This window comes from Pleurodeles waltl, chromosome 9, assembly GCF_031143425.1.
Source record: "Pleurodeles waltl isolate 20211129_DDA chromosome 9, aPleWal1.hap1.20221129, whole genome shotgun sequence".
NCBI lineage: Eukaryota > Metazoa > Chordata > Amphibia > Caudata > Salamandridae > Pleurodeles > Pleurodeles waltl.
The window spans coordinates 938,703,305-939,261,873 of record NC_090448.1 but is presented as its reverse complement, the minus strand read 5'-3'; the positions used below and the strand labels follow the sequence as shown (position 1 = coordinate 939,261,873).

Sequence of the window (558,569 nt, the reverse complement as noted above, 5' to 3'; positions counted from 1 at the left end):
TGAAAGGCTCCTGTGATGAGCAACTATTTTGCACTGTCTAAGGTGGTAAAATAGTACTGCAGCTGCTCTTCAACTATTTAAGACGCCAGCTGACCCAAAACTGTGGTAGAGACTGCAACAAAACTCCCCTTTGTGATGCAGCCCCCTATTTTTAAGAAATTAGATACACTCTTATTGCTGACACAAAATCACCAGCTAAGTTTGAGCAGGGAAGGTGAGATGCATGCTTCAGTGTTGCCTTGTCCCCTGATTTCCATCTAGACTGACTGCTAAATGAAGGCCTGTGGTAAAAACTAATTCATTATTGCAATCTGACAAGTAGATAAGTAAAGGTAAAGCAACACTACTATACAACAACTTTTTATGCATTTCTTTATGTATGATTCATTTAAAAGAGGGCTAAAGATAAAGTTAAAGATTTTCACTGAGCTCTGGGTGAGAGTCCATTGCTAATACTATAGAATTGCTGTCCAATTTGTTTAGTGTCGTTTCCATTTTTTTTAAACAATAACTTAGGAATTGGAGAGTACAATATGAAAAGGAAAATCTGATCACAATAATAAAATTCTCCTTTCATGTTTTCTTCACTTCATGTATGGATGTGCAATAAATGGACACATTCACTGGTAACAGTAAGGGGTGGGGGGGATATATAACATGAATTCTTGTAATTCATTAGATTATGATTTAATAAATTTTGGAGGGAGGAGCCAAGATGGCGGCCGGGACGGTCGCTTGATCCGAGCGCTCCGTTCCCGGCCACTTCGGGATATCCTGGCAGGCGCCCCCCCAGCGGCCTGACAGGGACGGCCGGGACGGCGGCGCGGCTGGGGGAGACCGGGGCATTCAGCTCGCGCTGCGAGCGCGCTCCAGACCCCGCGGGGCGAGTCTGGGACTCGTCGGCCCGCGCCGAGAGAGGTGAGAGGCGGGGGGAGCTGCGGCTGCGGCCCCGGTCACGATTTCACCGGGCGCGGCCGCTGCCTGCCTCCCCGCCTGCTTGAGACTGGGAGAGCAGGGGAGGCGCGTCCGGCGGAGGATTGTGCAGTCTTGCACTGCCGGGCGCCCTGGGACTCCGTCTTGAGGAGCTTGGGCGCCATCTTTGATCTCGGCGGCCGGCGCGGAGAAGGGCGGCAGAGGAGCAGTGAGGAGGCCCGGCGGGGCAGACGCGGAGCGGCGGCTGCTCAGCAGGCAGCGGGGAGTCCAGGACCAGAAACTTGGTGCATCTGAATAAAAAAAAAAAAAAAAGAATAAAAATATTAATAAGGCGAGGAGGGCGCCCACGAGTAGGGGAACACCAAACTTCGCGGAGGGGGTAAACCTAGGGGGCGGCAAGCGCCCCCCCCCCTCACTCCACCGCTCCACCCACGCAACTGGGCAAGACAGAAGCGCACTGCGTGCTCCTGGGAGCACAGCTTATCCACCACAGGCAGAATGGACGGCTGGGCTGGACTGTAGATGCGTGGACTGTTCTGGACTTTCTAGCAGTGGGTCCCTGCCACAAGGGTTCCTAGCTGCACAAGGCATATTCGCAGCACCCCGCGAGCGCCTCACCCGGCCGTCCAGCAATTCTCCCCTCTATCTGAGGGAAACCTCTGACACCAAGCCCCGCCGCCACACAAGAAGAAACAAGCGCTCTTCCCCAAGGACAGTATCCCCTACACATTTCGACACGCCTGGCGGACAGCCCCATGGGAACGCTGAGTTAGACCTTTGAACTTATCAATGACTGCAGTATTTGTCACTGAACACACAGGCCAAAATTAGCCGAATCAGGACTGGATGCTCCTTTGCTCTACTGTCTAATCGCAAGCCCATCAGTGCGAAATCCCTGCGGATTGGGAGGCACCCCCCTGACAGCCAAAATGGCCGGGAGAGCCAAGTCAATCAAGAACCCAGATCGAACAACCCAAGCGATAACGCCAACAGATCAACAACTTGGCCCATCCTTACAATCTCTGGAAAACACACTTCTAGCGCATTCAGCCCAGTTCGAGAAAGTATTGCAGGCAATACTGGACACTAAGTCATCACTGGAGGGTAGAATTGATGCAGTCGTGCAAGACCTGAACCTCCTGCGAGTGGATCATCGCAGCCTAGCCGAAAAAGCAAAAACAACTGAAGCTGAGATAGCGGAACTAACCCCAATAGTGCAAGGGAATCAAAAACAAAGTCAGCGCATGGATGAAGAGCTGAAGATACTCTGGAGAAGATCCGAGGAAATGGAGAGCAGGGCGCGCCGAAATAACGTGAGATTTCTGGGATTCCCGGAAAGTATGCGTCAACCGGAATCAGAAATTTCCCTAGAGCAGTGGCTAATTAAAGAGGTGTTAAGTGGGGCTCCATCCAAGTTTTTCTCAGTTGAAAGGGCTTACAGAGTTCCGGGCAGGTCTCCGGCCCCTGGCCAGCCCCCCAGACCATTGATTGCCAGGTTCTTAAACTACAGAGATCGAGATGCAATATTGCAACAATTCCGCAATAAGGGCCCGTTCAAGTATGAAGACTCGAACATCAATGCTTACCCTGACTTCACGCAAGAGGTGCAGAATCGGCGTAATTCTTTTGTTAAAATCAAGCAACGCTTACGAGAACAGAACATAAAATATGCCCTGCTCTTCCCAGCCAAGTTGAGAGTAGTGATGGAGGACCGTACCCATATATTCACCAGTACCGAGGACGCCTGGACATGGCTCCATGCCAAGGGCCTTGCACACCCCCGAGAAGACGCAGATGAGGATGAGAAATGGGGGAGATCCACTGCAGGGACGAGATCCAAACGGCGTACCAGAGGCCAGCCCAATGTCCGGCAAGCAGCAGAGGAAAGAGCAAAAGTGCTTAAAGAGACGCCATTACACATGCAAAGCAGCAATATAACTCCCGGTGGGCTTGTGGAGCTGGAACTGGATTCAGACACAGCCAGCTCCGTATCCACGGTAACTGGAGAACTAGGTGGGCCGAAGGTCACTCCGAGATCTGCGGATGATCTATAAACTAGTCGCTCAGATCCAGAGTGAACACTAGGGATGGCGCTCGTACCAGGAAAACCTGCAGAGACTCCACGACACTGCCGAGTTGCGGGGACAGAACGCTTCCAACAATATACATCTTTGATATAAACACTAAGCTAAGTGACTTGGGGCACTAACAGGTGGCAAGAGGCGGGCGGGTGGGGCCAGAAGGAACGGAAACATGCCAAGGGGGGGCGCCTGAGTATATTGGCAGACTTAGTCTGCGGCATGATGTGAGCCCCTTACAAGAGCCACATCTGTAAGAGATGAGAATCCCACTAAGTAAATCCAACTGGATAAAAGTTATGTTACGCATTTTTAAGTTTTGTAGTTTCATTGTAGTTGTAAGTAGCATAGGGGGTTTAACCAGGGGGGTGGGGGTTAGTAGTTTAGTAGAAATGCAGCGATCGGAATCACTTAATGCACTAAAGATGGACCTGCACCCATTATATCTAAATGTTAGCAGCAGAAAGGCAGAGACCAGATGGGCCAACATTAAAACCCAGGCTCATGTCACAGCAACATATCCCCTGCACCCTATAAGATGTCTTCTAGAAGCAACATGGGGAACCAGTATATTATACTAACATGGAATGTCAGGGGCCTAGGGACCCCGAACAAACGGGCTAGAGTGCATGCTCGACTTAAGAGACTAGGAGTGCATATTGCTATTTTGCAAGAGACACATATGCTGGAGGGGGATCTACGAGACATGTGAGTGAAGTGGGGGGGCCAGCTGATTGGCACAACATATTCGACCTTCGCGAGAGGGGTGCTGATCTGGATAGCAGCGGGAGTTCCATTCCTCTTGTCAACACACAAGATAGACCAGGGAGGGAGGTACGTAGTAATGGAGGGCAGATTAGATGGTAGACAAATGGCTGTGGTCGGGGTATACGCCCCAAACAGCGGCACCATAGGCTTTCTCACCACTCTCACCCCAACGTTGCTGACCCACCCCATACCCCTTGCCATCTGGGGTGGGGATTTTAACAGTACCCCAGTGGCAGCATTAGATAGAACTAGCGCCCACCAGAGCGCATCACCTAATAGGAAGCTCATAAGTCCCCTGCAAGAATGGGCAAATGTTATGGGCCTATATGATGTATGGCGGTTAGGCCATCCAGAGCAAAAAGAATATTCATTTTATTCGGTCCCACACAATACCCACACTAGAATTGACATAATATGGGGCACTCGCGAAATAGGGGCGCTGATAACTGAATCCGAATATTTGGCAAAGACAGTCTCGGACCATGCGCCACTGCGGGTAACCCTGAATTGGGGCAGGGCACGTCAGGTAATACCCACTTGGAGATTCCAGGCGGAAGCTCTACAAGACCAAGCATTCGCTACATCACTGGGGGAAACTATAGGCCAATATTGGGAAATAAACGCTATGTCTGCAACAACCCGGGCGATAGAATGGGATGCCCACAAAGTAGTGGCCCGCGGAGTATGTATGTCCACTACGTGGGGAGTGAGACGCTCCTTACAGGCGGAAATTAGCAAACTTGAGAAGGAGCTGCGGGATGTGGAAAAAGCGGTAGCACGGGGGGAAATTACCAGTATTGCCCTGAAAGAAAAGCGCTTAAAATATAATGAGGCAGATAGCAGGCTCCGCTGCCACGACTATAAATATTACTTAACCAGGTTGCAAACGGAAGGAGATAGATCAAGCAGAATGCTAGCGTGGCTACTACGTGAGGATAGACAGCAGGCCCCGATAGGGGCCAACCGGGCGGGCGCGCAAGAAATGGCTACTACACAAGCAGAAATAAACGAGGTGTTTAGGAATTATTACTCTAACCTATACACTAAACGTACTGCGTGCACGGCTACACAACTAGAGGCCTTTCTGGCGGACTCCTTCCTACCCCAGCTACCACAACCAGATAGAGATGGAATTGAAACCCCTATAACAATAGCAGAAATAGAACTAGCCCTTGCACAGCTACCCAGGAACAAAGCGCCTGGCACTGACGGTCTCCCTTCGGAGTATTCTAAAGCCTATTTACCCAGTTTGAAATCTCATCTGCTAGGAGTGTTCCAAGAGGCGTGGACTACAGAAAGCTTGCCCACATCTCAAAGGGAGGCTCTGATAGTAGTACTCCCTAAACAGGGTCGAGACCACACAGATGTGAAATCTTATAGACCACTATCGCTGCTGAACACAGACTGCAAAATATTAGGCAAAATATTGGCCAACAGGTTGGCCCCCCTCATGCACTTACTGATACATGCAGATCAGAGTGGCTTCATTCCCAAACGTAACACCTTCCTGAATATTCGAAGATTGCTGGGCATAATAGGAGACACCCCCAAGAATGCACAGGAGGAAATGGTGCTCTCATTAGACATAGAAAAGGCCTTTGATACGCTCGAGTGGGACTTTCTGTTGGCCACGATGGCCTGTATGGGAATAGGCCCTAACTATATCCGCTGGGTTCGGACATTGTACTCTTGCCCGAACGCGAGGGTGAAATCAGGCGGGGTAATTTCTGATAGTTTCCCGATCTCTAGGGGGACACGGCAGGGATGCCCCTTATCCCCGCTACTGTTTGCCATAGCAATGGAACCATTAGCGGCAAAAGTTCGCCTTATGGAGCATGAATGGGGAATTATTAGGAACGGGGTACATCACACGATTTCACTATATGCAGATGATGCGTAGATATATATCAGGAACGGCTGTGCAGTTATCCCATCTGTAATATCTTTACTGGCTGAATTCGGAGGCCTATCTGGCCTTGTGGTAAACTGGGAGAAGTCGTGTGTCTTTCCCCTGGTAAAAAGGGCTCCTAATAATCATGATCCCCCAGAGACAGGACATCTTAAGTGGTGCCCTACAACATTCAAATACTTAGGGATAAACATATATCATGCCACGGAAGACTTAAGAGATGGGAACCTGGGGAAGGCGCTAACATCTATAAAAGGCTCCCTACAATTCTGGAACAAGCTCCCTCTCTCGCCACCCGGCAAGGTGGCGATTGCTAATATGTTGATTCTACCTAGGCTTTTATATTACTTTGCGGCCCTACCGATAATTATTCCCAAAAGATTCTTCAGCAATCTAAACACAGCATTGCTGCAGCTCATTTGGGGAGGTGGCAGAGCGCGAGTGGCGCTACCCACACTACAATGTCCGCTGGACAATGGTGGCCTAGGCACCCCGAATTTTGAAAAATACTATGCAGCCGCACAACTTCAATGGGTCCAATATTGGATCCACAGACCAGAGCAAGCGGAACCTATGAGCCTAGAGCCTCGGCGGAACGGGACCCCCCTTTTAAATTGGCTGTCGACAAAGCCCCCCAAAGTGGCACTGGTCAACCCACTGCTTGCAGCTGCGTACGCGTGCTGGGCCAGATACGTGCAAAAAAGAGCGGATAAGCTCCCATACTCTCCACACGTACCGCTGAATTACCTGTTAGTGGGGAACGCAGCCAGAATGCAAGCTGCAAAGCAGTGGAACGAAGCAGGAATACTGACCGTAGGGGATTGCTACGAAGACGGTAAACTAATGACGTTCGAGGCCCTTCAGGCCCTCACGGAGATAAATCCGGGACAGTTCCTGACATATCATGCCATATGTCACGAAATCAGGAAAATTTGGGGGAATGGGCACCTCGGAACCAGAGATCTCCCCTGTGCTTCACCAGCTTCTACAACACAGCGATCAAACTAAAACAATATCCAATCTATATAGAATCCTCAACAAGACCCCTGTTACACAGACAGGGAAAACATGGGATAGATGGAACGCAGTACTCCCCACCCCGATCCCACTGGAAGACTGGCCTAAGGCCCTATCCCACATCAGAGGTGTGTCAAGGAATCCCAGATTTAGATATACCCAATTCAATTACACGCATCAAACATATCTTTCCCCAGCCAGAATAAAGCGCATGTTCCCTGATGCAGCATCAATGTGCCCCAGATGCAGATTGCCGTCAGCATCCTTTTTCCACATGGTATGGGATTGCCCGAATATACAAACGGCCTGGGCGGAGGTGGTAGAGGAGGTATCTGGGCTTACGGGACTGGCACTGGTAGCAGACCCCGGGTCCTGCCTGTTGGGACTTAGGAAGAGACCCAAAAAACAAAGACATTTACATAAATTTATAGACCTGGCCTTTTTAATGTATAAAAGGTTAATAGCAATGCATTGGAAAGCCTCTATGGCTCCCGATCTGAAATCCTGGCACTCTCTAATAACACGCTGGGCGCGTACTGAATATCAGGTACTAAAAAGAATGGTGCGTGAAGGGCGGCAACACACAGGTTGCTCTACATGGGAGGATATGGTAACAAAGCTGGAGGCCAAAAACGATGAAAAGCCTCCTTAAATTGGGGCGCGCGTATTCGCAACAACCACAGCATAAATTCACCTGCACCCCTCATCACGGGAACAGAATTCATAAGACACCCAGACAACACAGTGCACATGCATCACACCCGCCCATCTCTCTAGCAATAAATGCCCACTAAGACTATGTCACCACAGTGGTGGCGCGGGGAGCAGAAAACCAGGGGAGCCACTCGCATACACTAACCTAGTTGATGCCCCTTCCCTCAGACACTCAGGGAACCCATGCACGTAAAGCAAGGTCCACACTGGTCTCAAACGAATGCCTATATAAAATAAACAGTGAAGGATAAACCTAGGGAGGGTGCAGCCAGGAATGATATTGCAAGACCAGAAGCGTTCCGTGAAGTGCATAGAGGGGTTGTGTGTATTTGTTTCAAGACTTAGATAATTAATCATCGTTTTGGTTTATCCTGTGGTTGCAAACTGAACAATTTGTATCATATTTCGAAATATAAAACCAATAAATATATTTAAAAAAAAAAAAAAATGATTTAATAAATTTTCCAAAATCTTTCTGTCAGGCGGAAGCTGAAGTTACATTCCTGTACCATAAAAAGAGCACCCAAGTTTCTCATGCACTTTAGAACTCCATTGATATTGAGGTGAACCACAGAACAGGGGGCTAGTCTATAGATTAGCATGTTGAAATACTGATGGCTGTAGGCAAAAACCTCTGACTCTCCACTGACTTCTCTGAATGTCAACATTCAAACGTTTAAACTTGATTTCAATGCCAAATGTTCTGAATATGAAAGACTAATGATTAGTTACTTTTCAGTGAAGGTGTCGGGTTTTGTTTTGTTCCTTCTCTTTCACTGTTTCTGCGCTGCCTTGGAAAATATTTCTTTCGGAAGAGGAAAGTGCTTTGGATTATAATTGATGAGAAATAGATTTGCTTATCTAATCAAGTTATTTAAGCAAGTTAAATTGATGTTGGTCTATTCATGGTCTTGAATTTCAGATTGATAGGTAGTTAACAGAAAAAGCATTGAATGAGGTCATACATTTAATTTGGATATTCTGCATCTGGTTTGCATGATAACTATGAAATTCCTGAGACACGGGTAATAAACCATGCACCAGCCCTTTCTCTTCATTTATTAAAGTGATGCATAGGTGTGCTACGCCCCCAAAGGTTGCAATAATTTTACCTTGGAGCTTAAGCTTTTTACAAGCATATAAGTAATCAGCTTTGAACTTAATCAAGACATTGTCATTGCTCCTTATAATTCGGACAGCTCAAATTCCTCCGCTGTCTCATTTCTGTATGTGTACGCTTCAGCCATTTGAGGTTACTGGGCACAATGGCACCCTCCGTGTTTGTGATTTCTTGCTTCAGGTGCTTTGGAGGCTGCCTGCATTCAGGAGCAAAAACATTGGCGTGTTATAACTCTTCACTTGAGCTCGGACTGGAAATCCATGTACGAGTGCCACCATTGTACACTTTGCATCATGTAGGCAGTAGTACAGTCATTCAGGCTTAGGTTTGGGCTGTGATCATGTAGTGACCTTCCATTAACAGACTTTCAATTAATTTGTAAGGGCTTCTAACTAACTCAATTATCATTTTTTCATATACATTGTGAGCGTAAGCCTTCCTGGGCCACGGCACGGCTCATGTTCATGAAGCATACCATTACATTCTTCAAGATATATTTGCTGTTAGTCTCCAACAATAACATTCATGCTCTTGTTTACTTGCTGTTAGTGGTATCCCAATCTTAAATTAATCTTTCCAAGGAAGTTAGGTTAAAAGTTTAGTAGTATAGTTCTCTGGGCAGCTATACTCATTATGGGCATCTAATTAAAAAATATTTTGAAATTGTATTGACAAGCTGTGAAAAACTGGTAAAACTGTTACAAGTTTGTTTCTCTTTGGGTTGCTTGGGCTGAGAAGGAAATTGGTACTCTGAGACAATGCAGGTAGGTACTTGACATGACAATTTAACACTTAAAGAATAGTGTAAAAAAAACACCCTGCAACTGCTGTTACTGTGCTCCGTTTAGGGCCACACGCCAAAAGCTTGTCTGCATTTGAAAGGAATTTGAGATTAGAAACTTACCTGCCTGGGCCAGCTTCTCAGTGTATGTTACCCTCGTTGCAAGCACTAAGGGCACTCTGTTCTTTGTTTTGCGTACCGGGGAGGAGAAACAGAATACAAATGATTAATATATTTATTTTCATAACGCTTGGTCAGTCTTGCAGTGTAAACTACAGATACTGCTGCCTATCCATTTATAAAGGTGTGTAAGTGAAAAAAATGTTAATGCCACAATAACGGACCAATGGATAAAGAGGTCTGGGTCAGTATACGTCACGTGGAGCTCCCGTCATGCTCCGTGACTGAGTCGGAAGACGCGCTGTGGAAGAGATCGGTCGCGAGCTTGGCCTAGTCCGGGTTCCATGGAACACAGAAAGGATTAGCGCTCCTCCAGGCATTTAAGACCCTGGATCCCGGGTGTCTGGTATCGGACCTAGCGAATCGCATGCACATAGACAAACATTAGGATCTTTTTGACGCTCCTGGAGCACAGTGCGTTGCGGATGTGATGCTTTCTGACAGGGGCGTAGGAGACAAAGTTCTGGGGGGGGGACAGGGACAGCCTTGGGGACTTTCAATCAACCCTATAAAAATCGCTTGTTGCTTGCGAACTGCAGGCTCCGAGAAACATACACAATCATATATATTGGAAGTGAAATAGGGAGAAAGAAAGGCATGTTTTCACATTCTGAAAGTATCTTTTATTGTTATTTACATTCACAAAGTCATTAGCTCAAATGTGAAAATAACATGTTGATTAACCTTGCATCTTCATGCACCAAGCAAATAAAGGTAGGAGGGTAAAAAGGAAGAACATACCCTTTGCGTCCCACACCCATCATGCCCCTCGCCTCATGCCAATTGGACCCGCCCTGGAGATATCAAAAGCGTTTAGGTACAACAGCTGTAAACTGTGCTCGGAATCCATAGTTCTAATAACACTTCTACACATGTGTGCGATCTTGGGAAGCTCAGCTCCACATCATTCATAACTAGAAGCATTTCAACAGAAGACGCTCTTGGAGTTACAGCTATATAAACATGGATTCTTTAATCTCTGTATAAACTGCAGTCACTAATTTCTTTAGGATCGACTGTTTGTGATGCACCAAGTCACTGCGTATAAAGAAAAGACATCAGAAAATGACTATGATAAGGTTATTACAGTCGAGTTCTGACATTACAATGCCTTCTGCCAGAGCTAGCAGCCAAGGTGAAAGGCAGATCAGGTCACAGAGCATAACTAATGCAGCTGTTTAAAGCAAAAAATGGAATGCTGCTTTTCTTTCTTCTGCTCTACTTTAATAGCTTTGAATGACAGAAGCTATGCACTAAGGTTTTAAGTGGTTTGTGGGAAAGGTGGTGGTGTGACCATGTATTATATGGGGTAAAATACCCCCGCCGTACATAAGGATATTGCAAGTCACCTTGAAGTTCATACCTTATAAACAAGCATTGGCAAAGCCAATAGGTCTCGCCTATGCAAGTTTGATTGCCTTTGCCAATGTGTTTTAGCCATGCTGTACACTAGTAAGACTACTATTCAGCATGGCTCAAAGTTAATGGCATAAAGGAGAATGAAGTGTCATTGACTGGTGTGGTGTAGCGTCATGGAGTAAGTAGAGTGTCCTATAATGGAGCAGTAAACTAACTTTAAAGGAACAGGGGTCCCTTGAATAAAATGCAACACCACTCCCATAAACAATGATATTAAAGTAGTATGCAAATGGAATGTTTCATGCATTTATTCAATCAAAATATAAAAAATCAAATATAGTGGGAAAACATCAACAGGGGAAATCGAGAAAGACCGGTATGCGGGCATTACACAAGTTATCTGGATGGCCCAATGTCACCAATTACAAGAAAAATGTAAAAAGTAACCTATATAGTACAGTGGTTTGGAGGAGGCTGGCCTGGTTTGTAGTGGGTACTAAAAGTGGAATGCGAATGTCTGTTTCCCACCTAGGCAAGTGTGGTGTGTAGAGGGGCACTGGGAGTATTTGAAAACACCAAAGGTAAGTAATAGAACCCACCTCAGAGCCCAGGAAAGCAGGAGTAAATCACAGTAACTTTCCTAGAACACACAAGAACACGAGAAAGAAGAGAATGCAAGAACCAAAAAAGATTTCAAGACACAAAGGGTGGATTCCTGGACCTAAGGACCTGTGGAAGAATGGGACTAAGTCCAAGAAGCACAGAAGAGTCCAGGGAGGACAGGAGCCCCTGCTAACCTGAATCAAGGTGCAAAAGAAGAACCACTGGTGAAGAACAGTCAGTACTGCACCCGAGAAGATGGATGCGGGTTCCTGGTTGGTGCAGATGATATCCCACACCGGATGGATGATTGCAGTCTGGTTTGCGTCGCTGGATTCAACCAACAAGCCTTTGCACACGCAAAGCTCACGGTTAGCGTAAAATGGCACTGCCCGGGACCAGGAGGGACCTGGTGGAATTTACCCAGTAGAGGGAGTCAGAGGGGGCTCTCAGCAGCTCAGAGAGCCCACAGAAGACCAGGCAGCACACACAGGAGTCCCCCAGCATGGGGACAAATGAGTTGCAAAAGGAGGCCCATGCAGCACAAAAACAAAGGATCCCACGTCTCCAGAGAACCACTCAGGAAGCTGCATCGCAGGAAGGAGTGCTGGGGGCTGGAGCTACATTGTGCACAAAGAATTTCGTAGAAGGATGCCAACAAGCCTTGGCAACTGAAAAACACGTGGTGCACAGGGGTATGTCTTGTGTGGGAAGGCAAGCTCTTACCTCCACCAAAGTTGGGGACCACTTCAGTCCACCACCCGTGATGCAGAATCCATGCAAATAGTCAGGAGAGGGGACCCACCCAGATGGTCATCATTGCAGAGATGTGCCTGCTGAAGCAGGGGAGTGACTCCTTCACTCCAAGGGAGATTCCTTAATTCTTCTAGTGCAGGCTGAAGACAGGCTGTCCTCTGAGGATGCACAACCGGGAAACAGTTGCATTTGCTGGCAAGAGCTGAAGATACAATGTTGCAGAAGTCGTCTTTGCTTCTTTGTTGCAGTTTGTGGAGTTCCTGGAGGGTCCGGATGCAGTTTCTACTGTGAGAAGGTGAAGGAAAAGATGCAGAGGATTCCTGCTGAAGTCTTGCAACCCGAATCTGAAGAACCTCCCAAAGGAGCGACCCTAAATAGCCCTGAAAGGGGGGATTGGACAGCTAAACGGGTAACCACATATCCGGAGACGGCTCTGACGCCACCTGCTGCCACTGGCCACTCAGATGCTCCCAGAGTCCACTGCCAACTTAGGATCCAAGATGGCAAAACCCAGGGACCCTCTGGAGGAGCTCTGAGCACCACACCTGGGGTGGTGAGGGACAGGGGAGTGGTCACTCCCCTTTCCTTTGTCCAGTTTTGTGCAAGAGCAGGGACTGGGGGTACCAGGACCGGTGTAGACTGGATTATGCAAGGAGGTCACCAAATGTACCCTTCAAAGCATTTCCAGTGGCCTGGGGAAGGACAATACCCCTCCCAAACCTGTAACACCTATTTCCAAAGGGAGAGGGTGTAACACCCCTCTCCCAAAGGAAATCCTTTGTTCTGCCTTCCTGGGCTTGAGCTTCTCAAGCAACAGGAGGGCAGAAACCTGTTTGAGAGGTGGCAGCAGCTGGGGATGCCTGGAAAACCTCAGAAGGCTGGAATGGCAATACCGGGGGTCCTCTGAGGAGCCCCCAGAGTACATGAAATCATACAACCAATGCTTGCAAAAGCCTTGGGGTATGATTCCAACATGTTTGATACCAAACATACCTATGTTCCGAGTTACCATTATGTAGCTGGACATAGGTAGTGACCTATTTCCAGTACACGTGTAAAATGGCATCCCCACACTCACGAAGTCTGGGGAAAATGGTCCTGGAGGTCGTGGGGGCACCTCTGCTAGTGCATGGGTGCCCTCACTCACAGGTACTCTGCACCCTGCCCTCAGGGCTGTAAAGCCTGCTATAGGGGTGGCTTATAAGTGACCTGGTGCAGTGTAACTGGCAGTGAAAGGGTGCATGCACCTTTCCACGCAGGCTGCAATGGCAGTCCTGCAGAAGCCTTTGCATGTGCTCCCTATGGATGGTAAAAGAAATGTTGCAGCCCATAGGGATCCCCTGGAACCCCAATGCCCTGGGTACCTAAGTACCATATTCTAGGGACTTATAAGGGGGCACCAGTATGCCAATTGTGGGTGAAATACTGGGTTACCAATATGCAACAATCATAATTTAAGGGAGAGAGCATAACTACTGGGGTCCTGATTAGCAGGTTCTCAGTAGACACACTCAAACACACTGACAAACAGGCAAATGTGGGGTAACCAAGCTAGAAAGAGGCTACTTTCCTACAAGGTTAGCATCCACAATAATGATTTACAAGCTTTTATACACCGACGTTTACATGAATGGCTCAAATAGTGAATCAAGAAGTCATTAGCTCATAGTACCTATGCTTATGCCAACTTATGTACAATATCACAAATTCAAGTCAAGGTACTTTGGCCGACGATATTTAGATCCCCTAGACAAGTATCAGAATCATCCTAAGTCTTCATTAAGCTTGAGTTAAAAGGGTTACAGAGTGCTTGTAACCAAAATGGCGAAGATATATCTGACTCGCATCTCATATGAGTGAGAAGGCAATCAACTGAGATCTGAAGCTCTAATCAAGCGCCAATGCCATAAACAAGTAGTAGAGTGGAGTAGTGTCACAGTATAATAGAGTGTCATAGAGTGGAGTGGCAGAGTGTCATAGAGTGGAGTGGCAGTGTGTCGTAGAGTGGAAAGGCATAAAGAAGAGTGAACTGGAGTAGAGTAAAGTAACATGAACTGACATAGAGAAAGTTGGGTAGAGTGTTGTTGAGCATAGTACATTGTTGTTTAGTAGAGTGGCATACAGGGTTGTGCAGTGGCGTAGAGTATCATAGATTGAAGAGGCATAGAGTGGAGTGGTATAGAGTGGAGTAAAGTGGAATGGAGTGGCGTATAGGGAGTTGTGTAGGGAGTTACAGAGTGGAGAAAGTGTTAGAGTTTAGTGGAATAGAGTGTCAAAGTCTAGTATCATGAAGTGTAATGTCAGAGTGGAGTTGGGTGGTCTAGAGTACAGTGGCATAGAGTACAGTGGTGCAAAGTAGATTGGCGTAGAGTGTAGTGGTATAGAGTGCACTGGTTTTGAGTAAAGTGGTGTAGAGTGCATTGGTGAAGACTGCATTGGTTTAGCCTACAGTGCAGTAGTGTAGAGTGGTGACGAGGGGAGTGGAGTGGCACATCATAGATTGCAGTGGGGCAGAGTGCTGTGTCATAGAATGATGCAGTGCATGGTAGAGTGGCACATCATAGATTGCAGTGGTTCAGAGTGATGCAGTGCATTGTGGAGTGGTGCAAGGTAGAGTAGACTGGTGTAGAGTGCAGTGGTGGAGTGCAGTGATGCAGAGTAGAGTGGCATAGAGTGTAGTGGCATATAGTACATTGGTGTAGAGTGCAGTAGAGTGGCATATAGTTGAGCGGTGCAGAGTAGAGTGCCGTGGTGCAGACAAGTATGGTTCAGTGGCAGAGTGCAGTGTTGCAGAGTAGAGTGTCTTAAAGGGCAGTGGTGTAGATTAGAGTGGCATAGAATGCATTGGTGTAGAGTGCAGTGATGTAGAGTGATGCAGAGTAGAGAAGAGTGGCTTAGAATACAGTGGCACAGAGTAGAATAGAGTTGCATAGCGTGCCATGGCATAGAGTAGATTGCTGCAGAGTACAGTATAGTGGTGAAGAGTAGATTGTTGTAAAGTAAAGCATAGTAATGTAGAGTGCAGTAGCATAGAGCGGTGTAGAGCAGATTGGAGCGGTGAAGGGTAAATTGGAGTGGTGCAGGGTAGATTGGACAGGCATAGCATAGAGTGGAGTTGCGTAGATTGCACTGGCATAGAGGAGATGATTTCAAAGTAGAATGAAGTGTAGAGTAGATTAGAGTGCTGTGGGACAGAGTACAGTGGCATTGAGTAGAGTGGCATGGGGTTCAGTGGCAGAGAGTGCAATGTTGCAGATTAGAGGGTCGCAGAGTACAGTGGTGTATTGTAAAGTGGCAAAGAGTGCAGTGGCATACAGTGCTGTGGCGCAGAGTACAGTGGCATTGAAAGCAGTGGAATAGAGTGCTGTGGTGCAGAGTAGATTGGCATAGAGTGCAGTGGCATAGAGTGCATTGGTTTTGAGTAAAGTGGTGCAGAGTGCAGGGGTGTAGTGTACAATGGTTAGAGTAGAATAGATTGCAGTGGTGTAGAGTGCTGCAGAGTAGAGTGTTGTGGAGTGGTACAGCATAGATTGCAGTGGCGTAGAGTAGCACAGAGTGGAGAAAAGTGGTGTAGGGTGCAGTGGCATAGGGTAGATTGTTTCAGAGTAGAGTGAAGAAAACATAGAGAAAAGATAATATACTTCAATATGCTGAAGTATGTAACGATAACAATGTAGGAGGCTGGACTGGCTTATAGTGAGTACCAAGGGGTACTTGCACCTTGCACCAGGCCCAGTTATCCCTTATTAGTGTATAGGGTGTCTAGCAGCATAGGCTGATAGATAATGGTAGCTTAGCAGAGCAGCTTAGGCTGAACTAGGAGACGAGTGAAGCTCATACAGTACCACTTAGTGTCATATGCACAATATCATAAGAAAACACAATACACAGTTATACTAAAAAATAAAGGTACTTTATTTTTATGACAATATGCCAAAGTATCTCAGAGTGTACCCTCCGTATGAGGATAGCAAATATACACAAGATATATATACACAATACCAAAATATGCAGTAATAGTATTAGAAAACAGTGCAAACAATGTATAGTTACAATAGGATGCAATGGAGACACATAGGGATAGGGGCAACACAAACCATATACTCCAAAAGTGGAATGCGAACCACGAATGGACCCCAAACCTATGTGACCTTGTAGAGGGTTGCTGGGACTATTAGAAAATAGTAAGGGTTAGAAAAATAGCCCACCCCAAGACCCTGAAAAGTGAGTGCAAAGTGCACTAAAGTTCCCCAAAGGACATAGAAGTCTTGATAGGGGAATTCTGCAGGAAAGACACAAACCAGCAATGCAACAACGATGGATTTCCAGTCGAGGGTACCTGTGGAACAAGGGGACCAAGTCCAAAAGTCACAAGCAAGTCTGAGATGGGCAGATGCCCAGGAAATGCCAGCTGGGGGTGCAAAGAAGCTGCTACTAGACCTTAGAAGCTTAGGTTTCTGCAGGAACGACAAGGGCTAGAGACTTCCCCTTTGGAGGACGGATCCCTCACACCGTGGAGAGTCGTGCAGAAGTGTTTTCCCGCCGAAAGACCGCCAACAAGCCTTGCTAGCTGCAAATAGTGCGGTAAGGGTTTTTGGACGCTGCTGTGGTCCAGGAGGGACCAGGATGTCGCAAATTGCGTCAGGAGACAGAGGGGACGTCGAGCAAGACAAGGAGCCCTCTCAGCAGCAGGCAGCACCCGCAGAAGTGCCAGAAACAGGCACTACAAGGATGCGTGAAACGGTGCTCACCCGAAGTTGTACAAAGGAGTCCCACGTCGCCGGAGAACAACTTAGGAGGTCGTGCAATGCAGGTTAGAGTGCCGTGGACCCAGGCTGGACTGTGCACAAAGGATTTCCGCCGGAAGTGCACGGAGGCCGGAGTAGCTGCAAAAGTTGCGGTTCCCAGCAATGCAGTCTGGCGTGGGGAGGCAAGGACTTACCTCCACCAAACTTGGACTGAAGAGTCACTGGACTGTGGGAGTCACTTGGACAGAGTTGCTGGATTCAAGGGACCTCGCTCGTCGTGCTGAGAGGAGACCCAGGGTACTGGTGATGCAGTTCTTTAGTGCCTGCGGTTGCAGGGGGACGATTCCGTCGACCCACTGGAGATTTCTTCGGAGCTTCTAGTGCAGAGAGGAGGCAGACTACCCCCACAGCATGCACCACCAGGAAAACAGTCGAGAAGGCGGCAGGATCAGCCTTAGAGTTGCAGTAGTCGTCTTTGCTACTATGTTGCAGTTTTGCAGGCTTCCAGCGCGGTCAGCAGTCGATTCCTTGGCAGAAGGTGAAGAGAGAGATGCAGAGGAACTCGGATGAGCTCTTGCATTTGTTATCTAAGGAATCCCTAGAGACAGAGACCCTAAATAGCCAGAAAAGAGGGTTTGGCTACCTAGGAGAGAGGATAGGCTAGCAACACCTGAAGGAGCCTATCAGGAGTCGTCTCTGACGTCACCTGATGGCACTGGCCACTCAGAGCAGTCCAGTGTGCCAGCAGCACCTCTGTTTCCAAGATGGCAGAGGTCTGGAGCACACTGGAGGAGCTCTGGGCACCTCCCAGGGGAGGTACAGGTCAGGGGAGTGGTCACTCCCCTTTCCTTTGTCCAGTTACGCGCCAGAGCAGGGCTAAGGGGTCCCTGAACCGGTGTAGACTGGCTTATGCTTAAATGGGCACCAAATGTGCCCATGAAAGCATTTCCAGAGGCTGGGGGAGGCTACTCCTCCCCTGCCTTCACACCATTTTCCAAAGGGAGAGGGTGTAACACCCTCTCTCAGAGGAAGTCCTTTGTTCTGCCATCCTGGGCCAGGCCTGGCTGGACCCCAGGAGGGCAGAAGCCTGTCTGAGGGGTTGGCAGCAGCTGCAGTGAAACCCCGGGAAAGGCAGTTTGGCAGTACCAGGGTCTGTGCTACAGACCACTGGGATCATGGGATTGTGCCAACTATGCCAGGATGGCATAGAGGGGGCAATTCCATGATCATAGACATGTTACATGGCCATATTCGGAGTTACCATTGTGAAGCTACATATAGGTAGTGACCTATATGTAGTGCACGCGTGTAATGGTGTCCCCGCACTCACAAAGTCCGGGGAATTGGCCCTGAACAATGTGGGGGCACCTTGGCTAGTGCCAGGGTGCCCTCACACTAAGTAACTTTGCACCTAACCTTTACCAGATAAAGGTTAGACATATAGGTGACTTATAAGTTACTTAAGTGCAGTGTAAAATGGCTGTGAAATAATGTGGACGTTATTTCACTCAGGCTGCAGTGGCAGGCCTGTGTAAGAATTGTCAGAGCTCCCTATGGGTGGCAAAAGAAATGCTGCAGCCCATAGGGATCTCCTGGAACCCCAATACCCTGGGTACCTCAGTACCATATACTAGGGAATTATAAGGGTGTTCCAGTATGCCAATGTAAATTGGTAAAATTGGTCACTAGCCTGTTAGTGACAATTTGTACAGAGAGAGCATAACCACTGAGGTTCTGGTTAGCAGAGCCTCAGTGAGACAGTTAGGCATCACACAGGGAACACATACATATAGGTCACAAACTTATGAGCACTGGGGTCCTGGCTAGCAGGGTCCCAGTGACACATAACAAACATACTGAAAACATAGGGTTTTTACTATGAGCACTGGGCCCTGGCTAGCAGGATCCCAGTGAGACAGTGAAAACACCCTGACATACACTCACAAACAGGCCAAAAGTGGGGGTAACAAGGCTAGAAAGAGGCTACTTTCTCACAAACAACAAGATAAATAACGCTAGGCATAACGGCCCAAAATGAAATATGACTTCTCCCTGTTAGCTAAGCTGTAATCAAGCCCTTCATTACCTAGATAACAAAACATTAAACATAAATGTTGGAAAAGTATACCCTTCTAATAGCTAAATTGTTGTGTGAAAAGGTGACATATGGGCTCAATCTCCACTTCACTGTTTCACCAACTGGTGTGATCTTAGGCAAATACAAATATTGTGTTTAACAGAGTCTCCATTCTAGCCTGCAGGTGTCCGGCTGAGTGCGACTCTGTTCTCTCTTTAGATCTTCCTGATTGTCTTGCAGTTCCTCTTGAAGGAGTCCTGTAGCACTCCTCTTCAAGGCGGCAGGTGATGCAGACAGTAATCATCAAAAACTCTTTACTCCTCCTTGTGCCCTTTGTTCTTATGATCACCCTTAATGCCCACAGCTTTGAACAGGACAAAAGGACAGAGGGCGCAGGGGGCCTCCGGACTCACCTTCATTCTGTTACCATCAGATTGGAGGATGGTTGGTACAGGGCTATTATAAGTAGCGCTTTTGTGCGCTAATGGCCCTCTGAATAATAGAAGTGAGAGGGGCAAATTGTTGTCCCCTTGTCCCCCCCACCTTCGTCCCCCGTGCCCCCCACCTTCCAAAATCTGGGGGGGATACATCCCCTGTGTCTCTCACACTTCCTACGCCCATGCTTTGAGGTCCCACGTGGAGACGATCCAGAACAGGAAAAACATGAAACTGGCAAAGCCATTAAGCATGAAGGCTTAAAGATAAGTACAAAGTCGTGAGTGTGGGGTAGGATGGCGTGTTTGCCTTTTGCCCGAGGGGATGGACGAAGTGGCCGGTTTGGATTTTTTATTTTTTTCTGGTCTGACTGAGTTAACTTTTCTGGACAAGAGGAGGGAAAAAGAAAGGAACGAGAAAAGAAAAGTGCATAACCAAGCTTTTTTTTAAGCAGTTTATTGACCAAGGGGGGGTGAGACTAAGAATTATTTATTTTATTTTTTATTTCTGGCAGAGGAATTCCCCCTGCTCCCTGGACCTGCAATGACACACATGACGTGGGATCTAACCTCAAACGCTTCCAGTGGGGAGAACCCCTAAAAATCCTAAGGCTCTGACAGTAACCATGGGAAACCAAAGACACGGCTCCAGTAGGCAAGAGCATGCAAGTGATGCCTCCAGAGATTCTGAAGGGCGGGGGGCGTGGCCTGACCGCCGGGCAAGATGGCCGTCACTTTGTGAGGCTCTGCCTGGCCCGGGCCGTTTATCCGTTTATTGCCATATCCGACGGTGCTGGCGGGCGCGAGTCTGGCACGCTCTGATAAGTGGTACACCTGGGCCGTTTTCGGCAGCTCGGGAGTGGTGAGGCGACCGGAGCAGCAGCTGTAGAGAGACGCGGGCGGGCCTTCTTGTGGCTGCGCCCGCGTGTGCAGAGAGTGGAGCGAACGGGCGGACGTGGAGGCCCGCGACGAACGCCGAGGGAGCGTGGCAGAGCGAGGAGCTGACCGGAGTGTAGAGCGGGCGGGCGGACGTGGAGGCCCGCGGCCGCTCCCGGAGGTACGTGACCGCGAGCGAGGCCGCGCCTGGGGGCCACTCGGCGACGGGATCACGTCGCGGCCTACAACGCGCTGAGGAATAGTGGCGCTGCAGTGGAGGAGTCACAGCCGAGTCTCGTGGCTCGCCCGGTGACTTAAATGGGCCGGGAAGAGGCCCAAATGAAGATAGGTCGCCAAGGAGAGGCCTCTCTGGGAGCCTTTGGAGTTTGTGGCTGCTCTCGCCTGGCTCTGGGGAGGAGCCGTCTGCATATTTAGGAGGGGCCCCCCGGGCCGCTAAGCTGAGGATGCAGAGTATACCCGGAGGAGGGCAGTGAAGACCGAGATGGTGGCGGCCCGAGGTGGGTGAATGTGCGGCGAACATCCGGCTGGACAGGGTAGGCTGATCGGGACCGTGAGGGTAAACTGATGTTCTGTGGTCCCGCCAATTGACGACCCCAGTGGCTGATGTGGGGGCCTACGGTGAGGAATGCGCTGATGGGTGGATGTCCTGGAGTCTGAACTTCCATAGATTGGCTCTAATTCTCTGGCCTGCCGGAGGTGTTGATGTAGATTGGAACGATGGGTAAGGCTGATCAACGCCAGGCCAAACTTACCTTTGAAGGGGGGAAAAAGAAGAACGCTGCCGCTGGCTCCCAGCCCTGCGAGGAGCCGAACGGAGAGGATAGCTCTGAGGCATCGGTGAAGTCCATGTTCTTGGATCTTAAGGCCAGCTTGGCTGGCATTGACGCCAAGTTAGACCATGTAACCGAACAGCTTGATCGCATTAGGGCGCACGTAGATGATCACGACTCCAGGTTTGAGGCACTGGAGTCACGCACATCTGAGATAGACGATGCACGCCAGGATGACAGAGATCAGATTGCACGTATGGATCGAATACTTGGTCATACGCAATAAGAATGAAGACTTGGAATCAAGATCCCGCCGCAACAACATCCGTATCGTAGGGCTGCCGGAGGTGACCGATATTGGTCGAATGGAAGACTTTATAGAGCAGATGTTATCTGATTTGTTCTCGGGTGAGCTCTCTCGGATGTTGGTGGTTGAGAGGGCTCACAGATCTTTGGGACCCCGTCCCCCCTCCCAGGACCCCCCCACGCCCAATTATTGCGCGCCTGCTGAACTACCGTGATCGCGACACCGTACTCCGCCTGGCAAGGGAGAGACGTCCGTTACTCTTTAAGAACTCTGAAATAAATTTCTTCCCAGACTACACTATTGGCGTGCAATCCCAGAGACGTGCCTTTTTGCCGGTTAAGCGACTGTTGTCCCAAGCGGGTGTAAACTTCGCTTTTGTTATACCCTGCTAAGTTGAGGGTGCGGCACAAGGGGAAGATGCTCTACTTTACAGATCTGAAACAAGCGACCAAGTTTGCCCAGCAGCTGCCTAAGAGGCGGGAGTCCGCAGAACGCCGGGGCCGAGGCGACGAAGATGTTGCCCTGAGCGACAATGACTAATATACTCCGGTCGACTGGATATTCACTGTTGGAACTGCGTGGGCACGCTGGCTGCTCCTTGCCTGGCCCCGTCTGTTTAGTGACTTGTAGTTGGCCCACGGGCCCCTCTCTCCCGATGTCAGATGGGTGGAGAGGTACCAGGCCGGTCATTGCCCCTGGGATGAGTCCTGTTATTCACTATTTTTGTTCTCGGGGAGGGTTTTGGGGTCAAGATGGGTGGGACATTGGTTGGGTCCAATTGGGGGGCCTGTGTGGGTGTGGGGCGGGGGGTTTCTTGTATGCTCGTGGGGTATTGTTCCTTCCTTCATGTATGGATGTTTTATTTGTCCCTTCGCCAAATACAAGGCAGGTGGTGGTTGGCATTCGTGTGTACTACTGGCTGATTTTTGATGGGGCCGAGGGGTGAGGAAGTGTCTGTGGTCAGATGTTTGACTTGGAACGTGCGTGGGCTTAATGATAGTAGGAAAGCTCGTCTTGTGGCTGCGTATGTTAAGAGACATGAAATTGATGTCTGTATGCTGCAGGAGACGCACTTGGTGGGGTCCACAACAAGCAGACTAAAATCTGGATGGGTGGGTGAGATGCATTACTCCACATACTCGAGTTACTCCCGTGGAGTTGCTATCTTAATTCGCAAGGGTCTGCAGTGGCACACGAAAGAGGTTCTGGTGGACCCCAATGGCAGGTATGTGCTGATGAGTGGTGTGCTTCTGGACAGGGCGTGTCGTCTTGTCGCTGTGTATGGGCCGAATGAAGATGACCCTGATTTCTTTTTAGAGCTGTGGCGCCTGATAGAGTCGTTAGGGCCAGGTGCGGTGATTTGGGGAGGAGATTTTAACGTCGTCTTAGACGCCTAGATGGACAGAGAGCCTAGCCAGGATGCAACATGCTGCGGCGGCTAGAGCCTTGGAGGTGGTGATGCGAGATGGTGCGCTGGCTGACCTTTGGAGGCAACGACACGGAGACGCGAGAGAGGGAACATGTTTGAACTATGTGCATGGTAGTTGGTCTCGTATTGACTGCTGGCTGGGCTCCAGGGACACATTGGCCTGGACTAGAGCGGTTGACCATCTCCCCCGTACGTTGTCAGACCACTCGCCGGTGAGACTGGAATTGGAGATACCGACTGAACTTGGCCGGTCGATTATGTTACCTAGGGGGACGCTTCGTGATGCAGCCTTCCGTGAGGAATTGCGGGAGGCGGTCAGACTGTACTTTGTAGAAAACCAGGGATCAGTGAGGTCCCCAGGAACTATTTGGGAGGCATTTAAAGTTGTTATTAGAGGGCTATGTCTTTCGAAACAAAACGGTATAGTTATAACTTTGAGGCGAGAGATGGCTGAAATTGAGACACGGCTTGCTGAGCTGGAAAGGCGACTGGTATCTCACTGATCCAATGAAGTTCTTGCCGAGATTCGTCGTGAGGTATCGCTGTATGAGGAGGCCTCCCTCAGGGAAATTTGCTTCCTCGGGAGGGAGGTCCGAGCTCGCCAATATGGGGAAGATGAGAGGGCGGGACGTACGTTGGCAGCTTTGCTTCGTAGCCCTTGGGCCAGTGACTATGTTTCTGAGGTCGTCGATGGAGGAGTGTGTCAAGATCGGGTGGAATTATGCAGGTGTTCACTGAGTTTTATGTGGGACTCTATGCGGCTCCGGCGAACGCTAGCGTGACTGATGCACAGGTGCCCTTTGAGGATATTGCGTTAATTTGGTTTGATGAGGTGCATAGGAAATACCTAGATGAACCATTCTCAGTAGAGGAGGTGGCCGCGGCTATACGTGGTTTGCCCGGAGAGAAATCTCCTGGTGTGGATGGCCTGACCCCCGCGTTCTATAAAGAGTATGTAGATATCCTAGCTCCTCGGCTGTTGGAGGTATATGCAGAGGCCCTGGAGACTGGGTCGCTTCCGGCCTCGCTCCGGGAGGCTCTGATAGTGACAATCCTGAAGCCCGGAAAGGATCCAACCCAGTGCGACTCGTACCGCCCGCTGTCCATGATAAATATTGATAACAAAATTTTAGCAAAAATGATTGCGGCGAGACTACAGCCTCTCCTTCCTAACTTGGTGCTTCCGGATCAGTCAGGTTTTGTCCCGGGAAGGTCTACGGGTCACAATTTGCGCACCTTCTTTGCGTTGGCGGGCACAATGGGAAAGGACGATAATGCAGCAGCTGTTTTTCTGGATGCAGCCAAAGCGTTTGATTCCTTGACATGGGACTATATGTTTGCCTTGCAGGGTCGGGTGGGACTTAGCGTGCGCTTTCTCAGTTGGATTAAATTGCTGTATACGATGCCTACGGCTAGACTGCGTCTTAATGGGAACGTGTCTGTCCCGTTCCCTGTTGCGCGCGGCACGCGCCAGGGATGCCCGCTGTCCCCTCTCCTTTTTGCTGCAGCGATGGAGCCTCTGGCGGCCCGACTCCGACAGAAATATAGTGATAGAGGGCTACAATTCCGGCAACGGCCAATTTTGATATCTCTGTACGCTGATGACATTGCATTATATGTACGGAACCCTGACCAGAATCTGGATACACTACTAGATGAGAGTGCATTTTGGTACCTTTTCAGGTATTACTATTAACTGGTCTAAGTCTGTTGTGCTACCTTTGACCCCCAGGGTGACGCAGTATGACTCTCGATATCCTCTGGCGTGGGCGGAAGGGCCGGTGCGGTATTTAGGTATACAGCTTAGTTGCGATGTGGAGGAGTTGTGGTTGGCTAATTATGGCACTGCTCTGACGTGGCTGGAGAGGAAGGTAGTGACCTGGCGTGCCCTCCCGTTATCATTGATAGGACGTATTGCTATTGCAAAGATGGTAGTCCTGCCGAAGTTTTTGTACTTATTTGTGAATCTACCTCTCCCGCTCTCGAGGGGCTACCTAAAACGTCTGCGCTCGGCACTGATCTCCCTGGTGTGGGCGGGACGTCGCACATGTATTTCATGGGAGAGGCTGACGCTGCCGTTCGAGCTGGGTGGGCTTGCTGCGCCGGACATGGAGCTGTACTATCTATGCGCTCAGGCACACTTTGCGTACTATTGGCTGAATCCTATCCGCTATCTGCCGCCTGAGAGTGACTCTGTGTGACCAGACGACCTGGCGAGGGCATTTGGTGGAAGGGTCCCGTCTTGGGTGCGGGGGATTGATACGGTGGCATGTACGATGCGGGCGTGGGGAATATTGATGCGGCGGTCCGGGGTAGCGGTCCCATGCGCTCCTTCTTTACCGGTCATGGCGATAGCCGATGGACAGTTGTATCGAGATGGTGGAGTACCAGGGTTCCTCTGGGATGCTGGCCTGACTGAGCTGAGAGATTGGATGGTGGATGGCCTCCTGATTGACGTATCAGAGATACTAGCAGGTCGCGAGTGCACGGCGCTTCAGCGTATGTATGTGATCCGTGTTCGTTCATTCCTGCGGAGCCGTCTGTGGAGTTCGACTGTGGCCCCGGTGGAGTTTCGCGCGCTGGAGGTCCTTTGCTGCGCACGGTCGTCTAACAGACTGGTCACCAAATTATATAATTGTATGCAGGAGCAGAGGAATAATCTCCGGGAGCCGTCTAGACTAGCGTGGGGGGCGGAACTTGGAGAGCCCATCTCGGAGGCTCTGTGGCGTGATTGTTGCACGCATATGAGAGCGTTGACACCCAATTACAGGCTTAGACTGCTGCACTTTAAATTTTTACACAGACTATACTATACCCCAGTGTGGCTTCACTCCTTGGGGTTACGTGAAGATGTGCGATGCGTGCGCTGCCGGGCGCCGGAGGCTGGTTTTCTGCATCTGGCATGGGAGTGCGCAGATGTCCACGCTTTCTGGGTGGCAGTTTTTAATGCAATCTCGGAAATGGTTGAAACAGAAATTCCTGCCACTCCTAGAACCGCGCAGCTTGGGTGTGTGGAGGATATCCGGGCAACACATAGGCGCTTGGTGGGCCTGCTACTGCTGTTGGCCAAGCGCAGAGTGGCCATGTACTGGGGCGGGAGGAGAGTGCCGCGATGTTCTGAATGGTTACGTGATGCTGCTTTCTGTCATGATCAGCTTATGATCTTTTGGAGCTTGATGCCTGAAGGGTCTAGACCCAAAGATATATGGGCCCCGCTAAATAACTTCTTGGCAGCTCAAGACGCGTGAGTGATATAACTAAAGAAGTCCGGTCTGAGTTATTGCCCCCTCTATCTGTTGGCATATACGCTAGGAAAGGTGAATGACTGCTGATGTCTGGCTTTTTCCCCCTCCTGTCTCTTTCGTTTGTATCCGTTGATGTCCCTCTTCGGTTGCATGCTGTTACTACTGCAACACTGCTGGCAAGCGGTCCGTGGTAATCCGATACGGACGCTGTACCCAATATTGGAAAGGGAAATTTAGAGGGGCAACGGGATTGGAGCGATAAATGTGTAACTGTTTGACTTCTCTTGTTAGGAATGTACATTGATACTATGATGGAAGGTTACTGCTTGTTAGATGTGCTGCTTTGAAGGGACTGTTGTTTTACCTTTAAGTTGATATGATAAAATCAATAAAAATAAATTAAAAAAAAAGAGATTCTGAAGGGCTTCAGGCTCTGACAGTAACCATGGGAAACCAAAGACACGGCTCCAGTAGGCAAGAGCATGCAAGTGATGCCTCCAGAGATTCTGAAGGGCTTCATGAGTTGACAGTCGCACCTCTGGCCTTTTCTGGAATCAGCCCTCCAAACAGTCAAGAATCAGATTCTGCAACCGTATTAAATACTGAACTTTCTACGTTCTATTCTAGCCCTGTTGAAGGTGCAAATAGTAACTTGCACATGAGCCCTCCAAGCGCAAAAGCGATTAGCGATCCACCTCTGGGGCCAGCTTTTAATACGGGGCAATTTAAGGATAAGCCTTCCTACCCTGTTTCTTGTTGCACAAGTATCAAAGGTGGAACAAATGAGAAAGAAAGAGTGGGAAATGGGCTTAAGGAGAATATACAGGTTAGACCTGCATCCTCCAATATACTAATGAATTCTACGTCAGGAGGTTCATCCCATAATCTACCTGACTGAGTATGGGTGGAACTACCCCCACTCAGGTATTCCAGGCTTTTGTACCTACTTCAGAATTAACAGGAGTCTTATTAACTTACGACATTTCTCCTCCATAAGGCACGTTAGTTTTACTTTTACGTGTCTTAGGGAGGAAAAATGTCGTAAGTGTTATCAGATATGGAGACTTGTGGACTACCAATCCTGGAATGTTGCGTATAAATCTGGACGACAGGAGAGAATCGGTAACACAGACAAAACCACCTGGAAGAAGACATTGTCGAAACGCGTCGTGGTGTCTGATGGTCAGCTTTCATGAGAAATAAATGAAAATTATAATTCAGTCTCCAGGAGTGTGATGTCGTCCTTTGAATATATATATATCTATCTATATATATTTATAGGTATTTCTGCCTCCCAGGGCTTAACTCTAGAGTGCTACATCAATGCACTCACTTTTGAAGGTTGGGGGAGTTCAGGGTGTTGGGTGCTGGACTGGTCACTGGGGGGTGGGGGGAGAGGGTAAGAGTTCATAGGGAGGATGAGAACGGGGCAATGACTGGTAGGGCCCTTTTGGATGGATGGAGGGGGGGGGCACTGGGTCAAGATATAGGAAAAAATGCAGGTGAATTGCAGTTGGTCATATCTGTTTTTTTGGGGGACAGGGCAGGTGGTGGGGGTATGGCAAAAAATGCAAAAGTGCAAAAAAACTGTCAAATAACCATTCATTCAGTCAGTGTCCCTGGGGTCATCTAATCTGAGCCAATGTTCAGACAGGCGAATGGCGAGTTTCCCTTCCTTCTTTCCTGCTTTGCAAAGCTATACAAGGAGATAAATTATGGATGAGAATAGGGTAAAAGTTGCCTCATGCAATTTGAATGGTGCCAATAACAATGTAAACTTACAAGCGATACTGAAGTGGCTTAAAGCTTCGCAAGTGCAGGTATTTCTTTTGCAAGAAACTTACTTAAAACTTCATGCAAAACTCCCAACCTTTATCCAGTATTCATCTTTTGCTTCAGCTAATGTTACAGTGAGGGGAGTGGCGATTTTAATCTCCTGAGACTTTCCAGGGGTAGTGAAAGAGGTCTTTAGGGATCCACAGGCTAGATGGATAGTATTGAGCACAATAGTAGCAAATAAGGAGATTCAATTTGTGAGCTTTTAAGGCCCTATCGAGGACGATGTAGGGTTCTTACGGGCTTTCTATGCATATTTATCCATGCTCTGGGGTTATTACACTATAGGAGGGAATTTTAATATCATACCTAATATCCATATAGATACATCACGCAAGAACAAAACACAGAATAAACCAAGAGCATCTCAATGCTTAACAAGCTAGCTCCGGATTTAGCATTGATTGACGTTTGGCGGGTTGAACATCTGCAGGAAAAGGAATTTACCTGCTTCTCTAAAAGATACAATACTGCCTCAAGGATCGATTTAATCTGAATCTCATTCTTTGGCAAGACAAGTGTCAGGTATACTGGCCATTCCCTTTTCGGATCATTACGTCCCCTGGGCCAGCATAGTGGGACCTGATAATCAGTCAAGTTGCCTGTACTGGAGTATGGATAAATCTTTTTTGACACAGGAGGGTTGGATTATGTCCCTCAAAGCATCAGTCGCAGAATTTTAAAATATAAAGGCTCAGCCTCCCTCTTTAATGTTCAAGGTGAGGCAATCTCATTTAAAGCTCATTTAGGGAATGTAGTTAGGGGTAAAAAACACTACACTTCAACAAGAACTTGAACATATGACAAGGCGGCACCAATTAATATGCAATAAGGAGATGGATTCTTCACTTGAAAGGGCGCAGACTAGACTAAGGGATTTTTTTTATGTCTTGTGAAACACTTAATAGGCACACAAGCTTTCAGAAGCAGTACGAAGAGAAATGAGCACGTGGGGAGATTTCTGGCTTAGTTAAAAAAACAAATAAAACAAATTCTAATTATTATTTGATTTAAAAAAACATCTTTGATGAGGAGCAGGGAATAATCGTCAATCAGCCTAAAGAGAGAGAGAGAGAGAGAATCTTTTCCTCCCAATACACAAAGCTCTATACTGAGACAATACAAGCAAGTTTATCAGAAATTGAGCACTACCTAGACTCAGTGGTATTGCCAGGGTGAGACCAAGGAAACCTTACTTGTGGCACCCATCACTCTCTCAGAAGTAAGAGGTAATATGGGCTACACCTAATGAGAAGGCCCCCGGTGAGGATGGTCTTCCGGTGGAAGCTTATAAGATTTTGGTGGCCCAAATAGCCAAAATAATAGTTAACCTATTCAATTAAATATTAGAAGGTGGAAGGGTTCCACCTTCATTCTCTAGGGCCACAGTGGTTAGTTTAAAAAAAAAAAAAAAAAAAGGATAAGCTACCGGAAAACCCAGGTTCATATCGCCCGATACAAGCTATTCACAAAGATTCTAGCAGTATGTACAGCCCAAGTGGCTCAAGGACTTATCCACGAGGATCAATGTGGCTTTCTCCCTGGAAGGCTGTTGTCTGCTAATACCAATTTCTTGGTACAGACAATTGATTATTTTTCCCAAAATAAACATCCGGCATCAATCACAACGCTTGACGCTGAAAAGGCATTTGATTTGGTCCAATGGGAAGTTTTGTTCATGACCTTAGAAAAGTTTGGGTTTCCAGGGACGTTTATTCAGACATGACATAATTTTATATTTGGGAGCTCAAGCTAAGATCTTAATAAACGCACAAATAGCAGGATTAGTACAAATAACGTGAGGTACGCGGCATGGCTGCCCACTTTTCCCCAGTACTTTTTTGCACTTTTTATTTAAACATTGGCAGCGGAAATCTGACAAGACAAACACATATACTCACCACTTCCTCAAGCACCCAAACTTAAATGATTTGCTGATGACAGATTTTATATCTCCTAGCAGATTCACGCAATATCGCTACAGCATTTTCCGAGATTAAGATTTTTTCGAACCTGGGCGGTTATAGAATTAACCGCTCTAAATCGGAAGCTCTTTTGTATAATGCAGAGAATACAGTTCTACCATGGGATATCTGGGTCCAATCCTCAACTTCTGGTCCCATTAGATACTTAGGGATATTTGTGCCCAATGATTTTTTTCGGATCTTTTTCAGCTAAACTACATAAGTACTTTTAAGAAAATACAAGGACTACTTGAGAAATGGCAAACATCTTCCACGACGATCATAGGGTGGGTAACATTGGTCAAAATGATGATTCTCCCTTTGGTTTTATTTGTATTCTCAAGCATAATCTTGAGAGTTCCTCCAATTTATTTTAGGGAAGTAGATTCTCTGATTAGATCATTTATATGGGCTAATAAGAAACCATGTCTGTAGATAGAAAAGGTAGCTCTTACAGTGGCAGATGGGGGGCTGGCACTCCCCAATATTAAACTTACTACGAGGCATCCTTCTTGGATTGGGCTTCAAAGACCACAATATTGCCGAGCACTATCTTAACCGTATGTTAGCAGAGAATGCCATACAGCTTCCCCAAATCCTTAAACAACCTCGCCTTCTGAAATGTGTGAGGTAGAAATTGCTGGTAAAGATTCAGGCCAGCATGTTGTCGATACAGGCAAAATATCAAATTTGTAGGGTTTATTCATCAATTGGACTTCGGAATTCTTGGATGCTAGGTCTTGAACTTAACCAAGGATATGTACAGAAATTGGAAGAGGAGGGGGTCAGGAGCTTTGCTGATTTTTTAATTTTTTTTTTTTTAACAGGGGATCACAGTTAAACATGGACACAGTGCCTAGCAGACAGAGACACTATTTCGGATGATCTCAGGTTTTCCTATTATCAAATCCAGCATTTTCTACAAACAATGGAGAGCATTGAAAGCCCTAGCTCTACCATTGGTCAGGCCTATTTTGGGAATTTGCTAGGCATAGGTAACTGGTATAGGAGACTCTGTACAGGGCACACGTCTGACATAATCCCTCATGTATTACTTACAATAGAAAACCTCACTGGATGTCAAATATAAAGCAATGGAAAAAACACAATAACCTAACATATGTAGTACTTGGGGGGGGGGAGGGGGCTAACTTGAAAACAGTTCATTTTATTCTAAATGGGTGCTCTATTATACTCCAGCTAGATTAAAAGAAATGTATCCTGAGACATCTGGCTCCTGTCCGGGCTGTCAAGCGATTCAGGGGGACTGGCTTCATATGAGCTTTGCATGTAAATACCTGACAACATTTTGGGAGAAAGTATTTCAGAGGATTAGTGCCTTGATTTCTTATACATTTGGCTCCAAATCTGCTGGGGGCATTATATGGCATTTCACTTCATCCAGCCTTGCCTGTTTACTCCAAGTAAATTATATTTATTGCTACTTTATTATCCAAGTTATTGATTATTCAAGCTTGGAAATTACCAATACCCCCTACTTATTCAGCATGGGAAAAAAAAATGGAAGCGGTGCAGGAAAGAGAAAAGCTAGATGCTCAACGGGTGGGAGCCTTGCGTAGATTTGAAGGTATATGGGGAGAATTTAGGAATGAATAAGTGAAATGTAAGAAGGCTGATTATTTTTATTGTTTCATTGTAAAACGTTATGCTAAAGATATGATTGGAGCCCAGAAGAATTTGTTGCGCAATTACACCTGCAATAAAAAATACAAAAATGTTAAAGGATAAAGAGGTCTGACAGTCACGAAAGGTGTATAGATAAATAATTTTAATGCAATTGAAAGGTCTTGACTAACGCCTGATCTAACAAAAACAACAATGCAGCTTTAAAATTCAATACAAAGACAAATACTGAGATCACCTTCTTAATAAATACTCTAGTTGGGAGAGAGAAGTCCTTTGAAGCCCTGGAGGAGTAATGCATTTGCTCAAGATCACACACTTAAGCCAGATGATTTTAACTTGATATCTTTTTGGATAGAAGGACTTGCCTGTGGTGATTTAAAAAAAAAAAAATATTTGCTTGTCTAGTTTTGTATGTGGAAAAGAGTATACTAGTATGTTAAGATGCTCTTCTCTAAAGTGCCATTTCTACCCATGGTGAGTTCATCTGTAGATTTGTTTACTCAAATTCAGAGAATATAGTTTGGCCCATGTAGGGCATCCGTCCTTTACCAAGCCCACGTTCTTCTGTTTGCATTCTGTATTATTTTGCAGCATGTATACTGCACCTTATTTCACTTGTGAGGCACATAGCATTCTGTTCATTAGGAAGGAGTGAAAACTGCAAGCACCAGAAAAGAAAGTGAAAGCCAGAGGGCTGCGACACGAGGCATTGTGAGAGCACTTGTCTTGAACTTTTGACTCTTCTAGACGTTGTCCTGGGCCCAGAGGCAGATGTTGGGCTCTGGAGCCTCACTTTTTGTTGAGAAGGCCTTGAATGGCCTGGGTGGCTCCATTTACATGTCCCTTGTGAAGCTCGCTGGGGATGATTTAGATGAGGTAATGAAATTAGCATGCAACTACAGTGATGTGCCGCCCATTCATTTTGAGGTAGGATGCACAATGGCAGATAAGCTACAGTTGTCAAACGTGATGCCTCATGAAACCTGTAAAGGCACCCATATGGGCTGCTGGTTGTAATTGGGGTAAAAACATACCTGCAGAATAACGAGTAGCCAGTGGAAGGCCAGTGACCAGAAGCTGTAATTGGTCCGAGCTCCACACGACGGCATGGATGGCAAAGGAGAACAGGAAGTCAAAGCTGATGACATGCTGTCCAATCAGAAGCAGGTAAATCAGAGCTAAGCTGGAATAAGTCAATGGTAAGTAAAGGGAATTGGGGGGAGAGGTTCTAAGCCCCTTTTAAGATTTTTTTTTTAATCACCAAAAGACTTCGCAGGCACCGTTCGCAAGTGAGTGCCGTTCAGGTGAAGCCTTAAAATATGTGAAAACCATATGAAAAGGTTTCCAACTCCACTTTGAACACAGGCTCCCCCATAGTTATCTTTCCAGCGCTTGTAGTCTGATATAAGCTTGTCCTGATATAAAATCCACTCCATCACATAAATAATAGGCTTATAAAATGGTCAGTGGGACCCAAGTTTCACAAGCTAGGTGCTTGGAATGTAAGGTTTTGCTTACATAGGAAAATTACAGCTAAAAGGGACAAAGTAATTTTCAGCATCATCCAAATTATGGCTGAAAATATCTCATGCCTGTGGGAATCCAGAAAATGGTACCTGACGGGCGTAAATTGTTTTACTACTGTGTATACCCTGGCTGCAGACAGTTATTCAGTAATTTAGCCTATGCCTGAGATGGGAATTTAGTGGATCAATCTGTGGTTTGCTTAGTGTGTGCCAGCTCCGAAACTTGTGGGTTGTTGGCATTCACAAACTCAAACAAAACATATATAAGTGAGAATACCTGGCTGCAGGTCTGGTGCCTCTTTCAGAACAGACTTTGACTTTATGGGAACTGGCTTTGGCAATCCTTTCATACTATAAGTGTTGGAAATGGCCTCTCTGCAGGGTCACCCCCCAACCTTTTGCCTTCCTCCTCCTCTTTTTCTGACCTCATTTTTGCTGGATTTAGGACTCTGGACACTTTACCACTGCTAACCAGTGCTAAAGTGCATGTGCGCTCTCCCTAAAAACATGGTAATATTGGCTCATACCCAATTGGCATATTTAATTTACCTGTAAGTCCCTAGTAAAGTGCACTACATGTGCCCAGGGCCTGTAAATTAAATGCTACTAAAGGGCCTGCAGCACTGATTGTGCCACCCACATAAGTAGCCCCTTAACCATGTCTCAGGCCTGCCTTTGCAAGGCCTGTGTGTGCAGTTTCAATGCCACTTCGACTTGGTATTTAAAAGTACTTGCCAAGCATTAAACTCACCTTTTTCTGCATATGTAACCCCTAAGGTAGGTCCTAGGTAACCCATAGGGATGGGTACTATGTAGGTAACAGACAGGACATGTACATGTGTGTTTTATATGTCCTGCTAGGGGAAAACTCCTAAGTTTGTTTTCCACTACTGTGAGGCCTGCTCCTTTCATAGGCTACCATATACTGTTTGATTGGTAGATTCTGATCAGAAAGTGGTAAACGGGTCATATTTAGTATGGCCAGAATGGAAATAGAAAATCCTACTTATTGGTGAGGTTGGATTTAATATTACTATTTTAGAAATGCCACTTTTAGAAAGTGAGCATTTCTCTGCACTCAAAACCATTTGTGTCTTACACCCTGTCTCCAATCAACGTCTGGGCTGGACGACAGCTTCCTTTTGCATTCCACCCAGACAAACACAGGACACTCAGTCACACCTGCACTTATATGCATGCTGAATGGGTCTTCCTGGGCTGGAAGGGGGAGGGGCCTGACACTTACATTTCAAAGGCTAGTGACCTGCCCTCACACAATGAACTGCCCACCCCCCTAATTGGACCTTGGCAGACAGAACTGTACTGAAAGGGACCTTGTGCACTTCAAAACCACTCTTTGAATTCTCCCCCCACTTCGAAGGCATTTTTGGGTATATAAACTGGGTCTCTGACCCCAACAACTCAGACACATCAGGACCTGAACCTGCAACCTGTTGGGCAGAACTGCCTGGCTGCCCAGAAGACTCATCTGGACTGCTTTGATGTGAAGGACTGCTTTCCTCTGACTATGCTGAGAAGTGCTCTCCAAGGGCTTGGATTGAGCTTGCCTCCTGTTTTCTGAAGTCTCAGGGCCAAAAAGACTTCATCTCTTCAAGGAAACTCCTTGTGCACCAAAATCTCGACGCACAGCCTGCCGGAAACAATGCAGCCCGACTTCCCGAATGAAGATCGACAGTACTAGTGTTGCAACCGCAAATTCGACGCACAACCCTACCGAATTGATGCAGAGCCGAGCCGGAATGATGCAGCCTGACTTCCTGAGTGAAGAATCGATGCAGCGCCTGCTGTGAGACAGAAAATGTGAGGCATTGCCTAACAGATCAACGCAACGCCTGTGACTTCTTCCCGTATCCCCAGGTTTTTCCTTGCATTGTCCCTGGGCGTTAAAAGATCCCCGCAATGCAATGAGGAACCAAGCCTTCATGTCGGAATTCAATGCAAAGCCATTGTAGCGAGGAAAGAAATGGCACATTGTCTGTGCCGCACCGGAAATTCCCACGCACACCCTACTTTTCCACGCATCTCCTCCTCCAAAGTCTCCGTGTGTGTTATTTTTGACGCAAACAAGAAACTTTGTGCTAGCAAGAGACAACTGTTGATTTCTAATGGTTTACCACTCTTCTTAATCCTGCAAAAGTGATATTTCAACTTGTTCTTATTGAATCTTTATCGTTTTGACCTTAATTTAATCAGATAAATATCTTATTTTTCTAAACCTTTGTGGTGTTTTCACTGTTACTAAAGGATTTATTCACACATACTTTATACATTGCTTTCTAAGTTAAGCCTGACTGCTCAGTACCAAGCTGCCAGAGGATGGGCACAGGATAATTTGGATTGTGTGTGACTTACCCTGACTAGGATTGTGGTCCCTATTTGGACAAAGGTGAATACCTCTGCCAACTGGAGACCCCATTTCTAACATTGGTGAGCAGGGGTGAGGATAGGACTTGTGTTTGTGCAGTGATGTACAATATCTATGTGTACACTACTTACTCATAGTTAAAGATCAATCTGATTTTTCTTTGTTGCAATTTCTTTTTTCCTGCTTGACATTTTGATCAAATCCTAAACATGTCTCTGGCTGGGTTTCAAGGAGGAGCTGGAGAGTTTGACCTAGCTAAGCTGGAGACATACACTGTCAACCAGCTGAAAGTGTTCTGCAAGGGTATGGGAGTACCTACCCGGGGTGCCTCCAGGAAGGAGGAGTACCAAAAGGCGCCGAGGGCCTGGGCAAAAGCCCGTTCATGAGAGGATGTTGAGGTGGAGGGGTCAGAGGATGGCTCTCGAGTGGATTTGCCAATAGGAGTGGGGGGGGGGGTGACACCCCTGGATTTGTGCCCCCTACTAAACCAGGGAGCAGTGTCTCAAGTCACTGCCTGAGGAAAGGAGGGAGAGTCTCAACTGCAGTTGACCAGATTAAACATGGAGGCAGAGGAGAGGAAAGCAGAAAGAGAGGCTGAGCGAGCAGCCAAACAGGCTCAGATAGATGCTGAGAGGGCCATGGCTGAAAAGAACCTTCTTCTGGCTCATGAACTGAGTCTCAAAGACCTGAACCTCAAGTCTAGGCAGTCTGAGTCCAGCAGTGATGGTTGCAGCATACATACAGGACCTGCTGGAGACAAAAAGGTTTGTATGCCCAAGAATGTGGTGCCAAGTTAGGTAGTGGGAGATAACATTGATAAGTGGTTTGCTGCATTTGAAGTTGTAGTAAAGGCTCATGGGGATCCTGAAGAACAATGGGGGGCAGGCTTGTGGAATACGTGGCAGTACTTGGGAGGGACACTTCTTACACTAGAGGTTGGGGATTTGAACAAGTATGTCCCTTTGAAAGCCATTTTAACTGCCAAGTTTGGACTGACCCCTGAGAAGTATCGCCAAAGATTCAAGGACAGTACCAAACTCTCCAACAAAACTTGGGTAGACTTTTATGATTTTTCTAACAAGACACTAAATGGATGGGTGCAGGCAATAAAGTAAATGATTATATGGGTTTATATAATTTTATCCTGAGAGCGCACATGCTCAGTATTTGCTTTACAGAGTTGCACCAGCAGCTGATTGACAGTAAGATGACTAATCCCAGGAAGCTTGCTGAGGAGGCTGACCTCTGGGCTAGCACCAGTGTGTCCAAAAAGGTACCTGGGTGTCACCCCAGGAAGGGCGGTTCTGGTTTCCCGCAACAGAGTGAGGGGGAGATTAAAGATGAGCCAGACATGTCCCGGAGTAAGGAGGACGAAAGGGTTCCCATGTCCCACCTGAGAAATAGGGTGGAGGTTCTGGAGGGCGGTGGCCCAGGCCAACCCATTTCCAACCCAGCTGGTTTGAGTGCTTCCAGCTAGGACACAAGCAGGGGGACTCTGTCAGTCCAAGTAAGCCACCCGCTGGTGGGACCTCTACAGGATGGCCATTGGGGCCTTTGGGGAAAGTGGTCCCCAGGGGTAGGTCATAGACCATGCCCTAATCTCCCTCAGTTGGGAGATCGACTCAGAGGGTAAGCTGGCGATCCCTGAGGGTGGGAGTCATCACCTCCACCAGGTGGGAGTGAACAGCTCTGAGGGACACAGGAGCTAGTCATACCATGATGGTTGAGAGACTAGTTTCCCCTTTGTTGTGACCAGAAATTCGATGCACAGCCAAGCCGGAATGACGTAGCCCGACTTCTTGAGTGAAGAATCGATGCAGCGCCTGCTGTGCGACAGAATATTTGACGCATTTCCTGTGACTTCTTCCTGCATGACCAGGTTTTTCCTTGCATTTTCCCTGGGTGTCAAAAGATCCCATCTTTGCAGTTAGGAACCAAGCCTTTGAGCTGGAAATCGTCGCAAAGCCCCTTGTATTGTGGAAAGACATGACGCATCATCTGTGCTGCACCGGAAATTCTGATGCACACCATATTTTTTCCATGCATCTCCCCCTCTGAAGTCTCCGTGCATGTTATTTTTAACGCAAACCAGGTAATTTGTGCTAGCAAGAGAACTGTTGATTTCTAAGATTTAAGACTCTTCTTACTCCTCCAAAAGTAATATTTCAACTTGTGCTTATTGAATCCTTATCGTTTTGACTTTAATTTAACCAGATAAATAGCTTATAGTTTTCTAAACCTGTGTGGTGTATTTTTGTGGTGTTTTCACTTGTACTGTATAATTTCTTGCACAAATACTTTACACATTGCCTGCTAAGTTAAGCCTAAACCTGACTGCTCAGTACCAAGCTACCAGAGGGTGGGTACAGGATAATTTGGATTGTGTGTGACATACCCTGACTAGGATTGTGGTCCCTAGTTGGACAAAGGTGAATACTTCTGCCAACTAGAGACCCCATTTCTAACAAGATTAATTTTGGTCTGCGTATTTATATATGTTTTATGTAACACACCAGAGTGCTTTACATAATAGCATGAGCAGCCAAGTGATAAGTTATAACATACAACATATACAGTATGACTAAAACAGGATTAATCAACAAAAACAGATTTCAAAATCTTGGTTCTCTAGCAAAGGTGATTTATACGCATGCGCTAATCTCAGATTGCGAGTCAAAAAAACACCTAATGGAGAGCTACTACTACTTTGATGCTGCCCCATGTGTGTAAGCACTGTATTGATTTAGCTAAGTAAAATATTTTATTTAATTCCGAGATGCTAGAAGCTTGAGGGTAAAGGGTAATTTCAAATGATCTTATTCAAGTAAAATTAAGATATTTGATGCATTTAAATTTGTTTTAATTACAATAATATGATTGAAATGAGATAATGGTTTCGTTTATGGTGAGTTTTATGTTTAAGTTAGATATTTTGGGGCATATTTATACTCTGTTTGCGCCGGAATTGCGTCGTTTTTTTTTACGCAATTCCGACGCAAAACTAACTCCATATTTATACTTTGGCGTTAGACGTGTCTAGCGCCAAAGTCCATGGAGTTTGCGTCATTTTTTAGCGTGGACACCTACTTTGCGTTAATGATATGCAAGGTAGGCGTTCCCGTCTAAAAAATTGACTCCGAGGCATGTGCGCCGTATTTACACTCCCGGGCAAAATTCACGCCCGGGAGTGGGCGGGTCAAAAAAAATGACGTACGGCCGCTTTTGCGCCGTTTTTTAGCGCCTGGTCAGGGCAGGCGTTAAGGGACCTGTGGGCTCGGAAGGAGCCCAGAGGTGCCCTCCCATGCCCCCAGGGACCCCCCCTGTCACCCTTGCCCACCCCAGGAGGACGCCTAAGGATGGAGGGACCCATCCCAGGGACATGAAGGTAAGTTCAGGTAAGTGTTTTTTTTTTTTTTTTTTTAGTGGCATAGGGGGGCCTGATTTGTGCCCCCCTACATGCCACTATGCCCAATGACCATGCCCAGGGGACAGAAGTCCCCTGGGCATGGTCATTGGGCAAGGGGGCATGACTCCTGTCTTTGCTAAGACAGGAGTCATTTCTATGGGGGTTGGGAGTCGAAACAAATAGCGCAAATCGGGTTGAGGCGAAAAATTTGCCTCAGCCTGACTTGCCCCATTTTTTGGCGCCCAAGCTCCATATCCCCCTATGCCGGCGCTGCCTGGTGTATGTCGTTTTTTTTCACGCACACCAGGCAGCGCCGGCGGCTAACGCCGGCTAACGTCATTGAATAACTACGGCGCCCGCATGGCGCTTCAGAATGGCGTTAGCCGGCGCTAATTTTTTTGACTCAAAACTGCGTTAGCGCAGTTTTGCGTCAAAAAGTATAAATATGGCCCTTTGTTTTAAATTAAGAATTGAGGTTAGTGTTAGGTTAAATTAATGATATTTTTTTTAATTTTTTTTATTGAGGGTTGGTCCCGTGGTTTGGGTAAACAATTGAATTTAAGTAAAATTATTTGGCGAAAAATGGTTAAATTGAGGGTGTATGTTAAGTTTGTTTATTTAGAGTGGTGGATACAGTTAGATTTATTAAATTAGTTATTTTAACATTTAAGTTTAAAAAAAAAAAATCGATATTTGTAGGAGCAGAGTAATGCAGGCCGAATTACCAGTAAAGTAGGTTGAAAACCTGTATTAACAATGTATTACTTGTTGATAGTGTCAACAGTGTTGCCTTGAGGCAGTAACACAGCCACCCAGACTAATACAAATACATCCGTGCTACAGATGTTCGATCAGCAGGAACAACGTGTTTCTATTACAAAAGTAGAATTTTAGCTTTATCAGGTCAGATGAGCCAGAAAAGGTTTAACTATTAGTGCGAGGTAATGTCAAAGTTTTGATGCAGGCTGCCTCTTTAGGTCAGAACGTGAAAGGAATTAATTGATAACTAAATTGAGTTCTAAGGCAGGTTTTGTAGTCACAATTGTTGCTCAGTACCACTAAAGAGAGAAGCCTGTACCCTTCCCGGTAAAAATCTATGCGTCCCAAATATTCAAAGTATGATTTCCACCTTTTCTGATTTAGCCTTTTTTCTTCATTGGCTGATTAAAATATGTATTATTGGCTCTCTTAGTCACTGGGGCCTGCATCACATATAGGGTGCTTCAAATACAATCTGGTACAGTGTGCCCTATGAGAGATAACATACTGCTCTCCGTGCAGTCAAGAACTGTAATGCGGACCTGCTGTTGGAAGCAGGCCATATCTTTCATTTTGCAGGTGGCACCTGGCTTGCTTTCGAAAGGGAGGGAGGCAGAGATCCCCCTGCAGGCAGACGCATTGAGCAACTGCAGTGGGATACCCTCTTTCCTGCCTTGCAGGGGTATCGCACTGGGTGTGCACAGAAAGTGCACCACCTTTGTGTCATCCTGTCAGTGTGCCCCCTTACAAGAATTGCACTGCTGCTATATTTATGCTGGGGCATATGCTTCTGCGCCCCATTCTGTAATACCAAAATGCTACGGAGGAGCAGAAAGTGGGCACACTCCCCCATTGCACCCCAGGGGCACTTTTTGTAATATGTCCCTTGATGTTTAAATAACCACAAAATGGAAAACACATGGAGTCGTAAATGCAAGATAAATACATAAGTCTTTAATCCCCTGAATCTTGTGGTGGTCATTAAGGGTTCCCCAAAGTTTACATCTCCCGCACTGAAAATCTATCAAAATGGACTACTTTTGGTCTGGCGCCTGGAATCCTTGCAACCTGAGTACAAAGCCTCTTATTCGGACTTCATTCAACGGTATGTTATTTCATATTCTTGCTGTTTATGTGGGAGGAAGATGCTCAAGAGTCATGAAAATGCTTTACAAATATAAAACCCTGCAGAAAGTTAGAAGTCTAGCAATAAGTTGAGTCATCCTTTTTTTTGGAAAGCTGATTAGTGGGTGAGAACCTAGATGGACCATTCCACCTTCTCATCTAAGCATTATGTTATATCTAAAATTGAGAAAGTCGTATGTTGATAACTGAGGTTGTCGAAGTAGCTCCAAGACAAGTTAACAATTTACTAATTTTTGTTAAAAAATTACAGATTGTTGACTAAAAAGGAGTATTTGGCATCAGGGGAAAAATAAGATTACCCTTTTGTGTGTTTTCCTTGTCACAATCCTTGCAATTTAAGGTATTTCTTTTAAAATGTTTCCCCCTTCCATCCTTTGTTATTTCCTGTTCTAAAGGAACACCTCTCTACCACCACTGCTTTTTCCCCTAATGGTCAAGGTAGGGCATTTTGTCCCCATCATGAGAAACGTGGTTGTTCCTAGTTTATATTTGGTTTTATTTGGATATATGATAGGTTTGTGTGCATTTGCGTTTGAAAGCCTGTTTATTCCATTTCGCTGCACCATAGATCTGCTACAGCCAGCATTGGGCACCCGTGTGCACTACAGGTGGCTAAAACAGAAAATTCATAGTAACAAACCTGAGGTCTGCTTAGCCCTAAGAGCCAAAGCATAAGCTGAGCCGTTGCAAGATTTAGCATGTAAATCATGCAACAAAGATTTGAAAATTATAATTTCTAAACATGTACTTAAAAGCATTCAAGAATACATCTGTTTCCTGACCAATCACGCTCAGAGGAGCAGACATAATGAGAAGGTTCAGTCTTTGTACCATGATTTGTCTCCTTTTTGCCACAACAGTAAATACATGCAGGAGATTACTAGGGTCTGAATTGGAAGGGATTGAGTCTCTGCTAAGTCCATGCATATCACAAGATCAGCAGGTGTGGATGCAGTGCTTAATTTGAGCCAGTTGTTGCAGTTGGGCACCTCCAGCTCTCATTTTTGGAGACTGGCACTTCTTATTTTTTGAAAGACTGATCCATAGCAAGAGAGAGAAAAACATAAAAGGAGGAAGGAAAAAAAGACTGGAAAACAGTGACAAAGGAGGAAGGCAGTGAGGGTAAATAACTTGCAATAGTTAGCGGCAGGGAGTTTCTTGTGGTGGATTACCCAGGCTTGAAGTGGCATCAAGACTATGCAGCCATGGTATTCCACACCCCAACCTTTGATAGCGCTGACCATGGACTTTTGAACAGAGCTTTAGGGCCTGGAACTTATGCCTTTACAGACAAAGCGCTGTATGGAGGCAGCTTAGCAGCCTTTTTTATAAGTAAGAGACACCAAAGAGGTTACATTGGCATTCAAGACTGTGTAGAAACTTTGGAGGGAAGAGCCTTGAGTCTGAATGGAACAGAGAAGTGTATAAAAATTTAGAGGTGGTTAGTGTGAGCCCCCGTTATTAATTTACCTCCCACCTCTTGCCCATACATAGTTTCTCTCTGGGGCCCCCACGTTGAGGGTGGATGAAAGTCTCAGGAAGAATTTAAGAACAAATGTATGCACTGGTTAACACATCATCGGAATGCTTCCCTCACACTAATGGACATCATCATCCTCACCAGATGAGTAAGCTGGATTGGTATCTCTTTGAAAGACCATCCGGGGGATTGTGTGATTATCAATTTTAAAAATTCTAGAATGGCTCAGAGACTTTTACAGTGTGATTCCCCCAGAGCACAGAATGCGTACTGGTATAATATTGCCTACTTTTATAACCCCTCCCACTTTACACCACCTGGAAATCTGGTTTCCCATTTATCAAACCCCACAGTCATAGCACTCTTACGTACTGGTCCATAGCACACATGGTTACGTTTTCTAGTCTCGCCAACACTTGTGGCCCTGGAAAGGGTAGATTGATGTAGGGGTGAAGATCTAACATTGGACCAAGGAGTTTCGTGTTTTTCACCTCCTTTATTACAAGGAATCTAGATGAAAGGGTTAGCTGGGCAAGCTGTTCCCCCTGTTCCAATGATGCCTTCGTGGTGGGGACAGTAAAAGGGATTTTAGGGAGTCACCAGTTTCCCTTATTAACCAATGTTCCCAGGTCTGTGGAACCCACAAAGCTCCCCCTTTGATTTAGTCAGGAAGGGTGGCAAGGCGTCCGGTTCGAATGGGGACTTATTCCAGCAGGTGATGATCAGCAAGGCCCCAAGGTCTGAGGAGCTTACGTCAAGCTCCACTTTTGTTGGCCACTCAGGGCAGGGTGATAAGGGTGGGGGTGTGAATGGGGATACCATCCAGCAAGAGATGACTGGGGTTCGAGAGAATTGAGAATACTGAGCCTCCCAAGCGGCAATCTAGAGCCCTGTTAAAGTCCTCTCTTGGAATGTGGCTGGACTGCGGGGCAAATTGGATAACCCAGATTGGATATCTCTGTATAAACTGGTATATCTGCTTATTTCAAGAGACATGGCTTTGCAGGGATGTTGAACACTCAGGGTACACCACCCACTTCATGGCAGCAACTAGAGGGGAGGCTCTCAGGGGGGTTGTCTCTATGGGTAGCCTTATTTGAGTTATTCAGCTTTGATTATGGAGACCTCTAATAGTGATATTCTCTGCCTTTTACTCTTGGCAATGATCAATATTGAACTGTACGTGGCTAACGTTTACTCTAGGTGTATAGGTTTGGGCAGAGAATCCCCAGTTTTGGAGTGTTTGTCAGATTTTCTGTCCCAGCTACCTAATAGTGCATTCAGGTTGATCAGAGGAGATTTTGTCATTTTGAGCCTATCAGTGCTGGGGAAAATGATCTCATGATGGTGGAAGATAGTCTCTGGCATATCCCAATGTCTGGTCCCCAACCTGTGAAAAAATGCTCTGTTGGTCCTCCAGAGGAATGTGCTCGTACTAAATAATTTCATCTGCGCTTGTAATGGCCATACTAAGTCTGACCGCAAAGGGTCCTATGCATTCAATCTGCTAGGTAGGACCTTTTTGATTGATTATATTCTTATCAGTGTCAGACTTTGGGCACTTGTGGATTTGGAAATTATTGCAAGGCATGATAGCGACCACAATGTGTTATTGCGCTTCCTGGCAGCCTTGTGTTTGAGGATGGGTAAAGGATGATAATCTTATGCCTACTGGAGGACAACCCAAGTCTAAGTGGAATGAAATTGTATGGTCCCCTGAATCTTTTAGTTCGTTTTTTACTACTATTGGTTTAGTTCTGGAAAAGGTGGGTGAGATTTTAGAGGCCCAGGTGCCTACCAATCTGTGGGCCTCCATGGGGAATGTGCATGAGGAGCTTAGAAACTTTTTTTTTTCTTTGTGGAGCACCAGGTCGGTAGTGTTAAGAAAAAATTGTATACGTGGTTCAACAAGCAGTGCCAGCAGGGGCAATTGGACCTTCTTCAGGCTATCAAATGGGAAGATCCTGGACTGTTGCGTAATGCCAGAAGTCAGTATAAGTGTAGCATGGCTGTTGCAAAGAGAGAGTGGGAGACCCAGAGATGGGAGTCTTTGCACCTGACTGTGAGTAATAAAGACTTCAGTTTGTTCTGGTGACTTGTTGCCTCGGGGAAGCCTGAGACCAATGGTACAGTTTATTGTAATATTTCTTCTAACCATTGGTCGGAGCACTTTCAGTCCCTTTATGGTTCTCAACCTGATGGAGATGGACCCCTACGTGATAGAGAGGGGAGTGGCGGGGTCCATGAAAAGCAAGAGTCTTACCTATTATTAGAATCAAGGAGGTACTTAGTGCAATTTTCACAGTGGACTCAGGTAAGGCACCCTTTCCGGGGGATCTATATAGTTTTGCTTCTGACATCTGGTCACTTGTTGCCTTTCTGGAGGGGATGCCTCTGCTGGCATCATGGGATGGGGCTGAAATAATACCCATTTACAAAAAGGGCTCTCATTTTCTTCCATCCAATTAGAGACCAATTAGCTTAATCAGCACAATCAAAAGTTGTTTGGGGGAGGCTCCAGATCTGGCTTGAACAGAATTGTGTCCTCAGTCCTCTTCAGGCTGGATTTAGGCAATGCACTTCCACCCTGGATCAGGTATTTCACCTACAACTTTTTTTATTGCAAGCCTGCAGTGCTGAAACGTGCAAGCCTCTATGCAATATTTGTGGACCTTTGGGTCGCATATGACCTGGTACCAAGAGACACCTTGTGGCATGTTCTGTTAAATATGGGGAGCACCGACTTATCTGTGCAAGATCATACAGGGACTAAACAAATGGAACTTTGGTCTAGGTCCAGTTTAGTAAACTAGGGGCCATATGTACGAAAGCTTTTTCCCATAGACACAGAATGGGTAAAATCCTTTCGTACATCTGGCCCTAGGTGATTTCACCGAACCATTCCCAGTTAGTAAAAGAGTCAGGTAGGGCTGCGTGTTGGCTCCAACCCTATTTTCATTATGTATCAATGGTTTGTTTGATGCCTTGAATAAATTCTTAAATGATGCCCAGAGACTAGCTCATCTAAAAGTTCCCGCTCTAATGTTTGTAGATAACACGCTCCTACTGTCAAGATCCCCAATGGGCCTACAGAGGACATTAGTTTTGTTGATTTTTGCAGGGAGAAAAGACTGTAGATTATTGTGGGGGAATTAAAGTACATGGTATTCCATCCTTCCCCTTCACCCAGGCCAGGTCCTAAACTTAACGGGGTACTCTTGGAGTGGGTCAAGGTGTTTGACTATCTGGGTATCATGTTTTCAGAGCAAATGGACTGGCTATCCCATATCAAAAAACAAAAACTTGGGGCCTGATTAATACTTTTTAAGCGCCGCATTTGAGTAATTTTTTTTAATCAAAAGTGGTGCAAATGTAGAAAATATAATTAAAGTTTTTACGTTTGCGCCGCTTTTGTGTCAAAAAATGACGCAAATGCAGTGCTAAAAAAAAAGTATAAATCAGGCCTTTAGACAGACCCATCCACTGGGGACCTAGGGAGACCCCTCAAAGATTCATTCTTCAAGCCACTTAGGCCCATATTTATACTTTTTGATGCACACCAGCGTTAGTGCAAGTTTGTGTCCAAAAGTATTGTGTCAGCTAGCGCCATTCCAGGACACCAGCCCGGCGCCATATTTAAGGAATGGCTCAAGCCGGCGCTAAGGCCCGGTTAGCGTCATAATACATGACTCTAACCAGATAGGGGAGGCGTAGGGAAAACTGGAGTTTGTGCATGAAAGAATGGTGCTAGTCAGGTTTGGAGTCAAACTAATGACTCTAACCTGACTAGTGCCAATGTTAGACACACAGCCCCCATGGACATGACTCCTGTCTCAGTAAAGACAGGAGCCATGCCCCCCAGTCCAATGTCCCCTGGGCATGGCCAGTGGGCACAGTACCATATAGGGGGGCCCAAGTTAGGCCCCTCTATGGCAGTTTAGAAAAAAATAATTTACTTACCTCTACTTAGGATGTGGTCACCCATCCTCCGCTGTCTCTGGTGTGACTGGGGGTGTCCCTTACGTGGGCAACTGTGGGCTTATTCCATGGTGCTCCACCATGGAAATAGGCCCACAGGTCCCCTAATGCCTGACCTGATCCAGGTGTTAAATAATGGTGATAAGCAAGCTTAGTGCCATTATTTAAGTCCACCTCTCTCCAGTGCATGATTTTTGCATGGGAGGATAAATAAAGCACCTGAGCCTTTGAGCCATTTATTTGCTTGGGAATGCCTACCTTGCATCTCACTCAAGCAAGGAAGTTTTCCGCAGGCAAAAAATGACTCACTCCAATATTTTGCCGCTAGACATGTCTAACGCTAACGTATAAATATGGAGTTAAGTTTGTGCTGGATTTATGTAAAAAAATAATAACAATAAAAAGACACAAATCTGGTGCAAACAGAGTATAAATATGCCCCTTAGTATGGTGTGCACGCTACATAGGTCACGGGCTCTGGGAGGTGTGATGTATGAGGTGGAGTTGTGGTGCCTTGAGAGGATTACTGGCATTTTGAAAGTGGGGAATGCTTTTTGGAGACCATTATTAAATCTCCTTTCAAGTACTCCACTCTTGCCTTGAAGGTTTGATTTGGGTGTTTGGCCTATCGCTGAGTAACTAGGCTTGAGGCCGTTCCTTTTATTGAGAAGAGTATGGGCATCCCCTGAGCTAGTCACATATAGAAAGGTGTTGGAGGGCATTATGGGTTTACCAAGGCTTGTAAATTGAAGTGGCTCCAATATATCAATGCAAAAAGAACATATGATAGACGGAATGCTGACCAATGCAAACATTCACCCCCCAGTCACAAAGATCTGGGTTTAATCTATCATTTGTTAGCTCACCACGCCACCCCAGTTCGGACCCAGCCATATGCAAATCAGTCTTGACCCTGTTCCTCATGGAAACTGTCCAGCCCGAACTGCCAAGCCAGATCCTCCCTGGACCGGAAACAAGCATCCTAGGACCGGTTTCAGGGTATCACCCTTCATCAGCTAGGCTAACTTGAATCCAGTGGCGCAGTGAGCACGGGATCCACATCTGGGCATACCCTTCCCACTTGGGGCAAAAAATGCAAAAAGAACAGATTATGGATGAAATGCTGAACAATCCAATATATCAAGGACAATAAGACATATAGGAATGAACACCTTGTGGGAGCATCCCAAGGTGGCCTGCCCAGCGGTATTTAAGAGTGACATGGCTAGGTCTTGTAGGCACTTTAATCTGACTGTACAGTTAGCTAATCCTGAACATGGCTCTGACTGAGATTTGTAATTTTAAAGATCAGTACGGTGCTTATTTATGGATTAATGTTAGCCAGTGCTGGGCATGGTTAGAGTAAAAAAAAAAAAAAAAAAAAAATGACTAACCAGGCAGTGCAGGCGTAGGGAAGAATGGGGGTTGTGTGTCAAAAAATGGTGCAAGTCAGGTTAGAGTAAAAAATCTAGACTTGCGCCATTTTTGTACGCAAACCCCCATTGAAATGACTCCTGTCTTAGCAGACAGGAGTCATGCCCCCCTGCCCAATGGCCATGCCCAGGGGACTTCTGTTACCTGGGCATGCTCATTGGGCACAGTGGCATGTTGGGGGGCCCAGGTTAGGCCCCCCCATGACAATTAAAAAAAAATTACTTACCTCAGCTCACCTGTACTTACCTGGGATGGGTCCCCCCATCCATGGGTGTCCCCCAGGGGTGGGTGAGGGTGGCAGGGGGTGTCCCTGGGGACAGGGAAGGGCACCTGTGGACTTCTTCCAGGGTCAGAGTCCATGGAAATGAGCCCACAGCTCCCATAATGCCTGCCCACACCCAGGCGTTAAACGGCGCAAATCAGGCGGTGCGCCATTTTTAAGGCCCATTCCCTCGTGTGCGTCAAAATGATGCTGGAGCATAAATAAGGCGCACATGCCTTAAAGTCATTTTTTGGATGGGAAAGCCTACCTTGCATGTCATTAACGCAAGGCGGTTTCCTGCAACCCTAAAATGATGCACACTGCTGAATTTTGACGTTCGTGGGGTCGGGCGTCAAAGTATAAATCTGGTGTTAAGTTTGCGCCAAATTTGCGTCAATAATTTGACACACATTCGGCGCAAACAGAGTATAAATATGCCCCTTTATGCCCTACGTTCCTGGGTACTGCTAGAGACCTAGTAACGTCCACGGGGGTAATGAAAGTGGTGATTGTGGCCTTCACAGACACAATGTGACCTCATAATTGCTGGGTGCAGGACAAAACTGATAGAAGGCTGCTGCCCACGGCCTCGACCAACTTCGGGTCAGGCCCTCAAAGGATTGCGGTAGCTGGTGGCCACGGGTGGGCATGGCAGGCCCCAAGGACAAATGGGTAGTGGCCAAGGATCAGAGGGCCCTCTGGGAGTGCTAGAGCGAAGCAATGAGAGACAGCGGGGCTGCTTGTGTTGGGCCTCACCAGTTGTTCCTGGGGATTGTGGTGGGCCTCCTGGGGTGCCCGGTAAAGACCTTGGTGGTTCCCTCCCTCCCCACCCCCCGGCCTGCGGGAGGTTGACACATCAGGGCTGACTGGGGTGACACAGCCCAGCTAGTCTGTGCTGGAGGCACTGTGGGGTAGATCTGAGGCACCATCCATGTTGATCCCCTGGTTCTGGGGACTGGGAACAATCCGCGGCACACCCAAGCAGCCCCCATAGTACTTAAAAGGACTGGGAGGACAGGCCCCAGATCAGTTCCTACCTCCATCCATGTGCATGACTTGTTGAACTGTGCCAAACATCATGAAATACCCCCACTATACTTGCCTTAATGTTCTGCAGTGGTGGGCCCCTCACCCTACAGTATCTTCGCAGAGCAACCAGGGCCTAAATTGGTCCTCAACCTGCAATATCCTACATAGAGTGATGACACACAGCGGAGGCGGTGAGTGCCATAGAAGATATTGTTGACTCAAAACCTGCTACGGACCTCCACAAGATCCTAGCTGGTGCAGCCTGTTCTTTCATAATGTATGAGAGGCACCCTAGGCACTACCCAGCACGTCCCATTAGAAGGACATGCTGAAGGCTGATACCCCTACAGCGGAAGCGGACAGGCTAGGTTGTGGTGCGGCTTGTGATACGGTGTAGGCAGAGACAAAGAAATATATACACCAAGAACACCATGGACAGCCAATGCCTACTCTCTGCCAGTGGTGGCTACACATCACCAACTGCTTCTGCCACACCCTTTGTCCTCTGTTGGGTGGTCCGGCAGGTCGTGCATACCAGAGGTGTGGACCAACCCCACATACATTTGTCAAGTTGCTTGCCCACCAGGACCAAGGACAAACCAGCCTCAGGATGGTCAAAGTACTGTAGAGAAACATGCCAACATAGGTGGTGCAACGCCAGACAGGAGTGGGCGTGTCACCATTCTGGATAATGCTGCACTGCTGGCGGCAATTACAGCGTCCTGCAACATGTTGGACGCTAAGATAGGAGCTTTTGGCTCAGATGTCACCCATCTTTGTCAAGACCTCTGGAGGGCAGTAGAGTGAATTTCTGAAGCAGAGGCCAGGGTGTTGGATGCCGAAGTCTCAGCCAAGACCCTACTGCAAAAGGTTGACACCCTGATGGCCTGCTTCATGAATCATTGCTAAATGTGGACCTGCAGGCCTCATATGGGCAGCTGTGGACATTCTTACTTAGATATCCTGTAGTAAGGGAACACGCATATTAACGGCACTCCTAGAGATCAAAGTCAAAGTTCTCTAGATCGGTTCTTTGTTGGGGTAGGGAGATGGGAATCCATTGGCGATGGGCCCTCTGGGACCCTATGGGGTTCCTGGAGGGCATCTTCTGCGACAGGTACTTCTTCATTGAAGTATGGGGGGTGAGGATGGGGGGCTAGTTTGATTGATTTGATTGTTATGCACAGATTCCGTGTACACGCTTACTCTTGTTTACACACTAGGAGACATGCACTAACAAACCTGCAGATCATGTATGACATGGGCTCCACAAGCCCCCTTGGCTGTGTCCACATCCTCGCATAGAACATGCAGGGGGTTCTAGGCAAAATAAAATGGGGTGCAGTTCTGAAGTTGGCTAAACGACTGGTGGTGGACATATTACTTATACATGAGACTCATCTCCTGGGCTCTAAGACTCCCTATGTGGCCAAGTATGGCTATTCACAAGTGTACCACTCTGGTTTCACAGGGGGATCATGGGCCACAGGTATCCTGGTTCACTGTAGGGTCCCCTTCTGGCTCACAATGCATGGTTGAACAAGTTTGGTAGATACACGTTTGTGACTGACACACTTTTTGGAGAGCCTCTGCTGCTAGGACAGCCTTTCATAGATCAAGTAGTGGGGATATGGAGAGAATTGCCTGGCAGTCTTGTTACGATACTTGGAAACTAGAATGATGTGATGCATCCAGAGAAGGATAGAAGGTGCACCCAGGGGTGAGTGTCTGGGGTTAATGGCTCAAAGCTGAGTTCCCAAGTGGCCCCACTGGGCTGGGTAGACACATGGAGGGCATACCGTCCATGAGATATGGGATACCCATATTCGAAGATCCACTGCTCTTTCTCGAGACTGGACTATGTTGGTCCCCAGCTGCTTCCTACGTCTCGAGATCGATATACAGCACAGAGAGTGGTCTGACCATGCCCCAGTGTCTTTGAGGCTCCACAGTGGACCTAAACACTCTGCCTTCCGCTGGCATCTGCCCACAGGGCACCTACAAAACCCTTCCTACAAGAGATTACTACACCGCTCCATTACTGAATACTTTACTCTTAATGTTGCATCTGTGACAATACTAGTGGAGGCGTTCAAATTAACAATCCAGGGCATCGATATTAGCTATTGTATGGGAGAGCACAAGAATAGGACCAATGCCCTATTTGATCTTGAGATGCAAATACATACGCTAGCTGAGCTTAGCTGTTGGGTGAATGTTGGTGGGACATGACTTCAGCTGGGCTTGGACCAGCAGCAGTATCAACAACTACTTATAAACAATGCCAACTGGATATGGCAGGCTGCTGAAAGTCACATATATCAGTGGGGAGATAAATCAAGCAAAATACTATATAGGAATATTTCCCCGGTGCTGGTGATCCAAGCTGACCAGGGAAGGCTCCTGTCAGGGCCAAGCGTGGTGGCTCAGTTTCACTGCTTACTATAGGACAGTATTTCACTCCAGGAAGTGGGGGTAGACAGACCAAATCATAGACTTTATTGAGGCCCTACACCAGTGGTCCCTGACCGACAATGCCAAGACCCGGCTCGATGAGGTTGTAACTGAAGATGAGCGCTCTTTGACACTGCAGAGTGATGGATAGGAAAGGCCCCAAAGGGTTCCCCAATTAATTTTTCAAATCATTCATGCCCCAGCTAAAGAAACATCTCCCAGGCATAATCCACACCGCGCTAGAAGAATCATTACTCCCTCTAGAATGGAGCCATGCTGAGATTGTAGTCTTTCTCAAACCAGGCTGTCTCTCCGAGGAGCACTCCTTGTACTGCCCAAGCTCTCTTTTAAATCTAAAGTGAAGATTCTCGCTACAACCTTAGCCAATAGACTAATGAAGTACATATCAGATGTGGTCCACCCTGACCAAGTAGACTTTGTGCCTCAACAAGCCATGCACCACAATATTAGGTGTATGTACAATGCACTGGCAGACTGGTTGGGAAGGCCAGCAGCAGAGCTCTTGGCTGATAATAGGCAAAGATTTTGATTTGGTCAGTTGGGAGGACCTTTTCACCCACCTTGAGCATCTAAACCTTGGCCACAAATTCCTGTTGTATACGTGTTTGTTATATATGGACTTGACAACCACAGTTTGGGTTGCTGGTGCGGTCTCTGACCCATTCCCAGTTGCGTAGGGACACAGCAGGAGTTTCTGCTGTCCCCGTTGCTGTTCTCCCTGGCCACGGAGACATTATCTACCTGGGTTAGGGTGGACCCCCAAATAAGAGACTTTGTATGGTCTACAGCGCTGTCACATAGGATAGCTCTTTATTCAGAGGATGTCTTATTCTTTCCCACTTAAATACCTAGGAGTATGTCACTCCAGCCCGGCCCTGCTGTGGACACAAAATCTAGCCTTGGCTCTGTTGCGCATTAAGAAGGAGGTGGTCCCTGCTGCAGCTGTCCTTACTAGGCAGATCAGTGATTTTCAAAATTGTCTTTCTGCCTCGACTAGTGTACCAGCTTCAGAATTACCCCTAGGAGGTTCCCAAGTCATGATTCAGACAGCATAATGCGGTTTTGAGTGGATTCTTGGGGTGGGGGGGGGGGGTGACAAGAGTGCTGGGCAATGAGAGGCACCTCCCCACTAGACTACCTCTATCGCAGAAGAAAGATAGGGACTCTACTGCTGGTTACTCAGGTTGTCACAGACACGTGGAGATGGTCCCTCTGGCAGATGCTGGGGGGTATCTGACACAGTGGATCCCTCTCTGGCAGGGCAACACCCTGCACCAGGTGGCCCCCTTAGAGAGCTTTCAGAGATGGCATAACATAGGACTATTCACACTGGATGACGTCATGCAAGGTACGGTTCTGAAATGAGCTCCAAAGTAAATTTCAGATGCATCGTAGCCAATTCTGTCACTACCTACGGTTTTGTCACTCCCTAGCTCCATATATTCGGGATCTGCAGGAACTACTAGACTTCTGCCCATTGAAAGGGAAACTCCTGTTGGGAGACTTGGGTTCCCATAAGATCACTAAAATATATGAATTCCTGATCACACACAGCCCCACCACTTTTTAGGTGCTGCAATTGCTTGGGAGGAGGATATAGATAATCTGGATGATGATGATTGGACAGAGGCGCTGTGGGGCTTCCCATGCAGCTGCAATTCCTGCCCACCTTTGATTGATACAGTTTAAATGTTTATATAGACTATATTTTACACAGTGCCACCTCTGGTACATGGGTATAATTGATTTTCGATGTGCCTGCACTGCGGGGCAGAGGAGGGTACCTTCTCCCTCATGGTGTGGAGCTGCATGGCTCTCGTGCATTTCTGGAGGGATGTGACATCAACCTTGGAGAGGTCCTTTCATGCGACATACCACTAGACCCTAGTGTGATCCTTCTTTATAGCACATAGGGTTTTGGCAGAAATGGGTGATTGCAATCCAGGAACAATATTTGTAATTTTTTTTAGGACAGTTCAGTATTGATGCGATCGTGGGAAGGTGGTATGAAATGAACTGCAAGTTACTTTGTTATAATCATTGATAAGTGGGATTTGAATAAGAATCTCCTGTATATGTTTGGGGGCCACACAGGCCATATCTCACTGCAAAACCTTTTGAAAAAATCTGGTCCCAGGCCCAACTCTCCCTGTGCTCCTTTCTCCTTGCTTTTCCCCCTGTTTTTGGTGTGACTTCTCCTTGTTTTTCCCTCATATTTACTGCTTTCTCCTTTCTTTTTCCCACTTTTTTTGCATGCCTTCCCCTTGCATTTACCTCGTTTCACTGCTTTCTCCTTGCTTTTCTCCCCATTTTTTTGTGTGCCTCTCCTTGCGTTACCTTCGTTCTCACCAGTGGCGGCTCACAATGGTCAAAAGGGGTTGGCGCCACATTGTGGCGAGGGGATCAGGGTAAATGACAAACAAATTTTTAAAAAACACATTCCCAGCCTGCCCTGCTGCCAGTCCTAACGATGCGTTCATGCTGCTGGCAGCAAGAAAGCACCGTTAGGATTGTCTAGAGCTCCCTGGCCTGGCGCTCCGGGGCAGAGTGGGAGCCTCTGTCTGCTGTCTCCAACCCGGCAACACAGTGCCAGGTTGGAGAGAGCCCAGTGCACATTTGTGTTTGGCTGGCCGAGATGGCCGGCCGGCCGGCCAAACATATATGCACACTGAGGGGAGTGCTGTGCATTCCCCCTCTGTCACTGTCATTACCAGTGGCCCGCCCACTGAAAAATAAAAACGATAATAGATATATAGTTTATTATTGTTTTTATTTTTTGGTTTGCGACTGCTGCTGCTTGCAGGGGAGCGATGCTCCTTCACAGTAGTGGAGGAGCTGCCCTGGTGCTTGCTGTTCCCTCATTGGTTTTTCCCCTGTTTTTTGAGTGCCTTCTCCTTGCTTTTTCCTCGTTTTCTCTGCTTTCTCTTTGCTTCCCTGTTTTTTGTCTGCCTTCGCATAGCTTTTCCCTCATTTTTGCTACTTTCTTCTTGCTGGTCCCTTGTTTTCACTTCTTTTTTTCTTGCTGTGCCTCAGGGAGGCATTCCATGGGTGGAGTGTGGGTGTTCCATTACAGCTACCCATGGATTTTAGCGTTTTCCATAGTTACTAACACTGGTCAACCTAGGAAAGTGTTAAAATGCGACACCTCCCCAGGGAAGGCGTAACGAAGAGAAATATCCTTATTACTCCTCGTTTTCTTTTCCTCTTTCTGTGTGTGGTGCATTCTGCAGCACCCAGAGGAAAAAGCTTCAGAGGATTGTTTTTCTGAAGGTGTACCTTCCCGCACAGTAACAATGCTGTCTGCAACACAGACACCCTTTCATCAAGGTGTAAGGGTGCCTGCATTGGTGCTAGGCAGCCAAAAGGGCACCAGCACAAGGAAGTGACAGGAATGCATCATTTTATGTTCAATATGCCACATTCCTGCCCTTTCTCTTTTGCGTAGCAAGGGGACTTGCTGCATAAATATGCCCCTAAGTAGTTAGATTGTATGGGGTGTTTGCCCCTCCCCCTACACTTCTTTAAAAGATCTGTGAAGATGTATAGCAGCAGGTAAGGCAGAACCTCATATGATCAAGTATAGCACATCCTAAAAATACGTTTCCATTAAAAGACAGGGCTATACGAGTAACTCTGTTTGTTGACCATTGAAGTTTCACACTTTTCTGTTTCTTTCTTTACTGTTTCTAGCACAGAAACTCTTCACGATTCATCTCTTGTAGTTAGCAGTGACCTCATCTGACTAGGGTATAAAGGTAGATGCCACTTGAATCTAGAATAGTGGCACCAATGAAGCCTCTAACTCTTAGCTGTGTATTTAATCTAGCATCTGTATCTAAGTGCAATAAGACATCCTCTGACCAAACCGAAAACAATAATATTCTCTCCTAAATTCCTTTTCGTCTCTATATATAGTCCTCAGTACATGAGCAAGATGGATAATATGGTACACTGTCTTGTTGTTTTGCATTCACTTTGGTTACATTCTGTGTGCTGAATGTGACATCACAAGTGTAAGACCGCTACAGTGGAAAAGACAACATCTTATGTAGCTATAGTTACTTGACTAAGAATCAGTCTACATTTACACAATTAACCTTGGAATTCCTTAACTAGCCATATATATGCTAAGGAAGCAAGTTGTGCCCTTTCTTCAAAGCGCTGTGTTCAGTTCTTTTTGTGTACAGATGCCACAACATACAAATAAAGTATAAACATGGGCCTAAATTCGTTCCTTATGTCCAACTTTCCATCTCAAGGTTTTTAGCTCTTTGGTATACAATTTCTTATCTTTTTGGCTGCCTTGATTAAATAGGGTATTAACGAGGACGATGACCTTGCGACAGCTTTTAACCACTGAAATATAGTGGTTCAATAAGCCACTTTGAATACCATTGCAGTATGTTTGCTCACAGATCATAAACCTTGGTTGACAGCTGATTAACTACGCTTTTCCTGCTTCTTATTAGCTTTGGTGGGACCATGATAGCTTTTGTTGGTTCAAGGTGCCCTTAGGCCATACCAAATTGAATTAAAATGGGTCAAACCAGGGATCTTTCATTGGACGCTGAACCGTGCAAACTCCACTGTCACAACACATACCGAACATGTGCCCAGCTCTGTGTGTTGAATAAGTCATGGAAAGAGAGAAGTCATGGGTGATAAATAACTCCATGAGTTTGCACTGAGTCCTATCCAGGGAGGAATCAACATGAATGTTCAAATCACCAAGCAGTACATTCATGATACTGAGTGGCACCACAGCCCTTTAATATCTACTTTAATGCTTAAAAAGAGATGTTTATCTGCTATTGAGTGACCTATAACAACATTAAATGTGCCATATTGATTATGCGGGATCAATGATTTTCACCTACAAAATTTCTAAATCAGCATTTGTTTGATATTAACATTTCATATTTTATCAATTGTTTGACAAATAAAGCTAGGTCATCTCCTTGCTTAGGTTATCTGCAAACCGTTGCAATTTGATAACCTTTCAATCAATCAATCAATCATAGCATTTATAAAGCGCGCTATGTACCCGTTGGGTTCTAACTCATTTATCTTCTGTCATCCATGTCTCCATTAGACAAAGCAGGTTCAACTCGTGTTCATAAACTAACTCCAGAATGTTGAGATGGTTAGCAACTGTGCATTAATCAGTGTGCCTCTAAAACACTAAGGGGCATATTTATACACTGTCTGCGCCAAATGTGCGTCAAAAAGTTTGGCGCACATTCAGCGCAAACATTGCCCCGTATTTAAACTTTGGTGGCCGAGCCCGCAGACGACAAAATTCCGCTGCATGCGTAATTTTTTGGATGCAGCAACCCGCCTTGCATTAATGATATGCAAGGTAGGCGTTCCTGTCCAAAAAATGACTTAAACGGCCGTGCGTCGTATTTATGCTGTCGGGCAAAAGTGACGCACAGCCCGATTTGCATCAAAAATTAATGCCTGGGTCAGGGCAGGCGTTAAAATGGGGCAAACACACCTGTATTTAATCAGAACACACAGAAGCAACAGCAGAGCAGCAACAGGGAGACATGGAGGTGATTCTTATCCAGCGTGCACGCAGACGCAGAGCCCAGCAGCTACAACAGCAGCTACCACAACACCAGCAGGGACCCCAAAGGCAGCGCAGAAGGCAGGAGAGGATATTCCACCCCAGAACAACCCTTCAGGGCCTCAGGGAACACAACATCATCCAGAGGTACAGGTTGAACTGGCAGGCCATTCAGCAGCTGCTGCGAAACATTGAGCCGCAGTTGGCACCCACTTTGCTGACACCCCGCACCATCCCAACAGAAACCAAGCTGCTTGCTGTACTTCACATGCTGGCAAGTGGCTCTTCAAACAACTGGTGCCCTGGTTGCCGGAATATCACAACCATCATGCTCTGCCTTTTTGCCCAAAGTACTGGATGCTATCATTTGACTTACACCCCGCCACATCTGCTTCCCTAACACACTGCAGAAGCAGCAGGAAACAAAACAGGGGTTCTACCTCATTAGTGGCTTCCCACACGTCCTTGGTGCCATTGACTGCACACATGTACGCCTTGTGCCACCTGCTGCAACTGAACACCTCTACCGCAACAGGAAGCACACACATTCCATCAATGTGCAGGCCATTGTCAATCACCAGGGATTGATCACCAACATCGTGGCTTAATATCCTGGGAGTGTCCATGACTCATTCATCTTCCGTCACTGCATCATCAATGAACACTTCCAGGATGGACGGTATGGCAATGGACTACTTGTTGGTAAGTACAAAAACCTACTTATATACTCACTGCACTGCAACCCTCTAGGACACACAACACATACACCACAACAGCAACATGTCGACAGGAACACACTGAGGTTGTGACATCGCTAGCCATGTTTCATAGGTCATCATTGAACCAGTCACACATCTGAAATTACTGTACAGCCTAATGTCAAGACGTCAATGATCACAACGTGTGGCGTGGGTTGCCTAAATGTCACCTTGCAAATTTTAAGTGTTCCAATGACGTTTACATTAATCCATTGCAAAAGTCTTAAAGGTATGGGATGTCCAGGGTACATTGATATGAACGTGTTAACAACACTGTCAAGTTTAACGTGTATAGCACTATCATCTCACCCTCAGTGAAGACACAGGGACACCTGTATCACAAGTCACAATGCTAGTGAGGGCACACTGTACTGCAAATCCCAAAACACTTGTTCAGTGAAGGAAACAACACAATGCAGATGGTACATCTTTGTCAGCAGCCAAACACTTGTTCAGCCAAGGAAACAACGCAATGCAGATGGTACATCCTACAAGCCTAGGATGTGACATTCTAACACAAAAGAGTCACAGACAACACAAGACAACTACTGCCATGAAAGGTCATTTCAATAGGGCCAGCTACATCAACATGATCCCATTAATTTTTTCTTGCAGCTGATCAGGGGTATGGCATCCAGCCATGGATAATGACAGCAATTGGCCACCCGAGTACTGCAGCAGAGCGTGCCTACAACGACGCACATAGGAGGACATGCAGCATAGTTGAGAGGACCTTCGGCATCCTCAAGTCAAGGTTCCGGTGCCTCGACATCACTGGTGGTAGCCTCCTATATTCCCCGGAGATGGTCTGTAAGATCATCCTAACATGTGCAATATTGCACAACATTTGCATCAAAAGGAACATTCCCCTCCTGGAACCAGAGCCACACATGCCTGAAGAGGAGGATGGTGGCCTGCAACATGAGGGGGAACTACAGAATACGGCCGCTGGTATAAGCAGGCAGCAACATATCGTCAACAATTTCTTTTAAATATAATCACCATCACCACTTTAATGAACTAATTTAAATAAACACCAATAATAATCACCATATCATAGTCTGGCTAATCATTTTGCACACCTTCATCTCTAACTATCAGAATAAGAGTGTTGCCTCATGGAGCATTGCTGATATACTGATTAGGACACTGAAAATCCCAGAGCTAATGTGATGCGTAACATACAATGGCCACATACACACACACTGTAAATGACATATATCATGTACATTTCTCCTTTGAAGGCCAATAGCAGAGGACCACACCTATTTCACACATACATGTTGAAATCAAAGTCCAACGCAGCATATGGCACACAACTAAGACACCATCACTCAATAAGGGGAAAACAAGCCTCATACATGAGGCAGTCGATGTGCTTTTGCATCAGTAACAGGAATGTCTGACCAGACCCTTGACAGCAGTAAGTCCAACTGCATCTAATATTTGCAAGGACTATCTGTGACCAGAGTTCCATAGAAGCAGAACAGAGACAGCAAAAGTGCCACTCATATGAGCAGCATTGCGCACATGACATTCAATGTACATGTTAGCCCATTTCCTAACTCCTGGTACCCATGCACCTGGTCACAACCCACCTGTCTGAAGAGGTCCCTGGAATACTAAGATGTGTACCCTGATATTCCTTCCTCTACACACACAGACTAACAATAGCAATCCAGTGTGCTACACCCTTTCCTATGGTATGCCATTGTCATGGAACATCTGACTGCATGGACGTCGGGTCAATTAATACACTGGCTTCTAGTTTCTAAGCCCTGTTAGCACCTGTAGATTGCTTCACGTGTGAAAAAGTCTGTTGGCCATTAGAATGCAAATCTCACCTACAGGACTTGTGAGAAACTAATGCAGCCCACACCTGTGATCACCTCTATGCACACCACCCATTTCAAGAAGCACTGCCCCTGCTGATGCCTGGAACAGCATAGGAGTTGCCATTATGTAAAATACACCGTTAAGCATTGATACTAATTAAGCCGTGTAACACAGCCCTTGGGTTCATTTGTCACCTTCAAAAACACAGGACATACACAATTTGACATGTCAACTGTCTAGTTAGTCCTCCAAACAGTGAGTCAGACCACTGATTATGTAACTTGTCAAATTGCTGGATCCTGATTCACCCTGCATTCTGTGAGCCTGACTGGCATCTGTCTGTGCGTCACACTAAAGTATCCCTGTGTCTACATATGTACCACACTTGCGTTAGCAAACCTCTGATTCATCAGGGGGTATTGGGCATCGGCTTCTTCAATGCATACACAAATACATTGTATAGCATCATCTGCCTTTTAACTGTGCCATATGATTTAAATCCTCTGTGAAAAGCAAAATTCATGGCCCATCCCTTGTCTGGGTCTCATTTATGCATGAATGACAAAGTTTTACAGTGTCCCAGGGCCGTATGCAGGGATTGGGTACGGGGCCTTCAGCAGAACCAGCAACCTCTGATAATGTCCATGAAAAATCCACACGTCAGGACCCTGACAGTTCACACACAGAATCACAGTGCTCACAACATATTGATGGGCTGTGTGTGGTCAATAGCTGCAAGAATAATCAGCACAGAGGCTATGATGTTCCCAGATGCAGTGGGAATTGCAGAGGCTAACCTGTGTACAATGTTGTAATGACACCTGCCGGAACATGACACCGGAGACATTATCTCACTCAGCACACCAAGGTTGCCCTGTTGACTGTCTCATTACACGTCTTTAGTGACAGGGTGGGACCATCCCCATGTAGGTTCACATGTCCTCATCCACTTTACTCACATTGATCAACCAAGGATACTCAGTATATACAGGAATAGCTGCCTCTGACTCATGATGAGTCCTGGACCAAACTGTGACAAATTACACCCCAAAAAATATATAGGATCATCATTGGACCACACACATGAACAAGACACCTATGTGCAATTGATCACTGGAAATATGTGGACATGTGCTGCCTCGTCTGCTGGTCCACCACAGCCACTTGAGAGTTGTGGCTCACTTCTATGACCTCAACTGTGATGTCATCATACATTTGTGATTCACCTTTGTCTGTCTGGGCAAATAACATGGTACCCACTTCCTCAGTGCATGTGTATGACTCACTGTGGGATTCACCAACTAGTGCCTAGGAAGCTGTTACCAAAACTCTAGGACATAGGATGTTGAAAATGTGGTTAGTGGTTAAGCTTACTTTTCTTCTGTATTTGTACCCCTACTTACCCCCTTTTCCCCTTTCTATTTCTTTAACCCCTATTCCCTTTCACATTTCCACAATGTCTGGTAGGCCACGACTTGGCAGGATGGGTGAAGAGGAGTTGAGGGGCTTCATATGGCTTATGTGCCCTTTCTTGCCACTGATGATTGAGGCAGAGGGCAAGGTGATACAGGTGTATCACACAGAGGCGCGCAGAATCCGGTGGGGAAAGGTGCTGCATCACCTGCAGCGTGTGTATGCCAGCCAGAGGAGTGACCACCAGCTGAAGCACCAGTGGGCTGACCTCATCACCAGGGAGCAGGATCTCTTGGACCACCTGGGAATCGTGATTGGTGGCCCTGTTTTGAGTACTAATCATGTAAATGTGCACGATTAAATGCTCTGTAGTGACATCAGATGATTTGTACTATGTCTGCCAGCTAACTTGCTGACTGTGTGTAATGCTAGGGAAACATACAGGGATAACTGATGCACTATGGTAAGGATCACAATTGCTAGCTGTCGGGTAGCACGTGCTCAGCAAACTTACAGGATACTTTTCCATGAAGTAAATTGGTGCAGCCTTTGTGTCAGACAACCAAACAAAATAGGAGCCAATCATGTCTATATAGGGCACTTTTGCAGAGAAGTAAACATGTACCAACTTATTGGCTAACTTTGTTGACGCAATAGCTAGACTGACTTTCGAATCATTACACGTGTGGAGTTTTCTAAACACTCCTCAGTGTACATGTTGTTGGAAATTGATAGTTGTTTATCCACCCCCCCACCCTCAAACACGGGCATGGGTTTGTGAATGGGGTACCTAGTACTGATGCTACCAGTATGTTACACATACATGTGAATAAGTGACTGTTTGGTTGGAACCTAGTATACACACTCAGGTTTGGCACTTAGTTTTAGTTTAGTTTTATGAGTTTATATAGCACATAGCTACCCTAGGGCATCCCAGCGCTCAAGTACACAATGAATCACGGAAGACCAAAAGGGGGCAGATTAACTGCAGAAAAGGATGGTTTTCAGCTTCTTCCTAAAAAGAAGTTCTGAGGATTCGTGGCGAAGTTCTGGGGGCAGAGCGTTCCAGAGCCGCGCAGCCCTGATGGTAAACGAGTTACCACCCCATGATCTCTTGAAATGAGGTATATAAACCTGTCGAGAAGATCGAGATCTCAAGAGTCTAAAGGGAACACAAAGAGAGATCCGCTTTCTGAGAAAGAGAGGGCCCCTATTATGTAAGGCTCTATGGACAAAACACATGGATTTAAACTGAATGCGCTGTTTGATCGGGAGCCAGTGAAGAGTTACAAGCGCCGGTTTGGCAGAGAGGTGCCTGGGGGTGTTCATAAGAAGTCTAGCTACTGCGTTCTGCACAACCTGCAGCCTCTTTATTACATACTCTGGGGAACTAAGATATAGAGAGTTCCCATAGTCTAGGCGAGAGAGAACTAAGGCCTGTACAAGAATTCTTCTGGCAGTAAAAGGCAGAAGATTTCGAATCTTCCTGAGACCTCTAATAAAACCAAAACAGACCGAGGAGATTATTTTAACTTGCAGCTCCATTGTCAAACGGGGATCAAGCAAAAAGCCTAGGCTTCTTACCTGTGTCTTTGGGGAAGGCAGGCTGTTAAAAGCCTCCGAATGCACTGCCAAAGGGACGGCAGGGGTGCCATTGCCTACGATCAGTACCTCCGATTTGCCATCATTAAATTTAAGTTTAGATAAGGTCATCCAATCCCCAATATCTTTCATACAGCCGGCCAGGTTGGCGGAAGAGGAGTTCCCACTATTTGAGAGAGATACCACCAATTGCGTGTCATCAGCATAAGTGACCATTGAAAGATTATAGGGAGCGACTACTGTGGCCGAAGATGATAAGTAAATGTTAAACAGAGTTGGGCTCAAAGAAGAGCCCTGCGGGACTCCACAAGTCAGAGGCACGACGTCAGACAGAAAAGAACGATCCAAAACTTGGAAGGATCTTCCTGTAAGGAAAGAGGAAAGGCAAGAGAAGGCTGAACCTCCTATCCCTGTCTTGGAAAGTCTGTCATGGAGGAGGGTATGATCAACAGTGTCGAAAGCTGCACTAAGATCAAGAAGGATAATAGCGACATGACCTCCTTGATCTAGAAGTTGCCGATCCGATTCAGTTACCGTAAGGAGTGCCGATTCCGTGTTGTGTTGAGCTCTGAAACCCATTTGAGAGGGGTGTAGGCGCTTGTGGCTCTCAAGATACCTGGTCAGTTGCAGGTTTACATGCTTCTCCAGAATTTTAGCTAAAATGGGAAGGAGAGCAATAGGTCGATAGTTGTCCAGAACGGAGGGATCAAGCTTTGTTTTTTTTCAGAAGAGGTTTTATAATCGCATGTTTAAGGGAGCTGGGAAAGATACCGGAGGACAGGGAACTATTAAGTATTTCTGTCAAAGGTGCAACAACAATGTCTGCAGCCTTCAGAAGAATAGAAGGGGGGGCAGGGTCCAAGGGGGAGCCCGATTTGATATTAGAGAGAAATTTCAGAGTTAGTGTCTGTGAGGAGAGAAAAATTAGTTAACTGGGTCATATCGGAAGGAAGATTCGTATCCTGCTCATCTGGCTTCTTCTGAGAAGGAGATGAGGGAAAATCAGACTATATCTTAGTGATATTGTCCTGAAAGTGAGCTGCTAGTACATTACTATATATAGTGGAATCTTCAACAGGGGAGGGCGGCATAGGAGTTATAGTGAGCTCCTTAAAAATCTGAAAAATGTATTTCTGGTACTATACTGGCAAGTCCAGTTACAACTTGCAGACCATGTGGCTTTAGTTTTGCATTCCGTACACTGACATTTGTAGCCCAGGTCTTGGCAGAGGATATGCAGCATGATTGTTAGCTGATAACTGGCAGAACTCTGATGGCAAGTCAATGCCAGTTGTTACCCATCTTGTAGTTTATGGGTGTGATATGACCTTTGTAGGCTGGCCTGCCATGTACTTCCTCAGGGACATTCAATGATCTGTATTGTGATATGAGCTGTTACAAGTACAGTAGATGTATTGTCTGATTAACTTCTTGTGCCATTTCACACAATGCAGTTACTAATGTAGAATATTTGCATTTGTCTTCACAGCTGCAAACATGACTCCAGACCAGGTCCGTGAATTCCAGCGCCGGGCCATGAGATACCAACACATCCTGCTGGTGGAGTCGGGGTTCAGGAGGATGGCCCGTCGATATTGCCATGAACGGGCCTCCGGGGCATGGAGGGCCTTCCCACAGGGTGGCCCTACTTTGCCCACCACAGCCACCACCAGCACAACCACCACTTCAAGCCAGGTGGCCCCACCCACAGCTAGGACTGTTGTGCCTACATCTGCTGGACTTCCAGGCCCCAGCATTGCTACAGGTGCAGGACAGCCCACTGGCCTTGGCTCCACACACACACACAGACCTTCTCCACCGGTACCCAGACTGCCCTAGCTCCATCTGTTGACCCTGCAGCCTTCCACAACATGGAACGGAAGATGGACCGTGTGCTGCGCAAGTTAAGCCACCTGAGCCGGGATGTGCGCCACATTGACCGGCGTGTGAAGTCAATCAAGAGGGCCCTCCGCAGGGCCAACCTCTAGACTGTTTTTGAAATGGACATGATTCCCTCCCCTCCTTCCTCTTTCCTTGTTCTTATAGTTAGTGGGCTTAGTGTTAGGTTAGTATAGGCTGTTAGTTTAGTTAGTGTTAGTGGGTGCGGGGTGGGGGGTCCTCATTCTTTCTATTTTTACTTATTAAGGCCCATATTTATACTTTTTTAGTGCCGCATTTGCGTCGTTTTTCGACGCAAAATCGGCGCAAAACTTAAAAATACAATTGTATTTTGGAACTTTGCGCTGCTTTTGTGTCAAAAAATGACGCAAATGCAGCGCTAAAAAAAGTATAAATATGGGCCTAAGTGTGTGGGTGGGTGGGTGGGTGGCTATGTTGGGGTTCTTGTGGGTTTAAAAAAAAAAAAAAAAGTTGTTGCAAGACTGGCAAGTTACAAAGCGCAGGACCTTGGTAATAGTTGGCCATGAGGCAGGGACTAGTGCTTCCGGGTACTTTTCCGTGTGAATGTGATCTGTTCCATGTCTTCTTCTTCTGATGTGTGTGTTGCCTCCTCTGCCCTTGTTGTTGGTGGTTGTGAAGGGGCAACATACACCTCAGTGTTAGAAGACGTGGAGTCAGACATCCCGGTCGCTGCTACCTGTGAAGGCCTTAAGGGCAGTACTGCAGCAAGGAGGATCTGCTGGTTCTTGAGAATAGCAGCCACCTCATGATGGTAGGCAGCCAGGTCGGCCCTGAGGAGTTCAATGTTGCATTTGTGCACGCATTGACAGGATTTCTGTTGTAGGTGTTGGGTCAACTGTATTACAGCTGTGCTGATTTCCTCCTGGGTTTTTTGCTGTTCCTGCAAGATAGATGTTAGGGCTTGCAATGCTGCTGCCTGACCTGCAGATGACATCATGCACAAACACACCCCCTCAAGGCTGGCTGCCATAGTCTGCATCCCCACCTGCACCTCCTTGGCCAGCTCCAGCTGTACTCCAACTACAGTTCTCTCAAAGCTGGTGCCAGTGTCGTCTGAGTCCTCAGCTGTATTGGAGCTGGCAGGTCTTACAATTGGGGTGGTGGGTGGATCCTCTGCGATGGCTGCTTGTTCTGTGCTCCTCCTTGTGACTAAAGGTGGGGTCTGGAGGGTTTCAAGGACCTTTTGGATAGTCTCCTGGGGAATGTTTATCGGCAGGAGATCCATCTTCCTCTGCAATGAAACAGGGTACAATTAGTGTGTCTGTGTTGTGGCATGAGTGATGCGACATGCCTGCCTTGTAATGAATTCACATTGTGATCTTGTTTCATGTTCATTGCTCAAGTCCTTCAGATGGGCATTCTCCCAGGCCTATGGCCCACCTGCATGTCACAAGTATGTTATTGAGTTATTAGACTTGTCGGCATCATCTCTTCTAGGTGTTGGTTTTGGCAAAATAGAGAATTGCCACCTTCTTGTCCTACTCAACCCTCCATCTACATCCATTCTCATGGTGAGACCTTTCACTGGCTGTGGGTGTTCTGATGGCCCTGGCAGCACACTTAACAATCTGGACCTGCCCCAATCTCTGATCTTTCACGTCCACTTAAATGTATTTGACATGTGGCATATCCTATGCATAGCAATGTTATGACACAATATGGATGTTGGCATTGGTAATGTGTACTGTTGATGTTGGGGAATGCGTGGTACATTGGATTGCCCTAAGAATCGTATCAGTGTCCTATTTCCTTCTCTGACTGTGCAGGTGTATTTCAGTGACCAGTTACATGTGTCCCCCCCCTCAATGCTGTTGTCTGAGTAGTATGACATTTGGGATTTTACATTGGGACCCAGGCACAGGATGGACCCTGACATATGCAGCATGGGTATGTCCTTAGTGCTGTGTAGCTCCTATTGTTGTCTACATTGGCTGATGTTTGCAACAACTATGGGCATTGACATTTGACAGTACTGGGGCCTTTGTCTTTTTTCAGGGGATTGTTGAAGTTGTCATCCTCAACCCCCTAATTTAGGTGTGTATGATCCATGGGGAGGTTACTGCCATTGGCTACTTGAGCTGCACACAGAGCGGAAGTGGTAGTGGCAACTGTTGTCGCAGTTACATTCCAGTTGTCGGTATGGTTAGAGGTTGTTAAGAGGGCCCTAGTGAATGTTGGGGATATGGTGGCTGACGTGTGCCGGGATGTCAGATTGACGTTGTGGCCTTCCCTCCTGGCGTGGATTTCCCTTTGCTCCATCGTTGACATGACACCATGCCCCCATGGGACTGTTGTTGGTGTAGTGTAATGGTGTGCCCCAGCTTCTGTTTGTGCAGGCCATGCCCCCATGCCGTGCCCCTTTACCCATGCCACTCCATGTATATGATGACTTCCATGCATTTTGTGGTCATTATCCCCCCCCCTGCTTACGGTTAACATTAGTGCATTTTAATTCCCCATGCGACTTACCCTGCATGTGCATTGCCTCCTGGTAGTCTGCGCTGTCCTGTCCTTGAATCCCAGTGACGATCTCCTCAGGGATGACGGCTGCAACCATCTCCTCTATGTGGTCCAGGGCCTCCTGGCGTGCTGGACTCCCCCCTCCAGTCTGCAGTGCTGCCTTCCTGCTCCTGGCCATCTTTTCCTTGGTCCTGCGCTTGCAGTCATGCCAGCGTTTCTTGCACTCGATGACTGTTCTGTGTACTTCTGCCACACTGTTAATCTTGTCAACTATTTGTTGCCATATTGCCTCTCTCCTACTGATTGGCAACTTTGAGGTGACAAACAGTTGGTGCTGGTGTTCCGTCACCTCTTTAACCAGAATTTCCTGCTCCTCTGCACTGAAGCAACACTTTCTTTTCTTCTTATAAGTGTCCTGGTTCTTGTGTGGGTCCTCCTGGCTGGTTCCTGGTCTGTAGTCATCTTCCTGGGGTCTGTAGTGGCATCTGGGATCCATTTTGGCTCTCCTCTGGTGAAATGGCAGTGTTCGCGGGGTTTTTTGACGCTATTGCATCAAAAAACGGCACATATCCGGTTTGCGGGGTCGTAAATCGACCCACAGTCAATTCCGCCGCGTTAACGTCATTTTGCTTTACGACTTGATGCTGCGGTGTGCGTCAAAAATAATGACTCCCACCTGTGATTTGCGCCGCTGTGCGACAAAGTATAAATTTGACGCCTGCACGGTGCACCAAAATGGCGTTAGCCGCGGTAATATTTTTGACGCGAAACTGTGCCGGTGCAGTTTTGCGTCAAAAAGTATAAATATGGCCCTAAGGAGCATATTTAAGAGCCCCTTGCGCCACATTAGTGTCTCTTTTTTTAGGCTAATGTGCCCCAACGATGCTGAAATCACAGCGCCGAATTTACAAACTGGCACAATGCATGCATTGCGCCAATTTGTAATCCTTTGCGCCACATTATGCCTGCACCAGACAAAATGTATGCAAGGGGGTGATCCCCCATTGGGGGCGGGGGGGGGCTGCAAAAATGGAGCAAAGAAATATAAGATAGTTCTTTGCATCATTTTTTCAGTCATTTTTAATGCCTACTCAGGGCAGGCGTTAAAAGTGGGCACACCATTGTTTACAATGAGTCCCTGTGTGCTGTTCAGGATTAGCGCCAACCCTTTGCCATGGTGCGCCGTATCTTAGATACAGCGCATATATGGTGGCAGTAGGGGGTGCTGAGGAGGTGCAAGGAAAGTGCTGCTGCACTGGGTGCAGCGCCACTTTCCTTAAATCTACCCCTAAATATATTTAGCACTTGAATTTGGGGTCAAGAGAGTACAAAAGTCCTGCAGCTCATACTAATGTTAAAACAATTCGTAGTGAAATAATTAGTATAACATGTGACTAAACATAGTTGGTTTAAGATCGCCACATGAGTACTGTTTGGAGGGAAATAGCCCACCTAGGGCCAGATGTAGGTAGGTTTCCTTTTGCGAGTTGCAAATTGCGAGTCCCAGCGACTCGCAATTTGCAACTCGCAAAAGGAAATGCAGAAAGGTGCCTCAGACACCTTCTGCGACTCGCTATGGGGTCGCAAAGACCCACCTCATGAATATTTATGAGGTGGGTCGCAGTTTGCAACCCCATAGCGAGTCTAGGCACTCACAGGGATGGTGGCTTGCTGGGGACAGAAGACCACCATGTCCCGTGACTGCTTTCTTAATAAAGCAGTTTTTTTTTTCTTTTTGCAGCCCGTTTTCCTTAAAGGAAAACGAGCTGCAAACAGAAAAAATACCGAAACCATTTGTTTCGATTTTTCAGAGTAGGCAGTGGTCCATAGGACCACTGCCTGCTCTGAAAAAATATTTTTGTTTGCATTCCCAAAGGGGAAGGGGTCCCATGGGGACCGCTTCCCGTTTGCGAATGAGTTACCATCCACTTCAAGTGGATGGTAACTGCAAGTTGATTTGCGACCGCTTTCGCGGTCACAAATCAACTCTACATCGCGATGCGGTCGCAAATAGGATGGGAACACCCCTTCCTATTTGCGAGTCGGAATCACATTTTGCGAGTCGGTACCGACTCGCAAAATGTGATTCTGCATCGCGTAAGGGCTTTTGCGCCTCGCAAACAGCGTTTTTCGCCATTTGCGAGGCGCAAAAGCCTTCCTACACCTGGCCCCTAGCTACATAACTCCTCCCCAGAATATTTAAAAAACCTGTTACCCAAAGAGCTTCTTCCTGCGGAGCAGCATCCCTGTCCATGCCATCAGCATGCCTGATGTGAATGTCAGTGGTGCGAAAACACATGCAGCTGCTTTAAGTAGTTGCATCCTCATCAGTGGTGCACAATTAGACTCCTGTTAGACCTTACATCCTTGGTGTGGTATTCCCCCAAACTGTCTTCACTCCCTTGTTTTTGCTTACCTTGTTTTTGTTGGATTCTCTGCATCCCTGCTAACCTGCTCTCTCCCTAAAACATGGTAAAATGTGTCTGCAAACAATTGGTGCCTTTAATTACATCCCCAGTATATGGTATTACATGTACCCAGGGCCTCCAAATGAAATGCTGCTAGTGGGTTGCAGCACTCATTGTGCCATCTACTAAAGTAGCCCTGTAAATCCTGTCTCAGAACTGCCACTGCAGTCCAGTGCAATTGTAAACTGCCATTTTGATCTGGCAAAATTGACCTTTTGCAGGCCTAACCCTTGCTTTTTAATGCTTATAAATCACCTCTAAGGTAGGCCATAAAGGCTCACGATGAGGGTTGCAGGGTAGTTAAAAAGTAGAATAAACAGATTTAAGTTTTACATGTGCTTAATGTGACAAACTCCTGCAGTCATTTTACACTGTTGTTAGGCTATCACTCCCATAGACTAACACTGGCTTACCTTATTACACTTAAGACAGACAGAGCAATGCTGTTTACAATCACATTAACTGTAATTTACAATTCCCTTTAATGTTAAAGATAGATTTTAGTTATAAAGAACACTCCTGGAACTGTGGAAGATTCAAAAGGACTGCCCTGATGTCTAAACTTTGAACCTGCTTGCCTTGTACCCAAGCTCTTCAGTGTGATTCTAAGTGTCAGTTGGCTGACCTCGTGCTTGAGCTACAGGAGCACACCGAGGGGCATATTTATACTCCATTTGCTCCGAATTTGTGTCATTTTTTTAATGCAAATGTGACGCAAAACTAACTCCATATATATATTTTGAAGTTGGACACGTCTAACGTCAAAATATTGGAGTTTGCACCATTTTTTAGATTTGTGAACCTACCTTGCGTCAATGAGATGCAAGGTAGATGTTCCCATCTAAAAAAATGGTGCTAACCCCATACCCCCATATGTACCACCCTGTGCTAAAATGACGCACGGGCGGGAGGAGGGGCTAAGTAATTGTGCAGAGCTTGCTTTGCACCATTATTTAACGCCTGGGTCAGACCAGGCGTTAGGGGACCTGTGGACCTATTTCCATGGTTAAACACCATGGAATGGGTCCACAGGTTGTTTACTCAAGCCCCCCAAAAAACACCCCCACCCACTCCAGAGGAACACCAGAGGATGGGAGACCCCATCTCAGGTAAGTAGGGTAAGTATAGGTAAGTAATTTCTTTTTTAAGTTAAAGTTCCATCAGGGGCCCAACTTGTGGCCACCTGCATGGCACAGGGCACAATGGCCATGCCCATGGCCATTGGGGTGGTGGGCATGACTTCTGTCTTTTCTAAGACAGGAGTCATGTTGTATGGTGGGTTTTGTGTCAGAAAATGACGCTAGGCTGGTTAGAGGCATTTGTTTGCCTCTAACCAGCCTAACGTCATTTCCATACCGCCCCCTCCACCCGGCTACTGTCATTTTTTTATTTTTTACGCTAGCCCACCCTTTGCAACGGATTGCGCCATTCTATAAATATGGTGCCCGGCTGACACTCAGGAATGCCGCAAGCCGGTGCTAAACCTTTTGATGCAAAACTGTGTTAGTGCAGTTTTGCATCAAAAAGTATAAATATGCCCCCAAGTTTCCAGAGGCTTCCCTGCAACTGCCCAACACCAACTGGAATGGCCTGAGCCCACCTACTGGCCTTTGCTGAAGTGAGTCCAGATTCCCCAAGGGGTACCCCCTTGTCCCTGGACCCTTGGATTGCATCAGAATGTATTGCTCCTGAAGAAAAGGTGAAGAATCAGAGGTTTTGGGTTCTTCACAACCGCAAAGTGACCTCTTCTCATCAAGAAATGACCATCCACCACGACAGCCAATCGTTGCAGCCTGTGTCAACAAGACTCTCCAGCAATGCCTGGCTCTTTTCACTGCAGCGAAGCCTAACCTGTTTCTTGAGCAGGCAACAACCTTTGTGTGGCCCCCCCCAATGGGAATGGCACTCTTTGCCTGGACTTGAGAAGGCATCTCTTCAGCTGGACTAACCTGGTCCCAGTATCTAGCCCTTGCTCCACTGCGGTCTGCCTGAACTTCTGACTTTCCCTAGGTCCAGCGAGACCAGATTATCATGAGTGGCGTTTTGTGTTTTTTTGACACTATTTTGACCAGATATTTAAAAACTCATATCTCTAGAGCTACTGATTAGATTTTTTAAATAATTTTATTTATTACATTTTACTCTATAGTTCTAAATGGGTTTGGGAGTTTTTTAAACCAATTTAGAAAAATAGATTAAAATGTCATAAATGACACAAAAACAACCAATTTTGTGAAGTTCCCAACCACACCCTCCCCCCGACCTCCTCCGCTGATTCCCTCACTAGCATCCCCATATCTATTCATAACCCCCTCTCACATTTGTTTCATTTGTTTCAAAGAGCTGGTAAAGGCTGGCTTTACTAATCCACTCAGCCATCTACATAAAATATAGATCTGTTCTTTGCAGCAGGCATATTTAACCTCTGTGCTACTTTATCTCTAGTCAAAACTGCCACTCTACAAAACTCCATCTCTCTCTCTAGCAGGAACATTAATCATACGAGTTACCTTGACAACATTTTTATTGCTGCCTGAAACCTGAGGACACAAGAAACTCTGCAACAGGTGCTTTTAAATATTAAGTTATTGCTAAACACTGCCCCCCACCGAGATCAGGGCCCCCACCCCTCCAGGTCAGCGCCCAGTGCAGCCTCACCAGTCGCACTGCCCTGAGGCCGACCCTGCTCCCTGCATACACTTATTACGATCAATATTTTGGCACTACTCCTGCAGACTGCATCAATAGCCTCATGAGAAATTACGCTATTGACCCCTACCCTGCTCCATGGTGTGCTGTATTTTAAATACGACACACATGGTGGCTGTAGGGTGGGTGCTAAGGGGTGCAGGGAAAATGGAGCTGCACCCGGTGCAGCGCCACTTTCCATAAATCTGTCCCCTAAGTTCGCTTTGGGCAGGAAATATGTGAGCGGTTTAACCAGAGACATTGGTCTTGAGGTGGATTAGGAATAAGGGGATAAAGGCTGACAGATTCCAGTAACCTTTAAAGAGTGTCGTCGCCATAATTTTATGTTTTGGAAGTTGCATCAATGATTTTGCAGCATCTAACATTTACATATTTTTGGCATTCCTCTCGAAACTATATCCAAAGCTTGAGTGGCACTTGCTTGCGGCAAACATGCTCTGAATTTGCTCAGGTTTGTAAAGATATTGGCCTAATATAGAGCAGTTAAGTAAGATCCTTCCTGGTTCTAGTTTCAGGTGCTCACCCAGCATGTGGTTTCTTTGTAATTTAAGCGTAGCTCATTTAAGGAGAACTGGGATTAAGCTGTACCACAAACAAAAGAGCTTGTATTAGAAGATTTATAAAATGCTATAATTAAAGTTTTTGTGAACTGAGCTACAAAAAAAGTACACAATTTTGGTTAGGTTAATTAAGTAATCTATTCAGAGGGTATTGGTGGATTTTTACCTGTGATGTGAGTGTTGTGATAGTTTGTGCAGGTATAGATGTGAATGTTGCTAGACCGTTGTTTTCTTACTTTGCATCCTAGTAATAGGATAGGTTTAGTTCATTTTCTTTAAGTTATTAGGGAAACAAACTGATGGTGAAGATTTAATAATTGTTGAGAGTAATCACTGTGAAGTTAGGATACTTGAGAATGTCCTTAATACTTACTGGCAAACTTAATTACCCTGATTCAGGCCCATATTTATACTTTTTGATGCAAAACTGCGCCGGCGTAGTTTTGCGTCAAAAATATTACCGCCGGCTAACGCCATTTCGGTGCACCTTGCGGGCACCAAATTTATACTTTGACGCACAGCGGCGCAAACCACAGGTGTAAGTCATTTTTTTTACGCACACCGCAGCGTCAAGTCATAAAGCAAAACGACGTTAACGCAGCAGAAATGACTGTGGGTCGATTTACGACCCCGCAAACCGGATATGCAGCGTTTTTTTTGGCGCAATAGCGTCAACATTCCCTGCAAACACATTTATTTCAGCAGAGGAGAGACAAAATGGATCCCAGATGCCTGTACAGACCCCAGGAAGATGACAACCGACCAGGAACCAGCCAGGAGGACCCACACAAGAACCAGGACAGTTTTAAGAAGAAAAGAAAGTGTCGCTTCAGTGCAGAGGAACAGGAAATTCTGGTTAAAGCGGTGACGGAACACCAGCACCAACTGTTTGTCACCTCAAAGTTGCCAATCAGTAGGAGAGAGGCAATATGGCAACAAATTGTTGACAAGATTAACAGTGTGGCAGAAGTACGCAGAACAGTCATCGAGTGCAAGAAACGCTGGCATGACTGCAAGCGCAGGACAAAGGAAAAGATGGCCAGGAAGGCAGCACTGCAGACTGGAGGTGGGAGTCCAGCACCGCAGGAGGCCCTGGACCACATGGAGGAGATGGTCGCAGCCATCTCTGAGGAGATAGTCCCAGGGATTCAAGGACAGGACAGCGCAGACTACCAGGAGACAACACAGATGCAGGGTAAGTCGCATGTGGAATTAAAATGCACAAATGTTAACTGTAAGCGAGGGGGATATACTGACCACAAAATGCATGGAAGCCATGATATACATGGAGTGGCATGGGTAAAGGGGTATGGCATGGGGCATGGCCGGTACAGAGAGAAGCTGAGGCACACCATAACACAACACCAACAACAGTTCCATGGGGGTATGCTGCCATGCCAACGATGTAGCAAAGGTGAAGCCACACCAGGAGGGAAGGGCACAAAATCAAACTGACATCCCGTCACACGTCAGCCACTATACCCCCTACATTAACTAGGGCCCAATTAGCAACCTCTACCCATACCGACAACTGGAATGTAACAGTGACAACAGTTGCCACTACCACCTCTGCTCAGTGTGCAGCTCAAGTAGCCAATGGTAGTAACGTCCCCATGGATCATACACACCTAAATTAGTGGGTTGAGGATGACAACTTTAACAATCCCCTGAAACAAGACAAATGTTCCAGTCATGTCAATTGTGAATGGCCATAGTTGCCACAAGCATCAGCCAATGTCATCAATATTAGGAGGTACACAGCACTAATGTCACACCCATGCTGCATATGTCAGGGTCCATCCTGTGCCTGGGTCACAATGCAACATCCCAAATGGCATACTGCTCAGACAACAGCATTGAGGGGGAGGACACATGTAACTTGTCACTGAAATACACCTGCACAGTCAGAGGAGGAAATAGGACACTGCTACAACTATCAGGGCAATCCAATGTCCACACATTCCCCAACATCAGCTGTACACATTACAAATGCTGACATCCATATCCTGCCATAGCAAAGCTATGCATAGAATATGCTACATTTCAACTACATATAGGTGGATGTGAAAGATCAGAGACTGGGGCAGGTCCAGATTAAGTGTGCTGCTAGTGCCATCAGAGCACCCACAGCCAGCGAAAGGCCTCACCATGAGAATGGATGTAAACGGAGGGTTGAGTAGGACAATGAGGTGGCAATTCACTATTTGGCCTAAACCAACACCTAGAGGAGATGATGCCGACAACTCTAATAACTTACCACAATACATGTGACATGCAGGTGGGGCATAGGCCTGGGAGAATGTCCATCTGACAGACTGGAGCAATAAACAGGAAACACGATCATAATGTGAAATCATCACAAGGCAGGCTTGTCACATCACCAATGCCACAACACAGACACACTAATTGTACCCTATTTCATTGCAGAGGACAATGGATCTCCTGCGGATATGCCTGTCCAGGACTACCCTGATTACACGGATGACGAGCTGACAAACATCAGCCACCAGACCCTCCAAAATGTCCTTGGAACCCTCCAGACCCCACCTTCTGTCACAAGGAGGAGCTCAGAACAAGCAGCCATCACAGAGGACCCACCCACCACCCCAATTGTAAGACCTGCCAGCTCCAATACAGCTGAGGACTCAGGTGACACAGGCACCAGCTTTGAGAGAACTATAGTCGGAGTACAGCGGGAGCTGGCCAAGGAGGTGCGGGTGGGGGTGCAAACTATGGCAGCCAGCCTAGAGGGGGTGCGTTCGTGCATGATGTCAACTGAAGAACAGGCAGCAGCTATGCAAGGGCGAACAACTATCTTGCAGGAACTTGAAAAAAGGCTGAAGGAAATCAGCACAGCTGTAATACAGTTGACCCAACACCTACAACAGCAATCCTGTCAACGCGTGCACGAATGCAACATTGAACCCCCTGGCTGCCTACCATCGTGATGTGGCTGCTATTCTCAAGAACCAGCAGATCCTCCTTGCAGCAGTACTGCCCTTAAGACCCCCACAGGTAGCAGCGACTGGGATGTCTGACTCCACGTCTTCTAACACTGAGGTGTGTGTTGCCCCTTCACAGCCACCACCACCAAGGACAGAGGAGGCAACACACACATCAGAAGAAGAAGACATGGAACAGATCACCTTCACACGGAAAAGTACCCGGAAGCACTAGTCCCTGCCACATGGCCAACTATTACCAAGGTCCAGCGCTTTGTAACATGCCAGTCTTCCAATAACTGTTCTCAATGACTGTTCTGCAAACCACTGTATAATTTGTCAGCCTGCCCAGTGCTTGTCTCTCACTTACTCATTGGCAAATCCTGTCCCTCTGCACTGTCTGACACATCACCCCAGCATGTCAAATGCATTTTCCTTTAGCACTTGTGTAGGATCACAATGGAAGATGTCACTATAATGGACTCACAATCATGGACAATGTACATATAGCACTACTGCACTTTTCAATAAATAGCACTTACACAACCACTTTGTCTCTGTGTAATGTGACACATCAACTGTGCAGTAGATAACTGAAATGTGACTCCTGTCAAATTACATAGCTTGTCAATACAACTGTCCTGAAATGATGTAGTCTGCTAACTATGCACAGTGGCCTGGATTGCACCATGCTCTGCCCTTCCTGCGGGTAATATCTGATGAAAAGAGAACCCATCACCATAATGCTGTGTTGGACAGAATAATGGTTCCTCAAGGGATATCTAAGCCATTAAATAGTGGCAGCAAAATGTTGCCACCATGCAATACTAACACATATAACATTGCCCACAAATCTAGGCAGTCAACAAACTGCATGAATGAAGGTGTCTGTGTTCACATCCAAATAAGTAATAATGCTGAACAGTGTCACAAATTATCTATGTGAGTCATGAACATGATACTACAAGAGTGCTTACTACCACTCAGCTAATAAGGGTTTCCTTGAACATCACACTGCAGTCAGACATAACACAGTGTACCCAATCATAAATCTGAAAGCACTGTATGTGACATTGAAAACATACTTAATGAAAAAAACACTTTGGGATCCATAGTAACTGTGATTGGTGGTCGCAATGAATGGTCGAATCTTTGCAAGGTAGCTCTGGGGTAGCTGCCAATCTGACAACTCAGTTGGGATTTGTTCGTAGCATAGGACACAAATGTAATACAACAAAATTCATGTATACCTATGGCAAGGCCCTGATCTACAAGCATTTCACACATACTGTAAAGGGTTCACTACATATTTATTAAACGGTAATAACAGAAGAGAAAGCTCGGGGAAAAGTCTTACCTACCCTAATTTACCCTAACTACTCATTACCCACAACTGTCCCTAACTAACCTAACCTAAGCTAAACTTACTTATCACATGTAACTAAACTTTCTAAACATCAACCCCCCACCCCTCTTATGAGACGGGACACATGGAGGACAACAGATACTAACCTAAACACATACTATCCTATCCTAAACAAATTTGTATTTAAAAAAAAAAAATAGTTTGTAAAGTTTTTTTTTTTTTTTAAACACACAAGAACCCCAACATAGCCCCCCACCCACTTACCCACCAACTCATAAAGAAAAAATAGAAATAATCAGGACCCCCCACCCACTAACACTAACTAAACTAACAGCCTATACTAACCTAGCACTAAGCCCCCTAAACACACACCCTAAACACACAGTAGAAGAATAAGGAAAAGTAGAAGAATAAGGAAAGAGGAGGGAGGGGAGGGAAACATGTCCATCAAAAAAGTCTAGAGGTTGGCCCTCCGGAGGGTCCGCTTAATGGACCTCACACCCCTGTTGATATGGCGAACATCCCGCCGCAGGTGACTCATTTTCCTGAGGACACGGTCCATTTTGCGCTGCATGTCCACAAAAGCAGCAGGGTCAATTGTTGAAGCTGGGGTGGTCTGTGTACCAGCTGAGGACGTGTGTGGCCGTGTATGGCCAATGCCTGTGGGCTGCCCTGAAGGTGGTCCACTGCTAGGGCCTGGAGCACTTGCAGATGGTGTTGGCACAATGATCCCATCTGTGGGTGGTGCCACCTGGGTGGTAGTGGTGTTGGTGGTGGCTGTGGTGGGCAAAGAAGGGCCACCCTGTGGAAAAGCCCTCCAGTCTCCGGAGGCCCGTTCGGCCCTGTATCTTCAGGCCATCCTTCTGTACCCCGACTCTACTAGCAGGATATGCTGGTACCGCATTGCCCGTCTCTGGAATTCACGCACCTGGATGGGTGTCATATTAGCAGCTGTGAAGACAAATGAAAAAAATTACATTAGGAACTGTGTAGCAGTGGCTACCTGGATGTCGGGAAGCAAACTGAAGCTTAACGACGAAAAAACTGAGGTGCTGTTCTTTGGGAGAAATATGCCCCTAGTTAATTCCAGCCTACTAGACGGAGTCCCCACCCTACCTCCTTCTAAAAGCCTTATCAAAAGCTTGGGCGTCTGGCTGGATCCCTTATTATCAATGGCTCAACATGCCAACAGAGTAGCAGGCACTTCATTTGCCCTGCTCAGGACATTGAGGAAGGTTTTAACGCTATAACTGTTTCTGGCTAGAAGACTGGTTATTCAGGCGCTGATAGGCTCTCGGATTGATTATGGCAATGCCCTGTTTTTAGGATCACCTAAATATGTTATCCAAAGACTGCAAAGAGTACAGAATGCTGCTGCACGCTTGCTTCTAAACATCCCCAAGCAACACTCTATACGAGCAGGAATTGTGTCCTTACACTGGCTCCCTGTAGAGGAGAGGATTCAGTTCAAGGCCCTGTGCCATATTCACAGAGCCATCTTCAACAAGGGTCCTGAAATGCTTAAAACACTGGCTCAGGTCTATACTCCAGCTAGGCCACTTAGATCCTCATCAGCCAACTTGATCATAGTACCGTCGGTGAAGAAAGCAAGATGGGGAGGAAGATCACTGGCATATCAAGGTGCTTTGCTCTGGAATAACCTGCCTCTCAATATAAGATCTAACTCTCAAGAGACTTCCTTTAGGAAGGACTTGAAGACCTGGCTATTTAAAATCTAAACTCCTCTACGAACATAAATAGCTCACTTCCGCTATGGCAATACAAGCGCTACGAGGCCTTCGGGCAGTTAGGCGCTATATAAATAAGTATAACATAACATAACATAACATAACATAACATAACTGCATTGTGTGAAATGGCACAAGAAGTAAATCAGACAGTACATCTACTGTACTTGTAGCAGCTCCTATCATCATACAGATCATTGAATGTCCCTGAGGAAGTACATGGCAGGCCAGCCTACAAAGGTCGTATCACACATAGCACATCCAAACCCTACAAGATGGGTAACAACTGCCATGATTTTGGCATCAGAGTTCTGTCAGTTGTCAGCTAACATTCATGCTGCACATCCTCCGCCAATGCCAGGACTACAAATGTCAGTGTACGGGATGGAAATCTAGGGCCACAAGATCTGCAAGTTGTAAATGGACTTGCTAGTATAGTACTCATGTGCTAAACCTGAGTGTGTATACTAGGTTCAGACCAAAGATTCACTGATTTACATGTCTGTGTAACATACTTGTATCATCAGTCCCAGGTATACTATTCACAAACCCATGCCTGTGTTTGAGGGTGGGGGGGTGGAGAAACAACTAACAATTTCCAACAACATGGACACCCAGGAAGATTATGAAAGCTGGACATGTGTTTGGCTCAACACACACACCACAGGTAAGGTGTATCTACAAATAGGAGACAGCAAACCCTTGACCAATCCCAGCGCCACACGTCTTGCAATGCAGATCTTTGTCCACATCATATACTTCCAGTAAGCCATGACTTACAACTAACACAGAGTTGCAAGAACACCCCTGGCCATGATTTACATGCACACCTAGGCCATTGCACTCAAGTGAGACATACGCGTAGCACTACATGTGGAGCTACATGCTGCTAGGAAGTTCAACCTACAGTTTAATAAGTACATTAGTGAATAGGGAAGCAGAAGTCTGCGGGTAAGCATTTTGCTGCCCCATTCTTGGAGAATGTGGGTCTGACAGGCTGACTAAATCTGAGATTAGGTCCAGTGCGACTCTTTCTGATACAAGTGTTATCCACATGACTCATCCCAATTCACATTGCGGGGCCTACAGGAATGACCTAGAATCCTTAAATAAGACAATAGGATAAGGATTGGCCAACTCCAAAATGCTGAGGAAATGAAATCCCACTCATGGAACAAGACAAATGATGGGCCAGCACATCACACCTTGCTATTTGTTCAACACACAGGTGTCCATCACACATCACCAGCAAACACAAAAAATAACAGACATATCAATACTTACTGGAGTTGTCGGGGTCCTCGAATGAAGCCACCTCGCCCACAGTGTAGGATGCGGGTCCACCTGTAAGGCATGGAAGGGAGAAATGTGCTCAAAATCTGTGCACTGACCAACAATTCCAAAGACAAATACTATGTGTAAGATGACATAAGTAAGTAAATCCACTCAGACATGATGATACTGCATCCGATATAGCACAGCTAACTTTTACAAACCTTGGGTGTCCTGTGAAACTTACACACATATCTGCACACATTCAGTGGCCCTAACTATCCTGTGGTGGCAAACATGCTCCTTCATTAGTGAGCAGACATAATAATGGAGTGTATTCGTCTCATCATGTGCATCCAAGAGACATCCAAAGCCAGTTTCCTTGAGGAGTACATTACCAGTCAAACAGCCTTGTAGCCATGATAAATGTATGACACAGAGGTACAATATACAGAGGGGCAGGGACATTTGTAAGCCCTCATGGTGTTACAGTTTCTTCATTTGAGTTGGCCCAGCTATGATGAGTTGCACCAACCATAGCTATATGAACCCTTGTGCATACCTTTGGCCTGCCATCCCTAAACGAAAGGTGGAACACCAAATACCAGTGTAAGATGTTAGCTGAGGGCACCTTGAACTTTTTCCCCATGTCTCCAAATCCAGATCTGACATGTATCCAAAATGATGAAGGACCACAATAATCTCTAACATTCATAGAACTTCTGTGAACGCTTTCCTTACACACTCACCAGACACACATAAGACATATGTCTGGGCCACATTGCTATCAACCATTGACGTGAAGCCTGCACTCATTTTCTGCATCATGTAGTGTTTCTAAAGTCAGTCTAGCTGTTGCTTCAACAAAGGTCGGTAATGTTTTGGAAAATCTATACCTCACATGCAAATGTGACTTATATATACATAATTGGCTCCTAATTTGTGTTGCTGTCTGACACAAAGGCGGCACCAACTTACATTAAGCAAAATTATTAAATTTGTTTGCAGAGCACTTGCTTCCTGACAGCTAACAATTGTGGTCCTTAACATAGTCCATCAATGACCCTGTATGTTTCCAAAGCATTCCACACACTCAACAACATAGCCGGCAGATATTGTACAAATCATCTGGTGTCACTACAGAGCTTTTAATCGTGCACATTTACATCATTTGTACTCACCAACAGGGCCACCAATCACAATTCCCAGGTGGTCCAGCAGATCTTGCTCCCTGGAGATGAGGTCAGCCCAGCGGTGCTTCAGCTGGTGGTCATTCCTCCACACACGAAGCAAGTGATGCAGGACCTTTCCCCACCGGATTCTATGTGCCTCCGTGTGATACCCCTGTATCACCGCAGCCCTCCCTCAATCATAAGTTAGAGGAAATGGCACACCAGCCATTTGAAGCCCCCAAGCCCCTCCTCACCCATCTTGCCAAGACGTGGCCTACGCAATATCTTAGCACAGAAAAAGGGGAAAAGGGGATAAAGAAGAACAAAGGAGAATAGGGGGAAAGTAGAATAAGAAAAAAGTAAACTTAACAAATAAAAGAGCCCAACTATCCCCAAACTATCACTACCCGCAACAGACTCCCACAAACAACAAAGACAATACAATACTGGACAATAGTACACAATAAACACTCAGACAGTTTACAACAACAATATTTAATTCACAAACTAACAAGTAATGGACCACACAAGAGACAAAAGCATAATTTCACTGGACAAAACTCAAAACACAGCCACACAGTCTAGAAGAATCACAGACTGCAAAGAGACAGTGAAAGTACCCCCACTGTACATAATCTGTAAACAGGATATCTTATTACATAACTTCCTGCATAAAATGGCCGCAGTTTTTACGGTTATGCGTCATACTTTTTTGACGCATACAGTATGTGCGTCATTTTTTTCAACGCACAGGAGTAAAAATTAGGCTGCATCCATATATTTGGAAAAAGTCTTACACTTAACCAATTTTAAGGGCATAATGTGGTGTTTTTCGGGCATAAGCGCAAATTTTTGACGCTTGTGCGTCATTTTTTGACACGTATGCGTCAAAATTTCTGGGCATTAACTGGGTTTGGGTCATTTTGTCATTTTAATGTAACACAACTGAGATAGGCTGATTGCACCCACTTTGGTTTTGACGGTGTATTGGTCAGATGTGAGACATCATACTGCTGAGGACCATGATCCGCTACTTCCTTAACAGGATTTTCACTCTTGACTGACCCACTAGATGGGCATATGTGTGGCCTACATATATGTATTGCACAATTTGGGCATGTTTGGCGTCAGGAGAGGAGAGCAATGTGACGCACATAAGTACAATACCTCAATGCCTATGGCTCAAAGTGTGTGCATTGGCTACTAATGTAGTTGTTGACCCAGTGTGTGTGCATCACAAGATGCATTAGTGAAAATATGCTTGGATGAATGTGAAGTCATTGTGTCCAAACCTTAGATGCAAGTCAGTGTGGAAATGAGAGAGGACATGTGTTAGTCATACATGTAGCAACATCTGTTGTGTGCACTTCCAAGATTTTGGGTGACGTAGACACCACAAATGACAAAGCATGCACCGGATAGACAGCAGATGCTTGTTCATGTCAATGGTCCAAAAGTTGCCCATCCCATTTCCTGGAAATTTGGAAACTACTTCCTAGGCACTTGTTGGTGAACCCACCGTGAGTCAGGCACATGTACAGACAAAGTGGGTACCATGTTATTGGCACAGACAGCCAAAGGCGACCCACAACTGTAATATCATGCCACAGTTGTGGTCATATGACAGAGCCACAACTCTCCTGTGGCAGTGGCAGACCAGCAGACCAAGCAGCACGTGGCCACATATTTCCAGTGATCAATTGCACAGAGGTGTCTGGTTCATGTGTGTGGTGCAATGTTGATCCTGTATATTTTTAGGGGTATATGTTGTCACAGTTAGGTCCAGGTCTCATCATGAGTCAGTGGCGGCTATTCCTGTATCTACTGAGTATCCTTCTGAGATCAATGGAAGTAAAGTTGATGAGGACATGAGAACCTACATGGGGATGGTCCCACCCGGTAACTGCAGATGTGTTATGAGACTGTCAACAGGGCAACCTTGGTGTGCTGAGTGAGATTTTATCTCAGGAGTCATGTTCTGGCCGCAGTCATAACAACATTTGTACACAGGTTGGCCTGTAAAGTTCCCACTGCATCTGGGAACATCATAGCCTCTGTGTTGATTAATCTTGCAGCTATTCAGCACGCACAGCCCATCAATATGTTGTGAGCAATGTGATTTAGCGTGTGAACTGTCAGGGTCCTAACATGTGTGGACTTTTCATGCACATTATCAGAGGTAGCTGGTTCTGCTGGAGGCACAATACACAATCCCTGCATACGGCCCTGGTACATTGTCACACTTTGTCGTTCATGCATACATGAGACCCAGACATGGGATAGGCCATGATTTTGGTATTCCAAGACAATTTTAAAAATATGGTACAATTAAAAAGCAGATGATGCTATACAATGTATTTGGGTATGGATTGAGGAAGCACCTGACAAAATAACCCCTGAGGAATCTGAGGTTTGGTAAAGCAAGTGTGGTACATATGTAACCACAAGGAACCTTTAGGGTGACGCACAGGCAGGTACCAGTCTGGCTGACAGGATACAGGGTCAATCAGGATCCAACAATTTCACAAGGTACATACTCAGTGGTCTGACTAAGACTGGTCGGAGGAAGAACAAGACAGTTGACTTGGGAAACTGTGTTTGTCCTGTGTTTTGGAAGGTGACACATAAACCCAAGGACTGTGTTACATGGCTTAATTGCTAGCAATCCATAACAGTGTATGTGACAAAATGGCAACTTCTAGGCTGTTCCAAGCATCTGCAGGGGCAGTGCATGTTCAAATGGGTGCTGTGCATGGAGGTGATCACAGGTGTGTACTGCATCAGTTTCTCAGGTCCTGTAGGTGAGTTTCGAGTTCAAATGGCCAACAGTACCTTTCACAATCTACAGGTGATTAGAGGGCTTAGAAACTACAAGCCAGTGTATTAATTGGCCTGACGTCCATGCAGTTAGATGTACTATGACAATGGCATACCATAGGAAAGGGTGTAGCACACTGGATTACTATTGTTAGTCTGTGTGTGTAGAGGAGGGAATATCGGGGTACACATATTACCATTCCAGGGACCTCTTCAGACAGGTGGGTTGAGACCAGAGCATGGGTGTGTCAGGAGTTAGGAAATGGGCTGACATGTCCATGGAATGTCATGTGCGCAATGCTTGTCATAGGTGTGGCACTTGTGCTGTCTATGTTCTGCTTCTATGGAACTCTAGTCAAAGATAGTCCTTGCAAAGATAGGTGCTGTACGACTTACTGCTGTCAAGGGTCTGGACATACATTCCTGTTACCAATGCAATAGCACATCCATTGCCTCATGTATGAGGCATTTTTTTCCCTTATAGACTGATGGTGTCTTAGTTGTGTGCCATATGCTGCAATGAACCATGTTGCCACATGTATTTGTAAAATAGGTGTGGACCTCTGCTATTGCCCTTCAAAGGTGAAATGTACAGGATATATGTCATTTACAGTGTGTGTATGTGACTGTTGTATAATACGCATCACAATTGCTTTGGAAAGTTCTGTTTCTTGATCGGTATGTCAGCAATGCTCCATGAGGCTACACTGTTATTCTGATAGTTAGAGATAAAGGTGAGCAAAAATGATTAGCCAGGCCATTATATGGTGATTATTATCGGTGTTTATTTACATTAGTTAATACAGTGGTGATGGTGAGTTGTTTTAAAAGAAATTGTTCACAATATGTTGGCGCCTATGCAATCCAGCAGCTGTGTTTTGTTGTTCCCCCTCATGTTGCAGGCCAGCATCCTCCTCTTCAGGCATTTGTGGCTCTGGTTCTAAGAGGGGAATGTTCCTTCGTATGCAAATGTTGTGCAGGATGGCACATGTTAAAATGATCTTACAGACCATTTCAGGTGAATATAGGAGGCTGCCACCAGTGATTTTAAGGCACCTGAATCTCGACTTGAGGATGCCGAAGGTCCTCTCCACTATGATGCGTGTCCTCCTATGTGCCTCATTGTAGGCACGCTCTGCTGCTGTGCTTGGGTTGCCAAATGGTGTCATAGTCCATGGCTGGATCCCATACCCCTGATCAGCTGAAAAAGAAAATGAATGGGATCATGTTGATGTAGCTTACCCCATTGTTATCACCTTGCATGGCAGTAGTTGTCTTGTGTTGTCTGTGACTCTTTAGTGTTATTGTGTTCCTTCCTAGGCTTTTAGGATGTACCATCTGCATTGTGTTGTTTCCCTGGCTGAACGATTGTCTGCCTGCTGACTGGCTGTCAGCAGTATGTTTGGGTATTTGCAGTACAGTGTGCACTCCCTAGCATTCTGAATTGTGATACAGATGTCCCTGTCTCTTCACTGGGAGAGAGATGATAGTTCCATACACAGATTAAAATTGACAGCGGTGGTAACATGTTGGCATCTACGTACCCTGGACATCCCATACCTTTAGACTTATGCAATGGATTAATTTAGACATCAGTGAGACGCTTACATTTTGCAAGGTGACAATTAGCCAAACCTCTCCATACGTTGTGATCATTGACGTCTTAACATTTGACTGTACACTAATTTCAGATGTGTGACAGGTTCACTGCAGACCTATCAAACATTGCTAGCGATGCCATGACCTCAGTGTGTTCCTGTCCACATGTTGCTGATGTGGTGTATGTGTTGTGTGTCCTAGAGGGTTGCAGTGCAGTGTGTATATAAGTAGGTTTTTGTACTTACCAACAAGTAGTCCATTGCCATATCGTCCATCCTGGAAGTGTTGATTGATGGTAGAGTGACGGAAGATGAATGAGTCATGGACACTCCCAGGATACTTTGCCACGATGTTTGTGAACAATCCTTGGTGATCCACAATGGCCTGCACATTTATGGAGTGTGTGTGCTTCCTGTTGCAGTAGAGGTGTTCAGTTGCAGCAGGTGGCACAAGGCGTACATGTGTGCAGTCGATGGCACCAAGGACGTGTGGGAATCCATTAATGAGGTAAAACCCCTGTTTTGTCTCCTGCTGCTTGGCAGTGTGTTTGGGAAGCAGATGTGGTGGGGTGTGAGTCCAATGATGGAATCCAGTACTTTGGGCAAAAAGGCAGAGAATGATGGCTGTGATATTCCGGCAACCAGGGCGCCAGTGCTTTGAAAGGAGCCACTTGCCAACATGTGAAGTACAGCTAGCAGCTTGGTTTCTGTTGGGATGGTGCGGGGTGTCAGCAAGGTGGGTGCCAACTGTGGCTCTATGTTGCGCAGCAGCTGCTGAATGGCCTGCCAATTCAACATGTACCTCTGGATGATGTCATGTTCCCTGAGGCCATGAAGGGTTGTTCTGGTGCAGAATAGCCGCTCCTGCCTTCTGCGCTGCTTTTGGGGTCCCTGCTGGTGTTGTGGTAGCTGCAGTTGTTCGTGCTGGGCTCTGCGTCTGCGTGCACGGTGATTGAGAAGCACCTCCATGTCTCCCTTTGGCTGCTCTGCTGTTGCTTCTGTGTGTTCTGATTAAATACAGGTGTGTTTGCCCCATTTTAACGCCTGCCCTGACCCAGGCGTTAATTTTTTACGCAAATCGGGCTGTGCGTCATTTTCTGACTCCGCCTCCCGGCCGTGCGGCATTTTTGCCCGGAAGCATAAATACGACGCACGGGCGTTTTAAGTCATTTTTTGGATGGGAACGCCTACCTTGCATATGATTAACGCAAGGCGGTTTCCGCATCCAGAAAATGACGCACACAGCGGGATTTGACATCCGTGGGCTCAAGCGTCAAAGTTTAAATATGGGGCAAGGTTTGCGCCGAATGTGTGTAAAGATTTTTGACGCACATTTGGCGCAGACGGAGTATAAATATGCCCCTCAGAATCCTCCTTGCCCAGTCCTAACTAGTGAGGTGTTTCTGCCTCAGACAGTTTTCCATGCTAGGGAGCAAAGATCCCTACAGCTTAAACTGTGTTCTATCTCCATAATAGAAGTATAAACCTCTACCCCCACCCGTCCTCCTGTAATATACCAAGTCAAAGAGATGTCTGTATAGGTGCAAAAGTGGTTGGCAGAGAGTTATGTGGACTGGAATAAAGAGGATTCAGAATCTGGGTAATGAAGATTACTGGTAAGTAATAAGGGCATTACCCCCTCATTTACATCCTATTCGTCCCCTTCATATAACTTGTGAGGAGATACTGAGCAAGAAGTACACCAGCACAGAATCTGACGCAAATGCCTTAATTGAAAAACAACAATTACTTCTTTACAGTTTGTAAAACAGAATTATCAAAAGAACCCTCAGCACCTGAGAAATCAAGACGATAATGATGGGCAAAAGTCATTTGAGAAGACCAGCTAGCAGCACAACAGCGCTCCTGAATAAAAGAACTGCCCACTTCAGCACAAGAAGCTGCCACTGCTCTAGTGGAACAACACTGAAAGAAGAACATTCACCAGCACGGGGACTGTCTGATCCACCGGCTTATAGTCTGGGAAGGAACCTTGATTGATTTACCAAACGACACAAATAAACTCTTGGATTTACGAAACACCTGGGTACTTGACAAATAAACAGATGGTGCACAATCCACATCCAGTGTAGATGCGACCCCTTCAACTTCAGATGAAAAACTGGTAAAAAAACAACAACTTTTGTTTCAATTGGAAAGAAGACACCTTCAGAATAAAAGTGGGATGTATCCTGAGAACCATCTTATCAGGGAAAAAGTGTAAAAAGGGAAAGAGGAAACAAGTGCCCCCAGTTCGCCTAACCACTTTGCAGATGTGATTGCCACCAGAAAAGAAGTTTTAGCAGACAACCAGGACGGCTGGCAGGGTTCTAAAGGTTGAAAGAGTCAACTAGAGGCCCGAAGTACAATTGATAAACCCCAAGAAGGAATAGGAGTGGATAAAACTGGCCTCTTAAATCTTAAGCTCTTCCGAAGCCAAGATACAGGAACCTTTGAAAAACTCCTTTTGCACATGAAAGGCCCTACTGAGTACAAAGGGTGGGTGGAACAGGATCCTTTAAGAAGCCACCCTGCAAAAAAACAGTATAGAAAAACTATCCAAGGTCAGAGGATCCAAATTCTTTGACAAACAACATTTCTGAAAAGTACCCTAGTGCTTTTTCGTAGGACTTCAAGGTAGATGGTTTATGAGAGTCTTGAATGTCGAGAGCTACAACTTTGGAACATGCAAGCCCCTTCAGCCCTGTCCTTTCACATTCCAGGCCATCAGCCTGAAGATGCTACAGTGCGCCTCTGGAAGATTCAAGAACTGGAGCGAAGAATGCTGTAGAGACAGGGGAAGATAGATCCCCTAGGAAAGAGATAGAAGCAGTGGAAACCAGGGTCTCAGAGGCCAAAACTGAGCAATAAAAATGACAGTTGCCCTCTTCTCCTGAATCTTCTGCAACACCCCCGGGAGAAGGGGAATTGGAGGGAATGCATGGAGAATCCCCTTGGGCCAAGGGTGCTGAGAGGGCATCTACTGTCCAAACCTGGGGAGTGAGAGTCTCTTAACAAAAAAGAGGAAGCATTGCATTGTATGGTGACACAAATAGATCCAGCCATGGAGTCCCGAAAACTGCACACACCCGACTGAACTCCTGGTTGGAGATGATACAACACCAAAGACTGTATGTTTCTGCTCAGACAGTCGGTTTGAACATTGAGAGACCCCTGAACATACACAGCAGAAAGGGCTAGAAGGTGAAACTCCACCCAAGCAAAGATCTGATTGGAAAGATATTCAGACTCCTGCTCTTGGCCCCCTCCTCTCCGGTCATTTCAGATAACACCTAGAGACCTGCTTGTAGGTATGAGCCACCACATTCCACTCCTCTAACTGTGGAGAAAAAGCTATCTGAGCTTGCAAAATTGCTAACAAATCCCTCCAGTGGGAGGACTGCAGTGCTTCCTATGTTGCCCAGGAACCTTTCCTCTCTTGATCAATGAACACTGCCCCACACGCTGGTATCTGTTGTGAGGTACAATGGGGCAGATAGCTGAATGACCTGCCTTATGACCGATTCGCCTCTGACTGCCACCAACTCAGTTTCCCTGACTGAAGGAGTCACTGGAATCAGACGTTCATAGTTGTGTGAGCTGGGGCTCCAAAAAATTCACCAATGGCTTGAGATGTAACCTTATCCAGAGAACCACTGCCATAGAGGCTGCTGACTTCTCAGATGTACGCGGACATGAAAGTAAGCATCTTGAAGATACACCATGACCAGGTAGTCGTTTAAGGCCAACAAAGGAAGAATGGACAGGACCGAAACCATCTTGAAATGTTCCACAGCAACCTCTGGCCAGTAATCAAAGCCCCTGCCGAGGAGGAAGCAGCCCACAAGCCATTAAATGTAATATCTGACCAAACCTAGGAGAGCAATTCCATATGAGCCAGAATTAGAGTATAATCCTCGTCATTCTGAGGCACATCATACAAAGTTGGAGTCTTTCAGCAAGACATAGGCAGCATAAGTACTGTCCCTTATAGAAAAAAAATAGCTGCATTGTAGGATCTTTTTAAAGAAGCTTCAATCTTCTTGTTCACCACATCTGACAAAGATGAATCCTCAGATGCCAAACTCGAAGTGGAAGTCATTGTGGCCAACACAGGAGCATATTTTTGAGCCCCTAGTGTATCCTTGTGCTACTTTGTGCCACTTTAGTGGCATTTATTTAGACACAAATGTGGCATTAAGGTGGCATTTCCCAAGCGCCATATTTACAAAGTGGCACTATGCTTGCATTGCGCCACTTTGTAACCCCTTGTGCCACATTATGCCTGCGCGAGGCATATGTATGCAAGGGGGGTGTTCTTTCCAGCGCTGGGGGGGCTGCAAAAATGGAGCAAAGGAATCGATGAGATTCCTTTGCGCCATTTTTATCGGCATTGCTAAGTGCAGGGGTTAAAAAGAGACTCCCATTGATTTGCAGGACTCGCGTCAGAATTTGAGACGCTAGTCTTTCAAATCATCAACCTAGCGTCACAAATTATGACGCTAGTCACCCTAACTACCACCACCATGGTGCGCCTTATTATAAATACGGTGCTACCATTGTGGCATTGGGGGGGTGCTAAGGGTCCCAAGAAAAGTGGCGCTGCACTAGGTGCAGCGCCACTTTTCATAAATATGCCCCATAGTGTTTACCTTTGGAGTATGAGGAAACAGCTCCTCAAGGTCTTGCAATACATAGCGCTTATTAAAAAAAAAAAAAAAAAATGGGGTATTGACTGCGTTTCAGGATCCTTCCACTCTTTGCATAGGATAGATCTTATTACCACATGAAACGGCAAGTCATTACAATTAATTGTAATATACTGGGAATAAAACCCTTCCTCCTGCTGTATTTGTTTTCTTCAAATCCCAAGACCTCTCTCATGTGAGGCAAGATATCCTTCAATTGTGAAACCTCAATGCATTTGCCTTCGTGTTCAGGATCAATGTCTTCATCTGCCACATCCACTTTAGCCATTTTGATGACGATTCCCCCATGGCAGGATCAACAGCATGCTTGATGAGAGCTTATAGATCAGAACGAAAAATCTAGTTTGCATTATCATTCTTCAGTAATACCCATACCGTTATAGACCGCACTTTAATTTCAGGATACAGAAGTCACCTCACCTTCCTCAGCCCATATACTATCATTGTCAACAAAAATTAGAATTTGAAACAAGTTCATTTGGGGACACTATCTTCATGCAGCATCATGGATTACGTTGAAAAAGCAAATAGTAAAGCCAGGGGCCCCATTATGTAAATAACGAACAACAAGCTTGCACATCCCCTTCAAGAAAAAGACATACATAAACAAATGAGCTTCTTCCACAGTGCCTTACTACACCCCATCTACCAAAAATATCTAGAAAATGAAAAACAATACTTTCAAATCGAGAGGATGCTCTAGACAAATGATAGTGCTACTTTGTTTCAGCTGTCCAAATCAATAATGACCAAGCATGAGGTAGGTTTTTTGTTAGTTTCAATGTGTGTAAGATGGGAAAATTAGACAAAATTATTTTCTAAAAGGTGAGAATAAAGTTCTAGTATTGCTGTAGGAAATTCGACTTTTAGTTACAAAATAACATTATTTCAGCGAATATTGTGAGCAACCATTAGCACACTAGATTTCAGCAGAAAACTCATTCCACTGTGAAACTCTTGAAAGCATGATTACGCCCTTAAGAGGATTTTTAGTTTGTTTCAGACACGAAATATTAGTTGCAAAAAAGTCAGTGCAGATTTTTTTTTCCTCAACTGAAGCCTAAAAGTAATGTTGCTATGTACAGCAATAAGGATCTTTGCAAAACTTTCAGTGAAAACATTTCACACACTTCCAAAATCGAATATATATATATATATATTTGCAAAAAAAAAAAAAAAAAACAATGGCAAAAATCTTTGTCCATGAAAACAAAAATGCGCACTCCCTCAATCAAATGTACACAAACAATAAAAAACAATTGGTCTCCACTTTGGTACGGTAAAGATCAATTGACTTTACCAATGTTTCCACCCCCAACAGGGTGTTGACATTGTGTACGTGCCTAGTCAGCTTCTAAAAAAAAAAAAAATCTTAAAGCTTAAGAAAAACTAGTCCAATATGGCCATAATGCATTTGCAAGCACAGTGTTCATCATGGAATGCTTTTCTGTGCTTGTTCTGAAAGCCCTTCAAATAATGGCTGGTACACACAAGTGGGTCCAGATTGCCATCTTTAGAATGATCAACTACCAAAACAGCAGCAGACAGAAGGAGGGCATGCTGGGTACTAGGGGGGGGAGGCAATTTGTAAATAAATGGTGTGAGGCGAACAAGGAGAAACGGAAAAAGTGAAAATAATACCTGATGTAATAGAAAGCAAGCGCCTAACATCAGCAGTAGGATACATTTTGACCAATCAAGACAATGAGACTAAAATGCTTCTCTGGCGGAGCAAGAACAAGAATTGGGAGGGAAGACCACACATTGGCAGCAGGGATCTGAGGAACACAAGAAAGCCATTGATTCATAAGTATGGGGTGGACCCACTGTATATCGTTATTGGATGCAGAAGATCCCTTGCCAGTAGTTGTCACGAGGCGAGATATATAAAAAGAGAACTGCGTACTCCATTGCTCTCTTCTGACTTATTTTTTACGTTAACTTTCGCCTTTGTAATATATTACCCATTTTTGGAATATCAAAGACAAGATTCTTAATGAACTAAAAGCGCAGTGTATTTGAACTTCAGTAGACACTTTGGTGGTTACTTCTGAAACTTTGCAGCTTAATAGCACTAGACCATTCTGTTCCCTACACCAGTACAGTACGGGCTGTGAGCATTAAAATATCTACATAATCTTCAAAGCACTTTGTTGGTGGAACAACATATTTCCTCCAGGTGTTTGACTGGAAAGTCTCATGCTGTGCCCCACATGTTGTTTGTTTTGGGAACATTGGATGTAGATTAGTTGACTCAAATGCAGGTGTAGCTGAATTGAAATACCTTACGTTATCGGATATGAAGGAGAAAATGCTAAGATATTTCCTCATACAGTGCACGGAAGCATCTCTAAATTTTTCATGCAAGGGTATACCTGCAATTGGCTTTTTGCAGATGGCATTGACTTGTGATTCCACTGCTGAAGCAACATGCACAATGTTGATAGAAGCGTTTTTTTGAACAGATGCCTTTATTTTCCACAATTAAAATTTTAACCAAGCCTAAATCGTTCATTTTAAGACTTGTTGCATATGTGCTTGTGATGGATATGCTTGAAAGCAAACATCCAGTATTGCACGGTCAACAACTACGAATTGGTTGAGCCCCGTATATATCGGCTGACTGCCCCACCATGTTTATTTTAAAAGCCTCTCAAATCAAAAGACAGCATGTCTTATTAGTTAAAAAAAAAAAGAAAAAAATAGGAGCTTGCAATCAGTGCCTGGCCTTTCGAGCTGTGAAATGATTTAATGTAAGATATGCCTCCTGGAAGAAATCATACCAAGGTTTAAAAAAAAAAAAACAATAGAATACATTTTTTGTTACTACGGAAAAATGTTGCAGCCACCATTAAGACACTTGGGCCCGTATTTATACTCCGTTTGCGCCGAATTAGCGTCGTTTTTTTAGACGCAAATTCGGCGCAAAACTAACGCCATATTTATACTTTGGCGTTAGACGCGTCTAGCGCCAAAGTATTGGCAAATAGCGTCATTTTTTTGCGTGAACGCCTTCCTTGCGTTAATGAGATGCAAGGAAGGCGTTCCCGTCTAAAAAAATGACGGCGACGCAAATGCGTCGTATTTATACTCCCGGGCAAAAATCACGCCCGGGAGTTGGCGGGTCAAAAAACCCCGCATTTGCGCCACTATTTAACGCCTGGGTCAGGGTAGGCGTTAAGGGGCCTGTGGGCTCAAAATGAGCCCACAGGTGCCCTCCCCTGCCCCCAGGGACCCCCCCTGCCACCCCTGCCCACCCCAGGAGGACACCCAAGGATGGAGGGACCCACCCCAGGGACATTCAGGTAAGTTCAGGTAAGTATAATTTTTTATATTTTTTAATTTTTTTTGGGTGGCATAGGGGGGCCTTATTTGTGCCCCCCTACATGCCACTATGCCCAATGACCATGCCCAGGGGACACAAGTCCCCTGGGCATGGCCATTGGGCAAGGGGGCATGACTCCTGTCTTTACTAAGACAGGAGTCATGAAATGGCGTCTGGGCGTCGTAAAAAAATGGCGCAAATCGGGTTGAGGTGATTTTTTTGCCTCAACCTGACTTGCCCCATTTTAAGACGCCCTAACGTCATTTTTTCCCAACGCCGGCGCTGCCTGGTCTACGTGGTTTTTTTCCACGCACACCAGGCAGCGCCGGTCTGCTTGCGCCGGCTAACGCCATTCCATAAATACGGCGCCCGCATGGCGCTTCAGAATGGCGTTAGACGGCGCTAAATTTTTTGACGCTAAACTGCGTTAGCGCAGTTTAGCGTCAAAAAGTATAAATATGGGCCTTGGGCCCAGTTTTATGACGCTCTAGCACCACCTTAACATCATTTTTGTTTGCCGCCGTGGCGTCAGGCTTTAAAAATCCCCACGCCATATTTACAAAGTGGGGTAATGCATGCATTGCGCCATTTTGGACTCCTTTGCGCAACATTATGCATGCGCCTTGAATAATGTCTGCAAATCGGCTGTTCCCCTGTTAGGGGGGCCACATAAATGGTGCAGTGGAATCTAACAGATTCCTCTACGTCATTTTTTTGTGGCTACTTTTAATGCCTGCTCAGAGCAGGCGTTAGAAGGGGGCACACCACTGGTTACAAGGAGCCCTTATGTACTGTTCAGGGTTTTCGCCAAAAGTTCGGTGCAAACCCTGAATAGTACATCAATAGCGACAAAAATGTTGATACTATAGCCCCCTACACTGCACAATGGTACGCTGTATTTTGAATACGGTGCACACATGGTGGTGGTAGGGGGCACTAAGGGGTGCAAGAAAGTGGTGCTGCACTGGGTGCACCACCACTTTTTAAAAAATCTGCCCCTTGGTCTCCGAGCCCTGAAAAGATATAATGAAGAACCATAAGGGGGGGCTGGAGGAGCATCTATTGACCCCCCGCTTCAAAAAGAGGGTCCAAAGTGACCCCTCACGCCCTTAAGTTAAAATATCTGCTCTGCTGCTATGTGTGGCAAAAAGCCATGTTCAGCGGGATAGGGTACACGTGCAAAGAAATTAGATGCAGAATATAATTTTTTTTTTTTTTACTCTGAAATTCCCTGGTTAAAGTGAAGTAATGGTTAGCTTTGGTGGTAAAACAACCTAACATATTTCTTAGAAAAGCTCAGAAATTCACTTTAGAAGCACAAATTAACTTACAAATTAAAATTGAAGAACCACTGAAATTCAAATGTTATGGTTAGCTCTGCAGTCCATAGTTCAGACAACAGCCAAGCAACCCATAACTCACATATGGCAATACTTACGCCCCCACAATATTTACACTAACACACAATAGCATCTAAACACTGCAATAAAAAAACTGCTCATACTCAAACCATTAAATAATACTACATTCATCATTGTCTCTTTCATAGTATTAAGGGTCAGAAGAAAAGTAATCCTATCAATAAGATTATTTTTGACATTTGTAATTGCATCTGTCACATAAAAGGTGAAGTCATTTGGTGTACAAGTTATGGTATGCATAGCTCTTGTAAGAGTTTTGGACTGTGCAATGAACTATAACTTGAGAATTTCAGTTGTTTTAGTTCATATTAAAAGCTGTAGTTTAAAATGAGGCTTTTTAAGCTGTTAAACACAGCCTGCTGCAGACTGCCCTCATATCCTTCAGCCATGCAAAGCTGGTGTTAACCACGGGGTCAACCCAATATGGGCCTTCCATCTCCTGCTGCATCAAACTTTTGAACACCCTGTACCGTTATTTGTATGTTGATACACTGTTTACTTTTTATTTAAGAAAGGTGGTAGTAAAAGTTTTTACTGATCAGATACGGAGTTTGTAGACTGCTATTATATGATCTATTTTGTACCGTATATGGCTAAAGCCTACCATGTATACTTTATCATTCTTGTTACAGCACTTAATAGCCTTGTTCTAGCTCTAGTCTGATTAGTAGACTAGACAACTCAGTGGTGAATGCCTTGAGGCTGGGTGTTAAACAATTGGGTGCACTGAACTATCCACTGAACTACTGACTGTTGTCAAGTCGACATTTTATAACACAGTGGCACTGTGGCAGCTCAGGAGGAATGAGTTTTATCTGCTAATTTTCTTACACACTTTGGGAAAACGTTTGGGGCCAAAATGTGTTATAGGGTGCAACTTTGTGTATCCCAAAGTCCAAATACAAATCTTAGATGGAGAATGGCCTGTTTTAGGATCAGGCAGTCAGACAACCTCAAAACCAGCCACGGCTCGTTGTGTGTAAAGGGGAGGGGCAGCACATCGCGCGGGGGAGGGGGGGGGCGACAAAAACATTGAATAAAAAAAATTTAAAAAACGTACCTGCTCTGCTGCGTCGCTACTCTTTTGCAGTCACTGTAGGCAGGCACAGACTCCCAGCCTGCCCTGCCGGCAATTCTGACGCTGCTCAGAAAAGAATTGGGATTGGCTGGAGTGTCCTGTCAGGGCGCTCCTGGGCAGACTGGGAGCCTGTGCCTCCTCTCTCCAGCCCGCAACACTGTGCTGGGCTTGAGAGAGCACAGTGCGCATGTGTGTTTGGCCGGCCCGAGACGGCTGGCCAAACACACATGTGCACTAAGGGGAGTGCACTCCCCTCGCCCCTGTCATCTCTATTGGCCCCGCCTCTTTAACAACAAAAGGATAATAAACACGGTTTATTGTCCTTTCGTTGTTAAAGTTTTGCAGCTGCTGCTGCTCGCGAGGAGCAACGCTTCTTCTGCATAGTGGAGGAGCTGCTGCTGCTCAAAACACATCACTAAAAAAAACGGGGCGCAAAAAGGTCAGTTGTTTAGTTCAATTATCAGAGAACTTTGTTACAAAACCACTTCATTTGGGTTGAAAAACAAATAAAACCACACACATGTCGAATTGAAAAGGAAGAGAAGGATTGAAGTGGGAGCCTTAGCTTAAACTTGCTTGCTTGAAAACATTGCAGAGAACTGAGGCTTTCGTCATTAAAAGTCAATACCCTTTTTAGGTCAAAGCCTAGCAGATATCGCAGCCGTCTAGGTATGCGAAATACATTTTGTGGAGTTTCAGAAAGTTGACCTGGAAATGCATTCTGCCTGTCGTTTGCTATTGTCTTGTAACTCATGTTTTCTGACTCTTCTTTTGGTGGCTTTATTCGGTTTGGGCTCCCCAGCTCGAGTTTGTCTTTTCCCATGCCAAAGCTGTGTTTACAGTATTGTTCCACAAACTATTTTCTGTAATAAACAGGCCTGTAAATCTTGTTCTTATGTTGTCATGTTTGCTGGATACTCACAGACCGAGGTCAAATGTCAGGTGCTGTCTTTCAGCCTAGGCTGGATGGAAGGGAAGCAGATACAAGTTGACTGGTATCTTTGGCAACCGGTCACCTCTCCCTGACCCTCAGCCAGGCTCACAGTGCTAGGGGCACACAGAAGAGAAGACTCACTAGCTGAGTGTAAGCCAATGCTTAATTTGTGCTTGTTGTTTCCGGTGCTGAGCACCGGCACTTACTTTTGAGGGCTGGAGCTTTTTCTCCTGCTTCAAGCATTTTCTGTGAGCAAAATACATGTATGGGAAAGACGGAGGAAGGGAAAACGAATAGCGTCACAAAGGGAGAAAGTAGAAAGCTGCAGGCGTGAGGTGAAGGGGCAGGGAGTGGCTTTAAATGGATTGAAGAGGCCCGAGGGTATCTACAGGATTACGCTGCCTCACCATTCCGTGCTCGAACATTTAATTGCAGCAGCCGCGTGTTTAAGAAGAGGGCTTTGGGCACCAGCACGTCTTTATTTACAAATTAAACACTGGTGTAAGCTAAAGCGCCTCAAGCAGTTCACTCAGGGGGGGACCACAACCCATTGTTTTCTCTGTCAACAGAACTCTACAGATTTCGTACTGCTTTCACTCTGATTCGTACATTTCACCTTTTTATTGTTTCCAACGAACACCTTCATTCTTTAAGAGGCTGCTGACATCACTCAACTTGAGAACTTTGCCCAAACTTTTGCAATGTTTCCACTCCTTTGCAACTTGCTCAGAAAAGACTTCCAAATGCATTCTATGTAACTATTACATTTTCATTTATAAAATCCAAGAAAACTTTACTGCTTTAAACAGCTTTGCCCGTAGAAACATACACCCTGCATATGTTTTTCACCTTTTTTTTAAAAAAAAAGGCACATTCTACAGATGAAACAGGCAATCTTTAAAGGTTAACCAACACACATTTATGTATACATATTTTATCTAGTGTACATTCAAAGCAAAGCTATTGGAGCCCTTAAAGCAAGTACAATGCACACGCTCATATTATATTTTTTTTGGCATAAGGAGGCTAATGGCCTCATTACAAGGCTGGCGGGTGACTGTCAGTCCGACCACCACATTACGACTCTGGCGGTCGGACCGCCAGGGGACTGCTGTCTCCGATGGGAACATGTCCCGACGGTGGTCTTAGTTGTACTCAGCTAGGGAGGTACTGAGTTCAGCGCTGCCTGGCTGCTTACAACTCTACTTACAGCCAACCTTTCCATGGTGGTCTGACCTCCATAAGCCAGTGCTGGGGGCCACACGGGGCCCTTGCACAGCCCATGCCCATTGTATGGGCATTGCAGGGAGCCCCCCTTCCCAGCACCGTCGGAAGGCAAATGCACGTTCCGAGGGTGCATGGGGGCCCCTCTATGCGACAGCATTGGCCCTGGCTCCGTGTGGAGCTGAGACCAATTCCACCGCACAGTTTCCACTGGGCTGACTGGTAGAAACCTTGCTTTCTGCTGGTCAGCCAAGTCGAAACCTTGTAATGGGGCTAGTGGGGAGACTGTCAGCTCCGTGGTGGTCTCCTCACTGAGTCTGGCAGTCAGCTTATCCGATCGCAAGACTCTTAAAGAGGCCCTAAGTCATTTGCCAAAAACTACAGCATGTTTAGCTAACACTAAAACTCTCCAAAATTTTCTGAAGCGCTAATATGTTTTTTTTGTAGTGTGACCAAGGACCACATTGATGCCAACAGGGTGCTGGTCAGAGTTCAGATCACCTTTTTTCAAAGTATGGGCAGCTTTTATAAAATACACTTAAAAGTTCTATAATGGTGCAGCAAGTGCAGTGGCACAGGGGCCAAAAGGTCTTGGAAACCCACTGAGCACCAGTTATTGCTATCTTTAACTCTTTAAAAAGCAGTCACAAGTGCAGTTACCTTGCAGGCACTTGGGGCATGATTTGAACTGTGCAACAGATGAAGTGGCACAGGGGCCAAAAGGCCTAACAAATCCACTTAACACATATTATTGCTATCTTTTACTACTAAATAAGCAGTCCCAGTGCTTATGTCTGTTAGTTTTACACTTTTCACTTTGTTACTGTATTTGTCACTACAGTATCTAATAGACAGATTTTTGGGCTGTTTTGTACCCACTGCTACCAAACTAGCATAAGTCCAAAACACCACTCAAATAAAAACTGTAACCTATTGGACTTTTCAGCATAACCAGAAATTATGTTACATTAAACGCATGTGTGTGACATATTATCACTATTTTTGTAGTGTCGTCCTAAACTGCTACTGGATCTGGATGCACGTGTAACCTTGCCAACGGCATTCTCCAATATGTAACATTAGCACTTCAGCCATTGTAAGCACTATATAAATATTTATAACTTAGCATATGGCATTCCATACCAAGCATTGCCAGCGCCAACCTTGCAATGAAATGAAACTGGCAAGTAATGGGTCCCAAAGTGATTTCTCATGAGGTGTACTGGAAGATGCAGGAATCACCAATGCGAAAATATCCAAAATAGCCTATTAGGTAATGAAGGAGGGTCTGGGGTTCATATGGACACAACCATGAATCAAACTACAACTACTGTGATATTAGTCCGCGTCAAGATGATGCAGACCACAATCCAAGGAATTCTAAAAGCCCTCCTGTCAGTTAATTCCCCACAACCAAACCCGAATACATTATTGGTAGACATCCCAACTGAATTAAATAACGTAAATGCCTTCTTAAATATAAATAATCGGATATCATCCAACCCTACAAGTCTACTCTTAAATGATCCTGGTTAAAGCAGCAATATAGATCGTCTAGCCGAGCAGAGTGAGGACATTTCTATTTTCATCTCGGGTTAACATTATCTGATAATCAGAAAAGTACATGGAGTGGAAAAACTCTTGATATCTTGAAGTGTAATTTTGCAAACGTCTCAGGAAGTTAAATAAATCTGTAAGAAAACACCAAACCAATACCCTTTCATTCTGGTGCAACGTCCAGAGGCCAGATAAAGATTTAACAGTTGGTAGAACGGATGGGAATTAGCATGAGAGATTCTGCAAAGCTGGTTTGGACAACAATCTAAAAGTAAAGGTATACAATCTACCGGGTCTCCTGGAGACCGCCTGTACAATAAAACAATGTATATGGATTCGTCCTACTCTTGAAAAAAAGGTTAATGAACAGAAACCAATAAACAGAAAACATATTTATGCATACCCATGCACTAAAAAGAAGAAAAAAAATCTGTAACCGAAATTACAATGGTGGTGTTGTATTTGGTTCGCATCAACACAGAATTTGGGAAGTTACAGACAAACGTTGCTTCGTTGCGGTACAAAACGTTCATTATGAGAAACCTGTTATTGATCAGGTTAATGAGGAACCAATGCGGTCTGGGCTTCCAGGGTCTCAGCTTAGTAGAGTACTTGATTAAAAAAAAAACCTGCACAGTAGGATTCCACCTATAATGCTACTCCTTTAAAAAAAAAAATTAGATTTTATTTATTTTCCATCATTTCCAAACAACGAACAGTCTTGGTAAGTGCAATAATCTCGTCCTCTTGCACATTTCCAGTGATATAATATGTTTGGGCCTCCGTTTGAATCGCCCCAATGCGATCAGTACCAAATAAGCGTCAATCTGAGCTTCTGGTGACGGTCTATTGGAGCATTGACTCCAGCAGCCAGCGTCTCAAGAAGGACAGCCGCAGAAAAGATTCATTCCTATGGAATACCTGGAGATGTCCCTGGTGACTGAGATCTGGATCTTTTATGCAAACTTCTAGTGCCTCTCAGGTCCTGGCCATATCTAATGAGCCCGGTCCACCTTTAGCCTCTCGGACCAGCACTGCACTCTCATAGCCTAGCCTCTCTAGCTCCCTTTGCCATATCGTCACTCGGGATGCCCCTGAGCCTTTCAATTACTGGTGATTTCCAGTTTTGAACGAATAAAAGCTAGGTCCCGAAACCCACTCATGGCCTTGGTCCTAACAGTGTGTGGAAACCATCTTAATAAACAGTGTCTTGGAGTGCATGGAACATCTCTCTCAATGATACCTGTACCCATATTTGTGATTTCTTCCCATTAAGCAGCAGGCATCGGGTAGAACATATGTAAACACTCAGCGACCTCCTCCTCCACACCTCAGGCATGCCGCACCCACTGATGAAGATACATATTTAATCTACCACCATCCACGGCAGCAATCCCAGGATCGGGGGCTGCAGTGGAACTCTGTGCCCTCGCTAGAGTGTGAAATGGGGCGATACTCTCCGGCGACATCTCCACACGCAACCATCCTTCTAGATAGTTCAGCATGTTGCTCCCTTACACACGTTCCGATAGCATATCATGCGAATGCTGTTTTGTCATGATCTGTTTTCAGCGTCCTCCGCCCTGAGCTCTAGTCCCCAAACCTTCCCCTCCATAGCTGTGAGTCTTTCTCACATTGCGACTAAATCTGAGGGGATCTACACCAATTCTCTCTCTGCTGTTGTGACCCGCTCCACCATGCGTCGGTGGTCATCTTTCAGGATGCCCAGGTCTGCACCCAGCATATCAATCGTCGTCTCCAGTGCCTCTCTGGAAGCAGTGATGACCTGCAGAATATCCTCAAGAGTAGGCCCTCCAGGAGGCCCCACTGGTGAGGCAGGCACACCGTCATCTTGTGAACTCCCAGCGGAACCGCTCAGTGTCAGGCATCCCATGTCTAGGTCCTTCTTCCAGGTCACCTTGCCCAAGGTGACAGTCTGGTTATGGGAGATATGGCCAGAGAGGTGAGGCACTCTTAACACTGAAGTTCTCATCCAGGGTAGCCTCAGTGCGGCAAGGGTAGGTGGGAGCGCACTTAAATCACTATTAGAGTGCCAAGCTACAGGGCAAGAGAGTCTGAGATGTTGCCCAAGGCTCCTCCAATATCAGCTCCCTGGTTTCTCAAGTGAGTGCTAATGTGCACCAGAAGCGAAATCCAGTTCAAGCAGAGGGCTCTCCTCCTTTGGATGGGAATCAGCAGGTCCCTCTGAAGGTTTGGTGGCTCCTCAGATTCTGCAGGTAGTCCTCAGTATGCGAGGAGGCACTGGTTAACAACCAAGTGCAAGGGGAGCATTGATCACCCGATCTCAGTGGAAGGCCCCTCAGCTGGCTCAGCGGAGTCGCGCCAACAGTTGCAGCCACAATCTCCCTAACAACAACAGGAAGACAGTGTCTGAGAGCACCGTGTAGGGTGCATGGATCTAGTTGTATACCAACAGTGGCAGCGCTAGGTCTTGTGGGCCGTGAGATCACCAGACGCTTCAATCCACTATAAGTTGCCTGCAGCTCTCGGCCTCCAAGGCAACAGCTGCCCTACCAAGAGAGGGTGAGAAGAAGGCACTACACTCCATCAGCAATAAGTCCAAAGTGCGGCTTCATCATTGGGCTGTCGGAGCTCTTGTTTCACCTTCCCTGAGTGCTGATAGCCAGATAGAACATGCACTAGCGTGTAGGGGGCCACTGCTTGAGTCAAGTGGCCCTAGTGGTATAAATGAAGCAGGATGATGCGGGATTGCAACGCAGGAGCTCTGATGTGTGAGACCTATGACATCAGTGCTCAGCCACCACCCCACATATAATGCTATTCTTGACAAGAAGCAACCACTCAATACGAGATGCTCTAATTTGGGTGCAGCTAATGACTGGAAAGTGCATGGAGGTAAAATAGTTTTCCCTGGAATATTAGCATTAAATGGCAGAAAATGGGATAAATACTTATCCTAGCCAAACCAGTTACAATTTGTCTATTTTAATACATTTGGCCTAGGACAGCAGTTAACGTCCCAGATGCCTGACATTCCTTAACCAAGAAAGGCCTCACTCTTTTAAAGAATGTGTTGTTCCCTCCAGCTCATAAAATGGGGGAGTCCTTTTAGATCTCCAGGTGATCCTAACAAATGGCCAGTTTCTAGGTGATCAACCAGATGCACAATGTTTAGAATGGAAATGGTAAACATCTATTTGACTATGTAGTGGATCCCCTGAACTTTTATCATCTTGTTGAAATTCCTACTTATATGATGATACTGAGCGTTTATATATGCTTAAGGTGGAATACCCAAAATCACACTGCAATACTCTTAAGATGCCCTTAATAAATTTGTAATAGTTAAGGGTTTTATTTAGAAAACATATATTGCCTGTGGTTATGAATCATCTAACTGGCTAACACAATTAAGTCAGTTAATCTCTCTAGAGCAGCTGGCCCTGACTGCATTCATCCCTGTTATACTGGAGAAATCTCGATTCGTGGGCGCAATTGTATTCATTTTATAGATGAATGCTCTCGAGAGGAATTATCCCACATTCGTGGAAGGAGCCATAACCAAAGGGTAGTAGAGGCCTCCTGCATGTTATTGTTCATCTCACTTAATTACATGACCCCCAAAAAATGTTTTCAAACTGATTTTGGGAGTTTAAATGACTGGTCTACTTGATAATACTTAACATAACTGGAAGAAGTTGGATATTAAAATGGCCAATCAACAACAGACCAATGTTTTGTGCTTTGGGGATGTGGCTCGAGGACCTATTGCAGCCAAAAAAAAAATCAGTATTTTGTTTTTTTGTTGATTTAAGGCTGCTTTCGAATTAGATCAGTGGTTCCCAACCTGTGGTCTGGGGAACTCTGGCGGTCCACGACTGTCTAGAAAATTAAAAAATATAAGCCTATCAAATAAAGTGTACATAAATAAAGTGGTTAAATGTACAACTGAAAATTGTAAAACTTGCTGTAAATATCAAAGAATTTGAAATTGGAGGCTACAAATTAAATACATATGGTCAGATTGCTTCATAGGAGCAGTGCAGGTGCATCAGACAGAATATAGTATGGATGATGTGTGCAGTGCTTCATTTGTAAAAAAAAAAAAATAAAAAAAAGGTGCTGGTGCCCAAAGCTCTCCTCTGAAACGTGCGGCTGGGGCAATTTAAATGTGCGAGCAAGGAATACTGCAGCAGCCTAATCCTAAAATCATCTTGGGCTTCTTTAATCCATTTGCAGCCACTCCCTGCCTCTTCAGCTCATTCTTGCAGCTTTCTCCTTTCTCCCTTTGTGACGCTTTTTTGTTTTTCTCTTCCTCCGTCTTTCCTATATGTGTCTTTTGCTCGCAGCAAATGCTTGAGGCAGAAGAATAAGCCCGGGCCCTCAAGAATAAGTGCCGGTGCTCAGCAGCGGAAACAACAAGCACAAATTAAGCACTGGATGTGTGGCTTCCATTGAATTTAGAAACCCTCTAACATTCCTATTAAAATCTTTATGTTTTAATTTATGTTTGCAAATTAAATCAAATGTTTTATCATTTGGGTATGTGTTTGATGAATGCTTATTTCTTTTTTTGTGTGTATTGTTTTGCAGGTCAAATCATCAACAACGTTTAGCCCAGGGTCCCCAGCTTCCAGTAATTACTCAGATGGTGGTCCCCGGATTCCATTGATGATTCAGTGGGGGTCCCTGGTTCCAATAATGATTAAGTGGGGGTCCACAGAAGTCAAAGGCTAAGATCCACAGATTTAGATGATCACTCTCAATTGTGCCACAAACTAGAAAGTTAGGAGAAAACACTACACCTTTGTTGATTATATAACTGTTACACCCTGATTAAATGAAGCCCAAGCAGGGAAACTATAATTCCCGGGAGACTAGGTATGAACCCTTAAATATACAAAAGGGGCTCCTAGAGGAGTACATTTTAGGAGTCCAACATGAAAAGCAATAAATAATGTTTGGTGTCAAGAGAACCCCACCTACGCCACAGTTAATGGATATTGAAGCAAACAAATGGAAAAATGTGCCTGTAAGAGGCATACCGTGTGTGAAACAACTTCAAATGTGAAGAGTTTACTCCGATAAACATTTTTTTCCAAATTCTAGCGTGCTGGTAATAGTGATATATACATACGTGGGGGCATATTAATACTCTGTTTGCACCAAATTAGCGAATTTTTTTTTTACTCTAATTCGGTGCAAAACTAACTCCATATTTATACTTTGGTGCTAGACCATTCTAGCACCAAATTTATGGAGTGAAAGTCATTTTTTGGATGTGGAACCTACCTTGCCTTAATGAGATGCAAGGTAGGCGTTCCTGTGCAAAAAATGACTCTATGGCCTTAATGCCATATTTATACTCCCCTGGAAAAATGGTGCATGGGAGGGAGGAGGGGTCACAAAAATGGTGCAAAGCTTGCTTTGCCCCGTTTTTTAACTCCTGGTTCATGGCAGGCATTAAGGGACCTGTTTGCCTATTTCCTTGGTGGAACACCATGGAATAAGCCAGCAGGTGTCCTCCCCAGGCCCCAGGGGCACTCCCACCCACACCAGAGGAACTGCGGAGGATCGGGGACTCCATCCCAGGTAAGTACAGATAAGTACAGGTAAGTATTGCATTTTATTTTTTTCAAGTGCCATAGGAGACCCTCTAATGGGCCCCCATACATGGCACAGGGTGCAATGGCCATGCCCAGGGGACCCTTGTCCCCTGTTCTGGCCACTGGGGTAGTGGGCATGACTCCTGCCTTTTCTAAGGCAGGAGTCATGTGGCATGGTAGGTTTAGCACCATAAAATGACGCTAATCTGGTTAGAATCTTGGTGGAACACCATGGAATAAGCCAGCAGGTGTCCTCCCCAGGCCCCAGGGGCACTCCCACCCACACCAGAGGAACTGCGGAGGATCGGGGACTCCATCCCAGGTAAGTACAGATAAGTACAGGTAAGTATTGCATTTTATTTTTTAAAGTGCCATAGGAGACCCTCTAATGGGCCCCCATACATGGCACAGGGTGCAATGGCCATGCCCAGGGGACCCTTGTCCCCTGTTCTGGCCACTGGGGTAGTGGGCATGACTCCTGCCTTTTCTAAGGCAGGAGTCATGTGGCATGGTAGGTTTAGCACCATAAAATGACGCTAATCTGGTTAGAGTAATTTTTGTTTACTCTAACCTGCCCTAAGTCATTTTTTGGTGCTAAACCTCCTTCTTCTATACCGCCAGCCTCACCCGACTAAAGTCATTTTTTTTTTTTTTTTTACTCTAGCCTACCCTTTGCACTGGCTTGCACCATTCCATAAATATGGTGCCCGGCTGGTGCACAGAAATGGTGCAAGCCGGTGCTAAACCTTTGCACCAAAAAGTATAAATAAGGGCCATAGTGTCACAATACATGCACACCTTCCGCATCAGCCACAATATCGCCACATAGTTCAGCCATCATAAAGACTATTGAATGGACATTCTTAGGCTGAGTGGTTAGCCCACTGACAAATACCACCAGTGTACGGATGGACTTTTACAATTATGTATGTGACTATTGTCAGTATCTATGTCCAGAAACGCTGTGAATAGCAGTGCAAGCTAATCAGAGAAAGAACTCCGTTAGCGAAGACGTAGTACCTATAAATCCAATCATTCAAATGCTTACATAGGAGTGACTATTTAGCTGAGGTGATACTGGTACACTGCATAAAGTTGCTAGTGTCATTTTGTCTGAGTAGGATTCAAAGTGAAATTTATCTTGTTCCCTGTTTGGGAATACATTTTACTGAGATTTAAACTATTTATCTGTATGCATGGACCCGGAAGGTCCGAGTGACAGCCAGCTGGAGCACCCTGCAATCACAACATTGGAATGTTGGAGATGATGCTGGAGTGAAAGAGATTATTAGGGGCATATTTATAGTCCCCTAGCGCCACCTTGTGTCACATTAACGTAATTTTTTTTTTACTTTAATGTGGCCCAACAAGGCCGAAATCGCCACACCGTATTTAAAAAGTGGTGCAATGTTTTGCGCCACTCTGTAACCCTTTGCGCTACATTATGTCTGCGCAAGGCATAATGTATGCAAAGGGGGCAGTCCCCCATTAGGGGAGCTAGGAAAATGGTACAAGGAAATCTATTAGATTTCCTTGTGCCATTTTTCATGGCACTTTTAACACCTGCTCAAGAGCAGGCGTTAAAAGGGGGCTTCCATTTTTTAGAATGGGCCACTACGTACTATGAAGGCGTAGAACTAATGTTTTGGCACTACTCCAGCAGAGAACATCAATAGCGTCATGAGAAATTACATTATTGCCCCCTACCCTGCGCCATGGTGCGCTGCATTTTAAATACCTGAAAATGTTTTTGTTTGGGTACCATCCTGGGTAACTCATAGTTTAGAGCGTTGACCGGGTAACTCATAGTTTAGAGCGTTGACCGTGCTCCCTCTGGCTTATCCTAAAGGAAGTCAAAGTATCCTGTGACCATAAATGATGTCTCAGCGAACCCCACTCCTTTCCTCAGTGTGAATGCTGCCGGTTGACAAGTGCACCTTGAGGTAAACAGTGCCCAGGTCAAACATCAATATTCCATATTTTAGCAGCCTCAGCTAATCATATGTTTTCATTGATGTGACAGATGACACTTGGATAGGCCTGAGGAATGATTAAATTGTGTGAGAAGATGGCTTAAAGCAGTCACAATATCCTATTGGAGAGAGATAATAGAAAAGGTACTGAGTATTGAGAGATATTTTCTTTTGCACATCAATAGAACGTAGTCACTGCAGTTCGAATGGTGAGGAAAATGAATTAAATAGATGGAGTGAGTGATTTCTCACCATTAATTAAATAATTGTAATGCTGTATTTAAAATATAGGGTATTTACAATGCACTATAAAGGTGTTTAATTCCAGTGAGCTATAGTGTTAAAACCACCAAAGACAGGGTTGTTCCATGTGGACATTCAATAATCGATTAAAAATAGGTTTTACACCTGTAAAGGGAGACTATATTACCCTAGGGATGTCAACAGAATCAAGCCAATTAGTCTGTGACCTATGTTGTGCACTGTGTATATATCTACAATACTGTATTTGCCCTTCCTGCAGAAGAAAACAAAGGGGCATATTTACTAATTTTTCATGCAACGCAGGGCATCAAGCAAAGTTGCTGTGTTGTCTGAAAGGGAGATTGCAGAAATGTGCCGTATCTACTAAGGTATGGTGCATTTCTCCTGTTTCCTAATGCTGGCACTCTGTGCTGCCTAGCGCCAATGCCGGCGCCCTTGCACCATGGTGCGTGACTTTGTATTTCTCAACTAACATTTTGCATTGTGGCTGCACCAAAGGTGCTGCGTTGCCTGACAGAGAGCAGAAATGTGCCATATCTACTAAGCCATGGGTACTCACAAACATTTTCCCAGGGGCCGCACTGCTTGGTCTGTGAGGTGACCGAGGTCTGCATTGATGTCAGAACTAAAGTTGAGTTCCAGGACACCTTAGTTACTCCCTTTAGAATTAGCCTCCAATTAAATACTTGCCAGTTTATTTAACATTTTTTAGTGGTGGTGCCAAGTCGAATAAACAGAAGCACAGTGCTGCTGTTGACCTAGGGGGCGCATGCCAATGTCAGGAGGACTGCATGCGGCCCCCGGGCCGTACTTTGAGTATCACTGTACTAAGCTATGGTGTGTTTCCTCTGTCTCCTGGCACTCTGTTCCGCCTAGTGCCGCTGCTGGCGCCATTGCACCATTGTGTGTGGCTTTATAAATTTCAGTTAACATTTTGCATTGTAGCAGCACCAAAAAAGTAGTGCAACACCAACGCAACATGCTAGCAAATACGGGCAAAATGATCTTAGGTACAAGCAGTGTTGGGGGTGGAAGGGGACTATTTCACATGAAAGATGAACCTTGGGCATATGTGTTGATGGTTTTTCTATATAGATTCATAACCGGTTCAAAGCGTTTTTCCCCCCTATTTCCTGCTTTCACCACACAGCGCATTGGTTGAAACAAGAAAGCGCTTCACTGTAAACAGTGAGGTTTTGCACCTTTATTGATTAACCGTCAAGGAAGCAACTTCGCAAAAGTGAGAAGACACAAAACACAGATGTGTGGACAATAAACAGTTTATTACCAATATGAACACAGATACTGTGGTGCACTGACGTACCATTTTAATATTGTGATAACTTGGAGACACATATTTGTCCTTTGACTTGTCATTACCAAGTCTCTGTTTTTTTCTGGTGATGCCACAATACATTTCCGTTGGCAAAGGGTCTTTAACATTGCAGACTACCAGTAAAATTACTTTGAAGTTATCTATTAAAAGCAAATGGCTCACATATTTCCTTAACCTACTACTAAAAGAAAAGTAATACATTTAAATAAGCAAATATAAAATACAAAAAGGCTGACGAGTTGGATGTGCAATGTCAGATGAAATCTAAAAAAATCTGGAAATTTGTTGATTTGTATACTCTCTTTTGATTAAGACTTTGAAATGAAGCAAATCCAAGGCAGCAAGCTTCAAAGTGTGCAGAGTCTGCTAATAAAAAGGGTAAGAACATAGACAGTGTAGGTGTCATCCTCCTTCCGTTTGCGTGACCTTGGAATACTTGGAAGGACTGAGTCTTCTAGAACTGGCTGCACATTCCAGAAGGGTGGATGAGGAGTGGGCACTATGTTGTACTGATCCTACTCAGCTCTTGCCGTATAGCTGCAACACAAGAAGGTACACCATGAGAAAGAACGTTGCAAAAGTATTTATGCAGAGGTGTACTTTGCTTCATAGGAAAGCCTTCACCCAACAGTGAGCATGCTAGGATAGGGGGCGTTCAGGTTACGCACTGTCAACATTCCTCAAAGATGTTATAAAATGACACGTTTCAGAATCCATGGTAATGCAGTTTATGGACACACACTCTTTTTGACCTTTACCTGAAACCTATTTGGTGGACGCACAACATAAATCCATAAGGGCACCACATGAACCGCTATTTGCGTAATATGAATCAGAATGTGTTTTTTTTAGGTTTGGGTTCAAAGCATCATATGACCAACAGAATTAATGCAGCAGTCAATACTCTGTGCTTTGGCAGAAAGGCTACATTCACTGTCCCAAGACATCTGCTCCATGCTCTCTGGCGAAAGCTAGATGGTGTGGGGAAGAGGGTATGCAATGTCAAAGCAGATTACAACGCGGTACGGGCGACTGGAGGACTTTGCTAATGACATTTTCCCTTCGCTGATTGAGCTTGGCCAACATTGAAAGACTCTAGATGGTGCAAGGCTGGAGTACCGTTGCAAGTCCCAAACAGAATGACAGGTGTTGACTAATGGCGCCTAATCCCTGATACCTGCAGTAATCAGCGACCTAGCTCTGTCTTTGATAACTGTTGCCCAGATACTTTTAACATCCCAAGAAGTATTCAGCTGCTGCCTCGCCGACTGTCTTTGGACAGCAGTACAGTGAACTCCGGGAGCTGTGTTTGGATAGTTAAGCAGCATGCCAGTAGTGTCTTAAAAGCCGCTCTCTAACGCACTTTCCCCATGTCTGTACTTGTTTTCTGCTTTCCACGACACCTTCTGCCCAGCTAGTACTCTCTGTTGCTCCCACAGCACCATTTCTTTGTGCATCTCTTGACCTACGTTATGTGAATAGGGGCAGTTCATCTTGCATTGAAAAGAAAGGAGATGATACGTGTTCACTTTTCTGAAGTTTAACCAGATGACCCATTTTCCAGACAGAATGTGTGCTGTACATCTCTGTTATGTCTTTCTGCGTTTGTTTTTTCCTAGATACCATCACCAGGCTTCAAATATGCCACTGCTCCATCATACAATTTCACCTGGCAGCCCTAATTTGTAAGAGTAGGGTCCATGCTGCACGGTATACAGAAGGGTGCGAACACGAGTTTCACCCAACGTTCCTACAAGCAATTGCCATGTTGCGACGGCTTCTGCTTGTTAAGCCCTTCCTGCGAGTCAACACTAGCCCAGGACGAGTGTCTACACTCTGTCAGCAAATCGTTGTTTTCAGTATGCTTGTTTTCTGGTGGGAGCGGAGGAGTTGCACGTCAGCTGATTAAGGGACACGAACCTAGGGTACCTGAAGGACTGTTTCACCTTTGACTTGCCTCTCCGCCGGGACGGCATCTGTCTCCACACACTGTGTGTGCCCCACAGTTGACTTGTTTTGTCACCAAAAAATACAACTAACTGAAGGTTACTTTTACTACATGGGGCCAGATGACAGCTGAGCTTTACCTGGCAGTACTTTGGGCCTGATTATGACCCTGGCGGACGGCGGAGGCCGTCCGCCAAGGTCCCGCCGCTGAATGACCGCACCGCGGTCAAAAGACCGCGGCGGCCATTTAGACATTTCCTCTGGGCCGGCGGGCGCTCTCCAAAAGAGCGCCCGCCGGCCCAGAGGAAATGCCCCAGCAACGAGGACGCCGGCTCAGAATTGAGCCGGCGGAGTTGCAGGGGTGCGACGGGTGCAGTTGCACCCGTCGCGTATTTCAGTGTCTGCTTAGCAGACACTGAAATACTTTGCGGGGCCCTCTTACGGGGGCCCCTGCTGTGCCCATGCCATTGGCATGGGCACGGCAGGGGCCCCCAGGGGCCCCGCGGCACCCCCTACTGCCATCCTGTTCCTGGCGGGCGAACCGCCAGGAACAGGATGGCGGTAGGGGGTGTCAGAATCCCCCATGGCGGCGCATCAAGCTGCGCCGCCATGGGGGATTCTAAGGGCAGCGGTAAACCGGCGGGAGACCGCCGGTTTGCCTCTTCTGACCGCGGCCGAACCGCCGCGGTCAGAATGCCCTGTGGGGCACCGCCGGCCCGCCGGGGTCAGAATCACCCCCTTTGTGTCTTGGTTACTTGTCAGTTTTCACCACTCTCCTCAGAACCACTCTCATGCTTCCTTGCTACGTCCCATTGTACTAAAAAGCCCTTAGAAGGAAATAAGAAGCTGAGCATCAGAGAAACTGTGTCCATCGAAGCAGGGCCGGCTTTAGGACTGGTGGCGCCCTGTGCGACAGTTTATTTTGGCGCCCTCCCACCTCATGACCTCCTCCTCGGTTTTACTCACTACCACCCGGCAAACGTGCCCCTCATCTCTCCATCGCTCCCCTTTCACATACATTCATGTGTTTTAAAGCACTTGTAAAGGCTGGCTTTACTAATCCGCTCAGCTGTCTACATAAAATATAGGGGGCATAATGTAGCGCAAAGGGGCATCCCCCGTTAGGGGAGCAAAAAAAATGGCACAAAGAAATCGGACAGATTTCTTTGCATCATTTTTTCCGCCACTTTTAACGCCTGCTCGGAGCAGGCATTAAAAGGAGGCTTCCATTGGATACAATGGGCCTCTGGGTGCTTTGCAGGATTAGCGTCAACATTTTTAATGCTAATCTGAAAAGTGCTGGACTAGCATAAAAAATTCTGAAGCTAGTTTCATAACTACTGACATGGTGTGCCGTATTTTAAAAATGACGCACATATGGTGATGTTAGGGGGGCACCAAGGGGTGCAAGGGTGACGACACGGAGAAATAACATTAATTCTCTGTGTTGTCATTCTTACGCCATCCCTGTAGTGGCGTAAGTAACAGACGCATTCCCAGGTTTACGAAAGCTTGTAAATCTGGGAATATGTTGGATTCCGTTGGTGCTGTGTGGGAACACCAACACCCACGGAACGTCCCTTTCATGCAGAGAAATGCATGAAAAGGGGCCATATCTATGAGGTCATATAAAGCCACGCAAAGTGACTTTGCATGGCCTTGTAGATATGACCCTGCAGCCTGCACCACTGGTGCATCAAAAATGACGCACCAGTGGCACATGCAACTTGTAAATGCCCTTAGTACATTAGTGCTAAGTAGAGCCATTTGTAGGATATGGCAAGAAACATAAATTATCCGTAGGTTACTAAGCAACAGATTGATTTATGAAGCGAAGACACAGCAGGGAGATCACAGACATTAATATCACTCAGGTAGTCACTGAGTGGCCCAGTAAAATGGTGCAGTAATACCAATACCGAGATGTATTGTCCCGCCTTTTAAGGGGCATTTAAAGTTTCACGTTCAGAATAGGGAATAACCTGTGGAAATTGGTGTTAGTGATTTTCGAGTGAAATTCCCCAATTCCTGTCCTTTTTCCAGGAACAAATTCCGCTGCTCCTACTTCCAACCAAGTCACAATTAAGAGGCTACTCACAGGGAAGGAATACAAGTTTCAACCTCGGCCACCACAATGTGCATTGTGGTGTCATTTTGCCAAAATCATTAGTAGCTTTAAAGAGATCATATATCCTTTGACCCACTAATGAAAGTACAAGAAGGGGCTTTACATAAGCTTTGACTGTTTCTTCCCTTAACAGACCATTGTGCTGATTTGCAGCATTTAAATGTCAACTCTTTTTTTTTTTTTTTGAAATACAGTACTTTGGTAAATTCCAGGGGTTTCTGTAAAATTGCAAGCAGCCACATAAAGATAACAATTCTTACTCTACCCACCCATTAATGGCAGTGCTGAGGTGTCCCTTCCTGCACAAAAACAATCTCCCCCTCAAAGCAGCCATCCTTGCACCATGGTGCAAGGGTGGCTGTGTTGGCCCTGGATACAAATTTAGCACCAGCCAGGAGACAACACAGAGGTGCGTAGTATTCAATTAAATATGGCGCATCCCTATGTTGTAAAAAAGACGGAGAGCGGCGCTGCCAATTTTTGCGCAGCATAGCGCTCTGTCATTTTCTGTAAAATATGCGCCTGAGTGTATAGACTTGCATTTCCCATCAGATGACAATGTAATACAAATTAATGACCGGCTAAAAGGACGACTTAGGAAGCCAAAACCAAAAGAGACTGGAACAGAGAGAAAAAGTTTAAAAATGTAAGTACAATTGAGAAACATTACACATTTGTGCAAATCAGGGAAAATATTTCAAATGAGTTTACAAACCTGCTGCTCAGCAGTCAGGTAGCGAGCGAGCAACGTCCTAGTCAAAACCATTGTAAAACTACAAGATTTCACTCATGTATGAAAGAAAACCGTAATTTTAGTGACAGCGTTTTGGTAAGTAAAATAATTAAAGCAGATTAAAATATTTAGCTCTAAGGTTTCACCAGACTACATCTAGTTCACCAAAAGGTGATGTATTATACCCATCAAGTGACAGATTAATTTGGGGCTTCTGTGGTAAATGGCAGAAAAGCAAAGCTCCTGCATTCCACAATGGCACTAACGGTATAGCGGTAATAGGCTTTTGTCACAGAAGTAATATTGTATAAATTACATTTTTCCACCATGACCAAAGCACTGACTGCAGTAGAGATGTGTCCTGTTTTTGATCAATCTACCAAATGTAAGTTAGCCATCTATTTCTGAGCAATCCGGATCCTTTACAAAAATGTAAGGGTCCCGTTAAAAGAAAGGGGTAAGAGAGTCACCAACATCTGTGGAAAGAAGCTTCCAGTAACAAGTTCAAAACACCCACTGCACAAAGGTTAGTAGGTTCTGGATGGAAGGACGGGGCGTTCCAGTACCATGGCGGCACTTCACATCAACATCAGTGGAGTGAACGTGCATGAGGCTTTCACATCTTGGAATAATATGAATTGGCCTTGTCAATAAGTGAATTTGTGAACTTCAAATCTGTATACTTAGCTGCAAGCATGAACTCTTTGAGCCTTACTCCTGGGCACAAAGATATTCCTGTAGTGGCCCATGCAGGGATAACACATTCTCTTACCCTCGCAGACTTACAAGTTATATTGCAAAGTTGAAAGATTTCCCCCAAAAGGTGCACACCAAACCTAGGGAAAACTATCATCTGTAAACCATTTCAACACCTAAACTGTCAATAAAGGTTATTTGACTCCCTAATCCTCCACAGAGGATTGCGTTTGCGTTAAACTACAAACGCAGACAACAGTCTGTCCAATAATCTAAAGTACCATGAGCCCAAGGTAAATGCATTTATTTTTTGACATTTTGTAAAATGTGAAATTATAGTAACGGTATGCTGGCGATGGAGGAGAGGAAGCTGCATGACATGAGAGGAATTATTGACTTCAACAAGCAAGTTCTAAGATGTTTCCTAAATGTGAGATGATCGGTAATGGTGCTAAGAGTTACAGGATTCAAGGGTTCTAGTTTGGATTATTGTATGGAACATTGTGATACCTTACTATCGTAGGCAAAATATGGAGGACCAACATATCTAAAGAAAAGTGCAGATAAGGAAGTATACATTTATTGATCTTAATGCCTTGAGTTACACGTACACATACACATATACAAATACACACTAAAGATACAAATGCTAGAGTTAGGTATATAAACTCTGTACATATTGACCTCTCAACTTTTTTCCTCAATATACTGACTACAATATTGGAGTATAACAGTATTCCCTACTCAATATTCAGGAGCTACACCAATTCCACTAACAATGAACGGTCACCTTTGTGGCTTCTATTGAAGTTGGGCATCTTGAGCATTTTATCTCAATAAAACCAGTGTGAAGCAGAGACGTTTTAAGGCAGGGATTCAAATGGATGCTTCCGAAACTTTATTATAGCTATATTGTAAAAGGTTAAGGTTGCAAATACATTATATGACGAGAACATTTGGGAGCAAAACGCAGAGAATGAACTCCAATCACTTACCATCAATAATTTCTTCTTTCACTTTGTGCAGTTCTCTTACAACTTCCTCCAGGATCTCCTTAGAAGTCGAAAAGGAAAGGTAAATATTAGCACCGTTGCATAACATTTCCATATTGAAGGAAATAACATTATTGATTTATTCTAAATGATTTCCAGGAGAACTGGCTAAGGCAGGAAGTCCTTTAATAATAGTGTTGGTTGCTTACCAGGAAATGATGACAATGTTGCTATTTGGAAAAAATATTTTTTTGAAGCAAATATCAATTATGTTTTTTAATTCCAAGAACCGATTTCTGAGTTTACTTCTTCAGCAAAGTAAGTGAAAGGATGTTCAACGCTTAATGGTGAAAACATCAGCAAAATGTTTAAAATATTTTTTTGCAGATTCTTTCTCCTGCTGCTGTTTAGGAGGAAAAATCACAAAGTTTTCTCCAGACTTATGAAATGTATGGAATAAATGCTGTAATTTCGAACGACCCAAGTTAACTACATTTGTTTTTTGTCATTTATTTGAGCACATACAAAACTGCAAAACATAGGCATCATAGTTGGTTTAACGTGCTTTAAAGAACATTGGACCTGTTGTACAGGAAGGCAGCACGTGAATAGTTGGTGCAAACTGGGCATCAGCATTTTGAGACCTGCGACTGAGCATTTTGTGAGCGACGTATATAAAAATAAATTGCGTTGCCAAATGATCAGTCTCAGAGGGTTACAGAATCAACTGCCTAATCAATATTAGTAAGGCAGTTTGTTATTTGCGACCCTGGCACTTGGCTACCAACATGGCTGGTAGCCAGCAAAGGACAAGAGACCACCATCCCTGCGTTTACAATCCCAAAAGGAAAGTTTGTTTTGTAAGTGGCCTGTGTTCCTCAATGGAATAGATGCTGCTTTTTCCTCATAGATAAAATGTATCAGATGTACTAATCACTGCTCGCAAAATTCAGGTTGATTGAGAAAAATCTGATTTGGAGTGGGTTACAACTCAACTTATCTCATCAATATTTATGAGAGAGGTTGCAAATGGCATCTCTTTTTGATGCAGGCCTTTATAGGAGTGGTGGTTTGCTGAGATCAGCAGAACACCATGCCCGTGATTGCCTTTCATTAAAATACGGCCTGTTTTCCTTAACCCCTTTGGTGCCAGGCCTTTTCCCCCTCAGGTTCCAGGCCTTTTTTTGGCTATTTGGGACAGTTCGTGCTTAGGCCCTTATAACTTTTTGTCCACATAAGCTACCCACGCCAAATTTGCGTCCTTTTTTCCCAACATCCTAGGGATTCTAGAGGTACCCAGAGTTTGTGGGTTCCCCTGGAGGAGACCAAGAAATTAGCTGAAATACAGCGATTTTTTTAATTTTAAAAATGGGAAAAAGGGATGCAGAAGGCTTGTGGTTTTTTCCCTGAAAATGGCATCAATAAAGCGTTTGTGGTGCTAAAATCACCATCTTACCAACTTTCGGAAACAGGCAAACTTTAATCAGAAAATCAAATTTTTCAACACAATTTTGGCACTTTACTGGGACATACCCAATTTTTACTATTTTTGTGCTTTTAGCCTCCTTCCAATTAGTGACAGAAATGGGTGTGAAACCAATGCTGGATCCCGGAAAGGTAAACATTTCTGAAAAGTAGACAAATTCTGAATTCACCAAGGGCTCATTTATGTAGATCCTACAAGGTTTTCCTACAAAAAATACCAGCTGAAATAAAAAAATATTGAAACTGAGGTAAAAAAAAGCCATTCTTCTCCATGTTTTACTCTGTAACTTTTACCTGCAATGTCAAATTTTCAAAAGTAATATACTGTTACATCTGCAGGATGCTTGGGTTGCCGGAATATATGGGGCTTGTAGATTCTCAAGATCCCTAGGTTCCCAGAGCCAGTAAAGGAGCTGCACCTTGCAATGGGTTTTTCATGTATACCTGGTATACAGCAATTTATTTGGTGAAATATAAAGAGTGAGAAATAGGTATCAAAGAAACCTTTGTATTTCCAAAATGGGCACAAGATAAGGTGTTGAGAAGCATTGGAAATTACAGGGCATTTCTCAAATAGACGTCTTTTTTACACACTGTCTTACATTTGGAAGGAAAAAAATGTAGAGAAAGACAAGGGGCAATAACACTTGTTCTGCTATTCTATGTTTCCCCAAGTCTACCGATAAAAATGGTACCTCACTTGCGTGGGGAGGCCTAATGCCCGCAACAGGAAACACAACATGGACACATCATATTTTTACATTAAAAACTAATGTGTTTTTTGGAAAGGGCCTAGCTGTGGATTTTGATCTTACTCAGCCGGCACCTATGGAAACCTACAAAACCCATGCACTTTTGAAAACTAGACACCTAGGGGAATCCAAGATGGGGTGACTTGTGGGGCTCTCACCAGGTTCTGTTACCCAGAAACCTTTGCAAACCTCAAAATTTGACCAAATTACTCTTTTTCCTAACATTTCGGTGACAGAAAGTTCTGGAATCTGAGAGGAGCCACAAATTTCCTTCCACCCAGCGTTCCCCCAAGCCTCCCAATAAAAATGTTACCTCACTTGTGTGGGTAGGCCTAGTGCCTGTGACAGGAAATGCTCCAAAACACAACGTGGACACATCAAAATTATCAAATACAAAACTACCAGTTTTTTGGGGGTGGGCTACCTGCGTTTTTGGTCCTGGGCTCAGCAGCCATATAGGGAAACCTGCCAAACCCAAACATTTCTGAAAACTAGACATCCGAGGGAGTCCAGGGAGGTGTGACTTGTGTTAATCCCCCAATGTTTTCTTACCCAGAATACTCAGCAAACCTCAATTTGAACTAAAAAACAACATTTTTCCCACATTTCAGTGTGGGATCACCACACCGGCGCAAAATTCCTGACACCCAAAGTTCTCCCGGTAAAAATTATACCTCACTTGTGTAGGTGAGCCAAGTGCCAGGGAAGAGCAAAAAACATGTCGAAAATGAGGGGGGATGCAAGGGGGGTCCAAAAGGGTAGTTTGAAAAAAGACTTTTTAGGCTGACAACTGGGGCAGAATTTTTATCGGTATAGATGCGACAATGCTGGGTGGTAGGAATTTTGTGGATTCCTGCAGATTGCGGAAGGTCCCATCACAAATATGTGGGAAAAATGTGTGATTTCCAGCAAGGTTGGAGGTTTGCAGGACACTCTGGGTAAGAAAATGGTGCGGGTGCATGTGAAGCACACCAACCTGGGCTCACCTAGATGTTTAGTTTTCAGATGTGTTTAGGTCTTGTAGATTTTTCTACATGGCAGCGTCCCAAAGTCCAGAAAGTGCAGCCCTCACCAATCCTACTGGGACGTTTTTGAGAGTTAAACAAGCTCTCATGGCCCAAATGTAAAACCAAGAACCCAAAATAATCAAATGTCCTCTCGCTTGCATGGGATAATATGGTTTAGTGTGTGGGGAGAGAACTAAAAGACTCTTACCCCCTTCAGTTGGGGTGGGGGCATAACCATGCCCATACTGGTTGGTAGCCACCACCTCACTGTTTTTAAAATTCCCTGGCATATTCTAGGTTTTCTGCCCCATCTGATTATTTGTTGCCTCATTTTACGCTAGCACAGTCGTTTCTAACCAATAGTCCGAGGACCCCTGGGAGTCTGCAACAGATTAGAAAATTAAATGATATTAACAGCTTAACAAAGTGTATATAAATCAAGTGGCTAAATGTACAACTGAAAAATGTAAAATGTACTATAAATGTCAAGGAATTTGAATTTGGAGACTGAAAATGAAATTAGTATTTTCAGATTAATTCGTAGGACCAGTGCAAGTAAATCAGACAGGATATATTATAGAGGATGTGTGGCTTAAATTTAGAAAAGAATCCAACTTTCCTAATAAAATTAAATGTTTTTTAAATTAATATTCATTTATAAATTAAACGTGCTATCATTTCTTTATGTATTTGATCAATGCTTGTTTCTGTTTTTTTGTGGATTGTTTTGTGGTTCAAATAATCGACAATCTTTAGTCTGGGGTCCCTGGCTTTTAGGACCGACTTAGTCAGGGGTCCTGGATTCCAATACTGATTGAGTGGGGGTCCCCAGGTTTCAGTAATGATAAAGTGGGGGAACACAGAGCATATAGCTCTAGCATTGGATAAATACTGGACAAATTAAAAAATTTAAATACTCAGGAATGTAGAGACCATTTTACATGAACATTCTGAATTGTACGAAGATCCATGCACAACTAGTGATACATTTTATCACTCAATAGAGATGAGATGAAAGGTCTGAGGACTCAAAGGGTGTTTGAAAAGAAACTAAACAGCTATCGAATCACAACCTCTACAGAGTAAATTTGTCTTCACCAAGCAACAAACTGTGTGGTGGAAACACTTCTCACCTGTTTCATTCGATCAAAATCTAAGGCATCCGTAGATACGTCATTGCTGCTGTTAACTGGCTTCATCCTATAGGGTAAGGGACAAAATAAAAAGAGGGACAGAAACTCATAAGCCAAAACAGAGTTGTACATAGATGAATCTAAACCTATGCAACATGAAATGTGTGAGTACATTAAATGATGGTCAGACATTCAAACAATTCCCATTTTGGATTTCATTCTGCTCTGTGCAACAATGTTATTATAGTGTTCACATGTAAACAACACTGGTTGGTTGTATCACAGAACCAGAACACTAAAAAAAAAAAACACTTTTAAAGGTACACAATAAATCATGACTATAATTTTCTGTTAAATCTATTAATTATTCTGGAATGTCATTGTTTGTGTGTGGGGCTCAGCATGAACGTAGGATATAGCTGCTTCAGAGTGCACTGAATCCAAGATAGTGGTCAGATGGCCAATAAACGAGTTCTGTTGAGAACTCATTTATAGTAACATTGACTAGCAGTGTGGGACTTCAATCATTTATTTAACATAACTTATAATAAAAAAAGGTCAGTGAATGTGAATTTGAGTGTTGTTAAAAGTAGGGTGTGCTGGAAAATACAGAATAAACAGGTCCTCTGTTACCTAAGAGCTCTGGCCAGAAGTACACCTTACCATCTTTATAAGCCAGATGCAGTGTAAATGGCTAGACAGTCAAGTTAGCAACTGAGAAGTTTTTGAATAGTATCTTCACTTAGACAGAATGAGATACATAAAGCAACTTTCTTCTACATACAAACTGGGGGGCTCGTGGTTGTCTTGATGTTAAAGATGGCCTACCAGGAAACAGATCCTCATGCATGGTTAGAAATGGAAGGAACGTTTACAGAATATGGATGCTACTTAAAAAGAATGTTAAATGTTAGACATCATGGAGACTGTCTGACAAAGGAACCAGGGAAATATTTATGTCACTGAAAAGAAATTGGGAGCTTACAGAGTAGTTAGTGTGAAGGGGGGGATTCCAAACATTACTGATCCTTGTTAGTCCTGCAAACTTAGTGGTGTCAATTTGGAGGTGTTGTTTGTGGTGACACAGGGCCAAAGATAACAGGCCTGATTCACAAAGGTAGCACGCTTTTGTGTAACTTTACTACTTTTGGCATTCAAAAACTGCACTTTTGTAGTAAGACCAACACTACGCATGACCCACCACTTGTACTGCAAAACTCCCTCATAGAAAATAATGTAGGTAAAGACTTATTACTAAATTGTAAGTTACTACAAGTGTTAAGTTACTACAAAATTGCAGTTTGTGAATACTGAAAAATAGTAAACGTATTCAAAAGTCTAAGTTACTATAAAAGTGCAGTTTGTGAATAGCACTTTGTACTATGTTTTGTAGTACTGCTGTAGAACTACAACACTTACTTCAAAGTGCAGTTGGCGAATCAAGCCCTGGGTCTGCAATGGCTGAGGAGTCTTTGGAACATACCATTTGTGGAAGGCATTATCAACTCTGTTGAGCCTGTTTGCCACAAATTATTGGATTCCAGCAAGATAGATAGCCACAAGCCATGTTGTGGTTGACATTCAATTCCACACCTCAGAAGCCAGCTTGAATACTGGGTATGTTTGTATGGCCCTCGCTTGTTGGGAGGAATAGGGAAGTGATGTCATTTGTGTGCATGAAGAAAGACTAAACCGTTACCATGATGCTTGCTAGTGTAAAGTTGTTGATATTAATCTTTTTGTTAACAACCAACAAGAATAGTCAGTCTAAAGGCCTCTAGGAAAACTAACCACAGTCTGAGAAACAAATTACTATGGAAATCAGAGCTTCTGGAACAGCGGATAAGGTGGTTCTGTTTACTAACACAACAGGAAGCATTTGTTCTACTCACTGAATTAAATCCTACTTTGAATTCTGACCTTTAAAATCAGCTGTGGATAGAGAAACATGGAGGGTGACCAATATTGGTTTGGAGCAAATAAAGTGTTCATCACGGGTCAGTCACATTTTAGAAATGGAGATAAAAGTCAATGCCTTGCAGAACAGTTGGACTGATCCAACTTACATGTCCTATAAGATTCATGACACAATGCAAAGGTACATCTACCATTTGGGAAGTAAGAAAGTGTCATTCTTTAGTTAAGTTAAGCAAATTAGCTCACTTTCTTATTGGACACCAGCATTTGCTATAGAGCCAATCTTGAGTCCAAGCTATCAGAAGAAATTATCTTAATTGAAGCATTTCTTCCAGTCTACAATCTCCGTTGTGTAAAAGGAATCATCCTCAGAAGCACTGGAAGAAAGGATAGTCATTCACTCACCTCAGTGCTTCACTTCCAAGAAACAGGGTTGATTGGCCATACAGGAAACTGTCAAGGCAGGTAGGAAGAGATGGAGGGGAGGATGCCTGTGCTGTTGCAGCATTTCCCTACAAGAGTTGTCTGAGTTCTCACAAAACAATTTTCATGATATACCATTACTGAGAAACCACTTCCCCTAAACTATTATATGGAAATGTTCACAATGAATGGTATATGTATACCACTTGTACGGAATACGTTGTGTGTATTCATAGACAATAATTTCATTATAAAAATCATTTCTGAGAAACCTAAATGTTCTTATTAATTGTTGTGAAATTTGGTATGTTTTATCATTTTTTAAACATTCTTCCCTAACTGGGATTTGATATGGTTTATTCCACAGTTTCTAACACATATTCGGTTACAGGACTCTTTGTTTTCATTTCTAAGTACAATAAAATAATATTGTTTAATTTCCCTATTTTTTACTTTAATGTAATTATAACTTATTTGTTTTTCCTTGATGTTCTTTATTTTTAGTGTAAATGCCATAGCCGTAGGTTAAAGTGGGTTATGATTAGGTGATAAGGTTGGTTAAAAATATCATTTTCAACTAAAACAAAGTCTTCAAATTCAGCAGCTATAGTTAACTGAAGTGACTGACTTGCTCACTTGCCCAGTGATGCCATTAATGAAGTAATTTCAGATGTCATCAGTGATGTTATCAATGATACCAGAGAACATGTCATGATGTGAGGTCATAAGTAGGGCAAGTAGTGTGCACGTTATAGTTACTGCAATTAGCTATAACTGGTGAATTGAACTATAAAATGAGTTTAACCATTAGATTTTTCAGTAAGTTTCTAGAGTCTTTAATGTAAGTAAGATGTTATTACTAAACCTAATTATCCCAACACCTAAGGGCACAGAACTCCTGCCTTTGGCCATGTGCAGCAATAGGGTTGGGCACAGGGCCTGGCTTGTGACTGGGAGCCTACACGCTCCCCCCCCGGTCATCATCAAAGAATGCTGAGTGTCCTAGGTGGGGCCAGGGCACCCAGGAGGATGTGGCTGTGCCCTGGGGGATGGCGTCCCTGAGGCTGAAATCGCCACAGGCAGGGGGCTGCATGGGCCACCTCCCATTTTTAAGGAAGAATTAGCTCCGGGGAGGTGGTGGCCCCCCGCAGATTCAGCCCGCCCACCTAAGTATTTTTAACTTATTGCCCCGGGGAGGTGGTGGTCCCCCGGAGCCTGAGGGTGGTCCACGTGCCCCCCCCCAAGAATTTTTTAAAGGTAGCCCCAGGAAGGTGGCAGTCTTGAGGGCACAGGGGGTCCGTACGTCCCCCCAAATATTTAATATAGCCCCAGTGAGGTGGTGGTCCCGGGAAGGGGGGCCGTGTGGTCCCCAACATTTGTTTTTAAGGTAACCCTGGGGAGGTGGTGGTCCCCAGGTTCCAGGGGGGTCTGCACAGCCAACCAATGTTTTTAATAAATTTAGCCCTTGAAAGGTGGTGGTGCCTGGGGCCGGGAGGGTCTGTGTGGTCCACCAACATCTTTTCTAAGGTAGCCCTGAAGAGGTGGTGGGTGCTGTAACCCAGGAGGGGGGTCCACACAGCCCCCCCATATATTTATTAAATGTAGCCCCAGGGAGGTGGTTCTTCCCAGGGCCTGGGGGGGGTCCACCGGGCCACTCCCCGTAAAAAAAATTGATCTATCCCCAAGAAAGTGGTGGTCCCCCTCTCTCGTGCGGGATTAGGCATGGCTCCTGCATGTAGGGAGCTACTAACAATGCTGCTCCCTATGGGCAGGAGCAATCTTTTTATCTAAGAGATGAAAACTCCACTCCCAGCAAGCAGGAACAGTTTTAACGCTCCCGACTGCTGGGAGTGGAGTTATGTTTGCTTTTGCTTGGCAGGAGCTGCCTAAGCTCCCGCTGAGCAAAAGCAAATGGCTACCTCCCAAAGGTGGGCTCCTCAGGAGGTAGCAGGAGCCTTGGTCTGTGGCAGTCCCCTGGGCCATAATAGGCTTCAGGAGGGTTGCTGCACGCCCCCCCCTCCCCCTTTGTTATACACGGAATAGCCACAGGGAGGTGCTGGTGCCTGGGGCAGTATATGACATTAAGCCATCATACTGACATAGTAATATGATTACACCACTGCTCTATATTCAGAAGCCTGTAGAAAGGTAGGAACTGGGGTGTGGAGTGTTCCAGAGTTGGGGGTGGTGGAGATGTCAGGAACATGCTTTGAACCTCCTTTTCTTGTACTTTCAGTACCAGTATAAAGTGAGTGGGACTAGAAATAAGTACATATTTTTGGGAAAGCTACTACACGCACATTTACTCAGTACCCAAGATTTGTCTTTAGAGTCACTGCAATGCACATTCAGCCATCTTTAAAGCTACCCGTTCCCACACCCACCAAAGAGAATTGACTTTATTGTAAAAACATACTAACTACATATTAGTGGCTTGAACCAGAAAATGGAAACATATAAAGGTATCCCAACACAGGGTTCTTGGCTCGATATTCATTTTAGCATGTGGCCTTTTAAGCTCAGGATCTGATTACTGGTAATTGTAACTATGGGTTACTATTTTACAATGTCTTCTTCTGTTTGGAATTTACCATGTGGAATGTTTTTTGGAACTATGTTTATTGCAGACAATTAATTTTATATCTTGAGAACACGGGTCTAATTGCCAAGAACACACCTGTGTTTGGACCAGGTAACCCTAAAATGGTTGTTTGTTATTTAATCGAACTTAATAGTGACATACCGTAATAAGACATCCACTACATTGATTTACTGCTACACTGTGAGATATACATACTACTTTTAACTTCACCTACTCTTACCGTGGGAGGTATTTTGTTATGAATAGTAATTATATACTAAACTTACAACATGGTGGTAGGCTGATGTAGTTCAAGTGATATTATTGCCATGAGATATAAACCCTACATCCATAGAAAATGCATGACAGACCAGTTGGAGAAGTGGTATCAAGTCCTCCTCTAAATGATGCCAGTGTTTTGTTGCCTTCAGTGTTTTTGTATTGGAATTCATACCAAGAACAGACAATTTTATGTGTTGACCATTTCTACTGATGTAAGTTGCGCGAGACAAAAACAGCGTACACAAAACCTCAGGTTGTGAGGCTAAAAAGTAAGGAATCATAAGCCAAGAATTCACACCTAGCTGTGGTGAGGCCACAAGGACAATATTTATGTGCTCACTAGTGAAAATAGATTTCCTTCATTTAACTGCAACCGTACATGAGGCATGTATAGGTTTGTTCTTCTTATTTATAAGTCATACTCTTTTTAACTAGGCAATTTTAGGTCACATCAAATGATGTCTCTGCAACAGTAAGCATATTACAATATATTACATATGTGTTCTAATATTCACAACAGCAAGCAACTGGGCTTGAAGATAGTATAACACAGGCAAATTTAAGAGAGTAGCATGACAATGGGTTGAAATGTAGCATCAGTCTAAAAGCTAACATCTGTAACAAATAGTTACAATAAGCAGTCCTAAAAATATTTAAAATAAAATGTATTGGGAAACGTTTTTCAAAATTATTTCAGTGTCCAAAATAAGTCAATCCCTTCACCCTAATGTGTTAACAGTTTTGTGGTGGCTATGCTGGATAAATATATGCTATGTAGATTTTCTAGGTGCTGCAAGGAAATGGAGAATGACAAATCCAAAATAAAATGTGATCCACATGGACAATGCACAACAGTTGAAAATACTGGACAGTGAACAGCACATTTTTCAAGTAGACAAGGTGAGACAGTCAAAATGCTGGAGCACGCTTTGGTACCTAAAAGGTGGCTGAGATTGTATGGGACTCTTAGCTTCTGGACTCTTCACCACTGGTGGAGTTCTATGGCAATGGAATGAGACAGCAAATGAATTCATCACTCAGAGGTTATATTATTTGTTTGCATGTCTAGACAACACAGAAAGAATTTAGCTCACCTAGATAGCAATGACGGTACAGGTTTTTCAACAGAATTGCTTCTCTCCCATGGCTTCTTCCCAGCATCTGCAATACACCAGTCAGCATTTGTAGTAAATTTACTTTGTTAGTTTTTGTAATATAAAAGTGCTGGTCCCTAATGTCAAAGAATACGGGAACCTGTTGCGTCAAATACAAAGTATGAACTGTATGTGATGAAGACATACCTTCTAAATAATAAATTAAGGAAGGAAAATTTGAAAGTTTGACCACCTCAAACCCAACTTTGCATAATTTGAAATTAAGACCAGTTGAAGGCCAAATATTTATTTTTCATTATTTATTTTCTACCCTCAGCACTTCAAAGTTAAGTCAGAATCAAGTTCTCAAATTCATATAAACGGCTCATCTTAAGAGAAACTGGTTCAATGAGATCTAAAGGTGTTACCGTACCCTAATTTGAGACATAAGAGCCAGAATATTCCCAAATGAATGTCTATTATATTAATCTGCTTCAAAAACCTTTATGGTTAACAGCCAAATAAATTTCTATTTTTTATCAACAGAGTTCTAGCAGGTACTACTGAACTGTGCAGACTAAAGTACACGTTTGAAATTATCTTTGACTTCAAAGATTCCTTGGGGCCTGATGTACACGCCTGATGTACACAACCCTGGTGGCAAAATATTAATCGCAAATTGTGATCCGTATTTTTTTTTTTTACAAGTATTGGACTGACTTATGTACTAACAGGTGGTTCACAAACTTTCCATTTGGGTGGGTTAAAATCTGACCTACCTCATGAATATTAGTGAGGTAGGTCACAATTTGCAACCTACTCCAATTGGATGCCATCGCAGGTTGGCATAGTTGGGTCTGCTGGCTACGTCTGTGATCACATTTAAATATATAAATATTTTTTTACTAAGAAATGCAGCCTGTTTACATAAGGGAGACCAATGTGGAAGCAAAAACGTGTTTTTACTGCTTTAAAATGTTTATTTAAAAGTTGACAGTGGCCCCCTGAACCACTTCGTAACAAACTTTTTAAAATTGATAATAGGGATGGGATCCCCAGAGCACCCCTCCACTATTGCAAATGCCTAATCAACCCAACTTGGAAGCTGGTAAATCTTTAATATTTTGCAACCAAATGTCAGACGCAAAACATTAATGCATGTCCTAAAGAATTGCTATTTGGAAGGGATGCCCCAGCATGCCTTTTCCAAATAGCTATTCCTTATGAAATACCAAATCCATTATGGGAGTCAGTAATATTTTACAGAATCCTAAAATAGGGCTTGTACCTATTCAGAAAGTTGCAACAGTCTGAATCATTGTTTGCAGCCCAAAAATGTTTTGTACAGTTGGCACCTTTTTAAGACTGGCCACATATTAGGAAATCATCATTATGCTGGCTGTATTCGTAATTAACATTATAGGAGGATACTGGATTTAAATGCTATATGAACTCATTATCCTTTGCAGACACTCAACCTTTCCAGTGCATGTTTTCACGCCACGGGGCACACCTCATCAATTACCATATGGGTATGTTTTTTTAGTATTAACCATGCCAAAATCGCTACTAGATAGCAAAGAGGTTACACATTCTCCCTTAATTCACTGAATAACATGGAACAATATGTGGTTTCAGGTTTCTCCTCCAAAAGAACTAAACAATACAAATAGCTGAGGCGAAGACCTAGGTAAATAGCAACGAAAATGGTTACTATCCAGACTAGTGTGTCTTTGAGGGAAGTTATTCATTGACTGTGGTTATGTAATCAAACCCTGTATAGTTTGTGTACGTAAATGAATCCACCATTTGGTTTTAAAATGAATACTACACCAACTGAGATGATGTGAAACATAATCTGAACGTTAATATTTTGTCGTAGAAGGGTATCATTTAAACAGTTACTCATTAATTTAGAATTGTCCTCTGTTGCTCCATTTTCTCTTTATATTTTTCTTTGCTTCTCACCTGAAACAAATTGTATTTAGATCATACAAATGTAGATATGAAGGTTATATACGCACCTTTACAGCAGTAAAAGAAATATTGAAAATCATTTGTAATATGCTCTGCCCTGAGGGAGCGACAAAAAATATCACAAAATGCTTGTAGGAAAGGTGTTGTTAATGAGTTGTGTCAAGCTGATAATTTTGATAACCCAAAATAGGGAAATGTTTGAGAATATGATTCTGTCTTCACTTTGAAGAGTTGAGGGTACAAAATATATAATAAAATAGAAAGGAAACATTTGGACATCAACTGGTCTTTTTAGACCTAATTTATAAAGTTTATGCTTCTCCATCAGCAACAAGGATGATACTTACAGCCATCCTACAGAAAATCAAATCTCTAGAACAACAAAATCTAAATTCATTATTACGTCATATAAGATGGCTAAAAGCAAACTTTAAATGCTTTCCCGAACAAGTGCAAAGAGGTCATTTGAATATATTATGCAATGGGCACTTTTTTTGTATTTATTTTTGCAAATTGTTTGCTTTTCTACTAACAAATCCAGGTATACAGAACTCACCAACAGAAATATAAATATAATGCAAGTGAATTACACGCCATGGATTAGATTTCTTTTCACCTCTGTTGTACTGTGTCAGTTATGTAACATCAATATTCATTTCATTGAGTCCTTGTCTTCCTTGTCCCAGTTCTTATATAAGAGGGTACATCCATAGATAGTAAGGCCTCAACTCTTATAACAAAAGTTGATAAAAAAGGAAAATGCAAACGTATTCTTCAATAGCATAGCAATTGAATACCAAATAATACCTAGGAAGGATTACAAGACATAAACCCTGCAATATACATAGACTGGAATTTAAAGTATTAAATTGTGAGAAAGTTCAGAATTCCAGACCTTCTCAGACTCAAGGTAGAACCATCCACAATGTTGGGTTATACCCATGAACACATTAAATGGCAAGAAGAATTGGGGATGATAGATGTGAGGCCTGGTAGAGTAAGACTTTTGGTTTCCCAGATAATTAAAGCATATTACTATGGTTATGATATTACTATTGCTCCCAACCACAGGGAGGGAGTGGGAGGAATCCTAAAGCGATGTCAGAAGTCAATGCTCCCAACTTTGAGATGGGAGGGGGCAAAACATCTGAAAGTACATCATAAAGTACCCCAAACAAACAAAACTTAGAAAAGCTTTGAACTCCAGATCTGATCGAACACTGAAACATGGGGGAAAAGAAACAAATAATTATTGACCAAGACGTTGGTATCACAAGAAGCCAACTTGGGGAGTTGATTCAAAACCACCAACCCACAATTAGGAGTTCAGGGGATGTACATACACCACAATCTCAAAGCCATGCCTTCTTTAGGTCAAATCAAACTTGAAAGGTTTTTCAGTCTTGTTCCCCTAAATCACATTTAGTTGCCATGAGACACATTTTGCAAAAGCAATCATCTGGTATTTCATTTACCAGCCTGGAAAGGTCTATAACCTTGACTTCCTATAGAGTGGTTGAGCAATGACCTTGAGAGCCTTGAAGGACCACTGACATATTCAAAAGCACAGGCGGCAATCAAACACATCAACACCTGAAAGGGTTTGAGGTTAAAGTAAATATAAACACAATGAATGCCACTATAAGAAACCTACAAACAGAAACAGGGGCCTCTTCCCAGCATTTAGTAAACACCAAATTCACACTGATGTAGTCTGCAGCAGAACATCCCAATAAATTAAAAAACACTGATAAAAAGAAACGTACCATAGCCAGACAGGATAGTTAGGCCTCCACTTGGAGCAACACCAAGATAATTAACTTTCCAAAACACTGGCAAGCTTACTTGTGTCTTAAAGGTTGGGTAGATGTATTCAGGTCAGGAGGGGGTACACTAACACTCGTATTTTTAAAAGCTAAGTGGAGTGGCCTGTCATCCAGGATATGGTCTTGTCCTCAAATAAGTAAGAACGTTGATAAGGACGAAGAACAATATGGCAATGATACTCAAACACAGATTTAAAAATGTCATATCTAAGGAAAGAATTTCTAACCTTTTGGCAGAATTTGCAGTTGTGCAACTTACAGATAGAAGCAGGGGCGGCGGCTCCTCCATGAGGGCAGGGGAGCGTCCCCCCCCCCCCCCACTGCCAGCAGCAACCGCTGCAAATCCTTTCACAAGGAAAGGATAATAAACTATGTTTATTATTCTTTCCTTGTGAAAGAGGTGGGTCATTGGGGGTAATGAGCAGAAGGGAGTGCACTGTGCACTCCCCTCAGAGCGCATGTGTGTTTGACCAGCCATCTCGGCCCGGACAAACACACATGCACTGTAGGCTCTCTCCAGCCCAGCAACACAGTTGCTGGGCTGGAGAGAACCTGCACAGGCTCCCAGTGGCTGGGTGCTTCCAGCCAATCCTGACGTGGCTCTGAGCAGTGTTAGGACTGGCTGCAGGGCAGGCTGGGAGCCTGTGCCTTCCTGCAGCCAACAGAGGAGCGGGCGCGGCGCTGCTTTCAGGTGAGTTTATTTTTATTTTTTAAATTTTATAAATATTTCCCCCCTCAAATGCGCATGCGCCACCCCATCCCCTTTAACACTGCAAGCCGCGATTGGATAGAGGAACATATATTATTTGACAGTGAAGGTACAAAAAAATCACATCATAGTAAGCAGTCATAATACCTGTTGAATTCTGCGGAGTTGGACCTCGTGTAATAGGTGAAGGAGAGGGGATGGCATCCTCCTAAAAAAAATATATATAGCATTTATGTTCAGTGTGCGAATTTCCAAGGTTTTTTAAAGGAATAACGTATGCACATAAATAATACTTTCCCTGTCCTTCGGTGTGAGGGGGGGGGGTTCCTAAGTACATATACTGTAAATGAACTGTCAGTCAAATGCCGAATATCAAAAATTAAAAATAGTGTGAGTGTCTATAATGCAAATTAAGCCAAATATCATTAGTAAAGATGTGAAAGCAAAATTAAGAAAATCTGAATTCTTTGGGTATGCTATGTAGTGTGTATGAAGATGCGCCATTTGTAATATGGCTTTATTACCACTGTTGAGTGTGGGGCGGGGGCAAGATTCACGAGAGCTTAATGCTGACCTTCCCCTCTGCTACCAGTGGTAAAGAACAGCAACTGGGAAGATATTTACCAATACATTCGGACAGATAATAAAAACAGTAATCACCATAGAGAAATCAGAATAATTGTGATAGAGAAATCAGAATAATAATTGTGAAATACCTTATAAGTACTGACATAAAGCTCAATAATCCCCACAACCAACCTACGGCAAATTGTCCAACAATCTCAATTTTGCTACTTGAAGTCAATCGAAAACAGGCAAAACATGTGGATTTCTATCAGGCTTTAATTATGTGAAAGATGCGGACATTGTATAGCCAGCTCTTTGGCATTTTAGCGAAGCATGATTTTAATAATTAAGTCCGAATGAAGCACAAATGTAGAATTTGCTTTTTTCTAACACTACATTTACAGCCTAGGCCATAATTTGCGTATGTGGCTAATTATAAACTGGGAACACAAAGAGTGTACTAGCAGTACAAATAATGGAGCTTCTGTGATTAAATGAAAAGTTAGGTGTGCAACAGGATATCACTTTAATCGAAGCAGTGTGTAAACCGTTGGATGTTTTGCAAAATACTGGCTCCACACGTTAGAGGTGGGGAAAAAGGTTCTGACATCTTGAAAACGGATACTTTCTACATGGGATGAATATTGATTTTGAGCTACTTGCGGTTCGCTGATTTGTAACATCATAAAATGCTAACAGAAGAGAACTTAAAGTTAGCCTAACTAAATTGGCAAGATCTTCGTGTGCAACAGGACCTGGAATGTGTCAGTATGGTAAATCTAGTACAAAAAGCCCACCAGAAGTTTTGTTATGTGTTTAAAGTGTCTTATGTTTGAAATTAACCTGTAAGTGAAAAGTAGACCCCAACAGTGTGTGTCAGTAGTCACTCACACTGAATATCGATGCAATGTATTTGTTTCCATTTTATCTACATTTTCAGAAATATTTTGGTTGGTGAGGTTGACCATGGAGGAAACAATGAACTCCTGAACTAAATACGAAAAGCTGTAATGACACTGTAGTTACTTCATTAATTTCACCTACCTATTAACCTGCCGGTGGAAATAAGTCACCTATCGTGTTTACTGCTTGTATTAAAAAACTGATAGCACACCACCAGTTCCTAGAGTGGAGTAGTTTGCACTAATTCTGAGAATTCTCACTGTGTTAAGGATGGTGACTAATGTTTTTGATTTCTTTGGATGAGCGATTCAGCTCAAATAATGTACTTTTTATGAAAAATAAAACGTGTATTTATTTACATGGAATGCTCTACTTGTTTCTGTTATATGTAATAAATAGTGTGGTATTGCATAAAAGTGCCAGGAATGGAGAACACAGAGTGAGAAAATGCAGCTGAGGAAACATTATCAAAAGTAAAAATATATTCTACTGGTGCTGCAAAGTAAGTGCTTCAGACACTGAGAAATTAAATCGATATTATTAGTACCAATTGTTTTAAGACATTTTAGTTAGCATCAGTATTAGTAACAAGGCGCCACAAATGGGTATATGTCACACTATTCAACAACAAAAATAATTATGCGCAAAAATATTGTGAACTGAAACAAGACCATCAAAATATTGGTGAGCTAAGTATATATTTGTAAAGTTTGATTTATTATTCTCAACTCCACATCATTGTACCTTGACAAGGGATGTCCAATCATGATACATAGACAAGAAATTGTACAGTATATCAACTCAATGATTAGTCAAATGTTGCTAATTTGCTGCACATTGCATTGAAGTGACTTGGATGGTGTGCCGCTGCATATATCTTGACAGTGGTACACCATGGATGAATCTATACACTAAACGACGTGCAGAGTGGCTGTTTTTAGTGTGATACACCTTCGTTTTGACTTGGTTGCCTACGTGCATTTGGGACTGAATGTACGTATGTGTCCTTTTCAGGCACATCTGCCTTTGGCATTGTCAGTCTGAGCAGATAAAAAGGAAAGTCAGACCTGCTGCTATGTTTATTTAGTGCTTCATATCACAGTTTTTGCATCTAATGGCTGTAAAACGGATGTTGATATTAACCAATCCAACTAGTCAATTTAAGGAATTGCCCTTTCTGGACTCATATTGACCGGCAGGTTAAGCAGATGACACTGGTGTTTAGCTCTTAGATTTATCTGAGACATAGCCAGTACTCAAATAGTATATATTGTTTAAACATTGTTTTCCTCAGCATATCAATTTTTAACACTTCTTTTCTCAGCTCATCTTACAGACAGCGGGGATGGAGTCTTTAGTGAATATCTAACAGTTTCTCCGTGCACAGTAAACAGAATAGGTGCCAGCACTATCCTTGGGAAGCTTACCTGCCTTAAAGGGGACACAGGAGATTTTATATCCTGACAAAATAGAGTGCCTTATGGCCACTACTAGTCAACATCGAAGAGGATATATTATTAATTACACTCAGCTGGATCCTGGATCATGTGGGTCACAACTAGCTAACTAATTCGTTTAGTGTGATCATGACGTCCTTTACAGCACAAAAGCATGCAGAACATTATCTCTTAAACCTGAGCCAAGACTCTGCCTCAAGATGGTGATGGAAGAGGTCTAACTCTTTTGCTCCAGGATCACTTTGGTGTAACTGAGATGAGTGTGGTCCAGCCATCCATGGGTGCTCGGAGATCTGTTGTAGGGACAGCAATCCCCAGGCTGCAATACTGGAGTCCAATAGCCAGAAGCAGGGCTATGGGAGCCACTGCAGTGTGGTGGGCACACTTGGCTGACCTGGAAGCCATCTTGTCAGTTGGGCCTGTGTCAGGGAGTAGACTTGGGTAAATCTGCCAAGCAATGTATGGAACGCAGGTTGGAAGAGTGTGGTAGGGTCTGGTGGCATATTATTAGCTGTATAAGCAGGAGATGGGGTGGCTCAGACGCCCAGCCCACATAATACTGAAGGCACAGTGAGACGGAGGCACATGCCGAAGCACAGTCTACAGCGACAGAGGATTGTGGGGAGAAAGTCAGGGGAACAGCATACAATTACAATGTTCCCTAAGCAATAACCATTGGCTTTTGGTTTTTGATTAACAATAGCTCATGGGAGTGTCAGAGGTAATGCAGAAATACACGACACAGCCTGTGGAGGTACTGTACCAATACTAATGTGGCAGAGACGGGTTCAGGTCTTGAACAACAGGCGCCCCTCTCCTTTTGGACAGTGGGGGCGGCAGAATGTCCAGGAAACAGATTGGCATCTCACCCTGGGTTGGCACCTACATTAGGGTGCCTAGTTAGGAGTTCATATCATCCGAGCACCAAGACCTCAAGCAGTGCACCATTACCAACTTCTTGGCACTCACTGTCCTCCTGGAAAATACAATAACAGCGAAAGCAACTACCAGTTTGGCAGAAGACCTTAAAGTATACCAGGCGGAATTAAAAGCTAACAGTGATAAATCTATAATCAATACTATACAAAACTTGTGTGATGAACTCAGTAAGGACATATCAGTGGTTGAGGCAAACATAAGATCACTAGACCAGCAAATGGAATCTGCAGAAACACAACTGAGAACAGTGCCCGATACTGACCAGCTCACAACCACCACAATATGTCACATGGAGCAACAATTGAAATAGCTGTTTTCCAAATATGAGGACCTAGAAAACAGATTTCATAGAAGTAACATTTGCCCCAGAATTTTGTAAGAGGACATTGAGAGATCTTTTATACGCATTTAATGGGAATAAGCGAAGCATCATCTGTGACAACTGAACACATAAACGGGATAGGTAGAAAGTACTATAGACCTTGGGATGTGGTGGTGAAAATCATACACTTGCCAATAAAAGAAAAAACAGTAGAGGTAGCGAGAAAAAGCAAATTGGTTACATTCAAGGACTATAAGGTCTCACTATACCAGGACTTGTCTGCTGCCACTCTGATGTGACAGAAATACTTTCAGGATATCAACAGGGTTCTCCAGACTAAGCAAATTAGATTTTGATGGCTACATCTGGAAGATCTGAACTTTAGTTGGAATGGGCAAGACGCAACAATCCCCTTACCAGAGGGCATTACTCAATTTAGAAACACCAGCTGATCAACAGTCTGAAGAGAAAGAAACCAGGGAAAAAATGTGAAGGAATCCCTGAAGGGGCCTGCGTATTCAAGTCACAAGATCAAGGCAACATAGACAGCTAAGGAAATGTACAAAAGCAAAAAAGCATGGAAATGAACAAAATAAAATACATTGATACCAGAGGCAACACAGTGTGTATCAGATATGGGCCAACCAGTGGCACTTCTACTGTTTGGCCAGCTCGGTTTGAAGGAAACCTATTGTACCTCATGGGTGTCACATATTTAAAAGGCACATAGTAAGGGGGTGAAGGAGGACAAGTGCACTATTGAAGCCCACCATGGTGTGTTGGGCACTGGAGGCCTTTAGTGGGAAGACGATGATAGACTTGCAGTATGGAGTAGACAGAGAAGAGGTCTTAGCCCAATTTTGAGTACTAGGTTAAACATGTTATTTTTAGTTCTGTTTATTTCATTGGGTAGGTGGTTAACCAAGGCTAACTTTAATCTTGCAGATTGTAAAAGCAATCTACGGGGCAAACAGCAAATTGATATATGATGAAGCATGTTAGTGGGGTTGAAGTCCCCCATACAGAGGTGCAGAACATAGAGTAATCTGCAGCAGGTGGGACCAGACATTGTTTTCTTGCAGGAAATATACCTTCTCAAAGGAGATATACCCTGCATGAGACACAAAAATGACTCATTACAAATAATGGCACAAGCTAAAACCAAAACAGCCAAGGTTGCTATCTTACTATGAAACACCATAACACCATGGCACCACACACACCCACACCCACACCCACACCAAATTTCTCATGTTTATCAATATATACTACCAAACTTCACATCAAGAGTTTATTTTTGCTTAACATAATTGAGAATTATGTGGGATTGTACAGTGATCATTTGATCACGTCCAAGACTTAAATTTAGCTTGGTGACCAAACACTGGACAGAGCCGCGCAGGCCAGTACTCATATTAACACATTCTCAAAGAAACTTAAAAGACAGCGTGGGGGAACAAGGGTCGTACAATGCCTGGAAACTCGCCAACCAGGGAGTCAAAGATGATCCATTCTCTCAGTGGTCCATGACACGTATACTAAAACAGATCACCTATTATACCCCAGAGTGTCCTAGTTGGACTGTATGGCATTAGAATGGTGGGGGCACCATATCTGATCACTCCCACATTGATTTGGAATAGAAAGATGGGAAGCCGTCTAAAATGCGCCCCCACATGGAGAACACACATAGCCCTTTTAAAAAAAAAGGTAAACTGGGAAGAAATTAGGAATACCATTCATAACTACCTAGTGGAGAATATGGTGATTATGCATATACTAGGAGCTACAAAGCGTCTCACCACTAGATTTGGGAAGAAACGGTTTCCTGAAGGTGTGATGTTATGGGTGATGGAACTCTGGCATACTATGGTAATGAAAAAACTATCCCACGATCTGCAACCAATGCCCAGGAACTTTGAATCAATCTGGTGGCCAGTTATCAAGTATTTCACATCACTACTCATGCTGCATGATTTACCTCCAAAGATAAAAGAGCTGGGCTTATCTGACAGGTGAGCTCTTGTGCCGGACTCAATAGATGTCAATTTATATACTGACATGCTGTCCTCAGATATACACACGATGATAGATGCAATCGGACCAGATGTGGTGTGGGAGTCTGTGGAGGAGGGATTTTAGGCTGCAGGGGCTAAGAGTGTATTTTCATGTGGCTCCTTGATTTTTATTTTTTGGAGACAAATGTACTGTAATTGAACAGTATATCTTTACTTTAACCAATGCATGTTTAAACCACCAAGCAGAGTGCAATGGAATGATCTGAATAGGGATATGATAGGATTTTAAACATGTGTAAGTCTGCATTTTTTGGAAAGACCATGCTATCATATTAATAACGGCTGGCACTCTGCAATTGATAAAGCTGGATTTACAATTAATAATTTCTGCTATTTGTTTTTTGTGGCATACTTAATATTTTGCGTGCTAGCAAATTCTGTTGATTCGGGGCATTGACAGCTGCAAATGCAGTGTATTAGAGGAAAAGATTTGCAGTGACAAAAGCAAACAATGTGAACTCCCTAAGAGGGACTTCTGAAGAAGACCGAACATCAGCGGTGGTTCACCCCGGAGCTGTTATGTTAGGTACTCCAAACTAAGAGACAAAACATGGTCAATGATGTCACTGAAGACAGCAAAGTTATTCACATAGTACAAACAGATCATCCAGCAAGTGATTTATCAGAAATAGACGATAGCTCACTGCACAGTAGGCAAAGGCCAGGCCCTGCATCCATCCAACCTGCCTGCAGGCTGGTCACACTGTGGGTTGGTTACAAATCCTAATATATGGGTAGACCCTCTGCCCAACCTGTTCTTGGGTGGCCTACACCTGGTGCACATGCCCTTTAGCATTGTGCAGCAGGACCTGTTCCCTAACCAGGTCCTCACTCAACCTTCTAAGGGTGCCCTACCCTGGGTGCGCACAATCTGTGGCGATGTGCACCACGGGTCTTTTTCTAGAGAAATGTTATCATGTGATTTTCATCATGACAGAGTAAAAATAAATCACTATCATTAGTATATTGCACCCTGAGAAGAAATTCCAAAACATTTTAGAATGGTAATTTTAAATGGCAGAGGCATACAAAACTGTATGTAAAGCTCACCAGACGCATTTTCTAAATGCTGATATCTAAAAAAAATAAAGTACACCAATAAGAGGGTGCTGAAGGGGTGAACAAAATTTCCAATGACACTTAAAATGGGAATAAACATATTTTCAACACCATTAATGTTTTTGCAGCTACACAGAACTGCACAAAAATTGGAATGTCAGGTGATTAGCAGACTACCCTGTGCAATTGTCAAATAGGGTGTAAATTGGTGTACGGTCAAAAGTTATAAACAAATAAAATATGCTTTTTCAGTGAAAAAAGGCCTAAAATGATGTGATGTGAAAATGTAAGTGACAACATAAGATTTTACACTCGGGTATCTCAAGTAACTATAACTTGTGCCCTAAGGTAATTATAACTTGCACCCTCGCAATGCACAGTTTTGTCATTAATGATGTAATTTCAAAAGTAACAGTGATGTTATCAATGATGTTATAGAACATGTCAAGAGTGGTGTAATATGTGTGGTATTCAGCAGTGCACGGGGAGGGCACAAATTATAGTTACCTCATGTTTTTTTCTAAAACGTTGTGATCCTGCTGGAGTCCTGTGGGATCACAACATTTATAATTTCTCCCCGTGGGGGAGGTTATCCCTCTCCCCCCCCCCCCCCCCCCAAGAAGGGCAAAAAGGGCAGGTATACTAAACTTGTCCCCTCATATTTTGCCTTTTTCTTTTTTAACTCAGGACAGGGGAATAAATCCCTGCATACAGTAATAGCTGCCTGCAACATTTTTCTTCATGGTGCAGGCTGCTGAACATCACTTTCTCTCCAACAGGAGCTCCCCAGGAGTGTGTCATTGTAGCAAACTGACCCAAGGAAAACAAAGAGTCCCTCAAATCCAACAACCCAGTTATACAAATATATTTGATCTTTAATTTGTTTAAAACTACTGAAAAGAGTTAGGCCAAACCATACAAATAACTCTTTCTGGACCAAAAACTAGCTTCCTGCCAAAAAGCATGAGGATTTTGCGTTTTGCCCCCCCCCCCCTTTTATTTCCTCAGGCTCACTTGATGGCTCACCCCAAAACTTTCCATGCACAAACTAGGGAACAGAGAACTTTTTGGGAACGTTTCATGAAGAGTTATTTAAATGAGCCAAAGTTATGTGCATTGGAATTAATATTGTGCCTGAAATATTATTTACAAAATATTGTCCCATTGGGTGTGCATTTTCTATTAGCAACTCCAAGAAGGCAAAATTGAGGCAATAGTCTGATAAATATATTCAGGCACCATAGCATCAGTGGTTAATAGTGGGAAAGATGACTCATAGGGCTATCGTAAAAAAAGCTGTACCAGCTGTATCTATGAAAATTATTACATAGCTAAATCACAACACAAACATTTCCAAAAGTCAAACATTACAAATTATGGGGCTAGAAAAGTCACTATTATCACAATTTTTGACTAACGTAAGATAATACCACTTTCAAAATGGTTACTTGAGGACCTTAATTGTACAAACGGTGGCTTATTGTGTGATAGTTTAGGAGGTACGTATGTAGGATCAAAGTTTAGGAATCTAAAAGTGAGCTAGAAACTGTTTCAAGAAAAAAACTGAACAAATGAGGCAAAATGTTATGATGAAATTAAAATAAACATGCAAACGAACACCTATTATAATGGCCCCTCAAAAAACAATAAAATACATATGTAGTTAAATGTCAAGGAAAGTTAATCTCAACTGCAATTGAGGGCAACGTAACTAAAGGTAACAGTTGTTTTAAGAGCTGGCATTAAAATCTATGATAAAAAAAAGATTAGTATAGTGCTGTACTGTTCATTTGACCTTTGAGCACTGCTTGTTGCTCCACGTAGAGCACAAAAGACCACCAGACGATCCAAAATATAATTTAATTAATGACAACAGCCAAAACTAGTTTGAATACCCTCAAGTACTGGAGAGTATAAGAGAGCTCAGAGAACTAACATCACTCACAATGGGATAAATATGTTCAAAGAGCATATGCTGCAAATAGTTTTCGAAGTATGTCAATATAAAATCCCCAGTCACCAATGAGGTAGTGACCACCCCCTGAGTAACCTAAGGCAAGCTATATCCTGAGACCCTTAACATCTCAAAAATATATGGATGTGAGGTTCTGTATAAAGAACTTCATATCTGATCATGTTTTTGATTGTCACCTTTGAGTTGTTTCAGTATGACAAAACTGTTAAAGGACAAGACAGAGAAGGAGATCCCAACAATCCAGTGAAAAGACTGGGATGTGAAAATGCGACGAAAGCTTTAAATGTAACTAACATTGTTATCATAAAATTAACAGTTGTTTCACGGTCCACTCTTCAGACTACCTCACAGACCATTGGTTATACATTAGTGCTCCAATATATGTGGAGACTTTATATCTAACCTATGAAAGATCTTGCCCGCATTTGAACCAAAATAATTCCAACGGGTAAGGTCAACGAGCTCCAAAAACGAAAGAGTGGATCCAAAAAAGGAAAGGTTTGGTGGTAGAACAACATGAGGGTTAGAAGGGGAAATGTTTGAGTTCTGTTTGAGCAATGCTCAATGACATGAACTTTGGATGACACACCTGCATTGCCAATCAATCTATTTCCGAATGTCAGAGTGCAGATTGTTAGGGGCACCTAAAACAGCATTTTTCAAACTACCCAGTATTTTTAGGGCCTTCAAAACAGAGATGAGAGTGAGCGTTTTTCTCAGCGTAGACATGTAAAACTCCCCAGTCAAGTCCAACAAACACCTCACTATACCCAATTAAAAACAGTTGTACCCTACAATGTACTAAAGAATGCATTATATACAAGGGTATAACCTCTCAACGCACCCCCACCCCCGAAGCTATGCCCCTGCTAAATCTATTGGCACTTCAAGCACTATTACAACGATTACTTACAATTTGGCTTTCCTCTTCTTTTTTGTCACCTGGCTTATCTGTTTGTGATGCTGCTTTCCTTCTATGTGTAGAAGAAATAAAGAAGATCAATACGTGTGTCAAGCCATATCTTTGCTCTTTACTGTAATATATGTTCGTTCCTTATGGTATCACAATAGCAAATCTTTTGGTACACGTCATGAATCTACATCAGGTGCCTTTCATAAGGCACACAAGACATTAATTGTGCTTATAATGGAACACAACACTTGGAACTCAATTCACTAAGGTTTCCTCCGGTGCAAATAAGAGGCCTGTAATTTGTATCAGCCTTCTTGTTCAGAAAGATTTGCACTAGGGAAATCTGGATGTACCTGAATTACATGAATGATGTTTGTGAAAAAAAACACATCTTTGTGAATTCTATGTGCACATCCGATCTTAGATCTTCCCTTGTCATCAGATTTTCCTTAGTGCAAGTATTTTTGAATAAGGTATACAATGGCAAGAGTGAAACTGAGCTGCTTGTCCACTGCCTAAGCTGCAGAGAAAATCTTTGTCAATCAGGCTACACTTGATACATGTAGGAGAATGGCTGCTTTCCTGGTACGTGATACAAGAAATTGTTAGAACCGAGAGTAAAATGAAAAACATAATTTCATGCAAAATGCCTTAGGCTGGTTCATATTCAAATAAACTCATAACTGAGAGCTAACATAATTTGGAAATTTAACAAAAAAAAATTCAGCTTTACAAGTGTGTACATTCTCCTCTGTAAATCAGAAATAGTGCTTAATTTGTGCTGGAACTGCCAGTGGGGTCCGGTAGCACTCATTTTTCCTCATCAGACATTGATTGAGAGCAAGAAAGGGCAAAACAAACACGAGGGGAGGAGCAACTGTCACAAAGGGAACAAGCATTGGCAAAGTCAATAGGTTTCGCCTATGCAAAATCTATTGGCTTTATAAATTATTTTTACATGTTATATATATATGTGCAACATGGCTTGAAGAAAAAAAAAAGCATTATGACGCAGCCAGCACTGACTGTCATAGCACTTTTTTCTTACTTTACTTTAAGCCATATATATAAAAACAACAAAATAAAGAACACAATGCAACATAATTAGCCTTTTTCAGCCGGCGCCTTGAGGCAATCACCTCGAGCCTCCTGCAGATAGCTAGTGTAATTTGAGATAAGTAGAGTGTGGGCAGCAGCTAACAGGAAGGTATGAAAGGATGCGCTAAGAGCTGCACGTGTCACAGAGCACACTTCTGGTGCCGGAGCACGCCTGGAGCCTCTCAGAGTCAGTATTAACCTCCTGAGCTGTCAGATACCAGTGGTCTTCGGCAACCAGGGAGAAGAAGCAGAGAGAGGGAGTGTGCCACCTGAGGCCATGCAAGAATACAGAATGGTCGTGCTGGGCTCGGGCGGAGTTGGGAAGTCAACGCTGACCATCTAGTTCATGACAGGCTCCTTCATAGAGAAGTATGACCCATCAGATTTTTAAAAAATGCAGCACGCTTGAATGCATGAAGCCAAATGCTGTAAATGGATGCTCTAAATGTGTGCAGCCAAGGGAAAATGAGTATAGGTAAACAAACGCTGTGCAGCCTTAATGTAAAAAAAAAAAAAATTCTACCCACCAAAGCAGATCAGAATGAGTGCTTGGTTCATGGGCTACTGATAAGAAAAACACACAAGGGAAACAAGCATTGGAAAATGCAGAAAATATGTTACAGCCAATAGAAATGGAGGGCAAGTAAGTGGCAAGCACAGGAACCAATGAAAAGCAAGGCTGGGATATAAGCCCCCTTTTATGATTTATCGCTGTGCAGGCAAAATCTAAAAATCAGGAACCTCTAGGAGCAAGATAAAGAGGTAGGAAGTGTCTGGTAGTAGATTAAATAGGCACAAGGTGCATTCAAAGCTAGCAGCCTTGGTATTTGACGTGCCATTGTTTAATGGCACCAACCTTTAGCTTCAGCGAGAGTTTTTGGCCCCGGCACTCATTTAAAAAAAAATCATATTATGCACTGTTCAAAAATATGTCAGGGTAACAATAATCTGTCAGGATACAATAACAATCAATGACCCTACACAACAGAGGAGAAAGCAATGTTAAACGGAGTCATTTGTATATTAGAGCAGATTAATGGATTGAGGTGTTAAACTACCTTCTAACATTCCTTGTCCATGCCTAAAAGAATTGATTCTTGTCGTGCTCTTTTTTTTAAAGAAAAAAAAGAAACAGCTGTTTACAGTATCACTGGTGGATTCCGGGATTCCAGAAATATTTCAGTTGGACAAAAGTGATAGTACTTTTGCAGCACAAAGTTGAAACTGGGTTGAATAGTGGGAAACTCCTAATATAAAAACACAGAAGAAAATAATGGGGTGCTTCAAAACAGAAGACACATCGCTAAATACCCTGCGATATAGTAAAAGAATATGTTGTATTCTTCAGAGACAGAAGAGGAAGAAACCCATCCATTTTGTTCCTGTGGCATTATCTATATAGGATTTACAAGTACCATTGCTTAATTCATGATGAAATATGCATGCCCGGTATGCAACTGATGAAGACGCTTGAGGAGGTGCCAGCAGCATCCTGAGGGTATGGGATGGCTACGTAACAACAGGAGACCCAGAAAGAATGTGTTTGGTACCGTTTGCTCAAAAGGCATGTTTTCAGCCCAGCATCACAGCATTAAATGTATCCGATGAACTGGGATGTAGAGAAAGGATTCACAGAGGAATGAAACTGGCTGAGCACCCGAAAATACCAGCAGGTAGGAAGCTGAAGACTACAAAAAAATAAATAAATTAACATAAGTTCTCCCGGAAAAAGCTGAGAATGTAAAACACTGAGAAACCCATGATCTATCTTGCAAGAAAGACAGAAGTAATTTGCAGATTGTTTTCAACGGAGGCTTCACATACAAACACAGCGTGTATTCCCTTTTCAAAATTTTGCTATACATTGAAAAGTACAGAAGCCAAGTGATAGGTGTGTGTTTAGTTCACTAGTAAACGTTACCTGTTTTGGTCAACAAGAAAGCAAAATCTGCAGTGGGCAGTACTTCGATTTTTAAGACCAAGAACTACTAGCAAGGCCAGCAAATGCATAATGTAAGCTTCCCAGGCGTTTGATGAAGACATTTACAAAACTGCATATGGCACAAAACAGTGGCAACTTAGCAAACTGTAAATAACTGCACCATGAGCGTACAAACAAGGGGGAGTGTCTGTCAGTAATTTACACTGTAAAGTTCAGAAGTACTCCTATCATACAGAGAAAATTGAATTGACTCGTACTTACGACCCAGAACAAATGTTCAAAGGGAGGACCATTGATGTGAGTTAAGGACACAATTCTGACTTCTATGAAGGGGAAAGTTCACTTAGTGGGCTAGAGGCAATCAACTGTAGGCGTGGTTAATGTGGGTGTGGGTGCTGGATATTTTGTGAGATGACAAAACCGTTTAGCAGTAGAGTCCTGAATAGAGTCTGGTTTGTGTTATTATTGTCACAGACAACCAAAATGGGTGAGAAGGAGGATTGAGGTTTCACCAAACACGCTCCCAACAGCAATATGGGCAGTTGGCATAAATGATCCAGATGAGGAAGGAACCCGATGATGAAGCATGTCACCAATGTGGATAAGGGTTTCAAGTCCTTATTAAGAGATGCCTGGCGTAGTGCAATTACCTTTTTAAAAACGAAAGATGTTTGCCTAACCTAGTATTTTCCTGTGCTCCTTCATAATGACATCAACCCATTTATGGACTGTTCCACTTAAGGACGTTACATGCCTTTTTTCTCACTTCAATATAACTTCCAGGAAGCACACACTGACAGTGTAAACCTTAAATTTTCCGCTTACTTTGTCCTCCATTTCTCTTTCATACTCCTTCGTTTATTTAGGAATGAGGAGAATATTGCAAACTTGGCATAAAAGATGGACGATATTAAACCCCCCCACCTCCCCGAAATGTACTTATAGATCGATCTATGTGCAATAACATGAAATTATCTAAATGCCTCGTACATCTGATCCAGTGTACCTAAAAAACAGGAAATGGAAAAACATATCACTAGACTGCATTTTTTGCTGCATAAATGATTCTCCAATTAAAGCCACGTTATCTACTTTGTAAACGTAATAGCACAGAATTTGTCCAAAACCTAAACAGAAACCACAAGATAGACTTGATGCTATTATAGACAGATTTAGCACACCCGTGCTTCAAGACTCAGTTGATGTTTCCTAGTAGGGGCAGAGGCTGTGCGTACAAGGGAGACCGAGGCAATCATGATAGTAAATGGAGTAATACTGAACTAATGGCCATGTGTAATTAGAAACAATAAGAGGATATTATTGTGTAGGTCCTGCCAATGTTAGTATGTAGTGAGATAAATTAGTCTAGACGTACGTTCCGGAGATTAAGAAATACATCAGACAAGTTTAGTCATTTTAGTACACAAAAGGTACATTTTTGAAGCACTAGAGCCAATACAACCAGGGGAAGCCAAAACCACGTACAGTAAATTGCCCAGCCAAAGCATTACACATAAGTTGTTCAGCCGCAGAGTACATCAAAGGTGCTCAGAAGTCAAAGCAGCTCAGCCTTGCAGTGCAAAGTCCTACATGAGCTATTTATTTTTTTTTTGATTTGGGGGTAAATTTGGTTTATTTTATAACAGCAAGGAGTTGAGTTTAAATTGAAATTGGATAGTATACAGACATGTTCGGCAGTAAACTCTTTTTAGGTATCTGTGGTGAGAACAGAACAGTAGAAAATAACCAAAAATAGAATGCATTGCATCTCCCTAATCACTACTGATTTTGTCAATTCAAGGACATTAAACAACAATACAGATTACCACAGGCTAATATACTGTACAAAACAACACAAAACAGTGTCTGGACTCATGTTAGATTCACTTTCTAAGTCACCGAAAGGGGTTAAACTACCTGCAATTTTTTTTAAACTATTTGCAATATATCTTTGAATACGGGATCTTCTCCTCTCTGAGAGCAAGATTATCTGCAAGACCCACTCATATTTTTCTGATCTGGAGTTAACGTGAGTTTCTTTTACGACAGCAGGGAGTTGAGTTAAATTGTATTTGGATAGTATAAAGACATGCCCGTCAGTAAACTCTATTTGTTATTTGTTGTAGGAATGGTAGAGTAGAAATTATCCAAAAAATAGAATGCCTTGCAGCTCTTGTATCACTACTGAACTTGTCAATTCAAGGACTTTAACGGACAATATAGATTACCACAGGCTACTAGACTCTGTACAAAACAAACAAAAAAAACAGTGTCTGAACTCATGCTAGATTCACTTTCCAGGCCACTGAAAGGGTTAACATACCTTCAAAAATACTATTTTAAACTACTTACAAGATGTCTTTGAAATCAGGGAGGGACTCCTCCCCTCTGTGAGCAAGATTTTCTTCCTCCCGAGTCTGTGCAGCTTTGGCGGAGTTCCCCCTGCTCCGCCTGCTCCGTGTTTAGAGAGAAAACAGAGTCAACTATTACATGAAGAAAGGATGGCGCAAGGACAGATCTCCAGTAAGCAGATGTCTTTATTTTTAATTTCAAGAGATCGCATGGCCACCCCGATGGTGAAGGATGTAAATTAGGAGAAAAATGCAGACAAACAAGATGAACACCCATGCGTAGAATGAGCTACTATACTGAGTGTCGTATTTAAATCTCATCAGAAATAGATTCTAACACTTTGGAAAATTAAGAGCAATGTTTTGTGCAAACTATGGTAAGGATTAATTGAGTCCAATAGGATGTGCTTTCTGTGATGGACATCAGAGCCTCCCCTAGTTTACACTGGCCTTTACTTCTGCCAAATCAGCCATAAGGATAGAACACAAGTGTGGTATGATTCAGTTCATGTATACAGATCAACTGTACAGATGCTAACAAAATCTGTAGGAGGTCATCTTTAAGTACACCAATCCATAACATTCTCTTGCTATATACCAACGCGACTGATTGCTCAACGGTCAAGTCAGGTCAAAAACTTTCTTATAGCATGAAGAAACAATGTGATGTTATGACTTGGTTGAAGGGATAAGGTCTCCTTTTAAAATGATTATCATTCGGGAATTTTGATGCTGCAACCTCCGAAATGGCTGAAACTTAGATGACTGTTTCACAAATGTTAATCTTGATTAATGTCTTCTGAATCAATATTTAGTGAAAAAAAAAAAAAACCCTATTTAGAATCTTCCAAGTTAATAAGGTATTCACCAACGTTTTCAATAATGCAACACCCTTATACTGCCACTTGACGATCTGTGAATTAAAGCCCCTTTATCATCTTAATTTGGTAAGTGAATTGGTCCCAGGTGGTTGTTTTCTGAGTACTTAGATTAGCCTGTATCATTTGTCTGAGAATCAAAGCCTATTTCAATTGGCTGAGGACATAATTTGTCAATTGGCAAGTCACTGTCGGGTGACCAATCATCATGTGTCACTTCCATCTTTCTGAAAATTCCTTTATTTAATCAACATCAACAGACTACCAGATACCTCCAATACTAAAGAAATATAACATTAACCCAAGCCTTTTTGCATTATGCTTCTGCTTGTTCCCTTCTCAAAGTGAGCAAATGGTTAAGATAGGCATAAACGCAGCAGGAACTGTTCCGTGTTATGAGGTGTCTCCCAAGGTTTCATAATATGCCCAACCTTTATTAACCTCTAACTTGAACAACTCAACCTTTTCCTCTGAGAATCTGGAGTCACAATTCATCAATATTTGGCTGACAAGCAACCCTTTCTAAAAATGTTGTCTATAAGGGATATCCTAAAGTTAGGCACATGCCTCATGAAAATCCAACAACGGATGGCAGTCTACTAATGATAAATCCACACAAAACATAATTCCTCCTCCTCCTTCCTTACTCCAAAACTAAAAACAAGTTGAGCCCATCTCTCTTAAATTAACTAAATCTTGATCATTTTATCCTAACTCAAGTCAATTCACTCTGCTTCACTGTTGATAACACCCTACCTCTATTAGCTCACATAAACAAGCTAATCAATTGTCCTACCTTTACCTCCAATCCCTAATTTCTCCCTTTGTCTCCCACATAACTAAAATTGTAAGTGCAAGCTCTAATTATTTCTTGCCCAGGCTCTGGCTTCCTTTGAAAGGTATGTTCATTCTACAGCTTGACGCATTATTTTGGCCATAGGCTATAAAAGAAGCTTATGAATGAAACATCAAAAATACGAAGTCAAGTTGACTGTAAGCAGTATACAAAAGCAGCAGAAATGGCATACAAACGAAATGTAAATACATTGAAATTAATTAAGAACAATCAGTAAAAAAGTATATATCATCATATGAATACAAAAAGTGACGTAAAGTTAAAAGGGAAGCAATGATTTTCAAAGGTCAAATAGTAAATCCATCAACTTAATACAAGACACCAATGCTCTTAAACTAGTACATTGGAATTGAAGGTTAATTGGCGAGTCAGCTGAGACACTACTTCCACATGTGAGGTTCTCCTAATGGCCTTACAGCGCCATTTATCCTTTCAAGCAGCCAGTAGTAAGACATCTTTCCTCCTCATTCACCACATAGCAAATAAATACCTAGAGACTGCACATACAATGTGCTTGCTAGTGTCCAACTTTAAAATGCTGCAGGCCTCCATGCACTGTGTGCTTCGGCAAGTTGGGATTATTCATTTTGCCCTGGCCCTACTATGCTGGCCACAAGACGGGCAAATCGTCTCAGCCAGTCTGTTTGAGCTCACCCATTTCAATGTGTTAGTTTGAATTGGTAATCACCCATGCCTCAACTGAACATGCAGTTTTCTAACCAGATTATTTTCGATTCAGTTTTGTAAAAGTCCTTCACCCTTAACTTAAAAGGAAACAGACAGTGTACCTGTGCTCAGGCTTGACATACGCATACCAGATTTAAGTTTCCTGGAACAGCTCTTAAGCTCTGATTTACTGGTTAGTCCAGTCCCCCTGGGATCTCCCAGAGTTTAACTAACCCTATGCTTAACAGTGTGTCTCTAAAGTACTTAATTCAGGGAAGATTGCCAGCCCCTGGGAGACGAAGTAACTCTTCATGACCCCTGTGGTAGTGGAGCAGTTCACAAGTAGCCCAGAGTTTTCTCCAATATGTTAGTGGCCGAACTGCAATTCTTTCTGAGATTGGCCTCAGCCACAAATCTAACCTTAAGCGGCCAGGCGAGGGCTAACCGGAAGGCTCAGCACTTGCCTCAGGAACCTCTTCTCAACTAATTCTAAGAGTTTTGTGGCCTTGAGTCCCCAGAACTCGGCACCATAAAGGAGCTGCGCCCAGTGCTTGATAAGTGTATATCAGCACCACCGGAGAGACTGGTTTAATAAAGTAGCCCCGGTGGACATTCATTAACCCACCAACATGTTGCTCCAGATTAAACCATCATTTCAACATATGTGTAATATTTTGTTATTAATTTGATAAAGCGCATAATTGCCTGTGGGCGTCTAAGTGCCTTCACACAACTCAAAGGCTACAGCTTGTCGGAGTACAATTAAGCAGAAAAAAGCCATGTTTTAAGATGTTTCCTGAGCATGAGAGGATTGGACTGATTTCTTAAGTAACCAGTTAATTGATTCCAAAGCAAGCAAGTAGAATGTGAAAAACGTCATCTGCCCCAAGTTGCTTTATACATTTTCAGGATGATCACCTTCCTTGCCAACATGGATCAAAGCGACTTAGTGGGAATGTACAATTCAATGTTTGCTTCCCGGCGTTTGGATCCCGTCTGGTATAAAGTCTTGCGTACAATGCCTCAGGGGCCTCAAAAGCTACTCTTTTTTTTTTAATCAGGAGTCAGTGCAGTTCTTCTCTGGCCTTAGAGACTAAGTTGAGTTTCTTAATTTTTTTCAGAAGCCTAACTGCTGCATTTTGTAGTCTCTGTAGCTTTTATATGATGCTCTGCTCTGCCCCTACATAAAGGGCAATGCAATAGTCCAGTTTGGACAAGACTAATGAGGTGACCAGAGTTTTTGTAGATCATGAGGGATAAACGTCAAGACTTTGAGCAAGATCTTCAATAGGAAGCAGCAGGATGATTCAAGCTGGTTTGCCTGATCAGAAAAATTCAGCTTAACATCGATCTGTACTCCCAGATGTCTAGCTTTGTCTACCGGAGTAGGCAAAGCCCCCAATAATTGAGACCACCAAGAATCGTTCCAAAAGTTTGTATTTCATCCAAAAAGGAGAGTTTCGGTTTTATCCAAATTTAATTTCAAGCAATGACTACTCATCCAGTTGATAATTTCAATCATGCAACTTCTAAAGGGTGAAACTACCTCCTCTGTATCCTCAGTGACGGGTACCAGGATTTGTGTGTCATCTGCATAGAATATGGTTGAAAAGCCAAAGGATCTAATCAGCTTCAGGAGTGGAATCATGTATGTGTTAAATAACTTGGGTCTCAGGGATGAACCTTGTGGTACACCACAAGGCAACGTGGCGAGAACAGGAGAATTCTAGAATGTATGGTGGCAATTTTCATAGAGACAGCCTTTCCACTGAGGTTTTCACTGCTAGCCCTAAGTGCAGGATCTTCCCCACAAGATCCTGATATATGGTCTCTACATTGTTTCTAAAAAATATTATCTAAGTCTTCACATAGCTATTGAGACAACGCTGTGGCTGGAAGAGCTGGTGGAGTTGATAACTCCTGAACTATATGGAACAGCTCTCTGGAAGAATTGCTGGCAGATAGGATCTCATTTGTGAAAAAAACATGTTTTTTCAGCTATGATCAGTTCTTTCTTATAAGATATTTGTATTAAATCCTTTCCTCAGGAGGATAGGTATTCCTCCAAGCTCTTTCCTGTCATCGACATTTGCTTTTCATAAGTTTGAGCTTTGGAGAATACAACGGGGCAGATGGTTTTGCTCTGTGGGATTTAAAATCTTTCAAAGGGGCCAGTTTGTTAACTGCCTCATTAATCCACCTATCAAATTGCCTAGAAATCACTTTGTTTATCCCCTCATCAAGGGACTGCTGGGATAACTCCAGGATATCCCCTCATTCAGCGCTATTCACTTTCTTCCAGACCTGCCCTGATGGCAGATGTTGGGCGCTCTAGGCTGCCGTACATTAGCTTTACGGCATAGATAAAAACTAACTGCTAAATGGTCAGACCAAGGGATCTGGAAAGTGCCACCCATATATAGCTCAGGATGGTTAGAAAAAAATCCATCTCTTATATGACCAGCCTGGTGCGTTGATTTATTCACTAATTGGTTGAGCCCACAGTTTAAAAAAACTGTTAATAAAAATACTAGTGTCTTTGTTCTCAAGATCTTCTAAGTGAAAATTAAAATCACCTACAACTGTGTAATTGGCAAACGATACACACCCTTCCATAAAGTACCCTATAGTCTCAAGAAAATTTGATCTCTGACCTTGTGGTCTACAGACTAGTAGGCCTTGAAAGGAGGAGTTGTGATCGATTTTGCAATTGAAACACATGGCTTCACAGTAATCAATACTGGCTGGCTTACAGCTAAACATCAAATGATCTTTAAAAACAATGGCCAGGCGCCGCCACGTTTCTCAAGCCTATCTTCTCTGGAGAGAACATATCCAGTTGGAAATGCCGCCACAAAGTCTATGGCTGAGACTTCCTCCACCCAGGAGAGTCTAAAAACTCAAATAATTCATATTTGTGTTTTATCAGTGAACGCACATTCAGTAGAATACAGTTTAGTTTATGCAAATATGTGGTGCCCAGTCTAACTTGTTGTTGAGAGTGATACCTGGATACTCAAACAGATGGACCTGCTCTAGCAGGGACCCATTCAAAGTGAGGTTAGCAGGTGTATACGAAATGGATTAAGAACCATGTATTTCGTTTTATTAACATTTATTTCCAACCTCTCTGCAAACAGAAACTACAGAATTAATTCAGGATTTTCTGTGTGCCCACAGGTGTTTAGACAGAAATAGTGTGTTGTCCGCAAACATTAATGCCATAGCCCTCATGTGGACTAATCTAGGCGTGTTATTATCTCAGGTGTTCAGACGAGTGACCAAATCGTTTACAAAGTAAAAACTGTTGGAACAAGAACACAGCCCTGCCTAACGCCACTATTAACTGGAAAGGGTTCACTTTCACAAAGCCCTGTTTATGTAGCCTTTCAATCATTTGGCATAAATAGATTGGGACACCCATCTCAGCCAAAAGATGACATAGCACATTTCTGGGGAAACAAATCAAATGCAGATCTTAAATCTAAAAATACCATGTATAATCTGCCCCTTTCAAGAACAATGGATTTCCAATATACTGGCTGCAGCCTAAACACATGATCTATTGTTGATGTTCGATTGCGGAATCCTGCTTGCATAGGGCTTAAAACTTTAATAGGTGCTAACCATTCTTGTATTCTTGATAAAATGACTCTACTAAAAAGTTTCTGCATAGTTTCAATGAGGCTGATGGGCCTGTAGTTTGCTGGCACTAATGGGGAGCCCTCTTTGTATATAAGGATTATTTCTACCCCCGCCCAGAATTGGGGGATTGGTAGCCCACTCATGATGGCATTACATACTATGGTAAAATAGGGTCCCTGACATGAGTCTCTGTTAGAAACAGGTCACCTGGAATTTTGTCTGAGCCAGGAGTGTTGTGCGGAAAAATCTTCCTAATAGCCAGGACCACTTCCTTGGATGTGATAATCGGATACTCGTTAGTAGCGGGGGCCCTCTGTAGCTAGCAGCTGGGGTCTCCTTGCAGGGACTAGAGGTGCGCGGTCTCCCAGAATTGGAGCGTACAGGTTTGTGGTGTGCATTCCAGTCATCAGTGGCGATGTAGCATTCAATGGTGACAATCCCCTCAGTATTACCATTAGCTACCATAGTCCATAGTCCCATCTCCCTTGATCCCATTCCATCTTGGCATTATTGACAGCTCTTTTAAAGGCCGATATTGTGGCTTGAAATGCGGATCTATCCTGGTACTTAATTGCGGTAACCAGCTCAAGTTTGGACGACCAACAGTGGCTGTTATACCACAAAGGCGGCTCCTCCTCCTTCCCACAAACCTAGCTCCACCATAAAAGTGTTGTTTTAGATCTGCAAAAAGTTGTTTATGCACTTCCTCAATCCTTACTAAAGAAGTTTCCTGGCCTGAGATACAAAGATCTCCGAGACTTTTCGTCACTAGCTTATAAAGAGACTTTACAGATTCCAGTGAACGCGCCACTACACGCTAGCTTATCCTGCACCTACTTGTTGTTAGTTGATGTCTACCATCAAGAGGTTGCGACTGCGTGAATGTGAGTCTAGTGAGGGGCGGGTCCAGGTGTAGTGCGAGCACATTATGGCCTTTATTGAGTCTTGTGATGACTGTCATGTCAGTGACAAATGGCCATAATCTGATGTCGACTAGTATTCAGTCTATCAAGCTGATACTTGGCAATCTGTTATAAAGTATGCCTTCCTTCCCTATCTGAGCAATTTCTCCAATTGCATGTGTGCACACTCTGGTTCAAAGTCAGGGCACTAAGTTGGAGGGCTAGCTGTGACCATTTCTTTATGGGACATATTACTAGATTAGGGACAGAGCAGATTCTATCTTACTCCATCTTAAGTGCACTACTGGAGATGTGCAGGGGCTCCAGTTTTCAATTAAAACGTCCACCTACTATTTTTAAACGCCCTACTGGGAGGCCTGCCATATGGGATTTGAGCTAGTCCACTGTTGAAGATTCGGGTCTATTGCTCATTGGTCTGGAACAGATGTTGTAAATACAAAATGCCTGGCCTGAAGAGAATGAGACAGTGACACACAAAATATTGCCTGATATTACCTCAACATTTTCAACTTTACAACCCAAGTGCGTTGCACCCCCAAGTACGTAAACCCCCATAGGATCTACCCCTCACCCTGGCAACGGCTTCTGTGCTATAAGTGACAAAGCCAGCTCGCTGTACTTTTGTGGTTAGCAAATTCTCTTGGTAGAGAAGACATCAGACTGGTTGATAAAAAGACCCCAATAGGTATTATCTAATTTAGCGCTAAAATTAGGCATTAAATTCCATTACATTTCACCAGTCTTGAAAGATTTACCCTGGATGATATTAGACTTAAAGATCAAATTCAAAGTAAACTCTTCCAACAGGCGAGAAAGCTGAACAGCTAAGAAGTGCTGCTATCCTTGATGGGCCTCACCCTAAAAGGAAGTCTAGCCATGTCATAGTCTGCTAGGAAATTAGAGTAAGTGCAATCACCACCTATATGACATGAATCTGACACACAAGGAAAAAGTAATCTGTGGCAAAATAAAGAGATGCCAGCAGACCTTCTCACAGACCCTGTGAGGTAGAAGAATTTATCTCATGCATTGAAATTAGTAATTCCCACCAAATACCAAGAGCAGGAACAGTTATTTATGGTTACTGATGGTGGAAAGATATATGCAGTTGCAAGAAATGTGTATTTTTAACTTTTTCTTTTTTTCTTTCCATAGAATAATTTTTTCAGTGTAAGAAATTTCTACTCCTAGACTCTCAGAAAAATACTGGTGTTTTGGGCACTCTTACGCAGTAACTACACCACCAGCACTCATTGGTTTAGGTATAGATGTGTGATTCAGTCAATAGACACATTGCATAAATTTGCGAATACCCTCAAACCAATGGCAAGGGATCTCCCACTGGCACAGCTATCTTTCAACTTCAGGGAGTCTCTTATCACAGCACTTGGACTAAGTAAAATTAGATATGATCAGTCCAACAAGTGTAAGAGGCCAACAAGAGTTTGCATCTTTCTTTGTTGCCACCAGAGCAAATAAGGCAATACCGAGCAGTGAGTGTACACTGTGAGAGGACATATGTATTACAAAAAAGCTGTCTCAGTTTAAACAGTATGGTTGGATGAACACCACATTGATACAGCATACTACCGCTGACAAAGAGTCATCAAAGTGTCAATGGAAGTGGAGGTCACTTCACTCAAACTTTGACCCTAAAGCCATCATAATGTTAATGCCTCAATGTGCCTGTAATGCCTAAACAGACTGCTATATGCTAGGAGTTGGTACAGAAAGAGCAAAAAGTGGAAATTTCAGAAAGTATATAGGTCTCCAGGTCTTAGTTTGTTTCATTTGCTGGAAACATGGGTACTAAAGGGTCAGGTAGGGTACCACATATGTCCATGCACACTACAGAGTGGGTTTCTACTGCAGTTTATTTAATAAAGTTCCACATTACATACATTTGGGATTGATCAATCATTAACTGAACGGAAATCTCATTGTATTCAGTAATTTATAATACAATGGCAGCAATATTTACTTCTGTCTCTTTTAGCTATCTTTTCCTGTCCCACTTTTAACCCTTTCCTATTTTGCCTTTATACATTATGGTACACTTTTCATGAGTGATGTAAACAGTATATCCCTGAGAAACTTTCCTATATGATATGATATTTGGTAATGTGTCATTGACCCTTGTGTCAGCGTATGTGGTTTTGCGACGTTGACGATTATGACACCAGAAACTTTCTATAGAACAGTGAGTAAGCTGTGTGTTCCACTTTCACTAAACAGGTTTGTACATTTAAGGTAAACAAAGTTGTCCCAAGTATTTTTTCATACTGCTTTTCAAAGGAGATATAACACTACTCCATAAATCTTTTCCACAGGAAAACCAGGATAAACCAACAAAAGGAGACCCGCATCGACAACACAAAGGAAACATTTTCTCTGCTTCCCATCTGTCATTGTGCCGCACCCTTGTGGATTGTGATCTCACAAGGTACATTCATAAATATCTTTAAATCACTAAAGATCATTTCCCTCAAAGAAAAGAATGTCAGAATCCATCATAAAATCTCTTCGAAGTGATATCCTCGCACAATGCTCACTCCTCCTTCAGCCAAGGAACCTTCCTGGATGCCCTCATGTAAGTAAAGGTGCTCCACCTGCCTCTATAAACCTGTCTTTTAAATGACCTTGTCAGCTATTGCCCAGTCACCGGCCTACTTTTCACTGTAAAAAGAACTGTGAAAGCTATATCCAGCCAACTACAGTAGCAGATAAGCCTATATGGCTTCACCACCACGCTGACATCTAATGCAAAATCAATCTGATCCTCACTTGACACAGACCTTTTCTTCAAAGATCACATCACCAAGGAAACCAAAACATCAGAGGGCCAGCTCTCTGTTTAAATATATATATATTTTTTTTAAAAAGGCTCTTCTTACCAGAAGTGCACTAAGGTACAATAGTGAAAGCTTTGATACCTTCCCACCTAGATAGAGGTGTTGACATTCTGTGGAAGTAGAAAGGTGCACTGCTTTGAAATTGTGCCTTGTACCAACAACTTCACTAAAACTCAAAAGTATTTGTCGTTTTTTTTTAAAGGGCTGCAACTTAGTTAATTTTTAGTTAATTCCTGTGACAGTAATGACCATGACTGAAATTGGATTTTGGCAGCAAGATGGAAAACCCACTGTGATAACCATCTAAAACGCCCATCTGCTTTTATTGCTTTTTATGGCGCCTTGAGACCCTATGGGTGATTAGCCGCACTTTACAAATCCTTGATTGATTGATTGAATCGTCTTCTGTTAGGTCTTTGTGTGAGAAAACGTCGAGACAACAAAATGTGATGTCCCTGGAATAAGGTTTCTTATTGTCATCAATCCTCACAATAATCTATTTTTATCTATACGTTCTGAATCTGAAGCTATTAAATAAAGAGTGTGAACCGTAGGAAATAATTTGCCTTTTGTACAAATAAAGAAAACTCCATAAGTTCTCTGAAATATTACATGTCTTAAGATCTAGCTTTCCAATCACTGGTAGATGTGTAACCAATAAAGCTAATCCTGTTTCTACTAGTAGGGTTTAGGGTGACATAGAAAGATGTTACTTAATTGCTATAATTAAACGAGTCAGCCATATTGAGGTGACATAATGAAATAAGATGTTTTTCCCATGCATGATTGCTGAATCCACACCTACTGTCACAGCAACTTCTGCCTTTTCTGACTACCATTTTAAGGCATGACAGTTTCTGAAATTCTACCCTTACTGTGCACAAGAACCTGGAAAATGAAAGACATAATGGTTGAAAATTTGAAAATGAGATACAAGATGGCAGGTGACCCAGGCATGGACTTCAATCTCCCCCTTGTGACTGGTGGCAACCATGAAAAGGTCAGCAATGATGTAATGAAATGTCAGTGAAATACAGGCAGACACTGATATTTCCAGGGTGCAAATACAGATGGCATTCAGCTGCATACCAAAATGTTAGAATGTGGATCAATTGCATCCATGTGCATGGTTTTATGAACGGAAACAAACCTCCTTGCCAGTAGCTTATTCATTTCTTCCATTAGGCCGCCCCCTCCTCCGCCACTGCTTGTTCTGTTGGCATCATTCTTATTGGCCCCACTGGGACTGGAGCTTCCTGAACCATCTTCCGGCTTAAGAAAGACATAATGTGTTTATTAAAATAATTTTAATAAGAGCACAAATACCATGCTGCATTATATTTGTGATTCTTTTGACATGATGTTACTGAGAACCATCTTGGCTTCTGCCGTTTACTCAGATACTATGTTGTAAATGTTTCTTGAAGCAGTTCATTTAATGGATAGCTTAAAGCAAGACCTGTTTCGAAGAGCTTCCTAAAGTGGCCCTTGTGAATTGTTGTTGTCATGCAAAAGTGATACATTTGCCATAGAAAACTATGTTGGTTACCCACTGAAGGAGCACATAAACTTCAAACTGTCAGTTTCCTTTCTTTTTGGTTTTCTTAATTTAGGGAATGGACATGTCACTACTCAAGGGAATACGATTATATATAAAGGGTTAAAAAACATGATGGAATATAGCAAAGGCAATGTGAAGCAGATACAATGAACCTATCATTTGGTATGATGCTACAAAACAAGACAGGAGGCCCAGAGCCTTAACAATAGGAGCTTCCCACATAAGCCTGTGCTACAAGTTAGGGCAGAAATGATCAAATTACGCAATTTGAAACCTGCACAATGCAGTTGGAGCACCACTAATGTCTCCCGCTTGCCTCAGTGCCGAATCAATGGCTGACCAAGGATGTATCGTGGTGAGCTGTGCTGGCTCAGAGCCACAGACCTGTTTTTTTTGCATTTGAGGTATCTAAAGTTGAAACATACAAGTCAAGTTATATACAGCACAAGCTGAGAAGGGATTGCCTCTCTCTGTTTATGGATTTTGCGGTCAGAAATTGAAATTCATCCATTAATTTGGAGAGATTCAGATTTATACTATGAATTTTTGACACCATAATGGCAAAATAAAAAAGAACTCGGCTCTGTGCTCAGCCAGTGCAGCTCTTAATGATACAATCCCAGAATTTGTGCCTCAGACATCTCCTATCATGTCACAGATGACTGGTCCCCGATTCTTCGGATAATCTGCATCCTGCTTGTCCTTCATGATCCTTCCAATTTCTGCCTTTTTGGAATATCTCCAGCCTCAATATGTTTGATTCTCCACCCCTCTGCCTTTTTAAACTATACACATCCGTTAACCTTCTGTACACATCCTCGTTGCCTTATCATGATATCCACCCACTCCCTCACAAATGTCTAGAGATCACTCCAGTCTCTCATGTGAACACCCTCAGAATATCTCAAGAGTCTTTCCTGGGTACTCAGTGCTTAATCTGAAAAAAAACGTGTTGGGCCCTAACCTTGTATGCAGAAGCCTGTTGATGGCATTACCGAAGATAAGGATGCCAAATACCTAGGCTGCATAGTCTTGATTCCACCGCAGGCCTCTCTAAACCATCCCCAGGCATCCCTGCTTCTTTAACTCACTGTTGCAACTTTTTTCATTCCTGTTTTCTTTGTCTTTGTCTCCGTTTTCCCATCTCTCACTTCCTTTTTCTTTTCCTGTTTTGTGGTTTCCCCTCTCTTTCTCTGCATCAAAGTTTGTTGAGGAAAAATAATTGCAGGTCCCTCGCATATGAGTGGAGTGCTGAGGGGCCTTACCTGCACCCACTGTCTTATATTTGGCAGCGGATGCTGCCACATATCTCAAATGGAGGGGTGGGGTGGAGGGTGGAGATAGGGTAATAATTAAGAAAAAAAAGCAGTTACCTTGCCTCTGTCCCTGCCACCGCCTGCTGCATTGCGCTCCTCTTCTTCAAAACCATGCATGAAAGCAGCACTAAGATTGGTCTGAGCAGCAGTGACTGTTAAACACAGCCGGGCTGGAGAAGCCAAGACGGCCGGCCAAACATACATCCCCACTAAGGTGCACTCTCCGCTCCTCCACCTCCCGTGGCCCAGCCCCGCAGTGCTGGCTGCGCCAGAAGCAAAAAAATAAAACAATAGTAAACTATTATTTTATTACTATGCTTCTGGCACAGCCAGTGGGGCGAAGCGCCTTTGCCATAGCGAAGTAGCCGCCCCTGAGATTTGGCACTTCAAACACTAGTGACTCATTCTCTTGAGAAAATGAAAAGTTTTCCTTCTGACTTAGCTCTTTGTGGTAACTCAGCCCAATCGCAAATCAAACAAAAGGAAAGAAATATAGCAACAGAGGATACAGAATACATAATGACTGAGATATACTGGAGAGGGGGGATAAAGATTACAGTTATGAAATGTAATTAAAAGTGCAGAGAGAAATGGCCACATAATGTAAAGAGATAACGTGGAATAGATTTAAATTGGGAAGAAGGATATATAAAAATGGGAATACTGACAGAGGAGGATGGAGAGAGATGAAGAGAGTATAGAGATGGAAACAGAGAACAGAGAAACATGGCTAGAGATGGACATTAAAGAGTTTATAGCTACAAAGGTGTAGGGAAGGAAAACAAGAGGCTTAAACAAAAGGAGCAAAACAATCAATTCACAATGCAAAGACACCTAGTAAAAAGAGAAGATTGATACAAATAGATGAAAGAAGTATACAGATAAACTGGTAGAGGTGAAAGTGAAGAATAGTAGTGCGTGAGGTATATGTAAAACCTCATTGGAGGAGAGTAAAAGAAATATATATAGCCATTCAGTAAGCATACAATCTGTATATGTTTGCGTATGAAAATTTGTAAAGCATACATTGGGCATGTGATTTCCTGAAACTGGCAAAAAAAGAGTCATCCAAACAAGATGGAGGACCAGTCATCCTCCACATAGGAGTCTTCTCTCTTACACTGGGGCTACTGCTGTGTATGGATTTGCCTAAGTGGTACTGAATTATATTTTTACTGCCATTTTGGGTAGTGTGATTATTGTGTGAGAGGAAACTGCGGACCAGAGAAATGAGAAAACGAGCTGGGAGAAATACAAAGGGCCTGGTTGCATCATCCCAACTAACAGGAGGAGTTTGTGTCAAGGTGATTGTGACAAGGCAGAGGAGGAGCAGAATATTCAGGGACCATACTTGTGAGAGTAGGCAATGTATTTAAACAGGCCGAGTTGTGTAATGCAATATTATAATTAATACAGAATAGCTTACTATACACAGGGAGCCTAACTTCAATTAAAAATAATTCTAAAACATGCTATAACTGTGGAGCTCCGAGACTTATTTCTTTGATTTGGTGTGGGAATGTCTGTTGATAAAGAAAACGTGGTAGAGAGGTCACAGGAACATTTGCAATTTTTGTAAGCATAACTGTAGACAAAACTTAAATCTGCCTACTGCACCTGTTTCCACAGACAGGAAACAACTGTCTAAGTTCACAGGTTTAATGCTATGAAGGTTATAATGATATATGTCTTTAGTGTTTGAATATCCAAAAAACATTAGTTTAAAAAAATACCTGCACAGATAATAAGTCTATATAATAATAATAACGGTGGTGTAGTGAAAGATTTCTGGCATTGTTAGATTAGAAGATATGATTAGATTCTTCATATTGAGCAAGAATGTGAGCAACAAGCATCATTGTGGTAGATGACCAAGAGAAATGAGAATGTTTGGCCTTTGAAGAAATGTTAAGCAATGTTGTTAACAAAACTTCAAATAAAAAGAGATGATCCACTTCCTTCCGCTAAATGTTCTTTTGGATCCTTGTAGTTTGTTCTCCTCACATTTGTGAATCAATTGTTTGGATGTTTTGCCCACCACAGACGTTTTGCAATTTGAGTGCATCAATATAAACCAGGGATGGGCAAGAATGGAGGGCAATGGAATTTCACAAGCACCAATATGTGCATGATCATTATGTAAATACATTTACATATTTTTTAAACCATTCCGTGCTTGGCTTCATTCTGAAAACGAATCTGTGCCTCTCTTGTAAGTATTCAAGTCTATTGAAGGCTGCAGGGGAACACAAGTCCATACAAAATTTATTGACCACCCCCGACACACCCATAAATAGCCATACACCAAATTTGATAAACATTTATAGAAAAAATATATGGAAAATGTAGAACTATGGACCAGTGAATAAAGTATGACTTCAATTTGGATGACATGGAGTCATATGTGGTGGATACTAACAAGTAGGCAGCCTCCAATGTAGCGAGAGCAGAGAAAATTTAAGTGGTCCCCTTACATCCATTTTCTGCAGGGTTGGGCAGTTGGAGCACCTGGAAAATGTTTTCGTAGCTTAAATTGCTAGGGCTGTGTGTTGGCCCTTGACCTTCTCATCAGGGAGGTCGTCTGGAGACATTCTTTGTCAAAAAATATTTTTCAGTGCTGACGAGGCCTTGCTCACGGTGCTGAAAGTGGTCAGAAACCTGATCAAGGGTTCAAAGAAAAGTGGTTATTCCAATGAGACAGTTCTAGTCAATCATGAAAGTGAGGCTACGTAGAGGAGTTTCTAAAATCAGTGTTGGTGAAGAAACATCTCTTTCACCAATGCAACCATGTCTTATTTTCTCTCTTGAAAGTACTGCAGAAAAAGTATACAGTTGTAGTGTTGTAATATTGATCCTGTTTCTGGCTTGCTCAAAAGTGATTGTTGGAGACTGGGTGTGAGTGTTCATTCAGGTTGTGGGTACAGAGGAATTCATGGAAGGCCTGCTTGACCAGGGGGAGATATTGTTTGAGGATAATAAGAATGGACTTTCTTGAGGTGGAGTTACTCCTAATTCATAGTAGCCCTCATAACACATTGGGCCTCATTTTTTTGGCTCCATTCTTTACACTTTCTATCATTATAAATCCACATAAAAGTGCACACAACCTTTGAAAAATAGAGACATGATTAGTCCCTATCCTGGATCCAAGCCTTACAACGAAAGTGGTTTCACCACCAGTCATGGGCACACCCTGGCCTTTTCGACCTCCTGAAGATCATTTTTTACTGTTTATTGTTCCTTTGGTGCCACCCTTATCATCCTCTGTTATGCCTATTTGATATTGTTCCCTTGGTGCCACCCCTACCATCTTTTGTTATGCCTTTTTGATATTTACTCTTGCATCACAATTCTGAAATCCTCCTAGTATACTAGACTGAGTGATTCACATCTCCTATCTGAGGTAGGGATGGGAGTACTGAGACATAAGTCTCCTCACAATGATCATCTATTTCAGTGAATAATCTGAATAGTCTTAATATAGAGAACCAAAACTTGCCAAAATATTATATTGCATTTTAAGTTTGTTTGGTAAAGACATTTAATATTCATTTGTTGGTTTACAGTGTATGTCTCTGTGCTATCGCTATCTATATTATAATAAAGAGATAGTACTTAAAAAAGACAAATAAAGAAATAATGTTGGAAGAAAATGAAATAAAAATTGTCAGGTAAAATCCATGGCAAAGATATGTGGAGGAAAGTCAGAGAAATATATATGAAGGAAGAAAGGTTACTAAAAGAACAAACTTAATGGACAGATGGGTACATACAATTGTAAATAATAGGAAATTTGAACTGAAGAAACCTTTTAGTGGCACAAAAAGCCTAGTGTTGAAAGATAAAGACAAGCAGTGACAAATCAAAGGCGATCCCTCAAAGACAAAACTTCTGGGTACACTGACCCTGTGACTCAAGTCTTAAGGGACTAGGTCATTTTTAAGGGGAAGTGGAAAACGTTAAGGACAAAGGGTTCAGGATGGGACAAGTAAGTGGTTCTAACCCTTCACAGTTTACATATTGTACTTACATTTTTGGATGTCAAACAATTGTCCTGCAATGTTTTTACAGATAATGACACAAAACTGATAAGAAAGCAATGCATTCAGTAAATCTAAGTGGTAATTTAAAACAGTGATTCTTACCCTTGGTACTTTTCTCAGTTTGGCACCGGCCAGCGCAGCAGCCAGTCCAGATGCGGAATTATCATCATAGCAAGACGCTGGTACTGCAGCTACTGGCAGCGGGGGAGGAGGTGGAGGGGTGGCTACGACTGGTGGAGGCAGTCCCGAGGGTGGTGGCGATGGTCCCCCTGATGGGGAAGGTGTTGCTGCAGAAGAAACAGCGACAGGAACGAGAGCAGCAGCAGAAGGATGCCCAGGTGGAACAGCAGGGACTGCAATGAACAGGAAAAGCACTGTTTTAATAGGATATCATGTGCAATTCAGCATTATATTATCTGCCTCTTTTGACTATGGCAAGGGTACCCTTTCTCGTACTTTGGTGAAACTTCCCAAGCATTCATCGGTGTACTGAGCCAGGGTTTTCTTTTGCTATATATCTGTCATCAATGCATCACTTAATTCTTCAGCATGCTGCTATTTCTACTGCCCTATTATTTAAATGCACCTTCATAAATTATGCTATGAGATTAGTTTCTGCGGGCATGCCTTTTCACCCCAAACTCCTGGGCTCCTACATTTCAGCTTGATATTGTGGCCTAAAAGCTGCCAAATTTATGTGAGTGAGCTTTCAGTGATAAGGACACACTCAAGGTAAACAGTAAAAATTAATATATTATAGGCATATGTATATCAAATGCTATCAGTTTATGCCTTTCGCGTTCATAATTTTATTTTGAACGACAACACTGCTTGTTGCATTTAAGCTACTATGTGGGATGGGTGGGAAATTTATCAGCGCAATATATACATCCAAACATTTGCAAATACATGGAACAATGGTCAAATGTATTCCTTGGGCTCAAAGCATACGGCATCATGACTTATCTTTACATCTAAAAACAACAAACAAGAGCCATGTTGCACTCCCTCTCTAAAGGAACACTGATGTCGGTATCTGCAAGAAACATTTTGAGATGGTAGTGTGTGCGGATATCTATATATTTTACTAAATAATTGCCTATCCGACGCAGTGGCATTAGTTTCCATTTCCATCGCAAAACACCATACTCAGCCATGCTCTAGGTGGATGTGATTTGTTACCTAAAGACTACATAGTTGTAGGTGTTTTGTGAAGGAACTTGTATTTAAGTATTTTTCACTATGACATCATAGGGTCATGCTCACTACATAAGGGAAAGTATACCTACAAACATGGGGTCTGGATTGTTTGCTCGGTTGCTGGTGAGGGCTGTCAGCAGCACATGAGATATGTTAGTGTGGCTGTCAGCAAGTTGTGTAAACTCCCAACACTTAGCAGTTTTACTCATTTTTTACCCAAGACAGTGAAGTAACCAAAGTTTCTGTGCTGTATTGTATTAAAGGGGGAGATCTGAACAGTGTCATATCTACTAAGATATGGTGCTGTTTTCTTTTTTCCTTGAGCTGTCACACTTTATGCTGCCAGGCAAAAACAAACACAAACACTTGCACTAAGTGCAATATACACATATGCAAATATTGAAAAATATGGAGACTTTACAACATTTCTCCTCTTTTAAGCCTGCCTCAAGAAGCAGTAAGGTTTTGGAGCAAATCTCCGTCTACAATTGTTAGTAGAGAGATTTGCCTCAAAACCAAAGTGTGGCTGCATAGGAACACACATAACTACCCGAGGAATGTGCTCTTGATGCAAAGTAGAGCAAATTACTAATTTGGGGTATTTGGCCAACCTCTCAATGCAAATCAGACAACTAGTAAATACCACCACAAAGCTTTGAGCTGGGTTTGTGTGGAAAATAAGTAATGCAAACCCAGCACAAATTGCTAGCAAATCTATGCCTTTAATTGGTAGGCTCTAGAGGACCTTAGAGCTACAGACTTGCCTTATAGTGGTTGCATGAAAACTACCATGATATTCATGTAGGTGAAGGGTTGCCCAACTTAATATTGAAGGAGGCTGGCACGTGGGCTGAAGGCGACGCTAGAGAGTGAGCTGAAGGCAGAACATGTTTGGTGACTTGGCTCCAAGGCAGAGATAGAAAGTGGTTGTGAACACCATCGCCTACTCCTAAAGGATAGGGAGAGGGAAGTAGACTTACCAAGGAAAGATGTACATAGGCTATTTGCAATTGCAAAGCCAAAGCTGGGAAAATTGTCTGGTTACGCAATTGCTTACATACAATCTACTCTTTGCTCTCTGGCTTCATAATATTCAGGAAATAGGAGTTCCTAAGAGAATTCTTAGAAACATGTGTCAATCTGGAGACGGTGATCTGAAAGTGACAATATGTATTCCCTATCCCCACTTGAAAAGTTGTTTAAATAATAAACATGGCGTATCTACGGAGAAGAGACAAGCCACATGCATGTTAATTAATTTTTGGATCCAGCGAGATAACAATACAAGTCATGTTTAGACTTTACAGTATCGCTGGAAGTCCCTTTAAAACTACAAAATGCTATTATTCATCTGGAGCTAAGATTTCTTCAAAACTTCACCAGTGCATAATAGTTATTCCTTTCGAACCACATAAATCTTAAAAACCTTAAATGTAACCAGTCTGCTCATCTACTACCAGCTACTGATAACATGTGATTGAGAATTTAAGTGATAAGTGAGGGTCAATGATACTAGAAGAAGGCTACTTTGACTTGAGACACTCTGCTTTGGAGGATGAGATAGTAAATCTGTCTGGATACTCATTCAATTCTTGATATTTTTGCTGATTTACAAGTAAAGTTGACAGCTAGTGACTCTTGTGATGGAGTTTTTCTAATGAGGTGGATATTATATAACATATGGAAATTACTTTTACACATTATAAATATGCTTAGATTACTAAACCAGAAATAAATATCCATATAACCCTTGAACATGTCCCTGAGACGCAAATGATTTGAAACTGAAGTGGAGTACAGAAACGTCTATGTAATAACTCTCCCTGCCTAGAAGAACATTTTTATTATAGCCTTCAAAAGTGTCATGTAGAAAAGAATGTTATTTAGAAAATAAAAAAATATTGAAAGCCAAAAAATGATATTACTGACCTCAATCTCAAGATGACGAAAAACAAGTCTCAAAGTGCCGACAAATAACAAATGTAGCACAATGCCGCTGGAGGGAACTATAATGGGCAAGTAAATGTCACTGCAATAAACCAATCTTTTTAAGGCATGCCTGAAAAATTATTTTGTGAACCAAGAATACCAACTCACCTGTGTATGTTGTACAGATGATAACATTTTGATTGGGGAGGGGGATAAAAACAGTCACTCAAATAATTTAATCGGGATTGCAAGAATTTCCATTCCTACATCAAATTCTCCACATATGAGTGTGGCTACATAAACTACCTGGGTGTCTCCAAAATCATTGAAATGGCTAGAACAGCAACATCCTTACAAGTATATCCAACATACATTAGGTAATGTCTACACAAAATAGACCTCAACCAAATTACATAAATATTTATGTGATAAACAACCAGACTACTTTGGCTTATAAGGAAACCAAAATATAATTAAAATACACAGGCTAAAAACAAAGGAAATCAAGGCAAGTTCACAATACTAAAGGAAATCAGTCCAAGTTAAATACACAATAAAAGAAAAGTGCATTCTGTGTGATGGGAATCCTAGTCACCAATTAGAATTTTTTGCTGTGGGGCCCTTCTCTTGTAGTATTATATTCTACTTGTACTTATGGACATAAAGACATGAATAATTTCAGTAAAAACATTGTTCACAACTTTTTCCCATAATTGAAACTTATCTTAGCTGTTGTTTTGTGAATTTCTACTATTTCCGTCTGCTGTGTGTCTACATGGTCATAAGTATGTTAACATTATTGATCCTATCATAAGTGTCAAATATCGCTATCACCATCTCCTTCACAGAAGAGCAGTAGCTTTCTAAGCTTAAGATATAACATACCACAGATGTATGTCAACAAAACAGACAGACTTACACAACAGGAAAGCGGTTATTGAAAATATTGGAATTCAAAAAACATGTAAAAATTCCCTGTTTCTGAATTTAGAAAATATTTGAGCTTTAATAACCAGCTTGGCAGTTTCAAGTGATGATTTTCTGTGGAAAGGTCTTAAAATGTGTATTGGAAATTATTCAGATAAACTCTGCTGCTGAACCAGACTTAAAAACCTGAACTGTGGTATTACAGATAAGTGGCCAGGATGACTACAATGTTCACCATATTATGAATGAAAAATATGTGGAGTGCAGCAAAAAAAGTTGTGATGTGAAACAGAAAATATTCATAAAAATCTAAGATTGAGGGATGAAGTTTATAGCTTGTTATGATGTAACATACAAAATAAAGGCCTGTTTGAAAATATGTGGAGAAAATGCATTGTTGTCTTTGAACTGGCATATTTATAGGTTTATGTTCCTCAGCTAAAATACAGGGAATAGATGAGGTGGGGTAATTTTTTTAATGTTATCCGATGTTTCCCTTCACTTTGTTTAAAAATGCATCATTAAGTTTTTTCTGCTGTTGTCATTAATGCCAATAGTGTTTGCAATACAGCTATTATGGCATCATAATATTACTACTGAATTGTATTTATTAGAGACGTCTGAAAGGTTTAAAATAATTAAATTACTTTGTTATTGAAGTGGTAACATTCCAGGTTTCTTAACAAGAAGCGCTCTAGGAATGCATTTTAACCAGCAATGTTACTACTGTGCATGCTTTTCTCTAGGTGCCAACTTGTTTGACCAAACAAGGCATTGGTTCTGCATTAAACCAGAGTATACGTGTTTTAATTCCACTAGAGCTGTACCAGGCATACTGAATGTGAGCAGGTACCCAAGTGTTGTCGAAGGCTGGGTACCTCTACCTTTCTACTTTGCAAATCCTACCCTCTTGTCTATATGCAGATAGCTGTATTAAGTAAGCACATCTGTACGTACTGAAGAGCACTGCTCAAGTAGATTCATGCAGTATGCAGCTTATGGGTTTAACAGGATAGTTGTTAGTGTTTGATTTGAAGGGGTATGATGAAGCTTAACAGGAGACAGTATTACACCACAATCATGTCACCATTTTTCATACCAGAATTGATGTCTTTTCACACCCTCTCCTTCCAATGCCCACACCATTAACTAGCATCATTTTTTGTATGTCACCAAGTGAAATATTTACCTCACAACCTATACTAGTGTATGGACAAGCTCCTGAACTCCCTTGTGTAGGAGCTTTTTAGTGATACATTACCAATAACTCTACTATAATAACTGAACAAATCTGTCTGTGAGGGAAACATAAATTCAGAATGTGCCCAGGTGTTTGTGGATAGATACCCATAACAGCACCCACTGATCAAAAGCGAACAGTCACTGTTTCATGTTTAGGATTTTAATAGTGCATCCCCGGTTGGAATCTTAGTATCCAACATATGATACAGTTTAATGCTTAGTGGCAATTTCAAAGGCACATAAAGCACATCAGAAGGCCACACTTTCAAATTGAAAACGGATTACTGTGTTTATCAGACACAATGTCTGCTTATTACAGCCTTCTGTTTTTAACCATCTCAGAAAAACTGTGATGATCATAAAACGTACCATGCATTAACAGGTGAATATGCCATTGATTTAAAAGATCTCATTCAGATTTATATTAATTCTGAAGCATTTTTATTAGTTTCCTTTCACATAAGTATCTTTTCAGCTGCCATCTAGCCATAAAACATCTTTAGAGTGGTGCTTTCTATACAGCTATTTGCCTGATTTATGTATAAGCAGAGCCTAATTTCCTTCACTTACCAAATAGTTTTTGCATTCTGAAATGTTCCCCTAATTTAAAAATGACCACCCACACTGTATCTTTCAAATCATCCACTTTTGCCTCTTCTCTTCTAGGCAAGGTTAACTGCATGCTCTTGCTAATTCAGTTACTGTGTAGGACAGGAATCTTACACATAGGTATATAATAAAAGCATATACTACATGGATGTATAAAAATATCATAGTATTGCTTTGCTGTGAGACATGCTGTAATCAATCATCTGCAAGCAACTGTTTTCTATTTGTTTTGTGTGCCACCAGAATCTGCTTCTTTTATGCTTTTTCGTTTGCCTTCTACACTTTATATAGAGGAATAAATGGCATTAAATAAAGCCCACAATCCATTTTACAAAATGTTAAGCGAAATGGTCATATTTTCAATGTAAAAAGTTACATTTTGGAACACAAATGTTTGTAACATCTTGTATTTGTATTTTGCATTACGTTTGAGATAAAAAAAAGTTAAATATATTTTTTTTTAATTTACAACAGTTTCCCATTCTGTTAACAGCAATGACAACCACACCCTCACCTGAACTGTAACCCTATCCTAACCTTCCACAACTTGAATTTAACACAGAACAGTAACCTTCGACATACCCAAACTGTAACCTTGTTGCACTACGCACATTGTAATAACACGAACACTAGATGCAACCACTTATCCTAACAGTAATTCCATTAGTTACTTCCATTTAATACCTTATCCTAACTGTAGCTTTCACACTATACCCAACCCACACCCTCACCTTTACAATTACACTGATCTCAAACCTATGTTAGCACTTACTGCAAATTTAATCTTAAATGTAATGCTAATCCCACCCTAAGAACGATCCTTTATTCCATGCTTAACCATAACTCTATCTACAAAGCTAAAAATAGCCCTAAAACAGACACCTGCTGGTACAGTAACCCTTAAGTTTTACTTTTTTCTACCTTTGTCAGAATCTGAGTATATTCAGGTATTTCTTTCTTCAACATTTTTCTGGACTTCTCTATATATTTTCGAACCTGGTGTTATTTAACTGTAGGCCATTAAAACACATGTACTTAATACAGTGTTTCCAACGTTTTGACATCCTTGAACTCCCACTTTACCATTACTGGAACCCAGGGACCCTCACTGAGTCATTACTGAAAGCTGGGCACCTAATTTGTTAATATTTGTTAATATTATTTAATTTTCTAGTTGTAGACCCCCTGGAGAGGCTTCGCAGACCCCCAGGGGTCCCCGGACCACAGGTTGGGAACCACTGACTTAATAAGTTCACATCTAAACTTCTTTCAGATGATACACATATTTAAAACACATACTTACTTAATTTGGAAATGGCTGATGACGTCATGTAAGGAGGGGTCCACTTGGACAAATTCAATTCAGATACAGCGGCATATGGAGGAGAATGTGAAACAAGGTGGGACATAGACTGGTACACTGGCTGCGGTGGGTGGGAGGTAAGCTGCGAGTGCTGCCCAGAAGCCTGCATGAGAGCAACTTTTGGGCTGGCAATGACTGGTAACTGAGAGATGGGCACCGTTTCTATGTAAGATAGGAAAGAGTGCTCACCACTTTGACCTGGTGCCCTCAAGGAGTGTTTGGGAATTTGTGTTGTTAAATGTTCATCTACTTTGTCATGCAGGGCAATCTCAGATGTATTCTGTGAGGAGTCTTGGACCATTAGACCCGTAGATCCTCTCATTCTGCCATTGTGCACAGGAATCACTGGAAGAATTACTGGAACAAGCGGCGGCAGCAACCCCCCTTTCTGTCCCGAAGATGGAGTGGAAAACTGAGGAGAGTATAAAACAGAAGAATGTCTGACAGTCTGATGAGGAGACGATGGAGAATGAGAAGGAGGTGGTGGGGACAAAGAAATTTGCTTGATGCTCCGGGATACAATCCCATGGCTCGGCTGTGTCGAAGAGTAGGCAGAAGCCCGAGGCGTAGAAGGCTGTGACGCCGATTGTCTTTGAGTACAGTCTAGGGGTGTGCTGCTTCTGTTACAAGGCTCGAAAGGAGCTTTACAATGAGGCTGTGGGGAAGTAGGTGCTGCTGAGATAGCTTTTGCATAAGAAGGCGGCGGGGCAGCCTCAGCAGAAGTAGAAGCACTGTAGTCACTGTAGTCAGGAGGAGGAGACTGGCAGTGGGAAGGGGAGGAAGACACTTTTATCTGAAGGGTAGAAACTAAAAGAACAGAAGAGAAAATGAAAGGAACACAGTGGGAAAATAGCAAGGCATGCAAATAAGCATGGTTAGGGAAACAGTCATTGAAGGTTAGATGGAATGTAAACAAAAAGAAGGGTGCAGTCACTGATTTTAATGATGCTGTTAGATGATCATACAAGAAAGACGTTTAAGATCATTCCAAGGTGGATTTTTAAAAATATATTAGTTTGTTCAGTACATCAGCAGTTAGAAAAAGTGCATTCTCAAATAAAAAGTTGAATATTAATATTACTAGAATCTTAGTAACAACAAACTCCGAGTCCACTAAAGTGAGCTACAATCTTTAGTACAATGTTCGATTTTGAATTGTGGGAATGCTCTGCTAACTGGTGTCACAACGTTTAAAAGCAAGCATGAGTGACTAGTGGTCCCCCGACTTTTTTCTAGCTTACACATATAGGGCCTGACTAGTGATGCAAGCTGTGCATCACATTAAAAGTGCTGCATGGTGCTTATGCCACTAGCCCCAACACGCCCTACTTCTCTCACATAGCTTGGCGTGCCTCCACTGCCTGCATCGCCAGGAGGCAACTAGACGACACAATAGGTGAAACTGCAGGGTGTCATTTTTGACCAAGTGAGTGGAAATATGATATCCATTACAACGGGTGTTTCCACAATGTTTGTGCGATTACTTGATGGTTATTCTTAACTTCTCTCACCTTCAGTGGGTGACTACCAGGTCACCCTCGTTTACCTCCTCTATGAGGAGTTCCCTAGTTTAGTACAGGGTATGTGCAGAAGCCAGTGTGCCACAGGATTTGCATGCAACCACAATTCACATATTTTCAACACCATGTTGCAGTGCATATTGGAATGCTCAGCAGTTTCCTCACATTTTATAGCAGAGTGATTTAGACCTCATCCACGTGTGGCATGACCTTTTCATGATCAGCTGAATTCAGCGTTTCTCAAGGAGGATTTCCTTCTGGTTATATGTTTTCTGTATTCTGCATTTAATTTGTCTTTTGATTTTCTGTTTGGTTTTTGAATTTCAGTTAATTTATATTTACATGTCTATGCAGGACCTCTTCAATTGCATGCTAAGTGCAGCCCGAATAGCAGGAGAAAAAGACGTACATCAGTGGGTATGGTGAGCATCTGCACCTGCTTGAATTGTAAGATGTAGGAATTAAGAATCTAGGGAATAGGGATCCCCAGTCCTGAAGAAAGATGTGGACCCCGTGCGGCCAACAGGCTGAAACTAGTTCACCTAATAGATATGGAAGTGATGATGACTCCTACTATATGGAAAATGTCACTTACCCAGTGTACATCTGTTCGTGGCATGAGTCGCTGCAGATTCACATGCTGTGCACAGTCCGCCGTCTGGTGTTGGGCTCGGAGTGTTACAAGTTGTTTTTCTTCGAAGAAGTCTTTTCGAGTCACGAGACCGAGGGACTCCTCCCCTTTCGTTTCCATTGCGCATGGGCGTCGACTCCATCTTAGATTGTTTTCCCCGCAGAGGGTGAGGTAGGAGTTGTGTATATTAGTAATAGTGCGCCCATGCAATGGAATGAATACTTATGTACATAATAAAGGTTTAAAGTAATATATTTACAAATGTACAATTGTTTAAGATCTACTTCTAAACGGCTACAGGCTCCCGGGGAGGCGGGTGGGCGCATGTGAATCTGCAGCGACTCATGCCACGAACAGATGTACACTGGGTAAGTGACATTTTCCGTTCGATGGCATGTGTAGCTGCAGATACACATGCTGTGCATAGACTAGTAAGCAGTTATCTCCCCAAAAGCGGTGGTTCAGCCTGTAGGAGTTGAAGTAGTTTGAAATAATGTTCTCAGTACAGCCTGCCCTACTGTGGCTTGTTGTGCAGTGAACACATCTACACTGTAGTGCTTGGTAAATGTATGAGGCGTAGACCAGGTTGCTGTCCTACATATTTCATTCATTGGAATATTCCCTAGAAAGGCCATGGTAGCTCCTTTCTTTCTGGTTGAGTGTGCCTTTGGTGTAATAGGCAGCTCTCTTTTTGCCTTAAGATAGCAGGTTTGAATACACTTAACTATCCACCTAGCAATGCCTTGTTTTGAAATTGGATTCCCTGTATGAGGTTTTTGAAAGGCAATAAATAGTTGTTTTGTCTTCCTAATTTGTTTTGTTCTGTCAATGTAGTACATTAGTGCTCTTTTGATGTCTAATGTATGTAGTGCTCTTTCAGCTACCGAATCTGGCTGTGGGAAGAACACTGGTAATTCTAGTGTTTGATTCAAGTGGAACGGTGAGATAACCTTTGGTAAGAATTTTGGATTTGTTCTTAGAACTACCTTATTCTTGTGTATTTGAATAAATGGTTCTTGTATGGTAAATGCCTGAATCTCACTCACTCTTCTTAGAGATGTGATGGCAATGAGAAATGCAACTTTCCACGTTAAGTATTGCATTTCACAGGAATGCATGGGTTCGAAAGGTGGACCCATGAGCCTTGTTAAGACAATGTTGAGGTTCCATGAAGGAACAGGTGGTGTCCTTGGTGGTATAATTCTCTTTAGGCCTTCCATAAACACTTTAATGACAGGTATTCTAAATAGGGAAGTTGAATGAGTAGTCTGCAGGTAAGCAGATATTGCGGTGAGATGTATCTTTATGGAAGAGAAAGCTAGATTTGATTTTTGCAAATGTAGTAAATATCCTACTACATTTTTTGGAGATGCGTGCAATGGTTGAATTTGATTATCATGGCAGTAACAAACAAATCTTTTCCATTTATTTGCATAGCAGTGTCTAGTGGAAGGTTTTCTAGCTTGTTTTATGACCTCCATACACTCTTGTGTGAGGTCTAAGTGTCCGAATTCTAGGATTTCAGGAGCCAAATTGCTAGCTTCAGCGATGCTGGGTTTGGATGCCTGATCTGTTGTTTGTGTTGTGTTAACAGATCTGGTCTGTTCGGTAGCTTGACATGAGGTACTACTGACAGGTCTAGTAGTGTTGTGTACCAAGGTTGTCTTGCCCATGTTGGTGCTATTAGTATGAGTTTGAGTTTGTTTTGACTCAATCTGTTTACTAGATATGGAAGGAGAGGGAGAGGGGGAAAACGTACGCAAATATCCCTGACCAGTTCATCCATAGAGCATTGCCTTGGGATCGCTGGTGTGGGTACCTGGATGTGAAGTTTTGGCATTTTGAGTTTTCTTCTGTTGCAAATAGGTCTATTTGGGGTGTTCCCCAAATTTGAAAGTAATTGTTCAGTATTTGGGGGTGAATTTCCCATTCGTGGATTTGTTGGTGATCTCGAGAGAGATTGTCTGCTAGCTGGTTTTGGATCCCTGGAATAAATTGTGCTATTAGGGGAATGTGGTTGTGAATCGCCCAATGCCATATTTTTTGTGTTAGGAGACACAACTGTGTTGAGTGTATTTAAGTAATACATTGTTGTCATGTTGTCTGTTTTGACAAGAATGTATTTGTGAGTTATCATGGGCTGAAATGCCTTCAGCGCTAGAAATACTGCTAACAGTTCTAGGTGATTTATGTGAAACTGTCTTTGATGTATGTCCCATTGTCCTTGGATGCTGTGTTGATTGAGGTGTGCTCCCCACCCTGTCATGGAAGCATCGGTTGTTATGACGTATTGTGGCACTGGGTCTTGGAAAGGCCGCCCTTTGTTTAAATTTGTACTGTTCCACCATAGAAGCGAGATGTATGTTTGGCGGTCTATCAACACCAGATCTAGAAGTTGACCCTGTGCCTGTGACCATTGTGATGCTAGGCACTGTTGTAAGGGCCGCATGTGTAACCTTGCGTTTGGGACAATGGCTATGCATGAAGACATCATGCCTAGGAGTTTTAATACCATTTTTGCTTGTATCTTTTGTGTTGGATACATGGCCTGTATTACCTTGTGAAATGTGTGAACCCTTTGTGGACTTGGAGTGGCTATCCCGTCTGTTGTGTTGATTGTCGCTCCTAAGTATTGCTGTGTTTGGCACGGCAAAAGGTGTGACTTTGCATAGTTGATGGAGAAACCTAGCTTGTGAAGGGTCTGTATGACATACTTTGTGTGATCTGAACACTTTGTTAGCGTGTTGGTTTTGATTAACCAGTCGTCTAAGTAAGGGAACACGTGTATTTGCTGCCTTCTGATATGTGCAGCTACTACTGCTAGGCATTTTGTAAAGACTCTTGGCGCGGTTGTTATTCCGAATGGCAACACTTTGAATTGGTAATGTATTCCTTTGAATACGAACCTTAGGTATTTTCTGTGTGAAGGATGTATCGGTATATGGAAATACGCATCTTTTAGGTCTAATGTTGTCATGTAGTCTTGTTGTTTGAGCAGTGGGATCACGTCTTGTAATGTGACCATGTGAAAGTGGTCTGATTTGATGTAGGTATTTAGTGTTCTGAGATCTAGTATTGGTCTCAGAGTTTTGTCCTTTTTTGGTATTAGAAAGTACAGTGAGTAAACTCCTGTGTTTTTCTGTGGACTTGGTACTAATTCTATTGCGTCCTTTTGCAGTAATGCTTGAACTTCTAGTCCTAGAAGATCTATATGCTGTTTTGACATATTGTGTGTTTTCGGTGGGACGTTTGGAGGGAATTGGAGAAATTCTATGCAATAACCATGCTGGATAATTGCTTAGACCCAAGTGTCTGTTGTTATTTCCTCCCAAGATTTGTAGAACTGGCTTAGTCTTCCCCTCACTGGTGTTGTGTGAAGGGGTTGTGTGACTTGTGAGTCACTGTTTATTTTGAGGGGTTTTGGGACCTTGAAATTTTCCCCGATTTCTTGGGAATTGGCCTCCTCTGTATTGGCCCCGAAAACCTCCCCTTTGATATTGTCCCTGGTAGGTAGGTGGTCTTGTTTGTGAGGTGTTGGTTTCTGTGGGTTGGCCTCGAAACCCTCCCCTAAAAGGTGTTTTCCGAAATGTGCCTCTGCTCTGCGGGGAGTTTTAGTTTTTCAATGGCAGTGTCCACCTCTGGCCCAAACAATTGCTGTTCATTAAACGGCATATTGAGCACAGCCTGTTGTATTTCAGGTTTGAACCCAGATGTGCGCAGCCATGCGTGTCTCCTAATTGTGACTGCAGTGTTTATTGTCCGTGCAGCTGTATCCGCTGCGTCCATGGAAGACCGTATCTGATTGTTCGAGATACTTTGTCCCTCTTCCACCACCTGTTGCGCTCTTTTTTGGAGCTCTTTGGGTAGGTGTTCGATGAGATGTTGCATTTCATCCCAATGAGCCCTGTCGTATCTCGCCAAGAGTGCTTGCGAGTTGGCGATACGCCACTGATTTGCTGCTTGTGCTGCAACTCTTTTTCCCGCTGCATCAAATTTGCGGCTCTCCTTGTCCGGAGGTGGTGCATCGCCTGATGTATGCGAGTTGGCTCTCTTACGAGCTGCCCCCACAACTACTGAGTCCGGTGTCAGTTGTGTTGTAATAAATATAGGGTCTGTGGGTGGCGCCTTATATTTTTTCTCCACCCTTGAAGTTATAGGTCTGCCTTTAACTGGCTCCTGAAATATTTGTTTTGAGTGCCTTAGCATTCCCGGGAGCATGGGAAGGCTTTGATAATGGCTATGGGTGGAGGACAGGGTGTTAAAGAGGAAGTCATCCTCAATAGGCTCCGAATGTAGTGATACATTATGGAATTCGGCTGCCCTAGCGACCACTTGTGCATATGAGGTACTGTCCTCAGGTGGTGACGGTTTAGTTGGGTACGACTCTGGGCTATTGTCTGACACTGGGGCGTCGTAGAGGTCCCATGCATCTGGATCATCCTGGCTCATTGTGGTATGAGCTGGCGAGTGTGTTAATGGTGGAGTTTGCGCCGGTGATGCATGAGTTGATGGTGGTGGAGAAGGTGGTGGAGTTACTTTTTTCACCACCTTTGCTTGTGGTTGCTTGTCTCCTTGTTGGAAGGCAAGTTTCCTTTTGAGTTTGATTGGGGGAAGAGTGCTGATCCTCCCAGTATCTTTTTGAATAAAGAGCCTCTTTTGCGTGTGATCTGGCTCTATTGTTTGTAATTCCTCTTCAAATCTGTATTTTTTCATTTGAGAGGACAGTCCTTGTTCCTCTGAGTAGGAACTGCTTCTCGGTTCGGATGCCGGTTGTTTCGGCACCAAAACCTTTTCTACTGATTTTTTCGGCTCCGACAAAATCTTTTTTCTTTTCTGCGTCGTGCCCTCTCGGTGCCGACCAATCTCGGTGCCGCTGTCTCGGTGCCGAATGTTGTCTGCGCCACTCTCTCGGGGCCGAGAGTGCTGCGTGCCTGTATCTCGACCGGAGTCGGATGACTTCGGCAGCAGTCCGCCCTTTTTCGGTGCCGATGGACGGTCACCTACTTTTTGGGTTAAGCCATGGCCTGTTGGCGGTGGCGTCCCCTGGGCTTTGTCAGTCTTTGCGTGAGCTTTTTGTTTCGACGTCTTACTCACGGTTGACGTTTCTTCGGCGTCGAGTTCTTCGGAATCCGACTCTTGGATGGAGAAAGTTTCTTCTTCTTCCTCCTCGAACCGTTGTTGTCCTGTCGGCGTGGACGCCATCTGCAATCTCCTGGCTCTTCGGTCTCTGAGCGTTTTCCTCGACCGAAACGCGCGACAGGCCTCGCACGTATTCTCCTTGTGCTCGGGGGACAGGCACACGTTACAGACCAAATGTTGATCCGTATAAAGATATTTATTATGGCATTTAGGACAGAATCGGAACGGGGTCCGTTCCATCAGTCTTGAAGTCGCACGCGGTCGGGCCGACCAGGCCCCGCCGGGGGATCGAAATTACCCCGAAGGGCCACCGGAGCTCTTCAAGATTCGGTGTCGATGTGTGCTAACTAACCCGATACCGAACGAAACAATACCGACGATTTTTTCCGAGATTCTAACTAACTTTCCGACCCGAAACACGGAGCGAAAAGGAACACGTCCGAACCCGATGGCGGAAAAAAACCAATCTAAGATGGAGTCGACGCCCATGCGCAATGGAAACGAAAGGGGAGGAGTCCCTCGGGCTCGTGACTCGAAAAGACTTCTTCGAAGAAAAACAACTTGTAACACTCCGAGCCCAACACCAGACGGCGGACTGTGCACAGCATGTGTATCTGCAGCTACACATGCCATCGAACATATATATATATATTTTAATCATCCTGTAAACCTCATAATCAAATAAAGGTTTTTCCTAGTGAAGGTTCCTGGGATTTTTTATTTTTGCTACTTGTGTGGGTCCCACTCCAACCCTCATCCATATATGCTCCCAATTATTTTTATAGTGAAGCCGACCCGCCAATAGAAAATGCAGTGGTATGTTAATACAAGTTATCATCAAGTTCCACAGGGACTCCCAGAAGTGGGGAATCTATTGTGACCTGAGTATGTCCCATTTGCCTTTTTTGTAAATTGTATAATGTGAGGGAGGTTGCAAATGTAGGCAGCCCACTATTTTCCTCCCAGTCCCCCGACCCACTATTGAGTTTGGGCGTAATTTGTTTAGAAATAGTTAATATAGGCCTGTGTTTAAAATGCCTCATGTCTATTTGACATTTTTTTTCATTTCTCGTGTGCATTTCTTTATTGTAGGAGAATCTGAATTCATCTTTAACAAATGTGATGCGTCCTTGTTTTCTTTCTCATGTAAAATTGTTTCCTTTATGTGAATATTGCAGAATGTTTCAATGGGCTGTGACAGTGCACCTGCAGGGGACAGGCTGGTCCAATGTATCTTGTTTGCTGCAGATAATTGCAGGATTGAAGATTGCTTACAGAAACGTCATTGTGTAGGAGTCTAAGAAATCTATGAGCCTTAGACTTTATTACTATACTCTAACGTGATTAGAACATTTTACTGGAAACACATGCAGGTGTAGCAAATATTAGAATTGTGTGATTTAACCTAGTGCAATGTAGACTAGAATTCAGAAAGTTTGAGAAATTTTCCCTCGCCTTAGTAGAGTAGGGTGCCCTATTTATGGGGGCACTGATTTACTTAACCCTTTATTTTAAGACGATTTATTAGTTTACCTTTTTGCTGATATGATTTTGATTGATTTGAACTTCATAATCATTAAATGCATTCACGTGTTGATTATTGGTTGACAACTAATTTGAAGATTTTAATTTGTAAACCTTTTACCCTTTAATAAACCTTCAAGCTATCAAACATTGACCACTCTGTCTTCCTTGCGGAGCCTAATGTGCTTCATGATATTTAAATGTATTCATTTGATGACTAGCCTCAGTTGTGCTTTACCATTTGCCAAATAACTCTCTATGGGCTCTGAATTTGTGCATTGAAAAGCGCTAACACTGGAGTTAGTGGGAGCAACATCAAAAACAACCCATGAATCACAGAAACAAACACTAGATCACTTCATTCTTGTACAGCAATCAATACATTTACACTACAATGTAATGCAGAAGCTTTGACAACACAAGTTCAGCGAATATGCATCTGCATGCCCACTTCATTCTCAGTTCATATATTTAATGCAGTGCTCCACTCTGACATGCAAACAGCAAACGCACTTAATGTCATTGTTTTGTAACTAGTTGGAGCTTATTCATGTAAAGGTATGAATAAAAGTAGTTTTGCACAGGTTTTTGTGAAGTGCTTTTTAAAGTATTCCTCAAATGTATTTATAAATCAAAAACATGTATGTACTTAATTCATTTGCACAACTGTTTATGACATTTCACAGTCATATGGCATGGTATGGTGGGCTGTACAGCTTGTAAATTGGTTACATGTCGCCGTCTTACTATCATAAAATGTAAAATACTGCAGTCTTCATATAATAAAAGTGCCAAATAACCTTGCAAGTTTCAGAAAATGACATTTATAAGAAAGTGTAAAAAAAAAAAAAAAAAGCGTTGGGTGATTTCTTGATTAGACTTCTATGTTCAAACTCAAAATGCATGGGTAGCGATCTTACAGGTGGCTTGCTATAAAATAATGTGGAATGAGCTGTAGTGGGAATTCACTCTAACCAGATAAAAATGTACTACCATCATATAATTCAATATAAAATATATATTTGCAAGCAGCTTGTGTCATCAGTACGGCGCAGGCTGCAGACCCACATCTACAAGGCCACACAAAGCCACTTTGCGTGGCTTTTCATAGCCGTGTAGATATGGAGTAAGGCAATGCACAACAAGTTGCTGCATTGCTTTACTCTGCGTCAGAGAGGCGTTCCAGGGGCGTTGCAGTAGGTGTTCCCATGCAAAACTCATGGGCTTTGATGCATTCCCATATTTACAAGGATTTGTAAAACTGGGAATGTGTCAAAAGCCTACGCCTCCCCAGGGGAGGTGTAACGAGGATAAATAACTTTATTTCTCCAGTTTTTTTTCCTCTTTCTATGTGTGCTGTGTTCTGCAGCACACAGAAGGAGGAAAACACCACCATTGATTGTTTTTGTGCAGGATGGTGTCCCTTTCTGCACAAAAGCAATCATCCCTGCAACGCAGACTCCCTTGCACCATGGTATAAGGGTGCCAGGGTTGGCGCAAGGCAGCCAATTGTGTGCCAGCGCAGTCGAAGAGAACAGGAATGTGTGGCATCTGATCGATACAACGCATTCTTGCCCTTTTCTTTCGAGACAGGGCAGTGAAGCAAAGTGTCTTGCTGCGCTGCCCTGCATCAAAAAACAATAAATAAACCCTTAACTGCTACTACCAGTGAAAGTCACTTAAATCTCCTCAGGCGTGGTTTTCTGAGTAACCAATGAAATACAATAAATGTTGAATTCTTCAAAATAAGTTTGAATTTAAAGGATGATTTCTACCACTCAGGTGAAGTGAGTGTGAAAAAACTAAAGGTGGTTTGAGTTGAAAAGAGTATTAATGGAGGGACCTAAACTATGCATGCCTGTTTAAAAGTAATCTGTAGTATTTACATTTCAACTACATAAATGTAGCATCCCCTTTAAAGAAGAGCTGTTGAATGTTTCACTGCAGGGAAGAACATCACTTGGAATGCAGGGCAGCAAACAAACAGCCACTTACGAGTTCCCTTGAAAAACATGCCTAAACGCAAACTCCACTATTCTGTTTTATTATTTTTATATCAATTTGCGGATAAATATTTGAGTTTTGCAGAAAGAAAATGTTTCCATTAGAATCTAGTTCACTTTAATAAATGGAACAATGGTTATCTTGGACTTTAAGCTGGACAAATTTAATAACAGGCAAACTAAATCACTTGTGAGAGCAAACCAAGTTACATTTCTGACTTTCTGGAGACTCATACTGATACTACATTTTAGGGTTATTTTTTAAATGGGCAGAATACTATTAAAGATGTGGAGTTCTCTTTTCAAGCTCATTAGAATCGGTGTATGTAGAGTGAGATATGGATGCACATTGGAACACAAATCAAAATTTGAAACAGAAATGCTTGCCTGCAGTAGATGCCCTCCTTTCCAACGACTCCTGACGCTGATGCTGTTGTTGATGCTGTTGCTCCAAGATTTGCCTGAAATGATAAAAAAAAGGTTTTGTATTTTGACAAATACATCCTGATCTCTTCCTCCTTGAAGTTGGTAATTTTCTGTGCATCGGAATTGATTATTTCAAACACATTCACAAGTTGTTATTGTGAATCAGCAGAAAAAAATCAGTTCACTTCTGACAAACGAGCCTATTTAGATGTCAGCTGCAGCACAATATATGCACAATCCATTATAACCATTGTGGTGACAAAGCTTTTGTTGCCAAAAGTTCATCTTGGTTGGGGGGTGGATTAATTTATAGAGATGTCGGACAGGGCCCTCTCTGTAGCATCACCCACATTTTGCCTTCAACCCTCCCATTTTTGCTAAATTCGTTTTTGTTGGCCTTCTGTGCACTTTTATCATTGTCAACCGGTGCTAAAGGCTTGTGCTCTCTCCTCTAAACATGGTAGAATTAACTTATACCCATGCGGCACATTTAAATTACTTGTAAATTTCCAGTACAGTGTCAACACATGTACCCAGGGCTTGTAATTAAATGCTACTAGTGGACCTGCAGTGCTGATTGTAAAATATGTCTCAGGCCTGCTATGCAGGCTGTCGTGCAGTTTTAAACTGTCATTCAACCTGGCAAAATGAACCTTCTTCCAGCCCCAAACCTTTCTTATTAAAAGTCAACCCTAGGGTAGGCCCTGAACAGCCTAGAGGGCAGAGGACAGCATATTTAAAAAGAGGGATATGTACTTTTAAGTTTCACATGTCCTGGAAGTGAAAAACTCTTAAATTCATTTTCACTACTGCAAGGCCTGGGTTACCTTATTACATTTAATAAGTGATAACTTTCAATTGGGAGCAGGCAGACAGTTTGAGTTTGGTGTCTAAAGAACTGTAATTTAAAAACCTTCTGAGAATGGAATTTTTAGAAAGTTGGCATTTTCTTGCTCTAACCATTTGGTGCTTACTGCCTGTAGGTGTAGCTGGCAGTTGGTCCTTGTGTATTTCTCTCAGGCAATGGGATGAAGGTAGGCATTGGCAGGATGAACCACTCTGACTGAACAAGGGGCACAGCTGTCATGTGGACCCAGGACCACCAGAGTGACTCCAAGGGATAGCTGGCTGGCCTCCTGATTAGAGGCTCAGAGACAGAACAACCTTGAGCTCAATGCCTTGACTCGGACAACTGTGAGTCCTGCCCTCCTAAGTGGTGCCACACTAGTCCTGGACCCTTGGAAGTGTGCCCACAGGTGCCCTGCCAGCCCACCTGTGGTCCCAAGAGAACCAATGCAGTGTGACTCATCTTCTCACAAGACTCCACACTTCAACCACTGCACAGTGCATACCCTATACAGGACTTCGCATTGCATTCCCGCAGGTCACTGAAACCACCTTGCATAACCCATCTCCATCCAAGGACCCTGCATCGTCATTGCAGCTTCCTGGAACCATCAGTGCGCAACTCATCTCTTTGCAAGGACCTCACATCGCCTCGGCTACACTGCGCATCCTAGACACAGGACTACCCATTGCTCCGCAATCAGGATTTAAGGTACTTTGTTCAGCGGGCTTCACTGGATCCCTGCAGCCAGTCTGCACTCCAACACGGTCAGCCTGAACTTGTAACTTTGTCATGGTCTAGCATGACGAGATTACCACAGTTGGGGTTAGTTTCACTCAAATCTTTAAAACTGCATAACCACAGTTCTAGTGGTTGCATTTTTGCAGGTTTTGATCTTAAAGTATTTATTAAATTTTCCTCTAATTTTCTAAGTTGGTGTGGGGTTTGTCTTGTGTTGTGTTTCACTTTCTTACTGTTTGAATTGCTTATTAAATACTTCACATATTACCTCTAAGTTAAGCCTGACTACTCTGTGCCAATTCACCAAGTGGTTGAGCATAGTTTAATTTGGAGTTTGCTTGTGACCTTATGCTGACAAGAATTGGGGTTGCTGCTTGAGTACGGTTTCACCTCCCCAGTAAGTAACCCAATTTCCTACATATCTGTTCTGGAAAGATTACATGGAAGACATTATTTAACATAGTCAGTACAAATGTGTTTCTTTTAAACAAATTTAGAAACAAAGAGGTGGGAAACATAGTATCTTTTTATAATCCAAAGTGCGGGATTAATTTCCTCAAGACAAGTGTAACAGGATATTGTTATGTACTGTACAAAAGCCGTATAAAGTTCCACAAAACTTTATCTTCCCAATGAACCTCTGCTGCCATGCCACAAATCCATGAGCTATGCAACACACTATGACATTGTTTCATCCAGAAACTGCAGCAAAAATCAGAGCCGATGTCACCCTCACACACTTCATTACTTCCACCTCACCAACTTAACAACTGCTTCACATTCACTCCCTCGTACCTCCATGAAATCCTATCTTTACTGCAATCCCTTTGACCCAGTGAGGACTCAAGTGAGCCAAACCCATCTATAGTCATTGACATCCAAGCTGAAATGCTTGCCTCACCTGTGACTCCATTTATAAACAGCTCCCTAAAAACAGAAAAGTTCCAAACATCCTGAAACACTCACTGGGTACCTACTTCCTCAATAAATCCAACTCTTGACTCAGCTGACCCCAAACACTGCTGTCACATTGACCGGCAAAGTACAAGGATCTGCAAAGTACTAGAAAAGGCAGTCACAACCCAACTGCATGCCTATGTACAAAACAGCTGCCTCCTGGACCGCACCAATCTAGCTTCTGACCTGAAAAAAGTCTGTGCGACTGTCAATAAGTCTTGATGAAAAGTGTAAGAGAGTTCCAAAGTCTTGCCACTGTAACTGAGAAGGCTTTATTCCCCCATCTGGCGGTAAGGCAACGAGGGATACATATAATTGCCAGTGCAGACGGTCTGAGCTGACGTCCTGACTGGTAAGGCCATAAAGTCGAGCTTAAATAAGTAAAGCCTTCCTGATGAAAAGCCTTATAAGTAAGACAGAGTGCCTTAAATGTAACCCGTTTTTCCACCAGTAGCCAGTGCAACTGCCTTAAACTACTGCTAGCCGATGAGAAACTCAGTAGTTCCAGAACTAAGTGAGCCGCCGCATTCTGAATCAATTGTAATCGATTAAGAGAGACCTTCTTGATGTTAAGCATCAGCGCATTACAATAGTCAATTCTAGAAATCACTAATGCTAAGGTCACCCGACTTTTAAGTTCTTTTTGAAGAAAGGGAATCATTTTCTTTAACATTTTCAGACACCAGTAGCAATTTTTAACTGTGCTGTTAATTTGATGGGCAGGGCATTCATTACAAGACTTAGGCCACCAGCGATTGCCCCATATATTGGTATGCAGGGCGAAAAGGAGAATTTCCTTCTTTTCTCCGTTCAATTTCAGCCAATTGTTACTCATCCAATTATTGATTTCACTCATACATGTGTGAAATCTACCTGCCACCTCCTCCCAGTTCTGGTTAACCGGTATAATCAACTGGGTGTCATTGGCATAAGATACCACTTGAAATCCAAATGAATGGATCAGTCTGGCTAGAGGAGCCACATATACATTAAACAAGGTGGGGCTGAGTGATGATCCTTGTGGAACCCCACAAGGAAGTTGAAATGAAAGAGCCCTGAACTCTCTGCAGCTGACCGTGATTGATCTATCCACCAGGAAAGACTCTAAAATATTAAGTGCCTTATCTCTGACACCTGCTTGATGAAGGCGTTGTAAAAGGAGATGTGGAGATATAGTATCAAATGCCGCGGAGCGATCCAGGAGTACCAAAATGGCACCTTCCCGCTGATCAACTTTCCTCCGGGTCATGTCCGTAGAAGAGACCAGGGCAGATTCAGTGCTGTGATCTTTCCTGAACCCATGTTGTGAGGGTCCAAGACCCCACTAGTCTGAAAAAAACTAGCCAGCTCAGTATTGAGATGTTTCTCCAGTAGTTTAGCTGTTGCAGGAAGCAAGGAGATGGGGCGTAGATTTTTTTAAATCATTGGGTTCCCTTCCTGGTTTCTTAGAGAGAGGAATTACAATGGATTCCTTCCAAGCAGGAGTGAAGCGTCCTTCCCTCAAAATTTCTTGATAGACTGGTTCAAGGGTGGTCGAAATCAAATCAGGAACTAGTTTTAGGATCCTAGGAGGACACAGGTCCAAAGGGGACCCTGATTTCAATCCCCCTAGGAGTTCTTTGATTTTAGGCGCCTGTAACATTGAAAAACAGGTAAGCTTTGGGCAAGGATCTTGGACCGGAGCTGCTCCATGATCTTCCCCTCTCATCTCCATAGGGGGGCTGCTTGAAGTTGGCATGGTGTTGAAGAATTTTATTCTTTAAAAAGTCAGCAACCCTTTGGCAAAACTCCAAGGAGTTCTCCAGCACCGGGGTGGAGGGGGGAGAAGTAAGAGTACACCTTAAAGGGTTCTCTGGGCCCATTTTCTGCATCTATAATTTTACGGGTATAGAATTCTGTTTTAGCTTTTTTGATTGCTTATTTATAGTTCTCCAGCTGAGCCCTAAGATTGGCTCTCTCCTCCGGGTTCTGGTAGAACCTCCACCTCCTTTCCTGGTGTCTGTACTGTCTCTGTAAATTTTTTAGTTCTCAGATGCTCTGCCCACTGCCAGCCCCCTAATCCTAGCGGCATATGACGCAATGATAATGGGAGTTGAGGGCCTTGTGGTCTAAACATGTAACATCTAAGCCATGTGACAACAGTAGAAAAAGACAGACGGGTCGTAAGGCTGGTTTGATGAAGAGTGTATAAGGGTAAAAATAGAGGTCTCACTTGCCCTATCCCAGCGCTATGTTAGCGCTGCTAGTGAAGAGAAATTCAGAGCACAGAGAAAGGGCTATAAGCACCTATTGGGAATTAAGAAGCGGGCATACCAAAGTACACTCTGGGCTGAATTCAAAGAAACTACCGCTGACCACGGTACGATGACGACACAAAAAGATTCTGGGCATTGGTGGCAAGAGTGGAGAAGGGGGCCGTGACTGATGTAGAAACCTGCATAGGCCCCCTTGCCTGGGTTGATTATTTTAGCACACTATATAGTACCCCCACGTTTGATGCCCCTCCTACTAGTAATAATTGGTAATTGGAGCACTGGGAGCAATGAAGAGGAATAAGGCCCTGGGCCCAGATATGGTGCCAGTGGACCTTTATTATGATGGCATCTTCTTACTGGGCAAAAATACCCACCAAGGTGTTCAATGCAGCCATGGAGGGGAACATAGTACTGCAGTCCTGGTGTTCTGCAGTCATTGTTCCGATTTATAAGAAGAGCGATCGAGGATGTCCTGCCAACTACCAGCAGATCTCTTTGCTGGACGGGGCCAGGAGGGTCCTAGGGAAAGTTCAATCGCCTCCAGGGGTGGGTTGAGGCCCAGGGTGTGTTAACAGAAGTGCAAGCGGGCTTTCGTCCCCAAATTGGAACCATCGACCAGATCATTCGTCTCTACCTGATTTCATATAAATTTACTGTAATCAAGAAGTGCTTGTTGTACCTGCTCTTTATAGATCTGAAAGCCTCCTTTGATTCAGTAGACAGGGGTAAACTATGGAGGTCACTGCTAAGTCTGGGGTTGATGCCTCCCTAGTGAAAGCTATAGCATCATTGCATACGGACAACACGGCTAGAGTAAGGTATGGGATGGGTGGGGAATGCACAGACCCCTTCCAGGTACAAAAGGGTGTACAGCAGGGCTGCGTCCTGGCACCCCTACTCTTAAGCCTTTTTTTGAACTATGTGACTCAATTCATCTTAGGGGTTCAGTTAGATGTCCCCCTTGTAGCAGGTAGGAGGGTGCCAATATTATTGTTTGCGGATGATGCAGTTCTTATGGCACACACTTAAAATATGGTCCGTAGGCTCCTTGCACGCTTTGTGAAATACTATGAGGGAAAATCATTAACCATTAATTGCATGAAGACCATGGGGATGACCTTGCCTCTTTGCCTACCGAGGAAGCTAATGATTAACCATGCCCCAACTGAGGTTACCAAGCACCTTGATTATCTAGGGGTGCGGTTCTCTGAGAACGTAAGTTGGGACTGTCAAGTTCAGAAGGCAGCCATAGCCGTTAAACAAGCGGTTATGGCAATATTGAGATTCAAGTATAAGGCTGGAGGCCGTAGTGTTAACATCATCCTGGAGGTATTTGCTCGAAAAGCAGTGGCTGCGGCATTCTATGGAGCGGAACTCTGGGGATTCACGAATGTTAGAGTGCTGCAGGTTGCCGAGAATAATTTTCTGAGAACCTTATTGCAGCTGGGACCAGGAACTCCCCTGAAAGCTCTCTTTGCAGAACTAAATTTGACACCGATTTCGGAACTAGCAGCTAGAAGGCCAATATTGTACTGGGTGAGGGTAGTGCGCAACCCTAGGGCAGCAGTGTACTTAGAAACTTTGGAAGAAGTCACCACGCATGGTGGTTCTAGGGGATGTTCCTGGGGAGCTTATTTTAAAAAGACTCTAGAGAACCTTTGGTTCAAGGGCCTATGGGTGAATCCGGGTAGAGTTACCAAGGATATGGTGGGCCTGATAAAAGATCGATACTGGGACCACACTAAGAATGAGGGTGTACCAGGAACTCAGGCCTTATTCAATTATGTACTATTATTTTAACAACGTCTTTGACCCAGCTCCCCAGTCTTACTTGGATATGTTGTATCCTGAATTGAAGTAGACTCTCTATATGAAATACAGGCTGGGAGTACTGCCCCTAAGAGGCTACCTGGTCCGTACCCGTAGGATGCCGGTAGTTTTGGAGTTTTATAAGTGCACCCTAGGGAGGTGGATAATGTGGCTCACTTCACCCTGGCCTGCAAGAAATTTGATGAGGCAAGGCGCCGGTGACTTCTCCCTCTTTTTAAGGCTAGTGGAGCAAATTGCACATAAACTGCATTTGCACTCTGCGCAAGGCAGGGTAATAAGAGCGAACATAACCTGGTTGCCTCTTACATATGGGCTACTTGGCCCAGGCTAAGGGAATTGCCAGCCAAACTAGTGGTGGCTGATTTTTAAAACTTTAAAATGTTTATAAGATCTAATAGGGCCCTAGGCGATAGCGGTATGATGAAATAATGGTTTTCCCACACTAATGTTAGGGCCCCTCTCTCCCTTCTAAAAGACCCAGTAGCTATGTGAGTTATTACTGCTAATATAAAATACTGTGATCACAAGCTATTTGCCTCCGGGTTCCCCCCCGAGTAGAGGATAGGTACTGACAAAGGGCTGCCCTTCTACCAAGATGTGAATTGCGGGGGGTAGTCGTTCTTAAATCAATTATTTATCTTTAATTGTTTGGGGATATGTGACTTTTTATGAATAGAGGGATTGTTGCCACTATGTTTTAAATAGCGATTATGGGGCTCATATGAATTTTTTGTCTTTTTTGATGTGTACTTTTTATATTATTGTAAGGCTTGTTGCTGATACAATTTAATAAAATTGATATTGAGCATCCATACCAATTACCATCATTTCCACACCTATGCTGAAAACACCAACATCTATTTAAGGGCATCAGTAGAGTCTGACCAAGTGGCAACCATACCCAGTAGACTTCTGCCCATTTAAAACCTGGATGGGCAACTATAGTCTCAAATCAAATGGCTCAAACACCAAAATCCTCATTCTGGTCCTTCAACATCTCCTTCAACTGTACTTTCTGGGACCTTTTCACATTATTTGGCCCATGTCTTCCCATCAAATCAAAAGTAATAAAAAACTGGGAGTCATCTGAGGTGCTGATCTCAGCCTCAATTCAGAGTGTACCAGTAGTTAAAGACACATTTTTTAAATGAAACTAAGCTCCAATACACTTACATTCATTACACCAGAAAGCCACTGGTTAGCAAGAAATACGTTAGTTAACTCCGGCAATGCATTATATACCAGTTTCCCAGCATACTGGATTAAAAGACAACAGAAATCTCAAAGTATAGTTGACTCCCTCATTTGGACCAAAACATATCAGCCATAGAAGCTGAACTAAAACACCTCCACTGGCTCATTATTCATGTAACAATCAAATCGAAGATTCCTTGGTTTCCTACAAGTGTAATGAAGGATAGAATTCCAAGGCTTGTTAAAGATAACCGCCCCCCACCTGTGCCCACTTCACAGACGCAGGACTCTTCATCACACCAAAATATAGAAATAAGAACAAAGGTGGCAGGAGATTTGTAGTGCTGGCACACCACTTGTGAATACTCTTCCTTTGAGTTCCTCAAATGAATATTGGAAAAATTTATTTTATGACCTTAGCACTTTTGCACCTCTCACAATAACTGTAAAGAAGCTTACTCTATAGTAGTTACTGAAATGTACTGTGGTGTACTTTAATGTACTTTTCATAAATTAAGTATCACACAATCACAGGTGTAGTGAATTAATTTTGTTGTTATGTATCGCTCTCATAGAAAGCCTCTATAGTTTATTTCAGTTTCTGAATCTCATAACCCACTGCTATGACATAGCAACATTTGATAACTAAACTGGTTACCCCCTATTATGTCATAAAGGCCCTCCATGCCAGACTAACAGGATTCTATGAGAGCCTGTCAGTGCGGCTCTTCTTGTCTGCTTTGAATGAAAGCAGAAAACACAGCTGCGGGGGGTAGGGGGACAAAGACAGAGAAGGTGGTGGGGACTGGTCAATGATGGCAGGTAAGAAGGGATAGGAAACACATAACAGAGGTTATGTTATGTATGGCTCACCCATTACTCCTCTGCTACTGCGTAACAGTTGAAAGCAGCAGCAGATGATCTTGGAGGCAATACATAACAAAATTATAGATGGTTGAAGAATAAATTATGGGGATTTTTTCATCTCGGTTTTCTGAGTGACAACATAGACAACTCGAGCTTTGCCCTTGTCTATTTGATGTCACTTAGAACTCCTCTATGAAATACATCCCCTAATTTACTGTTGCCCATCTATAATTGTATGTGTTATGCATAGCTTCCATAGGAAGCATCTATCGTTGACACCAGATTCGAAATGTGGTAAATCACTACTAGGACCTACCAATGGTTGATAACAAAACTCGTTATCTACTATTGCTACGTCATTGTTGACTTCCAGGCCAGGTTGATAGGACTCTCATAGAGCCGTCAGCAAAGCGCTGCTTGTCTGTTTTGAATGGAAGCAGAAGAACAGCTGCAGAAGGAGGAAGGAAGGCAGGTAAGATGGTCGGGGCTGGTTACCGTTAGCAAAAGTTTTTTTGTTTTTTTTTACATTTTGATCGGGAAGGAAAGGCATAGCAGCTGAAAACAGGAACAGATGATACTCAGTGACATCACAAACAAATCAAACTTCACGCTTGTCTAGATAATGTCACTCAGAACCCCGAGGTGCAAAAAACATCGCAATAATTTACGGCTACCAATCTATAATTCTATATATTGTTTGCACTCTCTCACTCTTTTACCAGGTACTGTAGTACACCTACTTACGAGCCTAGGTGCAATTAGGTTTTGCAGTGTGCCCTATACAAATAAACATGCTGTTCAATTTTAGAAAATTAGCTGTCAGATTTAAAGTTAGTTCTTAGTTGATGGGAAATCACATCTAAATCATCAAAGAAAAAGTAAATCGGAACAAGGATAAAGCAATCAAGCTGCAATGAATAAGAAGGACACACATATACAACATTACACTTAACACAAACTGCTCTCAGCTGCCCCATACATAAGTCGGTCCAGGTGCAGCTCTGTGTGTGTGGGAAAAGGCCACTGGGATAGCAGTAGCATACTGGAAAGCAAATGGGCCCTTGAAAAAATGTCAAATAACCCAGCCAAATACTGAAGGAATCTGTGACTAGAATGGGGTTATGGGGGAGCGTTGGGCTGTGACAGCCCAGCCAGATCTGAATGCCGAGCCCTAGCTTTCAGCCTACCAGAGAAATGCCCGGGTAGCATAACAGCCAATCCTGCCCAAAGGGTTACATTTTGACTGAAGAGCAGAGAGGGCCTGGGATAAGTAGTTTCTTGTTGTTCTTCTTTGGAGGGAAGTGATATTAGGAGGCTCGTTGGGACTCCTCATGGACTGGCCAAAGTCCCTCAGAAGACTGAAATTCACAGGACGCCGCCCACTGCCAGACAACCCAAATCTATAAAGCCAGAACTTGATGCGACTAGGAAAACCGTGGAACTACGGACTTGCCAGTTACTGCTCCCATTTTACATTAATTATGTAATCCATGCATCAATATGTTCACAATTATAATGCAGACGCAAAGTGGCAAAATTATATTATGAAAAATCAAAAATATGTTATGCACTATTGTTACGTTATGCTGTGCTATGTGGTTAGCTACTTCTAAAGCGCTAATCGCCAAATTTTCAAGGTGCAGCAAGTTAAAGCTAATTTATTTGACAGGAAACAGAGATTAAAAAGCTTTCATATAATTCCAGGTTGTCAATGCTTTCCTAAAAGATTCACAAGAAAACACTGCACGAATCTGTAGAGGCAGTTGCTTTCAAAGATTTGGGGTCTGATCTGAAAAAGCTCCGATTTCCCAGGTGCGATTTTCCATACATAGGAACTGGTAACCGCAACACACAATTGCGTCTCAGAAATAGTTTGAGGAGATAATGGCTAAACCTTGACACGTTTGTGCAGGTGTGTGCCCGTAGAGAGAACGATATTTAAAACCAATTTGCTTTTGCTTTTTGGTAACCAACCACTACTGAACATAACCTACAGGGGACATTATACAATTCAACACTATGATTCTGAAGCACCTATATTTGCTCACCATTAAACAACTCAAGGGAACTCCAATAATCACACAGGAGACTGGGTAAGGCAATGCAAAGCAAACAACTGTTCCTGAAGAAAGTACACTAATAAAATTACTGACTAACTTAGCTGATATGTGACCATGCATCATATCACAAAAACACCATATGAATCAATAGTGGTGGGGTGTTTATTAAAATTTCATTTTTCCAATGCACTCCTAAATATATGTTTTGTACAAAACCCAAATTGTTATACATAAGCCCTAACGGAATATCCACAAAAGATCAAGACCCTAATTATGACACTGGCGGTAAATCCCGCTTACCGCCACGCTGACGGCCGCCAACTTACCGCACGGTGGCACATATCTGTTCACCATATTATGACACACACACACACCAATCCGACAGAATACAGCCACATACACAAATCCACCAGACCAAAAGTCAGTGATAAACTGGTGGTATCAAAACCCACACCTTTATGCCAACATACCAACACCCACCACAGTATGACCCACGAATCACCATGGCAGACATTCAACGGCGGTAAAACATTGGCAGTACATACCGCCGTGCTCAGAATGGACACCCACGTACAAAACACCACCACAATGGACAACTCAAACAACACACACCACACCCACACCACTATAAAACACACACCCACAGTACCCACAACCCTTTCCGAATACAAATCATTGCCACCAGGCTGACACCAAGACCACTGTGACTAGACACACACACCACTCACCCATACACCCCTCATGCACTCCACATCACACACCCCAACCTATTACCCAACACACCCTCACCAACACACATCACATCACATAACACCCATGGTACAACAAAGGCACCTCCGTTTCACTGAGGAGGTCCTAGATAACTTACAGGAGAACAGGCGGCTGCAGAAGGGACAGTATCAGGGGTTCAGGGAGGACTTGCAGGCCATCAACAATACCCTGATCTCCATAGCAGGGATGCTGGCAGACAGGGCCAACATTATGAGGGAGGCAGTGTCACACCAGCGGGCCCCTGCCACTAGCCAGTCATCTGAACAGCCCTCCACTTCCGCTGCCGCTAGTGGCCAGGAGGCCCTGCCACAGGACCAACAGGCCACCAGCACCACTCCCCCTGCAGAAGGTGAACGACCCTGCAAACATTCCCTGTGAACCAGACAGAAGCCAGAGACACTTGCCAAGACCACCGCCAAGAAATGAGACTCTCCTGATTGTCCCCCTTGTGTCCCACTCAGTCACCTTGTCCACCTTGAACTGCCATTGCTCCCCTTCCTATGTCCCCGTGGACAATGCACCTGTGCTACAAACAGACTTGAACAATACCCCGGACTTTCCCCCATCATCACCCCATCCCATTGCACTTTCCCCTCTATATATTAGCACTACAATAAACACCCTTGGATAAAATTCGAATTAGAGTATTTCATGTATTTCAAATATGTATTGATTGAAACAGCTACAACCATTGCAAATGAACTGTACATAGAATGAGCATAGAATGAATGACCTGTAGCTGGCTGTTGTGATCACACCAGGAGAATTTGTCAAATCACCAACATCTGCAAAGAGAATATCCAGAGGTAACAGTAAGTGGGCAAAGAAGTGGGAAATGCCAACATGGCAATGCCACAAAGAATACAACCAAAGTAATAGAAATGTAAAGTTGCACTCACTGTGTGTCATTGGAAGTACTGACGGAACACAGATGTTCTGTTGTCCACATCCTCATCCTCTGCCTCCTCATCCTCATCCTCATCCTCACTGTCCTCAGGGTCCACTGCTGCCACAAGGGCATCTCCAGTCTCCTCCTCCTGCAGAAAAGGCACATGTCGTCTGAGGGCCAAGTTGTGCGACATGCAGGATGCCACTTCTATCTGGCAGACCTTCTTGGATGAGTAGCACAGGGATCCACCTGTTAGATGGAGGCACCGGAACCTGGCCTTCAGGAGGCCAAAGGTCCTTTCAATGATCCTTCTGGTTCGCCCATGTGTCTCATTATACTTTTCTTCTGCCCTTGTCCTGGCATTTCTCACAGGGGTCAGCAGCCATGATGGGTTTGGGTAACTGGAGTCACCTGCAAATATTGAGGGACAACATTTAGCCACACACTATCCTATATGGCCAACACCATAGGCATACACAAACATATACTGGGTGGGAACCAGGGCTCACCTATTAGCCACACCCTGTGGCTCTGTAGTTGGGACATCACATTTGGGATGCTGCTATTCCTCAGTCCTATGCAGAGCTGGATGGGCGCTTGAGGGCATCACAGCAGCCACAAGGGAGTGAGTATAGTGGCTATCATTGAAACTCACGGCTGGAGGGGTGGTATCTGGGAGGTGGTTGTGTGTCAGTGGGTGTCCCTGGGCCAGGCCAGACATAGCAGCATAGGCCCTCTGGTAGCTAAGGGTTTGATTGTGAAATACTGCTTACCTAGCTTGTTAGTATTCAATACTGGGCAGGGCTACGTATATCCCAGCTGTGCTGCAGTTGGTGGTGTGTACCCCTCCTCATTCCTTGTTGAATAGCCATTTCACTGGTAGGGCTTTGCATAGTGCGTAGGCCTGTTCCCTGTGTGTGAGGGTGCCGTGTACACCAATGGTGGTGTTGGTCCAGTCATTGACACTGTGTATCCTTTGTCTCTCTCCCCCTCTTTCTTATTTTGTCATCCTGTCGTTAATTGCATTAGCATCATCTGGTGGAGGAGCATATGCACCGGCGACACAGGGAGCTGCATCTCACATGACCCTGGAGGCAGAGTCCACCGACGCTGAGGGCACCAATGGGACAGAGGGCGAGGGGAGCACCACGGCGGAGACTGGAGGGGACAATACAGACTCTAGAGCTCCCTGGTGGTGTAGGACACCTCTGTGACCACCCCAGCTGCAGCCGTCACCCCTGTACCAGCACCGCCCTCCCAGTAGCCCCTCAGCGAGTTGCCCGAGCCCTGCTGCCCTGAGTGAGGAGGCTATTGACCTTCTGAGAGCCATCTGTGTAGGGCAAACAACCATTGTGAATGCCATCCAGGGGCTGGCAGCCCAGATGCAGCAATCTAATGCATTCTTGGAGGGCATTCGCGGTGGATTGGCAGAGATCGATTCAGGCTCTGGCCTCCTCTCTGATGGCAGCCGCTGTCCCTGTTTCTACCGTCCCCCCTCCAACTACCACTTCCCAGTCCCATTCTCCTCAACCCCAACCCATCCCAAGCACACAGGCAGACGAGCATGCACATAAGACAACACCCAAGAGTGTCACAGGCAAACACAAGCACCACACTTCATCCCACAGGCACACACACAAACAACATTCATTTGCAGACACAACAACATCCACTCATTCCACTGTCTCCCCCTCCTCCACCTCCCACCCAGTTACGTCCACACTCACACCTGCATGCACTACATCATCATCGACTACCAGCATCATCACCACACCAAGCAGAACAAATACCTCACTGGCAGACACCTCCACAACATCCATACACACGTCCCCTGTGTCCTCTCCCACCGTGTCTGTCCCTCCTCCCCTATAGTACACAAACACCAGCACTCGACACCCAGCAGTCATCCACCTCACACAGCATACAGCCCATGCACCTACACCCAAATCCAGCAGACAAACACCTCCAACAACCATTCCCTCATCCTCCACTCTCATTACTCCTCCCTCTTCCCGCCCCAATGTCCCTAACAAGCTTTTTCTTTCCCAGATTGACCTCTTCCCTACCCCTCCCCCCCGTCCTGCACGTATGGGCAGGGTAGCAAGGACCCAGCCATGCACCTCAGCCAAACATTCCACCGGCCTAGTGGTAGCACCACCTACTCGTGGTGGAAAGGATTCCAGGGCAACAATACTGAAGGGGAAAGAGCCTGCACCAGCTGCACAGAAGGGGGAATGAGCCTGCACCAGCTGAAAAAAAGGGGAAGGAGACTGCACCAGCTGAAAAAAAGGGGAAGGAGCCTGCCCCAGCAGCAGAGAAGGGGAAGGAGCCTGCACCAGCTGCAAAGAAGGAGAAGGAGACTGCACCAGCAGGCAGAGGGGGGAAGAGGCCATCCACCAGTGCCAGGAAGGGTAAGGGACCCCCAGCCCATGAGCAGGTGGAGAGGAGGCAATCTACGCCAGCTGAAGCTGACAGCCATACACCGCTACCACCACCAGCTGTCACAGAGCCCCCACGGCTGGCTCACAGTTCCATAACCTTATAAAAGGAACTCATCTTTGGCTTCTTTACTCTATATGGCTATGGAACTCCTCCATGATTTGCAATATCCTTCTAATGTACTGCAGGGGGTACTTTATCCCTTATGTCTTGCCTCCAGACAGCTTTCTAACCGTGTCGTTTCTCCAGTCGTGTTTTAGAGGTTGCGTTGGAAATTTCCCCGCACGACGGTCGGTGCGTCGATTTTCAATCTTGGTCTGCCAGCTTCACCTGTCAAGGCCCCCGGAACTCAATAGGGCACCACTTGTTAGGGCAGGAGTCTCAGCAAAGAGTCCAGATGCTGGCTAGGGAAGTCTTTGATGGTCCTGAGACTTCAACCGCAGGAGGCAAGGTCAGGACAAGCCCTTGGAGATTTCTTCACAAGCAGGAATGCACAACAAAGTCCAGTTTTTGTCCCCTTTCACCAGGCAGAAGCAGCAACTGCAGGATAGCTCCACAAAGCCCAGTCACAGGCAGGGCAGCACTTCTCCTCAGCTCTTCTCCAGGCAGAGGTTCCTCTTGATGTCCAGAAGGGATCTAAAGTCTGTGGTTTTGGGTGCCCTTCTTATACCTATGTTGACCTTTGAAGTAGGCTTACTTCAAAGGAAAGTCTCTCGTTTGTGAAATCCTGTGTTGCCCAGGCCAGGCTCCACACACACACCAGGGCTTGGAGACTGCATTGTGTGAGGGCAGGCACAACCCTTTCAGGTGTGAGTGACCACTCCTCCCCTCCCTCCTAGCACAGATGGCTCTTCAGGATATGCAGGCTACACCCCAGCTCCCTTTGTGTCACTGTCCAGAGAGAGGTGCAAACAGCCCAACTGTCAAACTGACCCAGACAGGGAATCCACAAACAGGCAGAGTTGCATGGTGTATTGAGTATGTCGACGCAATTGTCCCTTTTTTCCCCTAGCCAAGGGAACTATAAGAGTTTGATCCAGCAATCTATGCATACCTCAAATACCTTTTTCTAAATCCAATGCCAATATCATGGTGAATGAATGAATGTTTGCTAATGTTTCATTCCTTATCCTTAGAAGTCACATGACATTGAGCGCAATATTTATAGTGGGGATGAGCCCATTTTAATCATAATGACCTAACACTGCCATATGGGGATGGAGTCCAACACCTTATTGAGGTACTGAATAATCATGAGGTGGGTCGCAATTTGCGACCCCCTTGCGAATGGCAGCCCTCACAGGGATGGTGGCCTGCTGTGGACAGCAGACCACCATGTCTGTGACTGCTTTTCAATAAAGCAGGTTTTTTTTGTAATGCAGCCCTTTTTCCTTAATGGAAAACGAGATGCATTACAAAAAAAAACAAAAAAACGTTTTCGTTTAATTTTTTCAGAGCAGGCTGTGGTCCATAGGATAATGTTTACAGTGACATTCACAACGGGGAAGGGGTCCCATGGGGACCCCTTCCCTTTTGCAAATGGGTTAGCACCCATTTGAAATGGATGCAAACTGCGATTGGTTTGCGACCGCGTTCGCGGTCACAAACAATCCTACATTGCACTGCGAGTTGCAATTAGGAAGGGAACACCCCTTCCTAATTACGAGTTGCAAACTGGGTTTGTGCATCGCGATGTGCTTTTTGCACGTCGCAAACAGCGGAATTCGCTGTTTGCAACGTGCAAAAATCTACCTACATTTGGCCCTTAGAGACCATACAGGTATGAAGCAAAACAGCAGGATTAGGCCTGAGGCAGAAGGGAAGTATAGAGCTTTGCTAAGCACAGTTCTCTTAGGTGGGAGATAGGTTCTAACATCTGGCTCCTGAATGAAATCTGCACCAACAAAGAAGGATCAAAATAGCAGAAGCATAAGTGAATGGCAGAGGAATGCTGTAGACCACTTCGGACACCTTCAATCTGCCCCTGCATACATGTATTGACAAAGCAAATGTGCTTGGCTTATGACCAAATATGAATGATGTTTCCATCCATGCAGCCACACATGCATTTGTCCCTGTACTCAGTCACGCCTCAACCTGGCACTCATGAATCTATTCATTCTCACATATGAATATTGTTTCATTCATCCTCCCAACCATTTACAATACCACACAAACAACCTCACAAACAAATGAAGAGGCATTGCTGCTAGTTTGTGAGGAGTGTGTAAGGTCTCCTGATAGTGTGCGACTGCTAGTCAGTAAAAGGTGTGAGAACGCCATTTGCAGTGTGTGACTGGTTGTTTGTTTGTGGTGTTTGTTTTCTTCTGATAGTGTGTAAGTGTGCTGTTGCTCATGTCTGAGGGGTGTGAGACTGCTACTCTGAGGAGTGTTAGTGCAGTCGGTAGTGTGTGAATACTAGTCTGTGATGGGTGTGCAAGTGCTTCTATAGGTTTGTGGCTACTTCTCTATTGGGTGTGGGACCGTTGTTGATAGGATAATTTTTCCAGAATGTGGGAGTTAAGAACGCTCTTGGTAGTAATTAACTGGTGCTGAAGATTTTTTGATTTTCCACCATGAGGACTTTAACAGTTCCCTTCATGTTTTCATTGAGAGCATGGCTGAAAACAAGGTGTGTACTTTTTAATAATAGATGGTGGGCGAGTCTTATTCTTGAACAATACTGCAGCAATCATTCCATCTACCATCGTCCAATCATACTCTACATGTGAGTCATGACGGTCTGCTTTTCCTAATGAGGCTATCCAAAGAAGGGAGAGGCAATAACGAACTAGGATATCAATTTATTTACTTTTAGGGAAAATTGCTCAAAGAGCTTTGGTAGGCTGCCCCCAACAACCAACACCACTACATGGATCACAGACCACCACATCATCTGCCCAAGTGTTTTTTAATGGTGTCATGAAGCACCAGTAATAACCAGGTATCAGTGTCCCAGCCCCCGACCATGGACCCCCTGGTGCTTACAGAGTCTCAGACACAGCTTTGGGACTCTGCTTCTGGCCTCCCATGTGGAGTTCCACAACAATTTCTAAGAGCTCCTCTTACTGGCTAATGCTGGTAGGCAGGATCACTGTACTGCAATGTAATGTGGGGAAGAGCACTTTTTCACACAGGGACTGAAAGTGTAATAATTTCTCGTTAGTTAAACCAGCATAGGGCAGCATAACCCCTGTCTGCCTCTGTCCTCTCCATTTGCATGCATGGGCAGCAGCTGTGGGGGAATCCCTGTTGTAGTCCTAAAACAATGCATTAAGGGGCATATTTAAGAAAAGTGGCGCTGCACAAAGTGCAACGCCACTTTTCTTGCGCCACTTAGCGCCCCCCCTAACGCCACCGTGTGTGCGCCGTATTTAAAATACAGTGCACCATGGCGGTAGTTAGGAGACTAGCATCAGAATTGTTTATGCCAGTCCGGCACTTTACAGGATTAGCGCCAAAAATGTTGATTATAATCCTGAAAAGCAACCAGAGGCTTATTTTAACCAATGGAAGACACCTTTTAAAGCCTGCTCTGAACAGGCCTTAAAAGTGCTGAACAAAATGATGCAAAGAAATCTCTTAGATTTCTTTGCTCCATTTTTTGGGCTCCCCTAACGGGGGACTGCCCCCTTTGCATACATTATGCCTGGGGCAGGCATAATGTAGCACCAAGAGTTACAAAGTGGCTCAATGCATGCTTTGCGCCACTTTGTAAATATGGTGCGGCGTTTTGGCCTTCGAACGCCACATTAGTGTCACAAAAATGACACTAAGTGGCGTTAGAATGGCGCTAGGGGCTCTTAAATACGCCCCTAAGTGATTAATGCTGGGGAAAAGAATGAATCACACCACAGCAATTCGGTCATTTACTGGTTACTGAAAGAAGTACCACACATTTGCCTTTGCATCATTACGTTCGTATGTATTTGCCATCTTAAAAGTTCAGAATCAAGTGTGTTGCACCTATGAGTTTGCAAAACACCTATAAAATTTGCTAAATTCGTGATTTTGTGTTTTCTCAAATTCATGGAATTCTGCCTATTCCACGAGTACTAATTTTTTAGCACATGCTTTCAGAGAACGACTGGGTAAAGTAGAAAATCGTTGAAGACTGGTTCAAGCATAAAACTGAAAATGTCTTGAATGCAGGATATAGCTTTGCGTTCAAACGTCAAGCAATATAAAGTAAAATTAACTTTGTGAAATTGCATGTTCATGGGGGATATCAGGAACTGAACTGAAGACACTGCAGGGCAATCAGGGGTTACTAGGCTCCACCTGTGACAATTGGTTTTCCTTTTCCTCTGCTGGCTTGTGAGCGCCATAAACTTGAACACAAATTAAGCGCCACATAAACATCTTAGGACCTGAACCTCATGGCAGAGAGGCAGGATGGTACAAGGTTTTCTCAGGAAAATTGTGTAGTTTGAAGATTGGGAACAAAGCAAAACACCACATGTAATACAACAATTTTTAGCCAACGCTTTTACTTTTAAAAATAAAAATAGTACTTCAACATACTAAACATAGACATACAAATATACACAATGAAAGCCAGGCCTCTCTAGCCACTCTTGATCCACAGATATGTGCAATATGGTCTCTCACTGTTAAACAATGAAACGTTCCTTTCCCTGGTGCTTGTAATTGAGTTCACAATGGCAGACCCCTTTCTATCGAATCTGTCAATGTTCACAATATATCCATCTTGCTATTAAAGTTGTAAAAGGGTTCCCAATGTAAATCCTCTTCCTGCTGAGTTTTGTCATAGGGTTACACCATGTAAAGCACCTTCCTACTCTGACACACACAGTTATGAGAAATAAACTGCTCCATAGCGGACATAAAATTACAAGTTTACACAATGCAAATCAGACCTATCTCTCCTTTCGATCGATTAAAGAAAGGATGTCAATGTTAAAGAATGTAAACCTCTTCCTTTGCATTGTAATCCCTTTTGTATTTGTTAAAATAGTGTAAAATACCCACTTACTCTATTTGCCACAGGGTTTATACAATAAAATCACGTTCTACAGTACGTTTTATGGAGTTAGACCCCATTCAAGGAGCCAGAGGAGAGTCTGAGGCTACTGGGCTCCTACTGTGGTGGCTGAGATAATTTCCCTCTTGTGTCTTCGAGATCCTTCCAACTATGGCTCTGCCATCTGGGCCAAGGACAATCTTTCCTACTCAGGGTAGCGAGGGCAAGCAGTCAAAGGCTTCTCAGAGAGGTAGTGTGGTGGGCAAGGACACAGACCTGAACAATCAACAGAAACAGTAACATATTGTCCATCCCAGTGCTTATCCTTTAGTTAGAAAAGTACTTTAAGCTCACAGCAAAACAAAATACTACACAGTTCAATAGAGGTCTCAGTTGCAGGGTTGTAATCTCATCTACAAGTCAGTGAAATTCAATACAGTTCCCTTTTCCCGCTAAATGAGTTCATTCATGTCTACAGTCTCCAGAAGACAGCACAGTATACACAGTAATTAGGCACATGTGCAGTTCCCTTTACATGACCACACTGGCTAAATTTGTAAATCAGTTTAAAGGTTTTCACTGACCAGAGTTCACTAGAACAAAAGTCCTAAGTTCAAGTGTCAGATTTTGCTGCATGTTCAGTCTCTTGTTCTTCTCAGTGGAGATAGAGCTCTGTTGGAGCTGGTGGGTGTATTCTTCATACCTGCTCCTGCAGTGGTGGCTTTGTTGATGCGGGGGCCACAATGGCGACCTCTCTCAGAACACAAGCCACTAGTTGAGATCAACCTGGCAGCCTACATAGCAAGCACTCCTGTTTGGCAGTTGTGTGGCCTCCCACGCTGAATGCATAGAGGCCCTTATAACAGCAATTGTAGCCTATGGGTTGCATCTTCTGCTGTGTGCATCGTCTCAATTATGGACTCTGGGCTGATCAGGGCTCCGCAAAAGTGGCAATCAGGGATTTTCATCTTCGATATCCGGTAGTAGCAGCACCAATTTCGAGAGCACATTGCATGATGTCAGGTGACATGTTGATGCCTTGCAAATGAAGGTCCTGTGGCACGTAACAATGGAAACTCCTCAGGGCACTGGAAGACCGCTTCCAACATGGGTCAGTCTAGCCTCCACTCTGTCTGGCAGTCCACTTCCTCTAGGTGTTCCTTACACTAAGAACACACTGGCCTTCTCCGCCTGTAGTTACTTTCCTTTCTAAGTGGGCAAGCAGGTGCCTAGATACTAGGCAGATCATCCGCTCCCCCAGAAAGAAGTGCAGACATGTGATATCCCTTAGCCTTTGGGAGACTGGCTGTTATGTGAATACAACAGCTGGTTAAACAATAGTTCTTCAAGTATTCTCCAGAGCAGTCCTTTCTTTGTCATTAAGAACTTGGAACCAGAAAAAAGTGGGGTGGTTTGGGGCTTATTTTATACTCATTTCTGACAGGGGATATGGTTCTGGAACCAATTTGGGTTGGTTATCTTTCAAATCCCATTTGCTGGTTGTTTCTCAGACAGAGCCACTGTGAAAGTTGATGGCTCTCACAGAAGGTAGCAATGCTGCTGGCTCCAAGCATGAGTATCCAAAAAGGGCACAATGAAATGTGAGACAACTCATATGTTCCTCGATGCCATTAGCCTTATTAAAGAAGTAATCAGGGACAGACAAAATGGGCTAGAAATGTCCTCACCTTGAACAGAAACTGCTGACTGCCACCTCACCTCTTTCCATCTACCAAATGCTGTGGACGAGCTAATCAGCAGCCCTCTGCTAATAAGGACCTCATTGAATTTTTAAGGGTGGCGCTGTGACCCTTACTTCAGTGTCAGGATCTCCACCTTCAAGCCAATGGTATGCAAACAATACAATTCTACGGTCTGGATGAGCTGTATCCACCTCCCATCTTGTGCAATGCTAAACTAGGGGCCAAACAAAGTAGACTCCTGTGGACCAAGTATTCAGACTTTCCCCATACACAGAGAGTCCTACACTCATGCTACACATCCAGTGCACACACAGAGGACGGTGGCCCTCCCCGGTCTTAAGGACCCTCTTGGACCCAAATTGGCCACCCCTGTTTATAGCTTCATTTTATATTTCATATTATTTTGCTGAGCTGCTTTTAGTAATGACATTTACATGCAATTGTTGCATGATAGTCTTCTAGGAATCTGTGCTACGAGTTGCTTGTTTGGTAAGCCTTTGCACGACATGTGATTTGTACTTTCTGTTCAAGGCTAGGAACAATGTACACAATATCATGGTTCTTATGTTGCCCATCCAGGACACAGCTTCTAACATCTAGACATAGCATTGCATCATAGCTGTGATTCCAAGACAGTATGCCTTTACTATATAAACCATGCACTGACCTGGAAGTACAGAGGACATTCCTGACACTACCGTCCTGGTACGAATGCTGTGCAATATGCAGCTTGCTGGAGCTTATCTACCAGCTTCCTGAGAGGACTGCTATCTACACCACAGGCTGACTCCTGGCATGGTCTTCAGGTATGGGATTGAAGCTAATCACTTAGATCGGGCCACGCAGAGGGGTACACTCGCTATGATCTCAGCATCTTAGGGTTAGATAGGTACCTTCAGAACCTCTAGAGCATATAGAGTCACACTTATCATAGCTGGACTGTTGATCTTCTTTACCATATTTGTAATGCTGATTACTTTGCTTCATTTAATCTGCCTAATTATCGCCACTGGCTCTCTTTATGCAAGACTGCAACTATTTCTTAAATGTTTTGAAAACTAATCTTGCATCTCATTGTGTTCCACCTTGACATGCATGAGTGATACCAGGAAAGGGAAAGAAATGTTTCCACGACTTCCCTGGAGAGTCAGTGTGTCCTGTTCAGATTGACATAATCACCTTCCACCCCAGTAGGTTTGGGGGTTTGATGAGGCGCTGAGAGCTAGCCAGGAATTGGGACAACAGTTACTGATGGTGTGGACGGATTCAGTCTCCCACATTCTGAAATTCTGCCGTACTAAATACGCAGTCCTATCATCTGAGTGGGAACCGTATAACACCTGGTCATTGTTTGTTCTTCAGCCCTGCCTATCTACAATAGGAATAACAGGCTTGCATATAACACAGCACAACAAATCTTGTTGCTCCTCAAGATGTATGCCAGGTGCACCACCTTCGAAACTTAGAATTAGGTGTTTTTTTTACTACAGATCGCCCATTACTAAAAAATAAAAACAAAGATACATATTGTTTTCCATCTGTATTTGTGTGCAAAATCAACAATCTCCCGGCCTTAGTTATAATGTAATATATAATGTTTATGTGCGGTTCCCTCTTGTCACTCTCTGTCCTATAGATTTCTTAGTCAGTCACAAAAGCTATTTTAGGTAAAGTTATTTGTGAATTAGATATGCCACTTTTGACCTAATATGGAGTATCACGAGCATCTGATGCAGGGAACTGGTATGTGATATTGGTAACATTGGGGACTTTTTTCTCTTGTACCTTTAAACAAAGCCTTCAAAGGTGTTGAGATGCATTTTTCAGAATTAGAACAGAAGATTTTTTTCCACAGTTCACATTCGGCCTGCCTATAAAATAAATACATTTTAAGAGGTTCCTTCTACATTGTATGCAATAAAACTGTACAAATATGGGATATACTTGCTTCATGCTTTGCTTTTCTCTATCAGCCTTAAAATTGCTCAGTAGATATGCATATACAATAATATAAACAAATTATTGCAGTCTTTTTAATGCAATCTAAACATTATAAATGATATAACTATGTCCAGCAGACAATCCCAAAAGTCATATGTTTACTGTTAAATGGGAAAATCTTACCGAAGCACTGACACAACAGTTAATTTCAATTATTGTGTCCGGTGCCATTACTGGACTTTGTCTAACAGTCATTCCAAGGATTCCTCTAATGGCGAACAAAATACCATCAGAGGAGCTGCAAGACTTGAAGCAACCAGTGCCAAGCCAGAACAAGATAATCATAGTACAATGTGACGTTGTAAAGATGAATACTCTGCAATGTGATAGTTCATTGCTGGCAAGGGATCCAACATTGAATCCCAGCAAGCATGACAATACAAAAATAACTTATTGGGTCACTGCTAATGAAACAGCCGAGAAGCCAACCATTGACATTTTATCTCTCCCATGGTCTGATGTCATATCTATTTCTGGATGAATAAAATATACACTAGTGAAAGTGTGTTGACGTACACTGGTACAGAGTAGTACTCTATTTTTATTTACAATTATGCTCTGCCTTTTCTATTTCAGAGACTAACACATCAACATTTAATTTTGGATGGGGGAGACATTCCTACCTTCATGACCAGTAATATTAAAAATAATTTGGACCTATAAACTGAGGACTTTGGTGTTTGTTTTGGAATATAAATGGTGATTATATGTGATATAATGTTGTCTAGACAGTGCAGCTATGGATTTAAAATCCATTCCCAACGTTAAAAAATATATGTGAAGAATAGCTAACACAACAAACTAAAAGTATTACAATATCATTCTTTCAAAGCAAATATCAACATAACAGCTGAACCCTTTATATAATATACCGAGGTTTCAAACCAATGGTTTTTACTACTGAACTAGTTATGTGCCACTATGAATGTAGACAACTTCTACGAAAGAAATAGGCATTTAAAAGTCAAAGGAATTCATTTTGAATTTAGTTCCACATGTGAGGTTTGTCACATTCTGCTTAACTTTGCGGGTATAAATATCATCTATCACATTCTTGAGTATATTTTTATTAGCCCTAAGTGTGTGTTCTGGCCTGTAAATATCAGCATCAGAATCCTTCATTGGTCCTAATGGGGAATGTGCTTGGTTGGCAAACATCAGCTGTGCCTTCTTCAGAAAGTTCTTTGAAGAACTTCCTAACTTTTAGAAAAATTGTAGTTAGCGATGTTTTTTAAACAGTGTGTGGAAAAAACAACTTGAGTTTTTTTTCAGTTAAAAATAATCCAGCCAGAAATATGTTTGCTGGAAAATTGCTCTGTGTAAAAATTTTATGCACATAATTTTGCTTTCTGATGAAGATTTGCATAAACTAAGCACTTCAGAGTTGTGGATTTAACACAATTTCTCCAGTGGCACGTAAAGTTCACACAGCCCTTGTCCTATGCTCCAAAACCTAAGATCTAATAAAAAAGATCTTACTTTTTCTTCTTGTAAAATTTGTTTTTGCTAATTCAGTGATGCTACTTGTCTCCTACATGTGCAGTCCAAAATGTCAACTTGCAACTTCTTGAACATTTTTACCATTAGTGAGTGTATAAGGATCCTTCAAAACCAGGAATTAAACTGGAACTCAAGTAATCTTCCAGAGCAACAAAACATTTAGTAACATAACTTACACCAGCCTAAACATTAACTAAACCATAAAATTACCATTAGCATACAGCTGGTGGAAAATAGCAAAATCCATAATGTTGAATCATAGGTCTGTGGTTTTGCCAAAGAAACAAGAGTGTTTTGTAAAAGGTTGCTCTGAATACTACTTTCTTAAATACATTGTTGATAGATCGATGGGTGAGTTTTAATTTTTCTTGGCACATCTACACTTGGAATGGTGACTCCCATGTGAAGTATGGACTTGACTGTTCACATAGAATTATTCAGCATTATTAGCTTACTAGGAAAAGGCATTTTGGGCAAGTTTATATCTTCTCACAATAAGGAACATATATACAATCAAATGTTAAGTGGGAATTCTTTGTAACATAAAATTCAACCAATGCACTACCAGAAGCAACCAGGTTATTCTAATGGTCTAAACTTAAACATTTAAGTCTCTATTTACAAAAGAAGGTCTGCATGTGTAGATCTACTCTTGTGTACAGTATATCTACTCCGACTCCTAAGTGCAACTTTCCACTTTTGGTGCCAGCCATCATTACCATATGTAAATTTATAGCTAGATGCAGACATACAAGTATCCACCCATCAAATGATGGGGTTGAGAGTTCTATGACTGAAATTATTAGTATAAATTTACTACTGGTGACTTTCTGCTGCTTTGTGGAGATTTCTGTCACCTGAGTGGAGATCCCCCTATAGTAAAGGATAGGGAATTTTAGGTAAATAATTGCAAATTAATGAAAAATAACTATTGCTTTTTAAAATAAAAAGGTATTTCCCTAACTCCAATTCATCTAGAACTACCACAGTAACAAGACATGACATGTCACTAAAAAATATTTTAAAAATGCATTTGAATAATATTTTCCTTTATATTTCAATCATTTTCAGAAAAAAAATGAATTCAAATGTTAATGTGCCCTTCAGCAGTGTTAAAGTATAATTTGTGTTGAATTTCACCAGTTATGCAAGTTACATATTATTACATTTGTGATTTAATTTAAAAATATTTTACAGTATATTGTACTAAATGTTTTTACATAAATGAAAAATAATCAATTATAAATGTTTAATAAAAAATATTTAATAATAAAAATGAAATTACATTAAGTAAAGCTTTATTAAAAAATACTGTTTTATTTATTTTACATGCTTCCCTATGTGCTCTCAAATGATTTCTATGGGAGTATGTTGCAATACCAGTGGTTGGCCATGTGTGGTAACTGACTTACTCCAATGCTGACTTGGAGTACACCTGAGCTTGTTTCGTCAGTAGTACTATTGCATAGGTGTGTGTATTGTATTAGAATATCCCTTCCTAAACCTCTACTCCAAATTCCCTTAATCTTGCTCATTTTGAAGTAAATATTCCCCATTTTCTGACCACTCCTCCTAATTCCTTCCACATTTACTACTAAATCTTATACCCTCATGTGCAGAGACCCCTGCCACCAGGATGGAGATCTCCTTACAGAAAAGATATTAGAGGCTGAGTGAGAAATCCCTAGCACAGGTTTGTGAATTGCATTTTGGAGTACGTAAAGTAATTTTATTTTACATACTCCAAAACTGATTTTATGGCTAGGCCCCTTTATATCTCTAAGATGGAGTTTGTGAAGCATAGGTAGCTTGTTTCATAAGTAAGTGGACATGTAGTTTGATGCTGGAACTATTTTTACTATAATACTCAAGTATGTGACTAAAACTTTAAATATGGTGCAGTTGGCGACTAATTGGTCCAACTTATCTTCTGATGGCCTGTAAGGTAGTCCTCAAATTTCCCTAATTTTACCAAGAATAAAAGGACAGTAAATGCCCACTTTTTGTTTCCAAATTGCTTTGTCTTACAATCAGTGCACCTGTCAAAATTCTATATAACTATAGGATTGGAGGAGAGACGATTCCATGAACAACAAGTTAAAATTGCTGTGCTGTTAAAGTATCTTTGTTGAAAGATACCCAATGTAATGACAGTATGGATTGACAATTTATCATTATAAAGTGGTCCGTGGTCAAAATTAATCCAATGATGAGAGGCTGATTCTACTGACAACAAAAAGATTCAACAGAAATCTTTGGAGAACCTGCTCAGATCTCCGCTCACCTAGTTTCCACCATTGTGCAATGCTTCATGACGCCCTGACACATTTACACATACAAACTCTGAAACAACTGCTATTGTATCACGTTTATCTTTTCAAACTTTAGGGATGAAATTAAGAATAAAAAAGGGGTACCTTTAGAGTAAAATGTCCCATTTCACAACCCACTGTGTTGAAAATGGACTTCTACTTTAAGTGTAAAGATGAGTCGTCTTCACACAGGAAGCGTTGTTTCATTCGCAAACACCACATCACCTACAGCCAGTCCGTGTCTCACAGGTTGTTCACCTGGGATAATGGATTCACATGCGGTATACAGTAAGTTGTACAGAGGTGAGGAGGGACAAACTATTTGAGGGTAGGGGAAGGCAGGTGAAGGAAAGAGAGGGTAGCGCAAATAAAGGGTTGAAATATTATCTGACATTTTATCAGTAAAGTACAGCACTACCTGAACCAAAGGCAGGCTTACTGATCAGAAGTCTAACCTGTCATTTCCAGAGACAGTAGTTGGGTGGATGGGTTTTCTCTATCCTGGCCTCTATCCTTCTGGAACAGCTGCTACAAGTGTTGAGCCTTCCTCGTTTGGAAAGGAAGTTGATGTTATGTATGGGCAAGTCAGCACCAAGAAACTCTTGGAGATGTCTGAGAACATCTAACCATCAAAACATCTGGCATTATATCACTACACATAGTATCATATAATCAAAATAGTTTTTCCCTATTTTTGCCTGTCCGACAACCTAAACTATATACACTTACCGGATTAAGATGTGATTACTCTGTTTAAGCTACAGAAGGTAGATCCTACTAGATGAAATCCATCAGTGAGTTTACGCATACTCTTCTACCAAACTCTCATGTTGATAAACACAAGATGGCATCACGTTTGTGAACATATAAAGCAGAGCAAAATCAAAGATTTTCAAATAGCATCTAGCGCAAAAAGATGGAAATTTTCCAACACCTGTAAAACTCTCTTCAGAGCAGTCCAAGGATTGTGGTTCACAGGCATGCAGTTATGAATTTAACTCTGGCCTATGGCTGTACCACCATGAAAGCACCTGAACTCGTCTGGTATCAGAAGACACTTCTCACCTTCTCTGTATTTCCATTTCATCTGGGGAGGGCCCATTCTGAATATTCTGACGCTGGGTTGCTGGACCTGCAGAGGTGTGATAAGGTGTAATTAAAACATCAAATTTAACATGGCAAAAAGCATTTGATGTGCTTGCACTTTTATTACACATATACTAAAAGATTTGCTAACATATACAAAGGTTACATTTATTTTTATATTAATGTTTTCTCAGTCATTGAGGGCACCATGAATAATAGGAGAGATGAGCTAATCAATGATGTCCAAATATTTAGATCTGCGAAACTGCGTCATTAGCAGAATGAAACTAGGAACAGTTATCTGGGAAGATGTATTTCTATGCAAAGCTCTGCAAAGTTTGCAATGTTTTTATTTTGCAACTTCAATGTGAACATCATAAGCCTAGATTCTATATATACTGTACATATCAATATTTAGCATCAAGAAATGGTTTTTAATAGAAAATATGTGCCTGAAAACAGACTGTGTTCCTTTCTTGTGCAGTCACTCTGCAAGGAACGTGTTCATAAAAGGTCAACTTAAATTTTCCAGTTTTGTTTGTTTCTATTAATGTAAAAAATGCCTAATATTGCAGACAAAAATTATCTCACAATACTAAAAAACCTTTCCTCGTTCATACACCCGCAAGGCTTTTCAGCTTTCATCAAAGGTGAACACCAGGAACCTTGCAAAATTTGCTGACGAAGAAGAGCATTTTATCTAAAGACTGGAGGCTCATATTATGCTTTCTTTTCCTGCTTTATTTTTAATAGAAGCTCCAGTCAAAAAACGTTAACCAATCCCAGAAGGTTAGCAAAACAGGCTACCAATGGGAAATAATAAAGAAACAATGAACCAATCAAAGAAGTGATACACGTAAGAATACCTATTTTGACTGCAAGCAGCCTTCTTTTCTTGCTGCTCGCAGTCAAGATAAGTATATCTTTTAGTGCGCTCAAGGCTATTTATATTTTCAAGTGTATTTCGTTAATAACTACTTAAGTTTATATTTGTTCTGAACAGGTTCCCTGACTTCTCTTTATTCGCTTCCATATTTTATTGTTCTCTTTGGATTCCCCCTCCCCTTCCAACCGTTATGGTCGACGTGACCGTTTCAGCGCTTCTTACCGTGCTCACTCGTTTCCTCACACGCCGCTTCAACGTGTGCTGTATTTTGGCATTCGCTTCCTCTTCATCTACGTCTCCCGGCCACAGGCTCCCAAATTCTGCCTCTCTGGTGCTCATTCTTCCTCCTGGAGGTGCGGCCTCTCAATCTCCTCACTCCAGTTGGCAGCTTTGACTTTGCCTTCACGCCCCTCAGCTCTGGGACCTCCTCCTTCAGTTTTAACCCCTTTTTACCAGTTTTTTCTACTTACTTTACTATCATAATGGATTTTTCCTCGTTCTTTGAGGAAAATCAATGACAACGATGAGGATTTTACAAATAATTTAAACAAATTTATTCAATCCTCTGTCGCCAAGGCGGTAACTGCCTCAATGAATAAAGTATCTAAACAGTTTGAAAATACTGAGTCATCCTTTTTATCACAATCTAAATTGGCCCTATCTCCGGGGGAAAAGTAGAAAGCGCAAAGCCACTGAAGCTTCTCAAGACACTGAATCCAATTTAAATTCTGCACTTTTGAACAGAGAGTCTTTCTCACACAGGACAGAGGACGAAGTTCCTCACAGGCCTCCGAGTAAGGAGGGGAAAACTTTGGGCTCTAAGAGTAAAAAAAAAAAAAACCTTCCTCATAACAACTTTCATCGCTCCTCATCCTCTAAAGGACAGGATTTCCTGCCTCATCCAGTGACGCCTAAGGATTCATTTCAGCCATCTCTGTACAAGACTGATAATGTTTTTCATTTGGACTACATTCAAGAATTGTTTTCTTGAATTTTAGCTATATGTATAATAGCATATATATTTCCAATTTTTCTATCTTATTCATGACTTTCTCGCAGAAGAAAAGAGGGCTGCTTGCAGTCAAGTTATATATTCTTTACGTGTATCACTTCCTTGATGGGTTCATTGTTTCTTTATTATTCCCCATTGGTAGACTGTTTTGCTAACCTTCTGGGATTGGTTAACGTTTCTTGACTGGAGCTGCTATTCAAATTAAAGCAGGAAAAGAAAGCATAATACTCACCTCCGTGCCTTTAATAAAATTAAGACTTTCTACCATAAATAATTTGGAAAATCTACATTGTCATGCCAATACTAAGTCCCCTATAGGGCCTTACTAATGACAACTCAACATGTACATGGAATAGCATAGTGCAAAATCAATTGCCGTTTGCTCATTTGGGATCAATTAAAAATCCTGAAATTACTAATTACACGTCACCCACATCCACTTTTTATGGTTCCTAAATTATCCAAAAAGTGACACAAAATAAAAAAATATATAAATGATTCAATACTTGTAACACTAATAATGTACAGTATTCCAGTCTTTCTTATGTAGTGCATTGTGCTGACATAAGAAGTATGTTAAAACTTGATTATTAAAAATAAAAACGGTAACTCACTGGTGAGCTGCTCAGTTACAGGTTGCTTTTCACTCTGACAATTACCCTAACATAGATAGACAGCTGCTTTTCTTCGCATGCACACTCAATCACTCCTGTAAACTCACACACAGTTGTGCAAGTCAGCGCCTCTGAAGCGCACACAAATCAGAACTTGACACATCTCTTCTGTCACGTAGGAGCAGCAAGTTTAGGCACAGAGATACTCGGAGCTTCTGAAAGATACAACAGGCACAAGCACACAGAAATAATAAGACATGCTCAGGGGTAAGCCTCCACCCTGCGGTGACAAGTGTGAGTGGGGCATTGCTTAACCTGTAACAAAAACATAAAAGCATTTGAAAAGCCAAAAAGTCTGGTTTGGGTTGCCAGCCTTTTGGCCTTGTCTGAGTATTTGATTTGTCTTGATTTTCACAAAACTTTGTTGGGGAAGTTGAAAGGCCCTCCTCAACCTGAAAAAAAACATTGGTTAAAGGAAAAAATAGTTTTTGATCTCAAGGTTTTTCTTTGGAACCTGCCAAATGTGGTGTTCCCGAATACTAAGGCTGCCTAGCCGTGATTCCATCTCAGCCCTCTTTCTTTTTTTTTCGCCCACCCTGCACATCTCACTGTTGCAGATTCTTTTATATCTCTGTTACTATTTTCTTATCTTTCTCTTACTTCTCCGCCTTTCTGTCTCTCCGTCTAGGTAAACGTTTGATAAAGAAAAATAAGTGTGGAACCTACAAATGCATGGTTTTGCTCACCACCTGGAACCAAATTAAGCTGTGGAGCAAAAATCTTCGGAACAATATGTAAATTAAATGGAGATTTATTTGTTTCTCTTGCAATAGTTTGTATTTTTGTGCGTTTCCCTGATATGTCACACAAAGTTGGCCTGCAAACACTTTTCTATGAAATAACATATCAGCTTATTGTAGAAATGCACTTTGGTCAAATGGAGCTTGCATCTGTAAATAGTAACATAACACCATCGCCGGATCACAATCCCCCAGGTAAACATGTCTCAAAGAAGTGACATCAGAATGTGTTAGTTGTACTAATTTCATTGAATCCTAAATTAAAATTACATCATGACTGGGCATGCCTGCGTTATATTGCTGTTGAATCTATAACTTTCAGAAAGAATTACATTATCTCAAGAGTTTGCATGGCTCTGATAAAAAAAAAGCATGTACGGGCCTAATGTGTGACACTTTTGCAGTCACAAACCTGTAATTTGTAAATTCACATGCTTTGAAGTTACAAAATAGCCAGTTGCAATGGACTGAAAGCACTTTACGAATTGGAAACATTTATCCGGCTCTAAAATAACTTTTGCGATTCACTCCGAATCACAGAGATGAGAGTGTGAAAAGGCTGTCTCCTCTTCATGATTCTCAATAACATGTTTCAATTAGTTGTTACCACAACAAGGGGCTACAAGGGGCTGCACACTACTGAAAAGCTCCTGACTCCCGAGTTGTGGTAATTCATTAAGAGGAATCTTTCCTCTGGGAGAGCTTCGCTTTTGGGAACTATGGGTCTGATTACGACGGCGGCGTTAAGGGAACCGCTGTCGCTTTTCGGCAGTCTTCCCGGCGGTCCCAACACCGGATTATAAAGTGAGCAGGAAGACCACTCCAAGACCCCTGCTGCCGGCGACATGTGTGCTCCTGTGGCGGCAGGAGAGGTACAGGTGGGCCATGGCGGCACTGTCGCCATTTTTAACGCCAGCCTGATTTGAACTGCCTTTCCACTGACCTTTACCTGGGAGGGATACCGCCATGTGTGAGTCAGCAGAAAGGCAGTATGTGTGCCCTGAAAGTGTGCCAGGGGTGATTGTGCCCTTGTGTACTGGCACTAGTACACATTCAAAGCACTCCAACACTTTTGGTTTAGGTTCGCTCCACGTATGACAGTTCTTCACAGACAACAAAATGTGGCCGATTGCCTGGAATCACGTTGTGGGCGTGACCAGCAGTCTGACCAGCGTTCCAGCTCGCGGCAACACGTACCGCCGTCATTACTCTGACGCAGTGGAACCGCTAGCCCGGGGGGGCGGGGTAGTTGTAATGAGGCTGGTGAGGATACTGCCTGCTCGGTAGAGTACTCGGTCCTGCCGCTGCACGGCCATACAGCGGCCAAACTCATAATCAGGCCGATAGTCGGGAGAAGGAAGAATGCAGTGATTTTCAGAAACTCCGTTTGGTCCCCCCACCCTTTTATTGTACCCCAAAAAAAAAAAAAAATCCCTTTAATGAACATTGGCTGCTGGTTTAAAGAAACTTTTCTTTTTAAAAATGCATATACAGGGAAAGAGATCTGCTGTCGGTTGCAGCCTTTATTCACAGCCAAATTGTGACCTGATGTCTTCTTGTTCATTAGGCAGGTCACTTTGTGACCCTCTGTAACGGGACAGTTTGTGTGACCTATTATTAAAAATGTTGAGACACAAATTTCATGCCCTTTCCAAAACGAGCCTGGGTTCAAATTGCACATCCAGGTATACGAACAGGGATTGGTATATGAGCCCTGTAACTTTCTCTTTACACAGTTGTATGATGGAACCACGCATGCGGCATCACGCATGCCTGAACGACGCAGTCAGAACAGCGGCCGCGTTGTTACCAGGCATGTCTTTACCACGCATGCCTTTACAACGATTTTTCATTGTAAAGGCATGTGTGGAAACAGCATGCGTGATTGTTGCATGTCACCCCCACCGTAAAATCAGAAGTACCCCGACCCCCTCACTCCTAAAAACCCTCCCCCTCCCTAAATACAAAATTACGATCCCCACCCCTAATAACCAGCCCCCCGCCCGCCCTAAATACAAAATTACCCTACCCCTAAAAAGACACCACCCGCCCTAAAAACATAATTACACTAACCCCCACATACAAAATTACACTCACCCCCACCGCCCCTAAAAACCTGACACCCCAACCCACCCTAAATACAAAAGTACCCCGATCCCCTGTCCCTAAAAAACATGACCCCCTTAAATACAATATTACCCCGGCCCCCAACCCCCACCCCTAAAAACAAAATAACCCCGACCCTCCACCCCAGCCCTAAAAACCATAGTACCCACCTCCCACCCCACCTCTTAAAAAAAAAAAATAACCTAACCACCCCAACCCCTCCAACCCCTGACCCCACCCCTAAAAACTACCTCCACCCTGCCCCAGGCCCACTTACCTGACCGCGTCCTCTCCCGATGGATCTTCCTTTTTCTCTGCCTTAACCATGCATGTGCGTTGTTCAGCACATTCGTGATTAAGGCAGAGAAAAAGGCCTGCGTTGTTCCAGACACGTTGTTCCAGATCTCCCCCCCCTTTACACAGCTGATCATACTTGCTTATGTTTCAAAGGATACAGATAACATCACTTCAGTGAAAGGTAATGTTTTGTAACATTTTCAGTCTTATGACCGTGTTCAGATAGTAAATTGTTACCTTTGATACTTTTTACATGTTATGTGAGATTATTCTATCAGTCTCATACCTACAACAGTTCTGCCCCTTAAATCACAACAGTTGATAACCCTGACTTTCATGATATAGGAGTACTTTTCAGTTTGAACAACAGTCAAAGCCACAGCCAACAAGCGGGAAATTCAGTTCATGGGCGTATGTACTTTCGTTTTAAGGCATTCCACTAATTCAAAGACTAAGTATTTGTTTTATGTCATAGCATTCAGTAATACTCTGGGCCAAAAATGCTCCTTGGCCTTTATAATATTTACATCGAATTTCGATCACCTGGACCAACCCGCAACAATGAAGGAAAATGAAAAGAAATCAAGATGATTCTACATGTATCAAGCTTCTGAACGACCAATATTCTGCTTCTACGGCCCAAATAACATATGTCCAGAAAGATCAACTGACAGTAAAAGAAAATCTCATGTCAAAACAAATGCTAGAATCTCAATTAAAAAACAACATAAATGACTTCCCAGAGTGTCTACTAGCTAAAATGTTCCAGGCAAAAAGAACATCAGTGATACTGTATGTGAACAACTCAGGCTTTGCCAAATTAGCTACACTAACTTATGAACAGGTTTGAAGCCTGTGGCAAAGAAAATCATTTCAAGAATGAGAAATCCAAAAAGCAGATTGGAATAGGAGAAGGCAACACCCCTCTCATCTCAGGAACTTAACTGTGGCTGCCCTTGGCATAATAGGTGGTTCCTGAATAGTATTGTCTTTTTCTGCCTATTGTGCCACTCATTTACATTGTAGCAACACAAAAGGATGATGGACGAAGTGTTGAAACTTTTCAAACACTCACCCCCACTCACAGATCTATGTTTAATCCATCGTTCTTTTGCTCATCATGCCACCCCAGTTTGGACCCAGCCATATGCAAATCAGTTTTGACCCTGTTCCCATGGGAACAGCCCATCCCAAACTGCCAGACCAGGTCCTCCCTGGACCGGAAACAAGCATCCTGGGGCCGGTTTCAGGGTATCACACGTCATCAGCCAGGGTAGCTTGAATCCAGTGGCACAGTGAGCAAAGGACCCATGTCTGGGCATAACCCTTCCCACTTAGGGCAACACAAAAGGATCATGAACGGAGTGTTGAAACTTTTCAAACACTCACCCCCAGTCACAGATCTGGGTTTAATCCACCATTCTTTTGCTCATCATGCCACCCCAGTTTGGACCCAGCCATATGCAAATCAGTCTTGACCCTGTTCCCATGGGAACAGTCCAGCCCAAACTGCCAGGCCAGGTCCTCCCTGGACCGGAAACAAGCATCCTGGGACCGGTTTCAGGGTATCAGCCAGGCTAGCTTGAAACCAGTGGCACAGTGAGAAGGGGACCCACGCCTGGGCATACCCTTCCTTCCCGCTTAGGGCAACTTTAGCAACACAAAAGGATGATGGACGGAGTGTTGAAACTTTTCAAACACTCACCCCCAGTCAGCATGGCTCATCAAGGGTGATACTTTGAAATCGGTCCCAGCATGCTTGTTTCTGGTTCAGGGAGGACCTGGCCTGGCAGTTCAGGCTGGACTTTTCCCCTGGAGAACAGGCTCAAGACTGGGTTGCATATGACTGGGTCCAAACTGGGGTGGCATGGTGAGCAAAAAAACGATGGATTAAACCCAGATCTATGACTGGGGGTGAGTGTTTGACAATGTTCAGCATTCCGTCCATCACTTGTTGTTTTTTGCTTTTTCGCCCTAAGTGGGAAGGGTATGCCCAGACGTGGGTCCCGTGCTTCCCATGCCACTGGATTCAAGCTAGCCTGGCTGATGAGGGGTGAAACCCCGAAACCGGTCCCAGGATGCTTGTTTCCGGTCCAGTGAGGACCTGGCTTGGCAGTTCGGTCTGGACTGTTCCCATGAGGAACAGGGTCAAGACTGATTTGCATATGGCTGGGTCCAAACTGGGGTGGCATGGTGAGCAAAAAAACGATGGATTAAACCCAGATCTATGACTGGGGGTGAGTGTTTGACAATGTTCAGCATTCCGTCCATCACTTGTTGTTTTTTGCTTTGTCGCCCTAAGTGGGAAGGGTATGCCCAGACGTGGGTCCCGTGCTTCCCATGCCACTGGATTCAAGCTAGCCTGGCTGATGAGGGGTGAAACCCCGAAACCGGTCCCAGGATGCTTGTTTCTGGTCCAGTGAGGACCTGGCTTGGCAGTTCGGTCTGGACTGTTCCCATGAGGAACAGGGTCAAGACTGATTTGCATATGGCTGGGTCCAAACTGGGGTGGCATGGTGAGCAAAAAAACGATGGATTAAACCCAGATCTATGACTGGGGGTGAGTGTTTGACAATGTTCAGCATTCCGTCCATCACTTTTTGTTTTTGGGAAGGGTATGCCCAGACGTGGGTCCCGTGAAACCGGTCCCAGGATGCTTGTTTCTGGTCCAGTGAGGACCTGGCTTGGCAGTTCGGTCTGGACTGTTCCCATGAGGAACAGGGTCAAGACTGATTTGCATATGGCTGGGTCCAAACTGGGGTGGCATGGTGAGCAGAAAAATGATGGATTAAACCCAGATCTATGACTGGGGGTGAGTGTTTGACAATGTTCAGCATTCCGTCCATCACTTGTTGTTTTTTGCTTTGTCGCCCTAAGTGGGAAGGGGTGGGTCCGTGCTTCCCATGCCACTGGATTCAAGCTAGCCTGGCTGATGAGGGGTGAAACCCCGAAACCGGTCCCAGGATGCTTGTTTCCGGTCCAGTGAGGACCTGGCTTGGCAGTTCGGTCTGGACTGTTCCCATGAGGAACAGGGTCAAGAATGATTTGCATATGGCTGGGTCCAAACTGGGGTGGCATGGTGAGCAAAAAAACGATGGATTAAACCCAGATCTATGACTGGGGGTGAGTGTTTGACATTGTTCAGCATTCCGTCCATCACTTGTTGTTTTTTGCTTTGTCGCCCTAAGTGGGAAGGGTATGCCCAGACGTGGGTCCCGTGCTTCCCATGCCACTGGATTCAAGCTAGCCTGGCTGATGAGGGGTGAAACCCCGAAACCGGTCCCAGGATGCTTGTTTCCGGTCCAGGGAGGGCCTGGCTTGGCAGTTCGGTCTGGACTGTTCCCATGAGGAACAGGGTCAAGACTGATTTGCATATGGCTGGGTCCAAACTGGGGTGGCATGGTGAGCAAAAAAACGATGGATTAAACCCAGATCTATGACTGGGGGTGAGTGTTTGACAATGTTCAGCGTTCCGTCCATCACTTGTTGTTTTTTGCTTTGTCGCCCTAAGTGGGAAGGGTATGCCCAGACGTGGGTCCCGTGCTTCCCATGCCACTGGATTCAAGCTAGCCTGGCTGATGAGGGGTGAAACTCCGAAACCGGTCCCAGGATGCTTGTTTCCGGTCCAGTGAGTACCTGGCTTGGCAGTTCGGTCTGGACTGTTCCCATGAGGAACAGGGTCAAGACTGATTTGCATATGGCTGGGTCCAAACTGGGGTGGCATGGTGAGCAAAAAAACGATGGATTAAACCCAGATCTATGACTGGGGGTGAGTGTTTGACAATGTTCAGCATTCCGTCCATCACTTGTTGTTTTTTGCTTTGTCGCCCTAAGTGGGAAGGGTATGCCCAGACGTGGGTCCTGTGCTTCCCATGCCACTGGATTCAAGCTAGCCTGGCTGATGAGGGGTGAAACCCCGAAACCGGTCCCAGGATGCTTGTTTCAAACCCAGATCTATGACTGGGGGTGAGTGTTTGACAATGTTCAGCATTCCGTCCATCACTTGTTGTTTTTTGCTTTGTCGCCCTAAGTGGGAAGGGTATGCCCAGACGTGGGTCCCGTGCTTCCCATGCCACTGGATTCAAGCTAGCCTGGCTGATGAGGGGTGAAACCCCGAAACCGGTCCCAGGATGCTTGTTTCCGGTCCAGTGAGGACCTGGCTTGGCAGTTCTGTCTGGACTGTTCCCATGAGGAACAGGGTCAAGACTGATTTGCATATGGCTGGGTCCAAACTGGGGTGGCATGGTGAGCAAAAAAACGATGGATTAAACCCAGATGTATGACTGGGGGTGAGTGTTTGACAATGTTCAGCATTCCGTCCATCACTTGTTGTTTTTTGGCTCTTAATAGTGCCATCCATGACATAATGGGGGATACCTCTGAAATTATAGTGGTTGTGACGTACTATGACCATCTTTGGCTTTTATAGCCTCCTTTACTATTGGACTCTATCTCTGACTTCTGATGGGCATTACTGGCATAAGGTGAGCAGTCTACTTCTAATGGCATTTTTTATATGTAATGTTATAGTATCCTTTGCCATTGGTCACAATGTTTGCCTTCTGATGCGCAGTCAATGCAGTATTGTCACCCTTTTATCGTTTTTCATGTGTAACATGAACATTCTTTAAATAACTCATCCCTTTACTCAAATGTCTCCAATGAACATCTCCTATAATAGTACTTGAGAACGTTAAGTTGAATGTCAGTAATCAAGAACAGACCACATTGCTCGCATAGCTTTTCTCAGTTAACTTTTTAATCAACAGACACTATGGGGCATATTTATACTCTGGTTGCGCCGAATTTGCGTCGTTTTTTTCGACGCAAATTCGACGCAAAACTAACGCCATATTTATACTTTGGCGCTAGACGCGTCTAGCGCCAAAGTTCCCGGAATGTGCGTCATTTTTTAGCGTGAACCCCTTCCTTGCGTTAATGATATGCAAGGGAGGCGTTCCCGTCTTAAAAAATGACTCCCAGGCCTTTACGTGGTATTTATACTCCCGGGCAAAAATGACGCCCGGGAGTGGGCGTGGCCAAAAACGGCGCATTTGCGCCGCTTTTTAACGCCTGGGTCAGGGATGGCGTTAAGGGACAAGTGGGCTCAAAATGAGCCCAGAGTGCCCTCCCCTGCCCCCAGGGACCCCCCCTGCCACCCTTGCCCACCCCAGGAGGACACCCAAGGACGGAGGGACCCATCCCATGGACATTAAGGTAAGTTCAGGTAAGTATTTTTTTTTTTTTTTTTTTGTGGCATAGGGGGGCCTGATTTGTGCCCCCCTACATGCCACTATGCCCAATGACCATGCCCAGGGGACAGAAGTCCCCTGGGCATGGCCATTGGGCAAGGGGGCATGACTCCTATCTTTACAATGATAGGAGTCATGTTGATGGGGGATGTGCGTCGAAAATAAATGGCGCAAGTCGGGTTACGATGATTTTTTCGACGCAACCTGACTTGCCCCATTTTAAGACGCCCATGCGCCATTTTCCCCCTACGCCGGCGCTGCCTGGTGTACGTGGTTTTTCTCGCGCACACCAGGCAGCGCCGGTCTGCTTGCGCCGGCTAACGCCATTCAATAAATACGGCGCCCGCATGGCGCTTCAGAATGGCGTTAGCCGGCGCTAATTTTTTTGACGCAAAACTGCGTTAGCGCAGTTTTGCGTCAAAAAGTATAAATACGGCCCTATATATTGGGTTCCCAACTCAAGCAGGCCCATCCATGACATGTGAGTTAGTACTTTTTGGGAGAAGGGAGCATCACAGTTGTATGCAAGTTATTTCAAGATGGCAAACTTATAAGCTTTCCGAAGGTAAGAGATGACATGGTCTGCAAAGAGGTCATTTTCTACCACACATCAGAATAGGTAAGGCTTTTAGGAAGCACTGTAATGTCATGAAGAAGGAGCAACCCAGGCAGTGCTACAATCCCTTCACATCACAGACAAGAGATGTAGGATAATTAGCTAGTTTTATATATCTTTGGAAGAGTTTGAAGGAGTTTTCCTACAATCATTAAAGGATAAGTGGGAAATAGATTTAGGCTGAGAAGTTAATGTCATAGAGTGGGGGTAAATATTATAGTACCCATGCAAGGTTTCCCACAATGCTCATTTTAAACAAACTATTTTACATGGTACATGGGCTTACCTGACACTGTACAAACGTAATGAAACCTGCCTCAGAAGTCAGCAGCATGCCCCTGATGTTGACTTTAAAAAAACATGATTTGGGTATGCCTTAGGTTGCAATCCTTTTGCATAAAGTTCTTAGACAAGCTGCTCGTCATGGTAGCTTTGAAAGGCGTGAGCTGTCAGAACAAAAATGCTAACACTCCTTTGTACATGGTACAAGAATGAAGGAACAGACAATATCAACAAATACAAACAAGCAGTGGTAGCCAGCAATTCGAGCATGGAGGGGGCGGAAAGGACACACACACACACACACACACCCACACTCCCACACACACACCCATATCTACATGCAGACTCACTCATACATTCATGCATTCAGAACCATGCTCACATGCACCAATTCACAGCACACACTCACAAATACACATAAATTCATAAATTCATACATACACCCCCAAACATTAAAAAATAAAAAACATACCTACCAGCCCACAGCAGAGATCACGGCCTTCGTGGTTCTTTGAGGATTAGGACTGCCACCTCCTCTCACTAGCTGATCTTGGGTTAGCCAGTTGGAAGAGGCAGCAGTCCCTCAGACCCTTACTCGTCACAGAGTGTGATATGGTCAGTTAGGCTGCTGACTTCACCCCACTCTGTGACAAGGCGTCACTGATGGACATTGGGCCTGGGCACTTCAGGGGTTAAAACTGAATCGATGATACCCGAGTCAATCAGTAAAGCTCCCCCTTGTCATGAGGGAAAGGTCGTACAAGCACTTTGCTGGACTGAGGTCTGACCCAACCCGATGCATGACCTGAAAATAAAGAGTGTCCATCAGGATGACCTTTGCTCAGCCTGACAGACACTCTTCGTGTCTGCCAAAAGGCAGGGGTGCAGAGCCACTCCGCCATTAAGGACAAGCTACTGCTGCAAACATACTATGTAAGATCTGAAGTCACAGCTCAAAAACGATAAATAAGTATGCTTTTAGCACTTAATCATACTTCTTTGTCACCACCCACGCAATGAACAGTTCACTCTTTGCCATTCACACCTGGCACATTCCTATCTTCCAGCTAGCGATTTTACAATCAACTTCTCTTACAAAATCAGTATTATTCTATAGTCACTTCACAAGTTGCTATTCCACCCCTTGTTCTACTGTTCAATAACTCACAATCTCACTAAGGTCTGCTCTCACAATTCAACCCAAAAACCTTTCTTCTTCAAAACACTGGAATGGCTCTCCCAGTACCTTTCATTTAGACACCTTCTCAACCTTCTAATCATATTTCTGTGTTACCCACTCAAATACAACTACCCTTACGCGTTTCAAATATTCCCACCTCTGCTCGTCATAATGACCTCTCATCTAGTCTGTATGCATTTTTTTATCTGCAGCGTTAACTACCATTGACCATCATACTATACTTTCCTCTCTACTCATATGAGCAAATCTGGCTCATCCTTCAATTGGTTTCCTTCCTACAGTTCCAACCATTCTTTATCATTTCATGCAATTTACTCTACATATGCACTTCTCTGCCTGTTGGTGTGCTTCAAGGCTCAGTTTTAGGCCCTCTGTTTTTCTGTCTACACCATGCTTTTCTGATATCATTCCCTAGTTTGATTTAGCTTTCTATGTACATGCAAGGTACACACAACTGTTTTTCTCATTTCCAGCCCTCTATTTCCCTCTTCCAGTCCAGCATTCTGTTATTGCTAGTCAACTTTGGGTGGCTCTACAGCTCCGCATGTTACATTCATACTGTAATTCCCCTTTTCCTCATCACCTTACTTTGTCAAACTATATTATTTCCCTCTAAGCTTTCCAACCGTTGCCTACTATGCTAGAAAATCTCCACTTTCTGTACAAACTCACTTTGTATCTGGGATGATTCACCTCCACCAGATACACTGAAGAACAGTATCAAGTTCTAAAGATATATAAAAATCTATATATTCACTATTTATTATTATTTTTGCAGCGTTATATTGTGCGATATTGGCACATGGTCATTAGAGCAGTTTACATGAGGAGCAGATTACATTACACAAGGTAGGGTTGATTTTTTTGTTGGGCACGGGAAGATTTTACCAGAGTCACAGGATGTTGAGAGGATGCTGCGACTCAACCCTGATTGCCCAGTTCTTATTAATTAAGCTCTGGATGTTAGGCCACATCGGCTCCCACTCATTCCATTCCATTCCACACAGGTAAAGCACTGATCACCTCATTGGTAGTTTCTTCACACTATTCCTCCCATTAGTAGGTCTTAGAATTTGCCTTTAGAATTTTCTACAACCACCCAAAGCACACTTCTACCCCAATCTTTAGATAACAAGTAGGCTGGCTAGCCTCTATAAACAGGCTATAGACACTGGCTTTCAAAGTAGTCCATCATGCATTCCTGAATTACCTCACTACCTACCCTGTTATACTGCGGCCCACAATTTAAAATGACAACCAAAGCCTGGTTTCCACAAACCATGGAGCACTGGATCTAACTTCGATCATTCTGCTTTCTGGGACCCATCCACTAGAATCCACTCCTATCAGCCATCCAAGTAGGCACCTCTCTCCAGGACTTTAAAAAAAGAGAGATCTTTTGTTACTCAAAATGAAACTGTAAAGTAAATAGTTATTTTGCTGTCTATGTGTGTTATTCTAGATTTAGGCATGTTTGACAGGTGTCTGAAATGACAACCCTTATAAAACTGCACTTTTGTCCTCATCACTAGTGCTCACTTTAAGTTAATCACCCATATCCGCTTCCTCTATGGTGTACAAATGTTGCTCTTTTGTGCTGAATTACTGTTCAAAATGTAATAACTTTCAGAAAACAAATGCACTAAACAACTAAATCCATAAATCTGCTCAGAAGTTTAAAATTGCTAATTGTATCTAAGAACAGCTTAGCCAGTAATTATGTCTAAGCTGTTTGCAATGTGCAGCAAACAGTTTATTCCCCTTAGCCCCCCTGGACTTCTGGCATTTGACTACCTGATTTTTGGACTTTTACTGTGAGAGAGTCTCACTGACTGAGGCTCACTCACAGTACATTCATGGGAAATGGACGGAGACTGCTAACTGCCAGTGTCTGACTTTTAGGATAAGGCTGCCTCTGCACAGCTATGGAAAGAAGCTTTGTGATGGTAAAACTTGAACAGATGAGCACACATGCATGCAAGCTGCGTGTGTGAAACTACTGCCCAGTATCTATGCACAGGTACTTTTTTGCAGAATGGACTCTTCAAGGATTGGAACTGATCCGAGGTAGGCCTTATTACATGAATGGGCATTTATAGCATAGCTCTGTGGTGCTTATTGAAAGTCTGTGGTATTTATACTGCTATATACATTGTAAGTGAAATCTGCACTAAAAAAAGTTTGCTCCACTTAAACCCACAGGGTCCAGTGAGTTATTATTCTAAGGGTAAACCTGTACCTTGAGTGTAGATTTACAGTCCCTAATATCATGCATTTACTTATTATAGGACTTTAAGAATTGTCACATTTCCCTGGCTCAGCTCACAATCAGATTTAATTACTCTTCTCCCAGCAGGAGGATCAAAGCCTCTCGACTGTGCTTGACCCAGATCCTAAGAACGGAAAAGGAGGAAATCTGCATCTGTTAATTAACTTGTCACACTGCACCTGGGCTGGGACAGCCCAAGCCCATAGAAACAAAGGAGTGCCAGACCTCTCGAGCCAATACAGGAGGGATTCATCTTTGAAGTTTTGGTGGGAAGGGATCAGGCAGCTGTGTCAGCAAAGGCAATGGAGCTGATGCTTTCAGGAGAGCACTTTCCATGAACAACCTGAAGTCACCATTTTAGTTTGTCCCTGAATGCTGTGCCGGATAGTTGAGACACGAGTAGAGTGATGATGTTTTACCCCAGAATTGGCCTTGGGTCCATGAATTCTAGAACATTCCACCCCCACTTAAAAACCCCTGTACAACGGAAAGACAGACGAGAAGACACTGGGCCAATTACAAAAGAATGGCAACCGGGAAGGAGAAGCCACTTGATGCTTTGCAAGGGTGGATTTTAGGACATTTAGTACAGCTGTTTCACAGGACTCAGATAGTTCCCTTCAGGGCCAGAGACACTGACCCTTTTATGCCTCATGAGGAACATTTGGGGAATGGCTTTGCTGAGGGGTGCTGGATGATTCCCTCTGACCTTCTGTGCACTTGTGCTGAACACCGCTGCTGAAATACAGGCGCCCTGCAAAATGACCATGGTTTCTTGGGAGTGTGGCAAAGATGTTGTCTGCTTGACAACTATGGGATGGTTTATGGAAGATGCCCCCCCGCCAAGTAGAAGAAAGCCTCAGGAGTGCAGGCAGAAGACTGATTTGGCACAAGAAGGCAGGAAACCCAGCTACCTATGAAAGCACCCTTTAGAGGCCAGAGGGCCTGAGGAAAACACTTATGATGGCTACAGCTGGCCACCAGGAGCAAAAAGAGCCCAGGAAGGTTTGTGTCTCATGCCTCGGCAGGAGCACAAGAATTTGTGCTGTCTCGTGCACTGCACCGAGCGATTAGGTGCTGGGCGGGGAGATGGCAGTGGCTACGGAGGCCATAGGCCTCCCCCCACACATCCCCATCAACTCCCAATGCAAGGCCACACTAAGTCACTGAGTGCCAGCGTAGTGTGAGGCCACACTAAGGGCCAGATGTAGCAAAGGGTTTTCCCCATTCTGTGTCTATGGGAAAAAGTGTTCGTACATATGGCCCTAAGTCAATGGGCGCCAGCGTAGAGTGTGGTGCGAGGCCGTAGATAAAAAAAAAAAAAAGCAGCAACAAAAAGGAATGTGGCATGAGGCCGCTCCTTTAAAATTCATGCATCACTACCGAAGTCCTAATGTGTGTTTAAGAGGAGGCATGGAGTGCAGCAGTCACCCAGAAGTGGTCCAGGAAGTTACCTTAAGTCTTCAAGGGGGTGTATTTATATCCCAGGAAAGGCTTAGCTGCATTTTAAAGGGGCCTGTACTTCAGAGACTGCGGAGTGCAGGAACACTGGTTGATTGATTTAATGACTCCAGTAGCAGAGTAATAAAAGTAAAGGAAAGAGTCTGAGACACATGTTATGGAATTCAATTCTTTATCATTGATGTGGATGTTAGACAATCTAAACATTATCGGTATAATGAATGCAATTGACTGTTGGTGCTACACCCTTTCAATGATTGTTAAGTACATATATTTGGTAGTATCCTCCTTGACTTTAATGATGTTACAGTGCTAAATTATAACATATTGCTGCATTTACTGATGTGGTGGCACCCTGACAAAGTAAGAAGGCCTGCCTTAATGAGACTAAAACCCCATTATGTTGTCATGATGCGTGTAGTATAGGTGGGGGTCCTGTAATTAAATGGTTCAGGAGTCAATAAGGGTGTGACATGATATGAGAGTGTCACCAAAGTTATTTCCATCTACCCAAATGTATATATTTTTGATTGAATATGTAGTGTTTTGTAGTTTGTGTAATAAAAATATTTTTCCTTTCCAAAAAAAGTACTGAATGGAAAATGATTTATTGAATACCATTAAGTAGGGTTACTAGTCCACATCACCTCACCTAAGCTTGCCTTGGACTGCTCTGTTTCGCTGAACTTAGAGAGTCAAGTGCTACAATGGGGTACTTAGGTCATAGTAAAAAGACAATTGCAGACTTATTACTAGTGAAGGACTAGCATCCTTCACAACAAATAACCCAATTTCTTGCAAAATTAATGAAACATTTACTTTTAATTATACCCTCAGACCATCACTACAAAAACATGGATGTGTTATTGATTGATAATACTTGTGAAATGGACATCTAGCTACATGGAAATGGAGCATAGTAGGGGCACCATTCACACTATGCGGGACATCATCTACATTGGGAAGGGATTTCATTATGCCTGGTCTTTAGACCCAAGGACATGCAGGGTTATTGTTAATGATTCATCTGCACCTTGAACAGACAGGTCTTTAATTTTGAACAGAATGAGTATTCAGGATTCCCAGAAACTGTTGGAGCACACTCTGATTTATGCTTCTTCAGACTCTAGTCTCCCTGAAGTTGGCTCCAGCCTTTTTAATACTTTCTTTTCTGGTAAAGCTACCACAAAGTCAAATTAATCCGTTTGGGAGTGTTTATTACAGTTGGATGTTTTATGCCAACTCTTTTGCGATCGGTTAGAAGGCAGGATGTCCCCTTGGCTAAATATGACAGACTGTCTATTCTAGAGGTTTAGATATTGAAACTGGAAAACTCTTCCGTGAAAGCTGATGCTGCTACTCAAACCTATGTCATTTCGCAACAGGAGCCAGGCGGCTTATGTAACATCTCAACTGCCTACATCAACTTGCCTCCCTTTAATATATTAGCATGTGCAGAGCAGCAATCCTCTTACAAAACATCTTTTGCAGTGTTGTCTGGTCATGGGCTGATTGTCAGGTTGCATGCGCACCTTTTTTATGGCTACCTCTTCAGGCCACTCCACACACTTTGGTTTCTGACCAATGAGCCCCATTGATAGGGGAGCAGAAAGAAGGCTTCGCAGTCTTATAAAACACAACTTTTCACTGGATAAATCATAGTGGGGGTAGCAGTACCATTGTTTTTCTGACATTCTGATAGTTAGAAGCTGTAACTGGATTGGAAATTCTATGAATTTTGGCCCAGGAGAAAGCATTGTTTGTGGGGTACAGTACCCCTTGCCGTATAGGAATACTGCAAATCACCGAGGAGTTCCATTACCTTCAGCGGAATGAGACTGAAGGCTGGGTTCCTTTGCAAGATCACAGAATTCTGAGATGACATGATTTTAATGAGTTGCAAAGGGTATTTTATTCTATATAAGTCATGATCACACAATCACCCTTCTCAGAAAAAGCTTAGGTCTTGGTCTTACGTATGAAAGCGAGAGAATACTTGCCCACCTGAAGAATAAAAGCAGGGTATGTAGTGCAAACTTAAAACATGCCAAAATGCATTCAGTATTTAATTGCAAAACATATATTAGAAGCAGCAGAGTTGACCTACAGGTTGCAGAAAGGAAACATACTGCCACAAATACCTTCTTTTTGTTAATCACTTTTCTATTATAAAAACGAACAGAAGAAGAACAAGCATTTGCAATGCAATGGGTCTCGCATTTGCTCGTATTAGAGATATTAGTGTTGTAAACTCCTAACCAGACTTTTCTTGCCACATAAATTGAAAATGAAAAGTAATACAGTTTCACATAATTGGGCCAATTCAAAGTGCCATGGCATCAGCATGAAGGGGCACACAAAAGGAAAAAGAAGTTCGCTCGCAGTCAAATGTATCAGCAAAAGTGTAATTAGCCATGTAACAGGGGCGATGTCCGAGGTGGTAACTAAACCGCCCCAAGGAGGGACAAACGTAAAGCATTTACCAACGAAAATAACGAATTTTTGAAGGGCAAGCCCATTAACAAGTGATAGTGATGGGCATGCGGTGGGCATGGTTCAAAGCCCAGATACATAACAACACGTCGGAAAAGCAGCACTTGCACGCTGCTATGCTCAACCTAAAAAGCCAGTTTACATTAATGTTGTATTAACTGCTGCTGTAACTATGCTCTGTGACCTACCTTTCACTTTAGCTGCTGTTTCTGGCAGCAGGCATTATGACATCACACTTCAACTTGAATAATTTATTACAGGTGTCACAACTCACCTGTAATAAGGAATTTATAGTTTAACTGTAATATAAGAATTGAATGCTCTAATACAGGGTTCTATATGTTATAATAACATTCATAAGCCTTATAAGTGTTGAGAATGTGTTTAAGCATGTAACTATTTTTCATGATTCTCAGACTTTTACTTCAACTAGTTTCCCCCAACTGAACATTCTGCCCAAACTAGCATAAGACCAGCTGCACCCCCCTGCAACCTCAGAGTGTCACCCTCTTGGGGATGTAGCAAGTATCCTAGTGGTCTTACGGACATTTAATTCAGATTATACCCTAGAATGCGGCAAGGCTATGTATACAAGTGTATGATGATAGTCGGCATCTCTTATAAACCAACTCCAATTATGACCTAGATGGTATTCAATCATTTCATGTATTCCCTCAGCCTCAGGGATGGTCAAGGGGAAGTCTTAATCATTTGCATGAAAGTAAATTCAGCTTGTACCATTGTGATAATGGATACCTTTAACCAAATATTTTAGGTTTAGAACTTGCTTTTAATCATTATAACAACATTATACTAGCACATTTCTGTAATATCAATTTTGGTGATACAACTAACTTAATTTTCAAAAGCTGAATGATTGTTATATTGTGGACAGTGGATTGTAGACTAACCATTTGCTGATGATTTTTCAGGCTGTAGATTTTCATGCGAAGATGGGCAAGAATGCAGAGGTTTATCTAGGGAAAGAACCAATCTGGCGATCACAGTGACCACTTCAGTGGCCTCCCTTAAGTTCAAAGTGTTGCACTATTAGATTTTATGGTGACACATAATCTGGTTGACACAAACTCCTATTTCTGATGTAAAATAAGGAGTTAACTACCTATAATGCTCGAGCTCCAGCTAGAATGTTTAATTTTGTGGTTGTTTCATCAGATATTCTTAAGAGGATTGGTGATTTTAGAATAGATCCTTTTCACTTGAGTGATTCTATTCCAATGAACATAATGCTTACGTTATTCCATCCTATTCCCTAGGCAGTAACTCATTTGTCACACTTGAAGGCTAAAATGGGAAAAAGATCGAGCTCCACTTGATTACAACTAAGCTAATTGCTAATCCTTTAGCAAGTGTTATGACCTGTTTAGATATTATTGCCAGTGGACCCAATTGTTTTCTGCATTTCAACTGTGGTGCAGACAGTGTCCTTGGTTCTCACAGCCCTCCGTAACAGAAGAAAATTGTTTTACCATTAAAACGTTCAATAAGAAATGTAGTGCAGTTAGTAAAATCCTGCATCATGCTTGGAAATATTAACCATGAAATCATGTGGTGTTACTTAGCACCAGAACATATTACAGGTAATGTCTTTGCATCAGGAAAGGGGCATTGCAAGAGGAAACACAAGAGTAACTAATTTAGACCTCTTGGTGGAAACATGAGGCCTAGCTCTTAGAGGACAGTAAACAAATTTCCTTTTCCTTCACAGGTTAAGAGAATTTTTTATATGACTATTCAGGCATCTACATAATTCGTTTCATGTATCTGACTCCCATGCTTTTCAGATGGAATGTAGATCCAATTCTAACAACCCACCGATATGCTCATTAGCAAGCTTAATGAAGCTATCAAATCCATTTCAGGTAATTAAGTCTCTGTTGTGGACAAAGATGTGTGACATAATATCAACAGTAAAAATATTATGATACACAAATGTCATTCAAAAAATACTGGGTGCCAAAATTGTGTTTATAAATTAAAGTTTAAAATAATATCATAATATAAGGAATAATACAAATATGTTTAAATTATTATAAAATAAATGTAACAAAAATACAAATATATACTTTTAAAATTAACAGATTCTATAAACAATTACTAAACATAAATTACATTCAAATTATTAGCATTAACAATACGAAAACAATAAACATACACACTACAAAAACATATAGAACATTATATAAAACAATAAAAAAAATCCCCAAAAAATAAAACTTAAAATAAAAAATTGCACACACCTGTTAACTCCCTGGGATGTGGTGGCTGTAAGAGTGGATTTTAGAAGTGGCAACTTCCTGATGATGATCAATGTTTACAACTGGGTTGTTGAAAGGATCGAAGGAACCCAGGCGATAAGTATTCTGGATGTTTTTCTGGCCGAGTATAGAGGGAGAGGGGAGCTCATTGTACAGGTGATCAGACCATCACTTTCAAACCAATTATTTCACTGGAACCTGATTTTTTTAGCAGAGCAGGACAAATAATGGAGAAGTCCATCTATAAATCTTCCTCCTGTTAAATGGTCCCCATGGGCAGTCCAGATACTTGCACTAACTTTAAACTTTGACGTAAGAGCTACAAATGGGCAGACCGTAGCTGACATTGAAGGTAAGCATTCCTTCAACAGACCAGGGAACACCATCCATTTTGATTATTTCTTAATTAGCTTGAAGAGCTGGTCGCATGTCCAGGATATGGTGGTTCTTGAAAGGGTGGACAGCGATCACAACACCCTTATTTGACCGGCACCCCTGATAATATCCCGCTTGCTCAGGGCAACGCTGAAATAGGAGGCATTGGACTGTCCAATAACGGTGAGTCCATGAAAAGGGGATGGGTTAAAAGGCACTGTGCCACTTGTAACCGTTTGCACTACATTATGCCCGCGCCAGTCATAATATATGCAAAGGGGCATTCCCCCGTTAGGGGGGGCCGAAAAAATGGCTCCCATCATTTTTAATGGGCCATTATGTACTCTGCAGGAGTAGTGCCAATATTTTGGCGCTACTCCTGCAGAGAACATCAATTGCATCAATAAAAATTACGCTATCGCACCCTACCCATGGTGGCGGTAGGGGGATGCTAAGGAGCGCAAGGAAAGTGGCGCTGCCCTAGGTGCAGCACCACTTTCCTTAAGTATGCCCCTATGCGTCCACATAAGGGCCAGAAGGAAACTTCTTGGTACACAAAGGCAGGTAGGGTAACCAAAACTCAACTACTGCTAGCTGCTAAGACCAGTGTTAGGCTACAGTTAGTAATACACAGGGCAATCTCTAAGAAAGAACTAAGAGGGAAAGGGCTAAGGGGGAATGGGAGGACTCTCTCTGGGAATGAGCTGTCCCATGTGCTGTAGATTAAGGACAATGTAAAATTGTGGGCTATCCTGCCATTGTGATCTAATGGTGGTAAGAGATCTGTGGCGTACTTTGTACAACCCCAGGATTGGGTTTCCCATTTCAGTAATTTATATTCTTGTATCAATGCCATAGGGTGGGTTGATGTGGCCCACCTTCTGATGGAAAAAACGAAGGATTTAAACAATTTAGAGGTAATCCTTTGGGAGACCGAGGAGGCCATTAGCTCTACTAGGGAAAGCAACAGGCCCCAATCAGATCCCAAATGAGCTTTTCAAACTATACCTGGGTGTCTGAGTTCCTTATTTGAACTATCTCTAAAATGCCATTTTGAAGGGTATGCACATCCCCGCATTTTGGTTATCAATGGAAATCATTCCAATCTTTAAGAATGGTCAGCATAGCGTCCCTAGTAATTATAGAACAATTAGCTTAATTGAAGTCTCCCAGAGGATCTTTTGTAAACAAATCCTGAAACATCTCCTAAGATTGGATTGGGAAGAATAATGTGCTATCTGAGTTCCAGACAGGGTTCAGAAGTGGAATTAGTACAGTAGATCAGATTTTCTGCTTCAATTTATTTTTAAGACGTTATGGTAAATAAGGGGCGACTGTTTGTTGCTTTTGATGATCTATGCGCAGCACTTGACCTAGTATCTAGGGCCTTACTTTGAGCAATACTGGATAGGATGGGCCCCGCCCATCTAACTGGCAATTTTGATACTGCTCCATGAGAAGAATTATGCCAGGGTTAGATGGGGGAAAAGTGGCAGCTTACCCCACCAATAAGTATCTACAGGGAGTTAGGCAGGGATGTGTATTGACACCCACTCTGTTCTCTCGTTTTACAAATTATGTTGTGGGAAGGCTGTATAGGGATAGCTGTGATACCCCTATGGTGGGGGTCAGGAGAGTGCCTGCCTTGCTTTTTGCAGATGACACTCTTCTGATTTCTAAATCATTAAAAGGTCTGCAGCACAGTTGGGTGACTTGAATACTTTTTCAACGAGCAAACCTTTTGTCAATGCAGACCCAATAGAGCTGGTATCCAAATTTGATTTCCTAGGGCAAAGGCTAACACCCAGACTAGATTGATCTACGCAGGTTCAGAAAGCTGATTGCACATTAACAGAATATTTTGCCATGATTGCTAAAGATATACAATAAAACCTTTTCTAAGAAAGTTCCCCTAGTGATCGATATCTATAACATAAAGGCTCTGGGAGCAGCTCTATATGGAGCGGAGATTTGGGGCTATGCCAATTATTGCATTCTATCTCACACAGAGAATAGTTTTATTAGGCAGTTATTTGCGCTCCCAAAGAGTACGCTGCTGGTTCCACTGTACTTTGACTTGGCAGTTAGGGAAATTTATTGGAAACCTGAGCTTAGACAATTATTGTAGTGCCAAAGGTTATAGACCTCATCCGCCCTGGAAGCCTATATAGATCCCCTAAAAGATTTACTAGCCCTACCTGGTATCCAGTTTACACCAGGGTTTATGCATATCAGGCCCTTGTTCAGGAAGCTGAGACTGGAAAAGTTTTGAGCAGTACCACAGGACCACACCCCTTGCTCTAAAATGTTATTTAAATCGGCCTACTGGCAGAAGGTATATCAAGAAGCCATTTGTGATATTAGAGACACCCTGACCCTGGATTTTCTGGAGTTTAAGTTGTCCCCTAGCTATGAGGACATGATCCATTAGATCACTCCCCCTCTAGCTAGGAAACTGTGTTTACAATTCAGACATCAGTCTCTGCCCATTTGGTCCTTCTGTGCTAAGTGGGCAAATGTGAAATATAAGTGCACTGAGTGGCCAGGGTGTAAGGGGCCTCTTGAACATTAACATCACTTTCTATTTTTCTGTCCAGTGTATGCTTCACAGAAGAAAAAAAATGTTTTTGCCCCTGTGTAGGATCTTGGGTGTTAGGAGTTACTTGGCTGCCACCATGATTCGAAGAACTGACACCTCTAGGCTGTGGGGTTCACAGTTGCAAGGTACCTCCAGGTAGTCTGGATTTGGCAGTCTAAGCAGATTTGTGTTAATGACGCTAGAGCATCTCAGAAGAAGCATTAAGGGGGGACAAGGTGGTCATTTCCACCAATTCCATGACAGCTATCCTTAACTAGAGGTATTACACCTTTTGGAATTCACCCCTGGTTCAAGTTTAGTTGATGTTTTAGGCATTTCTTTGCATTATGCACTAATGACTCATGAATTATGTACCCCTATTTTTTCCTTCAACTGCACCAACACTTTATACTACCAAGGATTATCATGTATCACCCTAAGTAGTTGATTATAGTTTGGCAGTAGCATGAAATCCATCTGCCTTGATCCCCTTTTACTCTGCACAGGAGTGAGTCTGCTATTTCTTGCTTTTTAATGTCTTTTCCTTAATTTATTAATCCTCTACAAATGTTTTATATGTTATGGTGTATTTTTGTGCATAAAATGTGCTAAATGTTGGGGTCGTCATTATATTATGTAAGAATATGTGGGGTTCTTATGTGCGGATGTGTTTTTTAAGGAAGTTTTATTTCTCTGTACGATCTGTACGTAAATCAAAATAAAGTTATGAAAAGAAAGGCTGAAAGAATTACACATTTTACACTTTTTCAAGTAATTAAAAAAAATTAAACAACAATTAAAAAAAATATATATATTAACAATTCTAGGTAAGCACTATTAGTGAAAGTGTTGGACTTTGAAAGAGTCACATTAATTCCAATTTGAACAACAGTAAGGAAAGTGGATGACTTTGGAGAGGTCCCATTTACTATTTCCAATCCAAGTGAGCAAAAGCAAGGAAAGTGTTAACTTTGGAGGCATCAGATTTACTACTCCTGCTGCAGTTTAAGCAACATTAAGGAAAATGTTGGATATTGGAGTAGGCAAATGTATTATTACTACTTCAACATAAGCTAAAGTAGGGAAAGTTAGACCAGGGGTTTCCAACCTTTTCTGTAGTGACAGCTACTTCTGATCAGTAATTGTGAGCTCTTGAAGGCAAAGCAAATCACACATTGTTACTAGACAACCCCACATCCAGCTTCACTGATTTTAAGCATTATGTTGATAGAGCCAGATACTAGGGTTTGAATAAAGTACTTTGCCTATGGGCACTGTGCCAGGGCTGCCATGTGTGTGAGTGAGTGTGGTCTTTGTGGATTCATGAACATGTGTGCGTAAGAATGTAACATATATGCATTAGTGACTGAGTATCATATGTACTTGTGGCACAGGACATACCTTTCCTCATATGTGGCACTGTTACATGTATAACACACACATACAACCATTTTATTAAATGGGAGAAATTTAAAGCACAGAAAAATGTGCTGCAAAAATGTTCATAATATGGAACATTTTCATGTATCTTAAATTTCTCCCAATTAAAATAATAGCTGTATTTGTCAGTTATAAATATGGCACCATGACCACCAGCCTCTGGGAACAGAATGCCTACTGTGCCGAAACATGACATTTTGAAATGGGAGAAAATTAAACTGAAGTTACCTGTTTACATTTATATTGATAACACAAAACTCATCATTTAGATTTTCACCCATTTCCAAGTGTCATATTTACAAATAGCAGACATCATGCTTCCAGTGGGCTGTAGACATGGTGCTTTATTTATAAAAGAAAAATACAACCATTAGTTTAAATGGGAGGACTTTAAAGTGAAGGAACATGCTTCATAGAAAATTAAGATGTAATTTGTTTAATTAAAATGCGAGAAAAACATTAAGACTTTATGTGTCATAGAATTATTTGGCTTCACTTTAAATTTCTCGCATTTAAAAAAAGTCTGTAGTTTTCAATTATAAATAAGGCACCGTGTCCACTGGCCACTAGAAGCAAGAGACCTGCTGTTTGTAAATGCAAAATGGGACACAGTTAAAATTAAGTTAACTTAGTCGTTAAGGTAACCTTTCATTTTAATTTTCTCCCATTTAAAAACATTCAGTGAGTTGACAAGGACTTTTATTTTAGAGTTAAATACCTCAGTATATCAGATCTTCAACTCTGTGCCTCAGCATGTGCCATAAATCGACTGAGCACTGCTCATTTTCTGGCCCTGGTATCTGCAGACTTTTAATAATGTAAAATAAACTCAGCCTTTCCTTAACTTTAAAAGGAAAATGTGACCCTGTGCTTATTTTAAAATGAACTCTAGGCTGGGAGCTACTCGGAAGTTGTCTACGAGCTACTGGTAGATCGTGATCAACTGGTTGGAGACATCTGTGTTAGACATTGGAAGGATTAGATATACTATTCACTTTCCAATGTAAGCCAAAGAAGGGAAAGTGCTGGACATTGGAAGAGTGATATTTACCTCTACCATGCCAAAGTATGCAAAAGTAGGGAAAGTGTTGGAATTTGGAGGGGTCAGATTTACTATTCTTAACCCCAATCTAAGTAACAGTATGGAAAGTGTTTGAGTGTAGATCAGATTTAATATACCAACTCCTCATTGATTTTAAATTAAACATTCAGAAAGCCATGGCTATTGTGGGTGATGGCAGTCCACACAGCAAGGGACTTCATGCATGCCACTGGTAGCTGCTGGAAAGTAAATTTAACCTTTAAAGTTCAGATCAGTCACATACCCACAGCGGTGGCTCTTATGCAATGGCGGAGGAGCATCGCCCTACTGGCTCAAAGCCAGCAGCTGAAAAATAAAACACTATTTTATTATTGTTTTATTTTTCAGCTGCTGGCTGAGCCAGCCTGTGCTGGGAGGGGCAGGGATGGGCCATGGGAGGGGGAGGAGGGGAGGAGTGGTGTAGTGGTGTGCACTACTGCTGTTCTAGGCCAGCCAAACAGACACATCCAGCTAGGTTTCTCCAAACCAGCTGTATTGCACAGCCGGGTTGGAGAAACAGCAAAGACTCCATGTGCCTGAGCGAGTGGGAAACCAGCCTGCTCAGGCCAATCCCCACACTGCTCTCATACTTGGTCATAGTATGAGAGCAGCGTGCGGCCTGCACAGAGTCTCTGATGCTGTCTCATGGACTGCTGGGACCAGGAAGCAGAGGAGCACGAGGCGGCCGGCAGTACCAGGTAAGTGTTTTTTTATTATTATTAACCCCGCTGCATGCTCTTCCACAGTCCCCCCGCACCCCAGCCACCTCCCCACCACTTTTAATTTGTGTCAGCCACCACTGCATACCCAGCCAGCAAACCTGATCTAACCAATGGGGTAAAGGCTCCCAGGACTAACCATACTCACTGTGGGCAAATTTAAGGTGGCCATTGTCTTCGGCCAAACTAAACTTGGCCTCTGAGGGCTAGGAGTGCATGGGGGAGTATACTATGGTACTCCTAGTGTCCTCCCAGATCTAACAATCTAACAAAAATATCTAGTTTTAGGCTGCCCCGGTACACCCAACAAAATCAGAGAGAGAAGTTTGGCAGGACAATGCTAAGCTTTTAGCAACCAGGCAGGTGACACACACAAATTGATTTCACATTCTGCTTCACTTTTTTGAAGTGGGCCCCAAATGTCATATGAAAAAGTCCAGCAGACCTGTCAAACAGGTCTTGACACTCCAGCAGGATCAGGCAGTTTGAAGTTAACCAGAGGACCAATGTGATGGAGGCCAATCTGCTTAGGGGGACCATAGACGAATACAGTCCTGGATTTTAGCTACGCCTTCTCATGATAGAGCAGGCCTCTTTGAAGTTAACCAAGTCCTTGGGCCCAGCCCACAGGCCATCCTGTCAGGGAGACAATAGTACCTCTTCACACCCTGGATGTTCTTCCCTGTCCTGGGAGCAAGCTCAAACTTCATTCACGCCCACTGAAGTGCTAATTACTGGTTGGCAGAAGAGAGATCACAATATGCAGATTTATCTTAGCTTGCAGGGATGTTAGGGTGGGCAAAGGTGACTTTTTAAAAGTCATCTTTCAAAAATATTTCTTACAAATTCGACTTCATCAGCGACTTGGACTTGTAAAAAATATTTCTAAAAGTCCAAAAATGTAATCTGTGGTTGTTTCCTAGGTGGGGTTAACATGCATTAAACAAATATTGCATCCCAAGGCTTTCCTATGAAACAGCCAACCATGCTAAAGGTAATATAGCTTTGAGGTGCAAGTCACTGTAAGGACCAGTTTAATATTAACCTTTTACATATCCTTCTCCTAAATACCATGCACCCTGTTTTAACAGGCAGCAAGGCCAACTTAGGAGTGACATATTAACATTTAAAAGGAGGGTTGAGGTCTGTCAAAAGGGTTATTTTGACAGGTCAAGTTTGCAGTTTAGACTTTCACGGCCAGGCCATTGATAGCAGGCCTGCTGTCATTTTGCATTGTAACTGCAGTGGGGGACACAATGAGTGCTGCGGCACCTGGTGACATTTCACTTAGAGGCCCTGGCTACGCTTTGGGTACCATAAGCTTGGGCCACAGAGGTAAGTTAAATATACCAATGAGGGGAATCCTTATATTACCATGTTAAAAAGAGAAGCAAAAGCACTATACCACCATTTACAAGGGGTGAAGGGCACAGAGTTCTATAGCCATCAAAAACATGGTTCAGAAAAAAAGCAATATATTTGGGGGATGACCCTGAAGAAAGGGCAGATTTCCAAAAGTAGCTATCTTATGACCTCACATATCAAATATGTTTTATACCATACCACCTACTTATGCAATCTATGCACATTTGTCGGACAGTAATAACACTTTTGAAGACTTATTAATTATAATGGCACACAATTCACGTGGCTGTCGGGAAATCCTGATGATGTTATTATGCCGATCAAAGAAAGTGCATACAGGTAATCAAATCTCAGTATATGGCAAATAAAATAGCTGTAGAAAGTAAATACCAGACTGATACAAACCTGTCCTTACAAAACCCTGTGAAACACAATATAGTTAAGAAGGATGGGTAGGTAATGTACATGGTTGGTAGTGTTAAGTTGGTAGTGTTAAATTGGAAGTGATGCACCACACGACTGCTTTTACAAGTTATTCAAAGCCCCTGACTTAATAGATACCAAGAGTGAACTCTTAAATTCTGTTTTAATGTAATGCAGAACCACTAGCTTACCACCTGTTCATGAAATGCAACACCACACCATTCAGGAAACACACATATCTCTAAAATTCTGAGCTGCCTTTTTTCAATCTTTCAGAGAAAAACACATTTTCCGTCAGTAGTTATCAATGATGAACAATTCTGAATATTTAATCGAAATCAGTTCATTAAACAACGCAGCTTAATGAAAAAACAGAGCCGCATTTTGATATTTATAATTCAGTTTTAACAATAACTTAAAAGATATCCCGATTAGGACACTTTTTTAAGGACATAAATAATTAAATGCAAGGATATTCTAAACATCTGACATGCATTTAAAAGGTGTCTGGCAATGAAAGAACAATTTTCACAATGCATTGAATATGTCTGCAAGTGTGAATTAACAAAATGGCAGTTCCGGCAGTTTTCACACAACTGAAAACAAAAAGAATATTCAAGTGTAGCTTTGCATAATCTATTTCAAATCAGTACTTTGAACATCCACAAAACCCAAACTGCATCTAGAGACAAGGAACATAACAGTGAAAAAAGCACAACACTCCTTCAGTCTCGGAGATCAATTGGAATCTGACGCAGTTAATCAACAGGAATGTTGGTTCGCATTGCATAAATACAGCGGTAGGCCTAAACAGTACACACGTTCTGTCTACGATGCATTTTATCAACCACAAAACCACTTCTTATGATATCATATTTTGCTCAACCCTTGTGAAAACTCCAGAGGGCCAGGTACAAGCAGCTTTCAAAGAATCCAATTTAAGCACATTTTAACATAGGACTGTATGAACGCAAATAAGGAAAATCCTACCAGTTACATTAAAATGCCACTTGAAAGCAAGCAGTAGACGCCATTACACACCAGTAACCAGTCAAAAGATACAACTGGTATTAAAGGAGTTGTTTAGCTCATTTGTGACTAGTCAGCTGGAATGTGACTGCAGTGAAGTTAATCTTAACGTTTCTATTACTCAGATGTTAAACTATGCTAATGTACAAATAAACATTTGCATACGCAAAAATAAAACAATACAATCGCATTAAGTATAGTTAAAGGCATCAAACAGAAGGATCTTCATGAAACAGCCATCAACCTTTTTAAAAAGTATCTAGCATGAAACGCCAATTCCCCAAGCCATCACACAAAAAAATATTTTTGTGTACTCATCATAACCCTTCTGAACATCGACCTTATAACAAAAAAATAAAACATGAACCCTGCAAAGGGACATCACAGGTTCCACTCTCACTTCTCCAGGCAATTAACAAAACTGAGCGTTTTCCTGAATCACAAATAATAAAAAAACACATAGAATAGCAACTGAAAAAAACCTTCACTTACAAGACATTCTGCAAAGGACGACGCAGTCAAAGTGGCAAAAGCAGAAGCAATGGCAGATCCACTCCCTGTTGACCATAGTATGACAGGGCCGCCTCAGAACAAGCCCCCGCGCCGGCTTTTCATGATGCGCACCTGCCCGCCTTTCTGCAGCAGGCCATGTTACACCAAGAGTAACCAATACTCCACTACAGCGGTGAAGAGTGCCTCCGACTGTAAATATTTCATCAGCACAACTTACTAACATTTCCAAAACCTTAGGTGTGTTGATGCGGCATTTGTACTGCAACAATCAACCATATTTTTGTAAGCTAAAGAAACCACAAGCAGTAGTTCTACTTCCTGTCCTGGTTTTTCAGAATTTCAAGTTACAACTTAATTCTCTGTTATAAGCAGAGCTACCCAACCTTAGTAAAAATATTCCCGTTGATTCATTATGCTGAAACGATGGCTGTGCATAGCATTCAGACAGAATTAAATATTTATTGGTTAAATTTACCATCTGTCCCCTTACAATTTTCTCCATTCATTTATAAGCAACCCCTTTTCGTTTCTCCTATTTTGTACTTCCATTCGAAATTGCTCAGTCCATTCCCTTTACTGCAGAAATGTCTCACAAGTTTTTATATATTTATTGGATCAACAAAGTGACAGTCATGTCACATTAAGGACGCCTCGTTGCGAGTTGGAGAGCACGAAATTGAAAACAAATAGTTCTTGATCACAACCTTCTTTTTTCACAATCACCTTGTATTGTGTTTCTTTTTGAACTCATATCCCTTTCAGTTCGCTTGTCAATCACTTTATAACCCCTTTCTATTCTGTCTCATTAGTAAACAAACAAAAAAGAAAGCCGGTTTGGGTGCCTTACATCTGAGTTAAGAAGAAACAAAATGAAAAAGATACACCATTACTAAATCTACAATGTAATTCATGGTTCAATGAAAGTAGAAGATATACGGTAAACACAGATTAGATACAAACACAACATTTGAAATGAACACTTGTTTCAAGATTCAAAACCAAAATTTCTTATTCTAACCAGGTATGTGTTTCGTCTAATGATTAAAGTCTTTAAATATGATGGGTGCAATTAACAGCCCTTGCTTTGAAAGTCAGAAACTTTCTCCTAAATAATATTTCCTTTCTTTGGACACGTTTTCTGACTTAAGTACTTCAATGCCCAAAGTATGCTTATGTATAATTTCCGTCAGGGGGAACATTCTAAATGCTTAAATGTGAGGCAAAGTGAATGTCTACATGTAGGTTTCTATCTTTCTCAACACGTAAACTACTTTTTCCATTTGGAGAAACCATTTGCAGTACTAACTTCTCAAATATAAAGGTGTTGCCTATTCATTTGCATGCTTGAAGTGCCCTAACTCCGACCTTTAATTATCGAAAATCTGCATTTATTTCTGGGGCAAAAACACAACCTGCAAGAGGTACGTGAACACCCTCATACGTTGGAGCTTCTCAGTGTTCACCTATCATTGCAGGATGTAGGCCCACCCTGAAACACAACAAAACCACCTGTAAATGACTTTGCATAACTGGAAAATCTACAGATCTGGAAGGATTTAATCAATTTTAATTCTGTGAATAAAGAGTGGGAAATTAGCCGCCAAAGATGGTCAATTTGCAAACCTAAATTCAAGGTTGGGGCAAAAAATACAATGTGAATGGAGAAATGTACCAGTAAAATACATTGTCAAAACACTTTCTACTATTGGGAAACAAATGCAATGGTGACAGGGGTTAAACGTTTACCTTTCAAGCATCACTTTGTTAAAATAGCATACTTGTGATGTAACTGATTGCGGAAAGAATTAGGGGTACTCAAAAAATTACCAGCAAATATAACCTAATTTAAATCTTTAGACTTTCATGTCTAATTTGTTTTCCCAATGCACTTGTCACACGCCTGCTCAATTTAGGATAAAGCCCTTAGAAGGATTAAGGACATCTACTGTAAAGCTAAATTACTAGATGATTAGAAATTGAAATTGGAATATTTACCTTTTTGAGATCTCGATTCTTAAAATTCATAGCCAAAATTAGAAACAGAACAAACACATTTTTTATTTTTATTTTACCAACTAAGCTGTTTCAGATGATAAAGTTGAAAAGGCACATGTAAAACGGACACCCCCCATTCCAGTCTTAATTTTTCTTACCGGTTCTCCTTTCCGAGTACAGTGAATCTAGGTATAAATAACATTTATATTGCTCTCTTCTCTTATTCATTTTCTCTGCTGTTCTAAATGCGGTGTAAGAAACTGGGTTACTTGTTGGTTGGCCTGTGAGCACTTGTCAAGTAGCAAACCCAATTCTTGACAGGGAATGGCCCAAGACAACCCCAAATTAACCTGTGCTCAACCGTCTGGTAGCTTGGCACACAGCAGTCAGGCATAACTTAGAGGGAATATCTAAAGTATTTGTGCAACACTTTAAAAGTTAATAATGTAAAAACACCACACAAAAAAAAGATTTCACACCAATTTAGAAAAATAGAGTTATTTTTAATAAATGAAAAAAAGAAAAGGAGAAAAATCCAATCAGTAGAACTGGAGATATACAGTTTTAAAGATTTAAGTAAAAATAGTGCCAAAAAAGTACAAAGTGCCAACTGTGGTTATTTGGTTGTGCCAGACCCGGACAAAGTCACAAGTTCAGGCCGACCACAATGGAGTGAGGGCCGGCTACAGGGACCAAGTTACACCAGCTGAACAAAGTATCTTAAATCCCCGTGAGCAGTCTGCGCAACGTTGCCTTGCAATGCTTTACATCCATCATTGATTCAGAGGAAGCTGTGCAGCGAGGCTTTGCAGGGCTTGGCGTTGCTTTGTATCAGTTCCGATGGGATGTGCAGCGAAGCTTGACAGTGGTGTGTGTTGCTTGGTGTCGGTTCCGACAGAGCTGGTAGCTAAGCGTTGAGCTTTGTGGTGCTTTGCATTGTTCTGTGTTGATTCTGATGAGGCTGGCAGTTGTGCGACAAGGCTTTGCAAGGTTCTGCATCGCTTTCCTCCGGTTCCTATGGGGAGCATGGGCTTGGCAGAAGCACCTTCAGGCCACTTCCAAGGGTCCAGGACTGGGGTGGCACCACTTGGGAGGGCAGGACTCAGGGTTCAAGGGTGGAATCCTGTTATGTCCCTGAGGCTTCTGATCAGGAGGCCAGGCAAATAGCCCTTGGAGTCACTCTGGGGTTCCAGGTCCACAGATATAGGTTCAGTCCTTCTCACCCAGGCAAGAGGGCAGCAGGTCAACAGAGCAGGACTACAATCCTTCAGACCAGCAGTCCAGTAGAGTCTCAGTTCTTTCAAAAGCACAGCAGTCCTTCTACCCAGCAAAGTATCCACAGATCCAGAAGAGTACTGAAGAGTCTGTGTCTGATGTAATAGGTATACCCAGTTGTGCCTTTGAAGTGGGAAAACGCATCTAGAGGCATGCTTTGGAAGTGCACATGTGCCCTGCCTTCCTTGTCCTAGCTCCAGGCTAACTACAGGGGGTATGCAGCCCTCTGTGTGGAGGCAGGACACAACCTATTCATGTGTAAGTGGAGCCGGGCCCAGCTCTGTCTTCCCATCCTGCCAGTGATGGTCAAACCAGGAACACCTAAATTCCCCATTGTGTGTGGCTGTCTAGGAGGAATACACAAAGCTAACTTTCAACTATACGCAGTCATGTGACCTCAAGACAGGAAATGGCGAAGGCAAGAAAATGCCAACTTCCAAACAGTGGCATTATCAAAATTGTAACATAAAATTTGACTTCACCACAGGTTTGGATTTTTCACTCCAATTCCAGAGACATTAAACAAACTGATTAACAGTTCCCATTTGGAAATTACACTTATTAAATGCAATAAGGTAACTCCAATGTTATTTTATAGGAGTGGTATGCCTTGCAGAAGTGAAAACGACTTGAGTTTTTCACTGCCAGGGCATGTAAAACTTAAAGGTACGTATCCTTCTTTTTAAATACATTGGGCCTTGCCCTCTGGGCTGTCCAGGGCCTACCATAGGGATGATATATATGTTAAAAATGATGTCTTGGGTCTGGCAAAAGGTTTATTTTCCCAGGTTGAAATGGCAGTGTAAAACTGCACACACAGGCTACAATGGCAGGCCTGGACCATGTTTAAAGGGTTACTTAATTGGGTGGCACAATCAGTGCTGCAGGTCCACTAGTAGCATAGAAATTATAGACCTTGGGTACATGTAGTACCACTGTACTAGCACATAAAATTTAAAAGCCATACTTCTATATACGCGTCTGGCTAGCACATATTATAGCTGTGGTGGTAACAGATAAAGACAACACCACATTAATTATTATTCATGTTGTCATTTTGCTTAAAGAGTACATTGTCTCACTTATCGTTGCAATGTTTGGACCATTGTAAGGCAGTGTTTTCCTCTCAATGAGTATATGACACATGATTGAAGATGTATATTATCACTCACCAAAGCTATGTAGCATGTTAGGCATATGATTAGAGAGTGATAAGACATTCCTGTTGCTGCACATATAAAAAGTTGCTCTTTGAGCAATGAAGGAGCAGTCATAGTTAGCTAGTGTCACAGTTGAATAAGAAAGCCCCTACTCCAAGCCTGTAAACATAAGAGGCGAACATGTTTCTAGTGCCTGCTCAGTGAAAAAGTGATTTGAAATGGAGCTTCCTGACATCCAACAAATTTGAAAATGCCAAAGCCAGTCCCTTCATCCCCTTTGACTTGAAGAAGGGCAGAATGACTTGAAAAGACTTCCCCTTGACAGACAAAACCACCTCGCAAGCAACAACACTATATGTACATGTTGTTCCATTACTAAAAGAGCACACTCTTGTACCTCCAGAATATGCCCTCTGTCTAGCATACCACATTGTATCCAATGTCCCTAGAAAGGTGCTTGCCAACCAGATCGGCTGCAACTTGACACTATTTACCACTTAAGTGGTCTAGGCCATGACAAAGAATCAGTTTGGCACATTATCAGCTAAGGCTTACACAACCCGCTCAGCACTGGGTATGATGCCCCATGTCCTAAATCATCACGTATTGCAATCACACATAATCTTCCTCATCTCAACAGTTACTGGAATTACATCACCCTAAACAGTCTGTAACAAGACTGCATATGTTCTCATGGTCCCCAAATATTCATTTGCCTCCCATATATATTTTTAAAATAAACAAATATAGGACCATTGGAAACCTTCATTCTTCAAAGCTAAATCCGGCTTGTGTGCTAATGAAACAAAAATCTACATCAGCTTCATTTGCCATAGTATGATTAAGTGATTAATGCTAAAAGATTCAAAATAAATATGTAGTGAAAATCATACAACATAACAATAAAACATAATAATTCACTGGGAGCAAGTCAGACATGTATGACACATCAAGATGAGCACAGAGATGTGCTCATACTTTGGATGTAATAATTTCTATTTCAGAAGAGTCCTACAAAAATGCTCACAAGAGCTTAGAAACCATTTATTCACAGCATAATGAACACCATCTTAAGCACCACAGAAATGCTCAAGGTAATTAAGTGCTCTCATTTAAGCACTGTTTTAAACCAATGCTCCACCAAGTCTCAGTTGGGATTGTTAAATGTGTAAGTGATAGCACTAATTAGGAAGCTTTTTGATATGTGCAGTTAAGTGCTGATTGAGTACTTACAAAGATTTGATGCATTCGATGGATGCTAAAATTTCTGACCTTAAGTTGAAGCTGAGCAATTAAATTAACATGTGAAAATCTCAACCAATGCTCACTAATTTCTCAGTTGAGAAATCGCTCAAATGCTCCTGGTTAAGCTCTCCACTGATGGAACAATATAGTGAATATAGTATAAGAGAAAGAATATGTAGTACAATGCCTCCTTGTAAAAATGCAACTGTGACAAAAAAGGAGTTAAACACAGGAACACTTTGTTTTTAAATGTTAAGAAGTACTGCTTGTTTGTCCAGGTGTTTTATCAATAGACCTATTTCATCCAGACTTCACCAACAAGAGAGGCACAGATGTTTCATCAAAATTAGTATGCCAACGCCTACAGATAACTTTAACTAAAAGTCGGAGAACTCGACTTACACATACAACCATACATAGAGAATAATGACCTTTTGGTGGGTGCCTCCAGACATTGGCTATTGGCATTTTTTAGAAGTTGCTTTTGGCTAAATGCGCTGTCATTAAAGCTATACAATTTTGTGAAAGATTACATGGTCCCCTCCAGTGCACGTCACCCCTGTGGCCCTGGCCCTGTCAAAGAAAAGGATAATAAACATAGTCTATTATCCTTTTCTTTGAAAGGTTTTTGCAGCTGCCACTGCTGGCGGGGACTGGGGGGGTGGCAACGCTCCTCTACCCTTATGGTGGAGCCACCCCTGGCTTTAGGTAAAAGTAATCCCCTGTGGTAACCTCTCCACTGTTCTTCTGCCCCCATCGCTGTGTCTGTGGCCTACTCCCAGTCGTTCCTCCACCCATCACTGCAGGATATGCCCCTTTGCAGTACCTCCACCACCACCAACTACTACTGACCAGGTTTCCAAGCATTGCCAATGTAAGACCATTCCAAAATGGCCCCCATGTACATGCTCGAAAACGCAAGGCAGCCCTCTTGAAAACGAGTCTTAAAAACAAAAAATACTCCATAATTGGAGGGCTGCTATATACGCACACACACATGCACAGGAGCTATCTTGTAATGGAGTTTCTTTTAATTTTTGAAACTTCATTAAATATGTCTGCCATACATGGAAACACATGCACAGTGGCACATAGTGGGGCAGTGTACACAGCATTGAAATATGTCTCTGTTGGGTATGGATGAAACCGTTTCTAAGTGGCACAGGTGAAATATGTAACTATGAGTATTGTAGCAGAATATCAAGTCTTTAAGATAGTGCTACCATAATATGACAGCAAAAATGTTCATGACCAAAATATTAACAAGGTATGTATATGCAGGCAAGTAGATGTTTTCTTTAGTTAACGCCACAAATATGTACCTTGACGATATATATCTGTCAATATATAGCTCACATTGAACTGCTTTATACTTTAAGAGTGATTCCAATGTATCTTTGGAAATAAAGCAGTTATATTTGCTGCAGCGTCAGATATTACTAACTGATAGCGCCAGTCAACAAAAGCTGTAGAGATGTCATTATGTCTTTTATTAAGTGAATCTACTCTGTAATCCACACCAAAGCCCCTGTACAACAAGCGCAAAGGTCAACAAGGCAATAGTTGAAAGAAAAGAATGCTGTTTATCAGTGACAAAAGACCACATTGCCATTTGAACTGCATATCTCTGTAACTAGTCTATGAACCAGAAATACAAAATTATAAGTTCAGTGTTTGCTCTGATTAGGTTTTTCATTTAACCACTCTTCAAATGTGCATTGTTGCAGGGTAACTTAAAAATAAAGAGAAAGATAAACTTCTCTTGGAAATGTAAAAACAGCGAATTCACCTCTTTCTCTTTGACACAGGTCTTTTGGCCAGCATTTTTCTTTCACCATGTTTTCACATTTCCCATAACAGCATACATGCTACACCACTGCATAAACTCAGTGCTCCCGGTAAGCAAAATCTTTTGTAAAATATCTTTCATTGAGCCACTTTTCAGGGAAAGGAATTCTGGGTGACATCCTAGCCATACTACAAAAATAGGTAGATGAGAAGGCCACTGAATCAAGTGCAAGCAGTTTGCACAAGACACTCAGTCCATACTAGATACAATATGTCTTAGGTTTTGCTGTTCCATGCATGAGTAACTCATTAAGTGCAGGTTTATTGCTTTGCATTTTCACACTTGTAGTCCTGTTTGCTGCATTATAAAATAAGAACTACAAGGTGCATAAGTCTGGAGTGGATAAGTTACTCTTGTGTTAACTTGGGAGCTCTGCAGACACCTGAAGCTGTGTGTAGGTAACATCTAAAAATGTAACTTATAGAATAAAGAAAAAAAACAGTTTTTTATATATATTAAACTAAATAAATTAGGAAGATGTAAATGACAAGTTTAAAATGAATGACAAGCATAAGGAGAGGTTTATTTTAGTTCATGTTAAAATAGTGTCTACTAAATAAAATTATATCGTGAAGAGGCTGCCATCATTCCAAGTGGTGTCTCGTAACCAGATTCTATTGCTCCGCTATTATTACAACAGGTATTTAAACCTTTAGATAATCAATGAAAGACTGCTTATTGACAGGAATCCCATTAAAGGCATACCAACAATCAGAAGGAATATTACAAATTGGAAGGACAAAGGAATAATATAGTGTTTGTTTGATTTTTGCTTTTGCCCCTACGTTTGATTTGTTAACATTTCATTATTTTTCTGCACTTGCCAGTGTTCTGAAAGTATGCAGAGGACAGGATAAAAATGTACCTGTAAGCATTTAAACACGGCTAAACAATTCCAGAACCCTATTTTTTATTTTGAGAAAAATCGTAATTTTTTACTTTTTCACTGTTGACTATGACGGCCAACTGAAGAATTTTGGCCCTGTAGCCAAACTGATGTGGGGTCCAGTGGAATTCTTTGGTGCTAGAAACGTTTTCTGGGGTCCCAGCTATTTTAAATCAAACTTATGGAAGAACTAGAACCATAAACATCTACGAATATATGATCGAGCCGGGTTATTCAAAGGCTACATTATTAAACGCTGCTACTAAAACACAATTGATTTATTAGTAATACAAATATAGAGACATTCCTTAAACATATTTACTCCTCCAAAATATCAATCACTGTTTCTAGTTGTCTAACAAACTACCAAAAACAATCCTGGTTATTTCATTGTCTTCTAATGAACAGACTGATATGTTCACCCTCTTTTGATTTTGACTTAGTAGTGTAACAGCATTACTAGATAATGTAAAGCAAGAGTTTTATTTAAAATCTGCCGGGGTTATGGAAGTGACTAATAGAATTATTGCATTCCTGCCTTACAGCAAAAGACTAAGGCCACTTCCTACTTTGTGCACAGTACTCAGTAGCCCATGTTTAAGACGTTCCACAGTGGTTCTTTGACTGCAAATGAAGGCAAGGAACTGTAATATGGCTCATAATAAAGGGATGGCTTGAAAGGTGTTGCTACTTCACAAACGCATTAGTGGCTAAAGTAGTAATTTTAATAAAACCAATATATATACACATATAAATCCAATGAACCTGGATTACAGGTGTAACATTTTATTAGTTTGTTAATTCTGTGAGAGTTTTAATGGCGTATTGGCACTGCATATCATCAATTTTGTAAGTGATAACTGTGTATGTGGTTTGTATTAACTCACATAATCTATTGAAAAAAAGATTGAAAAATAGACTGCTAACCATCCTTGGAAATGTCACTGTGCTGGCACCATACAGTAAAGTTACTTGTGATTTATGCTCCTAAAAGTGTTCGTGCACCTAAAAGAATTTCCACACTCCTTGCGGTGTTGTACAAATGGTGATTTTGCCCCAAAAGTGTTTCTACCCTACTGCTGATGTTGCATCATAGGTGATTTTCCATCTAAATGTAATTTTGCCCCAAAATGTGATTTTTGCTCTAAATTAATTTATACTCCTGTTTATGGTGCACCACGGGTGATTTTGCACCTAAACATGTTTTGCTTCTCACTGAGATTTGTGTACCTAGAGTTGCTTCCATACTCCCGATGAGGGCATGAAAAGTGTTTTTGACCCTAACAGTGATTTAGAACTTATATTCTTTTTTATTTTTTTTATTTAACAAGACAGCAGTGCTGCTCTGTTTTTATTCCCCAACCTGTGTTACTGGTGCGATGTAATAGCATTAATGTGAGGAACTTATAATAAAGAACAAACATAAGCGGCACAGAAAGATCAAGTTGCACAGAGACATCACACAAATAGTCTGTGTAGGTCTGTGCTTTCATTTTAAAACAAGAACTACAGGGAGTGCAGAATTATTAGGCAAATGAGTATTTTGACCACATCATCCTCTTTATGCATGTTGATTTACTCCAAGCTGTATAGGCTCGAAAGCCTACTACCAATTAAGCATATTAGGTGATGTGCATCTCTGTAATGAGAAGGGGTGTGGTCTAATGACATCAACACCCTATATCAGGTGTGCATAATTATTAGGCAACTTCCTTTCCTTTGGCAAAATGGGTCAAAAGAAGGACTTGATAGGCTCAGAAAAGTCAAAAATAGTGAGATATCTTGCAGAGGGATGCAGCACTCTTAAAATTGCAAAGCTTCTGAAGCGTGATCATCGAACAATCAAGCGTTTCATTCAAAATAGTCAACAGGGTCGCAAGAAGCGTGTTGAAAAACCAAGGCGCAAAATAACTGCCCATGAACTGAGAAAAGTCAAGCGTGCAGCTGCCACGATGCCACTTGCCACCAGTTTGGCCATATTTCAGAGCTGCAACATCACTGGAGTGCCCAAAAGCACAAGGTGTGCAATACTCAGAGACATGGCAAGGTAAGAAAGGCTGAAAGACGACCACCACTGAACAAGACACACAAGCTGAAACGTCAAGACTGGGCCAATAAATATCTCAAGACTGATTTTTCTAAGGTTTTATGGACTGATGAAATGAGAGTGAGTCTTGATGGGCCAGATGGATGGGCCCGTGGCTGGATTGGTAAAGGGCAGAGAGCTCCAGTCCGACTCAGACGCCAGCAAGGTGGAGGTGGAGTACTGGTTTGGGCTGGTATCATCAAAGATGAGCTTGTGGGGCCTTTTCGGGTTGAGGATGGAGTCAAGCTCAACTCCCAGTCCTACTGCCAGTTCCTGGAAGACACCTTCTTCAAGCAGTGGTACAGGAAGAAGTCTGCATCCTTCAAGAAAAACATGATTTTCATGCAGGACAATGCTCCATCACACGCGTCCAAGTACTCCAAAGCGTGGCTGGCAAGAAAGGGTATAAAAGAAGGAAATCTAATGACATGGCCTCCTTGTTCACCTGATCTGAACCCCATTGAGAACCTGTGGTCCATCATCAAATGTGAGATTTACAAGGAGGGAAAACAGTACACCTCTCTGAACAGTGTCTGGGAGGCTGTGGTTGCTGCTGCACGCAATGTTGATGGTGAACAGATCAAAACACTGACAGAATCCATGGATGGCAGGCTTTTGAGTGTCCTTGCAAAGAAAGGTGGCTATATTGGTCACTGATTTGTTTTTGTTTTGTTTTTGAATGTCAGAAATGTATATTTGTGAATGTTGAGATGTTATATTGGTTTCACTGGTAATAATAAATAATTGAAATGGGTATATATTTTTTTTTTGTTAAGTTGCCTAATAATTATGCACAGTAATAGTCACCTGCACACACAGATATCCCCCTAACATAGCTAAAACTAAAAACAAACTAAAAACTACTTCCAAAAATATTCAGCTTTGATATTAATGAGTTTTTTGGGTTCATTGAGAACATGGTTGTTGTTCAATAATAAAAGTAATCCTCAAAAATACAACTTGCCTAATAATTCTGCACTCCCTGTATTTGTTTTAAGAATGTCTAATATAGACACGGTAGATGTTGCTTTGTGTTCATCTTGTTCTCTGGATTTGAGGTAAGCTGGTTTCCTCTTTGCCTTGCAGTACCTGGTCGCTGCAAAAAGGAACTTTGAAGTCCGGCTTACATGTGGGACCTATTTTAACTCTGTGAGAGGGTAGTACGCTGATTTTATTTGTGCTGCCCATCTTCAGTGTCTCAATGACTGTACTGCTACTGACCACAATGTACTTTTTTGTATATGAGAAGGAAGCCCACACTACTGCTCTAATTATATATAGTGTTCAAGTTTGTGTGTCTGTATGCCCTGTGTTGCCTACAGGGCTGCTGCCTAGACTGCACCTGAAACTATGTGAATGATTGTTACACCGTAGTTGCCCAAGTTGCAATTATTCTGTAAGGTGTTTGACCAATTCAAATGAGAAACTCCTCATTTGTCATTAAAGCATATTCAATTATAGAATAATCAATATACATATTTTCAATATTCAATCACATTTTGCGATAGGGCAAAATGTTCTGTCTTGGACAAGAGCAGACAGAGCAAAATCCAGGGGATTGCCGCAAACTGAACAGCCAATAGTGGACACCTTTGCCAAGGGACCACATGCTCTAGCAGAGATTCCTGTCATCTGTCCCCAGGAGGTGCAGTCAACATCTCTCTGGGTGGAAATGTGTTTCCACTCCCATAGACAGATGGGACATCCCTGGTCGTGCCAGAATTAGCTCCACATCACACCTTCAATGCTTAATTTGTAAAAGAATAAGTGTGGACTCAAGGTTTTGCTGAGAAGCTTCTGACTTGCGTGACTGAATGTGAGCATGCCGAATTACAAGGCAGCATAGTCTTGATTCCACATCATGTCTTTTTAATCCACTACCAAACACTCCCTGTCCCTTTATCTCACCCTTATAGGTTCCTACTTTCTCCCTTTGCCACTGTTTTTCCATCCGTCTCTTCACCTTTCTTTCTCCTTGTGTCCTTCTCTCATTTTCTCTGGGTCAAAGCCAGAGGAGGCAAAAATGGGGGCCAGTGGGCCCCACCAGCAACCACTGGCTCAAATTAAGCACTCCATACCTTTCCTTGTCCTTTTTGGAGGCATGAATTGAATGAATGAATAAGGATGTATAGAAGCGTAACAGATGCACTGAGGAACATCCAAGCGCTACAGCGTGAGGGAGGGAAGTTATGCAGGAACAAAGGATATGGCGACAGTAACAATGGCAGGTGCAGCCAGGAACTGAACATCACAATGATGGGTCAACATGTAGTTTCCACAGCAATGACTATGTGGTATCCCTTTATAAACTAACAGTGGAGCAACCAAGATTGTGCCACTGTGACTATTCATTGAGCGCAGGTTAGCACTTGAGCTATGTGCACCTATGCTGTAGAGGAAAGGCACTTATTTTTTCTCTGCAGCTAGTATTTTGTCACGCACCTGGCGCCGAGCTGATCAAGGTGCTAAATACTTAATAATGTCCTAGGTGTGTCTTGGGGTCTGATACAGAGTTGGCTGGTAACGAAAAATACCCTGATTTGTGGAGAAAATGCCAAATCTGCAGGAGAATATATTGGCTGAATATCCTTCTCCTTAAAAATAGCATAGGGAAGCAAATATCTCTCAGGATTCCAGTTCAGATTCAGTACTCCAGAATTTTGGAGAGTTTACAGTTAGCACTCAATTCTACATTGGCCCTTTAGCATGCTAAGATAATAACGTATTTTGATTTTCTTATAAAGAATATAAAAGGTAACCCTCCAGATATTTACACAAAAATTTACTTTAAATATTTGAATATTGTGCTGAAAAAAACATGTTTTTTAACCATGCAGCAACCATTAGAAAATGTCCATGCACACTAACATTCAAGTTAGTTTAATACACTGATATGAACCAACATTTTCTTAAGAAAGAAAAGGGAGGGGTCACTTTTAATCTTCCTTTCTTCCAACTTCCTTAACCTCACACTCCACTACCCTTCTTCAGTAACTCTGTCCCGTTCTGTAGTTTCTCTTTTGCACTTACTACTGTTGAATGGCAACTGTTGTCAATCATGTATGCCCTACACTCAACCTACTCCTTCTTATGACCTATCCTATTGCTATGTATCCAATCTCTCTTTTACCCTAACCTTTTTTTTCTTACTTGGTTTCTCTTCTTCTGGACTTTTTTTTTTTATTATTTCCATTTATATCTGCACTATTTTAAATGGTCGGTCTATCAATATCATCCAATCTACTTGTAATAGATCATTTAAACAAGTCACTGGTTACCTGTGTACATGTCTGACTAACTGGATGGGTGAACTCATAATGGATTAGATTTGATGTGTCTTTTCTGGCCAATACTTTTTTCAATACCACTTATACAATGTATACACATGCTCACTTGCTCGTGCTTGGATACACATCAATTGGGTGCGAACATATTTTTCTAGCTACCCGTGTTAGAAACTGGGTTGTTGGTTGACTAGGGTGTAAACCTTAGTCAAACAGCAACCACAAATCCTAGTCAGAGTAAGTGTCAGGCAAACCCTAAATTAACCTTTAATCACCCTCTGGTAGCCTGGCACAGAGAAGTCATTCTCAACTTAGAGGCAATGTATAAAGTTTTTGTGCAACACTTCAAACAGTAAAACAGTGAAAACACCACATAAAAAGATTTCAAACAAGGTTAGAAAACTAACTCTGGCTTTAATAAATAAAACAAGACCAAAAGGACACAAATCCAAGAAGTAGACTTCAGTTATGAATTTTTAAAGATTAAACTGTAACTAGCACTTAGAAGCAAGAAGCCTCAGCCGGGGACATCTGGTGGTGCTGGACAGGACAAAGTCAAAGGTTTAGGCTGACCATGGAGTGTAGGCCGCCTACAGGGACCCCGTTGGACCAGCTGAACACAAAGTACCTCACAATCTGGTTGCGGAGCATTGTGTTGGTTCCGAACCACGCAGAAGAGGGGATGTGTTGATTTTCTCCATGCAACAGTGGTGATGCATTGGTTCCAAGATGTTAAAGAGTTAGGTTGCAAGTTCCTGCTGCATCAATGCCAAGGATCTAGGCACTGGGGCTTGCAATGCTAAGACCAGAGTTGAGGGTGGATTGTGCAGTCGATGCATTATGCCAGTTCCGATGAGCGCAGAGGCTGCAATACAGAGATTCAACGTTGAGGTTGATGTTAATGGGGATGTGAGGACCTTGCGCTAGGAAATGCAACGCAGTGGTGGTCTTGAAGGCGATCCCCGCTGTCTGTTCCACGCAACAGCAGGGATGTGGTGACTCTGCTCCCACAGAACAGGGTGCATTGGTTCTGCTGGAGTAAAGACTTTAGGCCCACTTCCAAGGGTCCAGGACTAGGGTGGCACCACTCGGCAAGCCAGACTCACAGATGGGCACGTCTAGGTGCAGCAGCAGGGTGGTCGGAAGTCTTTTATATCTCTGAGACTTCATCTCAGGAAGCCATCCAGCTAGCCCTTGGAGTCACTCTGGGTTCAAGTGATGGAGGTCCAGTCCTTCCAATCCAGGCAGGGAAACAGGAGGCAGTAGGGCAGCACAGCTAGGCAGCGATTCCTGCAGATTGACATTCATTCAGCAGCACAGCAGTCCTTCCTGGCAGAGTATTCACAGGTCCAGAAGTGTACTGATTTGGTGGTGTCAAAGGTCCAGTATTTATACCCAGTTGGGCTTTTGAAGTGGGGAATACTTCAAAGACAGGCCTTTGAAGTGCATAGAGGTCCTGCCCTGGCTCCATACTCACTACTGGGGATTATGCAGCCCTTTGTGTGAGGACAGGACACAGCCTGTAAGTGAGGCCGTGGCCAGCTCCTCCCTCCCATCCTGCCAGGGTGGCTCAACAAGACCCATCAGGGTCCATCATGTCACACCTAAGCTCCCATTGTGTGCAGCTGTAAGTTCAGCTGTTACCCACCCCAGACAAGTGATCAGAGACAGGCAATAAATGACTAAAGTAAGAAGATGCTAACTTTCTGAAAGTGGTGTATTCAGAATTGCAGTTTAAAATCGGACGTCTGCAAAAGTTGTGATTTTAAGTTGGGATTCCAGAGACACCAAACTCAAAAAGTTTATCTTTTCCAGATTGTGAATCACACTTATAAGAAGTAATAATAAGGTAATCCCAATGGGATATTGTGGGAGAGATAGGCCTTGCTGTAGTGAAAAACTCCCTAAGTCGTTTTCCACTATCAGGACATTCCGGCCTTTTAAATAGTGTGTGTGCTGAAGCTATTCTGCCAAATATAAGCCATTAAGCGAGGTTCAACTTGATATTCGGCAGGCATTTTACAGAAATATATTCAAAAGGAGGAGGAACAGGAGTTTGAAATAACTACTGTCATGTTTGATAGCTACTGCATCCCAGAGATACCATGTGAAATATATGTTGTTTCTGCCCTGTTTTGTAATAACTTGTCGTACAGCAGGGTTTTAAATCTCAGTTCTTGTTGTATTTAACTGCAGTAAAAGACCATGTTTCTATGGCCCACACCTTTACCAGAGAAAAATAAGGCCATCTGTTCACATTTTAACATTCTGCAAAGACTCAGGTATGATTCTCAAGTGGACCTTTATATGGAATCACCCGTAATTGATTTTTAACATAGCCTTGCTGACTTTGTTCGCTTTAATCATCAGTCATGGATTCTTAAGGCAAAACTATAACTGCCTACTTTCAGTCATTTTTCGTTTGTAAACATTAGCTTTTAACCTGTTGCGATACTTAACCTATGGTTTCCATAGGTCTGTGAAATATAATTTGAAATGTAATTACTCAGTGTTGATAGCTACTGTGTAGTTATGTGCGAGTTTTCATAGGAACAGTGTTTCTTGTTATGCAAATAACTTTGGTGATGCTTGACAAAACTTGACAACTTTCCGCAAAAAGGTCTCCTTTCTGAAAGGTTTTTGGGTTAACTGTCAAGGGGGGAATGCGAGAAAAAAAGGGGGGGGGGGGAGGGGTGGCCTGTAAACTATTTTCCTATGCAATATCCATAGGAAAAATTAGACAACCATTCAGAAAATATGGCTGAACAGAAAGTGTGCTTTTTGTGATTTTGTGTAAATCTGCTCACCCATTTTAGAGAAATAAAGTTTAAAAAGTTGCAATATCTGATGCTGTGGTATTTCCTCAGTACTCCTTTATATAGCTGTTCTGTGAGACAAAAATGAAATAAAAATCATTTTGATTGGCTGGGACCACGGCCTAGAGGTTGCACCATGAAAAGAAACATTGCATGAGCCATTACAGGACTCAGTCCTGGAGTCCTGAAGAACAAAGGAAAAGAAAGGCTTAAGGATCCCCTGATCCCCTAGACTGTGTGTGTGTGTGTGTGTGTGTATGGGGGGGGGGAGGGTTCCCAAAGGCATCCCCAAAGGTGGCAAACAGAAAACAAAAATTTGGTTAATTGCAGTCCAGCAGGATCCAGCAAGCTCCTTCACACCCGACATGCGATCGCACAAGCGCCAGCAGATCAGAAAAAAGTGGGTGAAGGGACTTTGCTTAGTTGGCTGTTCACAGAGGGTGTTGGCCTCCTTTGAGTGGGGGAGGGTTGGACATGGGGCCTGTAGCAAAACTAGAGTTTGCTCATGGTTTGAAATTGTCCAGGCCACTCGTAAAGAGGGACTGCAGGCTTCAGTACTCTCAAGGCAATACTGCATTAATGCACTTAGGGCCAGATGTAGCAAGCAGTTTTGCCCATTCTGTGTCTATGGGAAAATGCCTTTGTACATATGGCCCTAAATTCGGACAGCACACTCAAAAGCAGAAAAGGTTGCTTAGCTTTGCCTCACTGCCTCTCCATTTTACTCATTGTATTTCTGTGGATCTCCCGTACCCATTCAGTTTTTATGGATTATTTTCACATTTTTTTGCTTTTATACAGCCTTGCTTTCTCTGGTACAGTTTTCATTCTTTTTTTATTCTTTCTCTAATGCCATTTTTCACTTTTTAATTCTCATTTTTCGAGTTCCCAGTCTCTCCTTGGCACTTTCTCTCAATCATTCTGGGCCTCTTTCTTTCTTACTCTAGGACTGCCTTGTACCCCCTCTCACTATGTATCTTTCACCATTTCTTTGGGTGTTTAATTCACTCTTTCATCCTTTCTGATGCTATTAGTTTGAGGGGCTCTTCTTGACTCCTTCTCCCGACGGCTATAATCCATCCTATATCCCTCTCAGTATTAGGAGCTCTCTGCCACTGTGGATGTTTAATACTAACCGTCCCTATATCTTTCTGCCTGGTATGCCATTACATTCAGCTTCTGTATTCTTTCATTTTCCCCGGTAATCTGCAGAACAAGTAAAGCTTATTGAGTTCAGTGCCTGTTATAAAATCAATTTCAGTCAATTATTCATTCACTCACTCTTATTCTGTGGTTATTTGTCATTTCTCCCTGTCCCCTGTATGGCCCTTGTTCACTCTAGTGTTTTCTTTTACTCTTTATGTGGCTCTCTTTCACCCTTTCTCTCGGTCATGGAGATTTCTTTCAGGGTTTCTCTTTGGAGTTGTCTCTAAACTTTACTTAGGGTGCTCTTTCACCTTCTGTCTCTGGGGGCTTTTTTTCTCTGTGACACTTACATCCTTTCCCTTGCTCCTTCACTCACCTTTCAACCCTTACTCTCGTACACATTTTTACTCTTGATCTGCTTAGTTGGTCTCGGATATATAGTTTTGACTTATAATGATTGCTCCCTTGTGTCAGGACAAAGCTATACCTCTCTTAAGCGCTCTAAAAAGAGGCAAACACGTGTCAGGGGTTGCTTTCATTCATTCCACAGTGGCTTGATTGGTAATTTACCATTCCAAAGCTGCAATGCTGTCCCTGGGAGTTCTTTGTCATTTTTCAGCTCTGCATAAACGGTACTTGTCAATCCTGTGCTTAAAGACTTTGCTGTAAAAAATGGCAAAAGGTTTATTCCTTCCTAGCTCAACATGGATAGCACTATGCTAATACAATGCTTAAAAGCTTTGATAGAAAAACAGACATTTGAGGTGAGCAGATTCAGTGTCTGTGGTGTTGTATGCGTGCTCTGTATAGGAGGTGATCTCCACCAAAACTTAGGAACTACCCAGAGTTCCCGGTTTCCTTTTTGCATAATTTATGTAGCACTCTAAGCCATAAAGGGTATTGTCTTGACTTATGTTTGGACAACGCTGTACCTCTTTGAAGATCTTTACCTAGACAGAAACACGTGTCGGGGTTTGATTTTCCTCATTCCAGGTTGGCGTGGATGGTGTTTTACTAATCCAAAGCTATAGTACTGTGCCTGGAGCGGAAAAACGTTGTTGACATTTTTCAGCTCAATGTGGATGGCACTGTGCTAATCCTATGCTTAACAAATTTGCTTTTACAAATGGCAAAAGGCTTTGTCACTTCTACCTCAGCATGGATGAACTGTGGTAATTCTATGTTTAGAAACTCTGCTAGAAAAATAGACATTTGAGGTGAGCACATCAGAGTGCTGCTGGTGTTGTAGGCCCTCCATATAAAGGAGCTGCTCTCTGACTAAACTTGGGAACTACCCCTGTTGGGTCTGATGGTATTTTACCAATCCACAGGTGTAATCCAGTGCCTGATGTGGTAAAAAGCTTTTGTCATTTTTCAGCTCAGTGTGGATGGCACTGTGCTAATTCTTGAAACCGTTGCTAAAAAAACAGACATTCAATGTTGCTGATGTTGTAGGTGCTCCATATAAAGGAGTTGTTCTCTGCCTAAATTTGGAAAATATTTCTCTCTTATATATATATATATATATATATATATATATATATATATATATATAATATATATATACTGCAATTGAACACGTTAAAAATGAGTCAAGAGGGGGCAACACAGCTCTCCAACCAAGAAAGGAATCTGAGTATACAGTGGGTTCAGAAACCAAAAACCTTTTAGGGCTCATTGTGGAAGAATAATTAAGAATCCACATAGGAGATTAGACATTTGGAATAATGGATGACCTGACGTTTTCTCTCTCTCTTAGCTTTTAGGTAAACATCAGAATCTGTTTTTAAACAGTTTCCTTGTTTCAGGAAGGGGATTTGGAGATGGAAGCCGAAGGCAACATGGTTGGCTGAGTTTACAAGCCCATCCTTTTCTTCATTCCACACGAGGAACTGACCTCCTTTTGAAAAACGAACCTAAGACTTTCATTCTGATTATCTACAATACACTCACATATTAGAGCTGTTTTAAAAAAAATACTGAAGTTATGCTATGGGAAGTAGTTTTGCTCATTGTGAGCTGGATTACTACTCGTTGCCCACTATTGGCACAATAGTATCTAACAGGTATGACAGAAGCAAGTACACCTATAGATATGTGCGGAGTGTTAGTTACCAATGAAACAATGTGCAAGTAATAGTGCCAAGGTACACTAAGAAGAGAAACAGTAAAGTTATGTTGAACTTTTGTAAACATAACATGGGATAGTGTTTAATATATATTTTATTTTATGTTCTTGCCATTATTTGGCAACTTAGAAGAATTATCACATGGTTATATATAACAGTGATATGAACTGAAAGATGCTACAAGTTGGGACCCATGAGAATGTACGGAGTCTGGTTCTTTCATTATGTTTGTGTTTATTTTCACTTACGCACTGTATATAAGAAGCAATGGGAATATTTTGCCAATATCATAGTCGAAACGAGTTGAGAGTTTGAGGCAATAAAAACATCTTGACACAGAACACCTGAGTGTGCATTTTCTTAACCGTTGAAAGAGGCTTATGTATATATATATATATATATATATATATATATATATATATATATACACACTCACTCTCTCAATCAGCTACTATCCCTACTACTTCACATATAGAAATTGTGGCATACTCCTTCTCCCTCTATACCTTGCATTGGAAGGTTCATTTGATCGGGATGTTATGATGTCAAAGAGTACCAACACTCCTAATATGACAATTACAGAATGGGTGTGGATGAAGTGCTATGATAAACCTATCTTATGTTAACTTTCAAATGGTTCAGTATGGTACTCTAAAGATATACCACACACCTCACAGACACTTATAGTAATAACTTATTTTTTACACAGTGTTTTGTACAGCTATTTCTAAGTGCTTTAAAGAATAGGTTCAACTTAACTGTACCTCAGAAGGATGGCAGGCTGACCTGCCCTTCCTGGGATTCATACTTATTTTTTGGACATGGATTTACTTTAACTTCTTCCTTTGTGAGTCTTTTGCAATCTTTATCTTTACATTCTCTCTGTGAATCAGTTTCATTCTTTGTCTCTTGTGTTTTCTCATTCCCAGTGTCCCTCTCCGCCTCTAACAGAAACAATCTCCGCCTGCCTCTCTCGCCCTTCTAACTCATTCTATTGATCGGTGTCATATTCCACTGTATTACTCTTTTTTCCCTTTTGCTCTCCATCTCCCCATCTTCACACGCTCTTGCACATTTTATTTAGTTGCCTCAACTCATTCCTTCCATAAGTCCTCAGTCTTTTCCTCACTTTCTTACAATAAACATACACCTATTTCCCTCCTTTTTCTCCTACTCTGACACACTCCATCTCTTATGTTTTCCTACACTGCCAGACCATTGCCTTCATTTGTGCTTTGTGAGTCATCAGCATCTTTCTCATGGGCAGGTATTCCTTAACACTCAGGAATGAAACTTAGAGAATGATACCAGGCTTAGATAATGTAGTCAGTTAACATCTTATTCGGGCCCAGTTGCTTGCTCAAGTAAGAGGTTACCTCACTGAAAGTGTTGCATCCCTTCAGACTTATAGTATACCTCTGAATACAAATATCATCATCTGAGCAGCAGAGTAAGAGCTCTCTTGCTCCATGATTGGTTTGGCTATGGTTGCACACACAATGATTACACTGGAAAATGTAGTTGGGCAGTCTTTTCCTCCCCAGGTAAAAAGAAGTAGTTTTGATTCCTAGGAGACGAGAAACAGTTTAAAGCACCCTCTTCCACTCCCACTGTGGGATCGGCGATACTAACAGGAAGGCACTGAAATCTGGACTTTATATGACAGTTAGCAGGCATCCAAATCATGGCACTGCCTGACTCAGTCTCTTCAAATACTTTGATTTAAATAATGAACCTACCTCTCCCCTAGTCCAAAAAATAGATTGATCTTCATTAGTCTTCGATGATATCCTTTGGTGCTAAACTTCCTCCAAAAACACAATTTATACATTTGTAAGAACATTACCAAACGTCAAAAGCTTCTGCATCAGCTGAAACATGGAGCTTAAGGCCGCTGTTTTGTGTGTGTGTGTGTGTGTATGTATATATATATATATATATATATATATATATATATATATAGGGAGGAGGAGTGGTGGGGACTTGTAGGTGCGCACATCAGTTTTTATAGTCATTAATGGTACATTTACATTTGTTTTTTTCCTGATGTGCCTGCTGCTCCAAACACATTTGCAATTTCATTTTACTTTTCCAGATTCTGTTTGATGTCGAGTTTAGTAATTGTAATGTTACAATTGGGAACTCAGTTTCACTGACTATTCTACATGTTATATATCAAGACCTTTAACCAGGACATTATTATGACGTCTCATGTAACATGCACTTTTATGCCATCCAATTCCTGATATATTCGACAGTAGCAGACAATTGTAAAGTAAAATTCCCCATTATCGGTTGCACTGGTATTTTGAAGCAATGCCAGCTTCCTGTCAGAAGATGAGTGGAGTCCACTGAGGTCCAAGAAATTCAACCCACTCTGAGGGAATAGGCATTCACAGGTCCTGTGGATATATATAAGCAATTTCCAAATATCTGCTTTGTTCTCAACTACTATTCAACATAAAACTGTTGAGTTCAGTTCCATGACAAATAGCTCGCAGGGATACTACGTCTCAACAGGGGCGGCTCTTCTGTAATAGCGGAAGAGCGTCGCCCTCCTACTGAGTCAGATAGTGACAAATAATTATATTTTGTCACTGTCTGACTGAGCCATGGGAGTCTAGGGTGGGGTAGAGCCATGGCAGGGAGGAGGAGTGGTGGGGACTTGTAGGTGCGCACATCAGTTTGGCTGGCCGTCTGACATGCGCACTTACATTTCTCCAACCCAGTGGTGTTACACAGTCGGGGTGGGGAAATGGTACAGACTCCCTATGCCTGAGCAAGCGTCAAACCAGCCCGCTCAGGCCAATCCCGGTGACGCTGTCATGCTTGCTTTAGCATGAGAGCAGCATCTGGATTGGGAGCTTGTGCTTTGTGTCCCAGTGCAGGAAAGAGAGGAGTGTCACAGAGGTGGCTGGCAGCAGGAGCATCAGGCAGATTTTTTTTTATTATTATATGTAACCCCCCACCGGCAGTCCTCCCCCGCTCACCTTCCACTGTCCTACCACCCTTGATTACAGGCAGCCCCCCATATCTCAATCCAGCCACTCACTTCCTCCACTCACTCTTTACCAACACTGAACATGACTCCCCTGCAAATAACGATTCAAATTAATTAAAACTTTAATAATTTGCAAGCAATCCCTTTAAAATCACCATCATACATTCTTAAGCCACAGCAGGCTTTGTCACCTAACTCCACCACGATCGCCTTAAACAGACCTATACTGAAATCATAGAACTGAATAAATATTAAAAAACACACTCTGCCCTCACATCATAGAAGGAACCAAACCAATGGGGAGACTAACACATATTGAACATAACAGTCTTTAAAATAAAAAGGAAATAAACAAACCCATGTTTCATAATATGATAATTCAAACACTCCAAGCCACTCAAGCAAAGACATCCCTAATCAGGAAACGACTATCCATGTCATTATCTAGATCAAAATAATTGTATTATCACAACAAAATCCAAACTCTAAAATTCACTGCATGCTACACAATGGTTGAACTGTAATTTCCACTGCCAACATATCAACATCCCTTTTAATACAAAGCTCTAAATTCCTTTTCCTGATGGGGATACGTGTCGCCCAGTTCTCGCTTGCTATCACAGCCATCATACATCCTGCACACTTTGAGGTATTAAGGAAAGACAATAATCACAAAAAAGTGTAGAGGGTGCATTATTTCACAATGTATCTATCCCTGATGCACAAAGTTTTACCATAGGTTTACTTTATCATTCCAAAGGCAATAGCACATCTTCTAGTTCCGAACCCACTGAAACTATCCCCAACCTGCTATTATTCCCCACTGACCTCCTAATACCATGAGATTTCAATATACCCTGGACTAAAAAACAGATAAGCTGCAATCATGCTGGAAGCATTCCTAAAAAAATTACCCAAAACAAATCCCCAAGCACCAACAAGCAGCAGGTGATCCACTCTGCATCACAACTTCCTCCTCACTCATTACAGTGCATTATCCCATTATTACCAAATAGGTTCCAACCTTGGTTGTTCATAACCAACCACCTTAGAACCGGATCCCTCAGTTATCACAGACCACAGCTTCCCATTAAACAAAATAGCTGACAATCATGCTCTCCTATGTTTGAAAAAAATGTAAAATTAAAACACTCTCATGGGTGAAAGGTAGCAGATGTCAGAATGGTGAGAAAACTCACAGTACATCTATGAAGGAACCTTGATAGATGCTAGAAATCTATAAAAAGTCCAGGAAAACAGAAGACACTTTTTTTAACGGCAAAGCAGCCTTTTAAAAAAAAATAACTGAAAAGACTAGCAAGAATGGCAAGATGCTATTTGAAATCCTTAAGACTTAAATATCATCTAAAATTAACAGAGCCATCCTCATCACAGAGGATACTTAGCTACCTTTTCACTAAAAAGGGAGCCACAACCAACCTACTAAGTGTATGGTGTGTGCTATCCTGGAGCTTAAGTAAAACAGCAGGTCTGCTTTCTCTCCCACTGGAAAACATATCATCAATCAAAAAACGCCCAAGCTATTTGGTTGATTCACGTTACATTCTACCTATTTAAAGCCTCTCCACAAACCTTTATTTGTGGCACAAACTTTTGTCTGTGACTCTTTGTCACCAACTCTAAAAAGGCATTGTTACTCCTACTCTGAAATATCCAGATGTTCAATCCAACAGAAAAGGCCCACACCTGGCACCCTCTAAATGTTGAACTCTTTGAAAGCTTAAATTGCACATAAGCAACAACTCCCTACTAAATAATCACCAATCTGAAAAGGGCATACTGCATATATGACAATGTTAAAAGCTATGGATGATGTCCTATCACTCATTGGTGAGGGAGGAGCACGCCTCCTAGTCCAGCTAGACATATATGTAGCATCTGATACAGATAATAATGGCATCTTGCGTAAATGCCTTGAAGAAAACTTTGGTAACATGAGGAACAGTTCAAAATCTACCTCAACAGATGTTCAAAATTGATAACAAAAATTATAAAACTCTCTCTACACTCCTTACCACATCTGCTGGACTGCCACAAGCCTCGGCTCTGGTCCCTGTCCTATTTAACTTAACCTTAATATAGCCACGTTGCTTGCTTTTCACATCCACTTACATGGCACAAAACAAGTGAAACAGACACCTCAACCTACATGTTAATGTTGCCTTGGACAAAAAGGCTCAGCTTAGTCTAAGTCTATTTCAGCTCTTATCTAAGCTTTAATACAGGTTTGGGTATTAACTTGATTACAGACATCTTAATTTCTTTAGAAGTATCTAATTAAAGCAACACAATGCTAACATCATTATTTAATGCCTCTTTTAATTACTTGCACATTTTAGTTATACCCATTTATTATCCATTTACTTTTTAATGTATGTTTTGTTCATCCCATCACGCTTAAAGATCTTGTTAGCATTTTTCTTTTTGCATATTGCACTAATGATGTCGTGTTTAATTCAATTCTTGAACTTAATAAGAACACAATTCCTTAGGTATTTTTTCCACTAGTGTGGATATCTTATTGTCATTCCTTCATACTTTTGTGACACTTCAATTTGTACTTTGACTTTACATAGACCTTTCCTTTTTGGCATATTGCGGACTTTTACCACCAACACGCAAACAACAGTGTGTGCATTTTTTATTACATATTCAAACATAAATTACAAATAATAAGACCTTGAGTGCAGTTATCCTGTAACATATAGCAAACCTCTAATGAGGTTCGCAGACACTATTACCACCCCTGGACGTGACCCGATTTGTGATCCAGTGTCTTCATGGTCACGTTACAAATTTCTCAGAGAGCACTGCATACCATGCATGTGCTTGTGTCATACTTGTAGGAATTAACTGCAGGTCAAATATGTGGGCCATTACAGAATGTTCAGTGGCAGAACAAACAGCCAAGTAATCTTCAAATGTGTGCCATCCAGTTTCCATTTATCACGAGTCCTGTTTATTTTAATCACAATTAGCATCATGAATGAAATGCTAACATTAGCTACACCAGTCAGAATGTTATAACCCTTGCACTGATTCGGGCTGGAGTTAGTGAGAGTATGGGGCATGGGAAAGCAGCAGACAGGAACAGTTGGTATGCTTTTCTTGGTATGTTTTTCTGATTGCGTTGAGTGACAGTTTGGGGGCCGGCGTTAATATTCTGCGTGCCCACAGACAGTTGGGTGTCCATAGCTGTTAATTGACTTTCAGCTCATTACTAGCCCTCTGTGCAGCTCAGGGGCTATGGTTGTGGAGTGGGCAATTAGCATCACTTATCACCCTCTTAGAGCGTGTTAACCACTATTGCTTCCCTTAGCAGTGGTCAATAATGTTATTAATTACCTTACCACCTTCAAGTAAGTGCAGCAGGATCGTTACATGCGCACAAATGACAAAGAACGAACAGAGATATGAACGGATGGATAGGTAAATCGACAGATGGAAAGATTACACAGTACGTTACTTATTTGTTACCTCGTTTTGGTCTTAACCACATCTCCTACTAGGTCAGTCCACTTAGTTAAGATACTTCAAGGCCCACATTTATACTTTTTTGCGCCACATTTGCGTCATTTTGTGACAAAGGCGGCGCAAACTTACAAAATACACGGCGCTAAAAAAGTTTAAATATGGGCCCAAGTTCTAACTAAAGTGGAAGGTGGTTAGTTTGCCTAATTAATTAATCTTATACCGGTGTTGGGACAGGTCCAATTGAAATAATCGTTTCCAGTTTTATGTATTAATGAGGAGGTCAGTTGGCTGAGGTGACTTGAATCTTTTCACAGATGGTAGGTTAAGGAACAGGCTTTTGTTTTGAGCAATACTGCAAGCCGCCACTGGAACCCTAGGTCTGAAAGGTTTGCTGCCCTACATAATAAAACTTTCAATTCATGTAAGCTGCAAGCTGCACACACAACATCAGTATATGAACTGTTTGAATTCACGAAAAGTTTCCAGGAGTAGTCCAGAAAAACTGTGGCCGGTGCATCTTTACGCATAGGTGGAGGCACTTCTGCATGTTTAATTGTGCATAGTGTACAACTGCTATTGCAAAAATGTCTTGCATAGTTGCAAATTCACTTGATCATTGTTTTAATTCTATCCCCTAAGAAGAAACCCTTGCCCTGCACCCAACCAACTTAGTGGGTCTTCCCAAACCAGTTAACCCTCAAAAGGGATTTAGGGCCATATGTACGAACACTTTTTCCCATAGACACAGAATGGGTAAAAACCTTTGCTACATCTGGCCCTTAGTCATTCCCTTGACAAGAATACATTTCCAATTGCTTCCAGGCTGGGAATATGTTGAAAACAAATTTGTGAATTCTTATTGTGGGTGTTCCCAAAATTCCTTGCCTATGCTTGGAGTAAGATTTACTCACACCCAACATCACACCATCGTGTCATAATATTGTGGATAAGTAAACAGATTTAAGAGTAGAAGTTAACCTTTTGGGCATACCCTGAAATTAGAAATGAATTAATTTGCACACGCGCGCACAAAAAAAAAAAAAAGACATGCATATATATTAGGTTGCATTCTTAAAATATGTGCCTTATGCCAAAAGGATACTGTCGATTTACAGCGCTAAGAACACAAGAGACTGTGTCAGAACCCACCCTATAAAAAGAAGCCTTATTATTGTACCCAACACGAAAGCACGATTTCAGCCATATGTATGCATACGCGAATAAAATAAATAAAACGGAACCCCATTCAAAGCAGTGTTTGTGTATTTCTTTTTTTTTTTAATACCAAAAACAATCACACCAGGTGTTATGCTTAAAGGCCAAAATAAACTGAGCTGTTGCTGTCTCTGGCAGCATCCTCGGGAAGTATTTAAAATTCTAAGTCTGCATTTGAAAACAAGGCCTTCTCTGCTGCTTTTTTTTAAACAATATTCTGCTTTCTGAATCTTTTTAGAAGGAAGAAATTGACCTTGTGCTCCAATGACCGTTCCTTTACGGACAACCATTTTTGACAATGAATGAATTAATTAATTACTTACGTTTTGGAACTAGTTTATATACAGATTTGCGAGTGATAGTACTTTTTTATCCTATTAGAACTTTTAAAAAAACTTCGAGACAATAAATCCAATATGCTTTTCACTTCACAAGTAAAATAGAACCTTCTACATGCATATACAACAAAACTCAAAATAATATTTTATGCAATTTTTGTTTTTAAAAACTTTAGCGGCCTCTCGTGCCGTTACTTACAGGTCACGTCGATAGTTGCCCAGGTGACCCCCTTGAGGTGCCCGTGTCGAACCCTCCGGACTGGCATGTTACGTGGACGCAGCTACCCCTCAGGCGGCACCCACGTCCCGCCACTTCTGCCTCTGACAGAAAGGAGAGCGCGCTGGGGCCACACATCAGGTACCGGCTTCCAGTCAGAGCGGCACTGAATCAACATTTGGTCTCGTCAGGGAGAACCCATGTGCAGGGAAACTCCGTGAGAATTAAAAAAAAAAAAAAAAAAGACGTCACTTGAAACGCAGCCAAGCACTGCGCGAGGCCAGGGGATATTTTGGACTGAAAGCCCTCCAATCAGAGACGTGGTGACGGGAAAAGCTAACACAAGCCCTGCTAGACCATATATGTATTCGATCGGGCAGACCCCCGAGGACGCTGAAACAGGAGAAGAGGCTTCAGCGTCAGACCTGGCCTATCGTGACCAGCGTCTCATGTCACTTGTCAATGTGAACTACAGCAGCCCGCAGAGGTGCGGCTGAAGGGGCAGCCTAATGTGTGTAAGAACACGTGTTGGCTGGAGGAGTTTCAGGCCCACTGGAGTCATAACAAGACACAGTATACCCAGAGCACTGGATATTTCAGGCGCCTTTCTACTGACACTAAACGAGAAATCACATTCTTCGCCTATTTCACATTTGTTGTGAAAAAGAAACAGCACTGCCGCCCCAAAGTTACTACTGGGCCTGACTGCCAGGTAAACATTAATAACAGACCAGACGATAATATGTTATATCTTGAGCGTTTGTTCTCCATAACACAATATTCACCAATGCATTGGTGTCACTGTAAACAACAGTGTTATTATAACACGGTTACACAAAACAGTGTCATAATAACTTGGTAGGCAGATTTCTCGCAGCACTATGATGAAACAAAGTAGGTGACTGCAGGGTCTGGCCTTTGACTTCTGGCCCGTTGGAATGTGGCTCACTGTCCCTCCCGCTTTCTTTCTAAAAGGCATACATGTGCAGCATAGCTTCATATATAACAACTTGTGCCCAAACTCACAGAAAGGCAAATCTCTTTGATTTGGCTAAACAAAATGTGGCTATATAAAATAATTTCTCTGCCATGGTCAGTGGCTTGCAGACCAGGTCCATATATCGGCTCTGTGTATAATTTGTTCACCTCCACTTTCAGTTCAGTCCCTATTACAGGGGTCAAGCCTTATATTTTATCATGTGACCACACTAACGCAGAGGGGAATGAATCAAGTACTGGCAAAGCCAATACTTCTTGCCTATTTGAGAGCTTTGGGTTTTGCCAATGTGTTCTAGCCATGTTGTACACCAGCACAGTTACTGTTCAGCATGGTTAAACATTAGAGGCGTAGAAGAGAGTGGTGTGGGGTGGCATGGAGTGGAGTGTCTTAAAGTGGAGAAGGGTAGAGTGTTGTGGAATGGAGTAGAATGTTGTAGAGTGGAGTGGCATAGAGTGGAGTGTCGTAGAGTGGAGTAAAATATCAGAGTGGGGTGGTGTAGATTGTCACAGAGTGGAGAAGAGGGTCATGGAGTGGAGTGGCACTGACTAGAAAAGAGTGTTGTAGAGTGGAGTGCCATATAATGTCATTGAGTGGAGTACATTGGAGTGGTGTAAAGTGGAGCAGAATTGAGTGTAGTGGTGTAGTGTCACGGAGTAAAGTGGCATAATTTAAAATAGATGGCCATAGGAGTGCTACAGAGTGGAGTAGAGTGTCGTAGAGTGGAATGGTGTAGCGGGTAATAGAGTGATATTGAGTGGAGTGGCATAGAGTGGAGTAGAGTGGGGTGTCAGAGTAGATTGTGTCACAGAGTGGAGGGCGATACAGTAGAGTAGAGCAGAGCAGAATGTTGTAGCCTGGAGCGGAGTGTCAGAGTATTCGGTCTTAGAGTGGCACAGAGTGGAGTAGAGTGAAGTGCTGTAGAGTGGACTACAGTGTCATCGAGTGGAGTAGCATGAGTAAAGTGTCTCAGTGGAGTGGCGTACAAAAGAGTAAAGTGGAGGGGGGCAGATGGGAGTGCAGTGGAGCGGAATGTGACGTATTGTATAATGGAGTAGAGTGGAGTGCCATGGATTGGAATGTCATCTTGTGACGTATAGTGGAGTAGAGAAGCGCAGAGTGGAGTAAAGTGGAATGGAGTGTCATTGAGAGGAGTGACATGGAGTAGAGTGGCTGAGAGGGAAGTGGCATGGAGTGGAATAGGCTAGAGTGGAGTAAAATGACGTAGAGTGGAGGAGCGGGGCGTTTAGTGGCATAAAGTGGAGCAGGGTCACAGACTGGAGTGGCAGAGAATGGAGTAGTGTTGTGGAGTAAAGTGTCATAGGTTAGAGTGCCATAGACTGCTGTGGCAAAGAGTGGAGGAAAGTGGCATGGACTGTCAGAGTGGAGTGGCGTACAATGGAGTTGAGTGTCAGAGTGGAGTGACACAGAGTGGTGTAGAGTGTCTTACAGTGGCAAGGAGTAGAGTGTTGTAGAGTGGTGTAGAGTAGAGTGGAATAGTGTGTTGGAGAGTTGAGTGTCAGGGTTTAGTGCTGTGGAGTGGAGTGTTGTAGAGTGGAGTGGCACAGAATGGAGTAGTGTGATATGTGGAGTGTTACATTGAGTGGCATAGAGTGAAGTATAGTATCATAGAGTGGATTGAAGCAGAGTGTCATGGATTATCATGGAGTAAAGTGGGATGAAGTGAAGGAGGGTGGAGTGGCATGCAGTTGAGTTGCGTAGAGTGGAGTGAACTGGCATAGAGTGGAGTAGAGAAATGTGGTGTAGAGTACAAAGGAGTACAGTGGTGTGGTGTAGAGTAAAGTAGAGAGTGGTGGAGTAGGGAGCTGTAGTGTGGAGCGAAATGTGGCAAAGTGGAGTGGCATAGAGTAGAATAGCGTAGAATGGCATGGAGTGGCATGGAATGGAATAAAGTAGAGTGGGGTACAGTGAGGTGTTAGGAGGGGGAGTCGTGTGGAGTGGTGTAGAATGGAATAAAGCAGAGTGGAGTGTCAGATTGGAGTGGCGTAGAATAGAGTGCTGTGGAGTAGGGTGATTTAGATTGGGAGGGCGTGGTGTGAAGTGGTGTGGAGTGACATGGCAGTCAGTGGCGTATAGTTGAGTGTACAAGGTGTGCTAGCATACTGCCATTACAGAGAACACATTTCAATTGAAATTACCATTACATTTTCACAGACATACAGTTTTAGTGATAAAACTATACAGCGCATAAACGTTCATGTGTGGGTATTGGCATCACCTAAGGTATTGTTGTTTGTTTATCATATTCAAATATTTGATGAACCACACTTCAGGATTACAAAAAATGTGGTTAATTTGCGCTTTCCCAAGTCTGGCATATTCTGAATTATGTTTGCAGTTCATTTACCAGCATTTTCATTTTTTTGTGTGCTAGAACAAAATAACATCCTATAGCCTTTCCATTCACACCCTTGTACCCAGCAAGAACGTCACATAAATCCTCTCACTTTGTAATCACAGAAAAGTAAACATCAACCTTCCTCAGAAGACAGATCTAATATTAGATCGCTGTCTTCGAACGCACAGCAAATGTGACAAGATAAAAACAGATTTTAAAGGCCTGTTTATTGCTCATTCATTCCTGAACTCCAACATGGTTATTTTGAGTGTACTCTAGCACCCCCAATTCTGCTAATTCAGTGCCTATGGTATGGGCATAAAACTGAGGAAGAGGATTGTTTAAGTTATGCAATCAGTAAACAACACTGACCAAAATAAACAAGCTCGTACACAGAGCACTCGTTCTCACAGGCAAACAAGATGTATTAACTGGTAGTGGCAGAGATAAGCAGAATCAGTCAAGCAGAAAGATAGGAGGCAGGAAACCTTTTGAAATAAAAAAATACAGCATGGTTCTGCTTGTTGAAGAATATGAGGAGCCAGTCGAGATGGTAAACAAAAGGTTATCCTCCACAGGAGGGACAAAGACGTCATGGATAGCCTAAAACAAATAAAGCCAGCAAATAGAAAGCAGACAAATGAGAGCTACAAAACACAGAGCCAAAGGTAAGCAATGGACAGAATACATTCCTAGGGAAGCTTTTAGCATGTCCCTAATATGCCTTTGCAGCCAGACAGTTGTGCTGTCTGGTACGCTCCGATCTGAAAATAACAACTAGCACTATACAAGTAACTGTAATAGTACAGATATCTATCATGTGCAAATGTATTTTCTACTCTGTTTTTGGAACAGGATAATTTTCCCCAACAACCGAAAATACACGGAAGACAGATGTTTTGCAGTTCCATCTTTTGTAAGCAAATATGTAAATGTAACTCAAATTAACAATTTAGCCCTGGTGGTTTCTAAAAATTCATTTCTGGAGCATATGTTTGCCTGAAATTCTGTTTCTGAAATGGAACAAATTCTCTAAGGTGGTTTTAGAAAAGAATAAAAGACTGAGGAAGCTACAATTATGGCTGGTGAGGGTCCAAATTAACTTATGGAAATGGCCTTGGAGTGAGTGACTGTTAGGATTTTATTATTATCTGGCCACTAGGTAGTGCTCATGAAGGCCCTCTGGAGTCCTGCCTTTATCCCTAAATAAAATGATATGCACTTTTACACCTTGCATTCTCAGATACACTTTGTATTCCAATCCAGGCTTCCACACCACCTTCCTAATGCATTATGTTCCCTTTAGTCCTTTCCGTCTCCAAAGACTACCCTGAAAACATCCTAGTGGTAATGCTCTATTCTCTTTTTTGACTTCTAGATTCCAGAACCTTTCTGACCTCTTTATAACTGCCTTCTTTACTTTTTGCCCTTTTAGTTCCAACCCGTACTCCATTCCTAGATTTCCTGTGCCATCTGTTGTGTCTGCCGGTTTCCCTGGTCTTTACCTTCCCAAGTCTTATTTCTGCCTTCCCTCAATTGGTGGTTCCCTGATTCTTTGCACCTGGTTGATTCCTTGCACCTGGCTATATTTATTGTTCGATTCTATGTTCTGGTCTGATTGGTTATTTGTTTCTGTTGCCTGTCTCTCGTTTACCCCGCCCCTTTTTCCATTTGTTTTTCTTGATCATAGTTTAAACTGCACACATTGAGACAAGTCTTGTACATGCAGATTCCTTGTCTTGTACTTCTGTGTTCCTGTTTTGGCTGCATATTCCTGTCCTACACAGTGTGCAGGTTTCCAATATATCTGGTTTTGTGTATTCCAGTCCTGCTCCTGACTCTTACACCAGTACAGAATTTTCCCAAGCCCAGTTCATGTTTCGGTGTAACTGCCATTGTTCTCCTCTTTCTTGTGTTTTTGTATTATTATCCTAATTTTTCATTACATCCAAGCGTTTGGGGGAGGGGGAGCAGTTAGACTCCAAGGTTTGTGCCATTAGCCTAGAGAACAGCCCAGAGCTCCTTCTCCATATAAGCTGCAGAGTGTTTCACCAAACGCGGCAAGATTAATCATCTCCTTCCCTTTTTGCAGGATCTTTTTAACTTCACTTCTGAGGCGAGATCCTATCTGTGAAGCAGATCAGTGAAGCAGACAAACAATCATTTTAGTTTGTCAATCGTTTTCCTGCTTTTACCTTACTGTTGCTTGCACTTGTGGTATCTTTATAGTTTACCCTGCAGACTCCCAGCTCCCTGTTCACTGCCTGTTCCAATCTACTTCTGTCCTGCTTCCCTCCAAGCCATCAGGTACTCTCTTGTTTATATTTAACCAATTCATTAACCCTGCATAGATCAAGCACACTTTGACTTGTGCTGAAACCAGCAAGCATCCCTGCAGATTGTCCTGAACTAGCTAGACTCCTGACACTGTCTGCTCCGAAACAAGGTATTGGTTTCTTATAGAAAGAGAGGAAATTAGGGATTTGGTTTACTTGAGTTTGCCTGAATATGCTAGATAGATGCCAACTTATTACACTTATCTCTTTCTGTTCTACATCTTACTCACTGGTTGCTCTCTCTGTGGGACAGCTTGCTGGTGGTGTTACTTAAAGGTGCTACAATTTCTATTTGGGGAGTAGTCGGTTATCAAGCAGTAGGTTACATTTTGGGAGACCTATTCCATGCCAGGACAGCCGTGCATCATTCTCCATTTTGCTAGCAAACAATACTAAAAGACTTCCTCCATCATAAGACATGTTTATCACAAAATAGCAAGGCATATGTCACATGTTTTTGAAAGTAACCCCAGGGATTCTTCAGGCACAGCTAGCATTGGCTATGGGTATCCGCCAATGACAAACTGGCTTATACCTTTAAGAACCCTATCCCCACACACCCACTACCTAAAAGAATGTATGGAAAGGATGAAGAAGAGAATAATTTAAATTCTGTTGCCTGTTCTTTTGTTTAATGCGAATACCTATTTTGATGGAAAAACACATGGGGATTTGCCTATACATTTAGCCGGAGTCTCTGGTCCAAGGGAGTTCTCTAAAAATGTGAAAACAGTTACTTATTGAGCCTAAACCTGCTCTTTACAGCCTGATTTATCTTGCAGAGAAACTCACCTCCTGGAATTGCATGTGTCAGAACCAGGGAAGATGCTGTATCCATGGGAAGATGATTGACAAGTGGATAATTACCTGCCGACTGGTGTAGATTGTTGTGCACTCTAGTTGTGAAATGAAGACTGAGAATCCTGGAATCTGAGAGAAGAACTGGAATACAGTACCAGTTTTGCGATTTTGGGGGTATCTCATTCAACAGTTGCAGAATGTTGAGATCTTTCTTGACTAGTGTAAAGTATAGGGGACGTCCTACAACTTTACTTTTAGCATTCAGAGAAATGCGTAAAAAGTGTTCAAAATGGTAATTGGTTTCCCTTTGGGTTTTGACTGGACTTGTTCCACTAAATACAGTTCACTTTTGAAAATGTGTAGGTTCTCTCTACTTGAAAAAAGGCCTCCCAATACCTCAGCAGTTATCCGAGAGACCAAAGAACATCTCTCCAATAAAGAACAACCTAATCGAAGAATTGTACAACCTTATTTAACTCAGTGTTTCATCTCCAAAATATGTGACCAGGCTGTAAAACTAAGTTAGTTAGTAAATATCGAAAGGTGTCATTGAGTAAACCCAGCCCCACCAGAAATTATATACATTTCTCAGTTTTGAGTGTAATAAGAATGGTTTAGAGGTGATAACCAAAGAAAGATAAAGCTGGAGCAAATTCTCTTTATACAAATTAGGCTCTTTTTGTTACAGGACCTCCGGACAACAGTGAGCTTAATGGAAATATGTGTTTACATATACTTTCCAGTTCAGTTTGTACATATTCCCACAAGGGGTGTTTTAATCAGGATATAAACAGACCATCTTCTTCTACCTTACAGCCCCAACAATCAGTTTTAAGTAGTACCCCGAATGTAACTATTTTGGATGGAATCCACACGGTGGGCTGGATGAAAATGGCCCTAGATTGTGCAACTAGTTAGGGAAATATGAAGACTGAAACCCATATCTTAGCCAATCAGAAGGCCATGAGGGTCTAACAGTACAAAATTGTTAGCCCTCTTTGTTCTATGAATGGTAGATATATTCAGTTTTTTTGTATAGCCTTATATTGGATTATAATTATACAACACATTACAGATATTAAAAACATCACATTAACTTCAATAGTCATATCTTCATTAACTTACATCAATTACTTTCTGTAAATAATGCTTCATTGAAGGGGGTACAATCTAGTATTCACAAATAAATTATGTCAACTGTGTGCTTAATTAGATGAAAGTTTGCAGCCTGTATGCTCAATAAAGTTCCAAGAGGTAACACTTTGACAACTCTCTTTTCAAAGATTTGCCATTTTTCCAATATAAAAGAGAATGTCAAAACATTGTAACAAATAAGTTTATAAACTACTCTCATTTTCACAGCCTGTGATTCTCCAAAAACAGTAATGAGTGGTCTAGTCCTTTGTTATACTACACAGCGAGTACAAGCTCGATTGGCTTGGGTTAGAAAGAAAATTGCTACACTATAGACATGAAAAGAGGAGTAACTGGATGCAATTCTAAAGAAAGACAGGGCATCAATACCTATGTTTGAAAAATGTAAACGCTTCAATATTGTAAAGAAGTGGTAGTTCACACAAGGTGGTAGGCTGGACTCTGTCTAACTGGGGGGTATCACTCGATTACACACAAACTGGAGGGGAGCTCAGTGGTCTATCAACACCAGGAACCAGCCATTGCCCACTGTAGGTTGTGGGCAGGCAGAGTCTCATATTCCTGCGAGCATCTCCATGCAAATCAAGTCCTGACACATCACGCTGGTCAATAAGTGCCAAAATTGGAATTATATAACCATCTTTGACAGGTAATGGGTGATATATGTGAGGAGCACATTCCTTTCTCATGGAGACCAACTGGGATCTGGTGTCCTGGGGGACCTCACCAATCCTTTGTTAGGAGCCTACTGTGGCCCCCTCTGGTTGGGGAAATTCATTCTCTCAACACATTAGCCCATGTGATCAGTATAGAGGAATAACATAATCACTCTCCATCTTGACATTCTCACCCAAGCCGAAGGTATTTTATAGACAATGAAGGACTGAAAAATCCAGTTACTCTGATATTTTACTCGAGGAAGTGGAACTATTGCGGCACCTTCTGAACAGAGAAATAGAGGCTAGCCAATAAGCCATGCCCCTCCGAGCCCTTGCCAAGTACAAGAAACACATACAAAAGACGGAACAGTGGCATCAAGGAGAGAACAATGCCTAAATGGTTATTAAATGAATTCAATATTTTAGGGTTTTGTTATGCTTCCATATTACTACCACCCATAAAATAACATTTGAATCTCTCTGTGATGCTAAAGAAGAAATTTCAAGCCATTCCATAATTGTCCAATTGAATTCTGCACGACTTTTAAAGACATATTGTTGTCAATCATTCTCATAATGTACACAGCAATTACAGAACCAGACACATCTTAAATTAAGTGAAGTTAACATAGATTTCTTCTTCTAGAACAAATATATTTTTACATGTAGATAGTTCGACATAACACATTTGATGGTGATACATAGATACACTAAAGTGTTGGTTAATCCCCTTATATATTTATGATACTCCTTGTATTCCCGAAGAGTTTCATCTCTATTGCCTGGCAAGATACCGTATACTTTTGTAATTTAGTCAGAAGAAGCCTTTTAAAGGGTAATGTAGCAACTGGGCATCCAAACAAATGTTGTCTCACATTTATCAATTCCATTAGGAAAGTAGATATATTACATGTCAAATAAATATGCCCAAATCTGGCACTGTACAATCCTTCCCAGTACAATCCAGTTATTGCATAAGGCATACTACCACGATTGCTACTACTGCTCGCCACATTCATAAAGTGGCCATTACCCAGGAGACGTCATTGTACAAACACTGAGAATTGCAAAGTCCTTGCCATGCTTTTTTTTACCTGGCATGAATCTTTTGTTTGCACTACAGAGAATTATCCTTGTGCGAAGGTGCATACGGCACTAGAAACTGGAAAATCAACATTAATACTCTTCTAAAAGATAAAATTGAAAGCATGAGTAAGTGGAATCTTTGCCTCTTACATTCATAGGGGCGTGTACATGACTAAAGTGATAAACATTCCATTTTATTGGCAAATGTTTCAAATGATTGTGTACTATGTATGATATGGAGTACTTTGTAAAGTATATTTATGGTCTTATCACAGGGGCATTTTGAATTTCAGAACTCTCAGGTAATTAGAAACGATCGATGTTTACTTGTAAAAATATATTGCAAGCGAGTAGTGATATCATAATGCTTTCTTCTTCAGCTGCCTTTGTTTGGAAAAGTAAAAGAAGCACTGCTGCCGACGTGTACTGAGCATGAGAAGGAGGTGGAAACAAATAATCAGTGTGATACATTTCCAGCACACACACAGTCTTCAGGGTCATGCACTCCTCTCCCCTCCTCTGATGTGAGTGCCCTCTACCAACTCCCATGCTAAGGAGTCCCGAGTCCCAGCTCGCACTGGCTGGATCAGACTGCAGCTGCATGCAGAGTTGAGCCAGAACTGAAAGAAGTTGTGGCTGGTTTTAGGCTGCACTGGTCATCTCTCACTCACTCTGCTTCTAAAAATAAAACTAGCGAGGTAGCAGTTGGAAACACGTTTGAAGAAGTAGTTGACGTTTTTGTTAAGATAGAGGATTGGGTGAAAGTGTTGTTTTAGAAGCATGTCTTTCCCTTTTCAGGTTTGAAACGGCTGTTTGCTTTCAACAATGCAAATGTCCTTTGCTCGTACACTACAATCCACGGCTGCCAAGTGGACAATATTGTGTACGACATGAAAGAAATTTCAAGCTTTTATCCTACAACATGTTGCATTTTGGGAACTGTATTATAGATTTTAACAATTAAAAATTGACCCAAAAATCCTAGCATACAAACTGCTATTGTTTAAAAAGCCAGTGCTGAAAGTTCTAAAAATGACAGATATGCCAGATATGCAACGAGTGGGCTGAAAACACCCATATACTATAAAGAATAAAATACTTTCAACCATACATATACAAGATGGTGAAAGTCACCTCCGAGTTCAATAATTTTATGAAAGGACTCAGCCAAGGGCTCCTCTCCCTCAACACAGTCAGCGAGCAATTTGGTGATTTCCAATAACCCTATAAAAAGTTAAGTTGGAGGTTTAATAACCTACTCTGTTCCTTATACTGAAATAGACCAAGATGAACTAGTAGCTAAAAGGCCTAGATGAACTAGTAACTGACTGCGCAACTACTAAAGATTGTGATATAGCCTCATGCTATGAATTCAGTTAATATTAAAAGTCAAAATTAGGGATTTAATCTTTGAACATGAAAACAACTATAACTGGGTAATAGCACAATGATAAAAAATACCAGAACGTTATTGCAATTGGGCAAACTGGAAGTTCATTGTGGAATAGAGTAGCATCAGAGAGGAAACTGTAACAACTGTTAAATGATGTATAATAATGTATAATAATGTACAATAATGTGTAATGAGTGAACTGCCTGTGTGAAATGAATAGCACTCAAGGAACAGGTATTATCCAAATTATGTTTTACAAATCAAAAAAGTGTGATGCCATGTGGGCTCACTTGTGACCGCTTGCTGAAGAGTTAGATAGCCATAATTGCTGATTGTATACATTTTCCTTTTTCTATATTTGGAAAATTTAATAAAGATATTTAAAAAAATGAAAATTACAAGAATTTGTTTTTCACGTTCAACTATTCATTTTTCTACTTCACACGATAAAACTCAGAAACAAATAAACCATTCTGTGAGACCTGTTTACACATTCAGATAAATACATTGCATTGTGCCAATTTTCCAAAGCATACACTTAAATATGGTTAAATTGGTTAATTTTTCTGAATCGCCAAAGAAGCAATACACAGGGCATATATGGTAATGATAATATGCAGCATACCATGTCATTCAGTGAACCACAGTATAATTTTTCATTTTATCTCTATACGAGAGAATTGTTAAAATCAAATATTCAATTGGGGTGTTCATTTCAGACTCTTCCTTCAGTTCACAATTTCCAGCTGTCGTTTGTACAGTCTCCATGTAATGATCTTGAGAACATTCACAACAAATGGGTAATTGAATTTGTTCCCCTATTGATGCATGGAAACCTTACATTGCAGCAAAGTAATAAATAGCTTGACTATAATAAACCATTTTTAAACACTCTTTGCGGTGACATCGTGATTGGAGAAAGCATACACATATGACAGAATCAGATAAACTATGAGCAGAGCATAATATGAACTGACCACTTCTCCTAGACATGCATGTCTTTAGTATAATCTGTGTAAGTACATATGTTACACTGCATTTAAATGTTATATAGATGAAGGGCTGGGGTATGTATACTTGCAGATTAGCATAACCTTGAACATCAGAAAAAGTAAAATACAGATTTGAATTTTAAGGATCCTAGATGTGAGGACCCCGGGCAGGTTTTATTAATCTCATGTTTTTTGATTTTTTAGTCACTAACTTGTATTTAACCAAGAACATAACTGCAATAAGAAATGCTGCACATAATAAAATAAAGAGATGCCTGAACGATGCAGACAGAAAATCCACAAAAACATGTACACAAGTGATAGACCTATTCTTTCAATTCCTCCCTGGTGTTATATTTCTTTTACCTATTCAATGCTCTTTTCTTTCGTTTTGGTTTCCTAAATTGAATTTAGCAAATTGCTCCTAGTTTACATCGTGATTAGAAAAAATGTAAAATATATTACAATATCCAGATTTTAAAGCTGTACATAGCATCATAAGGAGTGTAACAAGATATGAGGGTACACCCTGCTAAGAACGTGGAGGGAACTCTCATATTCTAGCAGACTTTCAAGGCAATGATGTCAGGTGACAGAGGGTACCTGGGATCAGGAGCCTATCACTCCACACCACAGGGATGCAGAGCCCTGAATTATGAACCAGAGCTTCAGCAAAAGTTCCTCTTATTGAGTTATTACAGTATACTGTAGATGTGACAACCAAGACTGAGTGCCAAACCATTTTTTCCAATCCCATTCTTTCATGTTAAGATATTTTCATAATAGAACTTAAGCCACGCCCTTGCCCTGCCTGTGGTAAATATAATCACATTCATGCCACTAATTAAAAAACATCCATGAGGTACTATGCATGTTGAGAAACATAAGTATTTAGCTGATTCCTCCGAAAAGCACAATCATTTTCAGAGGAAAAACTTCGAAGGTATACTTTGTGGCACAATCAAAAATGTTGTTAATTGAACTGTTTAACAGCTTTCAGTTAAACTAAACCAGCGCACAGTCACTTACCTTTCCAATTGACCACCTTCATTGGCAGCCAAGAAAATTTAAAAAAAGTGTAGACATTTGGATAGGTAGAAGTACAATACTTAAAAAACTGAAGGGTCAATTTTAATCCGAATCAATTCCACCCATCCCCACCATAAAAGGAAGAAAGGGTATCAGTCCTGATGGAATGTTCTAATTGCCTTCAGCATCATCCTTGTGATAATGTATATTAATAGCTTTTTAATGAATTTAACAAAGTAAATCCTGAGATATATTATGAAAATGAACATTTTATTTCCATTTTTCTGACAACTATAAGCAGCACCTTTTTTAAGGTGACAAATTCAGTATTGCCTTCATTCTGCACTTAGCTTGATGGAACTGAACAATAGTCAATGAAATTTAGGGTGGCTGATAATCAGGGCATAGTATTGCTGAGAGAAATGATATGATCAGTTTACCTTACGAGTTTCACCACTTGAGACTGACGTTTATCCCATACATCAAGGGGCTCAAAGGCAATTAGAAAAGGAGAGATAATAATTTTCCACAGTGAAGCTGGACTCTAATGATATAGGTCCATTACCCATTTATGAATGTGTTGGTCCATAGTGTTTTATAAAAAGGCCTCTATGGAATAGATGAAGCCAACATCATGTGCTGCATGTTCTGAAAGAAGATGACCCAGGGCACTCTGAAAAATACATTTTAACCATCCAAGGACAAAACCAGCTTTAGCTGAGTGTTTTTGGCAAGGCTTAAAAACAAAAACAGAGTGGTCTGGTATTGTTGATCAAGTACTGCCTCTTTGAAAACCCTTACTGATTAGTATGGAGGACTGATTTAATGATGGTCAACCATCCATCACTAAAAGAATCTCGGGAAACACCTCACTGTCCTAATTAAGGAAGGATATGAGCCTGAAGGTAGCTATATTGGTATAGTACTTCTCTGCCTTCAGGAGTGTAATTGACGCATCTCTGAAAGAACACACAACCACCCCCTTTTTCAATTTCCTGAGTATTTAGACAATATTTTACAAACCATAGTGATGCCCCAAATTTCTGGGGTGTGGTTTGCGAGCATGAAAATCTTTCCTAGTGCTGATTGTATCTTTGGCAAAGGCCTGATGTATGAAAATGTATACCCAAATGCAAGTAATGATGGAGAAGTCTAGCCAGCTTTCTTTATTTCAGTAAGATGATCATGTAAGTAAGAGTTTGAAGCTTATTTGACATAGTGTGTTATATACCATGGTATTATTTTGAAGGATGCACCGTTTTGTTTGTCCTTTTGAAAAGGCTTCATGAAGTGCACTTGATGAGATCCAGAAAAACAGATTTTCACAAATGCACAACTGTTAACCCCTTCCACTCACTGCTTGACATCAAGTTTATGAAAATTACACTCTCTGTTACAATCTTCTAATTAGCAACTTCTTAAGCCCTTGAAAAAAGCAGCTTTAAAGTCAGCAACAGCTGTATTGATATTGTTGCATTTAATATCTAGATCCAACACCTTCATTTTAAGGTGAGAGAGTGAAGACAATTCAGAATTCATTTGGTCCCAATTGCCTATGATGAGCCTAATTTGCACTAGTTGTCTTCAATAGCATTTCATATGCAGAGTTGTCAACTCTTCAGGCTTAGATTTGGTTGGGGGTCACTCATGGGTAAAAATCCTCCTGATGCCATTTGTTGGCACTTCCATAAGAGTTATTTTACTTTCTGACTGCCATCATAGGTGGACAACCTTGCATGTAGTGAACTGAAGAGTGGGTAGTTTCCTACGCTGTAAAATGAGCTTGGTAGAGTGCACAAATACAGATTAAATTTTTATTTTTTTATTATGGCCTTTATGAGTTTGCCTCTTTAAGATAGTGAAGAGGATAAAGTAGGACAAATACAAAAAATAAAACCTGAATAATGCAGCAGTGTACCACAGTAGTTGCCGCTACAGATAAAGCAAGCAAAGTACAGGCTAGTGTCAAGTAGTTCTAAAGGCACCAAGGGGCAGGAATTAAACTGTCTCTTTGTATTGTGCACTACTTCAGTTTACTTTCACAGTTGTAGCACATATATCTTCTATGTATCTGCCCACAGCGTAGACACTGTAATATGGTATTAGTGTCTCCCTTGTGTCCTAGCTCAATACGCCCTTTCTCCTGAAGCGAGACCCATCTCTGCCAACAGAGTGGGCTCTGTTCCAGTGTGTGGTTGACAGTCTTGGAATAGAAGCAGTAGCTGTGGGCTGACACCAAGGGATGCACTCCTCACTCATTCTGTGGCCCCCTTCTCTGGGTGAAATAGCTCAGAGGCTCCTGACAGGAATACTGACCAGAGACAGAATCTCAAAATGTCAGATTGAAAGGAAATAGGTTACCGAGGGAAATTGCAGGTTATATTGGTACCACGCATCAACAGGCAATTACAAAATAGCTCATTTCACAATCCTTCTACTCTTTAAAGAAGCTGCAATATAGACAGGAGAAAAATGTATTACAGAAACACTATTATAATTGAGATGCATGGGCTAAGAGAGATGAGCAGAAGCCATCTTGATCAGAACCCAAGATGGACCCAGTCATTCTTTTCAACATTATCGTACATGAATACAGGGGACCCACTATAATTATTTCTTTTGCTACCATTTTGAAATGGAAAGTTACGTTTCTATACTTAATTTTACCTACCTTTTCAGGACTGAGATTTTTCGATCAAGGAATTATTTTCCTTACATGCAAAGAAAGGGTTATCAAATCCAGACTGACACAATTATTTGCAGTTCACGCTGTAAGTATTGTGAGTTTTTTTGTATTAATGGTAGTAACAGCACATGTTGCAGTGCACCCAGCATTCATGTGTATGCACGAATAAAGCAAACTAAGAGACAAGGAAGTCAAACAAAAATAATGTGCAAATGCTATGCCTGCCTTTACTATCACATGATATACTGAGAATACATATACCTCTCCAAATTCGATTACTTAATTTAAGCATCTCGTTCCAGGTTTCCCATTACACCAATATATGAGGGGACAGCCCTGAAGTAAACAAATGAATACTAATATTATCTCTATTCACTAAAAGCAAGGCACCAAAAATATAAAAATTGAAGTTTATACACTTTAGAAACAATTTACAGCTATGAAAATCAAACCAAAATGTTGCATTACGCAGTCTACCATTAAATAGTTTATGAAGAATCAAGTAGTAATCTCATTTAGGTACAGTGAACTCACATTATGCCATCAAAACAATAAAAAAGAGCTACTATCATTCACGAGAGCAAACAAAAGAGTAAATTCGGCGTTTACCTCCATCTTGAGAATTCATGATATTCAGAGCGAATAACATTGCGTTGGAGAATGTGGTGGCTTCTTCTTTGCTTGCAAAGTTCAAGCCGTATACCTGGCGAGCGTCCCGCCATTGATGAAAGGTGGGTGTGGCTTGATTGTACTTCAGTCCTTTTACAATCGAATAGTTAATCACTACCTGTAATTCCAAATCATAGATTCTTAGTTTCATTGCAGGACATACTTATCAATGCCAGCATCTGGAAACAGGAAAGAAGGAGATTATAAAAAAAAGTCAGAGGAATTTATTTTCTCCATTGCACTGAAGCGGGCAATTTAAGGTTGGAGGTAGCTAAAATAAAACCATTTTTGGATTTAAAATCATGTCTCCTTCCTGAATCAGTTATGTTAGCACATATGAACACCCTCAACTCAAATACAGTACGTGTCGTCATGTTGAACTGACGACAGATTTGCAGGCTGACAACTAGTTAAACATTTAGCTCTGCTTGCATTAAGACAAACTAACTCTCTCAGGGAGACAAAGACACTACCAGCAGCACCAACAAACTGCACCTTGAAAAAAACTGCAAAAGTTTGCTGCTCCATCCTGATCCTTTTTGATTTCTCCCCAACAGCGAGGAATGACTTCTCGTTAAGTATCAGACAACTTTTAAAAGAGCAACTGAAGTGTTTGGTGACTGGGGGAGACTGAACTGCACCAACCAGGACACACCGTAGCAGGAGGCGGGCCCAGAAGGCAGCAGCGCCCAGAGGCACATTTTGGAAGCGCTGTGTTCAAGCTGTGAGGGGAGTGTTTTGTGACCAGGGGGAAGCCTGAACTGCACCTACCAGGGCACACTGCGGCAGGAGGCGGCCTTAGAAGGCAGCAGCTCCCAGAGGCGCATTTTAGCAGTTTTGACTGTGTTTTGACTATCCAGGAATTAACCTATCAGACATCTTCAAGTGGGATCCCCAAATCCTAAAGAGTTCCCTTACACTGCTACATAGGTCTAACACAATTTTATGGTTTTTATTAGAGCGACCTTCACTTGATCAATCTCACCTGCCCTAGAGGCCTATCGTGCCAAGACCCTGAATGCTGCTATTTACGGTGCTGAAATTTGGGGGTACGCTAAAACACACAGGATAGCAGTGTCTGAAAAACAATATCAGAGCTCTAGTGGCCATTCCTGCCAGAACACCGCTCATTCCTTTGCGCTATGATCGAGGCATCAATGGGGTGTCAGATCTTATCCAGCTGAAACCCCTTCTTTGTTGGGGTTGTATTTGGTCTACTCCTGAATTGGCTATGTACAGAGATTGTCTAAGTGATCTAATAAGCTTTGACCGTGCCCTAAAAGCACCTTGGTTGAGGTTTATGCATACCTGGTGCAAGCGATTGAAGCTTGATGTACTCTGGGAGAACTATGAACAATCTGCAAGGTGGACAAACAGACTGTAAAGTCGGCGAGCTGGTGTTATAACTTGGAGCCTCAACAATCCAGGGGTAATCTGGGTTACTTAATGGAAAGGTTTCTCGGGGTCAAAACAGCCCGATGTTTGAGTATTTCCTGGACACTTTAACTCCCCCGTTGGCTAATAGCCTTTATTTAAGAGTTAGATACGGTTGCCTGCCACTGAACACCTCCCACAGTTTCTGGTATGAAGGATGTGTACCTGCTTCATGCCCTATAGATGAATCAGCTCCTGAGACAGTGAACCACATCATCACTGTTTGCCCAGGCTATCGAGAAATAAGGAGTAAGTGACTCCGATTTGTCTATCTCTAGGGATCGGGGATTATCAAGTGGTGATGTGCCAATTTAGGCAAATACAGCAGACCCTAATATGTATTCAGAGAGCTGCTTCCTTCTTAGTGCTTGGCACAAGTGAGCCAAGTGTTTAGAAAAAACTAACACGGATAATTACGTTTCAGGCTTATACCTGACTTTTAAAGGGAGGAATACGATTTGGGAATTTATCCAGTGAGTAGTGTCCTAATGGAATAGGGATACCTTCAGTTTTAAATTACTCATTAGGAATCTCTGTTTTTTTATTCGATTCCATTTATTTAATTTGTGGTCGCACTGATCACATAATCCAGCTGGGCCAGAATCTGGGTGCCCTGGGAGGTGGTAACAAAGTAGAAAACGTATGTTTCCTTAGTGAATCAAGCCAGTGCTAATTTATTTAAAGTGCAACATGTTTATTTCTTGTATTAATCCATATAACTATTAGCATTGGGTGATAAATATGTTAATTTCTCATTGGTTTTTATCTGGATTTTAATGTTCTGAAAGACAGTACTCACAGATTTGTAGGGGGTTTTATAAAGCTCAGATCAATTGTATCTTCTATGATTTTGTGTAATTATTTTTATGTGCTTTTATGGTCATTTGTGCTGAAATAAAGATACAATTCAACTAAAAAAACACATTTGGTTGAAATTATTAGCCTCGTCCTACAAGGCTCGTGCACTCTTTATTAAAAGCAATTACTGCTTTACTTTGTGAGTGCCATGCACAACATTGCTTGCCCCTCCGACCCCTTCATCATATTATTATTTACTAAATGAGGAAGTCCCAACTCCTATCCAGACATCAATTGACTCAACACCAACCTTAAATCAAGCTTCTACCTTCTACGGGCGTCTCCTTCGCAATGGTGAAGGCGCATTGCCCCACTGGCTGAGCCAGCAGCTGTAAAATAAAACAATAGTTTAATATTGTTTTAGTTTTCAGCTGCTGGCTCAGCCAGCAGATGCATGGAGGGGCTGGGCTGGTCCATGGGAGGGGAAGGTGGGTGGAGTTAGTGCACTAAGTGCAGATCAGTTTGGCCGGTCGTTTTAGGCTGGCCAAACTGACATACGCAATTAGGTTTCACCAACCATGCTGTGTTGCATAGCCAGGTTGGAGAAACTGCACAGACCCCAAAACACTATCTGAGTGGCAGACCAAGCCGCTCAGACAAATCCTGATGCTGCTTTCATGCTAGGTATAGCATGAGAGCAACACCAGGATTGCTGGGGAACCTGTGCTGGTATCCCAGGCAATGCTGGAACACTACATTGAGGGAAGAGGATTAGTTGGCAGCAGAAGAAACAGGTACGATTAAAAAAATATACATTATTTTTTCCCCGTCGTGCCCATCACCCCAACCACCCCTCCTCTTGAGCTATGTGCCGGCCACTGCTTCTCACCCATAATGCCCGACCTTTTAACAGAGCAATAACTCAGGATAACTCCCACCACACTTTGTTTCATTTGTCTGCTTCCTGCAGACAGATATCACATTAACCTAATGGGCTCAGTATGAAGATCCAGCACTTTGGGGCCTGTATAAGACTTTTGGATAATTTCTTGGTTTGCTAGGCACCCTGGATAGGGTTCCAGCTCTTCCTCTCTGACCCCATGGTAAGTAGGCTGGTATGCATGGCATAAAGCTGAGCAGCAGACTGGAAGTCTGGCTGAAAAACTATTTTTTGTCAACATGTGCTTGGAAAAGGCTGGGCTATTCATTGTGGTGGTGATGCCATCATTGTTACATCACTGAAATAATTGTGAGGAATCCGAACATCCTGCAAAGAGTAAGTATATCAAATAAGTCACAGCTATTCAGCAGGAGAGTGGAACAGGTGTGTTATGTAGCCAGTAGTGTATTTTGGAGAGCACTGTTGCAAATATATTTCTAAAGATTGGTGTGGTAGCACACCATCCTTTACAGGCACCACATCTTCCATTGACATGGCCACAAAATTCACACTGGCATGCAGTTCTGCTGGTAAAACTATGCAGTGGACAAACAGTTATGTTTAGAAATTATGTTTCAGCAAATAGTTTTGATTTTTACATCATCATGAAAAGTGTCTTGATTTGTTTTGATCCTATTAAGATCTTTGTTTCCATCATGCTTCATAACTACAATAAATGTGATTCATTTGTGCTTTCCTAACTACTGATGTATTTGAAAGATCTGTATGGGTATTTAAATTATGTTGTGTGTTAGGGGAAAACTGACCCCCACTTCCCCCACCCACATACATGCATTAAATTGCACTGAATGTAATATATGACAAATTTTCTATCCCCAGCCTTTGATTAGTAGTGATGAAGCGGGGCATAGGCACTAGAAGTGGGGTGCAGTGGTTGCTGCAGCACCCCCATAATATCCATGCTGGTGTTTCCAAAGTTGGGTGAATGTTAAATATGACTATTGTTTTAGCTTGTCACATTTGTGCTTTCAAAGACAGAAGTCAAATGCCAGTTTAGCCTTCTAAAATTTCACTACTTATTCTTTTAACAGGGAGAATACTTTTCTTTCTCTTACTATAAAAGTGTGAACATTTTGTAAAGTAAACTATGTGACAATTTTGCTGGTGTGAAAGTAAAGGCTGTACGATGTAGTTTTCTTCTAAGACACAACCCAATTTAAATACCTATTGATGAACTGTACAAATATTTCAAAATAAATAAACAGTAAGAGAGGCACAAATGAAGGTTTTTTTTTTTTTACTAATTCTTAAGTGTGGAAACAAAGAATTGGCAGTACCACCTCAACAAATCCTGATTATGGATGTAAGCAAGATTGGTTGGGAGACCATATTTGCTGGACTATTCAGTTCAAGTGAAATGGCTTCCAGAAGAAATTAAATTTTTTGAACTGTAAGAAGATGAGGGTAGTATATTATACTCTTCTTCCTCTGGTTTTTCTGGTAAGAACAGACCATATGGTAACGATGTCTGACCTCAACAAACACTCAAGGACAGGTTCCTGTTCTCTTGAAATTCTAACGTACCAAATAATAAGTTGGTCAGAGGCTCATCAAATCTTTCTTCCAGCATCTTACTCAAGGGAAATACGTCAAATATTTGGAACTCCTCAAACAGATCTTTTCACAAGTTCAAAGAATATCATGTTGCTAACATTTCTGTCTAGGTTTCTGCAGGAATGGTGTTGTGATATCATGCAGGAAGTAGATGTGTTTACATGCCCATAGACTCCTCTCCTCCTTCAAACATTTCCCTAATGTATTTTGATCGCCAGGCATGTACTTACCCTTCAGAAGGAGACAGTATATCTGGCATTGTTGGTATCCATTTGGCAGAGGAGGAGTTTGTTCCCTTTCTGAGGAAACTGTCTACACTCCCAGAATGAGTCTTTCCTGTAGAGCAAGGCCCATGCTGGATTCCTCTTCTTCCTCTTTTCATTTGTAAGAGGATGTGTCTGGCTCTTGCAAGGAGGGGTTTAAAAAGAGTAGGACCAGTTTCTCCAGTAGCACTATCAGTTCAGGTACCTCGCCATTTGTCAACTAGACACATCTATGATCATCACTGATCTTCCTTTTCTATTTAGTGGGGTGGGAATTTTTTTAATCTTTTTTAATGTAAATCAAAGTGGACTTTACAACTCCCTTAGTATGGATTTGATAAAGAGTTGGCAGCTGAGATTTCTTGGAATATAACAGACAGTGATAAGAGCAAATAGAGCCCCTTTAGGTACTGTTGAAATGTAAATAGGCGATATGCTGCTCGAGGGCATTTTCTTGGTTAGGTCTCTTGTTAAATCAATACCTCCATCATGGGATCTTCCCTTGGTTCTCAAGGCTTTACCATTGCCTCCCTTTGAACCTCTTTCTGATGTCGATTTCAAACTTTTAACATTTAAAGATTTTGCTAGCCATATTGCTGCTACATGGGCAGAAGCTTGTGGATTCTGTCACAAACATATGTAGAGCAGTAACTTTAGCCACTTCAGGCTGGATGACAGAGACCTTAACTCAATGGGATTTAGATCTAGAGAGTTAGTTGCTAATATTTCCTAGATGGATGTTTCTCTCTATATGTTGCAAAAGTACATTAAATGGGTTGATTTTTAGCATCATTCAGGAGTTGTGACTTTCTTAAAATGTAGTTGATATTTCTCTCTATATGTTGAAAAGTGCATTAAATGGGTTGATTCTTAGCATCATTCAGGAGTTGTGCCTTTCTTAAAATGTAGTTGCTATTATTGCTCTGGTAAATCCTCATTTAGTAAGCAATGGTATGAGAAGGGTTGAGGAGGTAATGAATTATTTAATTACCGATAACCATCATTACTATGAATATACTTTTCTTGTGCAGTAACTTATTTCCCTCTTCACCCACTCACAAACACAATTCCTTAAGGGTCTGCGACAAAAGTGGTTATGAGGAGGTAGTAAATGATTCCCTCCTCCAGTAATTTTCATTATTCTAAATATCCTTTTCTCATCCAGGAACTTACTTCCCTCCTCATCCACCCAACAAACACAATTTATCAAAGCTTTAGGATGGAAGTAATTGTGATGAGTCTTCGCCCCATTTATTGTTCAGGTAAAACAACGGCAATATGGGGGTCTCATAGCACCTTTAAATAGGCATGAAAAGCTACAGAAACACTGACCATAATCAAGCCTCCTTGCTGCTATTTCTAGTAGGACAAATGTTGTAGAATTCCAACATATTTTACATATACACACACACACACACACATATATATATATATATATATACACAAAGAGATGATGGGGTGTAGGGCTGCCTTGTTTCCTACTTCCCCCTCCAGTGGAGGGATACAAATTTAGAAGAGGTTCCCGTTTGGGCATGGTGGATTAGACATGGCAGAGCTCTCAACCATAACGCCAAAAGATTTTTCTAGCAGGCCTCAATATGGCTTTTGTGAAGGGGTCTATGAAAGTTGTTCCAGTTACTGGTTCATTTTCTTCAAAGAAGGCCTTGTCTAGAGTGCCAGCTTTTGTCAGGGAGCTACACATGCACCATTTGCTTAAGCCTGGTGATCAATGAAGGGGATGGGGAACTGGAGCAATGGTCAATGTTGGAGCAAGAGGTAAGATGAGGTAATGGAGATAAAGGACAGCTATGATTTCTAGTATCACTGTGTAAATAAACTCACCTCCTATTCAGACCCTAGCCTCACAAGGTACTTGATCAACTCCCTAGAAAACATTGATTGACATCAAACCACTGGAAAATATATTTGCCACTAAAAACTAACATATGCAAACAACCAAAAGACAATACAATACGTTCATATATATGCAAAACTTCAAAAAATGGCCACAGTCATAGTAATTTTCATCGCCACACACACATATGCAATGGAACACACAAGACAGAACAATTTTCATACATTAAAGCTCTGCACTGATGTGCAGTATACTGTTGTGTGAAATTTATGCAGCCACAGTTTTTCTGCTAGGCAATATCTGAATATCTAAATTTAGTTTCACAAGAAGCTATGATCTATGAAATCCTAACCTGATATTTTAGGAAACTAAACTGAAAGCTCTGACCTCTATCTTTCAACATTACATGATTGGTGCCTAATTTTGTGATCATTACACTCTATGTCATGCAGGGTGTTCAACCTTGGGTGGTCCCCCACATTTTGGGCCTTCATCCCTCCTGGTTTTTTTAAATTTGTTTTGGTGGCATTAAGGCTTTATGCTAAAATGCTTGTGCTCTCTCCATAAAACTTAAAAAAGGACTATACCTGATTGGCACATTTAATTTACTTATTAGTCTCTAGTAAATAGTACTACATGTACCCAGGGCCAGTAAATTAAGTACTACTTGTGGGCCTCAAACGCTCATTGTCCCACCCACTATAGAAGCCCTTTAAAACATGTATCAGACCTGCCATTGCAGCCTGCAGTGCAATTTCAAACTGCTATTTCGACCTGGCAAAAATAAACCTTTTGCCAGGTCTAAATCTTTCTTGTTAATACTTACAAGTCACCTCTGAGGTAGGTCATAAAAGCCCATATGGCTAGATATGTGAAACCTAGGACAGATGGGTTTATGTTTTACATTTCCTGGTGGTGAAAAACTCCCAAAGTCGTTTTTCACTACTGTAAGGCCTATCTCTTCCATATTCTAACATGGGTTACTTTATTATACTTCATAAGTGCTAACTATAGTTTGGGAGCAGGTAGAGATAACATGTTAGACTCAAAATAATTGTTTTTATATCCTCTTTAATGGTAAAACCAGAACTCTTAAAATGCCACTTTCAGAAAGTTAGCATTTACATGACCAAACCATTTGTGCCTGCTGCCAGTGTCCTGGGTCATATGACTGTAAATGGCTCAATTGTTAAGGTTTGTGTATTCCTCCCAGACAGTGATACAAAGGGGGCTAGAAGTGGGCAGTAGGGGTCAACCTGCCAGGATGACTGGGAGAGGAGCAGTTCCCTGACTCACTTACAATTCAAATGGCTTGCCTCCAGCACACTCAAAGGACCTTGAAATCAGCCTTTTCACACCCCAGATTTCTTGGATCCGTGACAGGGAAAGGGAAGAACTTCACATGACCAGATGCAGAAGTAGTATAGGGATTCCCCCACTTCAAATGGTGTCACCAGGGGTAAATATTGAACCCTCAAAGCAACTCTTCAGTAGACTCCTAGACCTAAGGAAGACTTCAGAAGGACTGCCTTGCCACAAGAAGACTGCCCTGCCACAACAGAGGACTGCCTTCTGCTTGAAGGAATGCCTTGATGGAAAATTGGAGCACCTCCTTGAAACCAGAACCACCAGAAGTTACTCTAAGGGCTAGTTGGATGGATGGCCTCCTATGGGAGCTATAGGGACATAACAAGCACATGAGGCCTTGAAATCTGCACCTGGCCTCTGTTGGAGTGGGTCCTAATCCCCCAAGTGGTGCCCCCCAGGTCCTAGACCCTTGGAAGTGATGTTGGTGGAACTGCTCCTGGTGAACCCTAAACCTTGGGACCTACCTGCTAGCCAATCCAGCCAAGGTGCATCGCTAGTTGGCGTGACTTCACGGTAGGCCCCTCTACATTCTTCTCCACAGCAAAAAGTCCCTTTTAGCAGGATCGCTCAGCAACAGTATCCAACCTTGTGGAGCCCTCTTTGGTTACAGCTTGCAGCTTTGTCCCACTGGAGGTTTTCAACTTTCAAAACGTTTTCTATGTCCGAAGGTAAAAATCTTCACCATGTTTGACAGCCAACTTTACCTGGAAATCCAGCTTCTCTCGCTCAAAGCTTTTTCCTGCCATCGTCAACTGCTTCACGGAGACCACCCAGCAACTTTCTGGTGATGACGACTCCTCCTCAGACCCAGCCTGCTGCCTTGCCCCGCTGATCTCTATCTTCTTATGAACTTTTCTTCCACACTTTTTTTAAGCCTGAAGATCTACTGAGAGCGGGCCCATGCAACCCCTTGTATCAGACCTGTGCTCCATCGTGGCCGGCCTTAACCTTGCCCCGGTCTTGGGTGACATGACACCAGAGGGTGGCGTTTTGATCTTTTAGGTGCTAGATTTAACTACAATTTCATAAATAAAGTTCTACTGATTAGATTTAATTAAGTTTGGTGTCATTTTACTTATTGAAATTTACTCTATTTTTCTAAATTGCTTTGGGATTTGTTTTGTGTTGTGTTTTCACTTCATCATTGTTTCTGCATTAAAACTTAACACATTGGCGCTACGTTAAGCTTGACTGCTTTTGTGCTAAACTACCAGAAGGTTAAGCACAGGTTAAATTGTCATTTTTGTGGTTCACCCTGACAAGGATTTTAGCTGTTGCCTGAGTGGGACAACCACCCTGCTCAACAAATAACCCAATTTCTTACACGGGGGGTTAGCATATAGCTATGGAGTGCAGAACTGCCAGCTTATGTGGGGATAAGGGCGAAGGTCTAGGAAAATGGTAAGCTTTTAGTCTTAACCCTGTCTATTTTTATATTTCCTCTTCAATCTTTAGAACATCCATGGTTCCCCTCTTTGAACTCACACTATTCTACCCCTTTCAAATGTGGCTACCTCCACTGTCCCCATGAAGGTCCATAACCATTCTATCATAGCCAACTACTGCACTTGCCTCACAGATGTATGCCACAAAATCAATAACAAAGTATGGCAAACAGGTGGCTTGCAACCCCCATCCTGAAGCCTATTATCCCCTGTCCTTTCTTTGTGTGAAAGGACTCGTTCATGTATTAAATTATTTATTTCAATAGTTCTTTATATGCTGGCATCTGTGGACCTGGGCAAATTGTGATATTGGCATTGCACAATCAATGTTCCCTGATTTATTTCAATTTTTATCTTGTGGGTTGGAAGTCAAAATCTGCAATGACCTATACTGAAGTGAGGCAATCCCCAAATAAGGTGACATAGGAAAGGGGTATGAGGCCCTGTAGGATTCCTTTTACAAACACATTATTGATATATCCTATAACAATGAGTTGATCCTGTGCCACTAGTTCTCCTAGAGGTGTGGATTCCAATCAATACTGAAGTATAAGTAACAGAGAATTTGCTTCATTGTATAAGCAGACTGAATTACCTGTCTCTCATATAAGCAAGTGCTGTTGTTGTAACATAGTTTCCACCCTGCATAAGGTGACCCAGAATTCCTTTGATGCTAGCACAGATTGGGGATGTGAGTGTTCTAGTTTCCACAAGCCTTTGGCATTGGGGATTATATAATAAAGGCATACATCACACAGACACAAAGATAGACGTCAAGGGCACAATCTTCTAGATTCCAAGATCACCTAGAAATATTTTTACAGTTTAAAAAGTTTTTCACGTGCTTCTGGATTTTCACTGCAAAACACATATATAGCTCAATTATTTATTATACATATAAAGCAAAATGTGAGGTAGCCAACACACTTATTAAAAGGGACACAGGCTTTAAGAAAATCTTTAAATGGAGGCACACAAATGATATGGCCATGATTTCAAAACTCCCACTTGCAGTTTTGAGTGCTGTAGTCACATGCTTTGAAGACCCCTATCATCTAGTGATGGGTGCGGATGTTGATAATTGTTTTGTTGATGTAAAGATTTTATTTTTGAAGTGACTCCTGATCCTTCCCTAAAGTACACTAGAATGTAGACTCCCCCTCAAACTGTCTTTACAAATGGATGAAAATAAGTAAGTGCAGGACGGAGTGTGTAATGTAAAAATGATGTAAAAGGTTTCTAATGATGAAACATCATTGAGGTTGCATGTGAAAGGGTACATATGAATCTACTGAACAAACTGGAAACAGATTATTAACAGTAAGCAAAATGTTCAGTTTGCAGTGTGTGTTGCTTTGAATCACATGCTGTGAATAGACTGAAACCAGTACTCTTCTCCTTAAAGCAAGGGCTTGCGAGCTTAGCAGAGAAGGTTTGGAATAAACTTTTAAGAACAGTTTGCGTGACTTGAGTCTCTGGTTGGTCATGAATGTCCACACAATAATGCTTGTCATATGTATAAGTGTTAGACCATATTGCAGCTTTACATATGCCTGCAAGTGGATAAGTCACAGTGACTCGCTTTTCACGGGTGGATGGCTTTGACATAGAAATCTTGAATATGCTGCATTCCATCTCTTCCCATTCAGGAAGATATAAACTTATTTGTCCCCACATGTGATCAGGGGAATGCGTGGAAGGTAACTGCTTGGAGGCAGAGGTGCCTTGCTTTGGCCACCTTTGGCTGTATACAACTGTTGTCCCAGAAACCTTTTCTAGTGTAGGATGAGGATGACCTATCCTCCTGAAAGGACTGTTGCAGTTGCTACCATTGACGTTGTGGCGGTAGCTACTGACTTGGCCTGTGCTCATGCTAGTTCCTCCCAAAAAATCTTGAGGGGTGGGTTTGAAGTGCCACCATTGTCTAGTTGTGTCAGTGTCCTTTCAGACCTCAAACATTCAATCTACCTGGGACCTGAAAAAAGTGCCCCACATCAAAAGGCACACTCAAAGTTGTTGCTGCACTTCAAGTCAGAACCCACAGACTCTCATACAGGTCTGCCTTTGAAGAAAAATGCTAGTGTTAGTTCCTTTAAAAGGCAGTGTCAGCAACATCCAGGGGCACCTGATGTTCATGTTAGCAATGGTATTCACCTTCAGCAAAATCTCCTTTCTATGCTTCTTGTATGCATCCTGAAAGTATTTTACCAACTGCTAATCTCCTCCCAGTGATACCTTTCATATCAATACAGCAGCCTGACCAGATTGCTATGCACCATTAGGAGGAAGCCCCATCAGCTACTGTTTTGCCAGCAGCAGCGTCCGCCTGCTCTGTTTGTCAGGTGGCGGGACACTCCCTGTGCCCTGGGTGAAAGCCCTTTTCAATCAGTATGGACCACCAGTTAATTGAGTGTTATGTGGGCCCTGATATAAAAAGAGTCCTCTGGTGTCACCTTCTACTTTTCCTCAATTTGTGATGTGGGTCATTCCAGTTCTCCGGTGAGCATTTCAGCCTGCTTTATTAGCATTGGCAAGTACCATACTTACTTGCTCTGCTTTCAAGAGCATCTCTGTGAGGAAGCTTTACTTTTCCTTTACTTCATGGATTTTGACCTCGTTATAGTCTGACACACTGGATTAATGCATAGTAGGAGGAGGTATCATCAGTTGGAGATCGCTGCACTGAGTTTGATTCTAAGGAATATTCCTCTTTGGGATCAACACTGTCATCATGCCAAGGGTCGCCTCTTTCATTTGCTTTGAAGGGCTCACCCTATGGGTTTGTAAGATCTATTGTGAGATCAGGTTCCGAATAAGTGTGTGCTGAGTGTGAAGGGGACTAAGCTGTGCAGGTGACTGTGCTGGTGGTGGCCTTTTGTCCCTAGGCTTTAGCTTTTTAGGGACTGGAAAGGTTCAGAGTTCTTCAGAGACTTCACTTTGAATGTAATTTACCATTTCTTGGCATATGGTGGTTTGGTCGCATAGGTTGCTGTGGGTGAAATAAAATTTGACCTATCACAGGGTCTATATAGATTCTCCTCTGCCACACATCATGCTGCTTACCTTGCTTGTGTGGTGGTGAAGGGTCAGCTTTGAGTCAACTTCAACTCAGAGGTGGGCAATTTGCTTCTAAGGGCTGAGATGAAGCCTCTTGATTTTGAGGTCCAGGCCCTTTTTGCTGAGGCTTCTCTAGAGCGAAGGCTTGCTTTAGGGACTGAAATGACTCTGGATCAGTGGTTGATGTCAACTGTCGAGGTCTTTCCAGAGGCAGTTTGAGGCTCAAGACATTCCCTCTTGTGACCATTCCTTGCTCTGGAGCTGAGGGCCCAATTGAGGTCAAACACCAGAGGGAAGATCTTTGAAATGTATTGACTGGGGGAGCCAAGCTGTAGGGTTAACTGAGAGCACTGGTTTCGCGAAGTCTGGATGATTGAAAGAATTATACTCTGGACTACACTCCACTTGAACCACCAGGTTACTGGATGGTCCTCCCCTTTCACCATCTGAGTACATTCCTTCAACATATTCACATTCTACAGTGCACCCACCATTGCTCCCTTCGATCCTGACTGGTCTTATATTAAAGACCTAGCAAGCAGAGGATTACCCATGATCCCTCAGAAGACAGAGGTCGTACATCCTATGATGGGCTTATCACAATAAGGTGTAAATTTATGTAAGGATGCATTTCATATTAAAATAAAATATATTTCAAATTGGCAGACATGCATTTTGCATACTTTTCATGAATTTGTGTGTGAGTAAGTGAAAGCAAATTATGTGCATTTTGTGTGTGTGTGTGTATATATCACAGCAAGACAGAATTTGCAGTTTATCTATTTTGGTGCCAATGTGGTCTACAATATGTAGGAAGTACAAAGCTGCAAGTTGACAAAAGAATATTACAACATTTACGAGCCATAGCTAAATTTAACTTCACATATTCGGTAGCCAGACACATAGCAGAGCTTCATATGGGTGACATGGAAGGATTGAAATACTTTGTAATAGAGTCAGTCCCTATACAGTAGAGAGGTGGAAATAGAGAAATCAGACCAAGGCAGCTGGAAAGCAAATACATAACCAGATTGGATACTAAGACCCCAGAGGTTTAAACATGGAGGAGGTATTATTCACTTTTTTAGATTCTACATAAGAGTAATATATTTGAAATAGCAGAGATGCAAAATATTTTTTTGTCTAAAACTATAGAGGTGTACTGCACATGGGCCCTGGGTGGCGGTCGAAGATTGACATATTTTGAGAATTAATTAATGAGTGGGACAATATTTTGTTTGTTATTGTGCTTTTACAATTGGGGGAAGAGATCCTTTTCAATGATGGAAGTTATGTGGAAGTCCAATCAAGCATTAGAGCATGAACAAAATGTAAGTAATCCACTAGGGCAGGATCTAAACAAAGATGAAAGTAGTTATATTATTGAGTTTAAATTTAGAAGACATGCAAACGCCGTAAGGTGTCTTGGCGCTACCAATATACTATGTTTTACCACAGCCCCAACATTATTACCAAGGGTATATATTATAAAGATTCTGCGAACAGCCAAGTTTTTAACTGCTTATGAAAAGAGACTAGATTTTCTTGACATTTAAGCGTCAGAGGCAATCTATTCCAGAAGTGACCAGTAGTGTAAACAAAACTACTACCTCCCCATCTTGCTTTCTTGAACCTAGGAATCTGAACTGTTCTAGCTCCGGCAGTTTGGAACGGTCTTGGTGGCACATATCAGGTGAACTTCTTTTTTAGATATTTCAGACCTTTTCCGTAGAGTGCTTTATGTGCCAAACATAATGCTTTGAACACAATTCTCTCTCTTTTTTTATAACTCTATTTTATTGAGTTTATTATTCATAACAACAAAAAGATAAAAACAGTGCAGTGCATATCATTGCGAGATATCACAATATCTGTTTATCCCTTGACTGGAGGAAGATGCCATATACAGAGAGAAATATGAAGGAAATCCAGTCATTGCAACAGTAGATACCCCCAGCCTCTCCTACCCAAGGACTTCCTATGTAACTAATTTGTTTATATGCAATGATTACAAGCGTTACAACATCACCACAGTTGGTTGTCACCTTTTATGAACAGCATAACATTCCATTAGTCAGCCATCATCATCAGTACTCCAGTCAGAACTAGTGTTTCCCAGGCCATTATGTCTGGCAGCGCCCCATCCTCCCCACATGTCATCCTCATGTATTGCTCTTCAGCAGCACACCATTCCAGTACAGCACGGACCCAATAAGGAATGGATGGGCTTCAAGTACTCATCCAGCCTATAGCCACCCTATGCTTAGCCAGCACCAGAGCAAGCTGCACAAGTCTATATGGGACGCGCCTTCCCCGTGGTCTCTGCAGTACCTAAAAGACAAGTCAGAGGTGCAGCTTCGAGCCCCAAACCCGTGACACCGTCTATCTTTTGAACCACCACCCACCAAAATTGCTGCACTTCCCTACAGGACAAAGCCAAGTGGAGAAAGGAGGCACTTATCTCCCCCATACCTAGGACACCCGGTTTCTCTTGTCAGGTCAATCTTGTTAAGACGAGCAGGTGTAAGATATACACGATAAACAATATTAAAATGCAATAGCTTAAATCTGTTGTTACAAGAAACCGAGCGCACCAACGACAGCGCTATATCAAAGTCCACGTCCTCTAGGGAATCCTCCAGTTCTCAAACCCAGGCACTGCACGCCATACCCTCCACACCTGGTTGATCCCCCCGAAGTGCTTTATAAAACAGGGTAATCATGTGGGACTCCTCACCCCAATTTATCAGCCCATTCAACACCTTTGATGTCGGGGCCATCGGGAATCCATATCAGACTTCTCGAGCCACGCTCTCCATCTTAGCATACTGCAAGAACTGACCAGTGCTCAATCCAAACATATTTCGCGCCTCCTGAAAGGAGATAAACTCCCCATTGGGGTATAAGTTACCCATCGCTAGGCAGCCTCCTACTCTCCAAGCATCCATTGACATTAGATTATCCATATTCCTAAAGGGGGCTAAGTCCCAAATCTTCAGTTCTCTATCAAATGGGGTGCGTCAAATCACTTTCTTAACGGCATGCTCCGTCATCTATACATACCAACGCCTCTCCTCCCAATAGTTGCTTCTCCCAGTTATTCGACTGAGTCATCCACTTTGCAGCGTGTTGTAAGTGTGCTGCATAATAATAGTGTATATTAGGGCTAGCCAACCCTCCGTCTTCCATGTCCCTCTGTAGCATGGATAACGCCACCCTGCTATGACGCCCAGCCCAGCCAAATGAAATCAACAAACTATCCAGACAATTTAAAAGCCGAGCTGCTAACGGAAACAAAGAATTCTGCACAAGATAAAGACACCACGGCAAGAACACCATCTTGGCCACAGCCGCCCTCCCCATCACTGTGAGAGGCAGCTTATTCCAGAACGAAACAGAGCGCTCCAGACCAGTCACCACCCACTCTACATTGTGTGTTGCATGCGCCGCCACCGTATGAGTGACCCATATACCCAGGTATCAAAAACTTTCGAGCTCCCACCTGAGCCCCACCACCGGAAAATCCTCCAATGGGGCACCACATAATGACCCTAAAGGAAACAGAAACGACTTCTTCCTATTCACTTGAAGACCAGATATAGCCCCAAATGTCTCCAGCAACCGTAACAACAAAGGCACCAAAACATGTGGCTCTCAAAGGTATATCAACGCATCATCAGCGTATAGAGAGACAATATGAGTAACCTGTCCCACTTGAACGCCCCAGGACACCAATCCCTCACGAAGCCAGAGCGCCAGTGGTTCCACTGCTAAAGCGAAAAGAAGCGGTGACAGTGGGCATCTCTGCCTGGTTACCCTGCCAATTACCCAGGATTCTGAGAGCTCTCCGCCCACCCGAATGCGTGCAGTGGGAGCAGTGTACAGCAAACAAGCCCAAGCACATAAATGGGGGACAAATCCCATTCCCTGCAGCACAGCCAGTAAGTAGCCCCACTCCACCGTATCAAAAGCCTTCTCTGGGTCCAATGAGACCAACACCAATCCGTCCTCTGCCCCCATGGTTTCATGTAAAATATGTGCCAGGTGATATAAGTTGTAAGTCGTACCAGGAATATAACCACATAGATCATCATGCACCAAGCCCTGAATCACTCCACGCAGCCGAGTAGCCAAAATTTTACACAGAATCTTGACATCACTATTGAGCATACTGAGCGGGCGATAAGAAGAGGGGTCACCACAATCCCCACCAGGCTTAAGCATTAAGCAGACGACGTCTTGATGCATGGTCTCAGGGAGAATACCCCGCTCCTGGGCTTCCTCAAACACCACCAACAGCCTCTCTCTCAAATGAAGAGAAAACGTTTGGTACAACTCAATCGGGAATCCATCCCCATCAGGCGACTTAGATTTCGACAATGCCTCTACCGCCGCACTCACTTCCTCTACTGTTATCTCAGCTTCTAGACTTTCCATACTTTCCAGCTCCAGCCGCGGAAGTCGCATCCTATGCAGAAACTCTCCTAAGTCAACATCTACGACTGATGCACCAGCACTGGATACGGCCTGCAAATGCTCCACTAAGACCTGAAGGATACCCCTGCGATTAGTAATCTGCACACCTTCAGTGTTTCTAATATGTAAAATCGTAGGAGATTCAACTTCCCGCTTGAGGACCCATGCCAGTAATTTATCTGACTTGTCTCCCTCCCTATGGAGGCGCTGTCTATACGATCTAAGTGTGACCTTATCTAGCGTGTCCCAGCAGCTACTGACCTTCTTATACAGTCGGAGCTGCTCTTGTTCAACCTCCCTGGTTATTGGTGTCTGGTGCTTCAACACCTCCAGCTCACTCTCCCAGTCAGTAAGTTCCTGTTCCATTTGTTTTCGCACCCCACAGGCAGTGCCTATACAAACTCCTCTCAGTACAGCCTTCATGGCTTCCCACTCCACTCGAGTTGGTCGTACCCCAATTTAAGTCCATGTAGTCCTTAAGGGCCACCGCCATTTTATCGCAACAGCCAGCATCCATCAGAAAATTCGTAGGCATGCTCCAACTGCGTGCCACTTTGGCATCAGATCACCACAGCACTTGCATCAATACCGGTGCATGGTCAGACAAAAACCTCCCCAAATGCTTGACATCCATCACCTGTGAACAAGTCAGTCCACCCAGGAGGAAATGGTCCACCCGACTATGGGGGTCATTCTGACCCTGGCGGTAAAAACCGCCAGGGTCAACGACCGCGGGAGCACCGCCAACAGGCTGGCGGTGCTCCCATGGGCATTCTGACGCCGCGGTCAGAAACGGAAAACCGGCGGTGTACCACCGGTTTTCCACTGCCCTGGGGAAGCCATGGGGATTCCGACCCCCATTACCGCCATCCTGTTCCTGGCGGTCGTGGCCGCCAGGAACAGGATGGCGGTAGGGGTGTTGGGGGCCCCTGGGGGCCCCTGCAGTGCCCATGCCATGGGCACTGCAGGGGCCCCCGTAACAGGGCCCCACCATGATTTTCAGTGTCTGCCATGCAGACACTGAAAATCGCGACGGGTGCAACTGCACCCGTCGCACCCCTTCCACTCCGCCGGCTCCATTCGGAGCCGGCATCCTCATGGAAGGGTGTTTCCCGCTGGGCTGGCGGGCGGCCTTCTGGCGATCGCCCGCCAGCCCAGCGGGAAACCCAGAATACCCGCGGCGGTCTTTTGACAGCGCAGCGGTATTCTGGCGGTCCCAGCCAGGCCGGCAGCTTCCGCCGCCGGCCGGGGTCAGAATGACCCCCTATGTGTATTATGCGTCTTAGAATGACAGGTATACTCCCTACTCTCCGGATGCAATTCCCTTCATCCACCCCAGAGCCCTAAATTGTGCATAACCTCTGTGAGGGATCTCGCCATCAATGGTTTAGTGCCCAATTTAGACGGATAACGATCCTTCTCACCATCCAATATAAAATTGGAATCTCCAGGCCATATTAAAGGAGCGACAACCCTCTCCCCCAGCACCTCAGGTATATTATCATAAAAGGAGTGATCGTCTATGTTAGGTGCATAAGTGTTGAGAATAGTAAGGGGCAGTCCATCCAATGTAGCCTGTAGAAGTATATAGTTCCCCTCCACATCCGCTTCACTATAGATACGTGTAAGAGAGACCCCAGGTGCATTCCCCTTGCATAAGAGGAGAAGGACGAGGAGAACACCTGACCCTACTACTTCTTAGCCAGTTTTTGCGATTCCTCCTCCGTCATGTACGTTTCCTGGAGACAAGCTATTTGAACCTAATGTCGCCTCAGGAAGGAGTGCACCCTGTAACGCACAGTATAGCTCTTCAGCCGTCTGACATTCCACGTCAGTGTGTTAATTTGTCAACCCATGTTAAGGGTTCATATCTTCCATCCCCCATGCACCTCCTCCCCCCACCTCCCTCCCGTAAGGAGAAGGCAAGACAAGTCCTTACTTCACATCCCACACACAACCGTGCACTGCTGCCTTAAACATCAAACACATGCAAACCTGCACAAACTAGATAACCCCAAACCTCTATGCCGACTCCGGATAAACAGTATATAGACACATCAAAACATACTGTAGATCCATGTGTGTGTATGCTGCCAGGAAAACAGCCTAAGCCCAAACACCCTAAAACCCTACCACCATAGTGGAAGTTACCACCCCCATCCCATATACAGCATATGCTGTGCCTATAACCATAACCAATCATAGTCTAGAAAAGGCACTCCCCCTTCATATAATACAGATTCATGAAGTGTCCCTTCGTATCTATATCCATTGTAATCCCGGTGCCCCCTACTATGCAAGGCGTGCGCCTCAAACCCAAGCACAGGACCCCCAGTGATTCTGTAAGAGCAGCATCCACAAAATACCAACAAGATCAAGTGTCAACAGAGAGCATTCTCACTCCCTTATCAGATGGCTCAGTAAGTTTGACGGCCAGCTCAGGATCCACCAGAGCCATAGTACCATCCTATTGGATTTCAATTCTGCTGTCAGAGTTGTCACCCCTTTGCGTGGAGACCCACATCTGGCTCTCCCTGCACCTCCTCCAGTTCATTCCATCCACACCAAAAGTATGAGCAGCTCCAAGACCAGACCGCCCAGAGCGGCACTGGGCAACTTTGTCCCATAACTCCAACCATCTCCAGACCTCCTCAGGATGTTAAAAAAAGTGTGACTTGCCCCCAGAGATCACCTAACCAAACGTGCCGAATACAATAACATGTATCTGATATTCATGGCATGAAGCTTGGACTTCACCTCCAAAAAACCCTTTCTAGAGGTCTGGACCTTGTTCGTATAGTCCAGGTAAATGGAGATTTTGTAATTCTCAAATACAGCCCTATTGGTTTCACAAGCAGTCAGCAGGATACAATCCCTATCTTTATAGGTCATGAGGTGTGCAATGATGGCCCTTGGAGGTGCTCCGGACCTAGAAGGGGCAACCAGAGCCCTGTGTGTGCACGCCACCACAAACATCCTGGATAACCCCCCAGGTTGCAATACATCTCTAATCCATCGCTCCACGAAACCTTCCGCTGTGGAGCCCTCTGCCTGTTCTGAAAACCCAAGGAGGCACATGTTGTTCCGTTGGGATCTGCCCTCCAAATCCTCCAATTTCGCCTCCAACATACCGACCGTGGAAGAAACCTGTGCCATCTGTTTGTGCAAGGCGCCTACCTCCGTCTGCAAGTCCACAAGAGACCCCTCCGCCACCTTGACCTTATCAGAGACTTTGTAGAGGTCCGTTCAAAGAAAGTTCACCTCCACAGCCACCGTTTCTATCTTCCCCTCTAGGGCCACCCTACCACCCTGTATAGCAGCCAAAAGTTCAGCGCGTGTACCTCTCCTGGCCCTCCCATATGAGTCTGGTGCTGCGGTAACGGGGTAGGTGTAGTATATTGTTCCATAGTGTTCCCTTACAACGCATTGGTTTGCCGATGCCGCCCCATCTCACCATGAACTTAGAACTAATAGGATGTAGCACCACTGTACCTGACTCAGAGGGGCAGAGAGGAAGCTCCGTTTAGGTGCAACACCCTTCAAATAATGCAGATCAATCGTCTGGCCCTGAATATCCACAACAAATGGCAGCTTTAATGTCCACATAGCCGTGCCGCAAGCCCAAACCTTATACAAGTCAGGTGTGCTAAATGCATACGACGTTGTGGGTCCCAAACACCTCCACACAACAGCGCTACACCAGGGCCGCAAGAGACATTACACTGGTTCAGAGCAGACACATACCAATTCCCCAAATGGCGACCTCCATCGTCTCACTGCTAGAAAGTGCCACAGTTTGTGGGCTACCCCGAGCCACTCCTCTGCAGCCCAGAATAAGCTATTCACTGCTGTGCACCCAGGCCTCCGCTCCTCACCATCCGCCGATATTGCCCCAAGGCCCCGATCCCGGGTCGATCACCAATGCAGGAGGAGACAGGTCGGGCCCCTTCCAAAATCACGCAGCGGGGCACGCCGGAACCCTACGGCAGCCCTGGTTCCCAGTCCCAGGCCCACGCATGCCAGGGGGGCCAACGGGCCCAAGAGTACCCCCACAGGGGATCCAGGCACCAGCACAAAGTCCGGACAGGGAAGAGAGCCCATCCAGGATGGCCGAGACAAGACCCCCCGTCCCCCTCACACGGCGCTCGGCCGCACTCCACATGGTTCAGGCCTGGCCTCCGCACGTCATCCAATATGGGGCCCACTGGAGTCCAAAATCAGGGTATGGGCCTACCATGTAGGACAGAGCACTGCCCCCTAGATGTTGGGGGGTACCCCACCATTCAGGCACCCCAGGATTACTTCAGGTTCAGGCCAGGACGGAGGAGTTCACAAGAGATGCGTCCCGCCGGCCATCTTGCTTGGCCACGCCCACACACAATTCTCTTTTTAACAGAAAGCCAATGAAGATCTGCCAATGCTGCCCTGGCAGATTGGTACATTTATATTTTCTTAATAAGGCGACAGGTGGCGTTTTGCAGCAGTTTAAACTTCTTTAGTGGTCTCTAATCAATTCTCAAATATAAAGCATTACAATGGCCTACTCTAGCTAGAACTAGGGATATAACCACAAATTTTTGTAACTCCAAAGAAATAAAAGGAAAAACTTTCTTTTGCATTTTTAGAACAGAAAAACAGGAAGATGACAATGTATTAATCTGCTCCCCAAATGATAGTTCTGCATCAAAGATATTTCCTAGGTTCCTGACTTTTGGGGCTGGCACAGGGGGACAACCAAAAGATTGCAGCCAGGAGGATGTATTTTGAAAAAGAACAATCTTTACTGGACAGAGGAACTTTTGTTTTTTTTGTGAATTTAGTTTTAATCAGTTTTTTTTCATCCGAGTTTCAATCACTTTCATACAGTTGTTGAACCAATCTTATTTCTTCGGTGTTCCCAGAGATTGAAACCAGAATCTGAGTATCGTCGGCATATGCTATAGTTGTGAAACCAAACCAATTAATGAGTTTAGCTACAGGAGCCACGTACAAATTATAAAATTGTGGTTAACAGTAAACGGTATATAGAAACAAGCCAGATCCATTGTATACACTGAGCCACTTGGCATTATATAAACCTCTTTGGGACAATGACTAGTGGAATGGTGCATTTATTGTGTTATTTGGACCATACTCACATATTTTACAACATGGTATTTATTAATATATGATTATGCATGTATATACATAACTGCAGGTGAGATTAAATAAAATACAGAAGCAAGTCACAATCCAATGTAAGTAAAGGTGACAATTATATTTTGGGGGTGCCACAAGGCTTAATACAAACCCGTTTGTGATAATGTATATCGGATCACACCCATATTTGTTATACATGGTCCTGAGCAATAGAAGATTGTAGTGACTGACAATAGATGACCACAATTATGAATTTTATTTTTACTACATGTTCATTTTTTTTGTACTTTCATTAGTGTGATGTGAAGTTTTGGGCTGTTTTAGAGAAGCGTGAATATGGATAAAAAGATAAGGATCGGATGAAGTGCAACGGACCCCAAAAATTGACACAAAAGTGTAATTTTGAGTATCAGCAATATCTAGTGTAATGTAAGAAAAACTAGTGAACTGATATGTATAGCTGTCTCTCTGCCCACAGCAGTTGAAGGAGTTTCAATGTGAGCAATTATTGTGTGTTTAGTTGACTCTTTTTTCTATGTCAATGATTTTAAATTTTGTGAATTGCACTATAAGTAGAGGTGATCATGTGATGAAGGCCTGCTTGGGGTGGAAAAGGGGTAATAGTGGACTAAAAAATAAAGAAGCATTTTATCTAGCATCACAAGGGTCCGTGCCTAGTCCTTTTGCAATTGTTGGTTTTGGATGTTGCACTGATATTGGCTGAAATAAAAAAATAAACCTGCACAAACGTTTTCAGATTGAAAGAAAAGTAATCTGAGTTAGATTTGGTGCAGCAAGTTTCATGCAGCTCCATCAAGCAGGGGCAGAAAGTGGGGGGCAAACAATGTGACATTTAACATTTTAACCCCCATAGGAATATTTGCTCTCTGTTACAGACCAAATGGGCAAAAAGAAATTACACCCAGCCTGGCAGAAAAGTAGAACTTTATTCAAAGAAGTGTCTTTGCTTGGTTTGGTGTAAATGAGCTCAGTAGTTTGAGAAATTTGCATGAGAAACATATCTTGAGCAGGCTTAAAATCCATGTGACCTTTCAATTAAGTTAGAAATAGCAGGACAGTTAATCAGCACCCTGAAAACATATGAAACAGCCATAAAGAGTATAAGGAATAGATGGAGCATCCCTAAATTCGAAAGGACCTCTGCGTTCCCCTGGTTGAAAAAAAATGTCTATTTTGCAAGGGATCCACAACCCTCTAGGCTTGGTTTGTGGACCCCAGCACGTCTCTGTGAGTCATCAAACTCAGCTCAAAGGCCTGAAAACCAATGACAATGGATCTTGGGCTCTTTTTGGACCTCCTGTGGGCTTGCACAGTCAGGAGAGAGTCCTCAAACCAGTAAAATGTTGTATCTAAGTCTGACCATAGGCAATCACGGTGGCCAACTGCCACTATACTGAAGGCCATGGACCTCAGTGATCAGCCACCCATGGTGAGTCGGGGGCAAGTTCTGGCTGTGTGCTACGCCTTGTGACCATACAATGGTGCACATGGTTGATGGCCTTATGCAGCGGAGTTAGCTGCCGTTGGAGGGTGGGCACAGGGCAAGTCTGTCCACAACACCCTGTGGCAACCCCATGCTACACAGGGTCAAACGCAGTGAGCAGCAGGGACTGAGCACTTACAAAGAGTTGCTCATCATACCTGGCTGCCTGCAGCGGGTTAGAGGATGTCTTTATAGAAGCTGGATGCAGTATTACTGTGGTTCTGCATTCACTGCGACTGTTACACAATCTTTCGTTTGGATGTATAAACTCTATGAGCTTAGGTTGAGATATTTAGAATCCAGATTAATTATACAGCTAAAAACAAAGACCTGAGAGGCCTTAACGGTGATGAAGAACTTCATTATAATTTATAAATAAATATAAGCCATGAGCCTGATTGATGATGCTGTGATATGAACCCCGACTGGAATCTTGAGAAGTGTGCAGAGGAAATAGACTAAAATCATGGGAAATAGGCTGTATTTGGCTCAGAGTAGGCTACGGAGACTAGTATGTATAATAATGTCCAAAATATGTAGATGGAAAATATAAGTATAAGGCACTGATAACACTACATCTATATGTGCTTGTACATGTGCCTTGAACCATTCTGAGTATATGTATTGGGTATATAAAAGATTAGGAAAATAAGCTCCATTCTATTAGAATCTATGGACTTAATACCCCTCACACTCAACAGATGTTGCAACCGGGACTATAACAACATTCCAAAGTATTCGCACTGTATATTATTGTAGGTATCAGCAATATTAGCAGGTTTTTTTTTATACTTTGTATTGATATTAAGTTAAATTGGGTGATTTAGAAGCACACGTTTGAGATTATGGATATATCCTGGTGATTATTAGATTTTTAGTTTCTAGAAGGACCACATGTTCCATAATGCACAATGTTGGTATTAGGTTACTAAAGTATAAATAGAGACTCATGAGAAAGGATTTTTTATATCTGCGAACAAGACTGAGAGGTTGAAACGCGTTGGTGGTGTCCTTTCATATTCTGTGGATAAAGTAATAAACTCTCCTGGAATGCAACAAATCAATTGCCTGACAATTGCTTGGGTTGGAGATTGTGGAGGAATGGTCCTTTCCTCACATATGCACCCATGAGTTTGCGCGCCATACGGTGGAGCGGTTGATGGAGGATATATATATATATATATATATATATATATATATATATATATATATATATATATATATATATATATATATATATATATATAAAATCCTAAAATAGCGAGACTGCCTGTCTGTTTTTCTATTATAAGCCTAGCATGGATTGGTAATCTTCATAAACAGTTACAATGTTTCTAAGATATCTTGGAATCCAACCAAAGTATGTTTTTGACTTTATATTTGCCCCTGTGGAGTAATTATCTTTGGTATATTTAATGTTGTCCTACTCTTTGGAGACAATCATATGTGTGGGCCTCACAAAGTCCAAATCCCCATTTCACAAGGTGGGAAATGTATTGATGTAATTTGGAAAGGGATGCCACAAGAACTTTCAAAAGAACAAAGGAATTTTTAGAGTTGAGAAAAGACAATACCTGTGTTATAAGTGATGAGAAATTAGCAAGAAATTTGAATATTCTTTTGAACTCTGGCTGGACAGATAAGGGAATTAAACTGTCCTGTAGTAATGTACTGGAGAAAGTCTGCCCACCGCTGCAAATCTGGTCATAAGCTCCCACCTTCACCATTTGAAATCATTTCAATGTAGGAAAGTAGGATGGGAAGGACACCCTTTGGACTCAGCTGCCAAGCTGTACCAAAGGGTTTCTGAGGAGCTTCCTTTGGAAGGTGGGGCCCATAAATATTCTCCTTTGCATTTGAAGAAATTCAGGTGGCATCTGTTCTGGGAAACCTATATTGGCACCCCTGACTCTACAATTGGGTCCTAGATTTCCAGTGATCATATGTTGCACTTTTCTGAATTATAAATGGGGCTGCAGCCCGAGACCTCTACTACCACAACCACCCCGATTTGAAAGGTTGGAACAAGTTTCTCGCCCCTGCACTGGCCTCTAAGCGGTTTCAACTGGAAATTGATTAAGTTCTGATATTGTCTTATAGCCCCTGTGCCGAGATGATCTTATCTGAGGCAAAACAAATCCTTGTACCACGTTGCACTGCAAGAAAGTGGGGAACACAATCAAACAGCCGATATATAAGGCATGACCCAAGGGGAAACAGATTTCACTGAATTTATGCAACTATGGTCCTGTCGCTCTGTGATCCTTACGTGTACTGTTACCATTATAGCCAGGGCGCAAGTCAGAGTGGGTGGACCCCAGCTAATTTTAGAGAGGAGATACCGCCCCCCTTTGCCCGAGGACAACTCAGAGATGATGCTTTTGTTGTACAAGTTTCTTGGGTGTAAACACATTTGTTTTGTTTCTCGGGTCTCTTCGAACATGATGTTGAGCTGTACTATTAAAAAGCCTTATCACAGCAGGGGTTGAAAGCCCTGTACATGGGTGTGTACTAGGTTATCAGTTTGGGGTGCAGCAAAGGAGTGGAAAGAAAACCAATAACATCCCTACTTGATTGATGCTTTAAAGGATATAGTAAATGCGAAGCCCAAGCTTCCCTGCGAGAGTTTCTTTCACCTTTCGCTCCAACCAGGCTTCATGCCTCCATTTATCCACCACTCCTTGAATTATTATACACTTCCTTCTTTTCCTGTTACATAGCTTTGTTCCACCATTCCTTTCTTCCTTTCGCTCTTCCTTCTTTCCTTTCACCCTTCATTCCTTCCTTCTATCCCCTTTCTTTCTCCCCATCTTTCTTTTTACCTCTACTTCCTTTTTCTCTTCTACCTTTCCATACCTCACTTGCTCACTCTCCTTTTCTCTCTCACTTCTGACTTTTTCACTCTGTTATCATCTGCTAATGTGGCAGCTTGGCAGTCCTCGACCTCCTCGGCTGTGATACTCCTTTCTGGTTTTATTAAGGGCACCTGGCCTCTATCCCGGCAGGCTGAAGAGGCCCATAAAGAACAAGCTAGCCTTTTAGTATAACCAGGCTTACCAGTCCCTTATGCCCAGTGGCATTTCCCATTTTAGCTACTAGAGTGGGGGTGTAACCACACCACCGGGCTGCAGGTCAAGAATATCTCATTACTGGGGTAGCGGCTCATGATGCAGGTCCGCATCTAGATACCCTCTCAGGTGATTAGTGTGCTATACAAATCAATATAATGTAACCAAATATAGTTATATCCATGAAGCCATAGTCCTGTTCTGGGGTACCAATGCCAATTTTTCCAGACATTTTTGCCAAGGTACCTATGATGATGCAGCCTGCTAACAGATTTGGGAACATATAGAGATCTGTTAAATTACGGTACCTCAAAAGTGACAAGCACCATGTCCTATGTCTCTGAGATGACACTAAAGGACATTTTGTCAATGCAGCATTGATCTGACACACTGGAGCCCTTGATTTGCCTTTATAGAGGCATTCCTTATTCAGTGTGTGGAAGGGGCTACAGATAAGCTAGAAGAGCACCCAGCAGGAGTGTTTCAGGACAAAACCCATCTCTTTCCCTCTCTCACTCTCTTTCTCAATGACTTTCTTTTTCTCGCTCCCGGTCTGGTTCTCTTCCTCTATGTTTCACTCACACGTTTTCCTGTCCTTTCAAACTCTGTTTACCTTCCCTCAACAGACTACTTTCTTGCAATGCTCAACCACCCTCCTATCACACATTCCCCTTGTTTTCCTCCTCCTTTCACATACTCTTCTATTTCTCAAATACCTCTTCTTTTGTACTCCTATCTCTTACTCCTACCTCCCGCTCGACCTCTCATGGTAAGTACAAGGGTTTCTGTAATGTTTTATGAAGGTACATTTTTCTGTACCATCCTCCCTAGTAAAGGTGGATGGTACAGACAAATGTATTGGTAATACGACATACCCTACTGAAGAGCCCTCAATATCAAACCTGACTATTTGATTGTATTAGGAAATAGAAGGTTTGGAGCCATTTTGAAACTGTTGTTTATGTTGACCACTTAGTTTTTCAGATATTAAAGAGTTTTACTCGTAGAGTTGTAACCATGTACCTTGGTATTTTTTGGTGCAGCCAAGCGACCTACTAAGTAAAGACACTCAAGTAGAGGATGGACCTACCAACCACTTCGAAAAGGTTTTGAATGCACATACAACCACAAAATCCCAATCTTAGTGACGCACATTCTTAAACTGTTGAGTCACCACTGACGGTACAGGCTTTATCTCGATGAAGCTTGGATAACTGTCAAAGGAGGGGGACATGCCAAGAAATTAAATAGGCCATTTCCTTAAAATATAATGAGTTGATAGAGCAATGGCATCACTTCCTGTGACATCATTTCAAAGTGATTATGTTAATTTGTCTCCTTGCTATTTTTTAGGACTTGTACTATGCCAATAGGCCTGCTCTGTCTTGGTAGGACACTTATGGGGAGATGTACAGGGATGAACAAATAGGATATAAATAGGCACACTGGAGGGTGGGGGAGCCACAAGTAGTGGCATGAAAAGAGGCACGATCTGAAAGGCATGGAGGTGATCAACAAAGGTGCATTGGAGCCTCCCCATACCACTTTTTCCACACATTGTCTATCAGTCAGATTTTTGATATGCAACTCAGCATTATCAGACTGATCTGAACTAGAACTGCAGCATCCATATGACTACAGCCCATCTACCTCTCCACTAATGTCAGCAGGAAACATACTATACAGATGCAAAAGCATCAATTATATTTAGACTTCGAAAGTATAGGAAAACAGGTTTATCAGTACACAGTAAACAATATGATAATTATTAGTAAACAGAGTGAATATCTTCTATAAAATGTTAGGTTTAAGTACTCACCTGCTGATCTTGCAGTTTGACTCCTACTACTCTGAAGGTATTATTTGTGGTGTTGTGGTAAATGTTGATCCTGCTGAACCCTTGCTGTCCGGGTTTTATTGGCACCCATTTTTTACTGGTATCGTCATAGACCATCACTGAAGCCCGGGCTTGGCAAATACTTTGTTCACTGAAGGACAAAGCAGAAGATAAGAGTTTATGAAAATACGCAATAATAGAGAGCAGAAGAACCCTATCAAGAATAGGGCTTACATTTTGAAACAGAGCCCTTAATGCATATGTAAATACAGTACAAAATCAATTGAATTCAACACTTTTATTCCAAATCAGTCTATGATCTACACCACAATCTACAAAATACTTTGCAGTCCGACTAGGGGAAGAAACATAAACAGTGCTTAATTTGTGCTAGTGTTTTGTGCTACTCTGTACAGGCACTTATTTCGAAACACAAGCACATATTTATGGAATTATACCACATGGATGTAGTGACAGAATAAACTTCTGTATGCAAATGACACCCACATTTATCTGAAAAATCCTGATGTTAAAGGTATCTATCGCTTCAAATCTGGTCTCCCAGTTATACAGTGATGGCCTTCCAGTGCCCACCTGAACCTCTTCCCAACAAAACAGAATGTCCTTGCTTGCATTCCAGATCCTGAAAACCAGGTCTCTCTAACAAGTAACTTGTGAGCTACTGGGAGCTAAGGAGCTACAAATTAGTTCACCTATGTCCATCCCAGCCTAATAAATTAGATGCTTTTGCTCACGAAACTTGAAAAACCTGTACTGAAGGTGGAAATGCGAGTATTTTCAGAACTCGTAATAAGACGATTTCAGTGGGAAAATGGTTATGTATCTGAAGCTGAATTTTCAATGTTAATTCTAATGGTGCAGTGGTGGCTTATTACCCTTATTATGATCTTGGTGACAGTGGCACTGCCGATAGGGCTGTTATTTATTACCTTTGGAGAGGAATTCCCAATTGATAAAACCCTTTTTCATTACTACTGATAACCCTGCCTGATGCAATGAAGTGATCACTACAGGCAGTCTTCCATGGGTTACCCTCTAAGGTAATCTTGTCTGATGTGGTCACTATACACCACCAATATTAGATCTCAGTAAATAAGAGTTGCTTGACATATCCGTGAGGAACTTTCATTGAATGCAGTCGCAGCTCGCGTGACGCAGAAGGGGCGGGGGTAGCGCGGAGGGGGATTAACTGGAGAGAGCCCTGTGTGCATTTGTGTTTGGCCAGCCCGAGACGGCCGGCCAAACACACATGCGCTCTGAGGTGGAGTGCTGATCACTACCCCCTCATTGCTCAACACCCTTGTGGCCCAGCCCCTTTTCCACAAAAAGATAATCAACAAAGTTTATTATCATTTTCGGGGGAAAGGTGTGCAGCTGCCCTAATGGAGGAGCCACCCCTGATTGAATGTCCTCTAGTACCTTCGATGAGAACACCGTCTGTGCGTATTCATTGAATATGCAATGACATCCACCCTGTTATGTAGTCATTTTGTAGTAAAAGTTTGTTTCCGAAAAACAAAAACTGGATGTTTTCTCCCAGATAATGGGTGTAATTTCTGTTTTTTTACGTGTTTGTAACCACCATGCCTTGCATAACTGTTGCGCAGGTAAAGCAGCTGCTATATCACCAGAAATTAAGTGGTTCTTCCACCTCCAATTGAGGCAGGAGACTGGAGAGGATGGCAGACCAAACATTTGTTTATTTTTGGCAGATGACCCTTTATCCCCAATCTCTGAATGAGGTCCAAAGTCTCCAAATTACTCAGCCAACAAGCACACCACCTCTGCTTACCAACGTATAAGCAAAAATTGAGCTCACCCCAGATTGATATTATAAAAATGCAACTAAGAAAAACACTTGCAGCTAGTCTTCGTGGTCCAAGGTTATTAGATAAGCTGGAGAATGTGCTCTCTAACCTTATAATCAACAACTTTCTGGCAGCTCCATTTCTACCGGCCAAACAAAACGGGGGTGGGGCGGGGGTGTACCTCACCATCGCATGAGGGTCAGACGGGTCTTCAGGACTATCTAGCAGTGCCAGATGAGCCAGTCTGGCAAGTCAGTGAGGTGAGCATGTTTTGTCGCTGTGTGTGTGGGCCCGTTCTGTGGAGTGGTAGGACAGTTTTCTGACTGTACGTGGGCTGGTGTTTTTAATACCTTCACACAAAGACTAGGTAGCAGCCATGGAGGTGTTTACGGCAATACACCTGTTAATAAATGTATTTTCTAAAGAATAGTTGGGTACAGTTGCTTTCAGTTGGCTATGGTGAGGTGTGTGTCAGATTTCACCTGGCATGTATGCACCCACACACTGACAAACACACACACACTCACTCTTTCTCATATCTGTTCTGAAAGCCCTACAAAATGTCTATTATTTTACAAAATATTGTTTCTGTCACTTAGGACTCCTACCAATTCACATAACACTCCATTTCCCCTGCCTCTAAGCCCTTCTCATGCACCCTGCTTGTCATATAATGTAATTAAACATTATATGCCAGCGGGTTTGTGGAGAAGTCTGAAGCTCACCTCCCCCCAATCTTACTAAGCTACACTCCTGGTAGCAATAACGAGTAGCACTCCACAGGCTGTTGATGCTGTTATCTCAACACATGCAGCATAGATAGACCAATCCCCCTTTGCGAGTAAACAAGGAGAGATGAGTCAATGTTTTTATCTTATCTTTTTGATAGGGTGCCTTCTTCCCCATTCTGATCCTGCGATGCATGCCCTGTCTCCTGCATCCTCTTGTACAAGATTAACAGTGCTGGACTGGCCCTTCAAGCAATCGAACACTGCCAGATGGACCAGCTTGAAAGGACCTGTGAGAGGCCGGTTTATGATTCCCTCACGTCCCAGGGAGCCAAAAAAAACATGTATTTGCAACGCAATGGGTCTCGCGTTTGCTCAAGTTAGAGCTATTAGCGCTGTAAATTCCTAACTGGTCATTTCTTGCCACATGAATTGAAAAGTAAAACATGTGACAGAACCGAGCTGGTTCAAAGCACCACGGCCGCCATGAGCATGAGCACAAAGGACAGCAGCCAAACGTATCGGCAAACATGCAATTATCCATGAAACAGGGTTGATGGCCAAGGCGGTAACAAAACTGCCTCAAGGAGGGACAAATGCAAAGCATTTACCAATGATAGCAAAGGATTTTTGAAAGACATGCCCATGAAGGAGTGATAGTGATTGGTGTGAGGTGGGCATGGTTAAAAACCCACAGATAGATTACAACAGGCCAGAGTGCTTGCAGGCTCGATCTAAAAAACTACCCACTCACTACCCCTTTCAAGCAAGCAATCTGGCAGTGCTAAGCCACTTGAAAGGTCAGCCCAGCACTGATGCTAGCTATATTGCGCCACCCTTCCATTTTTATGTTAAAAGTTACTCTAAGTGTACATCCTAAGCGCATAGTTTCCAGTCGCAGCTGGTGACTCAGCATGGTGGCGGGATGGGAGGGGGAGGCCAAACATATATATCTACATATATACAGTGCTTTAAATGGGAAAATAGAAGTGCAGGTACTCTGTAATAGAGTAGATGCTTGTTTCTGAGAAGTGCCGGTACTCTCCAATTAAAAGTATTACGTTTTTCCTGAGATATGCCGGTACTCTCCCTCTCAAAATAAAAAAGTGCCGGTACTCAGTACCGGAGAGTACCGGCCCATTTAAAGCACTCCATATATATATATATATATATATATATATATATATATATATATATGAATGTTTAATGTACTTGCCTCGTCGCCGCACTGCTCTCCGTCGCTGATATCGCACTCCTGGCACAAGCTCCCAGCCTGCCGTGCACCAATCATGACGATGCTCAAATCAGCGTCTTGATTGGCTGGATTGGCTGGGTGCTCCGAGTTGGTGCCGAGTTGTGGAGGGGCTTTCTCCAACTCGGCACCACAGTGCTGGGTTGGAGGGAGCCCCTGTGCGCGTGTGTGTTCGGCCGGCCCGAGATAGCCGGCCAAACATACATGCGCTCTGAGGGGAGTGCTCTGTGCACTCCCCTCACGCTCATCACCCCCTTGGCCCTGCCCCTTTAGAATTAAAATGACAATAAACAGAGTTTATTGTCGTTTTGTTTCTAAAGGTTGCAGCCCCAGCTGATGCTGTTGGGTGGCTGGTGGGGAGGGGCTGAACGCTCCTTTGCCCTAACGTGGCCTCTTTTCTCAGGATGGATCAGGAAATGCAACAGTGCATAAACTTTGAAAACCACATTTGTTTTATAGCGCAAATCTAGCTATAGGAGTACAGTACTCCTATAGCTAGATTTGCGCTAAAAAAAACACGTAGTACAAAATGATCTTAGATGCAGCTCTTCGTGTTTTCGTTTCGGGACATTTTCCGCGTGCGGAGGGGTGAGATTTTACAGATTTTACAGGTATTCGGCATTTACGAGGCTCTACCCATTATGATCCAAAACATCATTAGAGTCTTTGAATAATAGTAAAATCTAGTAGTTACAGCGCATAGAAACGCAAAACTGGTGTAATAAACACAATAGTTACCTATTGTCACAAGCGTGTTTGCCCCAACATATTGCAAAACTTTGAAAGCACACATTTCACTTTAACAACTTCACGTGAACGCCACGCGGTGGCAGCATTGGATAATAACAAAAAAGTCACCCAGCTAGTTGTTTCGTTCTAAATTTAGAACAATGTTGCAAACGAATAACATCCATTGACAAGAAACCGACCCTTAATTTTATATGCAGCAACTTTGGGATTCTGTAGTGTAGGAAAAGGGGGGGGGGGCAATCATTACAATCAGGGACTGTGTCAGGATGTCATATCCGGCTTCACGAACACCAACTCTGCTTCTAGCCATCTATGAAAAAGGTCTTGGTCAGAAAAGTCACATACTTTATTCGGATATTTTTCTTTTTTAGCAGTTTTACACTGTCCGAAAAAGCTCGAGAAAAAGGCAGTTAGAGAGCTTTACATGAGCATCATTTACATTAAACGCGGTCAGATTAATTATTTTTTTGTGAGTGTGATTTGCCCAGAATCAGAGGATACTGAGCCGACTAGTTCCCCAGTTCCAAAATCGGATTCTGGGAGTACGTCCCTCTCCTCTTTACTGAGCCCTCCAGATTTACGGGTAAATATTTAAACACAGCGGACGGAATCATCACTTCTTCTAGGTCTCAAGTAAATGCCTCCATTGACATCCTGGGTAACGCCAAAAAAAGGAACACATTCTACAGGCTGCAGTGGGGACCAAATTGCAGTGCAGGGATCTGGGCGTGGCTATTAATGACTGCACAGGGAGAGGAGCTGCTGGTATTATGCCACAAGACCACACTGACGACATCTGGAAAGCAGAAAGAGTGAGATTAAAAAAGATATGTAATTGGTGGGATTTATTTTCTTCAATAACTTGTACTGAAGTGAGGACAATTTCAGCCAGGAGCATGGTAATTCAAGCCTTGTCCTTGCTTGCGATAAATGGTAATTTTGAGCTTTAAAATTTGAGTCTCTCTCACCCAGAGGGGGCTTCCCCCAATTAGGGCAGAGGAGCTTCGCCCCCTTTCTGCCAGTGCGGCAAATGTGAAAAATAAAACAATAGTAATAAAAATGAATTACCATTTTATTATTCACTGATCCCAGCCTGAGCGGTGTTTGGGGGCGGGGGCATTGCTGCTGACGGGCAGCAGTGGAGTGGGACTAATATTCACTTAAACCCATTTTCCACGCATTATCATTTGTACGCTTTGTAGTTTTAGGAATAAAATTGTATATGTGTGCAAATTTAGAGGGCACTTCAATGGAAAACGTGCTGCCTTTACCAGCGCTTTTAAACAAATAAAAAGTGGGTATGGGGCTAAGTAGAGATGAGGGTCACTTTTGATGCATGGTAGTGAGAGAATCCGAAGAGGAGGAGGCCATAAGGAGTGGGCATGGGATTTGCAATAGGCAAGCCTTCTGGTAGCAGTGTTGCGGCAGCTGCTGGCTCCTCATTTAAAATTAAATGTATGATATAATTACTTATAGGGACATTCAGCCAGCATCCTTCACCGTTAGTTTGTTATTGTGCCATTTACATTTTTCCCGTTCACTACAGCACACAGCATCAGTTCCCTGGTGTGCCTGGGACTAGTATGGTAATGCAAGCTTTTTGATACCAAGGACTATTTTTGCTTTTAACCAACTTTTTTGTTATTGATTTAGATTAGTTTGAGGGCCTGACACCTTCCCTAATAAAATCTTACAAAAATAACCTGACAAAACACCACAAACAATGACAAAGCCAAAAGGTTCACCACTTCAGGCCTATCGGTTTGCCAAATATTGTTTAAATGTAAAAGCACACATCCCAGCAATATTCTCTGGTACTTAATGTAACTACTGACTTTATATGAAAACGGATCTAAGTGAATCTGTCCTAGAGAAATATTCTTAACAAACTTGCCTTCATCCTCCTATTCTACATTTACCTACACTCTAAAATATATATGCGTACCTAAACACTAGTATATCTGTCCTTTCCTCTCCTCTCTAATGCAAACCCCCCTTTGCCACTTACTTAAGCCCATGTTCTTTGTTGAAAGTCATTGGGTTATAGGAGGAAAAGTGTTTGGCTACTTTTAGCAATAGAACGAAATGGATTTTAATACTGCTGTTCTCCATTTAGTTTTTTCTCCAAACTAAGACAGAGCTGTTACAATTACCAGGAAGCCAACTTCAGGTCCTGATGGGGACATCATTTGTAAGATCATCAGAAATGCAAGTGAAAGATACACATTTATCGCTAATTACATCATGAACTTAAATTTTGTTTGCGAGTTAATATACTTATGCTTTCATTCCATCTCAAATGTTTCGAAATTAACTCTTAAAGAATCCAAAAATCTACAGTAGGCACAATCCTCAATAATTCAAAATTGTGGTGTGATTATGCTCTTATGAGACAAACACCATAAAATAATGATTTTCTCTCTGTCCAAAAATATAGTTGTTACAAGCTCAGATCACACTTCAAGTTTTCTACTCAACTCCAACTACCCTCACTTTACTCTTATCCCAGCAGAATTTCAAGACCAGCAGATACTATTGAAGGTAGGGATCTGAAAAATACGAATTTCCAGAAGCTTAAAGGAGCTAAGGAGAGGGCGTTTCAAAGTCTTGGTATTTAGAGAGTCAATCACACATTGTTGTAGGGATAATCTTGTGTCTACTGAGACCTAAATTCATGTAACTGAACCAGAACACTGTATTGAATAGTACAGGCAGTGGAAAAAAAAAAAAAAAAAAAAAAAAATGTGCTTGCCCAACAATAACAATTTGTTATTGAAAAATCTTGAATTGTTTCTGTAAACTAGAAGCATCCTCTTAGGTGGGAGTCCTTTATTATTATTACAGAGTTATTTACATAATTGTTGCATGACTGAAAAAGAGCTAACTGCAACAGCAGTGAGATGGTAGTTTCAGGGGGGTTTCCTACATAATAGCTGTTCAGAGAAGAGGATAAGCCATTTGATCATTGGGAACCTATAAACCTTACAGACTTACGGAAAGCAGACAATGGTCACCTCTTGCTGGCACTGATCCATACATCACAATTAGCATAGTGTCAACTCACATTTTGTAGCTATTCCACAGGACAATGCAATGCTGTGATTCACAGTATCACATTATGTGTTTGGTGAGGTGAGCCCACATGTTCTTCAAAATGTAATATGATGGATTGATACATGAAAACAATGAAAGCTAAAAGGTTGTTTCCTATATAGATCTTGCTTTTGTGCGACATAAAACAGTGGTTCACCTTTCAGAAGTTGGTAAAATGAAACCTATTAATTTAGAAAATAGTAGGCCATTTGTATCCAAGCGCTTCAAGTAAATGACCTTCACATGCACATAAACCGTGGCAGACTTACCACACACTACCGAGTGATAACTCAATTGTGGAAGAAAGTGCTATGTTGTCTGGTGGCTGAGACTAATAAACTTCTTCCCCAAGACCCAATTGGCTGCTTAATAGATATATGACCCACTGCAAAAAAGATGAAACATGCTGGCTGATTTGTAGGTCAGGCCATGGTACTGGGTAAGCGCAGGATAGCCATGGCGTGGAAATCTTCCATCACCCTTCCAATATTAGAATAGCATTGAGATGTGATCAAATTGTTGCATGCAGAAACCACTGCAACGCCGAGTGTTCTAGGTGGAGAAGAGGGGCAATATGACAAATGGAACAGATTGAAATGAAACAAAAAGCTGGAGGCTAAATCTGATGAACGACCTCCAACAGGGCAAATTCAGGAGCTCAACGGACATGTACTCTCCACGGGTTGGGGAGGTTTGTGTAGGGTTTGATGACTGCACATTTCACAGGATGATGTTATTAAGGCGTATCTACAATGATGCATACCAAACAAAAATCCATAATTACTCAATTAAAGATACACATATGGTCCCTTTCCTATCTGCCCTAGGAACATAATACTATACTCGTCAGTTCACTGTAGACATAATGGGTAAGTTGTCTATTTTTATTGTTTGAGGTTTGGTAAGGCACTACTATTTAAAATGTAAGTAATTTGATCTCCATCTGTAAAATTACACAAAACTCTCTACCAATTAAAAGGTAATTGTAAAGATTTCCTAATTACCCTATATGGTCTAAATAGCCATTTTTCATGGGTTTTCCTTTGCATTACATCTAGAAAGACCCTCTCAACAAACACTGTCTGCTTCTGTGGAGTCCAGTGGCACAGCTCATACAGTTTCAGAGTGTTTCTGTTGGCCATTTGACGCTCTATTAGACTCTACTGCAGTCTCCACCACAGGATAGTTTATTATTGCTGCCCCTCTATTTGTTCGCAGGGACCTCACACTGTTTCAGGTATACTGGCAGCAGATAAAGACTGTATGCTAAGCTACCATGGAGAAACTTGCTGTAATCTGTTCAGTTTGGGAAGGAAATCAGACATCAACTTTAGGGCATTGCTCTCAACAAAACCCAACCAACATGATGCACATTTTTAATTGGCAATGCGGAGTATGACAGGGAAGACGGTGAAATTTAACCTGGACTGGCAAGACAAACTTAAATGGAAAAATGATTTATGCCTGCGGTGACTCATTTGAAATATTTTTTGACGTGATTCCAAACCCAGTTTTTTCAGTTTTGTTTATTTCTCCACTGAAGCTTTGCCTAGACTTCTCGGGCTTTTTCATCAGGGGAAAACAATGTCTGCACTTCTCTCAGGATTCTTTGCTTCTCCCCTCCTTTACAGTGTATTAGTAGAGAGTGACATCTTACCGCTTTAGCTGGACTTGGGACATTTTGATTATGTCTTAAGAGACTGTGCAGCTATGTAAACAAAAAACTAGATTCTATAAATGATCGCAGGAGCATGGACCCTTTTTGTCGTCCTTTTTACTTCCATTTATTTTAGTATATTGCAAATATTTATTAATTGTTGTATCATAGTTCTACATGTCATACACACATTTTTGTTGTTGCGCTGCATTAAGTCAAACTGTCAATGTTTTAGATTACAAAATAAACTACAATACTTCGCAGGGTTGATTAAGACATGTATAAGGCTCTTATTGAACCCAGTGTTCTTGCAACTTGGAAGCACCAACAGCTGTAATTGAGGCACGAGTGTTCAGCACGAGGGGGCATGCAGGGGGATCAGCAGGATTCCTCTTGTATCGGCAGGGTTGGGGACCCTAGGGATTACCATGTTGCAGTGACATGTGGAGGTGAATGGAGAAATTGCCCCCTCCGAGGGCACAGTCAAAAGCTGGGGATTTCCTACTCCATATAGAGGGAGATAAGGGTGTTACCACACTCCCTGAGACAGTCAGTCCCTCTGCAATCCCACCAACATCCTACCCCCCCCCTTTGCCCAGTAATGTTAAAAATGTCCTTCAAATTCAGCTACCCGACTCTGTTTCTGGCACACAGCCAACAGAGGGTAAGGCGCGGATACTACCATTTGAGCAACAGCATCCCTTCTGCCTCGGTATGGTAATTGGCAGCTAGAAGGAGATACCTTGGTGGAAGGCGGCTATTGTCTTCCCCTGTTAAAGTCTAAATATTGGCCTTAAGGACATAAAGCATCTTGCCCACGCTCTGGGATTTTCATCCTTTGTTATATTATTCCACCACCATCTACATGTGATGTAGTTATCAAAGTAACAGCGATCCTAAATAATGTACTTTCCTTAAATAGCCTCATATCTGTATACTATAACAGGAGACGGGCAGTAACATGACTAAAACATGGCTGAAAGAACATTGGGGCTTGGCGTTTCTAAGAGTATCCCTCCTTTGTATCTACTCGGCTGGAAAGATAGCCCAGAGGGTTACCAGGTGATGGAGTAGCTAATTGTTTTATAGATCATTTTGTTGTTGTTTCTGGATCCTTCCAAACAAAAAATGCTGCTTACCTCACTTCATCTTCAAAACATGTTTGAAAAAAAATCACAAAGAAATATAAAACATAATATGACGCATTTACATTTGTTAAAAATAAATAAAGCTCTAATTTTATATTCGTTACAATTTAGGTAAAACAATGGTTTTAAAGTCTCATACTCAAGTTTTGTGCTTTTGAGAGAATATTTTATTTTATGTACACCTAGTAAGACACACATTTGAATGTTATCATGTCTGAGTTGCAGAATACACTATCTCACATGCATACCCATTAAGATTTTATGAAAAGGCCGCATAACATTTGGCATTTCAGATAAAACAATATATTACAGTTTTTCTTTAGTAACACTAGAAAACATATCGTCAGCTTAACTATATTTAGTCAAATTTTTCCATATCATAGATCATCATATAACTTTGGATTCGCGCATCCATTTGATTTTCATGGAGAATTGAGCTCATACACTTCTATGTAACATTCATATGGATTTTTAGTAAATTTGCAAAATCCTCAAGCAACTCTTTACATAAACAAAATCATAGGGTACCATTTCTTGCATGGGAAGGTATTTTCCACATCCACTTGAAAACACAAGACATTCTCCATCCTAAGCCTGGCATACCAAACTCTTGAAAAGTCAATTGCATAGCAAGGCTTCAAATTGACTCTCGATGGAAATATGCTTGAAGTTGATACCATAGACCTTCCTCACTTACTCCATCTCTCACTGCCTAATGTATTTATGTCACCATCGACTCTTTGACGCCGTCCTCTCTGAAATACCCTATCAAGACACTCAACCCAACCCACACACTTACCCTTTATCACCTGTCTCAACTTACCATCTTCTTTCTTATCCCATTTACTCCCATCTCACATCTGAACCCACTACAACACACCCTTCACTCTCTAATTTGCCACCCCGACACTCTCGCTGCTTATGAACTCATATGAAATGACAATCTAATATGAAGAGTTTTAGAATTAATATCTTTTACATTTGAATGGCAGCTGATCCCTCCATGTAACACTTTGATACTCCGTTTCTACTTTTTTAGTATGTTTATCCATATTGCATCTACACAGAGGTTTGCATTTTCCATCTGACCCTTTCACAGCGCCTTAAAAATAATGCATTTAGCCACATTTTCGCTCAAGCAGTTCTGGAATATAAAAACAATAACATGGCCCAGGACTGACTTGCAGGGAAATTTCACATTAGGCTGGTTGTCATGGCAGAGACTCACTGTGCCCCGCCCTTCCTGTCTGCGGCCGCACAATTGCTTTTTATAAACTGAATACACTGTTGCTTTTTGGTGGAAGGAAACACCAGCTGGTGTTTCCTTCTTTTGCTATTCATATAATAATTCATTCATGCTAGTATTTGCTACTTGAATACTTTGGTATTTAAGACCCTTAAAACATCGCTTCAGCTGGAAACGTCATTATCTCCCCCCACACCTTCTTATCCTACGCTGAAGTAACTAGCAGAGACAGCTCACACTATAGAGGCTACTCTAGAAGTGCAGTCATCATCTAAATGTGTATTATTTCGATGTATCTGGTAGCCACAATGCAGAGTTCATAAAAGATGCCAAGGGAAGATTTTATTGATTTACCTGCTTCTTTGACTATGTCCAACTAGCAAATATCTATGGCAGAAAAAGAGCAGAGAGCTTAGCAGGACACCATTACAAGCTCCCCGATTAAAGAAATAGGGAGGCAGAGGATTTTTTGAAAGAACTATTGGCTACCAAAGGAGAGAGTGGCAATATGGAGCCCTGAGAGGGGGCCAGGGGTTACCCTAGTAAATGCCTATAAGTCAGAAGTTTATGATTTAAGATACTATCCACATAACTCTTTTGAAAAATCCATACCAATGCAGACATAATTTACATCGTCTCAAGAATGTCAATGTGCAAAATATAATGTAGAAACGCCTTTAACGAGTCAGGAAAGTGCATCGAACCAATAATAAAAAAAAGCTTTTGCAACCCTCTCTGGATTTCAAATAGGAAGTGGCATGAAAGGGAGTACCACACTTCTATCTGTGATTCGAAAAGAGATACATCAGTGGTCCGGTCAATCCAAAACAAAAAGCTTTCCCCATGAGATCGCTTACCTCCTCCCGCAGATGTGTTCCCAAACAGTTTGTAAAGCAGCTCCTTCAATGGCACAGGCTACTTTTACAAAAACGTTTCAAGTTTGTGAAAATAAATGCAGAGACAATGGTCTGCGGTCCTTTACAGACTTCCATCTATCCATTCACAGCCAATTACGGTGGGTGACAAAAAGCGACCTGCAGTATTAATAATCATCGAGGATATGTTGTGGCTCCCCTTGAATGGACAATTTACAATGCAACATAATAGTACATATCAGCAAAGTGCTCTTCCATGGTTTGTGAATAGGACTAGAACATCTGGCACAAACTCAGGAATCCACTTATATCTTATGTATTATGGTTATTTCTTGTAATCACATAATTATATGTAACATCACTAACATTTCAGATAAAATTCACAGTAGTTTAGTGTTTTTTATATTTTTGTGGAAGGATTATATCTGCCATAGATGTGTTAACAACTTAGCAAGTTTTATGTGTGTGGGGTTGTGGTTTGAAATGAGTAGGTGACTTGTGTGTGCAAATACATCTGTTTATATACACATCAGGCTTACTCGTATGACAAAGGTGAGAGGCACTAACTTTTTAGGGTATTTTGAATAGTACCAATATCTAGTGTGCAGGATCACCATAATAGTTTAGCTCTGGTTTGACATTAATTGTGCTAAGACAAATAACGGAAATGCACCAGAGAAAAAAGTAACCTTCCATTCTTCTGTCCAGCAAGCTACCAGTAAATGATTAGCGTTGCTAGGTCCTACGGCTTCAGATTGAACAATTTTGATGGATGAAGGAAGTAGAGCTGGATACATTTGCATGCCTTCCTAACACATCTCTGAGACATTGTACTTTCCTTACAGTACAGATAACAAGACTACACAGAAAATACCCCTACTCCCCATCAACATACATGGTGGTATGGCGAAGGAGCATCACCCCCGCCAGCAGCTGCAAAACATTTACAAAAAAACTATGACAAATGGTGTTTATTATCGTATTTTGTAAAAGGGGTGAGGCCACGGGCCGTGACGAGCACAGAGGGAGTGCACTGAACTTCCCCTCAGTGGGCATGTATGTTTGGCCGACTGTCTCGGGCCGGCCAAACACAAATGCACAATGGTCTTTCTCTAACCCAGCACTGCAGGCACTGCTTTGCTGGGTTGGAGACAGCAGGCAAAAACTTTCACTGTGTGTCGGAGTGCCCTGGCTGGGTGCTCCACCCAATCCTAATGCTGCTTTAATAGTGGCAGCAGGATGAAAGCAGCATTAGGATTGGATGCAGAGCAGGCTGGGAGCCCATGCCTGTACTGCAGTCAAGGACCAAGGATCAGAAAGGTAAGTTTTTTAAAATTATTATATATATTTTTTTCCTCAACCCCCAACACCCTCCGCCACGTGCCATACTACCCTGCCCCTTTTCCCTCCTGTGAGCCACCACTGCAACATAGCTATGTGTGGGTCACTATTGGCATTTTTAGGTAAGGTCCAGTGACTAAGGGGTCGATTATGACCTCAGTGAACAGAAAAGGCCATCCGCCGATGTCCCGAAGGTCAGGTTGCTGCCGCAGACGCCTTCCCACAGGCCCCATTAAGAGTTTCCTGCTGGGTCATCGGGCAGAAACGGTGTTTCTGCCTGCTGGTCCAGCGTGAAACGGCCTACAACATTGACGTCGGCAATGCTGTAGTGAGTAGGGTGCACCAGCACCTGTCGCAATGTTCACAGTGGTGAACATCGTGACGGGCCTGGCCAGGGGGGCCCCTGTACTACCCATGCCAAGTGCATGAGCAGTGCAGGGGCCCCCCTTGGGCCCTCTGCACCCTATCTCCGCCAACAGTTAAATGGCGGGCTACTGCCATGTAGTCATCGACAGAGAAGGGACTCGTAATCCCCAGAGCAGCACTGCATGCAGAGCTGCCGTGGCGGCTTAGGACCACCAGGACCACCAGTTCCTACTGTGGAGGAAAACTGGCGGTGCTGGCGGTCCGACCATGGCGCTAGCGCCACGGTCATAATGTGGCTGTCAGACGCCACATTGGTGGTGTTCCGACCACCACTGAGACTCTGGTGGTCTCAAGACACCAGGGCCGTAATGACCCACTAAGTGTGTAGAAGTAGGTGTATGTAGATATGGAATGTTTGCATCATGTGAGGATATTAATGAAGATATATGTGTGAATGAACGTTAGTAGGACTTTCCTGACAGATGAGGGTGAGGAGCTCTAATCAGATTTATGTTGTTGGGTGTGAGTACTGCAGAACACACAATTTAGCACTGATGCGCTTCTATGGTTGAACATATTTTCCTTTTCTTTCCTCCATGAGTAAAATATTTTTTCATGTGGAGTAACTTTGCCTTAACACCTCCATTAAATATGAGATGCTCCCTCCCCTCTCCGATATTAGAAAGCAGAAGGAATAGATACACATGGGATGATAATATTTATGCACATTTCTAGGATAGTAAACTGCGTGCAAGATTGATGTAAATATTAAACTATTTCTGCAGAGTGCTGCAACCCCTCACAGTCTTGCTCCTAAACGTAAAGTTGTGACAGCAGCAACTCCATCATACTGATGCATTTTCTGCAATTTGAAGTGTATCTCGCAAATGTAAAAATTCAAAAACCTCTAAAACGTAATTCGCAAATAACATCTCTGAATCAGCACATGGGCTTGGCTTTTGCGTACTGCACGTAAACATGATAGAAAATGGCAGAGCTACATATGCTAAAATAACCCAAAATCACACATACAAGCACACCATGAATTTTGCTTTCTTTTATTCTCTCTTATTCTCTCCTAGAATCAGAAAACCTCTCTGCCTTCCTTGTGCCAGAAGGTATACTGTCAGTAACCACAGGTTTTGTTTTCTAGCGCTAGTCTTTTCCCATATTACACAAGACATGTTTATGAAAATATTCTGTGCGCTCTTTATAGCAAGACACTTATGTGTTTTGTAAGGATACAGATGCATCATGGACATACAGAGAGAAAAGCATCATGCACCAAAGGTATACGGTGTATGAGCTAAATTTCACAAATCACCCACGGCTATGCTATTCGTTCATTTATTGAAAACAACTAATCAGTCCGCAATTATGCATTCCAGATATATATTTAGCCTCTAAATAGAACAGTATATAAAATCTCAAAGTGACCGTTATGTTTGGTACAGAAATTAATATCCAACTCCTCACCCACTGCTTAGTTGTTACTGGTGTGGTCAGCACGGTGCCCCTTTTTAGGAGCTGTTTCATTTTTATCATCAGAAAGAAAGAAGACAAAGATAGGAAACAATGACAAAGGCAGAAAGGAGAGATAAAGTGGGCCTTTAAGAGAGAGATAAAGAGAGTGGAAGTGAAGGGTGCTCGAAGGAGGAGGCATGATATATAATTAATACTAGTATCGTGACAATGTCTCATAAGGTAACAGTAAAAAAGGTGATTCAATATAGATAACTTAAATATAGCAACAAAAAGACGGTGTGGCACCAGCGTATTTCACAAAAAGTCACTCCATCTTCAACGAAAGCCAGGTTTCACCAGCCTATCGTCGCATGTATTACACCAGCACCACCAAAGGAGGTTCCAATTTACATTTATAAGATGAAATAAAAGAAAAGTGCTAAGTGCAAAATCCGGGACACAATGGCAACACATTTCGAGTTGATCCTTCGACTGGCCATAGAGTTGAATACAAAGCGAGTGTATTTAAAACATGTGACCACTCCCAACCCCAATTAAAATTCATTACCTATTCTTGATTGCTAATTAGTACAAACCTTTTTTTTTATCTTTACCTCTTTCTCATTATAACGAGTATAAATTGTTTGAGGTCTGAGGCCCTGATTTTACTAGTACCTTACCCCATCTACAAACTTAATGCTTTGTGTTATGTGTTTTATGCATATAGGTAAAGTAACAATTACTGCATTCTATGCCCTACGAGACATGGGCAGATGGACATTTTGATCAATCTCTCAAATGCACTCTTTTGTCAGCCTATCAGTTCTCAAATAATAGTATATTTTAGACTTTTAATATCCTGTATTTATATTTTGATAGGCAAAACCAAGGTTATTTCCTGAATAGGTAAAGTACCTAATTAATAATCTACCTATACCCAACAACGCCCATGTAACATATTGTCCAAATGTGGTAATCTTATCTCTAATTCACCCTCTATGACATGTATCTACAAGTTTCCAAAGTCACCTCTTCCTCAAGATGGCACATTTATAATTTAGTCTTCAATCCCTTTTACCTCTTGTCATATTATTATTGATAGCAGAATGTTAATCTATCCCCTCACTTAAAACCAACCTGATTATACACTATTTTAATCAGTCTTCATAAATGTCTATGCAGTTCCGCATCCATGTTCAAACCCCAAGGCATTTCACTCCCAATCAGGATAATCCATTTGGATTCCATCCTCCTAAGTGTCAATTCGCAATCTCCTCCTCTCATATTGGGTTTGATATGGTGAATACCATAGTATTTTAGTCCTCTTTGTTCACCTTGATGTTGTTCACAAATATGTTTTGCCATTGAATATATTGGATCCTGATTGTCTACAGCCCTAACATGTTGTAGTATCCTGAGTTTCAATTTATTTACTGTGCTGCCAACATATTTTTTTACCACAGATACACTCCAAAACATAGACCACATATGGAGTATCGCACTTTATCTTTTCTCTGATTTTCATTGTTCTACCATCAGATATTCTAAAATTCGGCATATTCTTCCCAAATGTGCATGCTTTACATTTAGTGCATTTCCAAAAACCTTGTAGATTGTCTGTTAACCAATTCGACCTATTCCCTTTTTGTGGAGTCATATAGCTACTTGTTAAATGGTCACCTAATGACGGTGCCATCCTGTACGTGATCGAAGGATATTTAGGCAATAATTTATGTAGTGTCTCATCCAAAAGTAGTAACTTCCAATTATCCTCTAACAGTTTTTTAGTCATTTGACTGCCTGCATCAAAGTGCATGATATACCTCACATCATCCATTTTTGAGTCCGCTTGATTATTTTTCATTTTTGGTATTAAGAGTTCATCTCTTTTGCGCTGCATTGCTCTCCTTAAAGCGTCATTCAGCACTAATTCTGTATATCCTCTATGGTAAAATCTTTTAAACATGTCATCCATTTGATTTTTCAATTCTGTTTCCTCTGTGCAATTACGCTTTACTCTCAAAAATTCACTGTAAGGCACATTCCATTTCAAAGCCTCTGGATGTCCACTATTGGCATGTAACAAACTATTTGCACTTGTTGGTTTTCAATGCATTTTCATGCAGATCTTTTCATTTTTGATGTACACCCCAATATCTAGGTAGTTAATCTCTTGACTACTGATTTCATATGTAAATTTCAACTGTAGGGGATTATCATTTAGAGAAGTAATAAATTGCAATAGAGTCTCTCGTTCTCCTTCCCAAATGAGGAAGAGGTCGATGTACCGTACCCACAAAACCATAAAGGTTACAGGGACGATATAGTTAGGACATAGAATAAAAAAAAAACTGAGAAATTCATAGAAAAAAAACTAAGGTTACAGGGACGTTATAGTTAGGCTCACTTTTCACTCATACAAAACCATTGCAATTCATCAGTTATAGTTACCAGACTTAACTATAACTATCACCCCCACAATGCACTGCTCATGACCCCACACATTACATCACTCATGACATGGGCCAGGCCCTGCGGCTAACCCCCAATGACCACCCAACCCTGTGCCACGCACAACCTTTGCCCGTGCGCAGCAGGGTTGGCTGCAGGGCCCGTGGTCAACCCCCTATAATCACCCTACCCTGCGCAGTGCCCAGCGGGGGTTTACCACATGGCCTGGCCTGTGGCCAGGCCTTGCTGCCTACTCCACAGCACTCAAGTGCCTCTTTGTTTGGTGGGGATACGATCATACTCCAGTGCATCAAGAACGCTTCTCCAAAATTGGAGTGATACACACTCGTGGGGTCCACTTAGTAAGCTGTACATCATCCTGGGAAAATGTCAGAAAGACGTTGCATACCACTAATTTATATTGCACGGGGCCAACACGGCGGGGTTTCTACGGCAGTTTACATACTTGTAATTTTTTAAAAGTGACATGACGATCTCTAGTCTGAGCAGCACATGACAAGAGAGAACCCACTCATCACAGTCACTACATGAGATATTGCGCTCGAAAAAAACAAGGATGCTAACAGTCCCATCAAGGATTACAGATAACTTTTCAAGGTGGAAATGCAGATTCAAAACATTTGCTTTGCCTTGACCATGAACAAGAAATTAGGATGATTATTACTTTGCAGGAGTGGAAATGCAGCTCCCTGCATGCAGGAGCAACATTGTCATCTCTTTCCCTGCTCGTGTGTCTGTGGGCAGGGAATGAGATGAAAACTCGGTTTTCAGCAAGCAGGAGCATTTTGACAGCTCCTGCTAGCTGGAAGCAGAGTGTTTGTTTTTGCTTGGCGGGAGCTGTCTCAGCTTCCACCAAGGAAAAGCAAACAGCTATCTCCTAAGGGTGGGGACCCTGGTATGTAGCAGGAGCTTGCCCTATGGGGTGGCAGTCCCAAGGGCAATATATGGCTACAGGAGGGGGGGTGCACGGCCTCCCTCCTTGTTTTCAAAAATGTAATTGGCCCGGGGGAGGTGGTCGTCCCCAGGGCTGGGCAGACCCCCTCTTTAAATTTTATTGTAGTCCCAGTGAGGTGGCGATCCCCGAGGCCCAGGGTGGTCCACGTGGCCCCTGTATATTTCTAACATGTAGCCTTGGGTGGTGATGGTCCCCAGGGCCCGGGGGGGGGGGGTCAGCACAGCCACCCTAAATATTTTTATTATGTAGCCCCTGGGAGGTTGTGGTCCCAGGGATTTTTAAGGCCCTAGGAGTGGGGCCCTGAGTGTCCCTCACCTTATTTATTATTTTGCACATGCCAGGGACCTGTTCCAGAAGACAGCACTTTGCTTATTACATTTTTGGGAATATCCGCAGAGCCATCGATTTTCCATAAAATTAAAAAAAAAACTTTTTAGCCCTTTTGGGGTCCCATAGGGACCAAGGCATGGGGGTTAGGGTATTTCTACCTTGCCCCATTTTTATTTTTTTGTCATTTTTGTGGGACTCAGCTGGAGCTGAGTCCTAAAATGGCTTGGCTGCAGTGTTGGCAGCCAATCAGCTGTCACCACGGATACAGTTGAATCCACAGAGGATCCACGTTCCTAGATATCTAAATTTTTTAGCCTTTAATAACTCCAAACTTACTGAACTGAGTTACACCAAATCATAAAAAGCACAATCTGCACACCAAGATCTAGCTTCCTGTCAAATTAAATGTAATTCTGTTCAGCGGTTCGGACTGTAGTTTGTCTAAAGACCCTATGGGAATTAATGTGGGAAACACTTTTTTGTAACTCTGCCTTTTTCTTGGTCCCCGCTTGACAGATCACCCCAAAACTTTCCATGTGCAACAAAACCCTAGAGGACACTTTTTTAGAATGTTTTGTGATGATTTGTCAAACATTGGACGCGATATAGGCAAGTCAAAAAATGATTTTCCTATGGAAACTAGGTCCTAACTATTACTACCTACTGGGGACCACCAGTAGGATATATATCTAAATATAAATATATCCCCATGCCGATGATATTTTACATTGTGCGCATACGCATACTCGCAGTCTCTTATAAATATCCAAGCTTGATGTGTTCCATACGACAGGACACCACAGGATCAATCCAAAGAATTTATTGACCAAAAAAAAACAGGTCCTCTGCACCACAGGATGTAGACACGTTCCAGCTACATACCTTCCTCCAGACAAACCTCTGCCTCACAACCACTGCGTTGAAAATCATGTTGTCCCTCTTCTACGTTTGCTTCACCCATCCCACAAAACACTGCCTTGATTCCCTGTCCATGGGAAGCGCCATCTTAGACTATCACACCAGTCATTTATCACAATTATAGTTTCACATGCAATTTTGTCTATTATGTATCTTCATTATCAATCAATATATCTTGTACCAAATATCTCCAAAATGCCCTGGGGGTGGCACTGAATTGTATGTTCCATTATCATAAAATGTAAACAATAATATATTCATAAGAACATTTTCACATGACTCCCATAAAGATTACCAGTGTACATTCCACGAGGTTCGTATTATATTGCACATTCCCGTTTCTTCAAATATCTATTACCGATATTGTGCTTAATGCAAATTAATGTACTATAATTGCATATTCAACAGTGCTCCACAATGTTGTTTACACACAGCTAGTGTTCACTGAATAAATATCTCAATCCTATAATACTGATATTGTTCATCAGTGACATGGTCACATGTTGTTAAATATCATAAAACATACCGGGGTATATGTAGTGTACACAAATTTACCGTCATGATACGTTCCAGTACAAATTGCAACATACATAGATTATCCCAGGAGACTTACTGATTGTGTAAAGTGACCAGTGCAGTGCAAACCAATTCTGCCTCCTATCTCAGATCAATTAAAATGAACTAAAAACACCAAACCAGTAATATGAAAAATCATGATTCATCATAATCATTGATCGATTGCTACCCCTAAGTTCGATAGAATTGCATAATATATTGGAATAATTGTTGTAAAACACAAAGTGACCAGTGCAGTGCGAACTATTATATCCTCATCTCATAATAATCCTGATGATCTTATCTCTATTGCTCCCCATCTCATGTCCCTGGAATGTGACTTTCTCCATATTGTCATGATGTACCAGCTTTAAAACAGGTTGCTATTAGTTGGATATTTAGATCATTTGCATTTAATAATAGCACATACTCTTGAAACAAGCTGTCTTCTCCATTCCATATGAGAAATAGGCCGTCAATATACTGAACCCATAATATCACTTTCTCAATGTACTGATTGTATTTGTCTGACCACACCACCTCCTTTTCGCTCCATCCCATATAGAGGTTGGCGTACGTTGGCACAAATGAAGCCCCCATACCTGTTGGAGGTAATACTGGTTGTTGAACACAAAGATATTATGCGTCAACAGGCAGATACTATGGATCTGAGCATTTCTGTATGTTGTGTGAATTCAATGGTGCGGGCTCATAGAAAATATTTATGGGCCTGTATGCCAAATTTATGTTTTATGGAAGTGTAGAGGGATGAAACATTCATGGTGACCAAAACATAGCTCGCCAATCAAGGCATATCACTGACCTTAGATAGAAAGTCAGTAGTGTTTCATTGATAAGAGGGGAGCTCAGTTAAATAGGGACACAAGAAAAGATCCAGAAATCTTGATATATTTGCAAGAAGGCAGAAACGCTATGTATGCAGGTCAGGCATGTTACTCGCAAAGGCGAGTTGTCTGGACGGGTTAACATAATCTGCTGGCTTATCTAATGTTGAATATGGGCCAGCAACCCTACTGCATGACACAAAGGTCAAGCGTGACAGAAGCTTGACCAGTACAAGTGTTTTGCACGGGGATAAAATGGGCAGGGAACAGACTCTGATACCTCTGGAATCATTTACCAGAATGAGACAAAGATTATTTCGCAAAGAAACATTTTTTAAGACCGTTTTTAATTTGTGAGAAACTAATTTTACCTTTAAACCTAAATGCTGTATCTCGTTACATTGGATTGCCCATCACAAATGACCCTCTCCACTACGTGTACCAATCATTGTACAATATGCAGAACAGGATTACCACTCACTCCATGTCTCTAGGACTCTAGGATCTTGGGGCTCTAATACTTTCTGGAAGTTGTCATATTGGTTTGCTTCCAATGAACCGTTTAGGCTTACACACATTGAAACAATGATTTATAGTAGAAAACAGGACTGGAAGTTTTACATCCTGTAAAATGTAGCTGGCCAAAATTAACCAGTCTTTCTAGAAACTGTTACTTCTGAAGGACATACTACAAGTTCTTAAATATAGGAATTTCTGAATCATGCATTTTCCCAGTGAGTGAAATTATTTTTCCAAACTTCACCTTCCCTTATTTCAATGGTGCACTAATGAGGAAATTTTTCTACCAGTCTGCTTCATGCCCACACTTATGCACATATGTATTGCACTGCATTAACATCAGATAAGCCTCAGATTGTATATGTACATATGAGTAAGATTCCATTGATCACATTTTTGACTCCTATAGGGACTCTGCTACATCTACACACACAGTCAAGATTCCACAAGGCAGAAAGAAGACCACCTTCATATCTCTCAGTGCTTTTGGTCAAAAGTCCAGGTATAATCCACTAGAGCTAACAAGGCATCATTGGTATTGTCAATGCATGTTCCTATTAAGAAGATTTCAAGAGAAGCTATGATGGCACCCAGCACTTATTTTGAAAGCAATACTAACTTGCCCCTTCATCTAAGTGTGATATCCTGTTTGATTTAGAGGCCCATATGAACTTTCTTTTCTGGCAAATGCTGCTTCTTCTCCTTTTATTTTTCTTACCTTCGAATCTATAAAAATAGGAGAGGACCATGACATAGGGCTAAGCTAAAAGTACGTTTATAGTTACTCCATGACACCCAGCCCTAAGTGTTTCTCCACTCCCAACAACCTCCAACCTACAACTCTACCGTCAGCTAAAGTCATTACATTGATAGGTTACATTTTTAAAAGAATAATCACAAATGTGTGCGTAGTGGAACTAATGCACAGTAATGCTCGTACAACACTGTGCATTGGTTGGTTCGGTGGAGCAAAAAGCAGAGATTTTGTGGCCTAGGCATATTGAAGTAATCCAAAAGAGCATTCTAGTCCATAAATTAGAGGCCCAGCGTTTTCTGGTATATGGATTATTTTTATACAACTGGTGCAAATGTTCTGTTACTAGGATTACCCAAAGTCTGTTACTCCTTCTATGGCTGTAAATTCTGTTTTAACATTCACAAAGAAAACACTTTCCTTCTCCTACATACAACTATCTTTTATTGTGCAACACGTTATGATGCTTATGATGGTAACTTACTTGGTCGCTCATTGTCTTACTCATACTTGTCTTTTACACCGTTTATAATGCCTATTTGGAGAAGAGGCTGAAGAGATATGCAGCTTTTGTTGGAAAACTAAAGGCATCAATTTAGATTCCTTCTGTCATGAACTGCTAAATTATCTACATGCAGGCCACTTTGCTTCCCAAGTGCATTTAATTGTGGCATACCATATGGGTCTTCCCTCTCCTCCCATTTTTTTTTAAACACATGCAATCATTAGTTGAGTTATTAAAGGCATATCAGTTAGACCAGTGCTTCCCAGGTTTTTTAGAACCTTGACCCAAGTTTTAGAACAACAAACTTTTGCAACCCACCTAGCTTTAATGTACATGAGGCGGGTGTTTCTTTAATGTAACTAGAGCATCATGTAAATAGTGCATTGTCATTTACAGACATTACCTCATTCATTGAAATGGGCACTAAATTTGCACAGACAGACAGTATTACTGAGAAAAATGTGACAAAATCAATACAGAACATAGAGGCATCTTTATTTATTGCTTGGACTTTCATGACTGTGACCCACAGTTTGGAAATCACTGAGTTGGACTTTATGATGTAAGGAGACCATGCTTAGCTGAATTCAGGTGGGGGGGTGACCGTTTAAAGGAGAATGCATCACAATATGGTGGCCTTTAATGGATCAAAGATAGGATTCTTGCTGGTGGACACACTGATTTGGTTTTCCTCCTTTATCACTAGCCAGGGTCACTTTTGCATTTCCAAAAACACTCTCCAAGTGAAAACATCAGTAAATGGCTGGGCAAAAACATTTAAATTAAGTCCAAGAAGTTGCTAAAACATATAGAGGGTCATTCTGACCCTGGCGGCCGGTGGCCGCCAGGGCCACCGACCACGGGAGCACCGCCAACAGGCTGGCGGTGCTCCAACGAGCATTCTGACCGCGGCGGTTCAGCCGCGGTCAGAAGCGGAAAGTCAGCGGTCTCCCGCTGACTTTCCGCTGCTCGTTTGAATCCTCCATGGCTGCGGAGCGCGCTCCGCAGCCATGAGGATTCTGACCCCCCCTACCGCCATCCTGTTCATGGCGGGAAAGCCGCCATGAACAGGATGGCGGTAGGGGGGGTCGCGGGGCCCCTGGGGGCCCCTGCCGTGCCCATGCCAATGGCATGGGCACGGCAGGGGCCCCCGTAAGAGGGCCCCGCAAAGTATTTCAATGTCTGCCTTGCAGACACTGAAATACGCGACGGGTGCCACTGCACCCGTCGCACCTTCCCACTCCGCCGGCTCGATTACGAGCCGGCATCCTCGTGGGAAGGTCGTTTTCCCCTGGGCTGGCGGGCGTTTTTTCAGCAACCGCCCGCCAGCCCAGGGGAAAACTTGTAATACCCGCCGCGGTCTTTTGACCGCGGCGCGGTATTTTGGACGGCGGCATCCTGGCGGGCGGCCTCCGCCGCCCGCCAGTATCATAATGAGGCCCATAATGTTTACCTGCAGATAGCTGTTATGTCGCAAGGCTGCGGCAACTGTGTGGATCAACACATATGTGACGGTCTCGACACAGGTGTTTTGTAATGTTCCCCTCAGTGACTGTGGACACTGGTTGGGGCAGATGACCTGGGAGGCAAAGAAATAAATGTAGGTGGGTGACCTCCCAGTAGGGAATAAGCATCGAACTGTGTGAGCATGTCCTTATTTTGCACGCTGTTTCCTATGCATGTTTCCAGCATTCGAGGTAGGCCTCACACCCAACCTGGTGTGCCCGCTCCTGCACACAAAAATAGCTAGGAATTTTTTTTCATTCTCTGGTGTCCAATCCTGGATTCTCTTCAATAAGGCAACCATCCTAAACTGTTGTAGATTAGCCCATGTACAAAGGGTGCAGAACTGAGAGGCCGATTTCCTCTCTAAGCTAAACTTCAGGATCATGCCATTTGGCTTATGTACACCGGCTTTTAGTTTCGACCAGAGTAAAAGTTAAACACTTTTGCAATGGCTCATAAATTCACTTAAAATGGAGGCCCGGAGCCATTTTTGGCTGTTGCGAGTATATGTCCTTAATAGTATTTAATCAGTACCTTTATGGAAATAACTTTTATCTCTATATTATAATAGTAGAATTGTAGTAGTGAGAATGTGTGAAATATTTGTATGCATTTAATACATAAGGCTACAGTTGAGGCACAGCAACACCACAACAACAGAACATGATATTATAGTAACAAAACCACAAAAGTAGCAATACAATACTACAAAATAACATTAAGATACAATATATGCACAACACAACATATCAGGCCAATACACCTATCAGTACTCTGCTTCCTTCGGCTAGTTTTGAAATATATAAATGCCACAAACATACATTCATACATAGTAACAGAATGCAGCAAAACAAAGACAAAACAAAACAACTGAACAATACAATAACACAACAATACATCACAGTCTACTTACATGACGCATGGACAAAATACAACAACAAATACTCCGAAACAGAACAATACAACACAAATTTACAATTGTGTTGTAATAGGTTTGATCTGCGCTTTTGCTTTCTGTGTTATGTTTTGTGTTATGTTGTGCTGTGGTTGTACTTTGTTCTGTTTTGTGTTGCTATTTTGTGGCACATTGCTGCAATGTGAAAGTGTGTGACTGTGCTATTCTGGTGTATTGTGCAGGTGTACCTGTGCCACTATGTTTTGTTCTGCCATTATTTTGCTTAAGTGTGCTACAATGCTATTTTGTGTTGTACCATTAGAACTAACACAGCCTTAGGGTGGTCGCCCCCCACTAACTGTTTGCTACCTCCTCCACTTTTCTGACCTCACTTGTGCTGGTTTTAGGACTCTGTCACTTTTCCACTGCTAACCAGTGCTAAAGAGCTTGTGCTCTTGCCTCTAAACATGGTAATATTGGCTTATCCCGAATTTAATTTACTTAATTTACTTAAAAGTCCCTGGTAGAGTGCCCTACATGGGCCCAGGCCTGTAAATTAAATGCTACTTGTGGGCCAGCAGCATTCATTGCGCCACTTAACTAAGTTGCCCGTATAGCCATGTCTCAGGCCCTGCCACTGCACAGGTGGAGGTGGCTTGAGACAGCAAGACAAAGGTGCATAGCATCTTTCTCCATGTGTATCAGTTTGTACATGGGGAAGTAGGAAACATGCCGGGAGTCCACCACATTTCACTTCACACTTCTCAGATGCCCTCTTTATTTTATTGTATTAATGCAATCCTATAAAGTGCACTCTACCCATGGATTTCAGTGCGCTTCATTTAGAAGAGAGAGCTGTATACTTCAACTATACATAGAAAAAGAAAGTAAACAAATACAGTGTGGGTGATGATGATACATTAAAATATGAGAAGTGGCGGTTAAGTATGGTGCTACAATATAGAAGAGTGAGACAAGAAATATGGAAACGTGAGAAATAAGAGTGAAGCTAATTTAGTTATAATCCGTGAGTGAAACAAGAAAGATATTGGAAGTAGGAAGGCTCAGGAGGACAAGACAAGATGTCAAGGAAGATGAAATTGGACAGGAAGACGGGGGAAGAGATAAGGGGCTAAACAGTAAGGAAGACCCAGGGAGAGGTGCGAGAGGAGAATGCTATTGCGGTTCTGTAGCAAAAGAGACATATGATGCAAAGAGAACAGGTGTCCAATTAGATATTGTTTGAAGAAAAATGTTTTCAGTTATTTACAAAAGTTCAGTAAGGATGCGGAAGTTCCTTGTTCAATTTGCAAGGAATTCAGTACCATAGTTGCTGAAGTAGAAAATGAGATGCTGCTTTCTGAGTAGTATATCTCTTGATTTCCAGGATGGGATTTTGCAAGACATTTAGATTTTTTAGAACACCCTACTTTTTGATGGTAGAGGAAGCATGCAGAATTATTGAGATGCAATACCACTGTAGGATTAGTGCGGTCAAGGTACCCTGAATGTATTGCATGCCAACCTGTATTTTATTCTGGCCTCAAGTGGGCGCCAGTATATGTCTTTAAACACAGGGGTAATATGGTCACGTGTTTTGTGCCACAAGACAGTCTGGGAGCCTAAGGGATTACTTTTTAAAGGCCATTGGTGGAAAGAGGACACCCCTCCCAATATAAAGTTCCCATAGGAATTTTTGAAAAACAAAATCGATATTAAATGACTGATTAGAAAACGATAGGTTGGAGAAAAAGGTTAATTATATTGATAATATATTGCATTGTTTGGGCTTTGTTAGCAATTGTTAACAATATTTAACAAGATAACCTTAATTGTATAGTGTGAGAATGAGTATAAATTCTATCTCTGAAAAATATGTTCTCTTTAATGTTGGAAAGAGTCACTTTTTACTCTTGGTTATAGAACAAGTAGCCTGTTAAAAGCCCAGGGGCTAATGTGTTCAACCTACTATTTCGAGAAATAGCTTTTATTATTAATATATTGACATGTACTAATTGCGACCATGGAAACCATTGAGCTGGATTGTAGTCCCCTTCCCTAGGCCTGACCAAAAAAAGCACTGAACTACTGTATCGTCCTGTAATTCAAATTGTAAGTATTATGGTGCAAAAAATGTATAATCTCTCTTTCTGATGATTGCCTGTAACTGGCCTATGCTCACCTACCTGATCTATTATGGCCATTTTTCTCAGACTGGTAATATGAATTTTGTTTACTTCTCAGAATATCCTCCTCCCACCTTCACTCATCTCATACAATCGCAAACCAGTAACCTTTACCAGTGCATCCCAAAACAACTCCCTCTCTCAAAATCCTCCTACTTGTCAGGGCAGTTTTCAACAGAGAACATCCGGAATGACTACTCCGGAACCATGACGCCGGTATTAACGCAAGTGGAACCACGCTTGTGTTAAAAACGACTGCCTTTTTCTATGCCTTAACCACGCATGTGCTGAACTACGCACATGCGTGGTTAAGGCAAAGAAAAAGGGAGTCAGCATCGGTTAAGGACGCGGCCAGGTAATTGGGGCTGGGGCCGGGTTGGGGGCTAGGTTTTAGGGGTGGGGGTAAATCAAGGGCTTGGGTGGGGGGAGGTCAGGGTAGTTTGTTTTTTTAGGGTCAGAGCGGGGGTATCAGGGTAAGTTTTGTTTTTTAGGGATAGGGCATCGGGCAGTTCTGTTTTTAGTGGCGGTGGTGGAGGGGTCGCAGTAGTTTTGATTTGGGGGTGAGGGGTAGGGGTACTTTTGTTTTTGGGGGTGGGGGTCAGGATAATTTTGTGTTTAGGGGCAGAATAGTTTTATTTTTGGGGTGGGGTCGGTTGTTTTTAAGGCGGGTGGGGGGTTGGGGTAGGTTTTAGGGCTCAGGGTGGGTGGGGGGTATCGGGGTAGTTGTATTTTTAGGGTGGGTGGGGGGATGGCATGCAAAAACCATGCATGCGGTTCCATACATGCCTTTACTAGGCATGCCTTTACAACAAAAAATCATTGTTCAGACCGCGTTGTTCAGGCATGCGTGGTTGGCGCATGCATTGTTCCATCATACATTTGGTTTCAACCAGTATACTGGCTCACACCTCCCCCTCCATCTCAAAAACTGAAATATGCAGTTCAGAAGACCACTCTATTCATAAGCCCCTTCCTCAATCCTTCCATCTTGTTTTCTTGTTTGTTTCTCATCTCTACAATAGACCTTTTTCAATGCTTTGAGATGATAACGTGCTATAGAAATTACTGACAAAATAAATTCAAGTTAAGGTAAAATGTGTTTCAATATTGCGAAGGTGAGAATGGTAAATCAGATGTTTGGGGATACCCAGGCAGTACTGAATTTGTAGATGATTAAAACATTACCCTAAGTCTCACCTCTAACCCTAAGCCCATGAGGGAGTAACAAGTGCCATACCTTTCAACAAAAATAAGAGGATTTCAATATAATATTTCACGCATCTAAACTGAATGTTCTGTGAAGCAGACCTGCCAAACTATGTTTCCCTGTGAGAGACTGCTTGAATTTATGAATTTAAGGTACTACCATTATGTTAATGGCCTGAAAAGACATATAACGTAGCTGAGTCATAAACACAAAGTCAGAGGATACAGAACATTTTGGGAATCTGTAGCCTGGGCATAGCTTGGTCACTATGATTGGGGGCTTTGAGCTGAAGATTTCCCATAATCACGCTTACATATATTGTTTAAATACCTTATAAGACAAGCAGGGCGCATGAGAGGGGCTTAAGAGGCAGTGGAAATGGAGAGGTATGCAAATTGTTAGGACTACTAAGTGAGAGAAACACAATATTCTGTACAGGCCTGTAGCCAGAAGAATATTTTTAGGGGGCTACGGCCCCAGCTATGACCAATTATTAAAGTTGTGCTCTATATGTGCTTTGGTTCCCAAATACTGGTTGTACTACTAAATAACGACCTTCAGAATATTGTGGTGCAAGAAAATCAAGAATAGTGTTAAAAGGTAAGACACACAGGGAAGTATAGATTTACTATTCCTAACTCCTTATCTACATACCGTGAAGATATATAGATTGCATAGGTACAGATATGTGGAGTAAGGTATACAAAAATTATACTTACCTGCCTGTCGATATTTTGTGCCATCAATATTCTAGGTTTGATATATATGTGCACACCGTGTCATTCTATGTGAAGGAATAAGTGGATTTTTTTAAGGTACATGAGAAAACCCACTCAAACAACTTTTCACAATCCAACCTTTAATCCTATCAATCAGGAGAGATTTAAAGAAGGAGGGTGAAAAGTTGTAAAGTAGGCTGACTTGCACCTTTGTGTATAGTCTTATCTCTTCAAGCTTAGTGTAATGCATAGCATATCAAGTGCTTTAAAAAAAATAATGAGCTTGCCTCAGCTCAGATCCCTCCCTCCTACACGTCATACCTCAAGCGGTGGATGTCCAGCCTCCACACTCAAAATTTATTTGCTCAAGGATGTCCTACCCGAGACAGTCCGTGTCAACTAATTATCATACCTGAAAGGCCCGAAAAGATAATCCTTACATAACGTAAATTTAGGAAAATTCACCTGCTTCATAAAGTGGAAAGTTTCCTAATTCTGACGAACTTTGTAAGTGAAGTTTTAATGTAACTCACCACTAATATAAAATAACTTTACAGAGAGCTTGCAGCACCTCCATAAAGAACATTTGGGGAAATTAGTAGCAAACAGTGTGTTGTAAACCTGTTAGGGATGCAACAATGAAGAAAACTAAATAGAATATAAATGTCATTTTACAGGAAAAGTTGGGAATGTTCCACACTGAATTTTACTAAAAGGTTGTAAACAAAGATGGATTTGTTCACATTTCATCAAAGCACCAGTCACAACTGCCAGGAACTGACACAGGCTCTGGCATTGGCAAGCATCCTTCATAGTTGCAACCAGGTTGTATGTAAAGAGTTGTACACAAGGAGAACCTTCATTACACATTGACCAGCAAGGAAGAGTCCATGTGAGGCATGTGGCCTGGCTGAGGACACTCGATTCATCTCCAGTTAGAGGAGCCGTAGATGAGCAGGGAGGAGCATTTCCTTGAATGCTTTAAGTGGTCGTTTCACGGCTTGCATCTCCTGTCCCTGCTCCCCAATAACATCTCTGTTTGATGCTGCTTGCATCGTACCTCATATTTGGGTTCTACAGTCATCCAATTGCACGCTTATGGACCCTCAAGGTGGCACCCTCTAAGTGGTTAACATTGCCTGGACGAGCATACACTCTTCCGAAGTGGCAAATGTAAAAAGCATAGATGCCTGCCATGTGTACTAGACAGGGAAAATACTTGCAGAGGAATTGTTCACCATTACAACAGGTGCTGATAAAAGTAAAGGTTCATGTTGTGAAACAGTTAATAGCCTGCCTTATTCAAATATACACTAGAAAGCCAAATCACTTCCTTAATAGAACTTGAACTTCTCAATAAGTAGGTTGTACTTTCCTGTGGCTGTACCGGCAAATTTAGACATGGATGACGTGCATAAAAGTGAAGGCATCTGCACGCCTCACCAAAAGCATATAGTAACAAATAACAAAGGGGCACTATTGTTAAGCAATTTGCAAAAAGCAATATGAATCATGTAAGACTAGTTAGACCATATCAGGATTTAAAGACCACTATGCAAGGTGATTTTTTAATCTTACACTAAGATCCATTTTAGTAAATATAGTGCAAAATTGTGCTTTGAAATCATAATGGGCCAGGTGAATTGGGCTAAACATGATAAGCTATAAATTCCACCTAAAATCTGCAATCAACATTTTTGCTATGTGTACCTACCTAATTCTCATTTCGCTCCTTCAGGCTCTTTCTTACTTTCTCTATTCTCTCACAATCTCACATTATCTGCCCTGCTTCTTCTCTCTCAACATTTTCACCACTATCTCCTGTTTGCAGCTGCATCGATCTTCCCATTCCTGTCTCTCATGCTCTCCTGATTTTTCTGTTTACTCTCCTTTATTTCTCTCAATCTCTCCTTTTCTAGAATTTCTTCTCTCTATCTTCTCTTCTGCCTTCCGCGCACTTGCCAATATTTTTTATTTCCTCTCTAGTCCTCTTCCCCATTGACCACGTATGGTAGTTGAACCTTTCTCTTGGCTGTACATCGTCATTAGCAGCAATTGCCACCTTTCTTTGACCGCTGTGCTTTTTGCCAGTCTCAGAAGCCTACTATCCTGGGGGGGCTCCTGGAATAATGGGAAAAAGAAGCTAGTGCAACGTTGACATCATATACCTGAGCTGGTTGTCAGGTCTTGTTTGACAGGACATCATGCTGCATGGATTTGGTGGGGTTTTAACTGCTTTAGGCCAGGTGACAATCTATTGACGTCCATCATACTAATTTCACAGTGTGGTGGACTTCAACAGGTCATCCAGAGAACCGGAAAATAAATTGTTTCTGGAAAAAACAGCAGAAACATTTTCTAATCCAAAATCAAAGTCACTATATAGGGAAATTAATTCCATGATTTTGATTTTTGTTTTGTTTTGCTGTATTGCGCAGCACATTGTATGCACTGATGCTACACAGTAAAACAAAAGTAAAAACAGACCTTGCTTATAGAATCTGCGGGGATCCATAAGTGTCCTACAACACAGCGATCCTACACCTCCTGCTATCAAAAGTACCCACTTGTGTGACTGAGCTATTGCCCATGAAAGGAAAGGATCCCTAAGGCTCCTAAGATACAAGGAAATCTCAAGATATTACCTTGGAAATTGACCAGTTCAGCAATGTGGGTAGCTGCGGTATTCAGGCCAGGGCTCGGTCGGCACCCAGGGAACACTGCCAGGCCTGGACACTTCTGAAAATAAAGTGCCTTTGGTACTCTGGTATGGTGTAGTTTGCATGAATCGCAATATGTTTTCTTACCCAGAGATGCTCCTCATATTTCTGTGAAAAAAAGTTCCGGAACCTGTGAGGATCCATAAAATTCCTAGCACCTAGTGTTCCCACACTTCCCCTAATAAAAATGCTTTTCTACATAGTCACCAAATATGCCTTTAGTACACATTAATTACAGAGGATCTCATAACTGCTATTTATTTGCTCTGACCGTAAATTAGATAAAGAAAGCAGAACGTCAAAGGAGTCAAAACATTTCAAAAAGCAGATTCATACTGCATAGATCCTAAACTACAATATACAAAAACCATAAAATATTAGTTGGTATTCTACACAGATGTCAAGAGAGCTAAAATATAAAACAAATGCTTTCAGTCTCACGTGCCCTGATTATGTTTTCCACAATATTTGGTTCAAGGAGGTGAATCCTCAGTGTGTTGACTCTGCAGGCTTCTCTAGATAATGAACATTTTTCTAAAGATAATCTGGTATGGCAGGCTATATTGGGTCATTTCAAATTTCCCACTACTGCTAGTTAGGTATTTGTAGCCCTCTGTAGCAGGCACAATAACATAGCAAACTATCTGGCTCTTACAACAAAATAACGATCTGTTCAGCAGATACATTATCTCACCAGGCTATATATCACAACAGACCAGTGTAGGCTGGAGCAGTGTCAGTAAAATGTAAGTTGTACCTGACTCGTGAATACTCTGTCCATGCACAATAGGCTAATCAAAGCACCATGCCATATTGGAATCTGGAGTTTCCTAATTGAACATTGCATCTGAATGACTAGTAGGCTTAAGCAGTGATAACCAGTTATGTGTTAGTTATAAGTAAGGTCATGAAAGCCGCTAGTGTAAGAACAACATGACTCTATGACCTGTACAGTTGTGCAGTCACTCCACACAGCAAATTTATGTGTGACATACCATAGCTGAAAGGCGAGGAGGGAGATCAGATAATGTCCATTGAGTTCTTGGCCTCTCAGCTGTGACAGAGAACTAATATCGATTCCACCTTCAAATCAGCTCCTCACACACAACACTGTGGTGTCCCACATTGGTCCATCATATCACCACTATTATTGAACATCTGCCGACTCCCTTACCAAACCTGATTAAACCATCCAACTTCACCTGTTACAACTATGTAGGTGACACCCAAATCGTTTTTAAAAATGGATGGTGTAGAAGAGCTCTACAATTTAAAACTTGACGACTGCCTTCGTGCCATAAACACATGGATGATGACTAACAATCTAAAGCTAAATACTGCAAAGACAGAGATTATGACCTGCTGACAATGACAAAAATACCAGCCTACCTCCATATGGACTAAGGAACATGAGGTCCCTCCAACAATACCAAGAGAAGTAAAAAAACATTTGGTAACCATGGATTACGACTTATATTTGATATCACATGTTAACAATGTAAAAGACAGTGCCTTCTACACAATGAAAACACTATGTTACATCCTTCCATACCTTGGATACCAATGTAAAGTGCAAGCCATCCTCACACTTGTAGTCTCCAAGCTTGACTATGTCAACTTTCTATACCTTGGCACACCCGCATTCATCATATGCAAAATCAGCTCATCAAAAATGCTGCTGCAAGAATTCTTTCGGCCTTCACTCAAGAAAACACATGACTCCAGTCTTGCAATCACTCCACTGGCTTCCTATAGCAAGAAGGGCAATGTTCGAGGTATTTAGCTTTGTTCAAAGAGCCTCAGAGGAAAAGGTCGGCTATACCTACAAGCTATGTTTGAGCAATAAAAAACAAATCCAGACACTGCTCTCCGGGCACGTACCACTTACCATACTACCTTACCATAAGAAATCTGTAGGAGGCACTGCTTTCTCCCTTTAAGCCGCAAAGCTCTGGAAGAAACTACGAGCCAGCATTCGAAGCATCCAGGAGCATATACACTTCAGAAGACAGTTGAAAACATGGCTATTTCCAAGACAACTACACCATCACACATCCTGACAACAAAACCTGGAAAAACTGGTGCACCCTCAAACTCAATCTTTAGCTTAGACTCCACAGATCAGAAACAATCAAACCAGCAAACTATTTTTGATAAGCAAGTAAGTTAGGGAGGGCTGACCTATGCTTGGCTTGGGTATTATATAGTTATGTAAGTTCATACATAGCATTTCTGGCCCACACCATTACTATTACTAAGACCAAGACCATAACACTCAGCAGTCAGCAATCAACTGTAACTTACACCTCCTCCATGCAATTAACACATATATGCTACAAGGGTTGTTCATCGCCAGTACTGGCCAGTCAATAAACCAGCCTTCATTAAATGAACAGAGTAACTGACGAGATCTGTCACCTGCTTCGGGCCAATTGGAGATCTTTATTCTAGGGCATGATTGCAGGTCCCAAATATGTGTACACTATGACCGCTTCTTTACATTTCACAATGGCTTTCACATATGAGATGATAATAACAATGATCATCCCAGCAGAACTCTCATCTTCTCTCTCTCTCCACCAGTGCCAACTCTGGCCCAGAACTATACACCAGGGGACAGATTTACTAAGAATTTCTGTCTGGTTGCATCACTTTTGTGGCACAGACGTGATGCAAAATAATTTTTGGTATTTATTAAGTCAAGCAATGCCACTTTGCGTGGCTTTGCATAGCTTACTAAATACAAATTAATGCCAGGCAGCCTGATTACTGCCTAGGGTTTCCTTGCTTTGGGAAGGCGTTCCGGGATGAAGCATGGACGTTCCAGGCATCGACCCGTGGCTTTTGGCACATTCCCAGATTTATTACTGCTAGAAAACCTGGGAATGTGTAAAAATGCTGTGCCTTCCCCATTGAGGAAAGTAATAACAAGGAGAAATATATAAATTTTTATTTCTCTTTGTTCCTTCCTCATTTGGCAGCACACATAAAAAGAGTAATATGTCTCTAAGGATGTTTTTGTGCAGGAAGGTGCTACTCTCTGCTCCAAAACAATCCTGCCCATAACATAGGGACCCTTTAACCATGGCCCAAGAGAGCCTGCTTTGGTGCTAGGCATCATAAATTGTGCCACTACTAGTAGAAAGCAGAAATATGCCTTGTCTTTGTAAATGTGGTGCATTTCTGCTGTCTGCTTTGTTTTGAACTGCGTGAAATGTAAGTAAATGCTCCCCAAAATTTTGGATTGGACAACCCAGTGCTGTAACCAGCTAAACAGACTATAATCATGAAAAAAGTCCTTAAACGGACCTCCAGAGACGTTTATTGCTACCAGCATAGTGAAAACTATAAAATGTGTATCTGTTCCTCTCACACCTCACCGTCCACCACACTGCTACGTACTGCATCTTACAACACGATAACCTCACCTTGGTGGTCATCACACATGACATGGAAACACTTCCCATACAGGATCATAAAAGAAAGACAACACCCTTGTGACCACTCACCACCCTATATGGTGTAGCTTGCTGTAGAAACAAATCGATATCCTGCAGTATTTCTTTGCACACTCCATATGCCACACCACTGGAATTATGCAATTCTGTGGCTGTGGCGTTTTCTATATAATTATGAATTTGCCACATTTGACACATAATCCATCATCGGCTGCATATTCTACAGATTTTGTTTAAAAAAACACCTTTTGTTTGTAGCTCAAACAGTCAAAATCTACTAAAATGCTGCAACATGTGCTGATGTGCAGTGATAGGTTCTTCGCAAAGGTTGACTGGTCACCATTTAGTTACTTACAACTGTATTTCAATGTGGAACTGGTACTAATGAAAGGAAACCTATGCCCAAACAGTATTAACATGCAAAAATGACAAGATAATGAAATACCATCAAAAAATGTGCCTCATTAGGGAGCATAATTTGTGTTTTGCTACGCGATTTAGCCCCTATAGTTGCGTAATTTAGGACTTCCCTGTCGCATAATTCCAGTGGCCCAGTCTGTACCTCAGAGAGCTGGTCACACAGTCCACTTTACAAACTCCACCGACTTTGCGGTCAAAGACAGAAAAGAAAACAACATCGCCATCAAGAGAATAAGCAGTAATTTGTCAGAAGACAAAGCCTAACATTTAACCTATCTTCGAACAGGCAGCAAATGTAACAAGATAAAAATAAAAGTTAAAAGTATTTTTATTGCTCATTCACCTTCTGAACTCCCACACCTCTATGCTGTGCCAGCTGCCTCAGAATTTGGGGGGGGGGGAGGGGGCCGATACAGACTATTATCGGCCGGCCCTCAAAAATCCCCATGTAGCTAGGGCCCTGATCCTGAAAAAAAGGAACATTATTAGAGCTTTCAAAACAGAGGAGAGAGTGTTTTTTGTGTTTCTGTCAGTGTGTGTCTCCCAGGTGAAATCCCAGACACCTCATAATACCCAACTGAAAGCAACTGTACCCAACTATTCATCAGAAAATACATTTATTAGCGGGGTGTAACACTACAAACAACACCCCCTCCCCCCTAAAGCTACGCCCCTAACTCTAGATAAGTGGGGAAAGGAGGCGAGAAGACTCATATTGATGGCGCTTAAGTCGTGCAGAGGAGAATACTGGTGACATCTGAACTGTGTCTCAAAAAATTTGTTTTGATCGTATTTTCAAACGTAGGAATAAAAGAGAAAGCATGCTGCGTGCAGGAAGGGTATGAGGAAATCAATCCTAATTCCTGGTTACCCCCATGGGTTTGCTTTGTATAGGTTTTGCTTATGCTATCTGAAGTCTGAGGGAGAGGTATATTGGACTGAGCCCTGGCTGCTGGCAACATGATATACAATTTTGGGGGTACTGCCAGGGGAACTGCTTACTTGCCCCCCCAAAACAAACTAAAATCCAGATGCTGCTGCCATCTGGGCAACTTTGTTTCTATTTTTTTTAATAAAGGTTATCTTCATGATTTGTACGTTATCTCTGAGATAAAACTTAATTGAGAACAGTCTATGTAATGTTTACTAAATCGTTTTGTAGATATTGCAGGTGCACATTTTTTTGGAGTTGCTCTTATTTGATTTCAAATATTTACTTTAGTGCTAGCATAGCCTTTGGAAGATGGAGAATCTGGGTTACCCACAAGCAAAAATCTCACCCCCCACCAACTTCTTCCTCCTTTTTTCTGTGGTTTAGCTTTTCAGAAGAGGATCCACAGTGATTGCTACTAGAGATGTAGGCATAAGCTCCTGCCTTCTCAGGCTCTTCCTTGAGGAGATTAAGGTTCTCTCAGCTCGATCAGCTGGACCGCTGAATGTGCAAAGATTTACTGGTCACTGTTTGCCAGTGGTTTACTGCCTGACAACCCAGATATAAGAATATAGCTGAAGCTGCCCAGCTGCTCATAAATATCATTGAGTCAGAGGACCCGTGTTAGCTCAGTTGCTGAAGGTCCATTAAAAAGTTTGAACCAGCATGCTGCCTACTTCCTTCTGGCTAATAATAAGCGTGGCCCTCCTGAACTTCCGCCTTTTTGTCCTGCTGTTGACATAGCCTTCCATGGGATGCCCCCAGCCTGCCTAAGGAGTTCTACAAAGCTGAAAAGAGGCTGAATCAACTCTGTTCTGACGCAGAAAAAAACAGGCTTGATGACAACTGGTATTCATCAATTGAGAGAACAGGCTTAACTTGGGGCAATGTATCAAGTATTTATGCAGTGCCACCACAATAATAAGTCAGACTACAAAATGATAAAAATCCCAAACTGAATTACGAAAATAGCATAAAAGTTAATAAACAAAACAAGATCAAACTGACAAAATCCAATTAGGGGAACCGGAGGTAAGAATTTTTAAAGCTTTAAGTAGAAATAGCATCAGTAAGCCCCAAGCAAAAATAGTAATGAATGGTCAAGGTAGAAGGGGGACCAAGGTGCACTTTGAATCTGCTTGTGGCAAAGCACGTGTCTTATACAAGAATCAGGTTTGTCCGGTTTAAAGGTTTTACCTTCTGACTTTGTCTTTTAAATTCCTATCCACCACAGGAGTGCATGTCTAAAGTCCCCACAGGACCTCAGGGAAGCACTTATGGCCAGATGTACCAAAGGAGTTTACCCATTCTGTGTCTATGGGAAAAAACTTGAATACATATGGCCCTTAGAGACTCACAGAGCATCAGAACGTAGGCCAATATCAGGTCATATAATTACTTTCTTATAGCACAGCCTGGTGGATCTTTGCTTAGAAATAGAATCACAACTCGTGACAGGTCTAAATGCAACAAGATCACTTGAGATGATGTAATAAGTCTGAACAATGAGGTCGGTTGTGCACCACCATCAATAAAAATATAAATAATAATTCAGAAGAGTCCCAGTTTGTTGAAAATATAATAACGTAGATTTTCGTAGATTTCTTCCAGAAAATTTATTTGGTCAGAGATACTTGATGTCACAATAGATTTATGGAGAGAACCAACCCAGCAGCCAACGCGTTTCGCCCTATACACTTGGGCTTCTTCAGGGCTGCAAGATTAACAAATAACCATAAGGCAAAAGTAAACTAACAATAATATTTCTGACATTACAAGATCAAAACATATGGAGCAAAATCAACAATTGCATAATATAATGCACAAAACACCAGTTACATCCAGTATAAGTTTAAGTTCAAAAAGAGAAGAAGAATTTCTTCAAATCTATCCTACCCCAGATTATCAGTCAGCCACGGGATTGACCATATTCCACCGAACCCCGGGGGGGGCGACAGAGAATTACAATTACGCAAAAGAGAAGCGGCATGGATTTGTCGCTTACGTGCGGTCGAGTTGGGACACAACACTGACCATGAACTTCACTATTACCAGTAATGGCACTACTAGTGGCTCAGTGAAGTACTGAATATTAGTAGTTATTTGTCAAAAACGATGCACATAATAGGAGCTAAAAGATGGCATATACACATGTAATACACTGATACTTTTCATATACTGTTTGAGATTGTACCAGGTTTTAATATATGTTTTGTTATCACTGTTGATAATATCAGCCTGTATACATGTATGCTTATTGTACACTAATGGATATAACTTTCTGTATAACTGAGATTTCATCATAACTGAAACTATAGGCCCCCCTTTCTTGTTATATATATCACTGTATATTATTATTATTATATATATATTTTATATGACATTATCTTTGCATTGGGGTCTTGATACTCTTTCACTGCTCTAATTCTGCACTGAGGACTGCTTGTTTCACTGGCTCCTTTTGTTTTGTTTTGCTTTCACCTCTTTGCTTCAAGTCTCATATATATTACAGGCAATACACTTCTATACTTGCACATACTCTCTGTCTCATTACTGTATAATGGTATATCTCTTTATATTTTGTTATCCTGATTCCATTTACTTCCATATTGAGAACTCCCATTGTTTATTCTAATATGGCCGCCGCTTAAACCACTTGTATTGTGGCGTACCCTGGGTATTGTCCCTTCTCTGTGTTCACACCCCCCTTTTCTTTCCTCAACGTACGGCGTTGTTCATAAATTCTCGGCGTTCTCTGGCGGAATCTTTTCAACACTCTAACGAGCCGCGCACTTAGCTCACATGACGGGCGGCAACGTGACCGGGCCCGTCTTTCTATTCTTTCTGACTTGGAAAATCCGGCCGGTTATTAAATACCTTGCAACTTTACAATTTACGGTAAGGCTGGACAACAGCACTTTAACTTACAATTAGAGTGATGTTAATTTATTCAAATTAACACTTGTGGGTTATGGTCGCCACTGTATTATTTATCTATGTTTCAGTATACGAATCGCCTTTCTTTATTCTTACCTTTGCCATTTTTATTTTATTTTTAGTTCTTTGAACCCTCGTTCGCGTTTTACACTTATTTCACAAACGACCCTTGACCCTATATTGGAACTTACTACTCGGTATGTGCTTTTCCTCAGTGAACTATTTTCTCCTCTATTCGCTTTCCTGCACTTATTCTCATTTTTTTCTATATTCAGTTTGATTCTACTCGCTCACTTCTTTTCTCGAGCCTTCAACTTAAGTTTCTGGTGACTATAGTTTTGGTGATGGATCACTTGATTTTGTGTTTTGGTAATGTTGGTAGCACCTTGGTTTACGGACCATTGCAATTATTTTATTCATTACAACTGTTATGGTATGGTGCTATTGTGCACTTTTTCATGATCCACGCAATTTTCCGAATTCACATCTTGGATTTTTTCGATTGTCTTTCCCTTTATTTTTCTCCCTTGTCGGTTCCATTTATTAATTACGAATTAAGGCTGACTGATAATCTGGGGTAGGATAGATTTGAAGAAATTCTTCTTCTCTTTTTGAACTTAAACTTATACTGGATGTAACTGGTGTTTTGTGCATTATATTATGCAATTGTTGATTTTGCTCCATATGTTTTGATCTTGTAATGTCAGAAATATTATTGTTAGTTTACTTTTGCCTTATGGTTATTTGTTAATCTTGCAGCCCTGAAGAAGCCCAAGTGTATAGGGCGAAACGCGTTGGCTGCTGGGTTGGTTCTCTCCATAAATCTATTGTGACATCAAGTATCTCTGACCAAATAAATTTTCTGGAAGAAATCTACGAAAATCTACGTTATTATATTTTCAACAAACTGGGACTCTTCTGAATTATTATTTATATTTTTATTGATGGTGGTGCACAACCGACCTCATTGTTCTTTAATATTTGGGGTGTTTTATCTCACCCCTTTGGTTCCTTTGTGCAGTAGGAACTTTGTTGGTAGTGCACACTATACTCTATTGTATTATGTGTCATCTATGTACATTGTGAACACTCAGAAACTACTAGGGATTGATGCGTTCCTCTTTTGGGCTTACTGCACTTGGTTTTGATTGAGATGTAATAAGTCTGTTGAAATCAATTGGTAATCGATCATTTGTATAAAATCACATTCCTGGAAGACAGTGCCTGATAAAGTGAACTCTAGTTAAAGAGAAACCTGTCTTAAATAATCAGTGATTCTCCGATGTTTCAACTTTAAGAGGATTTATGTAAACATGTGCTTCCATTCATTAAAAGAGTACTGCAAGAGGCATATTTCTGAACACAATGTGTATGAAATCCAGAAGTAGCTAAACATCTTTAACACACACCTTAATCTAAAGGGCATCATGTCCAACAGGCTAATTGTTGAGATACAAAGTCCTTTGTGATCATTGTAATCACACAATGACTGATGTCGGCTTCAGGTTGTACAATTTGTAGAATTCCGTTGGCAAACTTGAATGCCGCTAAAAACTATAGCCTTTCAAAAACACCTTTCAGCCAACAGAGGTGCTTAAACAGTGGAGGGACACAGGCCCTGTAAACCAACAGTTGGGTTTGTGAGGTCTTTTCATTGTCCTGTGAGGACAATCAATGGAAATGAGATAGGAGAGATATATGGAAGAATATTCAACATTCCCAAATACTGAACCTCAGATGCCCATTACCCTTCCCCCTCCAGGTGCGTCTGTTAGCAGCACAAGCAGGCAATCTTGCAAATGTATGTCTTTGCGAACAGCATACGTTATCATTTTATGGCTCACAAACATTGGTAGGGAGTCAGTGAGGACCATATAAGAAAAGTCTTTAGTGAAAATTCTTAGTCTATTCTTAGTTTAACCAACTGAAGAAAACCCTTGCTTTGACCAGTTGCCAACAGATGAAACTTAAGAGACATCAGGGTTTGTACTTCTGTTAACCTGAATATATGAAGGGACGAGCAGTATTCTGGATTGCGCACAAAGGCTTGAGTTGGCAGGCAAGCCTTGTGTCTTTGATCATGTGATACAAAGGCTTGTGCCAAATGCTACACAGGGTACAAACTGTGTCTAGTCTGTGAGCTGTGAGGTTCATCTCTTCCTTAAACGTTCATCTCCAGGTCACCACCCCACATTAGCTTTAAAATCTAGACTGGCATCTGAGAAATAAGCTTACATTTAAAAACAAGCATTTGCAATGCAATGTGTCTCACATTTGCTTGAGTTAGGGCTATTGGCATTGTAAATTAATAACTGTCTTTTCTTGCCACATAAATTTGTCAACCCTGTTAATAATTTCATCTTTTCCTGCCATATGACTACAGTGGCCCTACATATAACTTAAGCACTTCCATTTACCTTCTTCCACTACCTGCAGCAAAAAAAAGAAAATGTTGCCATTTAGCATCCTAATTTAAATATGCATTGCTAATTACAATAGAATACCACTTTCACCACCCAACCCTCAGAGTTGCTGGCTAACACAAGTCCCCAAACAAAGACACAAGACAGCCACAGAGGAGAAACTAGAAGGGTCACCCAAACATATCCAGAGTGTTCACACAGTTATAGTGTAATAAGGTTGTTAAGTTGCCCTGAATTATGGTCATAATTGTACTAAGGAGAGATTATTTAAACATATACAATTATCATTTAACCGGTTCTGTGCCTTGGACGAGGTGACCTCGTCCAAGGCTATAGTTCCCCTGTGCCTTGGACGAGGTGGTTGGACGAGGTCACCTCGTCCAAGGCACAGGGGAACTTGGGGGAGCGCTAGCGCGCCCCCGTGCACCCCCCTCCCCCCCAAGGCGGGGATGGAAGGGGAAGACCTTCCCCTTCCACCCCGACCCCCCCCCGGCAATCTGATGACGTCGCGCGCTGACGTCATCAAGTGTTGCCGGGCGCGCTGGAAGCCATTTGCTTCCAGCGCGTCGTGGGGAAAGAACCCAAGAGGTGAGTCCTTTCCGTTTTTGGGGGGTGGGGGGAGGGGAGGGGAAACAGACACGGGGAAAGGAAAGGGTTTTCCCTTTCCCCCTGTGCCTGTTTTCACAAGATTCCTGCTCCACGATCGCGGGCCAGACACCAGGGATTTTTTAGATTATGTTTCTTTTGGGGGCGACCCCTTGGGCAAGGGTCGCCCCCCTTGGGGGCAATTTGTTTTAGTATTTCGTCCCCCCCTGGGGGCAGCGAAAACCACTAGACACCAGGGATTTTGTTTTGTCTCTGTATTTTGGGGGCGACCCCTTGGGCAAGGGTTGCCCCACTGGGGGGCTATTTTTTTTAGTATTTCGCCCCCCCCTGGGGGCAGATCGCCGATTTTTCAGCGGATCTGCCCCCAGGGGCGGCGAAATCCACTACACACCAGGGAATTTGTTTTTATTGTGTTTTTTTGGGGTGACCCCTTGGGCAAGGGTCGCCCCCCCCTCCAGGGGTCCATTTGTTTAGTGTTTCACCCCCCCCCCCCCCCCGGGGCAGATCGCCTTTTTTTTGGCCGATCTGCCCCCAGGGGGGGCGAAATCCACTAGACACCAGGGATTTTGTTTTTATTGTTTATTTTGGGGGCAACCCCTTGGGCAAGGGTCGCTCCCCTGGGGGGCTATTTTTTTTTTCTGTTTCGGCCCCCCCGATGGCAGACCAGCCATTTTTTGGACGATCTGGCCCCCGGGGGGGTGGAAGCACACTAGGCGCCAGGGATTGTGTGGTGTGTGTGTGGTGTGTGTTTGGGGGCACCCCTTGGGCAACGGTCGCCCCCCTAAAGTGGGGAAAGTTCGTATTGGCCTATTTTTGTAGGCCCATCTGCCCCCAAGGAGGGCAGAAACCACCAATACGCCAAGGATTTTTTTTTTTTTTTTTTGTGCTGGGGGTGCCCCCTTTGGGAAGGGTCGCCCCCTAAAGGGGGCACAGAGGTGTTGCCCATTTCTACCCCCCTTCGGGGCAGATTGGCCAATTATTTTACGCCCATCTACCCCCGAGGGGGGCAGGATCCACTTAGGTACCAGGGACAACTTCTAAGTTCTTGGTGGTGGGGTGTTTGTCAACTGGCGAAGTATTTGTATTTGTGATTATAACAATTTATTTCTTCTTTTTCTTCTAGTTCAACGCTTTTGCTTCCTTTGCTGTGGATCTTTGTGGTTTTGGCAGTAGTTGTCCTGCGGGTTGCATAGTTGCATGTTTTAGGTAAGTGAAAGCAATTTACTCCAAAGGAGTATTGTTGACATGCATGAATGACATGTTTGTAGGTGGTGTACTAAATGCAGTATTGTGTGTTTGACATTGTCCTTAGATTTGAGCACAGTGATGTTTGTGTTGTCATATGTCTAATTTTCTTTTTTCTTTTTAGTGGGATATCATTGGTAATTGCTGTGTCTGTGCAGAGTAGTTGCTTGGTGAGTAGCTTTTTCAGGCAAGTGAGTGGTATAGTTTTTTGTAGTACATAACTCTTTGTGATAAAGCTACACTTTGTTTATTACTTATTTTAGTGCTAGTTGTTGTTGGCAATCCATTTGTTGTTAGTGAGGATCATGGCTAGCTGCAAAGTGACCGCTCAGCAGGTTGTTCGCATGCTCTTTGAGTCGTCTTCAGACCAGGATTACGACACTGACTCTGCATCTGAGGCAGAGGAGGAAGCAGGAGATTCTGGAAGTGAGTTTTCTGTCCGAGAGTATTCTTCTGATGAGGAAGCTACTCTCAGTGCAGATGAAGGGCCTGTGTTAGAGGAGGACATTGATGTGCCAAGAGTGCAGCAGCCTGAGGCTGAAGTGTTTCCCATTAGAAGACCTGACACCTGGATTGCCCCAAACATGGAGCAGCCACAGTTACCTGCATTTACTGGTCTCCCAGGGTGTAGAGTTAATACGGAAAACTTTTTGCCTGTCCATTTCTTTCACTTGTTTATGGACGATGTATTTTTGGAAGAGATTGTGGAGCAGACAAATGTGTATGCAGAGCAATATTTGCGGGACAACGCTGCCAGACTTAAGCCTCAGTCTAGAGCTACTCAGTGGGTTCCCACATATCTGGAAGAGATGAAAAGGTTTTTAGGTTTGACTTTTTTGATGGGGTTGATCAGGAAGCCGTCACTGGCTTCCTATTGGTCTACTAGTCCCTTGATGCAACCGCTATATTTCCTGCAACTATGACACGTAATCGGTATTTGCTTCTTCTTCGTATGCTGCATTTTGTAGACAATGCTTGCCACGAGATCACCCTGATTGTGACCGTCTTTTTAAGATTAGGCCTGTCCTTCATCATTTTGTGGATCGGTTTTCAGAGGTCTATGTTCCAGACAAAGAGATAAGTGTGGACGAGTCTTTGGTCCTTTTCAAGGGGCGTTTAGTTTTTAAGCAGTACATTCCTAGTAAGAGGGCACGATATGGGATTAAATTGTATATGCTGTCAGAAAGCAGTACAGGATATGTGTATAATTTCCGGGTCTACACTGGTAGGGATTCCAGTATTGACCCTCCTGGTTGTCCGGCCACTTTTGGAGTTAGCGAAAAAATTGTGTGGGAACTTGCTAGACGGCTGTTAAACAAAGGTCACCATTTGTACGTAGATAATTTCTACACTGGAGTGCAGTTGTTCAAAGAGTTGTTTAGAGTGGACACGGTTGCTTGTGGCACAATCCGTTCTAACCGGAAAGACTATCCAAGGGAGCTTGTCTGTAAGAAACTTGTGAGGGGACAGTGCAGTGCCTTGCGGAATAATGAGCTGCTAGCTATGAAATTTTCAGACAGGAGGGATGTGTACATGCTATCGACCATCCATGATGAGAGTACTTCTCCTGTGGCTGTTTGGGGTCAGGTTGCGGAAGTGCGCAAACCTGCGTGCATTTTGGACTACAATAGGCACATGGGTGGTGTTGATAGAGTAGATCAGATGTTGGAACCTTACACTGCTCTTCGTAAGTCTTATGTGTGGTATAAAAAGTTGGCCCTACATTTATTTCATTTGGCAACTTTTAATGCTTTTATTGTATACAAGGATTGTTCACCTGAGTCAAGGATGACATTTGTTAAATTTCAGGAGTCGGTGATAGAAAGCCTTATTGTGGTGGAACCGGCAAGAGTTCCTAGAGTAGAAGTGGTGGAGGATGTGGCTAGATTGAAAGATCGGCACTTTCCAGATCACATTCCTCCCACTCCCAAAAAAGACTTGCCCACAAAGAAATGTAGAGTATGTTCCCGGAGATTAATCCGGAGGGAGAGCCAGATGTACTGCCCGAATGCCCTTCAAAGCCTGGGCTGTGTGCGCGCAGCTGTTATAGAAATTACCATATCCAAAAAAACTTCTGGGAAATACTGTGAGCGTAAGCTGTCTGTTTTATATTTTCATATGTTTCACGGTTGGCATCTCTGTCATGTATTTAGTTAGAGCTTTTGTGTTTGTAGTTTTGTGCTTATTTTATAATTAGTGGTTTCTTTGTTGTTTATAAACAAAAAAAAAGTGATGGCGGTGTGCGTGGGTTGGCGCTTGGCTGGTGGTGTGCGTGGGGTGGCGCTTGGCTGGCGGTGTGCGTGGGGTGGGGCTTGGCTGGCGGTGTGCTTGGGGTGGCGCTTGGCTGGCGGTGTGCTTGGGGTGGCGCTTGGCTGGCGGTGTGCTTGGGGTGGCGCTTGGCTGGCGGCGTGCTTGGGGTGGCGCTTGGCTGGCGGCGTGCTTGGGGTGGCGCTTGGCTGGCGGCGTGCTTGGGGTGGCGCTTGGCTGGCGGCATGCTTGGGGTGGCGCTTGGCTGGCGGCGTGCTTGGGGTGGCGCTTGGCTGGCGGTGTGCTTGGGGTGGCGCTTGGCTGGCGGTGCCAGCCAAACGCCAGTCCACACTCCCATCAGCTGGTGTGATTCTTGTATCAGGCATGTGGGCGTATGTAAGTGATGGGCCCTTGAGTGGCGCGGTCTGTCGATGTGAGTGTTGTAATGTGCTGGGCCCGTGGCTGGCGGTGTGAATGGTCTTGTGCGTGTCATGTGTGAAAGGTGTGTGAATGGACTGTAAAGCGGTTGGTGCCTTGTCGCAGCTTTACAGCTCACGAGCTGTGAGTCATTGGTTCAGTTTTTTGCCTTTCAGTTATTAACAGTGCATTTCATTTTTGTGAAATCTCTTGTTAATAAAATTTGATCCACTGAACCATCACTCACGCTCGTGCCAAATCCAACCAGTATGTGTGGTAAAAGTGACAATACCTGCTCCGCTGTAATCAGGCGTTGCAGCACACCTGTGACACGCTAGGTGCCTCGGGTGGGACCCCGATGATGAAGCATGCCACCAACTTGGTTGGTGGGTGAGGGGTCTTCTTCACATAACCTAAGTGTGTTTCTTTTCACAATTTTAGTGTTTGGCACATCACGGACGTATGTGCGCACATCAAAATGATATATTACAAAAATACCTGTGTTTGGGGGGGAGGGCCCACCTATGTTTTTGGTCCTGGGTGCGGCCTTCATCTAGGGAAACCTACAAAACCCAGACATTTTTTAAAACTAGACACCCCAAGGAGTCCAGGGAGGTGTGGCTTGCGTGGCTCCCACAACATTTTCTTACCCAGACTCCTCTGTAAACCTCGAAATTTGCATAAAAAGGCATATTTTCCTGACTTTTCTTAGTAGGATCACCGCTCCAGCACAAAATTCCTACTCCCCAGTTTTCCCCTCAGTCTCCCAAGTAAAATGACACCTCACTTATGTGGGTCCCCAAAGCAGAGTCCGTCTAAAGATGTATAAAAGAATATGCCCTTATAAACTCGCTGTGCTATCCCCTCTATCTCTTCAAGTTTTGGGCCTTATTCTGTTGCAGGCACCTGGCCCACCCACACAAGTAAGGTATCATTTTTATCGGGAGACTTGGGGGAACGCTGGGTGAAAGGAAATTTGTGGCTCCTCTCAGATTCCAGAACTTTCTGTCACCGAAATGAGAGGAAAGGGTGTTTTTTTAGCCAGATTTTGAGGTTTGCAAAGGATTCTGGGTAACAGAACCTGGTCAGAGCCCCACAAGTCACCCCATCTTGGATTCCCTATGGTCTCTAGTTTTCAGAAATGCACAGGGTTGGTAGGTTTCCCTAGGTGCCGGCTGAGTTACAGGCCAAAATCCACAGGTAGGCACTGTTTTCTTTCAAAAAATGGGATGTGTCCACGTTGTGCTTTGGGGCATTTCCTGTCGCGGGCGCTAGGCCTACCCACACAAGTGAGGTATCATTTTTATCGGGAGACCTGGGGAACGCTGGGTGGAAGGAAATTTGTGGCTCCTCTCAGATTCCAGAACTTTCTGCCACAGAAATGTGAGGAACATGTGTTTTTTTATCCAAATTTTGAGGTTTGCAAAGGATTCTGGGTAACAGAACCTGGTCCGAGCCCCACAAGTCACCCCATCTTGGATTCTCCTAGGTCTCTAGTTTTCAAAAATGCACAGGTTTGGGAGGTTTCCCTAGGTGCCGGCTGAGCTAGAGGCCAAAATCTACAGGTAGGCACTTTGCAAAAAACACCTCTGTTTTCTTTCAAAAAATTGGATGTGTCCACGTTGCGCTTTGGGGCATTTCCTGTCGCGGGCGCTAGGCCTACCCACACAAGTGAGGTATCATTTTTATCGGGAGACTTGGGGGAACGCTGGGTGGAAGGAAATTTGTGGCTCCTCTCAGATTCCAGAACTTTCTGCCACAGAAATGTGAGGAACATGTGTTTTTTTATCCAAATTTTGAGGTTTGCAAAGGATTCTGGGTAACAGAACCTGGTCCGAGCCCCACAAGTCACCCCATCTTGGATTCCCCTAGGTCTCTAGTTTTCAGAAATGCACAGGTTTGGTAGGTTTCCCTAGGTGCCGGCTGAGCTAGAGGCCAAAATCTACAGGTAGGCACTTTGCAAAAAACAGCTCTGTTTTCTTTCAAAAAATTGGATGTGTCCACGTTGCGCTTTGGGGCATTTCCTGTCGCGGACGCTAGGCCTACCCACACAAGTGAGGTATCATTTTTATCAGGAGACTTGGGGGAACGCTGGGTGGAAGGAAATTTGTGGCTCCTCTCAGATTCCAGAACTTTCTGCCACAGAAATGTGAGGAACATGTGTTTTTATAGCCACATTTTGAGGTTTGCAAAGGATTCTGGGTAACAGAACCTGGTCCGAGCCCCACAAGTCACCCCATCTTGGATTCCCCTAGGTCTCTAGTTTTCAGAAATGCACAGGTTTGGTAGGTTTCCCTAGGTGCCGGCTGAGCTAGAGGCCAAATTCTACAGGTAGGCACTTTGCAAAAAACACCTCTGTTTTCTTTAAAAAAAATGGGATGTGTCCACGTTGCGTTTTGGGGTGTTTCCTGTCGCGAGCGCTAGGCCTACCCTCACAAGTGAGGTATCATTTTTATCGGGAGACTTGGGGGAACATAGATTAGCAAAACAAGTGTTATTGCCCCTTGTCTTTCTCTACATTTTTTCCTTCCAAATATAGGAGAGTGTGTAAAAAAGACATCTATTTGAGAAGTACCCTGTAATTCACATGCTAGTATGGTCACCCCGGAATTCAGAGATGTGCAAATAACCACTGCTCCTCAACACCTTATCTTGTGCCCTTTTTGGAAATACAAAGGTTTTCTTGATCGCTATTTTTTACTCTTTATATTTCAGCAAATGAATTGCTGTATACCCAGTATAGATTGAAAACGCACTGCAGGGTACAGCTCATTTATTGGCTCTGGGTTCCTCGGGTTCTTGATGAACCTACAAGCCCTATATATCCCCGCAACCAGAGGAGTCCAGCTGACGTAACGGTATATTGCTTTCGATAATCTGACATTGCAGGGAAAAGTTACAGGGTAAAACGTAGAGAAAAATTGATGTTTTTTTCACCTCAATTTCAATATTTTTCTTTTTCAGTTGTTATTTTCTGTAGGAAACCCTTGTAGGATCTACACAAATGACCCCTTGCTGAATTCAGAATTTTGTCTACTTTTCGGAAATGTTTAGGTTTCTGAGATCCAGCATTGGTTTCATGCCCATTTCTGTCACTGACTGGAAGGAGGCTGAAAGCACAAAAAATTGCAAAAATGGGGTATGTCCCAGTAAAATGCCAAAATTGTGTTGAAAAATTGGGTTTTCTGATTCAAGTCTGCCTGTTCCTGAAAGCTGGGAAGCTGCTGAGTTTAGCACCACAAACCCTTTGTTGATGCCATTTTCAAGGGAAAAACGACAAGCCTTCTTCTGCAGCCACTTTATCCAATCTTTTTGAAAAAAAACCGAAATGTTCACTGTATTTTGGCTAATTTCTTGGCCTCCTTCAGGGGAACCCACAAAGTCTGGGTACCTCTAGAATCCCTAGGATGTTGGAAAAAAAGGACGCAAATTTGGCTTGGTTAGCTTATGTGGACAAAAAGTTATGAGGGCCTAAGCGCGAACTGCCCCAAATAGGCAAAAAAAGGCCTGGCACAGGAGGGGGAAAAGGCCTGGCAGCGAAGAGGTTAAATCTTTATCAGAAATAAACGTTTGGCCTTGGACTGAAATGCTCAAAACAGCCCCTAGAGGGCACCATAACAAAAACATTATTTGTAAGAAACATGGTCAAGTAGCCAAACTGTTTAGAGGGCATAACCCCATGAAAAACAAAACAGGACAAAATAATGCAGTGTAACCATAAACAGCCTCTAGAGGATGTTTTAGGGCTAGCAAGCCTACTGCAATGATATTTCAAACAAGGCCTTTAAAACAAAACTCCTCCTAGCTATAAAATAAAAGTTCTAGTCATGAGAAAGCTTGAATGGTGTGAGGGGTTATTATTTTGGAGTCACCAATAACATAGTGTGGGGACCCAGAGATGATGTAGACAGAAAAAGCACATTGTGGTCAATGTTTTGAAGGTGGTCCAATGCCCTAAGACCACCACAGGCTCAGTTATGAGCAACAATGTTTTGTATAAGTAATGCTGTGCAACGCATCATAGGGCATAATGCTTAGAACAGCCCCTAGAGGATACCACAGTAAAAATAGCATTTGTAAGAAACATGGTCATGTAACTATATGGTAAGCCCCTATGAGGTATAACCACAAAAAGAAAATGGCAATAAATAATGCAGAGTAACCATACATGTAGCCCCTAGAGCAGTGATACTCAAAGTACGGCCATGGGGCGCATGCGCCCTTTTTGACCTTTCCATGCGGCCCCCACTGCAGCAGTAGCACTAGGCTGCTGTTTACTGGACTCTCACAGGCAATACTTTATTTAAACATTATTGAAGATAAAGAAAGGAAGTAAGGAATTTGTCCTGAACCGCTTAACTGCAGGAACACATTCATTTTTTAAATAAAATCTTGCAGCAAATGTCTGCCACTATAAGAGTTCTTAAAAATTCAAAAAGTGTTTTTCATTTACACGCAGGACCATTTCATCTTACTACTTCAGATTCTATCAGTGCATGGAGAAGTTTTTTTTAATTTTTTTAGAACAATAGATTTCAAATATAAATTCAGAAACATTCATTCATACCCCCACCTTGATAACAATGCCAATAATGAATTAAGTCAGTTGTTATCTGCACTCTATTATACATGAACAACTTCATAGTTTATTAAATAAAACACAGGAGAAGGGTTCGCACAACACACATACTGAAGTTGTGCATTGTGAGGTCCTCCTACATACAATAATGAAGAAAATGAAGGTAACATGAAATAAAACAATTGCCTAGGATCACACAATTTGGTAAAGTGGGGAAGCTGGGATTAATGCCAGGTTTTCTGGTTTCACGTTTAGCGATTCAGCCACTAGATCTTTATACTTTGCTGACACCTATGCACCCCATAATGCCACAACCCCTCTCCATCCAGAGCCCCCCCCTCCTCCCTTTGATCACCACGCTGCTAGCATCAGTGCGGCCCTCGGTCACACCACAGACCAAACTTTGTAGCCCCTGGGAAAATGTTTCTGAGTACCCATGCCCTAGAGGGTGTAGTGCATTACACATTTTCAGGGGCATAATAACAATGATATTACAAACAAGGCCACTAAAACACAAACTAGAAAACTAAAATTTCCAACCATGAGAATGCTTAAAAAGACATTAAATGGTGGGAGGGGTTATTATTCTGGGGTCCCCACTAACCTAGTGTGGGGACCCAAAGATGCCCTAAAGAGGAGCACGTCGTGTTGAACATTTTGGTGGTGGTCCCATTGTCCTAGGACCACCACAGGCTGTGTTATGGGTAAAAATGTTGTGAAAAAGAATGCTTGCAAAACATTATGGGTTGAGTTTTTCAAGGTGCAGTGAATATTGTAGAATCAGCTCTCCTGCTGTGCAAGGAGAGCCGCTTTCACTTTGAGGATTTCTGTTTTACGTAAAGCATTTACCAATTTCAAGGTGTGGGCCACAAGAAATTACTCTGATTAGGTAACTGTGAACAATATGACCAGCGCTTTAATACCGCAGATTGATTTCATGCTGTTGTGCCTGTTCGCGCTGTGAGTACCATGGCAGCCATGCAACACGAAGGGGAGAGGCAAAAAAAATACTTTGCCCATGCCGAAATATATTGGCGTATCAGCAATCGTGCAATAATGAATGTAACAGGGGCAGTCTGCAAGGCGTGACAAAAACAGCCTCGAGGCAGGACAAATGTAAAGCAATTACCAATGACATCAAGTGATTTTCGAAAGGCAAGCCCACAAAAGAGTGAAAGTGATAGGCATGAGGTGGGCATGAATAAAAGCCCACAATACTTATAACAGGTCAAAGCGCTTGCGCACTCCACCTAAAAATGGGTAAATCAGTGTATATGAAAGCAACTCTCTGGGACAAGATTTGACAATCAGAATTAAAAACAAGAATTGGCAATGCCAATAGGTCTAGCTTATGAATGGAAATTTTAATTACTGCCCTTCTCTGATCTGTGCTGCTGCCATAGAAAAACACCACAAGTTATCTAGTTACCTAAGACACTTTAATGTCATTTTAATGGCATGTGCACGCCCACGAAGGTTCACGCTCAGGAAGCTGGATAAATAAACAAAATTATCACATCTGAGTGGAGGACAAGCACTTTTTTCTGGAAGCATACAACATATGCCTAGTCAAAACATGTACTCCTGGCTCCCAACATGCGGGCGGAGCCCAAACCCTTCTGGTGATTCTTAACTGGCTGGCAATAGCTGCGTTATCAAGCCAGACTACAAAACTATGTCAAATGCAAAATCTAGTACTCGTTCAACAAGTGAGAATTAAAAAACTGTATAATTCGAAATTGTCCAAAGATCTCCCACCTTTCATTCACTTAACATCTCAAATTCATTCGCTCCGAAAATTCATCCCATCTCGTCCATTTACTCACCCACTCAACCTTCACATCCACAAACTCTCCATTATTCAACAAACACTTCCACTAAAAACGAGTTTGCATGTTTAAAAGTATCTACGCCAGGAAACCTGTATCATAAAATGTATTGCATTGTTTTGTTTTGGTACTAGACAACGTTTTCTGAGAAAAGCAATGCCCTCTGATTGCTAATAGACTCGAATTCGTTGTCTTACTTTAAGAAATACTTGTACTGTTTCGGCAGGAATCAAATCTTACTTTTACCCTGATTGGAGGAAACACTTTCTCCTGGTCTGCTGGCATCTGACCGGAGAAAAAAGTGTCACAAAGACAAAACAAAATCTAGAGCAAAAATTATCATCCAGGGTTTTAAAAACAGTCGTTACATTTGAAAATAAGGCTCAAACTGCCAGATACCAGGCAAAACAAACTGCATGCGTGCACAATTTAAAACTGGTGGTCTGCTTCTTATTACTCTGAAATGTGATACACGGGAAATAATTGTGGTTAAACTTGTTATGCAAGAATAGTTGACTAGACTGCTGCATGTGACCTATTTACAGTACTTGGTCTTTTGGCATGCATAATGTTTATCCTTCATGAATTCAATAATGTGTTTTGTTACCTAATTCCATTAGATTTGGTACTCAAATATTGGAACAGTCTGTACTGTTAGCACTTTCGTCCTTGCTGGTATATAAAATGCAACGGTTTTATAATACTTACATTGAAGCTATTCAGGTCTCGATTTTCAGCTTTGCAGAAGGATGTTTCAAGCCTCCCAGCTGTCAATTATACTGAGGTGGCGGAGGAGTGGAAAGTAGTAACATTGAGCAGTATTCCTAGCTCTGCCACAGGTCTACTGATCTGCTCTGTGAGAATTGTGTGCAATATATTGTGCCTGGTTTAGTAGCCTGGGAACCTGGGAGGTTGTCAATAGGGCTCACTATCTCATTGCTTTCATGGACCCTACCTCAGCTTCCCAGTGGTTAAGGTTAACAGGGCAATCCCTGGGATTCTCTTAGTTCAAGGTGGGGCTCACTCCAGTCACTTGCACCTCAAGGCACAGGACATACTGGCTAGGGAATCCCCAGGATCTCCTTTTTGTTGGGGTGTCTTGGCACAACAAGGAAGATGAGAGGGCCTAGTATTTTGCTGTGGGTTGCCCACGCCAGTGAAATCCGTGGGAGACTCTTACACTGCATTGCATGTACGCCACACCAGGGCGATTAGGCAAAGCATGGAAATCAGCATAATGGTGCTTGCACCACCACGAACATGTCCATCACCACAATGCCAGTCTCTTACCATAGTCCTGTCACTACTATTGCCTGTTTGGGAATGGCAGGGGCAAGGCTGGAATTACAAATGGGCCGAGTTAATCGTTCCTCTCAGATTTGAATCAATGCCTTAAAGGGGCACATTAAGAGTTTGTAAAGCTTGGATATGGTGCAATCTTCACTCAGAAGTCTAACATACTCAACCCTGGAGGATGCCATGTTTTAAGGCATTACTTCAAATGGGACATGGCTGTGACAGGGTAGATGGGAGAGCACCCCTCTTCCCACAACTTTTGTAATTAGTAATTTCTAGATACTAACATGTATAGTTTTTTTTCTTAAAGAGGTTCAACTGGATTTTAAACAAATCTTTGTTTAGAACAAAAGCCATAAATCATGCATTATAACCTGATTAGTTTAGAACAATTCTGAAATGCAAAAACTGAACTTTTATTGTAGACCATTTTTCTCTTGTGAGTTGTCCTATTAAAACCATGGGTGCCAAGTACAGATTCATAACCAGTACAACAGAGAGTGCATAGTTGAGATGATCACATTTTGCTCATCCAAATATATCACATATCAACCGTATTTCTAACTGCGCCCTCGATGTTCTTCATTTGTGTTGCACACCTTATCTGACTCCTGAGGAAGCAACTGTTTTCTGAACTCCACCCACATGTGTTTCGAACACTGCAGAGAATAAAGCAGTACTCTTGTCACACTCATCCACATAGTTGTAATGAGCAAGATCCTGCATCGACAATGTCCTTTCAAATGGGTTTCTTGACCTCAACCATTTGAAAGCAATTGAAATAGAACGACATCCAGGTCCACACACTACCGGCAAGATCACAAAGCTAAATGGTGCCAAGGTCTTCTCTCGCCTTCATCTAAACAAAGGGTATCATCAATTGGAGCTTGAAGAAACTGTTTGGTACATTACTAACTTTTCTACTCACATTGGTTTGTTCAAATATAAAAGCTTAAGTTTCAGTGTGCTATCAGCTGCAGAACTTTTTCAAAATGTCATTCGACGTATAAAACACCCTGTCACTAATGCTTTCAATTACAGTGCTGACACACGGGTCTTTTGGGCCATGAAAAAAGAATGTGATGAAGTTCTCACATGACTTTGACAATTACTTGCTGATGCAGAGAGGAGTGAGTTCCAAAAAACAAAACTCAAATTATTTGGCCATATCTTTCCAGATGGGGATATGATGCAGGATCCAGATAAAGTACAAGCCTTGTGAGACACCAATCCCCCACAAGATGCTACCATTTAGGTTCATTCTTTGGCATGGCCTGTTATTGTTCCAGATATATATGTGATTTTGCCACAGTAAGTGTTCCCTAAGCAGCTGAAGCCTACATTAACATCATTGTAAAGTCCAATACCCCTGATGCTATTTCTTTGGAACAAATTATTACTGCAACAAGCAAAGACAGTGACATGTTGATATTAGTGGACATTATTGCACATCAATTCTTGAAAAGCACACTCAACCTTTAAAGTGTGACAGCGAATATTAGAAGTTCAAAAATGTAAAATACGAACTCAAGAAGGTATTGTCTTACGAGGTTCAAGAAATGTCATACCAGAGAGTCTATGATAACACGTAACTGAAATGGCGCATTAAAGACATTCTGGAGTTGTTGCCACTAAACAAGCTCTCCAAGACAGAGTTTGGTTTTCTCATCTTGATGAGAGGGTTAAAAAAGTGTTTAAAGGCCTGTCATTTGTGCACTTGCTTACATCCCAAAACCACCCAAAATCCCTTGAACATGTCAGATTTACCAAAACATGTACAGGAGAGAATTGCTGTCGACTTTTTTGGTCCTCTTGACCATGGACATCACCAGATGGTGATTATCAATGAATTCTCCCATTTTCCATTAGTAGAAGATCTTGCATCGATTAGTCAAGAAAAAGTAATTGAAAGGTTAAATGGCATTTTTGCAATGTGAGGTGTTCTAGAGTCCGACAATAGACCACCTTTCAACAGTCAATACTCTCCTAATCATCCCAATGTAAAGCATCAGAAAATCACACCTTTTTGGCCACAAGCAAATGGCATTGTGGAACGCTTTATGAGCACACTTAAAAAGACGGTCCAGCATGCTAAATAGGAAAAGCCTAATCTGAAGTCCGCTCTAAATGCTACGAGCTTACCTGTCGACTCCTCAATCAACAACAGGTGGAAGTCCTGCTACCCTGATGTTTGGGAGAGGCATGACGAGCAAGTTATAGCAATGGACCAATAGGACATCTACAACAGATGGTGAACTTTGTCGACCAGACTTGTGCCATGAACAAAAGATGAAACTATATGCCAACACGTCCTAATGTGCCAGTATTTTCAATACAGGAGATCGAATTTTGGTGGGACAACAGAGAAAACACAAATATGATGCTCCCTTTAGGATTCTGACCCCTTTAAAGATGTGACTAGCAGAAAATGCATGGTGACTGCTCACCATCCTGGAATGTCTATTATTCAAGATTTGTTGCACTTCAGGCACCTGCTTCCTCATTTGTCAGTTGCTTATGTTAGAGACAAGACTGGTTTGATTGAGACTGTAGAGAGCCCCCTAACTGTATCCGTCCCTACATCATCCGTCCATCTGTAAACAATTGTATTTTTTATTTAACAAGGGGGTGGTGTAGTGTTTTATGAGTTAGCAATGACGGGACCCTTGTGGCTCCTGATGAATTCCACAGAACTGTGACTTAAGTGTTTTAGTGTGGTGAATAGATTTCATGTTTCAAATGTTGAGTTCGCTGTTAGACGCAAAAGAATAAAGATGTGCAGGACCAAGCTCCATGTGAGGCGTATTCATTTACTAGTAGTCAGGCTGGGGAGGACGCTACATCCAGCACTCTGACTGTACTGCACACTTTTGGCTCAGCCACATTACTGGACACCGAGAAACATGCAACAATCATGCCCATCGTTGACCCAGCCACACTTTCAAACTACAGACCCATCTTCCTCCTATCATACCCGACAAAAGGTTTTAGGGAAACTAATCAACCAATGCCTCATCAACCACCTCAGCAACCACTGGCTAATCAACGCCACTCAGTCCAGATTCAGGCATAATCACACTACGTAAACAGCACTTGTCGTTGCCACAGACAACATCCACATGATCCTTGACAGAGGAGACACAACGCCCCTCCTTCTCCTAGACTTATCTGCAGCATCTGACACAGTCTCACACCCCATCCTCATCAGGCACCTCCACAAGACAGGCATCCGAGGACTTGCCCTCTGTTGAATCTGCTCCATCTTAACATTTAGAGCATGTGCTGTCACCCTGGCATCTTACTCCTCTGAAGACAGCCCACAAAGTCATCTGTGGAGGGCCTCAAGGCTCATCACTCGGCCTCATCCTCTTCAACATATACATGATCCCTCTGGACAATGTCATCCACACACTCACATACTCACATCAACTTTTCCTATGCTGATGACACAACACATACTCTACCTCTCAGAAAAAATCCCCAACACAAGAAAGAATTTCACCGCCTGCATGACCGAAGTTGCTAATGGCATGAAAGCCAACTTCAACAAGAACACCTCGCCATGGGACTACAAATAGTGGCTGGCTGAACTCGGACCCGCACCCAGAACCCACACCAAGTACCTCGGAATAATCATCAATGACAAACTGGACATGACCGCACAAGCCAACACCATAAGTGCATCCTTCTTCCACACCCTGAAGAGGAAGGTCTTATAATGGTTCCCAAGCAACACTACAAAAACTGTCAATCACATTCAAGTCACCATCAAGTTGGACTATGGGAGCACACTCTACAATGGGATTACAAAGCAGCTCACTAGAAGACTACAAACCATCCAGAACTCAGCAGCCAGAGTCATCTTCAACTTCACACACAGAACTCACATCACAACACACCTCAGGGAACTCCACTGGCTCCTGATACACAAATGTGCACAATTAAAACTCCTCACACACACACATTCAAGGCACTACACAATTTAGGCCCCACCTACCTGAATGTCTCCTTCACCAACCACCCAGACAACTCTGCTCCATTGGACTCCTGCTCACAGACATACCACGCATACAGAGAACCAGATCAGGAGGATGGGTGCCCTCTTACATCACTCCACAAATGTAGAACAGCCTACCACTCTAGATCAGAGCCTTCACCTCTCTAATTGAATTCTGCAAGAAGCTCAATTAACTAACCATAGGTAGGGCTAGACACACACACACCTTCTCAGAAACAGGATACCCTTGTGGTTATAGTGTGCTTTGCAAATACAAATACCATGACATAACGAAGTCTAAAGACTTCACAATAATGGTTACCATTCCTCTCGAACCCCAAATGTTCAAGAAGAGAACACTGACACTGCAATCTCACAGTCTAGTTCATATGTCGTTAGTCAGCCAACTGCATTTGTTGCTACATCACAGCCTGAGTAGTCATTGTGGGTGATTTTTCAGAAATGTGGCAGGCCGTTCAACACCATGAAAGTTAGGCCTGTTGAGGAAAATCACATTTGAAAAGGTCATGCCCTGGTAACTGTCAAACCACCTTCCATTGCTGGCAACACAAATCAAATAGAATGCATACACTGGGTGGTGTGGGCAACTACTACTCTCCTCAAGAAGGAGAATTGAGTGGGTTTTTTCACAGATGATCAATTTGGTTAAAGGAGAGAACTACAGAGGCTTTCAACCCCAGAGGTGCACTGACTATACTGTATCCCTCCTCTAAAATGGAGGCATTATCACTTGGCAAGCACGCATCAACCAAGCTGGTTAGCTGGTAAAACAACTGTCTTTGCCTTACTTAGCACTCAATTGCGTGGAGAAGAATTGCCTTTTGCTTTATCCAGACATTATTACACAGTGGGGAAAAAGCCACCTACCTCGTTTTCCAATACATTTAAGGACTGGATGCTGTCACAGAACATGTTAATCTACAACCATGGTTCACATTTCTCTCTGTCCCCTCCAACCCACTGCTGTGAATATATTTCTCTCCACTGTGTATTCATTAAAATGCCATCTCACAACTGCCTTTGTGCACTCAAGCCCACCTTAAGAGTTTGAAAATCTCGATCTAGAGTCAGGATTTGTTAATTTGTAGTAATTTGGTGGCAGGAACATTGGTGTTCGTAGGGAATGAGACAGGTTGGCCATTGAGAAGAGTGTGATACCCACACATTTCTAGGGGTAAACACAAACATTCAAAGTGCCCACTTGAGCATCTACAATTGATTCCAAAAATGTGGAACACATGTGGACACAGGGTGACAAAAACACTCAAATAACATATTTAATGGGGGGTCAAGGGGAGAAAGTACTCTAGCAACAAAAATGATTTGTAGTAGTGCACATTTTCACATTGGCGTTCATGTGCATGTCTTCCCAGTGAAAAAGCTGCAAGAGTAAGATCTGAGGTGAAGGAATTGTATGAACTGCAAACATTTCCTTCAGTAGTCAGAGGTACTTGTTGTGAATTGCCAACAAGTCAGAGGTCTACCCGAATCATAGGATACATTCTAGGATGAGAAGATGGTTGATTTTTTAAAATAGGTGAATAAATCAGAACTTAAATCTCCAGCTAGTTCTCCCATCATGTTGTTTTCCCAGCAACCAATCCTGGAGTACACAAGAGTCTGAGGAAAAAAAGGCACAAATATCTAATTTCAGTCAGAGGTTATGGTTAGCGTGGCTGTTCAAATTAATCAGCCCATTAGACTGAATGTACACAAGAAGTTGCAGCCATTGTACAGATCATGCCACAAAGCCCACTGGGAGAACTGCGGGTGGAATTATGCCACAATTTTATTGATGTGCTTATTTACATAATTTAAACGGGACTTGTGACCTGAGAAATACATTAATTTGTTAAGATATCTGCATCAAGTTTCCTCCTGCGATCCCTTGGTTGCCAAGGTTTAGTAGAAGTATGACATGACAAAGAAGAAACACTGAATGACTCAGCCAGTCAAACAATAGGCACTGACAATGCCAACTGCTTAGACCTTAGCATGCTGGTGCAATGGTTACTTTTTAAATATTTTTGTTTATTGCAAGTACATGGCACAAAAGTAAAAAAGAAAAGAAAAACAGATTGCCATATAAATGTCACCACGATAGGCTTGCAACTAAAATGCAAAATTAAAAAAAACCATTTACTGATTTGACTAATTTCCTAGTGATATATTTTCACGAATAAACAAGCCTTTAAGTTGGGCCATTCATTTTACCCTTGTCTTTTATGAGGGTGTCAAGAAGAAATCATCATCTAATGAAACACAAGTTGCAAGCAGCTGCAACGCAAAAAATGGCATATAAACTCATTATAACAGCAACTTTAAGAAGGATCGGCAATGCCAACAGATCTGGCTTACGAATGCACTGCTTAGCTAGACCAAAAAATCCATGTACGTTAATGAGTGCTTCCTCTCCTCTGTGCCGCTGCATAGAAAAACATTATAAATTATCTAGTTATCCAAGACACTTTTTCATAGAATTACAATGTCATGTCTGCTCCTGAAAGTTCAAGCTCAGGCAGCTGGATAAATAAACAAAATGGTTACAGCTGTGTGTAGGGCAAGCATGCAATGTCAGCCCAAACAAAACATGGTCTCGTGGGTCCCAACATGCTGGTAGAGCCAAAGCCCCTCTCACGGTGGTTCTCACATAGTTGTCTGGCAACAACTACGTTGTTGTCAAGTCAGACAATACAAACAGAGACATCACCATCCAACTGGGCATCTGAAGTGTAAGCAAAAAATAACCTTGTTTTTTTAAAGAAAAAAGTTAAGTTCAAAAACACATTGCAAGAGCTTTGTGAGTAAAGATAATGGAACTACTTTTAAGCACATGTGAATTATGTACACAAGCTTTGTGAAGGCACTCAGACTAAAGACGCCAATGGGTAAAGTGGGCAGACCCATTGCCCCATGCTGTATGCTGTGGTGGGCAGAAAGAAAACGTGATTGACAATCCAGCAGACTTATGGTTGAAGCCTTGCTGACCAAAAGACCCTCTATGACGTATATCATGTATGAGTTTGTTGGAAAACCATAGCTTGGCATAACAGCTAAAGCAGTTTCAAAGGCTAAACCTAAAAAGACCCAAGTGACTAATTGACCAGATGATGAAGAATCACTTCGCAGTGCGAAGAATCAATGAACAGTGCTAAAAGGAAAAGCACTAATGACGCACATTAGTGGTTGTAACTGGCATGGAATGAGAAACGCTCAGCACCAGAGGATTCACAAAGGCCAAACGGCATTAACGACTCCACATATTGTATTAATTCAGCTACCTTGTAATAGTCGTTATTACATGTTTATTAAAACTGAGCTGCTCATTCTGTGGTGGAAATGCAGCATTGAGCACGGCGTCGGTGCATTCACACTCAGCTTCGCAGTTCCTATTTATAAACCTGGTGGTTGTCACATACGTGCGAAAGACAGCATAATGCAGTCGCACCGGGGTAGACCTTACAAGACACCATCTATTCTCACTTCTGGAATAAAGATGGATTAAATTAAAAACACAGCGCATCTCAGCTGCTGGTGCAGTTGCTGTAGTACATTTATGGACATTATCCATGCGGAGGGATTTCAATGGATAACGTTGTAAAGAACATCATGTGTTAAGACAACGTGTCAATAAAACAATTATGCTTGCATTTTTTTAAAAGACAAAATAACTGAATGTTTTCACTAATACGGTTGTTTAGAGTTTGCTCATACCTGTGAAGGTTTGAAAATTTCAGATTTTAGCTAAATTTCCTGTTCGTCTCACATCTGTGACCCTTTGAAAATGTGCAGGTTTTAGCACAAACAGAGGTTTGTTTTCACCTACGAAGCTTTGTGAGTTTACTGATTCTATCAGTTTCTGTTTTTTTTACAACTGCAAAGCTTTGCGAATTTTCATATTGCAACCGTTTCCTGATTTTCATTTTCTTTCGATCAAAGTTTCTCTCAGGTCTGGTGGGGGAGTAGAAAGTGATGTGGTGGTTGAGGTTGGTAGGTCCTAGAACGTGGATGGTCTTGTATGCATGGGCGAGGAGAGTTTGAAGTTGATTCTTTTCTAGACAGGAAGCCAGGGGAGGTCTCTTAGGTGATTGGTGATGTGTTTGCGGCTGGGAACATCCAGGATTAGTCTGGCGGAGATGTTTTGGATGTGCTGTAGTTCCTTCAGGTTCTTCTGGGTTGTGCCAGCATAGATGGTGTTGCTATAGTTGAGTCTGCTGGTAACCAGGGCATGGGTTTCGGTTTTACGTCAGTCCTTTGGAATCCATTTGTAGATCTTCCAGAGAAGTCAGAGAGTTTGAAAGCATGATGATGCGACTGAGGTAACTTGGCGGGTAATGGTGAACGATAAATCCAGGATGAAACCGAGGTTGTGTGCGTGGTTTGTTGTGGTGGTGGGGGAGGGGAGAGTGCTGAGGGTGGCTGGTCACCAGGAGTCGCCCCAGCCTGATGTGGAGGGTCCCAGGATGAGGATCTCGGTCTTGTCAGAGTTGAGCTTGAGGCAGTTGTCCTTCATCCAGACAGCAAACGCTTCCATCCCCTTGCGGAAATTCTGCTTGGCAATTGTAGGGTTTTCGGTCCATCAGATGATCAGGTGGGTGTCGTTGTTGTAGGAGAGGATGTTCAGCCCATGGTTCATGACGATGGATGTGTGCGGGCCATGTAGATGTTGAAGAGTGCAGGGCTCAGGGAGGATCCCTGTGGAACTCTGCAGCTGACCTCTGCAGGTTCTGACAGGCAAGGTGGGAGTCTGACTCTCTGTGTTCTGCCCGACAACAGGAAGGAGCATATCCATTGTAGGGCCTTTCCGCGGATGCCAGCTGCATGGAGTCTAGAGCAGAGGGTGAGGTGTGAAACCGTGTCGAAGGCGGCCGATTGGTCCAGTAGGATGAGGGCTGCTGTATGTCCGCAGTCGAGGAGCAAGCGGATGTCATCTGTAGAGGCAAGTAGGGCGGTCTCCATGCTGTGGTTGCTCCTGAAACCTGAATGGGAGATGTCCAGGATGTTGTTGTCCTCGATGTGCTTACAGACCCAATGCAATGGGTCTTGTTTGTGCTTGAGTTAGAGCTATTAAAGTTGTAAATTCCTAAATGGACTTTTCTTGTCACTTAAATTGAAAATGAAAAGTAAAACATAAGCGAGTCGATTCAAAGCGCCATGGTGGCCATGAGCACGAAGGAGAGACACAAAAGGGAAAAGAAGTTCGCTCACAGTCAAACATACCGGCAAATGTTCAATTATCCATGTAACAGGGTCCATGTCCAAAGCGGTAGCCAAAATGCCCCAAGGAGTTACAAACAAAGCATTTACCAATGATAACAAAGGATTTTTGAAAGGGAAGCCCATGAACAAGTGACAGTGATGGGAGTGCAGTGGGTGTGGTTAAAAGCCCACAGATAGATTACAACAGGCCAGAGCGCTTGGGCGCTGGACCTAAAAAGCCATTCACCAAAGCTACACATCCCTGACATGCCGAAGTGTTTTAAAGCTACTGAAAAGATCAATGAAGTGAAACACAACCTGACAATTATTCGCAAGTAACTCTCACTGAGTTGAATGCATTTGATTTATAGAGCACATTGTTTAATATGCAAAGGCAGAAAACTGAGACAGCACTGACAAATCAAATGGGCCCCTCTTCTTTGTTTTCCATTAAAACAGGTTACATCTGGGGTTCAGTGGACCACTAATAGCCCGGTGTTACTGCACCCGCTGCAGTATTTAAAGCTAGAACCTTGCAAACGGAGCGCTCCGAAGAGCACAGTACAAGAAGGATGAGATTTTCCTGCCGGCAAGCACTGGGACAGTAGCTTGAAAACAAATTAGAGCAATTTAACATTCCTATAAACGATTGCTGGAAAAAAAATAGAAAACGCTACTTGTTGTTTTTACAAACATTTGTTTCTTTCTTGTCATGCCTGCCGAGAACTCTCAACCTGTCGTCAGGTTAAACAATTGACAATTCATTAATGCCACATATAAAACGAAAGCCCTTTCCAGACAGACATGCTTCAGCGTGCTAAGGATAACAACCTGTCAATACCGCTCATCGAGAACAGGCTAGGCCAGTCGAGACAGCCAGTACACGACACCTGCTCTCCCACCCTTGTCACGAGACGGATGCTGCGTCACTTACCCCGTAGCCATGGACGATGACGCAAAGCACACACCTATCAGCAGAACGCCCCAGGCCTGTTCACGCTAATGCAATCGCACGTCGCGAGGAGCTTTCAAACAAACTCAAAGGTCTTCAGAAGCTGTTCTCCTCCTTTAGGTGCTATGCACACTTCGGAGACTAAACAGGAAAAGGATGTAAGGCCCGAGAAAGCGTTAAACAGGAAATCAACATAAATGCTCAAAACCAATGGTAGAAAGGAGAGGAAGTGAAACGGAGGTCTCTTGATGGCGTAATTCTGAGCATAACATGATTAATAGCAGGATTGTACGTAGTTGTTTTTAGCCCATCTGAGTAGATTCATGTGAAACATTTCAGTTAATTAAAACTTTAAAGAAGTGCCGAGGTAATATTAGTCCGGATTAAAAAACAGTAACTCTTCTTTTAATATCTTTTGGTGAAAAATAAAATAATGAGGTGGTACACTACAACAGCTTTCGAGGTGTTATGTTATGCAGACTTGTAGAGCGTACGGGAGGGTATGCAGGTGTGAGCCTAGTCAAACCTAGGGCCTAGTGCATGGGTACTCACAAATATTTTCCCAGGGGCCGCACTGTTTGGTCTTTGATGTGACCAAGGGCCGCATTGCTGCCAGCATGGTGGTGGTCGGAGGGCTGGGGGGAGGGCGGGAAGGGGTAGTGGTGAAGTGTGTATAGGGGAAGTGAAGCATATACATCTAGTGTCTGAATTGCCTAATGTGAATCCAGAAACTTGGGTATAAATCCCGGCTTCTCTACTTAACCATATTGTGTGATCCTACACAAATGTTTTATTTCACTTTACCTCTTTTTTTCTTTTTTCTTCATCACACATATAAGAACCTTGAAATGTGTCTTCAGGATGTATGCTGTATAAAACCTTCTGTGTCTGATTTAATAAACTATAATGTTGTTCATGGTTTATAGAAACCTAGCCCTCCCAAAGAGTTCACATAACAACTGACTTTTAGTTCACAGTTCACATTGTTGTCAGGGTGTGTAGGATGGAAGGGGATGAAAGTTTCTAAATTCATTTTTGAAAACTATCACTTTAAAAATACTTCTCAATGCACTGATATAATATGTACTAAGGTGAAATGGTTCTGTAGGTTATTTAAATGCACTGTTTGAATTTAACACAGATCATACTTTTATATTTTTGCTGCAAGATGTCTTTAATAATGAAGGTGCTTTTAAAGTTAAGAGTTCCAGAACACCCTAGTTACTCCTTTCTTTAACTTCAATTCGACTCCAAATAAATACTTGTCCATTTATTCAACAATTTTTAGTGCCAGTGCTGAGTCGAATAAACAGCAGCACAGTGCTGCTGTTGACCTGGGGGCCACATGTAAATGTCAGGAGGGCCGCATGCGGCCCCGGGCTGTACTTTGAGTATCACTGGCCTAGTGGGACTACTCGAAAACCCAGGTCTTCAGTTTCTTGTGGAATTCAGTACGGGGTCTTCAAAGACACAATGCAATCAAGAAATAGTTGTGGGAGGTAAAGCTGTAGGACTTTCGACTCAACAGTTCACTTGGGTCTGAGAAGGCCGAGGATAGGGACAATTAATCAATGTGAGTTTGCCCTGATATGAATATCACTGCACCTGACATGCTCTTTTGTTGTACATAATAGGGAGTGTTTTGAAACCACATACAATAACATTGTTTGTTCTATGGGATAATATGCAATGTTTTCTATGAAAAAAGCTTCCTTAAAAGACCAAACATATATCACCTTTTAATGACCGCAAGGCTGAGAACCTAAGCGAATAGTGCAACACGATACAATAAGAGCCAGTAGGTTTTATCATGCATACAGTCCTTAAAAAAAACCTTACTGAGCTATGCTTAAGAACATCCCTTCTGTATAGTTATGAAGGGTAATTTTGCATAGAGCCTCATTGCTATGCTGTACTGCTTCAGAGAGGAAAATATAATTTTATCCAATTAAGAATATATGTATTGCATATATGGTATTTTTATACCCGAAACCTAGTCAGAATGGAGAAGAGCGCTGTATAGGGTCACACACAGGAATAAATTCAGTGAGCGATAGGGAGTTGGCTGGTTTCTTGACTGTTTTTGCACTGTGATGTAGTGCTCTTTACAGTGTTGTCTTAAATGCTTTCCTAAATTGGAGCAGTGTTGGTGAGGTCCTAAGAGATACCGGGATGTTCTTCCAGATTCAGGGTGCTTAGATGGAAAAGCCTTGTTGTCTTGTTTTTCCTGTTTTTTGTAAACATTTCTTAGCCTGCAGTCTGATGGTGTCCTGGTTGCAGGTGTGCTGAGAACCAGCAGAGTTGGTGATCTTGCCTACAAGATAAGAAAGAGGGGGTGCTGGTTGTGATGGCTTTGTAATAATGCAGCTGGCTTTGAAGATGGTAAAGGCCAGCAAAGCGAGCCAATGGAGTTCCACCATCAGGGTGGGGGTGAGGGTTGATGTGATTACAGAGGGAAACATTTCTGATCTAATGCCAAGATTTGTAATGTTCCTTTGTAGAGGGCAGAAAATGATGCAATTTTTATGTGGATTTCAGCATCAGCCAGGAATTGTTGTGCTTGGAAGAGTTCCTTTCGTGCAGTCACCCTTTGGTACTTTTACTTCTGCTAGATGAGACTGGAAAGGCTATCTGTTGAGAGGCATATGTCTTCGATTTCCTAATCAATTTTATTCCCTGACTGCCGGATCCCAAAGGTTGACACTAAAGGGGTGCAACCGTTACTTTGACAGTAGTCACCGAATACTCACTTCTTCATCATTCATTTAGCATTCAGGAACTATTTCTGTCTGTGATATGGATATCCCAGCAATTACTATGAATTGACTCCATGATAGTTCAGGTCCTGCCATTAGTGAATCAGTGTCCATTGAGCCCTATCTCCTCTATCATAGCTGAATAAATAACAAATTTGAGGGAAAGTGGTGCTGCTGAGGCCATCAAGGAATGGTTTCTTCTGCTCTTAACATTTGTCTGCTTTGAATGTTGCATGTACATTTGTCCAAATCTCTTTATCTCTTACCAGTATGATGATTCAGTTTCCAAATGACTGATAGCAAGCGTTAAATCTGTTTCTACAGTTCATAAAAGTTTTCAGCACATTTGATTCACATATCTGCATAGCCTGATCACGGAAATCCCTTTATCTCTACACATTCTAGGTCAACTGTTAATTTCCCCTCACTGTCCCCTCCCCTGCCACTTCTGCTTCTGATCGATTAGCTGCCGGACCCACTCCCTCATCCATTCTACTTTAAGGCCCTGTTACCTTGTCCAGTCCTCTTTCATTATCAGCTCCCTGCTCAATGACCACTCAAAATCTGATTCACCACCCACTTCCCCATCCAATCATCTGCCACAGGTGTTCACCTATTCAATAAATTTTTTTGGGCTACTCCTCGGGCTGTCATGTTCTCCTCTCATTTCCATCCATCTTGCCATCAGATCGCCCCTGTATCAGTCAACAAAGGCTTTTCTACTTTCACATGAAAAGGTGATCCACATTAAAAAGCATACAAGTCGATAATGGGTGAAAGCGCTACACAAATACCAACAACATTACAATAAGGATAACTTCTTCCTCTATGTCCTTTGATGCCTGGCCACCATGACCTTCTGTCCCTTCTATCTTCCCACCCACTCAATGTATACCTCTCTCTGTTTCACCCTAATTGTTGCAAGTCTCCAAATGCAAATAATGTACATAAAACAAAAGTTCGCCATCTTTAAAGCCCACTTAGGCATCAGCTTGGACCAGAACATTTCTAATTTCCTGGAGCAGCACAATTAGTTATCCATCTAGTCCAGTGATTCCCAAACGGTGTGGAGGCCCACTGGTGGGTGGCAAGCTGATTTTTTGTCAGTCCCGAAAGTCTGAGCAATAAAGATGCCTTTAAATTCTGTATGTTACTTGTCACATTAGCTGTGATTCAAAGATAGAGGCCAAATGTCATGCTGCTTTATTCTTTTAACATTAGGATTTGTGTTCACTTTAACCGACTGCAAAGTGGGGGGCGTTTTTAAAGTGAATTATGTGATAGCCAGAAATGTTATTTTTTGCAATACAACACAAAATGTAAATGCCTGTAAGTGAACCATATGCAACCAGCAGTTGAAAAAGCAAAAACAAAACACTTGTTTTTGTAATCCTGAAGTGTGCTGGAAACAGTTTTTAACAGGATCAAAAAAAGTAAAGACATTTATTTGGTGATGCACAAACAATAGATATTCATAGTAACTCGATTTCCAGACATCATTTCTGTGACATATATACTTTTATCAGCAAAAGCATATGTTTGTGCAAATTTAGTGGACATTTCAATGGAAAATGTGCCATCTGTAAATGACAGTGCGCTAATAAACAATGCTTAGGTTACATTAAAAAAAAATTGCCCCACCTCATGTCCATTAAAGGTAAGAGTGTTTTGAAAGTTTGTTCTAAAAAGCGGGTTGTGGTTCTAAAATGTTTGGGAACCACTGGTCTTGTCTGAGTCTACAGTTGTGAGAGCCTAGGTGCATGTTACCCTGTTTCCTACATGCACCTCCCTTAGATTGGAAAATGCACTAAGGTTTTCTAACATTAAGCCTTTCTAGTCAGAGATTTGCCTCCGCTTGTAACAAAACTCAACTTAGAATCTCCAAGGAATCCTAAGCACATTTGTTTTTTAAATTCTGCAATTCGTTTTCCAGATATTATTAGGTGATAGAATACTTATTTACCCATCTAGGATAATCTACAATTCACAGCTGTCGTCACTGGTGTGGCTGTCCTAGTCTTAGTGGATCGTTTTTGGACTTGGCTCTTTCTTGCTTTATGTCCTAAATGAGAGACTGATACACATATGCGCCCTTGCCTCAGTTTACATCAAGAAAAGCTTTTTTCTTGTGGGAAACCAAAGGAAATGTGCTGTCCCCTAATTCTTCTCTTTATATCAAGCCTTTGGTACAGGTCAACTGATTCCTTTATCTCTTTTTTTAACAAGCATATTAATGACACTCAGATTGTTCTCCTCATTTTCTATACGATTTGAACGGTAAAGTTCATAAGTAGCACAAGCGATCTCTGTGGTGCTTGCTCCTGGACTATGGAAATGGATTCTTGCCCAGGCCGTGCTACAATTGTGCAAAATCTGGGCTTGAAATTTATCGTGGGTTTCTCTGTGACCCTTCTTGGTTATTCTGTTCTACTACTTGCATTTATACCCAGAGAAATCATTCCCTTTCTAACCACAGTGCTTGAATCCCAGTTTAAATATAGCAATAGCCTACATTTGGACTTGCCAACATTCCATTTGCAGCAGCTGTAACATATTGTGACTACAGCAGCAAGACTCATTCAAAAGTCCTGTAGGTTCAGCCATGTTTCGTCCTTCAGGTTTCACTCCTCATGCTTCTAATTCCCTAACACATCATTTTCAGGGTATTGTACATGATCACTCAATAGCCCTTGAAACCGTTTATGAAACAGATGCATATTAGGCACGTGGCCTAATAGCACAGTTCAAAATTGTTGACTCCCACATAAGAAAACAGCAGAATAGTACTCATTGATTTCACTTTTTGTCCCTTTCACTGTACGATACCTCACCTATGTCTATCCTTCTGACTTTAGATTTCCAAATTTACGAGCCGTCAAGAAAATCCTGTATTTGGTGACGTGTATGTATAATAAATTGACTTTGTTGTATCTAAAACAATATCTGGATGGCTTCCTTCCTTTGTGCTAACCCCTTTGGGTAGGAGTGTTGTGCTCTATAAGTACCGTACATAAATAAATGGTTTTGAAGTCCATAGTGTACTTTCATATGTCATCTCTAGGCTTGGCTCTTGGCGAACGGAGCAGATGTTTTCAACTGGTGAATTCATAGAGAAATCTGTGACTCAGTTTTCTGTCATTTAAAATTATTCTCAGTCTCCCTGAATAAAATATATTAATTTTTGTTTCAAAGAATTGTAATAACCAATTATAAACATTACATAGTGTATGACTGCAATACATTCTTCGGCTGGGGAACAATGGCGTGGGCCACATGCTGAAGGTAAAGGAGAAAGTCACAATAATAATAGCCAATAGAAGATACGTCAAGGTCCAAGAAGAGACAAACTGAGGCCAGAGGGACAGGCCGGGCACAACCGTGAATGGACAGGCTCAGCCAGCTAGTGTACTTTTGTTTCTGCCTTTTAAAGACCATTCAATGGATATGCTGCAGTTCAGTTGAGCCTTCATCCCAGTGATAAGAAAAGCTTCATAATCATGTGACCCATAACATGACCCACAAGCTGCCCATCTGATGCCACCAAGCCGTTGGCTTGGGGTGCAGCATGTGAGATGTGTGTCACATCTCTCTGCTTCCGAGCGCCAAGGAGGCATTATGCCTATCATATTCTCATGTCATAGTTCAGATGGCGACGTGCTAACTGTGACACATTTGTGCCATCATCCCAGTCTCTAGTTGACCCACAAGTAACTAATAAGACTGTCTTAGCGTGATAAATGTACTGTTTCACAAACCTGCCTACATCTGTATAATTGTCGCAGGTGGATGGCACTGCAGAAGGATGGCAGTGAATTATCCTTTTGATTTAGTTAGTCCATAAGGCCAACATTGCTCCATCAATGTTGGCAGCAAAGCCATAGACAAAATGGAACCATGAATGGAACCAGATTCAGTCCAACAATCACAATCCAATCAGGGAAGATCACTGTACCACAGAGTTGAGAGGGTTCCAACTACTCTTAAACCAGTGTAAAATTTGAAACTGAAACATTTAGCATGACGTGGGAGATTGCCACTGATTGCAAGCTATCTGTGGTACCACTTTATATGTTATTAACCTATTAAAATGGTTGCAAGAACTTGTCAGTGAAGGGCGGTCAATTTAAGGGAGTGGATTCATGTCAAGTGCCTTTCAGTAGTGGAGAATACATTTTAAAAAGCAGGAAAAAGTCTGTCTAAACTCATACTGTGTTTTCACTCAGCACGATTAGCATTTCTCACCCTTTAACTTTTCCATTACAACTTTAGTGATTGCTTCACATATTTGTCACTATCCGACAGAGGTGAAGTAACATCCTTCTGTTTTGTGCTTGCTACAGAGGAAGAGCATGTGTACATGCACGTGAAAAGCAAAATAAGATTGCGAGATTAACGTTAAATTAATTAAAAGGAGACACTGCTGGTCTACACTACTAAATTAAATCATTTGTCACTTACTTAAAATCAGAAGTTATCTGCCTCAGAAAGTAGGGATGAGAGAATGTCTTATTGCTTCCTTTTAAAACATTTAATATCATCTTTCTTTATGAAATCCAACGGCATGCATAATATATACCCAAGAGCTACATGTCATCAAGAAAGAATCTCTTCAACTAAACTGAACACTTTTCTAACAATTGCGGAACTCAATCTCCCCTTCTGACCATATGTATATAAAATACTGAATATATATCAATGGAATAGGTTAAGAATTAAAAAAAGTAGAAGGCCGTATATGAAATACAAATAAATTAAAAGAAAAAAACATAGCACAGGAAGGGGAACGAGGAGGCACGTAAAACCATAAACTTTTCTTTTCACCAAAATTAGCTTAGTGAAGAGGTAAACAAACTTATAAATAAGTAAACCTTTTACAATTAGTTTTTTCGTTCTGCGGGGATACAGTAAAAGTTTGTGCATCATTTATCAAGAAAATCCCAAGCCTAAGGAAAAGAGGCCTTAAGTCTGATGGGATGGATTGCTTTAAGCACCCTTTTATGTTAGCAGCAAAGAAGGGCACCTGTCTTTTGACGTGAGCATCGCACTGTATACAGTGTCTTCCTTTCCGTGGATGCCATGGACTGCTACTCTCAGTGTGCATGGTTGACTTGATGGACACACTTTAATTATCAATTTAATGAGAATTTTCTCATGCCTCTCAAAATTGCCTCCCTCTGTTTTACAATTGTCTACCTCAGAATTCCAATATTTTCTCACTATCAGACACCTCTATGCCTCATTACCAACAAATTCCTTTCAGGACCTATCAGTTGTTTCATTCAAATTCAAAATGCCTTATAGTTTTCTCAACTACCACCATGCTGAGCCTGTCTCTTCAGTGGTGTGTCTAACAAATGCCCTTCCCTCACTAATCACCAAGTGAAACACCTTCGTTCCCATAATCAATCCAATTATTTTCCCAGTAAGCTGTAGAATAGTTCCCTGTAGATCACAGTGTACTTCCTTGTACCCACCTCTTCCAGGAGGCTACCATAAAAAGTGGTTTGTGAGCTTTGGGAGGGGACTGACCAGGATGAAAGATATTTTTGTACACTAAGATAGGACTCAAGGGAAAAGTCATAAAATTTGAGGGCGACCTTTTCCTTCTAGAATGTTCCCAAACGGATTCATCCTTTTGGACAATTTTTACTATGAAACATTTGACATTGAAACAAGCACATTCAAATGTGGCTCACCATGGTTTCCTTTGCTTACACTCATATACTTTTTAAAAGTGCACAATTCTTCGAATACTTTAAGCTCATGGGTATAAATAATTAAGCTTGCTATCTTTAGAGCAGACCTTAAATGAGAAGACATCATCCTTTTTATGAAAGATCTAAGTGTAGAAAATGTAGATGCCACCATGGACACTACCGCAAACGTAAAGTATCTATAAAGTTCTAATAAATATATATATATATATATATATATATATATATATATATATATATATATATGCATAATTAGAAAGAAGATCACAGTGATGTGTTCGAAACGCAGAATATCCTAAATGTTGAAGGGGTAATGTAAGCCATCAAATTCATTCAAATCAAAACTGGTCGAATATCATGTCAGAATGTCTGCTTGGGCGAGTAATGATTGTAAGTAAAGTAACACATCAAGGGACAAACGTCTTAACAGATAACTCATGGAGTGAAAAATGTGTGGGACATTGAAAGGAAAGCATTTATGCCCGATGTTGACCATCTGACCGTATACTCTTCACTTTTGTCTGATGCTTTATTAGTTCAGCTATTGTTTAAGATAACTTTAAATGCACACCTTGGTTTCTGATATTCTTTCTTACTGTGTTTAGGCCACGGATATTGTTTTACCTTCTAAAACGCACACATTCTTTTTGTGAATTTCTTGCCTGCTATACTATTCAAGTGCATTTGCGACTGATGACCCAAAATGGCTGTATGTGTTACAGAAATATAGCTCAGAATTGACTAGCAACTTTCAGATCCTATAAAATAAGGGAAGCGTTGCATGCCACTAAATTGTTGTGGGAGGAAATGTAACTTTGGTCAGGAGCAAAACCTTCCTGCTAATGTGAGTTGATGAGAGATCTTTTGACTGAGGTGTGCAAGACATTTTATTTTAGCACGCACGTAAAACCAGTTGTTGGAAGTGCACACAAAGCAGACATTCTGATGGCATCTATGGTAAACAAGAAGCATGGGATTAATCTGAGAAAAAGTCAAAAATGCTTCATGCACACCTAACTCCTCCATTGTATTCAGGTATCCAATCATAAGAAGGGCTATTGTAATTGTGGGAATATAAAGTTTTTTTTCCCCTGCAACGTTTTGCTGAAATCCTATTTCCCCGCTTTGTGGAACTTATGAGAGTTTTCAGAGAACCGCCCCCAAAGCAAAGGTTTTTCCACATGACAAGATCTTTTCCACTGCATGGTGCGATCATTTTCACCCTAATCAAACCCAGCTAACCTGGAAAGTGCATACAGATTTTTCCGGGTCAATTTATTTTTTGCTGAGACACAAATTTCAAGTGGAAGTGGCAAAGCGAAAACTTTGCAACTTATGGAAAATTGCTACGTTTTCCACATACCTTTGCAAAGTTTCAACCGGTGCCTCAATAGTTATAGAAATGGCATGTTAGTCTAGAGCTTCTTTTCTGAGTTTATTTAATCGACACCATTTAGTGAATGATTGTCCACTGAACAAAAACAAAAATAGAACCCCACATTTTATTAACAAAGACATTTGGTATTGCTTAACATGCCTATAAATATGGTGTTTTTTTGGAATTTAAGGCTATTGTTTTCATCTTTGTGTTTGATTATTATATTCAATTTTTAAGACTGTATCCCTCTTGCTCCCCTTCCTGCTAAAATAGTAACACCCAAACAAAGGCTACAAGCTAGCCCTTAATGAAAGAGATCACCAGGCGTCATTACAATTCCCCACAAATAGGAAAAATATGGACTGTTTTCCCTTTCTGCAGATTACAGAAACAAGGTCTGTAGCGCTGTATCACAGAAATACCATCTGTGATTGTTTCCATGAAATGTTTGGTGCAATTCAAGTTCGAATAAATGTGGAAAAACTTTAGGTAAACTTATTAGCACAATTTATGCCCCATCATAACCCTAACACAAGGAGTAATACCACACATTACATTTATCACCACATTCAGCTACATCAGAATCTAAATGCACCTGTTAATGTGAAGAAAGTCCACCTACTGCAGACAATATATTTCAATGGCTTGCGCTTTGAAACAGCCATAGGGTGTCTTCAGGTGGGAGTGGTGGTGGAAAGAATTAAAGCAACTGGAAAGGAGGAAACTGTCCCTTGGGTACACCTTCCCCTTTGAGAATCAGTTTCACCCCAACCAATGATGCATTCCTCTCTGAACTGCAAATAGGAAGAGGCTGCCCTTTTCACAACCCTCCTAGTTGTGATTCAGAAGGAAGTCATGTGCATTGTAACTTTGTGACTACCCCTAAATTTGCAAAGAATCTGTGGCTCCAGAGCAAGTTCCTAAATGCTACTGAAATGTCTTTATCTTAATTTTCAAATGCCCATTAGCTCTTGGGACAACTCTTGTTCCATTTGAAAACGTTTCACTGCAAAGTGCCCCTCTACCATAAAGTCCAGGCACACTCTATAAATTGTTAAATAAAAAATAAAAACACATTGTTTCCATTATCAAATTCCTCAAAGAAGACACACATAAAAGGATTAACGATAACACAACTAAAGAAGAAAAAGGTGCTCACCACCACCTTCAACAGAGAATGGATGTTATTATGAAATCAGCACACTAAGATGATTAGCATTATTTAAAGTAAAGGGGCATGATTTTGAGTTTGGTGAATAAATTACTCTGTCACAATCGTGACGGATATCCTGTCTGCCTTATTACATATGCTTCATATCCTATGGCACTAGTATGAAGGTGGACGGGATATCTGTCACAATGTGATGGCGTAAACATTCTGTCAAACTCAAAATCAGGTCCATGGTTGTAAAATACTGAAGCCTACATCTCGATGATGAGAAAGTAGCAGAAATAGTTGTTCTGAGACAAAGACCTCATATACACTAAATGCAAAAATCTGTGAAAAACTGTGACAGATAAGCTATGGCAAGGGCCACTGGAATTATGGAGCAGAGGAGGACCATATTATGTGGAAGCATTGACTACATTATGAGTCAAGGAAAGGCAAATAATGCGGCATAATTTGGCACATTATTTATAGTATTACTTCATTATTTTGTAATTTTATACATAGTCTGTGCCACTGTTTCTCCTTGGTAATACTAGTTAAACACCCAATTACACCAAAAAGCCAAAGAAAGGGGACCGGTCAACTTTTGCAAAGGGTCTTCCACTGTGCTGCAACCTGTGTCACTATGTTTTTAGTATTGTTTGATCTGTATGAGCTACAAATATTTTTTTGCTAATATTTCTGAGTATGCAGCAGAATATGGATTACGTTGCAAATTTGGCAAATTCATAATCATGTAGACAAAGCAACAAAAAAAAGTTCACATAATTCCAGTGGTCCTTGTTATGAGTAAGTTATGAGGAAAAACATTGTTAAAGGAAACACTGAAAGTTACTGAAAAAACAAGCATAACAGTGTGGTTACACAAAGCCTAAAAAAACATTGAAATTGACCCGTTATGGTTAACCTTTCAACCAAATGATTTCCTGATGCACTGCTGATCTCACATATAATTTCACAGATGACATCACAAATTACTTCATTGATTAAATAAATGTTGAGCTCACTTATCAGCACATCACTGATATCATCAATGACATCACAATGGATCTGCAATCATTTATTTGTTTGCATATTTGTTAGTTATTGATGTCTTGTTGTATACTGTCCTTCATTTTTATCCTGCTGAGGAAGGACCTTCGTAAAGATGCTCAATAGGCAAGACCTAATGGCTGTGCTAATGCTTGGTATTTCAATATATTGATTTCATACTTCAAATATAAAACAAAAAACGAATTAAAATGCAAAAATAGCCACAGTGAAAAGGCTAGCTTTAGAACCAACAAGCTAAGGGGACAGATCCAGTTTTTAGGGTGAAGCCTGCGAGTACATGCGCTAGTGCATGCGTCTCGCTTGCGAGACTCTGTTGTGTTCAGTAAAGGGATTGGAGGCCGCATGTTGCTTACCATTCATTGGCTTGCGTGGCCCTCTTCTTTACAGCCTTGTAATTCGTCCACTTCAGGGCTGGCATCATTTCCGTTTCTCTCTGTGGCACCGGGATCAAACACTGAGTGATTCAACTTAATCAGTGCCTGTCCACTGCTTCTGACGTGATTGAGGTACTATTTTGTTCTTTTTCATTTCTAATGCCCTGCAACAGAAGACTTGTGACTCATAAAAACTAAATTGCTAACTTTTCTTTCTAATAGCTAACTTTCTTTTATTTTACCAATTCGTCTTTTCTCACTTTCCATGTTTTATTTTGTTTTTTCTCATGGGTGCTCTTCTCAAAAGATTATCTTATTCGAAATATTGCAATTCGACATTGTTTCTTTATTATGTCTAACTTATGAAATTATGCATTAACACATAATCGTGCAGTACACCCCAATCCGCCCCACTGCTGTCGTCCCCAATCCACACAACTTTACCCCCACACCAATCCACTCCACTCCCAATCCAGTCAAAACCGCCAACTCCAATATAATCTGTCCCATTCCAATTCACCTCACTCCAATCCAAACCAATCTGCCACACTCCAATCCAAAACTAAAATGCCACACTCCAATCCAAAACTAAAATGCCACACTCCAATCCAAAACTAAAATGCCACACTCCAATCCAAAACTAAAATGCCACACTCCAATCCAAAACTAAAATGCCACACTCCAATCCAAAACTAAAATGCCACACTCCAATCCAAAACTAAAATGCCACACTCCAATCCAAAACTAAAATGCCACACTCCAACCCAAAACAAAATGCCACACTCCAATCCAAAACAAAATGCCACACCCCAATCCAAAACAAAATGCCACACCCCAATCCAAAACAAAATGCCACACTCTGCCCCACTCCAATCCAAAACAATCTGCCCCACTCCAATCTTTCCCAATCCAAAAAATATGCACTCCAACCCACCTCACTCCAGTCCATCCCACCCCAATCAAATTCCCACTCCAATTCAAATCCTCCTCACTCTAATCCAATCCACCCAAACCACCCCAGTCCATCCCACTCCAATGCAATCAACATTCAGCCATCTTACTCCAGTCCAATCCACTTCACTCCAAACCACCTTAATCTAACCCACTTCAATCCAGTCCACCACTCTCCAATCAATCCACCCCAGTCTAATCCAATCCACCCTACACCATTCTAATCAATCCACCCCACACCAATCCTATCCAATCCACACCAATCCAATAAAATCCACCCCACTTCAATCCAAACCAACCGCTCCAATCCAATCGACCCCACTCCAGTCCATTACCCCCACACCACTCCAATCCAATCCACACACCAATCCAATCCAAGCCACTCAATCTAATCTACCCCACACTCTAGTCCAATCCACCACAATCCACTCCAATCCCAACTCAATGCACCCCACCTCACCCCAATCCACCCGAATTCAGTCCATCCCACAATTATCCAATCCACCCCAGTCCAATCCATCCCACTCAGTTGAATCCACCTCCTCCAGGCCACGCCACCCCATTTTAATTCAATCCACTCCAAGCCCACCGATCACAGTTCAGTCTACTGCACCCCAATCCAATCAGCCTACCCCACTTCCTGTCCACCTCACTCCAATCCAACCCGCTCCAATCTACCCTACCCCAATCCAATCCACCCCACCCCTGTTAAGTCCACCCCACTCCAATCCAATCCAATCCATCCACCCTATTTCGCTCCAATCCACCCCACTCCAATCCATTCCAATACAACACACCCAACCCCACAGGATAGAAATCCACCCCACTCCAATCCAATTCTTCCACCCTGCTCCAATTCACCCCATTCCAATCTACTCCACTATTTCCAATCCAGCAAACTCTAGTCCAATCCATCCAATCTACCTCAGTCTAATCCACCCCAGTCCAATACATGCACCCCACCCCCACTCCAATCCGTTCAGCCCACCCCACTCCAGTCCACCCCATCCCACTCAAAACCAATCCACTCTAACACAATTCACTCCAGTCCATCCACCCCTGTCCACTCCATAGCAATCCACCCCACTCCAATCCAATCCACCCCACTCCAATCAAGTGGATCAAATTGATCCCAATCCACCCCACTCCACTCCAGTCCAATCTAATCCGCTCCATTCCACCCACTCCAATCCAATACACCCCGCATCAATCCACCTAGCTCCACTCAATCACCCCTCTCAACCCCAATCCAATCCACTCTACTTCAATCCACTCCACCCCACTACCTCAGTCCACTCCGACCCACTGCACCATATTCCAAACCACTGCACAATACTCTCAGCCGCTGAACCATTGTACTCAACTCAATGACACCCTACTTCTCCTACTCCACTTTATTTCATTCCAACAAATTCACTCAACAACACTCTACTCCCTCACTCAACTCTGACACCCCACGCCACTAACTTTTAGCCATGCTGAAAAAGCTGGCACAATGGTGTACAACATGGCAAAACACACTGCCAAAGCCATTGGCTCTTGTATAGGTAAACCTATTGTATTTGCCAATGATTGCTTTTAGTGTTACACTAGAAATAAGTGGAGAGCTGTGAGGTATGTGGCTAATTTGAGTGCAGTCCTCGTAAAAGACCACCACTTTGAATCCTTCCAGTACCGCCAGCACACTGCACAGAAAAGCTCACCATTGTTTGCTAGACAGTAATACACTGTTCTATTAAATCATCCCTAGAAGGAAAAATGTTTTCATGTCTTTAAATAGATACTAGGGCTTGGAACTAGATCAATTGGAAGCTACTTTTTAAGGCATTTACAGGCATACAAATATTTATCCGGTCGGTGTGTCAAGGATTGTGGCCTTGAAAGCACATGATATGCTGTGGGTAAAAGTTGAGTAAATAATTTCACCCATTGCACAGTTTCAATTAACACCAGAGGTAAGAGTCATTTAAGTGTCACACAAGGAAATACCATGTGGCCAAATGGTGGCTATTTTCTTTTGGCAGTGAAAAGGCCTTGCAGAGGGTGTACCAGAAAGTCAGAGTGCAACTAGCCCATTTTTAGGTCGAGCATAGCAGCGTGCAAGTGCTGCTTTTCGACATGTTGGTATGTATCTGGGCTTTTAACATCACCCACCTCATGTCCATCACTACCACTGGTTCATGAGCTTGCCCTTCAAAAATCCTTTGATGACATTGGTAAATGGTTTATGTTTGTCCCTTCTTGGGGAGGTTTTGTTACCACATAGCTAATTGCACTTTTGCAGATAAGTTTGACTGCGAGCAAACTTCTTTTTTTATTTAATGTGTCTCTTCATGCAGATGCTAATGGCTGCCGTGTTGCTGTGAATCAGCTCGCTTATGTGAAACTGTTTTACTTTTAATTTTCAGTATATGTGGCAAGAAAAGTCCGGTTAGGAGTTTACAACGCTAATAGTTCTAACTCGAGCAAATGCGAGACCCATTGCATTACAAATGCTTGTTGCTTTTATGCAGCTCCTTCAGTGCCTCGGCTGTGGAACCAGTTCCTGTCCTAATCAGGAAACTCAGATTTTAACCTAAAGGCTTCTTAATGCTAAACATCACGTGCATGCATGGCAAAGCCCTTATTTTCACATTGTAAAAACACACACACACACACTGCAACCGTTATTTTATGTTTTACAGCAGAACGATGTGCCTGTATTGTTGGCATGTTAACACTTAGGTGCTGCTGTGTGCAGTCGAACGCATTCTGTGATCTTTAGACGCTCCGACAGCTCACCCTCTGGCTATTACCAAGTCTGCAGTATGCGGCAGAAATGTCAAAACCACTCCTTGCCTAATTAGAGCAGTAGGTCAGCCACAGCTTTCTCTCGACTGCAAGGAAGGTTACTGAATTCCATTTCTCCAGCTTTCGTTCTCTCCTTGCAACGCAATCTGTGACAATGTGCAAACATACAAGTGAACAGTAGGTGTTTGCAAGCTCTGATCACAAAGAGGAGAGGCATACACTGAAACTACAAGAATCATACACATAGAGCACGGCTGTATCTTCAACAAGATGGAAGCACATCTTTGCTCATCAAACTGCTTACTTCCTTTTCTGTCCTCATAGCTTTACAACAGCCACAAAGCTGCCCACAGCAATGAAGAAGTGTGAAATGTTCACTAAAGTGACATTAAAGGGACATGAACCTGTAGGGTGTTTGTGAAATTAGTTCAGACGTCCGTAATAATAATAATAACAACAATAACCGCAACAATAATATTAATAACAATAATAATGATGATGTTTTATAGGTGCCTTCAGACCACACATCTCGTGTCCAAGCACTGTGATACTTACATTTAAAGCCTTCAGGCTGTACTAGCTATTCATGTCTAAACATACTTAATGTTGAAAGTACCTTTTCAAAATGGCATGGGTGAAATATACTCAAATGTAGTCCATCATTTATTTTTTATAGTGCATGCTAGTTTGACGTTTGGTTTGTATTTATGGAGGCAAACACTTTACGATCGATGTCGTGACAAAGGCAAGTTCCACACCGAAATGCGTATATATACATATATGTGTAATATCTTACACAGGGACACATCGCTCCCAACTGTCATTTGGCCGCTTCATTGTGATTCACCTTGATGCACAAGTTCTACCCTTTGCGTCCTAGTTTTCTTTAAATATATTTTGTTAAAAGAAGTACACATGAAAAAAACATGGCTGAGGGATAGGAGGATTCGCCTCTTGTTAGTTATGGCCCCTCTCTTCAGTCAACAATGGTAATGATTAGCACATTGCATCCTGAAAATATAATATACATAGAGGTAATGGCTTTTTTCCTTGCTTATAACTTTGGCACAGTTTGATAAATCTTCATGAAACTTTGTATACTGGCCCCCACATCGAGCCACAGAATGTCCCAGGGACCCTATTCCCTTGGGCTGGATGGCTTATTTGGGGAGGGGGAAGCCTGCTGCCCGAGCCATTTAAAAGCCCCAGAGACTCAATCCCTTGGGGCCTGCTGTAGAACAGTGTCCGTGGAACGCCATCTGCTAGGACACTGTAGATTGCTCCCGCCAGACGGAAGCAGAAAGAAAAGCTGCACCCAGCTGGGCAGGAGCAAACTAGTGAAGCCAGCTCCCACTGCCACGCAGGATGGGCACTGGAGGAGGATCCTGGATGACTGTGGGGGTAATGGGCCTCCCCCTCTAGAATCCCCAGCCCTAACAATTTTGCGGGTACCCCAGGTGGGAGCAGGTCACCCACCAAAAAAAGAAAATTGCAGGCTCCCGCCGGCACACAGTTTAGGAGCTGGCAGGAGAGATGGACGGACAGTGGGGGCCAGTGGCGTCCCCATTCGACCTCCGACGTTTTGAAGAATGTAAAAGAAAGGCATGAAAAAAGGGGGCAATCTGCCAGGTAGTACCCCATAATGCCCTACGAGGGCTATAGATTGGAATCATTTTATCCTCCTCGTGCCCCTAGAAGTGGCAGGGGCACCAAAGAAATTGTTTTAAATGTTGTGGGGGGCTGCAGGTAATGCAGCAGAGTTCAAGACATGGTTATGGCAGTTTTAAGTAATAATGTTCTATTTAAATTACTTTTGTAACAATAATTATTATTAATCATTGCCATGTATGCAGATGGGAATACATTGGTTTATAATTGGTGATACATTACTGGGGTGATTTAATGACAAAGGCAAAAGGTGTGGTTTATATATGTTGGCATGCTGGCCCCCTGATAAAGCCAATAGGCCTGTATTTTATATTAAGGACACCTGACCCTTTGGCAAAGCTAGTAGGTCTGTCTTACTAAAATGATAGCCTTTATATTGTTACTTCATATTTAAAAAATCTCAGAAATTCATTGAAAAAAGGTTAAAGTGACATCAGAATTAGGTGAAAATATCAGTTAAAATGTAAACGTAAAGCATAAACGCAAAAAAACTGAAATTTGCCAGATATAGTTAACTAAAATAACTATAAATTGTGCATCGTCATGCAATGCTTATGACCTCACATATTACAGCACTCATTAAATGTTCTGTGACATCACTGAGAATATCACGGATGACAACTGAAATGACATCACTTTTGACAACACTGTTCATGGCAAGGGTGTGAGTTATAGCTACTTCAGTTAACTTTAATTGGTGAATTTCATTTTTTTTGTTTAAAACGTCATGTTTTAAATAAGATACATAAATATATGAAAAGTGCAGCTGTGCACTATTGTGTCCATCATGCACTGCACACCATAAGGGACACATTTCACTGTTTTGGGGGTTTTATGTTCACTGAACTAAAATAACATTTAACTGAGTTTTTACAATGAGCTTTCTGATTCCTTTTGTATGCACTCCCCTGCCATATACCCATTCTGCACTGCACACCGTTGAAGTGTTTGCCACACCCAGGTCCTGTAGCAACCACCTCTTTCACCCTACCAGAGCCTTCTCCCCACCCACATCCTGGATTGTTTTACCTTTTTTTTTTTTATTATTAAAAGCCATCATGTCCATGTAAATCATGAATTTGGACAAATGGGTCTATTTCTGACTAGAAAATGTCAGCCACAGGAATGTGATTTCCATAAAATTTGTTATTTTACAGTAGAAATGTTCCTATATTTTGTTTTTTCACCCCATGTGATGTTCATTCACAAGCTTCGCAGGTAAGCTCACCAGTAGTTATCACCTACTGAAGGCAGGACTAAGAATCCTTTTGAAAACTGGTGGAGGCTCACTTGATTAAATAAAACTTGCACGACCTCTTACAAAATATAACTTGATAGCAATATTTCAGAGAACAGTTTACACATGAGCTTCAAATAAGATACACGTCTTTTAAACAGTAATGTACGTAGGCACTACCACCAGCTAAATACTATTTAGAGCTTAGAGTTTATCAGACAGTAGGTTTGTTGAACTATGTTTGTTCCTGTGTTTACATGGTCCAGCACAATAGCAGAAAACAAAGCCCTTGAGGAGAAATTAAGATTTCTCCCGTATAGGCTCTAAAAGTATCACAGAGCAGCGGCCAGAGCACAGATGCGCCAGAGACATGTGCCCTCTGCAGCTCTATATAAAAATAGATTACTCAAGTACATGACAACCAGCCTGGCATGTTTTAGCCTCACGCATTCTAAAAATGGCATCAGTACCTGAGGGGGTGAAGGGGTTCTCCATTCAAATTAAGCACAAGAGCTAAGACAGATTTAGAAGTCTCAGGCCAGATCCGGGACTGGGGTCTAAAGCAAGCTAAATATTAGGGAATTTACGCAAGAGCAGGTCAAATTCCTTACAATTTGTCTTTACCTGTTACCTAGTGCCTAGCACTGTTGTCTACTGTTTAAATGATACTGGGAAAGTTATCCTTTGGGGCTAAATGACACATTTCACAAGAAAGCACATTAAAAGTATTGGTATTTTATTGAACCTGAAACTACGTGAAGTTTTCGCCATATTGGAGAAAGAGAAAATTCTCTTTTCTCCTTTTTAATCAAACTTCTACACCAGAAAAAAAACAGTATTTCAAAATGCAAGCTGGCTCAGTGTCATCAGCCCAATTAAACGTGTATTAAGAGAACACAATTGCACTTTTTTTGTAGTCTTCCGGTTGAGTCCAACTATGATTGACATGAGCCGGGACGTCCGTCTATTAAGCCATTGTGCGGCCCCTCCCTTCTCAACTATGGGGGCTTAAGGAGCCTTCCTGGGTTGGGCTGAGTTGATAGTAACTACAGATTTTCCTTACAATGTAGTTATATGTTGACGCAGTAATTGCAATATTAGGGATGATAACCAACACTTCTGCACTTTGTCTAGCTGAAGGATATAGATCTGATTATTTCTAATTTCTATCTAGTGCCAGGCTTTTCAAAACCATTTAGCAGACAGAAAGCAGGGTGCTGTAAGTGACTCAGGGACACTCGCCTTGGCTCTGGAGTCAACCTCTGCTGTTTCATGGAAACATTTCACATATGTATTTGACTCTTACACATTCTCAACTCAGTTTAGGTTATGGGATGGGAAATATAGAGGCTAATCATAAAAATGGCGATTCTATGGATGACGGAAAATTTTAAGTTGGCGCCAAGGTGATTGCAACTTTCATTGTGTACCCATTATTTTTGTTAGTAACGTCCCTAGATCATTTTTTTTCTAAAACAATGAAAATCCAGTTTCCAAAGACATATGCAGAAACGACGTTGGAATAAGTATTTGGTTTACATACATATAATTCACAGAAAAGTAAAACATTAATTTGACCGTACAATAAAAAGAAAGTGGGGTGTGCATCATACGTATGTTTCATAGTTCTGAGCCCAGTTTCTGCTTCGGCTTTAGGTCACATCTTCACTTCACAGCAGCAGCTGGGCTGTAGCAGAGAAACAGCCCTTTCCGTATTCTCCCCGTCACCCCCACAGCGCGGCCAGGGGCTATTTGAGCAGGGAGCGCATTCTTTGAGCGGATAAACGGGGTCACTCACACCTTGCGTTTAGTGAAGAAAAAAGGTGCGTTTATCTGCTCTCGGATTTAGACAGGACCGGAAAAGGCACGCAGAACTGTCGAGTTATCCGACTTTATGTGAGGGGATACATACGACATGTCAGGAGTCGCATTACGTAAACCGCGCGGATTACCCCGTTTTTCCACACTAGGTTCTCTGGGTCAACGGTCTAGATTCACACGTCGGCGCCACTGTCCAACCCCATGGCAAGGGATTAATGAATCTACGTCACATGTTAGGTTTACAACAGGCTGCCTATGCCCTGGATCCTTGAATTCGGCAAATAAAACCTGGAAATGGAAATATATTCTATAATCTCAAACTATTGCACGTATTTAGTGATGTGTCTCTGTTCCTAAGTAAATGCAGCATCCTGAAGTGGCAAATTCCGACATGCACCACGATTGCTGCGACAAGGGCCTAGCTGCTCAGACAAACAGCACTTGATGAGAAAACAAAATTGGGGTGAGAATTTAAGACACTAAACAGCTGGTGATGGCGTACACATAAAAAAAATGTGCAGCATCTGTTTGTCACACCACAAGGCAGATATTATAAGAAGACGCTTCTGTGCGTTTCTGAACCAGGCAGACAACACAATGCGCACTTTTGTAAGCAATTTCTTAGAACTGATGAAACAGGTGTATGTGTATATCCCAACAAATTATAAAATGCCACGAGGACATACTCAGATGGTTAGGAGCAGGGCTGGTGCCACTTAAATCGATTGTAGGCGGCTGTCACCGGATGACATCACCAGGGAGCGCCATGCTATAACAAAAGGCCTCCAAAAGGCCCTGTTACTGTGTGCGATAAGGGAGAGGGCGAAACAGCTTAATATCATTTTGCCCTGGGCTTAAAATATACTTACACAAGAGAGGACTGTGAAGTCAAAAGCTCTGCTTTGCTTTCATAAACTATTTTCTGGGTGGAAGTGTTCATGTATTTCAAATAAGTGGGATTCCAGAAATAATTTCTTTAACTTTTGTGTGACACACCACACACCCAAAAAAAAATCTGCAAGTCTGAAATGATTTAGGAAACAAAGCGAAACACCACAGGTAGCGTATATACTGCTGCAGGACAATGACATATGAAAGAAGAGAGGTTTGCTCTCACTGTGCAGCCTCTATTAAGACCTGCCACCTTCAGTAAAGGACAGTTTCGGACTGGCCTATAGGGCTATCTGGCAATGCTAGAAAGACTGGTCTAACAGTATAGTGGGCTTTTCTTTTTTTGGGTTTTTACTTTCTGTGGACATGGTTTATGATCTGGTGGCCCGGGTTTTACTGCTGAGTTCCCTGATGTTAACACAAACATTGTTTACAGCAAGCACAAATGCCTGCTCTTTGCAAACCACCTATACATCTTGTCTATACAAGTTCTAAAGTGACCTGATTTCAAATCTGGGCCACTTTTTAGGTCGAGCATAGCAGCGAACAAGTGCTGCTTTTCTGACATGTTGGTATGTTTCTGGGGTTTTAATCATGCCCACCGCACGCCCATCAAGACATTTGTGCCTCCTTAGGGCGGTTTTGTTACCGCCTGAGCCATCGAACTTGTTACATGGATGATTGCACTATTGCCAATAACTTTGACTGCAAAATAACTTTTTTCCTTTTGTCTCTCTCTTTGCGCTCACAGCGGCACTTTGAATCGGCTCGCTTATGTCAACTGTTTTACATTTTATTTTCAGTTTGTGTGGCAAGAAAGTTCCAGTTAGAAATTTACAATGCTAATCGCTCTAACTCGAGCAAACGCAAGACCCATTTGTAGGAATGTACCCTCTTTTTGGCATGTTACCCCCATTTTCTACCTGATGTCATTGTGTTTGACTGCGTTCACTGGGATCCTGCTAACCAGGACCCCAGTGATTATGCTCTATCTCCTCTAAATTTGATCACTGCATACTGGTAACCCAGTATTTCACCCAAAATTGGCATACTGATCACCCCTTATGAGATCCCCAGTATATGGTGCATAGGTACCCAGGGCATTGGGGTTCCAGGGGATCCCTACGGGCTGCGGCATTTATTTTGCCACCCATAGGGAGCCCATGCAAAGGCTTTTAAGGACTGCCATTGCAGCCTGTGTGAAATGGTGCATGCACCTATTCACTGCCATTTACACTGCACCAGGTCACTTATAAATCACCCTTATTCCAGGCCTCCCAGCCCTGAAGGCAGGCTGCGGAGTACCTGTGTGTGAGGGCACCCCTGCACTAGCAGAGAAGCCCCCACAATCTCCAGGACCATTTTCTCGGACTTAGTGAGTGCAGGACGCCATTTTATGCGTGCATCGGACATAGGTCACTGCCTATGTCCAGCTTCACACTGGTAACTCCGAATATGGCCATATTTGGTATCAAACATGTTTGAATCATACCCCAAAGCTTTTACAAGCATTGGTTGTATGATTTCATGCACTCTGGGGGCTCCTTAGCGGACCCTCAATACTGCCATTACAGCCTTCTGAGGTTTTCCAGGCAGTCCCAGCTGCTGCCACCTCCCAGACAGGTTTCTGACTTCCTGTTGCTCAAATAGCTCGAGCCCAGGAAGGCAGAACAAAGCATTTCTTTTGGGAGAGGGGTGTTACACCTTCTCCCTTTGGAATTAGGTGCTACAGGCATGGAAGGGGTAGCCTCCCAGAGCCTCTGGAAATACTTTGAAGGGCACAGATGGTGCCCTCCTTGCAAATCCAGTCTACACCAGTTCAGGGACCCCAGTCCCTGCTCTGGCACGGAACTGGACAAAGGAAAGGGGAGTGACCACTCCCCTGTCCATCACTACCCCAGGGGTGGTGCTCAGAGCTCCTCCAGAGGATCCCTGGGTTTTTCCATCTTGGATTCCATGTTGGCAGGGAACCCTGGGAGCATCTGAGTGGCCAGTGCCAGCAGGTGACATCAGAGCCCTCCCCTGATAGGTGTTTACCTGTTTAGCTGACCAATCCCCCTTTCAAGGATATTTAGGGTCTCTTTCTTGGGTGGTTCTTCAGATTCGGATTGCAAGACTCCAGCAGGAATCCTCCGCATCCTTTACTTCACCTTCTTACCGAAGAAATGCATCTGGACCCTCCAGGAATTCTACAAACTGCAACAAAAAAAGCAAATATGACTTCTGCAACATTGTATCTTCAGCTCCTGCCAGCAACTGCTACTGTTTCCAAGTCGTGCATCCTCCGAACACTACCTGTCTTCAGCCTGCACCAGAAGAACGAAGGAATCTCCCTTGAAGTGAAGGTGTCACTTCCCTGCTTTAGCAGGCACCCCTCTGCAGCAACGACTGGTGGCTTGGGTCTCCTCTCCTGCCGAAGTGTGTGGATCCAGCATCACAGGTGTTGCTGAAGTTGTACTGTCCAACTTTGGTGGAGGTAAGAACTTGCCTCCCCACGCAAGACAGTACCCCTGTTCACCGCATGTTTTGCAGTTGGCATCCTTCTATGAAGTTCTTCGTGCACCGTGCAGCTCAGGCCCCCAGCACTCTATCCTACGATGCACAGCTTCCTGAGTGGTTCTCCAGCGGCGTGGGACCTCTTTATGTAGTGCTGCGTACGTCTTCTTTTGCACCTTCCTTGTCCCCGTGCTGTGGGACTCCTCTGCACACTGTCTAGTCTTCTGAGGGCTCTGAGTTGCTGAGAGTCCCTTCTGACTCCCCCTTCCAGGTAGAGTCCACCAGGTCCCACCTGGTCCCAGGCAGCGCCATTTCCCACTAACCGCGTGCTTTGCTTTTGCCATGGCTTGTTGGCGGAATCCAGCGACGCAAACCAGACTGCAATCATCTATCCGGCGTGGGACATCATCTGCATCAACCAGGAACCTGCATCTGTCTTCTTGGGTGTAGTACTGACTGTTGTTCTTCATCGGTGGTTCTTCTTTTGCACCTTCATCCGGGTTAGCAGGGGCTCTTGTTCTTCCGGGACTCTTCAGTGCTTCTTGGACTTGGTCTCCTTCTTCCACAGGTCTTCAGGTCCAGAAATCCATCGCTGGTTTCTTGCAGTGCTTCTGGTTCTCGCATAATCTTCTTTCTCGTGTTCTGGTGTGTTTTAGGAAAGTTACTGTGATTTACTCCTGCTTTCCTAGGCTCTGTGGTGGGTTCTATTACTTACCTTTGGTGTTTTCTAATACTCCCTGTGCCCCTCTACACAGTACACTTGCCTAGGTGGGAAACCGACTTTCGCATTCCACTTTCTTTGTATATGGTTTGTGTTCCCCCAGGCAAATTTCTAACTATTATGATTTTCACTATTTCTACTGTTTTCTAACTGTTTTTACAGTTATTTCTGCACACTAGTGTATATAATTTGTGTATTACTTGTCTTCTAAGGGAGTATAGTCTATGTGATATTTTTGGCATTTGTGCCACCAAAATAAAGTACATTTATTTTTGTAACACTGAGTATTTACTTTCATGTGTGTGAGTACTGTGTGACAACAGTGGTATTGATGAGCTTTGCATGTGTCCTAGTTAGGCCTTGGCAGCTCATCAACACTACCCCTAGAAAGCCTTGCTTCTAGACACTGACTACATTTCACTAATAAGGGATAACTGGACCTGGTCCAGTTATAGATAAGGTGTTACAGATAAGGTGTAAGTACCTTTGGTACCTACTACAAACCAGGCCAGCCTCCTCCTACATTGGTGGCAGCGGTGGGATAAGTAATTGCAATCGCCTTATCACTATGTCACCTCTGTTTTCCACAGGAAAGAATACTCTGTACTTAGAGCTATACAGATATACCTAGTTACAGGAGTCTAGTCTCTTACTTTCCTTTCCAAGAGACTAGAAGTTAGGTAGGTTAGGTTTTCCTTACACTACACTAACACTCACACTACATCATGTCTACTGCTGGGCCTAGCTCTGAGGTCATGGGTACTCCCTATCAGGACATGACCTTCAAAGAACTGAAGGGGCTTTGCTCAGAGAGAAGCTTAGATGTAGGGAAGAACCCCAACAAAAATGTTCTTCTGCGTCTCCTTCAGGATGACCAGTAACATACTGGCAGCCAGGAGGGGGAGGAAGATTCTACACCCTTAAAGTCAGGGAATCATCCTGTAGATTCAGGGGAGGGCTCTTCCAAAGACCTCCCCCTAAGCAAACCTACTAGTGTAGCTGGCAGTGGGAGGGGTGGTCACTCAGGGAGGGCTCCGTTCACACCTAGAGGTCAGGTCACTAGAGTTAGCAAAGTTAGGGAAAGATCTACCTCTGGCCATTCCCATATCACCTCAGTTTCTGAGGGATGCCCCTGGTTCAACTCCAGGTGATGACTCCATAGACAGGGAGCTCAGGAAACAGACTGGAGAAGGCCAGGCTGAGATTGCAGCAGCAACAGCTAGCCCTAGATAGGGAGGCCTTGGCTGTGGAAAGGGAATGGCTGGGGTTGGGGTTAGTTCCCCATGGTGGCAGCAGCAGTTTCAGGAGTTAGAGAGGACACCATTGACTCTAGGAAACTGCATAAAAGTGTTCCCCCATACAAGGTGGGGGGTGATATTTACAAGTGGTTTGCTGCACTTGAGAGGGTCTGAAAAATTCTGAAGGTACCTCAAAGGCAGTGGGCTGCTATTCTGTGGTTGTACTTTTCTGACAAAGGGAGGGATAGACTTCTCACTGTCAGAGAAGAAGACTCAGACAACTACAGTATTTTTAAAACTGCACTCTTGGATGGATTTGGCTTAACCACTGAACAATACAGAATTAAGTTAAGAGAAACCAGAAAAGAGTCTTCACAAGATTGGATAGACTTTGTGGACTGCTCTGTGAAGGCTTTGGAAGGTTTGTTACATGGCAGTAAAGTGTCTGACTATGAGTGCTTATATAATCTAATTTTGAGAAAGCATATTTTGAATAACTGTGTGTCTGATTTGTTACACCAATACTTGGTAGACTCAGATCTGACCCCTCCCCAAGACTTGAGAAAGAAGGCAGACAAACAGGTTGGTACAAGGGTGAGTAGGAAAGCTCATACAGGGGGTGACAAAGACAAGAAGAAGTATATTAAATCTAACGACAAAGGTGGGGACCAAGATAAAAACAAGGAGTCTTCATCAGGCCCACAAAAATCCTCTGGGGGTGGGTCTAAATCCTTTTCTAACTATCAGCATAAAAAGCCCTGGTGTTACATGTGTAAGAACAAAGGCCACTGGGCAAGTGGCAGTACTTGTCCAAAGAAAAACATCAAAGCTCCCACCACCAAAACTCCCACTGCTTCCACTAGTGCCCCTAGTAATAGCAGTGGTGGTGGGAAAAATAACACTACAAATAGCCAGTCCAAAGGTGTAGCAGGGCTCACTCTGAGTAATGTAGTGGGGGTTGGTTTAGTTAGGGAAACCACTGAGGCTGTTTTATTCTCTGATGGTGGCATTGCCCTTGCCACCCTTGTTGCTTGTCCCCTTAATATGGATAAGTACAGGCAAGAAGCCCTAATAAATGGTGTTCAGGTTGAGGCCTACAGGGATGGACACAGGTGCCTGTGTCACAGTTGTGACTGAAAAACTGGTGGCCCCTGAGCAACACCTACGTGGTCATCAGTACCAAGTGACTGACACCCATAATAACACTGTTAGCCACCCCGTGGCTGTTGTTGATCTCAACTGGGAGGGGGGGGGGTTTTACTGGTCCAAAGAAAGTTGTGGTATCCACAGACCTACCTGTAGAGTGTCTACTTGGCAATGATTTGGAGGCTTTAGGTTGGGCTGAGGTGGAATTGGAGGCTCATGCAGTAATGCTGGGCATTCATGGGCATATCTTTGCTTTGACAAAGGCTAAGGCCAAAAAGCAGAGAGGACAGGGAAACTTGGATCCTGGAACAATGGACCAAGAGCTTCCCAAAATCAGGGGTAGAAAGGATAAAAAGTTATCCACTATCCCTCCCTCCACTGAAGATTCCCCTTTTGAGGTGGAGGAGTCTACTCCCTGTGCAGAACCTGCACCAGAGGAGCTTCAGGCTGGCACAGCTGAACTCTTAGGTGCAGGGGAGGCCCGCCAGGGAGGGGTTAAGTGTTGCTCAGCAGACTTGTCCCACACTTAAGACAGCAAGCTGTCAAACAAGAGGCAGGGAATGTCAGCGACACTCCCAGGATGTGCTGGGAAAATAATCTCCTATACACAGAGGCAAGGGACCCAAAACCTGGTGCCACCAGGAGACTTGTCATTTCCTTGCCATATAGGGAGTTTCTTTTTACCTTAGAACACAACATTTCCCTAGCTGGACATCTGTGGCAAAACAAGACCTATGACAGACTGGTCCTTCACTGGCCTCACATGTCAGAAGACACAAAGGAGGGTTATCGCTCCTGTGTCACTTGCCAAGGCAGTGGTAAGACTGGGGGTACCCCAAGGGCCCCCTTGATCCTACTGCCAGTGGTTGGGGTGCCCTTTGAAAGGGTAGGGGCTGACATTGTTGGCCCCCTTGAACCGCCTACTGCTTCTGGCAATAGGTTAATTTTAGAGGTAGTGGGCCATGCCACTAGATACCCAGAAGCAATACCTCTGAGGACCACTACAGCTCCTGCAGTGGCAAAGGCACTCCTGGGAATATTTTTCAGGGTGGGCTTTCCAAAAGAGGAGGTGTCAGAGAGAGGAAGCAACTTCATGTCTGCACACCCAAAAGCAATGTGGCAAGAGTGTGGTGTAACCTACACATTCACCACACCTTATCCTCAAACAAATGGGTTGGTTGAGAGGTTTAATAGAACTCTCAAAGGAATGATTTTGGGACTCTCTGAAAAGCTCAGAAGGAGATGGGATGTCTTGTTGCCATGCCTCCTTTTTGCCTACAGGGAGGTACCCCAGAAGGGAGTGGGCTATAGCCCCTTTGAACTCCTTTTTGGTCACCCTATTAGGGGTCCATTAGCTCTTGTGAAAGAGGGGTGGGAGCAACCCTTGAAACCCCCTAAACAAGATATAGTGGACTAAGTGCTTGGCTTAAGATCTCGAATGGCTGAGCACATGAAAAAGGCCACTAAAAGCCATCAGGCAAGCAGGGAGTTACAGAAACAATGGCATGACCAGAAGGCTGTCTTGACTGTGTACCAACCAGGACAGAAGGTGTGGATACTGGAGCCTGTGGCACCCAGGGCACTCCAGGACAAATGGAGTGGACCACTTATTTAGTGGACCTAGTCTCTCCCAGAAGTCCTCTTAGAGTACTTCATGTGAACCGCCTAAAACCCTACTATGACAGGGCTGATTTAACCCTGCTCATGGCCACTGATGAGGGACAGGAAGAAGAGAGTGACCCTCTTCCCTGATCTCTTCTCCAACACTGCAGCTGATGGCTCAGTGTAAGGAGTTGTTCTTGCAGACTGTCTTTCTGAAGAGCAGGAGGAGGACTGCAGGAATCTCTTGGGTCAATTTCAGAAATCTTTTCTCTGACACCTGTCTGTCTGAATAAGATCATGGTAATGGAAACAGCCTTTGCGGTGCGTTGCATACCTACTTCTGGAAAATTGTGCTTGGCTCAATCTTATATTGAAGAAGCCTATTCCTTATTATAGAACAAGCTTTGCTCTCTAGAAATATACCTTGATTGGGTTTCCGGAGCCACAACAAAAATTAAGTTTTGCAGTTTTTCAATGTAAACTTAACAATTACAAAGTGAAACAGTTGACCCTTTATTTAAAATCGGAAATAACAAATTGAGCAATGATGCAAGAAATAGTACCAGCAACCATCAAACCAAACCATATATTTAGCTTCCAAACAAAGTGGGGAAGAAATTAGAAGAGCAGATATGAGGAGAGCAACAACATCAGTGGTGGCTGCCGCAAATCTCAAGTGGAGGGACGGGGGAAAAAATTACTCATTAACCATAAAACTCCACCGATCCCTGAAACCTAACCACCTCCTTCTTATAGATGAACCCCACCCATCTCTTAACCCTTAAAACCTCTCACGACCCTAAACTCCATCAATTCCTGAACACTAAAACTCTCTTCACTCTTAAACTCTACTCATCCCTGATCGCTAGAATGCTTCACCACCTCTAAACTCCACGCTTTCCTGAACCCTAAAAAGAGTTCACCATCCCTAAACTCTACCCATCACTGAACCTTAAAAATTCCTAGGGGTGCTCAGAGCTCACGGAATTCTACTCCATATAATTCCGCTGAGTTGGGGAAAAAACTCTGTGGAATTTTGCAGAGTTCCACATGGGGTGGAGTACAGCCTGCCCTACCCCCCCTGGTAATGAATGCACCTGATCTCGGTGGTGCCAAGAAGGGTCAAGGCTGCTTAGTGCTTCCGAGATCAGGCGCATTCAGACCTGGATGTACGCCAGCCCTTAATCAGCAAAAGCTGCTATTTCAGGCCTTTTGTGCTGACACAGCCCACTGGCCTGGAGCCTGCTGCTCTCAACCACACCTGCACACTTCTCCCTTCAAAAGTTGCCCTCCTTCACAAACTTGCTATGGAGGGCCAAGCACACCTTCTGTCTTGCACCAGCCTTGCTATCGCTTACTCTGCACTTATGTACAGCATCAGACCATCAATCAATCAAAGCATTTGTAAAGCACACTACTCCCCGTGAGGGTCTCAAGGTGCTGGAGGGGGCTGCTACTGCTCGAACAGCTAAGTCTTGAGGTGTCTCATGGAGGTAAGTAGGTCCTGTGTCTGTCGCAGGTGGGTGGGAAGAGTGTTCCACATCTTGGCGGCGAGGTGGGAGAACGATCTGCCACCGGCGGTCATTCTGTGGACGCGTGGGATGGTGGCGAGGGGAAGGTCAGCGGAGCAAAGCTGTCGGATTGGGGTGTAGAAGGAGAGCCGGTTGTTGAGGTATTCTGGTCCGGTGTTGTGCAGTGCCTTGCGAGCATGGGTGAGGAGTTTGAACGTGATTCTCTAGTTGACGGGGAGAAAGTGCAGGTCTCTCAGGTAGGCTGTGATGTGGCTGTGGATCTCCAGGATGAGGCGTGCAGAGGCGTTCTGTATGCGTTGCAGTCTTTTCTGGAGCTTGGCTGTGGTTCCTGCGTAGAGGGCGTTGCCGTAGTCCAGTTTGCTGCTTATGAGGGCTTGAGTGACCGTCCTTCTGGTTTCAGTGGGGATCCATTTGTAGATCTTCCGGAGCATGTGGAGGGTGTTGAAGCAGGAGGAAGAGACAGTGTTGACTTGCTGTGTCATTGATAGCGATGAGTCCAGGATGAGTCCCGGGTTGCGTGTATGGTCGGTGGGTGTTGGTATGATTCCCAGTGAGGCAGGCCGCCAGGAGTCGTCCCACGTGGAGGGGGTGGAGCGGAGGATGAGGACCTCAGTTTTGTCAGAATTCAGTTTCAGGCAGCTGTTCTTAATCCATTCGGCGATGTCCTTCATTCCTTTGTGGAGGTTGGTTTTGGCGGTGGCGGGGTCCTTGGTGAGGGAGAGAGTCAGCTGGGTGTCATCGGCGTATGAGACGATCTTGCGGTTGTGAAATCGGGCGATGTTTGCGAGAGGAGCCATGTAGACGTTAAAGAGGGTCGGGCTGAGGGATAATCCCTGGGGTACGCCGCAAATGATTTTGGTGGCTTCAGAGCCGAATGGAGGGAGGCGGACTCTCTGAGTTCTGCCGGCGAGGAAGGAGGTGATCCAGTCCAGGGCTCTGTCGCAGATCCCTGCGTTGTTGAGGCGTGTGTGTAGGGTGTGGTTTCAGACGGTGTTGAATGCGGCCGAGAGGTCCAGGAAAATTAGGTCCGTGGGTTCGCCGTTTGTCAAGGATGGTCCTGATATCATCGGTGGCGGCGATGAGGGCGGTTTTAGTGCTGTGGTTGCTGCGGAATCCAGATTGGGACGGGTCCAGAGTGGTTTTCTCCTCAAGGAAATGGGTCAGTTGTTTGTTGGCAATTTTCTCAATGACGGGAAGGGGAGCAGGGAGATGGGCCGGAAGTTCATGAGGTCCTTTGCGTCCGCCTTGGGTTTCTTGAGGAGAGCGTTGATCTTGGCGTGTTCCCAGCCCTCCGGGAAGGTGGTGGTCTCGAAGGAACTGTTGATGATCTTCCGGAGTTGGGGTGCGATGACGGAGCTCGCTTTGTTGAAGATGTGGTGAGGGCAGGGGTCGGATGGTGAGCCGGAGTGGATGGTGTTCATGATTTTGATGGTGTTGTCGTCCAGGAGAGCAGGAGGCTTGTGGGCGGTGAGTCTGTGGTGTTGGTGGTTGATGGGAGGGTCTGGGTATTGAAACTGTCATGGATGTCTGCGATCTTGCAGTAGAAGAAGGTGGCTAGGGAGTCACAGAGGTCTTGTGATGGCGGGATGTCGATGTTGGAGCCGGGGTTGGAGAGTTCTTTCAAGACAGCCCTTTCTTTAGGGCCCAGCACTAGCAGCAGCAAACCAGCTCACCACTAGCAGCATGATGCTCCCCTGGTCTCCAGTTCTCCTTGCTGGCCTCAGCACCATAGCCCTATCACACAACATTCTTTCCTAGGGACTCTGGAGAGGCAGGTTCTTTTCAAGTGGAGCTCTGATGGCAAGTTTCCTTTTTTCCCCAGCACAGATCCCCTAATATGCAAATCCTGTCCATGCCCAGTGCAGTTCCCTGTGTGCACACAGAAGAAAAAGAAACAAGGATCTACCTGGGTCCAGGCAGGTCCCCGTTGCAAGTGGCCTGGCTCTCTGCCCACTGTTCCCGGGCTGCTGAGGACAGTGAAAGGAGGGAGATCTAGAGCTGGTGCCGGTGCCGGTGCAGCTCCTCAGCACCAGCTCAGCAGCCCGGCCTGGCCGCCACCTCCTTTGTGCTGAGTGTGCACTGCAGCCCAGTTATGGACCACACAGCACAAGTGCAGACTGTCTGCACTTGCGCTGTGTGGCCCATAACTAGGCTGCAGTGTGCACGCGGTTAGCTCCGCTCCGCTGTCGGGGCTAGCAGAGTTTTTGACTGAACTCTGTGCTCACCGCCCACCCTTAAATATTCCTTACCAGGCCTAAACTCTGCAAACTCATGAACCTTACAGAACCCTAAACACATGCACACTCCACCAATCCCTAAACACCCTCACCACCCATAAACTCTGCCCATCAGTGAACTTTAAAAATCCCTCAACATACCTACAGTCCACCCATCCCTAAACCCCAAAACTCCTCACAACCTGTAAACTCCACTCATATGTGAACCCTAAAAAAACCCTACCAGGCCCAAACACCACCCATTTAAGATCCCTAGCAGACCACCACAACCCTTAAAATTCACCTATCCCTGTCCCTTAAAAAACCCTCATCACCCTTAAACATTACCCATCCCTGAACCCCAAAAATCCCATACTACCCCTGGGCTCCACCCAAGTGTGATGAAATTTTGCATTTTTCTTTAAAACTCTCTTTCCTCTGAAATGTTTCCTTTAATGTTCGATTTATTTGTATTTCGTTTCCATGATTTGGTTTCCACCAAAGTGGTTTTGTGGTCTTCATTTTTTCCATTAATTCTTATAAATCAAACTCAAATGGGCTCTCTATTCTCCTAATCGTGCTAATTCACAGTTGTAACAAGAAAACCGGTGTTTCAGTGCTGTGATGTCACAGAAGCAACCGTTTGTTCTGTTTTTAGCTGTGGATGTCAATTCACCAAAATGAAAGGGGCTGCGGAAGTGAAATCACACATAGTTTAACCTCAATCACGTCACAGGAAAGGAAGTCATATGACCTTACCCAGTGTAGTAAGTGATAGGTTAATATAATAGCATAGTGGTTACTAACATAAGTAGATGTCCATTTTAGATACCATCTGTATTTTAATAAGACGGCTGGCATGAAAATGCAGACGAAACATGATTTCTTTCCATTTGAAGGGGAGAATACAGTGCCATGAAACACTGATCAACATTAGGAACCAACATTATTTCTATCACAAACACTAATGGTTTAATGGTTCCCCTAGAGTACACCAAAATGGGAAAATGTATTGATACATCACTGGAAAACGGTTTAAAACACAAAGTTACTTGTTATACCCACCTCTACTGATTTATATTCACCATATATTGAATACGAACTATGATCCTGGCTTACAATATACCTTGTTGTCATAACGTTTCCTATTAAGAATAATGAAAAATGATAAGTTGCTTATGATGTGTTTTATGTCATTTTTTTCTTTATTCCCGAGTGTGCACAGCTCTGCTGAATGTATATTATAGAACTTGATCCCGCTCTGAGCAGCAGGACGTAAACTGTTTATCAGGAGACTGTTCGCCTTCTGCTCTTGAGAGAGCTTTTTTCGTCTCTGAGGCTATGGGTCGCAATGACAGTGTCAGGGGTTGAAGCTGTGATCCCCTAAATGATGTTACCCCGCCTCTCTCCTTGTCTAAGATCTTGAGATACAGAACAGACTGGCAGATCCTGATACAAACTCCTTCGACTCTCTAGAAACCTTAAGAAAGGGGTGGAATGGTGGGCTGGGGTACACCATAACTCTGACTAACTCTGCGTGTTTAGTTTCCATGAACATGAAAAAAGCAGTGGACTTGAGTGTTATGCCTATCTGCCACAGATCAATACAGGCGAGACGCTAGGTAAAACAAGTTACTTATCTTGGAACAGAGGAGCTGCCGATGGAGATGATAAAGGGAGAAGGATGAAAGCTGAACATGTATGCGACGTTCAAGGTGAAGAAAAGTGTAAGGTGCAAGGGAGCCAGGTATATATTTTATATATTTAGTTTAAGACACAGAGAGCAGTGGAAAAGTCTATTTTGATGGAAGACCTCGTGTTGGAGGGCATATATGACACAGTATTGTATTTATTTGTAATAATGTTATGCTATTGTGGGTATCCGTAAAGCGCAAGCCAAGCTCAAGGGCAGTGGAGCACTATATACAATAACATAATACCTAGCCACTTAATCAACAAATGCAAATAGAGAAGACATAACTACACAGCGAGGTGAGAAGGGGAGGGGAGGGGAGGGAAATCATTTAGGGTGGCATGAAGATTGTGAAGTTTGGGCTTTGGAGACATTTCCTCAACTGCACTGCTGCAGAAGCAAGTTTAAAGTGCAGTGGAAAGCCATCCAGAGTCATGGTCCATATGCAGAGAACCCCTGTTGGCCTGTACATTTTTAAAGAGTGTTTTGGATTTCCATGCTGGCCATGAATGTGCTCTTAGTAATCACATACTCCAGACACGTTGAGTTATGAGGCAATGTAGTTAGTTTTGCTTGTAGATACACAGCATCAACTCGCAGAGTATTTTTCACCTTGTACTTCTGAGTGAGAGTACAGACAAACCAAGCTTGAATCTTGTGACCCACAATGTCACTAAAAAGGCCCACTCCCTTGGCAATAGCGCGTGAAATGCTGACAGTATGTGCAAAACACAGTGGGACCCTTATGTCTTTGAAAAGGTTATCACGAACTCAAACTCTGGTGGTCTCAGTACATTTAATTGGGTGAATACAAATTGATAGGTTTAGAGTATGTAATAATCCCACAGAAAGGACTAGGGAGACACTTAACAGGTTTCTCCAGAAAGTTTTCTAAGATGTGAATCCTGGACATCTAATGAATAAATAGTCAAATAGTTTGATAAAACAGGATATCTTTCACAGACCTTTCCAACAGCAGTGGCACAATAACTTAAGCTCATTAGCATAACTTGTGCCTTAAACTACTGAGAGATGTTCTGTCATTAAAAGCATTTATAACCTCATGGAGGCAGCGAACATGACATGGGCGGTAGTCAGGGCAACCCACATCATCAGAACAGGTCTCGACCCGTACCATCTGTCCACAAGCAAACATTGTGGTAAGACCATGGTACATCAAGTGTATAAATTACAGCACAAACTCCAAAAGAGTACTTATCAGGTTTGGAGAGGCCTTTTATTCCACCTGGCGGGCTGCAGCCCCTGGAGGCCGGTTTTTAAAGTCCAGGGCAGCTCATGGTGCCTCTGTCACTTTCCTAAGCACCCCGACATTGATTGTAGCAGGCAGGAGGAGACATTCATTTGGGTATATTACACTCCGGCCTGACTGTTCAGATATGGCTGGTGGGACAGCTCGTTTTTTTTACCGCTGTGGGATGGAGGGTGCAGGAATTTCCCACTTGGCCTGATACTGCCCCTGCATACAGTGCTTTTGGGCTGAAGTAGTTTTGGCAGTGTTGCGGGACATTACATGTGGAACTATCATGCCGACCCCCCTATTAACTCTGGCGAAGCACAGGATAGCACAGGATAGCAATGCGTTGGGCAGTGGGCCTGCTCCCCATTTTCCAGGAATGGAATGCAGACATGGCTTACTGTAGCATTCATTCTGATCAATATCATGATCTAAATGCCACTTTGCAGCCACCTGAATGATATCTGGGGCCTCACCAACTGTTTCTCTTGTGACAGGAAGATACTGCTCCTGCACATGATGGGCGGCAGCATGGGCCTTTCACCGGATGCTTGCTGTTGGATGGCTTTGAGAATGCTGTGTCGGGTGATGCTTCCCTGTGGTTCCTATGCGATTGTTTAGCTGTGCCCCGTTCCCCCGAGGTTGTTGGAGAGTTCTGCTATTATATCCCTTGGTTAGAAGGAATGTTTGCTCAGATGATTGTACTGCAAGTGCTGCTGCCATTTACAGTGTGTGATACTATGTATTCATTGAGCTTACACTGCCTCTTGAGCTGTCAATTGGACACCTGTATTGAACATGCTTGTTGCCTATGTAACCCAACAGTTACTGCTAAGTCATTATGTACTGTATGGTTGCCAAAACTGTTAAGTGAAAAAAAAAATCTAGGGCCCCTACATTGCTGACTAAACTATGTGATGGTCCTTACCTGGGGACGTATTCCTTTTGTATTTTGTGACTTCTCTGAATTCTTGACATTACCATGATAAATTCAGATCCAACAGGGCTTCCATTACAGGACACTTTGTGAATGTCTATCACATTAACCTTTCCGGTGTGTGAACTGATTATTCTTACACTTAACACCTTTTATCTAGTGTATGTGAATGGGTTTGCCGTTCCAAGATGGCATTTTATTCCCTCTTCTCATTTTTTGGAAGGGTTTGAGTTTCCTTGCCTGTTTTAGTTGTGAGATTCTCCCCATCAAGACATTATGTTTGGTTACATTTTGCCAGTAATATGTTGTGTGGCTCACTTTGCTCTCCCTCCCTTTGTTTTGGATGTTTTTCGGGCCGCCTTGTACTTCCAACATGGCGCCCATTATTTTATGAGCTTCTGATCGCAGACATTTTCCAGTCCCAGCCTCACACATGCCAGCTGCCGCAGGTGCTGTCAATTGGCTGCCCTCAGCTCTACCCTTAAACAGCAGCCTACCAGTCCGTTTCTTCACTTCTGAGGAAGCACAGCGTGGGTAGGTTGACCGCTGGACGCCACTTCGTGTTCCTGTGAATATCACTGTTTTCAGAATGGGCACTTCCGCTGTGAAGAGCCACCTTTTTCATCTAATGGCTATTTAATTGTCTTTCGTAGCATGCTAAGTAGCATTTGCACTGCCTTCACTCGAGGGGACACTATTGATACCCAAATGGGGTGAGTTAACCCTTCTCAATACAGTGTGTGTGATCTGTACATTATGGTTTCCCATTGTTATGTCACAAGTGCTTTTTGTGGTGGGTGCTACTATATGTTTAAGGTTTCACTTTGTTTGATGCATGTATACCTATGGTTACATGTGAGTGCAACAACAATGGGATTTTTACTCCCTTTGTCAGAGGCTTGACTCTGAGCTCTGATACATTATTGATGGCGTTTTGTTTCTCCATCATAGGTTGGTTCCATAATAGCAACAAGGTTTTAACCTTTCACCAAGCTTGTGGTGATTTGTGATTGGTAATTATTGGAAATACATAAGTTTAGATGCCACCCACTGTGTAGGTTAGAACAACTGGTCCTGAAGAATTGCCATAAGATCAGACTTGACTTGGAACAGAAAGAAACAGGTTGACCCACTGAGCTGTCGAAGATTATTGCCTCTCTGGATAGGGACCATTCTTTTAATTAGCCCAGTGGACTCATCCACAAAAATTCCCCGAGGACCACTTAGTCTATTTTATCCTGCACATTCTCTCACACTCACAACTTTGAAGCTCCCATCGACACCATTAGCCCCACGCCCTTACTTTACATACGGCATTTTACATAAAGGATCTCTGGCAAAGAACCCCCTAGCGGGTGCTCGTCAGGTACTGCAGCACAAGTCCGACTAGGAGCAGGCCCTATGATGAAGCATGACACCCTTCTGGGGGTGTGAGGGCTCTTGCTCCTGAGGGACCAGACCCTTTCTGGTATCTCAGACTTGAACCATACCTATTCCATTCTTCAACTTTTCATCAGAAGGAATGGCATACCCTTGTTGAGATATTTTAGCCTAGTTAGGAGCATGTATGCTGGACTTACAAGAGCTCATGGTCCCTTCTTTTTGCAGATGTTTTTTTTGCCTTGCCCTGCCACCCAAGATATAGTAATAAAAAAAACGTATCTTTTTCACGTTGCCGCCTACTGCTGTGTTGCTTCTCTGGTCTTCTTGCGGCTCCACAACAATCCAGGTGCAGCTTACATGCTAAACGTAGCATGTAAGCAGCGTCACAATTGGTCTGAGCGGCTCGGAGTGCCACTCAGACACAAGCCTGGGGTCTGTGCTGTTTCTCCAGCCCAGCTGTATGTTCAGCAGGGTTAAGTGCACCTTGTGCACTTCCCCTTATTCCCCCCTCGCACCTCCCACAGCCCAGCCCTGCTCCACCCTGAGTACACTGCTGGCTGAGCCAGCAGATGAAAGATAAAACAATAATTAAATATAGTTTTATATTTCATCTCCTGGCTTAGCCAGGGGGCGATGCTCCTTCACCATTGCAAAGGAGCCACCCCTGGCCTACCCTGATAATCCACTTCTGTGTTAAGTATAACGGGTGACCTATTACTGCTTCTGCAATCAGTTGCGAAGATCAGGGTTTTGTTCTCATGAGTTCCCAGAATTATTGTGTGCCTCCGTATATATTTGCCATACCTTATCAAGAGTACATTATCTTTCAGGTAAACTGGCTCCAGTGTCATGTATATTACATCTCCCGGATTGAACAAAAGCACTATGCTGTTACCAGGCTCGGCAACTTGTGCCTTGTGGCTTGCTGAGCCCCTTCCACTTACTGGGGAAGGTATAGCCTGGACCATGCCGTCCAGTTGGCCCAAAGTGTCCCAGAATACAGGAATGCCAGATTCTCCCAGGCGAAGTACAAGCCTGAATGCTTTTACTGAAGCTCTGCTGGCCGGGTTGTTCTATTTCTGATCCTACCTACATGGAAGCTCCTAAGCAACCCAGGAACTCAGGAATGCAGACAGAACCTTGAAGCCCTCGCTGTCCAAAAAGAAATTGCCACAAGGACAGGTAAGTGAAGTGGTGACTGTCAAGCACATTCTCTGCATCAACATTTGTCATGTTAGCAGTGGTCTGGCACGCAACTGGATTATCAGCACGCTGATTAAGACTGAGCTCCTTGGTCTGTGGTGAACTATTTGTTCTGTGTTATCTGCCACATTCGTCCTCAAAGCTGATGTCCCTTAGTGAGGAGCTGGTGCTCAGGGCCCCAGGGTAGCAAGCTATCCCTATTTCATGTGACTGAAACTGCTACTCCTTAAACCAGGAAGTAGGCTTACCTCCTTGGACTCAGTAGACACTTTCCTAACTCTGAGATAGAGCCCCGTTCTTTTTAAATTTACCAAACGCACTGCAGATCGATTGACATTTAATCTACTTTGATCCTGCATCTTTTAGGTGTTCACAAACAACAGTGTTGTAAAAGTTCCCTACTAGTAACAAAGTAACTCAATTTTGGCATGTGGCTGGCTAGTGATCCACTACTATACACTGTGTTGATCACTGTCAATTAGAGAACGTAAATATGTTTTTGAATATTCCTTAATCTTACCAACATTTCTGTAACTGTGTTGTGGTAATATTGAGTTCTTGGCTTTGGAGACTTTGTGTTGTTACTCACCATCATTTACTAACTGTGAATTACATACAGTGTGAGCATAGACAAGACCATAGCTTTTACTACTGCATTATGTTGGATTACACTTTTGTTCTGTTTTGTGTACTTTCTACCATTTGAATTTCTATTTGCATTGCAGATATATTTATTGATTAGCAGTTTTTATTAAAGTATTGTTTTCTGAATTCTGGCTTGATATTCAAATCTTTATGCACGTTGATAACTGATTTACAATGTACCATTGTCACCGACATATTCTTCATTAATGTAGGCCAGACCATTTGACCATGTTATCGCTGGTTTAGAGAAGCAAATTTTCCACTGCATTCCATGTATGGGTGCCCCGGTTAGATGGGGAAATTAACATTCTCACTTTAAATTGTTTGGTGGTTTTTGTAACTACACACTGAAAGAGAGACTAACAAGAAGAAAAATGCACAATGTACATTAGTACTGCTGTACAAGCCGTGTACAGGAGCAAGACTTAGTTCACAACGAATTGTGTCCTGGGGGTGTACATTGACAGTGCATGGCTTTGTGAATAAGGGATGCACTGGATTTGAGGCAGATCTTCTGAAGAAGTGCACCTCATTTGTGAAAATTCACCATTATCAGTAATTGCACTTTTGCGGTTGAACTTTGGGAAATGTGTGCCTGCAAATGGTTTAGCAAATCTGTTATCGTTTTTGCATTCAGCCAAATGGCAACTTCTGTAAGTTCTCTGGCAGACACAGCAGGCAAAACACAGTGTTGCGTCCTTTTAGTGCTCAAGGGTGTGACATAGTGAACTTCCAAGAGGAGTGAAAACACAAAATATGTGGCATCAATGAACTGTGCAGTGTCTGGTGGACATTCAACTCTTCCTGTGATAGTGTGTCAGGCAACCGTAGAATGGCCACTTGAAGTGAGCATTTCTCAAATATAGATTTAATGAGAGCGCTCAGTAGTGATCCTGTTGTGGGGAATGAATCTCTGTAAACATTTTGCGAGGATTACACGTTGTACACGAAGGATCACAGAAGTGTGGAAGTCCTACACCAGACTGAACCGTGGATAGCTTTTTCATAATCCCAATGTACTACCGCATGCGGGAGGCACATTGTTTCTTTCATTGTACCATAGCACATTCGGTTTTCTAGGTGGATGCTTTGCTGGTTTCCTCTTACTTGATGTTTTTTTTTCTCTAAAAAAGAACAAGCATTCATCTCCATTCCTCTACAGAAGAATACATTTGAAAGTTTTCAAATGGGAATTTGGAGTGTCAATGCTAATATCATAGTCAGTGAAAATGCTTTAGCTAAAGAGGCTAGAGATATGCAAAATAATCAACTCTCGAAATTCAGGGTTTTCATTTCCCTCTCCTGTAAGAATTGTGGTTAATTACAGGATGTGAAATCTAGAATTAGCAGCCTTTAAAAGCGCCTTCCAACGGACGGAATTACCCAGTTTTTTCACAGTCATTACACCGCTTTACTCCACACTGTTTCTCATTAGAAGTTTGCCGTATCCATATGCACTGCACCTTAGTGAACCACGAATAATTTGGAAACAAAGTATGTTTATATGTATGTTTTGTCCCTGTTTGATTACATCAGTGTATAAAAGTCATTAGTCATCCATGGCCTAGATGAGTAATTTGTCCGGAATGATATAAATGGACATCTTTGTAATATATTGTGATTCTGCTCAGTGTTTTTGGACGCAGGCGTGCAAGGAAAAGCAGCCTACTTTTAAATTTATGGAATTTCTTCCTAAATTATTCCCTTTGGTTTAGGTTCTTCGGAACATTAATCTTCATCAAAATGTTTGTTCATATAGTCATAAAGTAACACTACCCCGTTATCTAGGCACATGTTGCTGGTCTGATAGGAGCACCAATCAGAGGTCTTCATTTTGGTGTTGCTCCACTACCTTCTCTGAATGACTGGTGATGGGTGTTGAAGTGGGTATGACTGTAGGTGTCACAAATCTGGCATACCCAATGCAAATGGGCTATACCAGCAAGGTGCAAGTGCCATAGTGCGGGCACTATTGAAACACTAGAGCTTGAAATATGACCTGCCCATAGGCTTACGGTTTATTGCTGGAAATAAGGCATTACTAGCAAAGTGCTGCAGCCTAGTACTGGGGAGTAGTAACCATGTAAATGATGACTGGATGTGGAACATTAAATATAACTCTCTGGGGGTGCAAATGAAATAGAATGCAGCTAGGGAGAGGTATGGATGAGGCTAGTAGTTTGGGCAATTGTTGGTTTCAACAGTTAGACACGCACCACTGGGTGTGCATAGTGATGGACAACATCTTCCAAGTGCACTGGTACTGATTAATTCTGTGTCCCTTGGCCTGCACAACACATTTGTGACTTCATGTGTAAACTAATGAGTTTGTGCTTTGCATGCATTAGAGGCAAAATGCATTGAGTTCTTTCTTGCAGTTTCTGATCCTACGTCTGTAGACTGGCAGGAATATGGTACTTTTCCTGTGTAGCAGTTGCCAAGTGTGTGCTTGTATGAAGAAACATACATGTAGCTCCTGTGTTGCAACTACTGTTCTGAACACATTAAATGACGACAAAGAGTGTTATAAATCAAGGGGGAAGATCATTTTGAGATACAATACATTGCAATAAGGAAGAGGATATGGAACATCAAGGATATCAAGCAGAACTTTGATAATTGAAAGGAGCCCAATAAACAAAGTTCTAATTCTTGTCCTTCTTTCAGTCGGTATTTGTGCACCCTTTATTTGAAATGCAAATTAATAGAAGTTCACTTTTCCTTAACAGTGAACTGCTGTGGTGGTCAACATCAATAGAACATTTAGGTGGAATCTTGCCCCACCTGCTTTGGAGACTTGTCATGATAAAGCATTTTCAGCAACTTTGTATAGCCCATAAGTCATCTACTGAGCAATTTGTACACTTCTACAGCTAACTGAAAACAATAAAACCCAAAGAGTTCAGAGAAAGTAAGGAGGTACCTGTCCTGACTCGTACCCAATTTTAATTTGGCCCCAAACACTGACAAATCCTTCTTAGTATCAAGACAACCTGAAAGATCTATAGACTTGGAGGTGGTGTGAAGTATTTTAGGTTTGCATTTGAAATCCATTTAGAAAACTAGAATTTTGGGGAAGGGCTAATAAAATGGTTGACTATTCATCAGCAAGGACTATAAACATTTCCAACTTTGAGGCAGAACATCACCCCGGCACAAGAGAAACTAATGTGAAAGATGTTACTCCACAGAAATAATAATGTTCTTATAAAACAGTGTGAGATTCTTGTAATAACTGCTTCGTAGCAAAATATGGTCACCTATTTTATGACTGTTTCCCACAAGATCAGGCGAGATTGATTCATTTACAAGAAGTCGCAGATCACATTTTCCTGCAGATAAAACAGTACACTGAGTATTCTTCCTAGTGCATATGGCAAACTGAAATTGTGTCTATAAATCCACACAGTTCAGCAGCCACACCTAGGTTCAGGAGCTAACCAAGCTATACAAAACTCTGGGGCTCATTATGAGTGAACGTCTGACAGGGAGATTGCCGCCTTACAGGCTACCTCCCCGCTGGCCCATTAAGAGTTTCCCAGTAGGTCAGCGGGCGGAAACCTGGGTTTCTACCCGCTGGCCTAGTGGGAAAAAGCCAAGAGCATTGGCTCTGGCTCGTAATCGAACTGTAGAGCGCAGGGCAGACCAGCGCCCTCGCTGATGATGTTAATCCCACAGTATCCATTGGTGTGAAAATATATCCATTTCAATTAATTTTTTTATTGGTTCAATCTGCAAGAAATGTATGGGGGAAAGTGCCAAATAGGCTATACCAAATAAGCAGAAAATCCTGATGCGATTCAACTGTCTCCCTGGCCCTTCTCAAAGGTGATCGAATATTTAATTTCCTATCATTTAAAACTCTTTGCAATCTATTACCTTATCCACCTGAGTTGTACCTTGGTAAAACAAAATCTAATCTGCCTCATAGGCCAATATAGATAAATATGTAAAGGCACTGATATAAAGTGAATCATCTATTACTTTTTTATATTGTAAACCATTCATGAGGGCAAATAATATTAGAAAACGAAGTATAATGCTATATTACCTTAGTCCTAGTATGACTCTAATTTTGAATATATATATCCTATTTCAAATCAAAAATTGCAGAGCAAGAGACTCCTAAATTTCAATCCATAACAGACTTAGGACCCCATTTTGAATCAGACATGGCATTATTACCACATGGAATTCTGCTCTGCTTGATTAGAGTGGGGAGGATTTTCATATCCACTTTTCCAGGAGTGGGAGAACCATACCCTATTTTTCCAGCCAGTAATCCTGGCCAGAAAATATTAATCAAATAAATAAATCACACGAGGCTTTGGATGCAGCAGCAGTCAAGCCTTTTTTATTGACAGTGAGGAGGGTACAATGTTCCCCGGGCAGAAAACAACCTTCCCCTTCTTTATCACTGGAAAAAACTAAATTTTTCCAATAAATGCAAGTTAAATGGATAACTAGCATCTTAATGATTAATGGATCTTAAAGCATATACAACACAAATAATTAACATTTCTAATCTGAAAAGATCTCTGCTTGGATGTGTTCTGTATCTCTTCGCTTTTACTAGTGCAGATCTCACTCCTCTTACATATAATTACTCCAGTCGCTATGGATTTTAGCCACATTTATTTTCTCGATTCTCAGAAAATGACTCAGTAGACATATCAGTTACTGATTTAGCTTGTTCATTGTGATTGCACATTATTCTGTTAAATATTCTTCCAAGTCACAGTCTAGGTTTAAAACACTGCAATGTTTTTGTAAAATAATGGACATCTGTTGAATTTCCAATGTACATTTAGTTATGAATCTTCTTTTCATCAGTAATCTTCTGCCTGTTTTTAGGTATCAGTAGTTCATCCATGTTAAAACTCTGCTTCCCATTTAGTCAGGATAAGAGTATTGAGAGGATAACCTCTTTTACTGGCATGCCAAGACATACTGTCTGCATCTTGTACAAAGTCAATACTATCTGAACATTTATGGCTAGCATGCAACAACTCGCCAAAACACTTGAATTTGAGTTAATGAATGCTCTGGGCGAGCACAACTGAATTACTGGCCACTGACTTATGATGCAGCTGTAATTTTTCTGATGATTATATACACATTTTTAGATCTAGCAATTCCAGCTTCTCCATATTGTAAGCAGAAGATTCATTGTACTGGCATTCAATATTTTGATAACGCTCCAAATCTTTCAGTTTTCTTTCCCATACAATCAGGGGATCATCAATATATCTCAGTCATAAAATGGGATGACTGTGCAATTATTGACATTCATGTGACAACGCTCTAGTCATTCCCCATTAACTCTTTAGGAGGTTTAAAGATGTGGGTAATATTCGTGAACCCACCCATAGCTAGCCCACAGGTCTGCAAAAAAATATTATTTTTCAGAATTAAGAATTAATTAAATGATATTGATTAGCATTTCATTGTGAGATGGTTAGGAAGTAGGTCTATCTTGGCAAAGATATTTCATTTGCTGTTAGTCCAGCATTATGGACAATCTTAGCATAGAGGGATGTGACCTATATGATTACGAAATGATAATGTTTCCATGGGAGATTAGTTACCTGTTTAGTATTTCTACTGAGGCTATCAGATATGAAAGGAGACTGTGAACATATGGAAGTAAGAATTTGTTGACACAGATATGGGCCATCAAACATCAAATACTGGAAACCACGAGACTCCTTGATGATGCAACAAATAATTTATGATTTTCTGGCAACAAATAAAAGGTAAGCACAACCAGATGCTAAGTTTTAAATTAAATCATATTCAGAAAGAATATTATTGTTAAACCACGTTTTGAGAAGTTATTCTAAATCAATCATACCTCTGAGAGTGAAATCAGCCTTTAGTAATTTGTAACATGACAATTCAGACCATTCTCGTTCTGGTGCCTGAACATAGTACATATAATAAGAACCAAATTACAATAGTCCCATCCTTAGCTAAGAGCTTGGTGAATGTTGTAGAGTCATATGCCACAGCTTTTAGGGCAGCCCTCTGATAGCTGTTTTGTTTAGGATGTATGTCATAAATACAATGCTTAAGCAGGTCTCTCCTAACAAGAGTCTCAAATATTTCAGTATTATTCTCATCCCTTAATACTCAACAAAAAGTTGACTTGGCGTTTAAGCCATTTGCAGACAAAAAACTGAATTAATGCTCAATTTTTAAAAATCATCTATATATGTATCATTAGCATTTGATCAAGCAGTACGATTGAAAATGCCACTCACAGTCATGTCCATAGAATTAGAAATATGTGGAGGATTTTTTTAATTAGATCCATAAGTCTCATTATTTTGAAAGTAAACACTCTTAAAGTGCCTCATGCTGGCTTTACCAATAATGTATTTTTTGATACAGCAGTTTGTACCACACTCTGGACGTTTCTAAGCACTGCAAATAACAGATTTCCAAATTTAAAGGTATGCTCTGTACGGCCTGAGGTATGAGCTGCTGCAGTCAATATTCAGTGCTGCTGCATGTCACATTACCTGCATCTGGAGTAAATATACAGGCAGCACAAGGAGCTAAAAGGCGCAGTAATAAATTTTCCCTAGTGACAGTGGGCGGGGCAAGAATTTTTGAAGCCATTATATAAGGGGAGGATCTGTCCAAAAAAGTGAGTTAAATTGTAGGGGCGGTGGAACGATCATTGGGAGGGCTCTGTGCCCCAGTGCAGAACACTGGTTTTGATGGGACATTCCAACATCTAATGCAAATTTATAGACTGTTTTGGGACTGGTGGAGGGGTTTACGGAATGGTGGAAAAATGCAATTTTATGGAGAAGTCTTGGTGCTACAAGGTTTTAGGTTTATTGTTCCTGCAATTTTGGTTGTACTAAATGCAATAAAAATATATTTTGTAAAAAGAGGATTCGCAGTCATGTTAAGAACCAGCTCCTAAGATGATTTTGAGAAGAATTACATTTCAGACATGACACATGTACATCAAAATAGAAAATTCACAAATATCCAACTACTAACCTATGGAGACCTCAATAAGTCTCCCGGATAATCATACAGCATTTTCAATCAGATTGCTTAAAAGCAGTAGTACTCTACATTAGATAGTTGTCATTACTTACTCGTGGTTTTTCATGTGGAGTATAGTGAGAAGACCAAGAAGGTATTGAAGCACTGAGAGGAAGAGGGAACAAACAGGCAAAACAAATGCCGGCCAGTCCATGCAGACCCCTAAGATGTAGCCCTTATCCACTCCTAAAGAGTAAACAACCATGTTTTGAGATGTTTGCAAAACTAAATGTGCCTCGGTACCACAGATATATTCCGGAATGGAATTTCACTGCCTTGTGGCTGCTACAGAGAAAGCCCTTCCCCCAAACCTGGCTTTTTGTAAGCCCATTGTACCACCACAGTTCACAGATGCCTTAAGGTAGCCCGAGCCCCACGAATATAGAGCTTTATGCAACAGGCATTGAGCCTTAAAGGACACATGTTTCTTAATCGGCAGCCAGTGATGATGACTCTGAGATCGAAGAATGTTTGGGTAGTCCCAGAACTAAGTGTGCGGCCGTGTTCTGGATGATTTGAAGTTTTTTTTTTTTAGAGAGAGCTAATTAATATTCAAATACAGGACACTACAGTAGTCCAGCCAAGATGGGGATGAAATGAGGAAAACATACAGACTGCGTAATACTTAAAAAGAAAACTGGGCAGAGATGACCATTGTGAGGCCCACCAGTGTCAGCAAACCATTGTTGGACTGATAGGAACCATGTTTCATGAGATGATGACAGTCATTCCAACGAGTAACATTACTTCATATTATTCCATGAGTCCACAACAACTGCGGCAAGGTGGGATCATCTACCTTGTAAAATCTGATGCATACATCAAGTAAAATAACAGTTCGGCTAGATGTTTATCACTATAAAGACCTCTATTATTCCAATTTACCTACCAACCTACTTAATGAAATAACGGAACTGATGCAATGGGAGTGCACTTTTCTGCTCACATCAACAATCCCCAGATGGTTATGCCATACAAGGACTGTTTTTTGTTCCATGACCTTCTTGAAAAAGTACTTTATGGATATTAGGCTGCAAACAGAATTCTGAGTAGTTAGACAAAAGCGGGGTACACTCAATTGCAAAGTCGTCTCCTTGGAAATGGCTCTCTGGAATGCCTTGACCATTTTGGTAGGTATATAGCATGTGATGTGTTTTGTGGTATTTGTATAGTGCATACCTAGCCAAAATGCAGATCACCACTGTAGAGGGTCAAAGCAAGTGTACAGACAAAAAGTGTTTAATGTGCTAGCTAGGTTCGAGGACAAGAAATGTACTGTTACTACATCATGGCGTAGTGTTCTTGAAAGAGATGCATCTTCAACTCTTTCTAAGTTAGAGCAGTGTTGGGTTGGTCCTTATGGGTACTGTTCCAGAACCTGGGGGCATAGATGGAAAATGTGTGCTGTCTTGTTTTGGTTTTATTTTTGTTATACTTCTTATACTCAGGTCTGATGATGTCCTGGCTGCAGGTGTGCCCTGTAAAAAAATTAAAACACGGGATTTTGTACTTTCATACAATATTAAGTAGCAAAGAAATTCATTTAAGTAAGAATTAGAACTGATTAGGCCTGTGGTAGGTCTTTGGCTCAATCTGTCGGGCACATTTTAAGACTTAGCAATAGTGCTTGCCAAGGATGCATATCTGTCATCAATTAATGATGCAATGTTGTAAATAATGTGTTTTACAAATAATATTTATACTTTCCAGTAAATGCTGTTAATTTATGCTTGTGCACTGTTTTACAGCTGGACCAACACCAATTTAAACATTTGCATACTAATATCACTTCATTAAACAAGTGACTTTAAGAGAATCAAAGACTTTCTAGAATTAAAGGATGCATACTATATATAATTGAATGCCTCACTTTTGATAGAAAGTACCGTAAAATCATGGCAAAAATATTGAAGGGGCTTTTTATATTTTTTCCATTGACCTTCAAAATGGCTCCATCATGAAGGAAATTATTACTAACAAGCATTTTGGAGGGAATGTATGTAGAAGGAATTGGCAAAATGCTGTATTTACCATCCTATTTAACCTACAGCATTCTTGAAATGTTGTTGGGGATGACTTATCTCAAATTGTTTTTATATGGCGTGATCTTCAATGGGTGTTGAATGAAGTGAAATATATACAAGACAACTGAGAGGTTACACAAATTCTAAACATAGCCCTTACAGGTGCCAAAAACGGAGACGAGCATATGCAAATGAATCACTGAAGGATGGATACAGTTACATTCTATCAGTAGTGGCATTTCTGTCTCGCACCCTTAAATGCCACAAAATATTTCTACTTCAGATGGCTATTGAAAATGTATATTTTTTTCAAAACACCATTGCTTCCTGGCTAGATCTCCACTCCACAAGTACTGGTACACAGACACATACATACACTTTGCATTATTAGTGCATTACAATTACATCTAACTAAACCCAGCAGCAACAGTATATTGATACAGTTGCTCAGCTTTTGACATACAAGGCAAAGCTATTTCATTCCCAATTTGATTTGACAGAGGGGCTACAGTGCACAGACGTCCTAGATATAGACCCTGGGACCAGGAGCACTATGGTTATAAGAAGAGTGAAAGGCACATGCTGCTGACAGCAGAAGGCTGCAGACCCTGCTTCCAGCAACACCCTCACAAGTTGGAAGGCAGGGAAAAGGTGCATGGGTAATGGACTTTAAGAGGCAATGCATTTCCCTTCTTCCCTGAATCCATATCACGATAGGAGTGCACCGGACAGCTAAGGGAGAAAGGGGGAAGCTGACCGAACAGCTACTGAAGTATATACACAGACGGAGTCTGAGTTCCTACTAGAACAACTCAGCTGGTCTTCCTTCTGAGGCGATAAAGTAGAACACAATTAAATTGGATAATAGTAGCATGTTATTTACCGAGCTTAAAACAGATGTGTGGTATGAAGTGCTGTACAAAATAATGAAATTATTAATAACTAATAAAGTGCCTTACTTTGGTCTCAAAGCAACACATGAATGTTATTTCTTAAGAAGGTGAATTTAAACCTCATTAGAAAATTGGTTATTAAATACTTTGAAGTAAATGGGATTAAAAAACTAAACTGAGCGCTTTGCTTATTCAACTCAAGAGAGCTCAAGTATATGCTGTTTTACTCTGAGTCCTTTTGGATTTAAGTCAGATTTTAAACTGATGCCAATTGACAGTTATTGTACTCATTTTCCTTATATTCCCTTAGAAAAACCTGTTGCCCGATCTCCAAATGACTCCTACACAGACTATCCAGGACACCACAGCAAGACTCATATGCAACCTCCCATGCCGCACCCACATCACAATGCACTTCAGGAAGCTTCACTGGCTTCCCAGGTGCAGCCAATTCAAACTTCTCATGCACACATACAAAGCCCTAGACAGCACAGGACCAGCATACCTGAACAGCCGCATACACTTTCACTAACCCACCAGACACCTACTCTGTGCCTCACTCTCTCTCGTACAGTTTCCCTGCATTCACAAAAACAAAACTGGACGTTGCTCATTCTCCTACATCGCAACCAAGACATGGAACGATCTCCCTCTACACATCAGAGCCTCCTCCTCACTTATTGGGTTCTGCAAGAAGCTGAAGACTTGGCTCTTCATATAAGCATCATGGGTACCACAAACCTACACACCTGCCCAATCGCCTGGATACCCTCTTGGGTGATTAGTGTGCTACACAAATCAATATGACATAACAGAGGAGGCAGGGCGGCCACTGACCAGAACGCCCATGCCTCAGAGGGTCAGACACTGATAGCTGGCTCCCGAAGACCTTATGACTAAGCTTTTATACTATAAAGTACGCAAGAAGAACATCTTGAAATACAACAACGTTGTGGATTCCTTGATAATGAAACTAAGAAAGACAGTTATTGGTAATTGCATTCTCAAAAACGATGACCTAAGCACAGGGCTCAGAACACAATGATTAGCCCGTAAGGATTTATGAGGGATTGTAAGGAAGAGAAGCACTCTCTGCTCCTTCACTTGTGAAATTTTTAATCAACAAAGGCACAGTTCGTGGGACTAAGCAAGGGGACACATTTTTCTCAATTGTATAGTAGAAAGGTGTTGGCTGCAATAGCAAGTACACTTTAGTGAAAGTCTGCAGTGAAGTGTGCAAGCCTTTTTGCTTGTTTACTATCAGTGAAATAAGATATAACAAAGAGATCAACTGGTCTTCTCTAGGAAAGTTTTTGTTATTGTTCTGGATCTTGTGATCCATTTTTTAGGTTCAGTTAATCTTTTCACCTAGTATTCCTGTGGAACTTTGATACTTTATTATGTTATCTATTGTTTGAACAAACAACGATCCTGCACCATACTACATGGTTTGCAGAAATAAAAATATTCACCTTTTTAGCAAAACGGGACCCTATGTAGGCAGAGTCCACTTTGTGCCTGCCATGCCTGCTATCTGATGAGACTGAGGAACATCTGCTCTTTTTTTCCCCCAAAACTGTTCTAGACCAAGGGCCAAATGGATTGTCCCTCTGTGATGTGTACTGGGGATTTCATACCGCACTAATGCATTTAGAATTTGCAAAAGTACGACTACCAGTCTGGTAGTGGCCAGTCGCGGCTTGCGGGTGATAATGGGTGGAACGGGGGAGACATAGGGGGAATTCATAAAATAAAAAAATACACTTACCTTCCCGCGACGCCATCATGCTGCACTTCCACTGCAGGCTCCAGGCATAGGCTCCCAGCCTGCCCTGCGCTAATCATGACTCTGCTCAGTGAAGCATCAGGATTGGCAGGGAGCGCCCAGCCAGGGCACTCCCAGGCAGACTGGGAGCCTGTGCAGGCTCTTTCCAGCCCGGCAACACAGTTGCCAGGCTGGAGACAGCCTATTGCACTTTTGTGTTTGGCCTGCCCATGTATGACACACATGTGCTCTGGGGGGAGTGCACAGTGCACTCCCCTCGTCCAGGTCACCCCACAAGGCCCCGCCCCTTTTACAAGGAAAAGATAATAAACTTTGTTTATTATCTTTTCCTTGTGAATGGGTATGTAGCGGTTGCTGCTGGCAGGTGGGGTGGGGGGGGGGGGGAGGGGGAGACGCTCGTCCACACATATGGAGGAGCCGCCACTGGTAGTGGCTGCATTATCTAAAAAAAAATTATCTGCAAGATCTATTAGACTTAAAGTGGCCACTCAATTGACCACAGCCGTTTATATCTAAGGGATTTTCTGTGCACAAGTTTTATTTAGTGATATGAAATGGTTTGCTCTAATTATACTTCAATGAGTGTGAGCGGTGCTCTGCTAGCTTAATTATTTTAATTGATATTTTCTTGTTTGGTATTTATTTTATGATTGCACAATTTTTAACTTATTTCAATATATTTTGTATTGATTTTAGCTTTATTTGTGTACGTTTTGATACATTTCTTGACAATGAATTATGATGTTCGATCTGTCAATAAACTTCAACTTAAAGTTGACCATGTAGGTTTTGAACCTGTGACCTGCAGGTCAACCAGATGTCAGCAGTGAGCACTTACATTGTTAGGTCATATTTACAGCTGCACGCTGCCTCAGGGGGCTTTTTAAAATACTAACAAAAAAATCAAGTGATGTGGGAACAATAGGGTAACATATAGGTTGAGTGGCGGGTGGCAAAATGGGCAGAGAAAAGAAGACCTATACACAGATAGATAATTTGTGATAATAGCCAGGAAGCCAGGTTTTGGGGGTCTTCTGACAAACACAAAGAAGACCTATAGACAGATAGATAATTTGTTAAAGTAGCCAGGTAGCCAGGTTTTGGGGGTCTTCTGACAACCACAACGAAGACATATACACAGATAGATAATTTGTTAAAGTAGCCAGGTTTTGGGGGTCTTCTGATAAACACAAAGGCTATTAGAGTGTGTTTAGGCATGCTTAATCAAACACTCTGTGGTCGAGCAGAGTGGTGACAGTGCCCAAGGTTAGTTAGGCCAATGTTACAGGTTTACTGAAGAAAGTCAATAATTTGGAGGACTAGACTGAGGTGGATTTTTTTTACTTTTGTTTTTTTCAAGTGTACATAGTAGAGATAAATTGAACAATGCTTCGACATTTCTCAAAATGAAGGGCCGCGGATCGCAATGGCCTGCTTCCGGAATAAGAATGTATGTTTTGGGCCAGTTCAGGCATATTCAGTTTGCGAACACCGATGCCTCCATCCTGGCCAAAAAGTCTGCATGGTCTCGATTGATAACCAATTCCTTCCTATGGGTTAGGAGAAGAAATAGCCTCGCTGATGCCCAGTTATTAAAAACAAAAAGTCCTGCAAGCCTGGCTGCATCAACACAGTGGAAACTGATAATGATAGTTTGATAGAGCGCAGGGAAAGAATCTAGCACGTTATCACTTGGGAACAATTTCTCATACCGCCCCCGCGCAGATATGCAAAGCATGAGCTGCGATGTCTGTACAGAGTGAGGTCGCAAGTTAAATATAGATTCGTATTTTAGAATAGTTAGGAGCAGAGCCTTTCTACCGAGAGCTTTACTGAGGATTTCAAACCCCAGTTGCTAATGCATTCGCCAGCACATTATCACAAGGCGGCTGGATAGATGTCCGCTTTAGACCACTCAACTATTAATGTCAGCAGCCAGCTATAGAGCAGTCCAGGCATGCGAGGGGGAGCTGGGCAACTGATCCCCTTGAATTGAATCTGGAGGTATTGGGCCACCAGAACTTGTTCCCTCGAGATTCCCTCTCGCATCAGGGATGTGATCGCCCAGCAGGCCGCCACCGACTCTTCGAGAAGGAGCTTCTCTCCTCAGAATCTGCATTTAACATGTATATAAACACCCACCAGAGAGAATGCTTTTCAGTCTGTAGGTGGGCTATAGGCATCTTTCAGAGCTAAATTTCAGATACCCCCTATTGTAAAGGCTTATTTCCCAGCATTGTAAACTGCTTGGTCAATACACAGCTTATTTAATAGAATTATAAGTGTTAGGAAAATAAAGAGCTTATTTAATACAGGTATGTCTGCTTAGTCAGTGTTGAGCACATATGAAAAAAAATCTACCTCACTGGTCAATAAAAAGCACATTTATCACGATTCCCCCAGTCTGTTCAAAACAGAGCATATTTATTGAATACCGCATTGTGGGTCATTAAAAAGTGTGTTTACTAGAAATATACTTGTGTGATAATTATATAACATATACAGTAGAATTGTATGTTCCTGGCCAAATACAGCTTTTTGATAGAATTCCAAAGCTGCTTTGTTAATACGGGGGATGTTGTTTTCACAAAATAAATACAGAAAGCAAAATGTGTTTACTTTACCAAGGAAAAGTGACAGAATATCAAAATTAGAGCACAATAAACGTGCCTCAAACCGCGCAGATGTGCTGCTTTCACCCGGCAATGTGTACCCCATGTGTACCCCACTGCACACTGAGCCTTTTATCCTTCGAGCACTGCACGCGCCAGTTTTTTCTCCAGTGACTGATAGCAGAATAGACAAAATAGCAGGTTATCACTGACGTTGTCATGACAGCGTCATCGCCCTGGGTCTCCGAAATGTGATGAATCTGTACAATCCGGCATGAAGGTACCAAAACAAATCTACCAAAAAAAGTGCAATGCATGCTACAGCTGAAGGTCGAGAATGTCAAAATACCACTTTTTATCAGCACCACAAGCAGAAAAAGGCCACTGTGCACAGAACGCATTTGTAGGAATTAACTGAGACGGACACGTTTACACGCCAGAACCCAGAGGCAGAAACACCGTGGATTACTGAACACATTTACGTCAACACATTTATGAGCAAAACCCGCTGAAGACGATTTAAATGATATGCGAAAACCCACAGGAACACCGAGACACTGTATGACCTGGTTGTTTCATACGGTTGCATCTTCTCTGCCTGAGAAGCAGCCTTTGTTCTAAATATTTGAACGCAGCGATGTGTGCGACCGCCTCCCCTTCATTTCCAAAACTTAAACAAAAATGAACATTAAGGATGAATAAATAGTTATTTTCTAGCTTTACGTGTGTCAGGGGTCTTTGGAATGTAGGCAGCACAGAAACAACGACCCATAAATAAACCAATGAGATTGAACGTATATGCTATTTTATCATTCTCTCTCTGCTAGATTTGTAGCCAGAAACATCCTGCCACTGAAGAAGGGTTAGTCTGCGTCATGAAACAGGTAAAGATAAGATTAACCCGGAAAAACAAAACATAAACATAAAACAAAACCTACACAGCACAAAATCCTACCTGAAATCTTCAAATGCATACATGGCTGGGGGTAAGGCAATTCGGTGAAATGGAACAAAAAAGAAAATGCTTGATGGGGAGATGTGCAAAGCATTCCATCAATCCGTAGAGACAGGCATGTTGGAGATGCTGCTCGCTCGTAGAATCCAGACAAGAAGGGGTCTGCAGAGGCTGGCCTGCAGCCGTCAGCTCTGCCAGCTGCTGAAAGCGGCCACAGGCGGGGAGAGGAGGCAGGGAGAACATGTGATCTCTCCGGCAAGATGCAGTAAACCTCTCCTGCACCCAGGGAACGCAGCCTGATGTCTGTGTTAGTCAAGTTGAGTTAGAAGGTACAGAAAGTCAGATTTTCTGTCAAATTCACTAGCTTCAGCCAGTGCCATAGCCTGTGTGTCACCGCCTACCCGCCAGTGCAAGGAAGGAAATGCCCCCTCCATCCCTGGGCCGCTGTTTGACCTGTGAAATACAGTACTACCCATGGACCACCCAGCCTCTGAGCCCCGGTCCCACTGCACCTGCTGGGCCAATGAGAGCTATGCACCCTGGCTTCTGCTAGGTATTTTCTAGGAAGGGGAAAGGGGGGAGCACTAAAAAGAGCCAAAAAATGTCATACCAGTGTTGTCATATTTAGTTAACGGATGACAAACCTGGGCCACTGCCTCGGTTCCAAGGTGCCAGGATGCTTATATTTACAGTCAAAACACACAATAGGCTTAAGGGGTTAATACAACATAACAGTAACTCAACAAAAAGAACAAACTGCCCTGACTCGCCCTTCTACGTTAAACCCCAGGAATGCAAGTCTTGGCTTTGCCCAGGATTCCGTATATGATTCTTCCGAGTCCCAAGAACTTTACAGCCCTCCAGCTGTCGGGGCCTTTACAGTAGGACACTATCAGGGTTCATATTAGGAGCATATAGAAGATGTGCATCTCTAAGTACATTGCACGACAAGCCTAGGTGAGTGAGTGTGGAGTTATGACTAATGGATATATATTCACCTTGACAATGAACTAGTGGGCAATGTAATGCATGTCATATTTTTATAGGTGAATATTTTGGTAACAATATAGAGACACCCAATCCATGCTGTAAATTATCTACATCTGAAAACCTTTTGGAAATGTGCAAAATACATAAGAGGTAACAAACAATCCTGAGGAAATGTGTCCTACAGTAAGGCACAGAAACCCCTAAAATTGTCCAAGACAAAAGGAATGTCATGACGTTAAGTAGCATCAACCTATTCTACCCGGAAATCCAAATCAAACTAAACAAATACAAAAAAAAACTCAATTGAAAAAGATCTTTTCATCTCTAGGAATTGAGTTACTCTTATGGTGCACTAGCATTTCAAGTGCCAGACATACATGCCGCCCACTCCCAAAACTCAGTCTAAGCAAAGTGGTTTGTGCTCCTACCCAAATCATGCAGGGTTTATAAGTCTGCTGGGGAGATGGGGACTGAATATCTGGTTAACAGTGGTCTCACTGATTCGTAAATGTAGACTGGCAGGATAGTAGACATGACTGCATGATGTAGGGACCTCCAACTTAATAAGACATGCTAAAAGCTCAAAAAGAATCTGTTTAATATATTATCGTCTCTGACGGCAAACCAAAGAGGGGGCTGGGAAACGTGCCATGAGTTGGCTGAAGGAACAATAGTGCACCAGTCAAGTTACCAGTCTCATCACTGCAAAGTTGTTCAGCCAACTAATAAAAACATCTGGAGAACTGCCTTTCAGGCATGTAAAGAAGACCAGGATTAATGAATTAATTTTTATGATTTTTTATAAAATGCACATACACTGTAATAAGTCTCTTGGCGCTGATCAGCTGCATCCCAAAAATATGTCTTCCGCTTGGGCTGATGAGGGGAAAAAACAAGTTGTTATGCTTTCTTAAAAGACAAGAGTAGTCAGAGCCCCGATTTCACACGGTATTTAGTTCCAGAGTTTATGTCCCTAGTGTCCAAAGGACCCATCTCTCAATTTCAGAAATTTAAAATGGGGTATTTGAAAGACGTGTTTGGAAGAGGAGCACAAGGCACACGTGGGGGTATATTTCTAAATTTTCTCATTGAAATGGGAATGATGCACGCAGCTTTGAATTTAATCAGTTTTGTACTGGAAGCCAGTGAAGCCTTTTCAACTGGTTTGAGATGGTATTTATTTTTGTTTAGATGGAAAATAACTCTAATCACTGCATTCCGGATTTGTGGAATCTGATTGGAGAGTACTAGAAACTTGGGCTAAAGCCAACTTCACTAGGTTCAAAAAGTTTATTATTGTCTACATACATTTGAAGTTGTTTAGTGACCATTTTTTAAAATAAGTTTAGAGATAAAAGGAAACAGAGGAATTGGCCTTAGTTGCAGGAACTACTGTTGAATATTCAGCTTCTTTAGGATTTATTACTGCTTTTTTTGGGAAGGTAGGAAAAGAACCTTCCCTGAATGAGGCATTGATGATATTGCAGCTCAATGGGGCAATAATTTGTCTACACCTTTTTATTCTTGCAGCTGGGCTCCACATGAGGCATGCTCCTTGTGTTTACAGGAAGCTTTACACAGGTCACCACAAATATTCTTATTTTTTTAATTTTCTTATTTAACCTATAGTACTGTGGTGTGATTATCCGTATGCACACAGCACTTTGTGTGTCATACCAGATGAGTCCTTTCTACTTTTGTTTACTCATGTTTTCCAAGTCATATACAATTTTTTTTTAGACCTATCTGCTGGATGGGACCAGCAGACAGGTCTCATTAAGGTATATAGATTTAGGCACTGCTCATACATATAGGGTTCAACCAAAAGCGCCTGAAGAAATGCAACCTGACCGTATCAGGCAATAGAGTGTGAAACATACCAACCAAAAGAGAGGGATACAGAGCACCTCAGGTTCACCTGGTTCTTTGTGTCTTTCATCCTGCCATAGATCCCCAGTTCCTATAAAAGTCTAAAGTCCTATAGCTATAGACAATTTTAAGTCTCTAATCCATCTGACACTACACCCACTGTAACCTCTGACACACAAGCACTTAACACGGGGCAGTGAAAAGACCCTACCTAAAAAGCCCCCATTGAGTAGGCATTGCACTGCACCCCCTAGTGTGGGACACAATCCTATGATGAAGCATGCAGTTTGGTGGGTGAGGATTCTTGTTCCGGAAATAATTTTCCTTGTTTTTCATGTGAGGCCAATGACACTGTAGATCATACTGTATAAATCTGGAGTATCGAAATAATAGGTTCATCTCTGGTCTTTCCGGAATGTCCCATTTCACAAATTCAGATTTAGGTGGCAAGGGTATGTGAAGGACTGTTAACACCTCCCATACCGAAACATTTTGTATATTCAGGTTCTACACAAAAAACATCTTTCTGGATCGCATGTTTGGTGGTATGTCACAACAGCGTGAGCGAAACTATCGATCAAAAACAACGTTGTGACCAGAGTATTACTAAGGTAATAATTTGCTACTCAACTCCACATTTATGTACCCTGAAAATATATATATATTTTTATGGTGCATGTGTTTTGAATTAAGTATAAGAAGACTATAGTTACTGAGGTATACTTATCTTTACAATAGTTTTTTTTTTACTTGATATTAAAAACCCAAGTGATTAGCCACTAAGTGACTCCAAAGGGTCTCCAAGCATTAAGGAATTAGGAAGTTTGTAATGACAAACGTTTACTCCTGAAAGTGAAAAAGATTAAGCTAAGAATTTTGATTCATGAAAGTGGAAAACAAGACACACTAGTCTTTGAATTGAGTATTTCGTTTAGCACCACATTCAGCTATTTGCATATACACCTTTTATAGGGAGAAGCTTGAGAAAAGCAAGTGGAAAATAGCAGCCAAAGGCTCACTCAGTAGTTCGTAAATATCACGGGATTCAGAAAACAAAATGATGCCAGATGACATCAACTGTGTTAAATGAAAGACACAAGTGCTGTTGGTAGCTGCGGGATCTATGTACGGAGGGGCACATATGATCTTCACTTGAAGGACAAGGGATGCGTTATCATCTTTGAAGGTCAAAGAAAGAGTTACCAGTCTGCACTATTTTTGCACATGAAATAAACAATGCGGGACTGCCATAGTGACATTTAACCTAAGGCCAGACATTGTCGAAAGTCCTCGCCTAAAGATATTTTGATACAAACATAAACGGGCCCATTCAGACCCCGATGTAATCTCTGCTGCCAAAATACACCAGTGAAAATAACATTTTAGTTTTGTAATGTGTTTGTTTTAGTACCCAATATGCCTTTTGGTGTCAAAGGGAAGACTGGCATGTGCAAACAATATGTGAGCACGTCTTGAATCAATTCTTGCCACAAATGTCACCAAGAATGTACCCAGTCGGTAGCAGCATGTGCAAAATGTCAGCAGGTGCAATTCATGCTGGACTCCTAATCAGCGGTAGCATAAAAATGCATCTATATTTCATTTGAATGTGTTTTTGCACTGTTGTCAATGTTTACGTTATCCTGAAAGTGGGAAAGGAATTAACCTTTCATGATCTGATCTGGTGTAAACCTACTTACAATCTAAACGTGAACAGTGACTGAACGCATTTCCGAAATTTCTCCTTTAAATGGAAATCTACTGCAAAATTCCTACATCCACGTTTCATTTATTTAAGTGCAGCAACATTCATTTTATTGAGTTACAATTATAAAAGCGACCTGCTTGATTCTCAACGTGTTTTGCACACAGTTACATTTACACGCATAAAAACCTGATCTGAAAAAAATCCCTAATCGGATCAAAGGACATTTCCACCCACAGACCAGATTTGTTACTCGTGCTGACAATTAGACAGATTTGGCGATTGTTCACTGGGGGTAATTTGCAATGAGGGGTTGAAGATGGGGCGTTCCTAGGCGGACGGCCTGCAAAATGTTGATAAACACTCAAACGTGTGCGTCTGTGGGTCTTCGGTACATCTTGCTCGTCATGTCAAACCCCGGATAGTTATTCCTCCAACGAGCATCCCCACGACCCTTCACAGGGTGGGAAAGGAGCGCGAAGAGACAATATTTCATGAATGCTTAGGGGGAGGTATTTCCCATACTTAAATTCTTTGTTTCCTTTGTCGTGAGCTGTTCAAAACTACAGCACGGATTTTGCATTATTGGCCAATATGTAACGCAATAAATTGGCAACAACCAAAATGAAAACATCAGTTCAAGCTGCCTGTCATGCTACCCCAGAGTGGTCGACAATGGTGAGAAGTAGATCAATAAGCAACTAGGGATAAACTTTAGACAACTGAAATGGAAAATGATTGAATACCAAGCTAGTGTGGAGTGGGTGCAGGCCCCCTCAGTGAGAGACAAGGGTGAGGACAATCCCACCCCCAAACCAGCCCAGCCCGATAAGTTGCAAAGCTTGCAGTGGCAGTCTTGCCGTTGACTTTTGACACCCTGCGGGCCTTTCCACTTATGCCCTTCATGGGAAAACATGGAGCAGGGCACCCCTGCACAATGGAGCTAAACAATGTTCCAAGCCAGTATCTAGGGAGCCAATACGGATGCAAGAATGGTAAGAAGGCGATACCTTAGAGCGAGTAAGGCGGAGGATGTATGGTGTCCAGGCTCGGATTGGCAAGGCGGGCAGTCGATCTTGGGATGAAGGGCCTGTGGTCGAGGCCAGATGGTGGGCCGTATTTTTTGGTGGACTAAGTAGCCCAATTAGCCAGGGCAGCCCCATCTCCTCTGCAGGCGCACAACGTGAAAGGCTGTTGTTACAGCCTTTGTATACATATAGTGGGCCTGAACCACATCAGGCCAGATAATTGCCAGGGAAGGGTACAATGGACTTCCCCCGTAGTCGTAGCATGAGGTGTGCTTGACCCCTCGCTCCCCCCAGGTATGACAGAGACTTTAAGAAGCGGCTGATGGGTATCCATTTGCACTTGCTTTGCAAAGCAATGGCTTGATGAGGGCCCATGAGGGAGCTTCTTAACCCCTTAATTTGATTTTGTGCAGTGTAACTGGTGCTCCCCTAATTTGCTCCAGTGCCGTCACGCCGAGTTCACACTATAGAAACAAAAGGAAATAATTAACGATTCGGGAAATTGGGCCATTTTTTTTTTATGGTAGTGCCCGGGCCGAATTTTGATCCCAATGATTGTGTCCCCTTGGTGGGTACATTTATAGGTATCATCAGCCAGTTTGGCCATACCTATGCCTGTGGAGAACCATTTATTAGGGTTTTGCATCATGGAGTGGTGGTCAGAAGTATCATGTAGGAGGACCAGTCGAGCAGTTAACACTCTAGTTACCCATAGCTCAATTTTCAGGTTGTCCAAATATGCGTCCAGAATTGACGCAGCCTGGTGCATTCCCTTAGTACGTGAACTGTGTTGCAGTTCCTGCCACTGCATCTCGAACAAGAGGAATCCATGTTTAGGTGGGCACTGCACAGTTTCACTCAGGACCAATGCCAGAGGTGAAGGATTTTAAAATAGCTGTACTTGAATCGTGCCTCTCCTTGTTATAATCGGCCAAGAGGGTTTCGAAAACATCCTCCAGGAATTGTGTGTTCAGAAGTATTTCCCACCAAGTCCGTAATGCTCTTGATGCAGCATTGGAGAAACAATGATTAATCAGTGCAGCATTTAATCCAGCAATAACCCCTCCAAAGTGTTTCCAGCTGATGTATTGATGTATTGGCTAAAGGGGGAGTTAGGCAAGTCGATAAGCATTCTCCCCAGAATGTGTGACAGGGCATGTGCCAGTTGATTATATCGCCACATCTGGGAGTGGGGGATGTACAATTCTTGTTTCAGGTTAGGGAATGGAACCACAGGAAACCAGGTCGTCGATATGACGAATATTATGTTCAACCCAAATAGAACAATGGATTTCTCCCTTCTCTATCGTGATGGCCACATTGCGCCATAACGGCTCTTTGGAGTGAATATGGCTCAGGACCTTCATCATCTATGGAATCTGCACCAAATGTATTGTGAGACGTGAATGATAGGGTTGCAGAAAGGGTTAATGGGCGGTCGTGAGGTAAAAATATAAGGCAAGGTCACCATATGTCTGTGATAGATGTATCCCACTCTGAATGTAGGCAGCAGATCAAATAATGGGCTTATTGCTGTGCCAACCAATAGCCCTCCATGTGTGGGAGATGTAGACTGCCCTTATCTGTGGAGGAGTGCAGCTTCGGGTTGTCCAAACTCCAGATATACGGGAAATAGATATTGTGATGCAGCGGAGGAAGGATAGTGGTCTAGGAAGGGCCAATATCCCAAAACGTGGTTAGATTTGGTGATTATGTTAATTTTGGTGACTTGAACTCTTCCCCCCACAGGGACAGATTCAGGGCCAACAACCTATGAATGTCACGGTCCTTGTGATCTATAATCTGTTGAACCATGTCAGCGACCATGTCCCGCAGGCCCCGGTTGATCTACACCTGAGGTATTTCAGTTTTTTACTTAGCAATTTTGAGCGCCAGGTATCCAAAAAGGCTCTCATCGTAGTGGGTGTCTGTCTAGGGCAGCACCTCACAATTGGACCGATTTATTTTGGAACCAGAAAACTGGGAAAATGAGTCCAGTTGGGACATCAGGGAAGGTGCTGATGCTGAAGGGCGCAAGAGAGAACGTCATCCACGTGATAAAGGCCTTGAACGTCCCTGCCACCGTTTTTATGCACTTAATATTGTCATTAGAGCATATGGAAATTATCAGAGGGTCTAGTGCCAGTAGGAACAATAACGGGAATAGGGGACACCCCTGCAGAGTACCTCAATGGTAAAAAGAAAGGAGGGGAATTCTCCACAGTGAAGGATGCAATGGGTTTGTGGTACATACCTCTGGTAAGAGTAAGAAAATTGCAGTCTATACCCAACCTCTCCATGGTCCGAAACAATTAGCCCCAACTGACTCAATCAAAGGCCTTTTTAGCCTCCATGGAGAGGAGGACTTGTTCATCCTTATCATCTCTCATCCGAGAGTAATGGGAGAAATCGTACATGTGGTTGGTGGAGGAGCGGCAGGGGACAAAACCCACCAGTGAAGCATGTATAAGGGCCGTGATAACTTTGCTCAGGCACGATGCGAAAATCTTGTTTTTTGCGACTCTGTTTTTATTTTTTTATATTACAACAACAATAACAATTGCAGAGTCAGGAAGCGAAGAAAAAGGAAGGAGAGGTAGAGGTGGAGATCTCCACATGTTGGCGGAATCATACTTCATAATACAGATAAAACTTTTACATACATTTCACAGCGGTCAATATAGTATTTGTGGTCCAACATGTACATTCAAGTTAAACAAATTACGTGTTGAAGAACATGGGAAGAAAGAATGTCAGGTGTGTTTGTTTGTGGGGGTATGAATGAGTCACCTATTCGGGACGTAGGGGGTGTATTAACCACCATGATGAAGGGTGAACAGTCATAGACGTGGGAGGGAGCCCATCACATTCCGCAGGGTGTAGACAGAGTACATTCATTATAACCAGTGGGGTCATCACGGCATCAACGCTATGTAGGTTTGTGTGGTTGCGGAATGGTATCTCTACAGTATTGAGTAACTCCTTTGTGGTGGATGAAGTCATTTTTGGCCTCAGAATTCACTACAAAGATACCCCAGCTCTCACTCCTCGTGTGCTGCAGGCCCTTGTCCCTCAGGGAGTGCAATATGCTTGCTTCCGCCTTTGGAAACTGTAGTACCATTTGGAGCCATTTGGTGGTATCTGGTGTCGTGGGTGCCTTCCACTGCAACACTATCTGTATTTTAAACAAAATAAATGCTAAGTCAATAAACTTATGGAGATATTTGTCCCCTTTGGCACTTCCAGGAGACATGATTCTCTAGTAGGGGGTTAGCAGGTGATCTGTCATTTTAGCTGTCTCTGCAGTAATTGGTTGCCATCTGCAATGCAGTGGAGGCAGTCCCACACTACATGGTAGAACCCTGTCTCAACCAGTTCACATCTTGGGCATTCAGGCATGGATGAAAAGAATATATATGTTTAATGCGCTAGGGGGTAGGTATGCCTGGTGTATGTAGCTGAACTGGGTGAAGCAGAATCTGGTATTGCGGGAGACCTCTTTCACCTGTTGGAGAGCTCTCGTCCATGATTTCAGGGTTAATAGGTGTGAGAGGACTGCATTCCATCTGCTGAGCACTCCCACCATGGTCGCATTAGTGCCCACGGTTAAGGCTTCGTATAATAGTGAAATGCCTTGCTTCTGGCCAATGCCCGATAGCAAAGTGTGGATGATGGCCAGCTGCAGTGGTTCTGCACCGCCAGTACAACAAGTGTCATGCACCAATTGATGAATCGCATGATACGTTAAGAAATGCCCTGGGCCCAAGGAAGAGGCGTCCATAATGTCTGCATGGGACATGAAAGATCTTTCATTGAAAGAGTCACCTATCATTACCATCTCTGCCTATGTCCAAGGGGTCAAGTCATGACTCACAGTCAAGGCGGGTCTACCCGGTATCTGGGTTATAGGAATCATGGGACAAAATTGGGGGGGGGGGGGGGGGGGGAGTGAGACTTGTCCTGTACAAATTGGCGCCACCATGCTCGTGCCGTCATCATCAAGTTAGTTCTTTTAAGTGGAGGACGTGTGCGGTCAGACAGCCAAGTGTACACACTGGTCATGTCCAACCTTACACGTACTATCTCCCTTTCTGCACTGGGGGACTCAGTGAGCCAGCGTAGGGACCACTGTGGTTGCGCAGCAACATAGTAAAGCTCGAAGTTAGATGTGCCTACACCTCCATCAAGGAGTGGGCATTGTGTGATAGCTAGGGCTACCAAACATCAGTCTTTCCCCCACATCAGCTCCGAGAGCAAGCCATTCAGTTCCCGAAAGAAGCTCCTGGGATCACTGTTGGCAGTGTGGAAAAGAAGTACAACAACCTAGGAAGTATCAACATCTTAGCTATTGCTACTCATCTTGATGTGGATAATGGCAGGTAGCACGAGAAGGGGAGCGATCTACGGTTAGAGCGAAGAGTGTGGCCTAAGTTGCCATCCTTAAGGGTGCCTATGGAGTGGTAGATATTAATGCCTAAATACTTAAAGTATGCTTGGCACCACTGCTGGCTTTGGTCCGGAAGGGCAGCCCTGAGAGTTACAGGGATCCGGTTAGGGAAAACTAACAGGACTTTGACCAGTTCACCTGGAGATCTGAGACGACTCCAGGCATCCAGGAGAGTCATCAGATCTTGTGGGTAGGTCTCGCTATTCTATAAGTATATAAGCGCATCATCAGCGTAAAGTGACATGATATGATGAGTATCCAGTTCTTGAACACTCCATCACGGAGCATTCAGACGCAGGTGGCAGGTGAGAGGCTCCATAGCAATCGCAGAGAGTAACATCGAGAGCGGACAGCCCTGCTTAGTGCCCCTGAAAATCCAAAAACCGTTGGATATCAGTTGACCTGTTTTCACTCTGGCCATCAGGTTGGAGTATAAAGTGTGAATCCACTTCAAGAATCCTGGGCCGAAGCCCATATGACATAGGGTTGCAAACAGAAACTCCCAACTAAGAGTATCAAAAGCTTTTTCGATATCTAATGACACTACAACCTGGCCATATGCGGCTTGTGGGGTATCACTGATTATTTGCAGAAGCTGTCTGATGTTAAGAAAAGTACTGCAACCCTGGATGAATCAGGACTGATCTTCATGGACTAGACTCTTGATCAAGGGAAGGAGTGTGTTTACGAGGATCTTACCTAGTACCTTACAGTCAAGATTAAGGAGGCATAGTGGTCTGTATGAGGGCACATCCATTGGATCCCGACTTGGCCTGGGTAGGACTACTATTAATGCCTTGCGCTGCGATCCCAGGAGCTTATCATGTGCCCGTGCCTCACAGGACACTTCCAACTGAGGCTGGGCAAGGAGTGAGTAGTATGTGGGGTAATACTCAATCAGCTGTCCATCCATGCCCGGCGTTTTGTTCCATGCTATCTGAGCAATGGCTGCCTGTAGTTCTTCGAGTTGAACGGGCTTGTTGAGGTCAGCTGCCTGTAATGGGAAAAGTTAGGACAGAGGAAGACCCCCCAGGAAGGCCTCCATTTGTGCGGGGTGGATTCCAGATTTGTGGTGTACAGTGTGCGGTAATAGCCGCAGAAGGCTTCTTGAATTTGCATGGTGGCCAGGGAGAAGTCATCCAATTCAATAGCTCCAATCAGGGTGTTCTGATGTTCTACATGAACAAGCCATGCCTGTAGCCTCCCTGAGTGGTTGCTGTCAGATTGTCATCTAGTCAAGTAATATTTTGAGTCTGCTTAAATGTGTTTCCGCCTCTCTATATGTCTTTCGGAGATCTTGGAGACAAGCAGGCTTGGCCATCTGGGCGCTGATTCCCTCTCCAAGGGGTGAAGCTCCCTCTCCAGTGGGATCAATTCTGTGTGCAGTACGCATCTCACTTCACATGTAGGCGATAGGCAGTGACCTCTCACCACTGTTTTGTGAGCATCCCACTCATGGCACGAAGGGAGGTGGACTCCCTATTATGTTCAAGGTAGTGCGCAATACGCACAAAGAGTTCCTCCCTAAAGACAGGATATGTGAGTGCCTCGGTCTTCAAGTGCCATGTGGGGATATTTAGGCGTTGTCTACCTCACTGCAGTTCTACTAGCAATGGGCAGTGGTCAGAGAGAGTACGGGCCAGATATTCTGAATATGCAGGATCAAATCTATCCTACTGTGGAGGTCAATGACCGGGGTCTAAAGGATGACTGATACACCATAGGTCATGGAGCCCCCTGTCTGTGAGCCAGGAACCAAAGCAATTGGAAGCTCTTTTACTCGGTGCCCCAAGCAATGGGGGACAGACTGGTCAAGGTCTACATCTAATATAGAATTAAAGCCCCCCTCCCCAAACAGGGAGGGGGCCATCGGGCCATGAAAAAGAGCAGGTGTGAGCGTGCTGAGGAATTCTCCCTGGTTATGATTGGGTGCATAGAATACTATCATTGTCAAGGATATCCTGTCCAAAAGTCTTTCCAATACAACATATCAACCCCCTGTGTCAGCAATATAGTGCTTCGTGGTATAAGACACCACCGGCGCTATCTCATATTAACACTCCTCAGGCGAACGCCAGTGAGGATGTGCCATATTTCTTCCCACAGATTTTGATTTGAGTTTACGGAGCTCTATTTCTGTGAAGTGGGCCTCTTGTAAGATAGAGAAATGTACGCAGTGGCACTTAAGATACGCATGAATTGGGTAGCATTTAGTTGGTGTCACCATAAAGTGCACATTCCATGTCAACACAGTGTGGGGTGACATTACTAGTGTGTGCACTCATTGTAACAAAAAGTATGGAAAGGTTCCCATCGTAGGCTGCACAACCATGACAGTCCGTTCTTCTCCCCCCCACATTTTGCATGCATACAAGACAAGTATCTTCCTGAGGTGAACCTTCCCCCTCTCCTCCCATTCAGACATTACAGCCCTGCATAAACAAACTAAAATTAACAAACATAATAATACCAATCAAACCCCCCCAAGGAAGGTGACATACAAGTCTTCCGCCAAATTCCCCAAACCCACAACTTATGCAATAGGAACAACACTTGGGTCAAAACATGTCTATGTGGAAGTCTCTTTGGGTGGCGTGGTAGGTTGCAGACTGCCTTTCCTCATAGCTTCGGCCCTTAACAAATGTTTCCACATCCAGTCCCCTTTGGAAAAGCTAAAACAACCCACCCATAAGGGGTCATAGTAGTTTGACAGCTCAGAGCCTCTCAGCCACACATTCCGAGTCATTCTGTACCATAGTGGGGGATGGAGACAGCAACTAGTAGGTACATCTTCAACGTGCAGCAATGATGGGATTGGTAAAACAGGAACTGGCTGTGTAGAACTTATAAGATAACAGAAAGCTGCACACCAATGGTGCACAAGGTCATTAACTATGAGTAACCATTGTGAGCAGTACAATGCTCAAAATTCAGAGATCATCAGGTGTGCGAGGGGTACTATCTGGGCCTTTAGTTACATCTGCTGATGGTATACAGGCACTCTCTGAGTCTGAGCCAGAGCCCAAGGGGCATCTCCCTCTAAGTACTGCAAAGGAATTTGTGGTGTATTGGGTGAGGTCCTGCAGCACCTTGGCTCGCTTCTCTGCTGCCTGGGATGTGGTAGGTTTGGCAGCGGGCACGAGGTGTCAGCCATTCACCAGCCACGGGTTGCCCTGTCATGGGTCGGGCAATTCCTTTGGCATGTGTCCATGTCCAGACATCCTCAGACATGGAAAAAATCGGGGTCGTCCCACTGTCTACGACCCAGAGTTTCGCAGGAAACATCAAGGCATACTTAAATGTTCTGGTCATGGAGATGCTGTTTAACCTTGGCATAGAAGCCCCACAGCCGGTGCACCTTCGCTGTATAGTCAGGGCATGCAGTGATGGAAGCATCTTCAAATCGCCATGGCCCCTGAGCTCGTAAACACTGTAGGATCAGGTCTCGATCATGATAATTAAGGAGATGGGCAATAAGCAGGCATAATGGAGCTCCTGGTGGAGGCAGTCTGCTGGGTATTCTATGTGTCATTTTGATTGAGAAGAGTTTTGGTACTTTACCAGCTAGCACATTTTGCATCAGTCATTTCTCTCTGAAAAGGTCTGTACATTGACCTCCACTCGCTCGGGAAAACACATGAAGTAAATATTGTTGCACCTGGAGCACTCCTCTGTGCCTTTTGCCTGGTGATGCATGGTCACTACCTCTGCACTCTGGAGTTTCATCTGGGTCTGCAGCTCCTGGACGATGGGCCTCATGGCACCAACTGAAGATTCTGTTTCCTCCACCCTGTCAGTCAGTTTGCGGTGGTTGGCATGGAGGAGGCTAATATCCTGAGAGACCGTGTTGATCTTAGTTCCAATGAAGTTTTAGTGTCCAGGATAGTCCACAGGACCCTTTTGGGTTGAGTGCATGTGAAGAGTTGCTTTCAGTTGATGCAGGGCAGCTGAGGTGCTGTCTGTGATAAGCAAGGAAGGAGACAAGTCAGGACGTTCCTGCAGTGAAGGCTTTGTGACTTTAGGTTTCACAATCATGCTGTGATGTGTCAGAATATCATATCAAGAGGTGAAGATAATTACTAGTGTCACCACCGTTAGTCCCAAAAGAGTGGGAGGGTGTTGGTGCCCTTGTAGATGCCCACTATTTGAGATGGTCAGCTGTGATATTGTGTAGCAGTCAACGGTGTCAGTGTTCAGCTGCTTGGAGGGGGGGGTCACACTGGTAGTTTTGGACATGAGGCTTTATTAATGTGGGGGTGGTACCATTAGAAAAGTAAACGTAGCCCCTAACTTAACACCCCCTCCAAGTACGGCAGTGCAAGACAACGTTCTCCCCCCTTGACAAGTGCAAGTATCAGCTTGTCTCAGTATTGGTGGGGGGAGCTTTGTTATTTGGGAGTGTGCAGGTTTTCTCCAGAGTTAATCTATGGTGGATGTCGATAGCTGCAAGAAACGCAGCCCTTGAGCAGCGCAGAATAAAGACCTGCCCAGCCAGGGGAGATTGGGTGAATCAGCAGTCTGTCAGGCTACAGTACTGATGCTGCCTTGAACCAGTCCAAGCCCCACACTCAGCGTCTTTATGTTGACGAGGAAGGATCAATTTCAGGGCACTCCCAACTTTACTAGTCTCTGGGTTGCCTGCTCTTGGTCGCAGCTCCCACTCCCCCGTCAGTTCCAATTGGGGGATGTTGGCCATGTCAGCAGCAAAGGTTCTCGGAAAGGCACGCCAGGAGGTATACATAAAGGGAGGTCCAGTATGTTGAGTAGTCAGATATGAGGGTCTTGCTGGGACAAGTGTATCACTGTTGCCCAAAGGGCCTCTGTGTCTTATGGCCACTTTATGATGCGTCACAGGCCGCACCTGGAACCGGCCAGTTGCTGAGCATTTAGGGCCCTACTCTGGCAGGCACTCCTATCTCCAGAGCGATGCCCTCTTGGTCCATGCTCCCCAGACAACACAGGCAGTAGGTATGAAGTAGCGGGAACTGCGGCTTGGATGCAATCGCAGTTGGGGGGGGGGGAGTCAGGCCATGCCACCGAGCTGACGATTCACTTTTGGTAAGCCTTGATTTCTTGTCCCCATCAGGCAAGAAAAGCAATTTCATGTGTGCTTGTATGCAGCATGCATCTAGGCAGCGTATTTCTCAGTGGAGTGACTGGATGGGTAAGATGCAGCAACATGATATTGCGGCCTGAAGCAGAGCTTCGATTCGGCTTCCATCTTAGCCATGCCCAACGCGTCGCTAAAACCTTAGCCAATATTTTAACAGCTGCATTTATCAATTATATTGGCCTGTAACTGGGACGTTCTAGAAGATCTTTCCCAGGTTTTGGGATCACCAAAATTCTGGCTCTGAGAAAACTGAAGGACAGGTGTCCATTATCTACGGCCTCCTTGTATACCGAAACGAGTACTGAGATGGTCTGAGGTTTGGTGGCCTTGCTAAATTCCACCCAGAAGCCATCCTCTATGGGGTCCTTCTCGATGGGCACAGTATTGATCACCAAGGCAACCTCCTCCACCGTGTTCACTCCTTCTAATTGTGCCAATTGGGTCGGGGCAGTTTTGGCAGTTTGAGGGTCTGAAAAAATTAGGTTTCAGCATCTGGGTAGGAGCTGCTTCAGCAGTATATAGGGTCTCATAAAATTTCTAAAATTCTGCCTCCATAGATGTCGGATGTGTTAAGAGGCAGCAGTTTGGTGCACACATGTTGGGATTGCCCTAAAGGAATCTTGTAGGGGGAGTTGATAGGCCAGTAAGTGGCCTGCATTCTTTCCCACTTCATAGTGTCTCTGTCGGATTCAGAAAAGGCATTTCTCCACCACTGTTCAATTGATCACTAAGGAATACATGGTTAGGAGATAAGGACTAAGTAGAAGTCAAGGACCTGATCTAGGATTCCAGCCAGTGTTTTGATTCTGTGATTTGTCATTTGGCCAGTGCAGAGTTCCTTGTCAGTAGTCCTTGCATGACGGTCCTAATGGCCTCCCATAGTGTCTGCGCTGAGAAGACTGAGTCTTCGTTATACTCCAAATACCTTTCCACATATTCCATGAGGCGGTATTTTGGCCCTTGATCTGTATAATGTGAGGTGTTTAAGTGCAAGGGGGGCTGTCACAGTCCCAGGTTCAGCTGTAGGTCTATGAGGTTGTGATCTGAAATCCTACAGGAGATTATGGTTGCGATGGACCAATGTTGTATCATGAAAGGTGTGCAGAGGAAATAGTCAATTTGGATTCGGATGCTATGAGGTCACGAGGTGAAAGTGTAATCTCTGTCCTTGGGACGTAAAAATCGCCAGGATTCACGTAGAATATGGTTCTACATCAGGTCTTGCAATTTACTTCTGTCCTAGTGTACGTTTGTTCTACCTGATCTGTCCAAAATGGGGTTTAATGTCACATTCTATTCTCCGCCAGTGATTACTCAGGTGGTGCCAAAAATGGTGAGTAGCCTGCTGACTCAGGAAAATGAAGCCAGTCTTAGTATCCACTGAGGCTTAGACAGAGCCCATGGTTATATGTGTTCCATGTACTGAGAGTTTCGTGAAAACATAACTTACTTTGGGGGCTGTCTGAACAGGAGGCGTCTGTGGATAAGGAAAGCAACCCCTCGCTTTATAGATGAATAGGCCACCCCAGCCTGGCCCAAGGGTGTACGATGGATGCACGTATGATGCAGCCAACCAGTCTCTCTGGAGTTTGTTGCTTTCCACAGAAGAAAAATGGGTCTCCTTTAGGAGGGCAATGCCAGGTCTATTCTGGCCTAGGAAGGTAAGGATTGTCCTCTGTTTGACAACTGTGTCAGGCCATTAGCGTTGAGGGACACCACTTTCTCTGCGGGTCGCTGTGGTGGAGACTGATAAGTCTTAGGGCCCTGCACAGGACCCCGACAGACCAAGGGTCAGAGCCTGTAGGTGGGCTAAGAGAGAGGTCACCGGTACCTGAAGGAGTGGACTCCTGCTGACACAAGATAAAGTATGAGCATCCGGATGAGAGATAAGATGCCAAGTCTAGAGGGGTTATATGTAATGGGAACAAAAGGAGCCCAGGGTTCTATATGTGTGGGGTCCACAACTGCGTGTAGAAAATGAGTATGCTAGGGCCTGCAGGACCAGTGAGCAGCCATATAACAATTGCCAGCCCTTTCAACTCCTTCCCCTCAACAACAAACCATCCTTCCCCCAACAATTCCCAATAATCCAGTACAAACACAGGGGCGGAGAGAAAGACAAGGAAGAGCACAGTTATAAAGTCTCACAGTTATACATTATAAAGCAGACACAGACAGTCTCGTAGGAAAGTAATTCCTCATCAAAATGAGGGGTGACTTTGATTTGTCTCTAGGTTTGGAGGTCCTCCTAGACTGTGGGCTGGTATGTTGGAACCGCTTTTGTGTGACCAAGTCTCATCAATGTAATCAGCTAGAGTCATGCCCCGGAAGCTCGTTCATGGGTGAGCGAATTGTCCTTGGCTTGGGCAGTATCCAAGTTGGTGTCTTTCAGCACATCCAAAAATTATTACAGCTCCTTCGGGTCTTGGTATTCGGACGAGCTGCCTTGGAAGGTAATAATCATGTTAACTAGCTCCAGTAGGCCATATTTACTGTCTTTCTTCTTGAGTGTAGGGTTTAGTGCCAAAAACTGCTTCTGATTGATGTTAGTAGGCACTGAGAAGTCCACCACAAACATGATGAGTATTCTCATAGCGGTATGGGCCATGCTTCTTATCTTTTTGGAGGATCTGTCATGCATTTTTGTGCCTCACACAACAAGCTAAAATGTGACATAGGCATTGGAATTTAGACATTCGCCTGGAGTGCGCTCTGTGGGTCCTATGGAATTCGAGCTGGGGAATAAACAGGATATTCATAGGAGTCAAGATCACCATGCTCAGGAATTGAAACAGATCACCTTTCTCGGTCTATTGCACAAAGCCCATTATTTGCATGTCATCTTGGCAATGCAGTCCCTCAGTTCAGTAGCTTTCTGCCGAAGATGCCAGATGTCTTGCCCCCAGTTCAGGACGTCATCCAGCCGTAATTCCACCTCTGCCAGCTGCCCTTCCGTTGTAGCTAGTCGAGTCTGGAAGTTATTGATGTCGCCTTATAAGCCACTGCTCTTCCGGACTGGTCACAGTAACTGCTGAGGATATCTGGGCGATAGATCCCTTAATGTCAGCCAGTTAATTCACGAGTGCTGTGAGGGCCATTTCTGAGATAAATGGAGCTGGACGCATTTCAACAGTAGGTGCCTTTGCCAAAACATTGTTTGTCAATGAGATTGAAAGCAATTGAGTTGGTAAGCATGCCCCGGATTTCAGCACAGAATGGAGTAGAGCGTTTGGAGGGGGCTAGTGGAAAACAGTGAAGCAAATCCATGAGAGATAAGGCTAGAGGCTTTGTAGTATGCTGTAAGGGAGGAACGACTGGGACAGTCCACCGGGGCACAACCAGAAGAAAATGCTGGAAGGAAGTCCATCTTGTTTGAAAAAATGCCCCAGCAGTGGCCTATCCCTGTGTTCAACGCCCAGGGACGAACTGAGAGAAGGTCAATAACACAGAGGAAAGTCATAGGCCAGGTTTTGCAGAGTAGTTGAGGACAGGGGGTTGGGGCCCCAGAGGAGAAATGAGTTCAGGGCTGTCTGACTGATGGTGCCCTCTCTTATAACTGGTGCGGACCCCAGTAGTTCATCAAGAAAGATATTTAGCTCCCCTGTTTAGGTGAGACCAGGCCACGGTGGAAACACTCATGTGGTTCTGAGGGCAAGGGGATTTTCTATGCAGGTAGGTCATAGGCCCCACTAGTGTAGGGGACAGAAGTCTGCAATAGAAGGATAGGTCCAGCCCATCATTCCCTGTGTCTCTGGTCTGACCAGTGGGGAGGTCCAGTACTTATCGGCCACTGACCCTCTATTTACTGAACTTGTTATCTCGGGCTCAAGCCCTCAAAGGGAGCGTGCCTCATCAAAATGGCCACTGTGGAGAGGGGCAGATCACTCGCTCCGGTGCCAGGCACTGGTCCTGTATCAGGAATGTGTCAGCACAGAGGCAGCTATATGGCAGATTTTCAGGCCAGCAGAAGGGCCGAAGAGGCTAACTCTATGCCACACAGTGACTGTGCAAAGCTCCTGCACGGTTAGGTGATGGGCAGAGGCCCAATTCTCCGTTGGAAGGAACGGGTTGAGATCGCAGCTGGGTCACCCCAGTGCACTCCCAGGAGTCTGGCGTACTAGTATCTCTATTTTGGCTTGGTGCAGGGTTGGCTTGAGGTGTATGTCAAGCAAGCAGCCTCTCACTCCTCAAGAGAGCCATCATTATAGGTGGCATACTCACCGGAGCCTAGCTCATTCCAAAGGAGTATTTTATCAATGGAAAACATTGCGAAAAATAGAAAAATGTGCTCTTTCACATTTTCGCAAAGCATGCTTCAGTGGTTTCTCCACCGTGGACAATCCAATAGGTACAGACTGTGGAACATCAATACTTTTGAAAATCTACGCTTCACATAGATTTCTGCGCTGCACTCACTTAGACTCTGTGGATCCTTGAGAATGAACGTTAGCAAATCATTTGAGTAATTCCACAGCACTGTTAGCAATTTGCATATTGGCAATATGATCCGATATCTTAACCAATGGATACAGAAATAACCCAACGTTCCTAATTTACAGGGGTCACGTTCTAACCTTTTTACTAAAAAAAAAAAACAGGGGACAGAACAACATTCGAGGCACCCTGGGAAGCATTCCAAAAATATTTTAAGGAGGAGGAAAGCTTGCAGTAACATGCACCAAGACGCAGTACTGAAATTACAAAGCCGAAAATTATTCTGGGAATTTCCTAATTTAGAAGAGATCCATGTTTTACAAAAAGCTAAAAAGTACTTGTGTCCTTCGTGTTTATGGGGATGCATGTCATGTTTGGCATCAAGTAAAAGGTCACGGTCCCCAGGGCCGTAGGTTGGTCAGATTTCCCAACAATCACACTGGAGCATAATGTTAAAATAAATTATAGGACAAGCAGGGCGAACAAAAGGGGCTTAAGGGGCAGCGGAAAGAGAGAGGAATGTGTATTGTTAAGGGTACTGAGAGAAAGCACATTATTTTTTTAAATAACCTACATTTTTAAGTCTTTCCAAACATAGAGAGGGAGTGTGTGTGTGTGTGTGCTTGAACAGACACCTCACCATACCCGACTGAAAGCACAAGCACCCATCTATTTACCACAAAATACATTTATTGGGGCATGTAACACGCCAATCATGACCTTCTCTGCACGTCTCCCTCAAGCTCGCACTACAAACCTCCTCAGTGTGTGTTGTTTTTACAAGTATGCAGTCCCAGTGAGATGGCAACACTCCACGGAGATTGTGTACAAACAACAACAACAGTGAGCTGGGATAGTGCAAATGCGAGGCACGGTGGCTACTTTCGAAGTCAAGGACGGGAGTTTTCAGAATGCCCACTTAAGGCAGAAAGTCGTATAACTTCGAACAAATGGTTGGGGTTCCTGCCATTTGCCTGTGTTCACTTCAACAGAATCTGTGGGTGAGGAACACAGGAAGGACACCCACCGTGAACCCCTTGAAGGAATGGCCGAAAACTGATAGCTCTGGAAGACCCAAGATGGGCTTCAAGCAACCTGTCCTGAGAGCCATGAGGAAGGGTCATGCATGCAGGTTTAATGGCAAAGACTCCCAAGCATACAGGTGTGGCGTAAGATAGATGCACACGTGAAATCACAGGTTACACACTCTACAGGCACAAACACCAAGCTACTGAGTCTATCAACAGCTAGAAGCGTCCTTACATTTTAAAGACCTGTAGTTACATTGGTTAAATCTCAAGGGTTAAATGATACCTCAGTGGGGTTCTGTACAGCAGGGCAGCAGCAGCTACCTCTCGTGGGCTAGAGGTGGGAAAAGGACTTCAACTGGGGCGCACCCGGTTTTGGAATAGCCTTTAAAAAATATCTAGACAACAGCATTTGACATAAGCTTAAATCTCTACGGGTAAAGAATGTCCAACACAAGGAAAATCAAGCAGAACTATCCTCGACAGCCAGCCAAAAAGTGGTATATGTGTCCAGGATTCCCTAAATATACATGTTTATCTTGGTAGTTTAGATTCTGAATTTAAAATTTAGTGAATCTGGAATGCCTCCAATAAAGCAGAAATGATGCGCCTCACCACACCTGCGGAATAGCTGTGAACCTTGCTATGCATTTACAACACATCACATAGAAGTGAGAACCGCTCTTAGTCAAAACATTATAGATCTTAATTTGTTCTGAAAAGGATAATACCAACATGGGCAGACACAAGTAACCGTGTTCAGAGTGCTGATGGCTCCAGTTCACTAGCAGGTGCCCTTTTGCTTGCTTTCAAGCAGGAAGCCACACTGTAGATTATCACAATGCTCCCAGAGACACCAGCACCCAGACCTATCACCAAATCGCTCATCAAAAACATTAGACAGTCCTTACAAACACAACAAAGGCTCCCCTGATGTGCTGAACTTCAACAGCATTTACTATGCAACAATGCAAACACCACGAGCACAGCACTGATGTATCACGTTGTTGGTTATCATCAAATAGCAACAGCACCTTCAGCCCAACAAATCATCTTATGCAATCACATCTAAATATATTAATATTTCGCCACAAAACACCAGAACACATTAGACAGACCTCCTGGCATCCGAACATGCATAGCAAAGCATCAAGCCATAGCTGGCAAAGCTCTGCCACTTCAATGCCCCACAACACCACTTAACACGGCTGCATACCACACACAATCACAACACACATTTACACAATTAAAAACCAGTACAACCCATATTACCTTTCTGGGCAGTACACAAAAGACATAATCCCTAAAGTTAGAAGGGGAGTATCATCATGAATGAGAATTCATAAACACTAGAGACCATGAACTTTCAGCTCGGTCCATGAGCTTATACCATCAGCTAAAGAACTCTAATTCTTGAGGTACTCCTATGGAATTATGTACAGCTTCTCGTGCACCTACTCCTGCTTGCTATGACTGGTGAATGGCTATTGCCATCCAGGTTTATAGGGTGAGAAATGGGTAGGAGGATGGAGTTGTACGAAATACACATGACCCACACCAGTACAAAGTGCACAAAACCTGATCATGGAAAAAAACTCCATAATGACATCTTAAAGCTCGTTGAACAAACTCAACACCACACAATCTCAGTGAGCATGCCTTCAAGGAACCCAAGATTTACACACACACTATATTCCAATGGAACCCAAAGACAAAAGCACACCCTTCATCACGTTATACCCGCATGGGCTGGTGGGAAGTCGGAAGGCCAAACCTCTCATTGATTTTTCTAGCACTGAAAAACCATAGGTAGAAGGGTGTCATTGGAGAGAGGTAGCACATTGATAGTGAGAACACTGGACCAGTTGGAGAACTCGATAAGAGATGAATTAGAGGCACAAACAATAGAAACGTGGGCTCTTATGAGAAGGCTGTGAACCCTAATTATGGGTCCAAACAGGTAGATTCGAGTTGAAGGAGGAGGGTCCTATGGAAGCACTCTTCTCTTGAGCAAACCCTTCAGTAGTCAGCTAGGGACACTGTGCTATACAACAACCAGAAAAAAATATAACAGATAAATGGCATACGACGCTGGAGAAATAGACTCTGTAGTTATGTCAAGCTGAAACTTTCATAGGATTTTTTTTTTGTTGATTTGTTAATATTGTTGATGTTGCTGGACCAATCGGCAAGGAAGCTTTAAGACGCTTAATGTATCAAGCTCAGTTTTTCATTTCCAATTTTGCGCTCATGGTCAAAGGTAGACAAAAGTTATTTGAATCGTAAATATTAACATTTACATTATTAAGTTAAATTGTACATTTTGCTATCTTAAATAACAAACTCTTGTAGGTAGAACTTTACTCGAAATAGGTACTTTTAAGGTCTTGTCTTTAACTGAAGACCTATTGTATACAATACACAGAGAGTGGGCATTGGTTCGCCCCTTACTTTGTTCAGCACTTGCTATTATTTGCTGGCTTTGGTGTCAGTCTCCCCTGTGGGCCGTGCAGTGAAGTCTTTCTTTCTTATCAATTTTCATTAGTGTATACTTGTGTTTTTCCACATGTGACATCATTATTTTTTTTCAGTATGATTTTAATGTAGTCATTTGTTTTTGATGGGAGTAGAGCCACAGCAACAGAGCTGTGAATTTGCTTTAGGTGTTTTGAGTATAATTTGTTCCTGGTATTTCTCGTTGCTATCCCTGGAACTCTCGCTTCTTTCCCTTTCCTGCTCTGCCCTCTATGTTTCCACTTCCCCCTTCTACCCAGTCCAAGCTCTCTCAGTTGGTGCATTTTTCGCAAGGGACTGGTAGCTCCCTGTCCTCTGTAGGGCCACTTTCATTGATGTGCCGAGCACCCTGCTCAGACTTTATTTTCACCATCCAAAAATGCCCATCAGCCATCTTGTAACAGTAAATTAATAATAAAATATAGCAACAAAATATAATTGCAACACGCTCACCTGTTTGTGTGCATGTCTGCAGAAGCATATGTGGCCACCTTGGAATAGTTGGCTATACCACATGACAAAAACCATTTCAAAGTAGCTGCCCTTACATGCACAGGTGTATGAATGCACATTGTGTTGCATTAGTAATGGCAAAGCAAAGAAACAATGATTAAGCAAGAGCTCCACCGTAGCATATTAAAGGCACGACCTATTGACTTTGCCATTGCTTATTGCGGTTTAATGTAAATCCTTTCAATGGTTTTTGAAAATTGTACGTTAGAAAAAGGTGTAAGGGTGTACTTTTTATATATTTTGACAGCTGGGTTCCTGAACAACTGAGTTTTTGTGGTTTGAGAGAAGAATTTGAAATGCAAATCATAGGAGATTGGTTGAAACATCTCCTTTTGATGTCGCCTATCGTAATATAAAGTTCAAGAACCAAAGCAATATGATCTGTGCTACGGATTAAAAATGCTGTGATTCTACCGACATGCAATGATATTCAGTCTTGAACCCACATTGCGGAAAAAAATCATTGTTATTTATTTCGGACAAGGGGAAGGTATTAACCCCAGGAATGTCAACATTTGGCTAAGGCCGGGGAGCTGCTGAGAATCCAAGTATTCCATGAGTGTCTCCATGCCAGAATGGAGATACCTCACAAGAGAAAGAAGGGGAGAACAGAGAGAGCAAAGAGAAGACACAGGAGCGCTTGCTGCGGTGATGAATCTTCAGAATACATATAGTGGAGTGGCATCTCCTAAAGGGCTGGTACACTAAATTGCTCTCAGGCGGCAGGTAAAGTGAATTCTAAAAAAGTATTGTAAACATCAAGAGGTAAACTAACACGTAAAGTCAGAATTTGTGCCATGAGGCTTTAATTCCAGCTGGGACAAGTGGGTTACCCTGATGCAGGGCGGAGGAGACCATAATGAGATAAGATATCAGCCATGATACCAATACTGATCCCCAAGACACCCTGCAACCGGATACTTCCGGGCAGCAGCAGATAGTAAGAGAAATGACATTGAAACAACATGGTTAAAAGCCCACAGAAGTACTATGGCAAGGACTAACTCCATTCAAGAAGGGAGAACTCAAGTAAGGTGGGGGAATGCAAGACTGAGTGGCCCGAATTAAGTGAGCAGAGAGCTGTGTTGCCAGACTAGAAGGCATGTACGGTGTGTTTAAGTATGTCATCACTTTTGACCCAGAACTAGATTTCTTATTTAGGAAGTTCCCACCCATGCAGCATTCAGTGGTCTATATTTTTCAAAATGGCACTGCCCCGTTATCCATAGTTTTTTGCCCCTTTTCTGTCTGAATTGGCTAACTCTATGATGCAGCCATAATGTGTCTCCTTGTGGAGGGTCCGGACAGATCTTAACAAGACGGAATGTCTTGATGGTCTTTTCCCTACTAGTTCTCAGACTGAAATCCTGATAAAGAAGTGCCAGGGAACATCTGAGAAGAATGAAAAGTACTCTGCAGCTACAAGATAGCAGTTCAAACCTGCATGCTATGCTCGAGAAGCATTCTCTAACTGCAAAATAGCTTAATTAAACAAGCAAGCAGTTAAAAGAATACACATTAAAGACCTAACAACCTATTGTGGGTTCTGCAGGCTTGGTGGATGGATGGATGCAGGGATTGGCTAGAGTCCATGCCCAATACCTACAATCAGCTGCACAAGACCAAAGGCAATGTTCATGGGGTTCTTCAGGTATGGGCACTTGGTGCAGGCTATAGGCAGGGTACATGCTTTGCACCCCAAAGGGTTGGGCGGAGGACTAGATGTGAAGCCACTATCTGAACCCACATCCTACTGCACCTGGCAAAGCCATTTACACTGTTACTTGAACCGCTGCTTTTGTGCTGCAGATCTCAGTAGTGTGTGAAAATTTGCACACCAAAAGTCCAAAATAAGGGCCATTACCAACCAACCTTCCCTGAAATATTGTCCTGCCCTTACCTATCTCAAATAACCAAATGAGCAATGCCAAAGCTTTTCCTACCCTGCGTGAACCACAATGAATACTGTATGTCTGCAGGCTGGTAGCAACATCAGTTCATACAACTGCAATTGCAGCAGGCACTTTGAAGCAGCTGCAATGTTCTATGTGTGACGGGATGGAATCACATCAGATAAATGCATACATTGCATGAGAATGTAGCCTCAGGTATGTATGCATGCGTGTATCTATGTATGTATGTATGACAATACAAAATTCATCGCAAAAATGTGATCAACCCCAATAAATTCTTTCCCCTGTCTCGCCTCAATTGAGTTTCTCTCTTGTGTTTTAAGTACTTTGTATGAGTACTTTGTATGATTCTCTCTAGCTACAAGTATTGTGTGTCATCCTTCTTTCTAGGCTTCTTGTGGAACCTTTCTTTACTTTTTGTCTAGACAACCCTGCATTGGACTGTTGTGGCATTGACAGGGTATTACTGGCTGCCGGTTGGGAGGGTAGTATGCGGAGTTATGGGATGGTGCGCTTGAGGTTCCAAAAACGGTGCTCAACATTATAATTGTCCCAATGACAGCACCTACATTTAAAAATACTTTGCAAGAGCTCAGAGCATTTAATCTCATCTCTCCACATTTCTTGTGAGTGTTTCAAACTAATGAAGAGGACAAGCATCTTATTTAGTTCATTGGTAACCTCTCTTATCCAGGTTCTGATGCCAATGAGATATTGGAACAGAGGAAAGACTATGCCATGACATGCCTCTCTTTGTGGGTGGGTAAGAGTAAGCAGAAATGTCCATCAGCCACAACAATAGACTTGTTTCCCTTGGTTTGAAGAGCATGTTACACTGGTGGAACTATTGCTGTTTTGTCATTTAGTTTGAAAGTTGAAACACCCGTCACTTTAAAGCACCAGCGTGGCTGTATGATGCAATACTGCTCAAACAGGAAAAACCAGAACTTCAAAGACTGGAGCAAAAAAAACTGGCTTTGAAAAAAACATACACAAGCAAGATCTCGGATCAGTGTCTGCATACTACATTTTTAAACTCAGGATCCTGAATGCTAAATTGATTTGCAGTTCATTCATGGGCAGTAACTGGAATGACTTGTCCCAATATAGTATTCTTAGCCCATGACTTTAGATGTATTTACATAGTTGCTAGTGCCGGAAAGTAGGGGGATAGCACCTGGTCCCAGTTGCGACAGCTATTGCTCAGTGGGAACAGGGATCTGGGCAACCCAGGAAAATATGCTGAATTTGTCCTGGTGTTATTTTCTGCATTCTGTTAGGTGCAGCAAGCTGCAAGCAGCAGGGGCTTTCTTATTTTCACTTCCAGCCGGGCACAAAGGTCTGATTTGAAGAGCCATTAGTCCTTCTTTTGTTCACAGTGTTAGCTATCTGGAGAATAACACCTAGGTGCCAATGCAGTGGAAGTAAACAAAGGCACACAGCTTATCACTTCAAAAGTACTTTAGAGAAACTATTTCTTGGAAGCAGGTTTTTTAGTTTGTTCAACACTCCCCCACCATCCATGTAAGAGATGTGCATGCACTTACAGAATGCAAGATTTCTGTATAGTAAGAGTAATTAAACAAATAATTATTTAAATGGCACCTACTATTTTTTTTTTAGTTAATTCTTTTATGGTGCTACTCATCCCAATGTAGGATGTTGGAGCACTGTGCAACATACACAACAAATATTCCACATGTGTAAATCTATATACAGGAAAAGTTACAACGATGAGGGTTATAAGGTGTAGGAATCATATAATGTTCATAGTTGTAAATTGGCAAAGTAACCCTTATTTGCAATCGTAGAATAACAACCGATTGATAAAAAACAATAATGATCTAAACCTATGACTTAGAGTTTGCAGGCAGCCCCTTTATGTAGGTAAATAGATCATTGTGCTATATTAGTACAACTGCAACTTACGAACTAGACATAAAATGATCTCGAAGTAGCCCACTTATCTATCTAGGTAAATCTCAATCTGTGATCTGCATGTTCCACGATGTGCTTTGCAGCAGGCACATTATCCCTCTCTGTTACTTTATGTGTCAAAACTGTGACTGAACAAAAGACAGAGCTCTCCAAGAACTGCATTAACCACCAGAGTTATCTTATGCTATTATAAACAGAATTGCTGGGCATACAAACATCTCTGCAGCAGGTGTTTTAACTCTGTGTGATATTAAGTAAAGTAGAATAGATTACCTAACTAGGTAAGGTAGAACAGATTTACAATCACATTTCGTCCTTGTCAATTTCTTTGCAGCAGATTTGTTTGAAATAAATGTATAAGTTGACTGCCAGTCTCTGCTTTTCAAGATCCGACCCTCCTGACACCAGTGATTTTCCTCTGCCACACCCTGAATCCCAATTTATGGGTTCACTGAGTAACCTGTTTTCATTTTCAGCACTGAGTGTTGCTACTTTTTTCCGTCAGACTGTCTTAGGAGGAAATATTGTTTTCTTTCTACTGCTACACGTTAGGATACTTTGGTAAATTAAAAAGGATGAATTGAGGGGTCTGTTAGCAAAAAGCAACTGTGATCAGGGGCAAGTTGAGAATGCCAGGTCATTGGAAGTACATACTAATATAGCATTATATCCTGTATGCTGAGTGGTATACTCATTATTGAAAGCCCTGAACCTGATTTATAGGCCTGAGCTGCAGGCGGTAGCAGGAGGCACTGAAAGACGTAGGACAATTCCTTTGCAACACCTGCTATTCCCTTTGTCTGGTATGTTCCTGCAGTTTAACTGGACAGATGGAGATACATGGGCTGGGAAGGCGTGATTCGCTATCCTGAAGCAGTTCTCTCTACCAATCCAAAGCAGTGCAAGACATAGGAGAAGGAAGGGGAAACCGGGGGCTTAATTTGTGCCAGTGTTTTCTAGTGCTCGGCACCAGCACTTATTTGTATTCACCGGCACCTACTGAGTGGCACTGTGTGTGTAATTTTTAAGCAAAATTCATTAGGGGAGCATCTAACTGCTTAACTTATCTAAAAAAAAAAAAGATAACACAACTAGGGCTTAAACCTTAAATTTAAAGTGCCATGTGGGTTTCACCAACTGCAGTGGACCCATGGGCAAGACCTTTGGCCCTGGCACTTATTTTTTTTTCCATATTAATCACTGGGAAATCCGTAGCCTCTGACTCTTTGACACCCCTGGTAAGGAAAGACATAGGCTCTCTATCAAGGTATTGAACTGTTGACACCAGATGGCTTGTGGCAGTGTTAAGAAGGATGCAACAAAATTGCTTTAGGAAGAGCCATCAATATTCCGTATACGAATTCACATAGTGAGCAAACAAGGCAACAGGACATCTGGATTTTCAGACCACCGAGAAGAGGCCATCCACAAAAAAATAAAAACTGGTTCAATTCCCAGAATTCTGCATTACCATAAATCTCTAACCATCACTAATGATGAGGATTGTGCCATGCCTCTGTGTTTTAAGGCGTCTGTGATGTGTCCTTTAAAAGAAGGCGACTCAATTCCAGACTGCTAACTGGACAGCGATAATGACCAAAAGGCAATTCAGCAAGAGAACCAGTCTGCGGATCTGTGAGTGGTTCCTTTAAGATTTCTCATCAACAATGACAGGATTTCAAGGTCTGCTTCGGGTTTTGTGTGGGAGCTCTCACTTTTGTACTTGTTTACTCACTCGCATCGTCTCCTGGCTGGGAATCCCAACGCAGAGACCTCCCCACTGGAGCTATTGCTGGCACCGGAGACACAGTCACCCGAAATAAAGTGATCTCTTTGCGGCTTGCGCCCTCGACAGTCAGGCAGACTCTCCCAACAATCGAAATGTTCCAGCGTATCCCGTAACAAAGATTTTCCTAATTACATGTTAGTGTGTTTGCAGTCAAATGTGGCAGTATTCCTGCACCGCAGCCTGCGCAAGCAGCACAACGCACAGGGGTAGCTTCTACTGTGTAAGATGTTTGGCCCGATCAACAATATAAGGCTGTGTATTACTCCCAGACTGCGCACATCAAAGTAGAGGGTCTCTGACAAAAACAAGGCAGAATAAAAAACCTCAACCCAGAAAATGGCGCCTCAAAATCCGGCTTTTGCTGGCGTAATAACGATTGTTTCATCTAAAGAAGGACTGATTCTGCGGCCTGCATGTGACGCAGATAATTTGACAGATCACATGATTGAGGGCGACATTTGTGTGACCACCTTTGCAGGGCGGGCGGTGACTGATCAGGTAAATCAGGCTTCCGTGCCAGTTCGTTGTTTGGCACTTCTGTGAACAGGTGTGACAAACGTGGCAGTGGTTACGCTGTTTATTCGGGAGGGGGGGGGGGGGGGGGGGGGGGGGACTGTACCTCCCTGCAGGTCCTTAAGTGCATAGAAAACACATCAAAGGGTGTGTGTGTGTTTTGGGGGGTGTTCAGCGGTATCACAAGACCCAAGAAGCACAGAAAATCGAGGACCACAGACACTGGTACGAAGCCAGGACCCACCTGTCATTAAAACAAACAGATTTGTTGGGGGACGTGGTTGTCATTCATACTTATTGAGTTTTAACGTGAAGCTGGAAACCTCGGGGAATTGCAATATAGTTTTCTTACAGGTCCCAAAATTTAGCTGAGATATCTTGAGAAAACTAATGCATTCCACAACTAACACCAAACTGAAGACTTAGGGGCCTAGTCACAAAAGCCATTTATGAGAACATATAGTAGTATACAACAGTAGTACTACTTCCTTTGTAATAAAGGCTGTTCACAAACATCCCGATGGAGGTCCCTGCTTCCACCTCTCCCTAACTGCTTCAATGCGGTCAGTCGCACCACCAGTGTGGAGACCTCTGCACACGGAGGTCTCAGTTTTAAATGTGAGAGGGACAAGGGGAATTTGTTGGAAAATAGGGAATAATGGCTATAAAATGGGGAGGTGGGGGGAATAGGGCAATGTAAGGAGGGGTTCAGGGAGACACATGCAAATTCAACAACATGCCGACAAGAGTAAAACATATGCACTTAAAAGTTACACCTGTGCCTACTACAATACTATTAAGGTTGTATGGAGGCAGACTATATGTAGCCCCTTGTAGTGTTCAAAAATAAAGGCAATAACCATGTCTGTCTCCATGTCAGTGAAGTTCCTGTTACTCTCAAGTGGGGTAGGAGACATTCGAGAGTTGGGGTGTTGTATCCCAGTAGTGAAGTAGTTCTAGGGAAGAGAACTAGCATAAGGGTATTGACTTTAATTTAAAAAAATATATATATTTATGGTTAATCTGTGGAAGTGTGAGTTTCGGGTTAGGTGTGTGGTGTTTCCGTATTCTCTTTCAATCAGAGCTCTCTGCCTGTGGATGGAGATCTCCACCTCAGTGGCAAAGAAATCCCCAAACAGGGGTTAAGTTGCTTGTAGTAACTTTACAGTTGTAAATTCAATTGTAGGAGGCTCCACCTTCTCCTTTAAGAGGGTAGAGACTAGTAACCCTAACCTAGGCGATCTCCCCAAACAATTGGGTGAATAGCACCAATCAGAAGAACTCTGCCTGGACAGCAGCATAACTTGAGCACCCCCCAGCCCCTTTAGTATGGGGTGCTGCCCACGCTCCAGGGGGGCTCCTCAGCAAAGCTGGCACTGTGCAAGGGTGGCCGGGCCCCTTATCTGAGAGCTCCTTACAGGATCTGAGGGGGGCAGGAGTGTCCTCCGTCTACTTTGCAGGGCCCCTCCTCAAGTTTCATTACACCACTGTGCCTGGAGTTGGTGGAAATCTCTGCATGTCAGGATCTCTGCAAGGAAAATTCTATTTGTGAATGGGGCTTCTGATCTTAGAGTTACATAGAAATGAGGGCTTGCACACTGGTGGCACTTGTGGCAGTTGCCCAAGTTAAACTCCATCTAAGGCAGTTGTTGAAACATTTCCCAAGGGCAAAACTCAACAAAATGTACAATCCCTCAATCCTAGTAGGATCCCCAGGAACTAGTCATCTAATTCACCCAGTAATATCCCTGAAAACCGGCGCATGGTGCAGCTTTCTAGGTGCACTATCCGAATGATCATGAATTCCCAGAAGCAGTAAATTTGCACTCATTTGGTGAATCAAGCCCGATAAGGTTAAGGCCTGTAACTTTTGTCCCTTCTTGAAGTTAGTAGGATTTACTGCTAGCGAAATTCCAACTGCTCTTTTCTGTCCGTTGACTGTCATTCCTTAGTATGTGGTTTCTTCCAACAGAAAGGGAGAGTTGTTTTTACATGACCAATGAATAAAAGTAGTGAAGAGAATAGTGACAGCTATTGCAGCGGGCACATGCTCCTGTTCCTTCTATGTTAAGCAATACGGTCCACGGCAAAGCACTAACTTGAGCAACCACAGTCATAAAGAAACAAAGCAATACACACAGAACAAAACTGATGCACTCAACACCGGTTGCACCATACACACGAAGCCAGAGAGGATTACTCTTGTCAATGAATGTTCCTTTTGTAATGACACAGATAAAAATAGACTATGTATAACATCTTCAGATTCAAAGAGCAATATAATTGATGAAGGAGCATGGCAGGCTCTGGGTACAGACAGCGCAAACGGTAGTGGTGTGCCCAACATCTGCCACAACATAAAAGAATAGCACAACCTCTTGTGCATGGCGACACTGACCTCACCTGCACAGGTATTTGTGCAGTGCTCTATGAGAGAGCAGAAGGTTAATCTGCCTCTGTCCTGGTGCCTTTCTCAACCTAGGGCCATCACAAGAGTGGGATTTAGTCCTCAGCGAGGGCTCTCATTCAACCTTCATAGTCCAGTCGCCAGGCTTTGTGTGTTCGTTTACAAACGAAACATCACTTGAATTGGCGAAGACTCTCCACTTGGGAATCAAAAAAGAGCACCCTTGCAGTCCTTGATCAGGGCAACTGGAATTATGTTATTCTTCTTCAGTGGCATTTTTCGCATGCACCCAGATTTTCCACATTTGCTACATAATCCAAAATTTGCTGCATATTTGAAGATTTTAGCAAAAAAAAGTTTCTAGTTCGAACAGATCAAAAGTTACTGGAATTACAGCGTTACGTTTTACCTTTGGTTGCCTATTGCTGTCTTTGGCCATTAAACTGGCACACCTGATGTTATATGTTTGACCAGAGGTTTATAAATGTCAAAATAATGACGTAAAGCAATCAGAAAATGTGCCAAATTATGCAGCGTAGTTTGAGTTCTCTCCACATAATTTAGTCAACCCTCTGCATAATTTGGTCCTCTGATGCGCATAGTTCCAGCGCCCCTTCCTTGACTCCCTCCACGCCTTTTCCTATTGTCTACCCGCGGGGTTTACCAAATGTCTGCCCCTTGTGGTGTTTGGGTCTTTGCATGCTTTTGTAATGTGAGCACATTTATTTTATCTGTGCAGTTTTATGTGGTGCTATCTTGGCCCAAGAGCATCAAATCACTTTACATGAGAACCCGATATTTTTACTTGAGAGCCAAACGTTTGTCTTTTTTGGCACAGGAAGTTATTAGCCCACAGTCACACGATGCTGAGCTGAGGCCGGGTTTGAACCTGTGTCCCTAGATCCAAAGTCAGCGCACCAGCTGTTAGGCCACGCCTCGTCCTGCTACTACATGTAGAGGCAACAATATCCGCCCTTTTGCGTGCAGTTACACCCTCACGCAGATCAGGAATATGTCCTATATAAGGCATGCTGGAAGAGTAGTTACACATTAAGAATTAAAGACGGTCTCTTGCAGTGTCTTCAGGAATACAAACCGTGCCCCTGCAGGGAATAGGGTGCAAAGCTTACTTTAGAGAGTAAATATATCTCGCATAATTAAGCCCTAAATAGATTCCCATTTATCAAATGTTGCTCTTCGTTCTACTGGTCACTTTGTCGAGGAGTGGTCTTTTTTGTAAGGAATGCTTATTTCAGTTGCAAAAGTTTACAGAACTATTTAGAACACACATAAATCTCTTTTGTGTGCAAAAAAGCAAAGGATTTTAAACTGAGGGGTGGGGGTTAAAAGTTCAGTAAAGGGGCAACTGATTTCATTCAAGACACTACAGGAAGACAACACCTGCCTGGACGGTCCTTTTATCCAATGACTCTCCGCCCCCCAGCATTGGAGTCAGGGGCAAAAAGACCCCATACTCATTCATGCCCAGGGTACAAAACACCCTCTTTAGCTGACTTGGAGTGTCCCATCTGACGCGTCAGTGCTTCCACACTCCCATGCAAGTCCTATTCCATCTTGCGGCTGTGCTGCTTATCGACTGCTCTCATTTGAAAAGGCGGGCACGTACCACTGAGTGGTGGGAGGTTGTACTATTCATACATAGCTGATGATGAATCCCTTCACAAAAACAGGGGAAGGACACATTTCCATGGTAGGGTTGAAAGCATCAATAGCAGACAGCAACAAACAGAAGAAAAAACATGGAGGCATCTGCAACATACCCCTTTGTGTTAACTCCCAGAGCCTGCGTGCCTCATGCATTTTTGATGTATTTTGAAACATGCTCTTTGTTAAGATGTGTCAGATAGTAATCTTCACTCAAGTACCACCCAAGTCTTCTTGAAACAAATTGGCAAGGTGTCAAAGGGATCTTTTCCATAAGCACAGCGGGTAACAGGAGAAAGTGTGATAAATCATGACAGTGTCAGATAACTTAATCAGCCTGAAAGTCATTTTTTCAATTATATAAATGAAGCCTAGTGCACAGCTCGACACCAGGAAAGTGAATGGAGCGAAGGGCAATGAAAAGGACCAGAGTTAATTTTTCTAATTAGAAATTGAATAACAGTTCTTTTTTCGCTTAATGCTTAATTACTTACATTCAGGAAGTCCAGACATTATTTTAGTAGAGGAAGGGTGAGTATTGCATCCTTTTCTTATTTAAAATAGGGTCTAGGTTTTTCGCCTTATGAAGGACAGAAAACATTTTAAATGCTGTGTAACACAGATATGATCTTCCAGGTGGGCCTCCTTGCAACCAGCCACCAATACTTGCCAGACATAAACAAACATTGGCAATGCCAATAGGTCTGGCTTATGAATACACTGTCAAGCCAGACCTAAAACCCGTGTATGTTAATGACTGCCTTGCCCTCATCTGTTCTGCTGCCAGAAAAAAAGCACCATAAATTATCTAGTTATCTTAGACACTTGATTAGCATTACAGTGTCACATGTGAGTCCGTGAAAGTTCAACCTCAGGCAGCTGGATAAATAAAATATTCACAGTTGGGTGGCAGGCAAGTACTTTTTTTGTGGACGCACACAACTTCTGCACAATCAAAACACATACTGGCTCGTATGTAGGCAGAAACAAAGTCCCTCTCTAGTATTTTTTTTTTTTACATAGTGCAAACTCAACCCAAAGGTATTGGAGTGCTTTACATGAGCACTAGTTACATTATAGAAGGATACATTCATTTTTGTTGTTGGGCACGGGGAGATTAAGGGATCTGCCCAAAATCGCAGAATGCTGAGCTGATGCTGAGACCTGATCCTGGTTCCCCAGTTCAAAATTCAACAGCTCTGGACATTATGCCACATCCTCTCCTACTTGATGCTCACATAATTGTCTTCCAACAGCTTTGTTGTCAGGTGAGACCATAAAAAGGGGTCAAGGCCAAGCAGCAATGAACTCCAGGAGGGACAATGCAGTCACTTTCAAACCATTACTGGAGGGAATCTTAACATGTGCATTTCTCCTCTGAGGGGCACAAAATGGCAATCACTGGAAAAGCATGAGCGGTGGTTATTGACGTGAAAAAAAATATCAATCGCGACTTGTATCTGCCTACATGAGTATTTTAGCCTCACTTATTTCCATAGGCTATTTGAGTACATTTACTGGAAAGCATTTGTGCTAAGTTTCTAATATCTGACAGGTATACTGTGTTATAAGACACTTAAATCGCTATCTGTTCAATGGACTGCATAGACACAAAAATCCTCTTTAAAATACTTTTGCAGTCCAGCTGGCATTATTGCTTTTGTCGGTGCTTAAATACTAGTGTCAAACCTATTGGCTTTGCCAATGCATGACATTGATTGTCAAGCATATTTGCTTGTTTGAGTAGGTGAACGTGTCAACAGCTGGATGGCAACAATGAGTGAGAGCATGAATTAATGGATATAGGAGTGACTAAGTTCATGGCTAATTAACGGGTGAAGGAATTCATGGATGGGTGAACATGCACGTGCATCCATGAACATTTGAATAAATAACTCCATGAATGGATATTTGTCTGAGAGCATCAATGAGCAAATGGTGAGTGCATGGGTGCAGAAATAATACACCACTCATATAGGCTGATGTCTCAGACAGCGGTACTGATACTGTTGAAAAATGCCAAAGATTACCAATGCTAGGCCAGTGAAAACATTACACCAGGGCTGGGTACCATCTTTCCAAGGATGCCCAGAATATATAATGAATTGCCACCATTATCCTAGAGCCAACAGAGTAGACAACATTTTGCGAGAGTGCCTACCGTATGTCAAGAATTGTCACTATTATGCTGGTGTAGTGATTACAAAAATAGTTGTCAAATGTGGCAAGAATGCCCATAATAAATTATGAATTACAACCACTACGCATCTTCAGGTTTGCCCATCACTCTGTAATCTTTAGCTCGTGTCCAAATCCCATCACACAATAATCCTAACTGCATGTATATATTCTCAGTAATCTTTGGCTCCTTGGTATGCTTAAATTTGTCCCATCATTTCGTAATCCTTAATACACGTTCAGACTAACTAATTATGAATGCATGTTCATATCTACAAACAGTCATTTTGAGTACTTTCACAGGTGAGCACCATCACTTTGAGGTTTTGGCTGTAATGTCACATTACATGATCACTTGTTAAACCTTAGCGGATGTTCAGATGTATACCACCATTCAGTAATCTTTAATGTTCAAATATGCAATCATTTACTTATTACAACTATGTAACAAAATCTGCAGTACCTCTCTGGGATAGGTACATGCTGATATTTGCACCAACACTCAGAAATCTTGAGCATATGCATTTGCACAATTACACAAAACAATCAACTTTATACACTTCCCTAACTGAACAAGGTCTGTCCAAGCACCACTCGGCTAGTACGATGCTGGGTGGGGCAAGAGGGCACTTACTAGTGGCTTGAAGTGGTTATGGTATAGTGGGTGCAGATCTCAGTGACAAGGGATCAATCCCAGTCAGGAAGAGCACTGAGACCCACTGTGTCGCTCAGGTTTGCTACAGTTGTCCCTTCCTCCCCAGGGCGAGATGGTGCTTATTTCTGTGTGTGTCTAGGGTGAGTTTGGCATTTTGCAGGAGAGGTCACACTGTGCAAGCTTGATAGTTGGATGTTTGCTGGAGGCGGCACTTTCTATTTGACTGAGGCGAGGCCCTAGCCAGACGGAAAATATCACTCCTGTCAGGAGTGGGTGATTACTCTCACTGTAAACCTGCACTCATCCTTGGATAGTTTGGCATAAAGTAGTCAGGCTTATCACAGAGGCAATGTGTAAAGCATTGGCATAGCACAACCACACCATATGTACACTGAGCATCACAAACGAGTATTCACATGAGGTGTATGCAAATAAAGTTTGTATTCAACACAAGAATTAACACCAAATGAACATCATGTAAATCTTGGCATAAATCATAGTCAGAAATATACATACAGAGACTATCGCAGTTTCTAAATAGATCCGTGGCCTAGGTGGCACAAGTAAATGTCAATGTCAACCACAATAGTAAACAACGTGCAACGGAATGTGGCAGCGTGGTGAAATGAAGCCCACTCACTCCCACACACTCACTTCACACCGCTACGTGTTGCCATGGATGTAAGCCACACTCGCCTACACCCACTCACACACACTCGCTTCCAGCACCCTAATGCGGTTCTCTGACAAGCTGCAGATGAGGTGTAAATGAGTTTGCAGACCCTCTTGGACTCAAAACTTCCTCCAACTAATTCCTGCCCCCTCAGAGTTAGAAATGAAGCAACCTTTCCTCAGATACTAGGCAGTTCGCGGCCAGTGGTTACACCTAGTCAAGATCCCGGGGAAAAGGCACAGGGGAAAAAAGGGAAGAATAGCTGATTAGGCAACAGTTGGCAAATGGAGGGTTGGTCCCCACTCAGGGGTCTCCAGACCAGCCTTCCAGAGCGGGCCCTGGTCTGCAACACACAGGGGGAGGGTAGCCTTGGGACATGATGCTCACAGTGGCGCCCAGCCAAACCAGACACTCCACTTTACAGTTAATTACCAATTCGTCACCTCCCAGGACAGGAGGCACCAAGTCTGGGGTTCGATAGCTTGGACCTCCCCAGGCGTCCTGGCTGCACATGATGAAATTACCGAATTCCGTGCCCTCTTGGTATGGGCACAAGGTCTGGTGCACGATGACCTGAGTCGCACTAGACGCTTCCGAACACAGATGCAAAGTCCTCAATGCAGGGTCTCCCTCGGATGAGGCCCAAGTCTGGTGCGCAAAGCCTTGAGCCGCACCAGACAGTTCTGTTTACATACAACAAGTTACCAATGCAGTGCCTCCTGGAAATGAGGCACAACGTCTAGTGCGCGATGACTTGAGTCGCACCAGGCAATCTCACTGCGCATGAAAAGTTACCACTGCTGTTTCTCCCCAGAATGAGGCACGTCTGGTGTGCAATGACTTCAGTCGCACCAGACAATGCCACTGCACATGAAAAGTTACAACTGCCGTACCTCCCTGGAATGAGGCACAGCGTTTGGTGCACGATGACTTGAGTTACACCAAACAATCCCACTGCACATGAAAAGTTACCAATGCAGCACCTTCCTAGAATTAAACACCAAGTATGGGGCACGAAGACTTGAGTCGCAACAGGCAATTTTGAACACACAATAATTTCTTGTTCCGCCTCTCCCTGGAATTAAGCATCTCCTTGGTCTGGTACGCGATGACTTGAGCCACACTAGATAGATTCGGTTCACACACAGCAGCTCAGTAGTAACCAATGTGGTAGAATGCGGCACTGCTCCGGGTATGGCCCCACCTCCAACGGTTGCAACCAGTGAAACAGACACCGCTCACAAGGCTGCTCCACTGCAATCCGCTATTGCAGCTAGGATAAATTATAAACTGTCTCCCATATTAACCTATGGGCAGAGCAGCTGTCAATGGCAGTGAAACCACACATGGGCATTCTTCATGGTTCCAGGGTCAGTATACATATGAAAATACCAATGTGCACATACTGGCAAGGGCTACTTTCTAGCAGATGTAGGAAGGGCAAGTACACTTTTACACTGTACTCACAGTGGGAAAGTGTCCAGGGCCAGAGGGTCACTCAAAGAAAATCAGCAAAGTCTCATAGAAAAAGCAAAAAAGTTTAGGGACCACTACCTTAGCATGCCATGTCTAACAATGTTGGAAACAGTTTCTGAAACCTCCTGCAAATACTCTTGTAAGGCACTGTGAGCAATCGATTTTTTTTAACTATGATCCCATTCCACAGTTTGTGGGGGCTGGATATGAAGAGGTCGGTTAGACAGTATATGTGGGGGGAAGGTGTTGCTTCTAAAGACACAGATGAGGGAAAATGGTCTTTACAGCAGTGATTAACTCCTGTTCACCCTATAAACTGTTTAGGCATACCAGAGTGAGAAATGGAGACAAGACATTGACCCTTGACTGTGAGAGCATGATTGCACTGAAGGGATGGCAAGGCTCTCATTTTGGTACTTTCTACTTCCACTAGTTGCTTGCATGTTCCAGACTCTTAAGGGAGAGGGTCCAGATCAGGCTCTGCCCCCACTGGCACTTGGCTCAGCAGCACTAGATCTTGAAATCCAGGTAACCACTTATCCATGCCTCTCTTGAAAGTCCAGTGTTGTGTTGGCAACGTTGCTAGCCATGGAGGAAGCTTAAATGAAAGATGCACCGTTGCAGATAGAGTGCACAATGAGATGTTGAGTACCTCTGCAAACTTTGCACCCGTTCCATGCAACACTAAATTCAGTGCGCACTCTATGGAGCCTCAGAGCTCATTCGAGAGTGGGCTGCAGAGGAATGTAGCTACGGATGATTTTATTTTCTCTCTTTTACTACTCACCCCTTCCACATGCAGACTCAAACGTAAAGTGACAAAACTGAGTCACACATGCTGACTAACACTGTAACTGCCTTATGGCTGTCCTGTGAGCTAATCTAATTCAAAATGTAAATGACGCTGAAAACAAAGCAGTAGTTGAAGGGGGCTGACTTACTGCCCCACTCTATGTTTACTGTCCTGTGGACTGATCCGAATTGTGAGTGGGACTCCACCAAAGCAATGGCTGAAGGGAGCTCACCCAAAATTTCTCAAAGCCAAGGTTGATAAAAAGTTACACAACTACTGAACAATTGCCCAACTTTCCACTGTGTATGTGTTGTTTTCTTGACCACAAGAGCTCTGGTAGACAGCTAAAAGCGTCTATATCCAGACTTAAACTTTGTAAGGCTGCCGAGCAAAGCTTGGCCAAAAGAAAACGTGTTAAATCGTCACATAAATGTGTTTACCTGCAGGAACGTCAGTTTGGATTTGTCAAGCGGTGCACATCCTACTCCAAGTTTGCCTCTGGGAAGCCAGTGACATAAACTGAAAGTAAACAAGGCTAAAAGAGCCCAGTTTAATTGCCACAGCTTCATTCTTTGTCATTTCTCTATACCCTAAACAGTGCATAGGAAGCTGTTGAGGGGCAAAGAGCAGGACAAGGGTTAAATCCTGTTCCCCTGAATGAATATAAGACTACTACATACACACTGAATTTGTAGCAGGATATGGTTAATAATATTGGTCAGAAGGTTGAATGCCCCAAGGCGTGGCCAAGAACGCATCCCATCGTCCCTTCTGAGGGCCTCAAAGTATTATTGGTTAGGTGAGAGGAAATAGAGCTTTCTTTGAGTGCTGTGCACATTAATGGTCTCATATGAAAATGCCAAAACAAACGGCAGAACATCTCCAAATAACACGCTCCTTCACTCTTTGTGTTAGGCTTCAATAGCTTGATTAACTGCACTTGTATACAGACTTTCCCAAAAGAGCCCATTTGTGCTAGTCTAAGCACAAAATTATGCAAAACGGACAGTCTACAGCGTTTTCCTAAACTCCAGCAGAGAAATGAAGAACTTAAAATCCAGAAGAAGGGAGAAGAAAATATTTAGAGCCTGAACTGAGACAGGCTGGCCACTGCAGGTGGTGAAAATGTAATTGGAATTTGAAGGAGGGACTGGCTCCGATGTCATAGCCTCTTTACAGGAGTATAAGGTTTAATATGAGAATTATTATTTTCCAGAGCCAAATGGCGTAAGCATTAACACTTAAGGTAAGCCATTTTAAACTTAATATATTCAGCATGCCCATGGAGGGATCTTACAACTGAGACTGAGGGTCTGATTACGATCTTGGCAGATGGAATACTCCATCACAAACGTAATGGATATTTCATCTGCCATAATACGATCTCCATAGGATATAATGGAATCATAATATGGCAGACGGGCTATCCGTCACATCTGTGATGGGGTAACCTTGTCCGTTAAGATCATAATCAAACCCTTAATCTTGTATACCCAGCCCAGTAATTGACTAATCACCACATTCTGAACCTTCTATATTCTTAGGATATCTCTTTGTAAAGACTCTCTAAAAAAATCCATTGAGTTCACAATAACAATGACAACATGGACAATCGAAAGAGGCAAAATAGATCTTAACTTTACTAGCTGAAAGAAATAGCTCTAGACTTCTGCCCCAACGTGGAGATGCAAGGTATCTCTGTAACTAAACCCCCCCCTATGTTTTTCACGTTCTCTTATTCCCTAAATTAAGGCAAAAATGTTTAGGAGCATTAGAATTTGAATATGCCCTTGGCATCCAGAAGAACCACCTCCGTTTTGGGGTCTTTAATTTGCAATTAATTAACAATTATCCATAATTCCAAATTCTTACATGGTGAATGGTCTTTAGAATTTAGGATATACCTGTGCGTCATCAGCAGGATTGAACAGCCACATAAGTATTCTTAATCTAGCCAATCAGAGGGATGAAATAAATATTAAAGAAGGTTGGTGAAAGCAGTGAATTCTCAGGCACTCCACAGTAAATGGTTACAGTGTCAGCAAAGATTGAGCCAATCTTCACCTGATACCTCCTAACTTCCATGAAGGAGGTGAACAATTTTGCTACTTATCACGATTCGTCCTCACAGTACAAAACCAAATTCTTATGGCTCACCACTTAAAAAGCCCAATGGGACGTTGAGGATAAAAGCTGCCTCCTCAATAGTTCTAAGGATGTCATCTCAGATATATAGAAGAACAGTCTCTATTCCATGTTGAGGCCTCAAACCATATTGTATAGATGGTAATGTCTGATGGATATCCAGATGGTTTATAATAGTCTACTGGCAACATCGTCTGAGATTTTAACCAGGACGGACAGATTAGCAATATGGCTAAAATTGGTAAAATCTGATGTTGAAAAAATAGCCTTTTAAACAATGACCTATATCCCTTCCTCGAACATGCTGGAAACCACTTAAAATATGTAAAAGTTGAACAAACGTGTAATAATAGTGCACATAGAAGTAGGAAACCTTTGAGAGTCAAGCAGGGACCGGGCATCTGGGATAGACAACTGGGTTAGAGTGACCATTATGACAGACTTTTTCTAAGGTGGTTAGGTTCAAGGCGTACCTACACGTTGGCATCTTGTGGCTGAACTATATAGTACGCTTAGTGGTATCCTGACTGGTAAAGGGGGGGGGGGGATTATTTACTACTCGTGACCAGCCCCTGATGTATCATTCCTCTTCACTTTCTCAACAGAGAACTCACTGACATAATCATAAAGTTCTTTGGAGTGAAGAACTGCTAGTCTGCAGTCAGACTAGTTTAAATAGTTTGGTAGACTGGGCACAGAATTTATAAATGACGTGCCTAGAATTAATTTTTGTAAACAGAATAGCCTTTTTATTGTTTCAGTAAGTACTGGTATTCACTCTTGCCCAAACAGCATTTATGATTCCTCTGTTTGGTCTCAGTGCACTAGGTGGTCTAATTCACACATTCCAGATCTATTTTGTGCCTTGATGCCACACAGGGCTCAACTCTTGGGGTAATCTTGTCAGTGATGGGATCAAGATGTTCCTTATAGAGTTAGGAAAAAAAGCAAAGGCTGTTTCACACTGAAGTCTCCCCATGATCAAGGTGTCAAAGACTAGAATTAAAGGGAATCTAAGCTATTCGTTTTTGATCCCAAGTCATGAATGCTTCAAGAGCCACTAGTAAAGTCTGAGGTGAACAGGGGAAAATTTAGGAGGAAATTGACCATATCTTCTTCTAAAACAACTTTGGATGTTATTTTATGGATGAAAACTATCAACATTATTAAGAAGATATACAAAATATAAAACTTAATGCAAGATAGGGATGGAGGTGTTACCTAGTGGTGTCGCCAAAATGCTGAAAAATATCAAAGAGATCCTTTCATCAGGGTATGGGAGAGTGGTCCTATAAGTAAAATTCAATTTCACCATGAGCATTGAAAACCCTTGCACTATTCCAGTACATCTAAGCACAGGAAGAGCGAGAATGACCATGAGTGAGGTAATATCATGGCACAGACTAAGAAGATCTGTAATTACTTACAATGGACAATGCAGCACAATTTAAGGAACTTAAATCATTTTTTGGTAGAAATTTCATTTTGATACAGGAATATAAATAATGAAATTATATACAAGGTAATTAGTGAGGGTATCGGTAATCCAAGTTGCAAAGGGATATCATTTTTCTTTAAAGCAGAATAAACAAAACTCTGATATTTCTGTCGTACAGACACAATTTCAGTTACAAACGCTACACAATTTGTTAAATGGAATGAAACTTCTTTGGTCATAAGTGCTCAGAAAAGTATGTAATTCCAATGTCACTAATGTGCCAGGAATGTAACCAATAAATATGAGCTTCCCCTGTGACTTCACGTTTGCTGCTGATAAGCACATGTACTGAACATAATACCCTTACTATACAAGAGACTCTTATAGTGACTGATTAAGTTGCCCTTCATGTATGAAATGCCTTTTTTTTAGGTATGGATTGACAGCACAGCTGTCATCGGACCTTATGTGATCAACAGAAAAAGAGCTTTCAGAACTACTTATTAAAGACAGGCTTTGCCTACATGTTGGTTTCCTAGAGTACAGCATTTTGTTTGGTCGAAGTTGTGTACTTCCACTGAAAAAGAGTACTCATATTGCACTTACGCTCATCGCAGTAGGACTGAGTTGGCTATGGTGGCAAGCCAATGATCTGTGTTATAGGCCTGATCTGTTTACATGAAAAGTGCAAAAGGCAGTAGGCCTGACAGATTTATAGTGAAAGGTATGTTAAAGTCAATTGGCATTTAAGGGTGTATTGTTATTAGTCTACATTAAAGCCTAAAGACAGATATTGTGTTACAAGGAATTTCACAAATTACCATAGCAGGCAAGGAGTTTGGGTGTTGGTTACCCCTTTTGACAAACCATGAGGATGGAAGATTTGTATTGGGATAATCATTGTTAAACCCTCTTAGAAGCGATAGAATGTTGCTTTGGCAACTGTAATTGCGTGTACATTTGTGACTGCGTAATTTTATGCTTGATAGCTGATTTATGTGAGCGCTTATGCTCAATACAGTAGGCCTGAGTTGGGTATGGTGGCAAGTCGATGATAAAGGTTGATTCTATGGGAAACGTTATGCCAGTACTGTAGGTCTGATCTGTATATTATGAAAGGATCTTACAACGGCAGTATGCCTGGATTATTTATTGGGAAAAGCATTTGCTAAACACAGCAGACCTTTGACAGAGGAGTTTCTTTATCACACTGTGTTATAGGTTGTAGAAAGGTACTTTGTTACTTCACATCTCCCAGATTATCATGTTATTCAATGGTTATGGTGTTGATCACTTGCTCTGACCAATCATGGGGGTCGAATATTTTCACAGGGACAATCCTTGTCAGGCCCTTTTGTGAGGGGTTATATTGTTTTGCCAGCTATAGTTTTGCCAGTATTTGGAATTTTATATCAGTATGCATGTTGGTTGCCAGCTTAAGTGCACTTCAGTATGCCTGTGTTGTTTATGGTGCCAAGCAATGGTAATGGCCATGGGCCTTATTGAATCATTGGGTCATGTCAGATTCCATAGGTTTCACTTGTTTATTATGAAAAGTTATCAAAAAGGAAGAAGGCCCAATTTATTTATTATAGAAAACATATGCTAAATTCAATAAGCCTTTAAAGCAGGAATTTTGTTACATGACATCTCACAGGTAACTTTTGCGGGCATGGATTTTTTTTTGCCGATGTCCCATTTTGACAAACGTTCGATTTCGCATTTTGACAAACGTCGTTGATAGTAGATTTGCTGTGCAATAATTCTTGATACAGTTTCTATGGAAAAGCTTATAGGCTTAGTTCTGTGCCAGAGTCTTACAAAACTTATATATATATATATATATATATATATATATATATATATATTGAATCTTCACCAAAAACTTTCAAAAAAAGTTCAGCCACCTCAGCTCGTTACTGGAAAGTTTCGCGGTGGCCTGTCAAGTAGACGCGAGGTGCAAAAAGCTCTTTTTCCCATGCAATTTCCATTGGAATTTTGGGAAGTGATACTGAATTACACCAAAATTAGCAGAAAGCCAGATATTTAGGAAGAAAACATGTTTTTTGTAATTTGTTGTAAATCTGTTCAGCTGTTTTTGAGAAATTAAGCTTCAAAATATAGTGTTATCTGAAAAGTTAGATCCGCAGCAGTACCGCAGGACTCCTGCACACTACAAATTTGTCGACCTCTTTCTCGACAGCCCTTTCAATACCACAAGATGGGTCCAGCAGTAACAAGCAATCTGATTGTCTTGCACAAATCAACAGAAATGTAGCGCTCCCCATTTTAGGACTCAGGGACTCTGTCCAGTATCTTGAGTTAAAAATATATTAAGGTAGAAAGTACGCTGACGCCTGGCCTTTATGGCCAGGTGCCCCAATTTTTTTTTTTGTGCTGTATGACCAGCGGTACTCCTGGGGGATTCAGTGAGTGAGGCCTCCGATGAGGGCTCATAGGGATTACCGCGCAACTCAGCATGGCTTTTGTGCGGTATCACTGCGATATCATGGGATAACATGTGACCGTGCTGGTGTTAAAAGGTGAAGCTTGCACTGTCCGGCTATACCGTGATGTGTTGCTTATGCAGTAGTACAGCTGGAGTACTATGGTACAGTGAAAAAAATTACAAATATAAAAAGGTAGGGAGGTTGCCCGTGAGGGGTTGCATGACCAGGGGAGGTTGGTCAGCAATGGATTAGTTGGCTGCCTGCGGTTGGCTGGGTGCGGACCAGCTAAATCCTAGCCATGCATGGCCAAAGCCAGTGCACAGAAGAGGGTTGGCAGCTCATAGGGGGTTGTACACTGCGCCTGGCTGTCAGTCAGGCCCTATAGACAAGTCCTTGCTGCGAACACCCAAAGGCAGTGTGCAGCTCCAGGTTGTTCGCTAGCAGTGGATTGGGAGCAGGGCCTTGCCACATGCAAAGCCACAGGGCCAAGCCACACAGCACTGGGTTGGCTATCCATGCGAGACTGACCGCTGGTCAGGCTCTGCGCTCAACACTCTACTGCACAGCATCCACAGCTGCTCAGTGAGGGAGGTGGGTAAATATGATCATAAGACCTTGGAAATTACTGAAAAAACAAAGGTATAGTAATATCTTACTTTACGTTAAACGAGTCTCAGGCATTCACTGAAAAAACAAAGGTTAAAGTGTTGCTATAGTAAGGTATTCAGATTTTAGCTTACATTAGAAAAACCCTAGAAATTAATCGAAAAAAAAAGTAGGCCTTGTAATAATATAAAAACTATTGTTATAAAAATAAAAACAAACAATGAGCTAACTATAATTTGCACCCCGCCAGGCACTGCTTTTGACCTCACATATTACTTATGACATATTAACTGACATCATTTGTGACATCAATGATAACACCATTGTTATATGCAGCATAGAGTTAGTTACTGAGTGTACATGTGTGGATCCATACCATGAAAAAAGCATAAACCTTGGAGACAAGCATAATTGTTGTTAGATCTATGAGCCTTAGGGTGGTCTTCCCCCAAACTTTTTGCCTCACTCCTCCATTTTTGCTGATCTCATTTTTGTTGTCCTCGGGACTCTGTGCACTTTACCACTGCTAACCAGTGCTAAAGTACATGTCCTCTCTCCTTTACCCATGTTGAAAGTGGCTTACACCCAATTGACATATTTAATTTATTTGAAAGTCCCTAGTAAAGTGGTACTACATGTACCCCGGGCCTGTAAATTAAATACTACCAGTGTGCCTGCAGCGCTGATTGTGCCATCCACTTAAGTAGCCCTTTAAATATTCCCGAGGCCTACCATTGGAGCCAGTGTGTACAGTTTAAACTGCCATTTCAACCTGGCAAAACAAACCTTTTGCTAGGCCTAAACGTTTCTTTTTAATACATATATCACCTCTAGGGTAGGCCCTAAACGGCCTATATGGCAGGGGGCAGAATATTTAAAAGGTTGGACATGTCCTGGTAGTGAAAAACTCTAAGATTAGTTTTTCACTACCAAGGCCTACCTTTTACATAGGATAACATTGGGTTACCTAAAGAACTGTAATTTAAACCTCTATTGAATGGTAAAGACATATTTTGCATCTCCTCACCACTCCACTTTGGAACCGCCACAGCACGAGCAAATAACCACAGTTAGTGCTTTGTGTTTTAGATACTATTTTTACTTAAAACTTTGAAATTGGATATCTCCAGTTCTACTGATTGGATATTTGTCGTTTTGGTCTCACATCATTTATAACATTTTACTCTATTTTTCTAAATTGGTGTGCAGTTTTCTTGTGTTGTGTTTTCACTTTGTTACTGTTTGAAGTGCTGCATAAATACTTTACATTGCCTCTAAGTTAAGCCAGACTGTTGTTGAGCCAAGCTACCGGATGGCTGAGCACAGGTTAACATGGGGTTTGCCTGTTTCTCACCTGACAGGAATTGTGGTTCCTGCTCGAGTACAGTTTCACCCCCTCACCTAAAAACCCCATGTCAAACAATTATGCATGATGAAGGTTATGTGATGCGTCCTTTACAAATCACTAAGGTTTGCTGTACAAGTATTACTCACTATTAAACAAGATAAAGGCTGGGCACACCTAATGTGGGTTGCAGAGCTATGTTTGAAAATAGGTTGAGGATTAAAGCCAAAGGCCATGCCAAAGAACATGTGAGAAAATCCAATCCTTCTGTTCACAAAAGATTATCCAACAGTGAATATGTGGGCACATACCCATATCCAATAGTTGAAATACACTCTGATAGATAAATTCTATTTAGTGAGGATGTTTATAAGGCGAGAATGTTTATTTCCCAAAACTTTGTTAAAGATTTTGAGGCTTTGGAGATTGGTAAACAGTGTAGAATGTGGTGGTGTGCTACTTAGAGGTGGTTTATTTCTCACAGGTATTGTAAACATAGCAGTAAGGTTGTATGCCGCAGTGCCCATCTCAGGAATGTGAGCAGAGGATCTTACTGAACTAAGAGTGTAGTCAATAGAGCTTGGAAGAAAGTGTCTTTACACTGGCAAATGTATACCTTCCCTGCTCTCGGGGGGTTAGTAAAACCCTGGATAAATATCAACAAGCATCTGACCGCCTTTTTTGAGGCCCACACCATCCTACACCCAACTCAAAAGGGGCTTAGGCCGTGGAGCAGCACAAAAACTGCACTGTTGGCCGCAATGGAAGAACTAATAGCTATTCTGGACAAAGGCGGCTTAGCAACAATGACTATGCTAGATCTGAGCACGGCCGTCGACACCATGTCACATCCTGTCCTAACTCAAAGGCTAAATGAGGCAGGAATTGTCAGAAATTCCCTCAAATTTCTTACAGCCTTCCAAGAACACAGGAGCTTTCAGGTTCAGGAGGATTCATCGCTCTCCGCAACTTATGCACTGAAGTGTGGATTACCACAGCGATCTTTTTTAAGACCCACTCTCTTCAACCTCCATGTATAACCACTGGCAGAACATTGCAAGCTCATGGGCTTGTTCTAGTTTCGTATGCCATTGACACACAGATCATCATCTCACTAACTGCAGACACTAAAAAAAAAACTTTATTCAGTTAAATTTTTGTCCCAAACAAGTAAACTGGATGTCCGAAAGCTGGTTGAAATTAAATGGGGATAAAAGAGAGATTATAGTCCTAGGGAATCAACCCCTCCCACTGGTTGGAACTCAACTGGCCCGAATGTCTCGGTCCACTTCCTTCACCCTCCCCTAGAGTCAAGAGCCTGGGATTCTGGATAGATGATAGGCTATCCATTGAGGTTCAGGCCAAGAAACTGTCCATATGTTGTTTTGGACTCCTCCGTACTCTTAGAAAACTATTAAGATGGCTTCTGGCCCCACACCGGAGAGTGGTTGTACAGGGATTTAACAATTCACGTCTAGATTACAGAAATTCCCTCTACCAAGGCAGGCCCAAGTATGTGACAAATCGACTGCAGGTAATACAGAACACTGCAGGGTCGAATCTCTACAACATCACCAAGCATATGTTAGCAGCACCAGTTTTAACAGCCCTGCATTGGCTGCCAATCCAGAAGAGAATCCAGTTTAAATCTATCTAGTCCAGTGGGCAGTTAACAAAAATGGCCCCCAGCTCATTCAATGCCTGATGCCTCCTTATATGCTGAGAAGAGCACTACGCTCTGAGGGTGGTAATCTACTACTGGTCCCCAGGGTCAAGAAAGCAAGATGCAGTGGAAGTTCCTTTGCATATCTGGCACCTAAACTCTGGAATACTCTCCCAACACACATCAGACTGGACAAATCAGACATCCGCTTCAGAAAACAGCTGAAAACATACATATTCTAATCCATAGGCAGGCAAGCAGTACCGTCAGTGGTGGTTTATTACCAGCGCTGGGAAAACCTGTGAACCTCAAGACTCAAAATTACAGATCATGAGAAGTATTTAGATGGGTAATAACTTCAAGGTGTATAGGGACTTGTCCACAGCTGTAGTGTGTTGAATACTGCAAAGCCGCAAACCCTATGATATGCTGCAACAATGATTGTATGAAGTCAACCGTGATGTAACTAAACTGGAGGGGCCCCCTCCAAACTCACTCAGGAAACTCTCATGCCAAGGTGCTGAGTTGTGGGGGCCCCCCAGAGCATGGAGCAGCTGCAGGGGCCTTTGTTATGCCACTGATGTTGCCAATGATGTTATTTGAGATGTCATGAATGATGTCATCAATTATATCATTTAACATGAATTGAATGATATAACACATAAGGTCATAAGCAGTGCATGGCATGGAGGCAAGTTATAGTTAGCTCAGAAAAACGACAACTGGTGAATTTCAGTAGTTTCTTTGTTTTAAAACTATATTTTTTATATTATTACAAGGCCGAACTATAATATCACATTAGCCTTTGTTTTTTTTTTCCAGTGAATTTCTAGGTTTTCTAAACGTAAACTAAAATCTTAGTACCTTACCTAACTAGACCGTTACTTGAACCTTTTGTTTTTTTTAGAGAATATATAACAGTCGAAGGGCTTTATCTCAACCCTCTTCTGGGCTCTACGAGTGTCATTTGCACTCTGCTTCCATCCATTATAGCATGGGGCAGAGGGCTAGCTAATTTCAGCCATTACGATAACTCATGAACTGTGAGTGACAGCATTTGTTTGAAAACATGCACATCTGCCTGAAAATAAGTTGCCAGTGCCTGGACAGGTAGGCCAACCCTTCACCTTTTTTAGGGGTACCTTTTTGTTTCTTCCTTTTTATTTTTTTTCATTTTTAATGCACGCTAGAGCTCCCCAGACAGTGCTAATGGTGTACTTCCTCGACACTCATTTTATTTGCAGCGCTCCACCTCACGTGGAATTACTGCCTCTCCACCAGACAACCATAGAGAAATGGTATTGTCAATAATGTAGAATTATTTCACCATTCCAAGATGGCCAACATATATGTCTTAAACACGGTTTTAACCAAGGCAGCTATGATATAACTTTAAAACAATACATGATGTATGAGAAGCCACACTCGCCGCGAAAAAGGCCATTAACACTGGGATCTGACAGCACAGGGCATGTCTGCAGGTAAGTGAAGGCTGTGAGAAAGAGTTCTGGGGATATAAGGGCTAGGTGCGGAGCCCACACTGAGTATGCCCTTCATCAATGAACAGTGAGCTCTGGGGTTTCAGTCTTTGGGTGTAGGTTTCAGCCAAAATCCACATATTGTACCCAAGCCCTAATACAATGTATTGTGTTACATAAGTGCTACATACCCCTGTAGAGGGTGTGAAGTGCTCCGAATTGCATCAGTTTCCTGGGCACCTTTTGAGAGTGCACGAATAAAAGGTTGTTTCTTGTAGTAAGTGTGGCCTATGTAGGTAATGTTAGATGTTTGGTGACATGCATGTGGTTTGGAAATGCACTTCAAACATGGTGCATCGAACATCTCTGCATCAGCCCGAGGTGCTGAATAGAGTGTGAGAATGTATGCAGTCGCGGATGCTGATATGTAGAATCTTCACATAGGTCTGTAGGATACATTTCAGTGTCAAGGTGTGTGGATTAATGGAGTCCACCAATGTGCGACAGGCCCAGCTACGCTAGAGCCACTGTACAAGGACTCGGATTTGTGTAGTCATTAGGGATCAAAGGCTGCGTGATGTTACTCCCTTTACTAATGGCGCTGGGTGAAGCAAACGTTCACGGAAGAACGGGAGCAAACGTGTGACCTAAAAAGGGAATACATCTCTTCGATACACACTACTGTGGAATGTGGCTTTTGATGCCCATTACACTTAACAGCAGATTAAAAAGGAGCTGTGAGTCACAGAAGTTGACATTTCCTGCTAGCGGAAGCAGTACATGCAGCACGAGTTGCAGTGATGTTTTATTTCTACTTCTCAGTTATATTCCCTTCTTTGGGGTAATGTTTTCCGACATTTTCTCTTTGGCGTTTAGCAACCGTAAGATATTTTCCAGTAAAACAGATTGTCTCTAAGCTTATAAATCTCTGTTAAAAATGTGTGCTTTGGGAGTCCAGCACAAGGGTGGCTAAAAATAACCACTTACAGAAAGAGTGCTCGGCCGTGGCTATTTCCAGCCTTTCCTGTGCAGGGCTGGGTTGCGTGTGTAGTCAGTCCTGCTGCAGGAATTCTGCAGGAAACAATGACATAAATAGACGAAAGGCAGTACAAAGGAATCAGGCAGCACTCTTCACCCTCAAACTAAATGTCACATCAAAATGGTCTAATTGTATGCATGTTACACTGCTGTGAGCACTTCTTGTAGGTTTACGAGTTTGCATTAACTAATCAGCAGCCAGGCCTTAATTTATGCTGCGTGTTTTCACGGTTATAGGCTGCGATCCTACACTTTTGAATTATCAGATTTTGCGCCAGGAGAATGGCAGAAGAGGGAGAAAGAAAGACGAGAAAGAGATGGAAACAAAGAGAGACAGTGGATATAAAAAGAAACCTTCAAAGGGCAGATTAATAGAGAGGGAGAATGGGATCCCGGAAGAAAGAGGCATGAGGTGGAATCAAGATTAGGCCTTACTGTGCAACCCCTGCCTTCTGCAGCGCGCAGCCCGACCCTAGGGAAAACACTGAAACTCCACACTTAGTTACTTTCTGCTTCTTTTTTTGCAAATTAAATAATGTATAAGACACGGGATGTATATGTGTTCATGACCTACGCATACATTACTGAAGTATGCACTTAACATTGACAAGAACTATAAAGGTAGCTCTGCATATTGCTATTCATTATGAGACCCCAGAACAGGACAGTAATTGGAATATCTGATGCCTGACACTGTGACATGTATTTAAATATTGATGTCAGGTTAGTGATAATTAACGCAGCGCATTAATGCCTTTAAGATCGAATGTACAAAAAAATACACATTTACTGGTACAGTGCAAGGTCAAATTCGAGTTTATTACCACAGAACAACAAAATATGTTTTGCTGTTACCATTCTAGGGGGGGAGGGACTCATGACCCACTCGAGGTTTCACCTCTTCTGACTCCTGGCCCCACTCAACATTCCACAGTGGCAATAAATAGCATCTTTACACCCTCTCTGGCATCACTGCGAGTTTGAGCTACCTTACACGCTGCACAATATCTAGAACATCTTCTTTGCTGGTTTGAGTTTCTTTATTGCCCATTCCCACCCCCACCTCTGGTGGCATACAAGCATGATGCTGCATTTCTTACACAACACAACACTTCCCTGCCCTACCAGTAGGGTGACAATTGATGCATATAGTCAGTCTGGTGCATTTCTGCTGGTCGTTCTGCAAGCAGGTGCCTGGTCTTCTGCTAGTTCTTTGCTGGTATAAATCCCCTTCTGATTTGGGGCAATGCTGTTTGTTGCCAGCCTCAATCCGGTTTTACTTTTCTGCTCTTTACTCTTCTGTACCCTACTCCTTCCCTCATACCCCCCACTCCCATGAAATGAACCCAGAGTCTATTATTTCATTTATTATCTCTTTCACTGAAATCCTTCACATCCGTCTCCCAACTGACCAATCAGATGCTTGCACATCCCTTCTAAAACGACTTCATAAGACATCCCTTTTCCATCTTTATATTTCAATATTGTTATCACCTCCATCTTGCTAAGTCGGTGCAGTTAGAGGCACTGTTAAAACTGTTGATAGCCCACTCTGTTGAAAACTTATTTTATTCTTAACAGTGTTTTGGATAAAGGTGTTGTACAAATGGAAAATTAACTATAACATCAAACTGCACCCGTGCAATATTAAGAAAATACTAGGCAGCTGCACAAGGCCTCACCAGGCTTAGCGGAGGAATTAGTCAACAAGCATCAAATATGACCCCAATTCCAGAATAGGGCGTGAACAAATTTCATTTTGACTAGGTTAGGAAAAATTTCCATCAAGCCTTGCTTTTGTTCATCAATAATTCAAACAGTGGTTGAAGGTGCTGAGGTGCTTGTGCCATAAATACACACAACTATAATCGGATGTTAATTCTCTCCATATTTCGACCTACCCAATTTTTGCTGTGTGAATGCCACTTGGAATGACAATTATTATTGAGATTGCTTGTGGAAATTGAAAACTGAGATGCTTCTAATCTCTCCATTTCTACAAAGAAAATTGAAGAAGCTGGTTCCTGCAATTACGACAGTGTGCAAATATAATATTGTATTTCTACTGATTTAAGGTCAATGTCGTTTAGAACCTGTATATCACAACGTCCATTGATATATTTTATAATCAAATATGAATGTAATCTTCTTATTAATCTGCTGTGCTCTTTAGCTTCAGTACGCTCAAGTTTCAAAGCTTTGGTAAGTCTCAAAGCCATTTTTTCCCTTTTCAAAGCAGTGCATTTGCACAGCTCTTGCATCTCTTAGTACGAATATCCTCACTTTCAATATTGGCAACCAGAAGTGTGATTTTAAGAAATCATTTAAATCAGCAGTGTGTTCGTGTATTGTATCTCTCCTTCAAGGACATTTCACATTTTGCCTGTGAGAAGATCCTGCCACCTACCCATTGGATAAGTTTAGCCAAAAGTAAGACGTTTCTGCCAGGTGTTTGTGCTTCGACGACTTGTATAGAGGGAACATGTACATAAACTGTTCAATTTTGCATATATTTTAGCTTTATATGCTCCAACTGGCCACCTTGGGTGAGAGCTCTAGTGGTTGGAAATTACAATTATCTCAGTTATTTGCTATGCCACACACTATTTTTGTATTAAAAATACACGTTAAACCTTTGGCTTTACGACAGGGTGTGTTTTATTTTAACAGATAGGCAATGGCAGGGAAATCATCTCCACAAGCAGGAGGCAAGAGAGTTCTGGACTGAATTCCACACTTTGAACACAGGCACAATAAATAACTGAGAAGTAATCAGCACCTGAATAACTAGCTAAAAGCGTGAGCACAACTGAACAAAAAGTTAAGATGTCAAACGGCACTTACCATATACTTGTTCGCTTACTTCCGTTGCATGGCCTCTATTGTTTTATTGTTGTAAATGTGCTGTTAAAAAGGGGTTCGCACTATTGGTATCTGGGTAGGAGATGGCAGGGAAAATAACCTTGTTGGCCAGTAGGATTGACAGGAGTCCAACGAGCTGAAAATACATACATGTGTGAATCCATGGTTTAGAGCGAGGAGGCTCTAGAAGTAGTGCAGTGGCCGGAAGGAGGCCAAGAGCTGCAGGATCCAAAGCCAAGACCCTTGAAGGATGAAAGTGTGTAAGAGGAGGCCCTCCGACCTTGCTCCCAACATTTTAATGACTGGCGGTTTGTTGATCACAAGGGGATCTTTGGGTGCGACAGGCGATACCTTTCTACCCCCACATCCCCAAGATCCGTTAGAAGAATTGTAACTGAGGGAGCCCTGCCCCGTTTTCTGCCTCCTTTCCTTGCTCCCTCCACAGGAGGAGCTATGTGCACAAGGCCGGAAGACTCCTTCCTTGGTACTGGGAGACTGATAAAGAGCAGCGACGGAGGGCAAAAAATCCAAACATCATGAGCCCACAGAAAGGGATTCCTGCCCACAGTACATACCACAAATACTGTAAAGGCACGTTTCAGTACTTAAGAGAGTGGGTGGGACTCACTAACGAGGACTGGAAGAAGTCCTTTGCTGATCATGGTATATTTGATACAGAAACTTAGAGAAGAAATTGATGGATCCTAAAAACAAATAGATACTGAACAATGGCCTCTCTTCCTACACTGGCATAAGGAGGCGCACAACAGCAAGCATGAATTCCAAGTTCAAGATACGCAAAATACCCATGAGAATTTAAAATATTAAATCAGTCACTAAAAGAGCAGAGTTAGAGCTTGTGCTCCGACTGCTACTCCTTCTCATTCAGATCAGGTCTCTTAGATCACTAAATCGCAAGAAAAAGAGAAAGTGAGGACCTGAAGGACAGGGATCTGCTGGATATGTTCCCCATGCCAGCTGAAGGGTCTTGGGGTACAGCTGCTGATGCATACGGAAAAGTAGCGATGCCTGAAGTAACATGCTAGCAAGTGTCGCTGTACAACTGACTGACAGCAAAGCACCTAAAAAGCAAACAAGAGGCTGATTCTACTACCATGGATCATTTAGGCACTGGATACATTTCATTCAGGCGTGTAGACGAAGCAGAGAACAAAATCCTATTGTCACCCTCAAAGTTTTGAGACATCCCACAAAACAATTCACCAGAGGTGTTTTCTACCCCCCCACCACCCCCCCCCCCCACCCCCCCCCCCCAATTCAAGTGACGTTGATGATGCGGGCCCTTTCGCCCTCACTCTTCTTCCCTTGAGGGATTACCCCGGGGCCGGGGTAAATTATGGTCCATGTCCCTTGGACTCCTTCATATTAAGAAACAATCCCTTGACATCAGAGAGAACTCTACTCAGTTCCAATGGGAAATTAATAGTGTAGACGTCAATAGACCTAACTGGGCTGATGTGAATCAGTAACTCTGATTCTTGGTGCTAAGTGAAGATGACGTGGCCAAGGGTTACCCCAGATGAGGAAAGAAAGTCAACTGCAGCAAAGGATGTGCTGTTGGATGCAATTGTGAATGTGAGTCCAGAGAAAACCAATTAGACTAAGATCCTGAATTGTAAGCAAAATAAGGGTGAGGCACCGGATGGTTATTTAGACAGACTTAAGGATGTGTTTGAGAGATACTGTAGTATAGCATGTCCAACAGCAGTGGTATAGGAAGCTGTAGGTGCTGCTTTTAGGCAAAAATTGTTACCAAATGTTAGGAGTCAGTTAACTACTACCTGTATAAGATTGCAGACTAAGAAGATAGTGGTGTGTGAACAACTGTGTGGCATAGTAGAAGGAATAGAAAGAGAATGTAGAATCAAAACTACTATCATTGAAATTGTAGAACATGCAGGGAACAACTAAGGGCGAAGAATGGGGAGCAGTAGAAAATTGGGTCACAAGTTATAAACACAATCCATGTCAGAGTGAACCACAAAAATCACTAAATAAATGTGTGAATAACCCTCTGGTAGCGTGCCACAAAAGCAGTCAGGCTTAACTTAGAGGCAATGTGTAAAGTATTTATGTAGCTCTCAAACAGTAATACGGTGAAAACAACACAGGAAAAATCCCAACCCAATTTAGAAATATGGAGTATATTTTTGTAAATAAAATTAAACTGAATTAACAAAAATCCAATTTATAGAACCAGGGTTATGAATTTTTAAAGTTTCAGGTAAAAATAGTCTGTATTCTCAACTGTAGCTTAGTTTGAAGCAGGAGGAGTACACTCTTATGTCAGCCAATAGTCCGGGACATGGGGGGCACCTTTTGGGGATCAGAACCCACTTCAGCAGAGGCCAGCAGCAGGGCTCAGGCAGGTCCAGTTGGTGCTTGTCAGATGGGCAGTTACAGGGAATGTGGCACCACTACTCGTATGCCACCTGATTTCTAAACTCCTGTTGGATGAGACACGTTCCTGGTTGATGATAGGTGGCATGGGGGATGCGCCGCTGTGCCCCGGCACAGCATGCCTACTCTTAAGGCGGCTGACCCATTGGAATTGCTTTTCCTTTGTTGGTGGTCTGTAGGGAGGCTATTCATGGGGGACACTATCAGAGTCACCATTTTCTCAAGCCTTCTGTTTTCCAGAGAATCCTGTTAAGGAACTCTGGATTTAAATTGAAACCCAATCCAAAATGGCAGACACAGCATAAGAATCCTTGGCCCCTTTCCCAATCCAAGATGGGTTCCTATGTATTTCATGGTCCTCTGGTTACAAAAGGGAGAATTCCAGTTCATTCCTTACAGAGAATCTTTTTTTCAGTCCATGGCCAGAGATCCTTGACTAGGCATCCGTTTCCTGACAATAAAGGCCTCTGGAAACCTTTTGTATCCCTTTAGCTCAAACAGCAAGTCAGCCAACTGACCCTAGGAGTTCAAGGCAAGTAGGTCCAATCTTCCTTCTTCAGACAGCAGGGCAGTCCTTTTCCTGAATCTTCCACAGATCCAGCAGTGTTCTGATGAGAGGTTCCGAACTCCTATACCCAGTGCCAGCCTTTGTGTTGGCTCAATTCCTAGCCTACTCCCAAACTAGCAATTGCCCAATTTCCCCTATTCCCTGGGTTTGGATCAAACCTGGCTAGGGGAACAAAGGCAAGGTATGTCTGGTGTAAGGTTCCTTTCTGTGTGCTGCAGGCAGTGCCCTTTGAAATGTAATAAGAGCCATGAAAAACTGTCTTTTCAGGAAGACCCACTCCCTCAATACCCATGCCTCTTCTGTCCCTCCATGTCCAGAAGGAATACACACCACGCCACAAGAGAGCCATTTGCAGTCATGTCCATGGACACTGGCAAAAAGGTACGTTTGGTTTAGGCAGAAAAATTCAAACTTTTCAGTAACTTAAAATTCAACTTTACAATTAAAGGATTTTAAATGACCATTCAAATGATCGGAAGAAGTATTTCTATACCTGTTCCCAAACTGAATTCATCACTTATTAAGTGTAATAAGGATTCCCAGTGTTAGTCCATGAGAGAAGTAGCCATGCTACATTGGAAATCAACTGTAGTTTTTTTTTTACTGTCAGGACATGTACAAACTTAAATGCACATGTCCTACAGTTTAAATACTATGCACTCTGTCCTGCGAGCCTTTAGGGCCTATGTTAGTGGTGACTTACAAGTAGCAAAAAGTAAAGTTTAAGCCTGGCAAGAAGTTTATTTTGCCAGGTTGAGATGGCAGTTTAAAACTGCTGTGGCAAGCCTGAGACAAGTTTTATAGTGCTACTTTAGTGGGTGGCACAAGAAGCCCTCAGCCCACTAGTTGCATTTGATTTACAGAACCTAGTTACCTGTAATACCATATCCTAGGGACGTATAAGTAAAATAAAGGTATCAAACAGATGCATACTAATTTTACCATGTTTTCAAGGGGGAGCACAAGCACTTTACCACTGATTGGCAGGAGTAACGTTCACAGAGTTTTAAAAGCCAACAAAAATGGGTTCAGCAAAGGAAGGCAAAAATCTGGGGTGACCCTGAACAAAGGACACAGTTCAACAGGAGCCCTCAAAAGAAGGATTAAAGAGCATATGGAAGGGTCGGAGTGCAGGGAGAGGTTATGTAGAGGGCAGGGGAGAGTCCCCGGGAGCATAAGGCCCTGTTTTGCCTTCACACAGCTAGGGCATTCGACACTGAAGTTTCCCAACATTATATGTCTAAGGCACCAGCTTCTGCCGATCTGTTTGGGTTTAATCAAACTACTCAAAACTCTTATCTTGAACTTTAAAACAGTCCGATAGCTTACCACTCTGCCATGAATAACTTAATCCCCGTAGATTAAAAAGGACCCCTATATAGATTGTGTCAATAATGGTAAGCATATCACTTGTCTTGTTGATATGGATGCTAGCTGCTCAGCTCTGAAAAACACTTTCCCACTTCTCCTCTCACGGTTATGTCCATAGACATTGTCTGTATTTCTAACCGAAGAGTTTCTCACTCTGTTTCTGATGCTGTGTCCATTTCTCTGGGATTCTTTTGCATAAACATTCCTTTTTGCTCAGCTCAAATCCCACAACAATCTGTTAGAGAGAGACTTTGTTTGCAAGCTAAATGCCACTGTATTTTGCACTCAGGAAGATGTGTTCTTAAATATACCCTTTCGACAAGAAAACAAAGTTCTTGCATCATTGTGTAAAAGCACAAATCACCCACTCAATGTGAATGAAACTACCATGTCTCCTGACATAAAGAAACTCTTTCCAGGTACCATCCATACTGTGGTTCACAGGGGCCAACGATCTGGGGTTCATATCATTGATGGAACCGGTGAAGGTTGACCCTAAGAAGACTCTAACCAGAATACCTCAGTACTCATTATAACTCGAGGTGGAGACGGGATCCACAACGTAATAGCAAATTTGATTAAGCACTGGGTTTTAGTACCTATTCTTATTAAATGTAATACCCTGATACTCCAGATATGCAAAGTGGTGAAAGGCAATGTATATAAGTTTGCAAGGGACCTTTGGGCTGTTAATAATGTGGCTATCCCAATCTTTCCTGTGGTCTCCAACCCTGCCATAATTATTTCTCGCATCCCCACAAAAGTACAATGGTTTACGGTGGATTACTTTTCCTTTTTTGTCTTCACAATTTTCATACATGAGGAAAACCAGTATCACTTCTAGCTCACATTTTGAGGGTCTCAACTCTCGTTGGCTTGACTTTTCGAAGGATTTATTCTTCCCCCAGGCTTCAGGCCCAGAAGAAGGATCTAGACACACTTTTTCACCTGGGGTTCACTTTAGTCTAGTATGTGGATGCTCTGCATATGGTATTTGTTACTCTAGAATATTGTAAGGAGGACTCTGTCTATCACTTCACCCAAATAGCTAAAAAGGGCATAAGGCTTCAAAGGAGAAATTACACTTCTTCTGATTTTCCCTGAGTCTGATAGTTTGGTCATGAATCGCTGCTGGCAATTGCTACCTGTTCTCTGAATAAGTTGAAGTCCTTTGTAAGTTACCCCACTCTGTAACTGTCTCCCAGGTACACATCTTTCTGGACAGACAGAGGATCCTGGGCCATGCCAAAATAGCAAGGTATTTGGAGATTATGTCAGAAGGACACCCAGAACACTTGCAGCGATCTACTGAAGTTGAAAAGGGATTTGTAAAAAGTAAGCATTGGCTTCTGCTCCTGCTTTATGATTTCCTGATTATGTGAAACCTTGTACTTCATATTTTCATGAACATAATGTATTTTCACTTGGAGTGTTGAAACAGAGCCAGAATAAGACAATATCTTGTTATTCTTCCATTAAGGACCAGGTCATGGCTGGGCTCCTATGAGGTTTACAGTTTCCCTCCCTCCCCCAATATGAACTACTTGTGTGGAAGGAAATAACTAAGTTCAAGGTGGAATTTTTCATGCATAAATATATATTTCGTGACACTCCACTGGTCCCCAGGGCAAACCAAAGCTTTCTGTCTTAACCAAGCAATAACAGCCTCACATACACTCTGTTTTAACTCCTGTTCCACCTAATGACAGCCAGAGACTTCTTGTGGCTTAGTCATTCTGGTAGACTTCTAGTCTCTGTCATTGAGAAAAAGATTTAAAATACTGCAGAGCAATTACATGTTCAAGACATGGATATTTGTGCTACTGTTAAAATAAAAACTATATTTTGGAAAGCCAAAAGTCTTATGTGTTTAATATAAAAATAGTGAGTCGCACAGCAAATAATCACGAGACAATTGTCCTTTCAACCAATCAGACCTCTGGCTCAAAAGGGCCAGCTAGAGCATGTAATTCTAGAATGCATGCAAAATCGAATGGTTTATATACATTGTTTTCTCTATACATGTCAATGGAATGCAAACAAATGACAGAAACTCGTTAATTTCAACAAAACGCATATAATGAGCATGTGGCGGGATCTTCTCACTGAGAAACGAAAGATATCCTTGGAGTTTATAATACGTGAACGCACTGTTGACTTCATTAATTTCTTGAAATCATGCTTCTAGTTCCTTTATCGAAAGCAAAGCTATGCTTTACTATGAGATACAGGAACTGTGCAAATGCACTGCCTCAAACATAAAGGCTCCTAGGCCTACAGGAGCCATGAAACATGGCAGGCATAAATCGTCAGATAATTATGAAAGCAACATTTATATTTGAGTATAAAATATATCAATGAAGGTCGCGCTATACAGGTGTATAACTATTAGGAGTGCGAATTAGAGTTTGACGGCCGGATCAAAGGCAGTCAGGGTGGTAGAAAACTTTATATCCCCCACCCTGCATTTATACCACCCACCAAATTTAGTGTTCACTGCCCGCCCTGCGGTGAACTCTGTGGGTTTGTATAAACCTCCCTCACAGAGGTTATTAAAAGTTTGGGATGCAAAGTCAATGGTGGTGGTTGCTTACTCCAAACTATTAAAAGTTTTTTTTACTTTTCTAAAAACAAACTCCCAAAGTATGAGTTTGTTTTTAGAAAAGTAGAAACCAGTGGCTTAACATCATAGGAATTTTCTCCCACAGTGCGTGACTTTTTTATTTTTAAGGTCACTTACTGCCAGGATACTCCTAACAGTGAGGGACAGTAAAAAAAAAAAAAGCCATCTGTCCGCCCACTCTAAGTAGGGTGGTCAGTTAAATGGCTTACTAATGGCCCATATGAAGGAAGGAAGTTTTATGCTGACAGAGTTAATTTTACTTCGTCGGCATAAACCTAGCTGTCCACCCGATCCGGAACTCGGCGGGTGGACTGACAGTTCGGCAGACAGTTGAGTAATGGAATACTTTGTCCACCAAACTCTAAATCAGGCCCTGTGTTTTCCCAGTGTCCGACTTGTTTGCCATGAGGCACATCTTTACAGAAATTCGATCAAAACTGTCTCAGTACTCCTTTTCACATCTACATTATCACTGTCCACATCATCCTTAAAAGTAACAAGTAGGAAAGTATTGGCAGTGCCTTTATTTGCGCAAATGTGAAGGATGATGCACCTTCTCATTTGTACTGATACATACAGAACAACCATATTTAAAACAATTGCAGTGATTATTGAAAATATGCCTTTGAAGTGGGGGTGACTTCAACAAAGGGTCTTTGAAGTGCACAGATGTCCTTCCTTTCTAGCTATCAGCAGGGGGTAATCACCCCTTTGTGTGGGGACAGGCACTGCCTATTCCGGTGTACGTGTCTGTCCCTCCTGCCCTTCCTGCTCAGAACGCAGATGAATGCTCAGACACACCTAATCTTCCTGTGTTTGGGGCTGTCTAGAGGGAGGGCACAAAGTCACCCACCCCAGATGTGTATTGGAGACAGACTGCAGGAACACAGAGCTGCAAGAACAGAGAAATGCCCAATTTCTAAAAGTGGCATTTATAAAATAGTAATGTTAAATTCGACTTTACCAGTAAAGAGGATTTATCTTTACCATTCCAATGATATGAAATATGATATAACTACTCCATCTCAATCAGGAGTTACAACTTAAAAGTGTAATAAGGAATTCCCAATGTTAACCCATGAGAGGAGTAGGCCTCACAGTAGTAAAAAAGTAATTTCTGTGTTTTTCACTACTAGGACATGTAAAACTTAAAAGAGCATATCCTTATGTCTTACCTTTTATTTACATAGCACCCTGCCCAAAGGGCTACCTAGGGCCTACCTTAGGGGTGTCTTAATTGTAATAAAAGAGGACTTTAAGGCGTGGCAAAGGGTTTTAAATGTCAAGGCAAAGGTGCAATAAAACGGCACACAATGGCTGTCTAGTGGCAGGCCTGAGGCATGTTTAAAGGGCTACTTGTGTGGGCTGCATAAGCAGTGCTGCAGATCCACTAGTATAATTTAATTTACATGCCCTGGGTATAGGGTATACCACTTTACAAGGGACTTATAAGTAAATTAAATAAGCCAATTGTATATACACCAATATTACCATGTTTAGGGGGGGAAAGACATGCACTTTAGCACTAGTCAGCAGTGGTAAAGTGCCCAGAGTCCTAAGGCCAACAAAAAGAATCTGCAAAAACGTGAGGGAGGGAGACAAACAGTCTGGGGGATGACCACTTTAAGGCTGAGAGGTCTAACCGCCTATTAAAGCAAAATGTTTTTAAAGAGAACAACTGCAATCCAATATTAATTGATTACAAAGTTCCAATCAGCAGCTGACTTTTTGAAAAACACCAGAACCTCGCCAGTTTCACCACAACAGACAATAGTGCTTACTAGTGATACATTGTGGCTTTTGTACTTCATGAAGGGCACTGATTCGCTGACTGATTTAAAGAAAACTCCATAATGTGTTATTACCTCTCAAATGCTAAGAGCGGTTTGGTCAATGTTTCATCAATAATGCTAATATCTTCTAATGCTTGTTTATAGATTCTTTGTTTTGTTACTAAAAATAAAACATATCATCCTATTTAATGTTAGGTTTTTTTTGGTCTCTAGTAGGCTACTCCCATTTTTGTATCTTGCTCGTTTCTTTGCTTTCTTTACTACTGTTTTTGCATATCCATATTCCCTCAGTTTGTTTCTCAGGATGTTTGCGTGATTGTTAAAGCCAGTAATATCAGTAATTTTGAGCCTCAGCTGTGCATTCGTCGAGTTGAGCTAGGTCAGAAAATGTCTGCACTCAATTCATATCCTTCAGAAATAAATGACGAGAATGTTATCTTTCAAAATTTGATGCTGTTAAATTGACTGGAGGTTTTATAAAATGTAATGATTTCACAATTAGGTAAATAAAGATTGGCAAAACATAGGCTACAGGCACAGTTCTTACTATTGCTGCCTATTTGGAGGCAACAACTGCGCTCATATTGATATTTAGCCAGTCAGTTTCTTAGAACTTCTTCAAGGGTTCTTAAATTGGCAACTTAAGGTACACTAGTATAAAGGGTCCATATGCCCAGAAACATCAGGCGACAGAACTGTTGATCTTTTAAGACACTGAAGCCCCCACAAGGAGCTGTGTTACTTCACCTGAAGTCGAAACTCCCAACCCCACCGTGACACCCGACAAGCAGTCACACTTCCACCTTCCACCAACACAGTGCAGTCAAGAAAAGTATGCACTCTTGCAGAAATGGTCAAAAACTGCACTATAAAACACTCAGACAATCTGGGTGTGAGCAGTAACTCGCCATTTCGTCAAAAACCTTGTAATGGTCAGACTTTGCACCAGAAGCACTGGCTGGTAAATTTAGTTCTGATCTCACAGTATCTGCACTGTAAAATCTGGCTAACTCACAATGAAGGCTGAGTGTTTCTTTGTGTGCTTTAGAAGCACTGACATTTCCTGGGCCAAATCTACAAATTCAACCAATTCTTATAACATGGAACCTATACCCAACACAATTGGCTCCCTAGTGTGAAAGATTGTTTCTATATACTTCAGGTAGGCACTATAGGTATGGGATAGCTGGATACTCTGATGAGAAATTCACTTTTGTATTTTGAAATCAAATTAGCACCCTTTGCGCCTTCTATTAGACTAGTGATTTCTTTCATGACAATCACAGGGATCGCATAGCAGTTTTTACTTCTATGTTAATTGACGAAAGTTCTCCTGCATATGTTTAAGTAGAGTGATCTATTTTGCACTACAATAGTGCCACCCTTGCACACCCGTTCCATGTAAATTAAGCATTTGCGGGAGCGCTGGGTGATCTTCGAAAATATTCTTTTACTTACAAAACATTTAATTAGCATTGAGGATCAGAAATACTTTTAATACACTTTGTGGTCCAACAGTATCAATAATTATTTTAAGATCGGTTGACCTAACTATGTTAATGCACAGATTCAATGCACTTTATGAAATGCTTGATGGTAGTGGTGTGCTTTTTCCATTTTTTGCTACCATTTTCCTTATTTTGAGCAGTCAGTTGTTATTTTAGCATATTTGGAGTTAAACACAACAGTAGAGTCAGAGTATCGCAATTTTTGAAGTCGTATGAGTGCATTAAGACCCCACCAGTAATACTACGACCAAAAACACCAGGTAGCCCTGGGTGGTAAGTGCCACACAAGCACAAGAGTGAGCTCTATCTTTTCTCATGCACCCTAAATGGCTAGAGCAAAAACAACGAAATATTACTTTTATATCCATTTCCCACTAGCACTAGGGCCCTTAGACTCCTTCATCAGCCCTTGAAAACAGGAGAACCTGAAAAAGATATACATTTCAGAAAACTGTTTTCAAATAATATCCACATCAAACATATCTGGGATGGCCATGCATCCCTTTGCCGTCTATTTTAGTTTCCTTAAACCCTTTCAAGTGGCGTTCTTATATTTATTTATTTGGCCATTTATGAGTTTGCAGACGTATAAACACAGGCTGTCAATCTTAAAAATAATTTCTCAACCATATAAATGAGACATAAAAAGTAAAAAGAAAAGATAACCTGCCACGAGTATCGAACAATAGAACAACTAAAGGAAAGCAGAACAACTAAAATAAAGTAAATAGGAGCAAAGCGGTCAGGTGAGAGGGCAACCGAGATCCCCCTTCCAATCCTCTCCGACCATACTATATACCTGAATGTGGAGAACGGATGGAACATTCGCGTAGGAACTAAATTAATGAATTCCATTTATTTTTACTTTTCCCTCTAACACTTTTGTTTTCTCGCTAGATCGATTCCATGGTGTAGCAGCAGACTTACGTCTGAAGACGTTAACTATTGGAGCATATGCATCAAACCATCCCTTCAATACCAATGTATAAGCTGGTAAACACAAATGAGCCTTATCATAACCAAATGGCACTTTACGTAAATCCCCCCCTCCCCCCCACTGATGTCTAATGAGTTTTATGTTCTGCACCCTTAGTTAACATGCAACTTTTCTTATTTACACCGAAGCTCACTAGAGGAGGTTAGATGACCGGGTTTGATGTCTTATCAGAAGCACAATGCAATCAGCAAATAACTTGATATTGTTGTAGCCTCAAGTCTTGCAGCAGTAATACTTTAATGGTCAATGCAAAACATTTTACCTTTACTTCTACATCCTTATCACATCTTAATGTGAGAAAATCAAGATAATTAGGGCATGATCTCAAAGTAGTGCATTATGTTCACTAACAGTTAGAAAAAGCAAACAGGTATTGGCCTACTGATCTCACAGGTGTGTTAATGGGTCTCTAGAGACACTACAAGCTCTGATCTGCTGGTACCTGAAGACAAATAGCTTAGTTACATTAAAATTCTGCCACGGCTGACCAATGGAGACTGTTATTGTCTCAGAATACGGAAAGTTATCGTACACAGGAGAGTACATTTTGAGCACATGATTCTAAAGTTCATGATATTGACCTATCTGTACAAATATGGTTATCTGGGTTTTGAGCTTAATTATCTTGTAGAATCATGGGTGGTTATATCTGAAGAGGCCATCTCCTCGATAAGGGGGTTCTTGAAACTGGATAGAGATGAAGGATGGAACTAGTTTATAAAATTCAGAATTACTCACTGAAGTCAAATAAATTCACAGAATACTTCAGTGAAGTGACAATCCCACATGACTGGGAACAGAACCTGGCCATTTATGAGCTCTTCTGTGTCTGTTAGCCTTCATGATATGCCTCTTATTGCACAATAGACATTCATAAAAAATGGACAGAAGGTTGCATGGTTGCATATAGAGAAACAAACAAACCTGTAAAATATGTATATTAACTACTTGTATATGCGTCTAAAGACACAGCAGCAGGTAGTGCCACTTCTTAAGAAGTCTATCCACCCGGCATAACAGAGGTTTAGTATTACAAATGCAAACCTCATTAGAATCCTTATAGATTTTAGAGTGAAAATAGTGAACTACATGACAGATCTTCATGTTAGTTAAATTGGTGGCTACAAGTTGTGCTTTTTGTGAGCTTAGTTTTATCTAGAGTATCTGCCCAACCTACCTCTATGCGCTCAATAGCTGAAGCTGGGATTTTACTTGTGCTATTATCTGCAATGATTGTGACATCACAAGCAAATATAAAGAATACAAATCATTTGCCAGCATAATTAAATAGTTTTACTTGGTGTGATTTGTAAAAAGGGGCACATGGTATGGATCAACTCACTTTTGGTGGGTACCCTTCTGAAGGGTGGTGGCTCTAAGTCTGGGTCACACAAATTATGATGACAGAATTTACATATAATATCTGGATGACTATTCTAAAGCCCTCAAGTAAATCCAATTTATGGCTTCATGAATTGAGTAACATCCTTTAAATTCCAAGAGACAGTTGTTGGGCAAATACAGATAAAGCAAAAACAGGTAAAGTGAGTGCATGGGCACTAACAGTGAAGAAACGTATTTACTTCAAATGAAAAAAAAATACTTTGCACATAAAATCTATACATAAAACACATGGTAGTGTGCCCCCTGTGAAACTTTAGTTTATTCACTAAAGTAGGCCTATTTTTCTGTAAAAATAATGTATGAAACTAAAACAATGTGTACAAAATAGCGATCTGATGTGATTCTTTCAGTGGTTCATTACTGTCTGGAGTATGCTTCACATTCTTAAGCAATGTGTGCCCCACGGAGAAGAGCAGTCACACTACTGACTATTAGAGTATGAGGTTCTTGAGAAGAATGCCCATTCCACTAAGAACTGATGGTGAATGCATGCATTTCAAATTCATGTGTGTTCTGTTGGCAAGCTATAGGTATAGATTTTGCTGGCATTTCTGTGGTTGTATCTTTCTGTTTATTTTCTTTCTCAGCCACAGTCACATCTTTCTATTACAATGAGTGTATGTAACCTCTGGTCAAAATTATCAAAATGTCCAAGGAAATATTAGAGCGGTCTCTTGGACATGAATCAAAGTATATTTTATTTCTCAGTTAGCGCGGAGGAGCCGCATCCAGCCCGGACATGGAAAGGATTAACTGATTGATAGCTCTTCTCGATTCTGTGGGTGGTGGTGCATTTCCATTGTTAGTTGGTGGAGCAATTTGTCTGGTTTATTCTGATAATGAACGAGACTCCTCCAAGCTAACTATTTATGCAGGGCACAGGGCTGCAGAATGGAAACTGACATGTGAATGGCTGCAAAATGGATAATAAGATGTGGATAGATGATGTCTGTATCAAGGGATTTTATGAGATATCCAGTGCTATAACCTATGTTTTTTCAAAGCATTTCCTAGAAATAAAATATACTTTGATTCATATCCATGAGACTTTCTCATTCAATGTATAACATTAAGCACAAATATTTCCTTGCACGTTTTAATAATTTGTTAATTTTGAATAGAGGTTACCTACACTCCAAGACAGACTGGGTTCTTAGAGGTGTTGTTGGCCCAACCCTTACATGAGGGCCTAACCCCATTTCTATTGACTCTCAGATACAGAATAAGGGTATTAATCAGTGGGCCTTGAGTGTGTTGGGTCTTTAGTAAAGACAGAACATCTTTCTAATGCGCTCCCCATTTCTTTTCCCACTGCAGCAAACTGAGGAATGGGAGAAATTTTCAGTGGACACTTTGCACTCTCTCCTGGGTTATCCTGATTTAGTGGGCATGATGCAAGGGAAATATCATTAATCAAAATTCCGGAAGCTGTTTTTTCAAATAAGAGAATGGGTTTCGAAAGTCAAAAGCTGGACAAAGTTTTATGCAACTGACATCTGTCCATCACATTAGATTATTTGGGAAGGATATTAAAGCTAGAAGGACATTTGCCATTAGTAGAGTAAATGCCAATTGGATATACATGTTTAAGTGGATGACTGATTTTATAGCACAAGTGCAAACTGAAAGTAGTAATTATCCATTAAGGACAAAGTTACCTTGGATGAGTGCTCGTCAGAATAAAAACAAATGTAGCAATTTGTGTACCCAGAAGGGAAGGTAGAGTTCATTACAGTACATCAGCACTAACAAATGGCACAATTACAGATTAATTTGTGCTTCCTGGTATTTAATAGTGTGTTGGGAAATACAGTATGACAGGATGATTTACCAAATGGGCAAAGTAATTAAAAATGTGCACCTGCTCCTTAAAAACAGAATAACAACTTCGTGTTTGGGCCCAGCTCTGACGGGAAATGTAAAAGCCCAGTTTAGAACAAAACTGATAAACAAAAGGCTAGCTTAGCTGATTGTGACAACTGTAAAATATGGTATTCATTTATAACTAATAATTAAAAAGCATGACAATGATTGCAGGTGCTGTCAAACAATGTATCAAATGATAGATGAGGATAATTCAGAGTAAGTTTTTGTCAATGAACGAACTGCACATTGGTGTCCAGACAACAATTCTCTGATTTCACTTTAACATAAGAGAGCTGACAAGCCGTGTTAGGCATGATGCATTAGAATAATATTCGAGATTCCTAGAAACCCAGGTAGGAAGCTGGCCAAGGTGGGATCCTAGCCACCACTAAAATGGGAAACTTCCAATAGTGGGCTGAATATCTCTCTCAGTTTTTTGGCTGCATTCTAAAAAAAGAGGTACATTTTGGCTACTTGGTGTAGAGCTAAAATCAATGCCTTTTTTAAAAAAAAAGAGTTACAGAAGTTAGATGGTGCTAGCCAGATTATTTTTTCAATTAGATTTTCTTAAAATCTGAACTCCTTGGTTTAGAAAGCTTGGCATATGAGAATGACAAATCAAAAAGGGAAAATGGATGTTTGGCCCAGTTTTAGTGTAGCGCACCAGGGTCTTGCTTTGAGGCATCTGGGTAGGAAGCATACGTGTACCGCTGGTACACTTTACAGGTTTTTATTTTACTTCATAACCCACAGCAACTGGGTTGAAGGTGCCTACTTTATTGCAAACTATTAACTTTTGATATCCCTGCAAATCTTTTGGCAGATATCATGCTACTGGTTAGGGAATTGTGGTGACGCCCCTGCTGGGGGAGGATGTTGAGTATATATTGAAAATTCCTTTTAAGAATGGCCTGGACCATGGCCCCATTCTAGAATGCTTGTTCTTTAGTTTATTGTTAGCTAACATTTCTGCATGTTTGGTTCACACAAACTGTGTGTGTGTATGTGTATAGGAGGGAGGGGTACAATCAAAATAGTTTGAAGTATATGGATAACATGGTTGAATTTGATAATTAAAGTAGAAAGAAATGCTCTTGTGACCCATTGCGAGAATAACCACTTGACTAGTAGCACTGACAAGTCAAATGTGATGGTCTTTGGGAAAAAAGAAATCTAGGCCTAAGAGGTGGCTCAGAAAAGAGATTTAGATCCACATGCTTGTTAGGACAGTATAGTTAAAAAAAGAAAGAAAAGTGGACATGCCTGATGTGCTTGGAACTGCCTTGGGCCTTCCTCAGTGTGTGAGGGCGAAGCCTTTAGTTTTGAGCTTGGTTTGCATTAATTAAAGAGTTAGGCAGAGATCTTTCTGCCTTACGGTTTTTACCGAACCAGAGTACTCATACAAATTACTATTATGGGGGATTATTTAGAGGAGCAAAAATGGTAAATAGGAATGGTACTTGGCAAAATAACACATCTACCAAGCACTGTAAGTACGGATGTTAATTTAACTTTTATTGTGAAACCATAAAGCATCCACTTAACGTAAACCTTAAAAGAATGAGTTAATGCGTTCGTATTCAGCATGATTTTTTTAAATTACTTTATTTGTTTTACAAAATAAAGTTGCTACATAACAGGCAACACAGCCAACTTTGTAATACAACTCCCCCGTGGCACATTCTCTTACATCAGCAGTATACGTAGGGTTCCAACGTATTGTGTGCCTTATATAACTCCAAAGAGTCTTCATTGTCCCTTGGGCACACTGCAAGGCATCCATTTCCCCCCCTATGTGTATGTCCCCTTCTAGGTCCGTGGCCATGCTGTGAATGTCCTTATGGTGCCAACCCTGCCTCTCATCCACCCCATATTTTCACATATTTCTTTTCATTACCTCTACAAATTTATTTTTCCAGTATACGGCATTTGTCCATGCCTCGCACCAAACTTGGCTTCCCGGAGGTGTTTCCGAACCCCATTTTATAGCAATGTCTCTTTTAGCTACCATGTAGCCAAGATTTATCAACAGCTTGTGATATCTTGTGTTATCAGTTTGTTCCCAAATTCCCAGTAGGGCTGTCTCCGGGTGGAGCTCCAGGAGGACCGCCATGCTGTCCTCTGGTGTCCATCTCACCTCCCTCCAGAAGAGCTCTGTTAATGGATATTAAGGTTTGATTACCCGAACTACCTCTACCCTAATGCATCTTAGTTATATGCTTCGTTCTGTTATAGTTTGTCATGTGTGCATTTATGGAGGTGCTAATAACCATTCTGAGCTTCTTTTTTTATACTTTAACTATAACATTCCTTAAAGCCTTAATGTATGTTTTTTCATGCAGCTGTTCTGCTTTTTAAATGATATATTTTGTTACTTTTTTTATAATCTGATCTAGCATTTTGTAACATGCAACTGATCGTAATCACTATAGTGAAACTTTTAGTTTGTGAACTGGACTTCTGGTTCATAAACACTTTTTTCTGGTACATGACCCACACGTGACCATAATCACAAAAAAAGATGGCAGCTGTTTGTGATCCACTTCCAGCTATTCAGTGACTGCTATGTGACTGCAATCAGTATTTGTACAGGAACTGCTGTCTTCCAGTGTGTGAAACTTACTTAGCTCAGATCACTGATCATAAAATACTTACGACTCCTGAAAACGTGAGAAGGCTAGATTTATGAATTGCATTTTCTTAAGAAACAAAGGCATGTTTCACCCCCTTGGTTCACCTACATTCCCCTTGAGTTCAGTCTGTAGTCAATGTTCGGGTACATAGGCCAATTAAAAATTTAGAGCGTGGTTCACAATATGTGGGCTTGGGTCATGATGGAAGAAGAAGAAAAATCTAATTTATTCTCGTGTAGTCACATTGATTTGTTTGTGCACTGCCAGTGTCATTCCACAACCCCCAATTCTTAGTTTATAGTTTTTTCTCCAAACCAAAGCTGATGCATCTGTTCTCAAACCTAATGAGACAGAAATACCCGATTTACTCCTTGAAGCCTCGATCTTTGATTTTTAAATCAGAAATATCTGAAAAGGGACTGAAGGTATTTACTTACGCCCAAAAATAGATAAATCCTGGCAAAGCTCTGTCTCTGTAGCCAATGGGGTGCAGCTACCATCTGTAGGATTATGACTGAACGTCTCCAAGTCAGAATCCCCCCTAAACCGCAATGTTTAAAAATTATTTTAAACCAGTTATACAATTTATGTTGTAGAAGAGAGCAAAAATGATTGTGGGAGTGCTCCATGTTCACCCTTAAAAGTGACTCTCTTAAATAAGTTTTGAATACGTCGACCAATCAGTGCCAATCTCAGAATGAACAACCACAAGTAATGGAAGCAAAATTTGTATAGATTCTACTAAAAACTGAAAAAGATAGTACTAAAAATTAAAATATAATTTTCTAAGGCCTCGCCTTCTCCCAAAAAATTATACAGAGAAGATTTTGCACATTTTTACTTTAGAAAATCCGCATGAGATTTCCAATTCAAAATGAACTTTGCAGATTCAGGCATTACGCTGCACTGTTCTGAAGACTTTGTTGTTCTGAAAATGCAAAACGTGGATTTCCACAGGGATGTAATGGGTCTCACACTGTTACTTGTAATTGGACAATGGTGGATTGATGTGCATGAAGATGTATTTTATTCATATTTATTTATCTGTTTTATTAGTACAGGCCAGGCATCGGAGCACTGTATAGAAAAAAAAAACATTTGGAGTACATAGAAAATAGGAGCAGTGGAAAAAAACCTTTACAGAGAGGTGAGCAACACACGTGATGTTATAAGCAATAGAAGGAAACTTGTTCAGACAAAGGTTCACTGACGTAAAATTACGAAAACGGGTCCTTGCATGAGCAGAGTCACACGGTATAACCGTAAAAGATTTAAACAACAATTTATGAGTAACAGCGCTATTAAAATGAGTCAGGTTCACTTGAAATTTTGCAATAGGAGACAAGTCGTTGCATGTGCAGAGGAAGCTAAGGAATTACTGCAGAATATATACACATTTAAACACGGATTAAATACATTCAGTAATAATAAACCAAAATGAAACAATGTCTGAGTGTTTACAGATTACATTGATATGGGGAACAGGCATCAAATCAAAAATGCAAAGCTTCATTGGACAATAATGAGTTTAATGTGGTTATAGTAACAATTAGCGAAGGTATTTTGAATTAATGTTTGAATGTGTTAAAAGTGAGTGTTTTCTTGAGGTAGGGAGAGAGCTATTATTTTAGTGATGCAACAAAGAAGGCCTGTATCAATGTTTTCTGTCTGAAATTTTTAGGGACTTTCAAGTGCAAATCTTATCTACTAGATGAGTAACCTCCTCCTGATACATATTTTGGAGGGCGTAAATACACTGATTTATAGGTACTGAGAATACTTCAAACTGGGGTGATGTGGCCTTTGCAGAAAGTGCCTGCCTCAAGACATGCAGCCACGTGAAATTTTCAGGAGGTGCATGCATAACTTTTGAATGAACTATCAGGAGGGCATGGCCATAGTCCATTCCGCGAAGAATGAGAGTTTGCACCCCATATCAAAAATCTTGGTAGGAAATGTGTTTCATTTTCCTAAAATCCTCCGCTGGAATTGTGCACCTTTGAGCAAAAGGCTCATCCATGTAGAGTCTCTTTGAGGATGAATCCTAGAATCCCACAGAATTAACCTTTTTAACAAAAAACGCCTTGATAACCAATAGAGATAAGGAAGCAAACCCGTCTCGATATGTGGTATCATCAGTTGGTGTTCAATATCAAGCTTTTTCTGGAGTGTGTTCAGGAGTAGGATACTGCCTATTCCTATTATGCTGCTGCACGTTGTAGAGAGGTCAGACATACCAGGAGACAATACAAACCTTTGCCTGAGATATTAAGGGCATCGTCAACAACAACTAGAAAAGATATGGAGCATGTCCTCACTTAAACCCAGGCTGGTGGTTGCCTAAAGTTTATTATCTAAGATATAATTCTTCAGTCGACTGATTATGCCATTTTGCAGCAGATAAGACTAGAAAGGCAAGTCTTCTATGGGATACACTGGTTGGAATATGCTAGGTAAAGGCCAGATGTCTTGATTAGAGGCTTGATATGGTCTGGTTTTAGGGAGCCAGGGAGGCACTGGACATTAAGCCAGGATACTTCCCGTTGAAGTTCATTTTTTGGATAAAGAGGTCATTTACATAAGCTGAAGGTTTTATGATTTTAACTGCTTTGCAGAATGAGACCATTCGTCTTTGCTAATTTTTTTTATTTTACATTTCTTCACTGGATTTTCCGAGTGTAGAGAAATATCACATCTTATTTTGGAAATGGTTTCTGTGAAGGATTCTACACATTTTACGACCTTCTCCTGAAGAAGAGAGTTTCACAGGCCACTAGGATGTATCGCTTTTATCAGTTCAAACAACCTTTTGGTCTTGTTTTGGCCAGGCTGCTCAGAAAAAATGATTAGTTTGTGTTTTTACATGTTTTATAACCGTCCATGTCTAAGCGTGCATAGATTACATGAATAGTTATTTTTCAGGCAAATTGCTTCTAAATTTGCTATCTTCGCCCTTTGGTTGTTTAACTGTTTGAAATACAATGAGGTGAAGCATTTCACTTGCTTCCCTTTCTTTTTGAGTCGGTTAACCAGTCAAGTGCCCCAGCCATCATTACATAATACGAAACTAGGGCAGACACTTTGTCGATGATCTCCTAAGGCTCCCTATATAGGTAATAATTAGAGTGCTAAGTTCTACTAAATCAGAGAGACTGATGTTCCATTTCCAAAATATCTTATTTCTTAAGCTGACCATGGGATTTGGTGTTTTCAGTATTGATTATGAATGGAATCAATTTGTGATCAGATTATCTAAAATTCAGGGGCTTTTGGACTGAGACCAAATCCTTATTTACTATGATGTCACCGGGGCACCCTTTAGATATGCAGATGAGACGAGACTTGTGAGAGATTGTTAGCCTTAGTAATAATTTCATGGTGGATTGATGGCTCACTTTGTGATTCCCAGAAGAGCTTGAATTCTCCTAGGAAGATGTTTAAGCTGGATGATGAGAAGCACGGAGATGTGATTGCGACAGTGTTTGGCAACAATTGAGCGCCACTCCTCTCTTTCCATCCCTTTCTAGAAAGTTGATGAAGAAACCCTAATGGTCGGTGACATGAGGCATTGAAATGGCATTCGGTCAGTAACAGCAGGTTGAGGTTTTGTTTAAGAACAATGGCATAACGCTCTAAGCAGTGAGCTACTAAATAGTGATGGTTGATAAGATGCACTCTAAAGTGATGGATTGCTTTTGTAGTCAAGGGGGTTTGAAGGAGGGCGGGTTTTATTTGGATGAGATTGTTGTGGGGTGAATGTTTTGGCTTTAAAAAAGTGGCTCCATAGCTTGGGTGTGCCATGGTTTCTACATGGGAAGGATGAATGGTCTGTTCATCGGGTGCCCAGGCATTCATCCATATTTCAACTGATGGTGAACCCTTATTTTGTATTGATGTTACAGGTCAGAAAAAAAAATATCTTGTGACTCTGGAAAGACACTCACTCTGCTGACTCAGTTACATTGTGATGTCTGAGCTCAACTGCAAGAAGATAGGCAATATCAATTTCTCATTATAGGCAAGTACTGGTGTTACAACTGGACTGCAATAAGGAAATATAATACAGTAATATATCAAAGTATCGCTGGCCCCGCCTTACAACCTAAGGATATTATCTCAATTAAATCTGCATTTGTTCATGCAAATAATACATTATTTTAATATAGTACTGCATACCACACTGGTGCCACTTCAAAGCACTGTAAATTACAACATGATCAAAATTCCCTGAGGATGGTAGAATTATATCACATTAATTGTATGGCCAATGGGGTTGTGGCATTAGGTATTAATATAAAATATTGTATTATTATGTTGCCCAATTCCAGAGAACAGTTATAAGAATGTGGTTTCGGAGTACCTAAGGCACACCTCATGATTCAAGGTCTACGCAATTCAGTTAAACTTGAAGGAAAAAACTGTAGCTTCCTTCTGACTCTGCTTCCTTTGAGACATAAAACCAGGGGGTCTCTTAGTGTGAACTTGTGTCACTGCGATGCTTTATACCCCAACAATGTGCAGTGACGCCTCGCCTGTTGCCTTTAAAGCGGAACCACAGAACAGGTTCAAGTGCAGTAGCTGCATTACCTCACGAAACCGTGTCATTCTCGCTGCTCCTTGACATAACACATCATAGGGACTCGATTTGACATTTCAATGTTTCAGAATACGTCAGCACCGTCTCCTGGTGGACTGCAGCACGCTGCCCCCACCCTCATTGCCTTCAGGGGCAACCCCTTCAGATAAAGCGGCAACAGACACCCTCCCCCCCCCCCCCCCCCCCAAGAAAATATAATAAGAAAGGTCTTTGCTACCAGAAAACGTAAGTCAACAAGTCACTGTGCCTGCGATGCTGCAAGCGTTGAACATGGAGGTCCTTGGGAAAACAGAAGGAAGGGGGATCTGATTCAAGATCCAAGTCAGCTAAATATGGCTACGAGCTCGCGCTAGGCAATAAATTTGATGAGCCACGCTTTAGCGTTGCAGCGATGATGCTGGAATAATAAATAACCGCCCTGCCGTCAGCGCTCAAAATTGCCTTCGTTCAGATGCCAGGCAATTCTGTGTCTGGTGAGATGTCAGAAAGACGCAGCAGCCCGCACTGTGGTGCCAAGCGGGTAAACCAAGCACACACACTCAGCAGTTGTGTCAGGCAGGTTTGTGTTTCTGCCCCACAGCGGGACTTGCCAGGAAAGTATTAATCTATCTGAAGTCACCTGCCTAAATCAATCGTCTGCATAATGCAAAGATAATACCAGTACAAGTAACAGCAAACAACGCACACATGACACAGTATTTGTCACAGCGGTGGGCATTCAGCATGATGAACAGTGCTCTTTGTTTTGAAAGCCATGAGACTGCACATTTTCATTTCTTTATTTATTTAAAACGGGAAACGACGGCGTTAGGTTAATTCCGGGGACGCTACGAATACAAGGGTAACCATGTGAGGCAGCAGCTGAGAACTATGCTGCTTTAAACAATATATTTCCGGGAACCTAGTCAGTTGAAATACCTGTGAGGCCATAGGTTCCCAGACAGGGCCATCCTATTCTGCTGCTACAGCATCACGTGCTCTCTCATCTACACAATGTAGAGAATTCATCGATTCACGGAAATAAAAATGTTTGTAGGTCTGAACGGTATGTACGCGCATGTGGACAACAACACCCCACAAGTCACGACTTTTCACAATGCACGGTGCACCAGCCAAGCCATCAAGGCCCTCACTGCACCCCTTCTTTGGTCAGCACTGACAGAACTCCCTCATTCTGACCTGTTGGGATGCTCTGCACACGACCGGGCCAGGCTTCCCTGCCCATGCACGGGCTACCAGCTGCTCACCGGTACGAGCACTCACCTCATCTTTACAGGCGAGAGGGGAGCTATGTCCTTCCTCCTCTGGCAGGGGGTATCTCCTCTATAGGGGCAGCAGACCCAGTAAGGCTGCCAGGTGACCGCAGGGCTCTGCTGTGTGGAGAAATCAAAGCTGCTGCTGTAGGCACTGCTGCTCGGGCGTCCGCTGGACGGTGGCAGTGGTAGACAGGTCCTGGTCGCTGCTGTCGCCCCGGCTTCGGCTCTCCTGTCGGGGTCCCTCGCAGCTCATGTTGGAATCACGGTTCAGCCGCGGAGACAGTGCTTGCTCCCGGCTGACAGCTGTATCAGAGCGGCTGCCGCCGCTGCCATGTTTTTTTTATCCTCCGGCGGAGGAGCGGGGGGTGTGCGGCTCTGTAGTCAGACCCAACACACGCACTCACACACACGCACAAAGCGGGCTGGGAGACGCTGCGCTCTGCTGCCCACTGCTGACAGCGGAGTCACTTCCGCTTGCGGCCGGCTCCGCCTCCTCCCGGCCCCCCGCGCTCCCAGTCTGAGGGCAGCTCCCGTAGGCAGAAATGTCTGCTTCGCGGGGCATTCCATGCTAACGCCGTGCTGCGTTTACGGTCTCTCACATATGACTCCCACATTAGAATCACGCGCGCTCCTAAAATATTACTGCAGGGTATATTAATGTCTGTCACCACCACGGATTCCCGTATTAGCATCCGAATTGCCAAGAAAATCATCTGTCTAGTGCCTACACATTCAAGAGTGGGAATACTGTACACGAAATGCTCCTTCTGTGCGTGCACTGCCTACATTTTCAGTACACGGCGTTGATCACGCTTGCATGCGTAGCAAATGCATTGGAAGCGTTAAATAAATCACAATTATTTAATCAAACACAACCAATCAGTTTCGAAGCCAGGAGCTACTGTTTCATAAAACAAGCCAACACTTGAATGAAAACATATTTGCATTTCATTCTCCATTATTTCTTAATCATGTTACCGCCTCCGCAATTTCCCAAAGACTTATTTGCTACTATGTCTCCTTATTTTTCAAATCTCCCAGATCGGCTTTATCTGGACCTTCTTTCGCACCTAGCCCTCGTGTCCCTCATTTAAGTTTCGAAATTGTGCTCTGTTGTCTCTCAGATCGAGTAATAACTGAATCATAGTTACACAAAGTCGCTTGTGGCAATATCCCAGGAAGGGAAGGTCTCGTACTGAGGGTGGCTAGCAGGCAATCGAGCCACTACTACGTCGTCATTCTTCCTCCTCCCAAAAAGTCATGTTGCTAAAGTACAATTAGCAATACCCGGTGCTTATTCACTCGACTGGGACAGAAATTCCATCAGATAGTGAGGGATGTGGGGGTACATATGATGTTCGTACTGGATTTGGGGCGAGAGGGGTACTTGAGGAGATGATGGGTAATAGCTGGATTTAAGAGAGCTTCTAGTGGCATGGTCCAATCTTGACAATGCATCTATGGTCAAGATGGTTAGAAGTAAGGGGGCATTGGAGGACCCAGCTTTGATGAAGCTGTGCTGAGATCAGAGTCTACCTATGTTGTATGTACCTACATTTACTAATTTGCAGTGATCAGTCTGGCTGTGTCTTGAGAAAGAAGAGTAGTGACTGGAAATTATGGATGGGCCTCTAGTTTAATTTCTGAGTGGGCATCATACATCTCCAGTCACACCAAATATCACAAGTGCGTGTAGTGGGTGAAAGGGTGAGTGCAAAGTAAATTATTTTCAGAAGAGAGGGTGAGACAGCCTACAGCTGATACCTTGCTTATGAATGTAGCTTAGGTAACTTTAGTCTCAAGTGTGGGGATTCATTAACTACATTATAGAAACCAAAGTACCATTGTCATTTCGTAGCATTTTAGTTCCAGCTTGGTGTGAACCTGCCAAATAGAAGTCGATTACTGGATGTGTAAATGCCAACACGTTTTCAAGCAAATTACTTTAATTTGGAAAGATCTTGAGTAAACGTCCTTCAAAAGTTGTTAGACTACCATTTGGTACAATCATATATGGGCACTGCTCCATCTTGTCCACCAGAGATAGCTCATAAAAGAGCAGAGATCAAGGACTCATTCCTATTTTATTTTTCAAACAATAAAAATGCGTTTAGTCTTACTACTCTTGGGGAAGAAGTTTACATGCCACCACGGTTTTTTGCCGTCTCAATATATTTTTCCTCTGTTTTACGTAACATTTCCTCTATACTGATTTACAGACATAGGATGGATTGTCTCTGTGCTCTGACACCCTGACCTACACTACTATGAGTGATGCTATACAACGAATTAAATGCATCTGCTAGAGAGTGATTATGGATACTTGAGTGGCTCTGTTAAAGAGTGGTAGTGAGGGAATCCATTGTAGAGGTGGTCATGGAGAGGGCGCCAACAATCATTGTCGCGCTGGACGCCACCTGCCCTAAAGCCGGCCCTGTGTATGTGTGTGTGTGTCAGTGCCTTCATATGAAGGCTTACATGTCTGAATCTTAGGTGGTGCGTGTTCGGTGTGTAAAAAAAAAAAAGTTGCATTGCTTCTGGCTAAACAGCACCTATTGTGTTTGCTTTACTGAAACTTGAGAAGCCCTTTTTACTATAAGAAGAGAAATCAATTACCATTGTCAATGCTTGATTAAAGAAAGAAAGACAATGTGGTAATTCTCTCCTTCTCTAGATCTTGCTTTCTGTTACACCAGCCTAGCTTAAACCGTAGCTGCTGGATGTTTGTTATCTGTCTTTTCTCTCTTTGGTGAACAGTGTACTTTTTGCATTACATTTTCCATTAATCCCTATTCCTAATGAGTTTAGAGCTTTCAATACAATCAGAATAGAGATGGTTTGTCACCTCGAAAAGACAAAGGCAGATGATTATTTGCCATTGGAAATAAGTATAACCACTTTGCTGAACAAGTAAGTAACATCACTTTTTCAAACTGCACAGAAAGACAAGATATAAAGGAACAAGACGCATACATTCTTCGATAATAAATCAGGATACACGACGTCTTCTAAAATCATGAGCCTGATTTTTAACAAATAGCAGACATCTATCTCACTAAAATGGAGCAACTATTGTAATCAATTAATGCGAGTATAGTGCCTCACCAGACAGACTGTTTATTGTGTGTTGGGACACAAGTGTCTCTTGTGTGGCTTTGGAGAGCAGGTGCCCCTGTCCAAGGTTAAGCTTCTAGTAAAGACACAGAATGTAATTGTAAGTGTTTAATTTTTCACTCAGTGAACATGATAATTAAGGGTGTTCTCTAGGGGCTTCCATGTCCATTGCAAAAGGATTGAGACCGGCATAGCATGCCTTTCAGTTCGGGAGTGGAACCCAAAGCGCACCTCTCGATTGGAGAATTACCTTTCACCAGGCATTAATTCTAGAGGAAGGGTTATGTCCCTTTTGCATGCTGCTTTCCAGAGAGAGGTGCCTGCTGGCAGCTTCTGTTAAAAAAGAACCGCCTATTTTCCCTTATCCAGGTCGTTTCCTCCATCCGCTTGGGACATGGATGCGGAGAGAATATGTAAGTGCATGCAGTCAGGAGTAGGGTTCCTGAACCTTCAATAGTTGAACAGGGGAAGATAATAAGCCAGGTTATCAAAGTAAACGTGACCCTTACTAGTTAATTAGATGGCCGATTTTTTGAACTTGTAAAGACAAGTTCTTTAGGTGTTTTTCAAGGTATAGGAGGCTGCATGGATTTGAGCTCCCTGCGGACAATGTTTGTTTTATTGTCAGGGAGATCAACAGTAAGAACCAGCCTAGCAGACCAAAACAGGACCACAAACATGAAGAAAACTGTCCCACTCACAGACCTTTCTGAGAAACCCTTTTGGCACTGCCTGGTTGCCCTGTTGGCCAGTCCGACTTTGGCCTTGATGTCTGTACTCAATTTGAGGGGGACTGGAATACATTTTGAACTTCCACTGTGCGTATTCCTGGATAAATGGTGAACTGAGGTGGGAGAAGGCCAGGGAACCTTTCCTTTGAATCAATCTGGGCTCCAGTAGCGGAAGGGCAGGGCAGTGCATTCAAGTGAAGTGCAAAGCCATCACCTAAACCTTTCTGCTTCCGCCTTCCCCATAGATGCTACTGCACATGGCTATGTCTTGTTGCTGGATGAGTGTAGGAGGCCGGTCTCTATATAGTGTCCAAAAATGGTGTGCACTGTGCAGAGAGTCCAAGTTACCCCACCTTGGTTTACAGAGGTAAAAACTAGACACCTATGCTCTAATTTTTATGATAGCTTGGTCGAGCGGTTAGGCCAATTTTGGAGAAGTGCTAAGCATTTGTTGTACTCACAGTATCAAAAAATAGAGACACACACTCAAAGGAATAACTCAAGACTAATTTACAAAAATACTTCAGATTTTCATAATTTTTTTAAGACCAAGATCATTAAAATATGGTAAGTACTTTTTAAAGTTTAGAAAATGTCTTGTTTCTGTGCGTAACTATGCACCAAAGGAATCAATGGGAGAAAACTTTTAAAATACTGATAAAATCAGGCAATATGTTTACCAATGTCTCCTTCCATTTTTAGGTTGAGGTCATTGAGATGTCCTGTGGGCCAGCCAGCGAAGTTTGGGCGGTTCCCGCTTTGAACGGGAGCAGCTGTTAAAAAGTCCTTGAGCAAGCGCAGGACCACTGCGGGGGACCACTTAGAAAAGCACTGCACGGACGGACTTCAAGGTGAGTCCGGTGGGTCCCCTTGGACTGTAGAGGTCGGAAGGGGTGGGGGACCTTTACAGTACAGCTGTTTCTCCAGTGCAGGGGCCAAGGAGCCCAGATGCAGAGCCGATAGCTGAGCCAAGAGCTGTGTGCAAAGGTGCCCTTGGAACAGGAGGCACATCACTTTGAGGATGGATTGCAGGTCAGCAGGGCCACTCTGGGGTGGTGGTTCTTATGTGTCCTGAAGTCCGGCGACTGGAGCTTGCTTCTGGTCCTTGGAGAGTCATGAGTAGACTTCCCTTCTGAGTGTCTGATGTTGGGAGTCCAGTACCTCTGGCTAATGCACAGTTCAGCTACTGAAGGTCGCAGTGCCACCAAACATGGCACACTTACAGGGTTTGTCCTCTGGGTCCTTTGGATGGAATTTGGTCTGGCTGCTGTGTCAGGTTCCTTGGTGAGTGGCCGGTCAGTGAACTGGACTTCATTGGTCTTTTCTTCTTTGTTGCAAGGAATGATTCCTTCACTCTGGAGGGAGGTCCTTGGTAACTTTCAGAAGGTTGGAGGTCCTCTGGGGTTTTGTAGAGTCCGTTCGATGCCCAGTCAACCCCTCAGCGGCGATTTCCGAGTCCTGGGTGCAGCAGGCAGGGTTTGGCACCTATTTCTTTGTGCAGCAGGACTTCTGTTCTCGAACCTTGGGTCTTCTTTTTTGCTGGCCTTCTCGTGTCCATGGAATCTGATCTGCAGGTCTAGGGCTTCACACTAAATATTGCTTTTATGGGGCATTTAGGGGGGTACCTAGTAGTGGCCAATGGGCCATCTACCTTAGGTTGGATATACCCACTATGTGACCATTTCCTGTGGGAAGAGGTCACATCCCTATCCCTGACTGGCTACTTTCCTACCATGCAAGATGGAGGAAAATGAAATGGAGAGGTCACCTCGCCTCCAACCATGGGGGTGGTACAGGTTGGGGGTGGCCAGTCCTACAGGTCTTTGTGCATTTTCTTGCTGTTGCTCCTGATAAAATTGGAGATTTGAATGGTGGAAGCCATCTGCTACTAGCAGCAGGGCTGGGGGTCGAGTTTCATGGGCAGCAAGCTCTTTGAAGCACGCAGACAGGGCAGTGCACATTCCTGGGGGAGGGAGTGTAACACCTCTGCCCAAAAAGGGCTTTGTTTTCTGGACCTAGAGAGCAAAGGCCCTCGCCCCAGGGACCCAGAAATCCTGTCTGGTGGTGGCAGGCTGCTTAGGACTGGCCAGCAATCATTCCAGGGTTAATTAGCTTTTACAGGGGTCACCTCTAAGGTGGCCCCTGGATACATTTTGGAATAAATCCAATACTGGTACCAGTTTGGATTTATTGTTCTGAGTTGTTTAATACCAAACAACCCAGGATTCAGAGTGGCCATTATGTAGCTGTGAAACTCGTACGGACCAGTGTCCAGCACATGCATTAAAAATGGCTGCTCTGTACACTTACTATGTCCCAAGTTTGGCAAGGACACAGTAGGGGGATATTGGTCATGCATCTATGCCCACACGTGCATTATAGTGCACCCTTCCTTAGGGCTGGAAGGCCTGGCAGAGGGGTGGCTTACCTATATTGCATGTAGTGTGTAGAGGAAAGGTCACACAGGCTGTATGCCATGTCATGTTTGCATTTTAGGATTGCACCAGGATATCCAGCCTTCAATGGCAATGCTGAGTGCACTTGGATGCAGGGTTTCGGAGGGTGGCACAATTTGTGCTGCTGCCCTCAGCGTCTATTCTTAGTACGATATGCCCTGGGTACCTAAGTACCATTTACTAGAGACTTATGGTGGCAGCTAAAGGTGTTGCCAATTGTATATTTCTGCAATTTTAGTGAAAGAACATTGGCACTGGGGACTTTGTTAGCAGGATCTCAGTGCACTCCAGTCCAAGTTGCATCCAGAAACCAGGCAACAATTGGGGTGGGGGGTACTGCAACAGGGTGCCTGTTTCCTACAATTGGATTGCTTCTCCATCGTCTTAAGTCAATATTTCAAGGTCAATATCTACCTGCAAAAATATCACGTCCACTACAACACCTACCACCACATCATCACACTATCCATTCAATTACTATTCTCAGCTCCACAATTATTTATCTTTTCAATATTGTGGTAGTTGATGTAGCGGATGAGCTATTTTTGTCAAGCAGTATCTATAATGCAGGCAATCTATGTGATCATACTGTACCTTTCCTCTTTTGTGACATCGTTTCTCATCCACAGTCAGTCTACACTCAAAATGAGTACACACACACACTGGTTGGTATTTTATACTATATGATTACTTATTATACCTTACTCGCCTACAAATCGTGTGCATAAAGATGACTGAGAATATTATAGCAAAAACGTAGCAAATATTGTACATATTAGGGTAGAGGTTAGATAAACCCCAACCACATTTTATCATACATCCCTATTCCATAAGACTAAGGTGGTCATTCTGAGCTCGGCGGTAAAAGGCGCCTACCGCCGGTCAGAAATCCTCCATAATCCCGCCGCGGTCGCGGAAACCCGCCACGGTCATTCTGACCCGCAGAAGGCAAACCTCCGAAAATCCGACCGCCACAACAGACCGCCAGACCAGCGGTCGGCGGAAAAGTGGAGGTGACAAAACCTCCACCGTCACGCCAACAGAAATACGCCCATGCCATTACGACCCACGAATCCACGCGGCGGTCATTCAAACGCGGTATTCCATTGGCGGGACACACCGCCGCGGTCAGAATACACACAAACGAACAAAACTCAGCCACATTGGACGATTTGAATCCCACACACCTGATACACATACACACACCACTCCCACACACACAATACAATATAAAACACCCACCCACATCACCCACAAACCCCTACGCTAAAAAATTCTGAAAGAAGGCCAGAGCGAGACACCAGCATCCACAAACTAACAGCCACTCAACACCATCACCCACACACTATCCACACACAAAACAACACACACCACCACACTCAACTCACTTAAATACACATACTCCACCCCACACATCATACACACCACCCCATGGCACCCCAAAGACAACCCCGCTTCACAGACGAAGAACTCAGGGTCATGGTGGAGGAAATCGTTCGGGTAGAGCCCCAGCTGTTCGGCACACAGATACAATACACCAGCATTGCCCGGAGGACGGAGCTATGGCAGAGGATTGTCGACAGGGTCAACGCAGTGGGACAGCACCCCAGAAATCGGGAAGACATCAGGAAGCGATGGAACGACCTACGGGGGAAGGTGCGTTCCATGGTATCCAGGCACAACATCGCCGTGCAGAAGACTGGCGGAGGACCCCCACCTCAACCCCCACAATTCACATCATGGGAGGAGGAAGTCTTGAACATCCTGCATCCTGACGGCCTCGCAGGAGTCGGCGGAGGAATGGATACTGGTAAGTTGAAGCTTCAATACTGCTTCCCCCCCACCTGCATGCCAAATCATACCCCAACCCTCACCCCCATCCTCGAACCCCACCCTCACCCCCACCCCCATCCTCACCCCCACCCTCACCCCCACCACCATCCTCACCCCCACCACCATCCTCACCCCCACCCCCAGCACACCTATTCCCCGCCAATGTCTCACCATCACAACCCACACATCCCAAAACCTAGGCCTGCATGCGTCCACTAAGCATGGACACCCATCACCAAAGCATGCCCAATGCATATACACATCCCCCCCACAAGCCACCCTCACCAAAGCCCCCACACACGAATGCCAGCACTTGGGGACACGAGAACCCATAGATACACCCATATGCCACACATTGAAACTATAACCATACCTCTATACCCCTGCAGGACCCGACCGTCAACACACCGCGGCGGAGGGGCCAGAATTCTCCACACCCCCCACCCAAGAGGCCGTCAGCGATGACAGCAGCTCTGTCGACCTGGACACCGATGACCAGCCCGGACCATCGGGGACCTCTGGACAGTCGGTTCCCCTCACACAGGCCCAGGCCACTACAGACCCAAACCCCTCTGGGAACACCAGCACAGCTCCCACCCAGCGGGCCCATGCCTCTGTCTCCAGGGCGCGTCAATCTGCGGTGTGTCTACCACTACAGGGCACCCAGGATAACCCACCACCCCAACAACTACAGGGACCTGGGGGCAGTGGTAGTGGGCACACCGGCCAGGGGGCAGAGGCCCAGGGAAACAGGGCAACTCGGAGGGCAGCTGTGCGACAGGGGGGGGGAGGAGAGGCCCAGGGAACCCACTCTCCACGAGGTCCTCACCACCATCATGGGAGCATACAACCGCTCCCAGGAGACGATGGCGACGGTACTGGCCCGGTTCCAGGAGATCCAGGTACTGCAGGAGGAACACTATCGGGGGTACAGGGAGGACATCAGAGCCATCAACACCACCCTGGTTACCATGGTAGGGCTGCTGCAGGACCTCGTCAACACCAGGGCGGACACTCAACAACACCCAATGGCCCCTGCCACTAGCCTGGACCAAGAACAGCCAACCACCTCCGCCGGCGCTAGTGGACAGGAGGCCCCCGCACAGCAGCAGCCCACCAGACCCCCACCTCCTGCAGGAGAAGAACCACCCCGCAAGAGGGCCCTGAGATCTCGCAAGAAGACAGAGTAGGATGTCAAGACCCCCGCCAGCAATGGATACCACCTGATGTCATCCCACTGTCCCACATTGTCACCCTGTCCATCCTTGAACTGCCCATGCTCCATCTCTCCACAGGCCTCTGGACAATGCACCTGTGTGACTGTTACTCTGGACTCTGCCATGGACATTCCTTCACCATAGCCCCCACCCACTTGAAACCACCCATCCCATTTTGAGCACTTAAATAAACACCTATTTTGCACCAAAATATCTGGAGTCTGGCTGTGATTTCAATATATTGTAATTGACATGACAGTGCAAATATGTCCTTGTACATGGTGAAGTCAACAAACAGCTGCCACAAAGCTGTAGTCCATGGGGAAACGAAGCACAGGACTCGTAGTGGGGACCCCAGATCTGAAATAGGGAGGGAAAAGCCAAAACTCAGTCATCATACACTGGGGCAAATAGACAGGCAGCAGAGATGCAGGAGAGTAGTTAACATTTACTAAATTATCTTTGAAATGTTACCTGTGTCCTATTGGAAGTACTGTTCAATGATTCTGTCCCTGTTGTCTGTTTCAGCCCCGTCGTCTTCCTCCTCGTCACTCTCCGCAGGTTCCACCGCTGCCACAACACCACCGTCTCGACCATCCTCCTGCAGGAAAGGCACCTGGCAGCGCAAAGCCAGGTTGTGAAGCATGCAGCAGGCCACGATGATGTGACACACCTTCTTAGGTGAGTACATTAGGGATCCACCTGTCATATGCAGGCACCGAAACCTGGCCTTTAGGAGGCCAAAGGTGCGTTCGATCACCCTCCTAGTACGCCCATGGGCCTCATTGTACCGTTCCTCTGCCCTGGTCCGGGGATTCCTTACTGGGGTCAGTAGCCACGACAGGTTGGGGTACCCAGAGTCCCCCACTAGCCATACACGGTGTCTCTGTAGCTGTTCCATCACGTAAGGGATGCTGCTATTCCTGAGGATGTAGGCGTCATGCACTGACCCTGGGAATTTGGCATTTACATGCGAGATGTACTGGTCAGCCAAACACACCACCTGGATGTTCATTGAATGGTAATTTTTTCTGTTCCTGTACACCTGCTCCCTGTCTCTTGGGGGAACCAAAGCCACATGGGTCCCATCAATGGCACCAATTACGTTGGGAATATGTCCAAGGGCGTAGAAATCACCCTTCACTGTAGCCAATTCGCCCACCTCAGGGAAAATGATGTAGCTCCTCACGGATTTCATCAGGGCAGACAACACTCTGGATAACACCTTCGAAAACATGGGCTGAGACATCCCAGAAGCAATTCCCACGGTTGTCTGAAATGACCCACTTGCCAAGAAATGGAGTACTGACATGACCTGCACCAGAGGGGGAATCCCTGTGGGTTGGCGGATGGGGGACATCAGGTCGGGCTCCAGCTGGGCACACAGTTCATGGATAGTGGCACGGTTAAGACGGTAGGTCAGGATAATGTGGCGTTCTTCCATTGTCGACAGGTCCACCAGCGGTCGGTACACGGGAGGATTCATCCGTCTCCTCGCCCAACCCAGCGGACGGTGCCTAGGAAGGACAACATGGAGCACACAGTCAAGCAACCCACAGGTATGTACTCACAGCTAGCACAGTAAACGATTCTCTATGCAGTGAATGGCGTGTCTGAGTGGCTATGCAAGGCCTAGGCCTGTGTGACGCAGTTGAAATTGAGCCATGTGGACCCTGGAAATGGCGGCTGCCTGACCTGTGAAGTGTGACAATGGGATGTGAGGTCAATGCGCTGGCGTGACACACCGCGGCGGGCGGCGGGCGAAGACCGCGGCGCCAAGCCGCATTGGTTAACATTGAAGCCTATGGGTTTCAGGAACCAATGGCGAAGGGCGCCGGCGGTGGCGGGACGCACCGCCGCGGTACGCACCGCCGCGGACGTGACCGCCATTTTCTATCTACTTATCCACTTGCGACTTGAACTTTCACAGGAGAGGACCTATACTGCAAGTGTTGCTGTGACCTCGGTCTGGAAGGGACAATGGCTGCTGCACCTGGGGAAAGGGCCCCTGCCTTCACTGGAGAGGAGTTGGAGAAACTTGTGGATGGGGTCCTCCCCCAGTATGCGCTACTCTACGGTCCTCCAGACCAACAAGTGAGTTTAATTCAATATGGATTTGGGGCCACTGGCTGGCTTGGGGGCCTGGCGGGGGGCCTGGCGGGGATGGGGGGCATGTTGGGCCTGGCGGGGGGCATGGCGGGGGGCATGGCGGGGATGGGGGGCATGTTGGGCATGGCGGGGGGCATGGCGGGGATGGGGGGCATGTTGGGCCTGGCGGGGGGCATGGCGGGGGGCATGGCGGGGATGGGGGGCATGTTGGGCATGGCGGGGGCATGGCGGGGATGGGGGGCATGTTGGGCCTGGCGGGGGGCATGGCGGGGGGCCTGGCGGGGATGGGGGGCATGTTGGGCCTGGCGGGGGGCATGGCGGGGGGCCTGGCGGGGATGGGGGGCATGTTGGGCATGGCGGGGGGCATGGCGGGGGGCCTGGCGGGGATGGGGGGCGTTGGGCCACTGGCAAGGAAAATGCTGACAAACTTGAACGTGGTATTTCTCCCTCCCTGTACGTGTCACATAGGTCCGCGCCCATGAGAAGATCGGGATTTGGCGTGCCATCGCCAAGGAAGTCCGGACCCTGGGGGTCCACCATCGACGGGGCACCCACTGCCGCAAGAGGTGGGAGGACATCCGCCGCGGGACCAAGAAGACCGCCGAGTCTCTGCTGGGGATGGCCTCCCAACGTAGGCGGGGTGCCTGCCGTCAACTGAGCCCCCTGATGTTCCGGATCCTGGCGGTGGCCTACCCTGATTTGGATGGGCGCGTGAGGGCAGCACAGCAGACACAAGGGGGTGAGTACAAGCATTATCTACTCTGTTGTCGCGCAGTGGAGGTGTCTGGGTGGGGGAGGAGGGCTGGGGGTCCCCCTAGGCCAGGGCGATATCTGTAGGCTGGGCACCCCCGTAAGCCCCTGTGTCCCCAGCCACCACCCTCAGTAGTTTGTCAGTACAGCCATCCCTGGGCCGTGTCATCCATGGGTGCAGTTGTCAACTCTAGGCGTGTAGGGCATGTTCCACGGAATGCGTAGCGGACCCCAAGTGCGCAACTTAGTGCAGGGGGCATCTGTGTCTGTCATGTCCGCTAACTGTACCGGAGATCCATGTAATCAATATCCCTTTATTTCTCTCTCCCCCCCCCTTTTTGTTTGTCTTTCTGTGCTTGTGTGCATCAGCATCATCAGGCGGAGGAGAAGTGGCATCGGGGCAGGAGGGAGCTGCATCTCACATGGCCCAGGAGGGCCATGCCACAGAGTCAGACTGGACCAGTGAGACGGAGGGCGAGGGGAGCTCCACGACGGGGACGACTGGACCCTGCAGCGACACGGACACGTCCTCGGAAGGGGGCTCCCTTGCGGGGGTGGCACCATCCGTGCCCCCCGCCATTACAGGTACAGCCGCCACCCAGCGCACCATCTCCGCCCTCCCAGCAGCCCCTCAGCGTTCGCCCCGTGCCCGCTCTGCCAGGAAGCCGGGCATCTCCTTCGCCCCAGGCACCTCAGGCCCTGCCCCTGTTACCCCCGCTGCCCTCAGTGAGGAGGTCATTGACCTCCTCCGAACGCTCATTGTTGGGCAGACTACCCTTTTGAATGCCATCCAGGGGGTGGAGAGGGAGGTTCATCGCAGCAATGCGTACCTGGAGGGCATTCATTCGGGTCAGGCTGCCCATCAGCGATCGTTCCAGGCTCTGGCCTCAGCACTGACGGCAGCCATTGTCCCTGTCTCCTGCCTGCCTCTACTAACTCCCTCCTCCCAGTCTCCTGTTCCTCTGCCTGTCCCACCCACACCATCAGACCAGCCTGCACACACCTCAACACCCAAGAGAAGCTCATCCAAACATAAGCACCACAGATCACGCAGACATTCACACACGCAACATTCCGATGCAGACATGCCAACAGTCACTACCACCTCTGTGACCCCCACCTCCTCGTCTCCCTCCTCCCTCCCTGTGACGTCTACACTCACACCTCCATTCACCTCACCATCAGCCAGTGTTTCCATCACCAGCACACCCTCCACTCCAGTCCGCACACGTGCAGTCACCACCCCCACTGCCATTTACACGTCCCCTGTGTCCTCTCCCACTGTGTCTGTCACCCCCTCTTCCACACCACACAAACGCAGCCACCCACCCACCCAACAGCCATCCACCTCACGACAGCCTATCCCTCCTGCACCTGCACCCAAAGACAGCAAACGTGACTCACCTACAACCACATCCTCTCCCTCCACTCCCATTCCCACTGTACCTACCACTCTCCATTGTCCCAAGAAGCTCTTCCTCGCCACTACTAACTTCTTTCCTGACCCTGAGCCCCCCCCTCCTTCTCGTCGGGGTAAGAAGAGCACCTCAGCCACCACCAGCCCTGCAGCCCCCTTGACAAGGGTGCAGGGGTATTGGAGCCCGCCAGCCCGCATGTCTGGATCTTCGCCCAGCAGCAAGGGGACAGCCAGCCCACCCCCTGGGAAGAGGAGCAGAAGGCGGAAGGGGCGCCGCAGGAGCCCGCCTTCTACATCCCCCCCGGACACCACCCAGAGACAGTCACCAGCCACAGCTCCAAAGGGAGGAAAGGGCCACAGGCCCACGACTAAGGAGGGCAAGGGCAGCAAATCGGAGAGGTCAGGCAGCAGGCCTGCTGCCCAGGAGGAGCCCACAACCCCCATAGCCACTGCCCCGGGAGGAACCGGCACAGCTGCCCCGGGAGAGCCCACCACCCCCATAGCCGCTACCCAGGGAGGACCCAGCCCAGCTGGCCAGGAGGGCCCCACCACCCACAGCCCAGGTGGGCATTGAAGGAGCACCATCCCCGCTGCCCAGGAGGGCACCACCAGGCAATTAGCAGTTGGCCATAGACCGGCCGCCGTCTCCAGAACCGCTGAACTGGGCCCCGCCGTCTCAAGAACCGCTCCGCTGGGCCCCGCCGTCTCAAGAACCGCTGAACTGGGTCCCGCCGTCTTAAGAACCGCTGAACTGGGCCCCGCCGTCTCAAGAACCGCTCCGCTGGGCCCCGCCGTCTCAAGAACCGCTGAACTGGGCCCTTCAAGGCAAGGAGCGCTGAACTGGGCCCCGCCGTCTCCAGAACCGCTGAACTGGGCCCCGCCGTCTCAAGAACCGCTGAACTGGGCCCCGCCGTCTCAAGAACCGCTCCGCTGGGCCCCGCCGTCTCAAGAACCGCTGAACTGGGCCCTTCAAGGCAAGGAGCGCTGAACTGGGCCCCGCCGTCTCCAGAACCGCTGAACTGGGCCCCGCTGTCTCAAGAACCGCTGAACTGGGCCCCGCCGTCTCAAGAACCGCTCCGCTGGGCCCCGCCGTCTCAAGAACCGCTGAACTGGGCCCTTCAAGGCAAGGAGCGCTGAACTGGGCCCCGCCGTCTCCAGAACCGCTGAACTGGGCCCCGCCGTCTCAAGAACCGCTGAACTGGGCCCCGCCGTCTCAAGAACCGCTCCGCTGGGCCCCGCCGTCTCAAGAACCGCTGAACTGGGCCCTGCCGTCTCAAGAACCGCTCCGCTGGGCCCCGCCGTCTCAAGAACCGCTCCGCTGGGCCCCGCCGTCTCAAGAACCGCTGAACTGGGCCCTTCAAGGCAAGGAGCGCTGAACTGGGCCCCGCCGTCTCCAGAACCGCTGAACTGGGCCCCGCCGTCTCAAGAACCGCTGAACTGGGCCCCGCCGTCTCAAGAACCGCTCCGCTGGGCCCCGCCGTCTCAAGAACCGCTGAACTGGGCCCCGCCGTCTCAAGAACCGCTCAACTGGGCCCCGCCGTCTCAAGAACCGCTCCGCTGGGCCCCGCCGTCTCAAGAACCGCTGAACTGGGCCCCGCCGTCTCCAGAACCGCTGAACTGGGCCCGCCGTCTCAAGAACCGCTGAACTGGGCCCTTCAAGGCAAGGAGCGCTGAACTGGGCCCTTCAAGGCAAGAACCGCTGGCCCTTTGGCAGACGTGGCAGGGCAAGATCTATCTCGGGCAGGGCTGCAGGATGTCCTCTGGCCAACTTGCCTCCTCCAGTGGCAGTGGGGTCTGTTATGGACTGTATGGACTGTGGCTTTGCTCTCCCCAGGATGGCCCAGTGGGCAGGCCACCCACTGTATGGACTGTATGGACTGTGGCTTTGCTCTCCCCAGGATGGCCCAGTGGGCAGGCCACCCACTGTATGGACTGTATGGACTGTGGCTTTGCTCTCCCCAGGATGGCCCAGTGGGCAGGCCACCCAATGTATGGACTGTTTGGACTGTGGCTTTGCTCTCCCCAGGATGGCCCAGTGGGCAGGCCACCCACTCTATGGACTGTTTGGACTGTGGCTTTGCTCTCCCCAGGATGGCCCAGTGGGCAGGCCACCCACTGTATGGACTGTTTGGACTGTGGCTTTGCTCTCCCCAGGATGGCCCAGTGGGCAGGCCACCCACTGTATGGACTGTTTGGACTGTGGCTTTGCTCTCCCCAGGATGGGCCAGTGGGCAGGCCACCCACTGTATGGACTGTTTGGACTGTGGCTTTGCTCTCCCCAGGATGGCCCAGTGGGCAGGCCACCCACTGTATGGACTGTTTGGACTGTGGCTTTGCTCTCCCCAGGATGGCCCAGTGGGCAGGCCACCCACTGTATGGACTGTATGGACTGTGGCTTTGCTCTCCCCAGGATGGGCCAGTGGGTAGGCCACCCACTGTATGGACTGTTTGGACTGTGGCTTTGCTCTCCCCAGGATGGCCCAGTGGGCAGGCCTCCCACTGTATGGACTGTTTGGACTGTGGCTTTGCTCTCCCCAGGATGGGCCAGTGGGCAGGCCACCCACTGTATGGACTGTTTGGACTGTGGCTTTGCTCTCCCCAGGATGGCCCAGTGGGTAGGCCACCCACTGTATGGACTGTTTGGACTGTGGCTTTGCTCTCCCCAGGATGGCCCAGTGGGCAGGCCACCCACTGTATGGACTGTTTGGACTGTGGCTTTGCTCTCCCCAGGATGGGCCAGTGGTCATGGAGTCCCCTCGTGGATCTGGCGTCGTGTACTCAAGTGGCTGAGGTGCCCCCCCTTACCTTCCCCCTGAGGTGCCTGTCCTATTTTCTTTCTGATGCCCCTGCAGTGTTCTCTCCGTGGAGTTCTTGTCGTGGGACTGGGCCTTGCCCCTTTGCACAGGACCCCTGTGATCCACGGACAGTGGTTGGACTACATTTAGTAGCTGTATATATTTTGTACATAGTTTATTTATTTATTGGGATTACTGGTGTACATATTTCAATATATCTGCCCGTTTATGATCTCTTCTTTTGGTCTTTGCATTATTTCGGAGGGGGGTGGTTTGTGGGTTGTGACAGTGATCTGTGGGAATGCATTGATGTGTGTGTTGTAGTGGGTGTGGGTGGGTGGGTGTGTGCCGGTAATCTTTTCCCTCCCCTGTGTCGTAGGTGCAGTACTCACCGATGTCTTCCGCGCCGCCGGGCGTGCTCCTGGTATATGAGCAGGTATAGGAGTGCGGGGATGACCTGCAACTCTGGTTCCATACTGCCGGAATCTCGCGTGGAGTGCGTAGAGGTGAGCGTTTTCCCGTTCGTAGTCTGTTTCCGCCGTGTTCTTATCGGCGGTGCTCCCGCCCCGGAAAAGGTGGCGGATTGGTGGGTCGTAATAGGTTGGGCGGTACATTGTCTGCCGCCTGGCTGTTGGCGGGAACCGCCGCGCTGTTTGTTTGTACCGCCGTGGCGGGCGGAGTGTTAATACGGCGGGCTGTGTTGGCGGTTCCCGCCAGGGTCAGAATTGCATATTTTAGACCGCCGGCCTGTTGGCGGCTTGGCCGCCGCTTTATCACCGACCGCCAGGGTCAGAATGAGGGCCTAAATCTACCTTAATTATAACCAGCCAGAGTGGTTGTATTGGCTTATCAAAATATGCCAAGGTATATGTATATAGGTATATCACCCCATATATCTATTGTGCCATCGTGCGTGATACCGTTATCTCAGAGTCTACTGAGTGCAGCCAACGTTTCTCTCATCTGGACCACCCACAAAGCTGCGGGGCATGTGGCAATCACACAGAGGATTTCACAGTGCAGGGGTTTAAATCCACATTACTCACTAAACAAATGTTAAAGCAGTTTGTGGGTATCTCTTCCTCCTTCACTAACCCCACTCACCACCTCCAGGGAAGGGTGGAGGCTTACGCATGCTTAAAATCCTTTTGTAAAAGCTATACGACCTTGCCCTACTATTTTGAAGGTCAAGTAATGTTTTGAAGAGTTCAGTTGCTGCCCATATTTGGGCCCATTAGGACTCAATAGGAACCCAACTGCAGTGCTATGCAAATTAGAAAAATGGCTAACTCATAACTATATGAAAACCAAATACAAAAAAAGCACACTAGAAATGTCCGCATGTCCGCCATTTCATACTGCACTTTAATAGAAGGCCAACGAGGAAGAGGAGTTCTCTCGCATTAAGAAAAAAAACCTGAAAACATGCTGATCTTTAAAATCGCGATGAAACACATTATTTTTGGATAATCACAATCAGTGATTAAAGTGAACCTTTATTGGCTGTATGATAAACCACATTTGACCAAGAATTGTACGCCCATTTTGTTACAACTGTGCAATTTTGCCAACTAATGCATTACTTTGTTTATAAAAAAATCAAATGCCTGCATTTATAATTGGCAAGCTAATATATTTAAAAAAAATACATTAATCATTTAAATGCACATTAAGTTTGAACATGCTCAACATACTGTCTTTATCTGCATTATTACTAAGATGATAAAGGATCTGCAGCATCCCTGAGTTCCTGGCAGTGACATCTGAGGACACCTGGAGCCCGTCCTTCTCTGCATTCACCCCCAGCATATGCAATTGCAGTGGGTCTGTGACTGAAATGGCAGGTATGCCGGAAAGGAGGGGCCAACCCGTACTCAACCGAATCAAGAAGTGCATATGGACTTGGTAAGTGCTGAGAGAGAGAGGGAAAAGACCAGGCCACAAGTGGGGGGTACATAGCAATCCACCAATTATTTTCACAAGGTGGATGCTGTTCACCCTACCAAGTAGTTGTGCCGCACTGTAATATGCTGAACTCATCATGGTTTTATGTGTAAGCACCGCAACGGATTTAGCAGCTCCAGCACGGTGTCTGCTTCCCTTCTGATCAGCAATGTGCAGGCGGCGGTGAGGGGGCTTTTTATTTAAAATTTGAGCTGGGGGCAACACAAAGGCCGTAGTTAAGTGGCCAAATTAAGTGGCCATCAGGCCTCCTTTTGTTCTCCCTGGAGCGATCTGGAGCCTCACACCTAGCTGCAAAAGCAATGGTGTGGAAACAAAGGTACACAGGTTGTTGACACTTCACAAGTACTTAAGAGAGGTTTGATTTTGACTTTGGTCAGTCCGTGGATTTAAGAGATATGCATGCACAGTAAGAATGTCAGATATGCTGGCCTGTTCCTGTATTTTCACAAATAGCTATTTGAATATCATTATTTTGTTTTATTTCTTTTATAGCCCTACTTATCCCAATGCAGTGTGTCAGAGTGCTTTACGTCACATGTACAAATTATACATTGACAATAAATCATATAATATGGCCGCCAGCAAGCAGATCCTGGTGGCAGGCCCTGTGCCTGCTACCAGTAGACCTCCCCTAGGCTTCCTGCCCATAGGCCCCTCGCCGTTCTCCCCGCACCCTCTGTTTTCCCACCTTCCGCTCTGCCCTTCTTTCCTGCTCTACCCAGGTCCCACCTTCCCGCCTCCCCCAGCACCTATCACTGAGGCCTTTCACCTGCCCCTACTGCCACCTCTCCTGCCTCAAAGGACCATCCACCCACACAGGACCCACCACCACTTCCCAGAAGACCACCATCAACCCGGAATTGCTACACTGCATCCTGCTCAATGCCCGCTCCCTCAGCAAAGACACCACAAAAATCTGGGACACCATCCCCACTATCACCCAGGACATCACCTTCATCATGGAAGCATGGCATAACCCTGCCTCCAACCCCGACATCACCACCACCACTCCCAACGGATACAAGATGATAGACTGGGATCACCCCAACCAGCACGACTGAGAAATCGCCTTACTATTCAAGGAAACCATCCAATGCTCTGCTACGAACAACCCAACACCTGTCATGGAGCACCTTAACTTCCTACTATACATTGACACCAAGCCAACCATAAGAGGTACCCTCGCATACAGAACACCAGGACCCTGGTCAGCATCCTGCGACGCCATCAGCAGCATCATTTCCCCCACACCATCGACCACCTCCACTACAGGCTGCTTGGCAACCTCAACTTCCACACTGAGGACCCCAAGGACGCCAACTCCACATCCCTACTAGAGAACCTCAACAACATCAAACTCACCCAATTAGGCTCCATACCCCCGCCCCACAAAGCCAGAAACACCCTGGACAGCATCTTCTCCTCCAGCAACAGAATCAAATTCACCCACACCATGGAACTCTGCTGGACAGACCACACAATTGTCCCCTTCACCATCTCCAAGACCCAGTACACCATCACCAAGCAGCACCAAAGCTCCACCCACCACAGCTGGGGAAAAGTAACTGAGAGCCACTGGACTAAGGCTCTCAGCACCACACCACCCGAAATGTCAGCCAACCTCAACCAGGCTGTCCACAACTTCTCCACCTGGATCAGCAAATGAGTCAACAAAGTTGCCACCCTGAAGCCGGCGAAAGCCAACAGAACATAAAGAAAAGCCAACTGGTACACCCCAAAGCTCAGGACCACCAAGCGTAACTGTCTTCTACTTGAGAAGCGATGGAGCATAACAAAGGAGCCCTCCAACAGAGCTGCACAAAAACAGCACTTATCTACTACCACTGGTGCATCAAGGAGACTAAAAGAACAGCCATAGCGGACTGCATTGATGCTGCAGCCAGCCAAGGAACTCTTCAAAATTATCAAGGAATTGTCCAACCTGACTGCCACAGAAAACACAGTACACCGCCTCCCAACAACTCTGCAACTCACTATCCGACTACTTCCACAGTAAGACTTCCAACATCTACAACAACTTTAACTCTCAACCCACCTTGTTCAGCCTCGACAACCTCATCCAACCAGCGAACTCCAGCCCTGCCATAGCCACCTGGTCCCCACTCAACGTCCAGACCACCTCTACCATCATGTCCTACATCCACCCCCGAGCACCCACCGACCCCTGCCTTCATCCATCTCTTCAAACCTTGGATCCAACATAATCAGCACTGAACTCACCAACCTCCTCAACACATCCATCTCCACAGCAACCTTCCCAGACAGATGGAAGCACACAGACATCAGACGTCTCCTAAAGAAGCCCTGAGCCAATGCCAGCAACCTCAAGAAGTACTGGTCGATCGCCCTGCTTGCACACCCAGCCAAAGCACTCGAGAAGGCTATTAACCAACAGCTCACGACCACCTATTTGACACATCACAATCAGATTTCTGGGCCAACCATAGCATGAGACTGTGCTCATTGCCGCAGCAGACGACATCAGAACCCTCCTCGACCAAGGGGAAAAAGTGGCTTTGATTCTCCTATACCTGTCTGCATCACTTGACACCGTCACCCACCACATCCTCATCGTCAGACTCCACAACATCAGCATCCATCAACCGCCCCTCAAGTGGATCACCTCATTACTCTCAGGACGCACCCAGAGCATCAGCCTATCTCCCATCACCTCCGCTCCCAAGAACTTCATATGGGGCGCAAGGATCACCGCTCAGCACCACGCTGTTCAACATCTACATGACCCCCCTCATGGACATCATCAGATCCCACGGACTCAACATTGTCTCCTACGCAGACGACACTCAGCTTGTCCTCTCGCTCATCAAAGACCCCCCAACACCATAACCAACTTCTGCAACACTATGACCGACATAGCTGACTGTATGAGAGGCAGCTACCTTAAATTGAACTCTGGCAAAACCGAGGTCCTGATCTGCAGGAAGAACACCTCCACTTTGGAGCACAGCTGGTGGCCGGAAAAACTCAGACCCACTCCTACACCGACTGACCATACTCGCAACCTCAGCATAATCTTGGACAGCCAACTGACCATGAAACAACATGTCAACGCAGTCGCCTCCTCCTGTTTCCACATGCTCTGCAAGATCTTCAGACGGATCCCAGTAAACACCAGAAAGTTTGAAATTGAGACCCAGATTTTGCCTCTGGGTTGTGTCACTTTTTTGGCACAACCCCAACACAAAACCTCAATTGTTAAGTCTGGTAAATCACTCAAATGTCCTGCTTATAGACCTGCTAGACATATGTGTGAGGTCTTAAGATCTGATGTCACATTTTGTGATGTCATTTTCTGTGAGGTTATGGGTTGTAATGCCACTTCCTTGATGTCACTTCCTTTGATGCCTCTTGCGATGTCACATGCCATGATGTCACATGCTGTGATATCAGATGCCGTGATGTCACTTGCGTACTGTCTAACTTGGTTAGTTCCCCCACTTCTTCGTTTAGGACTTGTCACCTGGAAAATACTGTTGCTGGCTGTGGTGCTAGAACTATTTTCATAGCAGGGGTACTGGTCAATGGCTCCATCTCACCAAAGTAACAGTGTTTGTTTTAACAATTGTGATGCATTGAAAAAGAGACTGTAGAAACAGCCAACACAATCAGTAGGTGATTTCCTTAATACCTGAACCCACACATCCTCCCGGATGGTTCTCCCAGCATTTTAAAAAGATGGAGTACAATTGTGTCTTGTAGAACACGTTTCCCAAGAACTAAATTCAACGTGGTACAGTTTAATGATATATAGAGAGTGCTTTCTCATTTGCAATAACTTCCTCTTGCTGGTACATAACTGGAAACAATAACTGGAAAGCCAAATAAAAGTCATCTTGAGTTAAGAATCACTTTGACATTTGCCACATAATGGTTTATTTAAAAATAAACCAAGACTCATCTGAAATCTGAGCACCCAGTTGAAAGCCTAATGCATAGCACAGATTCACTCAGTGTGCTGCTCATGATACTCCGAAGCACTCCGAACTCTGTTCTTCGGCTCAGGCCTTTAAAGCTGGAACAGGCCTTTAATGGCCAGTATAGCACGCTACGGCAGGCTATAAGGCTATAATAATCCACTTAGTCACTATAGGGCATTTCTCTCCAAAAATTCACAGAGAGCTTTGCTAATGTTAATGCCTACATTTATTCAGATATATTTCTGTTTTTGATATTGCATAATCACAATCATATCTCTGCCCTCGATTATAGATAAATTGTCTCCTTCTGGTCAGTTGATCTAATATTTCTGAAATCACAATAGCAGGTGTAATCCCTTTCTCACTGATGAGAGATTTATCTACATTCACTCAACACACCAAAGCAACACAAGTGAAAAGGAGAGACCAAGGGCAGCATCATATTCACTAAGATATGTCACTGTTTCTCTTTCCCTTTGAGCTAGTATGCCTTTGGCTACCTTGTGCAATATGCACACACCCTTGAACCATAGTGCTCACATTGTGCGCTCAGGCTGTCCCCTTTTTCTCTTATAGCCCTTCTTAGCTTCTACTCCTTCCATCTTATCATATATGTATTAATAAGCAGTTCCCACAGGTGTACATTTGCAAGAATGACGTGTAAAACATTGTTCAGAATTCCAACTGTTTAGTTAATGCAGTTTCTCTAGATGCCAATATATGCTACAGCTGACTGTCCATGTGAAAAGACGGAGAGGAAGAGGTGAACAACGCTTATGTGAAGCTTCCACTGTATCATTGGTTCCTTAAGTTTTGTGCATGTAATATGTCTAATAATATGCCTAAATTAAAACAAAAACGCTAATAAAACAAGCATTTGCCTATGTGATTAATATTACGTTGTTTTTGTTGTAAATTGTAGTTTTGTGAGCAGTTGTGTAATTTAAGTTATTGTACGTTTTTTTAAGTGTTAGTTCTTGTTTTCTAAGAAAGGCAATGTAATGTGTTGTTACTATTTTTATCAGAAACTGTGGAGATTAGTTAAATGTGGTAGTCAATCAATTAATCTTTATTTCGGCCAATTTGGCCATAAAAGATGTACACAAAAAACACACATATAAACATGTAAAACCATCAAGGAAAAATAAACAGGAAACACATCAGATAAAAGACCATACAATTAAAATAAAAACTTAAAGTTAGATAGGAGCCTGCAACTTTGAAATACGGGTACGAATATGCCAGACATTGGTAAGGAATTTGGCTAGTGCAAACACAATTGGACCTGAAACATCAGTTTTTAAAATTCTATACACCGGGAGGTACTCCCTAAAACCAAGGTTTCTAATAAGTGGTAGGAGCCAATATTTCCTGGCGGCCTTGTAAGTTGGACAAAACAAGACCACATGCAGATCGCTTTCCTCTGCTCCCACACATGTCGGACATAGCTTGGTAGATGGCAGTGTTGACCAGGAGCAGGTGTAAGATCGCAGAGGCAATGTGCCATATCTCCATTGGAGAAATAGCTTCCTGGCCAGCACAGGAGACATAGCATCCAGAACCCTCTCCAGGCGGTATGAGTCCTTGCTTTGCGCGAATACAGATGTTAATGACCCCTCATTCTTGCAGTGTAGGGCCATAGCTCATTTCTGCTCGTGGTAAGCACTGACCAAAGCTCTTCGTGGGATCCTTAGTGAGGCGTTAGCTGGATCCGACCACAGGTCAGGGAGGCCCAATCCCATACAGGACTTTTTTATATATTTTATCCACGGGATCTGTAGAGCTTTAGGGTGGGTTAAAAACTCCCTCAGTTCCGCCCTATAAGAAGAGAGTTCTTCGGTGCTCCATAGCCTTCGCCAGAAGACTATGGGTCTGAGACCTAATTCATCTGCTATTGGTCTCAGACCCAGATCCATCCTCAGGGGGAGGAGCGGAGTACTGGACGGGAGTGCTACTATCTGTCTAATGAAGTTGTTCTCAGTTATAGACAAACTGCAGGAAGCTGTGTGACCCCACAGTTCCGCCCCGTACATCAGAGCTCCTCTAGCCTGTGCCTTGTATATCTGGATAAGCGGCCCCAGCGGTCGATATGTGGAGCTTCTCATCAACCGAGCAATGCCGCCAGTGGTCTGCACTAATTTAAGATTAACCCTAGTCTGGTGAGTTCCCCAGGACATGGTTTCATTCAACGTTATACCTAGATATTCAAAGGTGGAGACTCTCTCTAAACGTGAAGCTCCCAGTAAGGGGTTCGGGCGTGATCTTGGGGTTGGGTTCATAACCATAAACTTGGTTTTGTTAGCATTGATTTCTAACCCCCTATCTGTGCAAAAAGCCACAAGAGAATCAAGGATCCTCTGTATCCCCATGGGGGTTTTGGACAGCAGCAGGGTGTCATCTGCAAACATGATTGCAGGCACCCTGCTGCCATTCAATTTTGGGGCATCAGTGTGTTCAGTTCCATTGAGATGGGCGATTACCCCGTTGACAAAGAGGCAGAACAGGGTCGGTGCCAATACACAGCCCTGTCTAACCCCCCTGTCAACGGGGAATCTGTCCGTTAATTCCCCGTGTTTCCCGCACCTGACCCGGGCATAGTTATTATGGTGCAATCTCTTTAAAATTATCAGGATGTCTGGGGGGACCCCCATCTCAGCCAGAACACTCCAGAGTTTCCCTCTGGGCACGAGGTCGAACGCAGCCCTCAGGTCCACAAATATAGTGTATAAACTACCCCCTTCCAATATTGCTGCCCTCCAATAGATAACGTTCAGACGAAAAACCTGGTCCACTGTAGAAACTCCCTTTCTAAATCCCGCCTGATACGGACTGAGGGCACCCGTTTCTTCCACCCAGTCCTGAAGCCAATTCAGCAGTATCCTGCCAAACAGCTTCTGTGACACGTCAATTAGACTGATTGGTCTGTAGTTGGCAGGGAGCAGGGGCGAGCCCTTTTTAAATATAGGAACCACCTCTGCCCCCAGCCAAGTACTCGGAATTTCCATGCCACACAAAACTCCATTAAACACTGCAGCCAGATAGGGGGCCCAAACACCGGGCTCCTGCTTGAACAGGTCCCCGGGCAGGCCGTCCAATCCTGGCGCCTTTCCAGCTTTAAGTCCCATTAGTGCTACCTTCACCTCCCCCACTGTTATCAAATCCCAGCCATACTCTACCAGTCCAGTACCGAAATCAATCTTAGTTTCTCCCTGCTCGGAACTGTAGAGAGACTGGAAGTGTGCCTGCCACACCCCTGCTGCAATATTTGGTTCTATTGCCGAATGGAGGTTCCCCGACCCCCCGTTTACTACTCTCCAAAACATTCGGTGGTCTCTTGTTGCGAGGGAAGAGGTAAGCTCCTCCCACTGGTTCTCCTCCCATTCGGTTTTAGCATGGATGACCAGTTTTTTATAAACCCGTCTACTTTCTCGCAGCTTCTCTCTATCTGTTCCCTCCTTGATGCATCTGAGGAGTTCTCCCTTTGCCTTCCTGCAGACTGCATTGTACCATAAGGAGTTATGTTGTTGGATCCTCTTCTGATTCTGGACCCTGGTAAAAAGCTCAGAGGCCGCTCCCTTTATAAGGTCCTCATGAGCCTGATATAATTTCTCATGGTGGACTATATTGCCCACATCGTTGGCTAGCTCTCCCACTTTTTCCAAAATGGGGATTAAACCTGCGTAGAGCTTCGAAAGTTTCACTTGGCTCGTAGCTAGTTTATCCCACCTGATTCTTCTCCTGTTATTGTCTAATAGTAGTTCAGGTTTGGACTCCCCCATGGTTGTTATGGAGGCCTTTGGCCCAGGATGGCTAAGGTCGAGTTCAAGGGCGTTATGGTCACTATCCAGTCTCTCCACCACCCTAAAGTCCAGGATAGAAGACCAGTTCACTATCTGTACAAGAGCATAGTCCAAGCGGGACTCTCTTCCCACTCTGTTGTACGTGGTTTTGCTTGGTACATCAGACTTAATACGTCCATTGCAGGCTCTAATTCCATGCTTTAGGGTGAGAGCAGTAATCTGCAAAGCCACAGGCGTCCATGCCTTTGGGGAAGGTGCTACAACAGAGGGTACTGACCACCTGAACTCTTCTTCCATGGGAAATCCCTCTACGAGACCGACCAACGGCTCGAAATGGGAATTTAAATCCCCTCCCACTATGTAAGGGATATCTCTTGGCATTTCCGCTAAATATACTGAAAGCTCCTCTATAGTGGGGGATTCACGCGAAGCTCCCACTGGCCTGGAGTAAATATTTATCAGGGCGAGTTTCGCTAGGTTCGGCCAGGCTAATAAAACCACTAGGATATCATCTGATGGCACCGGTAGGCGTGAAGCCTGACATCCTAAGTGGGAAGCCACCCAAGTTGTGAGTCCACCAGAGGGGCGGCCCTTACCCTCCCACCTAGCCGAGATGGAAAATGACTCGTAACCTTGATGGTTATAATCTTCCCTTGCCCAAGTCTCTTGGAACATGCAAACATCCCCGGACTCAATGTAAGTTATCCAATCTTGGGTGCCCAGTTTGCTGGCTAAACCAGCCACATTCCACCAAATTAGTCTCATGTGCGCTGGAGAAGCCACAGAACAGATTGCAGGGATGGAGTGGGGGGAAGAGCCAGTACCAAAGCCAGAAACTACACCAATTACTCTAACAGGGTCATTTTCAAATGTGGTAGTACTATGATAAAAATATGTGTACCTGATATACAAGTTTGAAATTGGTGTTGTTATGGGGAAAATATGTAAAAGGTGGATGGAAATCCAAGTAAAGTCAGCGTAAGCGCTGTTTTTGTAAATTAAAAAAAACTAAAATTAGAAAGTAATATTGAAAGACGTTCTTTGGTTATTCTATAGTGGTAAGAAAAAAGCACGTATATTGGATCCCAGGAGTACACTCAAAAAGAATGTGAAAATGGATTTGTTTGCAACCAACAACTTTATTACCGAAGCTGGGTTGGCCGATTTCTGTCCATTAAAGCCTTTTTCTGAAAATATATGACAGGGTCTGAAAACCCCTTTCAGAAATGTCTGAGTATTGCTTCTGTCCCACACTAGAAACCTGGCTTAATGTTTAGTACCCCTGCAGGAGGAGCCTTTTGTGGAGTCAGAGTGGCAAAAGGGTTGAGTTACTTAGTAGGAAATGCAGCATAGTACATTAGGAAACGTCTATTTGTTAAAGCACTGCAAAAGTTTGTGTTTGCAAGCATAGAGCCAGGAATTAAACGTAGATTTAAGCAGTGGAGACTATTTGGGTGGGTCACTGAGACATCTGAAGGGCCTGTGTTACATCTGTTTGAAAAGCACACACATCACAGCTCAGTTAGTAACTTTTTCTAACACAAAGCTAAAAGGTTAAATGTCCGTTTTTAGGAAGCTTCAAGTGATTGTATTAATTAAGTCCAAAACGACCTTCTTGGCTCCCTTATATATGCGCATTAACCTTTCGTGCACATTTACACTTCTTTTAGGCAAGCAGTCGCTGTGGGAAGAAAAAGTATTTCCCTGTGTGTTACAATGTGGGTGTCTTTTCCCTGTGAAGAGATGTTATCATGTTTCATGACGGCAAACAAGGTCTCTTGTAAACAGTGTGAAGTACTATAAATAAACCTATAGTAAAGTCGCAACAACAGGAATTTACTGCCTGAAACTTAGATAAAATGGAAGCACGAGTTTGAAGAAGAGTTTGTGTTCAATCCAAATAGCAAACATACCCTTTTATGTAATACATGTGATGTGTTAAGAAAAAGTTAAATTCGAAGAGAATGTGAAAATGGCCCGGACTCAGTCACCATTAGCCGCTGTTAAGATTTACAATTATAACAAATATCTTTTTATTGTGCAAAAACAGTGGTTGCCTTTTAAATTTCCACACACTTTTGTGCACCAAACACATCCTGCACTTTTCTAGTGCACGGTCAGAACTGTCTGCCAACAGCGGAGCGTAAAACTGACCCAGGCACACCCGGTCTAAGCAGCGACTGAGTCCTTTGGTAATCGGGCAGCGCTGCAGATCACTGCAAAAATGGATGTTTGTAACCAGAGAGCCAGAAATTAAACCCTCACTCAAGCAGTGGAGTGCACGCTCGATTTAACCAGAAAGCCAAGCATCGTACTTTATAAACATGTATTAATAAAAGCACTGCAAAAATGTATGTTTGTAACCAGAGAGCCAGAAATTAAATCATGAATGAAGTAGTGGAGTTCGCGATCGATCGGGGTGTAAAAACTGACCCAGGCACACCTAGTCTAAGCAGCGACTGAGCCCTTTGGTAATTGGGCAGTGCTGCAGAGGGGTACTGCATAAATGTATGGTTGTAACCAGAGAGCCAGGAATTAAATCGTGATTAAAGCAGTGGAGTGCGCGCTCGATTTAACCAGAAAGCGCTCAATTTAACCAGAAAGCGCTCAATTTAACCAGAAAGCGCTCAATTTAACCAGAAAGCCAAGCATCGTACTTTATAGAAATATATTAATAAAAGCACTGCAAAAATGTATGTAACCAGAGATGCAGGAATTAAATCGTGAATAAAGCAGTGGAGTGCGCGCTAGATCAGGACATAAAACTAACCCGGGCACACCCGGTCTAAGCAGCGACTGAGTCCTTCGGTAATCATGCAGCGCTGCAGAGGGGCACTGCAAAAATGTACGTTTGTAACAAGAGAGCCAGGACTTAAATGCTGATTCAGTCAGTAGAGTGCACGCTTGATCAGAGCATAAAACTGACCCAGGCACACCGAGTCCAAGCAGCAACTGAGCCCTTCGGTAATCGGGCAGTGCTACAGAGGGGCACTGCAAAAATATATGTTTGTAACCAGAGAGCGAGGAATTAAATGCCAATTCAAGCAGTGGAGTGAGCTCTCAATCAGAGCTTAAAACGGACCCAGGCATACCCAGTCTAAGCAGCGACTGAGCCCTTCAGTAATCGGGCAGCGCTGCAGGGGGGCACTGCAAAAATGGATGATACCAAAGATCCACTCCTAGGTTTGCACTTACCAAGCTGGGTAATAGTAAGACCCACTTCTAGGTTTGTACTTACCATGCCGGATGATACCAAAGACCCACTCCTAGGTTTGCATTTACCATTCTGAATAATACAAAGGCCCACTCCTAGGTTTGCACTTACCATGCCGGATAATACCATAGACCCATTCCTAGGTTGCATTTACCATGCTGAATAATGCAAAGACCCACTTCTCAGTTACGCTTAACATGCTGGATAATACAAAGACCTACTTCTAAGGTTGCCCTTACCATGACTGATAGTACCAAAGACCCACTCCTAGGTTTGCATTTACCATGCTGACTAATACAAAGACCAACTCCTCGGTTTGCGCTTAACATGCTGGATAATACAAAGACCCACTCCTCGGTTTGCACTTACCATGACTGATAGTACCAAAGACCCACTCCTAGGTTTGCATTTACCATGCTGAATAATACAAAGGCCCACTCCTAGGTTTGCATTTACCATGCCGGATAATACAAAGACCCACTCCTCGGTTTGCCCTTACCATGACTGATAGTACCAAGGACCTACTCCGAGGTTTGGATTTACCATGCTGACTAATACAAAGACCAACTCCTCGGTTTGCGCTTAACATGCTGGATAATACAAAGACCAACTCCTAGGTTTGCATTTACCATGCTGAATAATACAAAGACCCACTCCTAGGTTTGCACTTACCAAGCTGGGTAATAGTAAGACCCACTTCTAGGTTTGTACTTACCATGCCGGATGATACCAAACATCCACTCCTAGGATTGCATTTACCATGCTGAATAATACAAAGACCCACTCCTAGGTTTGTACTTACCATGCCGGATAGTACCATAGACCCATTCCTAGGTTGCATTTACCATGCTGAATAATGCAAAGACCCATTTCTCGGTTACGCTTAACATGCTGGATAATACAAAGACACACTTCTAAGTTTGCCCTTACCATGACTGATAGTACCAAAGACCCACTCCTCGGTGTGCACTTACCATGACTGATAGTACCAAAGACCCACTCCTAGGTTTGCATTTACCATGCTGACTAATACAAAGACCCACTCCTAGGTTTGCATTTACCATGCTGAATAATACAAAGGCCCACTCCTAGGTTTGTACTTACCATGCCGGATAGTACCAAAGACCCACTCCGAGGTTTGCATTTACCATGCTGAATAATACAAAGACCAACTCCTCGGTTGGCGCTTAACATGCTGGATAATACAAAGGCCCACTCCTAGGTTTGTACTTACCATGCCGGATAATACCAAAGACCCACTCCGAGGTTTGCCCTTACCATGACTGATAGTACCAAAGACCCACTCCTAGGTTTGGATTTACCACGATGAATAATACAAAGACCCACTCCTAGGTTTGGATTTACCACGATGAATAATACAAAGACCCACTCCTAGGTTTGCATTTACCATGCTGAATAATACAAAGACCCACTCCTAGGTTTGCACTTACCATGACTGATAGTACCAAAGTCCCACTCCTAGGTTTGCATTTACCATGCTGAATAATACAAAGACCCACTCCTCGGTTTGCACTTATCATGCCGGATAATACAAAGACCCACTCCTCGGTTTGCACTTATCATGCCGGATAATACAAAGACCCACTCCTCGGTTTGCACTTATCATGCCGGATAATACAAAGACCCACTCCTCGGTTTGGATTTACCACGCTGAATAATACAAAGACCCACTCCTCGGTTTGCATTTACCATGCCGGATAATACAAAGATCAACTCCTAGGTTTGCCCTTACCATGAATGATAGTACCAAAGACCCACTCCTAGGTTTGGATTTACCAAGATGAATAATACAAAGACCCACTCCTAGGTTTGCATTTACCATGCTGAATAATACAAAGTCCCACTCCTAGGTTTGCACTTATCATGCCGGATAATACAAAGACCAACTCCTCGGTTTGCATTTACCATGCTGAATAATACAAAGTCCCACTCCTAGGTTTGCACTTATCATGCCGGATAATACAAAGACCCACTCCTTGGTTTGCATTTACCATGCTGAATAATACAAAGTCCCACTCCTAGGTTTGCGCTTACCATGCAGATTTACTTAGAGTTCCACTTTCAAATTCCAGCGTCATAAAAAGTCAGAAATTTACTCATGTAGTCTGATGCTAACATTTTCAGACAATTTCTGACTGTTCTAAAGCTCCCAAAATTGTTAGGCATACTCCAGAGAATCTGGGACTATTACCTGGGGAAAAATGTTCATAAAGAGAAAGGGACATATTTACATTTCTCGGCGTGGAAATCTCACAATTAAGTGCGTTATTAGGTTTTACATTTTTTTGTTTTTCCCAAGGATACCATGTTTTCCTACAAAGAAACTTCTTCCTCTAAACATCCAGAATTTAGAGAGTATTCACCACCTCCTCACTGCCACGATGAAACTGATTTACTCTGACCCCTTGACTGACCTAAGGGGCAGACTGTTTTCATGATAAGAAAAGCCTTTCAGTTGGGTTTGTGAATACTACCAACCTTTGAGTTTGGGGGTGTTGACTGCCCACCATGGTTCCCAGCACAGTATGAAGCTACTCATGTGGTTTGGTTTTTGTATAATTTCCAGCAGCATGCTTATGATGAAAATGTTAACAAAATATTTAAATAAAAAAACAGGTAATACACATCATTTGCCCTTGTAATGAGTGCTTTCTCTCCTGGGCCCGACAACATCACTAGGTTGAAGTTACAAAATGCTCACTTTTATCATTAGGCACACACAGATTTACATAACATAATAGTTTGCAGCAGTTTTATTTATATCTGGCACTTGACTGAATGAAGAGGCTGCAAAACTAGCACCTTAACCCATTCTTCCACTCTACCTTCATTTCATCAAGGTGTGCTGCAGCACCCCCTTCACTCAGAGACGTTTTAAGGTACTGGCAAAGTGGGCAAGTACCCATGGCCCTTATCTTTCAAGGGGCCCACCCTTAAAGTGAACGTTTGACCTCTATTCTATTTGTCTATCTAAACTTCTCCCAATCTCTACCTACATTTAGTCCTTTGTCTTTTTATCTAGTGCCATCTTAAGGAATTGTAGGGTTAAGCAATATCTATTTCATAATTTTTTGTGTGACCCTGTTAAAGTTTAAAATATAATATTGGATTGTTTGGGATCATGTGGGCTTGAATTAGCTGAACATGGGAAATACAAATTAAAATGTGTTTTGTTTCGGAGCCCTTAAAACATGTCTTTCCTGGACTCCCCAAATCCTTCTAATGACACAGTTTTCACTCCTACTTCCAGCACGACTTGTTGGAGGGGCAGTAGGATGAAGACAAAGGAGAACATAGTAGGGATGGTAAGAAAGTCAGTTGTTCTAAGTGTGAGAGAATCATAGTCTGAAAATGTAAAGGGCAAACCACCATGGAAACCAAAGGGAGAGCGTCCAGACTCAAGGGACACTTAGGTGAAAGAGAGGAAGGTAGAAAGTGAAGCATGGCAGGCCCAACAACAGAGGTAAGGGCATGAGCCAGAGAGAGTGGAGGAAAACCTGAGAGGGTGTGTAGGACAAGGTGGATAGAAGAACAGGGGAGAGAGAACGGGTAGTATTGGGTGGAGGAAAATGGAAGGGAGACGGGGTGACAAAAGTTGGAGACTAGAGCAGGGTGAAGGCAAACAGGAAGGAGATGGGGAAAGGAGAGTAGGGGGAGGTAAAGCCAAGTCATATGGCACTTACCCTGGACTACTGAAGCCAGTACATGCTATGGGTTAGTTATATGTTTCCACTGGGTTGCAGAACTAAGGAATTTACCAGGCCTGTCTGTAAAATGTTTAGGCTGATAATTGCTCCTTTATTGCCCTGGATAGATCCTTTTTGAGCATTCGTTATAGAACACTGCAATATCGGCTTATAAGTTGTCACTCTTAGTTCTGGATTGTCCTGATGTGGCATTTAGCCAGGCTGCCTGTAACCAGTGAAGGCCGAGGGTTGCTCCCCTATCACCAATGTCTAAATAAACATTGTATAGCCTCTTATCTAGGAAAGTGTGAGCTCAGTATACATGTCGCCTCTCTTCGGAACTAAATCTGACTCATTAAAAAGAAGGTATGTTGGGGCGTGGCTTCGGGCGTCAAGATGGCGGTCGCACTCTGAGAGTGCTCTGGACCCCTCCGTCATCCGCCCATAGTTAGCGCGGTCCAAGGGAGCTGAAAGACGCTGTTTCGGACACCCCTGTGACCCTGGGTCTCGCGGGGGGTCTCGCGGGGGGTCGCGCACGGCAAAAAAACGGAGATCCTGCATTTTATGCCCGCGCGGAGATCGGGCCGATCCCGGGAAGGGAAAACAAGATGGCGACCGCGACGCGCTCGGCTGGGCCGAGGCCAGGCCGATAGCTGAGCTGATGGCGTGCGCAGCAGGCTGAAAGAACGGAGAGAGTCCCTGGGGGGGCCTGGACCGGGCCCCGGCGGCGGATCCCTGTGGCCGGACGGCCGAGGAAGAAGGCACCAGGTGAGCGGCCCGCCCTATGCATTGACCTGCGGGTGCAGGCCGGGAGGCCTGGACCCCCCATCCATCCTGCCTGGCCCACGAGACGGAAGTGAAGCGGGCGGGCGAGGACGGGAAGACCGCCGCCGCTGCTTGTTCCCCCCGCAGCCCCCTCCTGGTACGTAATAGGGGCTGGGGCCACGCAGGGGGTCGGGACTCGACTGGAGGTCGGGCGGGTCCGCCCGGGAGGACGAAGACACTACCCGGGGCCCAGGAGTGGAGGAGAAGGAAGGAGAGGGGGTCGACGAGTCGTGAAACCCCCCCCTCCCCTGTCATTGCTACGGTGAAGGGGACAGGCAGTGGCCCACCTCCGGACCCCATTCAGATCTCCGTCCGGAGGGGGTTTGCCAAGGCCCACACCAAGAGCTGGTAGCAGACCAGGATCCGAGAAGTGGAGACACACACCCCAAAACAGTCTGAACTTTAAGGCCTCGAACTATAGACAATTGATCCTTGTCGAGACAGATCTGAGAAGTAGAGGCCAGCGTGTGGCGAAACGGGGCCCTTTACGGAAACACCAGATTCTGGGTGTGGTGAGACTTGAGCCCGGATCTATGGTGAGTCCCTTTCGCCTAGGCAGAGGGTGAGAGGAGGGGAACTACCGGATGGGAGCCAACGACCAGGTCTTTCAACGGTACCGGCAAAAGATGCTTCCACAGGGCCCAAGAGAGAGTAAATTAGTCCAGACGACGCCCCTGAGACAGTGACACCCCACCGTCCCTGCGCGGAGCGGCAGAGCGATACCTTCCCTGGTCCAAGACACCGGAAAACAAATTGAAAACCTGGGCTTGAAAACATAAATACGGGGAGTGTGACAAACCCGGCCCCCGCCCCGGGCACCACGATGGGAAAAGACAAGGCGAACAAACAGCCTCCACCCTCCCAACAAAAAATCGATCAGTTCACGACGACGACGGGCCAGCGGGGAGGGGGAGACACAGCCAGCGGGGGTCCGACCCTGGACGGAGTGAGCGCCATTCTCCAAGCTATTCAATCATCGCAGGCAGCCGTAGAAACCAAGATCGGAGAAGTACGAGTGGATATGGGCCTCATCAGACAAGACCTTAGAAATGCAGTAAACCGAATCACTGAGGTGGAATCCCGAGTTTCCCAGAATGATACTGATTTGTCTGACCTCAAAATCAAAGTGGCCCAACTGCAGACCCGAACCAACGAGCTTCACCGCCGTGCAGAGGATGCTGAAAACCGGGCAAGACGCAACAACTTACGCTTTATCGGCTTCCCCGAGAGTATAGAAGATGACAAGGCCTCCGAGTTCCTAGAGAGATGGATCAAAACGTGGATGCCGGACCAATCCCTCTCGCCCCTGTTCGCAGTTGAACGAGCCCACAGGGCACTCGCACCTCGCCCCCCTCCGGACGGCCCGAAGCGCCCAATGATCGCACGATTTCTTAATTTTAAAGACAGAGACAACATCCTTAAAGAAGCGAGGAGGTTGGAAGGTCTTCAATGGGAAAATCACGAAATCCTAATTTTTCCGGACTACACCAGAGAGGTCCAAACCCGCCGCAGGTCGTATGAGCAGGTTAAGCAAAAACTCAGGGCAATGCAACTTTCGTACATGCTCCTCTTCCCTGCTCGCCTCAAAGTTCTCATGGCTGGGAAAGCATACTTCTTCGAATCACCTGAGGAGGCGTGGGACTGGCTGACGGAGGAGGGCATCGGGGCCCGGAGGGGTCCCCCGGGGGCTGCCGGGAAAACCTCTTGTATCGTACCCCCCTCTTCAGAAGGGCCCCGGAGGAGCAGGCGACGCACCAGATCTCGGAGAGGTAGGCGGAAAGACCTGAACACTCCTGCGGACGGCGAGACGGCCCAAGACTCAGGCTCACAGACTGAGATCACAGCAGACGCTCTTCCGGGGCCTCAGACACCGGCCCTAGTGACAGAAGATGGTCGCCTAAGTCAATCTCCGGTGCTCGGCTGACAAGTCGTGTGCGGCCCCCTCGTTGGACGCGGGAAGAGACTGGCCGCGCCTGATGTGCTCGGGCAGGCCCCGGTGGGACTGCCGTTGACGACACCGGAGACCTTCTAAAGTATGGTGTTGAATGCTCGTTTTGCGACCGCTAATTGCAATTGATCCGAAAGAAAGGAGGGGTCCACCACTCCACCCCAACGACAGCAATGCTGGCTGTCTGGTTTTGGTTGGGTTTTTGGGCGACAGATGCTTCCGGGGTGGGAGTATGGGGAGGGGAGGAGTTTCAGGGGGGGGGAGTTTGAGTTGGGTTTAAAGGGCTATGTGTTAGTCAGCCTGGTTTGTAACTTTAAGATTTCGCCAAATTGTTTGAAATGGTCGTCCCTGGGTTTACACCCGCACACTAAATCTTGCGTAACACCTACACACCTCACGCTTGGCCCTCGATGACCCAAGTCCTTTCCTGGAATGTAAATGGCCTATTAGACAAGATCAAGAGATCAGCAGTATTCCACACTCTCTGTAGATATTCCCCCTCCGTGGTCCTCCTCCAGGAGACCCACCTCCTGGGATCCAGATGCCCTATGCTCGCGCGAGGAGGATATGATAGAGTATACCACGCAGGGTTCTCCAGAGGCTCTAGAGGGGTGGCTATCCTACTACACCGATCTTTACCCATGGTGATCACAGCCACGCAGTCCGACCCACAGGGTAGATTCGTAGTAGTCACAGGGACTCTTCAGGGGCACCCGTTAAACCTTGTATGTGCCTACGCCCCTCCAGCGGGGCTTGACACCTTCCTACTTTCGCTCCACCGAGTGACCTCAGGACTTCCCCAAGGGACCACCCTACTGGGAGGCGACTTCAATGCGGTCCTTGACCCAACTCTGGACATATCTGGGGAAATCACCACCAATAGATCTCAGAGGGTTTCAGCCCTAAGCAATTGGGCGGAAAGCCTCGGCCTGTGCGAGGTGTGGCGCACCTGGCACCCCAGAGAGCGCCAGTACACGCACACGTCCGCAGCCCACCAGACGCAATCCAGAATAGACCTTGTGTTTATGCCCGCTCTGGACTTCTTAAACATCACCGGGGCAGAGATTCTCCCCCGAGGGGTCTCGGACCATGCGCCAATACGTATCCGACTAGGCGGAGTAGACCCCACCAAGCGGCCTATGTGGCGCCTGAACGCTTGGCACCTGCAGGATAAAGATTACACGCAGGAGCTCAGGAATCACCTCAGTCAATATTTTGAACTTAACGTAGGTTCGGTTCAATCCCCGGGAATAATATGGGCTGCTTGTAAGGCTACTCTTAGAGGGCACGCCAAATACATTCTTCGGTCCCGTGAGCGAGACCAGAACTCCCAGATCTCTGTAATGGAAACCGAGGCCCTAAGACTGGAACACCAGCATGTAAACTCGGCTTCGGCCTCTACCATGAGGCGACTGACTAGGGTGAGAGAGGATATCAAACATATGATGCTGGAGTCGGCCAAACACATGTGGAGAGCCTCAGCAGCCCGAATATATGGATGGGGGGATAAAAACGGGAAGCTGCTGCACTGGCTAGCCACCCGCCCCATGGCTGACAGAATTATACCCGAGATCCTAGAGGACTCGGGCTCCCTTGTTAAAACATGTGCAGAAATTGCACATAGTTTCGCCTCCTACTATACGCGTCTATATGCCAAGCACCCACGCCCCCCCCATTGAGAGAGAGACCCCACTACTAAACGATATTACCCTTCTGAGGGTGTCCCCAGAGGCGAGAAATAGATTGGAGGAGGCCATTACCCTTGCAGAGATTGGCAGTGCAATATCCAGCCTGGCAACGGGCAAAACCCCAGGCCCGGACGGCTTCCCAGCAGAACTATATAGTAAATGCAGGGACATCCTGGGTCCCCACCTACTTAACATGTACCACGAAGCTGAAAACCAAGGCCGCTTCCCCACTGAGATTGACCAAGCGACAATTGTGGTGATCCCCAAAACCCAGCCCCCTTCACGACACTGCTCAGCGTACCGGCCCATCTCGCTCCTAAATGTTGAAATTAAGGTACTCTCCTCGATCCTTGCGTCCAGACTAAAAGAGGTAATGCCCACTCTGGTTCACCCTGACCAATGTGGCTTCATGCCTACCCGTAGTACCAGGCACTGCATCAGGCGGTTACATCTGGCTTTGGCGCACCGCAAAACTCTGTCACACAAATACTTGGCACTACTTCTACTTGATTTTGAAAAGGCCTTTGATACGGTGGATTGGTCTTACCTCGAACAGGTCCTGCATAAAAATGGGCTCGGACCGAAATTCAGAGGATTAGTGAAACTCCTATACTCTAATCCGACTGCCCGAGTCCGGGTGAACGGAGTAGTCTCCGACCCGTTCCCCATTGGCCGTGGAACGCGACAGGGATGCCCGCTATCCCCTCTACTTTTTGCGCTAGTAATAGAACCCTTGGCGATACTACTGAGAAGCGACCCATTGATTGAGGGCTGGCACTGGCCCATCGGTTCGGAAGACCGAGTGGCATTATACGCAGACGATGTTCTCCTGTATATCTCCAACCCATCCAAAAGCGGCCCACGCGTCCTAGAAATCCTGAGACTTTTCGCAGAAGCCTCAGGACTGATCCTGAACCCAGCCAAGTCCCTGCTAGTCCCCCTACACCGCTCTCGCGACTGTATAGACTGGCAACGAAACATCCCAGTTCGGAGAAACAGCTTCAAATACCTAGGAATACATATCTCACTTCTTCCCGAGTTAGCGTGGGAACTTAATATCACGCCACTAACAAAGAAAATCAAGCTCGACCTCCTGCGCTGGAAGGTGCTCCCCCTGAATCTACTTGGCAGAATAGCGCTGTACAAGATGATGATCCTCCCCAGGCTCCTATACCTCCTACAGAACTTCCCACTTCCCGTCCCCACGAAATGGTTCAGAGAGATGGATTCCTTAGCGCGCCAATTCATATGGGGTGGAACTTGCGCACGATTGTCACTTAAAACATGTCAGAGGGACATATACGAGGGGGGCTTAGGCATGTCTAATATCCAATACTACTATCTAGCGATGCATACACTTGTAATTAATGACTGGGTGGTAGGTGGTTGGTCAGACCCCGCATACAAACTAGAACTACAAACAATGGGCTACCCACAGATCTTCGGCACCCTTTATGGGAATCCGATCCCTCGAGATACCCCAGATGTAACCAAAGTGGTACTACAGGGATGGCGGACGGCTCAGAAAGTGACGGGGTGGTGGGGACGCCTTACCCAACAGACCCCGCTATGGCACGGGAGGCAGCTGGAACATGTGGCAGGCCTGGAGGGCCTTCAGACCTGGGACAACATAGGTATCTCCACTCTGGGTGATATCTGGGAAGGGTCACATATGCAGTCCTTTCAGGACCTCCAGAAACAATACGCCTTGAACAAGACACAGTTCTACCGATATCTTCAGTTGCGCCATGCCCTACTAGTCCACGTACAGACTGGGGACATCATCCCCGAGCATAGCCCCATGGAAGCCAAGGCTCTGATGGGAAACCTGGGCAGAGGAGGGGTTTCCTAGATATATCGCACCCTAACTACCGTCGCGGCGGGCCCCCTGGGAGGACTTCGCAAGAGGTGGGAGGATTGGGTGGGTCCCATGGAGGACATGGATTGGACAGAAGCACTGATGGCCCCGCGCTCTCTTACAATGGCCACTCGCCTCCGATTAATACAAACCTACTTTCTGCATGCCGCATATCTCACGCCCGACAAACTGCACAGAGCGGGCCTCCGCTCCTCGGCGGAATGCACACGTTGTGGGAGCCCCACAGCTGACTTCTTCCACATGGTATGGGCATGCCCGATAATAGCGGCCTACTGGGGTGCGGTTGTGCAGGAGATTTCAGGGGTCTTACGGGAGGAGGTGGAGAGGTTGCCAGTGCCCCTCCTCCTGGGGGTCATGGGTGACATTGGGCTGCGAAGATCAGACCGGACCTTTCTAGGGGTGGCATGCCTGGTGGCCAAGAGGGATATAATGACAGAATGGAAGGCAAAGAATGCGCCGACACTGATTAAGTGGAGACGGGGGGTGGATTGGTGTGCGCAGCGTGAGAAACTTATATATGAGGCCAGAGGTTGCTTAAATAAGCATAACAAGATATGGGGGAGGTGGGAGGGCACGGCAGGCTTTTAGGTTTAAAGATTGTATATTGTATGTATCAACAAGGTGTGGGGGGGACCTAGGACTCGACCATCATTGTTTAAATGCCCGTTGGCATCATGTTGATTTGTATTTATTACTGTTTTCATGCAAAATCAATAAAAATTTCTTTATAAAAAAAAAAAAAAAAAGAAGGTATGTTCCTAGGTATGAGGAAGGTTACTGTCTGTCACTCCTGGGTGGACACTCCAGAAGATGTATCAATTGCTTCGTTAGACAGTTTAGGATGGACAACTATTTTCAATGCACATTATGGGCTGCCCCTTTTCATTGCATGGACCCTAGTGAGCATATATGATAGTAGCCTGTAACATGTCCTTGCCATGCATTGTTCATTATCCCTAACTAACATTATCCAGTTTTTTTCCAAAGAAGTATTTTCCTGTCCTTGCTGATCACTGTGGCATAGCCATTGTGAATTGGACCCAAATGCAAGGAAGGAAATGTGGTCCTTGGCCACTGTTTGAACTGTAAAATATTGAAATTATCAGGATCGACTGGGTCTCAATTCTCAGGTGCCACAGCGTCATCTGCACCAACAGAAGCTGCACCCCTGGTTGATCACAGATCTAGAGGTCCTGCTCTTGCTGCCTGTAACCAGCACAAACCCAAAATTCACCCCTCTGTCAGCTCAGAGTAGTACCTCAAAGCATCTACTATGAATGTACCTCTCCTGGGTGGAATAGGACCCTTAAACTCACTTTCATGATGCTCTATACTTTGCATCACTGCAGGCCCCTCATCTTCTTCTCTTTGGAAGATATGGAGCATATGACTGCCCTGCTGTCACCCTAAGAAGATTTTATAGAGACCTGCAGAATAATTTTCAACAATTAATCAATACCTTTCTCTCACTCTGCTTCCTGCCAATGCACTATTACTTGCTGTGACCTAAGGGAGGAGAAAAGCACCACTCTGGAGACACACACACACACACACACACACCTTTCCATATAGGTCACACTGCAAATCAACACCCTTCCAAAGAAGCACCCACGCCCCACGGTGTAGCATTCAACACATCCACCAATGTGCTTGTGCGCTTCACTAGGGGTATGAAACAATATACAGCTACATTGCAATACAGTGATATTTAATGAAATATATCTAAGCCATAGATGCCAACTTTGTAGGTGTGACTAGAGACAGTTTGTGCCCTCTTTTGTAGCTCTTGAAACAGCAAAAAAGAAAGATAAACCGAGAAAGTGCTATAAGTGTTAATCTGCATCACTACAACGAGTCAGCATTTGATTTGTTGGTAGTTGTGTAACTGCGTCGAAAGATAACTGGGCTCCTTCATTTTAGCCTCACATTAGTGGCGCAGGTATTTTTCTGCGCACAGCTTGTGAACATGTTTTTGCTCTTTCTCACCAAGGACAGGAACATAACATGTTGGAGTAAGGGAGATAAGGATGTACCAGGCTGAGAATGTTTATGGTTAAGCAGGGTACAGCTCGGTCTTGGAAGTGTACCTTGGGATCTGGCTAGTCTCTAACGTGGTCTTTCAACACTGACCTGGCATGGCCAGCGTTTGAACAACAACTTACTTGATGGAAGGTGGGGGTTACTAGAACTTTCCTCTTAAGTTTGTTTAAAGTATATAAAGTGGGGGAAGCTTGATGGTGGGAAGAAGGGACTCATCTGAAAAGGAACACCTTGCTCAGAAAATAATCCCATTGCAGGAGTTCTCCCTCTTTTCAGTTGCCCAGGGCCCCACAGCCTGAAGTTGTATCAGAGAAAGGAATGATGTCGAAGTCAAGCCCCTTGGTGATGCTTTTTTAATTCTTATTTTTAGCTTTGTGTTGTGCATGCATAAATACGTAGTCTCTTTCTCTCTCTATATATAATATCCATTGTTGAAGTCTGTGATCATTATTCTACAGCTGTGATTATTTTTGAATTGCACAAGTGTTACTGCACTTGAAATAAAAGCTCACATTATTCTTTCAGTGTATGAAACGTGGGAAGTACCTTAATAAATTAATTATTCAGACTAAGAGTGTTGCATTCTTTGCGTTCCTTTCGCTGCGTTTCCTCTCAGTCTGACGTAGAACAATTTGGTGTAGTTGAGTAGTACAAGGGGGGAAAGGTTGAAAAGTGTAAGATTTAAAAGTGGAAAATGTTTGGCAAGAAGTCAAAAGCAGCTTCACAAGCCGTTTCCCAAGTTTCATCTGAGATTCCAGGGTGGATCAAAGAACCATATAATGTCCTTGCAAACAAGTGGTCTTGTGGTTCGGGGCTTTCAGAATTCTGGGATAAATGTCTTAATGAAGCTGAGCCAAAAAACGTGTTAATGTGTTTACAAAAAGTACCTATTGAATGCGGTTATAATTTATCTATTTTACATCAGACGTGATGGAATTTGCTTTCTGATTTCAGAAAAATGCATGAAAAATGTAAGCAGCTGGAACATGAAATCCAGCAATTAGAGAGGCAGCATGATGAAACTAAAAATACTGTAACCATGATGTCATGTCAGAATAAGTTATTGCAAGATAAAGCCAATACGTATCTATCTGTCGCAGAAAAAGCAGCTGTCAAAGTCGTCAAAACAGGTATCGGAAATGAATGTGTAAAATCAATCAAAAGAAAGTTCATTTAGCAATTGCTAAAGCTGGGTTAGACTGGAATCCTAAAGAATGGGATATGAGTATTTGGGAGAGTACTGATTTGTCAAATTCCAGTGATGAAGAGGTTAAAGAAGGTGGGGGCCAGTTTGAGACAGATGAGCCAAAAAAGTGGTTCATGCACAGCCAATATTTAGATGCAAAATACAGGTTACTCCGCAGAATCCGGAAGGAACTGAAATGCACTCCCTAGAAGATTACGCCCAGCAAGAAGTTAATGATGTCATAGACAGATTCAAACAAATTCTGGGGAAGCATTGCTTATGTGGATGGTGAGATTGTTTGACAAGGTTGCCTCTGGAGTGGCACTAGATCAGGGAGATTCAAGGAAGTTTTGTACTCCTAGCTCTGAAGCTGTTTGCGAGCTAGAAGAGCTCAGAGACTGGAATAAACCTGAGAGAGCCTGAAGGTCCAAGGGTCGTACAGATAATAACAGAGTATCTAGGAGAGAGATGTTTATGGCATTACTGAAGGATGGTGTCAGCAAGTGGCAGATTGATGGAATAGATACTTAAAGCTTGTCGGAGATGTACCGCAAGAGAGGGCTGGACCCAAAAGAGAGCAGTAGCAAGGTAAATAAGCAAGATAATAAACAAGTAAATTAGGGCCAGACACAGTAGGTGAAGGATGTTAAAGAAAGGGAAAGAAATATTTCCGCATGAGGGAAAGAGGAGGAAGATTTGGACAGCAAGTGGTTAACTGTTGAGAGCGGGGAAGGAAAAGAATATGCTTGCAGATATGAAGACATATATCCAGACCTAGCTTGGGCAAAAGTTGACAGGTTTAAATTAGATTAGGAAACAGGCCAAGCTCCGGTACAGGGATAGGCTTGTAAAGACAACAGACCTCATGTTGATTTAGAAAAAATGTCCAAAAGGTCGAGCATTAGTTGACACCGGAGCGGAGGCCTCTTTAATGTATGGAAATCCAAAAAAGGTTACTGGTCAGCACTACACCATCACAGGGTTGGGGGGGGAAACAAACCCCTGCAGTGCAAATCACTGTTCAAAAGAAAATAGGAAGAATACCAAAAAGAGAATATACTGTTTTGATTGTGCCTCTCCTGGAATATATACTGAGAATTGACATTCCAAAGGGGATGACTTTGTATTTGGATGGTAGTTATCAGTTTGGATCAAAGAGATATACTTCAGTGGCAACCTTGGGGGTGGGTCATCTGAAGATACCCCCAATGAAGATGCCCCCAGCAACCAAGGTAATCTGTTTAAAGCAATACCGCATTCCAGGAGGGCATGAGGAAATAAGTACAACTATACAAGAATTTATTGAGGCTGGTGTGATAGCTCCAACCACCACTGAAAGGAACAATCATTTGTGGCCAGTACGCAAAGCTAACTGGCACTATAGAATGACAGTTAATTACCGTGAGCTGAATAAATATACACCGCCTTTGATGGTCGCGGTCCCCGACACCATCACTTTGATTGAAAGAATACAGAAACATAAAGGGACCTGGTATGCCACCATTGATATTGCCAATGCTTTCTTTTCTGCACTGTTGGCCCGAGTGTCAAGAGTAATTCAGCTTCTCACGTTGTGGCAGACAATTTAAGATGTTATCTTTGCCTATGGTGTATATACATAGCCCCACCATCTGTCACCAGCTGGTGGCAGAGCACCTGGATGAAGTATCTGTCATTCCACGGCTGCAATTGACCCATTAAATTGATGATGTGATGATTCAAGGATAGTCACAAGAACAGGTGCAGACTCAGTTGGAACGGGTTGTGGAACTCTTGCAGAGTAAAGGGTGGATGATTAATCCAGCTAAGACACAGGGACCCGCTCAAAATGTGAAGTTTCTAGGAATTCAGTGAAATCAGGGACATAAAGAGGTGTTGCTACAGGCAAAACAAAAGATTTTAGAGTTTGCCAATCCGCGCACTAAGCAGGAGACACAGCGATTCATTGGATTGTTTGGTTTTTGGAGACAGCATTTCCCTGACTTGAGTCAGATTTGGGCCCCTTTGTACAAAGTGACATGAAAGAAACATGAGTTTGAATGGGGTGAACAGAAGCAATGTACTTTTGATTTGGCAAAGAAAGCAAATCAACAGGCTTTAGACTTGTGGCCAGTACAGGAAGGAGACATTGAGTTGCATGTAACCGTTCGGGGCAATATGCCACTTGGAGCATGTGGCAAAAACAGTTTAGAACGAGGGTGTCCCTGGGTTTCTGGACTAAAAAGCTACCTGATGCTGGAGAGCGATATACTCTCTTTGAGAAACAGTTACTTGCTTGTTACTGGGCTCTAGTGGATACGGAGCAAATGACCCTAGGTCATAACGTGATTTTGAGACATGAGATTCCAATAATGCAGTGGGTGATGAGCTCACCTAAAACTCACCATATAGGACATGCACAGTAAGCTAGTATCTTATGTTGGAAATGGTACATACAGTATAGGGCCAGAGTGGGACAAGCAGGGACAGCCGCTCTACATGAACAGGTGTCACAAGCCCCTGTACAGTATGAGGAGATGGGGCAGGAGGAACTGCAAATAAAAGAGTCATGAGTGAGGTGGCGTGAGCCATTTGGATCATTGTCCCCTGAGGATAGAAAGCATGTATGGTTTATAGGTTGTTCAGCAAAGTATGTTGGAGCTAAAAGACTTTGGAAAGCAGTATCATAAAACCCAATCACCAAGAAGTTGTGAACTACTACAGGAGAAGGGAAGAGTAGTCAATAAGCCGAATTCTACACTGTGTATCAAGCAAGGAAACAAGAATTATCTGGAACTTGTCATATTTACACTGATTCTTGGTCTGCCACAAATGGGTTAGCCACCTGGCTTCCCACATGGCATGCACATTATTGGCAAATACATTCTAAGGAGGTGTGGGGCAAAGAGATGTGGCAAGAAATTTGGGAAATACTAGAAGAAAGTACAGTTACTGTGTATCATGTAGATGCCCACTGTCCAACTGATTCACTAGAATGATGGTTCAATTACCTTGCAGATGACAAAGCCAAAATCTCAGAGGCAGAAATGGCGACACAGGATTCTGACTTGGTAGGGATGGCTAATTGGGTACACCAAAAATTTGGACACCTGGGAGAGAAAGCCACTTACAGGTGGGCAGCGATTAGAAGGCTGCACATTCCCCTAGACTTAATAAAAACTGTGATCATGCAATGTCCTACTTGTCAACATACACAACAGAGATCTGTCCCGCAAACAGTTAAAAGTCAGCTGGGGAGAGGGAAATTACTCAGGCAGATATGCAAATTGACTACATTGGGCCACTACCTAATAGTTGTGGGTGTGAATATGCTTGCACAATAGTGGACACTTATTCTGGGTACCTGATTGCTGTCCCTTGTAAACGTGCACTCAGTATAACACTATCAAGACTCTGGGCATATTAATGTTATATTATGAAGTCCCACTCCAAGTCCAGAGTG

The 558,569-nt window shown here is 43.3% G+C and overlaps 1 protein-coding gene across 4 annotated transcripts; it reads right to left on the bottom strand.

The window, feature by feature from the left end:
* Positions 1 to 108,997: 108,997 nt before the first annotated feature.
* Positions 108,998 to 512,982, bottom strand: EVL (Enah/Vasp-like). Of its 4 annotated transcripts, XM_069208322.1 has the most exons (15): positions 434,792 to 434,946; positions 314,176 to 314,344; positions 285,375 to 285,552; positions 210,024 to 210,090; positions 181,570 to 181,643; positions 170,306 to 171,172; positions 163,198 to 163,448; positions 157,326 to 157,447; positions 140,965 to 141,025; positions 130,899 to 130,959; positions 126,240 to 126,306; positions 126,082 to 126,144; positions 119,943 to 120,009; positions 115,569 to 115,626; positions 109,027 to 109,606 (listed from the first exon to the last, which is right to left on the bottom strand). In XM_069208322.1, exons 1-15 carry the CDS (start codon positions 434,812 to 434,814, stop codon positions 109,569 to 109,571), a joined length of 2,166 nt encoding a protein of 721 aa, XP_069064423.1. In that variant the 5' UTR covers positions 434,815 to 434,946; the 3' UTR covers positions 109,027 to 109,568. The 4 variants fall into 4 exon arrangements, with proteins under 4 accessions (XP_069064419.1, XP_069064421.1, XP_069064423.1 ...); XM_069208318.1 differs by lacking the exon at positions 170,306 to 171,172 and having other exon boundaries at positions 108,998 to 109,606; XM_069208320.1 differs by lacking the exons at positions 126,082 to 126,144; positions 170,306 to 171,172; positions 434,792 to 434,946 and adding an exon at positions 512,502 to 512,982 and having other exon boundaries at positions 108,998 to 109,606.
* Between the last annotated feature and the right edge of the window lie 45,587 nt (positions 512,983 to 558,569).

Bases quoted from the DNA above. Each gene is read 5' to 3' on its own strand.
- EVL (XM_069208322.1), bottom strand. From the start codon at position 434,814: ATGTATGCATTTGAAGATTTCAG. The intron at 285,553-314,175 runs GTGAGTACTTAA...TTGGAATTACAG, and splicing joins TCAAACTGCAAGATCAGCAG to GTAGTGATTAACTATTCGAT. The intron at 157,448-163,197 runs GTAAGAATCACT...GTCTTTCTTAAG, and splicing joins AACTGAGAAAAGTACCAAGG to CCGGAAGATGGTTCAGGAAG.